Consider the following 442,143-nt stretch of genomic DNA (forward strand, 5'->3'; position numbering starts at 1 on the left):
TTGAAATAGTTGACAGTGGGCACACATCACATTTTAATAAAACTTGAAACTTGGATAATAGAGTGACAGTTTGGGTGTCTTATTATTAGGGAGGTAATTGCGTCCATTTTAAGCCCTGAAGCACAAGTTTAGTAATGAAAAGAGGACTTCAAAAATAGTCCCTAAAGTAAGGTGTAAAAATATATCTACCAGTCATATGGAGAGAATTAAGAATCATTGCTTCCCCCTCCCCACCCCCCACATCTACTACTACTACTACTATTAATTATTTCTATAGTACTACCAGACGCACCTTATAGTTTCTAAATCTCTATGTAAGTATACTCTTTGCCATATTAACAGTACTTGCAAAGAAAATATGCCTTAATGGACTTCCTTTTGGTTTGGGCTTGCTTTGCATCTTAGAATACAATGCTTCTGCGGTGCTTTTTCAATTTTACAAGTTGCAATCTTTTTTTTTTTTTGGTCTGTGGAGGGCTGGTTTATGAAACTTTGGCGCACGTTTTGCTCATCTGCAAAATTGCTTCAGGTTTAAGTCAATGCTTTCTCGGTTTAAAGGAATTTTTTTTTCTTCTTCTTGATATTTCTAGCACGAATTTTGCACAGGAACACAGCCTGCCTGCATCCTGATCTCTAAAATCGGTGAAATTGATCTACTAATACATCTGTAGATTTATCATTCATAAATTGGTTTTTGTAATAATGCACCTGTTCTGTTCCATATCCTCAACCATTTTTTTTTTTTTGGGTGGGGAGGGAAGACGGTTGATATTTGGACATATTTCTTTATTTAATTCATTTTCTATATCTCGTTCTCCCCAGCGAGCTCGGATACTTTTCCCTTTTTGCGTTCTGGGTGGATGCAGCTTGGTTTTTTTGGCTCTAGATTTCAGAAAGGCATAGAAACCCGTACCCGAAAATCTGATTGCATAAAATAGTTCTGAAATCAATGTTTTGCATCATAAGAATATTTAAAAACTACAAGATGCTCTTTACAGACATAAATCCTACTTGAATTGATAAGTCTACACAAATTAATGCTGGACCTATATTCTACATAGAAATATAGAATGCAATAGCCATTATGGTAACAGCTTTTCTTCCTATTGCACTATGAAAGGATTTCATTTCCATTACAGACATTCATAACTGCAGTGCAGACAGGTGTGCTTGAAGTTGCTAAAGTTAGCACTGAAGATTTTATTTAAGAAAAGACATTAAAATGTGCAGCGCTATTGAGGTCCTATACCTGTCTACAAAACTGGGATAAGCTCGAGCTCTGTACATTAGAAATCAGGTACAAATAAAAAACAAACAACCCCCCTCCCCCAACAACTTTCAAATCTATCTAAACGAGGAAAATTTGGTATGGCACTGTTCATCTTCTGAAGGTGAGGAATTTTTGAAAACAAATTCCCCTCAAAATCCTTGTGGGTAAATTTGTCACTACTTTTTTTTTCAGCAGCAGTAACGCCATTTACTGTATCAGGAATTGAAGGCTGGCACGGTTTTAGTTGTGAATGAAATTATGGAATCTGCCTGCTTCATCAGCCAGAAATGTGATCATAGATCATCTTATAAAAGGCATATTTTAGTCACTATTTGTGACCTTCTCTACTTGAAGACATAACTAAAACCCTGTATTACATACTATAAACATTTGATTTTGGACTTTGCAGCCTCTGTTTTGTAGGAGTTGGTCCTAACAGATTTCTAGGCCTCAGGGGGCTGCTTCCAATTTCTTATCATTCTAAGTTATGTTTTTCATTCATATGTATTGCACTGTTACTACTTGAAAATCAATAAAGATTTATAAAAAAAAAAAAAAAATTGAAAACGTACATGTAGATGGTAAAAGTTTAAATAAAACACGTAAAGTCTTAGTTAACCTTTTCCCTCTTTAAAAAATATTTGGAGCTATACATATTTTTAAATAACGATTATATATCTTTTTATCTTCAGGCACCAATTTTATAAACAGTATGTAAAAATACATTTTCTTATAAGAGCAGAAATAAAGAATGCCATCTGCTTTGCAGTCATATCGTCATACATCTTGATATTATTTTTAACAGTAAAAGTCAGACTGGTAAATAACCTGAATTAAATCAGTGAACAATCTGCCATTAAAAATAAAAACTCCCTTTCAGATCCAGAATAGGAGGGGACCACTGAAAATTTCTCAGCACAAGCAAGAAGAGAGCGATGCGGAGTCAAGAAACTTACAAGTTATTACACACTTTTCTTGACATTTTTGTTTCAATGATATAGAAATGAAACAAAAAGTGTCAAGAAAAAGGTGAAATAATTTGTAAGTGTCATGGCTTCACATCCTTCTCTTCTTGCATGGGCTGAGAAGTTTTCTGCGGCCCCTGATAATGTCAAAAGACTAAGGATGCTCTAAATCTTTTCTAGACTATAATGAATAATGTGCAATGCAAATTAATTATTCTGCTGATTGTAATAGCACTTTACAGGATTAAAAAAAAATCAAATTCATATTTCACAGTTTAAAATCCCATTTTTTTTATTTTGCTATTTAAATCAAAATATTCTCAATTACAATTACATTTATAAAATTAACAAGCTTTAAAATTTGTGTCATTTTTGTTGCCATCATTTAAAGCAATTTCTGTTGAAAACCAAGGAAAGTTGGAACCATGCAATAAATTAAGAATATTGAGAAAGGGAACAAAGGGAACAATAACAATAATAATAATAATAATAAAACCCGTTTGGCTATGCTAACACCATGAACAAAAATGTGGAAAGTGCATTTAACACTGGAGAAAAAAAAACAACAAATAACAACACCCAGAAACAAACCCAGTAACAACAGAGTTGGTTTGTATGTTGAGAAAGCGGTTAGCAAAGCAACCCCACATCTGACCCAGAGAATTAAACGGAAAGATGTTTTCAACAACCTACCTGCATTTTAAAATGACCTATTTAAAGTTGCTCCTGGTTGGCAACATTTTGTTGCAATTAATATGGCCTAACATTGCTATAAATGCTACCATGTTTTCTCCCTTTTGTTAATTCAATGAAATATCTCTAAACCCAAAAGGACATGCTGGTCCACATATGGTGAGTGTGATACTTTGGGTGTACAAGAGAGAGAAATGAGGGGGGTGGGGGTAGGGAAGAGGGTTAAGGGAATGACAGTAGCATGGTTTTGTAACTTTATCCCTATGACTAGTCAAAATAAAAAATAAACAGTATATAGTATACAGTTTTCTCCAATGTCATTTACAGTTTTTACATATTGTCAAAAGAAAGAGCAGAGGTAAAGGGAACTGTCTCTTGTGTTTTTACATGTATTCATTGTCTATTTCACAGCAAAGTTGTCCTTCAAATATGTTCAAGAACATCTGACTGTATTGGCTTCTTCATTTTGTGTTGTTGCTGAAAGTATTGCCACGTTAAACGTCTGTAAACTTGCATGAGATAATAGAACAGGATGGGAGAAGGGGCGAGCACAGCCGTAAATGTTTATAAAGTTAGAATACACTTTAAATACACTCTGCAGAGGCCTGGAGATTGGGGGGGGGGGGGGGGGGTTTGTTATGAACGCAGAAATTCCCTCCAGAGGCCTGAAACTGAGTTTGTTGTCAACGACATGAGCAAATTCTCCTTTTCATACAATAGCAAAGTAACAGTCCTTTTGCACTCAGTCTGCAAAATGTGGAAATCAATAAGTTTCTCAGTGTTTGCCTTCCTGGGTACAATGCGTAAAATGCCATGCTTGAACCACACTAAGAAGTATTTAAGACAGGTCTGGCATACACACCTTGATAGTAGGATGGCTCCAGTGCCGAGGGCTCAATGGTATTCCTCCCTGTCATTGAGCCGGTGCCAAGCGGCAGACTGGAAGGGATGGTGGCCCCATAAGAGGAATATTGTTGTAGAGCTTGCTCATAAGCTTTGAAGTCCAGCTTGTGTTGCTGCTCGGATGAGGACATGAGATTGTTGATGGAGAAGGGATGATTAAATGAATAGTGGGGATCTCCCTTCAAGTGGAGCTGGGACTCGTGAGCCAGTGAGTGAGTGGGATGAGAGGGGTGAGGGACAGAGGTCAAAGCTGAGGGTCCTACCACTGGCCCGACAGAAGGTGACTTCAACTCACTGTTGTGCTCTAGACCCTGAGGGCTGGTGGAGGCGTTGGAGCTGGACATGGAGGTGGTTTCTAGTTGACTGGATTTATTGTGCATCCGGTGCAAAGGAGAACCAGAGTCAGAAGTGGATGCCCCAGAATGATCCTTCCTGCCGTCCTGGTTGTTTTTGTTGCCAGGTTTTTTCTCACATTTGAATCGCTTTTGTCTGCGGAGGTAACACCCATTCTCAAACATGTTGCCCGAGTCCGGATGGAGGGTCCAATATGAACCTTTGCCAGGCTTATCGGGTGAACGGGCTACTTTGACAAAGCAATCATTGAATGAGAGGGAATGTCTGATCGAGTTTTGCCATCTCTGCTGGTTCTGCCTGTAGTAGGGAAAAAGATCCATGATCCACTGATAGATCTCACTCAGGGTCAGCATTTTACTTGGAGCCTGCTGAATTGCCATCGTGATTAAAGAAATGTAAGAGTAAGGAGGCTTGGCATGAGGATAGCTTCTCCTAAATGTCTTAGTGTCCCTTGTCCTGTTAATATTGGCCGGAGCATAGGCCAGGGGGCTCATGCCTGTATTCATGCTTGCATAGGGACTTAGACCATTCATGGTGGCTTGCTGAGCTGACATGGCATTCATGCTGGTGGGGCTTAACGCTGCGCCCATAGCAGTCACCCCAGTTGCCATGCTATTAAGGGCACTGCCGGAGCTGGCGGACATCCCTGCCATTGCGCTGGGGCTCAGACCTGCTCCAAGTCCAGGATTAGCATAAGACATATTGAAAGAGCCGGAGGTCATGTTGCCACTGGTATTCATGCTGTTCATGGTCATATAATTGTTCATGGTATTCATGGATCCCAACCCGTGATTCATATTGCTAACAGGAACAGAATAGGCCTGCAGAAAGAGTGAGGAAATAATACATTAACATGCGGTAAACATGGCATATAACTGAATCTTAACATATACATTTATCAGTCTAGTCCAGAAAATTTGTTACAGCAGAACTGGGCTGGATTGCCATAAGTACCAGACTCAAAGTACTTCAAGGGACTAGAATTGGCTGGCAATAATCAATCCTAATACAATGAAGAGGAATGAATGTATCTACTATGCACAGTAAAATAAAAGTTAACAGTAGGGAGTACAGTCTGTGCTTGACAAGCAGTAACCTTCTAACAATCATCAAATTCCTTAAACAAAGAGGAGCACGAAAAGTATAGCTTACAGATTCCCCCATGTGACCCAGAGCAATAATGCCAGCGGTTAGAAGTACATTGTATGCTGCGAATTGAAAAGCCATTTTATGAGTTAGAATCCACAGCAAGCTGGCGGATTAGGAGGCGTTGAGCTCAGAGAAACACCAAATCACTTCACAATCGAGGATCTCATTTTGTGTTAATTAGTTTCCACCGCTGTTTTGGGAAACATTAAACTAGATTGTAGGGAAACAGAGGTCAGCTAGACTCCACCACCTTGATAAATGTTAGTCTCTCAGGTTGGAAATCTTTAGTGAAGCTTCTTCTTTTAAGATGTGTTTTTCGAACTAGAATCTAAAGACCTAGGAAGCAAAACCGAAAAGATTGAATAACTAGAGATCTCCATAGCTATTACATTTTTTTTGTTTTCCATTTAAATTTTTCCATTAGCTTTGGCTAGTCTTAGTTAAAGAAAGTATTTCCCGCATTTCCATGACAAAATATTTTCTCTTTAAACTCGCAGCGCCCTGACAATACAACCACAACAAAAATATTGGTATGGGGGAATGATTTTTCAGCATATTGTATTCTTTAGAAGCAAAAAGTTGTCAATATCACTGAAGACCACTAAATTGAAGGGAAAAAGTTCTCTCTTTTTATAAAAGGAAATACTTGTTAATTTAGTAACTCCGGTGTGCAAATCTACAAGGGGGTGCTGAAAAGTTCTCAGCCCAACCGAGAATGACGTGGATATGGTTTAATCAATGATCTGAAACAATGTAAAAAATAAAAATAAAAAAACAACCCCCAAAAAACACCATAGAATTTTGTTTCTGCAAATTGGCACTTAACAGAAATGAGTAACACTCTTTTCAACTACAGTGGCAAAATAATGCTCAGAATTTAGAAGTCGCTGGTTGGGCTGAGAACTTTTCTGCACCCCCTTGTATGAATCTGAAAGAATATCTGATCTAATGGTAAAATGGTAAAGTTATTTTCGCAGTCAATGTTAGGATTTTTTCATAATAATTTTTAATGTTTAAATTAAACATAGTAGTACCTCTTATGGAAACAAATAATCGATATAATTTACATTTTGCAATGAACCACGGCTCAAATAAATGAAATGCTTTGCAGGGTTAAATGTATATCTTTGTGATTCTATTATGGCACCAGGTTTGTTAAGGCTTAGACTCATCTTTCCTAATACCACTCAATTTTAAAATGACTAATAAAAGACAGATTAATTTTAAATTAAAGATTTTGGATAACAGCTTCTTCTTACACAAACTATTACATTCTTGTTACTAATTTCCCCTAAAATTCAAATTGAAATGCATCAGGTGAAACAGACATGACCCTATTTAAAATAAAACAGATTATCATGATAATGATAATGTTGGAAAAACAGCCATAATCAAAATCTGATAATAATTTGGTAAGTTAGAGAGACACCAGCATAGCTAAAGATTGACAGAAGTTAACTCATAGCTGCAAAAATAAAATAAATACTGCAGATATTAATCTCTCTATACGAACATGCTATATGTGTAAGCTTTTTGGTGAAGTTAAAGTTTAAATACATGGCTTTTAACATGACGAGCCTAAGATTTCTGTTTCCATTTTTTGTTTGTTTGTAGACTAAACCCATTAGGCTCCTATGATTATTAAATGTTAATATTCCTGAGGCACCAAGAAGGGGGAAAGACCATTCTGTCTATATTCCTTTGGATCTGGTTTTCTAAGACCTGTTTTTTTAAACACAAAATCATGGGACCAAGCAGCGGCCAAGCATGCTCCCTATTCAAACTCTGAAAGATCCGTTAGTGAAAATCTGATGGTTAAAAAACAAAGTCTGTGCACTCTCAGTTGCTGTAGTAAATTAAAAGGTTTGGTCTTTTTTTTAAACTGGGTGTTAGTGTCGCGATTTGCCCATCTGCAAAATTAAAATTGCAAGGCTGATACAGAGCTCGGCCGGTTCCTTTCTGTGCAGAGCACTGCAGCTCCGTCTCCACAGCGCCATCTGGCGTAAAGTCCTGCGCTCAAGAAAGACCAAGTTTAAAAAAACTATTTTTAAGTACAAGAGTATATCTAAATACATTAGTTCACGTCTGCTGACATTAAATGTGGCGCTTCTCACACAGTTGCCTTTAGTGAATTATTATATTTAGACTTTTTTTCGTTACTCATTAATGATAAAGCATTTTGGATCACAAACTGCTCTATCCCTTCTCATCTAAGTTTCAGTTTTAGTTGCAAAAGGCAGCAAGTAGTGCTTTTCATTTTTACTCCTATGAAAAATAGCGATATTTAAAACGATTTTCATTTTTGCTGTTCCTGATTTTATGTTTTTTGCATGATATTTTGAGCCTAGAAAGTCGCGCGTGTGTGTATAAAAGTGCGCATCAAGTGTGCTCGCAAGCAACTTTCAGTCTTTTTTCATTTCTCCCGTCTCCGTGCCCTGTGAAGGTTTCTCTGACGGGAGTGTGGGAGGTCTTCCCCGTTTACTCACCTCCTGGGTGTCGGAGTAGTAGCTGTTCCAGTCTGTACTTTCATGCCCTTCCATTTTCACAGCACCTAACATTATGGATCCAAAGCGCCTGTTTGTATCATCCAGCCTCAGGGACCAAAAAGAAACAGAGAAAGAAAATGGGGAACTCAAAGGAGGAAACCAAACAAAATGTTTCTTTCTGGTCTGTACAAAGCCTTTCGGTTGCCGGTGTTAAATCAGTCTGTAAAAGAAAAGTAGAGCTGTGTGGCAAGAGCCACTTGAGAAGTGAGGAAGTGGAGCCTGTGCCTGGAGTTGAGTTGAGCTGATGTGGATCTTACGTCGGGGAAGTACCCTCCTCCTCCTCCTCCTCTCCCGATTTGCTGCTCGCACCTTCACAGCCGAGCTGCACCTGCACCCAGGGGAACACCGGCCTGCAGCCGCCGCTTGTGTCCAGTAGGGGGCGGCGGCCCAGCTGCAAAGCGCGCTTTCTACAAGCTCCGGGAAAGAGGAAGGCGGAGAGGGCTGAGAACAGAGCGCCTGCAAATAAAAAAGCAGGAAGAATCTACCCCTCTCTGCTCCCACATGGGAGGCGCCCAGCACGTCTAGCAGCCACTGTCTGACGGAAAGATCGCAACAGGTCACTTAAAGCAGACTGGAGACCGGGGGGTCGAGGAGGAGCTGCACAAACAGAGGGGCAGAGATCACAAACTCACGCAAATTCTCGTGCTTTTCATTATGCAAAGACACAATTCATTACTTAGCTTCTACACGGTGGGGTTTGGGGCTACTTTGTGTTTTTCTGACCTGCTTTTTATTGCTAGTCTATTGTTGCTAAAAGTAATCGAAAGGACAGAAGGTAGGAACTTAACGTTCAAGAGTAGTCCTGAAATTGCTGACTTACTGGCATGGAGCCCCAAGAAGTGTATACTGTAAATGCTTTATCATTTTAGATTTATACTGTATGGATGATCTGAGCCTGAACTTAACAGCAGCGATAATAATAATAATCATTTCCTGACTTACTGTATAAAAACAATTTTTAAAAAAAACTCTGTTAATCAAAAAATAAATGTGTCCATATTTGTGGTTCCCAGAGTTACAGTTTTAAGCTTTCGTTTTCCACCAGATGACTAAATCTCGGTGGCAAAGTTCTTTCATGGGCGGATCCAATGAGGTAGGTGTAGGTAAATTACAAGAGACTGATCAAATTATTTCTTTTGTACCTTTGAATACTTTAATACAAGGAAATAGTAAAAATATGTATATAGTAATTATCACACAGGTTTGTTACATTGACATTGTACAAATGTGAAATATATATATATGTCTATATCAGTGAGATATTAGTAATATTAGGCATAATAAATACATTCAGACCCTTTAAAAAACCCCACAGATGAGGAAACATTTCTATACAATGACTTTCATTGTTTGCATTATTTTTCTGTCCTAATTATATAAAAAATCTTTTCTTATTTTATCAAAATCACTTGTTAAGTCCCTGCTGGGAGTATTGAGTGCTACTTCCTAATTCAGAGGCTACAGGTTACGTATTTTACCTCTGAAAGTCACTTAGGAGATTATAGGTTGGATGCGTACTATATGTGGGAGGACAGAAAAAATGACATACAGCAGATTATAGAGCTGGGCATCAAACGATAACTGTTACAGTCATCCATTTTTGCAGTGTTACACACTGTCAACAGGCTCCAACAGGACCCTTCATTATCAGCAAAAATGGCTGCTGACAGGAAAACTGAAACTGAAACCTTTCCTATGTGATCCTAGAGGAGTTGCAATCCCCAAGGGCATCCATAGAGAGGGGCTCATGGTACAAGTGGGAAAAGTCAAACAGGTGGATTCCTTATGGTGTAATTCTCTTCAAAAGAGAATTATGTGTTGGAGGAAAGGACAAAATTACAATTATCCAGGACAAAATTACAATAATCACTGAACTGAAAAGGAACTTTGAAGATACAAAGGGAATGGGCCCATGTGAAAATTAAAAATATAGAAAAATGTCCATAAAAGCATAGCAATGTAAAGTGAATTTTTGAAAAACTGCTTACCCTCAGTGTAGATAAAAATATGTATGCAGAGCTGGCTTGGGGGGGGGGGGGGGGTTGCGGCAACCAAGGCAACCGACCTGAACTCCAAGGCTACAGAAGCCTCCAACATATATGAAGCTGAAGAAGACAAGGCTTGCCAGCGGACTTTGAGTTCCCCTTCCAAATTTTTACCCTGGATCTCAGCCTTGTCTAACACCGATTCTGTATGTACCCTTTTAGCCATGGGGTGCTTCTGGTAACAGGGGAGTGAGAGTATGTGTAGGAATTAGATTTTACCAAGGTATGTGGGCCCAGTTCCACGAGCAAGCTAGGTACTGGTCTGGGACAGGAAGCAATGTTTGCAGGAGGATTTGGGATTTTTGCATAGGTAGGAGCCAGCTCACTCAGCCTTGGCTGTGCCTTTTAAGACTGATCTCACCTTTTTTTTCTTGTTCCCTGCCACTCTCCTATTGCTGTTGAGTTGTCTTGGAATTAGTGATTTGTTTATATGAAGCGGGAATTGTTGTAGTTGGGAGCAGGGTGCTCGAGCCAAGGATTCTGTATGGGTGAAGAGTTGTATGTTGGTACAAGGGCTGGGATAAGTTCTTTTACAGTATCATGGGTTTGGTGGGTGCCAAGCTGTAGGCTAGGGGTGTCCAACCTCGGCCCTCGCCAGCTTGGGTTTTCAGGATTTCCCAAATGAATATGCCTGAGATATATTTGCATACAATGGAAGCAGTGCAAGCAAATAGATCTCATGGAAATTCATTGGGGGAAATCCTTGAGGACCGACGTTGGACAACCCTGCTGTAGGCTATAGTAGTTCACAGGTAGTGAAATGGGGTGAACTACTGACTCTAGGGTTCTTTGAACTATCCTGGTAGGTACCAGATAACTCAACAGTCGTGAACACCTAGCTATGAATTATACATTTGGGCAGATGGACATTTTGGATTTGTGGATTATTTTGATATGGATATCTCCTTCTTTAGTGGGGTCTCGTTGTTTGATCTGTTCAGAATAAAGATGTAGCCAGATTTAAGGTTATGTGTCATTGTGTGTTTGATGATGGTTTGGGGGTAGGAAGGCTTGGCAGATGCTGAAAGTATGAGTGTCAGCTACCTAGGTTATCAAATCCGTATCTGTGCTATTCTTTACATAGGAACATTTCAGACAGGAGATAAAGACCAGAATGATCTGTCTCAGTAGTTCTTAAACCTGTCCTGGGGCACCCCCAGGCAGTTGAGATTTCAATATACCCCTAACGAATATGCATGAGGCACATTTGCATGGGTCACCTCTGCTATATGCAAATCTACCTCATGCATAGTCATTAGAGTTATCTTGAAAACCCAACTGGCTGGGTTTCCCACAGGACAGGTTTAAGAACCACTGATCTATGTAGAACATCTATGTAGAACTGCTCTGTGTAGAGCAGTGGTCTCAAACTCAAACCCTTTGCAGGACCACATGTTGGATTTGTAGGTACTTGGAGGGCCTCAGAAAAAATAGTTAATGTCTTATTAAAGAAATGACAATTTTGCATGAGGTAAAACTCTTCATAGTTTATAAATCTTTCCTTTTGGCTAAGTCTTAATAATAATATTGTAATTTATAGCTAAAGAGACATATGATCAAGAAACTGTTTTATTTTACTTTTGTGATTATGATAAACATACCAAGGGCCTCAAAATAGTACCTGGCGGGCCGCGAGTTTGAGACCACTGGTGTAGAACATGTAGGTTATCTTTACTATGCCTTTTGTTTAGGACTGCAACTGCCTCTCCTTGCAAGTTACAAGGTGCTACTGAAAAGTTACTCTCACAATAGTGAAAAGCAAAAAAAAAAAAAAAAACCCCACCCATGTAAATAATCAAACAAATGCACAGCATAAGGGGAAAAAGACCTCAGAGAGGACCTATAAGGCAACATTACTGCTTGTCTTTGGCAAATGTAGCAGGTCATGTCTCAGTCGTTGGTCAAAACCCCAAATGCTTAATGTTTTCAGTGCAAAAATAACTTAAACAATAACTTAAAACAATAAAGATAGCGCCAATATTTTAAGAACAGGGCTTATCTTTTAAGGTGAAGGCCATGCTAAGATACCAGCACTGTGCTAGGTTTGGGGGCCAGGTACTATACTAGGAGGAAGATATGTTTAGAGTTGCGTCAAGCTGTGATTTGCTTGGGAGCTACCTTCCAGCTTAGATTTCCCTGTAAATGTTTTATTTCTTATCAAGATAATTGTTACATATTTACCCCCCACACACACTTTTTTATGAAGCTATATTAGGCTTTTTTTAAATTGCCGTCCGCAGTGGTATTAGCTCAGAAGCTCATAGAATTCTATGAGCAGCGGAACTAATACCGCCATGAGCTAATACCACCATGGCTGGCGATAAAAATGTTAACTCAGCTTTGTAAAATGGGAGGGGGTGGGTGAGTTAATGAACCAGCCTGAGATATTTTTTGGAAGGAAAAGAGGTTACTTTTTCATAGCAGGGCTAGTCCTCTATAATTATATGTCGTCTTTTTAAATTTAGGGGGAAGGTTAATTTTTACTCCTATTTCTTTCTTTTTTTGTCTTTCCTGTGGATTTCTTCTTGGTCCTCTTTGATTTTGCGGACTATGAGCTAGATTTCTGTAAATGGCACCCACAGGTAGGTGCTAATATGAGGCAGGCTTATTTAACCAGGTTTACAAGCAACAGCGCGCCATCATGGTACCCACCTAAAAAGAGGGCAAGAAAGCAACAACTATACTTACCTAAGGTAGACGTGAGATTCTTGAAAGCTGGGTAAGACAAAATATTTAAAGGATCAGTTCTTATTCACTAAGGCCACGGCTAGATTCACTAATGCCACGGATTGAATCTGATCCGTGAACGATCCGGGGGGCTGATTCATGAATCACCCTCATGCAAACTGCTCGCTAAATAGTGATCCCAACGCATGCGTAGACCATCTGTAGACGGTCTGCGCTTGCAGCAGCGACTTTTTTTTTTACTTTACACTTTTAACTTTTTATAGCAAGCCCGTGGTTTTAACCCACTTTAAACCTTTGTGTTAAAACCAAGGGCTTGCACTGTGGGGGAAGGCCAGGGCAGCGCCATGCTCTGAAGACTGGCTTTTAAAACTTTTCTTTTTTGATACGGCATCCAGAGTCAGGGAGTCAGAGAGCAGGTCGCGGCAGAGAGTAGGAGAGCCGGGGAGACAGAGAGAGAGAGTTGGGGAGGCAGAGAGCAGAGCGGCAGAGAGAGAGTTAGGGAGGCAGAGAGCTAGTTCAGGGCGACAGAGAGAGAGAGTTGGGGAGGCAGAGAGAGAGTCAGGGAGGCAGAGAGCAGGAGATCGGGGCAGAGAGCAGAGCAGCAGAAAGCAAGGCAGTCGGAAAGGACCTGAGCGATTGGTCCTCAGCAGTCGCTTATTTTTGGATCAGTCAGCCCAGTCGGTGTCCCTCATTTTTTCTAGTGAATCACTGCTTGCCTACATTTGAATGCCGTTCCCCCTCATTTGCATAAGTGGATCGGAGGATGATCGGGACAGAGGTTAGTGAATCGGGTCGGAGGGAAATCGGGTCACAAAGGGGTCGCTAAGTGGTCAGAACTTGATTGGTGGGCTTAGTAAATCTAGCCCAAAGTGACTTATCTGACAAGTCTTCATTTAAACAGCTGCTGTTGATATCCTATTCAGAGGATTAAAACAGATTTTAATTGGACATTAGTAGAACTATGCAGGATTTAAATTAAAAAGCGAGATATACAATAAACTGAAACATAATTGCATTACTTTAATAAATAATTTTACAGTATCTTTTTATTAAATTATATTATTGATTCACACTTGAAGTCTAAAGTGTTTCTTTATATTTACTTTATTATATGTTTACTGAACATTTTCTTTTCCATGGTTAAAAACACACTTTTTAATGTAACAGCGGGATCTGGATAGCTCCCATTACCGCCCATACACCCACCCCCACACCCTATACCTTGTTCTAATAACTGAGTCCACACACAAAAATTTGGAATTAAGCCGCAGCTCAATTTATTAATCAAAAACAGCAATTAAATAAATTTGCATATATTAACATCCTTAACACAGTAAATTCCATATAACAAGATCTGCCAGCTCCTCCCGAGCTACCCGGTGTAATCATCAATAAATTGCCCCCGACTCCGCCATGAACAGCAAGAGTCTGAGGGGTGGCATGACCTCATGCCCCTTTAACCAGGTCAGTAGACCCCAAGGCATGGCTCCCAGCCGTCCCTCCGCTCATCACCGGATGAGCCCCAGCACCCAGTAGCTCGGGAGACCCGCCACCCGAGCTACCAAGGCCACCAATAAAGGGAGGGTGGGCGGGGAAAAACCAAGTCCTCCAAGGTCCCGGCTTTAAGACCTCCTCCAGCGCCGCCCACTCTCTCATTCTGCCCTATCACGCTCCTGCCTTTTGGCGCGTGTCCCTCCCCTCACTAATTAACTTCCCATTCCAACTCCCCCCCCCCTGCTCCTACCCTATCATGGGCTACATAGGGCTCCCAGCCCCGTGTTACCCTTAGCCCGTCGAGACGAGCTCTCGGGCTACTCTTAACTCTGGTTACTGTTTCTGGGAATTGGTCTCAGAGGAGCCGGGTTGCATTATTATTATTTTTTTATGTAATTCACTCCTTCTCCTGGAAAAAGGGCATAAATTTAACCCTCGGCATTCACGTCTACAATATAATTTTATCCAAGCAGGGATACCCTTTATTTCAGTTGAGAGGGAGGGGTAATATAAGCTGTAAAGGGTGCTCTGTGTGGAATGATCTTTACAGAATACTAGCTTAGTACCACAGGCGTTGGAACGGGAGAGGCTACAGGGGCCACGGCACTCCCCAAAAACTGGTGGTCGGAGTCGTTTATGGCTCTATTCCCCTACCCACCTCTTCTCGGCTGCTGTAATTTTAAATCTGGCAGTTGCTGCCCAGCGTCGCTGCAGAATGAAGACTTCTGGGGCAGGGCTGCTCACTGACAATGTGCGGCGGCCGCCGGAAGATTTAAAATGACAACGCTCGGCGAAGGTAGGTGGGGGAGTTAGGACCTGGAGAGAGAGGTCATGCAATAGGATCCTGCTGGGGCGGAACCTTTGGGCCCCCCCTCCCCCCTCTCCCAAAAGGAAAAAGTGTTCTGCTGCCTATGCTTAGCACACATTTCGCACCTAACTTTGGGCACAAGCGTTTTCACCTGCCAAACACTGGCTCATGCCTAGGGTTACCAGAAGACCAGATTTCCCTGGACGTGTCCTTTTGAGGACATGTCTGGGGGTCTGGACGGCTTTTAAATCCCGGCAAAGAATGAGACAGGGACACCTATTTAGGCACATACCGGATCTTTTCCAGATAAGCCCCACCACTAATGAAAAAAGTGGACGTGCCGAAAGTTAAGCCCCGCCACCTTTTGCCAGCGCACGCAACCTTAACCAGTGAAGTTCTCAGCACAACGGCCCCACAACGCGGCGCAATGTGTATAAAGTAAAGTGGGGGGGTTCCCCCCCCCACCCCCCATCGGAACACCCAAAAAAGATTATAAAAAAGAGGATATGAAACTTAACATTATAAAAAAATATGATAAACTGTCAACCATTTTTTTAAGGGCTCCGATGGGGGTGTGTGTGGGGGAGAACCCCCCCACTTTACTTTCTAAAGATCGCGCCTCTTTTTTATAATTTTTTTTGGGTGGCAGGGGATAACTTTTTGGCGGGGCTTATCTGGAAAAGATCCCATACCTAGGCACCTAGATTTGGCACCTACCTAGGCCAGGTCTACTTCTAATTACTTTTCAAACAGCCCTTATACATATCTTTAAAAGGACCATAGAGTGACTTGTGTTAGTTAGAGAAATGGGCGGAAAAATGGCAGATGAAGTTTAATGTGGAAAAGTGCAAAGTAATGCATTTAGGCAGAAAGAACAAAGAACACGAGTATAAAATGTCAGGTGCAACTCTGGGTAAGAGTGAACAAGAAAAGGACCTGGGTGTACTGATAAATAGGACCATGAAACCGTAGGCACAATGCGTGGCAGCGGCAAAGAAAGCAAATAGAATGTTAGGCAGGATGAAGAAAGGAATCAGGAGTAGATTGGAGAAAGTTATAATGCCGCTTTATAGGGCAATGGTCAGACCACACTTGGAATACTGTGTCCAACATTGGTCTCCCAACCTAAAGAAGGATATAAAACTGTTGGAGAGGGTGCAGAGACGAGCAACGAAGCTAATAAAAGGTATGGAGAACTTGGAATACGAGGAACGACTTAGGAGACTGGGATTGTTCTCCCTTGGGAAGAGGAGACTACGAGGGGATATGATCGAGACTTTCAAAATACTGAAAGGAATCGAGAAAATAGAGCAGGAAAATAAGTTATTTACAATGTCCAATGTGACATGGACAAGAGGACATGGACTGAAGCTGGGGAGGGACAAGTTCAGGACAAATATCAGGAAGTTCTGTTTCACACAGCGAGTGGTGGACACCTGGAATACTCTCCCAGAGGAGGTTATTGCAGAATCCACTGTCCTAGGATTCAAAAGCAAACTAGATGCACATTAGAGAATGACACGGGGAGCGATCCCCACGGGGAACCGCGGCGTGGCTGCGGTTTGGCTGCGGGCTATGGAGACTCCATAGCTAAATCACTGCAGATACGGGGACAAAAGTTTTCACCGCCCGCAAAAACGGTGAAAAGATTTGTCCCCGCAGGCAAATGTATCCCCTTCTACATACCGCAATTTACCGGGTCTTCACCGTGTGTTCGGTTCACTTCGGGACGGGTGTCTGATTTTTTTCCGGCGGCCATGCTTGTCGGCCATGTGGTCTCCTCCAATTCGTCTCTCTCCACCCGACTTGCAAGTTGCCTGACTCTGCCCCCTTCAATATTCTGGCTCCTCATTAGTCAGTTCTTTCCTGCTCAAGAAGGGGACCAATCGCTACTGCCACACATGATATTTAATGGGTTGCAGTAGCGATTGGAAATCGGGGGATTTCGGAGCTGAGAGGCAAGCCCAGGATTTTTTTTTTTGGAGTCGCTGCCTGGATTGGAGAGGAGTCACTGCTGCAGACTTGGAGGAGCTGAAATTTCATTGAAAACTTCGGCGCTACAAGTAGAGGTAAGGTGCACACTTTCCTACTACTTGCCTGCCCAGGGTTGGCGGCGGCAGGGGTGGAGGGGGGGATTCTTTGATCTTTGTTTTCACAGTACAGAGAACACATGAAGGTTCTATGTTGTCATTCATGTGTGTGCTCATCTGGAATGCTGCTAGGACTGAATAATGGTGACTCTGCACAGGCTTTTTTTTTCCACCTTGAATTTCCACCATGCTTTTTCTTTTCTGTTTCATGGCACATTGTTTTGGTTAATATTTGATAGTTTAAGGATGCATTTATATGCTTATTTTTTTGTTTGTTTCATTTATCTCTGATCTGACATACATTTCATATGACTCCTTCCTTCCTTCCGCTGTTTCCTAAGTTTTGTCTTGCCTCTTGGCCTCTGTGTGAGAAAGATGAGAAGAATGAAGAAGCAATGTAGGAAACCGGTTACTTCTCCCGTGCCCATAAAATTATAAATTGGTTTCTCTAGTGCCCCCTTAGGAAGTTAGATTTAAATAGAAGATAAAAGACCAGATATATTGCAGGTTACTCTCCTGTGCAAGAAAGGGCCGACTGCTTAGTCTGGCTCACACAAGGCCAGCTTAACCATTGGGTAAGACTAAGCAGTTGCCTAGAGCAGTGGCATCCGGATGGCAGCTTAAAGCAGCCACGATTAAAGCAAAACAAAAAGGCCTGACAGCCAGATGAGAAATCAACGAACCATCAGCAAAAGAGGTTTAATATTTAAAAGACTGCAGCCCTATTATGCATTTTTATAGATTTCTTGTAGGATAATCATGATTGCACAATTTAATTGTCAAATCTTGGAGGGAACTGAATTTAAAGCTGAAGGTTAGTCTAGGGTCCAGTATTCTTGCCCTACTACTGCTATTTATCATTTCTATAGCGCTGTACATTTTAACATATAATAGACAGTCCCTGCTCAGAAGAGCTTACGATCTAATTAAGACAGGACATTTCAGGGTTGGGGAGATAATGGTAGAGAAAATGATACAGTGGGTCTAGGTATCTGAGAGCAGTGAGTGGGAGTTAAGATTGAAAGCAGTTTCCAAAAAAAGTGGGCTTTTAGTTTGGATTTGAATACTGCTAGGGATGGAGCACGACGTATTGATTCAGGCAGCCTGTTCCAGGCAAACAGTGCCGCAAGAAAGAAGGGACGGAGTCTGGAGTTGCCCTGACCCTGGACTCATATACATGTCTATTAAACTTTACTAACTTACTGTCCAGTTGATGTATAATTGAGTCTTCTCTCCATTCAGAAACTTTGAGGATAGACACTGTAGGCTAGATTTAGTATTCTGTAAAGGGTATTTGGTGCACATATGCCTGCCAAAAGCTGGTGTAAATGCTCGCACCCAACTGATGCCAGTGAACCACACAAATGCATATTTTATAATATCATACCTAATTTCTGGAAAGCCCCTCAGATCTGCCCATGCCTCTCCCATTGCAGTACCCCTTTTGAGTAGCATGCTATGAAATTTAGGCACATTAAATGGTCACTACTTATCAGCTCTCAATAAAGCCCAGGGGCCTCAGTAGCAACTCATTACACATGAAAGATCTTCCTCTTGACTCGCTCAATCTGTCATTGGTCCTGAAAATGCCCCACATTTTAATTCCATTTTAACCACCATTATTTTTAACTTTTAAGTAGCTAATAACACGGGGACAAATTTTTCTCCGTCCCCGTGGGAACTCATTTTCCCGACCCATCCCTAAGAGTTCGTTTTCTGTCCCCACCCCATTTCTGCAAGCTCTGTCCTCATCTGCACAAGCCTCAAACACTTTAAAATCCTAAGTAGCAGCATTCTAGGGCTCAGATTGTGATGTCATAATGCCTCATTCCACCAATGCCTAAGCTCTGTCCTCATCTGCACAAGCCTCAAACACTTTAAAATCCTAAGTAGCAGCATTCTAGAGCTCAGATTGTGATGTCATAATACCTCATTCCACCAATGCCTAAGCTCTGTCCTCATCTGCACAAGCCTCAAACACTTTACAATCATAAGTGTTCGAGGCTTGTGTGGTTAAGGCAGAGTTTACAGGAATGGGGCAGCAACAGGGAGAGCGTCAAAACTTCGGACGGGACAGGGAAATTGAGTTCCTTTGGGGATGGGGAAAAATTTGTCCCTGTCTCATTCTTTTAAGTATATCTATCAATCATTAAGCTTGTATTAACAGGATCCATTGCTGACATGAGCCATATTTCATGAGGTGTTTCTAAATGTTTGTCAGGCAGAAATATTGTTCTTTCTCTACTCCTTGTAGCAATTTGCCTTTAAAATCTAAAACCGTGTTACTGCATGCAGGCCATTGACTAAAGTGAGCTGGGGATCTGGTTTAAATTCCCTTTCCTGATCATCCTGGATACTCAACACCAAAGGAATTGGGTAACTTTTCTGAAGGATCACTGCTAATTAACAGCAAAACAATGCCATTTAAAGTGTTATCTGCTCAATACAATTACCTGAAACAATAGGAATGTTCTTTGTGAGAGGAATTGTGCCTTGGACATAAGTTAAAAGCCAAGCAAGAGGAGAATGAGGAAGGAGAGAGAAATAGAAGCACAAACTATAATGAAATGGAACACACAACACTGGTTTTTAAGTGCTTTCTTGGTTAAATCAGATCAAAGCAGAAGTTCATGACCGGGTTTCACTCAGGTGAGACAAGATAAACTGATCTGTAAAGAGTGGAAACAAATCCAATCTTATCTTTCCAGACCACCTGCAACCACCAAGACAACTTTATTGGAGTTCATCACTCCTTTTAAGGCGCCTGCAATTGCATTCTCTGGCTCCAGAGTTTCTCAATATCCTTTTTAACACTACATCCAGCTCTACTCTACAATCACCTTTTCTCCCTTTTGTATTATTTCCCTTGAACTCTTATCTCTTTCCCTGTACTTTTCTGCTTCTCTTTTTTTCTTATTTTACCCTCCACCTAACCTTGCAACTTTTCCCTTATCATGCATTATATGAATTAGGAGAAACTATTTTTCTCTTGACATTTTAATGTCTTTAAAATGTAACCAATTGACTGTCAGAGAGGTTGAAATTCCAAGAGTAGTGTGATCCAAATAAATATGCTAAATAATTCTCTTCAGTCAAGTGCAACTGAAAAAAAAGGCACAAGTCAAATTATATCATATTAAGGGGAAAGGAGATTGGATTTTAGATGCCATCTTTCTGTGATTTACATATTATATAAAGGTACTTGCCTTATACCTGGGACAACGGAGGGTTAAACAACTTCCCCAAAGCCACAAAGAGCTGCAGTGGGAATTGAACCTGGTTCTGGCTTTCAGGTCACTGCACTAACCATTTGGCTACTCCTCCTAATTCTAGTGTGTGGTGCAGTGGTTAGAGCTACAATCTTGGCACCCTGAGGTTGTGGGTTCAAAACCCGCACTGCTCCTTGTGACTCTGGACAAGTCACTTAATCCCTATTGCCCCAGGCACATTAGACAGAGTGGGAACCCACCAGGACAGTTAGAGAAAAACGATTGAATATGTGGAATATAAATTATTAAAATTAAATCCCAGAGAGGCACTGCAGTAAAAATAATGTAATCTGGTATAATAATTGCAACCAATTATACTTTCTTATATTTGACTGTCTCTGGAAAAAGGTGACTAAAGTCACCAGAAATTAAAAATGAAGTTTTATGAATTCTGTTAGAACTAGAAATTAGTAATATAACCGTCCAAACCCCATTATTTTATGTGAAAAAAAATAAATAATAAAAAGTTACAGAAATTCAAACATGGAGCAGCCTAGTATTTAGAGCTACAGCCTCAGCATCCTGAGGTTGTGGGTTCAACCTACACACTGCTTCTTGTAACACTGGCCAAGTCACTCCATTGCCCCTGAGTGAAACCCGGTCATGAACTTCTGCTTATCTCTGGACAGGACGTCAATGTCTTGATGTGATTTAACCAAGAAAGCACTTAAAAACCAGTGTTGTGTGTTCCATTTCATTATAGTTTGTGCTTCTATTTCTCTCTCCTTCCTCATTCACCTCTTCCTTGGAATTTAACTTAGTATGTCCATGGCAAAATTCTTCTCACAAAGAACCTTCCTACTGTTTTTGGTAATTGCATTGAGCAGATACAACTTTAAATTGCATTGCTTTGCATTAACTGTGATCATTTAGAAAAGGTACCCAGTTCTTTTGGTGTTGACTGTGAACCCACTGGGACAGATAGGGACGAATGCTTGAGTACTTGAATGTAAACCGCTTAGAAACCTTGATAGGCAGTATATAAATAAATAAAATAAAAATTATTATTATTAATAATAATAATTTAACTTTTCCAGACTTCTTATGAACCCATGACATGAAAAACTGACCTTTCTCATCGGCGGCTAGCAGCTGAAGAATTAGTCCCAAATATTCAATGTTAATGCCCAGACATGGCCCAGCATTGACTATTAGGGCTAATTCTGGCCATAGTGGTCATCTGAACGTTGCTTGCTGAATATCGACTCCTATAATATGTGTATATATTATATAAAATGCATACAAACTTTGTTTCTCCATCTACAGTCCTGGGAATGCCAGTGCACAGCTCACTTAAAAGTAGACATGATCTTGTGATGGGCTTGTTTTTTACACAATTACCCATGCACACTTTTGCAACAGCTATTGTTTGCATCTAAAACACATTTTACATGCAAATAAATGCTTTACAAAAAATATTCCCACAATTTTATAATTATAATGTCTTCCCCATAGTAAATTTGAGAGACTGAGATCATACTCCATATACCCTGTTTTAGTTAGGCTCATTCCTGTCATGGTATGCGTAAAATTAACATAAGCACAGCCAACATCCAATGTGTCTTGTTCAATACCAACAAGGATATGTGTTTCGGCATCTATGTATGCCTTCTTCAGGGGACACTAAAATAATATACTGTACATGTATAAAAAATAAAACAATAATTAGTAGCATGTTAAAATATACATTTAAAACAGATATAGATCAAAAATATACAACATATAATCCATGGTTAAAACACATTGAGGGGCATAATAAAAAAAAAGTCTAAGCCCGATTTGGACATATGGTGCTAGATGCCGAATGTTGGCAGTGGAAAAATGTCCATTCTTAAAAAATACATCTAGAATATTTGTTTTTCGAAAATCATTTATCTGGATGTCCAGGCCATTGATCGTCCAGACTACCAGATCTTTCTTTGCCTGCTAGTTATCAACCAATCTCGATTGTACCTTTTTTTGGTAAAGTATTTTTTTGGTAAAGTATTCTGCTAATTCTCTTTCCAGTATCTGCTGTCCATTTTCTTTTCTCCTTTCTTTTTTCTTGTTCTATTCCCTCACTACAACTGTCTAAGATATTGATTCTTCCCTTAAAGCTATTTCCTTCATTTTTTTAATTTTCTGTCTCGGTCCATCCAAATTCTTCCTTCTCTCACACCTTTCTTCTTTTTAATTTTCAGCTATCAATTTTTCATCTCCTCTTAGTTTCTAGCTCTCCCATTTCTCATCTTTCACAGCCTCCTATTTTCTTTTATCTAATGCCCATGACCACATTTCTACCACTGTATTCATTATTCTCCTCTTACTCATCATCTTTATACCCCTTTTTGACTTCTCTTGATTTCCAGAATTCATCTCTCCTCTCTTGTAGCCTAATCCAGCCTCATTGTCTGACAACTCTCAACATCTTCCTGTCCCACCTCTCTTCCCTCTTGCTCCAAGGTCATCATTATTCCCTTTCTTTTCTGTTCTTCTTCTCTTTCCCCCTTGATGAACCATCTGTTTCTGCCCTCCATCCCATTGTTCAACATCTATCCCTCCCTTCAACCCCCAAACTCAACATTTCCCCTCTTCCTCTCATACCCAGCTCCATGCTTCTTTCTCTTTCTTCCAGATTGCCCTCTTAGCAAGCATCTATCCTTCCCTCCCCACTGTCCCCAGAGCTACCATCTCTTCTTTTATCTTCTCAATTACTCTTTCATCCAGCATCTCTCCTCCTCTCCCACCACTTCAGGGTCCACAATCTCTCCGTTTATCTTCCCAACTGCCCTCCTATCCAGTATCTCTATACCCTTTCCCTCCACACCACCCTTTGGATACAACTTCTCTCCCTTTCTTTTCCCTCCCTTCATCCCATTTTCCACCATCTCTCTAACACTCCTCTGTTTCCAGATCCATTATTTCTTCCCTTTCCCCTCCCACCCACCCCCATCCTCAGTCTGGCATATCCCCTTCTCTTTGAACCTCCTCCTCCATCTGTCTACTTTAAGAAGAGCTACTCCAAGGGGACCTTGTGTGCCAGCATGTTTCTTTTCTCCACTCTCATCCAGCGTCCCTTTGGACATCCAGGTCTAACTTTAAAAAGTAATAATGGTCTGCAGAGGATTGCTGGCAGTGCAGCAATTCTAACAGGCCTCCACTGCACTTTCCCTCTATTGCGGTCCATACCAGATTGAAACAAGACATTACGTCAGAGGAGGGGCAGGACCATGACAGAGGAAAGTGCAATGGAGGTCGCAGGCAGCCTGCTAGAATCACTACAGTGCTGGTGACCTCTAATTACTTTTTAAAGTTAGACCAGGAAGCTCAGAGGGATGCCAGATGAGAATAGAAAAAAGGGGGAACATGCCGGTCTTCGGGAAAGGGGGTGGGCTAAAGCCACAGGGCCCAGGGCAACTGCCTTGTTTCCCCCCCCCCCAATGCCAGCCTTGCCTTCTACCACAACATTCACTTCCTACTTCCCACCCTGGCAAGTTGCAGAACTGCCCAAATATTTCTAAAGGTCCACAAAATCATATGGGCTCTTGTTCTTCCTCCAGGTCTCCTAAATTTTAGTCATATTGTTAAAGGAATTTAGTCTATATTGCTACATATTTAGGTGTGAAAATGTTTATATATTATCCTCTATGAAAGAAATTAACCTGTAAAATTTTGTTTCCAAGTTTTTCCAAGTTTATTATAAGATTTGATTAATCGCCTATTCCAAATTCTAAGCGATGTACAGCTAAAAATTACAAAGTTAGGAGAAACATACATGACTAACAAAATTATTACTAAACATATTAAAATATCATAAAATACATAACATAATATAACATGACTAAGCATAACTAACAAGACTATTTTTACATACAAGACCAAGTAATGGGAAAGTTACACGAAGAAATACAATTGAATATAAAAGAAACAATTAAGGTTAATAACACATTGGGAAAAGGGGAAGAAATTTATTGTAATTTAAGGAGAGATTAGAAACATAAAGAATTCAGTTAATCACTGAAAGCGTCTTTAAAAAGGAAGCCCTTAAGTTTGCTCTTAAATTTGTCTAGAATTCTTTCTTCTCTTAGGTAAATTGGCAGGGCATTCCAAGCTTGGGGAGCCGTAACCGAGAAAATAGAATGACGTGTACTAATAACTTTTAAAGAAGGAACAACTAATAGATGTTGTTCTGTTGACCGTAATACTCTCGAAGTAATATAAGGAATTAAAACTTTATGAATAAATGCTGGGGTTTTGAATAGTATGGATTTGAGAGTGAGCAAACATAATTTATACATTATTCGATAAGCAACTGGTAACCAATGTGCTTTCTCAAGTAAAGGAGTAACGGTTTAATTGTAGAGACAAAGTCACAATTGTGGTGGTGGGAGTACCCTTGTCGATGGGCACTCTCCTGGTCACTCCGGCCCACTCAGTCTGCCAGGTGTTGCAGTTCCTTTGTCTGACCTTCCACTAACTGGAGCACTGTTTGCTGCCATTGTCACTGTTGCTCCATAGCTTGTGTGAATTGGTGCTCCATTGCCTCCATTGCCTCTGCATCTGCTTGGCCATCCATTTCAAAGCAGCTTCCGATGGTATCGTCCTGCCAGGGAAGAAAAGACACCTCCCAAGGGCAGATCACCAACAACAGGCAACATCCATTTCCCCCCAGCTCAGGTACCTTTTTCCTGATTAAGATGAGTACTATCGCCCTCCCCAAAGGGACACAATCCTTTGTAGTCTCAGGTGGTTTTTCTGATCCCACCAATGCCACAAAATGATGATGGGCACCCTCCTGATCACTCTAGTCCATAGTAGGCTTACCAGGGGGGTTTAAGCCAAGGCCAGTATTTCTCGAGTTGCCATTAAAGCTCACTCTAGCCTATCCAAACCATCTCAAACTTTTGCAGGATCCAAACCATGAGAGTTAATCCAGCACCGTCCTCATGTAAATAAATACATGTAATAGGGATGTCACATGGGGTGGATCATCCCTTTGGAATTCTTTCACTAGGGAAATGAGGTTAACAGGAAATTACTTAACCTTTAGGAAGTTGTAGAAAATCTGGATACTCTAGAAAGCTGGGAGAGCTTTGGTAGTCTGCATTCAGGACATGAGAATATAAGATGTGCCATTATGGGTTAGACCAAAGGTCCATGAAGCCCAGCATTTTCTCTTCAACAATGGCTAAGCTGGGAAGTACCCAGTAGATCTCAAGCAATAGATACATTCCTAGCAAATCACTACCATAAAATGATAGATACCTTATTCATATCTACTTGGTTAATAATTGCTTATGGACTTTTCCTCTAGGTCTTTCAGTCATCACTTCTCCAAGCTCAAGAGCTCTAGTTTGTTCAGCCTTTCTTCATAAGGATCCTAGTGCCATGTTAGTAGCACCTTCATGTACACTTTGACCTGGGTACTAATTTTTCTTACTATATTCATGCTTCTGTCAGCACTGAGAATGTGAGTCTTTCAGCAGTAAAAGGAGGTTTATCTTCAAAATAGCATTACTTGCAAAACTTGTTGTACAACTAAATTCATTCTTGTCTTTCTGTGTAGATTAGAAGGATGAATGAAATTTCACAAAACAGGTGCCAGATGAAAGCTTGGGACTTGTAGATATAACTAAGTGGGCCAAAGGTCTAAAAAGTCATCTTGGGTTTAATTTTTGTGAGTTTTAATTTCAGTAGCATGCATAGTCTGGTCCATCTGAAACCAAACTTCATTGACGGTAAAAAGCTTGTGGGATCAGCAGAGGACAAATAAATATTTATACCCAGCTTTGCTTCCAAAGCTATTCAGTCAATAAAAACAACTCAAGTTTTTGTTAAGAGCTATTTTGTTTCATGCATGCATGACTTTTTTTTAACACTAATTCCATTAGCATTTAAAACAAACAAAATCCTTAGGATTCCTGTTTTTGTTCAGTCTTACTTTTTATTCCCTGAAGAGTTATTTCTCTTTTAAATTTTGAATCTCATTGGATCACTTTGGCTTTCTTCCTCATCAGAATCTCATGAGACGTCACAATTGATAAATGGAATATCTGACTTTAACAGTCACAATTGAAGAATGGACTTAAGGAGGGAGATTTTCAAAGTACAATAGGACACTGAGCTACAACAAAGATTTTATGATATTCAATAGAAAGTGTTAAGATGTGAAATAGATATGTAGGAGGGGATGTTAGAGTCAAAACTTAAGTGAGGATTGGTATTTTGAACAAACTAACTAATACTACAGCTTTATGTCCTTTACATGCCTACATTTGCAGTCATATAAAACAAAGCCTACAGACCTTCAAGGAAAGTGCTTGCATGTGTTTCTGTGTTAAGTGGTATGAAAAAGATCAGGGAAACAAGTACTCAGGTATCTATAATAATAATAATAATAATAATAATAATTTTATTCTTATATACCGCCAAAGCCATAAAAGTTCGAGGCGGTTTACAACAAGAAGTGCTGAACAAATCAGGGAATAAAACACAATATAAAATCATCAGTACGTACATATACTGTGAAAGTAAAAAAATAAATGGTAAAACCTTAACTTACAAATCGATTAAATAATTTTGTTTTTACTAATTTTCTAAAACTGAAGTAGGATAAGGAATGCGTAAAGATATTACCCAACCATTCATTCAAGTTACCCGCCTGGAAAGCAAGAGTTCTATCTAAGAATCTTTAATATCGACAGGCCTTTATTGTAGGATAAGTGAACATATGAATTCCATGAGTAGGCCTGTTAGAACAGTTCAGTCTAAAATGAGAGACCAGATACGTAGGGGGCCAACCCAAATATTGTGTAACACAATCTTAGCCTTGTAGGGGATTGTACCTAGAAGGTGGGACTGGTGAATAAGATGCACGGGCTAGCAGAATTATGTTTTGTCTCTTCATTGTTGCCTAAATTTCTTCTTTTACCTCATTATAGTCTTTGCTCTGCTTCTGGGCAAATCCCAGACAGAGCTGATGGGTGCCCTAGTCAAACATTCAGCCTTACATTCCCCTTTACTTAACTTTCAGGCCCCTAGTCTGCAGTCCCTTCCCCAAGGTGTTTATACTATAATTCAACAATCATGATCATCACACAACCTATACAAATGCAGGTTAAAGTATGTGCTGATGGCTCTTTGACTATGTGTGGCCATCAGCACCTCTTGTTTTGCTTTGACTACAGCTGGTTTTTGCTGCCCTAGGCAAATGCTAGGCCAGTCCTAAATCCAGAACAACCAAACTGGACTTTTCTAACTTTGCTCCTGAGGTGTTTTGGATAGGTAGAGAGCAGAATCCAGGGATTGTAGATGCTAAGGACCTGAAATGTTGAGGCCTAGTCAGCCTGGATCGCAGAGCAGGAGCACTGCCAGGGAATGGTAATTTGGCAGTTTAGATGCCTGCAATCTACCCAGAGGATCAAATGTAGCAGATATCGTTTTCATTATTATAAGCATTTATGTAGGATTTCCCTTCTCATGCACACTCCAAACTACGCCTATGGGAAATGAATAGTATGCTGAGGGTATGCTTGGGGGACAGAATGGAAAATGGTGCGGAGAATAGAGAAAATATATATGTGTGAGAGTGGGGAGTGAGTAGGGAAGCAGAAAAGAATAAGTTGATACAAGCAGTATATAGGATATACCATCAATCAGCATTCGCTTCATTCCCTACATGGAATGAATGGAAGCATCTCCATCCATCTCCTATTATCCTCTTCCTGCTGGAAACCCCCTAATGGTGATGTGATGCAATTACATTATAGTTTATTACAATTAAATGTATGAGATGTTATAATCTCAGTCAGATGTTTCATTAGGTTTCCCCTTCAATTCACACCAACACAGAAATTAAACATTTACATATTTGTATTATTTGTTGTAACTAAACCCCCCCCCAATAACAATTGAGGGTGAAAGAAAACTACATAGCTATATCCTTCAATTGTTGTTATCAGATTTTGTTTAAACAAGGTAAATTAAATTTAAACATAAATGAATAGCAAAGCTAATTTACCATTCACATGTGATTAAATTTACATTGATTACGCCATTAAAGTTAGTGATAAATTTCAAACAAACTTGTCATGCCTTTCAACTTTATACCAACTTTGTTCCAGGACTTCCAGAACCACAAATATTTGACTAGGTGACTTTTTTAATTCAAACATTTTATTGGACTAGGTGACTTTTAAAACCAGAGAGTTTTTCTCCGTCCCAAAATTCACAAAAACACAAAAAGGGTATATATGTGTACACACAAAAATAAAGTATAAAAAATAACCCTGATTTTGCTGGTATCACCACTTTCTTGCGCTGAATACTACTGAGTTGTTGGCCTGCCACCTGTCTGGAACCAGAAGCTCCTCTGAAGATCTGGATGCTTGCTACTATCCTATCTGAAACAAATGGAAGAAAGCAAAACTCTAACCTTCCTAGATGAATGCAGGCTAAAGTCAGTGTCTTCTTAGCCTAAGACCATATATTTCTAACTAAATGTGCAAAATAACAGATAATTATTTTATCCCTACACCGATCCTCCCAGGAAAACAAAACTAAAAAAAAAACGCTTCTGATATGAAATAAGCTCACAGAGTTTCAACACACATATCATATCTGAACACATTCACACAATATCTGATCCACCTCAGCTTTATCAGTATATCCAAGTATTTTTGATTCAGAAATAATGAAACTCCTCAGTAATTACCTCACAGTCTCTTCACACAGAGTTGGCTGGTATATTAGGAATACTGACTGGAAACAGCTCTGCATCATAGAAGCTCCCAGAACTCTAAAACAAGAAATCACTCCCAAGGCTTCAGACCTTCAGTTCTCAACAGAACATCTAGCTCTCAAAAATATTTCTGATTCTACAAGATTCTTACACCTGTGTATACTGGTTAAAGTCTCAGAAGATTAGTAATCAGAAAAGACTGCAGGAATGCACCCCAGCTAAAAACAGCTGAATAATAAATTACATACAAAACATTTGCAGTAAACATCAATACTATTAGGCAATCTGAGTTGAATCAGTGGTCTTACACGATGAAGGGATTAAAATTCTCTAATTCCCAGTACTTAATACTTCTTTTTAGCAACAGGAATCACAAAAATCCAGTTTAAATTCTGAAACACACTTTAAAAGTTATTGTCAAATTTTCCTTTGAAATATAATTCCAAACTTGATTTAGAAATCTCAATAAATTATGGGAACCGGTAGATATTAGATACGTTCTTGACCCACAATTCATACAAACTCAGCTGTATCCTCCTTTACAGTCTTATTACATATCTCAGCACAACAATCTTTAAGCAGGTTTAGTTTGCAGCATTTCTCATGAAATCAAACATTTATAGGAAATATAATATTCACTCCTTCCACACACACACAAATTCCAGAACTGACATAACTTTTCACTCAGCAGACACACATTTCCTCACCAATTCCTTGTACTGTCTTAAACTCTCTGCTATCCAACTCAAAATAACAGTCCTGGAGTTCTTAATGAGACATCTGCTATTAAGTGCAGTGTGAAGGAGTAATTGGATTCTCCCTCACTAATGCTACCATTCCACCACAATACAGCAGGGGCCACTAGCCCAAGAGCAAGGGAACTACATGTCCCAGAATGCATGGAGCTCTACAACTCATTGCTGAGCCACCTTAACAAAAGCAATGCAACCCTGCTGAGTCAGGGGGCAGAATTCAGGCAGGGAGGAGAATATTTGCCCTAGCCTGGAATGAGTCAAGGAGAGGTCCCTGAAAGAGAGGACCCTGAGGGAAAAAGATCCTCAAGGAAGAGACTTCCCTGAGAGAATTTCAGAAATAGGAAACTTCCCTAGTATGTTGGATCAAAGCCCCGGGAAGGAAAAGACAAGACAAAGAGACTTTTGGTACATGGCTGGCTAAGGTAAGTCACCCTTATTATATACTGAAGGTTGTGAAGTTTTATGTCAGCTCTGACTAAAGCTAGACCCCATGATAGATATACTGTGTTAACCAGCATGTGAAGCAATTTTGAATCAAAAAGGATAAATGTGATACCACTGAAGTGTGTTTTGTTCTAAAGCATAACTTCTTCCTGGTTCTGTGAATTAACAGGATCAGACCAGGGTGAAAATAAACCTCTTTTTGTTCAACTGAAAAGGTCTCCTGGGTGTGTGTATATGCATAGTCTCTCTTGGAAATCCTACCCTGCCTGTTACATGCAGCTTTCTCCAAGATTCCTGCTGCAGACTGTCTCCCATGCTCTGTGCATGGCTCAGCCTCTGAGCATCTCTCAGCACTTCCCTCCTGCCTCTTCCCTGAAAGTGCTTTAATTTTTTTTTCTTCCTGTTACACTGCCCACTACTAACAGCTCTCCTACTACACCAGAATCTCTTTTTTTGAGTTGTCATGGTGGGGTGGGAAATGGGAGGGATGCTACTAGATCCTAAGGATATTTAATGTTGAGGCCGGTGGAAGGTGGGTGGGAGGGAAGAGAGTCATTAGACTACTGTTTTTTTTTAAAATTTAGAGGCAGTGATGGCAGGTCAGGGCTGGGGGCGCTAAACTACCAGGCAAAAATTGGGGCTGATGCAGAAACTTCCTGTTTTGTAAACCACATTGAACCCTTTCTGGAGGATTACAGTGGTATACAGTATAACAACCATTGACATTGTTGGGAGTAGGGGTTCTGGTCAGGGGGCTCTCCCTAAATTTCTATTCCATCTCAGACATGACAGTAGATTTCTCATGCTGTAGATATCATTGCACTGGTCTGAGTTTTCTCTGCATTGCTGCAGATTTGCTAATAGTCTTTTTTAATATGTATGTTAATACGGCTTACTTGCCTCTTTGGGACAACAAGGATTTCCCCCCAGGGACCTCACTATTTCCTTTGTCGGTGTGGAGAACTACAAATACGCAATATTTATTTCAGGTGGTTAATTCCCAAGGCTCCCTGCTGTTCTTTGCAGTGAAGCAAACTGAATATCACTGGAACCCTACTAACTGGTTGGCGTACTCTCAGATGGCTTCTTATGTGCGATCTGCTCCGTGGGCTGGTCTTACTAACCAAAGCCAGGAGGCCCTTTCGGAAGCATTGTTTAGTCTGTCCTGCTTACTTCCATTGCTTTCAATGGAGGTAAAACCCAGATGTTTCAATCTGTCATCCTTTCTCTGGAGTCATATGGTAACTCTAAATAGGGGGTGGGATAAGCCTGAACATGTCTATTCTTAAGAAAACATTTGGGACTCATTCGGGGGAGTGGCCAAGATGGCAGCGTGACTGGTGTGCTGCTGGCGAGTCTCTGCTCGATTTTTCTTCTTGGACGCTATGCCTTACATGAAACGAAAAGGCTTAGTTCGGTTGGGACCCTCACCAGCTGAAACTTCAACGCCTTTGTGACAGACTGTCCTAGATTTTGCCACCAGAACTCCTCTTCTTTCTGGAATGCGAGGCTTGCAGGTGTCGGTGTCTTGGGACTTAGGTGCCACCCTTGCGCCTGAAATATCATTCTCGCCTCCAGACCTGGTAGTGTCTCCATGTCCCGTGGCTGATTCATCTGTACTTCAGAGCGGCCCTGATACCGTGGTGGTTGCGGGTGTCGTCTGTAATGAGGAGAGCAGGATGGAGGAAGGAGCTATGGAGATTGAAAGCCAGCTTTGGGTGGAAGATATTCTCCATGGAGGTAACCCTGTTTGATGTGTGGAAAATGCTCCAGAGGATGGATAGAACTGTGCGGAAAACAGCGGAGGAAACATCAACACTGGTGAAAAAGGTAGACTCATAAAAACTGTAGAGGATACTAAAATAGAGAATGAATCAAGATTTCTTGCTGTAAATCAGGAAATTATTGCTTTAAAAGCGGTTAATGAAAACTTAAGGATAAATTGTTAATTCACAAGAAATAGAGCAATTAGAAAATCACAACAGGCGTTTAAATTTGAGATTCCTAAATTTCCCAAAATCGTCTGAGATTTCTTCTGTTGAAATGTTTAGGAATTATTTAGACCAGAGCAAACAAACCAAAACTGCAGACTTGTACACGGTGCAGGCAAATTGGTCCGTGTTTCGGACAACCTTCATCAGGGGTCCATGGTAATAAAGGTAAAAAGAAAAATATCACAAAAAGAAGCCTGGAAAAATAGCGTTTGGTAGCACACCTGTGAATCTCCGAAATGCACTACAAGTTCGTCACAGTTGTTTTTACTGTGACGAACTTGTAGTGCATTTCGGACATTCACTGGTGTGCTACCAAACGCTATTTTTCCAGGCTTCTTTTTGTGATATTTTTCTTTTTACCTTTATTACCATGGACCCCTGATGAAGGTTGTCCGAAACACGGACCGTGTTGGGTCCCCCGTCTGGTAAAAGGTTTTTAGTTAAGATTTATTTGTCAAAATAAAATTTGCCTGCACCGTGTACAAGTCTGCAGTTTTGGTTTGTTTGCTCTGGTCTGTTTTTTCACTGCAGACGAAGTTGGACCTCTGGTTCTTTTGTTGTTTTGTTGCTTAGGAATTATTTAGTGCAGATATTGGGGTTTGCTCCTGAAGTCATTCCTCCTTTAAATAAAATCTATTATTTACCTGGTCCTAAAAAGAAGACAGGGAGAGAAACTGCAGGAGTGATCCAAGGAGTGTTGGATCAACCACTAGATTTGGGAAATCTTTCTGAGATCCTGGAAACATATAATATGACAACCGAGGAGAGAGCCACCCTGCTTGTTTCATTCGTCTTTCAGCAAGACCTCAACGCTGTTTTAAAGTTTTACTTCTGTAAAGCTCAGGCTTCTTATATGGGACAGCGCATTTGGATTTACCCTGACGTAAATAGACACAAATAAGGAGGAAAACTATTTTTAGTTATGAGGCAAGAAGTGAAAGTTTTGGGAGCCATTTTTCAACTGGCATTTTTTTGCTACTTCAGCTTGTCTGCGGTGTTCTTTTCTCACATGTTTAAAGACAATAGACTATTTTCAGTCCAGTTCTTTATATGTGAGTTTGAAAACCATTGGACCCCTGAGGAAGGCGTGTTTGCCGAAACATGGACCGTGTAGGGTCCGGTTGGATTTTTATCACAGTATTTTTTATCATCGTACTTTTTTAATTGAATTTTCATGGTTTTCTATGTCAGTGTTTAATAAATTATCTCCAGAACATCTGTATCCACAGTTTTTAAGAACATAAGAACATAAGCAGTGCCTCTGCTGGGTCAGACCAGAGGTCCATCATGCCCAGCAGCCTGTTCACGCGGCGGCCCATCAGGTCCAGGACCTGCATATTAATCCTCTATCTATACCCTTCAATCCCTTTTTCCTTCAGGAAAACATCTAATCTTTTCTTGAAACCCAATACCGTACTCTGTCCTACCACACCCTCTGGAAGCGCATTCCAGGTGTCCACCACCCTCTGGGTGAAGAAGAACTTCCTAGCATTGGTTCTGAATCTGACCCCTTTTAATTTATCCGAATGCCCTCTCATTCTTGTAGTCTTCAAAGGTTTGAAGAATCTGTCCCTCTCCACTTTCTCTATGCCTTTCATGATCTTGTAAGTCTCTATCATGTTCCCTCTAAGCCTCCGCTTTTCCAGGGAAAAGAGCCCCGGTTTCTCCAATCTTTCAGCTTAGGAAAGGTTTTCCATACCTTTTATCAATCTCGTCGCTCTTTTCTGAACCCTCTAGAGTATCGCCATGTCCTTCTTAAGGTACGGCGACCAGTATTGGACGCAGTACTTCAGATGCCTCATTAAATATTTGGGGATGAAATATACCTTTTTTGTTCCAGAACACCTCAGGTGCTTTCTAGTCATGAAAAAATATCATCAGGGAGGAGCTGTTTCTCGTTACATTTGCTAATACTTTTTCTTTAGTATTGTTACCTTTTATAGATGCTACAAGTCCCTGTAAGTGGACCCCTTCCCCCTTTGGTTCTATATTGGGTCTAAGAAGAAGTATATTGCTACTTATTTGATGTTATTTTGCTTCTAGACTATGTCTTTTCATGTTGCTTGAACAAGTGTATTGCTTGTTATGATTTTCATATAAATAATTTTTTAAAAAGGTGAAAACATTTGGTTGATAGCTTCCCTGTTGTCATGGTGACTGTGAACCATGTGACCATAGCAGGGGGATAAGCCTGAATGTGCCTATCCTGTAAAAAAATTTCTCAGCAGATATTCAGCCCATGGTGGTCAGCATTTTTGATAGCATTGATCACCATGGGCAGAATTAGGCTTGCACTTATCTGGGTAGAGAATATCTTTGGCAGAACCCAGAAGTTTTGTGGAGATGGCTAATTCAGTGACAAATATAGACCTCTTGCAAATTACTTTGGCTTCATAAAAACTAAAATATACCCACCTTGAAAGTTCTTTTTCTTCAATGTTACTCATATGAATGACATATCAATGTTTTATAAATTCTTTCTTAGTCCAGTTTCTTTACAACAGTACATCTTAGGAATTCAGATATCCACCCTTATCGATAGATACAGGTGGTGGGATTCTTCATGATTCCAAGTACTATTTCCCAACTATTTACTTATTTCAATTATTTAAATACTAGCTGATGCCCCGGCGTTGCACGGGTATTTAATTATAGCAATAACACTGTAAATGGATTCAAATAAAGATACTTTATAGGGGTGAATGAAATTATTTTGTAACAGCTTTATAAAAAGTACAATATTCAAATTATAATGTGAAATATTTGACAAAATGAATACAATACAACTAACACAAAACTTGATTATAAACAACATTTTTAGTTTCACCTCCAGGAGCAAGAACATATAAATTCTTGGGTGAACCCACCCTTGAGCAAGCAACATAGAGTTGTCCATGGGAAAAACAGGGGGATCTTAAATCCACTCCACAGTATGTAATAGTCTGTCCCTGTGATTTGTTGAGTGTGATAGAGAATGCAAGTCTCACTGGAATTTGCAATCTCGTAAACTGAAAAGGAAGATATGTTGGAATAAGTGGCATCCAAAAGTTTCAGTATTGATTCAAACAACTCAATATGTGGAAACTCAGGTTGAAAAGAAACTCCATGCAGTTTTTTCCAGGTTCAGAATGGAACCTGTGTTCCTAGTTCAGCATATGTGAGTACTCATGTAATGTAATAACATTATGAACTGGGGTGCATGAAGGAAACAGTTACAAACACAGTTAGAACATACAAACTCTATATGTATGGTGTCCATGGTAGAATAGAAACGATGTCCCTAGTGGTTATAGTGTCATAGAAAGTGTTTTATAGTTGGAATTACTGTGAGAATGGCAGTTTTTTACATCCTTTCCATTGACATGAATGGGTGAAATCTCATTTTCTGTTTGTAGCTCCGCACACATGTGCAGGTGGGCCGCGAGACCCCCAGAACATATCACCCCAGGTAGTGAGGGATCTGCATACCAAGTTTCATTCAATTCGGTCAAGCCGTTTTTGAATTACTGTGAGAATGGCAGCTTTTTACAATTTTACCATTGACATGAATGGGTGATATCTGATGTTCTGTTTGTAGCTCCGCCCACGTGTGCAGGTGGGCCGCGAGACCCCCAGAACATATCACCCCAGGTAGTTGGAATTACTGTGAGAATGGCAGCTTTTTACATTTTTTCCATTGACATGAATGGGTGAAATCTGATTTTATGTTTGTAGCTCCGCCCACATGTGCATGTGGGCTGCGAGACCCCAGAACATATCACCCCAGGTAGTGAGGGATCAGCATACCAAGTTTCGTTCAAATCGGTCAAGCCGTTTTTGAATTACTGTGAGAATGGCAGCTTTTTACATTTTTACCATTGACATGAATGGGTGAAATCTGATTTTATGCTTGTAGCTCCGCCCACGTGTGCAGGTGGGCCGCGAGACCCCCAGAACATATCACCCCAGGTAGTTGGAATTACTGTGAGAATGGCAGCTTTTTACAATTTTTCCATTGACATGAATGGGTGAAATCTGATTTTCTGTTTGTAGCTCCGCCCACGTGTGCAGGTGGGCCACGAGACCCCCAGAACATATCACCCCAGGTAGTGAGGGATTGGCATACCAAGTTTCGTTCAAAGCGGTCAAGCCGGTTTTGAATTACTGTGAGAATGGCAGCTTTTTACATTTTTTCCATTGACATGAATGGGTGAAATCTGATGTTCTGTTTGTAGCTCCGCCCACGTGTGCAGGAGGGCTGCGAGACCCCCAGAACATATCACCCCAGGTAGTGAGGGATCTGCATACCAAGTTTCGTTCAAATCGGTCAAGCCGTTTTTGCGTGATCGCGGCACATACACACACACACACACATACATACCTCCGATTTTATATATATAGAAGAAGATAGAATAGATAAATAATAAACTTAGCTTATTCAAAGTCCATTCCCCTTCCCGATGCGTTTCGCCGAACTTTCTCAAGGTCGGGGGAACTGGACATTACAGCATAGCTTCTCCTAGTATAACCAGCCATTCAAACCTAGTATAACCAGCCGTTCTTTGAAAAGTTGGATGTCCTAAGGTTGTACGTCCTGGTGGCTAAAACTTCTAAGTAGGCAATTAAAAAAAAGAAAAAACATTTGGATGTCTTGTGGTATTGCCAGTTTCAAAAATGGCCATTTCTCCTCCTCCGTCTTTGGATGTCTTGTGGGAAATGTCCAAAGTCAGACTTAGACGTCCTAGCAAAAATGCCCCTCCATGTTATGTAACATAGCTGGTCACTGGGCTAGCCAGCGAGCTGGATATTCAGTGGGAGATAGCCAGCTATCTTCCACTGAATAGTGTCAGATAGTGAGTCAAACTCGACTTAGCTGGCTTGGAGCCACTGAATATCAGAAGGAAGGAGTTTGTAATGAATGTCAGCATCACCACTCATTAAACAGAAGGCATATTTATAATGGGTCAGTTTTATTTTTAGGTCCACCCACCCTGTTTATCAGTAGTTTTTCTTAAAAAAAGAAAAAAAAAAGCAGCAAAAAACCCAAAACAAAAAGGAATGGAGGAGTAGCTTAGTGGTTAGACCGCCAAGCCAGGGGTGTCTGATCCATATTGGGCTGTTCCTTGTAATCTTGGGCAAGTCACTTAACTTTCCATTGCCTCGGGTACAAAAATTGGATTATGAGCCCTACAGGGACATATCTAATCAGTGGCATAGCGAGGGTGAGTGGCGCCCGGGGCGGTGGTGCCCCTTCCCTTCCCTGCCCTCTACCTCTCGCTCCTGTCCAACCCCCCCTGCTGTGTGTTGTCCCCTTCTCTTCCCCCATACCTCTTTAATTTTCCTGGCGTGAGCACTTCCTAGGTATGGGACCCAGAAGTGACATCAGAGAGAGCTGACACTGTTGTGGGCAGCAAGTTCATGATGCTGCTCATGCTGGGAAAATTAAAGAGTGAAGGGGTGCATGAGCGCGGCGGGGGGGGGGGGGGGAAGGGGGGTGCCGGGAAGGAGCAGAGTGGTGGAGAGGAGGACAGGTGCCGGTGCCCCCACCAAGATGGCGCCCAGGGCGGACGGCCCCCCCCAACTCCCTTATTACACCATTGTATCTAGTATACCTGAATGTAACTCACCTTGAGCCACTACTAAAAAGATGTAAGCAAAATTCAAATTAATAAATAAAAACAGATTTCTATGTAAATGCCTCAACATCTCCACCTTGTGGCTACAAAATATAAAGTATGCCCTTTCAGTTAAAACAGCATTGCAAAATTCTATTTCTTTCTGATTTTGTGGTGTCTGGCTGTCTCTTTATAAAACAGTTTTCTTGCTTGTAAACTAAGATTTGAGGGGTCTTTCACTATAATTGATGGCTCTGCATGGATAACAGTTGTTGCTTTGGCTATTTTTCAAGCAGTATGGGCCATATTGCACCATCTCCTTTGTTGAAAGAGACAGATTTAGATCCATCAGTGGTAGCTCATTATTGGCCTATAGCTAATATTCTCATTGTAACAAAAATGCTTGAATTTATTGTCTCAAGGCAACTGTTGGATTATCTAGAGAGATTCTCTATTCTTCTACCATTTCAGTATGGCTTCCGTCCTAACTATAGAACGGAAACCCCTCTGATATCTTTAGTTTCAAAGATTCAAAGTCTACTATCTCAGAACAGATATGCACTACTTTTACAATTTTATCTTTCAGCAGCTTTTGACGTAGTCCAAAATAATATACTTATTCATTTATTATCAGAGATAGGACTTGATCAGAGAGTATTAAATTGTTTCAAAGGCTTTTTAATATTACGATCTTATCAGGTTTACGTTGACAGAAAACCATCTTTTGTTTGGAGATCAATATGCGGAGTGCCCCTCTCCTCTTCAATGTTTATATGACTACTTTAAGAAAGCCTAAGTTAACAAAATTAGAAACAATCTTCACATATACAGATGATATTTTTATATTGCTTGAGGTGGATCCATCTTTGGCTAATTTATCAACAAACACCATTGCATGTATCTCTAGGCTTCAAGAATGAAATTAAATACTATGAAAACCAAATTATTATGGTTTGGCCCTGAAATAGATCTCTTACGTTCTTCGGTGAATTTGATGACCGGTGAATCATTAAAAATGGAGTGTTCTTCAAAGATCTTGGGGTGTTTTTTTTTTTAAAACTCTACCCTTTCTTATCACTATCGGCTCAATAATCTATCCAAGAAGTGTTTTTTTTAGCCTTCATATGTTAAGGAGGGTTCGTCATTTGTTCCATCAGCAGCATTTTGCCATACTGGTAAAAAAAAGTGGGCAAGTCAAGAGTTTGATAGAAGAGGCCCCTAGTTTTAGGGCAGGGGTACCCAATAGGTCGATCGTGATCGACCGGTAAATCGCCAAGGCAAAATGAGTCGATCACGGAGCCCATCTCGGGCTCCGCAATAGACTCACTTTGTCTTGGCAATCTAACAGGCTGATCAGCCTTCCTCTCCCCGAAGTCAATTCTGCCATTGAAGAGGAAGTTCTGGCCATCCAATCACTGCCTGGCTGGGCCGGAACTTCTTCTCCGACGGCAGAATTGACGTCGGGGAGAGGAATGCTGGTCGGCCCGACGCATGGAAGCAGGGAGAGCTTGGGGCGGCGGAGGCAGCGGCTTTAGGGCCTGTTATTGGATGGCGGCGGCTTGGGGGCCTGTTCCCTGATGGCAGCGGCAGTGGCTTGGGGGAGGGCAGGGAGAAAGAAAGAGGGCAGGCAGGGAGACAGAAGGAAAGAAGAGAAACAGAAAAAAAGAAAGGGGGCATGAAGAGAGAAAAAAAAGAAAGGGAGGCAGAGAGGAAGAAAAAGTTGGGGGAGGTAATGAGATCTGGAGGAGAGGAAGCATACAGGCTGAAAGAAGGGAAGAAAGATTGGATGCACAGTCAGAAGAAAGTGCAACTAGAGACTCATGAAATCACCAGACAACAAAGGTAGGAAAAATGATTTTATTTTAAATTTAGTGATCAAAATGTGTCTGAATTTATATCTGCTGTCTATATTTTGCATTATGGTCCCCTTTAGCGCAGGGAGCCTATGAGCTTCGAGAGCAGCACTGGGCATTCAGCGCAGCTCCCTGCGCTAAAAACTGCTATCGTGGTTTAGTAAAAAGGGAGGGGGGTATATGTCTATTTTTGAATGGTTGTTACTGAGATGACAGTGTATAGAGTAATCTGCTTTGACCTCTTTGAAAAAAATCCCGGAATTGGAATGATAATTAACATTTTCTATGTGTACAGTGTGCTGCTGTTTTAAATTTTATTGTTGGTAGATCATTTTGATTTGGTCATTTTAAAAGTAGCTCGCAAGCCCCAAAAGTGTGTACACCCCTGTTTTAGGGCCTCTTCTATCAAAATGCGCTAGCAGTTTGTAGGGCAGTGAGCCATGCTGAATAGCCTGCTCTGCTCCCGACGTTCATAGAGTTCCTATGAGCATCGGGAGCAGTGCTGTCCATTCAGCGTGGCTCTCTGTGCTACAAAATGCTAGTGCAGTGTGATAGAAGAGGCCCTTGATTATTTTAAATTTTTTTTCCTGCTCTTTGAAGCCAATTTACCTACCCTTCTGTGAATATTCTTGATTTTGCCCAGTGGCTGCCTGTTGCTATTCTCTCCAACTTTTAAATAGATTAAAAAAAAATATATATATTCAGAAAAGACTCCAAAGAGAAAATAAGGCAAACAAAAAACCGGGGAGAGACTACTTGATTGATATACTTTATTTTTCCCTTTTTTTCCTATTCAGTTATAGAGATGTACCTACATATACATATATTTTCGGGTAATTATTGACAGGTATGATCGCTTTATATAGGCTGTTAGTGTAATGTAAAACACTATTGGTGTTTTACATTACACAGTGACTTTTAATGCTATTAAGTTGTACTATATTTCCAAAGCGTCAGAATAAGGTTTTTTTTGTTGGTGTTTTGTACATCAAACTGAGGCTTGGATTTTTTTGTAACTTTACTGCCAGAATGAGGCTTGGTTTGGGAACATTGTGTCTGTCACTTGATTGGCTGAAGTTTATCTGCCAGAGAGAGGCTGTGTTTTCTCCAATTGTAGCTTGGTGCTGTTGTTGTTATGGTTACCTTTTTTTTTTTTTTTAAGGGGTCTGTGGCCAGACGCTGAGATTTTCCTACTCTGATAGGGATTTGTTTGTTTTTTTCGTCAGTTGTGTACCTGCAGTTTGTAAGTGCTGTTTTTATACTTCTATTAGTTCAACTATTTTTCATATGTTGTAGCTTTCACATATACATTGCTCCTGGTCCTGTACTGTTCACTCTCACTTTTTACATTTTGTTGGTTGCTTGACTTGCTCTGTTAGCATGTTTAGATCTTTTATCACTATGGGCACAAGTTGTTGAGTTTACTTTTACTTTTATTCACCCTGTAGATCATGTATGTGTTTTTCTTTTTCATGCTTTCAGCTGCTATTTTTATTACTGCCTATTCAAGATGTTCTCGCTTTTTCTCCTTTGTTTAGTTACATAAAGGTGGCACTTCACATTTTTGCCTTATTTACTTTTGGTAGATCTTTTATATATGAGGCACTTGAATTCACATATCCCTATTTGGTACACATGTTTTCCATTCACTTGCCTCGGTAGATATTTTTAATCTGTTTGTGACACTCATTTTTATCAGGTTTGAAGGTACACTATTTATGTGGGACATCACTTATATAGTATTTGCCACCATTACATGTGATATTCATGGTCTGTTTATGGCATTTTGGGGCTACTTTTATCAAGCCACGCTAGCGGTTTAACGCACATAATAGCGCGCGTTAAACCGCCGGCCGCGCTAGCCGCCAAAGCCTGCCTTGAGCAGGCGGTAGATTTTTGGCCAGCGCGGAGGTTAGCGCGTGATTAAAAGTCACGCGCGCTGACCCCACTAGTGCAGCTTGATAAAAGGAGCCCTTAGATTTACAGTTAGCAAGCACTATTACACATGTCAATTTATTAGACCATTTTTAATTACATATATACTGCCTGTAAAGCTTCTTAACGTATATATGTATATTTATTTGGATTTTTATGGTTTGTTATTTTTAGTGGGTGGTGCTTAGTGCACTTTTTTTGTGTTTGTGAACAGTTAAACCAAAACTGGTATGCCACTAGATGGTGCAGTTCTTTTATGTTGTACTAGATACTTTTTTCTGTCTGGGCTAGTAGATGTAATGTTCCACTTGTCTGTACCAGGCTCCGTGGTTGACGTCACCCACATGTGAGAATATCTGTCTGCTGTCCTCAGATAACACCTGCTAACTGTAAGTAACAGGGCTTTTTGAAAATTGCCTCCTAAAATAGACCAAAAAGGTAGCGCATATACAAAGCAATTTTATAATAGAGTCCCTAAACTTAGGTGCATGGAGGGTACCTGCTAAGAGCCTGTTTTATAAAGGAATGTAGATCTTACTTCCCTTTTATAGAATACTTGCTTAAGCAGGTGTATACATGCTTAACACTTAAACATCAGCACTTATCACCAACATTCAGATGCTAACACACTAACCAGCTCAGAAGCGCCTAGCTTATAGTATCCTATATTTTAAGTGTGAACTCTGCCTAACCTCCACCCATGTGCATTCCCTTCCCCCAAGCAAATATGTGCTATGTAAGTTGAGGATATTACAGAATAGCATTTAGACATAATTGTTATATGTGTGCATATACATGTAAATGCCATTATTAACATTTACATGTGAAATGTGCACATAACTGTTAATGCCTATGTTATAGAATTGCCCCCATAACACTTATTGGACTAACTGTGGCCATTATCATGCCACAGAAAGCATGTGCCCCCAGGTTAAGACCCCAAATGTGGACTCCTGTGACCCAATTTGGAGTCGCAGTCCACAGTTTGGGAAGTCATTGGCATATATGAGCGTCCCTGATAATGATTTACAGTAGAGAATGACACGGTGACAAAATTCATCACCATTCCCGTCCCCGCGGATAACCGCGGGAAACCATCTTCATGTCATTCTTTAAGGAAAGAGGAAAGAATCAGAGTATTATTGGGCACAACCACTGACCCGCAAGCTTTGCTTTGAAGAATGCTGGTGTAGAAGTACTGAGGTTGAAATAGACACTAGAAAATGACATGGGATTATTTCCCGCGGTTATCCGCGGGGACGGGAACGGTGATGAATTTTGTCACCGTGTCATTCTCTAATTTACAGCAAGAAAAGCAAAAAAATGGAGGGGGAAACCACTCTGATTCCAAAACAAGGGCAACGTTTATTAAGTATCTACTAAAAAAAATCTCAGTGCAAACCTGTGTTTTAGCATAGAGCGCCTGCCTCAGGAGTTAGTCATTTTCAGTGCAATCGTTAACAAACATACTAAGGGGTCCTTTTATCAAGCTGCGGTAGGGGTTTAACACGTGTAATACCACCTGCTGCGCTAGCCGCTAATGCCTGCCTTGAGCAGGCGTTAGTTTTATAGCCGGCCGCGGGGGTTAGCGCGTGATGAAATGTCCAATGCGTTAACCCCGCTAGCGCGGCTTGATGAAAGGACCCCTAAGGGTGCCAAGCATCACCCATTATATCTTGAATAGGCAGTAATAAAAATAGCAAAAACAGCAAAAACAAATTGACACACACAAAACACCTAACAGTGTAGAAAAAAAACATTACTAGTGTTTTTGTAGCAGTGTATTTTTGCTGTGTCTTCTATTTTTATTACTGCCTATTCAAGATATCGTGAGCGGTGTTATGTGTACTTTTTAGTATAAGTTTGAACGGTTGGCACTGAAATTGACTTTGAGGCTCATTTTCAAAACACTTAGGCCCCGATGCTCTAAACCAGGGATGTCCAATGTCGGTCCTCGAGGGCCGCAGTCCAGTCGGATTTTCAGGATTTCCCCAATGAATATACATGAGGTCTATTTGCATGCACTGCTTTCATTGTATGCTAATAGATCTCATGCATATTCATTGGGGAAATCCTGAAAACCTGACTGGATTGCGGCCCTCGAGGACCGACATTGGACACCCCTGCTCTAAACTATTGTGCATGTAATGATCAAAGCTAAACCAGATCTAATCTGTTTAGTGTCAAAGTATTTCATCTACCAATGCACAAAATGGCTAATTGCGATCTTTTCCGTGGATTGTAGCAGCTTCCGTTAATCGTATGTAAATGTATTACAATGAGTTCATCAATATTAAAATGAACACTCTAGGCCAGGAGTAGGCAATTCCGGTCCTCGAGAGCCACAGCCAGGTCAGGTTTTCTGGATATCCACAATGAATATGAATTTGATGGATTTGCATGCACTGCCTCCCTGAGATGCAAGTCTATCTCATGCGTATTCATTGTGGCTATCCTGAAAACCTGACTTGGCTGCGGTTCTCGAGGACTGCAATTGCCTACCTCTGCTCTATGCAATGCCCAGACATTGCCTGGCGATGCATGAAATGAAACACTGGCCTTTAATGATCCAAAATTAGCAACAGGTCAGGAGGTGCTTATAGTGTTGAAACGCTTGCGTTAGAAGTGTATACCGGCAGGTGAGGGACACCGATTATATCTAGAAGTTCAAAAAAATACTTTCATAGGGTTGAAGGACCCTTATAATATACACGTGTGTTAAAGATGCGTCTCATGCATGTTTGTTAAATGCGTATACCGGTAGGTCTGAGGTTGCTGACTGTATATATTACGCCAAAGCAATATAGAAAAAAGTTTTTACATTTTCATGGTTTGTTGTTAGTTCTTCACCCCTCCCCTCTTATGATGTGTGACAATGATCCTCTACAATAAGGCATGCCTATCGTTGATGCTCGTGCTTTCGTACAGCATAGCTTTTCTTGATGGGTGTGCACATTTATGCTACTTACCATGGACTATTCTGCGCATGTGTCAGTTGCTTTCTCCTACGACTGATCGGATGGAATTACTGCGGACCTCTGTGAACCTCATTTGCATGCAAGTTTTTTTGAGCATCACTCATCGTTTTCAAATCAAACAATTTACTGGCACCACAGTGATCCACAGGATTTTAATGGCAATTTTAGAGAATCGAGGCCTCAGACACACAAAGTACCATAGAAACCTATAGTACTTTGAAAATGAGACCCTGTGACTCCTGAGGCAGGTGCTCTATGTCGACATGCAGGTTTGCATTAAGTCTTTTTAGTGGATGCATGATAAACGTTAATCAGAAATACATTGGGAATTAATTTTTTCTTTTATTGTTGGGGGAGCTTATTTTCTGGAACTCCTGGTTCAATGTTATCCTTTTTTGAACTTGATCTGTCTTTTTTTTGTTGCTTCTCTTTGGAGGTTTTTCTTGTCTTTTTGGTTTTGAGAGTGATTTACATCTAAATTTAGCAAATTATAAACAGAGAAACAACATTTGAGAATGTAAAAAAGAAAGAAATTCCATAATTTATTTTAGTAAATCAAGGTACATTAGGGTAGGCATATATTCTGGAACACTTTTTTAAACACTCATGTACGAGAATATTAACTGGCCGTCTTAAAATTTTATTTGAAAATCTTTTAGCTACAGGTCATATAAGAACATGGCAGGAAAACAGAAGCCTTTACCTGTTGGGCTCAATTATTCTAAAGAGCAGAAGATGAAAAAAGAATTAGAACGTTTGCAGAAGCAGTCCCAAAAATATTCTCTTTATTTTAAGGATGTGGTGAATACTATAGATACACAATCATTCTCAACAGACCTAACATCAGATCAGTCATCATCCCCCCTTCACTCTCTTACTCAACAAAGGCCTACAACTGTTTTAAAATCAGTCAGCAATATGCCTAATATATCTGGAAAGGAACATTTTAGCACTCAGGATGTTGACAAAGAAAGGATTTGCTCGTCTTCAAGAAAAGAAGGCTTTGACCAGGAAGTAGCCATTCAAGATAACAAATCCTCCCACCGAAAGGAATTCAAGAGTAGGTCTGCTGACAAAAAACTGGGGAAGCATTTAGAATATACATTTTTTACAGAGGGTGGTTTTATTAATAAATTTAAAGTTGAAAGGAAGCCAGCTATAGCATCGTTTGCAGGCACTATCAAGGCTGCCGTTGTTTTTCCACGTCCAGAGCCTCCTGTGAAGCAGAGGTCTTACAAATCTACTGTTCAGCCAAGAGAATTTCCCCAACAAACTTTTAGCTTGCCACAGAGAAAAAGACATAGTGCAGAGAGGGAAGAGATAGTTTATTCAATAAGCAGGACAACTATGAGTACAATTGAAAGAATGAGCAGTGAGAATGAAGAACATGATGAAAGTCACTCTTCAGCTTTTGACTCAGTTATGACCTGGGATCATCAACAACAAATAGAAGAAAGCCAAAAATACAAGGAAGAAATGACAATGGATAAGGAACAGTTTGTATCTGCTGAGCAAGCTTTGGCCTTTGAGAAGGAAAGTGAAGAGATGAAAGGGAGCACCAGCTTTAGCAGAACCACAAATGCAAAACCTCAAGCAGAAGAGACAGCAGAAACATCAATGGTATGCAGGGAGGACCTTGAACAACACAAACCAGAAGCACGGAGTTTACTAGAGACAACATATAGGGTGTCTGCCAGGTCTTTGAATGAAATCGTTGCCTCTCTAAGATCCCCAGGCAACACTGACCTTCATGCTTCAGACGGTGTGATGAAAGAGCTCATGAAGCGTGTGCTTGGCCAGAACGACAGCTTTCCTAGTGATGTAAGTAAATGCCTGAAAAACATATTCTATTTGGTAAATATTACTTTTGGAAATACAATGCAGAAGTGGAGATGACTTGAATGGAGGAGTAACTTAGTAGTTAATGCAGTAGCCTGAGAACCTGGGGAAGATATTATCAAGGTAAGAACCTACTCTCTTTTGCCTATTACTTCCTTTCTAGCATCCCATACCCACTCCTTTTCCCATTTTACTCATTCATGCCTTCTTTTCTTAAATACAATGGTGTTTCTTTCTTTCTAACTTGATTAATTATAAACTGCATTACAATGTCTTTCAGGAAAGGCAGTTTATCAAATGAAATAAACCATAAACTATCATTCTATGGGGAGGATATCAAAGTCTCATTCTTAGTTTGGAAAAGGTATTAAGAATTTTTTCAGAGGGATTTATGAATGGCTAGCAATTTAGACCAAAAAAGTAAAACTCTAAACACACCTGCCAACGAAACTTAACAAGATACCAACAGAAAGGCAGAAAAGATCATTCGGTTCTCGGAGAGACTTGTCAGTTGACCAAATCTAGACAAGCACATAAGTGATAGAAAATCAGACAATGGTTAGTTAATATAATTTAGTGATGGCGTGCTCTCAGTGTGATTAGGCAGCAAAGGGAGCAATACTCTTACGCTTTACATCTGAGACAAGGACCAACCAGTCCCTGCCCCCACACCATCATCGGGCACTGCCATCCTGCGGAGCTCCCTGCTTTTGGGAGACCGCCTCATCATCTGCTTTTTTCCAGCTAAGTTGGCTTTGATTTGATCGGTAGTTCTCTGGGGGTGGTTCTCTGACAGACTGTTGATTGACCTTATTGATGTTATAGTTTTGTGCTTTATTTTGCACTTTCACGGTTTGATTTTTTCACACATTACGGCAGTGTCCGATGATGGTGTGGGGGCAGGGACTGGTTGGTCCTTGTCTCAGATGTAAAGCGTAGGAGTATTGCTCCCTTTGCTGCCTAATCACACTGAGGGCACGCCATCACTAAATTATATTAACTAACCATTGTCTGATTTTCTATCACTTATGTGCTTGTCTAGATTTGGTCAACTGACAAGTCTCTCCGAGAACCGAATGATCTTTTCTGCCTTTCTGTTAGCAATTTAGACCAGCATTCCTTCTTTGCCAGAGCCACTTCTTTGCCAAATTGTTTTGGTGGAGTTTGAATGCTTCTTGACTAGAGGACTGCTTATACGACATGTACTTGTGCTACAAGCGTTCTGAGGGCCTGATTTTGTCTCTTGAGAAAATAAAGACCCAAATGGTATCAGCTGTTTTGGTTAGCAGGGTCAACCTAAGTAATTATAACTAGAGCATTGTTATCCAATGCAGGAGTAAGACTAATATACCAGCTTTTTAGCTGAGCATTGAGAAGCAAAATGTGATAATCTGATAGGAGGAAAGAAGGAACAGAAAATAAATTCTCAGATGTGATGAAAGTAATACTGTATTTTGTATTCACCCAAAGAGGTTTTGAGGACCATGAGTTCTAAACTGATTGGAGGAGAAAAGAAGTAATCAAATTAGGAAACCTGAGTTGCTGAAAGGTCTGAGGACATCGAGGAAGAATTGGTAGACAAGAAGATGAGATCTAAAGAGTGATTTGTTAAAAGTGTGTTGGAAAAAAAAAAAATAAGATGGGAGAGACTTAGGGTATCTGTTTGAAGAAGAAAATCCTTGTCCTACGGTAGTTAAGGATTATCCATACAAATATTTAAATCTCCAGATGTTAATAAAGAAGTAATACAGGTTAAAAAAAAAAAGGAACACAGTTCCTGGAAACCTTCTAAATGAGAGAAAATGAGACAATAAATGATCAAGGCATTAATAGGAAGAGATAAATGAATCTGAAAAAGTGCTTTGGAATGTTGGAGGGAAGGTAGGTTTTTCACAGTGAAGAGTGCTATGGTAGATATGGGTGATGCTGCTTCCATAGGCCAAACAAAAGGAACCAACAAAAACTGCAGTAAAAATGCAAAGCAAAAAACCAAAACAAAACTGCAAGGTGCAGGAATTTATTCAATAAAATCAATAAAAATCATAAAAACATATATGGCATAGATAAAATAAATAAAATAAAAGTATCCAAAAACTGGTCCTTTGGGGAGGCCTGAAGGACATCGGGAGAGAGGGGAGATAGGGTAAAGGGAAGGGAGGGGGTCAGGATGGAGAGCCTGGCAGAGAGTGAGGGGGACTGGGTGCAGATCCTGGCAGAGCAAATGAATATTAACCCCCCTGGCTTATATTCAAGTCAACCTTTTTTCCTCTTTTTTGGGGGTAAAAGGATACCTCAACTTATATTTGGATTGTCTTATATTCGAGTATATACGGTAAATCAGCCTACAGCAGCCAGTATTTAAATTAATTCTGATTACAATGGGCTGTTCGTGACTAGCTGTTCTAATTGTCACTGCCTTACCATATTAGACTTGAATCTTCCCTCCCTAGATTTAAAACCCTGCTCAAGACACACCTTTTCCAAGATGCTTTTTGCTGACTTTCCAGGTCTCTCCTCATCCCCTTCCTCCCATCTACCCTTCCTTCTTTTCACTCCCTTCTCTTTTTTATTCCTGTCATGATTATTTTTGCATTGTAAACCATGTATATTCCGCTATCTGCAGTATGTCATGATTTTGTAAATACAATTTTTGGTGAAGACTGTGTCTTATAGTTAATGAAGAGGGGTGCTACTGTTAATGTGGCAGAAAACATACCCCCTCTTTTACAAACACTTAGCACGGTTTTTAGCACCGGCAGCTGCGGTAACTGCTACCACACTCATAGGAATTTTATGAGCGTTGGAGAAGCTGCCAGTGCTAAAACCCATGCTATGCTTTCATAAAAGAGGGGGATAGAGCAGTTAAGGGCGATAGGTAACTGCAGTGTGCACTTTGGCTGTGCTGTTAACAGTGCTATAGTACCTTTTTTCACTGCCCTTCCAAAAATACTGGGAATTCCCCAGTGGTTATGGCAGAGGTTTTGAGGTTACTTTGCATTAAGTTTGACTATTAGCTGCAAATCATTTGTATGCTTTAATATATAGAAACCTATCTATTTTGGTGTTTTTAATGGTCTGGATGGGTGGGTGGGAAGGGATTCTTTTATATTTATATATTTTAAGGATTATAAGTAAGATTGTCAAGTGATTTGTAAAAAATTTTTCTGATTGATTATTATACACTTGTTGTAAGATTTGAAAATGAATAAAGATTAAAAAAAAAAATGGTCTGGATTAATTTTAATTGTGGGGTTATGTTTTCTAAAACAGGAGACAGAACAGAGTGTTGAACCAACTGCCACTGAGAGAGAACCACTTGTAAAACAAAAGGTGCCATCTGCAGTTCAGCAAGCTGACCTGGTAATGTGCAGCATTATCTAGAGCAGGGGTGCGAGCTACTTGGGCTTGCGAGCTACTTTTAAAATGACCAAGTCAAAATGATCTACCAACAATAAAATTTTAAAAAAACACAACGCACACTGTACGCATAGAATTGTTAATTATCATTCCTATTCCGGGGTTTTTTCAAAGAGGTCAAAGCAGATGACTCTATGCACTGTTACCTCAGTAACAACCATAGAAAACTAGACAAATACCCACCCCCTCCCTTTTTACTAAACCACGATAGCAGTTTTTAGCGCAGGGAGCTGCGCTGAATGCCCAGCGCTGCTCTTGACGCTCATAGGCTCCCTGCACTAAAAACCTCTATTGCAGTTTAGTAAAAGGAGACCATATTGTAAAATATAGAGAGCAGATATAAATTCAGACACATTTTGATCACTAAATTTAAAATAAAATAATTTTTCCTACCTTGTCTGGTGATTTCATGAGTCTCTGGTTGCACTTTCTTCTTCTGACTGTGCATCCAATCTTTCTTCCCTTCTTTTAGCCTGTATGCTTCCTCTCCTCCTGACCTCATTCCCTCCCCCCCGTTTTCTTCTTCTCTCCCTACCCTCTCTTTCTTTCTCTCTTCATGCCCCCTTTCTTTTTTTCTGTTTCTCTTCTTTCCTTCTGTCTCCCTGCCTGCCTTCTTTCTCCCTCCCTGCCCTCCCCCAAGCCACTGCCACTGCTGCTGCCGCTGCCATCGGATAACAGGCCCCCAAAGCCGCCCGCCGCCGGCCAAGCTCTCCTTGCTTCGGGCCCACCAGCATTCCTCTCCCCGACGTCAATTTTGCCGTCAGAGAGGAAGTTCCGCTGGCCAGAACTTCCTCTCCGACGGCAGAATTGACGTCGGGAAGAGGAAGGCTGATCAGCCCAAGATCGACCTATTGAGAGAAATGCTGCCGGGTCCTGCCTTTGAAGAAACAGAAAGTAGGCAGGACCTGGCAGCAAGAAGAGCAAATCGCAAGCTTCACTGACCTGTCTCCCGCTGTAGCCCGCGAACGGGGCTCTAACATGTGCGTGCCAGCTTCCCTTCTTCCCCCCCCCCCCCCGACATAACTTCTGGTTTCAGAGGGAAGCCTGTACAAGCACACGTTAGCCCCCGGAGCATAAATTCTCCAAGCCGTTTTTTTTTTTTTTTTTTTTTTTTAAATGTTGAGCAGTGGAGGCAGCAGCAGAATTCAGGAGCAGGCCAGTCAGGAGGGGAAAAAAGAGAAGGGAAGAAGGGAACCCGCTCTGCGATCGACTGGGGTCGCCTGAGCGAGCGACCTGTCGATCGTGATCGACGTGTTGGGCATCCCTGATCTAGAGAATATAAAAATATGCCGGCACCTGCATAACTGCTGCTCCTGGTCTATATAATACAGTGTCCTCCACTCCAATCCATACTGGAACTCTAACTGCCCCTCCCTTTCTCAGAACAGGTCCCCTTGGCCTACTTTACTCCATGGTAGTTCAGTGGGGCAAAGAGGCAGGAGCAAGTAGGGTTTGCTCCTGCCCCCATCTCCAAGAATTAAGGTAGGCCCAGAGGGCCGGTTCTGAACGGGGAAGGGAGGGGAGAATCATTGTGTAGGGGAATGGGAGGGAAGGTCCAATATTATGTCAGGGGGGAGGGAGAACCACTTATGTGGTTCCTGGTTGATATGCAGGTCTTGGCTGAATATCGGCTGGGATCTATATAAGAGCCAGCAGACTGACTGAGGCTGGTCTGACACCAGTATTCAATGCTGTTGCTTGGACATCTGTCTGTAGCGGTCAGTGTTTAAAAAAAAACTACTGACTGTACTGGCTGAATATTGATCGGAATGTCACTTTTTGTAGAAGATTTTAACATTATCTGTGGGATTTTTTTTTTCTGTAGCTTTCAGAGTTAGTCATTCCTGATCAGGCATCAGATAATGTCCTTATCAATGTGCCACATCAAACACCTGTGGAAAGTACTACTTTGAAATGCTCAGTTTCATCAACAGTTGGCACCTCTAATATTTCAGAGGACACAAAGGTAACATCTACTTCTTTGTATGTTTTGGGGCCTATTTGATTGGTGTGAATGCATTTTCATTAGTGCTGATTTTTGCATTAACATTGATGATGTGTGTGTAAGTGAGAGCCCCACCTATGTCCTGCCCTCATATGTGCCCCTTTTGTAGATATTTGCTCTGTAAGATCAGTGGGCATTTTCACAATATCACTTAGACACCATGATAGCTCTTATGTGTGTAGGTGCTCCTATATGTATGACTATGCCACTAAAAACTGATTAAAAATACATTAAAATATTAACAAATATATGTTTTGCATGGATGCCTAAAAAGTGGGTGTGGTTAGTGGTGGGGAAAAGGCATGGTTGACTTAGGCATTGCTAGTCATTTGAAACCTGGCCTAATATACTGACACCTAGCGATGCCTAAGCATGCCTAGTTGCCACTAGGCATGATTCTACGAGATGATGCCTAGTGGTTTATTGACAACTTTGTGGAGCGGTGCCATTTATAGAATTGGACCCGCCTACTTTACGAGTTTAGGCTTCATCATCAGTTTTGAGAAGTCAACCTTGTACTCCACAAACAAGATTTAATTCACAGGATTGATTATGGATACAGTACAATCAAAAGCCTTTCAATTGTCAGACAGACTCTAATTCTTGAGACTACATGCCCACAACATTCAAACTTTTTTTACTGTCACAACTAAGGCCTTACTTAGAAATGTCAGGTTATATGACCATTGTGATATATGTGGTCCTGTTTGCTAACTTGAAAATGAGAAGACCTTAAGATCCAATAAGATCAACATACCATGCCTCTATCTAGCATACTGTACTTCATTTTTTTGTTCTACTACAAACTGTGCTGCAGGGATGTACTGTATGTCCAAACACAACCTGACTACTGATTTCCCATTTGGACCACTGGAATAACACTTTATTTTAAGAAGACCTGCTTCTAAACACTAGCATTCGGGGAACTTGGTCATGGGGTGAACAACTTAGCTATGTGAATCTCTGAGAGATATTTTACTTACAAGTAGAGTACTTGTCCACCTTCTTCAGGGTCACTTTGTATTAGGTCAAATGGCCAACCAAGTTGCCATGTTTTACACAAGGAGGAATGGGATTCCTCCAACTGCCCAGGGTTCAGAATCGGATAGGCACAGGCTCAGCAAGGTCTTGAACCCCATGGGTTATCTCTAACCTGAAAAACTCTGCACATAAAGAAGGCAAGATGGCAACTAAGCAGCACGGGTGAATGAAGGCTCCCGTTCTGAGGAAATTCTTCTAACTGCTAAATAGTTTATATGTGCCTTCTAAAATGCCCAAAAGAAGAGGGAAAACCAGGGATTTCTCTTCTTCCTTAATTTCATTACCTTAACTGGAACAATTTACGGTAATCTAAAATATCAGTTGCTAACTCAGTAATGTTACCCAGTTGAGTGAGTGCCTCATTAATTCATTCAAAACACTTGTTATAGGTGAGAAACATTGGTTTCCATTAATCAATTGATTTCAACTTGCTGACTGCAGATAAGGGTATCAGAATTGTAAAGATGTCCTTCTTCCAGTTGTTAAGTCAGTAATAGAAAGTATTTTTGGTCATGTGATCTGATTTTTTTTGTCCAGTCAGCATAGGACATGACAATGATCAAAAGATGGAATTGTAATTTATTCTTGGGCAAATTGAGATTATCATTTTTACTACTAAAAATTTACTAAATTTGCAAAGTAAATTCATCAAGTACATTTTAGAGTCCAACATAGGAAAACTAAACAGGTTGATATTCAGCTTGTGATGTTGTGCAGCTTATAAGCTTTTTTTAGCTGGGAAAGAGGAACCCAAACTACATTTATGTGATGTAGGGTTCCATATTAGGAGTCATCACCCAGGAAAGTGTCCAGCGACGGCTAAGAAAGCAAATAGAATATTAGGAATTACTAGGAAAGGAATGGAAAACAAAAAAATGATTTAATGCCTTTGTATCGTAAATCCCAGGAATGCCTAAAGATGTGAGCACAATCTTCAATTAATGCCAGATAGTGCCGATAATTGATTATTATGTCCACTTATTTTTGCTAATTGGCTTATTAATTGAATTGTGTGTGTGCAAATTGGGTATGTGCCCATATTTATGAGTGCAATTTTGAGTGCCATATATAGAATTAGATTGATTTTTTTCCCAATTCTTTATTCTTTTTAAAACTTACAATATGTGTAACAGTAAATACAACATTTTATACTCAATATCACACTTAATATTCTATTAATGTCCATATCAGAATTAATTCCCCCTCCTCCATAATCAATCACATTTTTCAACATGTAACATATCTATCATGGACCCCATATCTGCATACCAGAATTCATTATCATCCCAATCCCCCCTCCTTCCCCCTCCCAGATGTGCATTTTTAAAGGGAAAAAACAATATTTAAACATTACAATATTTTGTTAATGGTTCCCAAGTCTCCTGAAATTTCTTGAAATTCCCTTTCTGAGTAGCTAGTGTTCTTTCTATTTTATACATATGACACAAGGAATTCCACCCAAAACTATAGTTAAGCCTCCTCCAATTTTTCCAATTGCTTGTAATTTGTTGTATAGCAACTCCTGTCATAATAAGTAATAGCCTGTTGTTCTTAGATGATATTTGGCTTTTAGCTCTCATTGATATGCCAAATAGCACAGTATCGTAGGATAATGCCACTGGATTTTCCAACAAACAATTTATTTGGCCCATGTTGATTTCCAAAAAGCCAAAAAAAATGGGCAATAGAACAATAAATGATCTAAAGTCCCTGCTTCGAGATGACAATGCCAACATTTATTTGACTTAGAGCTATCTAACTTTTGTAAACAAACTGGGGTCCAGAATGCTCTATGTAACAACCCCCCCCCCACGTTTGTCTCATAGATGCTGACATTGTACAACTTTTTTATTTAATGACGCCTTTATTATTTAATACTATTTGGTCTCATTTAATATATTTTTACAAGTCTTGGAACCAATTCTTTTCTCTTTTCTATAACATTTTTTCACTTATCCCCCCTCTTATCTCACCCATATGTGTTTTCCTTTATTTATTTCCCACTCTGCTCAAATATATTGTAATTTCTCCCCCTACTTATCCTAATGTTTCCAGTTTATCTCGTAACTGTCCATGTCTTGTTTGTTTTTAATTATTTTTAAAACTTCTTTTATATTGTAATTTTAATCATGTGTTAATCGCTTTGAAACCGATAAAGCGATCAATCAAATATATATTAAACTTGAAACTTGAAACTTGATCTCAACCTCCAAGTCCAAATTCATGGCCATTGAGATGCAGAAATTTGGTGCTTAATCTCAATACTCCAAATGACCCTAAGACCAGATTTTGTTTTTTTATTTAATAAATCCAGCTATCAGAATTAGACTGTTAATGGGTATTTTCTAGTGATTTGGATTGGCCACTGGTGACCTTAGGGCAAAGATACAATAAAATATCACATTTTCCACAGCTGAATTTACTGTGAGAGTCAGTACCTCAGGTCATTATCTCCCACAATAAATAAATAATATAATTTGCAATCAAAGGGGAAAGGGATTGGGACTTGCATATCGCCTTTTTGTAGTTATACAACCACACTCAAAGTGGTTTACACACAGGTACTTCAAGCATGTTCCCTATCTATCCTGTTGGGCTCACAATCTATCTAATGTACCTAGGTAGTGGAGGATTTAGTGACTTGCCCAGGGTCACAGGGAGCAGCGGGAGGTTTGAACCCACAACCTCAGGGTGTTACGTCAGTTGCAATCAACCTTGCAAGCTGTGGGATTTTTTCTCTTCAGGCCACTAAATGATATAACTTGAAGGCAATTTAATGGGGCTGGTTGTAAAGAAAGTGCCACATGGATCCCCAAAGACACCCTCAAGACTCTAGAAACAGATTTTCTACATTCCCAAAGACATCTCCAGTTATGACCCGAGCTGGAAATGTGCCCTATGTAACATGCCCCCTATTGCTATTGTGGCAAAGCAGGGGTGGTAATGGATGGGGTAGAGTTTTAGTACTTTCACCTTCCTTGAGCCCTGTGCCCATCACCTGCACAAAACTCATTATGGCCCTAGACACCCCCTGGAACCGACTCCCAGACCTATTGATCCAAGCTATTGGGGGGGGGGGGGGGGGTACAGGAACAATCCTCAATAACTCCTGTCCTCTAGCCTGCCAAGTTCAAAATAGCACCAGTAATAGTCCTTATTTGTCATTTTGAAACCCAATGGCCTGATTGGCCAACAAAAATGCAGTTTAAGGCAATCTAGATTATTCAATTTGTATAATGTACAAATCGCATAATTCAATTTGCTTTACATGTATTTGCATGCTTTGCATTTCATTATGTAGAGAGTATTGTGGTGAACTAACATGTATTAAGTGGCAAAAATCCTGCATTATCTTCCTAATACAGGTTAGTAACTACCCCCTTAGGGATACAAAGTCATTCAAAGTAGTTTACAATTTAATAAAAATCCAATAACAATAACATAGCAAAGCTTCAATTAAAACACACACCAAAATTGTTAAGATTTCTTCTTTCCCACTCCAGTAATAAACCCCCTCCATCCTAAAAACATATGTGGGTGTACATGTATATGAAATATTGGACCCACTACATAGATATTCATATACTGAACCTCATACCAGAGATTTCAAAATAGCAGGTATACAGAATATCCAGAGAAAAGACCTCAGTGTTCCAAGAGGCAAACTCAGGGAACTTCTATTGCAATTATAAAATTGTCATAGGAAACACATCCTTGAAAAAACTCTGTTCAATAAATTATTCTCAATATTATTTCTTTCAAAAAAATTTTCTACCTGCACTTATCTTTAGAAATGTCTTCTAGTCCTCTGGTATGGGTAAGATCACTGCAGCGCAGTGAAACAAATCCTTCGGTGCTGTTGCATTCAGTCTAACCTAGCACTGAAGATAACCAGAAAATTCCCGACAGGCCCTGTTTCGCGGCTGTGCTGCGTCAGGGGAATTTCTGAAAAATATAAGATTGAATCAATTACATACTAATACATACAGTGCTTTTCAAAAAACAGCCTTTCCCATTCAATTTTATATCTGAAAAAATGAGCCGCTGCTTCAGCGATCCTCTTTAAGAAAATGGTGACCCCGGCGTCTGGCTCTGTTTTTAAAAGGGCGTGCTAAACTGTTGTTGAACCAATTGTTGCTTGGACAGGGGAACCTGAGCCAATCAATTCAAGCTCCTACAGGAAGAACTAAAAAAAGGCTCTCCATTCAACTCTGGCATTTAAGCCAGTCGGAATGCAGGTTTGTAATCTAAAGATCCATTTCTGTTCTTGCATCCGTAACAGAGATTTAAGGTCCCCTCCTTTTGCTGATGGAAAAAGCTTATCAATAATCCAGCAACGCATGTCTTCAAATGAATGGTGTGAATCTATACAATGTTGCGCCATCGGTGCTTCTATCCGACTGCAGGACAGCCATGAACGATGTTCAATCATTCTGGTTTTAAAGAGTCTTGAGGTCTGTCTTATGTATAATAGGTTACAGGGGCAAAGTATTGCATAAATAACCCCACTGGTTTCACATGACGTGCAAAACTTTAAAGTATATTCTTTATTATCTGATGGATTGAGAAATGATTGACAATCCAAGGAAACAGGACAAATAGAACAGTGTCCAGAGATGTGGATATTATTCTATTTGTCCTGTTTTCTTGGATTGTCAATCATTTCTTAATCCATCGGATAATAAAGAATATACTTTAAAGTTTCACACGTCATGTGAAACCAGTGGGGTTAATTATCTGACAGACTGGGAAATGACTGACAATCCAAGGAAACAGGACAAATAGAACAATGTCCACATCCCATACCAGAGGACTAGATGACATTACTAAAGATAAGTGCAGGTCTTTTACCTAATAGTTTAGAAAATTTTTTTGAAAGAAATAATATTGAGAATAATTTATTGAACAGAGTTTTTTGACCAAGGATGTGTTTCCTATGACAATTTTGTAATTATCATAGAAGTTCCCTGAGTTTGCCTTTTGGAACACTGAGGTCTTTTCTCCGGATATTCTGTATACCTGCTATTTTGAAATCTCTGGTATAAGGTTCAGTATATGAATATCTATGTAGTGGGTTTATATTTTTTGATATTCAGCTTGTGTGGAATTATTGTATGAAATATTGGAAACATGTGGGTGTACATATGTATATGAAATATTGGAAATATTTAGTTTTATCGCTGAAATGTTTGCTTTATTTTAGGTGTCATTCTCAGTCTCTCTGAATGTGAAAGGAAAAGCTATATTGATTAAACCACTGGAACGTTTTGGAAAGATATCAGACAAAAAGTCTGTGCAATACCAACCTGTGTCTCTACTTGCCACGTGGATGCCAAAGTAATATATACAGTTGTATTGATATACAGTACTACCAAATCAAACACTAATTAGAATCTTATTGGCCAGTATTCACATATTTAGTTAGCTGGTGTCGCTAGATATTGCTGACAAGTGGGATATTTGGTACTAACAGCATAGTGCTGCTAATTATTCTCTCTGACCACCTAGGCACGATCTGGACAGTGCTGAGGCAGTCCATGGGTGAAGGCAGAGGATATCTGATTAATAGTAACATGCAGATCACTAACTGCTGCTAACTGGATTCTAATGCTGGGTCAGTGCTTATTGAATATTCAGCACTGGTCAGTATCTGCATACGGGCACTGAGGGCTGGTTTTACTAAGCTGTGATAGTGTTTTTAGCGTGCGCTTAGCGCACGCAAAATTGTTGCGCACACTAGACGCTAACGCCAGCATTGAGCTGGCGTTAGTTCTAGCCACGTAGCACGGGTTTAGCGTGCTAAAATTCTGCGCACGCTAAAAACGCTATCGCAGCTTAGTAAAAGGAGCGCTGAATATCTGCTGACTTCCATGGGCTGAATTTGAATGATTAGAAAAAATATTAAAAATGAAAATAGAGTGAATCCTTAGGTTCAAGCATTTTCTTATGACCCAACTCATTTTTTTAATTTTATAATTTTTATTCATTTTACAACTTATATCAAGTGTATCAAGAAATAACATTTGAATTGAAAAAACATCACTTGTATTACTATTATTATCATCGACTGACATTTATGAAAGTTAACCTCCCCTCCCATCCCTATCGCATCAAAAATATTCATTCTATTAATATATCAAAAAATCATCCCTCCCACCCATCCCTATCCCCTCATTTCAATTATCTTATGAAGGGAAAATGTTTACTACTCATTACAAAAGTCTGTTAATGGTCCCAAAACATCTCAAATTTATCAAAATATCCTCTCTGTGTGTCTAATGTTCTTTCCATTTTATAAATATGACATACAGAACTCCACCAAAAACTGTAATTTAATCTACTCTGATTTTTCCAATTGAATGTAATATGTTGAATGCCAATTCCAGTCAGAATAAGTAGAAGCGTATTGTTTTTTGAAGAAATCTGACTTTTCGCTCTCATTGACATGCCAAATAAAATAGTATCGTATGTCAAGGCTACCGGATTTTCTAACAACCTATTTATTTGGCCCCAAATTGATTTCCAAAAAGCCAAAATACATGGACAATAGAATAATAAATGATCTAAAGTCCCAGCTTGCCAACATCTATTAGACTTAAAGTTATCTAATTTTTGTAAACGAACAGGGGTCCAGAAAGCTCTATGTAACAGAAAAAAAAAAGTTTGTCTCATAGATGCAGATACTGTACATCTCATCCTCTAAGACCAAATTCATGACCATTGAGACGCAGTAATTTGATGCTTAATCTCAATGCTCCAAATGTCCCGAAGTCCAGTTTTTGATTTTTTTAAATCATATATCCAGATATTAATTTATACCACTGTGCGACCTGGTGCCCCAGAAGGTCCACCTGAAAGCATAAGAATTCCAAGCTATATTGATTAGTGAGACTTTTCCATTCAGGGAACCCTACCTGAATGGCGTGCTTCAGTTGCAACCATCTAAAATTTTGTGATTTACTAAGACCAAATTTATGTTGCAACTGTGAAAACTCAAGCAACTTAGCATTCGACAAAATGTCTTCTAATGTATATATACCTGCCATATGAGATTAAAATTTTAAATAAACACTTTATCCTATAAATCAACTTGTAATTAATATTTAGTAATAAATAATCATTTTCGCCATATTTAAGATCCAAAATACAATCACCCCTCCTCCCAACCCCCCCCCTTACATACCCTCTTCCCATCCCATCCCATCCCATCCCACCCCAATTAATAATGAGAACTTTGAAACGCAAATTTGAGATCAGGTACCAAAAAAACTCCTTACAAGCCATTGTAATATATTAAATTAGCTACCATCATAAGCTACCTAATTATAAATATGATTCATAAATATTAAGTAATATATAAAATTCAGATTTTTAAACACCTTCTTAAAAATAAACAATTCATAATAATGAACTCTTCGATGAAATAAATAACCAGTCCCTAACATTTAAAAAAGAATAATATACTTATATATAATTTGAAAAATTCTTTAAAATATTTGGAGATTTTTGAAAATCTTTTCACCAAACTTTTGCTGTGTTTCTCTCACGTGTTTCAGCATATGTTGCACCATTTATTTTAGAGCCTGTATTTCCAGCATTGGAGTGCCATGTAGTGGACCGACATCCACACCTCTGAGACAGACCTCCGACTGGAGGCCAAAACACAGACTGTGTCGGGTCACCCACTGAGTCATTGATTTTCAAGGACATTGTATTTACCCCCTCTTCTACTAAAGGGCGCTAGCGGTTTTAGCGCGTGGAGCCGCACTGAATGGTGGGGTAAATGGACAATACTCGGACTGGAAGAGTGTCACCAGTGGGGTGCCACAGGGCTCGGTGCTTTATAAATGATCTGGACATATGTACGACGAGCGAAGTGATTAAATTTGCAGACGATACGAAGTTATTCAGTGTAGTGAAGACGCAGGGGGATTGCGAAGATCTGCAACGTTCATAATCAGGCTCAAGGAATGGGCATCGACTTGGCAGATGAGGTTCAAAGTGGATAACAAAAATATCATGCACGAATACAGGATGTCTGGGGTGGTACTTGGAGAGACCTCTCAGGAAAGGGACTTGGGAGTTCTGATCGACAAGTTGATGAAGCCGTACATGCAATGTGCGGCGGCAGCAGAAATGGCAAACAGAATGCTAGGATGATAAAGAAGGGGATCACGAACAAATCAGAAAAGGTTATCATGTCGCTGTACTGGGCCATGGTGCGCCCTCACCTGGAGTACTGCGTCCAGCACTGGTCGCCGTACATGAAGAAGGACATGGTACTACTCGAAAGGGTCCAGAGAAGAGCGACTAAGATGGTTAAGGGGTTGGAGGAGCTGCCGTACAGCGAAAGATTAGAGAAACTGGGCCTCTTCTCCCTTGAACAGAGGAGATTGAGCGGGGACATGATCGAAACAATCAAGGTACTGAAGTGGATAGACTTAGTAGATAAGGACAGGTTGTTCACCCTCTCCAAGGTAGGGAGAACAAGAGGGCACTCTCTAAAGTTGAAAGGGGATAGATTCTGTACAAACGTAAGGAAGTTCTTCTTCATCCAGAGAGTGTTAGAAAGCTGGAACGTTCTTCCAGAGGCTGTTATCTGGGAAAACACCCTCCAGGGATTCAAGACAAAGTTAGACAAGTTCCTGCTGAACAAGAACGTGTGCTGTTAAGGCTAGTCTCGGTTAGGGTGCTGGTCTTTGACCAGAGGGCCGCTGGGCATGATGGACCACTGGTCTGACCCAGCAGCAGCAATTCTTATGTTCTTATGCTGCTCCCGATGCTCATAGAGTTCTTATGAGTGTCGGGAGCAGCGCGGGTCATTCAGCGCAGGTCCCCACGCTAAAACCGCTAGCGTGGTTTAGTAGAAGAGGCCCTTATTAATTTTTATCCTTGCACTTTTATATGTATTTTTAATTTGAGTCTATATGAATAAATATTGTTTGTTTCAAGGTTGATGTGTTCTATCCCACTCCCCACTTGTTTTCGTTTCTGAAAGCAGTTAGCTTAGCAGGGTTTAAAAATGATTTGGATAATGTCTTTTATCCCAGAACAAGCAGGCAGCATATTCTCACGAATGGGTGACGTCACCAAGGGAGCCCCAGTACGGACCACTTTAAAAGTGCATCGCCACTTTAAGTCTTTGGAAAGTTCGCAATAGCCTGAACCGCGCATGCACAAGTGCCTTCTCGCCCGACGTAGGTTGCACGGTCCCTTAGTTTCTTGTGGAGCTAAGAAGTCATTTCATCAACAGCTGTTGATATTTCTTCGCTGCCTTCCTACTCACGTGGCTTATTTTTTGACTTTTAAGTCAGTTTTTATTTTCTTTCTATATAGTAAAAAAAAAAAAAATTTTACTTTTTCGCTTTCGCGAGTTCAGTCCAGCGGAGCCTGTTTCCCTCCTTGCGCCTCAACTTTTGATTTTGCCGAGGCTATTTTTTCCTCCATGTCCCGTCCTCAGACAGATTTTAAGAAGTGCAGACGGTGTGCTCACCATATTTCCATCACAGATCTGCATCACTGGTGCCTCCAGTGTTTGGGACCGGAGTATATGGCTGAATTGAGGACTCATTCCTCACTCCAGAAGAGGACCCTTAAAAATCGTCTGATTCAACAGCGACTCCTCTTTGGTTCCACTATGGGGGTGATTCAGCACCAGCGCCGACGTCGGGGTCCGCACCGAAGTCGACATCACAACACCCGACGTCGATGGATTCATCTTCGGTGTCGCAAGCAGTGGGTAAGCCGGCTAAGAAGCCTTCCCCCACCACTTTGGGCTCCCAGGTCACTTCAGCAGTGAGCCAAGTCCTGCAGACCTCAAGGAGATCCAAGAAACGATCGGCTCCTATATCGGTGAGTGCCTTGACATCAGCCTCCTCATCGCCAGAGCACAGATCGGCACCAGCGGTACCGGTGCCCGGCCTCAAGCAGCAAATTCAACATCTGCTGCGAGAGAAGTTAAGGGAGCAGTTACAGCTCTTACTCCCTGTTAGGGTGACATTGGCTCCTCCGGTGCCAGTCTGGTCTGAGTCTTCCATATCAGCACCGAAAGTTGCAGCCTTGGTGTCAACATTGCAAAAATCTTCCTCGGTGCTGTCTGAGTTGGCTAAACACTTGATGTCGGAGACAGTTCGGCACCGTTCTTCTTCCCAAACATCTGCCGAGATGAAGTCAGTCAAATCGGGTAAGGCTTTGAGGAAGATGAAACATATGGAATCATAGACACCCAGTGCTCGACACCGTATTCCACCCACTCGAGACTCGGACTTCTGGGGTGATTCTGAAGAGCCTGTTCTATCTGATGAGGATATCTCTTCAGATGAAGACTCTCAACTTCCATTTTCTCAAGAACTTTCTCCACGAGTGGATAAGTCTACTTTTTCAAAATTTTTGAAAGACATGGCAGAGATACTTTCTATACCTCTTGAAGTTGACTCAAAAAAATTTAAACAACTTTTGGATGCATTAGATTATGAATAACCACCTAAGGAGTTTCTTCGGCTTCCCCTTCATGACATCTTGTCGGAGACCTTTTACAAGAACTTAGAAACTCCTTTAACCATTCCTGTGGTTCCTCACAAGCTGGATTCGCTATATAGGGTGGTACCCATTCCAGGCTTTGACAAGTCTTAGTTCCCCCATGAGTCTCTCCTGGTGGAGTCTACACTTAAAAAATCTGCTGGAGCCAGTGACAATGCTTCTGTACCTCCTGGCAGAGAGGGTAAGGCAATGGACCATTTTGGCAAATGATTATATCAGAATGCCATGCTTGCCAACCGGTCTGGTAATTGTGCTTTACATTTCTCCTTCTATCTCAAGCATTTAGTTACCCAAGTGGCCACTTTTCAGAAGTGCTTACCTGATCGCAAATTACCTGCTTTTTAAAATTACATTTCTGACTTGCTAATGCTGCGCAAATACATGTTACGGTCTATCTCTGATACTTTTGAGCTAATATCTCGTGCTGTGGCTATGTCTGTGGCAATGCGATGCCTCAGAGTCAGAGCTTGATGTTAACCATCAAGATCGTCTTTGGGCGATTAACTTTTTGGAGCTTCCTTAGATACACCCAAAAGTTATCAGCTAACGAAACCAGGTTGGATACTTTGGTTAAAGAAAGAAAAAGCCTCCACCTGTTCGCCCTTTTAGACAACATATCAGCGTCGTTTTGCTGCAAAGCCTTTGCTGCCACCTCAGTCTCAACCTCGTATGCAGAGGCAGCAACAGCAGCAACCCCGTCAATCCCAGCAAAAACAGCAGGCTGTTCCACCTAAATCTACACAGCCTTTTTGACCTGTTTTTCAGGAGCATAGCCAATCTCAGCATTTCTCAACCTTTGCCTCAGCCCATTGGAGGTTGTCTTCAGCTATTCATCAGTCGTTGGGAACTCATCACATCGGACCTATGGGTCCTCAACATCATTTGTCTCTCCATTTTCAGACTCTTCCACCAGACAATCCTCCAAGACAATCTGCTTTGGACCCTGCACAGTCCTCCCTTCTTCTGCTGAATGCCATCGAGGAAGTTCCCCTTGATCAGCAGTCCCAGGGATTCTACTCCCGTTACTTCTTAGTCCCCAAGAAGACTGGAGGACTGAGACCCATCCTGGATTTCAGAGCTCTCAACAAATTTCTAGTCAAGGAGAAATTCAGGATGTTGTCACTCGCCCTGCTTTATCCTCTCCTCAATCAGAAAGACTGGCTATGCTCCCTAGACCTCAAGGAAGCCTACACCCATATCCCGATTCATCTGGCTTCCAGGAAATACCTCCATTTTCAAATCAATTGCTGTCATTACCAATACAAGGTACTTCCCTTTGGCCTGGCATCTTTTCCCAGAGTCTTCATGAAGTGCCTAAATTGTGGTGGCCACTTCTCTCTGATCACACGGCCTTCAAGTCTTTCCTTATCTGGATGACTGGTTGATCAAGGCTGTCTCATCTCAGGAAGTGGTCCAAGCAACATCTCAGACCATCTCTTTATTCCAGATTCTAGGATTCGAAGTCAACTTCCCCAAATCACATCTCATTCCGACCCAACGTCTGCAATTCATTGGGGAAATCCTAGACACCACTCTCATGAGAGCGTTTCTTCCTCCAGATCGACTTCAGACTCTCATCCGTCTCTGTAAGCAGTTGCTTTCCCTTCAAACCATCTCTGCCAGACACATGATGGTTCTCCCAGGCCACTTGGCTTCAACTGTCCATGTCACACCACTGGCAAGGCTACATCTTCACACTCCTCAGTGGACTCTGGCTTCCCTGTGGTCTCAAGCGACGGATCGTCTCTCACAACATATATCTGTGACATCATCTCTTCTGCGATTGCTTCAATGGTAGATGACCTCTTAAAATTTATCCAGAGGTCTTCTTTTTCATTTACCCGCTCATCACAAGAGCATCACGACAGACGCATTCTGTTATGCCTGGGGGGCTCATATGGATGATCTGCAAACTTAGAGGTTTTGGACTGCCAAGGAGCGGAAATTTCACATCAATTTCTTAGAACTCAGAGTGATGTTTTATGCCCGCAAGGCTTTTAATCATCTTCTTTGCCCTCAGATCCTCCTCCTTTGCATGGACAATCAAGTAGCAATGTACTACATAAACAAGCAAGGAGGCATGGGCTCTCTCCTTTTGTGTCAGGAAGCCCCAAAAATCTGGACTTGGGCGACAGCTCGCAATCTGTTATTGAAGGCGGTTTACATTCAAGAGGAGAAGAATTCCCTAATACCTCAGTAGAATTCTTCAACCTCATGAATGGACTCTCGACTCTGCAACTCTCCAGTCCATCTTTGCTCAATGGGGCACTCCTCGAGTGGACTTGTTTGCAGCTCCTCACAATCACAAGCTGCCCCAGTTTTGTTCCAGACTTTACTCTCTTCTCTGTCTGGCAGCAGATGCCTTTCTCCTGGATTGGACGGGTCTCTTTCTATAAGCATTCCCTCCACTTCTCATGTTGTGAACCTTATTCAAGGTCAAGAGGGAAGCAGCCACTATGATTCTCATGGCCCAGACAACATTGGTTCTCCCTTCTCTTTCAACTCAGCTCCAGGGAGCCCATGCCTCTTCCAATATTTCCTACTCTGCTCACTCAGAATCAGGAATCACATATCCCAACCTGCAATCTCTACACCTGACAGCTTGGTTTCCCTTGGGCTGAATTCACCTGTCTTACGTCTTTCTCAGCCTGTTCGTCAAATTCTTGATGCATCCAGGAAACCAGCCACTCAGCATTGTTACCAACAAAAGTGGACTAGATTTTCTTCCTGGTGTCTTCATCATCATCACAATCCAACATCCTTGGCAGTGGAATTGGTGTTGGATTATCTTCTTCATCTGTCTGACTCTGGTCTCAAGTCTACATCTGTCAGGGTCCATCTCAGTACTATTACTGCTTTTCACATGCCAGTCGAAGGAAAACCTCTCATTGCTCATCCTTTGGTTTCCAGGTTCATGAAAGGGCTTTTCAATGTTAAACCACCTCTCAAGCCTCCACCTGTCGTCTGGGACCTTAATGTGTCCAGACAAAACAAACTTCATTCTATTAGAAAACAGCAAAATCACAACCATAACAAACCTAGTCATAAACTCTATATCATACCCCATTCAACCCACTTTAAAACTCCTGGAAGTGCTGATAGACAGACACTGTACCATGCAGCCACAAATCAATAAAACACTAAAAAAATCATTTGCAGTTATGAGAAACCTAAGGCAAGTTCAAAAATTATTCGACAGAAAACATTTTCAACTCGTTGTACAATCCCTAGTCCTAGGACTAATAGATTACTGCAACATACTATATCTCCCATGCCTAGCAAACATGATCAAACAACTTCAAACAATACAAAACACAGCCCTAAGACTTATCTACTCACTGAAGAAATACGACCATATCACTGAGGCATACCTCGAAACACACTGGCTCCCAGTCCAAGCGAGAGTACTCTTCAAATTCTACTGCCTACTATTTAAAGCCATAAATGGAGACAGCCCAGAATACTGGACTAATTCAATCCTCCTCAACCAGACACAGGAGAAACCACACACCATTCATGTACCCGCCGACAAAAAATGTCAAACGAAAGAAACTTTATGACAACCTCCTAGCTACTAAAGCTGCAAAACTGGACCACCAACTCTCCAACCTACTAATCAAGACCACAGACTTCAAAACCTTCAAAGAAGAAACAAAAACCCTACTATTCAAAAAATACATTAAACTAAACTTTGTAAATCTTTATTCATTTTCATCTCTTACAACAAGTGTATAATAATCAATCAAAATAATTTTTACAAATCACTTGACAATCTTACTTATAATTATTAAAGTATAAAATAATCCCTTCCCACCCACCCCACCCATTAACAATAAATCAGTTATCAAATATCATATTTCCCAATCCCACCCCACCTATATCTTATATAATAACAAGGTGTTTAAGATGTCTGATCAACGGCCCCCAAATATTTTTAAAATTATGATAATTTCCTTGCTGTATAGCAAGCACCCTCTTCATTTTATAAATATGACAAACTGAATTCCACCAAAAGGTATAATTAAGTTTAGTATAATCCTTCCAATTTCCAGTAATATGTTGAATGGCAACCCCCTTCAGTATTAATAAAAGTTTATTATTATTTGCTGAAATTGGACTCTTAAATCTCATAGATGTACCAAATAATATAGTATCATATGAAAGGGCAACATGATTTTCTAACAATGAATTAATTTGGGACCAAATTAACTTCCAAAAAGCATTTATATAGGGACAGAAAAAAATTAAATGATCTAAAGTCCCAGCTTCTAAACTACAATACCAGCATCTATTAGACCTAGAGCTATCCAACTTCTATAAACGAACTGGGGTCCAAAAAGCTCTATGCAACAAAAAGAACCAAGTCTGCCTCATAGATGCTGACCTTGTAGTTCTTATTCTCCAAGACCAAAATCGTGGCCATTGAGAGGCAGAAATTTGGTGCCCAATCTCAATGCTCCAAATATCCCTAAGACCAGTTTTCTGTTTTTTATTCAAATACCCATACAACAATTTATACCACTGTGTGGCTTGGCGACCCAAGAAATCCGCCTGAAAGCATAGGAATTCCAAACTATACTGAGAGTTAAGAAAGTTCCTGGCAACATTAAACTAAACTAACACAACCAGACTTGACCCAAGCACCACCTGCAACACTCCCTGATCCTTCCCATCTTAATAAAGCTCCAGATTACTTCTTATGTATCTCCAGTTGACCCAATACCTGTAAACTGTAATAACTGTAATAATGAAATAATGTAATCCACCTTGAACCGCGAGGTAATGGTGGAATAGAAATCACTAATGTAATGTAATGTAATTATTAAGATGAACATGGGTAAATCCACTGTTTATTCCTAGGATAAGCAGCATAACATCTGTTTTATTCCTTCGGATCTTGCCAGGTACTTGTGACCTGTCTTGGCCACTGTTGGAAACAGGATATTGGGCTTGATGGACTTTTGGTCTCTCCTAGCATGGCAATGTTTATATACAGGAACCATTCTTAGCCAATTAAATAGTGCTAAATATTGGGCGGTTTAGTTTATTATTATTTATCTACTACTTTACTGTATATTCAGAAAATACAGCTGATGAGAGTCTTGTTCTTCCATTTTGTCTGCATTATTCTATTTCACACTGTGGTTGTATGACTAATTGTCTTTGTTTTAAAAAATATCCTCATTGTAGATTCCTATTTATTTGTTTATTTTGTGTCAAGTAATTCTGTACTTTTCAGCTTTTCCTGTCAATAAGAGCTTTATAGCCAGGCTTATTCTGGATGGGTATGCACTGCTCTATCCCTTTGTTCTTTATTGAAATTAGAAAAGCTTTTTATTTTTAACTTTTGTTGTTCTTGAAGGGCCTGTGATGTTTAATGGGTGTAGAAGAAGTCTCTTTTATCGTTGTCTAGTAGTTTGTAAATAGATATTACCTAAAATTAAGCAACTGAGAATAGACTAATTTAAAAAGAATGTAGAAGCAGTCAAATTGGCATTTAAGTGACCCCATTCATGCTATTACTTATCTGCAGTGCTCAAGGCCTTTTTTTGGGAGGAGGGGGACAAGATTAGGTATTAAAACAAATAGTGACTGCAGACAAGGGAGCATTTTCCTGCTCATAAATAGTTACTGTCAGATTATCAATGGTGCAGAAACTGTATGAGTTTCTTTCAAACTTTATTTAGGGCAGTAAGTGGAATAGGCCACACACAGAGTTGTCTTTTTTTTGTCTGCTGTTTCAAAGAATGATAAATAGTCTGTTTAAAGAGTATTTGTGCTATGAAAACATACACCTTTATCTGTAACATGTCCCAAATAGCTGTAGCTTTTATTGCCATGTTCTTTCAATTTCTCGCCTTTGCAGTGAAGTTCTAACCTATGGATAAAAGACAAAGATATAAGATCAAAACTATGCTACTTGCATCCTAACTAAATTCAGAATACAGTTGGACTTCTTATGGCCATTGAACACTTGCATGTACAATGCTTGTTTAAACAACATCAGAATGCAATGTTGTGAGCTAGTATATAGAGAATGTGATTACTTATACAGTATTCAAACTTAATTTTAGTTCAGGCATTTTTTATTAGTTTCAATCTTCATTTGAGTAGGAAAGACATATTTTTAGTAGGGGCCACTCAGAAACATGGAGTGTAGTTTTGAAGGCCCTGCAGTGGAAGATTATAGTATTGTTTTCATACAATTCAAAGAAAAAGCAGTCCAGAGGGTAATTCTGTTTGACAAAAAGAATGACACCAGCCTCACTCAAGGGTGATTCCATCTGATGATATAAAGATGGATCTGCTCTCTGAAAGCTCAGAAAGACCAAATGGACTTTTCAGTAATGCATATTAGATTCTGTGCAATGGCTGCCTGCCTTCCTGCTCTCCCTGGGTGTTTTCATCTGTACACTTGAACAAAAACCTACTCTCTCCCCTTGGTACTGGCTGGCTTTGTCACTAAATGGCAATGGAAAGGCCCTACAACCAGTTCATAAGAATTGCCACTGCTGAGTCAGACCAGTGGCCCATCATGCCCAGCAGTCCGCTCATGCGGCGGCCCTCTGGTCTAAGACCAGCACCCTAACTGAGACTAGCCCTACCAGCGCACGTTCTTATTCAACAGAAACTTGTCTAACTTTGTCTTGAATCTTTGGAGGGTGTTTTCCCCTATAACAGCCTCTGGAAGGGCGTTCCAGCTTTCTACCACTCTCTGGGTGAAGAAGAACTTCCTTATGTTTGTACGGAATCTATCCCCTTTCAACTTTAGAGAGTGCCCTCTTGTTCTCCCTACCTTGGAGAGGGTGAACAACCTGTCCTTATCTACTAAGTCTACCCCCTTCAGTACCTTGAATGTTTCGAACATGTCCCCTCTCAATCTCCTCTGTTCGAGAGAGAAGAGGCCCAGTTTCTCTAATCTTTCGCTGTACGGCAGCTCCTCCAGCCCCTTAACTATCTTAGTCACTCTTCTCTGGACCCTTTCGAGTAGTACCGTGTCTTTCTTCAGGTACGGCGACCAGTGCTGGATGCAGTACTCCAGGTGAGGGCGTTCCATGGCCCAGTACAGCGGCATGATAACCTTCTCTGATCTGTTTATGATTCCCTTCTTTATCATTCCTAGCATTCTGTTTGCCCTTTTTGTTGCCGCCGCACATTGTGTGGACGGCTTCATCGACTTGTCGATCAGAACTCCCAAGTCTCTTTCCTGGGAGGTCTCTCCAAGTACCGCCCCGGACATCCTGTATTCGTGCATGAGATTTTTGTTACCGACATGCATCACTTTACACTTATCCCCGTTGAACCTCATCTGCCATGCCAATGCCCATTCCTCAAGCTTGATTATGTCACGTTGCAGATCTTCGCAATCCCCCTGCGTCTTTACTACTCTGAATAACTTCGTATCATCCGCAAATTTAATCACCTCGCTCGTCATACCTATGTCCAGATCATTTATAAAGATGTTAAAGAGCACTGGTCCAAGCACCGAGCCCTGCGGCACCCCACTGGTGACGCTCTTCCAGTCCAAGTATTGTCCATTTACCCCCACTCTCTGTTTCCTATGCTCCAGCCAGTTTTTAATCCACGTGAGTATTTCACCCTCAATTCCATGGCTTGCAATTTTCCGAAGTAGTCGTTCATGCGGAACCTTGTCCAACGCCTTCTGAAAATCCAGATATACAATGTCGACTGGATCGCCCTTGTCTATCTGTCTGTTTACTCCCTCAAAGAAGTGCAGCAAGTTCGTCAAACACGATCTGCCTTTGCTAAAACCGTGCTGACTGGTCCTTATCAGCCTGTTTCCGTCAAGATGATCAACGATGCTGTCCTTTATCAGTGACTCTACCATCTTTCCCGGTGCAGAGGTCAGACTCACCGGTCTATGGTTCCCCGGATCTCCCCTCGAACCTTCCTGCCTCTGTGCTACCCTTGACAACTCAGGTGAAAGCAAAAACATTTTCTTGAACAGGATGCAAATCCTCCCACTGCAGCGCCAATCAGTTCTGCATTTTCTTCAAGCAGGCAATCATGTTGCTCTGAGGGGAGCCATTTCCACTTAGCCACTTGGACTCTACCTTCTTCTAGCACTGAACTTTGGCCCGGATGCACTAAAGTCACCATGCGCCTAATGATTGTCGGTAAACTGGTTGAATCTGTTTATTGTTGACCTCATTTAATAGACCGATGTTCACAGTGGCTCACTGTGTGCTTTTCCAGCATCCGTTGCAGACTCCGACTTTGCTAGGCAAACGACCTCAGTAGTATTAAAATGAGGTCATTAATATGCCCTAACATTGCTTCTGTTACGTCCCTTCCAGATTCAGTACACTAGGGGGCTCATAATCAAAACAGAAAAACATCTAAAAACTGGCCTAAATCGGCACTTGGCTAATCTAAAAGACAAGTCATCCAAGAGCCGATAATCGAACCGGGTTTTAGACGTAAGTCACAAGAAGGTATCCAAAGTGACCAGATAACCATTGCAGGGACAAAGTACAGACCACCACACACTGCCCCAGTGATCACTGACCCCCCTTCCCATAAAAATCGTAATAACAACTTTACATATCTGCCTCCAGAACATCAGCACCTGGCAGCCTGGCATAGGAAAGCCTAGTAGAGCTGCACAGAGGTGGCTTAAGTGGTCTTGGGGGCGGGTTAGTGAACCATGGAGAGGAGGACCCAGGCCCATAAGCCAATCTAATCACTGCATTCATGGTGAAAACTTTGCACCCACCAAAAACCCCCCTAACCCTTTTGTACTGCCATATAAGTAGCTCCTGCAGCCATAAGGGCTATTGGGGTGGTAGATAGGTGGGTACCCCACTACTCTGGTGCCATGTGTGGATGTCTAGTCCATCACTTTTCTGGCCCCTCCCGCGCCCAAAAGGCCTTTTTCTAGACGTTTGTGACTTGGACAAATTTACGGATGAAAATGGGGTATAAAGATAGTTGACTTAGCGGTCTGGGCAATCAGATGGCTGGACGTACAGTTGGACAATTTTCAAAATAAAAATATATGTTGGACCCTTTCCCGTGTCCGACTTTGGGCGACTTGCGACTTAGGCCCAAAATTGACTTTCTTTTGATTAAGCCCCTCTAGGTGTTCAATCATTTCCTGCAATCTGTGAGTTGCAGAAATCCTAACACTTTTCTGAGTACATGCTCCTCTCACCTTAGAAAGTTAGAGTGCCCTGCAGTTTCATTTTCTGCAAGCAATTTGTGCAGAAGTTTTCTGCTCTTCTTTGCTTCTTTTTCTTATTTTTTTTGCTTAAGTTTGTCTCTTTTGATGGCTTAAGTGCCATGAGACTCCTTTCTAATGGTCCTCTGTCGAAGGAGAGGGCGCAGTCCCACAGAGCCAGACTGCTGATTCACAGAGAAACTTCATTGGACCTGTAGCGCCAGCCTGCTGTGTGCCATCCTTCTCATACTTGGGGTCCATTTCCCTGGGAGTTCGCTTGCCCTCTGACCTTGTCGGGAGTTAAGCGTAGGCTGTATGCATCCTGAGTAAAAATATCCTCTGGGTTTCAGGGCACAGGCTACATTTTTCCGCCTCCAGTTGTGTAGAGAAGATCAGTGGAGACTGAGGTTACAGTCAGTGTCCATCCAACTGGCAGTCCGAAGATCTTCAAGTCTGGTCATTTTGATGCTGTTCTGAGGCAGAAATTCCTTTCCTCCATTCATCTGCAGTTTAAACAGAGCTGACAGGCAGGCACTACACCAGGGGTCAGGAACCTTTTTGGCTGAGAGAGCCTTAAACACGACATATTTTAAAATGTAATTCCGTGAGAGCCATACAATATGTTTAAAACTAAATACAAGTAAATGTGTACATTTTATGTAAGACCAACACTTTTAAAGTACAATAAGTCTCTGAATTCTTTTTAATAACGTTGTTATGCTTTTGCTAAACAATGATGAATAAAGTAGTTCTTACCATTAATGCGACTTCTGGTGCTGCATGGTTTTGCTGATGGCTTTGTAGTCTGGTTGATAGGTGGTGAGGTTAAGTTTCATGCAGGCATTGAAACTTCCATCCATTAAACGTGATCGTAGGTTGGTCTTAATGTTCTTTAGATGTGAGAAAGACTGCCAAACATTGTCAATACAGCAATACTCACATGCTGCAGTGATGGGAAGCGCATTCCAAGTTTTGACAACAAGCTGGTCTGCGGGTTGAAGTTTTTTCATTTCTCCCCACTTGTGTTTGCTCGCCAACTCTACTTGCTGTCATGCAAGTCTTTCCAAATCTTCATTCAGTGACTTGAACTTATTCACCCACATATCTGAGGCCTTCAGGTTAGTAGCTTGGAACTCAAAATCTCTGACGGAGACACCGGGGATGTAACTCAGGTCGGCGCTGTCCACTGCACACTCGTGTGGATGGGTGATGAACTTAAAAAGACGAGTGCGCTCACAAAATTCTCCAAAGCGCGCTTTGAATGACTACAGGAGATTAGATGTGAAGCCCGCTAGCTGCTGAAGATCAAGAAGTTGAGCAGGGTCATTTGCTGTGCATGCATCTTTAAAGTTTCCCAGTTTTTCAAAGTGTAGTAAACGACCTGTTTCAATGTTGGTGATGAAGAATACTAGCTTGTTTTCAAATGCAAACACTGCTTGTTGAAGGGATAAGACTGTATTTCCAACGCGTTGCATTTTCACATTGAGCTGGTTCAGATGTTCAGTCATGTCTACGAGATAGTAGAACTTCAGGAGCCACTCAGTGTTATCTAACTCAGGATGCTCGACATTTTACATTTCAAGAAAAGTCCGGATTTCGCTCAGACAAGCCGCGAAATGACTGAGCACCTTCCCTCTTGACAACCAACGCACATTGCTATACAGAAGCAGACCAGGATAATTATTCCCAACTTCATCCAGCAGTGTTTTAAACTGGTGATCATTTAAAGCTCAGGCAACAATAAAGTTGACCTGTGCATGTGAGTTTATGTGTATTTGGGTGTTTGGGGTATGACTGTGGAGTGTTTGCGGTCTGCTTGTTGTGGTTTGAGGCCGAGTGCTTGAGGTTTGTGAGTGTCTGCTTGGGGGATTTTGTACTTCAAAAACAAAATGTCAATTGTGTTGGGCATCTGACCATTGAGTTCCTGTTTTGTGACTCCTTAGCTGTCATGGGTTCTAGAGTTGGTATCTATGCCTGATCTGTTTGTTCTGCTTGTTGTGCTCCTGGTTGTATGTTCCCTTTGCAATTGCTAATAAAGATAATAATTTTAAAAAAACCCAAAAAAAACCCCAATAAAGTTGACCACCTGAATGACCAGCGACATCACCTCACCAAGCTACTCGCCACACATCTGAGCACAAAGCGCCTTCTGATGTAGGATGCAGTGAAAACTTATGATGGGTCTCTTTTCATGTTCACGAAGAAGCGCTACGAATCCTCTGTTTTTCCCCACCATGCACGGAGCACCATCAGTACACACCGAAATAAGTTTATCCATCGGTAGATTTTGTTCTTTAGCGAGCTCAGTGAAAGACTTGAATAAATCCTCCCCTCTTGTTGTCCCTTTCATAGGCAAAACAGCAAGACTTTCCTCACGTAGTGTGTCACCGACAGCATACCTTGCAATCACGCTGAACTGGGATAAATGACTTACGTCTGTTGACTCATCCAAAGCGAGAGAAAAGAATGGTGCTGCATTTATGTCCTTCACTTGTGTTGCCTCAATTTGATTTGCCATCATGATGGTACAATCGTGAACAGTACTTGCCGACAGAGGCATGTCTTTTATTCGTTTGATTATCTTGTCTTTATCTGAAAAGTTGTCAAAATGGTCATTGACAACATCAAGCATGAATGTTTTGGCATACTCCCCATCTGTGAATGGCTTTCCATTTCTCACAACTGCTAAAGCACCAGCAAAGCTAGCCGAATTCCAGTTACCTTGTTGGGTCCAAACACGGAGTTGCTGATGACTAGCTTGCACTCTGCACAGTAGCTCTTGACATGCTTTCTTCCTGCTGTCCCCCGCAGGATATTTCGATGCAAATGTAATATGACATGTATCGAAGTGCCGCTTTATATTTGACCATTTCATCGATGCAATTTTATCATTGCATATTAGATGCACTGCTGAACCTGCTCTCTCCACAAAGGCGAATTCCTCTGTCCATTCCACCTGAAAAGTACGATACTCCTCATCTTTTTTTCTTTTAGCCATCTTCTTCAATAAAAGGGTTTCCACAATTAGCTAACTGACTGAGATGAGGAGGATACCACCCCAGGGGCAGGGCAGGGCAGAGGTAATGAAGGCAGGGTAGCCAATTGCGGGTGTAACTGGTGGGATGGGAAGCCGGAGCCTCAATTTGGGGCTGCCTCTATAGGACGATGCGGCTTCAGGCCCGTTCGGCCGCGGATGTTGCGGGGCAAGGTAGGGTGGGTCCCAAGGATGCCGGCTGCGGATGCGATGCAAAGGAGGGCGTGACCTGCACTCGGTGGAAAGAAGATGTGTTCTTCTTTCCCAGCATGCATCAATCAAGCCCCAGCCAAGGATCTTTCCCATGCATTCATATAGTCACAGAGGGACACTGGGGAGATTAGGGGGGGGGGGGTTTCTGGAGCAATAATAAATGAAGTAGGCACACTCATAACTTGTCCCCTTCACTAGTATAGCTTGCTGCGGTCCCAGGCTAGAATCTGCAGCTGGGGGAGGTGCCACACCATGCAGAGCATCTGAAGATGGCCACCGCTGTCCCCGTCCTGGCTCAAATCTGATCCTGCTCTGTGTCGGCGGCTCCCACTTACGGGTGACTGGCAGAATGTTCCCGATGGTCTGGGTGTCCTCTGCTGCAGTGTATGTCTTGGAGAAGATTTTTCTCCATTGCAGCAGAGGAACTTGTAGTGTGTGCGGCCGCTTTCTTTGGCTCCGCCCCTGGAAGTCAGAGTGTCACGTTGGCAGCGAGCCAAATGCACCTCCCCAAATCGCTATTTTCAGATTTTCTTTATTTTTGCTGGTTTTGGCACGAATTCGCTAGTGGCGGCAGCCATCTTGGATTTTTATCAATCTTTTTTTCAGTTTTATTTATGCCTCAAAATCCCTTGATTTGATTAAAAATCATTTGGGATGCGCCGGATCAGTGACCATGTACCACGTGTCACAGAACGCTGGAGGAGGGGGCAGGAGCTTCGGGCTTCGCCTATTTCTGGTCCTCCAGGGCTGGGGAGCCAGCCCGGATCTTTGATTTCAGAGAAAAATCTTGCCCAGAGGCCGTTCTGGAGTATGGTGCCAAACACCAGTGATCCCAGTCTAGGGACTCTTTTGATGCGGTACGGGTGGCTCAGCAGGACCCTCCAGTGCACAAGGGATGTGAATTTTCACTGGAATTTATTTTGCTCCTCTAGAAAGAGTATTCTTCAGTCCCAGCTCATTTGACGCAACCTGTGGGTGCAGCGGTTTCATCTAAGCTAGTTGTGCCAGTGGCAGAGATCTCTTTTCAGGAGCCCTCTCATACAGATATGGCAGAGCTCGATTGCATTGGTTGCCATATGGATATTATGCATCTTTTGTCTCTTGACGCTGCTTCTGTTTTGGATCTGGCTGATACCCTTGCTGGGACTAGTCAACAAAGTCACCCTGAGAGTCTGGATTTGGGTGAAAACCCCTCTGTCTGACTTTTTATGCATGGCTCTGTCCACCATTTTATTGCTGAGGTTCTGAAAGAGCTCAAATTGGAATCTTCACCTTCCACGTCGCAGTGTTTGGTCATGGACCATTCTAATATGCTGTCCTCCTTTTTTCCATCCCATCCACTGCTTCTTGGTCTGGTTACAGAACAATGGAATACCCCAGAAAACTCTTTCCGGCTCTCTAAAGCTATGACTAAGTTTTATCCACTGGTTCCTGTTTTTCAGCAGTTTTTTGAGCAACCTAAGGTGGATTCCTCCGTGGCGCAGGTTACACGGCGCACAACCCTTTCTAGTGATGAGGGAGTAGTACTTAAGGACTTCCAGAATCACAGAGTGGATGTTATATATATATTTTTTTAATCTTTATTCATTTTCAACTTGAACAACAAGCGCACAAAAATACATTATACAAGTAATTCCAATATAGCACTATAATATCTAACACATAAAATATAGTATTATAATAACCCCCACCCACCCACCCTTCATCACATTTTCAACCGAATAGATATATACACATGTTATAGAACATATTATAACATAACTTATAAAATTATTCCCCAACTCCACCCCCCCATTGAGTGTGCTAGATACAACTAAGAAAGAAAAGAAAAGAATTGATGACTATTCCTCACAATATTTTGTCAATGGCCCCCATATCTTTACAAAGTTATTATATGTCCCTTTTTGTACTGCTATTGCTCTTTTCATCTTAAAAATATGGCATAATGTATTCCACCAGAATGTGTGATTAAGATTCTTGTAATTTTTCCAATTATTGGTAATATGTTGAATGGCAACCCCTGTCATGACTAATAAAAGTTTGTTGTTGTGTGACGATATTTGACTCTTCTTTCTCATAGCCATACCGAATAAAACAGTATCATAAGAAAGCGCAACATGATTTTCCAATAAAGACCAGATTGAATTCCAAAATATCTTAATATAGAGACAGTAATAAAGTAGATGATCTAATGTCCCTGGTTCCAAATTACAGTGCCAGCAAGTATTGGACTTAGAACTATCTAATTTTTGTAAATGAACAGGGGTCCAAAACGCTCTATGTAACAAAAAGAACCAAGTTTGCCTCATAGATGCTGACACTATAGATCTCATCCTCCAAGTGGCTTGTTTTTTCAAATTCTTTATTCATTTTTCCATCTTACGTGAAGTACAAAATATTACATCAGATAAAACTTGTATACATCACTTGAATTTCTTTCTAATATCATCTTAAATACATAAATTTATACCCTTTCCACCCACCCTTCCCACAAATATTTTAATCAAAAATATCGTATTAATATTATATTCTTATCTATTGATTAAACCTTTAATGGAACTTTATACCATCCCCCCTCCCCCCTATGTATAAATGTACTTTCAGTGGAAAATGGTGTCTAATCATTGCAATAATTTGTCAATGGCCCCCTAATCTTTTTAAAATTATTATAATTCCCTTTTTGTATGGCAATTGTTCTTTCCATTTTGTAAATGTGGTGGGGGAGAGTCCAAACTATTAAAATGATGATATTGCCTGTGGTTTGTTATCAAATGAGCAGTAAATAAATCTTAATAAATATTGTTCATATGTGGGACTATTGTAACCTCAAAAGCAAAGAAAGGTGAACCTCATTAAGCAAAGAAAGGTGAAAGTGCTGAGATTTGATTTTTTTTATTTTGCAGAGGTCCTCAGCACCGAACAATTCATCACTTGTGCATGGCTTCTTTTAGCTATGCATTACCATCTTCTTTCCAGGTAGCATCAAGAGTGCTTCACACTTTGGACAAATATGATCATACTGTTGCCTCAGGACTTCAGAGCCTGGATTTCCAAAGACCAGATACTGTTGCAGAACCAAGGGAAAGAAGCCGGTAGGAAACCGCTTTCAAAGGGTTTTTTTCACTCTTTTTTCATTAATTGTTATTTGTGGGATGGTTTCTTTTCATTATTGCATATTCCTTTTTCAACAAAATTACAGTTTATCTGAATTAAAATTAATATTTCCAGAAAATAGTTTTTGGTTTAAATGTAGTTATTATTCAAGATAAAGATAGAGAATGATTTTTAGTGTTATGACAGAAAAGTTGGAAAATGCCAACAGTGAAATTCACCACAGATAATCATTAAGAACATAAGAATTGCCACTGCTGGGTCAGACCAGTGGTCCATCGTGCCCAGCAGTCCGCTCATGCGGCGGCCCTTAGGTCAAAGACAAGTGCCCTGAGTCTAGCCTTACCTGCGTACGTTCTGGTTCAGCAGGAACTTGTCTAACTTTATCTTGAATCTCTGGAAGGTGTTTTCCCCTATAACAGCCTCCGGAAGAGCATTCCAGTTTTCTACCACTCTCTGAGTGAAGAAGAACTTCCTTACGTTCCCTTTTAACTTTAGAGAGTACCTTCTCATTCTTTCTACCTTGGAGAGGGTGAACAACCTGTCTTTATCTACTAAGTCTATTCCCTTCATTATCTTGAATGTTTCAATCATGTCCCTTCTCAGTCTCCTCTTTTCAAGGGAAAAGAGGCCCAGTTTTTCTAATCTCTGACTGTACGGCAACTCCTCCAATCCCTTAACCATTTTAGTCACTCTAACTACATGGGTTGGGGATTGGCTGAGCGGTAAAATTCAGAAGGTGGTGGTGAACGGTACCCCATCCGAAGCATCAGACGTGATCAGTTGAGTACCGCAGGGCTCGGTCCTGGGCCCGATTCTATTTAACTTATTCATAAGAGATATGACACAAGGACTTAGAGGAAGGGTATCACTGTTCGCCGACGACGCTAAACTTTGCAACATAGTAGGCAACAGCTCATTACCTGATAATATGGCACACGACCTACTACTGCTGGAACAATGGTCAACTACTTGGCAGCTAGGCTTCAATGCTAAAAAATGCAAGATAATGCACTTGGGTAAGAGAAACCCACGTAGAACTTATGTACTAAATGGTGAGACCTTGGTTAGGACCACGGCGGAACGTGACCTAGGGGTGATCATTAGTGAGGACATGAAGGTTGCCAATCAAGTGGAGAAGGCTTCCTCCAGGGCAAGACAAATGATGGGGTGTATCCGCGGAGGTTTCGTCAGCAGGAGACCTGAAGTTATGATGCCGTTGTACAGAGCCATGGTGAGGCCTCACTTGGAGTACTGTGTTCAGTTTTGGAGACCACACTACCGAAAGGACATGCTGAGGATTGAGTCGGTTCAGTGAACGGCCACCAGGATGGTCTCGGGGCTCAAGGATCTCACGTATGAAGAAAGACTAAAAAAATTGCAGCTGTACTCACTTGAGGAAAGAAGAGAACGGGGAGACATGATTGAAACATATAAGTACATCACGGGACGCATTGAGTCAGAAGATGATATCTTCTGGCTCATGGGACCCTCGACCACCAGAGGGCATCCACTGAAAATCAGGGGAGGGAAGTTTCATGGCGACTCCAGGAAGTACTTCTTCACCGAAAGAGTGGTGGATCATTGGAACAGACTCCCACTCCAGGTGATAAAGGCCAACAGCGTGACGGATTTCAAGAAAAAATGGGATACTCACGTGGGATCTTTAAGGGAGTAAATTCAGGGGAGGGGATACTTGGAATGGACAGACTTGGTGGGCTATAGCCCTTTTCTGCCGCTTTTTTCTATGTTTCTATGTTTCTATGTTTCTCTGGACCCTCTCAAGTAGTAGTTTGTCCTTCTTCATGTACGGCAACCAGTCCTGGACATAGTATTCCAGGTGGGGGTGTACCATGGGCCGGTACAGCGGCATGATAACCTTCTCCGATCTGTTTGTGATCCCCTTGTTAATCATTCCTAGCATTCTGTTTGCCCTTCTTCATGTACAGCAACCAGTGCTGGATATAGTATTCCAGGTGGAGGGCGTACCATGGCCTGGTACAGCGGCAGGATAACCTCCGATCTGTTTGTGATCCCCTTCTTAATCATTCCTAGCATTCTGTTTGCCCTTTTCACCGCCACCGCGCATTGTGCAGATGGCTTCATTGACTTGTCAACCAGTACTCCCTAGTCTCTTTCCTGGAGGGGTCTTTCTAAGTACTGCACCGGACATCCTGCATTCATGTATAAGATTTTTCATACCGACATGCATCATCTTATACTTATCCACGTTAAACCTCATTTGCCATGTCGCGGCCCATTTCTTGAGTTTTTTATGTCACATTGCAGGTCTTCGCAATCCTTCTGCATCCTCACTACTCTGAATAACTTTGTATTGTCTGCAAATTTAATCACCTCGCTCATCATACCAATTTCCAGGTTGTTTATAAATATGTTGAAGAGAACGAGTCCAACCACAAAACTCTGCGGCACTCCAGTTGTGATGCTTTTCCAGTCCGAGTATTGTCCATTTACCCCCACTCTCTGTTTCCTATCTGCCAACCAGTTTTTAATCCACGTGAGTATTTCACTCTCGATTCCATGGCTCGCAATTTTTCAAAGTAGTCGATCATGTGGGACCTTGTTAAATGCCTTCTGAAAATCCAGATATACAATGTCGACTGGGTCACCCTTGTCTATCTGCCCCTGCTTTCACTGCCAGTGCTCAGTCTCAGTAGGGGAGTTCTTGACCCAGTCCTTGAGACATGCTAAACCAGTCTGGTGTTCAACATATCCACAATAAATATGCATGAGACAGATTTTCATGTGCTGCCTCCATCATGTGCAAATGTATCTCATGCATATTCAAGGTGGATATCCTTAAAACCTGTCATACTGGGTGTGTCATGAGGACTCAGTTGAGCAGGGCAAACCCAACCATAGGCAAGATTAGGCGGTTGCTTAGAGCAGCAGTTTCTAGAGAATTCTTAAAACATTCCAAGACCAACTCCTCAATCAAGTAGTCCTTGTTCAAATTGTCAAATGGGTCACCATGTTCTATCTGAACAAAAAGGAAGCATTGGCTCTCAACACGGTGCATGGAAGCAATCCAGATTTGGACTTGTGCAACTGCTCATGGCATACTTCTCAGGGCAGTTTGTCTAGCAGGGAAGCAGAATATATTAGCAGCCAAATTGAGCAGATTTCTTCAACCCCATGATGCTCACTCAAAACAACTGTCTTGCATCAGATGTTTTCCAAATGGGGGACACCGGACATAGATCTCTTTACGTCTCCCCACAACATCAAACTTGCTCTATTGTGCTCCAGACTCTACATTCCCAATTGCCTGGTGTCAGATGCCTTCCTCATTCACTGTGGGACAAATTCCTCTACATATTCCCTTCAGTATCTCTCATTGTGAAAACTCTACGCAATCTTTGCCAGGATCAGGGCATTATGATCCTCATAGCATCTTGTTGGCTACACTAACCTTGGAGTTCCACTCCTCCTAGACCTCTTGTCCAAGGAACCATGTCAATTGCAACCATTCTTGATGCTTCTGACTCAGATTGACAGAACCCTCCTTCATCCTATCCCTCGATCATTAGCACTGACAGTGTGGTTTCACTGACAGTGGGGTTTCTGTCTCTTGACTGCAGTCTCTGTCATTGAAGCATCTAGAAAACCTTCCACTCAGTGCTACCACTTCAAATGGTGTAGAATGCATATTCTTGAACCTGTCACATGTCTGCTTCCATCTGTTCTGAACTACATTCTTCGCCCCTCTGACTCAGGTCTAAAAACCAACTCTGTTCAAGTACATCTCAGTGTTATCCGTGTGTTTTATTCTTCCCTGGCCAAGAAACTTCTGTTCATCTCTTTAGTAGCCAGATTTGTGAAAGGATTTTACCACACCAAATCACATATCAAGCCTCCACCTGTTGCCTGGGATCTTAACATGATAGAATCTATTCTTATGTGACTGATTACATATAGCAAAAATATTTTTTAACATGCATATGCTAACTTGCTTTAGTTTTAGAGTGATTATCTACTCTTATGATGTCTCCTTTTGAGCCTCTCATAACTTTCTCTCTCAAACATCTCACCTGCAAAGTTGTTTTCCTTATAGCCCTTGTATCAGCAAACCATGTCCTTGCACAAGATTTTATCAAGATAGAATACAAACTTGCCCAAAATTCCAACCCAAAGTTGTCTCAGCATTCCACCTTGACCATTCCATAGTTTTGCCTGTCTTTTTTCCAAAGCCACAGTCCCATCCTGGAGAAGCAGCTCCTTACACCTTGAATTGCAAATGTGCTTTAGCATACTACGTGGGCTGGATGAAACCTCAGAGGATCTTCCCAGTCTTTGTGGCTTTTGACCCTAACAGACTCGGACTTCTGTTACCAAGAGAACCATCTCTACTTGGCTGGTGGACTGTATCTCCTTTGCATATGATCAGGCTGGGCTGACGCTGCAGGGCCATATCTCAGCCTACAATGTCTGAGCTTTGGCTGCTTCAGTAGCTCATTTCTATTCCACCTGTATTGAGAACCCTTTTTCAGCCCTCAAGATCCAAATAACTCCCGGACCTCAGCAACACCACTCACTGCTCACATAAGCTCATAGCAGTAAAGCTTTATATGCCAAATTGTCATTGGTCCAATTTGTAAATAGAACTTTCTTAAACAACATCATAAAGTTCTATTTACAAACTGGACAGATGACAATTTGGCACATAAAGCTTTACTGCTATGAGCTTATGTGAGCAGAGAGTGGTGTCACTGAGGTTCGGGAGTTATTTGGATCTTGAGGGCTGAAAAAGGGTTCTTTTGTAATCGTTATCCTCAAGCATACCTGACTATTAGAAATAGCATCCTTTATTTGAACTACCTGTATTGAGGGCATTTATTTTTATTTATTTGTTACTTTCTATACTGCAATTCTATGGGTCAAAGCAGTGAACAGTCTAAAATCGATAAGTGGAAAGGAACTCCATAAATATGAAAGGACAGTAAAGAGTTAACATACATTCATGCAAAAGTGTACTTTCTCTCTCCCCACAGAGGCACGCCATCCTCAAGGGAATTAATTAAAAGCTTGTTCAAAGAAGTAGGTTTTTAAAGCTTTCTTGAAACTGGGGAGTGTTTGGAGGCTTCTGATAACTTGGAACAGGGCGTTCCAGAGCCTTGGAGCAATGAAAAAGAATGCAGTGTCTGGTAGCCTTGTAGCAAACTCTGGAGGGGGGAGGGAGAACCAGTCGATTGGAATCTAGGGAGTGAAAGGATCTTGTTGAGGTGTAACATACTATCAGGTTAATGAGGTAGGAAGGGACTCCTTGGTGAAGCACCTTATGGGCAAAGAAGAGAATCTTGAACAGATAGCGATGGGAGAGATTTAACCAATGAAGGGACTTCAGGAGTAGGGCTAGCATTACAAAGAAGTATTGCAGCTGTATTTCGCAGAATCTGAAGACATTTTAGTTCAAGTTGTGTAAGACCTGAGTGTATAATGTTGCAGTAGTCAATGTGGGTCGTGACCAGGGCATGTAAAAGGATGTGCAGAGCTGAATGGTCAAGGAGATTCTGCAGTGTTCTCAAGCAACAAAGGACTAGAAATTCTGATTTAAGTACATGTGATACATGGGCAGCTGCTTGGTCCTCAAGCCATACCTTCACCTCTCACTAATGTTTAGAGCAAAGCTCCAGAAGAGACAGTTGGTTTAGACAAGGAGTTTACTTCTTGAGCGACAACTTACTCTCCGACCCACTTGCTTTCACCAGGCTCATGTTTATATATCCATTATTCTTCTCCAGAGCCATGATCCTGGCATCTTGGGAATCCCACATAGGAAAATATTATGCTTGCTTGTCCTCTGAGAAAGCAAAGATACTTACCTGTAACAGATGTTTCCCGAAGAAAACAGGCATATATTCTCAAAACCCACCCATCTCCCCTAGTTGACTTCTTAACTTTGCTACTGAGCTGATGGTCCCACAAGCTGATGGGAAGGCACTAAAAAATTTAAAGTGACAGTGACACTTGGTAGTGTCTGTACTGGGTTCCATGGATGATGTCACCCACTTGAGAATATATGCATGCTGTCGATGGATAACACCTGCTTTACCGCTCAATGATTTCAATTTAGTAACAGAGAACTCAACCTTAGCTACTTGTGCATCAAGCTTAATTAGACTTTCCTCATTCTTAGTCAATTTTACTGGAGTTTTTCTCTATGAAAAGTAGCTTGCCTTTCTTGAGAGGAAGGATCATGATTAAATCTTAGCTTCCAAATTCTAGACCATTCTCCAAGCTTTGCTAGATCCCTTTTCATGTATCCATATATTCTAGAATGCCTACTGTGTTGCAGAGTTTGGTATTATCTGTCGAGTCATATTAAAAGCCTTGGTGATATCTAAGTACACCACATATTGTGCTGTCCTCTGATGGAATTCTCTAGTCCCCCAATAAAAGAAATGGTAAGTTTCTCAGATACTACCTACCTCTAATAAAACTATGTTGCTTTAGATCCTGCAATCCACTGAATTCCAGAAGTTGCACTTTCCTGTTTTAGCAATTTTTGCATTAACTTACTCACTACAGAAGTCAGATAACTGGCCTGTAGTTCTCATCCTCCGCCTTACTTTCACTTTTGTGGAGATGAGTTATGAAATAAAGGACCTAGAGCAGTACTGGCAATGAAAAAGAAGGCTTTGAAAGCCTAATGAGTAATTCTAAATAACCTGGTTCCATAGCTTTTAGAGACAGAATGCTGGGCTTGATGGACCATCAGTCTCACTGAGCTTGGTACTTCTTAGATTCTAAAGTGCTGAGAAAATAATAAGAACACTAGTGTTTAAGCCCGTTACATTAATGGGTGCTAGAATAGATGTGTAGAATTTCTTTCTTTCTGTCTCTCTCCCTCCCGCTGTCCTATCTTTCTTTCTGTCTCCCTGCCCCTGTCTTTCTTTCTTTCTTTGTTTCTCTCTCTCCTTGCCCCCTTTCTTTCTCTCCCTGCCTCCTCTCTCCCGGCGCTATCCATCACCATTTCCTTAGTCCTCTGTACCCTTTTGGCCCTCATCGATTATCCACTGCATTTATCACCCTTTCAGTCCCAGCTCCATTCCTATTCTTCCTTCCATTACCTCCAAGGCCATTCTTCCTGTCCCTATATTCCACCCCCACCCAGCTTCTCTTCCTTTTTTACCATTTCTATTGTACCCCACCCCAAGACCAATTTATCTCTTGCCTCTCCCCGCCCCTCCCTAGGTTCTGCAACTCTCCCCCTCCCCATTCCAACATCTGCCACTATAACCCTCTTCACCCAACTGCACCCCAACACCAGAGCCTGCACCTATTCAAACCCCACCCCCCCAAAGGTATCCTCAGACCACTCTCTCCAGCTCCTGACTCCCCCACCTACCTCCTCCCTGGTCACTGTACTGAATCTTTGGGCAGGCTTCCCCTCTCCAGCCCTTCACCCTGATGGACCCTCCACACACACACCTGGTCCCGCCCCCACAGGTCTGCCCTCCCTCCGCGTTGGTCTGGCCTCCTGGACCCGCATTACTTACCTGAGGTGGCAGCAGCAGTCCTGACCTACTAACCCCTTCTCCCTCCCTCTGTGCCCCAAAGCAGTAGCAGTGGCAGTAATCCTGACCGGCCAAACCCCCCATTCCTTATCCAAAGCAGCAGTGGCAGCGCTGTAAACAGGCTGTTCGTGGTCAACCCCGACAGGACCTTTCCTCTACCACATCTAAAATGATGCGGCAGATGAAAGACACTGCCAGGGCTTGCTGCGAACAGCCTGTTTACAGCGCTGCCACTGCTGCTTTGGGTAAGGAATGGGGGGGTTGGCAGGTCAGGACTGCTGCCACTGCGCTGAGACACTTCCCTGCTTGGTGGTTCCTCTATGCTCGGTAGTACCTCCACTGCGGTGAGATGCTTCCCTTGCTCAGCGGTTCCTCCCTGCTCGGCGGTTTTATTCTACTGAGTTTCAGGTGCGCATGATTGGTTAGGGTTTTATTATTATAGATATGTGAATGAATGAATGAATCAATCTATTAGGCCAACTGAGGAGGCTCACAGAGTCTTTAATGAAAAAGTGCCACAAAGGAAAGTGAAAGAGAGAGAAAGAGAATGAATGTGTATTCTGGTGCATAAGCATAACCCATTTGGTGACATTACCCTGAGGGAAATGTGAGGTAGCAAGTTTTTTTTCACAGCTTATCCTTAGGGTAATGATAGACCTAGTAATATCTTAATCTTTTTTTTAAATACTATTTTCCACCTGCCCCCTTCTTGCCCCAAAGAAAGAGCCTCAAGGAATTTGTCCTAAAGTGGATCAACCTTTCTTTCAGGAATTTATATACTCACATGGAATCAGCAAGCTGTGACTGACCTCAGCATTTAACAGGTTCTACTACTACAAGGAATCAGAGTAAAGCAAACACATGTTTTGTGAGCAGGATAGTCATTTCAAATCACTTGTAAAAAGATCTATGTTACAGCTAATTGATTTAGTTTTACCAGGAGTATGTATATTGATTGACATTTGCTTGCTTATATTATCCACCACTTAAGGTTGCATTATTCCATTGTAAACTTTTGCAGTGGGGTTAAAGGTACAAAACAGCAATAACCTGTTTTGTTTAAAGAGACATTCCAGTGATGAATAGCATTTGGTAAGTATGAAGCCTTCTTGTTATCTATGTTTGACTGCTCGCTGACATTTAGGACCCATTGGCTCAGCTAACTTGCTTAAACTCATGTTTTAAACACATTCGTTAACCTGATGGAGACATTGGTTTATGAAGCTAGAATGTGTTTTATCCTGAGTTGACACTGTAATGCAAACTTCTAGTATTTCAACTGAAGAAACCAAGTAATTTATTTGATATTAAGGCCAGTTCATCTGGGCAACAAAGTATTTTGTACCCCACAGCTACCTACTTCTCCTTTGAGTTTCCAGCACAATTTGAATGAGTCTTCATCTACATCTATGATGTATCCTTTCTTCTCTCCTGTCCTGTCTAACCATTGTTACAATAGTCCAAGGCAAGGCGAATGATGGGATGTATCAATAGAAGCTTCGTCAGCCGTAAACCTGAAGTCATAATGCCACTGTACAGAACCATGGTGAGACCTCATCTGGAGTACTGTGTGCAATTCTGGAGGCCACATTACCGTAAAGATGTACTTCGAGCTGAGTCAGTCCAGCGAATGGCCACTAGGATGGTCTCCGGACTCAAGGGTCTCTCATACGAGGAAAGACTGGGCAAGTTGCAGCTCTACTCTCTAGAGGAGCGCAGGGAGAGGGGTGACATGATTGAGACATTTAAGTACGTCACAGGTCGTATCGAGGTGGAAAACGCCATATTATTTCCTAAGGGACCTTCAGTCACAAGGGGGCACCCGCTCAAACTCAGAGGAGGGAGATTTGGTGGTGACACCAGGAAGTATTTCTTCACAGAAAGGGTGGTGGATCACTGGAACAAACTACCGGTGCAGGTGATCAAGGCCACTAGCGTGCTCGACTTTAAGAATAAATGGGACATCCACGTGGGATCTTTACGTGGGTCGAGCAATACTCTGACTTAGTGGGGTGGGTCAGTAGAGTGGGCAGACTTGATGGGCTATAGCCCTTTTCTTGCGTCATCTTTCTATGTTCTATGTTTCTATGTTTCTAGTCCTTTGGCTTAGAGCCATGGCCCTTGGTTTACTCCAGAACCTGATTCAAGTACATTCTTCAGCTAGCCATAGTTGTTTGATCTATGGCAGTGGTCTCAAACTCAAACCCTTTGCAGGGCCACATTTTGGATTTGTAGGTACTTGGAGGGCCTCAGAAAAAAATAGTTAATATCTTATTAAAGAAATGACAATTTTGCATGAGGTAAAACTCGTTATAGTTTATAAATCTTTCCTTTTGGCTGTCTTAATAATAATATTGTAATTTATAGCTAAAGAGACATATAATCAAGAAACTGTTTTATTTTACTTTTGTGATTATGATAAACATACTGAGGGCCTCAAAATAGTACCTGGCGGGCTGCATGTTGTCCCCGGGCCGCAAGTTTGAGACCACTGTCCTTTATTGTGACACTGAGGTTGCAAACTTAAAGTGCCTCCAAATATCCTAATTGTGGCTGTTAAACTGCTCTGTTTGGTCAAAATTATGATCATACTAGTGTTTAAGCCCGTTACATTAACGGGTGTTAGAATAGATGTGTACACTTTTAGCACAATGGGTCGCTGAGGCAATCCTTTCTTTCTTACTTTATGTTTTTTATCTCTCTCCCTGCCCCCCTTTCTTTCTGTCTCTGTCCCCCTGTGTGTCTCTGTCTCTTCCCTGGCCCCCTGTCTTACTGTCTCTCTCCCTGGCTGTCTGTCAGTCTTTCTTTGTTTCTGTATCTTCTCCCTTCGCGAGTGTGGGGCAGTTGTAGGTGCGCATGCACACTCCTTCCGGCCACGGACATAAGGAACACGCAGGTAGGAGTGCGCATGCGCCGCTTAGGGTTTTATTATGTTACATTAACGGGTGCTAGAATATATGTCTGTCTGTCTCCCTCCCACTGACTCTTTCTCTCTCCCTGGCCCCCTTTCTCTGTCTGTCTTTCTGTCCCTCTCCCTGCCCCTGTGTCTTTCTTTCTTTCTTTCTTTCTGTCTCCCTCCCTCCCGCTGTCTGCGGCACTCCACTGATTACCTCCGTCATTTCGGAGGGGGGTGCCGTTCACACTACCCTCAGAAGCCTACCTCCAAGCCAGTTCCCAGCCCATTTTGTCAATGTGTCGCCCAATCCTATAGAACTCATCTTGCTCATATACTCCATATACTTGATTTTGCCCAAGAAAGTCTCAAGTGACTTGAGACCAATCCTGAATGTGAAGTCTGTCAATACTGCACTAAAGATACCCAAGTTATGGATGAAACTATGTATAAAATCATTGCCTTGGTGGCACTGGAGGAATTCCTAGCTGCACTAGATTTGACGGAGGCTTAGTCGCATATTCCCATATTCCTGAAACACAGAAAGTTCCTCACCAAGGGGATGGTAGTAGCAGCAGTATACCTTCGCAAGGCAGGGATTCATGTAAACCCATAGTTGGACGATTGGTTAGTCGGGGCTCCATCCAAAACTGACGGACACAAGACAGTGACACAAGCTGTCCAGCTCTTACAAGACCTGAGATAGATTATAAATTCCTGAAAGAGTCACCTGGAACTGGCCCAATTCCTGAAGTACCTGGCAGAAGGCCATGTGCTTCTTCCAGAGTCACACAAGCTGAAGCTAAGAGCCCAGATTTGAGAGTTCCTGGCAAAGCCAGCTCCTACGACTTGGCATTACCTGCTGGTACTGGTGTCAATGGTAGTGATCATAGAAGTGGTACTTTGGGCAAAAGCTGTTATCCTGCTTATCTCTGCAGATGGATTCGCTCCAAATGCTGATGACCTGGTCGGCGAAAGTGGATCAAAGCTTGCAGTGGTGGCTTTGGGCGGAGACACTGACCAAGGGCTTTCCTCTCTGCATTTCCTCTTGGTGATACTGATCAAGTTTCAAGTTTATTAAAATCTTTTTTAGACCGCTTATTTTGGTTTCTAAGCGGTTAACAATATAAAATGCGAGGATCGCCTGATTCAGGGCTTATGGTTGCCTTTTCAGGAGAAATGGTCCATCAACAAATTGGACCTGAGAGCCATTCGCTTAGCACTGCAATCATTTGAAAAGATCCTGGAAGGCAAAGCGGTCAGAGTCTTCTCGGACAATGTCATAGACCAGGGAGACATTAAGGGTGCTCTGTTGAAGCTAGAGGCTATTAATCATTGACTTATCAATTAGCATAAATTTCTAAAACTGTATATGCTCCAAATTTGACCAGTAAACCCACACTTTGGGCTCCTTTTATCAAGGCCCGCTACGGGGTTAGCACGTCGGACATTTCATCACGAGCTAACCCCCGCGGCAGCCTAAAATCCTAATGCCTCGTCAATGGAGGCATTAGGTACTAGTGCAGCAGGCGGGTTAACGCGCGGTATTCCGCGCGTTTAACCACTAACGCACCTTTGTAAAAGGACCCCTTTGTATAATGCTATACCAACAGATATTTCCTAATTAGAATTTAACTAATTATAATGACCACCCAGCATGAAATGATGTTATTAATATGAAACGAACAATATGTGAGTGTGGAAACAGATGGAATAGACAATATCATTCAGATAAGATATAAACAGGGCTATCATCATAAAGAAATAGATATCATGAACTTTTTAATATACTTCCACTACTTCATATTTTAAAGCCCATAAATCTCATCTATTCCTTAATCTTTCGGCGATAAATGCCTTGTCATACACCTATTTTCATAGTCACATTAGCATTATAATTTTATCAGTTGTGTGATTTCTTTCGTAATAAGTTTTCTCTGCTTCTGTTCTGAAATCCGTTGTAACAGCAACATCTCCTTACCCAAGCAGTCACTGACATTCTATTGTCAACGTTTCTTTCCTGAGCCGTTAAATCTTTAGTTTTAAACTGTTGTAATTTTTCATACTTAATGTATATTATTACAAACTCGAATAAATTATATGTCATAACTCAGCTTCCTAGGTAAAACCTCTCAAAATAAAATAAAAGTATTTATAAAGACATTGGTTCTTCCATTTGTTTTAAAAATTCTTGCAAATCTTCTGGTTCCTTAAAATTAGTTGTTTTATTTCTGTATGTCACCCTCATAGTCGCAGGATAAATCAAGCCGTATTTTGCTCCGATGTTTCTCAATTGCGGCCTCAAATCTAAAAAACTCTTCCTTTTAGCTGCAGTTGCTGGCGCGAAGTCTGGCACAATATGAATACGGGAATCCTGAAATTTTTAATTTTTATTCTCTTTTGCAAGGCGACATATTTCCAGTGCCTGTTGGTGCCTTAAAAGCTTGAAGATTACTGGACGCGGTCCCCTTTGACTGTCAATCCTTTTTGAAGGTATCCTATGGGTTCTTTAGATTTCTAAGGGAAATTTCATTTTTATTGGCAGGATTTTAGGAAGGAGGTTCTCTAAAAAGGAAGTCGGATTATTTTTCTCTGCCCCTTCTGGAAGCCCCAATAGTCTCAGGTTACTCCTTATCTCCCTATTACAGCAATCCTCAAGCATCCGCGTAAGTATTTCAATCTTTTTATGATCAGGCTTTATTTGAATTACTTCTATTTCAATGGTCTCAATTCTTTTTTCTAGGTTATCCATTTTGTTTTCAGCTAACTCCATTTTTTTTATTGAGAATAGAAATTTCTTCCTTCACCTCTTGTATTTTCTTTGAGTTATCCGATACAATTTCTCTAATTGCTCGCAGCTCAAGAAGAATCTCATTATTATCCAGATTGTCCTTCAGTATTAGATTTTTCGAGGGGGTCACTGGCTCGGGCTTCGACCTTTTAGCACTTCCCGTTGCTGTAAAAGCTGAATCAGCCTTTACTTGCTTTCAGGACGCCATAATATTATGTCCACCTTTTTGAGCCAAATAAAATTTTTATAACCTATTTATCTTTGAAAAGGTCTGTCAGGACGGAGCTCACCGTTTACCCGACTATGCTCATGCGCTGTCAAGCCACGCCCCCCCCCCCCCAACTAGACAGTCTTTAATAAGGGGGATATGTAGTTATAAATAAATTTGAAACCTGTATATTTTTAAAATGTGACCATAATGTGTGGTAATTTTTAATTTTTGAAAGGTGAAAAGAGGTAAGCAAGAGGATTCTTTCACTGCTAGGGCATTTAAAAAATATTTGACGGTGGTGAGTTGATTAGAATGACCAGGTATCATTGTTTTACCAAGTTTTTAAGAGCCAGAGGAAAAGAGGAATCAAGTTGTTTTTGGTAAAACCAATTTTCAGTAGTCTGCCAATCCTACCTGATTAACTTTAGGATAGGCCTGTGCCACAACCAGAAATATACAGTTGAGTTTAGGAGCTATTGCTGATATTCAGTAAGGTTTGGCTAAATGATAATCATGTGCCTGAATGCCTGTCTTCTTTTTCATTTCCATTCAGATTGTGTCGGCCAACTGATTAGCTGTAAAAAGTAAAAAAAAAAAAAAGTAATTTTTGAGTGGGGAGGTATTTTAAAAAACAATGATTTGTCTAGATAATTACCAAAATGATCTTTATGAATATTGATCTCTGAGCATCATGGAAGAATTACCACCAGATTGTTAGTGTAACTCCTTATTCACTTATTTATGCAGATACTGAGTATGTGCCAGAGAAGCACCCATTATTGTTTTTGTACAGGGTCCCCTTCAGTCTTTTTTCAGTAGTTCTTCACAAATGTTTTTTCTTTAGTCATTATGTCTGCGTTTTTCTTGAGTCATGACAATTTTTATGTCTTTGATACTGATTTTTAAAATGATTTCCTATGCTTTGGCCTCTTCATTTGGGATTATTGACCGATCCTGGCCCCAATAATGCCCCCAGTTAGGTTTTTTGTTTTTAGAGTTTTCTTTGTTTTTTACTTGCTGTAATTGTTGTCACATTTTAAAATCTCAGTTTGGATTGTTACATTGGGCTTGATGGAATTGATTTAAATTGTTTATTTTTCTGATGATGTTAGAGAAGCATCCCAGTAGCATCAAGAGTTGTATTCTTTAGTTGCATATCTTTTCCTTGCTTTCTTTTTACAGATCTTATATGGAAAGTATTCCTGAAATCATATCATTTTCTTGCTTGCTATTATTTGTTCCTATTACAGAATCCTGCATCAAGGAATTCGTGTTTCAGAATTGTTGGAGCACAATTTGAAGAGTAGTATTCAGGTTTTACCCCCTCATAAACCTGAAAGTCTAGGTGAATGGCAGAGACTAGCTGAATACTATGTTGAACGTCCACAGATGCAGCTACTGGGAGAAAAAGTAAGATTTCATTTAAAAAAAATGATTAAAATTATATATATTTTTTAAACTTCATCACAATCATTCTTATTACTATAACCCATATTCCAGTGCAGTAGGTGATTCATTCTAGAAATATGGGTTATCTCCCAATTGCATGCCATTATGGATTTTTTCTGTGATTCTCCTTTACTTCACTGGGAGCTCTAGTACCATCTACAGTTCTTCCCTTTTGCATGCATGCCTGAAGGAGTGTTTCTCTTCTGCTGTCCCTTTTTTCTTATTTTATTCAGTGTTTTCGTCCCCTTTTTGTCATTTGTTTGGGCTTGGAGCAATTGTTCAGCTCTGCCTGCATAGAGAACACACAGACTTTGGTCTGCAGCTGACAGGCCAATCACTGGTGGTATGTTTTGGCCAGCCTGCATTTGTTTCTTAGGAGCTCGGGGCCATCCTCACTTTTTCTCTCCTACTGAGGGTTCGAGCTCAGGCAATTAGGCATACCTAGGAGGCTCAGTGGTGTCTTCCAGGGTGCCAACTGTACTTTTTCCCTCCGCCCTTCCCTGATTGTGTCTGGGTAGATGGAGGTGCGGTCAAGCACCATGTCTGGCAGCCCGAAGATCATTGTTGAAGAGGCATTCCCAGCATGAGGTGGTGATTCTTTGATTCCAGCTATTCTAAGAGATCTGAGGCAGGCTGCAGCACATTTCTAGCACAGGTCACAGTGAGTAAAGGCTGTCACAGCCTGTGAGGTGTCTAAATTTCAAAGTTTTGAAGGTTTCTGCATGTCCCCCTGTATTCCCCCACCTGAAAAATCCTAAAATCGCTGTTTTTAGACTTTACTAAATGTGAAAAATATTGCGAATTGGGCACAAATTTCCTGGCGGTAGCCATCTTGGATTTTTAGCGATCTTTTTTTCAGATGCTTCCTGCTCATCTAAATCTGCAAATTTTGCCTCAAAACATGTTGGGATGGAGTCCTTGCGCTCTCCTACTATGAATTCTTGCCAGATTTGCACAGATTTAGCACCTCAGGAGTGTCTTTGCAAAACTTAGCCTCTCCTCTGAATAAGCAGGTGTTAAAACACTTGGCTAGCACTTTGGGGCAGCCTTCTTTATTTTCGGGACTCAGCACAGCTGAAAGTTCCATGTTAAAGGCTGCGGACCCTCCACAATTCAAGAAATGCAAGGTGAAGTCATCACAGGGTGACTCTACGCTCCAGGGTCCGGAGGCCTTCACAGAATTTATGAAACATTTGTTTCATACATTTCAGACCAGTCATTCTTCCTCTGCACAATGCCACTCCACCTCATATGTGTCTCTCGGTTGCATTACTTTTTTAGGCACTTCATCCTCTCAGTCAGCCACTGTTCCTGGGCTGGCTGACTCTGTTCTGGGAGATCCTTGTGATAATGACCAGCTTACCGATCCCTTGTTTTCCTACATAGCACTTCCTGAGGCTGGGGACACGGGACTGAATGCTGGATCTGCAGATCCCTTGGGGACTTTGGAACCAGGAGATGAGCCCTCAGTTCTGTGTTTATTTAAGTCTGTGGCTTTGCTGGACCTCATTTTGGAGTCTTTGCAGTTGAATTTAGTCACTCAGCCGGTTATATCCACTTCCTCTTCTTGGCTGTGTGTTGTGCCCTCACAGTCTTCCACCTTTCCCTGGCATCCTGATATGAGCATTCTGATCTCAAAGCAATGGGACCTCAGATAGTGCCCTTAAGAAAGCGAGATCCATGTCTCATCTGTATCCTATGGCACAGGAGTGCCAGCAGCTTCTTTGTCGACCTAAGGTGGTCTCTTTGGTGTCACAGGTGACTAAGCACATCTCCCTTTCTAGTGAGGGTGGTGTGCTCAAGGACATGCAGGACCTCCGAGTAGATGTCCTTAGGAGACTCTTTGAGGCAGCGGCTTTAGGAATAAAGGCTGCTTCAGTGACATCATTTGTCACACATGCCTATCTGTCTTGGCTGTGCACTCTGGAGAGTGAGGCCATGGAGCTGCCTTCTCACATTTTTTTAGCTGGAGTGGATTATATTGGTGATTCCACCTCCAAGGCTACTCTGGCTAGACTTCTCTTTCAGAAACAGTTATTGTTTGGCAAGGGCCTAGATGATCTCATGAATTCTGTGGTGGACTGTTGCTCTGCCTGACTGCAGACCCAGGACCCCTAGAGGTTTGGGTTGCTCTAATTTTCATGGCTCCAGGTGTTTCCGCCCATATTTCAGTGCTGTGTCTCAAAGATTTTCTGATTGCTAGCAGCAGCGGTTCTTTGGCTCCAGATGCACCCAGCCTTCCACCTCCAATTCTGTGCCCTGGACCAAAAAGGTGCAGTGACACCAGGCCGAGGGAAGTCTCTCTACATATCGGGAGCAAGCTCTTAGCATTCCTGCAGGCCTGGGTGCGCATCACATCTGACCCGTGGTTTCTGGACATCATTCAGTCCGACTACAAGCTGGAATTTGCCCAGCCTCTGACAGATTGGTTTGTGGACTCTCCTGTGGGGTGCCCAGACAAAGCGGTCAAAGTGCAAGCCACTGTGCAAAGATTGTTGGATATTCAGGCCATAGAACTGTTGCCACCCAAAGAGTTAGGCTCGGGCAGATACTTCATATACTTTAGCATACCAAAGAAAGGCTCATATGATTGGAGACCAAACTTGTCATAGCAGTGGTGTCCCTGGGAGAGTTCTTTGCCTCTCTGGATCTCACAGAGGCTTACTTACATATTTCCATTTATCAGGCGTACCAGAAATTCTTCCAGTTTCATGTTCTGGAAAATTATTACCAGTTTTCAGCCCTGCCATTTGGCTTGGCAACGGCGCCTCTTACTTTCACCAAGGTGATTGTGGTCATGGCGGCTCACTTGAGGTAGATGGGACTGCAAGTGCACCTGTTCTTGGACAATTGGCTGATCAGAGCCCCCTTGTTGGCTGAGGGTCAGCGCACGGTAGATCAGGTGGTCCAGGTTCTGGAGGGCCTGGGTTGGATTGTGAATTACAGGAAAAGAAATTTGACCCTGACACAGTCCCTGGAATATCTAGGGGTCTTGTTCGACATGGACCTAGTGAAACTTGAAGAATGGTCTGAAATTTGGCAGCTAAGATTTAATGCTAAGAAATGTTAGTTCATGCATTTGGGCTGTAAAAACCCAAAGGAATGGTACAGTTTATGGCAATATCTCACAAATTTTTTTCTGCCCTGGCACACTAAACTTGGGCCTATGTCTGGAGGGCCTCTGTGCACATGTGGACATCGATGCGAAGTCCATGCATGCATGGAGTAGTCTCCCGGTAGAAGTGGTGGAGACGACTGTGGCTGACTTCAAGAAAGTGTGGGACAGGCACGTGAGATCTCTTAGGGAGAGAAGGAGACAGTGGATGCTGCAGATGGGCAGACTGGCTGGGCCACTTGGCCTTTATCTACCATTATATTTTTGTGTTTCTATCAGTCTGACCCAGTATGGCTATTCTTATGTGCCTTAAAAATAAGCCACTAAAATTCCAAAAGATTAGAAACTTATGTATGAGTATAAGGCCATTTCTTTAGCACTCTCCAGACCAGTAGAGGTTAACTTTACGATTGGGTATATATCTAATCATGACCAGCAGGTGGAGACTGAAAACAAAACTTTGGGACAGTATATCCTAGCCCCTCCTCTCTATTTCCCTCAGTCTTCTTTCAGTCTCCAGCAGGTGTTGAGTGATCTGTACCCATCTCCCTTGGTAGGGCTGTTGGAATTTGTTTAGAGGTTTATTGTCCCTGTTTTTAGCCGGACGGAGCTTGGACGGACTCTGTTTGGGGGTTCGTCCGACCTCGGGGGTGTCAAACCCGGCGGGTCACGAGCGGGGTCCCTCCCCCCACTTCCTCCACCTCCCCATATTTTTTTAGAGGAGCCTCAGCAGTAAGCCTTGCCCCCTAAATCAAGCAAGGCATATTGCTTCGAGAGCCTGTGGAGTCTGTTCTGTAAAAAAAAAAAAAAAAAAAAAAAAAAATCCTGAGGTAGTGCTGGTCTGGAGGGTTGTATCCCTTTAAGAAAACTGTATTTTACTGTATTTTTTCAACTAACCGGCACTTTTTTACAGCTAGGTCGCGTATGGAGCAATGAGCACTTCTAAAGGGAAAAAGTGCTCATTGTGCTCCAGACGCGAGGCACTCGCGGCCGGCCTGTGCAAGCGGTGTTCAGGCCGGTGCGGTGGAGGAGCTCCGTCGGCAGCGGCTGCAGGCGCCCAGAGCTCCCCGCCGATGGTGCCTCGCGAGTCGGCAGGGAACGGTGGAGAAGCCCGGTCTTCTCCGTCCGCCCACGGAGGGATTCCCCGAGCCGCCGACGGTCGGGTTTTAGAGGATTCCCTCTCAGCTGATATTTTGACAGCTGATGCCGGCTTGCCTGTTTTAGCGGCTGAGACTATTCAGGTCTCTCAGCCGCTGCAGGCTATGGAGGGAGCAGTTTTGGCGGGAAAGACGCCATCTTCTCTGTCTGGCCCCTCCATTTTGTCTTCCACCTCAGGTGACCTTCCCCCTGTTTTGGCTAAGCAGGGGCAGGTTTCTGCTGGGTCCCCTGCTGTGGCAGGGAGTCCCTTGGGACCCTCGGGGGGTTTTTCCCCTGATTTTTTCTTTTCATTATGCAAAGCCTATTTTCAGGCGGCTGGGGGTCCCGGTTGCGCCCAGGGGGTCTCGGGGGGTGGGATTTCCTCCGCGCTCCCTGCGGCTTTGCCTCTCTCGTCTGACGTGACGTCCCCTCCGCCGCCTCTCTTGTCCAAGCGTCCGCGGGTGTCGTGGGACGAGGATTTGTGGTCGGAGGAACGTGTCGGTCTGGAGGAGGACCTGGACCCTTCTGAGGAATCCCAGGACCCTCTGGAGGGGATGGAAGCTGGCGGCGGGTTGTCGGGTTTCCCGTTCTCCAGTGACGAGGCGTCCGTGGTGCGCCTTTTTCAGAGAGATGAGCTGCCTGACCTTATTCAACAGGTTTCTTCGGCTTTGCGTTTTGAGGACGCGCCGCCGGAGACTCCGCGTGTGGGGGACCCTCTGTTACGAGGGATCCGTTCCGTTTCCCGCTCTTTTCCTATGCATCAGGATATTCGGGATATTATTCTTGAGCAGTGGAAAACGCCGGAGACGCCGTTTCGGCTGGCGCGCAGCATGGCTCGCCTGTATCCCATTCCTGAAGGGGATCGGGCTACGTTAGCTTCGCCAGTCGTGGATGCGGTGGTCTCGGCTATTTCCAAGCGGCATACCGTGCCTGTTGAGGGCGGTTCTGCCTTGCGGGACTCTGAGGAGCGCAAATTGGAGACCATCCTTAAGCAAAATTTTCAAGTCTCTGCCTTTGGGGTCCAGGCGGCTATTTGTGGGGGACTGGTCGCTCGCGCCGTGTTTCGGTGGGCGGAGCGGGTCTTGGATCGAGAGTCTGACGACTGGTCTCTGGTGGATCAGGAGGTAGCGAAGATTGAGATGGCTGCCTCATTCCTCTCGGATGCTCTGTATGACTTGGTGCGGATCTCGGCTAAGTCCATGGCTTTTGGCGTGGCCGCAAGGCGTGTGTTGTGGCTGCGCGCTTGGGCGGCGGATGCTGCGTCCAAAGCTAAGCTTACTAAATTTCCCTTTCGGGGGTCGTTTTTATTTGGAGAGGACTTGGATAAGTTGATTCAGACTCTGTCGGACTCGAAAGTTCCCCGTTTGCCGGAGGACCGTGCCCGCCCGGCGTCTCGGGGTGGTGCGGCCCGGGGGCGTTTGCGGGAATTTCGCAAGTATCGCCCTGGGCGTGGGGCTGCTTCTTTCCAGTCTCCGGGGTTTTCCCGGGGTCGGTTCTTCCAGCGCATGCAGCCCTTTCGGGGGGCCCGTCGGGGGGCAGGGAATCCCTCCGCCGGTTCCCCCGCTTCCCGTCCTGCACAATGACGCCTTGCCGGCGCCCCCCTTGGTTCCGGTGGGGGCCCGGCTGCGCGACTTTTTTCCCAAATGGGCCGAGATCACGTCCGATCAGTGGGTCCTGGAGGTGGTGCGGGACGGTTATGCCCTGGAGTTCGCCCGCTCTCTGCCGGATTTTTTCCTCGCTTCTCCATGTCAGACTCCTGGGAAGACGCTGGCGTTTCGCCAGACCCTTCAGCGCTTGCTAGATCTCAGGGCAGTAGTTCCAGTGCCCCCCCCGGAGTGGGGCACGGGCAGGTACTCCATTTACTTTGTGGTGCCCAAGAAGGAGGGGACCTTTCGGCCCATCCTCGATTTGAAAGGGGTCAACAGGGCTCTCAAGATTCCCTCTTTCCGTATGGAAACTCTGCGGTCGGTCATTCTGGCGGTTCAGCCGGGGGAGTTTCTCACTTCTCTCGATCTGACGGAGGCCTACTTGCATGTTCCCATTCGGGCCTCTCATCAGCGTTTCCTGCGCTTTGCGATCTTGGGTCGGCACTATCAGTTCTGTGCGCTTCCCTTTGGGCTGGCCACGGCTCCCCGGACGTTCACCAAGGTGATGGTGGTCGTCGCGGCAGCCTTGCGGTCGGAGGGCATCCTGGTACACCCCTACCTGGACGACTGGTTAATTCGGGCCAAGTCGTTGCAGGAGAGCTCCCGGGTTACGGCTCGGGTGGTGGAGTTTCTCCGGTCGCTGGGCTGGGTGGTCAACCTTTCCAAGAGTCGGTTGGTTCCGGCTCAGCGTCTGGAGTACCTCGGGGTGCTGTTCGACACCTCCTTGGGGAAGGTCTTCCTCCCAGAGGCCCGGGTGAGCAAATTGCAGTCTCAGATTCGCCTGCTTTTGGCGTCCCGGTGTCCTCGGGCGCGAGATTTCCTCCAGGTCCTGGGGTCGATGGCGGCGTCCCTGGACGTGGTGAGGTGGGCGCGGGCCCACATGCGTCCTCTCCAGTATGCTCTGCTCCGGAGGTGGTCTCCCCAGAGGCACGGGATGGATGTTCCGGTTCCCCTGCGAGGCTTGGCGCGCTGCAGTCTGCGTTGGTGGCTCCGGACCCCTCACCTAGTTCAGGGGGTGGGTCTGGATCTTCCGCAGTGGACGGTGCTCCTTACGGATGCGAGTCTCCTGGGTTGGGGGGCCCAGTGCCTGGGTCACTCGGCTCAGGGAACCTGGTCCACGGAGGAGGCCTCCTGGTCGATCAACGTGTTGGAGACCAGGGCGGTCCGGCTGGCGCTGTTGGCTTTCCACTCCCTTTTGTTGGGCAAGTCGGTCAGAGTCCTGTCGGACAATGCCACGGCGGTGGCTTATGTCAATCGTCAGGGGGGCACCAAGAGCACTCTGGTGGCGCAGGAGGCGGCTCGGCTCATGGTTTGGGCGGAGTCGCATCTTCTGGACCTCTCGGCCTCTCACATTGCCGGGGTAGAAAACGTTCAGGCGGACTTCCTCAGTCGTCACTTCTTGGATCCGGGAGAGTGGTGTCTCGGCGCCGAGGCGTTTCAGTTGCTAGTGCGTGCTTGGGGGCAGCCCCTGATGGATCTGATGGCTACAAGTGGCAACGCCAAAGTACCCCGCTTCTTCAGTCGTCGCAGGGACGGTCTGGCCGAGGGTCTGGATGCTCTGGTCCAACCGTGGCCAACGGAGGGGCTGTTGTATGTGTTCCCTCCTTGGCCATTAGTGGGCAGAGTACTGCTTCGCATTGTTCGCCATCCGGGGCTGGTGGTCTTGGTGGCTCCGGATTGGCCTCGTCGTCCGTGGTATGCGGATCTGGTGAGGCATCTGGTGGCGGATCCTCTTCCTCTGCCTCTCGGGTGCGATCTTCTGACGCAGGGTCCCATTCCCATGTTCGACCCGTCTCCCTTTTGTCTTACGGCTTGGCTCTTGAAAGGGGCCGCCTGAGTAAGAAGGGATATTCCGACAAGGTGATCTCTACACTTTTGGGGTCCCGGAGGCTTTCTACCTCTCGGGCTTATGTACGGGTTTGGCGTCTTTTTGAGGAATGGTGCCGAGCGCGGGGAGTGGTCTCCTTTCGCGCTTCTCTGCCTAACATTCTAGAGTTTTTGCAGGATGGCCTGGATAGGGGCCTGGCCTGGTCTTCTCTTCGGGTTCATCTGGCGGCCCTGTCGGCTTTTCGGGGGCTGGTGACAGGTCAGCGTTTGTCTGCCATTCCTGATGTGATTCGCTTTCTTAGGGCGGCCAAGTTGATTAGGCCTCCCATAAGGCCCTCGATTCCCTCTTGGGATCTCAATCTGGTTCTCTCTGTTCTAGTGCGCCCTCCTTTCGAGCCGTTGGATGGCTGTTCGTTGAAGGACCTTACGCTGAAGTCGGTCTTTTTGGTGGCCATTACTTCCGCTAGACGGGTGTCTGAGCTACAGGCTTTCTCTTGTAGGGCTCCCTTCCTGGAGTTTTCGAAGGAGCGGGTTGTTTTGAGGCCTGTTCCTTCCTTTCTGCCGAAGGTAGTTTCTCCTTTTCATGTCAATCAATCGGTGGTCCTCCCGGTCTTGGGTAGTCGGGAGGGTTCTTCTGAGCAACGACAGCTGCGCAAGTTGGATGTCGGTCGGGTCCTCCATGCTTATGTGCAGCGGACCCGGGATTTTCGGAGCTCCGATCATCTCTTTGTGCTTCTGGCGGGTCCTCGTCGGGGGGCTGGCGCTTCTAAGGCTACTATTGCGCGTTGGATCAAGGAGATGATTGCTTCCGCTTATCTTCTGAGTAAGAAGCCGGTTCCGGAGTTTCTCAAGGCTCATTCCACTAGGGGTCAGGCGGCTTCTTGGGCTGAGTCGTCGCTCGTGCCTCCGGTGGATATTTGTAAGGCTGCGGTTTGGTCCTCCTTGCATTCATTTGTTCGGCATTATCGGGTAGATGTTCAGGCGCGTCGGGACGCGGTGTTCGGTGAGCGTGTTCTGGTATCGGCCCTTCGGGGGTCCCGCCCGTGAGAGGGACTGCTTTGGTACGTCCCAATCGTAAAGTTAACCTCTACTGGTCTGGAGAGTGCTAAAGAAGGAGAAATTAGGTTCTTACCTGCTAATTTACTTTCTTTTAGCTTCTCCAGACCAGTAGAGGTCCCCACCCTGTCTGTTGTTGTTGTTGTTGGGGCTGTTGCGCGGGCAGTTTTTGGTTTTTGCTGCGGGTTCTAGTATTTTTCTAGGGCCGGGGAGAATTGAAGAACAGCGGCTGTGGCTCGGCTGGCTTAGCTGGCGAGCTGTGGGGACCTTCTTCCTTCGGGAATTTCTCCTCTGCATTTTCCAACAGCATTTTTGGGTATGTTATTTGTTACTCCTTTCGGAGTATTGTTTTTTCTCTCTGTTGTTTTCCAGTTCTTGGTTCTGCTTGGCTATTCGGCAGACTGAGGGAAATAGAGAGGAGGGGCTAGGATATACTGTCCCAAAGTTTTGTTTTCAGTCTCCACCTGCTGGTCATGATTAGATATATACCCAATCGTAAAGTTAACCTCTACTGGTCTGGAGAAGCTAAAAGAAAGTAAATTAGCAGGTAAGAACCTAATTTCTCCTTAAGTGAAATTGTACAGGGTGCAGTAATTATTCAATCATGGGATGTTCACTTAAAGACAGATAAGTTCTTTGGTTACAAGAAATTTTCTGACAAACTTAGGGCTAGATTCCCGAACCTGCCCGATCGGGCCTGATCCGGGCAGGTCCGATGAATTCTCCAAAGCTCAATATACAGATGGGGCAATCGGAGGAACGCCTCCATCTGTCTGCCCGGATCACTGTAAAGCAATCCCAGCGCATGTGCAGACCATCTATAGATGGTGTGCGCATGCGCTGGACCTCCGGGCCCATCAGAGATTTTTTTTCTTATTTTTTTAACGGAGCCCATGGTTTTAACCCTCTTAAGCCTGCGGGTTAAAACCACGGTACACTGCGGGGAAGGGTGGGAGAGTCGAGACAGGCAGGAGATCGAAGCAGCTCTCCATGAAGGAGAGTGGCAAGAAGCTCTCGGAGGGGGCCTCCGGCTTGGGCTCGGCCGCCACCAGCAGCAGCTCGGATAGCCCCAGGGGCCATGACTCACCCCACTCTGGTTCCCCGTGCCAAGAGCAGAAAAGGGCCTTGACGGACCTGAAAGCAAGCAGTTCGGGGCAGGCAGCAATTCGGGGCAGGCAGTAGTTCAGGGCAGGCAGGAGATCAGGGCAGTTCGGGGCAAACAGGAGAAGAGCATTGGGGCAGCAGAAAGCAGGGCTTTGGAGAGTCAGAAAGATGTTTTCCACTGGTCCTCAGCAGTCGCTTCTTGGGATGATCAGCCAGTTTAGTCGGTTTGGAAAATTTGGCTGGTGAATCACGTCCCTGTCTACTTTGCTTGCATTTCTCCTCATTTGCATGCATGGATTCGAAGCGGATTGCAGGAAAGGTAAGTGAATCAGGCCAGAGGGAAATTTGCTCGTAAAGGGGTTGCAAACCGATCGGTACACGATCGGTTTACTTTGTGAATCTAGCCCTTAACCAATTATCTTTAATCAGATTGCATTATCAGTGTTTTCTTACTAAAAGATAACCAAACCCCTCAGAACGTGTTACTCTTCCCCAAGAAAACTAACTAAATTTTAATTGGTCAACATGTTTTATGGATAAAATTTAAGTGGTGGTGAAGGCAGGAATTTTAAAAATGATTATTTGTCCAGTTAATTAAGAAATTAAATCAATAAACCTTTTGAATATTAACCCCAGAGAAGTCCAGAATGAAGAAAAGTCATAGCCTAGTTAGTTTGAAAGAGCAGTGGGTAAGGATAAGAACATAAGAATTGCCACTGCAGGGTCAGACAACTGGTCCATCATGCTCAGCAGTCCGCTACCGCAGCGGCCCTTAAGTCAAAGACCAGTGCCCTAACTGAGACTAGCCCTACCAGCGTACGTCCTTGTTCAGCAGGAACTTGTCTAACTTTGTCTTGAATCCCTGGAGGGTGTTTTCCCCTATAACAGCCTCCGGAAGAGTGTTCCAGTTTTCTACCACTCTCTGGGTGAAGAAGGACTTCCTTACGTTTGTACGGAATCTATCCCCTTTTAACTTTAGAGAGTGCCCTCTCGTTCTCTGTACCTTGGAAAGGGTGAACATCTTGTCAGATTTGCAGGGGTAGAGAGAGAACTTTTTTTTCCCTTCCCAAAGTCAATCTCTCTCTCACACACATGCTTACCCTTCCCCTTGCCCCATGTGAGTTTGATTCTAGTATACTTCCCACCTCCTCCACCATATTGAGGCCCAGGTGGAACCACAGGCTCCCACTCATTTATAGGACACCTCATCCAGTGCTGCTGCTTTTGCCTTGATACCCCATTTAAGAGTTGAACTGGGAAAGCTAAATAAGTTAAACTGGCTAGGCCCTTGGCCCAAAGAAGAAAGTAGTATCACCTGGAGCATTTGGAGAGGCCAATGCCCAAATGCTTCACATGAATAGAGTAGTTTTATAGTTTATTTAAGTTTGGATTAAACGCTTATCCAAAAGTACAAAGCATTGTACAAAGTATTTAAAAATAACTGGGAAACACATTTTTAAATTATTGGACATACACAACTAAATAGCTGGGAGACGAACATTTTTAAATTAATTAGACATACGTGAACTAATTATTAGACATACATGAACACAAGGGATAGCAAAGCAACATTATTTCTCTTTTTGAAGGGCAATTGTACCCATTATTGGTGTAGCAGTCAAGGATCTCAAAGTCCCTCCTTGAGGGCCGCAATCCAGTCGGATTTTCAGGATTTCTCCAATGAATATGCATGAGATCTATGTGCATGCACTGCTTTCAATGCATATTCATTGGGGAAATCCTGAAAACCCGACTGCATTGCGGCCCTCAAGGATGGACTTTGAGATCCAGTAGCTGAAACATTCATTCCGCTAAGAATCTGTAAAATAATCTGTACAGTATGTGTTATGGGCAGTTATAGATGTATTTGCTAAGGCTACAAAGTTTCTTATTCAGAACATATTTTTTTTCAAAGGTTCCTCTTCAAACAAGAGCTCTAAAAATGTTCTGGACTCCAGCTCCTCCAAAATTCTTTGTACCTCTGTCAATTGTAAAAGAAACCTTATTTCCAGAGTACACGGTAAATATTTGTCATTGTTACTTTTGCATATACATTGCAAACATTGAAAAGAAATCTAGGCAATCATGATGATACAGTGCATAAAAGACAATTTAAGTGGAATTGTATCAGGATTCAGAATAATGGTTTCCTGCTGTAGTTAAAAATGCCAGTAATATAATAATTGTCATGGTGAGGCACTTATACATGAAACTCAATTTATGTTTATATTAATGTTATTTTGTGTTATAAAAAATAAAATAGTGAGGCAAATTAGTTCTTCAAAGAATGGTAAATCTTATTATTCGTCAATATAGTGGATCTTAAATGGAGGGGGGGGGGGGCGTTGTGACTTTGCTTGGGAAAGGAAAACTTGTTGGCGAGGATTAGGGAGATAAAAAAAACCAACATGTGGGTCCCAGCCATTTTTCAGCTGGGGCCGGCATTACTGTCTTATGTGAGCCCCAACTAAATGTTGGCCCCAGTTAGCCCCAGATATTCGGTGTGGTGCTCGGATATGGCCTAGCACTGAATGCTGGGGACTAATCTAACCAGTTAGTGTTTAAAAATGGGTAAAGAGCATGGGACTTGATATAATGCCTTTTCTGTGTGGTTATGAGGAGCTGCAGTGGGAATTGAACTCACAACCTTAGGGTGTTGAGGCAGCTGCTCTAACCACTAGGCCACTTCTCTACTAACTGTATATCAGCTGGAAGCAGCTGAAGCAGCTGGAAGCAGCTGAATATTCCCAAATACATATTTAGATTGTATGTATAGGTGGTGAAATGCCTCTAATATATCATTCTGAATTATAGCACTGCTGAATTTTCCAAAAATAAAAGCACTTATCTGTGTAAGAGGGGGAAGGGGAATGGGACTTGATATACAATCAAAACATTTTACATGTACAGGTACTTATTTTGTACTTGGGACGGTGGAGGGTAAAGTGTCTTGCTCAGAGTCACAAGGAGTTACATTGGGAATTGAACCCAGTTCCCCAGGTTTTCAGGTCACTGCATTAACCATTACGCTACTCCTAATATCAATTTTAGTACAAAAGGCATATGAGTCTTGAACCAGTGGGTTATTCTGCTTTACTTGCAAGTTTATGAAAGGTATCATCTACCTTCATGTCTTGGCTCACTTACAAGTTTACAGAAGGCATCATCTCTCGGCTCCACATCTTGCATCTGTGGGTTGTGCCTCATCTCCTCAGTATTTCCTTCTGCAAGTGAGTTGGAAGGTGTCTTTCTGATCTGCTCTGATTTAGATTTTTTATTTTCAGGTCTTTATCTGAACTGTGAGGATTGCAGTTCTGTAGCAGTTCCCAGTTTGAACAGTAGCAAATCACCTGGATCAGATGGTGCTGCTAGAATTGAAAAATGAACTTGCAGAGCAGTTGTTAGTAATTAGTCATTTTTCTTTAAAATCTAGCATAGTACTGGAAGATTGGAGGGTGGCCAACGTGATGCCGATTTATAAAAAGGGTTCTAGAGGTGATCCAGGAAATTATAAACTGGTGAGTCTGACATCGGTGCCTGGCAAAATGGTAGAGACTATTATAAAGAACAAAATGATAAAACATATTCATAAGCATGTATTAATGAAAGAAAACCAACATGGATTTAGTCAAGGGAAATCTTTTCTCACCAATCTGCTACATTTTTTTGAAGGGGTGAATGAACATGTGGTTAAAGGTGAGCTGGTTGATATTGTATATTTGGATTTTCAAAAGGCATTTGACAAAGTACCTCATAAAAGACTTCTGAGGAAATTAGAAAGTCATGGGATAGGAGGTAATGTTCAATTATGGATTAAGAACTGATGAAAGACAGAAAACAGAGAGTAGGTTTAAATGGTTAATATTCTGAATGGCGAAGGGGTCTGTGCTGGGACTGCTGTTTTTTTAACATATTTATCAGTGATCTAGAGATAGAAATAACTAGTGAGATAATTAAATTTTCTGCTGACACATAGTTATTCAAACTTCTTGTTGCATGTTTCCAGGTCTCACTGTGTCTTGTCAGGTACAAACTGACGTTTCAGCCACCATTCTGTGGCAAGATGATTGTGAAAAATTGCAAGAGGACCTTTTAAGACTGGGAGACTGGGCATCAAAATGGCAGATGATGTTTAATGTGAGCAAGTGCAATGTGATGCATGTGGGAAAGAGTAACCTGAACTTTAGCCATGTGATGAGGAATTCCACTGCCCAGGAAAAGGATCTAGGTGTCATCGTTGAGGATATGTTGAAACCCGCAGCTCAATGTGTGACATCGGCTAAGAAAGGAAATAGAATGTTAGGAATTATCAGGAAAGGAATTGAAAACAAAGATGAAAATGTAATAATGCAGTTGTAACGCTCTATGGAACGGCCACGCTTTGAATGCTACGTGCAATTCTGATTGCCATGTCTCAAAAAAGATTTAGCAGAATTAGAAAAGGTAGAGAGAAGGGTGACAAAAATGATAAAAGGGATGGAACGACTTCCCTATGAGAAAAGGCTAAAGCGGGCTCTTCAGCTTGGAGAAGAGACAACTTAAGAGTGATATGATAAAGGTCTATAAAATACTGAGTGGAGTGGAAAGGATAGATGTGAATTGCTTATTTATTCTGTTCAAAAATACTAGGACCAGGGGGCATGTGATGAAGCTATTAAGTAGTAGATTTAAAACAAACCAGAGAAAATATTTCTTCACACAACATTTAATAAACTCTGAAATTCATTGCTGGAGAATGTGGTGAAATCAGTTAGCTTAGTTTATTATAGAGATGGTTTGGGGAAATCTACTGCTTATTCCCAGGATAAGAGCATAAAATCTATTTTGTAAATGGGATCTAGCTACTTACTTGGGACCTGAATTGGCCTTTGTTGGAAAAGGATACTGGGTTGTTCAACTCCTTGCAACAAGGCCTCACTGTTCAAAGGAGTTAAACAACATCTCAGGCTTTATCCTATCTCAAGAAGACATTGGATGCTTGACTGTTTGGAACACCATTGGTAGATGACTACACCAAAGTGTACGTGTTTAGCTATTAGTGAAATTTGTTAAATATCTATTATTTTTCACAATAAAGTGCAGATATTGAAGGTTCATTTAATATAATACTGCTAGATTTTTTACATAAAATGTCTTTTTATCAATGTACTCGTATCATTGCTGTGAAAACATAAAAATTATAGTTATTATTTTTGCTCATTAAGCAAAAAAATATCAAATTTTAAGAACAACGGAGATTTATGTAATCAGTGGCTTTGAGCAACCCCAGGATGGGCTTTAAAAATTTTTTAAAGTTATTTTCTGATCAAGCACAATCATATTCATATGAAAAACTTCAATTCACTCAGTTTTTCCAACTTTAGATTTTTCTGGACAACCCTACTAAACATACTTCACTGCCTAGTGAAGATGGAGTAACTTTAAAAGATATGCAAGACTGTAGACTGGATTTAGTTCTCAAAAAACAATTTGAGGCCCTGACCTAGGGTTTAAAGGCAGCAGCTACAGCTTCTTTTGTTGCAAGCGCCTGCCATAACAGATTGCATCAAGCCCTGTTGGCAGAGGATGATGCATACACCCAATTAGATGCTCTATATGATGTTTTCAATGTTTCTGCTTATTCGATCTCCGCTCATTGAATGCTCTGAATCAGAAAATGTGTGGGTGATTCAGTATCCAAGGCCACTTTGAGTAGATTTCTCCACAGATTCCAACGGATTCAGAATGCCGCGGCCAAGCTCATCTTCGCTAAAAGTAAATTTGACCATGTCTCCCCGCTCCTGGCCAAGCTCCACTGGCTTCCGATAATCGCCAGGGTCCATTATAAATACGCCTGTTTAACTTTCAAAATCCTATATGGTATCCTCCCTCCCTTTATCCCTCTTTTTCGGAATTCCTCAAACCCTAATACCACCAGATCCTCCCACAAATTAAAACTATCCTTCCCCTCGCTAAAAGGCATTTCCCACACAGGAAAGCTAGGGACCTCCCTCCACTTCAAAATCACTGAGCTCTGGAACAACCTTATCTCCCCTCTTTGGAACTTGAGCTCTCTCCAAGTTTTCCGCAAACATCTGAAAACCTGGCTTTTCTCAAAAAAATGTAAGTCTCCCTCCAACTTAGGAATCAAGGAAACTCTTATATCTTGGCATCCCAAGTCCTCTAAATTTTCTTCACACTTCTACCTCTAACCCTCTGTTGTAGTTCCTTCCTATTTCTCCTACTGTAAACCGCATCGAGCTTTACGAACGTGGAGATGATGCGGTATACAAACCTAAGGATTAGATTAGATTAGATTAGATTTCCATTCAAGGGCTAAATGCTCTTTGGAAATGACTGGATGTTGATGTGGAAGATTGTCGCCTGATGTCTTTGCTAGATAGCAGACTGCGGGCCCCTGGGGGGGTCAGGTCACAGTTTCTTTTGGAGTTCTTTATGATCTCATCAGTCTTCAGCAGGATCCTCTGCATATAGATCATTTCAAGGATCTCAGCAGAGGTTTGGAGGCTCCAGGAGAGTTCAGCCCTCTTGTGTGCATCCCATGGCAGCCTCCAAGAAGTCCCAGTGATGCTAGGTCGGTAGTTGAACCCCCTTTGATTGGAGGAAGATTGTCAGCCTATTGGGAGACTTGAGCAATGATTTGCCATGGACCACTGAGTACTGGACATCATTCAAGAGAGATGTATGGACTCTCTGGCTGGTCGGCCAGAGAAAGTGGTCAGAGTCCGAACAACAGTGACACGGCTTATGGATATTGAGACTGTAGAACCCATATCAGTCTAAGAATCAGGCTTGGGCAAATACTTTCATATTTCTTCATGCCTAGGAAAGACTCTGAAGTCAGTCAGTGCAACACTGAAGGTGCCCCAATCTCTAATGGAGACCATGTGTTTGGTCATAACTTCGGTGGCACCGGGGGAATTTCTAGATTTGTCAGAGGCTCACAGGCAGTTCCTGAGATTCCATGTACTGGAAAGCCATGTCCAGTTCTCAGTGCTCCCATTCAGATTGGCAACGGAGCCTCGCACCTTTACCAAAGTGGTAGTCATCATTGCAGTGCACCTGCACAAAGAAGGGATCCAAATGCAGCTGTACTTGGATGACTAGCTAATCAGAGCTCTGTACAAATATGAGGAAGAGACAGCAGTGGCACAAGTTGTCCAGCTGCTGCAGGACTTTTGGAAGAGTCACTTGAAGCCCACACAATTCCTAGAATACTTGGGAATTTGCTTCACCGTGGCAGAAGGCCATGGGTTTTTTTTTTGCCAGAGACACACAAACTGAAACTAAGATGCCAGGTAGAAAAAAAATTTTCTATTTATTTATTTTTTTGCTTTAGGGGACATGCATTGCTGTTTCTGTGGTTTGCATTGTATGCAGAGTCCAGCATCTTGATGGTTTTATTTAACCTTTGTCTACGTATTTCTATTTTATCCCACCTTTTACAAAACTGTAGAGCATTTTTTTTAGCACTGGCTGTGGCTAAAAACCATACTACAGTTTTGTAAAAGGGGGTAGAGTTTGTGATTACTTATTCCATACTAGGCGAAGATTTTTTCTGTGTTCTGTTTGTATGAAAGACATGGTTTTTTGTTAGCATTGACTTTCCTTGTTTGGCGAAATGCATCAAGCATGGTTCTTGGGAGCACCTTGAATTAACCTGATTTGAATCTCCTTATTTTCTGCCAATCTTCTTTTGTTTCACGTTGGATTCTTTGGACTGCTTGCCTTGTTGTTTCGTTGCAAACATGGAGTGGAACATACTAGAGGAGTTACAGATTTGGTTGTTTATACATACATATAGGTTACAGTTGGTTAATGTAGAGTGAGGCAGTTGAGAGGCGTTGTAAACTTGGTTATTAATATAGACTTATATTTCGGATAGTATTACTGCATTACAAATATTTGAACACTTTCATATATGCATGGAAAGGGTTCAGAGTTAAATTCCTGGATAAGTAGGTGGGAAGGGAAGAAAGGGGGATTTGTTCAGAGATGTTTGGGGGTTGCATAGAAGAAAAACTGTGCACTTGTATGTTAATCTTTGAATTTAAAAAAAAAAGAAATACAAGTGGAAATAAAGAAGTAAAGAAGAACACAGATAAATGGGGCGGGACATGGGTGGGGTGGGGGCGGGACAGGGCCAGAGAGGCTCAGTGTACTTGTGTGCCTAGGGGCCCTCGAAGAATTAATCCTGTCCTGGTTTCTTGATATTAGGAGAGTTCTTCTCCATTACCTTAAAGTGACGAATGAAAGTCGCCTCTCGGATCATTTTTTTGTGCTAATGAGCCTTAGTCACTTTGGTAAGTCAGCCTCTAAGGCTTCTGTGTCCAGATGGATTTGCACAGCTATTGCTTCAGCATATATTGGAAGCATACACTCTTAAGAGGGGTGTGGCTTCTTCAAGGGCAGAGTCCCGGGCAGTTCTGCCCGAAAAGATTTGTAGGGCGGCTGCTTGGTCCACCCTCCAGGTTTTAGAAGGTGGATGTAGCGGCATAACTAGATGCTGCTTTTGGGTCCTCAGTGCTAGCAGCAGGCTCATCTGCCCCACCCTGAACTCAGGGAACTATTTTGGTATGTCTCACTGGTTCAAGCCTCATGTCTTTTGTACTAGAAGGGAAGATTAAGTTTTTACCTTGATAATCTCCTGCCCAGTTAGATTTCAGTTATCCTGCTTGGTGCCTCATACATATACGCATTTCCAGAGGTTGGTGTATGTTGTCAGATAGATCCAAAGAGTACTGATTGAGCTCTCTGTTCCAATTAGAAAAGCAAGAGGCAAGAGAACTACATAAGTGTTAGTGTTGTTTGCACTCAGATAGGTGGCTTGTTCATTTCCACTTTGTTCTCAGTTATAATTGTATTGGCATTAATTTGTTGCCTTTGACTTGTTGCAGATCAGAACAAAATTGGTTGGTCAAGGAGTTTCCTGCCTCCTTATCTCTCCTCTTATTGGAATTGTCAACTACTTTGATATGAACCAAGGAGATGGGGCACAGCGCAGAGATGCAGGAGGCTGAGCCGAGAGAAGGTAGATGATGCCTTCTACAAACTCACAAGTAAAGAAAAATAAACCACTGGTTCAAAACTCATATGCCTTTCTACTAGAAAGAAAATTATCGATCTGAGAACCTAATCTTCCTCTGAATAAATTTGTTCTTATACTACTAGCAGGTCCTTTTACAAACCTGCGCTATCAAGCAGTACAGGCTTAATGCCCAAGCCGCCTGTTCTATTCACACAGGCAACTCAGCAATTAGCATGTACTGCTTAGCAGTGCAGATTTGTAAAATGATCTGTAAGATAGCATTACAGTTATGAAACCCTTTGGAAGAAGGCATAAACTTTGAAGATAAATACCTTAGTGATGTTGCCTACTTTGGCTGTTATCAGATAGGGATGTTTGTTCAATTATGTTTTAATATTAACTCATTAAGTTTATATTTTCTTTTTGTGTTAATGAAAATCATATTGTTTTTTTAATATCTTAGAGCAGTTCTACTGAGCCTATTACGAGCGAAGTTTTCGTAACTAGCCTTCTGGAGGACGAGACTGTAGAGAATGAACTGTTTTATCTAAATGATGTAGATATTGTGGTATGTAATGCATTAACAAAGCATATAATTAGTCATGTGAAGAGCAATTCTATAACTGGGCATTTGTTTCTCTAAGGACAAACAGGCATAATTTCTCACATATGTTTACCTCTCACTACTGTTTAGAACACAACTCCAGAAGAGAGAGTTGGTTTGGGCAAACAGTTCTGGAGAATCTATTCTCTACTTAAAGCCAACTTTCCCTCCAACCCTGTGGAGTTTTGCCAGGCTCCTATATATTCAATGCTTAACCTCATCCAGAGACATGATCCTGGCAGCATGGGAGTCCTACTTGTGAGAATATGCCAGCTTATCCTTGGAGAAAGCAAAGATACTTACCTGTACCAGGTGTTCTCTGAGGACAGCAGGCATATATTTCCATAGTTGGCTTCTTAGTTTTGTTACTGAATTGATGGTCTTGTGGGAAGGCACTGGTACGCACACAGTATGGTCACTGCCTAAAGATTTATTTTAAAGCAATTTTATTGAGATTTCCAACAAATTATAACACAACCCCAAAAAATAACTCTTGAGAATTGTGCAAACTATCGTCCAATTGCAAATCTCCTATTTCTAGCAAAACTAACCAAAAAAATTGTCTTTCATCAGCTTTCGGATTTTATTGACAAAACACAGATTTTCCACCCCAATCAAAAAGGATCCGCAAAAATCACTCAACAGTCCATCCTTCTTATCTCTTTAAACCTTGCTGCCGCATTTGACACCATAGATCAACAGCTCCTACTTCAAAACTTGCTTTCATTGGTATATCGGATCAAGTTCTCGAATGGTTTAAATCCTATTTTTCTGATAGGGTTTCCACTGTTCATTTCAATAACTCAGTCTGTAAGTCCTTTTAATTCCAACTTTGGCATCGCACAAGATTCCATACAGTCCCCCTTACTCTTCAATATTTATCTGGCCCATTTTCTAATCCTCAGTCAGTCGGTCGGATTCACTGTCTATGCTTACGCCGACGATCTTCAACTTCTTCACATCATTGACCCCACTAACCAAAATTATATTGCCACCATCAATCTTAAATTAGCCAAAATTTATGATTGGCTAAATTCAAATATGCTCTCTTTAAGCATTTCTAAAACAAGTAACGTTCTTTTTCCATGCAAAGAAGGTTTAGAGTTAATCGCACTGGTTTCCATTGACAATATCACTCTCAAATCAACTCCAACAACCAAAATATTAGGGGCTCCTATTATGAAGATGCGCTAGCATTTTTAGCACATGCACCGGATTAGTGTGCGCTATAGCGCACTAGCTGAAAAACTACCGCCTGCTCAAGAGGAGGCAGTAGTGGCTAGCACGCATGGCATTTTAGCGCTTGCTATTCCGCACGTTAAGGCCCTAATGCACCTTCATAAAAGGAGCCCTAGGTGTTGTTATTGATAATAAACTTTCATTCCATCCCCAAATCAGTGCTCTGATCAAAAACTGTTTCTGCAAACTTAGGATGATCAGATCTTTGGTCCCCCTCCTTGACGTAAATTCTCTTAATGTTTTAATTCATTCCCTCAAAATATCTAAAATTGATTATTGTAACTCATTATATAAAGGGTTGTGTCAAAAAGATATAAAACGCTTTCAACTCATACAAAATACAGCTATCAAAATCATTTTGGGTTCCAAAAAAAATTTGATCATGTCACCCCTTTGTTACAAAAAGCTCACTGGCTGCCAATTTCACACTGGATCACCTATAAAATTGCCCTTTTAACCTTTAAAACTATACAGACTACTACACCTGCATTCATAGATAGATTACTGATTCCTTATGACCCTCCCAGAACTTTAAGATCGGCCTCTCAACATTCCCTTAATGTCCCAACCTTAAAAATACTCGTCGTACTCTTATTTTCTCAGTTACTGCCCCATTAATCTGGAACTCTCTTCCCCTATACCTCAGAGCTGAACAAAATTTGGAGAAATTTAAAAGTAGCCCAGTGTTCTCCCCAGGGCCTTTCAGCCGGGCGCTCCGCCCAGCTAATTTAGATGAGCGCCCGGCTGTAATCTCGATCGCAATCCTGCTGCTGCTGCCACCTTCTGCTCAACATTAAAAAAACAAACCCTTCTCACCGGCTTGGAGATTTACCGGGCTGACTTGGCACAGCCTGAATCGCAGGAGCCTGACTTTTTTTTTTTTTTTTAAGCTTTTAACGCCAGCAAGCGACTTGAATTCATGCTCCGGGGCTCTAACATGTGCATGCCGCTTCTCTCCGAAACCGGAAGTCATGTCCTGAGGGAGGAAGAGAAGGGAAGTCGGCATGAACACGCCCCAGAGCATGGGTTCGCTATAGGAGACAGGTCAGCTTACAAGTACAGTGGTGCCTCACACAACGAACTTAATTCGTTCCAGGAGCAAGTTTGTTATGCGAAAAGTTCGTTATGTGAAACGCGTTTTCCCATAACAATACATGTAAAAAAAAATAATTTGTTCTGTAGCATAAAATATGCTAAGATGACATAAAAAAAGATAAATTTATCTTGTTAGAGCTGTTAGCATGATATAGAGGGGATATATGTGAAGGGGAGGGGAGACAGGGGTTTTGTTGATCCTTGCTGTGTATTATAATCACCCCCCACATACTCCCCAGTACCTTTTTTAATTCCTCCCATCTTTCCCAGCCAGTGGCGTACAGGCCAGAAGCGCAGAGATCAGGAGCAATTCCTCTGCACGCCTGTGTGGGCCCATGCCGATCTCCGAATGGCTGCAGTTAGTTCTTGTGAGTCCCGCGAGAGCTGGCTGCAGTTAGTTCTTGTGAGTCCCGCGAGAGCTGACTGCAGCCATTCAGAGATCAGCGCAGGCCCAGGCAGTAGCACAGAAGGCTTGCTCTTGATCTCTGTCTGCGCTTCTGGCTGCTAGACCACCAGTTCGAGTGAGCGGGTGAGATTAAAGTTGCAGCAGTGGTGGCTTTTTTAAAAAAATATGTGGCGGCGGGGGGAGGTTTAAAAATATGCGGTGGCGGGGGGAGGTTTAAAAATATGCAGCAGCGGTGGCAGGGGGGTTTAAAATATGCAGCAGCGGTGGCAGGGGGGGTTTAAAATATGCAGCAGCGGCGGCAGGGGGGTTTAAAATATGTAGCGCCACTTCACAGGGAGCCAGGCGGAGAGAGGGCAGTTAAGCGATGCAGCTCGGGCGACTTCGTTGTGGGAAGCAAGACCTGAAGTTCGTTGTGCGCAGCGTTCGCTGTGCGAGGCGTCCGTTATGTGAGGCACCACTGTAACTTGCTCTTGCTTGCTTCGGGCTTTCTTCGCTGCCGGATCCTGCCTACTTTCTGTTTCTGAAAGTAGGCAGGACCCGGCAACGAGGAAGGCCCGAAGCAAGCAAGAGCAGTGAGTTGTAAGCTTCCTTCCATTGCTGACTTATGGAAGATAGGTCAGTGATGGAAGGAAGCTTACAACTTGCCTTAGTCCAGCCCTGCACAACATGCGGCCCAAAACGGATCTCACTGCCGATATGGCTCTCACTCCACTCACCTTTGAAGATCAGCTCAGGAGGCAAGATTTAGCCCGAGATCAGATGAATATTAAAGCGCATTTGAAGGCATATGAGCAGATTGAAGAGAACATGTCCTGTTTTTCCATGCCTAAAAATACCACCTTGTCTAATGTAATCTCTGATCAGATCCTTAAGAGAGATGCAGCCATATAGAACCAGATGGTCAAAGGGCTCCGAAGTGTAGTATTGCCAAGGGATCTGTCTCACAAGTTTCTGACGCTGGCAGATGTAAGCACAGCACAAGAAATAGAGACTTGTGGCATTCTGTGTAGAAAGCTGATGCATAATGAATTTACTATTACCCATGTAATAGTGCCAAAGCAGTCTGCTGGACCAGACTACAGTACAGTGATATGGAGAATGTGGAAGAATTATTCAGTGTTCAAGATCAACATGATCTCCTCACAGAAGAAAGACGGAGAGAAAGAGAGAGGCCTAGACCAAAGGGGAAAGACAGGAGGCAGATACTGGAGAAGGGGGAGAGAAGGGAAGGAGATAGAGATGTCAGACCATGGGGTGGAGTGGGAAGGAAGGAAGGAAGGAAAGGAGAAGAGAGAGTTGCCAGAGCAAAGGGGTGGAGACAAAAAATGGAGAGGGGCTGAAGCTGAAATAAATCATGTACAAAGGAGAGAAAGGGCACAGGATATAGAGTTTATTGAAGGGACATAGAAAGAGGGAAGATACCATATGGAACAGAGAGAGGGCAGACACTGGATGGAAAAGGCAGAAAGGGTGGACAGTGGATGCAAGGGGCAGAGATAGGGTGGACAGTAGATGGTAGGGGTAGAGAGAGGGTAGAGGCTGGGTGGAAGGGGCAAAGAGAGAAGACAGATGTTGCATGGAAGGGAGCGAGGACAAATGCTGAATAGAAAGAAGAGAGTGAAGAGAAGATGACTAAAGCAGAAACGACAAAAGGTTGAAAAAAAATATTTTTGTTGCTTTACGTGGAATCAAGTAGTATTGTAACTGTATTGATTAAAATTTATCAATAGGAAATGGAAATAAGGCAATTTTGGGAGGGAATAAACCCCTTTCCTCAGGTCAGGACAGCTGTATATACTGTACTGTCTTGAAGAAAGTTTTGGCCTCTGAAAGCTAATTGAAAAATGGATTAGTCCAATAAAATGGTATTTTCATATTTCTCATTATTTTATTTCTATTTGTTAATTTGTAAAGTGGTGACTGTTATGTAGAAGTTTTTTTTCAAATTTACATCTACTGTCTTTATATTTTGCACAGTATTAGGGGACATGTGTCACTGTTTCTGTGGTGTTGCATTGTATGCAGTCTGGTTTCTTGGTTCAGTTTAACTTTTGTCTACATATTTCTATTTTTAGTTTGTGATTATTCCATATTGGGCAAGGGTGTATCTGTGTTCTGTGTGTATGAAAAGGACATGGCTTTCTGTTAGCATCGATTACAGGATCAATTGACTGTGTAGGATCTGGTTTGTTTAGTTTTACAATGCGTGTGTTGGTGTTCTAGTGCTCACTGCAGTGTTTAAGATGCTGCCTTTTCCTAGATGCACCCTTATTGTGTGACTCATGGATTATTACTAAAAATATCTTTTTTTATATAGAGGAGGGGGTTGTTAAAAAAATGATTAGCACTGGCTGTCATATATACTAGGTACACCACTGGATTTAATGACTCTATTCTAACTTTACTGTTGACGTAGGTGTTGTTCCCCCAACACAGACACACATTATAAAGAATTAAATTAAAGTTGTATTATCATCAAGTAGCTTTCAAATGACATTATAAGCAAATAAAAATAAAATATTTTTAATACATTGCTAATTATTACCTGCATCTTTACCTATACTGTTTTGCCCTAGCTCTTACTTTGCACTATAGCAAAATAAAAAAGAAGCAGATAAAGATCAATCACACAGGTGCCCTTCAAGGCTCAGTAACACCTCTCCATAAATTATGTGGAAGAGGTCTGGAAGAGGGGATAGCATCTATTTCATATCCTCAGTGAGACCTCAGGAAGGAACCTAGTGATCAAAACATTATTAGAGGTGTTGTACAGCCATTTCTTGTATGACTGGATGAGCTATATTTATCTTTTTTTTTTAGTTGTTTAAATTCATGCAGAAATAAATGGTTAGATTGAACCTAATGACTTCATTAACGCATTTCCCTTTTTTAAACCTCTATACTATTTGAAAGAGGGTGAATATCTAATTATTCACTTCTAGAATTGGATACTTCTTAAATATAGCAAAAATATTCTGGCACAAGTGTCAAACCTTAAAAAAGGAAGTCATACCGAGCATTGGAAAATAATAATAATTAACTAATAAAAATAGTATACATTTAATTTTCCCCCCTACCAAATTTTCACGCGCCGCCCCACCCGGCTACTTTTTCATGCCACCCGGCTGGAAAAAATTTCTGGGGAGAACACTGTAGCCTAAAATGCTTTCTCTTTAAAGATACCTATAATTGATTTAATATATATGTATTTAATTCCGCATTATTTAATTTATCCCTTTTTCCCTACTGTACTTTCCTTTTATGCGCTCTTTCATAATAAATTGTAGTTCTTCCCTTTTCTCCCAATGTTCTCATGTTATAAGTAAGTTTGTTTTGTTGGTCTATGTTTAATATTTATTGTTCGTCCCCTATCTATTTTAAATTATAATGTACAACGCTTTGTATCCCCAGAGAGGTGTTTAATCAAAATTCAAATAAACTATCTACAATTAACAACAAGAGAAATCACAAAACTAACAGTTACCATCTATCATCTCCCTTCCCTCCCCTAAACCCACCCCATCCCGAAAGATAGCAAAGGATACCAAACTGAACTCAGAAGGTTAAAGGGATAGGATTAGAGGTAATTTATAAAAAAGTCAGAGACCACTGTTCAGGCAGTGGGCCTGATGGGCTGCCGCGGGAGCGGACCGCTGGGCGAGATGGACCTCTGGTCTATCTTAGCGGAGGCAACTTCTTATGTTCTTAAGCCTTCGACTCTTATAGGCTCCTGAGATATACTTATCCCCCCTTTCAACAGCAAGAAATCAAACCATTTATTCAAAAGAGAGAGAGAAAAAAGGCACCCCACACACCCAGCGCTCCAGCCACCCACGCCAACTGGCAGTCCAGGAGTATTAAAAAGAATTTAAAATTTCACTACGAGCTTTGGGAGATAAGGGTTGAATATAGGTGTCCCAAGTTTGAAGAAATTATTTTTAACGCTTATAACTTGTACAGGATGCTCTCTGTTTCTTTTTTATTATTATTTTAAATTCTTTATTCATTTTCGTATGTTACAACAAGTATAGCAAATAAACTCATTTAAAACATAAAGATACACACTTGATTAACTCTCATATAAGCATCAAATTTAACATTTCATTACAAATTAAAATTCTATAATATTTTAAATATTATGAAACAAATCTAACATTTATATCATCCTTACTGAATCTAATACTCCCTCCCCCTCTCTCCCTATTCAATAAATCATAAAATGATCCTTACTGTGAAATTATTGAAATACTCATGTATTATATAATAACAACAAGTAAAACCCACCCTTTCCCCCCCTAATCAAATACCTTAACATGGGAAAAGTTAATCATTCATTACAAAAATCTTTTAACGGTCCCCAGATTTTCTGAAATTTACTAATATATCCTTTTTGCGTTGCTATTGTGAGCTCCATTTTGTATATATGACACACAGAATTCCACCAAAAATTATAATTTAACCTGTCATATGTTTTCCAATTGTATGTTATTTGTTGTATTGCTATTCCAGTTAAAATAAACAAAAGCTCTCTGTTCCTAAAGCAGGGATAGGGAACTCCGGTCCTCGAGAGCCGTATTCCAGTCGGGTTTTCAGGATTTCCCCAATGAATATGCTTTGAAAGCAGTGCATGCAAATAGATCTCATGCATATTCATTGGGGAAATCCTGAAAACCCGACTGGAATACGGCTCTCGAGGACCGGAGTTCCCTACCCCTGTCCTAAATCATCAGTGCATGTAGGCGATTTCTCAAAGCCCAAAGGAAGGCTAGGAAGCTGTAACCCATTCTGAAAGAATCACCTTTTTCCCCCAAACCCCCACCTTCCTCAGGAACTAACATTGACCTCAGAAGGGAAGTTGAAAGGCCTCGTACTTGTCAAGCAAGAGGCCTGCTGCAGACAACGGTATCTGGTGGTTAAAGATATCTTCCACATAATTTAGAATGAGCCTCCAAAAACGTTTTACTTTAGGGCCTGACCAGAAGGCATGAAAAAATGAACCTGTTGAGAGCATTTCTGGTAATCAAGAGTTGTTGCATATCCTGAAAGATGGAGCTGGCTCTGTGTAAAATATGCTCTGGAGTTACCGGTATTTTCATTCCCAGAGGTCTGCGCTTATTGAGTTCTCTGGGATTCTTCTTTATTTATCAAAGCCCTAGATCTAAAGATGTCTCAGGTAGACCTAAGTCCTGGCACCAGCGTGTAAATAAGGCGATCCTGGCTGTAGGCGCACTTAATTGCTGAAGATCTGTAGGTAAATCTGAAACTGGGAACCCATCCTTCAAATAGGGCTCTAACAGTTCTTGGAATTTTACCTCAACAGCAAAAGATAATCCAGCCAAATCTAAAGACTGGACGTAGTGGAGGAGTTGTTTGTAAGCTAAAAATTCTCCCACCAATAACCATTGAGTCTGCAGTAGACTCCTAATTCAAATTGATTCACTGATTCACTTCAGGTGAATCGATTCATTTCCAGAAAAAACAGACTCACTGATTCATGAGTGGTGGCACCAGCCCCTTGCCACCGATCTATTTTGCAGAGGCCCATTCAGGCTTTCTCCTTTGACAGTGACAAGTCTCTAACCAGATCATTAAGATCTTCCTGAGCAGGTGAGGTTGGTTTTCATCCACTTCAGGTTCATATAACTCCTTCACAGCAACAGAGTCTTCATCTGAACTTTCGATACATTGTGCTGCAGATATGGAAGGAGGAATTAGAACTGGATTCTCTGAGTCATGAGAAACGGGTTTAATTGCTAACAGGCAATCAGGATACACAATTTTTGATTTATTCCTCTTTGTGAATCCATCAATTTTTGTCATACAAAAATAACAGTCTGAGTGATGATTTGTTGGTTCACACCACACCCTGGGTACAGCGAAAGGCATCTTCCATTTCCCATTCAGCCACTGTGTTAATCTGTAATAGCAGACAGTGCAGCACACATAAGGTGCCCACGCTTTATCTTGGTTGCCAACTTTACAGCCAAAATAATGCTTGTATGCACTTTGAAGTCTGCTGGACAGATTCTTTTTCTGATCTTGTGCAGTAAATTGTCCACAGAAATTATCAGGATGGTTAACACAACCTCATCTGTTTATAATAATTATAATATCTTAGACAAAAACAAACAAAATATAAAAATTCACAGGTAGAAAAAGCAGCACAATCACTTTTTAGAATAAACTTTCAAATTACTGGTATATGTGATCGATGAGCTGTCCTAAAATGCAATATTGTATTACAGAAACGGTAAAATACCAACGCGACACGTTATTGACAAAAATGATATTAACACAAACTGAGGCATAACTTAAAAACAGGATTTAATAGATGAAAATTGTTTTCAGATTTAAGAGTCAGCATGTGGCCCTTGTTAAGGTACAGGTGACAGAACTCCAGTAGCAAAATGCTTGTTGACCAGTGTTATAAAAATAAGTATAATGAAGAGATATAGGGTTATAGTATGCTTTATTGTTGAGTCAATCAAAGGATAGACTAGGTAAATGATTTGTACATGTAGATCTATACTGGACATCTCAGAAATAATCTGATTCTGTATGTAACACCACTACTAAGCTATTTTATCATAACGCCAGCAGTGTTGTGTTACTATTTGTTTATAGTTCATATATTGTAGCTCGTGTATTGTATCATCATTACTGAAGTTAATGTTCATATTTCCATCAAAGCTGCTCTTGTAAACCGCTCTGAATTGACTTCATAGTCATTAATTAGCAGTATAGAAGCTTACAATAAACACATCCCATCCATAAAGAATTGTATGCTGTTCTACAGGAAAGAGGATTTTTGAGGTAAGAACCTAATTCTTCCTAGGTACTTTTTCTGAAGGCAAGACATGTTTATTACTGGCAAGGTTTGTATCTTGTACCCTGTTCTAATTTAAAAGTATTAGGATCTTGTTTGATCTTAAATTTCTTCTTTATTTGTTAGGAAAGAATACTATCAAGAAAATACAGTTCCATGTCAGATTTGAGGTCATTAATACCAGATTCTGTTTCAGCTGTTAAAAACTTAAAGGTAACCTTATGTTTCATGTTTTCATTTTTCCATGTATAACAAAGTCCCTTCTGTATTTGCTTTTTCCTTTAACTAGTGCAGAAAAAGCTTTATGTTTCTAGAGGATGATTTTGTATAGCCTTTTCTATGTTTAAAAAACATGTTTTGGCTTTTACAGAATTGCATGCAGGTTTGCAAGCATAAAAAGTAGACATTGGAAGATTGTGCCTACTTTTACCTAATCTCGCATAGGTAGAGATGCAAAGCATTCACATATTTTATCAAATATAGGTGTATGTGCATAAAGGCCCTGATTCTCCAAAAGTGCGTCCCGATTTTAGGCAGCTATAGGCGTCCTACAGCTGTCTAATCAGCAAATCGGGATGCACGTTTTTTTAAAAAAATGCTCCCCAGGCAGGCCGCCTATATTGAAGGCGAGGCCCGCAAGACACCTAGGCCCTGATTCTGTATAGGACGCCCGGGAGAGGCGTCCTATTCAGAATCGGCCTAAACTAAACCCCGATTCTGTAAACCGGCGTCCATGTTACAGACGCGGGTTAGAGAATCGGGTTAGATTAGACACGGCCCGCTACACTTATTGCGGCAAGGGATCTCTCTGCCGCGATAAGTATAGCGGGCCATGGCCTGTCCGATCGCTGGCAGGAAGGGTGCCCAATCCCTCCTGCCCGAAGACGCACCCCCCCCCCGGCGCTAACAACCCCCAAACCTCCACTCCACCAAACCTGTTCTTACGGCGAGATGGGTCTTGCACGTCCAGCCGGCAGGCAAGCCTGGTCGAAATGAGGCGGGCCCGCCCCTTCCTGGTCCATCCCGCCGAAGCCTAAGGCCTGATTGGCCCAGGCTCTAGAAGCCTGGACCTATCAGGCCTTAGGCATAGCGGATCCGCCCATCCCCACTAAGTCTAAGGTCTGATTGGCCAATCTTTTAACGGTCCCCAGATTTTCTGAAATTTACTAATATAACCTTTTTGCGTTGCTATTGTGAGCTCCATTTTGTATATATGACACACAGAATTCCACCAAAAATTATAATTTAACCTGTCATATGTTTTCCAATTGTATGTTATTTGTTGTATTGCTATTCCAGTTAAAATAAACAAAAGCTCTCTGTTCCTAAAGCAGGGATAGGGAACTCCGGTCCTCGAGAGCCGTATTCCAGTCGGGTTTTCAGGATTTCCCCAATGAATATGCTTTGAAAGCAGTGCATGCAAATAGATCTCATGCATATTCATTGGGGAAATCCTGAAAACCCGACTGGAATACGGCTCTCGAGGACCGGAGTTCCCTACCCCTGTCCTAAAGCATCAGTGCATGTAGGCGATTTCTCAAAGCCCAAAGGAAGGCTAGGAAGCTGTAACCCATTCTGAAAGAATCACCTTTTTCCCCCAAACTCCCACCTTCCTCAGGAACTAACATTGGGAAGGGAAGTTGAAAGGCCTCGTACTTGTCAAGCAAGAGGCCTGCTGCAGACAACGGTATCTGGTGGTTAAAGATATCTTCCACATAATTTAGAATGAGCCTCCAAAAACGTTTTACTTTAGGGCCTGACCAGAAGGCATGAAAAAATGAACCTGTTGAGAGCATTTCTGGTAATCAAGAGTTGTTGCATATCCTGAAAGATGGAGCTGGCTCTGTGTAAAATATGCTCTGGAGTTACCGGTATTTTCATTCCCAGAGGTCTGCGCTTATTGAGTTCTCTGGGATTCTTCTTTATTTATCAAAGCCCTAGATCTAAAGATGTCTCAGGTAGACCTAAGTCCTGGCACCAGCGTGTAAATAAGGCGATCCTGGCTGTAGGCGCACTTAATTGCTGAAGATCTGTAGGTAAATCTGAAACTGGGAACCCATCCTTCAAATAGGGCTCTAACAGTTCTTGGAATTTTACCTCAACAGCAAAAGATAATCCAGCCAAATCTAAAGACTGGACGTAGTGGAGGAGTTGTTTGTAAGCTAAAAATTCTCCCACCAATAGCCATTGAGTCTGCAGTAGACTCCTAATTCAAATTGATTCACTGATTCACTTCCAGAAAAAACAGACTCACTGATTCATGAGTGGTGGCACCAGCCCCTTGCCACCGATCTATTTTGCAGAGGCCCATTCAGGCTTTCTCCTTTGACAGTGACAAGTCTCTAACCAGATCATTAAGATCTTCCTGAGCAGGTGAGGTCGGTTTTCATCCACTTCAGGTTCATATAACTCCTTCACAGCAGCAGAGTCTTCATCTGAACTTTCGATACATTGTGCTGCAGATGTGGAAGGAGGAATTAGAACTGGATTCTCTGAGTCATGAGAAACGGGTTTAATTGCTAACAGGCAATCAGGATACACAATTTTTGATTTATTCCTCTTTGTGAATCCATCAATTTTTGTCATACAAAAATAACAGTCTGAGTGATGATTTGTTGGTTCACACCACACCCTGGGTACAGCGAAAGGCATCTTCCATTTCCCATTCAGCCACTGTGTTAATCTGTAATAGCAGACAGTGCAGCACACATAAGGTGCCCACGCTTTATCTTGGTTGCCAACTTTACAGCCAAAATAATGCTTGTATGCACTTTGAAGTCTGCTGGACAGATTCTTTTTCTGATCTTGTGCAGTAAATTGTCCACAGAAATTATCAGGATGGTTAACACAACCTCATCTGTTCATAATAATTATAATATCTTAGACAAAAACAAACAAAATATAAAAATTCACAGGTAGAAAAAGCAGCACAATCACTTTTTAGAATAAACTTTCAAATTACTGGTATATGTGATCGATGAGCTGTCCTAAAATGCAATATTGTATTACAGAAACGGTAAAATACCAACGCGACACGTTATTGACAAAAATGATATTAACACAAACTGAGGCATAACTTAAAAACAGGATTTAATAGATGAAAATTGTTTTCAGATTTAAGAGTCAGCATGTGGCCCTTGTTAAGGTACAGGTGACAGAACTCCAGTAGCAAAATGCTTGTTGACCAGTGTTATAAAAATAAGTATAATGAAGAGATATAGGGTTATAGTATTCTTTATTGTTGAGTCAATCAAAGGATAGACTAGGTAAATGATTTGTACATGTAGATCTATACTGGACATCTCAGAAATAATCTGATTCTGTATGTAACACCACTACTAAGCTATTTTATCATAACGCCAGCAGTGTTGTGTTACTATTTGTTTATAGTTCATATATTGTAGCTCGTGTATTGTATCATCATTACTGAAGTTAATGTTCATATTTCCATCAAAGCTGCTCTTGTAAACCGCTCTGAATTGACTTCATAGTCATTAATTAGCAGTATAGAAGCTTACAATAAACACATCCCATCCATAAAGAATTGTATGCTGTTCTACAGGAAAGAGGATTTTTGAGGTAAGAACCTAATTCTTCCTAGGTACTTTTTCTGAAGGCAAGACATGTTTATTACTGGCAAGGTTTGTATCTTGTACCCTGTTCTAATTTAAAAGTATTAGGATCTTGTTTGATCTTAAATTTCTTCTTTATTTGTTAGGAAAGAATACTATCAAGAAAATACAGTTCCATGTCAGATTTGAGGTCATTAATACCAGATTCTGTTTCAGCTGTTAAAAACTTAAAGGTAACCTTATGTTTCATGTTTTCATTTTTCCATGTATAACAAAGTCCCTTCTGTATTTGCTTTTTCCTTTAACTAGTGCAGAAAAAGCTTTATGTTTCTAGAGGATGATTTTGTATAGCCTTTTCTATGTCTAAAAAACATGTTTTGGCTTTTACAGAATTGCATGCAGGTTTGCAAGCATAAAAAGTAGACATTGGAAGATTGTGCCTACTTTTACCTAATCTCGCATAGGTAGAGATGCAAAGCATTCACATATTTTATCAAATATAGGTGTATGTGCATAAAGGCCCTGATTCTCCAAAAGTGCGTCCCGATTTTAGGCAGCTATAGGCGTCCTACAGCTGTCTAATCAGCAAATCGGGATGCACGTTTTTAAAAAAAAATGCTCCCCAGGCAGGCCGCCTATATTGAAGGCGAGGCCCACAAGACACCTAGGCCCTGATTCTGTATAGGACGCCCGGGAGAGGCGTCCTATTCAGAATCGGCCTAAACTAAACCCCGATTCTGTAAACCGGCGTCCATGTTACAGACGCGGGTTAGAGAATCGGGTTAGATTAGACACGGCCCGCTACACTTATTGCGGCAAGGGATCTCTCTGCCGCGATAAGTATAGCAGGCCGTGGCCTGTCCGATCGCTGGCAGTAAGGGTGCCCAATCCCTCCTGCCCGAAGACGCACCCCCCCCCCCCCGGCGCTAACAACCTCCAAACCTCCACTCCACCAAACCTGTTCTTACGGCGAGATGGGTCTTGCACGTCCAGCCGGCAGGCAAGCCTGGTCGAAATGAGGCGGGCCCGCCCCTTCCTGGTCCATCCCGCCGAAGCCTAAGGCCTGATTGGCCCAGGCTCCAGAAGCCTGGACCTATCAGGCCTTAGGCATAGCGGATCCGCCCATCCCCACTAAGTCTAAGGTCTGATTGGCCAATCAGGCCTTAGATTAAGTGGGGATGGGCGGACCCGCTATGCCTAAGGCCTGATTGGTCCAGGCTTCTAGAGCCTGGGCCAATCAGGCCTTAGGCTTCGGCGGGATGGGCCGGGAAGGGGCGGGCCCGCCTCATTTCGACCAGGCTTGCCTGCCGGCTGGACGTGCAAGACCCATCTCGCCGTAAGAACAGGTTTGGTGGAGTGGAGGTTTGGGGGTTTTTAGCGCCGGGGGGGGGTGCGTCTTCGGGCAGGAGGGATTGGGCACCCTCCTGCCCGCGATCGATATTGTCGGGGGGGGGTAGATCGGTAATGTCGGGGGGGGCGGTCGGTAGTGTCGGGGGGGGGGGGCGATCGGTAGTGTTGGGAGGGTGCGTCTTCGGGCAGGAGGGATTGGGCACCCTTCCTGCCAGCAATCGGACAGGCCGCGGCCCTCTATACTTATCGCGGCAGAGAGATCCCTTGCCGCGATAAGTATAGCGGCCGTGTCTACTTACAATGTAGACCAGCATTTTGCTGGCCTACATTTTAAGCTTCTCCTCTACTAGGGAGACGCGTAGGGCCGCCTAGGTTCAGCCTAAGGCCCGCCTAAGGCCCTTAGACGAGCTTAGGCATCTTGCAGGTCTCCCTAGGCTCCCGGAGGCGCCTTCAGGCCTGCCTGGGGAGTATTTTTTTTTTTAAAACGTGCATCACGATTGGCTGATTAGACAGATGTAGGATGCCTACAGCTGCCTAAAATCGGGATGGCACTTTGGAGAATCAGGGCCAAAGTATACAGTACATATACATTTAAATCTTCAGAGCAGGTATAAAATTAGTATGAGAGCTTGTGCACTGTTGGATATAGTTCTGAGAACCTGATTTATAAAGGCTCATAGGTATCTGTTGCTTTTAGAGAATAGGTGCCTCTATGAGTATTTTCATGCAGTCGGCTTGTAATGAATTTACCCCAAAGGCAATAATTCTATAAAGATTACCTAAATTTAGTCTCCAGGATAATGCACACTAAGCACCAGCTTTATAATAGCAATTAAGCACACAATTGATGTTTTAGAATACTAATGTAAGTTTGCATTTATGTGCCTAACTATAGGTGCAAGCATGTATTTTGCCACACTGGAGCTTCCAACAAGTACCAGTAGGATGAAATAAAACAGCATTATTTGGCTGAAAGCTCATTAAAGACTTCCTGAGAACTTCAATAGGTGGCTCAAAGCCTGGGGTCATCAAGAAGTCTCTAGGTACATAGGAGGATAGAGCAATACATGGAAAAACAAGAGACTATATTGTAATGATGGGCTGCACCTTACCATAACAGGAAAAAGAATCCTAGTTGAGTAATTCAGGCAATATGTTTCTGGACATTTAAACTAGAAGGTGGGGGTGGTATATGTATGGAGATTACTTCTGGTGGCCACCCCCAGCAAAAGACAAGATTTGATGATAATAAAGATAGCAATGAAAACAACAATATTAGTAATTCATTTCTTAGCGATGCAACAGGAAATGAGCTGAAATTAAAAACTATACAAAATATAAGATTGCTGCAGAATAGTAGCTGGAAAGCAATGACCACAAACGCTCACAGTCTAAGCTACAAAAATCAGAATCTGCAAGCCTTGATGTTATAGGCAGACTTGGATATTATTGCTATCACAGAGATAAGTGGTTCAGTGATTTCCATGGATGGGACACCAACATATCAGGCTATAATCTTTTTAGGAAGGACCGTGATGGTTGAAAAGGTGGAGGAGTAGCTCGCTATGTAAAGACAGATATCCAAGTGACTGAAATGCAAGGGGCCTGGGGAAAGGAAGAAGCAATATGGATAGTTTTGAAAAGAGAAGATGGAACTTCTATCCATTTGGGTGTTGTCTACAGACCTCTGCAGCAAATTGACAAAGATCTGATTATGGATATATAAAAGTTGGGTAAAAAAGGAGAGGTGCTGTTGCTGGGTGATTTCAGTCTTCTGGATGCGGACTGGAAAGTTCCGTCTGTGGAATCGGAAAGACATAGAGAGATCGTAGATGCCTTCAAGGGGCTCTGCTCAGACAAATGGTGACGGAACACATGAGGGAAAAAGTGATACTGGATCTGGTGCTCACAAAAGGTGAAAGTGTCTCTAATGTCCGAGTGGGGGCCCACCTGGGAAGTGATCATCATACAGTTTGATTCAATGTAACAGCCAAAGAGGAAGATGGCCACACAAAACTCAAAGTCCTGGATTTCAAATGTGCATACTTTAGTAGCATGGGAGAGGACCTGAAGAAAGAGCTGATTGGATGGGGAGACATGAGGGAAGTGGAAAAACTGTGGTCCAAATTGAAAGATGCAATAAATAGAGCTACTGGCCTTTATGTGAAGAAAATAAATAAAAACAAGAGAAAAGGAAACTGATATGGTTCTCCAAACTAGTGGCAGAAAAAATAAAGGCAAAAGAATTGGCATTCGTGAAATATAAAAAAAAACTCAAGAGGAGTACAGAAAGGAATATCGAATGAAACTGAAAGACATCAAGAGAGAGATATGTCTGGCAAAAGTGCAAATGGCTATAAATATAAGAAAGGGTGACAAAAATGTTTCTGATATATTAGTGAAAGTAGGAAGACAAAAAATGGAATTACGAGACTGAAGGTATGAACCATTATGTGGAGAGTGATGAAGAAAAATCAAATGTGCTAAACAAATACTTTTGTTTGGTGTTCACAGAAGAAAAACTTGGAGAAGGACCACAATTGGTCAGCAAAGTTACATCTGAGAATGGAGTGGATACCGCACCGTTCAGAGAAGAAAGTGTTTATGAACAACTTGAAAAATTGAAGGTGGACAAAGCTATGGGACCGGATGGGAACCATCTCAGGATATTGAGGTAGCTCCGAGAGGTTCTGGTTGGCCCTCTTAAATGTTTGTTCAATAAATCGTTATAGACTGGAGAGGTTCTGTGGGACTGGAGAAGAGCAGGTGTGGTCCCTCACAAAAGTGGTTGCAGAGATGAAGCGGGAAACTACAGGCCGGTAAGCCTCACTTTAGTTATTGGAAAAATAATAGAAACATTGCTGAAGGAAAGGATAGTGAAATTCTTAGAATCTAATGGATTACAAGATCCAAGGCAACATGGGTTTACTAATGGTAAATCGTGCCAAACAAATTTGATTGAATTCTTTGACTGGGTGACCAGAGGATCGGATTAAGGACGTGCGCTAGATGTAATTTACTTAGATTTTAGTAAAACCTTTGACACAGTTCCTCATAGAAGGCTTTTAAATAAACTCCATGGGCTAAAGTTAGGACTCAAAGTGGTGAACTGGATTAGAAACTGGTTGACGGACAGAGCCAGAGGGTGGTAGTAAATGGAATTCGCTCAGAGGAGGTAGTGGAGTGCCTCAAGGATCGGTGCTGGGACCGATTCTGTTCAATATGTTTGTGAGCGATATTGCTGAAGAGTTAGAAGGTAAGATTAGCCTTTTTTTGGATGATACCAAGATTTGTAACAGAGTGGACACCCCGGAGGGAGTGGAAAACATGAAAAAGAACATAAGAACATAAGCAGTGCCTCTGCCGGGTCAGACCACAGGTCCATCCTGCCCAGCAGTCCGCTCCCGCGGTGGCCAAAAACAGGTCAAGGCCTGTCTGAATCATCAGAAGGGGCTCCCCTGCCACCTTGGTTTCCCATTTAAGTTCTGCCCTCCTATCGAAGTCCTAGCCCTCCGGTCTTGCACATGCACGACCAGGTTGGTTTACTCAGTACCCCACGATCCCTCTATCCCTCAGGAATCCATCCAATCCCTGCTTGAATCCCTGTACCGTAAAAAGGATCTGCAAAAGTTAGAAGAATGGTCTAGCATCTGGCAACTAAAATTCAATGCGAAAAAGCACAGAATGATGCATTTGGGGGATAGAAATCCAAGTGAACCATATATGCTGGGAGGTGAGAGTCTGATAAACACAGATGGAGAGAGGGAGCTTGGGGTGATTGTGTCTGAAGATCTAAAGGCATCTAAACAGTGTGATAAGGCAGTGGCTGTAGCCAGAAGGATGCTAGGCTGTATAGCAAAAGGAGTAACCAGCAGAAAAAGGGAGGTGCTGAGGTCATTGGTGAGGTCGCACTTGGAGTATTGTGCTCAGTTTTGGAGGCCTTATCTGGCGAAGGATATAAAAAGACTTGAAGCGGTCCAGAGGAAGGTGACAAAAATGGTAAAGGGTTTGAACCAAAAGAAGTATGAGAAGATAGTGGAAGACTTAAATATGTATACTCTGGAGGAGTGGAGGTGACAGGGAAGATATGATAAAGATGTTTAAATAATTGAAAGGTATTAATATAGAACTAAATCTTTTCCAGAGAAGAAAAAATGGTAAAACTAGAGGGCATAATTTGAGGTTTCAGGGAGAAAGACTTAGAAGCAATGTTAGGAAATTCTTCTTCCAGATGCCTGGAAAGACCTCCTGAGGGAAGTGGTGGAGAGGAAAACGGTGATGGAAGTCAAAAAATTGTGGAATAAAAATAGAGGATCTTTAATTAGAAAACAAAGGATGTAAATTAAAGAACTATGGCCGGTATTGGATAGACCTGCATATTCTGTGTGCCATATATGGTGATTTGGTATAGGATGGGCTGGGGTAGGCATCAATGGAACTCCACTAATTTGGAATATGAGGATGTTACTGGCCAGAATTTATGGTAGATATCATGCAAACATGATGGGATGGTTGGATAGGAATGGGATGGTTGGATAGGCTGGAGTGAGCTTGGATGGCAACTTCAGCATTTGGAACCTAGGACAATACCAGACTTTATAGTCTATGGCCCAGAAATATAATTTAATCATGTATTTTTTAATGGGTAAAACTTATGGGCAGACTGGGTGGACCGTTCAGGTCTATCTGCCTAACTACTTCTGCTCAGTCTTCACCTGCGAAGCGCCAGGATCCGGACTTCAGCCACAGACAAAAGGGTGCTCGGAGGACCTATTCCGGGCTTTGCAATTACTGCGGGCAATGTCTACCACGAACTATCAAAGCTAAAGGTGAACAAAGCCAAGGGCCCGGATAATCTACACCCAAGAGTACTTCGGGAATTTAGAGATGTTCTGGCAGAACTGTTGGCTGAGCTTTTTAATCTTTCCCTAACAAAGGGAAAAGTTCCCTTGGACTGGAAAACTGCCAATGTTATCCCGCTCCACAAAAAGGAATGCAGGTCACCGAAAATTACAAGCCAGTGAGTCTCACATCAATAGTATGTAAACTTATGGAAACGTTGATCAAAAACAGATTGGACACGATTCTGGATGACAAAGGACTAAGGGATTCCCACCAGCATGGCTTTACGAAGGGAAGGTCTTGTCAATCCAACCTGATAAACTTCTTTGACTGGGTAACAAAGAAACTGGATAAGGGAGAGTTCCTGGACATCGTGTATTTAGACTTCAGTAAGGCTTTTGATAGTGTCCCACACCGTAGGTTACTGAACAAGATGAACGCGATGGGCCTAGGAGAAACACTGACTGCATGAGTAGAAGATTGGCTTAGCGTAGACTCCAAAGGGTAATGGTAAACAGTATTCCCTCAAAAATGTCAGAAGTGTCCAGTGGCGTACCACAGGGCTCGGTCTTAGGCCCAATACTATTCAATATCTTTGTAAGGGATCTGCCTCAGGGACTTAGAGATAAAATTACATTATTCACTGATGACGCTAAACTATGCAACATTGTAGGCAGCGCAGCAGAACCTGATAGCACAATCATGCCCAGTGCTATGGAGCAGGACCTACTTTTACTAGAACAATGGTCCAGTACTTGGCAACTGAATTTTAATGCCAAAAAATGTAAGGTTATGCACCTTGGTAGCAGAAATCCATGCAGAACATACACCCTGAATGGTGAAAACCTAACCAGAACTGCAGCAGAACGGGACTTGGGAGTAATCATCCGGGAAGATATGAAAGCTGTGAATCAGGTGGAGATGGCAACAGCAAAAGCTAGACAAATGCTGGGCTGCATCAGAAGGAGCTTTATCAGTCGTAAGCCTGAAGTGCTACTGCCGTTGTACAGATCAATGGTGAGACCTCACCTGGAGTACTGTGTTCAGTTTTGGAGGCCACATTATCAAAAGGATGTGAAGAGAATGGAGTCGATTCAGCGAATGGCCACTAGGATGGTCTCAGGACTAAAAAAAATCTCCCATATGAAGAACGTTTGAGCAGGCTGCGCTTATATTCTCTCGAAGAGCGCAGGGAAAGGGGGGATATGATAGAAACATTCAAATACATCACGAGCCATATTGATGTGGAGGAAGAAATATTTTGTCTTACGGGTCCCACGGTGACAAGAGGGCATCCGCTAAAACTTAGGGGGGGGGGGAAGATTTAATGGGGACACCAGGAAGTATTTCTTCACCGAAAGGGTAATTGATTGATGGAATGGTCTTCCATGTCAGGTAGTCAAGGCCAGAACCACACTCGACTTCAAGGGACGATAGGACAGACAGGTGGGGTTGCTCCAGAGAAATGCTTAAAAGATGGATTCCCGAAGGAGGGAGGGAGGAGGGAGGGTTCTTGAGTGGGCAGACTTGTTGGGCCGTCGGCCCTTTTCTGCCGTCATAATCTATGTCTATGTTTCTATGTCATTTACTATGTTACTATGTTATGTTCGTTTCCTGCCTACACACCAGGAAGAATCTATGATCACCAGGTCTCAGAACTGGTAGGGTCCCTTTTTCTAGTTCTTTTCCCCTTGAGTGAAATTCACTAATTTTCTAAACAAGGGCACAAACGTATTCAGTAATCATTAACACATTGTAGGAAAAACCTCTTCTTAGACATTTAGGCACGTCATATGTATGTTTCATTCACACCAAGAAATTGACTTATTTTTCCAACAATCTATGAATATACAAATGAACTTGTCCTTTGGCTATTGGTAAATTATATGCAAATCAATTCCAGTTTCTGTAGCTTTTTAAATTCCAACTACCCCTCATTAACTTTTTGCTCCACTGGGGTTAGTAGTGAAACAAAGGTGACAAGATTCCACCTAGTCCTTTTCTTTTTAAGGAACTCTCCCACTTTGCTTTTCCTAAGGGCAATAATCAAACAAAAGACTTTCAACAATTCTTGTGTTCTTCTAGATTCTTTATGCTAGGTGTTCAATCCCAACCCGCAGTCTGGGTATTGCTGAAATCCACAATTTTTATGAGCACATGCTCCACCTCCTTAGCTAAGAGCTAGGAAACAAATCCAGTTTCAATTTTGCAGGCAGTCCGTGCAGATATCTTTTGCAGTAGCTCTTCTTGTTTTTATTTTACTATTAAAGTTTGTTTCTTGGTGGCTTCAGTGCCTTGAGACCCCTCCCTGGTGGTCCCCTGTCAGAGAAAAGGACACAGTCCCACTGTGCCAGACTGCAGCTTCACAGTGAAACTCTGGTGGATCTGTGGAGCCAGCCTGTGTGCCACTTTCTTAAAGTACCTGGGGTCCCTTCCTGTGGAAGTCTGCTGACCGGTGACCCTGTCACAGGTTTCTAGTTCAAGTTGTATGCATCTGGATGGAAATCCACCCAAGTTTCAAGGCGTAGTCTGCCTTTCCCGCCCCCGACCGCGTGGCAGAGGATCCATGGGGGCAGAGGTTGTAGTCAGTATCTGGCTGGCTGGCCGTCCGAAGATCTTCCATTCTGAGCATTTGGTGCTGTTTGTGAGGCAGAAAGTCCTTTTTATTCACTCAGCTGCTTTTAAACATGCTAACAGGCAAATGGCACTACAGAACTGTGAGTACCTCCATTATTTCCTATGGGAACTTCGGGGGTGGCTTGTGGAATGATTTAAAAGTCATTTTTCACAGTTTCTGTGGGTAGGGTTCAGGTTTCCCACCTCCCAAGACCCCGAATCGCTATTTTTTATTTTCAGGTTTTGTTTATTTTTGCCATTTTTGGCATGAATTTGTGACGGCGGCTATCTTGGATTTTAAAATTGATCTTTTTTTTTAACTTTTATTTCTGCCTCAAAACCCCCTCGATTTGACTCAAAATCGATTGGGATGGACTCCGCAGCTCTTAATCGATTGAATATGGACATTGACATGCGACTGGCACCGTTTTTGGAGGTGTCGGCAGATAGCGGCGCTGTTTGTAGAATCTGACCCAAAGTGTCTCCAATGTAGCCTTGTCCTACCTGAGTGCCCCTTTTACCCCTTGATTATTTAGCAGTTCAACTGATTCTTTTACTGGCTTTTTAATTCGAATGTACCTACTTTTTTTTTTAATAGAAACATGATGGCAGATAAAGGCCAACTAGCTCATCCAGGCTGCCTATCCGTAGTAACCATTATCTCTTCATCTCTCTATGAGATCCCATGTGACTATATCAGGCTTTCTTGAAATCAGACATAGGGCTCCTTTTACTAAGGTGCACTAGCATTTTTAGCACACGCACAAAATTACCGCCCGGTACGCTTCTAGAATAATGTCAGCTCAATGCTGGCGTTAAGGTCTAGCGTGTGCAGCAATTTAGTGCACGCTATTCCACTCTTTAAGGCCCTAACGCACTAAAAAGAGCCCACAGTCTCTGTCTCCACCACCTATACCGAGAGACTGTTCCACGCATCTACTACCCTTTCTGCAAAAAAATATTTGCTTAGATTACTCCTGAGCCTATCACCTCTTAACTTCATCCTATGCCTGTAGTTTTGCCAACATGAAGGGCTTCTTTTTCAGTTTTTCCTTGTCTTTTTTTTTTTTTATCAGTATTTGCATTTGACTTGCATTCCTTATGCTTTTATTATTTTTAGTTAGATATGTCTTCCATTTTCTGAAGGATGTAAATTTTGGTTCTACTAACCTCCACTTCAATTTTAACCATGCTGGCTGTTTGGGCTTCCTTTTGCTTTTTTAATTAAGTGGAATATATCTGGTTGGAGATTCCAGAATGGTAGTTTTGAACAACATCCACACCTGATGTAAACTTCTGACCTTTGTGGCTATTCCTCTTAGTTTTTTATTTTTATTTGTTTAATTGTTTAATTTTTTACCATTTTCATTTAGCATAGTCTTCTTTATGAAAGTTAAATGCTAACATTTTGGATTTCCTGTGGGTTCTTAACTCCATTTATTAAATCAAATTTGTTCATGTTACCTCTTGCATCATATCATACGTTCCACTAAGGACTAGATCTAGAATTGTTCTTCCTCTTGTTGGTTCTTGAACAAGTTGCTTCATAAAGCAATCCTTGATTTCATTCTTGGAATTTTAGCTCTCTAGCATGTCTCGATGTTACATTTATCTAGTCTGTACTGGGGTAATGATCTGGTTAATATTCCAAGGGACCTTGTTATCCGAGGATAAAGATGTATTATCCCAGGACAAGCAGGCAGCATATTCTCTACATGTGGGTGACGTCACCGACGGAGCCCCCTAGCGGACGTTTTTGCAAGCAAACTTGCTTGAAGACCTTCAAGCTTGCAGTTGGCCCACACAAGCGCACGTGCCCCTCCCGCCCAACCTAGGGCATGCGTCTCCTCAATGAGGCCTCAGTTCTATGTTTTCCGCAGAGCCAGAAGCACTGCTCCCTTGCTTTGCGAGATCTCGTTATCCCTCTTGCACCGCGGCTTATTTGGTTACTTTTAGTTTAGTCGCTGTGCCCGCGTCTTTATTTTTCTTTTCTGTTCGTATATTTTTGACCGGGTTCACCGGTCTTATTCTGGCCGCCTGGCCTCGCGGGGCCACGGCCGTCCTTTTTCTTATGTCCCAGCCTCGTTCCGGGTTTAAAAACTGTACTCAGTGCAACCGGATTATCTCCATCACCGACCCTCATCATTGGTATGTGGAGTGCCTGGGTGCGGAGCACCGCACTGAGTCGTGCCCACGTTGTGCAACTTTGCAACTGCGGGCTCTTCGTCGGAGGGTGGCCAGAATTCTTCAACTGTTTGGCCCCATGGATCCTGCGGGACAGGCCTCGAGCTTGGCCTCGGCGCCCTCGTTGGGTGCCTCGGCCTCGAAGTCCTTGGCCTCGAAGTCCCCCTCGGTCTCAAAGGCTCTGGCCTTGGTTCCTCCTGCTACTCCGGTCTCGGGTAAGTCTCCTCTTTCCTCCTCAGGTGTGCCGGTAAAGAAGCCTACCTCTGAGTCTTATGCGAGTGCCGCCTCGTCGGCATCTTCGAGACATCATTCTAAGCGTGCCCCCTCATGTAAGGAATACTCTTCCTCGAGGTCGCCCCCGAAAGAGCGCACTGCTGCACCTACGATCCAACAGCCTTTGGTCTCAGTACCTATATTCGAGGACATGCTTAAGGCTATCCTTACCACGCAGCTTTCCTCGGTGGTGAGCCAACTGGTCCCGACCTCGACGTCTCTGACCTCGGTCTCGACCCAGCCTGAGCGTACTTCTCTCATGTTTCAGGGCTGTGCCCGCAAGACTCGTCGGGTTCCCTCGAGCAATTCTTCATCCCCCGAGTCATCTGTGCCTTTTCGAGGATCCAGGCCTGGGGGCCGCTTTTCGCCCGCTACTATGTCAAGGCTTGCCCCTCCTAAAAAGCTCTGGTCTTCTCCGCCCCTTCGGGGCAGGTCTCCGACCACAAAGCCTTCCAGGCACACTCTTGTCCTCGAGTTGGACACTAGTTTGTGTTCCCTGTCGAGGCGGATGCCAGCCTCTAAGAAGTCTTCTTCGAAACCGATGGAGGAATTTTCCTTTGCCCCATCTTCTCCGAGGCTCCGCAAGCTGATTCCTCGGACTCCGGGGTCTTCACCGGTCCACCTTTCACAGGGGCGTTCCTCGATGCCTCCCAGACATTTTAGTCAAGCCTCTTCGATCTCCCATTCGCGGGACTCCGAGGCCCTGGCTTACTATTCGAGGGAAATTTCTCCCTCTTTCTCTGCTTCCCCCAGATCTCGCTCGGGGTCTCCTCAGGGGAAAGAGTCTTCTTCTCGAAACTCCTTTACTCGTTTCATCTCTGACATGGGTAGGGCCTTGAACCTGGACCTCCACTCTGAGTCCCGTTATACCCAGGAATTCCTGGCGGAAATGGGTGTTGATTATCAGCCCCGTGAGGCGCTGCACTTGCCATTGCACCAGATTCTCCGGCAAACATTTCTCCGTAACCTGGAGACCCCCCTATGTGATCACAGCCATTCCCTCCAAGTTGGAGTTCCGTTACCGGACGATCCCGGTTAAGGGGTTTGAGAGTTCTCAGCTTTCTCACCAATCCTTGGTGGTTGAGTCTTCCTTGAAGAAGTTCAACCCCTTGAAGGTTTACGCTGCCGTCCCTCTGGGCAGGGAGGGCCGAACGATGGACAAATTTGGTCGCCGTCTTTATCAAAACTTGATGATGGTGAACCTTGTCCTCAACTATAATTTTATCTTCATGTCCTACCTCAGGGTCTGTGTGGACACCCTCCGCTCTTTCCGGGAGGAGGTGCCGGATTCTCGGCATCAGGAATTTCGTCTCCTTGAGGAGACCCTCTCCCAGCTCCACCTCTATATGTTTCAGGCGACCTATGATGCCTTCGAGTTGTCCTCGAGGGTCACAGTGTTTTCGTCTCGCTTGGCTCAGGATTGTGGACATGGATCCGAATCTCCAGGATCGTCTTGCCAATCTTCCTTGCGTGGGTAATGAGCTCTTTGATTCCATAGAGACAGCCACCAAGCGCCTCTCGGAACACGAACAGTCCTTCGCTTCTCTGGTGAGACTTAAGCCGAAGACCCCTCCGGCTCGGCAATACAAAATTCCTCTCTGGAGGTATCCGCAGAAATCTACTCCTGCATTCTCTCGGCCTCCTTCGAAGCGGCCGCAACAGCAGCAGCAGCGCCAAGCTAAGGCCCAACCACCGGCTCCAGCACAGCCTGGGCCGTCTTTTTGACAATTCCAGTCTGAGCCTTCGGACTCCCTTCCTCCTGGAGCCTTACCCCCTTCCCATCGGGGGTCGTCTCTATCATTTCTATACCCAGTGAGAAAGTCTTACCACCGACAGTTCACTTCAGTCGCGTGCCCCCGGATCTTCCTCCAAGAGAGTTTCCTTCTGCCCGGTCTCAGCTGCCTCTCCTTCTGCACAAAGCTCAGGCCCTTATTCGCCTTCGGGTGGTCGAGAAGGTTCCTCCGGACCAGTAGAATACTGGATTTTATTCCCGGTACTTTCTGGTACCAAAGAAGACGGTGATCTGCATTCGATCCTGGACCTCCGTGCTCTGAACAAGTTTCTGGTCAGGGAACGGTTCAGAATGCTCACCCTTCCTACCTTGTACCCCGTCTTGGACGAGGGGGACTGGCTGTGCTCACTGGACCTCAAGGAGGCGTATACGCACATTCCGATACACCCGGCCTCTCGCCGGTATCTGAGATTCCGGGTGGGGGATCTCCACCTCCAATACTGTGTTCTTCCCTTCGGCCTGGCGGCCTCTCCGAGGGTTTTCACGAAGTGTCTAGTTGTGGTAGCTGCGGCCCTGCGTCTCCGCGGCCTGGAGGTGTTTCCCTACCTCGACAACTGGTTGATCAAGGCGTCCTTGCGCCATGAAGTTTTGCGAGCGATGAATCAGACCATCTTGCTCCTTCAGAGTCTCTGCTTCAAGGTGAACTTCCCCAAGTCCCACCTCTGTCCGTCCCAGTCTCTGGAATTCATCAGAGCGGTCCTGGACACGGTTCGTCTCCGCTCCTTGCCTCGGCCTCGTCGAGAGGCTTTTGTTTGTTATGCCAGGGGGTGGCCCATCTGTCCTCGGCCCCGGCTTGACTCCTGATGGTCCTCCTCGGTCACATGGCCTCTACGGTTCACGTGACTCCTTTTGCCAGACTTCACCTCCGTATTCCGCAATGGACTCTTGCGTCCCAATGGAACCAGGATCGAGATCCTGTCTCTCGACTCATTGTCGTGACTCCTTTGTTGAAGAAGTCTCTCCGTTGGTGGATGCTCTCTTCCAATCTTTCCAGAGGTTTTCTGTTTCATGCCCCCCCCCCCGCAGAAGGTCCTCACGACGGACTCGTCGACCTATGCTTGGGGGGCTCATCTGGACGGTCTTCGCACTCAGGGTCTTTGGTCCAGTGCCGACCGCCTTTGTCACATCAATCTGCTGAAGCTTCGAGCGATTTTCCTTACCCTGAAGGCTTTTTGTCACCTGCTTTGCGATGGAGTGGTGCTGATCCGCACGGACTGCCAGTTCGCCATGTATTATATCAACAAACAAGGGGACACGGGGTCCCTGTCCCTATGCCAAGAGGCAATGCGGCTCTGGGATTGGGCCATCCGCCACAACATATTCCTTCGAGCGGTCTACATTCAGGGCCAGCACAATTGTCTGGCGGAAAGGCTGAGTCGTCTTCAGCCTCACGAGTGGTCCATCCATTCCTTGACTCTGCGTCAAGTGTTTGCTTGTTGGGGGACTCCGAAGGTCAATCTGTTCGCGTCCCCCCTCAATCACAAGTTACCCCGCTTCTGCTCCAGGGTTTACACCTCTCTCAGGTTCGATGCTTTTCTGCTGGACTGGACGAACCTGTTTCTGTATGCGTTCCCTTCATTCCCTCTGTTTCTGAAGACTCTCATCAGGCTCAAGTCCCACGAGTACCACCATGATTCTGATAGCTCCTCGGTGGCCCCGACAGCCGTGGTTTTCCCTTCTGTTGCAACTCAGTTCCAGGGAGCCTCTTCTTCTGCCTGTTTTTCCTTCTCTGCTTATGCAGAGTCGAGGTTCTCTACTTCATCCCAATCTTCAGCCTCTGCACTTGACGGCTTGGTTCCTTGAGACTTAATGCCCTCGTTCCAGTTCTCGCAGCCTGTGCTGGACGTCCTGGAGGCGTCTCGGAAGGAATCCACTCGCCAATGTTATCATCAGAAGTGGACCCGCTTTTCTTCCTCGTGTGCTACTCAATATCAGGAGCCACTGTCTGCCTCCTTTTCTGCTGTCCGGGATTATCTATTACACTTGTCTGGCATTTGACTCAAGTCCTCTTTGGTTTGAGTCCACCTTAGTGCCATTGCTGCTTTTCATCAGCCGATTGACGGGAAGCCTATCTTTGTTCATCTTGTGGTTTCCTGCTTCATGAAAGGCCTTTTCCACGTTTATCCGCCCCTTAAACCTCCTCCTGTGGTTTGGGATCTTAACATGGTCCTTACTCGTTTGAAACCCCCATTTAAGCCACTAGCGCGGGCTCACTTGAAGTATCTTACTTGGAAGGTTGTGTTTCTTATTGCTCTCACTTCTGCCCGTCGGGTCAGTGAGCTTCAAGCCTTGGTGGCGGACCCACCCTTCACTGTTTTCCATCATGATAAGGTGGTTCTCTGTACCCATCCTAAGTTCTTGCCTAAGGTTGTTTCTGAGTTTCATATCAACCAATCCATTGTTCTTCCTGTGTTTTTCCTGAAGCCCCATTCTCACCCTGGAGAAGTGGCTATGCATTCTCTTGATTGTAAGCGTGCGCTGGCCTTCTTCTTGAAGCGCACCGCTCCTCACCGTTCTCTTCCCCAGCTGTTCCTCTCCTTCGATCCTAATCGCTTGGGTCTCTCTGTTTCTAAGCGGACCATTTCTAACTGGTTGGCTGCTTGTATCTCTTTCTGTTACGCTCAGGCTGGTCTCTCCCTGCCAGGTCGAGTCACAGACCACAAGGCAGAGTGATGGCGGCGTCTGTTGCTTTCCTCCACTCGACTCCGATTGAGGAAATCTGTAAGGCTGCCACTTGGTCCTCGGTTCATACATTTACCTCGCACTACTGTCTGGATGCTTTCTCCAGGCGTGACGGCCATTTTTTCCAGTCCGTTTTCCAAAACCTGTTCTCCTAAATTGCCAACTCTCCCTCCATCCCATTCTGGTTAGCTTGGAGGTCTCCCACATGTAGAGAATATGCTGCCTGCTTGTCCTGGGATAAAGCACAGTTACTTACCGTAACAGGTGTTATCCAGGGACAGCAGGCAGATATTCTCGCAACCCACACACCTCCCCGTGGTTAGCTTCTTTGCTAGCTATCTGAACTGAGGCCACGCTGAGGAGACGCATGCCCTAGGTCGAGCGGGAAGGGCACACGCGCATGCGCGGGCCGATTGCAAGCTTGAAGGTCTTCAAGCAAGTTTGCTTGCGAAAATGTCCGCTAGGGGGCTCCGTCGGTGACGTCACCCACATGTAGAGAATATCTGCCTGCTATCTCTGAATAACACCTGTTACGGTGAGTAACTGTGCTTTATAGTCCTAGACTGGAGTCACTTTATTATTCTAAGATATCATTGTATACTACATTTTTTTAAAGTATTGCATTATACCTTTTATAACCAGCAGAGTTTTATATAATATTTTTGCATATTTTTCGGTTTGACAGGCAAGTATGATCAAGAAATCAATCTCTTCCATTGAATTACCTGATCACAGTGAAAATGTGTTGAAGTTGCCTTCAGATTTCCAAACCAGCATGACAGAGTTGAATATTCTGAGACAGAAGCTAGCTGAATCTAAGGACCTAAAAGGTCCTAAAAGTATCTTCCCTGGTCTGCCCACTAAAATCCAAACTGAGAAAACTGCTGTACCCAAGTTATCTGAACAAGAGCAAACTAAGAAAACGTCATTTGCTAAGGCAGCAAGGAAAGCTGGAACCAAGTTTCTTGTTTCCAAAAAAAAGAGAACAACCTTGAAAACATTTGACTCTCAAAAATTAAAAATGATGATGGAGGAATTGCAGCAGCCTGCAAGAATTCTTAAAAGGTTTTGTATAAACAAATATGTTGGTTTTCTTTGAGAGTGCATTCTTAGATTGATTTTTATAAAATTGTAACTTTTCTGAATGTTGGAGTTCTTCAACCTGAGATTTCAAACTTACAGACCCATTTATCAGGCTGAAATAGTCCCCTGTATGTATGTAGCACTATAAGTTCTGAATCCTCTGCTGAGTTGTTAGGTAAGGAAAACACCTTGACACAGGTCGGCCAGACAAAGCACTGAAGGTTCAAGCCACTGGATATTCAAGCTATAGAGCTGGTGCCGCCCACCATCTCGGACTCCGGCAGATATTCTTTATACTTTAAGTTTCAAGTTTTATTAAAAATTTGATTAACCGCCTAACCAAAGTTTCAAGGCGATGAACAATAAAATACAACCAATAGATTTAATTTTTGCTTTTTACAAAGACCAACACTTACAGAATAAGTACTGGAGACTTAGAGGGGCATAATCAAAAGAAACGTCTAGTATGTTCTGGGCCAAAGTCGCAAGTTGTCCAAAATCAGACATGGGAAAAGGTCCATTTTCAAAAAATACGTCCAACATTTTATTTTTTCAGAAAATCATCTAATTGTACATCCAGCCGTCTGATCGTCCAGACTTCTAAGTCATCCATCTCTATACCCCATTTTCATCCAAAAATTCATCCAAGTCAAAAATGCCTTGAAAAGACCTTTTGGATGTGAGCGGGGTCAGCAAAGTGATGGACTGGACACCCAAACATTGCACCAGAGTAGTGGGGGTACCTTTAAGGGCACTGCTTTGAACTTCACAAAAAGGGTGCCACATACACATCTCACCACAACAACCTTATAGGTCATGGTGAGCCCCCCAAAACACCCCCCAGAACTGACTAGACCCACCTGTCTACCACCCCAATAGCCCTTATGGCTGCAGGTGCCACTTATATGGCAATACATAAGGGTTTGGGGAGTGCACATTTTTCACCATGCATGCAGTGGTTAGAGTGGCTTATGGGCCTGGGTCCTCCTCTCCATAGTTCACTAGCTTACCCCCAGACCACTTAAGCCACCTCTGTGCAGCTCTACTAGGCTTTCCTATGCCAGGCTGCCAGGTGCTGATGTTCTGGAGGCAGATATGTAAAGTTATTATTACGATTTTTATGGGGGGGGGGGGGGGGGTCAGTGATCACTGGAGGAGTGTGTATCACTTTGGATACCTTCTTGTGACTTAGACCTGGTTTTAGATGGCCTAAGTCACAACATCCAAGTTCCGTCTAGGCACTGTTGTAAAACTTTTGGTTATACATGCTGTACAACTAAGTATAGGATGGCCCACGTCCCGCCCAAATCCTACCCTCACCACTCCTCCTAAAATGCCCCTTTTAGCTCTGGGTGTACTGTAGCACTGTGAAGGCCTAAGTCATTTTTAGATACGTCTAAAACCTGTTTCGATTATCAGCACTTGGACAACTTGTCTCATTGATCGTCTAAGTGCAGATTTAGGCTGGTTTTTAAACGTATTTCCTTTCGATTATGAGCCCCTTACTGTTACAATAGGGTAATAAGGGGAAGAACTACAATGTAAAAAAAAAAAAAAAAAATAAATAGGAAAGAACATAAAAGGAAAAAAACAAAAGGGAAGGGAGCAAATAGTGTCTAAAATTTTGCTAAAAGAAAGAATTAAAAATTAACAGTCCTATGACGTCCTGAAAAGGACGCTCAAGCATTAAATGCATCTCTAAATAAAAAAGTTTTTAATTTAGAGTTGAACCGATCCAATGATGGTTCTTCTCTTAGATCCAATGGAGCAGCATTCCAAAGAGATGGGGCAGTTACCGAGAAGATAGATGTACGTAATGTATATATATATGGTTAAGACAGGGAACGGATAGAAGGTGAGTTGAAGAAGAATGTAGGGCTCTTTAGGGATTGTAGGGGATCAAAAGTCTATTTATTAATTCAGGACAGTTAGTAGTACACATTTTAAATGTCAAAAGAAGAATTTTATATGTTATATGCCAAAGAAAGGCTCCAAAGATTGGAGGCCTATTCTAGATCTTCAGCATGTGAATACGTGATAGTAGTCATAGCAGCTTACCTGCGGAAAATGGTTACTTGGACGATTGGCTGATCAGGGCTCCCTCGTTGGCCAAGGGTCTGTACACAGTGGATCAAGTGATCCAGTTGCTGGAGAACCTGGGCTGGATTGTGAACTACCAACCACACAGTTGCTGGAATATTCGAGAGTCCTTTTTGACATGGCTGCGGGCCGTGTCTATGTGCCCAGATTTCTTCTCTTCTGGAGCAGCTGGCTCCTATGGCATGGGACTAGCTTCAGATCCTGGAATTCATGGCTGCCACATTGAATGTGGTTCCTTGGATGAGGGCGCACATATGTCCTCTCCAGCCTGCCTTACTCTCTCGTTGGGCTCTGCACAGGGATACTTTACAGACCTCTCTTCCTTGGACTCTGAATTGGTGGCTTCTCCTGTAGTCGCTCTGCAGGGGCATTCCACTGCGAATTACCTCCTGGATCATGGTGATGACAGATGCCTTCGGGGCTGGGGAGCCCACTGCAATCATTGTCTTGTTCAAGGGTGTTGGACATCCTCTCAGAGGATAATGGTCAATAAACTGGTTAGAGCTGAGAGCCATTTGGCTGGCTTCGATATGCTGGCAGAAGACTCGGGAGGGTCAAGTGGTCAGGGTCTTCTCTGACAAAGTAATGGCAGTAGCCTGCATCAATCACCAGGGAGGGACCAAGAGCACCCCTCTGGCTCAGGAAGCCCACCTTCTTTTTCTATGGGCAAAACGTCGCCTCCAGGCGCTATCAGCAGTGCATGTGGCAGGAGTAGACAATGTTCAAGCTGACTTCCTTAGCAGACAGACTCTAGATCCAGGTGAGTAGCATTCCGAGCCATAGTGCAGTACTGGGGCTGGCTCTGCTTTGATCTCATGGCCAAAGCAAAGAACAAGAAAGTGGATTATTTCTTCAGTCGAAGATCCAAGCTCGAAAGTGAGGGTCTCAATGCTCTTGTGCAGCCGTGGCCTCCGGAGATTCTCCTTTATGTCTTTCTTCTTGGTGTATGATAGGCTGGGTCATTCGGCGGATCACGGTCCTTCAGGGCCGAGTCATTCTGGTGGCTCCAGATTGGCCTTGCAGACTGTGGTACGCAGATCTGATGCATCTTCGCAGGGGTTGCAGCCTTTGGCTGAGCACCCATCCAGACCTACTTATGCAGGGTCCAGTCTACATGGATGATCTGGGTCGCTTTTCTCTTACGGCATTGTTTTTGAGTGCACGGCCTTAGAACACAAGGGTTATTTTGATATGGTTATTGATACTCTCCTCAAGTCTAAGAAGTCGTCCACAGTTTCTGCTTACACTAAGGTATGGAAGGCTTGGCTCCGATCTCGGTGTTTCTTGTCTTTTTTTCAAGCTGGACTCGATAAAGGCCTCACTATAGCATCACTTGGGCTCTTGTTTTAGACCCTGTGATTGTCGATCCTCTTTAGCATCTCATCTTGATGTCGCTAGATTTATGAAGGGGGCTCTTCACATTAGACCGCTGGAAAAACCACCGTTCCTTTCCTGGGACCTCAACCTAATGTGGTCTGGCCTCACCAAGGCTCCCTTTGAGCCCCTTCGGGATGCTTCCCTCTTGGACTTAAAACTTGAAGACCATGTTTCTGGATGCTATTATTTCAGCATGGCATGCTATTATTTCAGCATGACATGGAATTCCAGGCTTTTTCTTGCAGGGAACCATTCCTTTGCAACCATTCCTCTGCATCTTTCGGGATGCTTCCCTCTTGGACTTAAAACTTGAAGACCGTGTTTCTGGTTGTTGTTACTTCAGCATGGCATGCTATTACTTCAGCATGGCATGGAACTCCAGGCTCTTTCTTGCAGGGAACCATTCCTCTTGGAAACTGGTGTTTCCCTACATAAAGTTCCTTCCTTCCTGCTGAAGGTGGTTTCGACTTTCCTTGTTAATCAGGAAGTGCATTTGCCTACTTTTTAGCCTACTGGTTCCAAGGGAAACGACGTGCGAAGGAAGCGGTGGGAACGTTGGATGACCAAGGAATAAAGGGAGCGCTAAAGGAGGACAAAGCAATCGCCGACAGACTGAACACATTTTTTGCGTCTGTATTTACCGAAGAAAATATATGCAGCATACCGGAAACCATTAGACTATATGCTGGAAGTGAAAATGGGAAACTGTCAGGGTTAACGGTCAGTCTAGAAGAGGTATGCAGGCAGATTGATAGGCTTAAGAGCGATAAATCCCTAGGACCGGATAGTATCCATCCGAGAGTCATCAAGGAACTGAAAGGGACTATAGCTGAACTACTTCAGCTAATAGTCAATCTGTCGATCAAATCGGGAAAGATTCTGGAGGACTGGAAGATGGCAAAAGTTATGCCGATCTTCAGAAAAGGTTCGAGGGGAGACCCGGGAAACTAAAGACCGGTGAGTCTGACATTGGTAGCAGGAAAGATGGTAGAGGAGCTGATAAAGAACCGCATCACTGATCACTTTGACGGACACGGTCTGATGAGGACCAACCAGCATGGTTTCAGCAAAGGCAGATCTTATTTGACAAACTTGCTGCACTTCTTCGAGGGAGTAAACAAGCAGATAGACAAGGGCGACCCGGTCGACATTGTATATCTGGATTTTCAGAAGGCATTTGACAGGTTCCGCATGAACGACAACTTTGGAAAATTGCAAGACATGGAATCGAGGGTGAAATACTCAGTGGATTAAAAACTGGCTGGAGCATAGGAAAAAGAGAGTGGGGGTAAATGGACAATACTCGGACCGGAAGAACGTCACCAGTGGGGTGCCGCAGGGCTCAGTGCTTGGACCCATGCTCTTCAACATCTTTATAAACGATCTGGACATTGGTACGACGAAAGAGGTGATTAAATTTGTGGACAATACAAAGTTATTCAGAGTAGTGAAGACGCAGGGGGATTGTGAAGATCTGCAAAGTGACATAATCAGGCTCGAGGAATAGGCGTCAACATGGCAAATGAGGTTCAACATGGATAAGTGTAAAGTGATGCATGTCGGTGACAAAAATATCATGCCCGAATACAGGATGTCCGGAGCGGTACTTGGAGAGACCTCCCTGGAAAGAGACTTGGGAGTTCTGATCGATAAGTCGATGAGGCCGTCCACACAATGTGCGGCGGCGGCGAAAAGGGCGAACAGAATGCTAGGAATGATAAAGAAGGGGATCACAAACAGATTGGAGAAGGTTATCATGCCGCTGTACCGGGCCATGGTACGCCCTCACCTGGAGTACTGGGTCCAGCACTGGTCGCCGTACATGAAGAAGGACATGGTACTACTTGAAAGGGTCCAGAGAAGAGGGACTAAGATGGTTAAGAGGCTGGAGGAGTTGCCGTATAGCGAAAGATTAGGGAAACTGGGCCTCTTCTCCCTTGAGCAGAGGAGATTGAGAGGGGACATGATCGAAACATTCAAGGTACTGAAGGGAATAGACTTAGTAGATAAGGACAGGTTGTTCACCCTCTCCAAGGTAGAGAGAACAAGAGGGCACTCTCTAAAATTGAAAGGGGATAGATTCTGTACAAACATAAGTAAGTTCTTCTTCACCCAGAGAGTGGTAGATACTGGAACGCTCTTCTGGAGTCTGTCATAGGGGAAAACACCCTCCAGGGATTCAAGGCAAAGTTAGACAAGTTCCTGCTGAACTGGAATGTACGCAGGTAGGGCTAGTCTCATTTAGGGCGCTGGTCTTTGACCAGAGGGCTGATGTGTGAGCGGTCTGCTGGGCACGATGGACCACTGGTCTGACCCAGCAGCGGAAATTCTTATGTTCTTATGACTCTCGGTGCTTGGGTACTAATTGTAGGTAGAACTAAGAAGTCCAGTGAAGTACAGCAGTGGCAAAAGGAGAAATCTGGATTCTTTCTGCAGATTGGATTGGATTGGATTTATTGCATTTGGTATTACCACTTGAACATAGGTATTAAGTAGTTTACAATACTAAATATAGGCATTGAGCTACTCTCTCTGTCCCGAATGGGCTCACAATCTAATTGAGCATACAAGAGAAGATATCACTAGCATTAAGGAGATATATAATAAGAGGGAGGAAAATAAAGTACCCCATGGAAAGTAAAGAACAATGAAAGTAAAGAAAGAAATAAACCCTTCAAGATCCAAGAAAATGAGTATTATAGTTACATTTTAAGGAAAGATAGAATAGTTAAACTAACAATCTAAATTTATAAATATCAAGGAAAAGGGGAAAGATTTAAAATTAAACTAAAGTAAATTCTAGACAGTTTATAGTTCTGAGTTTCATTCCTGCCTAGTAGACTAAACTAATACCTCAATTTATCATCCAAGAAAGGCTAGCACCAGATACAATATTTAGCTAGAGATGATTGTTAATGGATTTTGGATGGATCCATAATGAAGATGAAAGAGAATAGGTTTCAATAGTTTCTGGAAGGAGGAGTAAGATATTCCCTCGAAGAAGTCATGAAGTGTGGACCCGCATATGAGAAGGCTCTTTTCCTTGTTGCTTGAAGTTTTATTACTCTAGGACCTGGGATTTCAAATTAGTCATGGAAAGATGATCTTAGAGTTCTACTAGGTTGATATTTGATTAATCTTTTATGTAGATTATCGGGAAGTAAAAGATGCCAGGCTTTGAAAACTAGGCAAAGTAGCTTGAATTCAATCCGCTTAATTATAGGCAGCCAGTGCAGTTTAAACAGAATCAGAGTAATATGGTCACAGATGTGTGCACCTGTTAGGAGTCTAGCTGCAGTGTTTTGAATTAGCTATAGGCATGATAGATTGGCTGTGCTTGACCCTAGAAATAATGTGTTACAGTAATCTAAGCGACTAGTAATGAAAGCATGAGTTAGTTTTGCTAGATTATTTATAGAGAGCACAGGTTTTAGTAGCTGCAGTAGTCTTAGATGGTAGAAGTACATTTTAACTACTTGGCTTATTTGCGGAGTGAAACTTAATTCAGAGTTACAGTGCATTCCTAGAGTTAAGAGTTCGTGCTTGAGTTGGATGGGTTTGCCAGCTAGTTCAGGAAGTTTACTTGTTGCAGAATGGCTGCGTGATGGCCCCATGGTGGATGATTTTTCTGCAAAGAGGAAGAATTGGGGTAAAGGAGAAGAAAGAAGAGATGATCTTATACATGAAAAAAATAAGCCCTACCAGAAAATAAGACCTATGCCTTTTTTGGGCCCCAGATGAATATAAGACACTGTCTTATTTTCGGGGAAACACGGTAGATGTTAAGATCAATCAGTTTGCTATTAAGGTCAAGGAGCACTTCTTCTTGATTGTTACCCACAAATATTGAATAGCATCCACAAAGATGTGAAATTTGATGTTCCATGACTCTAGTAATTTCACAAAAGGAATCAGATACAATTTAAAGAGAGTTGGTGATAATAAAGATCCTTGCAGAACACCTGACATAACGGGTTTGCTGGTAGACCATTCATTGTTCTAATAAACCGAACAGGATTGGTTAGTGAAGTAAGAAGTGAACCATTGCAGAACTGTGGAATTCAAACCAAACTCTCTGTCTCTGGAGAAGTTTCAGATGAGAGATTGTATCAAAAGCTGTGATTAAATCTTACTGGATCCATAAAGTATTAAAACCAGTTCAACTATGCATAGGATTGTATCCATGAGGTCTAACAACAATGATTCTGTACTATGATGACTTCTGAATCCGGATTGCTGGGGGTGGATTATATTGTTATCTTCTAGATATTCTGGAAGCTGCCTGAGGACCACTTTCTCTAGAGTCTTAGCCAGTAGAGGTAGATTTGAAATTTGAGATTGGTCGGAAATTGACATAGCCTCCGTTACTGGAATTATTTTTTTTAATGATGGGAGTAGTAGAAGCTTCCTTCGTGAATTTCAGGACTATTCCGGTAGTTATAGGTTAATTATGGCATGCGGCCAATGGGATACTACCCATCTGTCTAAGATGTGTCTCCTGTCTACTGGAAAAGAGCTTATCAGGGTAAGTACATAATCTCTTTTTCTTCTATGTGGGACATAGGAAAATCTAGGAAACTAGGAAAATCTGCTTGAACGTTTTCCACTCCTGCCACATGCACTGCTGACAGCACCACAAGGTGTGTATCCACCCACCAGAAAAGAAGTTGAGCCTCTACTTTAAAATTTAAATCTGAAAAAAATCCAAGATGGCCACTGAAGGCCTAGTTTGACTAAAAATAGCCCAGAAAAACTACAGAGAACCCTCAAAAACAGTGATTTTAGGATTTTTTTTTTTTTTTTGGGGGGGGGGGGTTGCAGGGAAACTACCTAAAACCCCTTTTTAAAGACACCCCAAAATCTCTGATTCAAGCTGTTAGCTGGTACTAACAGGAAAACACTGCAGACAGAGATGAACAGCTCACAGGGAGATCCTGTGCCTCAGCTTGTTGGAAAGCTGAACTTTGAATCTTCTGACTGCCTTATCGGCCTGACTTCCACGGCTGGTCACCTCCACCACCCTTGGACATGCCGCATAGCATGCCTGGTGAAGGAATGCAGTCTGGCTCTGATCCTGGGTGCGCCTCCGTAGAACCAGGCAGCCAGCGCTGGGGTGAGCTAGCTCCCAAGAGAATGGTTCCTGAGCCCCGATCTGATGTATGGACTGTCCAGAGGTCTGCGATCTCCTGCAGTCAGGGCTGTCCCTGCAGGGAATCTCCACAGCACGAGGGCAAAAACCACAAACGCAAAAACTGAAATTACACAAAATAAAAGACAAGTTCCTACAGCCTGGCTTGTAGGAGGAAAGACTGATGTTTACAGAACCAGTGACAGTGCCGAGGTATGATGGGGAGGTGTTGAAGTTTGAGGCTTCTTACAAAATCCTGGCGGGTAGATGGAAATAGCCCACTGGTCCTGGAATAAAGTGGGATTGTACAAGAAACTGTCATTTATGTGACCGTTGTTACACTAGATCTATGTTTAGAGTGCTAATACCAGGTTATGTTAGCATTCTTTAACAGACTTCATTGCAGCAGCAGGGTGCAAAAATGGAAATGATCACTTAAAAAATTACCTCCCAGGCATTTAATGCAGCTTACAAGGATAATTGTGGTGATGAGCTTCCATGGGCTAGTTACTTTCACTGGAAATTAAGATGCAGAAAGTCCAACGTTTGGCACATCTTGATAACTACCCCAAATCTGTTTGGATAAAATGTGCATATATTTTATCTACATCTAACTGGGCAGAATAAATGGGCCATCCTGGCCTTCATCTTCTGTCATTTGCTATGATACTATATTTAGTATGATAAGAAAGGGCTTGAGTTAGGGCATTCCTGGGGAAGGAAGCCTGTTTTAAATTTAGTCAGAAAACATGATGCTCGGCACTATCCAGCTAAATTTGTGCTGCCAAATTTTCCCTAAATCCACCAGTATACAATTTTAGCTGGATAAGTGCAGCTGAATATTTTAATTAAAATAATCTGTTACAAGTTTAACTTTGTAGTTTTCCAGGGAAAGGATTTTGATTGTAGTATTTATTTATATGCTGTTAATTTTTGCTATAATTTCCTCTTTTTTATTCCTCAACTAGCTCTTTGTCATGGGAGAAGCTTAACATAGTTAGTGATGACCCCTTTCGTTTTCCAAAGAAGCCACATCATTATCGCTGTCCTAGCCTGCCTCTTGTTTTAGACTTTGAAAAATTTACAGAAAATCGAGGAGGAATTCCTGAGGATTTTGTTGTTCGTGAATGGGTTAGAAATATTTGGAACACATGGTTTGATGAGGTGTTCCCACCAAGTAGACCACCTACATCAAAGATACATGAGGTAATAGATAAGGTTGAGGACCAGGTGATATCAAAAAGACAAGAAGACATGCAGACAGCTGACTTTGTGAAACCACTTGACTCTGTGAGCCCTGTCCTAATAGAAGGTTCATTATCATTTGAAAATCTGCAAAGAGAAGTTACCAGACTAACAGAACTTATAGACCTGGAGGGAGAAACTTCAGTATTTAACTACTACAGACGTGGAACACTGAATAGGAAACTTGGAAAGCTGAAAGAGGCCTTACTTGATCTGAACAAAGTAGGTAGTACCAAAAAATCATGACAACATATGTATCACAAAATCTACTATTTGATTCTTTCTTAATGTTCAAGATTCTACTATAGATTTCAGATCACAATGCCATCATTTTCTGTCCAACTTGTGTTTGACTGCTTATTTTACGACAAAACTACATTAGGGATATACTGGGGACTTATTTTTACTGTCATCGTTTTGAATACAGTACATTTCTGTTATTGTATGACCAGTGGAGCAACCTTCATGTTTAGAATACTTAGTTGTATATAATCAGGTCAATATTTAAACTACTTAGCTGGCAATTGTTTTTAAATGTCAGCCACAGCCTTTGAATAAAATCCAGGAGGTCAATACTCAGCTGGCGGTGCTCAGTGTTTTGCTGATCACAATCAGTTTTATGCCTGGGCTTGGGCATTGAATTTCTGGGTTTACAGAGCCAGCAGAGCCATAGCAGGTTAAGTGTGAGAGCCATAGCTGAATATGTCGAATCGCATAAAAAGAGGACTGACTTTTGTACTGAATATAGAAATTTAACTAGTCAGTTGCTGGCTCTGACTCTGGAACATCCCCAAAACAGCCAGATTTGAGTTGGGTGCTAACTGGACATTTTGAATGGCATTAACCAGTTAAGTGCCGCTGAAAATGAATTTCTTGTTCAGAGTTAAACAAGCAATTTAACTGATCAGGGCTGTTTCTGGCTAGTTAAATCGCTTTGAATATCAACCCCCAGATATTCAGTACCATTATCTAGATAGTGAGTAGTACTGAATATTTGGATAGAGCAGGCAGTGCCAGCTTTATCCATATAACAACGATATTCAAATTGCTATACAGATAATTATCTGGATAACGTTATAACAGCAATTTGCCTGTGGTATCTTAACCCAGATAGTTGTCTGGATAGTGTTTGATAGTCTTTAATAATTTTTGTTGGCACAATCAGGATGGCCCCAGTGAATAGAACTTATCTGGATAAAAGCAATTGGATATGTGCCTAGTATCTTTTGTGCTTAGTATTTTAATGATCATTCATTTACTCAGAGGTTGATATCCAAAATGGTTTAACTGGGCAGGAGAAACATTCCTATTCAGCAGCACTGCTGAATATCACAGCTAATCAGCCATCCCCTAACCCAGTGTTCTTCAACCACCGGTCCGTGGACCGGTGCCGGTTAACAGAAATTTCCTGCCGGTCCACAGGGCCAGCACGTGCATCAGGCCCAAAACAGTGTTCTTCAACCGCCGGTCCATGGTGCCACCGATGCGGCGTTATCTTTGAGCCAGCTCCCTCTTCCTCACTGATTCAGTGCACAAAGCCACAGGCAGTGGCTCCTACGCGTGTCCTGCACCTGGACCAGAAGCCTTGGCTTCCAGATGAGGCACGGGATGCGCAAGGAATCACTGCCCACAGCTTTGTGCACTGCAACAGTGAGGAAGAGGGAGCCGCTCTGAAGATAACACCGGGGGCGGCATAAAATGGCCAGGCAGGAGCAGGCCAGAAGGTAAGGCATAGCATGGAGGGAGGGAGACAACTAAGGTAGGGGGGAATGATTTTATTTTTTAATTTAGTGATTGAATTATGTCAATTTTGAGAATTTACATCTGCTGTCAGTGTGCTTTGTGTAGTTTAATTTTGTGGTTAATCATTATGTGTTGTTAATAAGATTATATTGTATATCTGTGAAAAATGAATGGAAAAAATAGTGTTACAATTAGTACTATTATGGGGGTGGTGTCTGGGGTGGAGATTGGGTAGAGATGGGCGGAGTCTGGCCCACGACTTAGCCCAGTGTTCTTTAACCGCCCGTCCACGGACCGATGCTGGTCCACAAAATAATTCTTTTATTTCTGCCGGTCCATAGGTGTAAAAAGGTTGAAGCCCTAACAGACTAGATTAGGAGTGGGCTGGGGACAAAGTTAAGGTAGAATAGCAACTTAGCTGTTCTCTCAGCAACTTAGTTGGTTAGCAGAGATATTCATTCCACTAACTGGCCAAGTTAAAGGGCAGCTCCACTGCTATTGGGAGCTGCCTCAATGAGGAAGACGGCTGCCACTGGAGGGGAAGGAAGTTGGGACAGCTTGGGAGCAGGCTCTGCCCCAACATCCCTCCTAAGGCACAAGCCAAAGGCGTGCTCCTTTGCGCAGCAGCTACAGCGAAAACCGTGCAACGTAAGACAAGACAAGGTAACTACTCACAGCTACTGCCTACTTGCTAGTTCTCTCTCTTAAACTATATGCTAGCTACCCAAAATTGCTACAGCTTGGCTACTGCTTACAGCCCCCACCTAAACTGCTGCTAACTCGCCTACCCAAACTGTATATTAGCTTACCAAAACAGCTGCAGCCTATTTACTGCTGACATCATATAATAAAAGGGAGCAGACCAAGCCTGCCTAACGGATGAACCGCTTGCAGCTTGTATGCAACTAGCTTACGGTTAACCTTACAACGGGATAGTTAAATAACTACCGGTACTTGCTGGTACATTAGGCTATAAAATAAAGTACTTGCTGCCTGTATGCCACTAATTTAAATCTACCTTCGCTATGATTGAAGAACTGCTGAACGGGTTATATGCTAGAATAACATATGATAACGAATATATGCTTAACTAATCAAAAGCTAAGAATGCTTTCATGTCAGATAATGACACGAATACTAAACTAGATTACTATATATACTAGTAGAGATTAATATATATATTAGTAGGTAGTAGATTACTATATGTCTGATTGTATACTAACTTAACCTGACTATATGCCAGTTTAGCTACACTCTCTACACACCACAACAAAGACACAGAACTCAGATAAGAAGGTTTTATTAAGACAATACCCCAAACAAACAATGTGCTTTGGAAAGGGCACAACAGAGAGAGGACTGGTGGCACAGAAACACATCAATAGAAAAACTAAACAACCAACACACACCAACCAGCAAACACAAAAACAAAATATACCATGGAGAGGAGGCCTACTGAATACGAGATCCATGAACAAGAAGGGAATTCAGATCGCAGACCTCATAGAGGAACACACTGGATTTCCTAGTGATAACTGAATTCTGGCTCATAGACAACAGTGGGGATGTCATAAGTGAGGCGTGCCCACCACATCATGCTTCAAAATAGAATAGGTAAAGGGTGGGGGTGGGGGTGGGGGTGGGGGGTAGCAGTAATACACAAATCCACTCTGGGATTCCAACAAATTAAAATGATCCAGCCATTAGGAACAGAATATTTACTTCTTAGGGTAGGAAATTCTAACACAGTGGGCATAATGGTATTATATGTCATCCCCGACCTAGATTCAGAAGATTGGCAAAACATCATGAACCTCATTGCAGAAGTCGATGGTTCGGGGACCGGTATACCCGGAGGATACCGTGCAGGAAGATAGAGGGAAAGAATCACCCGATCACAGGCAAAACAGATTGAAAGGGACACAAGAGGGAAGGAAATGCAAGAAAGGAACAGGCCGCAAACTCAAGTGTATGTACACGAACGCAAGGAGCCTAAGGAGCAAGATGGGTGAATTAGAAGCTATGGCACAAAAAGATAACGTGGACATTATCGGCATCACGGAAACATGGTGGACTGAGGAAAAAGGGACACTGTGCTACCGGGATACAAACTATACCGTAGAGACAGAGTGGCTCAAAAAGGTGGGGGCATTGCCTTATACATCAAAGAGGGAATTGAATCTACTGGAGAGAACACACCACAACCGACGGATAAGTTAGAATCTCTATGAGTCAAAATTCCAGGAACAAATGGCCTGGAAACGAAGATCAGCATCTAGTACCGACCCCCAGGGCAGTCCGAAGAAATTGATGGAGAAATGAAGGACGAGATTAAACGCAACTGGATGGGAGGCAACGCAGTTATCATGGATGACTTCAACTATCCGGGGATAGAATGGAACCTAGGCACCTCCGGCTGTGCTAGGGAGACCAAGTTCCTGGATGCTGTAGGTGATTACTTCCTAGAACAACTTGTCAAGGAAAATACAAGAGGTAATGCAATTCTGCACTTAATTCTGAATGGACTGCGTGGACCAGCACAAGGTGTAGAAGTAGAAGGGACACTGGGAAGCAGCAATCACAATATGATCCGATTCGACCTGGACGTAAGGAAGAAACATCGGTCCAGAGCAACGGCCACAGCGCTGAACTTCCAAAAGGGAAATTAGGAAGGAATGAGACTCATGGTGGGGGAAGAAGATTAAGAAGAGGATAAGCACTGTAAAAACGCTAGAGCAAGCTTGGTCACTTTTAAAAGACACAGTCACTGAGGTGCAAAATCTAATTATACCGCATATCAACAAAGGATCCAAGAGGAAAAAGAACAAAGAACCAGCATGGCTCACTGTAGCGGTGAAGGAAGTGATCAGAGACAAGAAAACTTCATTTAAGGAATGGAAAAGGTGAAAAACGGACGAAACTGGAATAAGCACAAACAACATCAATGCAGGTGCCACAAGGCGGTGAAAGGGACCATAAGAGACTACGACGAAAAAATAGCCAAGGAGGCGAAAAACTTCAAGTGTTCCTTCGATATATTAAGGGGAAACGACCCGCGAAGAAAGCGGTGGGACATTTGGATAACCATGGAATAAAGGGAGTGCTAAAGGAAAACAAAGAAATTGCCGACAAATTGAACACATTTTTTGTGTCTGTATTTACCGAAGAGGATATACACAGCATACCGGAACCCATCAGGCTATATGCTGGAAACAAAGAAGGGAAGCTGACAGGGTTGACGGTCAGTCTAGATGAGGTACGTAGGCAGACTGATAGGCTAAAGAGCGATAATTCCCCGGGACCGGATGGCATCCATCCGAGAGTCATCAAGGAACTGAAAGGGTCTATAGCTGAACTGCTTCAACTAATAGCCAATCTGTCGATCAAATCGGGAAAGATTCCAGAAGACTGGAAGGTGGCGTATGTTATGCCAATCTTCAAGAAAGGTTCGAGGGGGGATCCAGGTAACTAGAGACCTCGGTACCAGGAAATATGGTAGAGGCACTGATAAAGGACCACATCATTGATCATCTTGATGGACACGGGCTGATGAGGACCAGTCAGCACGGTTTCAGCAAAGGCAGATTGTGTTTGACAAATTTGCTGAACTTCTTTGAGAGAGTAAACAGGCAGATAGACAAGGGCGACCTGGTTGACATTGTATATATCATGTTCAGAAGGCGTTTGACAAGGTTCCACATGAACGACTACTTCAGAAAATTGCGAGCCATGGAATCAAGGGTGAAATACGTGGACTAAAAACTGGCTGGAACATAGGAAACAGAGAGTGGGGGTAAATGGACAATATTCGGACTGGAAGAGCGTCACCAGTGGGGTGCCGCAGGGCTCGGTGCTTGGACCCGTGCTCTTCAACATCTTTATAAACGACCTGGACATTGGTACGACGAGTGAGGTGATTAAATTTGCGGAAAATATGAAGTTATTCAGAGTAGTGAGGACATGAGAGGATTGCGAAGATCTGCAACGTGACATAACCAAGCTCGAGAAATGGGCATCGACATGGCAAATGAGCTACAACGTGGATAAGTGTAAAGTGATGCATGTTGGTAACAAAAATCTCATGCATGAATACAGGATGTCCTGTGCGGTACTTGGAGAGACCTCCCAGGAAAGAGACTTGGGAGTTCTGATCAACAAGTCGATGCGCCCGCACCTGGAGTACTGTGTACAGTACTGGGCGCCGTACCACAAGAAGGACATGGCGGTACTCGAGGGAGTGCAGAGGAGGGCGACTAAACTGATAAAAGGTATGGAAAATTTTTCATACGCTGACAGGTTAAAAATGCTGGGTCTGTTCTCCCTGGAGAAGAGGAGACTTAGAGGGGACATGATAGAAACCTTCAAAATCCTAAAGGGCATAGAGAAAGTAAATAAGGACAGATTCTTCAAACTGTGGGGAGCCACAAACACTAGGGGTCACTCGAAGAAATTGAAAGGGGACAGGTTTAGAACAAATGCTAGGAAGTTCTTTTTTACCCAGAGGGTGGTGGACACATGGAACGCACTTCCAGAGGATGTGATAGGCCAGAACTCTGTACAAGGGTTCAAGGAGGGTTTGGATAGGTTCCTGGAGGATAAGGGGATAGAGGGGTACAGATAGAACTTGAGGTAGGTTGTAGAGGTGTTCAGAAACCACTTCACAGGTCGTGGACCTGATGGGCCGCCGCGGGTGCGGACCGCTGGGCGAGATGGACCTCTGGTCTGACCCAGTGGAGGCAACTTCTTATGTTCTTATGAAGCCGTCCGTGCAATGCGTGGTGGCTGCAAAAAGGGCGTACAGAATGCTAGGTATGATAAAGAAGGGGATCACAAACAGATTGGAGAAGGTTATCATGCCGCTGTACCGGGCCATGGTGCGCCCTCATCTGGAGTACTGCGTCCAGCACTGGTCACCGTACTTGAAGAAGGACACGGTATTACTCGAAAGGGTCCAGAGAAGAGTGACTGAAATGGTTAAGGGGCTGGAGAAGTTGCCGTTCAGTGAGAGATTGGAGAAACTGGGCCTCTTCTCCCTTGAAAAGAGGAGACTGAGAGGGGACATGATCGAAACGTTCAAGATACTGAAGGGAATAGACTTAGTAGATAAAAACAGATTGTTCACCCTCTCCAAGGTAGGAAGAACGAGAAGGCACTCTCTAAAGCTGAAAGTGGATAGATTCCGTACGAACGTAAGGAAGTTCTTCTTCACCCAGAGAGTGTTAGACACCTGGAATGCTTTTCCGGAGTCTGTTATAGGGGAAAACACCCTCCAGGGATTCAAGACAAAGTTGGACAAGTTCCTGCTAAACTGGGACGTACGCAGGTGAGGCTGGACTAATTTTAGAGCACTAGTCTTTGACCTGAGGGCTGCCGCGTGAGCAGACTGCTGGGCAGGATGGATCACTGGTTTGACCCAGCAGCGGCATGTAGATGACCCAGCATGCCAAAATGCCCAACAGATAGTCCAACAAATGGAAGGCTAGGACTACACCAAACAGTGAAGGAAAAAACATTCACAGAAGAACACACTTTTAGATGTACTGTTTGGCAGAGAGGAAGATATAGGAGACTACAACCCCAAATCTTTCAAAGTGTTATGGTCAGACTGCCACCTAATATACTTGGGATAAGACAACTGGAAAGTAGGAATAAATCAAAAACATTTGAAACAAAACCAAGAATAGGATTCATAACACCAGATTCAAAATCACTGGAGATGCACCTCAGAGAAATAAAAACAGATCACTGACCTTACAGAACGGGTGAGACACTGGTATGAGGCACTAGATTGTAGTCTAGAAGAGGTAGCTCTATTAAAAGTACAAAGCCATACAAAAGGAAAGACAAGTTAAAAAGTGATAAATCACCTGGACCAGATGGTATACATCCCAGGGTACTAAAGGAACTCAAACATGAAATTGCTGACCTGCTGTTAGTGATCTGTAACCTGTCGCTAAATTATCTGTGGTTAAATATGGTTAAATGGTCATTTTTCTCAATGGAGGAGAGTAAACAGTGGAGAGCCGCAGGGATCAGTACTGGGACCAGTGCTATTTAACTTATTTATAAATGATCTGGAAATTGGAATGATGAGTGAGGTGATTAAATTTGTAGATGACACTAAACTGTTCAAAGTTATTAAAACTTATGCGGATTGTGAAACATTGAAGGCAGACCTTAGGAAATTGGAAGACTGGGTGTCCAAGTGGCAGATGAAATTTAATGTGGACAAATGCAAGTGATGCATATTGAGAAGAATAACCCAAATCGTTACCGGATACTAGGGTCTACCTTGGGGGTTAGCACCCAAGAAAGGGATCTGGGTGTCATTGTAGACAATACGATGAAACCTTCCACCCAATGTGTGGCGGCAGCCAAAAAAGCAAACAAGATTCTAGGAATTATTAAAAAAGGGATGGTTAACAAGACTAAGGATATTATAATGCCTCTGTATCACTCCATGTTGTGACCTCACCTGGAGTATTGCATTCAGTTCTGGTTTTATTTCAAGAAAGATATATCGGTTCTAGAAAAGGTTCATAGAAGAGCTACCAAGCTGATAAAGGGATGGAACTCCTCTCGTATGAGGAAAGACTAAAGAGGTTAGGGCTCTTCAGGTTGGAAAACAGATGGCTGAGTGGAGATATGATTGAAGTCTACAGAATCCTGAGTGGAGTAGAACGGGTACAAGTGGATCGATTTTCTACTCTGTCAAAAATTATAAAGACTAGGGGACACTCGATGAAATTGCAGGGAAATACTTTTAAAACCAATAGGAGGAAATAATTTTTTTCACTCAGAGAATAGTTATGCTCTGGAACACGTTGCCAGAGGTTGTGGTAAAAGTGGATAGCGTAGCTGGTTTTATGAAAGGTTTGGACAAATTCCTGGAGGAAAAGTCCATAGTCTGTTATTAAGACATGGGGGAAGCCTCTGCTTGCCCTGGATCAGTAACATGGAATGTTGCTACTCTTCGGGTTTTGGCCAGGTGCTTGTGACCTGGATTGGCCACTGTGAGAATGGGCTACTGGGTTTGATTGACCATTGATCTGACACAGTAAAGCTATTCTTATGTTCTTATGACGGCTTCACCCCATTAGAAGAAATCATGAAGCTTAAAAGAGAGAAAAGAAGACTCAAAATGAAATAGAATAAATCTTATGAGGATGAGGAAGCTAGAAAAACCTGGATTAGAGTCAACAGAATCTACATCAGGAAGATAAGAAAAGAAAGAATTCCTCTCAAAAAATATCCTCAAAGCTGGAAATGCTACAAAAACCCTATACCAAGTAGTAAATGGTTTGCTAGAGAAAACCCAAAAAGAAATCATCACCAAATGCTCCCTAATGAGCATAGAATTCAGCAACTTCAGAGAAAATAAAGAGGTTACAGAAAGACAACAGCCTAAATAATAACATATCTATATACAAACATACGAGGGATACAGGAGACACAATGGAAGAGTTTGGACCAATTGCAGAGAACCAGGTGAAGAAACTACTGAGAAGAGTGAAACCAGACCCACCATTCATTGACATATGCCCAATACACCCTATAATAGAATTTGAAGGCCCAGGACTCACCTACCTCATAGATCTGATCAATAAATCACTACAGTTCTGAGAGTTCCCTCTTAAATGGAAACTCTCAATCATCAAGCTCATTCCAAAAAACAAAGAAAAAGACCTTGAAGATCTCTCCAACTACAGACCAGTAGCAAACTAACTGTGGATATCTAAATTAATAGACAAATTGGCTTGCCAACAAGTATCAGACTTCCTAGAAAATGCATCAAAGCTAGTCCAGGCCCAGTCAGTAACAGTACAGGAATCATGGCTAGATTCACTAAAGATAGCGACTCAATCGCTGTTGGCCAATTTTCTGGCCGATTCTCCAACAGCGATTGATTCACTATCAAGTTTGCATGCAAATGATTTGCATGCAAATGATTTGCAACCGATTCAATCGCTCAGTGAGCGACTGACATATGCGTGGAGCCTTAACAGCAGTGACAGGGAAAGCAGCCTCCTATTACTGCTGTTAGGGCTTCTGATTTTTTTTTTTTTTTAATGGCACAGAGGATGTGTGCTAAATGTGGTGTATTTAGATTTTAGCAAAGCCTATGACAGTGTTCCACACAGAGGTCTAATAAATAAACTGAGTGCCTTCAGTCACGGGCTGGGTCAGGAACTGGTTGAGTGGAAGCCAACAGAGGGTAGTGATTAATGGAGATCGCTCTGAAGAAAATGATGTTACCAGTGGTGTGTCTCAAGGCACATTTAACATTTTTATAAATGATATTGCTGAAGGGTTGTCGGGTGAGATTTGCCTCTTTGCTGATGATACCAAAATCTGCAATAGAGTAGACACACCGGATGGTGTGAATAACATGAAAAAGACCTGGCGAAGAATGGTCTGAAATTTGGCAGCTAAAATTTAATGCTAAGAGATGCAAGGTCATGCATTTGGGCTGCAAAAACCCCGAGGGAACGGTACAGTTTAGGGCAGGGGTGTCCAACCTTTTGGCTTCCGTGGGATGCATTGGCCGAAATAAATGTTTCTGGGGCTGCACAAACGCGCAAACGTTGCAACAAGACAGAGGAGGGAGCCGGCAAGACGGTAAACACCCGGGGGCAGCAGAGGAAAACACTGCATCGCCCTCGACCGGGGCTGCACAAAGTACTTCACGGGGCCGCAGGTTGGACACCCCTGGTTTAGGGGGTGAAGAAATTATGTGCACGACAGAAGAGCGGGATTTGAGTGTGATTGTATGTGATAAATTTAAGGTGGCCAAACAGGTTGAAAAGGTGACGGCAAAAGATAGAAGGATGCTAAGTTGCATAGGGAGAGATATGGCCAGTATGAAAAAGGAGGTATTGATGCCCCTCTATAAGACTCTGGTGAGACCTCATTTAGAATTTTGTGTACAATTCTGGAGGCTGCACTTTCAAAAGGATGGAGGAAGTCCAGAGGAAGGCTACTAAAATGGTGTGTGATCTCAATCTGTATACTTTTGAGGAAAGGCGGGAGAAGGGAGATATGATAAAGACGTTTAAATACCTACGTAATGTAAATGTACATGAATCGAGTCTCTTTCATTTAAAAAGAAACTGCAATGAGAGAGCATAGGTTGAAGTTAAGAGGTGATAGGCTCCGGAGTAGATGCATGGAATAGTCTTCCAGAAGAGGTGGTGGAGATAGAGACTGTGTCTGAATTCAAGAGGGCCTGGAATAGAGATATGAGAGAATGAGATAATGGTTACTGCAGATGGGCAGACTAGATGGGTCATTTGGCCTTTATCTGTCGTCATGTTTCTATGTTAAAAAAAAGCCCCCCACCTCGCTAGCATCCCCAAGTTCCCATCCCCCCGAACTCCAAAAAGATGGCAGGAAGGATGCCCATTCCTTCCTGCCAGGAAAGACCTCCCCCTACCCTCCCCTGAAGAAAAAGACAGGAGGGATGCCCACTCCCTCCTGCCATGAAGGTACTCTCAACCTTCAGGCCCCTGTGCCCCGTACCTTAAAAGTTGGGAGCAGGAGGTACTGAAAACATCTGCTCCTCCTTTCTTGCCAATGACATTGGGCCTTATGCCCCTCCCCAGTGCATCATGTAATGCACAGGGAGGGGGTATAAGGCCCTGATTGACTCAGACATCCCGGGCTCCTCCCTTGGGAAGGGCCTGAGGCATCTGAGCCAATAAGGGACTTCCTTAGGAAGGAGTCTAAGGAAGTCCTTGATTGGGGCCTGATTGGCCAATCAGGGACTTCTTTAGGCTCCTTCCTAAGGAAGTCCCTGATTGGCTCAGATATCTCATGCCCCTCCCAAGGGAGGAGCCCAAGGCATCTGAGCCAATTAGGGCCTTAGGTCCCTCCTCATGCATCACATGATGTACCGGGGAGGGACCTAAGGCCCAGTGTCATCTGCGAGAGAGGAGGAGCAGGAGGTGTTTTCAGTATCTCTTGTTCCCAAATTTTAAGGTATGGGCCATGTAGGCCTGGATGGGGAGGGGCCTCCGGTGGCAGGAGGGAGTGGGCATCCCTCCTGCCTTTTGGGGGGGAGGGAGGGTAGGAGGGAGGTCCTTCATGGCAGGAGGGAGCGGACATTTCTCCTGCATTTGTTTTAGGTTTAGGTGGGTTGCCGTGCCTGGGGGGGCTCGATTGTCGAAGGGGGCATTGGGAGAGGGGCAGCAGTGGGGGATTTTTTTTATGGGACAGATATTTTGTGTGTGTAATACACGCAAAATATCTGTGCCATTGAAAAATAAATGAAAAAAGCCCCAGGCAGACCTGTCAGTAACACAGTTACCGGCAGGTCTACAGCAATCGAGTTTTAGGATCGGTAAAAACCGATGCTAAATAGCCAAGCGATGTAAGTGAATCAGTCGCCTGGCTATTTTGTCTGGGGTTTTACTAATTTGCATGGGTTGGATTGGATCGGATAATGGGATAATTGGATCGGATAATGGGTGATCGAGAGGAAAAACATGCGGTGGGCCATTTAGTGAATTGGGTCGGTTAGCAGCGATCGTTGCTAAACCTACGAAAATAGGTTTAGCGACGATCACTGATTTTAGTGAATTTAACCCTCAGTCTTCAAACTAGTGCTGCCCGATTCAGGAAAAATAATTTTGATTCGATTCGATTCAGCCTATTGAATTGGTTTTTCGATTTGATTCGATTTTCCTGCCCAATTTGGTGTTTTTTTTCAAACATCTTGGTGGATTTCTTTTATAGCTTCTACACCCCCTTTGCCCTCTCCTACCCACACTGGCGCTGTGGTGTAACTAAAATAAAGAAACAAAAATGACTTTTTCTCTCTCTGTTAAATCCTAGGTCATGTTTGCGGTCTAACACCAGCTCTGGCAGGATACACTTTTCAAATCTGACATATTGTAATCACAAAACAGAAAATGATTTTCTACCTTTTGCTGTCTGGCTGTCTTCTGATAAGACGCTTCTTTCGTCTTTCTTCGTGCTAACCATCATCTTCCATCTATGTCCTCCCCTTCCATTTCCATTCCTTTCCCCTGGTCTGGCATCCCCCCCCCCCCATTCCCTGACATCTCTCCCTCCATGGTCTAGTATTGCCTTTCCTTTCCCTCCCTCCCATGGTCTTGGCATCTCTTTCCTCTCCTCTCCCTTCCTGGGCTTCCTTATCCCTCCTTCCCTCTCTCCCCAATTGGGTGCAGCAACAGCATTTCTCTTCCCCCTTCCCCTCTTACTCTCCTCTTCCACTGCTATCCCCCTCCTCCTCCACTGCTCTCCTCCCTTTCCCATCCACTCTCTTCCTCCACTGCTCTCCCCTCAGTCTTGCTGCAGCTTTCCCTCTTCCATTTTAAGTCCGGCAGCACTCTCCTCTGTTCCCAATCCAGCAGCACCTTTCCCTCTCACCTCCCTCCTCCACTCAGCTCCAACAGTACCTCCCCCTCCCCTCTACTTCCATTTCCCCCACCAACTAGCTGCAGCACCTCTCCTCTCCGACTAGCAGGGCTCCTCTCGCTTCCCTTTCCCTCTCCTCTGACTAGAAGCAGTACCTTATCCACTCACCTCCCAGGTCTAGCAGCATCACTCCCTCCTCTCCTCACTCCTATCAGCTCCCCTCCCTCTTGTCTCCCAGGTCCATCAGCACCACGCCCCCCTCCCGATTAACAGGCTCTCATCGGCTCTCACCGGCTTGTGGATTCGGCCTGACTCGGCACAGCCTGAAGTTGTGTTTGACTCCGGTAAAGAAAGTACAAAAGAAAAAAAACCAGGCGATTTTTCAAACCCTCCCCGTAACACTAGCCTGTATTAGCAGCTGCACCGCTCTCTCCTTCCGTAGCTTTAGCGAGTCAATTCGCTTCTGCAGCCTCTGAGCCTCTGCTAGGCCGTTCCATTTCTGATGATGCAACTTCCTTCTTCCTTGGAGGCGGGACGGCCTAGCAGAGGCTCTGAGGCTGCAGAAGCGAATTGACTTTCTTTACCGGAGTCAAACACAACTTCAGGCTGTGCCAAGTCAGGCCGAATCCACAAGCCGGGGAGAGGGTTTTAAAAAAAAAAATGTTTTGAGTGGCAGGATTCGTGAGCGCGATGACAGCTGGGCACGGGGAGGTTGGGCCCCAAATCGGAGAGGCCGATTTTTAAAAATACACATCGATTCGAATCGATTCACCCAAAGTGAATCGGTGAATTGATTTGAATCGGAAATCGGGCAGCACTACCTCAAACACTCTGCGAAAGGAGAATTCCTCTGCAAAAGGGGATTCTTGGACCTCTCAGCATCCTTCGACCTAATCCATCACACACTGCTAAAATCAAGATGCAGAGAATTAGATCTTAAAGGAAAAGTCATGGAATGGATAGAGTTCTTTTTGTCACATAGACTAACAAGAGTAGAATGGCAGGGAAATACAAGCAACTGGAAAGAAACAAACATAGGAGTACCACAAGGATCAGCAATGTCACCATCCAGGGATTCAAGACAAAGTTAGACAAGTTCCTGAGGAACTAGAACATACGTAGGTAGGGCTGGTCTCTGTTAGGGTGCTGATCTTTGACCTGTGGGCCACTGTGGGAGCGGACTGCTGGGCACGATGGACCACTGGTCTGACCCAGCAGCGGCAGTTCTTATGTTCCAACCACTGGGTAAATTAATCAGAAATCTAGGATAGGAATGTTACATCTATACAGACAACGTTCAACTAATCTTCCCAATGAAGAAACAGGACTTGAAGACTAAACAGAAAATCTAGAGAAAATCTTCAGATGGTTCTAAACAAGTGCCTAGTAGCCAACAAGGAAGAAACAGAACTACTTCTAATCAACAAATGGGGTGAAAACAGCTCAAGTTACCAACTAACTCTGAACAACAACATAAAATCAGCCATAGAGGAAGTGAGAAACCTAGATATGACAATATAAATCCAATGCATCATGAAAAATGCCTGTGACAAACTATATTGGGTTAGAAAACTAAAACCTTACCTAACCCATCAGGCAATGTCCAACATCATATCCCTGGTACTCTCAATCTTTGACTACTGCAATGCAATCCTGCTGGGCATTCTAAAGTTCATGTTCAGGCAGATCCAAATAGTACAAAATGCAGCGGCAAGATTTTTATTGGGAAAATCAAAGCAGATGAGTCCCAAATGGCCAAAACAATACCTTTTAGGTGAAGGAGGGGCCAGTCCTTCGCCTAAAAGCTGGATTCTGTAACTGGCGTCTATCAAAAACAACACCGGTTACAGAATCCACCCCCCACCCCCCGGCAACGATCGTGGCAGGAGAGATGGCTTATCTCCCCTGTCATGATTGCCCCCACCCCTGAACTGCCGTGACCTGCGGCAGGAGAGATGCCCAATTCCGGTTGGCCCAGGCGCCTAAGGCCCCTCCTGTGGGTGAGGCTTTAGGCGCCTGGCCCAATCAGGCCCTATGGCCCACCATTCAGAGGATGGCGGGCCTGCTGGGCGGACAGGCTTGGGATCCGTCTGCCGGCCAACTAACGGTAAGTGTGGGGGGAGGGGGGATGTCCGGGGTGGGGGTGGGGGAAGGGTCGTGGGCTCACGGGGTTTGGGGAGGTGCGATCGGGGATTGGGGGGCCGATCGGGGGTTTCGTGTGTGTGTGCCATGTAGGAGGATCTGGAATCCCTCCTGCCCATATTTTAGGGGGGTAGGGGGATCACGCCTCGGCAGGAGGGGTTGGGCTCCCTCCTGACGGTATTGGTTTGGGGGTGGGGGGTTGTGCTTCAGCAGGAGAGGTTGGGCTTCCTCCTGCTGATATTGTGTGGGGGAGGTGGTTCACGGCAGGAGAGATTGGCTATCTCTCCTGCTGCAATTGCGATCCCCCTAACTGCCACAAATCACAGCAGTTCGGGGGTGATTGCGATTGCGGCAGGGGAGATGAGGCATCTCTCAAGCCGCAATCGTTTTGGTGGGGGATGGACAGGTTGCCGGGGCCGCTGAGCTGATCGCGGCAGCCACGATCAGTTCAGCGGCCCCTTTTTGGCACTTAAAGATTAAAGGTTTTGGTTATACTTGCTGTTAAGTCTTGGTCCGCCCACCTTCCGCCCTTTCCCCTCCTCTAAAAAAGCCTCTTTTCGCTCTAGGTATTTAGAGGCAGGGGAAAGGCCTAAGCTGGTTTTAGATAAGTCTTAAACCAACTTTAATTATTGGTACTTGGACGATCTGGCTTTTTGATCGTCCAAGTACCGATTTAGGCCACTTTTTGGATGTTTTTTAAAATTTTATTATGAGCCCCTACTGTATTTCGTGCCATAATGATATTTTGTGCTTTGTGCTTATTTTTTCCATCACAACATGATTGCAATTTTGTTTTTGACTGTACGTTAATATTTTTGTATTTTCTTTTCTTTTCCTGATATAGGCTATATGCTTAGAACCAATGCTGCTTGATGCTTATTGGCACAGGCATTTAATTTTTGTTTTACATGGACAAACTGCAGATGCCTTGGCTGACCTGAATTTTATAACTAACTACAACACAAATCATGCAGGTATATCATCACACATGATACTGGCTTAAGGGATTATTGCCCCCTGACCAACTTGCTTTGCCAACACCCTTCCCATTCCATCACTTCCAGCACCCCTCCCTCCCCATGTAGTTCAGTATCTCTCCCTCCCTTGGGCCAGCATTTCCTTCTCCCGGGGCCAGCATCTCTTCCCCCATAATTCAATCTTTTTCCATCTCCTCTGTACCCTTCCTCATGTGTCCAGCATTATTCCCTCACCTCTCTCATCTCCCCATGCCCTGTAAGTTTGTCAGTTGCTGGTGACAGCAGCAGCATGACAGCCTACCTTCAGCCAACCATTGGGTCTTCCATGTGCTGCGTCCTGTTTACAGTAAATTGCTTCAGAGGAGTCAGGACGAATCAGAGAGAAGACCCTAGGCCCTAGGGGCTGGCAAAAGGCAGCCTGTCATGCTGCTGCTATCAGTGACCTACAGTTAAATTTGACATCCTTAATCACTGGTGTCCTGGACCAGAGCCTCACCTGGCCCAATGGTTAAGCCAACTCTGTTTCTTGCATAAAAGAAATATGTACAGTGCTAAGAAATTGTGTGAACCCTAGATGCAATATGAGATTTATATATTTTTACCACAATACATTTATTTAACTGAAAACTGTATTTTTCATAATCAATAATAAGAGTTTAAATTATACAATCTGATGTTTCGTGCAACACATTAATGCAGGAGTGCCCACACTTTTTTGGCTTGCAAGCTTCTTTTAAAATGACCAAGTCAAAATGATCTACCAACAATAAAATTTTAAAAAACACAAAGCACACTGGAAGCAGAGAAAATATTAATTATCATTTGTATTCGTTTTTTTTTTTCAGAGGTCAAGGCAGATAACTTTAAAATATGCAATGTCACCTCAGTAACAACTATACAAAAATAGACAAATATACCCCCTCCTCTTTTACTAACCTCAATAACGGTTTTTAGCACAGGGAGCTGCGCTGAATGCCCCTCGCAGCTCCCGACACGCATAGGCTCCCTGCACTAAAAACCACTATCACGGTTTAGTAAAAGGGAGCCATAGTGCAAAGTATAGACAGCAGATATAAATTCTCAAAACGGACACATTGTGATCACTAAATTGAAAATAAAATCATTTTTCCTACCTTTTTGTCTGGTGATTTCATGAGTCTCTGATTGCACTTCCTTCTTCTGTAAAGCCAATATTTCTTTCTTTCTGCCTTTCTTTCTCTCTCCCCCTACCTGCCTGTATTTCTTTCTCTCTCCCCTTGCCCCCCTCTTTCTTTCTGCCTTTCTTTCTCTCTCTCTCCCCCTGCTCCATTCTTTTTAACTTTCTTTCTCTCTCCCCCTGCCTGCCTGTCTTTCTTTCTCTCTCCCCCTGTCCCCCCCTCTTTCTTTCTGCCTTTCTTTCTCTCTCCCCTGCTTGCCTGTCTTTCTTTCTCTCTTCCCCTGCCCCCCCAAGCCATCATGCTGATTTCTCCACTTCCCTGATTCTTCCCCTCCCCAAAGTCACCACACCAATTTCTCCCTGCTGCTTCCCCGAGCCAGGCCTGGTGCGTACAAGCACCGGGCCCACAAGACTTCACCTCCAACATCAATTCTAACGTCGGGGAGGAAGTTCCAGGCCAGCCAGGCAACGATTGGCTGTCCCAGAACTTCGTCTCCGATGTCAGAATTGACGTAAGAGGTGAAGTCATGTGAGTCCGGTGCTTGTACGCACCAGGCCTGGCTTGGGAAGCAGCAATGAGAAAAAGATCGCAAAGGCAATGCGATCGACTCGTGTTGCCTTTGCAATCTACTGGTTGATTGCGATCGACCATTTGGGCACCCCTGTATTAATGTATAAAGTAGGCAGAATAAGAAATTCATAAAATGGTAAATAAATCCTTAGTTTTCTTACAGTTAGATCAGAGGAACTGCCATACTGAGTCAGATCAAAGGTCCATCAAGTCCAGTATCCTTTTTCGAACAATGGCCAATCCAGGTCACAGGTACCTGACAGGATTCCAACATAGAATCATGATGGCAAATGAAAGGCCAAATGGCCCATCTGCAGCATCCACTATCTCCTCCTCTCCCTAAGAGATCCCACAAACTTGTTCCATGCTTTCTTGAATTCAGACACAGTCTTTGTCTCCACCACCTATTCTAGGAGACTATACCATGCAGAGGCCCAATCACTTTGTCTATTTTTAATTTAGCTAGCTCCTCACAAACAGTCTTCTGAGAAAATCTCCTAGCCTACCACACATCCATTCCCATTTGCATTTGTTTTCTGTGGTCCTACCTGCGATCTTTCTTCTGTGAACATATAACTTAAATAATTGTTAAGCAGTTCAGCTTTCTCCTTATCAGTTTCAGCATATTTGTCCCCTTCACCCTTGAGCCAAAATTCCATTTTGACACTTCTTCCTATCACTTATATATCTAAAAAATGTTTTGTCCCCCAATTTTACCATATTGGCTATCTTTTCTTCCATTTGCATCTTTTTTTTTTGACAATTTTTCCATTTCCAGTTGTGGTAAAAATGGCCCTAGAATGCAAGAAAAATCTGCAGAAGGGCATGCAAATGCCTTTTTACTGTAGTAGAGAAAAAAACCCAAGATAATATAGTTCACATACTTATGTTCTCCTTGTCCACATTTCAATGCACTGCACCCTGACAATTCCTCTTTTTATAAATCCAGCTGCGACTTAGCATCCAGGCCTTTTCCCTTCCTTTCATTTCCTCTCATCTTATTTATTTTAAATACCTGTGGAGAATCCCTTTTGAAAATTGTTCCCTAAGCCACTAATGACACTTGTATGGAACATCCTAATTTATTTTGTCAGAGGATCACTCTCAAAAAAGTTGATATGCTAATTGACTAATAAAAAATCATTTTCAAGATTGACTTTTCTGCTTCATCACTGCAGATGCTTATAAGTCAAAGGCTGAAATCTACAAGGGTTATGGTGATTACACAGCTGCCATCCTAAATTACAGTGAGGCTATCAGATGTAAGCCTGCAGATGATGACATTTACTTCAGACGGGCCGAAGTCTACGAAAAGATAGAGGAAGATCTTTTGGCAATGGATGATTATGTCCAGGTATTATCTGTTAAAGATTATATTGTATATTGGTATACAAGTCTAATTTTTCTGTAGAAAAAGAAAACACAGGCCCAGATGCACTAAAGCCAGCGATCGTCACTAAACCTGCTTTAGCGACGATTGCATTTACTGACCTGATGCAGAAAACAGGTCACCGCCTGGTTTTCTAAATGATCACTCATTCCCTGATCCGACCATGCAAATAAGCTGACTAATATTAAAATGCCATGTAAACTAGTAGAGTGATTGATGCTTTAACATGGCTTCCCAATGCACTAAAAAAGTGATCGTTTTTAGTGATCCAAAAACAAAGTGACTGGTCAACAGTTGCTTATCTGTCTAACCTTTTTTTAAAATGGGCACATATACAATATCTGCCCCATTAGAAAAAAAATCACCCCCCTGTGCCAGCGAAAACAGCAGGAGAAATGCCCATTTCCTCCTGCCATGCTGCCCCCCCCTCGTGAAAGAAAATTGACAGGAGAGTGCCCACACCCTCCTGCCATGGTAACTCTCCTACCCCCACTGCAGTGAAACAGCAGGAGGAATGCCCACTTCCTCCTGCCTTGCTGAACCCAGCCCTCCGCAAAGAAAATTGGTAGGAGGGATGCCTACTCCCTCCTGCCACCAAAGGCCCACTCCCGCACCAGGCACCCCCCAAACATTCCCTACCCTACCCCTTTCTCCCCCCCTCAAAAAAAGTCAGGCAGGATGCCCACCAGAGGTCCCCAGAACCCCTACCCCCACTCTCCGAACCCTTTTTAGAGAAGTTGGACTAGGAGGGACACAGTCTGTCCCGCTTGTAGGCCCGCCAATTCAAAATGACAGACCAATCAGGGCCTTAGACTCCTTCCTCTTGTATCCTGGGATCTCCGGTGGCAGGAGGGAGTGGGCATCCTTCCTGCCTTTTTTCGGTTGGGAAATGGGGAGGGTAAGGGATGTTTAGGGGGGTGCCTGGTGCGGGGTGGGCCTTTGATGGCAGGAGAGAGTGGGCATCCCTCTTGTCATTTCATTGCCATGGTGGGGGGGAGGGGGTTCGGCATGGCAGGAGGGAGAGATGTAAAAGAAATCCAATACTGATGACAGGGAACACGTATCTGGAAGTAAAGAATGCTGTTTACACTATATCGTGAAGCGAGTCCACTTGAAGTGGTAGCAACGTTGTGTGAATATTTACTGGCAGCGTTTATGATAGCTGATACTGGAGCAGAAAGATGGAAATCATTTAGTCACTGGGAGAGAGGAACCAGGCTATGAGATCTAGATTGTAGATTTGGGTGAAGTAGGGACCCTTCATTCTGAGTAATGAGAGTTGGGTAAATCTGCAGAGAAATGGGTTCCCTGGCACTGAGTTGATGTAGAAGAGGGAACTAGGGTTGTCTGGGCATTCACAGAGCAATGAGAAACACAAAAGCCGATTTCCATTTCATTTTGAATAAAAGTTTCCCTATTAAGGGTATTGGAGGATAGGCATAGAGAAATCTGTCTGTCCAGTCTATCAGGAAGGCACTGGATTCCAAACAATGTGGCGAGTATAGTCTGGAGCAAAACTGCAGAAACTAAACTAAACTAACTAAACTAAACCTTAGGTTTGTATACCGCACCATCTCCACAAGCGTAGAGCTCGGCACGGTTTACAGGGTTAGGTTGAAAAGGAGCTACAATGAAGGGTTATAGGAAAGGAGCTAGGAAGATAAAGAGGGACAGGGTACCAAAGAGTGGGAGGTGTTAGATTTTTGAAAAGAGCCAAGTTTTCAGGTGTTTGCGGAAGGATTGGAGGGAGCTTGAAATTCTGAGCGGGGATGTGAGGTTGTTCCAGAGTTCTGTGGTTCTAAAGGGGAGGGATGTTCCTAGTTTTCCTACATGGGATATACCTTTTGCAGAGGGGAATGATAGTTTCAGTTTTTGGGAGGATCTAGTGGAATTAGGGTTAGAGGAGTTCCAGAAGAGTGGGATAACGGGAGGAAGGATGCCATATAGGATCTTGAAAGCTAAACAGGCACATTTAAAGAGGACTCTGGAGTGAACTGGGAGCCATTGAAGTTTGGACAGGAGTGGGGAGACGAGGTCGAACTTGCCTTTAGCGAAAATAAGCTTGGCTGCGGCGTTCTGGATTAGCTGAAGTCTATGGAGTTTTTTTTTAGTTAGGCTTAAATAGATGGAATTGCAATAATCCAGTCTAGAGAGGATGGTGGATTGAACAAGGACGACGAAGTGAGAATGATGAAAGTACGATCTCACTTTTCTCAGCATATGAAGACTAAAGAAGCATTTTTTTACCAAGAAGTTGAGATGGTCATTGAAGGAGAGAGAGGAGTCTATGATGATGCCAAGGACTTTGCTTGAAAACTCAAGCTGAAGAGTGGAGCCGGAAGATAATGGGATGGAGGTGGGTAAATGACCTAATATTGGGCCGAGCCAAAGTAGTTTTGTTTTGGACTCGTTCAATTTCATTTGTACAGAATGTGCCCAGAATTGAAGGTTCATTATACATGCGGATATGTTCTCAGCGAGGTTAGTGAGGTTCGAGTCGGTCTCAAGGAGGATGAGGATATCGTCAGCATAGGTGTAGAGAGTTTCCAGGGGGGATAGATGAAGGAGTTTCAAAGAGGACATGTAAATATTGAAAAGGATAGGAGAGAGGGGTGAGCCTTGCAGGACTCCACATATCGGCTTTCAGGGAGGGGATGAGGTACCGTTTATGTTAACGGTGTAGGAGTGTAAGCGTAGGAATTTCGAGAACCAGTCTAGGACTGTGGAACTTATGCCAATTTCAGAGAGTTGGAAGATTAGGATATCATGATGGACGACGTCGAAAGCTGCGGAGAGGTCGAATTGTAGAAGTACAGCGAATTTGTTGCGAGAATGAAGTTGTTGAACCTTAGAGATTAGTGAGGCTAATAGGGATTCGGTGCTGAAGTTGGGTCTTAAGCTGAATTGGTGGGGTTGGAGAATAGAGAATCTTTCTAGGTAGGATGAGAGTTGAGTGGATATGATGGATATGATGGATTCTAACATCTTGCAGAAGTTTGTAATTGATGGGAGACGCAAACAGATCTATTTGAGGGGTTCCCAAAATTGAGAAGATTTGTTGTAATGTCTTAATGTTCAGGGACCACTCATGAGGCTAAAAGAATCTGTTTGGCTTGTCTACAAGTACATTCTGTTTGCCTGCTAGGTATAAGGCTTTGAGAAAGATGTTCGTGGAATGGCCAAATTTGAGTTGCTTCTTGGCAAAGGAGGCGAGATCCCATGTCCTCTTGCTTGTTGACATATTATGTACATAGTGACTTGATTGTCTGTGTGCATCATGATCACTTGATTGATTGATCCTGAAATGTATGGAGTGCTCAGCAAATTGCTTGCAGCTCTAGAAGTTTAATGTGGAAGGATTTTTCTTGAGTGGACCAAGTTCCTTGCGTACAAAGGCTGTCTAGGTCAGGGCTGCCCAAGCCCGGTCCTTGAGATCTGCTGGCAGGCCAGTTTTTCAGGATATCCACAATGAACATGCATGAGAGAGATTTGCATACCAAGAAGGCAGTACAGGCAAATCTCTCTCATGCATATTCATCGTGAATATCCTGAAAACCTGGCCTGCCAGTAGATCTCAAGGACCGGACTTGGGCAGCCCTGGTCTAGGTGAACTCTCCATCCAGACATGGACGCATCTATCATTAACATCTTCTGATGTGGGACAACATGAAAAATAAGGCTCCTAGAGAGGTTTGTTGGGATGAGCCACCACTGCAGAGATTGATAAAGTGAGGTGACTTTGAGTTGATGGGAGAAAGGATCTGAGGCCCGAGACCATTGGGAAGCAAGAGTCCATTGGGGATTCCTGAGATGAAGATGGGCAAATGGAGTAGCATGTACTGTGGAGGCCATCATCTCACATGCTGTGATGGTTGAGCAGACATCTAGTTGCAAAGATGAATAAGACTGTCGAGTCTCTGCTGAGGGAGGGAAGCGCGAGTCTGAGTCATATCTAGCAGTGCTCCTACAAATTCCAGTGTTTGTGTTGGTTGGAGATGGGATTTTTGGTTGTTGATCACAAATCCCAGAAGTTCTAATAGGTTGAGGACAAGGTTATTTGAGCCGCTTGAGGTGAGGATGCTTTTATTAATCAGTCATCCAAATAGGGGAACACATGAAAGCCATAGTGTTACATCTACTACAACTAAACACTTTGTGAATACTCTGAGTACTGATGCTAGACCAAATGGTAGCACCCTGCATTGGAGATGATGTGTTCCCATCTGAAAGTGGAGATATTGTCTGTGGGCTGGAAGAATGGGAATGTGTGTATATGCTTCCTTGAATTCCAGAGAGCAAAGCCAGTCATTCTCTGAGAGGGAATAGACACTGCCTAGGGATAGCATGCAAAATTTCTCTTTAACTACATACTTGTTGAGGGCTAAGAGGTTAAGGATTTGGTGCAGTCCTCCGGTCTTCTTGGTATGAGGGGGTACTGGTTTGATGGCATTCAGCTGCAGAAGGGCCGAGACTTGTTGAAGAAGGGAGGTCTGCTGAGAATTGAAAGAATACTTTCTTGGAGGTCTGTGTGGAGGATCTTCATGAAGACGAAGAGCATAGCCTTCTTTTATGACCTTTAGGATCCAGCTGTCAATGGTGATCAGGGTCCAACAATGGTGATAATGAGTAAGGCGACCTCTGATGGGATGCAGAGGAGGGTGGAATGGTAGAATGATAACTAGTCTCTGGAAGAGGGAGTCAAAAGACTAAGTAGATTTTTGCAGAGGCTGAGTTTGTTGTTTCTGGGACCGTTATTGTCTGGGACACTTCTGTGGAGGAGGCCTAGAAGAGAGAGGTTGAGAATATTGTCTATTGTAAGATGTTGGCTGATATCTAGGATTATAAGATCTCCTAGTAGTCTAGGGATTGGAAAGCTATGAAGTTCCTTTCTTTTTCCTAACACCAAACCAGATGTGACCAGGCCAGTCAAATAACAAGACTGTTAGTGACCCTGTTCCAGCTCTTTTTTCTTTCTTGTGTAACAGAATGAAAACAGAACATCATATTAGCATTTTTCTTTCTCTTAATTTAGTGTATCAAGTTGAATCCTAGAAGAACAGATGCTTTAATGAGACATGGGATGTATCACTTTGAAAATTCAAACTGGAATATAGCAACCGCTGATTTTACAGCTGTGATTAAACAGAACCCCAACCACGGACAAGTCAGGTAACCATCTTATTTTGATAAATGTTGTTCTCAGTGAATCATCAAGACATAATAGCCAGTTAAGAAGTAAATGTGTCATAGGCTATGTGAATTGGTCTATTATTTCTCCTTATTGCTTGCCTTTTCTGTTGGAAAGGCTAATGATGTGAAAGTCTCTAGCATTTTGTGGCATATTAAGTTTACGATCTGTAGCAAAGTTTATAAAAGGTCAATTCTTTAAATGACTGTGAATGCAGAAAAATTGCTTTTTGTCTTGCTTTGATAAACTTTTTGAAAATCCTTTTTGGTCCACTAAACTTCAGTAAAAAGTTACGTTTTCTTTTGTTGGCAGGCCCAAATTACACATCCAGTCAGCTAGAGAAGGGAAAAACTTCCCTTCAGAGTGGCAGCAAAATCTTTTTTTTTTTTTTAAAAGGAGCATACCCCACTGGCTCTCGGTGCCCTCAGGCAAGGCATATAGCTGAGGCACCACTGACAATGAAGCGACCCCCCCTTCCTGGTGTCTTTTCTTCCTCCCTCTTCCCCTCATTTATTTTTATTTAATGATATAATTACAAACTTTCCTTCCCCCTTTCCCTCAAACTTGCGTACATCATCGTATTCATCTATTCAATGTCCAACCTTTTCTTTTTACCCCCATTCTTAAATTAATTTTAATGTTTTTAGCTTTATAAACCGGCCAGATACACGATGATGGTCAGTATATTAAAATGTAAATAAACTTAGCTACCTGAGTGTGACACCCCTGAGGAAAAAAGGGACCCCCTGTGGGACCCAACCTCCATCCGGACAAGAAAGGGCTAGAAAAGGCCACTGCCTATCCTCTCCAACAATTTCTAACTAAAGGCAAAACAGGACTACACAAGCTTATTGCCTCCACCTGCTGGAGACGGAGAACAGACTGATCCTAAGGGGGACTGTACAGCCTACTTGTACTACTGCTAGAATTAAGTTGTGTTCTCAGTCTCCACCTTCTGGCAGAAGAGTATAAACTCACCTGTCTGGGCCGGTCTGGGGGGACTAAAAGAAAGAAAATTTGCAGGTAAAATCTAATTTCTCCTTTTCCTTCAGCAGCAACTCCATTATTTTTCCTACCACTGATGTGAGGCTTACCAGCGTATAGTTTCCCACTTCTTCCCTGTCCCCACTTTTCTGAAGGGAACCTATATCCGCTCATCTCCAATCCTGTGGAACCTCTCCTGTCTCTAAAGATCTATTAAATATATCCGTAAGAAGTCCTGCTAGGATTTCTCTTAGCTCCTTTCTCTTAGTTCTGAGATGTATCCCATTTAGGAAATAAGTAAACTATACACTTTCAATTGGAGACTGTTGAGATAAAAAGATGATACAGTAATGCAGAGATAATGGAAAGCCAGTAAGGCTCAGTGTTTAGCTCAAAAAGAAGGAAAAAGCCTCAGAACGGGCCCTCCCACCACCACAAAGGTGGATATACTAGGTGGTTGAGCGGTAACCTCGCAGGCAAAACCTTCGTTTAAAAATGAGCACTGCAACACTTGAGCATAAACCGTGCTTCACATACAAAATGTCCAGACAGAGGAACAAATTCCACTTATCTTAGATGCTGATCGGCACACCAACGGAGGCCAGCTTTTCACCGACAGGCTACATCAGTGAAACGCTGGCCTCCGTTGGTGTGCCGATCAGCATCTAAGATAAGTGGAATTTTTTCCTCTGTCTGGACATTTTGTATGTGAAGCACGGTTTATGCTCAAGTATTGCAGTGCTCATTTTTAAACGAAGGTTTTGCCTGCGAGGTTACCGCTCAACCACCTAGTATATCCACCTTTGTGGTGGTGGGAGGGCCCATTCTGAGGCTTTTTCCTTCTTTTTGAGCTAAACACTGAGCCTTTCTGGCTTTCCATTATCTCTGCATTACTGTATCATCTTTTTATCTCAACAGTCTCCAATTGAAAGTGTATAATTTACTTACATTGGTTTTCAATACATCTGAGTTGGTTACTCTCATTTAGGAAATGCCATCTGAAATAGATAAATATTTAACTTTTTCTGAAATGATAACAAATCGGTCCAAGTTTCATTGTTACTAGACGAAGATTCCATGCATTTTTGTCCCAGCCAGAGATAGCACATTTACATATGTAGAAGCTACATAAATAGTTTTCACCTTAGTACAACTTAAAAACGTGGTTGTTTGGGTAAGCGTATGGAGGGGCTGGTGATTGATATCTTTGCGATTGACTATTGCTCATTGACTGTGGTTGTATGTTGTTGGGTTTTTTTGTGTTTGCTTGTTTTCAGTTCTTTAAACTCTTCTCTCAATTAATATTTCTTGTTGAAAATGAAGTCCTTTTCCCACTATTGTATAGTCCATACATCTCTGTGACCTACAGGTTAGTAAAAGCAGTATAGCAAAAACAAATAAACTATTCACTAGACAGCCTTTACTGTCAGCATGTCAGCATAGCTATTGCTAGCAGTCAGCATTTTCAGTTGGCATAACTAATGTCAGCGAAGGCCTATGGGAAATTATATCAATCTGACTCTGGCATGTGAATGCAGATAGACCCTGAAGGCAGGGAGACTGTTTTAAGTAGCCCTGATTAAATCATGATTAGCTAAAAGGTGTTAATGTCTGATTAAGAGGGTGCTTAGGACAATGGGTCCAGATGCACAGATAACTAAAGTTAATCAGAAACTATTACAATCCGTAGCTAATATGTCAATTAGGACCGGGCAAATATCAGACGACTGGAGGATAGCAAATGTCATCCCAATTTTCAAAAAAGGATCAAGAGGTGAACCAGGAAACAACAGACCGGTGAGTCTCACATCGGTTCCTGGGAAGATAATCAAAGCACTAATTAAAGACAGCATTGTACAACACTTGGAAAAGCACAACCTAATGAGAGCTAGTCAACACGGCTTCAGGAAAGGGAGGTCATGTTTGACAAATTTACTTCAATTCTTTGAGAAGGTGAACAAGCAAATAGATAGTGGAGATTCAGTGGACATAATTTACTTGGACTTCCAAAAAGCGTTTGACAAGGTTCCGCACGCAAGGCTTATGAGTAAACTACTAAGTCATGGAATAGGAGGAGAAGTGCACGGATGGATCGGAAATTGGCTAGAGAACAGAACGCAGAGGGTAACCATAAATGGGAAATTCTCGGACTGGGAAAAGGTGACCAGCGGCTTGCCCCAGGGCTCGGTTCTTGGGCCCATCTTGTTCAATATTTTTATAAATGACCTGGAAGAGGAAACATCATGCAATATAATCAAGTTTGCAGATGATACAAAACTATGTCGGACGGTTGGCTCTCAAAGGGACTGTGAGGATCTTCAAAAGGATCTAAATCAGCTGGAAATGTGGGCGATAAAGTGGCAGATGAATTTTAACATAGACAAATGCAAGGTGATGCATCTGGGAAAGAAAAACAAAGAACATGATTACAAGATGTCAGGGGTGACATTAGCCAAATGCGAACAAGAAAGGGATTTGGGGGTTCTGATAGACAGAACCCTAAAGCCGTCGGCTCAATGTGCGGCGGCGGCGAAGAAAGCAAATAGGATGTTAGGTATGATTAAGAAAGGGATCACGAGTAGGTCGGAAGATGTTATAATGCCACTTTACAGAACAATGGTCAGACCACACTTAGAATACTGTGTCCAACACTGGTCTCCATACCTTATGAAGGATAAAATTCTGTTGGAGAGGGTGCAGAGGCGAGCCACGAAACTAGTCAAAGGCATGGAGAATTTAAGCTACAAGGAACGCCTCGGAAAACTGGGACTGTTCACCCTCGAAAAAAGAAGACTACGTGGGGATCTGATAGAGACTTTTAAAATATTAAAAGGATTTGACCAAATTGACCAGGAAGCAGCATTACTGACATTTACAGATGTGTCACGGACAAGAGGTCATAGCCTGAAACTGAATGGCAGCAGGTTCAGGACAAATGTCAGGAAGTTCTGTTTCACACAAAGAGTGGTGGGCGCTTGGAATGCTCTCCCGGAGGAGGTGGTGGCAGAGAATACTGTTCTGGGTTTCAAACGCAAGTTGGATGCACACCTTCTTGCAAATCATATTGAGGGATACGGGAAATCCGGGTCTCCAACAAGGAGCACCTAAATGGGCCTCCGCGTGTGCGGATCGCCAGACTAGATGGACCTTGGTCTGATCCGGTGAAGGCGTTTCTTATGTTCTTATTGTCAGAGATAGACTGGAAATTACATATGACTATAGCCTATTTTACTCCTGTCTATGAAGGAGGGGGGAGATTTAACTTCTATTGAATCTCAATAGATTCTGGTTTTTAGAATAAGTTTCCAAATTATAAAAGCCCCCTCGCAGCATCACCCCCCTCTCTTGGCTCTTGGCATTCTGGTCCTCTCTTGTTTCTCTTGAACTATCTCTTTCTCTGTCTATCTCTCTGTCTATCCTTCTCTTTATCTATGGAACCCGAAACTTAAACCATGACCCCCATCCCCCTTTCTCTCTCTCTCTGGCTCTCCTTAGAATTTCAAACTCTCTGTCTCTTTGCCTCTGAACTCTGTAAGGCAGGGAAACTGTTTTGCTCTCTAATTAATTGTAATGCTTAATTGTAATGCTTATAAATATTGCTTTTCTGTAAGCCTATTTCTATAATATATTCTTTATGCAATCACCTCTGGCTGTGTTTCTTATTGGATTCTATTCCTGGTGAATCTTCTGTGAGGGAACTGAACCTGGGACCTAGCATTTGTAAGGGCGCCTCTCAAGTGACCCCACCAACCATATATTGTGGGGGCCACTAACAATCCTTACAGTTACATTTTCAGCGATGCTACATTTACAGTGAAGTTATTATTACAGCAAAGTTACATTTGAAATGAAGATACATTTGCTGTGAGTTACATACAGCGGTGATATATAAGGCAGTGTTACATACGGCGATGTTACATATAGCGATGTTCAATAAGGTAGAGCAGAGGCATTTAGAATGAGGAGTAACGAAGACGGGATGGTTAGCTGGATTGAGTGATCCATTTTGCTAAGCCATTTAGTGGCTAAAAAGATGGGAGTCGGAGAGACTGGGGTAAGTTGGGGTTAGAGGAGGTGGCAGGGAAGAGGGGGGAGAAGTTAGAGGAATTTGTCAAAAAGGTAAGTTTTGATTGACTTCCTGAACATTAGATAGGTGGGGGAATTGGAGATGAGGGTTGTAAGGCATTTGTTCCATTTGCCCGCTTGGAATGCTAGGGATCTATCGAGGAATTTCTTGTAGAGGCAGCCCTTCAGGGAAGGAAAGGAAAACAGGTAAGTGTTTCGTGTACGAGAGGGGCCTGCAATTTCTAGATGCTCAGATAGGTAGATTGGTGAAGAGCCTGCTAGGGTTTTGAAGCAGAGGCAGGTGAATTTAAAGATGATCCTTGCCTCTACCGGCAGCCAGTGGAGTTTAGTGTAGTAGGGGCTGACATAGTCATATTTTTTGAGGTCGAAGATGAAGCGGACGGCAGCGTTTTGGACTATTCTTAGACGTTTGATGGTGTTTTTATAGGATCCCAGGTATATGATGTTACAATAGTCCAGTATGCTTAAGATTAGTGATTGGACCAGAAGACGAAAGGAAAGGTGGTCGAAGTGACGTTTAATGGTGCGCAGTTTCCAGAGGGAGCAGAAGCATTTTTTGATCTGGGCACTGGTATGATCTTCGAAGGTCAAGCTTCTGTCTAGGAGGACTCCAAGGATTTTTATGGTGGGGTTGATTGGGTAGTTTAGGCCGTTCAATTTCAGGGAAGTGTTTGTTAGTTTGTGGGTAGGACTTGCCAGAAAAATTTTGGTTTTTTCGGTGTTCAATTTTAATTTGAATTGTGAGGTCCATAGTTCTAGCTTGGTGAGGATAGAAGAGGTGAGTTGTTCCGTCTGTTGTGTGAATGAAGTTAGGGGAATGATAATGGTGATGTCGTCTGCGTATATGAATGATTTTAAGTTTGAGTCGGCTAGTGTCCGTGCCAGAGGGGCCAAGTAAATGTTGAAAAGGGAGGGGGAAAGGGGGGAGCCTTGTGGGACTCCACAGGGATTGCGCCAGTAATGGGAGAACGTTCCGTTGCTGTGGACCTGGTAAGTACGGTTAGTAAGGAAGCTTGAGAACCAGTTTAGAACTTGGCCGGTGATGCCGATGGAGTCAAGGCAGCTGAGCAGAATATCGTGGTCGACCAGGTCGAAGGCACTGCTCAGGTCGAATTGGAGTACTAGGGCACTTTTGCCCAGTGAGAACAGGTGGAGGAGGTAATTGGTCAAGGCAGCTAAAACAGTTTCTTTGCTGTGGTTTGTGCGGAAGCCGGATTGGGAGTCATGAAGGATGTTGAACTTTTCTAGGTAGTTCATGAAGTCATGGTTAATTAGGCATTCCATGAGTTTTTGGAAGAGTGGTATGTTGGCGATGGGTCTGTAGTTGGTGGTGGAGGAGTTGGGTTCCTTGTTATTTTTGGGGATAGGGGATACAAGAATGTGGCCAAGATCGGTCGGGAAGTGACCAGTGGACAGGCATAGTGAGACCCAGTTGAAGAGTTCGACTTTAAAAGAGGGGGGGCAGATTTCATGATGGTGGGTGGGCAATTGTCTAATAAGAAGTTGGAGTTAGCGTATTTTGAGTAGAGTTTGAGAAAAAGGTTCCAGTCTGGGCTTTCGAAGGAACTCCAGATCATGTCTGTTGTTGAACCTACTGTGTCTGCTGCAGGAAGGTTGAATATTGGCTCGGGGCTGGGAGTTATAAGAGACGATTTTGGATTGTGGCGGAGGGCGGGAGGTCTGAGCTGGAACGTTTGTGTGAATCTGTTTCTAGCAGGGAGTTGACTATTCTAAACAGTGCTTTACTGTTTAGAGAAGGGGAGTTAATTAGTTGGGAGTAATGTTTACTGCGTTTTTCATTGATCAATCTTTTGTATGCATAGACTTTCAGTCGCCAATTGAGTCTATCGTTGTCAGTCCCTGATTTACGCCATGTCCTTTCTAGTTTCCGTACTTCGCGTTTTATGGCTAAGAGATCCGCATCAAACCAGCTGTTTGAGGGCCGAGGTATTTTCTTGCGAAGTCTTAGGGGGGCGATGGTATTTAGGACTTGGTCGCTGAAGTTTTTCCAGTCTAGATGGAAGTTGGGGTCGGGGTCGGGATTGGAAGTGGGGGTGTAATGTGACCAGAAATCTGCTGGATTAATTTTTCCTCTTGTCTAGGTCATCGTCTTTGTGTGATTGGGCGTGGGCTTCCTGTTTGGTTGTTGTTTGAGCCATGCTAGTTCGAAATGACACAGGAGGTGGTCAGACCAGGGGGTGTTAGACCAAGTTTGGTCTGTGAGGCTTATGTTGGGAGTGGTGGAGATGTTGGAAAGGAAAGTGATCAGGCCAAGCTGGTGACCTTTATTGTGTGTTGTGGTATGGGGGGGCTTGGTGAAGCCTAACGATGTGAGGAAGGAGAATGGGTCTGCAACATTGGGGTTCTCTTCTTGTTCAAGGTGTAGATTGATGTCTCCTGCTAAGCGATTGTGGGTGCCGGCTGCCGAGTTCGTGAGAAGGAATTCGTAGAAGTCTTCTTTTGCTAGATTCCATTTGTTAGGGGGTATGTAGAATAGCGTGACGATAAGATTATCAATGTGGTCAATTTTGGAGATTTTGCAGGTGAGGATTTCCAGGTCATTGGTTAGTTTGGAATCTAGGATTTGGAAGTGAAAGTGGTCATGGAGAATGATGGCCAGGCCACCTCCCCTTTTGGAGTTTCTTGCGAGGGGGATGATTTTGTAATGTGGTGGGAGAATATCCCCTATGATGGCATCCTGGTTGGAGAAGAGCCATGTTTCGGTTAGGAGTACAATGTCTAAGTGGGTTTCTTCCAGCCAATCTTTGAAGAGTTGGGCCTTATTTATAACCGAGCGAATGTTCAGGTAGGTGCCTGGGAGGGACGAGGGTTTCCGTGCGTTGTCAGTTTTTTAGGGATCATTTTCTATTGTGTGTTGGTCTGGGTGGATGGCGGGAAGTATTGATCACGGGGATGGGGAAAGGACCCGTTTCTGTGACATCACGAACGAGTCGGTGGGGGCGAAGGAATTTGTCAGGTCCTGGGATTCTAGACCATGCGATATAGGTTGGTATAGGTTCGAAGGCTAAAGCTTTTGTAGTCCAGCCTCTAGTGCTAAACAAATCAGGCACGCTGCTGAGGCCAGCAGCGTGCCTGATTTTAAGGCCAAATGGGATCGGCACATGGGATCTATTCACAGGGCAAAGGTAGGGGAGGGACATTAAGGTGGGCAGACTAGATGGGCTGTGGGCCCTTATCTTCCGTCTATTTCTATGTTTCTATGTTTCTAAGTAGAGTAGGAGAAAGGCAATGAGCTTGTGAGTGAGGCTAGACATGTTGGGTGGCTGATGGGGTGGCGAACAAGGGGGCTGGACTGGGAGTGGGAGGGGGGAGGGCAGGCTGGAGGAGCTGGGGGGGAAAGAAGACAGACGCTTAAGGGGAGGTGGGCAAATACCCAAGACTCAAGGGCAGATAAGAAGAGGGCTTGAGGGCAAGTAATGAATATAAGTCTATGAACAGCTGAACAAAATAAGATTATGAGCAGGTATGTTATAAAGGTCTATGAACAGGACTGTAAGACAGAATACAGGTCTATGCAATATGAAATGTAAATCATGAACAGATGTGCGATATAAATCTAAAAGCGGAAATGGTATGGATCATTATGAACAGGTATGTAGTAAAAGTCTATGAACAGGTATAAGAACATAAGAACATAAGAACATAAGCAGTGCCTCCGCCGGGACAGACCATAGGTCCATCCTGCCCGGCAGTCCGCTCCCGCGGCGGCCCAAACAGGTCACGACCTGTCTGAATCACCAGAAGGGGCTCCCTTGCCACCTTGGTTTCTCATTGAAGTCCTATCTTCCCATCGAAGTCCTAACCCTCCGGTCTTGCACATGCACGACCTGTTGGGTTTCTATACTTATTACCTGGTTAGCTTTCTATACTTGTGTTACATCCCAGCTCCTCCCTGAGTATCCCACGATCCCTTTATCCCTCAGGAATCCGTCCAATCCCTGTTTGAATCCCTGTACTGTACTCTGCCTGATCATTTCCTCCGGTAGCGCATTCCAAGTGTCCACGACCCTTTGGGTGAAAAAAAACTTCCTTGTATTTGTTTTGAACCTATCTCCCTTCAGTTTCTCCGAATGCCCCCTCGTACTTGTTGTCCCCTTCAGTCTGAAGAATCTGTCCCTATCCACCCTCTCTATGCCCCTCATGATCTTGAAGGTCTCTATCATATCTCCCCTGAGCCTCCTTTTTTCCAGAGAGAAGAGCCTCAGCCTATCCAACCTCTCGGCGTATGGGCAGTGTTCCAGCCCTTTTACCAGTTTCGTTGCTCTCCTTTGGACTCTCTCAAGTACCGCCATGTCCTTCTTGAGGTGCGGCGACCAATACTGAACGCAGTATTCCAGATGTGGACGCAAAATCGCTCGATGCAATGGCATGATGACTTCCCACGTCCTGGTTGTTATGCCCCTCTTTTCTGATGCCCAGCATCCTGTTGGCTTTTTTCGAGGCTGCTGCGCACTGTGCAGATGGCTTCAGTGATGCATCCACCAGCACACCAAGTCACTCTCAAGTCTGCTGTCTCCCAACAATGCCCCCCCCAATTTGTAGTTGAACAACGGGTTCTTTTTCCCTATATGCATGACCTTGCATTTTTCCACGTTAAAGCGCATTTGCCATTTGCTTGCCTAGTCTTCCAGCTTGTCCAGGTCCCTTTGCAGGTCCTCATACTCCTCCCTGGACCTAACTCTGCCGCACAGTTTGGTATCGTCTGCAAATTTTATAACCTCACACTTTGCCTCCTTTTCCAGGTCATTGATAAATATGTTGAAGAGTAACGGCCCCAGCACCGATCCCTGTGGCACACCGCTTGTGACTCCCCACCAGTCAGAATATTGGCCCTTCACTCCGACCCTTTGCAGTCTACCCAACAACCAGTGCTTGATCCATCTGTGCACATCCCCTCCCACCCCGTGGTTCCACAGCTTCCTAAGCAGCCTTTCATGTGGCACCTTGTCGAAAGCCTTTTGAAAATCGAGGTAAATGATGTCTATGGGTTCCCCATTGTCCACCCGACTGCTTATTCCCTCAAAGAAGTATGAAATAAGAATCGTGGGCAGATGCAAAGTATAAATCTTTGACCATTTAAAAGGTAGTGCACTGATCAAGGTGGTCGCCAGTGAGAGTCAATGAGTATGATACGCGGCCCAAACGAATTGGAGACACTGAACTAGGTGTTGGTCCTTGGCGGGTTGTTAGTCTAGGGGGTGATGGGCAAGAGGGCAGTAGCAGCTTGAGCAAATCTTTTCTCTTTCCTGTTGGTTCGGGGGAGGGGTGGAGGGGTGGTTTCACTCCACTCCTGAGGGCTCCCGAACTGGATGTTGGCCTGGTGCTGCAAATCTTTTTTCTATCTCCCTGTTGGTTCGGGGGAGGGGGAGGGCTCCCGATAGTTGCAGGTTCCCAGACCTTCAATAACGAATTAAAACAAACTCGACCATGGGTAAGGTACTCCAGGTGGTCGATTCTAGCTGCTGTGGGGGAAGGGGTTCCCAGGCCGTTTCTGGGGGCGTAGCACGTTTACACACCCGGCCGGGCGAGAAGGAAGGTGGCTTGAGAGCCCTGTGGTAGCTGGATGCGACGTGGGCCGTCTCCTCGTGTGCGGCAGGTTCAAACTGTGAGGTTTTCTTCACCAAGGACTCTTCACAAAGGCGCATACTAAGGCGCACACGCCTTTGCCGCGCACCGAACGGCAGCGCACCATTAGCGCTGCTGCTCAAATCTTTCACCCGCTAGCTCGGGGGAGGGGCAAAACGGCAATCGGTTGCCTCGGTGGAGCAGGCTCCCGACAAAATGGAGCTCGAGCCGCTGCTGCTCAAATCTTTCACCCGCTGGCTCGGGGGAGGGGCAAAACGGCACTCGCGTGCCTCGGTGGAGGAGGCTCCCGACAAAATGAGATCGGGCCGCTGCTGCTCAATGAATATGCATGGAGCAGATTTGCATGCCTGGCGGAGCTAAGAAGACGCGTTTTTCAACGGCTGTTGAAAATTTTTTCTGACTTGCCTTCCCGCTCGCGTAAACCTTTTTGGCTTTATTGCCTTTTTCCTTTTCTTTAATTTTTGTAAAAAAAAAACTTTTCTTTTTTTTTGTCAAATTTGGTTTTTCCCCGGCGGGGCCTTCTGCCACCATCGAGGCCTCGGCCTTCGATTTGGCTGAAGCCGTTTTTACTTTCATGCCCTCTCAGCCAGGGTTTAAAAAGTGCCAGCAAATGCGCTATATCCATTATATGCAGATCTTTCTCATGCATATACATTAGGGCTATCCTGAAAACCCGACTAGTCTGGTGATCCTCCAGGACAGGGTAGGGAACCACTGCAGTAGATAATTCAGAAGAATCTTTCCATGAATAATCTTACGTATGGTGAGCAAGTGAAGAGTATACACTGTATATAGTAACAATCAGGTATCCAGGGAGGACTCGGGAAACACAGGGTAATATGTTCAAATTTCTTTACTGCCACCAATTAGATGGGCTGCTATATTCTGTGCTACTGTTCCAATATTTTATTGAATTTGTTAAATACAGAAATGTACAGATAAACATAACAATAATACAGTACTACATTAGACTAAGCTGCATACTCTCAAAACATAATAGGGTCAATTAAAGTTGTCATTGAAATCCTTACAGAACTTACCTAGAAAGGCCCATGTTCTAGTAAAACTAGAAATATTATTCTGCTTGATTGCTATTATTTCCTCATATTTCCTGATAACACAGAGATGATTCCATCATTCAGGGAAGTTAAGCTTAGAGTTATCTTTCCAATTGCAGATAATATGATGAATGGCTAACGCAATCATAGAATCAAAGATTTTATTGAATGATGTTGGTAACGAGATATCTGGGTTTGAGGAACGCAGTATGATAGATTTATAAGACAAAGGTAACTTATTGTTCATATACATTATTGCTTGAATTCTGGACCAAATATCCGACTAATAGATTTGCATATTAGGGCATGTATAAAGAAGGTGCACGAGAGTTCCAGGTTGTTGATGACAAGACCAACACAAATCTTAAGACGAATGTAATACTCTTGCCATTTTAGTGGGGGGTCCAATAAGCTTTATGTAAAGTAAAATAGGTGGTTTGGCAAATAGATGCCGACATAATGGGCCTTGCTGTGTGCGTCCAGAATGATTTCCAGTCTAACTCCCCAGGGTTTACATTTAGGTCTCCTGACCATATATAATCACTACTGTAACTGTATCTGGATAATTTTGGACAGTGCAGTCTGAACAGGACTGTGGCTCACTGGTTGAGCTGCTGCCTTTGCACCACAGAGGTTGTGAGATCAAATCCTGGTGCTACTCTTTTAACCCTGGGCAAGTCACTTAATCTTCCAGTGCCCACCATTTTGTATGTCAGCATTGAAATGCCAAAGTGACAAAATGGTGGTATACAAAATCCCTTTCCCTTACTGCATATCTAGAATTCTCCAGCAGCCACTTCTGTATTCAGATTATCCTATCATTGCTTTCTCTCAGCCATCACAGTTGTCAAGTAGTTTAACTAGGCTGATGATATCACTTCCTTTCCATATTCTGCTGTCTTCTCTGTAATTTATATCCTTACTTCTCCCATCACATCACATACATTCTACCTTCATGAGATGAATGAAATACAGTTTAAGAGGTGGATAAATATAACTGAAGTGGACTCTTTTCCTGGAATGCTTGTATCTGAATACTGACGCTGTTACTTCTACAGATTGAAATGACTAGAAATTGTTCAATAACCTGGAGCCCATATTTATATGTCCCTTGCATGCACAGATATTCAGAATACTAGCACTTATGTGTGTAAAGGGTAAAAAGGGTTATGGATTTGATATACAACACTACCTTTGTTATATGCAGGTATTTTCTATGTCCTTATTGGGCTCACAATCTAAGAAGTTGTACTAGTAACTTAGTGCAGAAAAACATAGTGGAATGGACAACAAGGCTAATGAGCATTTGAAGTTTGAAATGCAAGATTATTGTTATAAAGTTTTCAAAGGATCATAAGGAGACAGTGGGATTTGAACCCAGTTTCCCAGCTTCTCAGCCTACTGTACTAGCCATTAGGCTACTGCTCCATTCCTACCCATGAAAGTGCAAGTAGAGCACCAAAATGCTGTTCTGTAATGGTGCATGTTACATGGCATCATGAATAATTGCAAGGAGTATATGAGTAAGGGTAGGGCATGGAATAGGACTGTTACTTACATGCACTTACAAAGTACTATAAGTTACTTCTGTCCCTGCTGCATTTATGTAACAGCATTAAGGTCAGGTCTATGGCTGTGTAACTGCAGGTGAGTAAATGTAAGGTGCACTGATCACAAGTTATGCTAATATTTTATAAGAATCTGGGCGCTTAGATACCATTAAGAACATAAGAATAGCCTTACTGGGTCAGACCAAAAGTCCATCAAGCCCAGTAGCCCATTCTCACGGTTGCCAATCCAGGTCACTAGTGCCTGGCCAAAACCCAGAGTAGCAATATTCCATGCTACATGATAAGATCTCACCATGTGGCATCAAGGCACCTAGATGGAGATACCCACTTAGGGCTCCTTTTACTAAGGTGCGCTAGCGTTTTTAGCACGCGCTAACCACGCACTAAATGAAAAATACGCAAGCTCTATGGAGGCATTAGCGTTTAGCACGTGCGGTATTGTAGTGCACACTAAAACTGCTAGCACACCTTAGTAAAAGGAGCCCTTAGAGAATGAAATTGCCTCCAAGGGAGTAATTCTTTAACTGGGTGCATTCTTTTAGATACTTCAGTTCCACACAATGAGAGTTTATTTTATAATGGCATCTGAGCTTCTAAATTCTGTTATACTAGCGTGACCAAGTATTGGGTGACTAAAATCTAGACTTCTAGTGTAAAAGGTATAGTAGGCTTGACAAGTGTGTTTCTTCCCTTCATCCGAGAGGTTTGCGGAAGGCATCTACATTTTTCAACTCCACTGCCTTATGTCACTGGGCAGTGCCTTAGTTCCTCAGTTTTTCCTTTTGCAAACAAGAAGAGAAAGTGTCTTTTTTTTTCCTGCTGAGAATGTTGTACAGGTTGAAACTGATGCTGCAGGACTATGATTTTCGTACCATAGTGCAGGCACTAATTTTAAGTAAGGTGGATTATTGTAATGCTTTGAATATGGGGGTTGCAAAGGTGAAGATGAGAGCATTGCAGTTACTTTTGAATTCTGATTGATTACTGGTGTGTCGAGAATAGCTCATATAACACCGATTCTTAAACGACTCCATTGGTTACCGATTCAACATAGGGTACAATACAAAATATTGTCAATAGTGCATCAGGTAGTGTATCATGTTTCTCCTGTTGTATTGAAGGGATGGTTTGAAATATATTGCCCATGAAGAACTTTGAGATCTGAAACAAGCATGCAGTTAAATTCTAACAAGAGAAGGTCAATTGTACATTCAAGGATTGGAAATGCTATGATGTCTGTGGAGGGTGTGAAGCTTTGGAACACTCTGGCTGGAACTTTGCAGTTATGTACGTCCAGATTAGGCTTTTTTTTTTTTTAAATTCTTTATTCCTTTTTAATCCTTCAACAAGTGTACAATAAAAATCATACATAGGCTCAAAGACAACACTTGTTAAATCCATCAAAATAATAACAATTGTGTATCCTATATAATAAAAGGCTAACTCGCGCATGCGCAGTCTTATTTGCGTGTTCCGTGCGCTGTAGGTCTGTGGCCGAATGAGTGCGCATGCGCGCGAATACGTCACCACCCGATCGCCTCCACAAGCCGGACCGCAGCCAGACGATGTTCTCCGTTTCTCCTGTCGCCGCCGCCGATCTCCGTTTCGCCTTTGCCGCCCACCCCCTTCTCTTCCTGCGGGCCCGAATGGCGATTCCAGCAGCGTGTACATCAGTCTCCACACGCTGCTTCGGGCCCTTCTGCCCTGATTTGCTCTGCCGCGTCTCTGATGATGTCATCAGGGACGTGCCAGAGTAAATCAGGGCAGAAGGGCCCGAAGCAGCGTGTGGAGACTGATGTACACGCTGCTGGAATCGCCACCTTTGTAGTCCGGCCCGCGGGAAGGGGAAGGGGAAGGGACAGGGACAGGGGGGGTAGAGGAAACGCTAATGCTGCTGCACAGGGAACTGGTGGGGGGGGGGAGGGAAATGGAGGGGAAGGGAATGCTGCTTTGGACGGACAGACAGACAGAGAGAGGAAGGGAAACACAAAGAAAATAAGAAATACACAGGGGCAGGTGCTCAGTGAACTGGTGTGGGGGGAGGGAAATGGAGGGGGATGGAATGCTGCTTTGGACAGACAGAGAGAGGAAGGGAAACACAAAGAAAATAAGAAAGACACAGGGGCAGGTGCACAGGGAACTGGTGTGGGGGGAGGGGGATGGAATGCTGCTTTGGACAGACAGACAGAGGGAGGAAGGGAGACAGAAAGGAAAGAAGAAAGACACAGGGTCAGGGAGATACACAGAAAGACAGACAGGCAAAGGGGGCCAGGGACAGAGACAGACAGAAAGGACAGCGGGAGCCGCGTCAGGAGGGGTGCGGGATGCGGCAGTGGGAACTTTTCCAATGGGTGCAACTGGGCAGCTGTCGGGAACCTCTGATCAGGGGCAGAGCAAGGTAAGAGTATCATAGGGATAAGAAGGAGGAGGGAGGATAAAAAAGGAAGGGATGCCTACTGCTGGACAGGGGGAGAAGGAAAGAGATGCTGATGGACAGGGGAGGTGAAGAAAAAAGAACGGAGGACTAATGTTGGACAGGGGGAGAAGGAAAGAGGTGCTGCTGGACAGGGGGGAGGTAAAACAAAGGGAGAAGGGCTGCTGCTGCATAAGGAGAGCAGTGAAGGGGTGGTGGTGGACACAGGGGAGGTAAAAGGAAGGGAAAATGGACAGGGGGAGCAGGCAAGGGGTGGTGATGGACAGCCAAGGAAAAAGAAAGGCAGAAAGAAAGAAAGCGGCTAAGGAGAGAGAGAGAAAAAAAGACAGACACACACACATATGTTCTAGCACCCGTTAATGTAACGGGCTTAAAGACTAGTATATATATATAAACCCATAACCCACCCTCCCTTCGAACATTATTCTTCTTATTTCATTTTAAAAAACTATTAAAACCATACATGTTAATGTATTTATGTGATAGGGTTTGAGTGAGGTTGAGAGGTGAGACTTATGGTAGGTCAAGGACTTGGTTTATGTACTCTGATGTTATTTTAAGTTATGTAGGACTTGCCTTTATGATTACTATGCTTGTGTGGTCAAATTTTTATGTATGTTTTTTTTATGTGAACCACATAGGCTATATGCGGTATATAAACTTTTTAAATAAATAAATTTTCAGGTTTTTATCTGACCTTGGAGGCTTCCTGGTGCTATAGAGGTTCTCAGAAATCCTGAGATAGCTCTGCCTGGGAGAAGATATAGCCTCTGGGTTCATTGGGCTGTGGGTGGGGTGGGGGGTGGGGGACACTCTTTTACAGGGAACCTACCTAGCTGGCCTGCACTAATGTTTAAGGCAGCTCAAGAAGAGTTCCCCTGGGAGCTTGGCTCGCTCTGATTTCACTGCACAACAATTTTTTGGTTAAGTCTTGATTCCTGAAAAGTTTTTGGTGATTATGACAGGTACCAACTTGGTATGCTCAAATATGGTTTTGGTTTTACTGCATCACGTAAGAACTATGAGAAATAGACATTTTTATGTTTACTGACAATAAAATATATAGTCAAGTTTACGTTTCGCACAAGCGACTAAATGAAACAGAATTAAAAGTGTTTTGCTCCCGAGTTTCTTTTATATTCAGTGTCTGGTGCATCACGTTGTAGCATCCAACAATAGTCGGCAAGCATTGACGGATTCCAATTGCCCTGGTATCGTTTCTCCATCGTAGCTATGTCTTGATGAAACCTTTCACCGTGCTCGTCACTCACAGCACCGAGATTTGCGGGGAAGAAGTCCAAGTGTGAATGGAGGAAATGAATCTTGAGTGACATATTGCACTTCATTCTCTTGTATGCTTTGAGAAGTTTGTCTACCAGCTGAATGTAGTTTGGGGCTCTGTAATTGCCCAGAAAATTGTCAACAACGTCTTTCAAGGCTTTCCAGCCAATTTTTTCCGGCCCAACTAACAGATCTTCAAATCGCTTGTCACTCATAACATGTCTGATCTGGGGGCCAACAAAAATACCCTCTTTGATCTTGGCATCAGTTATTCTTGGGAACATCTGTCTTAAATAACGAAAACCTTCCCCTTCCTTGTTCATTGCTTTCACAAAATTCTTCATGAGTCCCAGTTTAATGTGAAGAGGAGGCAAAAATATCTTTGTCGGGTCAACAAGCGATTCATGTGCTACATTTTTCTGTCCTGGAACTAACTTTTTACGGAGTGGCCAGTTCTTTCTAGAATAGTGCGACTCTCTGTCTCGGCTGTCCCATTCGCAGATGAAACAGCAGTACTTTGTATAGCCAAGCTGCAGTCCTAGTAACAGAGCAACGTCTTTGAGGTCTCCACAGATATTCCAGTTATACCTGGTATACTGGACATACTTTAGTAACATTTCGTTGCCATTGTGCAACAGAACAGCTTTCAGGCTTAACATTGACGAATCAATGAAAAGACGCCACTCTTCCGGGTTGTGATCACAACCAAAGACCGAGAACAATCCTTCAATGTCACAACAGAAACAGAGACTGTCGACTTGTGCAAAAAATTTGGTTATATCATGATGCCGGTCTCGAAACACAGAAATTTTCGTACCTGGTGATAGCAAACACCATTCCTGCAGTCTCGAACCTAGCAGCTCAGCTTTTGCTTTTGACAGACCCAAATCTCTGACCAAATCGTTCAATTCGGACTGTGTTATCAGATGTGGATCGCCTGATGAGGATGGTTCAAAATCCGGGTCAATGTCACTGTTAGAACCCTGCACTGCAGTTTCTTCATCTGGTTTGTCTAAGGTCCAATCCTCTGGTGGTTTCGGAACTGGAAGACTGTCATCATGTGGCATGGGTCTCATTGCTGAAGGCAGATTAGGATATTCAATTGACTTCTTGTTTTTGGCAGAGAAACCAGACACATTAGTCAAACAGAAATAACAGTCCGTCACATGGTCTTTCTGTTCTCGCCATATCATCGGAACAGCAAATGGCATCGTCTTTCGAGTACCTCTGAGCCAGGCTCTCAGACTAACAGCACATGTCGCACAGCAAATGTGAGGCGCCCATTGCTTGTCTTGATCACCTATTTTGCAGCCAAAATACAGATGATAGGCTTTCTTTACAAGGGCAGTCATCGAACGTCTCTGAGGCGTAAGTGTATATTCCCCACAGATATAGCAGAATGTGTCGCGGCTGTTACGACACCGACGAGACATATTGCCCGACACCAAAACGTCTATAGCATCAAGCTTACTTACTGTTATATTGCTACAGCTACTATACTACTATACTTTACTATACTGATACTATATACACACACGGACTATCTATATTAACCAAATGAGCAGGATCGGTGTATGGAAGCCACCATTATAGCATGGTGAGACAGCGCAAGCTCGTTCAGACCTGCCCAGACATGCCCAGGATGTCATCTTCCATAAAACAGCTTCCAACCTGGCTAGATTTTATGCATGGACATACCCAGGCGGCACAAACCGTTGTTGATAAGACACTTATGGGAGAAAAAATTGTTTGCATCCAAATATAAGAAAAAATCACGACAAAATTGAAGATTTCTCTGAAATGGTACGTGATGGGTAATTTTTGATGTAATATTCATGATCAGCACCCAAAATTCTATAAGAAACACCCAGCAGTGTTCAGGAAGCAAAAACTTTGTTGTGCAGTGTTTTCAGGCACCAGAGTGTGTTGGTCCATATATATACTTTTTGTCTAATTTATGTATATCCTGAGTTATCTCCATTTGGTTTATTAGGACCCCTGTTGAAGGCGTGCTAACTGAAACATGTACCGTGTCGGGTCCCTTGGTTTGTTTTAAGGTGGTAATGTTAACTGCACTCAATTATTTGATATAATAAATTTAGCCTGTATCATTGTACGTTTGTCTGCAATTTTTCTTTGTTTTGCTTTCATGTTTTTTTACTGCAGATTTTGTTTGATTTCCTTTTGTTGTTTGTTTTGGTCCAGAGGACTGTGTAGCAGGTACTGGCTGCATCCCCACCTCTGAAAATGCATGTAGAGCTAGTGGTGTCGAGGATTTCAGACACTTGGGATCTGATTAAAAGGCAGCCCAAAGAGGAATCTACAAGCTTGTTTGAGGCAGATATATTCTCCATAACCCAGCTACAGTGAGAGCTGATGCAGGCAAGTCACCTTCCTGTTCTGCAATTCAAAGCTTTAAGGGTATCTGGAGTTTCATATAGGATCTCCCATCTCCAAAATCCTCTTTGCTGAATTTTTGGACCTTTAATTAAGCTCTCAAGGGCCTTTTACTGGACCCAAAATGCTGCAGCAGCAGTCATCTTGGATTTCCTGGTTTTAGTTTAAAAGCCTCATCATACCTTAGGTGGTAAACTAGAAGGAGGGTATATTATACAGTATTGGCAGTTCTCAGTGCAAAGGACCTCACATAACATATGTTATCTCAAATCCACATTCTGTCCAAAGTGAATAATCATCTATACCATATCCTATACTAAACTAAACTAAACCTTAGGTTTGTATACCGCATCATCTCTACATTCACAGAGCTCGACACGGTTAACAAGAATTAGGGTAGAAAGGAACTCCACTGGAGGGAAAGATGAAGAGGAAATTTAGAGGACTAGAATAAACAGAGAGGGAGGAAGAGTTACATTTTTGAGAATAACCAGGTTTTCAGATGTTTACGGAAGAGTTGGAGGGAGCTCAGATTCCTAAGAGGGGAGGTAAGGTTGTTCCAGAGCTCAGTGATTCTAAAAGGGAAGGAGGAACCTAGTTTTCCTACAAGGGAGACGCCTTTTAGAGAGGGAAAGGAAAGTTTCAGTTTTGGGGTGGATCTGGTGGAATTCCCTTAATACTTAAAAAATTCTCCTATTATTTTTAATTTTTATGATTATTTTTTAATATATATCTCTAACTTGATATTAAAAATATTAAATTAATGTATACCATTACCCAGTAATTTTCAATTTCATTATTAAACTGCTCCATGAATAATTATACATTTAGTGCTGTTTCTTTGCTAAAAAATATAGCTCAATGATACTATCAGCAACACTTATCTTGTATAGCATCCTGCTAATCCAACGTTGAACTTAAAACTTAATCTGCCTGATGCTCCGTTTTTACTCGAGAATTTCAGTCACCAGACCTTCATCGGGGGAAGTGAATGTTGCTGTATTACTGAAAAATGAGGCATTCACATCAAATGAACAGTAGAACCCTAAGATTTATACCCAACTTCTAAACACCATTTCTATCTATATCGAGCATTACTCCATTACTCAGCTAGTTAAAACTTTGCTTGGTGATCTTGATATCAAGCAACCTAACAAATACAAGTGTCCCCCCCCCACACACAAATCAGCACAATTACTCACAGGCCTGATACCCCTTCTAGCACGCGGCAAGCTGCATCGATTCTCAGATCAGAAATGCCTACCGAATCTGCCGGCATTTATATTTACATTCCAAAGGTCATACCTCTATGACATCATTGCGTCCCACAGAGAAAATGGTGTGCACAACGTGATGAGGTCACTAATTAATGTTTAATACGACCCCAATAGTATTTAAATATATCACCCTCATTTAGAATGCCTATGGGTCGAAGGTAATGCCTACAGATAAAAGCTACAATACAAATGGTCTATTTTTTAGCCCTTTTCAATGTCTTTCAGGCATCCCATTCTCTATTAAGTCCATCTGGTGTAAGGGTTTAAATAAAAAAATCCAGCGCCTTTCCTTTTTCAACAGAACAGAATTAATATCGCCTCCTCTTACTGAATTGCTCACACGTTCTAATACTACAAACTTCAGGTCATCAAAACATGTTTAAATTCTAGGCAATAGGACACCATCGGTGCAGCAGTATCACCCTGTCTTAAATGTGAGTGGTGCTCAATCAATCTAGATTTCAGTGCCCATGTGGTCTCCCCAACATATACTAATCCACACGGGCACCAAATGGCATAAACCACTTGTGTTGTACAGGTCGAGTGATGTTTCAAAACTAGAGTGCGTGCATTTAGTAGTAATCTCTGACCTATGAAAGAACATTTACATAGGCTACATTGGCCACATGGGTAATGTCCTAAAGGGGCCAACAACAGTTGTAATAATATTTTGATTTGGCAGAAAGGATGGTGAAAGAAATTCCTTTAACTTTCTCCCTCTAGTACAGTGCTCCCCTGTGAATTCGCGGTCCGCGATTCACGGTCCCGGTCATTTGCAGTATTTTCTGACCGCGAATGACCGGGCAGGAGAGGGCAGCCAGAAAGGCAGGAGAGGGCAGCTGGAGCCCTGGCGAGTGAAGGAAATTACTCGTAGTATGCTCCGACCGCCTCTTCCTGTACTAAAGTCAGGCCTCACCAATCAGGAACTGCTTTGACACGCAGCTCCTGATTGGTGAGGCCGACTTTAGTACAGGAAGAGGTGGTCGGAGCATACCGCAAGTGATTTCCTTCACTTGTCAGCCCTCTCCTATCTCCCCCGCTAAAAACCATATTCGCATTTTTAAAACATTCGCGGGGGTTCCTAGAACGGAACCCCCGTGAATATCGGGCAGTACTGTATATGCAAATTGTAGTGCTTCTAATAAACTTCATGCAGCTGGACAACATACCAGAACTTTAAGATGCTTCGCTTGGTGTTTTGATTACCAGAGACATAAGGTAGTACACAGGTTACACGGGTGGTTGCTTCCTTCTGTTGTGATTGTAAAAGATATGTCCCTTCTGCCCATTTGGCTCGTGTATATGCCCGTTTTATGACTGAGACCGGATAACCACATGCAAGAAACCTCGCTTTCAATGTCCCTGCCTGTAATTCAAATTCTTCTATAGTGGAATAGATCCTTTGCAGCCTAAGAAATTAACCGACTGGAATATTCCGTCGCAGATGTAATGGATGATGACTTGTGTAGTGTAATAATGTGTTTCTATCTGTGGGCTTTCTAAAAATTGAATATGAAAAAGTCCCTTCCTCATATGTTATTTTAAGATCCAAAAAATATATCTGTTGGTCATGAAATGTGAAGGTATATTTTAAATTTGGATCACAATGTCAAAAGGGAATTCAGTTGCTCACTTATGCCTTGCCACAGAATAAAAACGTCATCAATGAAACGTTTCCCAAAAAGTATATTTGTTTTCCATGGATTAGATGGGAAAAATTGTTTTTCGAATGCGCCAAAATAAATGTTAGCAACATCCGGAGCGACCATAGCCCCTATTGCAGTTCCTTTAATTTGCAAAAAATATTTATCCTGAAATAAAAAGAAGTTTTTCTTTAAAACAAATTGTAATAAAGTAACCAAAAAAGACGTGAGTGGATCCAATGGAGTAGCCGTTGTATCAAGTGTTTCTCATATAATTTGAAGAACCTTTGTTTTGCGGTATATTATCGATCATGCCTTACTCCTTGATAGACTAAAATCAATAGGTGTCTGTGACCAAATACTAGAATGGTTTATCTCTTTTTTCTCTGATCGATCATCCATAGTTAGTTTCAATAACACGACATCAAAGTCTTATACTCTCAATTATGGTATTCTCCAAGGATCCATTCTATCCCCATTATTGTTTAACATTTTTTTATCACCTCTATTAAGTCTTTGTCAATCGATAGGCTTTACTACCTTCACATATGCCAATGACATTCAACTTTTACATCCCCTAAATCCACAAAATACAGAAGAAATACTTGAGATTAACAAAAAAAACTTGAGACAATCAAAGACTGGCTTAATTCCAACATACTAGCTCTAAATATACAAAATCCAAAAGCTTTACTTTTCCCATGGAAAAAGGGAATAATCTTAAGTATTCCTTTCACTCTTGATAACATTCATCTGGACTTAGTAACATCTTTAAAAATACTGGGTGTCATTATTGATGATAAATTCTCCTATCATGAACACATAAGTAATACCGTTAAATTTTGCTTCTATAGGTTACGCATGATTCGCTCGATCTCTAAGTTTCTTGAGCCAAAATCACTAAACATTCTAATGCACTCCCTAATTATCGCTAAACTCGATTACTGCAATTCATTATTAATAAACATCACACAAAAAGAAAAGAAGCACCTTCAAATAATACAGAACACAGCTGTCAAACTCATTCATAACGGTAAAAAATATGATCATGTTACTCCTTTTCTGATCAACTCACACTGGCTTCCAATCAACCACCGTATCACCTTTAAAACACTACTCTTAGTATTTAAAACTCTTTCCACCAATGAACCACAATTTATCAATAGAATGCTTATTCCTTATAATACACCGCGTTCTCTGCAGAGTACTAGCCAAAAGCTCATAGAAGTCCCCTCCCTGAAAGTTACCGAAACTCGACGACATGATATGTTTTCAGTGATGGCCCCGCAACTTTGGAGCATTTTGCCTCAATATATAAGAGAGGAAAAGGATCTTAGCCGTTTTAAAAATAACTTAAAAAGTATTAGCTCTTATCTACAATAAGTTTTACTTTGGCACTGTTGCACTTTATGAAAAACTAAGATATTCACAAATTTAAAAACAAAAATGGCCCAGTGAGGATATAATGTATAAATCCAACCACTATGAAACATATTTGAGTGGCTGGTGGCATTTCTGAGGGTCAATTGCATTCAATACTGCGCTGGGAAAATTACCAGGGGGTGACTAGCCCTTAGCAGTGACTAGCCCTTGTATTATGTAAGGTATACATATAGCATTGCTAGACAACATGCACAAATACTTAGCAAATCTGGATAAGTCACAAAATATACATAGACAAACAGATCTCATAGTCAGCAAAGCACACAGCTAAGGTTTATCACTGAACTAATTACCACATTCCATAAAACTTTCCTTTCTCAGGCAACTGCTGTATCCCTTTCTAACCAGCTGAACAGTAGAGAAAATTCCTGTTCTCACAATTAGTTGGTAGAGGGCCATCTCCATTGGGTGCTAAGGAATTATCTTCCCGGGCAGTTAGTCAGAGGTGTGCCCACATTCTGCTAGTCTTAGATGGATCACCATACTGCTGATGTACCAGGTCTTGCAGGATGATAAATGTCAGCATAATAGCTGTCAGTCTTTCATTTGTCTTTCAGAGGAAAAGTTCACAGATTCTAAATTCAGAAATTCTCTCTCTCTCTCCTCTCCCCTCCCCCCCCAGAGCAGCACACATGAAGACTTTCTTGGCAATCTTGTTTTAAGGGAAGCACATGAAGTCACCCAGGTCTCAACAACTCCAGCACCTTTCTTTGTCTAACTAAAATGTGCCCCCTTCTCCTTACTCCTCTGCCGAGGATTCTCCCTATAGACCAAACGGTGTCCGTCTTGCAGGGGCATTCTTTGGTCACATAGCAGAATCATGAAGCCTGCATGTCAGTGTCAGATGGACCCACAAATCATGCCTGTCAGAATTGTCCAAGTTTTGCAGATGTAGTCTCTCCCTTCCACACATTCCACTGGGGAAGCAAGGGGGCCCCAGTGTTGGTAAAGATGACCTTGTCTAAGCATACACAACTTGTAAAATTCCAAGATGCTGCAAGTGGGAAGAAAATGTTTTTTGGCCTAATTTAGGCCATAGGCCTAAAATGGCAGCCCTACAGAAGCCTTGGTGAAGATCTGTTCATATAAATGGGTGCTGGACATCTTTCAAGAGGGCTACAATCTCAAATTCTTTCACCCTCTTGATGAATTTTTTGTAGATTCTCCCACAGGAAGACTGGAGAAAGCAGTCAAAGTCAGAGCGAAGGTAAACCAGCTTTTGGAGATCTAAGCCGTGGCGTCAGTACTGGATGAAAAATTCAGCTTGGGCAGATACTTGAGCAGATACTTTATCATGGCCAAGAAAAACTTAAACAGTTGGAGGTCCATTCTGGATCTGAAGTCTGTCAATGTGGCACTGAAGGTATCCAGATTCTGAATGGAGCCGCTGTGTTTGGTCATAGTCTTGGTGGCACTGGCGGAATTCCTAGCTTCACTGGATTTGATGGAGCCTTACTTATTCCCATTCTCCCTGAACATAGAAGGTTTCTCAGGTTCCATGCACTGGAAAGGCATTTCCAAATTCCAGCATTCCCTTTCTGGTTGGCAAAGGTGATGGTTCAGCACACCTGCGCAAAGCAGAGATTCAGGTTCATTCATACTTGGCCGATTGGCTGATCAGAGCCTCATCCAAAGCCAAAGGTTGCCAAGCAGTGGCACAAGTTGTACAGATCCTGCAGGTTCTGAGATGGATTGTCAATTTCTGAACCCGGCCCAATCCCTAGAGTATCTGGGGATTCTGTTTAACATTGCAGAAGGCCGTGTTTTCCTTCCAAAAAATTGCAAACTGAAGCTAAAATGCCAACTTTTGGAAATCCTGGCGAGGTCAGCTCCTCCTCCTAATCATTTCTATAGTGCTATAGTGCAGCGTTGTCCATCAAAACATTGAAAAAAGAGTCCCTGCTCAAAAGAGCTTACAATCTAGTCAAGACAAACTGGACAAGAGGGTGTATACAGTGCTCAGGTGGGGGAATTACAGAGAGAATAATAAGACAAATATTGGTGCTTAGCAGGAGGGGGAATTACAGAGGGAATAATAAGACAAATATTGGGGCTTAGCAGGAAAGGGAATTACAGAGGGAATGATAAAACAAATATTGGTGCTTAGAAGGTGGTGCTGGTGTAATGGTCAAAAGGTAGAGCAGTACACAGCTCCCATATCCGTAATCCTGTTGTTCCTTCAGGATGGTCTTGAAAAGGGCCTAGTGGTCAGCTGTCTTAAGGTGAAGGTAGCCATCCTCTCATGCTATAGAACTTGAGTGAAGAAAGGATCCCTAGCTTCCCATCCAGACATCACTAGATTCCTCAAGGAAGAGTTGCGGCTACATCCTCCCATGTAACAACCATTCCCTACATGGAATCTTAATATTGCTTTGTGGGCCCTCTGTATGATCCCTACAGAATGTGTTACTGATGGATCTTGCAGTCACGACAGTTTTCCTGGTGGCTGTCACCGTGAAAAGGGTTTTGGAGCTCCAGGCTCTGTCATGCAGGAAGCCCTTCCTCAGATTTATGGAGATGGACGTATGTCTATGCACTGCGCCTTCCTTTCTAACAAAAGTGGTCTCGGCCTTCAATGTAAATTAGGAAGTCCGGCTTCTGGCTTTTCATTCCACAGGTATAAAGTAAAAGGATAAAATCTTGACGTTACTGGACTTGAGGAGAGTCCTTCTCCATTATCTCGATATGACTAATGAATTTTGTCTTTCCAATCATCTTTTTGTGTTAACCAACCTTAACAAAGGTGTCCATCTCCAGATGGATTTGCATAGCTATCTTACATGCGTACATTGGCTGTGGTAAACAACCATTGATTTCTTTGAAAGCGCTTTCCACCAGAGGCATGGCTGCTTCATGGTTAGAATCCTGGGCAGTTCCTCCCAAGGAAATCTGTAGAGCAGCTACATGGCCCATCCTCCATACTTTTACAAAATTTTAGTGTACACATGGCACAGATTGGCACCGCTTTTTCATCCTTAGTGCTCACAGCAGGATCATCTGCCGTGCCTTAGACTCAGGGGACTGCTTTGGTATGACCCACTGTGCCTTTTGCAGTGGAAGGGAAGGTTAGATTCTTACGTCGATCTTTTTTCTAGTAGAATGATATAGTTGGCTTGACAGCCCATCCTGTCAGATGTTAAGTTAGCCTGCTTTCTGCCTCTGACACATATGGGTGTATCCAGATGCTTTGTCTGTGAACGGCCAAGAGAGAAAGAAGTTGTTTAATCTACTTCTGTTAAACAAGTAAGAAGAGTTATCCGTTAGCACTATGGTGAAAACTTTGGGAGAAGCTTTAAGAGCTGCATAAATGTTAGTTCTGGTTGCACTCAAGTGGCTTGTTTGGTTCCACTTTTGTTTATGATATATATCCATTGGTTTAATTGTTCTTGTTGCAGAGCAGGAGTTCCCCACACCCTACTTGTTCTTTCTCCTTTTTAGGGATTATCCATTTCTTTGGTATGAACTGAGGCACTGCCCAGTGACACAAGGAGTTGGTGTTGAAAAATGTAGATGATGTCATCTGCAAACCTCATGGGTGAAGAGAAGAAACCCACTTGTCAAGCCCTAGTGTACCTTTCTACTAGAAAGAAGATTATCGAGGTAAGACCATATTACGTTGTTTTATTGTGAGTTGTATTGGTTGCCTACGGAGGCTCGGGTATTGTTCTAGCTGGGTTGATTTTGTTATAAGACTTTACATGGCACAGCCCCTTTATACTTGGTTAACAGATTTTCCATAGCCTCATACAAGCACAGTAGAAAAACCCATGCTTTGTTTAATTTTCCATCTGTTCAGGGTTGCAAAAGTAAGAAATTTCTTAATCATACTTTAGTGTTTCAGGCAGCTTCTCACGATAAAGAATTTCGATCATTGTTGCTTACAGTTCATTCTTTTCTAAGTACTTGACTAATTAATCTATTGTATCTTCCAGATTATGTTTACTGTTAATAATCTTTTGTACACCGCGTTGAACTTATGGCTACTTGGTTAATAAGCACAATGTTATATTATGTTATGTTATCTTGCAGTCCACAATTTCACTAGCCAAAGAGCTGACATAACTGCAGGAGTATAAATATAGCAAAGATGTGCATACTTTTTAGTATTCCGTATGTGGTACATGTAAGTGGCAGTACTGCTGATGCTCCTCCCATGCTCTAATCATGTGAATGACCCACTTTTATTTATGTGCTAAGAAAGTTCTACTCACATTATAGAATAGTGCTTAGCTGCTAAGTACACATGTGCTATATACCTACCCTCCAAAGCAAAGGTGTTCTGTACATTTACAAACTCAAAGATATGCACAGAGGTTGGCACCCTGTTAAAGAATTACACTTTAAGTTTTCATTACAAACCTACATTATTTTTTTCTTCTCAGGACATATCGAGGAAGAGCTTATATTAATCAATCCCTATTTCAAAGAGCAGTTGAGGACTTTTGTGCTGCAATACATTTGGAACCCCTTAATTGGACAGCTTTCTATTACCGAGGGTGCCTACTGCGAAAGTCCTACCCAATCAGAGCTCTACAGGATCTCAGTGTTTCTGGTACGCTTATCTAATATATGTTAAGCAAGGTGATCTTTAAAATGTAATCTGTTACTACAATAAATGCTCCAGCCTGGGAGCCCTGGGGACTACGGGGTGGATGCTCTGACTGATGAGCCACCACAGGGGTCCCTCCAGCACTGGCACTGCAAGCACACTAAATTATAGTGGTTTGTCAGGAGCGTTTGATTTTTTATTTTTAATAATAAGAATGCACTGCATTGCAGAGGAGTAGCTGGGGTTTGAACTGGCTCTAGCCTGGGAGCCCTGGGGACTATGGGTGGATGCTCTGACTGATGAGCCACCACAGGGTTCCCTCTGATGCTTGTACCTCAAGCACACTACATTATTGTGGTTTGTCAGGGCGTTTTTTTTTTTAATAATAAGAATGTGGATTCCCTATTTACACTGAGAGGGTCAGACAGCTTTCAGGTTGCTCTTTAAACTCAAGTCTCTATTAGAAATATTAATGCAGCAACTATTTATAGAGAATGCCAGGAATGGAAAACTAGGGTATCAAACACAACTTATATACCTCAGTTTCTTCCTGATGGCTTGTTCTAAAAGCAGGTGCGATTTCCTCATCCCTCCCAATAGGCTGTTAAGGTTGAAAGTAACATCCACAGTTATAACAATTCCCAAGCACCAAACAGTTCAAGCAGACATATGTACTTTCTGTCCAGAGCCTCCTAAATTCTTTGACTTTCAAGATTAGGTTTGACTTTGGAGCTTTAGTCCCATATGCAACACAAGTCTCTTAAGAAAGAAAAAACCCAATAGTTATTCTGTAGCTCTATCAACTAAAGTGTTCAGCTAGCATAGTCAGTTCAGTAATTATTTCAGATTTGAAGCCTCTTCAGCCAGAAACCAAGACTGCAGGTAAACTAGAAACAGTCCTTTACTCTTTTTCTATTCTATTCACAGCGTTTATATCCTGCTTGTATTTCCAAGAAATTCAAGCAAGTTACAGTCATAATCTAACACATCCCATTCAACAAGAAGGTTTCAGATATATCTGAGGATGGGAAAATATAACCAAACGGCTATATCGCAGAGATGGTCTACATCTTTCTATGGGGGGTAGAAATTTACTTGCAAAAAAATTCAGGCAGTATATTACTAGGCATTTAAACTAGAGTGCGGGGGATGACAAAGGGTAGTTGATGGTATCAAAAGGTTATCCCCAGAAAATGCAAAATTGCAACAGCAGTTGAGAAAGTCAGTTCAACACCATTATCAACAAAGGGGGGAAGGGGGAAGAGTAGGCAATACCTATGCAGAGGATGCCAGTAAAATGTTGCTGGAAAGCAATAAAGTTCAAGATCTGCAAGCCTTGATGATAGAAGCTGTCTTGGATATTGTTGTTATCACAGAAACATGGTTCAATGATTCCCATGAGTGGGATGTAACCATACCAGGCTATAACCTTTTTAGAAATGCTAGAGATGGCTGAGAGGGTGGCGGTGTGGCGCTATATGTGAAAAACGATATAAAAGCAGTAGAAATAGAGGGGTCCTGGGGAAATGGAGGAAGCGTTATGAATCAGCTTGAAGAGCGAGGATGAACTCCTATATACACATTAGTCATCTATAGGCTTCCAGCACAAATGGCGAAGCTGGACAAAGAGCTGGTTGCAGATATCCAAAAACTGAGTCTGAAAGGAGAGGTGCTCCTACTTGGAGATTTCAACCTTCCTGATGAAGACTGGAATGTCAACTGCAGAATCAGAAAAAAGCCAAGAGATTGTGGATGCCCTTTAAAGCGCTTTGCTCAGACAAATAGTGATGGAACCCATGCTGAATCTGATGTGGATGAATGGAAAACGTGTGTCTAATGTCCACCTTGGTAACAGTGACCATCCTACGGTATGGTTTGATATAAGAGCTAAAGTGGACTGTGGACACACAAAACTCAAAGTCCTGGATTCTAAGCGTTCTGATTTCTGTAAAATGAGGGTGTTCTTAAAGAAAAAACTATAAAAATGGCTACTGAATTCTAAAGGAAAATTAATAAAAGCAAGAAGAAAAGGAAACCATTATGGTTCTCAAAACGGCTGAAAAAATAAAGGCAAAAGAAGCGGCATTCAAGGAATGCAAAAGAATGCAAGACAAACACAGAAAACAATACTATATACAACTCATAGTGAAGAGATAAATACGATTGGCGAAAGTGCAGGCTGAAGAAAAAATGGCTAGAGATGTGAAAAGAGGAGACAAGGCTTTTCCAGGTATAATGGAGAAAAAAGGAAGATGCTGAGAACTGCTATGTGGAAAAGTGTCTTTGCTAAACAAATACAGTAAAACCTTGGTTTGCGAGCATAATTCATTCCGAAACCATGCTTGTAATCCAAAATACTCGTACACTCCTCCCTCCTTATTTGCGGTTTCGGTTCCTGTGGTTTCGACTATACGCAGTTTTTAGCGTGCTGGCTTCTCCCCCCAAATTACATCATCCTTGCCACCAACACCTATTCCAAATCAAGTAAAGGGGTGCATACCTGTCATTGCAAAGGGGTGGGCTAAAGCCTCATTTCCACCTGGCCAAGTGCAACCAGGGCTCATCTCTGCCGGGACCCTTGCACACCAGGCGGCGGTCACCACCGCCCCCTCGAGCTCCTGTTGCTATGGCCTGGACTGGAGCACCGCTGAGCCATTGGCCGAGACTGTCACGTGAGCGCCACTGGAATTTGGGCCCGCAGCTCTGAGGAGAGGAGATGGGCTGGGCACGAGAGGGACCTGGAGGTAAGAGTGGCGGCTTGGTGGGGTGGGCACACAGCTTCTGGGCACACAGCTTCTGGAATGAACACGCAGGATGCACTGATAAGATGGGCACTCAGGATGCACTGATGAGATGGCACTCAGGTTTTTTGTTTATATGGTGTGCAGGGCAGGTATTGGGAAAATTAAGGAGCACAAGATTGGTGTCCTTTTTTTAAAGCTGGCTGGCTACCCGCACAACTTGTATACAAAGTTACTTGCAATTCAAGGGTTTTACTGAACTTCTGTTCTGTATTCATGGAAGAAAAGTCTGGAGAAGGACCATGTTTGGCTGATAAGAGTATATATGAGAGTGGAGTAGATATCAAACTGTTCACTGAAGGGTTTATGAACAACTGGTAAAACTAAAAATAGACAAAGCCATGAGACTGGATGAAATTCACCTTAGGGTATTCGTGCGGGACAAATTGCAGATTTGTTCAATAAATCCTTGGAGACAGGAGATGTTCCTTGGGATTGGAGTAGAGCGAATGTGGTCCCTCTTCACAAAAGTGGTACCAGAGAAGAAGTTGAAAACTACAGGCCAGTGAACCTTACTTCTGTGGTTGGAGAGATAATGGAAGCTCTGCTGAAGGAAATGATAGTGAACTACCTGGAATTGAATGGGCTACAAGATCTGAGACAACATGGCTTCACCAAGAAGAAATTTTGCCAAATGAATCTGATTGACTTCTTTGACTGGATGACCAGAGAATTGGATAGAGGAGGTGTGCTAAATGTGGTCTACCTGGACTTTAGCAAAGCCTTTAACATGGTCCCTTGTAGGAGACTCATTAATAAACTTAGCGGGCTGAAGTTAGGACTCAAAGTGGTGACCTGGATTATAAATTAGTTGCTTAACAGGCGGATGGTGGTGAGTGGAATGGTGGTAAGTGGAATTTGCTGAGAAGAAAGAATGGTGGTGAGGATGGTGTGAGTGGAATTTGCTGAGAAGAAAGAAAGGTAAATAGTGATGTGCCTCAGGGACCAGTTCTGTTTAATATCTGAGTGATATTTCTGAAGGCTTAGAAAGTAAAGTGTGTCTTTGCTTTTCCTTTGGTGAAAGGTTGCTCACACAAAAGATATGTTAGCAGACAACTTGCTTAAAAAGCAGCACTTTGGGACCCTGAATTTCGCCCCCCTGCTTGTTAATTCTACTTCTTATATACATTTTAGAAATTTATTAAAAACTGGCTTGTTAAATATGTTAGTTGCATCTTAAATAATACGAGCATATATCATGCATTAGCAAAAACGTTCAACTGAATTATACATATTTAACAAGAAAAATAAATCCAGCATATAATAAACATCTGCACAGAAAAATGAAAAGCATTAAGGCCCCGATTCTGCAAAGTGCATCCGTCTAATCAGCCAAACGGGAGGCACATTTTCTAAAAAAATGCTCCCCAGACAGGCCGCCTATATTTAAGATGCCTCTGGGAGCCTAGGGAGGCCCGCAAGTCCACCTAAGCTCGCCTAAGGCTAGACGATAACTTTAGGTGAACCTAGGCGGCCCTACGCGTGTCCCTAGTAGAGCAGGAGATGCTTACAATGTAGACCAGCAAAATGCTGGCCTACATGGTAAATAAGACGCAGCCACTATACTTAATCGTGGCAAGGGATCTCCCAGCTGCGATTAATATAGCAGCCGCTGTTATGGTTGCCAGTCTCCCCTCTCCCCCCCAACGATCGCGGCAGAAGGGTGCCCAACCCCTCCTGCCCACAGAACCCACAATTGTTGGCAGGAAGGTGCCCAACCCTCCCTTCCGATAGACCCCCCACCCCACCCCTGACGATCGTGGCAGGTGGGTGCCCAACCCCTCTTGCCCACAGAACCCACGATGCCGGCAGGAAGGTGCTTAACCCTTCCTGCTGGTAGGCCCCGCCCTGCAAATATCGCCGGCAGGAGGGTACCCAACCCCTCCTGCCGGACCTCCTCCAATGACCCCCCATCAAAACGCCCCAACCCCCCCTCCCAGGACCCCCCCAATGAAACCTCCCACCTCGGAACCCCCCCTTGGGCTTACTCGTAAGTTGGCCAGACGGGTCCCTGCACCGTCCGGCCAGCAGCCGGCCTCCATCCAAATGAGGTGGGCCCATCCCTTCCCTACCCAAGCCACAGGATCCTAGGGCCGGATTGGCCCAGGCGCCTAAGGGCCCTCCTGCCATAGGGTTGCACACCTTCCTGCCGGCGATCATGGGTTCTGTGGGCAGGAGGGGTCGCGATCGTCAGGAGGGGGGGAGAGGGAAGACTGGTGGCTGTAGCCGCAGCCGCAATACTAATCGTGGCAGGGAGATCCCTTGCCGCGATTAAGTATAGCGGCCGCGTCTAAAGTAACCCGATTCTGTAATCAGCGTCTGCAAAATGGACGCCAGTTACAGAATCGGGTTTAGTTTGAGCGGGTGTACGTCCGATTCTGTATAGAACGCCCAGGATGGGCGTCCTTTACAGAATCCGGGCCTAAATGTCCTATAAGTCCACAATTTTAGAGAAGATCGTATAAGAAAAGAAGCTTAATCAGTAGAAAAAATACAATCAGTATATCAATACCTAGATAGTTACATTCCTATACCTTCCATTAACTAAGCCCCATTACTTATAGTCCCCTATCCATTTCTGGAAGTTATCAAGAAAAGCCTTAAATTGCAAATGGGTCATAGAAAACGTATCTATTAGAATCCAAAAGAACAAATGATAAATGTGATAAAATGAATGTTGAAACCTATAAAATGAATATATTTTATACCTCTGCTTCTCTCCTTTTCAGTGTTGATCAATGATGGGCGTGAAAATTTGAAAGCATTTTTGCATCGAGGGATTATATACACAGATTTAAGAAAATGGCCTGAAGCCATTTGCGATTTTGAAACTGTGATTAGTCTGGACAGGTACATGCCTGTATAATTAGCACTCTCTTGATTAAACACAAAAATGATACAGGTTACAGGTTTATTCACTTTATATACCATCTTATTTTTCTTCAGAAAATTCAGCAGTTTACAGTACAAAGAAAGAAAAGGAAACCCATTATGTAGACATATAAAAACTATTACTACTACTTATTATTTCTATAGTGCTACCAGATGCATGCAGCGCTGTACGTATAAGAGAATAAGAGGACTGGACATTCCAGTGATGATACAAAGCACACAGAAAAGCAGTACAATATTTCAATAGTGAAAAATTCAATAAGAAACTATGACATAGTCATCAATCAAGTAACAAATTTTTTGAACAAATAGGTCTTAACCAATTTTCTAAAGGTGCAATAAAATGCAGATTGTTGAATCTAACCATACTTGAACTTTACCTGCTTGATAAGCCAAAGATCGATCAAAATAATTTTTATAACAACAATTTTTTGGATTAGAAAAAGTAAGTAAACCAGTATGCTGAGTAGGCCTAGTCGAACAATACCATTCAAAATGAAAGAGGAGATATAGCGGAGCTAATCCAAATAACATCTTATAGCAAATACAAGCAAATTTGAAAAGTACTCTTGCTTCCATTGGCAATCAGTGCAGCTGAAGGTAGTAAGGGCTAACATGTTCCTGTTTTTTAATCCGAAAATTAAACAGACCTCTGTATTTTGGATTAGCCTTAATCTTCCCAAGAAGGTTTTATAAGCTCTCAAATAGATTATATTGCAATAGTCAAGAATAGATAAAATTAATGCTTGAACTAATAATCTGAAAGAAGTAGGGTCAAAATATTTTTTGATGGAACACAACATTTCTTTACAAGCATATAATTATGCTCCCCCAGGGTTAAGTGGCGGTCGAGTATGACTCCTAAAATTTTAAGAGACTAGGCTATTGGATATTCTTGTCCTCTTAAGTAGAGAATTTTATCCGTAATTTTATCATTGGGACTAGCCAAACAGAATCTGTATTTTTTCAGTGTTTAATTTCAATTTAAATTCAATGGTCCATTGTTCAATCTGAGTTAGGATAAAAGTAATCTGATTTTTTATTTCAGTGGTAAGAGAAATGACTGGTATTAATATTGTGATGTCATCAGCATAAATGTGAAAGATTACATTTAAGCTTTGTAAAAGATTGACCAAGGAAGCAACATAGATGTTGAACAAAGTGGGTGATAATGGTGAACCTTGAGGTATCCCACAAGGGTTACTCCAAGAATTGGAGTACTGACTGTTGCTAAAGACTTGATACGATCTTTTTTCCAAGAAACCCTGAAACCAGTCTCAAACTTTTCCAGAAATTCCCATAGCATCCAAACAACCCAATAGAATCTCATGGTCTACCAAGTCAAATGTGCTACCAGTGGCGTACCTAGCATATGTGACACCCGGGGCCCATCATTTTTGACACATCCCCATCTATATAAAAAATATGATTTTTTTAGTAACAATCCACATATCGCACAACAAGAGTGTACCTAGGAAAAGGCAGCATCTTAAACACTGCAGTGAGCACTAGAACACCAACACATACATTGTAAAACTAAACAAGCCAGATCCCGCACAGTCAATTGATCCTATAGTCAATGCCAACTGAAAACTATGTCCTTTTCATACACACAGAACAGAGATACACCCTCGCCCAATATGGAATAATCACAAACTATCTCAATATGCCTGATAGATTACTAAGAAGGGGAAACAATGTTTTTCATTCCTGTAAAGGAGAAGCAACATATTTGGTACAGGTACAAACAAGACTAAATGTATATGACTACTAGAAATCCTTTAGCTATACAAACTCTTCTGTTATCTGTGGTAAAGGTTTAGGTTTCAAGTCTATGGATTTCAATATTTGACAAAGCTAGCTGTAGTACTTCGAAAATACATAGGTTTGTGGCAGCAAATGTAGATCACCAAAATATAAAAACAAAAATTCCTATAACATTTGTTGGAAACACATATTACACTAGGGTCAAAGGGTCATGGATTTGATATACTGCCTTCTGTAGTACAACCAAAGCAGTTTGCATATAATTATATGCAGGTACTCTCTCTGTCTCTAGAGGGCTCACAATTTAAGCTTTGTACCTGGAACAATAGAGGATTAAGTGGCCCAGAGAGTTGTAGTGGGAATTGACCCTAATTTTCCAGGCTCGATTCAGCCCACTACACTAACCATTAGGCTTCTGCATTCTACAAAGTTTATTCAAGTAACTTAAGAAATATAAATAATTCTCTTTGATTTACTTCCAGAAGCATTGCTGTGGCATATGTAAATATTGGCTTGATTTTCCTGTTACAAACGGATCAATATTATAAAGCTATTAATCAGTTCACCTATGCCATCAAAGCTAATCCTGTGTATGTAAGAGCCTACATATGCAGAGCTGAAGCATATCATACGGTAATTTTTTTTATTTTCCTATTTATTTGTAATCTTAAATCATTGTTTTCAATGTTAGCAGTGTGACCATCAAACAAACGTGTGGCTTGCATACAGTAAACCTAATACTAATGCCACTTTTATTTTGTTTTTATATCTGCTCTGTGTAATTTACCACATTTACCCTGTGACTATGTGATAAATACAAAAATAAATAAATAACTAACTATAAATGTAAAGTACCATATATGCTCAACTATAAGTTGATCCGAATATAAGTCGAGACCCCCATTTTTCCCCCCCAAAAGGAGGAAAAATGGTTGACTTGAATATAAGTCGTGGGCTTAATATTCAAGTGCCATGCCTTGCCAGGATCTGCACCCAGTGTCCCGTCCATCATGCCCTCTCCTGCAAGGTTCTGCACTCAGCCCCCCTCCCTGCCAGGCTCTGAATACTGTCCCCCCCCCTCCCTGCCAGGCCCTGAACATTGTCCCACCTTCCTTCCCTGTACCCTCTTCCACCTAAAAAGAGCCAACCTCATCAGTGATGTCACAATGGCTTGATTGTCCCATACTCCCCTCTGCCCTCTAATCCAGCCAGCAGATTACCAGTAACCATTCCCTTTAACTTAAACCACCTAGTAGTAGGCCAGGACAGGAGGGATCCCTCCCGTCTCTTGCCTGGCCGACACTAACAATTACCAGCCTCCCGCCTTCCCTCTCTTGCATACCTGTTTGTTCCTTGGTGGTCCAGCATGTATCCTGCGCTGAAATCCTCCAGAAGATTATAAAGGTAAGTAGCCAGCGGCGCACCCAGGCCGGCACGTAGCAGCGAGCTTTTCGTGCTGCCGGCTAGCCCTGCACCGCTCCTTGATAGGCTGCCGCAAGTTCTTTCATCACAGCTTCTAGATCCAAAATCTTGTTTCCCATACTTCGAGCATTAGTATATACCGCTTTCCAGACATTGTCCCCAGGTATTCAGTGATTTACTTAGCTGAGAGCTTATACTCACCCAGGTGCTTTGATCACCCTGCCTCATCGCTTCTAGTTGAAAGCCCTCTTCAGTAGATTAGCCAGCCTGCTTCCAAAGACACTTCTTACCTTCTTTGATAGTTACACACCATCCCTGCTCAGCAGCCCTTGGAAAATCATCTCATTGTCCAGGAAGCCAAAAAGCTCTTGACAACACCATCCACGTAGTCACACATTCATATCCAGGATGCAAGCTTCTCTTCTATGGCCTTTACCTTCAACAGGGAGGATGGACGAGAATACCACTTTCTCTCCCAGAGCCACAAAGTCACTTTTGATACGTTCACAGGCGTACCTGGCAGTATAGTTAGTACCAATGTGGATAAGCAGCATTGGATAATAGTCAGATTTGAGGAGTCTCAGCATATTCTCCATAACATCTTGGATTTTGGCACCAGGCAGACAGCATACCTCCCAGGACATCATGTCTGATCTGCAGATAGGCGCTTCTGTACCTCTTAGAAGGGAATCACCAACCACTACTACCTTACACCTGCTAGTGGTCACAGATCCAGTAATTTTGGGGATTTCAAGCATTGATCCTTCCTCTCCCTTGTATGCTCTCATCTCCTCCAATTCCTAGGCAACATACTGGTTCTTCAGTTCAAGGGCAGATGGAGTCACTGTACCAATCTTGCAGGGTTCCATAATCTGAGTCTAGCTGTCTTCCCTCAACAGAGCCTCTTCTTCCCCATTGCTGGAAATCTTTGACACCTCATGTACCATTTCATCAATGTACCTCTCATTCTCACGGATGCTTCTCAGTTTTGCCACCTCCTCTCTCAGTTCTTTTACTTCCTTCATGAGGGTTTCAAGCTGAAAGCAGCTTGCACATGGAATCACTCCCTCTACCTGAGTAGCATTTTCTGTCTGCACAGAAACAGAAGCTGTAACCTGAGCAGCAGCTGTGGTGACACGATGTTTCCCAGCTTTACTGTGGTTGCAGAAGTACTTACACCTGGAAGAATAAAGGACAGAAAAATCCTACCTGGTTGGCTGAAGGGCCTATAAATCAAAAAGCTCAGCCTTTGGGTGCGTGGGAGGGAATTAAATTAACACCAATCAGAGACTTTCCTCAACCTCTATTTGTTCCCTAATTTGATATTATGCCCTGGAATGCAACTTAAAATACTGATATAGACTAAAACACTGTTTTGCATGAAACCCTAACAGAGAATCTAAAGACTATACTATTGCCTAACTGATTTTGCTGAGCTAAAACAAAAGAGAACTACTGTACAATTAAATAACCTACTGAAACCCAAGTTTACCTTTCCCAAGTTTGAATGCCTGCAAGCAAGATATTCCAGTGGATGTTTCTTCTTCTTAGAGCAGATCCTCCCTCAGCGCCTCTTCAGGTGTGGGGATAAGGGCGAGTTTTCAGATCTGGTGAGAGGTTTTGGTGGATAGGTGTTTCAGGTTTGTGGAGATTGTCCTTGTTAAGATCAGCTGGGGAAATGTAGAGGGGTAATTTAAAAATAGTATAAGAGTAATTTGAGCCTAGGGAGTGGGTGAGCTGTGGGGGTGGAGTGGGTGAGCAAAGGCAGACAGTAGTTCACTATCTTTAATGCTGAGCCTGTACAACCTCTCTCTTAGAACCAGCCATATATTCTCCCCTGCCATCTTCCTACTTCACACTTCTCCAGGGGCAGATACTGAGGAAAAAGGGAAAGCACATGGGATATATTTATCTGCCACAGGGGCCTTCCCTATTCTTCACTATTTCAAATCAATGGAAGGGCTTTATATGGTGCCCTCATTCCATTTTCTTCCAGCCCTCTTGGTGATCTGAAATCTGTGATGTGGTTCTTTAGTATGAAACATTTGGGGGCCCCTGTGCTAAAACCTATTTACTAATCTAATCTAAGCTTCCATTTACTACTTAGATTACGCTTCCTTTTTGTGCCTCACCATTAGCTCAACCATGAACAGGATTCTTTTAATTGCTAGGTTAGTTAGGTCAAAGATGTGGAAAAAAAGCATGGAAGACCACAGCGACGTTTAATTTTGTATCCTAAGTACAGAGATTTATTTAGGCATACTTAAACAGCTCTGGTGAGGCAGTGTTAAGAGCAGTTTCACTTAGTGGACCTCCAGAGAGAGGGGGGACATGATCGAGACGTTCAAGTATCTTACGGGCCGCATCGAGGCGGAGGAAGATATCTTCTTTTTCAAGGGTCCCACGACAACAAGAGGGCATCCGTTGAAAATCAGGGGCGGGAAACTACGAGGTGACACCAGGAAATTATTTTTCACTGAAAGAGTGGTTGATCGCTGGAATAGTCTTCCACTACAGGTGATTGAGGCCAGCAGCGTGCCTGATTTTAAGGCCAAATGGGATCGGCACATGGGATCTATTCACAGGGCAAAGGTAGGGGAGGGACATTAAGGTGGGCAGACTAGATGGGCCGTGGGCCCTTATCTGCCGTCTATTTCTATGTTTCTATGTTTTACTAAAGTGCATTTAAGTTTTAGTACTTACTGTACCTTACATGCAAAACATAAGGTACAGTACGCATAAAGTCTGTGTGGTAAATGCAAGGGGTGTGCCCCAAATCTTTCCTGAATTTACCACACAGGGCAGAGAGTTTCTTCACAGCACTGTGTCACATGCAGTGCCAGCACAGGAGCACTACATGTTATGTGGTATTGGAACACTTTTATTAAGTAATGGTGGACTGCCTCAGTGGCACAACCCCTTCTCAACATATCTCCTTTTCCCGACTTACTCCCATATTACGTCCTGAAAGACCCCTACCTTATTCAATCCCCAAAAGCCCATCTCCCAAATAGAAAGTATCACAATAATCCTGCCTCTGTCTCCCCTAATGGCAAAGTGACCCTCTTGTTAATTCAGAACCCTCAGGAATTATCCAAGGGGCATTTTTTCATAGATTAACGGAGCAAGGCAGGATGCCCCAGCATGGTACTACTGTAAGACTATTTCTAAAAGTCATGGTGGCTGTTTTGTTGCCAGTGTCATATAGGGTGGGAGTGGAGGGGGAGTGATCCTGCCTTGTCCTACTAGCTCACCAGGGATCCCCCAGGTAAATTTTGGGGGGAGCATGAGGGGAGAGGGGTGTGAAAAGGGTCAGGGCTACTGTGACACTTCCTCTTTAGGTCATGTTGGAGGAGTCTTTCAAGGGGGTCAGATCTGATGGGGGTGATCTTGGTGGGCCAATGTGGTGGATTGGATTGGGGAAGACCCACATTGATGCAGTTGAGAATCTGGTGGAGAAGTGGATATCCTTACTGCAAGCTATCAGTATAATGGTGCACTTACCGCCTACTCCTGAGATGACAATAGGTTTCAGCTTGTGCTGTTGGCAGTCATGACAGCTGATGTAATGCAGCGAACCCATGCACTAGCTGTCACTGTTGGCCAGGCCTCTACTATGTCTGTGCCACACCCACCTATTGCATTAAGCAGCTAGCACAGATATTTTGGCACGCTGGCTGTTTTAACATGAATTAGAGGTTCGTACTAATGTCTAATGCAGTGTTTCTCAATTCAGTCCTGGAGTACCACCTTGCCAGTCAGGTTTTCAGGATATCCACATTGAATTTGCATAAACTTGATTTGCATACACTGTCTCCATTATATGCAAATTTCTTTCATGCATATTCATTGTGGATATCTTGAAAACTTGACTGGCAAGGGGGTACTCCAGGACGGAGTTGAGAAACACTAGTCTAATGCAGAGTGATACTAGTTCAGCTTAGTAAAAGAACCCCTTAATGTTATACTTGATGTGAATTTAAGGAAAGGTAGGAAATAATGTTTTAATGTTCAAACTATACTTCTTTTTAATGATGCAAGAAAATGTTTTTTTTTTTCTTTTCCAAACCATAGATACATGATTTAAACAATGCATTAAAAGATATAACTCGAGCCATCCACCTTCAGCCTGATGGACTGCATCTAAATGTCCTGAGGTAGAAATATCAGTTTTATTTTCATATATATATAGTGATAAAAATCATGCAGTGTTTGGTTGTAGCACATTTTGAGGATATTTTAAACAGTAACAGTTCATTACATTTGCTATACTGCTTGGCTTAATATAAGCATCTGCATACATTAAAAAGTTTATATGTAGAAATTATTTGTTATAAAATAACATGGACCTGTGCAAGGTAACAGGTCACCTATTTTTCAAAGATATATTTTATATGAACCCTGTTAAGCATAAAAGGAACTTTATGTATGGACAATCATTTATAAAATTACACCTTTTAAAAGGCAATTTTATAAAGGGGTGTCTATTTGAAGCGTATTCTATAAAGGAATGTAGGTGCCTACCAAGGCCAACTTAACCATTGGACTAGACCAGTGTCTCTCAAACCACAGCTCGAGGCACCCGGAAATGCGTGGACGTCGCCGTGATAACATCATGCATATGCGTGACATCATCACATCGACATCCTTCCCTCCCCTCCCCTGGCATCTCTCTCCTTCCCTTCTATCTCTCCCTCCCCCTCCATGATCTGGCATCTCCTTTCCTTCCTTTTCCTCCCTCCCTCCTTCCCCCTGTTCTGGCATCTCTGTCTCCTTCCCTTTGCTTCCCCTCATGCTCCTCATTCCCTTCTGTACCCCTGGTCTGGTATCTCTTTTCCTTCCTTCCTTCATTTCCCTCCCTCCCTTCCTTCCTTTGGCATCTCTTTCTTCTCCCCTCCTCTCCCTTCCCTGGTCTTCATTCTCCCTCCCTCCCTCTCTCCCCCCAATTGGGTGAAGCATTTCTCTCCCCCTCCCCTTCCCTCCCCTCTCCTGACAGGACCTGGTAGAGGAAAGCTTGACACTGGCAGAAGAAGTTCACGATGCTGCACCTGGGTTGGACCGCTCCCCCCCCCCCTTCCCGCCCTCCCCCCTTGGTACGCATTACTGTTCTGGCCAGCTCCTTCCTTCCTAGCCGCAGCTTTCTTCACAAAGCTGCAGCCGCGGTTCCTGTGTGCAGGCTGCAGCTGACCCGAATGCCTTCCCTCTGACATTGGGACCATATCAGACTCTAAGGAAGCACTGAAAAGATGAGACAACAGAGCCACCAGAACCTCTCAATGTTCCTTGAGTACCTTCGGATGTATCCCGTCAGGCCCCATCGCTTTGTCTATTTTTAATTTAGCTAGCTCCTCATAAACACAGTCTTCTGAGAATATTCCCATTTATGTTCATTTTTTTGCTTTGGAGGCAGTAATCAGTATGGAACAAAATCTTTTTTTAAATCTGATTTACTATTATCAGGTTTTTATTGGGAAAATATCCATATCTGTTGGAAGCAAAAGAATCCAAAGGCTGTGTGAAAGATGTGTAGTTCAATCCTGTAGTTCTGTCCTAAGTCAGCTGGAGCTGGGGATGTTGCAAATATCATCATCATCATCATTGATGAACACAGGGCCCATAATTGCAGAGCTCTGGAAGGAACTTTGATGCACATCCCCCAGCTGAGGAGTGTCACAGCAATGACCAAAGTGTGCATCTTTTGGGGCAGGGGAGAGGTAAACAATTGTGGTAGTGGTGGTGGGTTTATCTTTGGGTATTTGTAATTGAAGGGTCAAGATGCCAAATTCCAACTTTTAATCAACATGGAAGGGTAATGGAACAGGAGGAAATTGCCAGATGAAAAAAATGGAATCAGTATATCAGTGTGTAATTCAATGAAAAATTTCCCTTTTCTTTTTCCTTTTACTCTTTTTGACACATACACACATCATCAATACTTCTAGAGCAGTTAGTTATACCATTCAGTTCAAGTATCTTTATTCTACTAGCATACATCTGAATACATAGTCAGATAGGCTTGGAGTCAATTGTTTGGGGTCATTAGTATAATGTGATGGCTAACCATAAGTTTTATGACTGAGTTACAAAAATGGAGTTCTTTTCTGAAATGCTATACATTTTAGAGAAAATATCAGAACTGAAATCCAGACCAAATCATAGTTCATTTCTTTAGCATTAGAAGATCTTGAGATTTTTAAAGGGTATATATATATATATATATATTATTTTTGTTTTTTATAGAGGACAATATCTGTATGAGATGAAGAAATATGATCTTGCAAGCTTCTGTGTACAATATGCTGCTGAAGTGAATGAAGGTATGATATGGAATTTTCAATATATAGAAGATATATGCTTTAGGGATAATGAATAATCTTTGCTTCCTTCAGAATGTTTTTTTCCCCCAATTCTTTATTATTTTCAAAACTTACAATAAGTGTAACAATAAAATACAACATTTTTTTCAATACCACACTTAATATCTATTAATATCTATTTCAGAATTAATTCCCCCTCCCTCCTAAACAATCACAATGTTCAACATATAAAATTTCTATATTGACCCTCATTCTAATATATCCAAATTTATTATCCTATCAGACCCCCAACCGCCCCCCTCCCGGATGTGCATATTTATAAGGGAAAACAATATTAGACGTTACAATAATTTGCTAATGGCTCCCACACATCTTGAAATTTTTTAAAATTTCCTTTCTGAATGGTTAATGTTCTTTCCATTTTATATATATGACACAATGAACTCCACCAAAAACTATAGTTAAGCCTTTTCCAATTCCTTCCAATTGCTCGTAATTTGTATGGCAACTCCTGTCATTATTAATAAAAGCCTGTTGTTCTTAGCTGATATTTGACTTTTAGCTCTCATTGATACACCAAATAGCATAGTATCGTAGGATAATGCCACATGATTTTCCAATAAACAATTTATTTGGTCCCATATTGATTTCCAAAAAGCCAAAATAAGTGGACAATAGAACAATAAATGATCTAAAGTCCCTACTTCGAGATGACAATGACAACATTTATTTGACTTAGAGCTATCTAACTTTTGTAACCGAACAGGGGTCCATAATGCTCTATGTAACAGAAAAAAACAAGTTTGTCTCATAGATGCTGACATTGTACATCTCAACCTCTAAGTCCAAATTCATGGCCATTGAGATGCAGAAATTTGGTGCTTAATCTCAATACTCCAAATGTCCCTAAGTCCAGTTTTTGGTTTCTTGTTTATAAATCCAGCTATCAATTTATACTACTGTGCGGCCTGATATCCCAGGAAGTCCACCTGAAAGCAAAATAATTCCAAACTATATTGATTATTTAAATTTTTCCATTCAGGGAACCCAACCTGAATGACCTGCTTCAGTTGCAACCATCTAAACTTTGTGATTTATTAAGTCCAAATTTATGTTGCAACTGTGAAAAGTCAAGCAGCTTACCATTAGATATAACATCCTCTAAAGTACGTATTCCTGCTATCATCCAATGCTTCCAGATGACCTTAAATATGCCAATTTGAATCTTGGAGTTTAGCCAAATGGGTTGATTTGTGAATTGGAATAGGTGTTAAATTATTGACATATCATACTGTTTTCCATGTATCTACTAGAATTCTGTTTTCTTTATATAATCTAGGCATTTTGATACTGAGAACATGGCATAATCGCAGAGGTAATATGAGTTGCCATTCCAACCATAACCAATCTGGGATATTTTCAATGGGCTCTGGGAGGATCCAATACATACCTTGGCGCAAAATATAGGCTTAATGATACCTATAAAAATTGGGAAAATTTACCCCTCCCTCCGTAATTGTTTTTATAAAAATATAGGGCTAATTCTAGGAGTCTTACCCAGCCAAATATATTGTGTGAGAATGCTATTTAACTTTTTATAGAAGGACTCCTGAAAAAAACTGGTAACATTCCCATTTGATACAGGCAATATCATTTTAATAATTTGAACTCTCCCCCACCAGAAAAGATGTAAAGGATTCCATTGCTCACACATTTCTGTTACCTTCTGTAATAAAAATTTTTCATTCACTTTCATTGTTTCATCCAGTGTGTTCTTTATCCAAATGCGTAAATATTTTATTCCATCCTCTTTCCATAGAAAGAAGAATTTTTCAAATAATCCTTTTGTGCAATGAACATTAATAGGAAGAACTTCTCATTTGCTCCAATTTATTTTGTATTCTGAAAATTTTCCAATTTCTCTATTACATCAAGTAAGCATGGAATGGTTGTTTCAGGATTCCTCAAATGAAGCAATATATCATCTGCATAAGCAGAGACCTTATATTCCCGATCTGAATAAGGAATACCCTGTATCTCCTTCGCTTGTTGAATAGCTAATAACAAGGGTTCTAATACAATATCAAAAAGCAAAGGAGACATGGGACATCCCTGTCTAACTCCCCTCCGCAACCTAAAACTTTCAGAGAGATTATTAATAATAATAATAATAATAATAATAACTTTATTCTTGTATACCGCAATACCATGGAAGTTCTATGTGGTTAACAGATGAAGAGACTGTACATTTACAGCGAAGTTACATTTACAGCGATGCTACATTTACAGCAAAGTTATTTTTACAGCAAAGTTACATTTACAGTGAAGTTACATTTACTGCAAGTTACATACCATGGTGTTACATACAGCGGTGTTACATACAGCGATGATCGGTATGGCAGGGCAAAGGCAATTAGTATGAGGAGTATCGAAGACAGGATAATTAGTTAGATTATGTTTAGCCATTTGTTAAGCCATATAGTGGCTAACAAGATTGGAGGAGTCGAAGAGTCTGGAGGTATGTCGAGGTCAGAGAAGGAGGCAAGGAAAAAAGGGGGGAGAATTTAGAGGAATTTGTCAAAAAGGTAGGTTTTGAGTGACTTCCTGAACATTTGATAGGGGGGGGGGAATTGGAGATGAGGGCGGTAAGGCATTTGTTCCATTTGCCCGCTTGGAATGCTAGGGATATATCGAGGAATTTCTTGTAGAGGCAGCCCTTCAGGGAAAGAAAGGAAAACAGGTAAGTGTTTCGTGTACAAGAGGGGCCTGCAATTTCAAGGTGCTTAGATAGGTAGATTGGAGAAGAGCCTGCTAAGGTTTTGAAGCAGAGGCAGGCAAATTTATTAATATACAGTGGTGCCTCGCATAACGGACGCCTCGCACAGCGAACGCTGCGCACAACGAACTTCTTGTCTTGATTCGTACAACGGACTTCGTTTCACACAACGAAGTCGCCCGAGCTGCATCGCTTAACTGCCCTCTCTCCGCCTGGCTCCCTGTGCAGTGGCGCTACATATTTTAAACCTCCCCCTGCCGCCACCGCATATTTTTAAACCTCCCCCCGCCTCCACCGCATATTTTTAAACCTCCCCCCCGCCGCCACCGCATATTTTTAAACCTCCCCCCGCCGCCACCGCATATTTTTAAACCTCCCCCCGCCGCCACCGCATATTTTTAAACCTCCCCCCGCCGCCTGGGCCTGCGCTGATCTCTGAATGGCTGCAGTCAGCTCTCGCGGGACTCACAAGAACTAACTGCAGCCAGCTCTCACGGGACTCACAAGAACTAACTGCAGCCATTCGGAGATCGGCATGGGCCCACACAGGCGTGCAGAGGAATTGCTCCTGATCTCTGCGCTTCTGGCCTGTACGCCACTGGCTGGGAAAGATGGGAGGAATTAAAAAAGGTACTGGGGAGTATGTGGGGGGTGATTATAATACACAGCAAGGATCAACAAAACCCCTGTCTCCCCTCCCCTTCACATATATCCCCTCTATATCATGCTAACAGCTCTAACAAGATAAATTTATCTTTTTTTATGTCATCTTAGCATATTTTATGCTACAGAACGAATTATTTTTTTTTACATGTATTGTTATGGGAAAACGCGTTTCACATAACGAACTTTTCGCATAACAAACTTGCTCCTGGAACGAATTAAGTTCGTTGTGTGAGGCACCACTGTATAGTCTAGCCGAAGGGGAACTATACAAGGATTGAATCATTTGTATAAATCCTGAACCTATTCCAAACCAATCCATTGCTTGATACATGAAGGTCCATTCCACCCTATCAAAAGCTTTTTCTGCATTTAAAGATACAGAGAAGGCTGGATCTTTCATGGCTTTTGCTAAATTTAACATATGAAAAGCCAGTCTGGTGTTGTTGGAGGAATGTCTCTGAGCAACAAATTCTGTTTGGTGCATACCAATAATAAAAGGGAGAGCCTTAGCCAAGCATAAGGCCAAAGTCTTAGCTAAAAGTTTACCATTTACATTGATTAAAGAAATAGGCCTGTAATTTGAAACCATTTGGCTTCGGCAAGACTATAGTAACAGATTCTGCCATAGTACCTGTAATACAACCATTATTTAGTTGGGACTAATATAAATTTAATAAATGAACTAAAAGGGTATTTTGAAATGTTTTATAAAATTCTACTGTGAAACCATCTCCACCTGGAACGGATCCAATTCTAAGGGACTTCAACGCTGATTGCAATTCTTTTAATGATATAGGCGCTTCTAAGCTTCTTTTTAAATGATCCGGAACTTTTGGACCACTAATTAATTAAAAAAACTCTGAACCATCTTTTTCTTTATCTGAATAAGGCTCAGAAGAATACAAAGCTTTATAAAAACTTAAGAATTGCTTTAAAATAGGTCCAATTTGAGAATGGGAATCACCCTTTTCATCTTTTATTGCAATAATTTTTGTTCTTCTTTTCTTTGCTTTAAAATAATTTGCCAATAATCTTCCCACCTTATTCAAGCTTCCATAATACATAGTCTGTTGAGAAAACAAATCTTTCCTTGAAAATTGTGAAGAAATCTCATTATATTTACATTTTATTTTTAAAAGAGCCTGTAGAGTATTTTGTTCCCATTTTTCAACCAATTTTGATTCTAAAACCTTAATTTCCTGTTCCAAATTATAAAATTGTTTTTAAAGTTTTTTCCTAACATATACTGAATATGATATAATTTGACCTCTCATAGTGGCCTTAAACGCATCCCATAAAGTTACCATTGAGATTTCTTGTGACTCGTTAATTTGGAAAAATTCATTCATTTTTAATTGGAATTCTTCAAGAAAATTTGAATCCTCTAAGAATGCATTATCGAATCTCCATAATGATCTACCATTTTCCTGTTCAGCAAAATTAAATTCAATCCACACCCCTTCATGATCAGACAAAATAATTGGATCTATGGAGGCTTGTGTTACTTGCTGTGTTAACTGAGTTGAAACGAAAATATAATCTATTCTTGAAAAGGATTTGTGAACCTGAGAACAAAAAGAAAATTACCGTTCATTAAAATGAAGTATCCGCCATATATCTTTTAAATCACAAGTTTGTACCAAATTATCTAAACCTAATGATTTCATAATTTTGCTAGCTTTTTGGTCATCAATGGATCCATAACAGCGTTAAAATCCCCCACCATTACTAAATTAGAAATGGCCAGTGGTAGTATCAACTGTTGCAGAGTTTTAAAAAATTCACTTTGCTTCGAATTTGGGGCATATACATTAAATAGCGCCAACATAATATTTCCCAGGCTCATTTCTACATGTACCCATCTTCCTAAAGGATCTGAATCTATCATTTTAAAAGTAGCTGAGCATTTTTTATTCACCAAAATGGTTACTCCTACCTTTTTCCCTTTTGCCGGGGCAAAAAAGCAATGCTTTACCCAACCATTTTCCAGTTTCTTAGCTTCTATGGCCGCCAAGTGTGTCTCTTGAATATAGTATATATCTGCATTTTGTTGTTTCAGAAAAGTATTTTCTTTTTCTTTATTGGATGGTTGAGGCCATTAACATTCATTGAAAAAATTTTCACCTCCATTATAATATTGTAATAAAAAGGGACTGTAAGAAATACCACAAATCATCAAATAATCTATATAGATCATATTTCCCATGCATCTCAATATCTTTCATTACATCCGTAAAATTGTTTTCCCCTTGCACATCCAAACCCATATTTAAGAAAAACCCTTCCCTCTTCCCTCCCCTTCCCCCAAATAAAATGACTGCCTTGGAACACACATAGGATTAGCAATCACAATACCCTCCCCCAGGCAACTATATATCTTCAGAATGATTTTCCATTTTCTGCCAAAAGATAAAAGCAAATAGTAGGCTAGGGAATATTTTAAAAGCAATGGAGTATAAAACTGAGTATAGATGGTTTGGGGTGGTGTATGAGGGTTACAGGTGTATAGAGAGGGGGAGACCTCTCCTTGGGTCTTGGATCCTGATTAATGTGAGATGAATACTTTCTCTTCAAGGCCCTAACTTGCAGGACATCATCTAGTTTCTTCCCATTTCTCACAAACTTCCAATTGGTGCTGGCAGCCACTCAAAAGAAACCCAATGTCTGTTCTAGAAGTCTACATCAGTGTCTCCTAATTTCTTCAAGCCAAGTACAGCGGTACCTTGGATTACGAGCATAATCCGTTCCAGGAGCTTGCTCGTAATCCAAAATGCTTGTTTATCAAAGCGAGTTTCCCCATAGGAAATAATGGAAACTCGCTTTGATATGTTCCCACCCTTCCCCCCTGAGGCCAGCAGCGCTGCTCCCCCCCATGAGAACCGGCATTGCTCCCCCCGAAGGCCCCCCCGCCGCCATCGTGCAACCCCCGCCGCGACCTGAGGTCCCTCCAACCCACCCGAACCCTCTTCTTACTTTAGTGTAGCTTCCGCACCGGCACTGGCACCAGCATGTCCTGTGCATTGGTGCCGGTGCCCGAAGATCTGCCTCCTGTGCTGGGCTTGAGCATGTGCGCATGCTCAAGGCCTGAGAGTTTAGAGAACATGAACTCTCAGGCCCTGAGCATGCGCACATGCTCAAGGCCCAGCACAGGAGGCAGATCTTCGGGCACCGGCACCAACGCACAGGACATGTTGGTGCTGGTGCCGGTGCGGAGGCTACACTAAAGTAAGAAGAGGATTCGGGTGGGTTGGGGAGACCTCAGGTCGCGGCAGGAGGGTGCCCGATGGCGGCGGGGGTGAACTCTCAGGCCTTTAGCATGCGCACATGCTCAAGGCCCAGCACAGGAGGCAGATCTTCGGGCACCGGCACCAATGCACAGGACATGCTGGTGCTGGTGCCGGTGCGGAGGCTACACTAAAGTAAGAAGAGGGTTCGGGTGGGTTGGTGGGACCTCAGGTCACGGTGGAGGGGTGCCCGATGGCGGCGGGGGTGAACTCTCAGGCCTTGAGCATGCGCACATGCTCAAGGCCCAGCACAGGAGGCAGATCTTCGGGCACTGGCACCAACGCACAGGACATGCTGGTGCTGGTGCTGGTGCCGGTGCGGAGGCTACACTAAAGTAAGAAGAGGGTTCGGGTGGGTTGGTGGGACCTCAGGTCACGGTGGAGGGGTGCCCGATGGCGGCGGGGGTGAACTCTCAGGCCTTGAGCATGCGCACATGCTCAAGGCCCAGCACAGGAGGCAGATCTTCGGGCACTGGCACCAACGCACAGGACATGCTGGTGCTGGTGCCGGTGCGGAGGCTACACTAAAGTAAGAAGAGGGTTCGGGTGGGTTGGGGGGACCTCAGGTCACGGCAGGGGATGCTGGATCGCAGGGGGGAGGGTGCCAGTTCACGGGGGGGGGGGGTGGTCGCAAATCGAGGTGCGCTTGGTTCCGAGGCGCCAATTTTGCGAATGTTTTTCTCGTATTGCAAAACACTCGCAAACCGGTGCACTAGTAAACTGAGGTACCACTGTACCCCCTAGACTGAAAAGTTTTCAACTGAATACCTCTGAGCTCCAAGCAGCAGATATTTAGAAATGGACATTCTAGTACAATAGGTGTGTCATTTTGGACTGTAGGGTATTCTTCCCATACTCGTGAGCCAGGTAGAAGGAATCCACTCCAGGTTTTCAACAACTCTTCCTAGGGCTCTGCTGCCCTCTTCAGTTTTTTCTTCACACAGTTGATATTTTATTGGACTTTTTATTGTTAACTAAGCAACATACATAACAAATACAGGTCACTGCAACTGGCATATAGACCAATACATATGTGGCATGATCTGTTATATTTCAGTCTCATATAAACTGGGTCTATGCAGGACCTATTTATAAGGACAGGAGAAAAGGAAGACTTCCACAATAGTTGCCGTTAGTGACCAATATATTAAATGTGATTGGACACTCTGGGCAATATCTCTCACACAAACAACCGGTTCTCAGCCACTCTGGGCAAGTCCTTTCACACTCACACATCCCACCCTCAGCCACTCTGGGCAAGTTCTCTCCCAGAGACCTTATTGATTTTGCTGTCTCATGAGATTGGGAGTTACAAGATCAACAGGCTCTTCTTGCACCTCAATACATATCAGTTACTGCAAAATGTATAAAGCCCTGTTTGATGTTATAACAAACTTTATTAAACAGTTTTGCTTACTCATGTCTTGCGTGATGATGGCTCTATGCGGTCGTGAATGGATCTTCAGCGTGATGGTCAGCTGTGTATGGGTGATTTTCTGGCATTTTACCAATTGCAGTATTACATACGCACCCTGGATCCTGCGGGCTTTGCTTTTGATATCGATGTTAGGATCGGGGGCCTTATTGCGCCTTACTTGGCTGATGGGTTTACCATTTCAAGATTGTATAAAGATCTGCAACATTTAGGTGCTCCTACAGACTGGGAAGCGTTACATGCTCGCTGGATACAGGATCTGGGCCTCCCTGTGGATTCTTTGGATCTTGTTGCTCTGATTCAGAGAATTCCTAGCATCTCTGTGAGCGCTGAGCTCCGCGAATGTCAATTTTGGGTTATACATCGTGGCTATCTTGCGCGCAGTCAACTATATTATGCAGATTATGCTGAATCCCTCCTTTGTCAGAAGTGCGCTTTACAGCCACATTCCTTCTTTCATGCTTTTTGGGGCTGTCCTAAAGTTAAGTCTTTTTGGAGACAGCTCTTGATTTATTTGGAGACCCTCTTTGCTCATCTGGTGTCACTGTCGGTGGCCGGTTTTCTGCTAGATAAATATGAAGCCTTTCGGCTTCCTCAGCGGGGTCACCATCAGTATATTCGGAAGATTAGAGCCCTTGGAAAGAAAGTGATCCTTGCGGCTTGGGTTGATCCTACTCCACCATCTTATTGGGCTTGGCAGAACTGCTTGCATGCATTTATGTTATTAGAATGTAGAGGCTCATATTAGTGCTAAACGTAAAAGACATTTTCTTACTGTTTGGGATTCTTATGTTCAATCCTTGTCTCCTCGAGCTCGCAGTGCCATTTTAAATTCCCTTTGAATTGACCTTATTGGGAGGCACCGCAATGAGGTGCCGGAGGTGCGAGTGTGCAGGTTTCCCCCCTCCCTTTTTTTTTCTTCTCTTCCTTCTTTTTTCTCTCCTCCTTCTTTCTTCTTGGGGGCGAGGGCTGGGGAGACGGGGCATCATATGTTGTGATTTTGTAGGGATATCAGATAGTATATGATGTCTGGGGTCAAGGGTTGACTTGGGGGGGGGTGTTCTACTGCTGGAGAGCTTATTCTGTTTTTTGCACTAGGGGGCGGGTGTAAGAGTACCACCCTCTCATGCCATTTGTTTATTTGGATTGTCTGTTGTAGGTTTTCCTTCCTTGGGTGAGGGTATTGTTGTGGGGTTTTTGCTCAGTATATTGCTCTTCTTGTGGATGCTGTGTATAATTTGTTGTTTGTTTGCTGTTTCTTAATAAAAAAATTGTTTAAATTAAGCAGTTTTTATATCACCTTAGTAAGACCAAAATTGATTTGATAGGGATCGGTGAACTCCAATGGACAGGATGGCCATTTTCAATCAAACTAGCATTGGATCTGCTATTCTGGTCATGAAACACACAGGAAAAATGGTGTGGCATTCATCCTCAACAATAACCTTTCAAAGATAATAATAAAGCTTTATTTATGTCCCGTCATACCTTTTCAGTTCTAGACGGTATACAGTAGCAGAAAAGTACAAAGTGAATAACGAACCTTTTTGGTTCTAGACAATATACAGAAGTTGATAGTTACAAAGAGGGAACAGTTGTCAAAGGGGTAGGGGGAAGAGAGAAAGAGGAGGAAGTAGAGGGGGAAAAGGGGAAGTGAAGCGGAAAGAGAGGGGCAGAGGGTTTTTAGAAAGGGTCATGGGCTTGGAGGATCAAATGAACTTGTCGAATTAGTGGGTTTTCAGTGCTCTGAGAGCTTGGTAAGTGGGGGAGTTCAAGATGAGGTTGCTAAGGGTGTTGTTCCAGATGCCACACCGCAGGTTACTAAGCAAGATGAGTTCTATGGGATTGGGCGATACATTGACGAAATGGGTTGGGAACTGGCTTGGAGGTAGGCTTCAGAGGGTGGTGGTGAGCGGCACTCCCTCAGAAATGACGGAGGTGATCAGTGGGGTGCCGCAGGGCTCGGTCCTGGGCCCGATCCTATTCAACATCTTTATAAGTGACTTAGCAGAAGGGCTGTGAGGTAAAATGACATTATTTGCCGATGACGCCAAACTGGGCAATGTTGTGGGCATTAACACAGCGGACGAAGATTCAATGCCGGACAACATGATGCACGACCTGCTCCTCCTGGAGCGCTGGTCTAGGAACTGGCAACTCAGCTTCAATGCCAAAAAATGCAAAGTTATGCACCTGGGCGGCCATAACCCATGTAAGACTTACACCCTTAATGGCGAGATCCTAACAAGAACGGTAGCAGAACGAGACTTAGGGGTGATCATCAGTGAGGACATGAAAGCTGCCAATCAAGTGGAGCAAGCTTCATCCAAGGCAAGACAAATCATGGGTTGCATACGGAGGGGTTTCGTCAGCCGTAAGCCGTAAGTCATTATGGCATTGTATAGATCAATGGTGAGGCCCCACCTGGAATACTGTGTGCAATTCTGGAGGCCGCATTATCGCAAGGATGTGCTGAGACTGGAATCGGTCCAGAGAATGACCACCCGGATGGTCTCGGGACTCCCGTACGAAGAAAGGCTGGATAAATTGCAGCGCAGAGAGAGGGGTGACATGATCGAGACATTCAAGTATCTCATGGGCCGCATCGAGATGGAAGAAGATATCTTCTTCTTCAAGGGTCCAGCGGCAACAAGGGGGCATCCGTGGAAAATTAGGGGCGGAAAACTGCATGGGGACACCAGGAAATTCTTTTTCACTGAAAGGGTGGTTGATCGCTGGAATAGTCTTCCACTTCAGGTTATTGAGGCCAGCAGCGTGCCTAATTTTAAGGCCAAATGGTACAGACACGTGGGATCTATTCACAAAGAAAGGTAGGGGAGGGTCTTTGGGGTGGGCAGACTGGATGGGCCGTGGCCCTTATCTGCCGTCTATTTCTATGTTTCTATGCCTGCTTGGAAGGAGAGTATTCTGTCAAGGAATCTTTTGTAGTGGCATCTCTTGGGAGCTGGGAATGAGAATATCAATGTTTTGCGGGAGGGATTCAGGAGGTAGGTGGGTGAGGTGCTGAATAGTGTCTTCTAGCAAAGGCAACCAAATTTAAAGATGATTCTGGCCTCAATCGGCAACCAATGTAGTTTTCTGTAATACGGGGATATATAATCGGATTTTTTCAGGCTGAAGATCAGGCACAATGCCATGTTTTGGATCATTTTTAGTCTTTTTATTTTTTTAAAAATGAGATCCTAGGTATACAATGTTGCAGTAGTCCAGTGAACTTAGAATCAGAGACTGGCCTAGAAGTCTAAACACTGTAAAATTGAAGAACGGTTTTAGTGTGCATAGTTTCTATAGAAGGTTAAAGCATTTTTGATTAGGATGCTGGTATGGGCCTCAAATGTGAGCTGTTGGTCGATGGTAATGCCTAAGATTTTTATCGTGGAGTTGATTGGGAAGATGCTTCTATTTATGTCAAGTGAGGGTTTTGTGTTTTTGGTGATCAGGGAGGTCATGAAGAATTTGGTGTTTTCTGGATTTAATTTAAGTTTAAAATTGTTCATTGCGCTACCTGGTTGATGACTGATGCAATGAAGTCTCTAATTTCGGACAAAAGGGTAGAGATGGGGATGATGACTGTGATATTGTCCATGTATATGTATGATTTGAGGTTCAGATTTGATAGATTGTGTCCAAGAGAGGCCATGTAGAGGTTGAAGAGGGTGGGAGAGAGAGGTGAACCTTGTGGGACGCCGCAGGGGTTGGTCCATGGTTGTGAGTAGGCTTGTTAATTGAAAACTTGATAGGATCGGTACTTCAGGAAGCCTTTGAACCAGTTTAGTACTTGGCCCGTAATGCCGATAGCATCTAGGCAGCTGAGTAAGATATCATGGTCCACCAGGTCGAAAGTACTGCTCAAATCGAATTGGAGTACTAGTGCTTGCTTCCCAATGCTAAATATATGGGAAATGTGATCTACGATGAAGGCTATGGCGGTTTCAGTGCAGTGGTGTGTACAGAAGTCTGATTGGAATTTGTGTAGTGTTGAGAATTTGTCCAGGTTAGTGCTGCCTGATTCTAATCAGTTCACTGATTCACTTTGGGTGAATTGATTCAAATCGATTTAAAACAAATAAAAAATCGGCTTCCCGATTCGGCTGACCCTCCCCCCTCGCCCCCTAAAGCTCTTGCTGGCCGGCCACTGCCGCACCTGCTTTAGAGGGCGAGGAGGGAGGGACAGTAATGAAGTGCTGCTGTCCGGTCCCCCCGGCGTCCGGTTCCCCCCGGCATCTGGTTTCCCCCCTTGGTGTCTGACTTCCCCCCTGGCCTCCCACTTCCCCCCGGCCTTCCCGCACCGTTTATCTTATAGGAGCAGCCTGCAGAGAAGATCGCGGTACTAGCGATCTTTGCAAACTGCTTCAGAGCTACTTCCTCCTCCGTGATCCTGCCTCTGATGTCAGAGGAGGGGCGGGACTGCTGCAGAGGAAACAGCTCGAAGCAGTTTGCAAAGATCACTAGTACCGCGATCTTCTCTGCAGGCTGCTTTTATAAGGTAAATGGTGCGGGGAGGACAGGAAGGAAGCTGGACACCAGTGGGAGGCCAGGGGGAACACGCAGGCCTTCCGGGGGTGTGTGTGTGAGTAGTCCTTCGGGATGGGGGTGGGACAGGCCTTCAGGGGGTAGAGGCATGCAGGCCTTCAGGGGGGAGGGGACATGCCTTCAAGGGGGGGGGCAGGCCTTCAGGGGTGGGGTGCAGGCCTTCAGGGGGGACAAACCTTCAGGGGAGGGGGGCCCTGGTGTAGAAGTACACGGAGGGAGGGAGGGAGGGAGGGAAGGGGGTTAAAAGAGACATGCATATGCCGGACTTTGGGGGGAAGAAATAATGGGTCTAAAAATAGAGGAGAGGGAGAGAGATGATGGACAATGAGATTTAGGGAGGGAAGGAACAGAAAGGTAGATAAGTTGGACACAAGGGATGGTGTGGAGGGGGGATAGAGATACTGGATAGGAGGGTAGTTGGGAAAAGAAAGGGAGAGATGGTGGACTGTCACAATCCTGGCACCGCCTACCCAAAGGGCTAGGCCAAATATCCACCCACCGCCTACCGAGGCGTAGGCCGAGTGTCCCTTGTTACAATCCTGGCACTGCCTACCTGAAGGGATAGGCCGAGTGTCCGCCCACCGCCTACCAAGGCGTAGGCCGAGTGTCCGTTCACCGTCTATCGGGGGCTAGGCCAAGTGTCCAGTCACTGGAGCTCTTATGCTCAGAGAGGATTTTGGGCTTAACGAGGGTTAGGCACCAGGCCCACATTCCTCCCCTCAAGAGTCGCCCAGGAGCTCCTGTTTCCAGGAACTCTCTCTATGCTCCTTTCTGCTGGGAGTCCATTAATGAACCCCCTTGTCAGTTCAGGGTGAGGTCCCTCTTGACCTCTCAAAATGTCCCCCCCCCCCCAAGGATTGAGGGATCCAAGTCAGAACTTCTCTCCCTATCAGGAGTCCAGTTTAAGGTTCTAGGAGTCTCTTTTCTGTACAAATCACCACTTTTCTCTGCCACTTGATTCTTATGCAAATTAGTTATTTAAGTCCAATGGCAAGGTTATTCAGTCTTTACTACTGAGCAACAGAATACTCCGGAGCAATAGAGGTAGCTGGTTCCTAACACTACCCACCTAGTTTTCCACTATGACTAGAACCACCCCATTAGGAACTAGTTGAACCCAGCTATTCCCTGTTTAACCCCGGGGTACTCTGGGGAGAGGTCGACTCTGATGTAGCCTTCCCTTGGGGCGGCACTCTCTCACATGATGGGACATACACCCCATCACATGGACCCTGGGGTGGTGGGGAAGAAGGGAGAGATGCTGGATGAAAGGGTAGTTAAGAAAAGGTGGATCTGTGGATGGAGATGAAAAAAAGGAAAGATGCCAGACCTCCAGGGAGGAAAGGGAAATGGAAGGGGAGGACAGAGATGGCAGATGGATGGTTAGCATGGAGAAAGAAGAAAGAAGAAGACCCTGGAAAGCAAGTTATCAGAAGACAATCAGAGCCTGGGACCAACAAGTTTTGAATAATGACCAGACAACAAAAGGTAGAAAAACTAATTTTATTTTCTGTTTTGTGATTATAATATGTCAGATTTGAAATGTGTATCCTGCCAGAGCTGGTGTTAGACCACAAACATGAGCTAGGATTTAACAGAGAGAAGAAAAGTCCTTTTTGTTTCTTTATTTTGTTTACACCACAGTGCCAGTGTGGTTAGGAGAAGGCAAAAGGGATGAAGAAGCTATAAAATAAACCCACCAGGATGTTTGAAAAAAACACCCAATTGGGCAGGAAAATCGAATTGAATCAAAAAACAATTCAATAGGCTGAATTGAATCGAATCAAAATTTTTTTTCCTGAATCGGGCAGCACTAGTGTAGGTAGTTTGCCAGGGCAGTGTTGATCAGTCTTTCCATCAATTTGGTAAAGGGGATGTTGGCTACTGGTCTGCAGTTGGAGGGTAGGGAAATTGGATCTTTATGGGTTTTGATGATGGGAGTGATGAGTATATGGCCGAGATCAGTTGGGAAATTACCATTGATCATTTGTTGTGATGTCCAATCGTAGAGCAGTACTTTGAAAGGTGTGGGACTGGTTTCATGATGCTAGGTGGGCAGCTATCAAGGCGGCAATAGGAGTTGGCATATTTGTTGTATAGTTGGAGGAATTGGAACCAGTTGGGGGTTTCGAAACGGTCCCAGTACATGTTGGCTGGGATTGAGTCAAGTCAGGGGCACGTAGAGGTGAAGGGGTGATTGGGAGGGAGGAGGAGTTTTGGAAGGATGACCTTAGTAGGAGGATTTTTGATTTGAAGTGGGATGCAAAGGTCTCTGCAGATGGAAGTTGGGTGGAGGGGGCTCTTTTGTGTTGGTTGACATCGAATAAAGTGTTGATTAGTTTGAAGAGCTCTTTACTGTTGATAGTGGGGGATCCTATTTTATTCGAGTAGTAGGTGCAATGTTATTGGTGATAGTCATGTCTATCCATCTACAGGGAAAGCCGATCAGTGTCACCCTGGTCCAAGTATATTCTCCAATGACAGACATGGAAGATGAAGATGTAGAGTTGTTCTATGAACAACTTCAAAATGAAATAGATCAAATACCGAAATAAGATCTATTGATCCTTATGGGGAACTTCAATGCAAAAGCAGGAAGTACACCTGAAGATACAAAGTTGAAAAGCATGGAATAGGAGAAAGAAATGAAGCTGGTGATAATATAGTTTTGCAAAACAAACCAACTGTCAATCATGAATACGTATTTCCAACACCACAAACATCACCAGCACACATAGCATATATCAAAATCAAATTGACTACATCTGCATAGGAGAAAGATGGAAATCTGCAATTTCGACTGTAAGGACTAAAACAGAAGCTGATTGTGGAAGTGACCATAAGCTTTTGACATGCAAGATCAAAGAAAAGCTTTGCTAGAAGAAGAATATTAAAGACCTCACAAAATATGACACTGAAAATAAAGAATTAACTGATTTACAAGTCTTACACTATATTTATGCAGATAATATTACCTTGATATTCCCTGTTTCCTTATATTTCCCATTAGAAGTATCTTGGATAGAAAAAGTTTTATTATTGATACATGATTGAATGGCCAGTTTTAAGATAAAATTAAATAAAGAAAAAACTAGAGTTTTCTTGGCAGATGGGAAAAAAGTTACAATTAAATGTGATTAATTACATCATCATTCCAACAATAAAAAATTTTAGGTGTCCAGTTAGATTGGAATTTATTAATGAAATCACAAGTGGATTTGGTAGTTCGAAAAGGATTTGTAACACTGTGGAAGTTAAAGACCATTCGTTCTTATTTTGAACCTTATCTGTTTCAACTTTTGGTATAATCTCTTTTATTAAGTATCCTATATTATTGCAATGTAATATATTTAGCAAGTTCCTATAAAAATTTCCAAAAGTTACAAATTATCCAAAATTCCGCACTGCATCTGATATTTAGGGCTCCTTTTACTAAGATGCGCTAATGTTTTTAGCGCACGCTGCATTGCTGTGTGCGCTAACCCCATGCTACATGCCAAGAACTAACGCCAGATCAATGCTGGCGTTAGCGTCTAGCGCACGCAGCAATGCAGCGCACACTAAAACCGCTAGCACAGCTTAGTAAAAGGAGCCCTTAATCTGAAAAAATGTGATCTTTTTTTAACCTGAAATTACATTGGCTCCCAATACAGGCTAGGGTATTATTCAAATTGGGATGTGTTTGTTATAATTTCATATTTAGTTTAGTTCCTTCATACTTGAAAAGTATGTATGTATATAAATTAACCCAAAATATTTTGTGGTGAAACATAAACATTAAATGTAAATGTAAGGGCATAAATTCCCAGAGATAATTTTCAAAACAAGGGTGCTGTACATACTTTTATTTTAAAACTTTCCTGGTACCCATAAGGAAAAGTTATATACATTGTATTTTCATATATGATCAATTATAAAATTGCCCTCAAAATGTTGCTTACAAGATCAGGTTTCTTCAAGGTACTTATTTATACCTCTTTGATCACTTTTAGATTCTGCTTCAAAGAAAGCCTTTGCACAGGCATTTCTTCAGGACTACAGCGAATCCATCGAGACTTTAAGATTAGAGTCTCAAATTAATCCTTCCCCTTATATATTTAATCTGCTTGGGAAAACCCTAATGAAAGCCAAAAACACAGAGGTAAGAGTATTTCTTTGTGAATATTTTCAAATTAAGGATAAAAACATTTTCATATGATTACAAATGCTATTTAAATATAACCTACTTTACCTAAGACAACACAGTTCTGTTCACAAGCCAGAGCAGATATAAACAAACCAAAAGCAAAAACAAAGCAGCCTTTATTGATTTAAAAAGGAATACCTTTAAGAAGGCTCCGAGTTCTTATAATAAGGGGATTAGAGCTCAGAAGGGAGCATCTTCAAAAATGTGTATCCACAGGTCCAAATTCTGTAAAGTGTGTCTAAAGTTAGGCGTCATTTAAGCATCCAGCTAAACGCGATTCTACAAAGGTTAGAATCGTTCTCAGTGGCGCTCAGTGTCAGTTAGACGTCCACATTTTTAGACGTCCTTTAGAGAATCACTTTTTAGGTGGAAGTTAAATATCCACCCAGTGTCCTTAACGTTATAATGTTTTATTATTATAACATTATTAGAATGGCGATTTTATGCTGTTTTTCATTAAAATTGTAAGCAGTGAAATATTGGCACCACTATAGTTTATTTTTTAATCAGATTTTTAAAAATATTTTAATCTTTTTTTTATTTCTTTTCTGTCACAGGGAGTGAATGGGATTCGAACCAGCAACGTCAGGGTGGAAGGCTGTGTGCCATAGAGTGAGCTAGCAAGCTGCATAGCAATTGTAAAACTAGGTCTTATAGGCATTGTAAAGCAGGTCTACTTTTGAACGTGGTTTGGGCGATCGATAAACATGAGTTAGGTGGACGGGACTTAGGTGGGCTTTGGACGTCTCCAATGCGTTCTGCTAAATAGGTTTATGGGGCTTTTATTTTTTCTTGGGCTTTGGATGTCTCCAATGTGTTCTGCTAAATAGGTTTATGGGGCTTTTATTTTTTCTTTATTAAGCTCAAATTACATTTAGTAATGTACCATATAAACAGGGCACATGAATACAGATATATTGCATGCAAAATATTCTATTTTTGTGGGCAAACAGCAATGATATTTGCCAATTATAGAAAAAGATCCATTAACAAGCACAGTTCATGAAAAAAATATCTTGATATTATTTACTTATGAAGCACTTTTTCTGAGTAAATAGTGCTGCAATGTGCAAAGTCTTGAAAGAGCTGTATTAAGCAAGCAAGGCTCATGAAAAATATATATATTGCATAGATAACTTCATTTCCTAAAGGTTAAGAACAGAAAAAATAGATACAGACCTCACCATGGCTTCTAGTTCAGAGCAAATGGTCATCTCTTGCTGCACAATGGTGACCTCATTGTGAGATTATCAAGGTGCACCTGGAAGGTAGAATTCCACTAATAAAATAGGAATATGTGCTAGGGGAGCTCACCATACTTGGGATTCAAACCCATGACCTTTAGAAGATAAGAACAGGGCTTTTACCCATTGAACCACTGCAGCTTCCATTCAGGTGCCTCTTTCTGACGTGATATGATACCTAAGGTATCATGAATTAGGTAGTAGGCTTAACTGATGGTAAGTAAAAGGTAGAGATACAAATTGTAGATAAAGGAGATATTCTAAATCTCCCATGAAATACCTTGTATCAACAATTAGATTTTTTTGTTAATCTTCACGGCCCTCAGAGATGCCACCATGGGTTCAAAAAAGATCATAACCCATGGCTTTATGCACCTAATCGTCACTGGGTCGATTTTAATACATGGAACTAGTTAAGTCTTAAATTAGTTTAATAACTTAAAGTTAATATCATATGTTAGCTAAGAAATTCAAGTCAATACTTAGCTTAACCGGGATGGTAGTTGACAAGGGATATAAAAGCCAACATGTTTCACCCGTAGAGGGGTTTCCTCAGGGCTACTATCCCTGCAATAAAAAACTAGCTTTAATAACAGGAACGTTAAGCATAGTATCTAATATAATAAAATGCTAGGCCGCGCATGCGCACTAAAAAAAACGTGTTCCCTGATCCGTCCCGTTTTTTTTTAGTGCGCATGCGCGGGTTTACGTCACCAAACTCGGCAACTTGGACAACAATCGCGCTTATGCTCAAGCCGCCGCCACGAATCCTCTCTCGAACCGCACCAGGATCGAGAGAGGAGCTGCGGCGGGGGCTTGAGCATAAGCGCCATTGTTGTCCCCCTACCTAGCTGCGAGGCTGCGGCGGCCTTCCTCACGGTTTCACGGTGCTTGGTCCGCCAAACAATTCCTGCCGTTGACCAAATTTGCCCCACCGTTCCTTCCCTTCCTCCATCAGGTACAGTTCAGCTCTGCCTATGTTAAAAGCAGCTGCTTTGAAATTGGAGCCCTGCCGCTACCGTAACAAGTTCCCTCTGCCGCGGTCCCATATGTCAGAGAAGGGGCGGGACCAAGGCAGAGGGGAAAGTGCTACGGCAGTGGCAAGGCTCCGATTTCGACGCGGCTGCTTTTAACATTGGTGGAGCTGCACTGCACCTGATGGAGGGAGGGAAGGAAAGTTGGTTGTGCGCTGTTGAGCCCCTCTGCACGGGCCCAAACCAAAAAAGGAGCCAGGACTCTTCCCAACCCGGCGCCGCCAGACCCGACAAAACGGCCCTACACTCACAGACCCGCGAGCAGGGTTGCCATGGAAACCTAACCGGAATTACATGCAGTCGCGCAAGGGTCAGTGAGAGGGGATCAAGGGTCAGTGAGAGGGGATCAGGAGCTAAAGAGAGATTGAAAAAAACAAACAAACAACAGTGCACAAGTAGAGAGAGACACACAGACAGTCACAGAAGGACAGGGGGCTAAAGACACAGATTGAAAAAATAACAAAACACAGAGGACAAGGAGAGAGAGTGACACAGACACTCACAGAAGGACAGGGGGCTAAAGAGACAGATTGAAAAATAACAAAACACAGAGGACAAGGAGAGAGAGACACAGGAAAAAAAATGACAAACAGACATACAGCAGCCAAGGAGACAGACATACTTACATACAGCGTCCAAGTAGACAGACAGAGAGACAGCAAAAAAATACAAACAGCCAAGGAGACAAACAGAAAAAAATAAAAATTACAATGCCCAAGGATAAATTCAGGAAAAAAAACCTTCCAGACATACAGTGGCCAAGGAGTTAGACTGAAAAAAAGGCATACAGACATACAGCAGCCAATGAGACAGACAGACTGACAGCGACCAAGTAGACATTCAGCAAAAAAACACAAACAAACACACAAAGCAAAAAATTAGAAACATACAGCGGCCAAGGAGACAGGCATGCAACAAATAGGAAAAATAAAAAAACTTTTAATAAATCAACCATACATGAAAAAGGAATAAAAAAAAAAAAAAAAAGGGAAAACACACCTACAGGGAAACACAGGATCAAGAGCATACAGAGAAAACAGAAGTTTGCAGGAATCAGGAACATATAGAGAAAGGAGAGCAGAGACCCCTGCAAGAAGAGAAAAATAGCAAAGAGACTGGGGATGAGAAAGAGAGCAGAGATGCTTGCAGGGAGAAAAAGCTAAGCAGTAATGTTACAGCTTGAGAGTGCAGACTGAGGAAGAAAGCAGAGACAGCGCTACACAGGGAAATGGAGGGAGGAAAGAGACAGAAAGAAAAATACAGACAGACATAAATTCTAGCACCCGTTAATGTAACGGGCTTAACGACTAGTTATAACCATATATTACTAAGTACCCACTAGCAGTAAAACCATACCTTTTTAGTACTGGCTTCTCACGACGCAACCACCCGATAGAAGTTCTTAAGATGGCCGCGGCGTGGTATAGCAGTCTTTAAATATCCAGGGATAGTAGCCCTGAGGAAACTCCCTTTACGGGTGAAACATGTTGGCTTTTATATCCCTTGTCAACTACCATCTCGGTTAAGCTAAGTATTGACTTGAATTTCTTAGCTAACATATGATATTAACTTTAAGTTATTAAACTAATTTAAGACTTAACTAGTTCCATGTATTAAAATCGACCCAGTGACGATTAGGTGCATAAAGCCATGGGTTATGATCTTTTTTGAACCCGTGGTGGCATCTCTGAAGGCCGTGAAGATTAACAAAAAAATCTAATTGTTGATACAAGGTATTTCACGGGAGATTTAGAATATCCCCTTTATCTACAACCTAAGGTATCATATCACATGTCAGGAAGAGGCACCTTCCCTCCACCCCAAAAAAGCAGGCAGTTCCCTGCCAGTTCCTAGAATCAGAGTGTAAAAGCCCCAGGACTGCTCACCAGTTCATCTGCTTTCCTCTCTCTGCAGCATGCCCTCTTTAGTGCACCGAATGGCTCAGATTCAGGCTCCATAGGGCTCTCACTGTTACATCCATGCATTATCTATAGTTTCTACAGCTGAGCTCTCTTTTTATTCTCACGAGAACAGCAGGAGACTACAATCACTGCTCAAACTGAGAGCCATTCCCTGCAGGAAAAAGAAGCCCTGCAGAGAGGAAATGGGAAAACTAAAAAAAGGAACTGGTAAGGAGCCCTGTTGATTTTATATTCTGTGATCCCAGCAGCTGGCCAAATTCTGTGCTACACTTGAAAATTCTGCAGGAGGAGGAATTCTGTGTAAATTTTGCAGTGCGCAGAATTCTTAGGAGTAATGTTGGAAGGCAAGATCCTTAGGAGGAAATAGTGCTAAACAGCCAAGGCTTTTGTTGCTGTCTTCAGTAAAGCTTATTCAGCCGGGGGGGCGATAAGGAGACAGAATTATACCTTCCCTAATATCCTTAGCATTTGACTTTTACAGTATTTTTCCTGCAACTAACTCCTTTTTCTTGTCCCAAGTACCTGCTTTCATGCACATTAATGATGAAAATATGTATTTTTTAATGACTACAGGAAGCTATAGAAAGTTTTAAAAATGCCTTGAGCATGATGGGTCCTTTAAAGCCCAATCACCCTTCTTCAACAGAGGCAGCAGAAATTTTGTATTTCCTGGGTCTTTGTTATGTAGAGCAAGGCGATTTATTCAAGGTAAGCCCAATTTTTATAGCCATTATTGTACAGTATGTATATTTCCATAGCTTTTTCTGGGTAGAGACAGTGTGTAAAACAAGTATCTGTAGCTCTCATGGGGAAAAAAGTATAAGAAACTGATTTGCAATTATGCTGACCTGAAGCATCTCCATCAGATTGAGTTTAGGGTTCTGAAGTAGAGAGTTGCTTAAGCCCTCCCTCCGACGTCAGCGCTGACATCGGGAAGACTTCCGTTCGGCTGTGTGCTGCGGCAGGGCAGGTAAGGAGAAGGAGACTAGCTTCGCGGCTCGAGTGCCATCCAACCCCGCAGGATCCCCGCGACCCTCGGAGGCGTCCCAAGGGATCCCCGCAACCCTAGGAGGCATCCCCACGGGATCCCCGCGACCCTAGGGGGCATCCCCACGGGATCCCCGCGACCCAAAGAGGGAACCCGCAGGATCCCCATGGATCCCGCGGGATTCCCGTCGTCCCCGTTTCGTGCAGCTCTCTATTCTGAAGGAAGTAGTTTTAGTTCATTGCTAATAGTTACAAGCCTATTGCAAATTTATTAGCATTTTCTTTAGATGTGATCACAGCCAAACTTACAAATTGAGTTAAGGGGTTAAAAAAGTTCACATGTCAAATTCTACTATGATTCCTTTATCTCCAGGTCTCACTATCTCAAGGCAGTGCTTTACCTTTAAAAATATACTGTTACAAATATAAACATAAGCTCACTGAAAGTTCACATAAAGATATATGGATAATTTATCTGTATATTTTTAAGCACTCATCACTATGGGCTCCTTTTATGAAGGCGCGTTAGCGGTTTAATGCACGTAATAGCGCGTGCTAAACCGGCCAATGTGCTAGCCGCTACCGCCTCCTTTGGAGCAGGCGGTAGTTTTTCGGCCAGCGTGGGGGCTAGCGCGTGATGAAAAGTCGCACGCGTTAAACCCACTAACGCGGCTTCGTAAAAGGAGCCCTATGTTAAATATTGGAATATTGGCCTTCTTATGTTTGATTGATTTAGTTATATTCTTTGCTTTCTGTCATGGTTAATTCAAATATATCCTTAATATTTTGTATTAAAAGTGTTTTATAGTTTGCTAACTTTTAGGGGTCACACTGAAGCAATATTTCCATTTCTACTGCGACAGACACATTATTCCTCAGCCTTCAGGTAGTCAACCTATTGTCCCAGGACAAGCAGGCAGTATATTCTCACATGTGGATGATGTCATCCACGGAGTCCCGGTACAGACAGTATTAAAAGTGTATCATCACTTTAAGTTTTTAGAAACTTTGCGACTGCCCGCACCATGCATGCATGAGTTCCTTCCTGCTTGACGTAGACTCGTGGTTCCTCAGTTCTTTGTTTTCCAAGGAGCAAAGAAGTACTTTTCTGACTGAACTCTGTCAGTCCGTGTTACCTTCCCGCTTCATGTTTTTTTCTGACTAATTTTTCTACTGATTTTTTTTCTCTTTGTCTTATTTTTTTTTCTTCGGAAAAAAAAACAACTGTAGAAAAGAAAGGTAAATTTTTTCTTTTCTCATCAGCTTTGGCCTTTGGGGGTTTTCCCTTGGGCCAAAATTGAGTTTAATTTCGCTGAAGCCATATTCTTTAGCACTCTCCAGACCAGTAGAGGTTAATCTTTACGAATGGGTATATATCCAATCATGACCAGCAGGTGGAGACTGAAAACAAAACTTTGGGACAGTATATTCTATCCTCCCTTCTCTATTTCCCTCAGTCTTCTTTCAGTCTCCAGCAGGTGTTGATGTGATCTGTACCCATCTCCCTTGGTAGGGCTGTTGGAATTTGTTTAGGGGGTTTATTGTCCCTGTTTTTGGCCGGACGGAGCTTGGGCGGACTCTGTTTGGGGATTCGTCCGACCTCGGGGGTGTCAAACCCGGCGGGTCTCGAGCGGGGTCCCTCCCCCCACTTCCTCCACCTCCCCACATTTTTTTAGAGGAGCCTCAGCAGTAAGCCTTGCCCCCTAAATCAAGCAAGGCATATTGCTTAGAGAGCCTGTGGAGTCTGTTCTGTAAAAAAAAAAAAAAAAAATCCTGAGATAGTGCTGGTCTGGAGGGTTGTTTCCCTTTAAGAAAACTGTATTTTACTGTATTTTTTCAACTAACCGGCACTTTTTTACAGCTAGGTCGCGTATGGAGCAATGAGCACTTCTAAAGGGAAAAAGTGCTCATTGTGCTCCAGACGCGAGGCACTCGCGGCCGGCCTGTGCAAGCGGTGTTCAGGCCGGTGCGGTGGAGGAGCTCCGTCGGCAGCGGCTGCAGGCGCCCAGAGCTCCCCGCCGATGGTGCCTCGCGAGTCGGCAGGGAACGGTGGGGAAGCCCGGTCTTCTCCATCCGCCCACGGAGGGATTCCCCGAGCCGCCGACGGTCGGGTTTTGGAGGATTCCCTCTCAGCTGATATTTTGACAGCTGATGCCGGCTTGCCTGCTTTAGCGGCTGAGACTGTTCAGGTTTCTCAGCCGCTGCAGGCTATGGAGGGAGCTTTTTTGGCGGGAAAACCGCCATCTTCTCTGTCTGGCCCCTCCATTTTGTCTTCCACCTCAGGTGACCTTCCCCCTGTTTTGACTATGCAGGGGCAGGTTTCTGCTGGGTCCCCTGCTGTGGCAGGGAGTCCCTTGGGACCCTCGGGGGTTTTTTCTCCTGATTTCTTTTTTTCTTTATGCAGAGCCTGTTTTCAGGCAGCTGGGGGTCCCGGTTGCGCCCAGGGGGTTTCGGGGGGTGGGGTTTCCTCCGCGCTCCCTGCGTCTTTGCCTCTCTCGTCTGGCGTGACGTCCCCTCCGCCGCCTCCCTTGTCCAAGCGTCCGCGGGTGTCGTGGGACGAGGATTTGTGGTCGGAGGAACGTGTCGGTCTGGAGGAGGACCTGGACCCTTCTGAGGAATTCCAGGACCCTCTGGAGGGGACGGAAGCTGGCGGCGGGTTGTCGGGTTTCCCGTTCTCCAGTGAGGAGGCATCCGTGGTGCGCCTTTTTCAGAGAGATGAGCTGCCTGACCTTTTTCAACAGGTTTCTTCGGTTTTGCGTTTTGAGGACGCGCCGCCGGAGACTCCGCGTGTGGGGGACCCTCTGTTACGGGGGATCCGTTCCGTTTCCCGCTCTTTTCCTATGCATCAGGATATTCGGGATATTATTCTGGAGCAGTGGAAAACGCCGGAGACGCCTTTTCGGCTGGCGCGCAGCATGGCTCGCCTGTATCCCATTCCTGAAGGGGATCAGGCTACGTTAGCTTCGCCAGTCGTAGATGCGGTGGTCTCGGCAATTTCCAAGCGGCATACCGTGCCTGTTGAGGGCGGTTCTGCCTTGCGGGACTCTGAGGAGCGCAAGTTGGAGAACATCCTTAAGCAAAATTTTCAGGTCTCTGCCTTTGGGGTCCAGGCGGCTATTTGTGGGGGACTGGTCGCTCGCGCCGTGTTTCGGTGGGCGGAGCGTGTCTTGTATCGAGAGTCTGATGACTGGTCTCTGGTGGATCAGGAGGTAGCGAAGATTGAGATGGCTGCCTCCTTCCTCTCAGATGCTCTATATGACTTGGTGCGGATCTCGGCTAAGTCTATGGCTTTTGGCATGGCCGCAAGGCGTGTGTTGTGGCTGCGCGCTTGGGCGGCGGATGCTGCGTCCAAAGCTAAGCTTACTAAATTTCCCTTTCGGGGGTCGTTTTTATTTGGAGAGGACTTGGATAAGTTCAGACTCTGTCGGACTCGAAAGTTCCCCGTCTGCCGGAGGACCGTGCCCGCCCTGCGTCTCGGGGTGGTGCGGCCCGGGGGCGTTTGCGGGAATTTCGCAAGTATCGCCCTGGGCGTGGGGCTGCTTCTTTCCAGTCTCCGGGGTTTTCCCGGGGTCGGTTCTTCCAGCGCATGCAGCCCTTTCGGGGGGCCTGTCGGGGGGTAGGGAATCCCTCCGCCGGTTCCCCCGCTTCCCGTCCTGCACAATGACGCCTTGCCGGCGCCCCCTTTGGTTCCGGTGGGGGCCCGGCTGCGCGACTTTTTCCCCAAATGGGCCGAGATCACGTCCGATCAGTGGGTCCTGGAGGTGGTGCGGGACGGTTATGCCCTGGAGTTCGCCCGCCCTCTGCCGGACTTTTTCCTCGCTTCTCCATGTCAGACTCCTGGGAAGACGCAGGCTTTTCGCCAGACCCTTCAGCGCTTGCTAGATCTCAGGGCAGTTGTTCCAGTGCCCCCTCCGGAGTGGGGCACGGGCAGGTACTCCATTTACTTTGTGGTGCCCAAGAAGGAGGGGACCTTTCGGCCCATCCTCGATTTGAAAGGGGTCAACAGGGCTCTCAAGATTCCCTCTTTCCGTATGGAAACTCTGCGGTCGGTCATTCTGGCGGTTCAGCCGGGGGAGTTTCTCACTTCTCTCGATCTGACGGAGGCCTACTTGCATGTTCCCATTCGGGCCTCTCATCAGCGTTTCCTGCGCTTTGCGATCTTGGGTCGGCACTATCAGTTCTGTGCGCTTCCCTTTGGGCTGGCCACGGCTCCCCGGACGTTCACCAAGGTGATGGTGGTCGTCGCGGCAGCCTTGCGGTCGGAGGGCATCCTGGTACACCTCTACCTGGACGACTGGTTAATTCGGGCAAAGTCGTTGCAGGAAAGCTCCCGGGTTACGGCTCGGGTGGTGGAGTTTCTCCGGTCGCTGGGCTGGGTGGTCAACCTTTCCAAGAGCCGGTTGGTCCCGGCTCAGCGTCTGGAGTACCTAGGGGTGCTGTTCGACACCTCCTTGGGGAAGGTCTTCCTCCCAGAGGCCCGGGTGAGCAAATTGCAATCTCAGATTCGCCTGCTTTTGGCGTCCCGGTGTCCTCGGGCGCGAGATTTCCTCCAGGTTTTGGGGTCAATGGCGGCGTCCCTGGACGTGGTGAGGTGGGCGCGGGCCCACATGCGTCCTCTCCAGTATGCTCTGCTCCGGAGGTGGTCTCCCCAGAGGCACGGGATGGAGGTTCCGGTTCCCCTGCGAGGCTTGGCGCGCTGCAGTCTGCGTTGGTGGCTCCAGACCCCTCACCTAGTTCAGGGGGTGGGTCTGGATCTTCCGCAGTGGACGGTGCTCCTTACGGATGCGAGTCTCCTGGGTTGGGGGGCTCAGTGTCTGGGTCACTCAGCTCAGGGTACCTGGTCCGCGGAGGAGGCCTCCTTGTCGATCAACGTGTTGGAGACCAGAGCGGTCCGGCTGGCGCTGTTGGCTTTCCACTCCCTTTTGTTGGGCAAGTCGGTCAGAGTCCTGTCGGACAATGCCACGGCGGTGGCTTATGTCAATCGTCAGGGGGGCACCAAGAGCACTCAGGTGGCGCAGGAGGCGGCTCGGCTCATGGTTTGGGCGGTCGCATCTTCTGGACCTCTCGGCCTCTCACATTGCCGGGGTAGAAAACGTTCAGGCGGACTTCCTCAGTCGTCACTTCTTGGATCCAGGAGAGTGGTGTCTCGGCGCCGTGGCTTTTCAGTTGATAGTGCGGGCTTGGGGGCAGCCCCTGATGGATCTGATGGCCACAAGTGGCAACGCCAAAGTACCCCGCTTCTTCAGTCGTCGCAGGGACGGTCTGGCCGAGGGTCTGGATGCTCTGGTCCAACCGTGGCCGACGGAGGGGCTGTTGTATGTGTTCCCTCCTTGGCCATTAGTGGGCAGAGTACTGCTTCGCATTGTTCGCCACCCGGGGCTGGTGGTTTTGGTGGCTCCTTATTGGCCTCGTCGTCCGTGGTATGCGGATCTGGTGAGGCATCTGGTGGCGGATCCTCTTCCTCAGCCTCTCGTGTGCGATCTTCTGACGCAGGGTCCCATTCCCATGTTCGACCCGTCTCCCTTTTGTCTTACGGCTTGGCTCTTGAAAGGGGCCGCCTGAGTAAGAAGGGATATTCAGATAAGGTGATCTCTACACTTTTGGGATCCCGGAGGCTTTCTACCTCTCGGGCTTATGTGCGGGTTTGGCGTCTTTTTGAGGAATGGTGCCGGGCGCGGGGAGTGGTCTCTTTTCGCGCTTCCCTGCCTAACATTCTAGAGTTCTTGCAGGATGGCCTGGATAGAGGCCTGGCTTGGTCTTCTCTCCGGGTTCAACTGGCGGCCCTGTCGGCTTTTCGGGGGCTGGTGACAGGTCAGCGTTTGTCGGCCATTCCTGATGTGATTCATTTTCTTCGGGCGGCCAAGTTGCTCAGGCCTCCCATAAGGCCCTCGATTCCCTCTTGGGATCTCAATCTGGTTCTCTCGGTTCTGGTGCGCCCGCCTTTCGAGCCGTTGGATGGCTGTTCTTTGAAGGACCTTACACTGAAGTCGGTCTTTTTGGTGGCCATTACTTCCGCTAGGCGGGTTTCTGAGCTACAGGCTTTCTCTTGTAGGGCTCCCTTCCTGGAATTTTCGAGGGAGCGGGTTGTTTTGCGGCCTGTTCCTTCCTTTCTGCCGAAAGTAGTTTCTCCTTTTCATGTCAATCAATCGGTGGTCCTCCCGGTCTTGGGTAGTCGGGAGGGTTCTTCTGAGCAACGGCAGCTGCGCAAGTTGGATGTCGGTCGGGTCCTCCGCGCTTATGTGCAGCGGACCCGGGATTTTCGGAGCTCCGATCATCTCTTTGTCCTTCTGGCGGGTCCTCGTCGGGGGGCTGGAGCTTCTAAGGCTACTATTGCGCGCTGGATCAAGGAGACGATTGCTTCCGCTTATCTTCTGAGTCAGAAGCCGGTTCCGGAGTTTCTCAAGGCTCATTCCACTCGGGGTCAGGCGGCTTCTTGGGCTGAGTCGTCGCTCGTGCCTCCGGTGGATATTTGTAAGGCTGCGGTTTGGTCCTCCTTGCATTCATTTGTTAGGCATTATCGGGTAGATGTTCAGGCGCGTCGGGACGCGGTGTTCGGTGAGCGTGTTCTGGTATCGGCCCTTCAGGGGTCCCGCCCGTGAGAGGGACTGCTTTGGTACGTCCCATTCGTAAAGATTAACCTCTACTGGTCTGGAGAGTGCTAAAGAAGGAGAAATTAGGTTCTTACCTGCTAATTTACTTTCTTTTAGCTTCTCCAGACCAGTAGAGGTCCCCACCCTGTCTGTTGTTGTTGTTGTTGGGGTTGTTTCGCGGGCAGTTTTTTGTTTTTTGCTGCGGGTTCTAGTATTTTTCTAGGGCCGGGGAGAATTAAAGAACAGCGGCTGTGGCTCGGCTGGCTTAGCTGACGAGCTGTGGGGACATTTTCCTTCGGGTATTTCTCCTCTGCATTTTCCAACAGCATTTGGGTATGTTATTTGTTACTCCTGTTCGGAGTATTGTTTTCTTTCTGTTTTCCAGTTCTTGGTTCTGCTTGGCTATTCGGCAGACTGAGGGAAATAGAGAAGGGAGGATAGTATATACTGTCCCAAAGTTTTGTTTTCAGTCTCCACCTGCTGGTCATGATTGGATATATACCCATTCGTAAAGATTAACCTCTACTTGTCTGGAGAAGCTAAAAGAAAGTAAATTAGCAGGTAAGAACCTAATTTCTCCTTTCCCTCCATGTCGAAACCATTAATGGGCTTTAAAAAGTGCTGTAGGTGTCAGCGGCCTATTTCTGTCACCGACCCTCATAGTTGCTGTTTGCATTGTTTAGGCCCTGAGCACTGGGTGGAAATTTGTATCTGGTGTTCCACCTTACAGAAGCACTCTTTTCAAAGCGCGTTACTTTCAGCAGGAGAAGTTGTTTGGCACGGCCATGGACATCGACAAGATCTCACAGCCATTGATATTGGTATCGGGAGATCTGTAGGGGTGGTTCCTTCCTCACACTTGAAGGTTAGGCCTCTCTCTGATGTCATAAAGCCTGAACAATCTTTCCAGCATGAACCATTGTCTGCAAGAAGAGAAAAAGAAGAAATCATCTTTGTTGCCTGCTGCCTGCCAGATGCATTCTGGGTTTGTTCACCAGAACTATGTGTTTCTCCAGTCAAGGACATCTGACTATGCCTACATGCTCAGCCCATGTGAATCTGGGGGAGACATGAGCTTCTGTGCTTCTTATCTAACGAAGGTGCCTCTCTCTCAAGGCCTGTATGGGACTTTACACAGAAAGGCTATTGATCTAAGTTCTGTTTCTGGATTGGTCCAAGGAGGTCATCTGACGAAAACTAAGGAGAAGGTGTCTAATTAGTAGTTTATGCTTGGATGTGAGGAAGCTCGGACCCATGCATATCTTCTCTACACACACCTTCTAATAATTAAGACCTGATAATTTACCTCTTGTGACTAGCTCTCTTCTAGAGATTGGAGAAAACAGAACTCTTTATACAGATCTGGGTTTTTTTTCACATAAGGAACTGTTGCTGACAGACTTTTACAGCTCACTTCAGTAAATAACGGACTCTTGCTGGCCGGAGGAACTTCTACAACTTGCTACGCGAGGAAAACGGTTGAATTCCATCTCCCTGATCGAAGGAGGCTTGACCTGAAGGATAGTGAGAAAGGAATCATATTTTCTTTTCAGCAGGGCTAGATAGATCTCTGATTGGTTTCATGAGAGGAGATTTTAATTACTCTTGGTGATAAACTGTAATAGATTGCTGCTATAATCAGGACTTATTTTATAAGGAATTACCTAGTGTGTAAGAATTAGTTATATTTACTCATTTACTTAGCAAGTATTGTGTGATAATTATGCACTGAGTTTCATATATGTATTCAGATATTTTGTGAACAATATTTAGTTATTATTTGCTGCTGGCTTATGAATTATATTTTTATATCTATAATAAAAGTCTTTCATAAAGCTCTGGTCTCTGTATTCATATAAGTAGGCAAAAATTACCGAATCTGAAAAGATGTTTATGGATTGCCCTAGCAACTAGTATGCACGTGATTTGTTCGTGTAGTAATCATTTGTTATACCCATAAATCTACCTACAGATCTTGCACCATCGGGGAAGCCAGCTAAGAAGCCATCCACTTCCTAATCAGCATCGCAGGTCGTAACAGCATTGAGTCCCTTGATGCAGACCAAACATGACACCAACGTTTACTATTATTGCGGCTTGTCTCTCCTTCATGATATGCATCCTAGTTGAGGTCACCTCCGAGGTAAGCTGCTGCACTGATGGTACCGGCAGATAAGCCAACAGTACCAGTGCTTTCATTTAAGGAGAGGCTCAGTGAGTTCTTCCTGAGGGAGCTTGATGATCTTTTCAAACTGCACAGAGCACCAGTGCTTACATGACTCCCTCGGTACTGACCCAGTCTGAGTATAGTGCCATGAGACCCCCACGGTACCATAGCTCACCTCAGAACGTCGACATGATCTTCACCGAGACGATCTTCAGCTCAACGTTCTACTCCCCAGCTTCGATCATCGTATCAAAGGTCCTGCTCTCTATTGGTTTATCCATGCAGTGCTTCGAGACATCGACATTCTTCTTCTACACAATCCTTGAGATCAAGGAAGCATTGATCTTCATCGCGTACTTCAAAGCGCAAAAGAGCTATTCACTGATCCTCTTCCTCAGATTGGTACCGAAGACGTCGTAAGCATTGATCTCCTCAACGCACAGCTTTCCAAAGCTTCTATATAATTATGACTTACATTCTGAACAGAAAGTGACCTCACTGGTTCTGCAACTGAGGCTTATGACACCCCTTAAGAACCATCTCCACAGAAAACTCCTCCAAAAACAAGATCTCCTACAGTTAGGCAAAGATTTACTTGTCTAATTGGAAGCTGACTCTGGCTTCAGTGCTGAATACTTGGAAGCTTTGGACTATAATGAGCCTCCAAAAGAGCTCCTCAAATTACCACTGCATGGCATTCTCAAAAAGACTCTCCTTAAAAATTGGGAAACACATCTCACTGTCACAGTAGCTCCAAGAAAACTTGATTCCATTTACAGAATCATTACTTCTCTGGGGTTTGATAAACCACAGCTTTACTTGTGGAATCAACCTTGAAAAAGTCTTCAAGGGTCTATGCCTCAGCACCACCAGGGCGAGAAGGCTGGACTACGGACAGATTTGGATGTTGCCTTTAGCAATATTCTATGTTGGCAAACAGGGTCATTAATTACAATTTCTACATGTCTTGTTATCTTAAGCATCTGGTAAGAAAATTACTCACCTTTGACAAATATATTCCTGCACAACATCTTCAGGAATTTCATGACATCTTTCACTCTCTTTCCTAAACTAGAAAGCGAGATCAGCTTATGATACCTTCGCATTGTAATCAAGAGCATCTGCTATGTCAGTGGCTATGAGATGCCTAGCATGGTTGAGAGTCTCAGATATGGACATCAACCTCAAAAACAGATTAGCAATCATTCCATGTTTGGGAGAAGAACTTTTTGGTGATTCTATTGAAATAGCTACAGTAAAGTTGACTCAACATGAAAAGAACTAGAATTCTTTGGTCAGAATGAAGACTAAGCCTTCATCGGCTTCACAGTCATATCAGAGGCAATATTCTGCTAAACCTTCTGCCCCTCATCAGAAGAAACAAGAGCAACAGTGGCCTCAAAAATCTCAGCTAACAGCTCCTCAAATACCTGCTCAGTCTTTTTGATGTACTCATGGAGAGCATAGCCGCTGTCCCTCTCTCTCAGCCTCTTCCTCAGCCAATTGGAGATTGGCTCCAGTTATACTATCAACGGATGCTGATAACAACCGATTTGTGGGTTCTCAAAATCATTCAAGAAGGTTACTCTCTTCATTTCGTAACTACAACTCCAAATCATCCTCCAAGAGAGTCCTCTTTCAACCCTCAGCAGATGTCCCTTCTTCCTCAGGAAATAAAATCGCTACTCCATCTGAATGCTATAGAGATAATACCCCCTGCTCAAAAGAATCAGGGCTTCTACTCCCAGTATTTTCTCATCCCAAAGAAGATGGGAGGTCTTCGTCAAATTCTAGACCTCAGAGACTTGAACAAATTCTTAATAAAAGAAAAGTTTTGCATGTTGTTTCTTAGCGACTCTACAGTATATCCACTCTTAGATCAAAATGATTGGTTATGATCTCTGGATCTAAAAGAAGCTTATATCCACATACAAATTCATTCTGCCCACAGAAAATTTCTAAGGTTTCAGGTAGCCCATCATCACTTTCAGTACAAAGTTCTGTCATTCAGCTTGGCATCTTCGCCCAGAGTATGCACCAAGTGCCTAGTAGTAGTGGCAGCAGCTTTAAGGGCTCAAAGACTCCAAGTTTTTCCTTATCTCGATGATTGGCTCATAAAAGATGCTTCTCATCAAGGAGTGTTCGCCGCAACACAGTCAATGATTCTGTTTCTTCAGCATTTGGAGTTCGAAGTCAATTTTCCCAAATCTCAACTTCAACCCTCTCAGACTCTTCAATTCATAGGAGCCCTGCAAGACATGATTCAACTCACGGTGTTTCTACCTCAGCAAAGACAAGACAATTTGATTAAACTTTGCAATCAAGTTTATCATCTTCCGTCTATCTCAGCCAGACAAATGATGATCCTATTAGGTCACATGGTGTCCACAGTCCATGTTACCCCCTTTGTGAGGCTTCATCTCAGGACACCTCAGTGGTCCTTGGCATCTCAGTGGTCTCAAGCTCTCGACCCACTCTCACAAGAGATTACAGTTACATCATAACTTCATCAATCTCTGCAGTGGTGGATGAATTCCTCCAATCTTTCCAAAGGGCTCATGTTTCAAATCCCTCCATATCAAATGGTTCTGACCACAGACTTGTCCAAATATGCTTGGGGAGCTCATCTGGACAGTTTTCACACACAGGGTCACTGGTGTGCCTAAGAGCAACAATATCACATCAATCTGATGGAATTCAGGCCATTTGCAGTGCTCTCAAGACTTTTTAACACATTATATCCAATCAAGTCTTACTAATACACACAATCAAGTTGCAATGTATTACATCAACAAACAGGATGTCCAGGTCGGTACTTGGAGAGACCTCCTAGGAAAGAGACTTGGGAGTTCTGATTGACAAGTCGATGAAGCTGTCCATGAAATGCGCGTTGGCGGTGAAAAGGGCGAACAGAATGCTAGGAATGATTAAGAAGGGGATTACGAACATCATGCCGCTGTACCGGGCCATGGTGCACCCTCACCTGGAGTTCTGCGTCCAGCACTGGTTGCCATACACGAAGAAGGACACGGTATGAGCAGCTAGCTTTGTTCTTAGGTGTGCAAAGTATACAGAAATAATGGTAAATGATGCAAATGTTTTCCATAAAATGTTATTGTGTTTATTAATTTCCATAGCAATTATCAAAAGGTTATTTGCGTCATGGAAATTTTTTTACAGAAGTCAAAAGCTGGCATTCCTAGCAAAGAATTCCAACCTATAATTGTCGTTCACCAATATATATCTACATGAACAGCATGATATGATTACTTGTCAACCAATCGACCGACAAAGGCTGTCCTTAGGCTTGAACAAAGAACATTCCTTTTGACATAGAGAAAAAGTTTCACAAATCAAATTTTTGTTTACATTAATTTCTAAATATGCATAAAACATTATTACATTACATATCCAATATTCTTTTTGTCATTCTCAAAACTTAAATCAAACAGTTTGTCTGTTAAGCCAGCCTGCATTTCTATTTTTCAGCATCTGCTGAGAAGTTTGTGTTCCTGTCAGCACAGAAGAAGGAAGAAGGGCTATTCCCCCCACAGAGTAGAGAGTTGCTTAGCTTAAAGGTCAGAGAGGTTAAATTCCAGATGTGATACTTTTCAGAATTTCCTCAGGTTTAAAATATATGAAATATGTTTTTCAAAACCAATTCTCATGTTCAATATACATTCACGCACATAATCACTCATGGGATCCCATCACACACCCATAACACGGTATATTGCATTCATAAGATACATATAACTATCTGTATTCAAAAATGTGAAACCCTATATCTTCCACAAACCAGACTGAGAGGTCTGGTATTAATTAGAGCCATGAAGCTCAAAGCGAGAAAACTGCAGTATGTTTTACCTCAAGAAGAAGAGGAGACACAGAAAGACAGAAACCCAAAATAGAGTCATTAAAACAAGATGGAGTCATTAATATCTCTATGTATGTATTATGTATATCTATACCGGATTTCCTTCATGATCTTGCCCCACCTAACACCTCACACAAATAGTGAATTCCCCTTTTCCTATGCTATATATTGGTTTCCTGGTCTTTTGTTTATTATCCTGACTTTTTCAAAGTTTTAAATGTGTTTGCATGTATATAAGACCCTCTGATCAGGACTAGGAAGGTCTCTTTCATGCCCTGCTAACGCTTCTGCGTAAACCAGGCCTTCTTCAGGTACTACTCGAAAGGATCCAGAGAAGAGCGACTAAAATGGTTAAGGGGCTAGAGGAGTTGCCGTACAGTGAGAGATTGGAGAAACTGGGCCTCTTCTCCCTTGAAAAGAGAAGACTGAGAGGGGGCATGATCAAAACATTCAAAATACTGAAGGGAATAGACTTAGCAGATAAAGACTGATTGTTTACCCTCTCCAAGGTAGGGAGAAGGAGAGGTCATTCTCTAAAGTTGAAAGGGGATAGATTTCGTACAAACTTAAGGATTTCTTCGTCACCCAGAGAGTGGTAGAAAACTGGAACGCTCTTCTGGAGTCTGTTATAGGGGAAAACACCCTCCAGGGATTCAAGACAAAGTTGGACAAGTTCCTGCTAAACTGGAACTTACACAGGTGAGGTTGGACTCATTTAGAGCACTGTTTTTTGACCTGGGGACCGTCGCGTGAGAGGACCGCTTGGCACGATGGACCACTGGTATGACCCAGCAGCAGCAATTCTTATGTTCTTAAGAGGTTGAGAATATTTGGAACTGGGCTATTGCTCACAACATATTCCTCAAAGCGGTCTATGTCCAAGGAGAGAAGAATACTCTTGCCGACAAACTCAGCAGGTTTCTTCAACCACACGAGTGGTCACGTCACTCCTCAATACTACATCAAATATTCTCTTTGGAGGACTCCTCAGATAGACCTGTTTGCGTCCCCTCTCAATCACAAGCTGCCTCAATTCTGTTCCAGACATTGCCTAGAGGCAGATGCCTTTCTCCTGGATTGGATACACATGTTCTGTATGTGTTTCCACCGATTCCTCTTATACTCAAGACATTGGTCAAGCTCAAGCAGCAGTTGGTCACCATGATCCTCATAGCTCCTTGATGGCCCAGACAACTGTGGTTTTCCCTTCTCCTTCAACTCAATGTCAAAGATCCATTTCCTCTGCAGATTTTTCCATCTCTTCTCACGCAGAATCAAGGGTCTTTCTTACATTCCAATCTTCAGTCGTTGCACCTGACAGCTTGGTACATCTCGGGATGCCTCAGTTGACACTGATCATTCTGATTCTGTCAAACTTGTCTTACTTGCATCCAGAAAACCGTCTACACAGCAGTGTTACCAGCAGAAGTGGACACAGTTTTCAACATGGTGTAATCTTCATCATCAGGATGCTTCATCCTCTTCTATAGCTTCAGTATTGGATTAACTTCTACACTTATCCAACTCGGGCCTTAAAACCACTTCAGTCAGAGTTTATCTTAGTGCTATCAGTGCACGATAAATCTCTGACTGCTCATCCCTTTGTTTCCAGATTCATGAAAGGACTTTTCATTATCAAACCACCTCCAGTGGTTTGGGATCTCAGTGTTCTCACTAGACTGATGAAGCCTCCATTTGAACCAATGTCTTCAGCTCATCATAAATATCTCACTTGGAAAGTGGTATTTCTAATCTCCATCACTTCTGCTCATCGAGTGAGTGAGCTTCAAGAGTTGGTGGTGGACTCGCCTTTTATAGATTTCCACCACGATAAAGTAGTTCTCTGCACCTATCTTAGATTCCTACCGAAAGTAATCACAGAATTTCATTTGAACCAATCAATTGTGCTTCCAGTGTTCTTTCCTAAGCCTCATTCTCACCCTGGAGAAACAACTTTTCATACTTTGGACTGCAAATGAGCTTTTGCTTATTACTTACAACGGACTAAGTCACATAGAACATCTTCTCAACTGTTCATCTTGTTTCAAGTTTATTATAAATTTGATTAATCGCTTATTCAAAAATTCTAAGCGATGTACAAATCAATAAAATTACAGAATTTTAGGGTGAAACAGAACAAACACTTAGAACTAACCTAACAAAAACATATTGAAACAAAAGGAGAGGATGGGAAGAGAAATCCAAGTTGTTGATAGTAAGTAAGACATTTATGGTTGGATTGGGTGACCAAGAGAACTATTTCCACGTGGTTGGCAGCCTGTATTGCCTTTTGCTATTCTCAGGCTGGGGGTCGTGTAACAGCACATAAGATCCAAACTAAGGCAGCTTCAGTTGCTTTCTTACGTTCCACTCCCATTGCTGAGATCTGTAAAGCTGCTACTTGGTCCTCAGTTCACACATTCAGATCTCACTACTGTCTGGAATCTTATTCCAGATGGGATGGTTACTTCAGCCAAGCAGTAATACAAAATGTATTCTTTAAATGGCCAACATTCCCTCCATCTCATTGTAGTAAGCTAGGGAGTCCCACATGTGAGAATATGTTGCCTGCTTGTCCTGGGATAAAGCACAGTTACGTACCGTAATGGGTGTTATCCAGGGACAGCAGGCAGATATTCTCACAACCCACCCTCCTTCCCTGGTTGGCTTCTTTGCTTGCTTATGGAACTGAGGAACCACAAGCTTACGTCGAAAGGGAAGGCACTCATGCATGTGTGGTGTGGATAGTTGCGAAGTTTCTAAAAACAGTGGTGATATACTTTTAATACTGTCCATGCCGAGGCTCTGTGGACGACCTCACCCACAAGTGAGAATATCTGCCTGCTGTCACTGGATAACACCCGTTACGTGCTTTCCCATGAGAATTCTTGTAGAGAGCCTCATTAGTATTTTGCTCTGCCTCCTAATCTTCTGGCTGTCCTCCAATTTCCCTGTTGTCTCTCTACAAGTGAGATGGTAGGAGCCTATCTTTTCTGCTCATGTTTATAGTTTCATTAAATTTGGTTTTTGCTTACCGTATGCAAGGCTGGTGCTACAGAGGATCCCAGTCTTGGGGCATTTCTGGCTGCAGGAGAACGCAGACTCTAAGGTCGGAAGTCTGCTTCCAAGGGGCAGACCACTTTGTAGTACACCCACCTGGACAGTGGGCACTAACAGTTTGGGTGCTCAGGGACTGATCCCTTTGGAGCAAGGCTCACCTCAGGTTCTATCCGCAGTGGACTTGAGCGAGGGCTGAGTGGCTCTGTGGTGGTTTTTCCAGGATCAGGGCCAACTGCTTCCCCCTATCCCCCTCGCACCCACCCATGTCTGTGTGAGTGAGGTTCCAGTGGGTGTCGAGGTCTTCAGCTGTTTCTTAGGGCCCAAGACACAGTTTGAAGAAAAAGCAGTCCAGATTCCAGGCATGTTTAAAGCAGAAGTACTCCCTGTAAGCTGTCTGCAGCTCCACACAGCATGGTATAGTGAGTAACAGGATGACAACCATAAGAATTTTTTTGGGGGGGGTCTTTAAAAGGGGGGCTTTTTTGTGTTTTGGGGGTTAGGCCAAGGTCCTCTACCTCTAAAATCCCCAGAGAGCTAGTATTTGGACTCCAATGTAGCTCTTATGGGCCATTTTTAATGCTAAAATCGCTGCTGGGGTGGCCATCTTGGATTTCCCAATTTAAAATTAAAAGCCTTATCTGCTTCAAAATACCTCAGTGTGGCTAGGCAGTAGCCCCAAGGGACCTGATGGCACTTAAAAGAGAGAAAGTTGGACTGTACCAGGTGAAACAGTTGTTGGTAGCTTGGCTGAGGTAAGCCAAACTTCTTGCTCTGAACATTGTGAAATATATTCCTGGGTCTGGCTGAGACTGTTTTGCTGAACTGAGAATAATTTTCTCCCTGGGCTGTGAGGGAACAGACTCAGGGGTTTTGTAAATATATAAAGGTTTTGTGACAGTTAAAAGTGTGTCCAGAGTGTGTGTGCACAAACTTTACATCCCCAAACCAGAGGGAGGGGTATCAGTCTGTCACAGTGTACAAGAGAGGTTCAGAAGATTGAAGACTGATTCTAGACTTCAAGGTGATCAATGTGACCCTCATGATACCATGTTTTGGATCGAGACTGTGATGTTGGTAATTGCTTTGGTGGCGCCTGAGGCATTCCTCGCCTTGCTGGATTTGATGGAGCTCTATCTGCACATTCCCATATTTCTGTAGCACAGGAAGTTTTTTCGTTTCCATATGCTGGAGCAACACTTCCAGTTTGCAGCCTTGTGCTTTGGGCTGGCCATGGCGCCACACAACTTCACCAAGGTGATGGTTGTAGTTGTAGCATACCTGCACAGAGTGGGTATACAAGTACATCTGTATCTGGACGACTGACTGATAAAAGCCCAGTCCAAATCTGAAGGCAGAATGCCTTTGCAAAGTGATTCAGCTGCTGTAGAAGATGGGCTGGATGGTCAACTTTTGGAAAAAAAATGACACAAACCCCACTACAAAATCAAAAATAATGAACTATAAAAAGTGGGGTGAAACAATCAGTATCAAAAATCATAAATATTTAATTTTTCAATGTTAAGAAAAATGGTACGACTGAACATATGTTCAAAATATGAAACTCATTTGTGGTGAGACCTCAGAAATTCATTCCCCAACTCATTATAAGGCAGCCTAAACTAATCGGGGGATTTATTCTCAATCATGGGTAAATCACCACCTCCAACCATAATATGATATTTTGTCTAATTAAAACATTAAATATTATAAATATTCTGTAAACATTGTAAATGTGGAACTTAGCCTCTCTTCTAATCAACATTCAGTCACTGAGCACCAATCAGCACCCTATTCATCTCACATCTCAAAAAAAATATCTTCCATTCAACAGGTGTAAAAGTAGAGGGGACGCTGGGAACCAGTGATCACAATATGATCCATTTCGACCTGGACACAGGGGCGAAACATCCAGAATGATGGGCATGGTGCTGAACTTCCAAAAGGGGAATTACAAAGGGATGAGAATCATGGTGGGGAAGAAGATTAAGAAGAGGATAAGCACTGTAAAGACACTAGAACAAGCATGGTCCCTTTTTAAGGACACAGTCACCGAGGCGCAAAATCTATATGTACCACGTATCGGCAAGGAATCCCAGAGGAAAAAGAACAAGGAACCTGCGTGGCTCACTGTAATGGTGAAAGAAGCTATCAGAGACAAGAAGACTTCATTTAAAGAATGGAAAAGGTCAAAAACTGGAAAAAGCATAAACAGCATCAAAGCAGGTGCCATAAGGTGGTAAGAGGGGCCAAAATAGACTAAGAGGAAAAAATAACCAAGGAGTCGAAAAACTTCAAGCCCTTCTTTCAATATATTAAGGGGAAACGACCCGCGAAGGAAGAGGTGGGGCCGTTGGATGACCATGGAATAAAGGGAGTGCTAAAGGAGGACAAAGCCATTGCCGACAACTGAATACATTTTTTACGTCTGTGTTTACCGAAGAGGATATACTTAACATACTGGAAGCCGACAGGCTATACGCGGGAAACGAAGATGGAAAACTGACAGGGTTAACGGTCAGTCTAGAAGAGGTATGCAAGCAGATTGATAGGCTTAAAAATGATAAATCCCCGGGACCGGATGGCATCCATCCGAGGGTAATCAAGGAATTGAAAGGGACTATAGCTGAACTGCTTCAACCAATAGCCAATCTGTCGATCAAATCAAGAAGGTGGCGAATGTTACGTCGATCTTCAAGAAAGGTTCGAGGGGTGATCCAGGAAACTACAGACTGGTGAGTCTGACCTCCGTACCGAGAAAGATGGTAGAGGAGCTAATTAAGGACCGCATTATTGAGCACCTTGAAGAATTAATGATTTATGATTTTTTTATATTGATTGTTTCACCCCACATTTTTGTAGTTCACAACTTTTGGAAAAGCCACCTGGAGCCAATGCAGATCTTGGAGTATCTAGGAGTTCGGTTCAACACAAGAAAGAACAAGGTGTTCCGCCCGGAAGCCCACAGATAGAAGCTCCTGCGTAAGAAACAGGAGTTTTGAAGTGAGATAGCTCTCATAGCCTGGCATTATTTGCAGGTGCCTGGGATCAATGGTTGCAACCATGGATGTGGTTCCCTGGGCAAAGGTGCACTTGTGTCTGCTCTAGAATATGCTCCTCTCCCAGTGGTACCTGCAGGACTTCTTTATGTCCCTCCTCCATGGCCCATAAGAGGCAGACTTCTGTGCAGGATCATGACGCACCAAGGGCTGGTCATTCTAGTAGCTGGCTGAGGCAACCATGATTTGCAGCTCTGATCTGTCTTCAAAGGGACCAAGGTCTGACTTGACTTCCATATCCTCTGCATCTGCCCAATACTTTGGTTTTACAGCATGGCTCTTGAGCACACGACGCTAGCACGTAAAGGCTATTTAGACAAAGTGGTGCCTACCCTTCTATGATATAAAAGGAAAGTGATTCAAGCAGCATATGCGAAAGCCTGGAAGTTTTTCCAAACTTGGTATGTTTAGAGGAGTGAGGACCTGAACTCGGCCCTGATATCTGTGGTACTTGCCTGCAGACATTGTTGTGCAGAGATCTCTTCCTCAAAATTTCAGATTCCATCTTTCTTTACCGAAAGTGGTTTCCAGCTTTCATATCGATCAAGAAGTGTGATTACAAGCCTTCATGCCCTTGGGATTGAGGAAGAGTGATAAAGTGATAAAATTGTTGGATGTGTGCAGAATGTTACTGCAGTATCATGAGGTTATGAATGAATTTCAACAGTCAGATCATCTTTTCATACTGGTAGATACTGCTTATAAAGGCCAAACAGCCTTGAAAATGACTGATGAGAGCTAAGCCTCAAATATCTGCTAATAATAATAAGCTTTTGATGATATTGACAGGAGTTGCCATTCAACAAATAACGTATAACTGGAAAGATTGTACAAGGTTGAATTATTGTTTCTGGTGGAATTCAGTATGTCATGTGTTTAAAATTGAAAGAGCGTTGGCAGTTCAAAAAGGTTACTATAATAAATTTAAGGATGTGTGGGGGACATTTTTAAATTACTCTAATGAATAATTTACACTTTTCCCAATTTTAATTCTTACATGTGGATCGGGGGGGGTTGGATTTCTATTAATAATATATATGAATGATAAGATATTATATTCATGTGGTATATTTTTTGTTATATATGGAAGTGGGAGGGGTTGGGGGTTATATCTTTTTGTTGTATGATATGGTAGATTTTCAAGTGATATTGTATTCTAATTGTTTGATATTTACTGTACACTTGTGAATTATAAAATGAATAAAGAATTAAAAAAAAAAAAAAGAAAATGACTATTTCAAGATGGACCCATATGGTCATTTCTTCACCCTGTATCGGAAGTGGAAAGCATCTGCCTATATCTGTAAAGGTGCACTCCACTAGAAGCGTGGCTTCCGTGTGAGCAAAATATTCAGCGGTGTCTCTGGAAAAAAATCTGTAGAGTAGCCACATAGTCCTCTCTACATACATTCCCAAAGTTTTACAAGGTGGACATAGCAGCCAAAATGGACTTCGCATTTGGATAATCCGTACTGTCAGCAGGCTCATTTCCCTCATCCTAGATAAGTCCCAAAGGTTCAGGAAAAATGTGTTTGTCCTACTAGAAGGAAAGATTAGGTTCTTACCTTGGTAATCTTCTTTCTAGTAGACAGACACATTATTCCTGAAGCCTGCCCTGTCAGGTGTTTATTGCCTGCTTATGCCTTGAATGTGCTGGGGAATCTGGACATTATGTTTCTTTCCTTTATCCAGCCTCAAGGATAGAGGACAAGACTGCCACATTGAAGAACCTAGGGAGTATTTTTTGAATCTCCCACAGCCTTAGTGCAGGTTATTTGTTTATTTTCACCTTGTTATGTATTACAAATGGTTAAGTTTTGTTTCATCTGTTATGTGTTAATGATTTGAGCAGATCTGGGAGAATCCCCTTACCCCTCCCTATTTTGTTTCTTATCTAGGACTGACCATCTGCTTTGGTACAAAGTGAGAATTTGGAGGACAGCCCAGAGCAATGGGAGGTGGAGCAAAAGAATGCTAATGAGTCTTTCTACAAAGAATTCTCATGGGAATAGATTGAATATAAGGTTTAGGAATAATGTATCTGTATACTAGAAAGAAGATTACCAAGGTAAGAACCTAATACAGTGGTACCTCGGTTTACAAGTGCACCGGTTTGCGAGTGTTTTGCAAGACGAGCAAAACATTTGCAAAATCGGTGCCTCGGAAACCGAGCATGGCTCGATTTACAAGCACCCCCTCCCCCCCGCAATCCGGCACCCCCCCCTGCGATCCGGCACACCCCCCTGCCTCGAACCGGCACCCCCCCCCCCGCCACGATCCGACCCTCCCCGCCACGATTGGGCACCCCCCTGACACGATCCGACCCCCCTCCCCGACACAATTTGGCACCCCCTGCCACTTCTTACCCTCATCTGGGCACTCTTGAAAATCGGTCTTCTCCTCTGCTGGGCGCGAGTTCACGTTCTGAACGTGAACGTGAACTCGCAGGCTTTGAGCATGCTCAGATGCTCAAGGCCCAGCAGAGGAGGAGGCCGATTTTCAAGAGTGCCCAGATGAGGGTAAGAAGTGGTGGGGGGTGCCCAATCGTGGAGGGGGGGAGTCAGATCGTGGCGGGGGGGTGCCAGATCGCAGGGGGGGTTCCTGATCGCGGGGGGGGGCTTTGTGGGGAGCAATGCTGGTTCTCGGGGGGGAGGGGGGGAGAACGCATCAAAGCGAGTTTCCATTATTTCCTATGGGGAAACTCGCTTTGATAAACGAGCATTTTGGATTACGAGCATGCTCCTGGAACGGATTATGCTCGTAATCCAAGGTACCACTGTATTTTCCTTCAAATTAAAATTGGAGATCCTGCATACTTATGAGAAATCTTTCTAATGCATTGTGGTTTGTTAGGCCCTTACAGCATTCACCAAAATTGTTACGATTTTTCCTGATTTTGCTGATGCATATTATCAAAGAGGGCTGTGCAGGATGCGTCTCCAACAGGATTTGTGTATGGCTGACTTCAATGAAACACTTGAAATCAATCCCGATTTCTTTCAGGTATAGTATACATGTTTATAGGAGGTGATTTTAATAAATTAGTACCTTTATTTAGGTGCCCTGATGCTAAATGTTGGGCGCCAGTTCTATAAATGCATCTTTGCATCAGGATGCTGTTATAGCATAAATCAGCAAGGATGTGCCTAAATTTAGGTGTGACCATTTCAGGTGTAAATTAGACAGTTGCGCGGGGACAGAAATCCCACCTGTCCCCACCCGCCCCTGCCAAAATCCCACCCATCCCTACCCGTCCCTGTGAGGAATCCCTCTGTCCCCACCTGTCCCTATGAGGAATCCCTCCGTCCCCACCCATCCCTGCGAGGAATCCCCTCTGGGTTCGCCCATCCCTATAAACTCATAAATAGCTATTTCATTTAATTATGCTACTGAATTAAAGGTTCTGGTAGAGACCCATTTACAAATAAGCAAAGACACTTTATTAATTTGGAAATATTAATTGGGAAGAATACATTCTTTGTAAACGGGTTTCTACCAGAGCCTCTAATGTAAATATAAAATAGAAATATTCAGCTGATGAGAGGACCCCCAAGCTTTCAGCTGAGGACTTCCTCTGCAGTTGGCAGGGGGTCCTTTTTGCCAAGCTTGGCAGGCAGCAACAGCATCCCTGAATCACAGATGCTGGCACCTCAGTGACTCAAGAAAGCTGCTAGTGGGAAATTCTAGCCATCTCTAGAGGAGGTCCTCTGCTGGCGGTGCTTGGGGATCTCCACCAGTCACAGCAAGGGTCAGCAAGTACTTCAACACTGTAGAAATAAAACCAGAAATGCATTTCCTTTTCTTTTGAACATAATACAAAGACATCTGCTATATACATTTCCTAAAGTTAACATATTTTAGTCAATAAATTCCATTTTTTACCTTTGTTGTCTAGAAACTTATTTTTCCATCAAGTTGGTCCCAGTTTCTTTTTTCCACTTTCCCATCTTCTGTAAATTCTTCCGTTGTCCATTGGTTCCTCCTACCATGGTCCAGAATTTATCCCTTTCTCATCTTTCGTGCCTGCCCACCAGCCCCATGTTCAACATTTCTCCTTCTGTTCTATCACCCCTCTCCAGCACCATGCCACATTTATCCCTCCATTCTCTTCACCACTGTCCAGCATTCATCCCTCTTGCATCCCTTTCAATCTGTCCCACTGTTCCCTTGCCACCACATTTCTCACTCTCATCTTTGTCTTCTCTATTGTATTCTGTACCTCCCTCCCTATGACCAAAAATTCTCCTCTTTCTTCCATTCCCTGTGGGAGTCCTGTGGGTTGAAGGGGGCATCCCCGTGGGATCCCCGTGATCCCCATTCCTGTGCAGACCTCTAGTGTAAATGGGCCACCTTACTTACACCAAATAATCCACATAGCTGACCGTATTCTATCAGTTATGTATAACATTTGAAACCAAGACCTTGGCCTGCCCATGTATATGCCCCCACTATACAGTTATGTGCTATATCTGATGATATAAAGCTTGGTTGTTGTTTTTTTTATAACCTGTGATGATTGGTTTTAAACCATCAATACAGTATTAAATACATAGAGGCTGACAAGTCCTGAAGTCTTTCCCACCCCCTTTTTTTCTATAGTTTTATTATTTAATACCATATTGCAGCATGTTTGCCTAAGACATGGTATGGCAGCCATGTTAGTCCATTCTTAAAGATATGTAGAAATAAAAAGAATCCAAGTGATACCTTTTTTATTGGACTAACTAGAGCCTGGTAGATTAGCTCTGGAAGCTACTCCTTCTTCAGATCAAAGATAAACAAATGAAGACAGCTATCAGTATATATGAGTAAAACATAAAAAAATTCAAATGACAGTCTTACAGGAAGAGGGAGGGGAGGATGGGAGACAGGGAAATAAGGAAGGGTGATATGAAGGTGTCAAAGCAGTAAAATTATGTTTTGTAATGCAAGAGAAAGCCAATGTCTTTAAGTCCTGTTTGAGACACTAAACTGCTGCATCTATATTAGAGTTGAAACTAGGGCTGTATTTTGATTAAAATTTTAATCACTATTAATTCCATGATTAAAGGTGTGGCTTTCACTCCCCTTCCCATTGTAGTTCCTTGTAACTCTGGGCAAGTCACTTAACCTTCTATTAGCCATAATCACAAGGAGCTGCAATGGGAAAAAGAAACCCCATACTTTCAATCATGCAAATACAAATTTTAATTGAAATGCAGCCCTAACAAAATTATAGAATAAACAGGGATTTTGATTGGGCCTGTGTGGGAGATGAGCTCCGCCTCCTGACGTCCCTAATGGCGCTAAACTTTTAAAGAAATCTCCTTAGGACAGCTCCACTACCAACAGGAGCTTCCCCAGCGCTGCAGCAGCTTTTCCGCCGCAGAGATTTTGGTTGGACCAGTGTGGGAGATGAGCTCCGCCTCCCGATGTTCCTAGTGGTGCTAAACTTTGAAAGAAATCTCCTTAGGACAGCTCCACTACTAATGGGAGCTGCCCCAGTGCCTCAGAAGCACTTCCGCCACAGGGATTTTGGTCGGGCCGGTGTGGGAGACGAGCTCTGCCTCCCAACATCCCTAGTGGAGCGCAACCAATGAGAGTGACGTGCGCCTGTGCGCAGCAACTGAGAGCAGCAACTTACAGCCAGAGAAACTAAACATCTAATCCTCAAACAATACCTTCACCCCTTTCAATCAAACTCTCTCTACAGTCCAGTAGTACCTCTCACCTCAAGCAGCTAGCAGCCTCCCACCCAGCTCCCTCCCCCTCCTGCACCTTCACCCTCTCAAAAAAAAAGTAATTAAATAAAAATACAATTAAAAAAAAAGACTCCTCATCTCTTCTAGGCACCATCTTAAGATCTTCAAACCCTCAAAATGAAACTTCTGCTCGCCCAGTTCCTCTCTATACTTTGCCTCTCCAGCCTAGTAGTAATACACTACACACCCTCCAATAACAGCCCCCACTCCTTTTGGCACCCTAGACCCCCCCACAACACCACTTCAAAGAGCGTCGAAACCCACCGAAACACCATCCCTATACTTTGGAACAAAAACAGCAACAACAAAAGACAGAGATAGCTTCCTCTCATCAAACCATACATGAAATCGCAATGAGCAATAATAAATGCAATAGATTATCCGCTTCCTTCGTTAACAGAAGTGAAGATGCATAACTTCCAGCAACAATGGTGGAGTATGATAAGGTATTTTTATGTTCTGCTACCAAAATTTAATAAAAAATTTTCATGAACTTAAAAAAACCATACACAAAATCACAATCTGCAATTCCATCAACAGCATCAAATAATAGGAAGAACCCCTCCCCCATCCACTGCATGTATATCAACGCAAGATCAGTAGTAAACAAATTATTCCTCCTAAATGACCTAATCACAACCAACAACCTAGACCTCTCATTCATAGCGGAAACATGACTAAAAGACCTAGACAGCCCAGAAATCCCCCACCTATGCCCGCAAGGATACAACATACTTCAATTCCCAAGGAAGCACTAGAGAGGAGGCGGCCTAGCAATAATATACAAAAGCTCTTATATCATCACGGAATTAGACTAAGCAACATACCCAGATCTAGAATACCTTGCTTGCAAACCCGAAGACTTGCCCAACTCCACACTGAACAACTTTGTAATCCTACTAATATACAGACCTTCCAACTCTCAATCAAATTCTGTCCCGAAAATAATTGAAATAATAACGAACCTGGCATACCATTACACCAAACTGCTCATCCTTGGAGATATCAACCTCCCTCTCGAATCCACTGAGAGCAAAGATGTCTCCAAACTCCCCTCCCTCAGCTCCTCTTCGCCTGCCTCCCGACTTGCTCCTGCCTGCCCTGCTCACTGGGCTTCGAAGTTATCTCACCATTGGCTCCTCCCCTTTTAAGGGGGAACTTCGGATCGGTGCCTGGCTGACATCAGAGGGGTGGGTGGAGCTATCTCTCGCCACTGCCCCTCACTCTTGCCTGCCCTGCTTCTCCGATTCCTTCTGACTCCTCTCTCTCAGCTCCTCTTTGCCTGCCTCCCTTCTATCTGTTGAAATTGAGGATTAATGGTCTTAGCCAAATTAGCAACTAGATCCCAAAGGGTGTCTAATGTTTTTGAAATTGAGGAAATTGCAAATGTAAAGTACTCTGCTCCAGGAGAGGTTGCATTTCAACTTCTGGAAGCTCCTCAACCCACAGGGAACTGGTGGTTTGAGGATGTGGGGGCGGTGCTCTTATGTCAGAGCTCAAAGTTGTTTCCAGCCCCACTTCTCTGCAGTGTCGCCAGTGGGGAAGTCACTGACAATGCCAGCATGCCCTGCATGCACCTCATGAGTTCCTCTATATTTCCGAAGACATCACTCCTGAAGCGTCATGAGGCATCAGCGGCGCTTCTTCTTCTCCTCTTTTGCAATGTTTAGATAAGAAATATCAAATGGTAATGCCAAAAACAAGTTTCTAGAGCAAACTCTCAGGAGCGTGTCTCTCAGCAAACCTATCCAGCGGCCATCTTGGATCAAAACTCCTCATGGCAAGTGATTTTCTCATGAGTATTCCAGACTCCCTGAGTGTGGAGGCCATCAAGATGGGCTCTCCAGCCTAGCATGGAAGAATCTGTTGTAAGGAGCTTCTGGTGAGGAAGAGGCTAAAAGAGAAAGTCTCCAAAGAGATTGGACATTAGCATCCACCACTGGAGGGAGTGATGAAGAGTTGAGGTCATCTCTATTTGTGCAGATAGCGATACAGTGGCTTGAGACCACTGGGAGGAGAAAGTCCATTGTGGAACTCTGAGGTGCAGACATGCAAACAGAGTGATGTGTAATGTGTAGGCCATGTGATCCAGAAGATGTAACATCTGACGTGCAGAGATGCATGACAGGGTGGAGATTTTCTGACACAGGTGGGTAAGATTGTTGACTCTCTGCTGAGGTAGGAAAGCTCAACTCTGAGTAGTGTCTAGAAGAGCTACTATGAGCTCTAAGGTCTGCATGGGTTGGAAATGTGACTTCTGGTAGTTCACTGAAAACCCCAGTAGCTCTAGTAGACAAACTGTGAATTTAATGGCATGCAGAGCTTGCTGCGATAAAGAAACCTTTATCTACCAGTCATCTACTGTAGGTAACAAAACATGTGAAACCCCCATGAGTGAAGGGCTGCAGCTACTATTACCAGGCATTTCATGAACACTCTCAGAACCGATGCTAGGGCAAAGGGTAAAACCCTGTAGGTAGAGAGAACAGAGAGAACCCACTCAAAAGTGGAGATATTTCCAGTGGGCAAGTAGGATTGGAATATGAGTATACACTTTGTTGAGATCTAAAGAGCAAATCCAATCATCCTTCTCTAATAGATGTAATAGAGATCCCAGAGAAACTATACAAAATTCCTCCTTCACTGAATATTTGTTGAGAGCATGGAAGTCTAGAATTGGGAGGAGACCTCCAGTCTTTTCAGTATCAGGAAATACTTGAAGTATAACCCTAAGCCCCTCTCATGCAGAGGTACTTTTTCTATTGCATTGAGCTGGAGAAGAGATGAGAGTACTTTATAGAGGAGGGTCTTCTGGTGGTAGTTGAAAGAGACTGTCTTGGAGAGTGGTTCATAGACTTTTGAAGTAAGCAAAGGACATAACCACCTGGTGAACATATTGTTCTGATGTTAAGAGGGTCCAACAATGGTAAGAGTGGTAGATCCTGCCCCCTATTGGGAGATCTGGTGGGAGAGAGAGAGGTTGGAAATGCTCTCTATCAGGAAGTCAAAAGGACTGCTGTGGCTTGGACTGAGATTGTGACTGAGATTTTTGTTTTCTCTGTTGTCTAGGATGCCTCTGGGTAGAAGGATGAAGGGATGTGAAAGGCTAACTATAATGACACATGAAACTAGTAAGAGAAGCATTTAGAAGTATTGCTATAAGACAGTGATGGCTAACCTTTTCGAGCCCGAATGCCCAAACTGCCGCACAAAACCAAAGAATTTCCTCAAAGTGCCAGCACGTCAATTAAACCTTAATAACAAGATTTTAGTATCTAAAAACTCTTTATAAAGTTGCCTGAACTATGTAACATCATTTTTAAAGGTTGGAATCTTTGTATTGTCAGAGAATCAATTTGATTCACAATCCTTTGGTTTTCATTTCAATTTATTGGCAATTTATAATGTTTTAATGATTTCATTCATGGGCCGAATACACACATACTTTTCTCTGTTGCTGCACTCTTTGACCAAAAGATTTGTAAGCCTGCAACCACGTCAAGGTAGACTCTTTCAGCAGCTCCCCTCCCTCCCCCTTACCTTTGTGGCCAAGTCAAAATGATCTACCAACAATAAAATTTTAAAAACACAAAGCACGCTGTACGCAGAGAAAATGTTAATTATCATTTATATTCTGCGGGTTTTCAAAGAGGTCAAGGCAGATGTCTTTATGCAATGTCACCTCAGTAACAACTATACAAAAATAGACAAATATTCCCCCTCCCTTTTTACTAAACCGCGATAGCGGTTTTTAGCGCAGGGACCTGCGCTGAATGCCCCACGCTGCTCTTGAAGCTCATAGGCTCCCTGCGCTAAAAAACGCTATTGCGGTTTAGTAAAAGGGGGCCATAGTGCAAAATATAGACAGCATATATAAATTCTCAAAACAGACACATTTTGATCACTAAATTGAAAATAAAATCATTTTCCTACCTTTGGTAATTTCATCAGTCTCTGGTTGCACTTTATTCTTCTGACTGTGCATCCAATATTTCTTCCCTTTTTTCAGCCTCCTATATGCTTTCTCTCCTCCAGACCTCATTCCCTCCCCAAACTTTTTCTTTGTTTCACCCTGCCCCCTTCTTTCTTTTTCTCTCTCTCCATACCCCCTTTCATTCTGTATGTCTGTCTTTCTCTCTCTCTCCATGCCCCATTTTTCTTTGTTTCACCCAGCCCTCTTTCTTTTTTTTTTTTTTTTGGCTCCCTGTCCCCCCCTTTCTTTCTTTCTCCTTGCCCTCCCCTATGCCACCACCATTGGGAAAATGCTGCCACCGCCACTGGGGAATAGGCTGCCACTGCCGCTATCGGGAACAGGCCGGCGCCGAGTTCGCCCTGCTTCTCTTCCCCACGGGGCCGACCAACTCTCGCCACTCGACGTCAATTCTAACATCGGAGAGGACGTTCTGGGCCAGCCAGGCAGCGATTGGCTGGCCCAGAACGTCCTCTCCGACATCAGAATTGACGCGGGTGGCGAGAGTTGGTCAGCCCCACAGGGAAAAGCAGGGAGAACTTGGCACCGGCCTGTTCCCAATGGCGGCGGTGGCACTCAAGTGGCTAAAGAGACGCAGTTTGCCAGCCTAGGGAGAACACTGGAGGGTGGCCAGCTGTGCACCGCCTTGGGGCGTAAAACCGGGGCAGACCGCCCCCACCCCCACCTTGGTATGCCACTGTCTGTACCTCACTCCCTCCCTATGACCAAAAATTCTCCTTTCTTCTATTCCCCGTGTACACAACCATCTCTTTCCCTCCCTTCCTCTCTCCCAAGTCCTTGCCTTCTGTGTCCAAAAACACATTCCCTCCCCCACCTCAGCATCTCTTTCCCTCCCTTCCTCTCTCCCAAGTCCATGCCTTCTGTGTGCAAAAACCCATTCCCTCCCCCACCTCAGCATCTCTTTCCCTCCTTTCCTCTCTCCCAAGTTCATGCTTTCTGTGTCAAAAAACCCATTCCATCCCCCACCTCAGCATCTCTTTCCCTCCCTTCCTCTCTCCCAAGTTCATGCTTTCTGTGTCCAAAAACCCATTCCCTCCCCCACCTCAGCATCTCTTTCCCTCCCTTCCTCTCTCCCAAGTCCATGCCTTCTGTGTCCAAAAACCCATTCCCTCCCCCACCTCAGCATCTCTTTCCCTCCTTTCCTCTCTCCCAAGTTCATGCTTTCTGTGTCCAAAAACCCATTCCATCCCCCACCTCAGCATCTCTTTCCCTCCCTTCCTCTCTCCCAAGTTCATGCCTTCTGTGTTCAAAAACCAATTCCCTCCCCCACCTCAGCATCTCTTTCCCTCCCTTCCTTTCTCCCAAGTTCATGCCTTGTGTCCAAAATGCACTCCCTCCCCCTTTTGTGTTCCTCGTTTGTCTCCCAGCCCATCTTAGCAACTTTCTCAGCAAAATGTAGCTCGAGCCGCGTAGGCTTGTCTTCTATTTCCTGCCTGTCCCGCCGCGCACACATAGCCGATCGGAAATCTTCCCCGACGTCAGCGCTGACGTCGGAGGGCGGGCTTTGCTTAAGCCCTCCCTCCGACGTCAGCGCTGACGTCGGGGAAGATTTCCGATCGGCTGTGTGAGCGGCAGGGCAGTCGGAGTAGAAGACGAGCCTCGCGGCTCGAGTTATATTTAACCCCGCGGGTCCCCCATCGTCCCAGTTCAGCTCTCTCCCCTGGTAGTACTGCCCTGATGGCGGCCCTGCGCGTGCCAGCTGCAAGGCCTTCGCGTGCCACAGTTGGCACGCGTGCCATAGGTTCGCCATCGCTGCTATAAGATGACTGTTCTGTTGCAAAGACTAGACTTTAGATAAAGTTGTCATGCAATCATTCTAATCTTTTCTGTAGCCTCCTCAATGTAATCTCCAAAAAGATCATTGCCTATGCACGGGATGTTGGAAAGGTGATCTTGGACTGAGGTGTCTAAATCAGAAATTTGGAGCTAAAACTGCCTATATATTGCAGTGGACATTGCTGAAGTCCTTGAGGTGACATCAAAGGCATCAAATGTGAATCTAACCATATATTTCTTGGTCTCCAAAAAATTTCTGACCAGGTGCTGAAATGGTTTAAGCTGGTCTGATGGAGCTTAATTAAAGATTTTATATTTGAAACGATTTTTATTGAACAAACCAAAAAGAACAATGAACACAGTACAAGTACTGCAAAAAAGACGGACTGTACCTCAACAAGGAAGGAGTAAGAGTACTGGCAGGCAACATGAAGAGGGCCCTAGAGAAGGCTTTAAACTAAAGGCAGGGGAAAGCTGACAGTCGACCACCAGTCGATGGCCCGGGCGACAGGATGCCCCTTAGAAGGAATTACGGACAACTACTCAGACACGGGAGGGGTCGATCACAAAGCAAATTAGGAAGACAACACAGCAGCAGAAAAGGATACCGTAGAAGAAACAGTAGATACTGCTAAGCTTAAAAAGTCCAAGAAGGTAACACAAAGGGAACTCAAATGTATGTATACGAATGTAGAGACAATAGCAAAAAACGACGAACTGGAAATCATTGGCATATCAGAAACATAGTGGAATGACGAATGGGACACAGTACTACAGGGATACAAACTGTACATAAAAGATAGAGTGGGGCAGAAAGGTGGAGGTATTGCCCTATATGTTCGGGAAGGATTAGAATCCATGAGAGAGACTATGGCGAAAGAGAAGCTGGAATCCCTCTGGATCAGGATTCCCAGACACAACAATGCTGACATTGGCCTTTACTACCGACCGCCGGGACAGAGGGAGGAGACAGACTCGGAAATGATAGAGGAAATTAAACAAGAATGTAAGACAGGTAATGTCATAATCTTGGGGGATTTCAATTTCCCGGGGATAGACTGAGACCTGGGAACCTCCAACTGTGGCAAGGAGGCAAAGTTCCTGGAAGTGCTAGGGGACTGCTTCCTGGAACAGATGGTAGGAGAGCCGACGAAAGGAAACGTCACCTTGGACTTGGTCCTAAATGGCATTACGGGTCCAGCAAAGGAAGTAGAAGTCACGGTCCCGCTGGAGATGAGCGATCATAACATGATCAACTTCAAACTTGATATCGGAAAAGGGAAAGGTACCAAAACCTCAACCACGACTTTAAACTTTAAAAAGAGAAGATACGACAGCATGAGAGCCATGGTGAAAAAACGGATCAAGAAAAAGATGGGCAAAGTCATAATGGTGGAACAGGCATGGTACCTACTGAAAAATACTATCATGGAAGCACAAAACCTCTACATTCTGCAGATGTCCAAAGTAAAGAAAACCAAAGGCAAAAGAGAGCCGGCGTGGCTTACCAAAGAGGTGAAGGAAGCCATAAATGAAAAGAAGGACTCCTTTAAGATGTGGAAACGCACGAAAACATCTGAAGCTTGGAACAAACATAGAGATGATCACAAAAAAATGTCACAAGGCGGTGAGAGTTGCCAAAAAGGTCTACGAGGAGAAAATAGCGCGAGAGGCCAAAAATTTCAAGCCCTTTTTTAGATATGTAAAAGGGAAAAAACCCGCTGGACGACCTGGAAGGAAAAGGGTGCGTCAAGGATGACAAACAAATTGCAGACAGACTGAATTCCTTCTTTGCGTCTTGTCTTTACATAGGAAGACACCACAGCAATACCTGACACAGTGAAAGTTTTCAAGGGAGTTGTACAGGACAGTCTCACCACAGTAGAAGTGGACTTGGATCAGATTTACCACCAGATCGACAAATTTAAAAGTGATAAATCTCCTGAATTCATCTGAGAGTCCTAAAAGAACTGAAATTTGAAATCGGAGAACTATTGCAAAAACTTGCCAACCTGTCAATCAAAACAGAACAGATACCGGATGACTGGAAGATAGCGAACGTCATGCCGATATTTAAAAAAGTGCCAGGCAACTACAGACCTGTGAGTCTCACATCTGTCCCTGGAAAGATGGTTGAGGCGCTGATCAAAGATAGCATAGTCCGGCACCTACACACACACGACCTGATGAGAGCCAGTCAACATGGGTTCAGGAAAGGGAAATCAATTTTTTGAGACAGTGAACAGATAAATTGATAGTGGAGAACCGGTGGATATTGTATACTTGGACTTTCAGAAAGCGTTCGACAAGTTTCCACATATAAGACTTCTCAGGAAATTGCAAGGCCATAGAATAGAGGGAGATATACTAAGATGGATAGGCAAATGGCTAGAGAACAGAAAACAGAGAGTGGGCATAAATGGGAAGTTCTCAGAATGGAAAAAAGTGACTAGTGTTATACCCCAGGGCTCGGTACTTGGACCCATCTTATTTGATATTTTCATAAATGACCTGCTGAATCATATTTGATAGATTGAATGAATCAATTTGAATGATAGAATTTATTATTAAATTTATTAGTAAATTGATAAGTTGAATAAAACGACTTCAAGTTGTAATATTATAATGATGATAAGTTGAATTACATGATTTTAAGTTAGGACATTAAATTAAATTAAGTTAACAACATACAATATATTTATTAATTAATTTAAATAAAGATAGGGATAGACTTTGCACTCTTACATAATCAATTATTTAATAATTTTTTTAACTTAATTAAATGACATAATAATAAAAAAGTTTTTTGAGGTAGGAAGGAGGTCTGAAGTAAATGATTACATTACACGCATTCAGGATGAAGACTTGAAATAACATCTAAGTTATAAGAGGTCTCTTTACTGAGCACCATGCATCCTTTATGATACTTCAGCCTCTTAATTTATACAATGGGATAAATATGTTAATAAAACAATTGCTCTCTATATGATAAAAAATGGGTTTTAGTAATGATAGATAATTTATGAAAAAGTAACTAGACACCGATGTGTAGTAAATGAATTTATTGAATTAGATTTTGTACAATTATCCTTTATAACCCCCCTTTTTTCTTGATGACTACCTTAAAGAACAGCACTGTAGTGCACATTTGTGCATAACTACCAATTATTGGCGCCTATGAAGCAAGTACCATATACGCCTAAGCACCATTTTATAGAATTATATCCATAATTTGATGGTATGTGAGATTTATCTAAGCTATATAAGCAATTGTGGAGAAGTGCTGGTTTCCTATCTTTACAAGAACATTTGAAGTATATGTTTGAATTACTGACTATTTAACTTATTTAACTTTTTAAAAACTCTAAACGGAGTTTTTCTTAGACCAAGGATGTGCTTCTCTATGGCAACTGTATACTTGTCATAGAAGTTTCCTGGGATTATTCCTGGGAAACACTGTGGTTTTTTCTCCATATTGTCTAGGAAACTAACTTTCCAAACGTCTCTGGGTTTTGAATTTATTATATGAATATCTTTTGGTGGATCTATATTTTTTAGATATTCAGCTTGTATAAAATTGTTTTTGTCATTTTTCTTAAATATATGTCAGCACTTTAGTCATTTTTTCCCAGGGTTCAAGATTTGTCAGCCTGTATGTACTTAATACTGTATTGATGGTTTATATAACCTTTCAATAGTCTATCACTTTTAGATTTCCCATGCTGAATACAAATATTCAAAAATATACCAACTTTTCTGTAGTTGTATAAACAGTAGCTTAATCTGTTTAAAGCTTATTCACAATAAACACACACATCCATACCTGACAGAACCATTGCCTCAGGGGCACTATTTCAGCAATCCTCTCACATGCATCTTTTGTCATGAATTAATATGTACACATATTTGAACGGTGCTTATAAGCTATGTCTAGGAAAAGTGATAGACAAATATGTAGTATAAGATAATCAATGACTTCTAGAGGTACCTAGATTGTAGCCAGATGTCAGTCATTGATCATCATTCAACCTAGCAGAGAACAACATAATAACATAGTCCAACAACATACCATTTTGCATACGTACTTTACTCCTCTTGTTTTATAATTCCACTGGGAATGCATCTCTTTAAAGCAGTCCAAAGTACATATTTTGTGAGCCTTATATGTACTTTTGGCCACTTTCAGAAGGGCTAATTTCAGACAGGCTTATTTACTTTCAAGATTGCAGCAATAATTAGATTTGTATACGTTACATGTTCAAAGTTTCTCCTGGGAGAGCATGCCATGTATGTACCACACTTTCAGTAAGGAAACATTTCTTTATGTTATTCTAGAACCTTTTAGTCAACTTAATATTTCTCTCCCTTAAGTGGGCCCTGTACTAACGAGTTATATTTTATAAAGGCTTATCTGAGTCGTGCTGCCTTTTATGGTTCAAAAAGAAGATACGTTAAGGCAATTCTGAACTGTAATGAGGCGATCAAAATCAAGCCTGATAGTGTCAGAGCATATATGTATCGAGGATCACTGAAATATTACATTAAGGTAAGCTGATTAAATCTGCTATTTTAATATAGTAGCAATTTTTTATTTCAACAGAAGTCTTTATTTTAGTATTTTTAATTGTACTTATTGATTTCATATATTGCAAAACATGCTATGACAATTAACACAAAATTTCTATCCCTAAAAATATAAGGGAACACTTATTAGGGATGGACATCTAGAACATTTTTATGTTATTTTGTTTGTTTTCAGCAAATAATAATAATAGTTCACCCTTTTCTTAAAGAGTATACGTTATAGGCTACATTCTGTTTATGGTGCCCAAAAAATCAGCACTGAAAAAATTAGCACTATTCAAGAAACAGCGCTCCAAGTTGGCAGCCATTTATACAATTGCATTTGGTACCAGAATCTGCACCTAAATTAGTCACAGATTTGCCTTATTCTCTAACACTGCATGCAAATTCCAGGAATGGTGCTGACACTACTCATGCCCTTCTCATGGCCATGCCCCCTTTTCAGAGCCATCTGTAAAGATTTATATGGCCATCTGTATAGAATAGTAACTATAAAGATGTGTGCATAAATTCAAATTACCAATACAGTGTTCCCCCGCGAATTTGCGGTTCACGAATTGCAGACTCACTAATTCGTAGTATTCTCCGACAGCCTCTTCCTGTATTAAATTCAGAAAACACCAATCAGGAGCTGCAGGTCAAAGCAGCTCCTGATTGGTGTAGCCTGACTTTAGCAACAGGAAGAGGCGGTTGGAGTGATTTTGCACCCGCCAGCACCCCAGCTGCTCTCTCCTGCCTCGGTGCCCCAGCTTCTCTCTCCTGCCAATAAAAAACATATTTGCTGTTTCAGGAACCCCTGTGAATTTCGGGGGAGTAATTGATTGATAGTGCTAATTATCAGTGCTAATTGCTTCTTATGCAATTAAATTGCACAAACAAATTGGACATGCGCTCAAATTTATACACACAGTTTTGAGTACCATATATAGAATTAGGAGGTATGTGCACATAGGCCCAGATTCTGTAAACTGCGTCCCGATTGTAGGCAGCTGTAGGTGTCCTACAGCTGTTTTATCAGCCAAACAGGAAGCACATTTTTTTAAAAAATGCTCCCCAGGCTCTCCGGGAGCTTAGGGAGGCCCGCAAGCCCGCCTAAGGCTAGGTGGTAGCCTTAGGCGAACCTAGGTGGCCCTACACATCTCCCTAGTAGAGTGGGAGACGCTTACAATGTAGGCCAGCAAAATGCTGGACTACATTGCAGTAGACGTGCCGCTATATTTATCGCTGCAAAGGATCTCCCTGCCGTGATTAATATAGTGGCCACGGCTGCCAGTCTCCCCCCCTCCCTCCGAATGAATGAGGCAAGAGGGTGCCAAACCCCTCCTGCCAGGAGAGCACCCTACTCTCAGTACGATCGCCAGCAGGAGGGTGCCCAACCCCTCCTGCCGGGAGAGCCCTCACTCCTCCCACTACGATCGCCAGCAGGAGGCGGCCCAACTCCTCTTGTCAGGAGAGCCCCCCCACATGCTGACTCCCCGGACCCCCTCCCCCCCCCGCATTAACCCCCCCCATTAACCATGAAATTTTGGCCATCTGGGTCTTCTAACCGTTTGGCCAGCAGGCCCACCTCGGGTTCATAAGAACATAAGAACATAAGCAGTGCCTCTGCCGGGTCAGACCACAGGTCCATCCTGCCCAGCAGTCCGCTCCCGCGGTGGCCAAAAACAGGTCAAGGCCTGTCTGAATCATCAGAAGGGGCTCCCCTGCTACCTTGGTTTCCCATTTAAGTTCTGCCCTCCTATCGAAGTCATAGCCCTCCGGTCTTGCAGATGCACGACCAGGTTGGTTTACTCAGTACCCCACGATCCCTCTATCCCTCAGGAATCCATCCAATCCCTGCTTGAATCCCTGTACCGTACTCTGCCTGATCACTTCCTCCGGTAGCGCATTCCAAGTGTCCACTACCCTTTGGGTGAAAAAGAACTTCCTTGCATTTGTTTTGAATCTCTCTCCCTTCAGTTTCTCAGAATGCCCCCTCGTATTTGCAGTCCCCTTCAGTCTGAAGAATCTGTCCCTATCCACCCTCTCTATGCCCCTCATGATCTTGAAGGTCTCTATCATATCTCCCCTGAGTCTCCTTTTCTCCAGAGAGAAGAGCCCCAGCCTATCCAGCCTCTCGGCGTACGAGCAGTGTTCCAGCCCTTTTACCATTTTTGTTGCTCTCCTTTGGACTCTCTCAAGTACCGCCATGTCCTTCTTGAGGTGCGGTGACCAATACTGAACGCAGTATTCCAGATGCGGACGTACCATCGCTCGATACAATGGCATGATGACTTCCCGTGTTCTGGTTGTTATGCCCTTCTTTATGATGCCCAGCATCCTGTTGGCTTTTTTCGAGGCTGCTGCGCACTGTGCAGATGGCTTCAGTGATGCATCCACCAGCACACCCAAGATCCTAAGGCCTGATTGGCCCAGGCACCTAAGGCCCGTCCAGGCGCCTGGGCCAATCAGGCCCTAGGATCTTGTGGGATGGCCCGGACAGAAACAGGCCCGCCTCATTCAGATAGAGGCAGGCCTGTCGGCCGGCCGGTTGGAAGACAGTTAGTGGGGGGGGTCCGGGGGTGGGGGGGTTATTGTGGGGGGGCCTGGGTGGGTGTCCACGCATGGGGGGCTCTCCCGGCAGGAGGAGTTGGGCACCCTCCTGCCTGCAATCATAGTGGGGGACGGGGGTTCTTCCGGCAGGAAGGGTTGGGCACCCTCCTGCCGGCAATCGTGGGGGGGGGGTTACAGAATCGGGTTTATTTTAGGCAGGTATAGGTCCGATTCAGTATAGGATGCCCATCCCAAGCGTCCTATACAGAATCCAGGCCATAGTGCATCTTTTTTGTACATACACCCAAATTCTATATAAAGCAACCAAATTTGTGCACGCTGTTGAGATGCACACACAATTTAATTGCCTAACGAGCCATCCGCTATCAATAATTGAGTGCTAACAACCAGTTATTGGTATTAATTGCACTGTTTTGCACCTAATTGGCATTAATAGCCAAAGTTAAGGTGAGTTATATGTAGCTCTTCTATAATAACTGGTGGGGGGAATTCCCAGCACTGCGTTGAAGGCAGCCATAGAGTTAATGTGGAGCAGTGATTGCTACCATTAACAGCACAGCTGATACTGTGGAATGCAAATAGCTAAATCTCTAACAATTAATGCATGATGACAACCTCTTCGTATCTGCTCATCAACTGACTTTGCCTCCAGTTCATTTGGTGCAATTGGCTTCAACATGTAACTCTGCTTTTTTTGCATCTGTTCTTAGTTTATGGAATTCTCTTCCAGTTGAGATTCGCTCTGAGCTTTCTTATGTAAAATTTAGGTCACTGGGTAAGAATTATCTTTTTGGTCTAGTCTAGAATTATCTTTTACATGGTCTAAGTCACAACGTCCAAGTTCCGTCGATCCTGGGCTGTATAACTTTCGGTTATACATGCTGTACGAGTAAGTCTAAGCCAGCCCACGTCCCGCCCAACTCCCGCCCTCGACACGCCTCCCAAAACGCCCCATTTAGCGTTGGATGTTGAGCGGCACTATGAAGGCCTAGGTCGTTTAGAAATATGTCCAAAACCCATTTTTATTTTCGGCGCTTGGACGTTTTTGAGAAATGTTCGTCTAAGTGCCGACTTAGGCCAGTTTTTGGACGTTTTTCTCTTTCGATTATGAGCCCCATAATGTATAAAATAATATATGAATATTTTTGATGTATTAGGGATGGAAAGGGTGGTTAAATTTCAGGATTTCCAGATGATATTATAGCAAATCAAGTGATGTTTTACAATTTAAATGTTATTTCCTGTTATAATAAAAGAATAAAAAATTTAAAACATCAAAACACTTTCACTAAAAAAGATGCACAATGTCAAGTGATGTGTTAATAACACAGTCCAGGCTATATAACCATTTATAAATGGAGGAAAAAGCCTCAGACAAGGGCCTTCCCACCTCCACAAATGGTGGTATAACGGTGGTTAGGCGTTCACTTTATTGGCAAAAAACCTCCTTTATATGAAACAAGCACTGTGCTGTGTTATGTGTATAGAACAGAGTTTCAGTGGAACATGGGTGAAGCTTGCAAGTACACATGTAGATTATAAAATACATTCATTTGCATGCTTGCTTATATAATTTACCCGAAGAAGTAGTTTAGATTTTTCTTTTTCTTATAGGCAATTACTTCACAATCTTCTCAAAAACACCTCTAAAAAAATCTACTAGTTGTGCAGCCAACTATAATAGCTAGCCTTTTATCTTTCTGTTTTTATTCTTATTCTGAGCCTCAGCCCCACCACTCCACAGCATCAATAAACTTTCATAGTGGTGAGCTTTACGTGGTAGTATCGTCACTGGCTCAGTATAAATTTTGTATTCTTTTATATACTAACTAGTATTATTACTCCATTCACTTTAAAGTGCTCAGTTAATTCTAAAGTGCTCAGTGCTTGATGCTTAATCTTTTCATAATAAATAAATAAGTTTTGAAAAATTCATGTCCAATTTAATTGTAACCATGGATTTATCTTAATGAAATTCTTCTTTATGTATAACTCCAGCTTTTTAAAGTGCAATTTGGGAGGGTTGGACCCAACATATTTCGCGTCCTGCTTTTTCAAGGGTCCTCCCTACAAAATATAACTATCAATCAGTACTTGTAAACTTATCAAAACATTCTAAAAACCAAGCCCTAAGCACCCATCAACTTATAAACTAATCTTAAAACTTCTAACCTTTCTTACCATTAGGGCTGGCATCAGTTTATGAAAGCAAAGATGGCCGCAGCGTCCTCACGCTAACGAATTTATGCAAATTTCAAAATGCCCAACTACACTCCCATGTCCCCTCATTGGTAGGAGCCTAGCCAATCGATGAACCCCATTCCACCTCAGCATTCAACCCATTAGGCTCTACTGTAGCCAAGGTACTGGATACACCAGTTATGTGGATACTGCCTGAAATAATCCATCAAGCGTACCTCTTGAAGCTGCTAAAAGTCTTGCTCATGGATGTACAAACTGCTGACACACGATCAAAGGTCGGGTAGATGTTATGCTGAAAATGAGATGACACTCCCAGCCTAAAAAGAGCTTAGAGGAGCCCTCAGGCCTGAAAAGAAAATTTATTTAAAATTGAAAATTTCTTTTATTAGACGAAAGTGATGGGAAGGAACAAAAAAAAAAACGTCTAAAATATACATTAAAAAATACACATGCATAATAGAAATCCTGAGAAAAATTGGAGACAACTTCTCCGTTCTGTGGAAAATGAAAAACTGAAGGAGTTGACGTCGAGCGGCAAGGCGCTTGCACATATGCAGTATGGGTAGTCTTCAGACTCTGAAGTATACCGGGCTCTTTGGATTACACCACCCCACATATGAGAGAATATGCTGCCTGCTTGTCCTGGGATAACATAGTTTGACATCTCCCATGCTCCACAACTGTCAATACTCACCTTAAATTTACACAAAGAGCCACTTACATGCTGTTACAGAATAGTACTATGTTGTTTTATGAGCACTTATGCACTTAAATGCACAGTTACCAGTAAAAATGCTAGCATTCTGTAAATTTTCATATGCAAGAGACACGCACTGTAAATGAACTGCTTTTCATGTCTCTTTTTTTTTTTTTAATTGAAATTTCAATAATGATAGATGGTTCATGCCACCAAGTCAGCCACTGACTCATGGCAACACATACAGTGAGGAATCCACCCTGTGATGTTTCACTGCAGAGTAGAGGAATGGTTTGCCATTGCCTTCTCCACTATGTCACTGCTGCTCAACATAGTGCTCCTCAGTCTACAGCACCTGGTATTTCCAGGTGGTCTCCCATCCAAGTACTAGCCAGCCCCGCCCTGCTTAGCTTCCTATAGTAAGAGCGGGCCTGCATTATAAAACCACAAAAAATAAAACCAACAACCAGAAACATTTTACATAATTTACCACATTTAAACTGCTTGAGTACCTGAATAAATGCATGTAAACCGTTCTGAGCTCCCCTGGGAGAACAGTATAGAAAATTGAATAAATAAAATAAGAAAATAAAGGAATAGTCAGTTGGACCATGTAAGGTACAACTTCAGTCCACACATCATCAGGCATTCTACTTTACAGGCCCATAGAAACATGACAGCAGATAAAGGCCAAATGGCCCATCTAGTCTGCCCATCCGCAGTAACCATTATCTCTTTCTCTCTCTGAGAGATCCCACATGCCTATCCCAGGCCCTCTTGAATTCAGACACAGTCACTGTTTTCACCACCTCTTCCGGGAGACTGTTCACGCATCTACCACCCTTTCTGTAAAAAAGTATTTCCTCAGATTACTCCGGAGCCTATCCCCTCTTAACTTCATCCTATGCCCTCTCATTGCAGAGTTTCCTTTCATAGAAATATGACGTCAGATAAAGACCAAATCTTCTTGGAATTCTCTTCCTCTCTACTGTATATCCACAGTATTCTCTCTCTTAAGGAATTCAAAGTTGCCCTCAAGACGTGGCTATTCACCCAAACCTTCTCATTTACTTAACATGAAGAATTTGGGTCTCCGATGCATTCAAGTTATTTCATACAGAATCATTGTCCTACTAGCCCAGTTTCTTTCCCATCCAATCAACAACTCTTTCACAATTAAGTGCATAAATCTAAATTTCACTATTTTCTATCATTCCATTTGCATATACATGAGCCAATCAAACATGAAAGGAGGAAAAAGCCTTAGACTATGTCGCACAAGCCAGCCATGAAAACAGCTTTAAAGCAAGGTTAAATGATACCTCATGGGCATAAAAAAACCTCCTTAATTTTGCTTGAAAAGTGCTCTGTGCAATACAAATGAAAATATTCAGAAAGGTCCAAATAGCAACAAAAAAGTTACTTATCTTTGTCAGGAATCAGCAGTTATATCACTGGACAGCAGGGGGCACTAACATAGGAGTAAGTTACATTGAGGCAAGTATTACAACCTAGCTGAGTCAGAGGGACAGGTAAGGAAGAGTACTTCAGATCCAGACTGGGTTCCCAAGGGAGAGATCACAGAAAGAGAGTCTCACAAGGAAGAGACTTCCACAACAGAGATTTCTCTAGCTGTGGGCTGAGGCAGAGCCCTTGGAAGGAATAGAGAGTGAATGAGAGTATCCAGGTGATGATTGTAGTCTGTGTTGGCTGAGGTAAGCCAATCATTTTACCTAAATGCTGTTTGAAAAATCAAACCAAACAATAGGGAGTATATTATTTAAACTTCCCTGTGCTCGTAAATCAGTATTCTAATCGTACACAGGCTGTATCCAATATATATATATATATTTAAAAATAATTTAACTAAAATCAGTTAGACTAATTTTAGTGCTATAAGTGCTGTGCTCAGATCCGCTTACCAAAGTGCTCTAATAAACTTGTGAGCAGTGGTAGCTGGCTGGGACCATCATGACAGCAACTAGTCCCAAAGTGCCACCATCTAAATACTAGCAATAACAGGTAAGTATTTTACTTATCTGAAGGCGAGGCAGATCTCTCCATACAGCTTCCACTGCTAGTGATAAAAAAAAATCAAATATAATGTAAACACCCGAAAATGACCAAAACCCGGTCCCTCGACTCGAGTTTTGCTATTGCATCATCAGGAGGGAGTATGCTACAAAAAAGTAACTACAATTACTATTAACAATGATAAAACTTGTTCGTGTGTCTGAACAGACCTTGTTCACTAACTAAATGCTTCTAAAATATATCCTGCTATAATCTCATTATGTTATATTTGAAAATGACAGTAAACTACATTTCTATACTTTGGGACTAGTTGCTGTCATGATGGTCCCAGCCAGCTACCACTGCTCACAAGTTTATTAGAGCACTTTGGTAAGCAGATCTGAGCACAGCACTTTATCACTAAAATTAGTTTAACTGATTTTAGTTAAATTATTATTTTTTAAATATATATTGGATACAGCCTGTGTACGATTAGAATACTGTTTGAACTGGTTAATTGACCAAAGACTAACAATTGCTGAATTGGATGTGAGATTCTGTTAACTGCCTAAGGAGTAAAGGCAGTTAACTAGATTGAGAGAGAGAAGTTAAGAGTGTATTTTTTGCCTTCTCTGAGCCTGTGAAGGAATAGGCCCAGGCCTATGAATGAATACTTTTCATTAAACCTTACCAGAGTATCCAAGCTAAACTAAACTAAACCTTAGGTTTGTATACCGCGCCATCTCCGCAAGCGTAGATGGTTTACAGAGTTAGGTTTGTATACCGCGCCATCTCCGCAAGCGTAGATGGTTTACAGAGTTAGGGTAGAAAAGAACTACAATGAAGGGTTATAGGAAAGGAACTAGGAAGATAGAGAGGGACATAGTACCAGAGAGCGGGAGGTATTAGATTTTTGAAAAGAGCCAAGTTTTCAGGTGTTTGCGGAAGGATTGGAGGGAGCTTGAATTTCTGAGCGGGGATGTGAGGTTGTTCCAGAGTTCTGTGGTTCTAAAGGGGAGGGATGTTCCTAGTTTTCCTGCACGGGATAGAGGGGAATGATAGTTTCAGTTTTGGGGAGGATCTGGTGGAGTTAGGGTTTGAGGAATTCCAGAAGAGTGGGATAACGGGAGGAAGGATGCCATGTAGGATCTTGAAGGCTAAGCAGGCACATTTAAAGAGGACTCTGGAGTGTACTGGAAGCCAGTGAAGCTTGGACAAGAGTGCGTATATGCCCAGGTTTTACGTAGAAAACAGTGAAGGAAGACTCTGGTGCTCGATATCTTTTTATTAATATGTTGTGACCCGACACGATCGTGTTGCAGCCCAACTGAGTCTGCCTCAGGAGTCTATTGGTGGAGTGATGTGATATCTAATATCTTCCTAAGAAATATACAAATATCTCTCTTTTACAGCATAGCAAATGGCTCAATAAGCCGGTGCAGTGTTTCTGAAAAATGCTTGGCCCCGTATCTGAAAAATGCACTATCCTCTAAGGTCCATTTTTCAGATATGGGGCAAGCATTTTTTAGAAACACTGCACCAGCTTACTGAGCCATTTGCTATGCTGTAAAAGAGAGATATTTGTACATTTCTTAGGAAGATATTAGATATCACATCACTCCACCAATAGACTTCTTAGGAAGATATTAGATATCACATCACTCCACCAATAGACTCCTGAGCAGGGCCGCCATCAGGGCAGTACTACCAGTCCTGCATTCAGGGGCCCGGAGCTGACAGGGGGCCCGGGCTCCCCAATGTTCTCCCCAGCACTTTTCAGCCGGGCGCAATGCCCAGCAAATTTAGATGCCCGCCCGGCTGTCATCTGCCGAATCCTGCTGCCGCCACTGCTTAATGCGCAGCCTGAAGAGCCGCCAAAAAACCTGCCGGACTTTAAACAAACAAAAAAAAAACCCCAGCAAGCGACTCGAACCCGGCTTCCCTCCGAAACCGGAAGTTACGTCGGGGGGGGGGGGGTAGAGAAGAGAAGCCGGCACGGACCATTAGACCCCCGGAGCATGCGGGAGATAGGCTAGCCACGGAGGGAAGCTTACTTGCTCTTGCTTACTTCGGGCCTTTCTCGCTGCCGGGTCTGCCTACTTTCTGTTTCCATGAAGGCAGGACCCGGCAACGAGAAAGGCCCGAAGTAAGCAAGAGCAGCAAGTTGTAAACTTCCCTCTGTCGCTGCCCTTTGGGAGATAGGTCAGCGACCAAGGGAAACTTGCAACTTGCCTTTGTCTGTAGCGAATCTGCCTGGTGTGTGAGATGGGGGGGGAGGAATGGGAGGAGTAATGCTGCTGCACCCAATTAGGGGGGAGGGGGAAGAGAAATGCTGCTTCTGCTGTACCCAATTGGGGGGGGGAGAGAAATGCTGATGATACTGCTGTACCCAGTGGGGGGAGGGGGAAGAGAAATACTGCTATACCCAATTGGGGAGAGAGAGGGAAGGAGGGAGAAGGAAGATCAGGAAAAGGAGGAAAGAGATGCAAAGACCATGGGAGGGAGGGAAAGGAGATACCATACCATGGAGTGGAAGAGAGAGATGTCAGGGCATATGGGGGGGAAACAGGGCCAGATTAAAGTATAGGCCCAGTAGGCACAGGCCTAGGGCCCGAAATAGTCAGGGGGGGCCTGCCAGTGCTGTGCTTTGGGGCCTCACCCTTGCTGGATTCGCTGGCAGCAGCAGCAGCCTCATCATCATCCCGGGCGACCCCCAACCCGATCCGACCCTCCTATCTCTCCCTCCTTCCCTCATCAGTGACGTGCCAGAGGGAATCACGGCAGGAGAAAGCCCTGAAGCAGCCTGCTTAGAGTAGAGCACTGCTGTTTAGAGTCTCGTGAAGGGAGGGAGGGAGAGATAGGAGGGTCGTGGGGGGGAGAGTAGCAGTCTGCCCCGGGTGTTCGACCTGGCATCATGAACTTCTTCGGCTAGCATCAGCATTTACAATTCACTGCTGTTGCCAGCTTCAGGCCTTCCTCTCTGCCGGGTCCTGCCTACTTCTGTTTCCATGAAGGCAGGACCCGACAGAGAAGAAGGCCCGAAGCTGGCAACAGCAGCGAATTGTGAATGCTGCTGCCTGAAGAAATTCATGACGCCAGGTCATGGGTGACAGATGGAGGAAAGGGAGCAGAGGGGGAGAGACTTGCTGCACCCAACTGGAGGGAGAAAGAAGATGAGGGAGGGAATGAAACGAGATGCTAGGGATTGGAGGGAAGGGAGGGAGGAAGAGATGCCAGGGCATGGAGGGAAGGAGGAAAGTATGCCAGACCAAGGGAAAAGGAAGGGGAAAAGGAAGGAGGAGATGTCAGAGCATGGAGGGGGAGGGGGAGATGGAAGAAAAGGAAAGGAGTGCGATGCTAGAGAATCAGGGAAGGGAAGATACCAGTCTGTGGGGTGCGAAGGAAAGAAAGGAGAAGAGAGAGATGCCAGAGCATAGGGGATGGGGTGGTGACAGAGAGAGAAAAATGGAGAGGTGGCAGAGCTGAAATCAATCATGTACAAAGGAGAAGAGAAGGGGCACAGGATAGACAGTTTATTGAAGGAGCATAAAAAGAGGGAAGATGCCATATGGAACGGGGAGAGGGCGGACAGTGGATGGAAGGGGCTGATGCTGTATGGAAGACAGAGCGGACAGATGCTGGCTAGAAAGAAGAGTGAAGACAAGATGATTAAAGCAAAAACGACAAAAGGTAGAAAAAATTGTTTTGTTGCTTTACGTAGAATCAAGTAGTATTGTATCTATTGATTAAAGTTTATAAATAGGAAATAGAAATAAGGCAGTTTTTTGAGACTAAACCCCTTTCCTCAGTCAGGACAGGATACCATAACAGCAGGGGTACCCAAATGGTCGAGCGCGATCGACCAGTAGATCGCAAAGGCAATGTGAGTTGATCGCGTTGCCTTGGCAATCTTTTTCTTATCCCAGGACAAGCAGGCAGCATATTCTTAACACATGGGTGACGTCACCGACGGAGCCCTCAGTACGGACCTTTTTAACTAGAAGTTTCTAGTTGGCCGCACCGCGCGTGCGCGAGTGCCTTCCCGCCCGACGGAGGAGTGCGTGGTCCCCAGTTTCTTCGTTTCCGCGGAGCGAAGAAGACGCGTGTGTTTTTTCAACGGCCGTTGAAACCACTTTTTGCCTTCCCGCTCGCGCTTTTTTCCATTTTTTTATCTTCCTTGCCTTCGGGTTTCTTTTTTCTTTGCTTTGTAAAAAAAAAAAAAAAAAAACTTTGCTTTTTTTCCCCTTTTTTCGTTTTGCCCCGGCGGGGCCTGTTGCCATTATACAGGCCTCGGGGTTCGATTTTGCGGAGGCCGTCTTCCCCTTCATGCCCCCGCAGGTCGGTTTTAAAAAGTGCCAGCGGTGTGCACGCCCGATCTCCCTCACTGACCCACACAATTGGTGTTTGCAGTGTTTGGGTCCGGAGCATCGGGCGGACTCCTGCACCCGCTGTGCCACTCTCCAAAAGAGAACCCTTAAAAACCGAAGAATTCAACAAACTCTCCTCTTCGGCACCGGGTCAGCGATGGACTCCTCGACATCGACAACGGTACCTCAGGAATCGGCACCGTCTACCTCGACACCGCCCGACCCCACATCGGCGTCTCTGGCGCAAGGTAAGCCGGCTAAGAAGCCTTCCTCTTCCCTTGAGCGCCCTCCAACTACGGTGGCGACACCGACCTTGCCGGCATCGCACTGGTCCCGCAAGCGCTCCGCCCCGATCTCGGTGAGTGCCTCGCCATCGGCCTCCTCATCGCCGGGGCGTGGAGCGGCATCTAAGGAACCGAAGAAAAAGAAAGCGGTTCCGATGCCACCCCTAGATGACCGTATCTCGGCCATCTTAAAGGCTCAACTCCAGGAACAATTGCAGCAACAGCTCAAACACCTGTTGCCCACTATCCTGGCACCGCTCCTTCCGGTACCAGACCGGCCCGAGCCCCGTACCGAGCCCCCGGTATCCACCCCTGCGGTACCCATCAATACTTCCATGCCGATTCTTTCGGCTGAGCAGCTTCATGCCCATCCAGTGGTGCACTCCCATACCACATCGGATCCTCCTCGGCACCAAGCAGTGCGTCATTCTTCCCGGGACCGGGATCAACGCCGGTCTTCCTCTCCGGGTACCGTTTCGGTGCGGTCTGGAAAATCTTTATCCAAAACCCGCCATACCTCACCTTCCACCCCGGTGTCTCGACATGCACCAGAGGTCCGGGACCCTGACTTATGGGAGGAAACCCCTCTCGGTACCGAGGAGGATCCCTCCTCATCTGAGGAGGACCCGTCGGCACCCGATGCCACCTCCAAACCGGAGCAGTCCTCCTTTTCTAAATTTCTGAGGGAAATGTCTGCAGCCCTGTCCCTTCCTTTAGAATCTGACTCAAAGAAGTCTCAAGCCTTCCTGGAGGCTTTAGATTTCGAACAGCCTCCTAAAGAGTTCCTCAAGCTCCCCGTGCATGACATCCTACGGGAGACCTTTTACAAAAACTTAGAGAATCCCCTTACGGTACCGGGGGCTCCACGTAAACTGGACAACCTCTATCGAGTCATCCCTATTCCAGGGTTCGACAAGTCTCAATTGCCCCATGAGTCCCTTCTTGTTGAATCCACCTTGAAAAAGACTCAGGGCTCCAGTGTCTATGCCTCTACCCCTCCTGGCAGAGAGGGTAAGACCATGGACAAGTTTGGCAAGAGGCTCTACCAGAATGCCATGCTGGCCAACAGGGCAAATAATTATTCATTCCATTTTTCATTTTACATGAAACATTTGGTTCAGCAGCTGTCTGCCCTTCAGAAATACCTCCCGGAGCGCAAGGTCCCGCTGTTCCAACAGCACATCTCTGGCCTTCTTCAGCTGCGCAAGTTTATGGTCCGCTCGATATACGACTCGTTCGAGCTCACCTCCCGTGCCTCTGCCATGGCCGTTGCCATGCGCCGCTTGGCCTGGCTGAGAGTCTCCGACCTGGACATCAACCACCAGGACCGTCTAGCCAATGCCCCCTGTCTCGGGGATGAACTTTTTGGAGAGTCACTGGATTCCACCACCCAGAAACTCTCCGCCCATGAAACAAGGTGGGACACCCTGATCAAACCAAAAAAGAAGGCTCCGCCTGCCCGACCTTATCGACCTCAGTCTTCTTATCAGCGCAGGTTCTCAGCCAGGCCACTCAATCCGCCTCCTCAACAACCTCGGCGGCCCCGTCAACAGCAACACCATGCACAGGCTCGTTCTCAGGCCACTCAACCCTCCAAGCCTCTTCAGCCTGCTAAGCAATCCCAGCCCTTTTGACTCTTCTCTCCAGGGCATAGCCAGTCATCCACCTTCGCTACCTCTTCCACAACCAATCGTAGGTCGTCTCACCATATTCTCCAGCCGTTGGGAGGTCATCACATCGGACCAGTGGGTCCTCAACATCATCCGCCACGGTTACTCTCTCAACTTCCAGACTCTTCCACCGGACAACCTTCCCGTAGAGTCTGCTTCACACTCATCTCAAACCCCCCTCCTCCTGAGGGAGGTTCAATCCCTCCTCCTTCTCAATGCCATCGAAGAAGTACCTCCAGATCAAAGGGGTCAGGGATTCTACTCCCGCTACTTCCTGGTTCCCAAAAAGACGGGAGACCTCCGTCCCATTCTCGATCTCAGGGACCTCAACAAGTGCCTGGTCAAGGAGAAGTTCAGAATGCTCTCCCTTGCCACGCTCTACCCTCTTCTTGCTCAACACGACTGGCTATGTTCCCTGGACCTCAAAGAGGCCTACACTCACATCTCCATCAATCAGAATTCTCGCCGCTACCTGCGGTTCCAGGTGCTGCACCACCACTATCAGTACAAGGTGCTACCATTCGGCCTCGCTTCCTCACCCAGGGTCTTCACCAAGTGCCTTATAGTAGTGGCGGCCTTTCTCAGGTCTCACAACCTCCAGGTATTCCCCTATCTGGACGATTGGTTGGTGAAAGCACCTACGTCTCCACTTGTGCTACAGGCTACTCATCACACCATCTCTCTCCTCCACCTCCTGGGGTTCGAGATCAATTACCCCAAGTCGCATCTGATTCCCACCCAGCGACTTCAGTTCATTGGAGCAGTTCTGGACACCACACTAATGAGGGCTTTTCTCCCCTCCGATCGTCAGCAAACTCTGCTCCACCTCTGTCGTCAGGTGCTTCTGCATCCCTCCATTCCTGCCCGTCAGATGATGGTCCTCCTGGGTCACATGGCCTCGACGGTGCATGTCCTTCCTCTGGCACGTCTCCACCTTCGCACACCTCAGTGGACCCTCGCCAACCAATGGTCACAGACTACGGATCTTCTTTCTCATCCCATATCTGTGACATCATCTCTTCAGCAATCTCTCCAATGGTGGTTGAACTCCTCAAATCTTTCCAGGGGTCTTCTTTTTCATCTACCCCCTCACTCTATGATCATCACCACGGATGCATCCCCCTATGCGTGGGGAGCTCATCTGGGAGATCTACGCACCCAGGGACTTTGGACCCCACAGGAGCGTCGTCATCACATAAATTTCCTGGAACTCAGAGCCATGTTCTACGCCCTCAAGGCTTTCCAACATCTTCTCTGCCCTCAGGTTCTCCTCCTGTGCACAGACAATCAGGTCGCCATGTACTACATCAACAAGCAAGGCGGCACCGGATCTCGCCCCCTTTGTTTGGAGGCTCTACGCATCTGGACCTGGGCCACGGACCGCAATCTCTTCCTCAAAGCGGTCTATATCCAGGGCGAACAGAACTCCCTGGCCGACAATCTCAGCCGCATCCTTCAACCTCACGAGTGGACGTTGGATCCTCCGACTCTACTCTCCATCTTTGCTCGATGGGGCACTCCGCAGGTGGACCTCTTTGCAGCTCCTCACAATCATCAGCTGCCCCTCTTCTGCTCCAGACTCTTCTCTCCTCACCGTCTGGCCCCGGATGCATTCCTACTCGATTGGAGGGATCGATTCCTGTATGCCTTCCCTCCACTTCCTCTGATGTTGCGGACCCTGTCCAAGCTCCGCAAGGACAACGCCACCATGATTCTCATCGCACCTCGGTGGCCTCGTCAACACTGGTTCTCCCTCCTGCTCCAACTCAGCTCCAGGGAGCCCATTCCTCTTCCTGTGTTTCCTACTCTACTTACACAGCAGCATCAGTCTCTACTGCATCCCAATCTGTCTTCGCTCCACCTGACAGCTTGGTTTCTCTCGGGCTGACCTCTCCGGAGAATCTATCTCAACCGGTCCGCCTCATTTTGGACGCCTCCAGGAAACCGGCCACTCTCCAATGTTACCATCAGAAGTGGACCAGATTCTCCTCGTGGTGTCTCCGGCATCATCAGGAACCCACCTCCTTAGCGGTGGAAACTGTATTGGAATATTTGCTCTCACTGTCCAATGCTGGCCTCAAAACTACCTCCATCAGAGTCCACCTCAGTGCCATCACTGCGTTTCATGAGCCTATTCTCGGAAAACCCCTCACGGCTCATCCTCTGGTTTCCAGATTTATGAGAGGGCTCTTCAATATCAAACCGCCTCTCAAGCCTCCTCCTGTCGTCTGGGACCTGAATGTGGTTCTATCAGCTCTCATGAAACCTCCGTTTGAGCCTCTTGCCACAACTTCGCTCAGGCTTCTTACCTGGAAGGTGTTTTTCCTAATTGCCATCACCTCTGCCAGGAGGGTTAGCGAACTGCATGCACTGGTTGCCGACCCACCATTCACTGTTTTTCACCATGACAAGGTTGTTCTACGTACCCACCCTAAATTCCTTCCTAAGGTGGTCTCGGCTTTTCACCTTAACCAGTCCATTGTGCTGCCCGTCTTCTTCCCTAAGCCTCACTCGCACCCTGGAGAACAGGCGTTGCACACGCTGGACTGTAAGCGTGCCCTTGCTTACTACCTTGATCGTACCAGAGTTCACCGTACATCCCCTCAGCTATTCTTGTCTTTCGATCCCAACCGTTTGGGTCGTCCTGTCTCCAAACGGACACTTTCAAATTGGCTTGCTGCCTGTATTGCTTTCTGCTATGCTCGGGCCGGTCTCTCACTGGAAGGTGCTGTCACGGCCCACAGGGTCCGAGCTATGGCTGCTTCTGTAGCTTTCCTCCGTTCCACGCCCATCGAGGAAATCTGCAAGGCTGCCACTTGGTCCTCAGTTCACACGTTCACTACTCACTACTGTCTGGATGCCTTTTCCAGACGGGATGGTCACTTCGGCCAATCGGTGTTACAGAATTTATTTTCATGATGGCCAACCATCCCCCCTCCCTCTTTGTTAGCTTGGAGGTCACCCATGTGTTAAGAATATGCTGCCTGCTTGTCCTGGGATAAAGCACAGTTACTTACCATAACAGGTGTTATCCAAGGACAGCAGGCAGATATTCTTACATCCCACCCACCTCCCCGGGTTGGCTTCTTAGCTGGCTTATCCTAACTGGGGACCACGCACTCCTCCGTCGGGCGGGAAGGCACTCGCGCACGCGCGGTGCGGCCAACTAGAAACTTCTAGTTAAAAAGGTCCGTACCGAGGGCTCCGTCGGTGACGTCACCCATGTGTTAAGAATATCTGCCTGCTGTCCCTGGATAACACCTGTTACGGTAAGTAACTGTGCTTTCCTGCCTCCCTGAGCCAGGCCAGGCGCGTAGAAGCGTCGGACTCACAAGACTTCACTTCCGACATCAATTCTGACGTCAGAGAGGAAGTTCTCGGCCAGCCAATCGCTGCCTGGCTGGCCTGGATCTTCCTCTCTGTCATTAGAATTGACATCAGAGGTGAAGTCTTGTGAGTCCGGCGCTTGTACATTCCTGGCCTGGCTCGTGGAAGCAGGGAGAAATCAGCATGGTGGCTTAGGGGGTAGGGAAAGAATCGGGGAAGTGGAGAAATTGGCGCGATGGCTTGGGGGGGCAGGGGGAGAGAGAAAGAAAGAGAGACAGAAAGAAAAGGGGAGGGGCAGAAAGAAAAAAATATTGAATTTATAGTCAGAAGAAGGAAGTGCAAACATAGACTCATGAAATCACCAGACAAAAAGGTAGGAAAAATGATTTTATTTTCAGTTTAGTGATCAAAATGTGTCTGTTTAGAGAATTTATATCTGCAATAGCGGTTTTTAGCGCAGGGAGCCTATGAGCATCGAGAGCAGCACAGGGCATTCAGTGCATCTCCCTGCTCTAAAAACCGCTATTGCGATTTAGTAAAAACGGAGGGGGTATATTTGTCTATTTTTGTATAGTTGTTCCTGAGGTGACATTGCATAGAATCGTCTGACTTGACCTCTTTGAAAACCCGCGGAATATAAATGATAATTAACATTTTCTCTGCATACAGTGTGCTTTATGGGTTTTTTTTTAATTTTATTGTTGGTAGATCATTTTGACTTGGTCATTTTAAAAGTAGCTCGCAAACCCAAAAAGTGTGGGCACCCCTGCTGTAGAGCCATTTCTTGTATGACTATATTTATCTTTTTTTTTAGTTGTTTAAATTCATGCAGAAATAATTGGCTAGATTGAACCTAATGACTTCATTAACGCCTGTCCCTATTTTTAACTTCTATACCATTTGAAAGAGGGCAAATACTTCTTAAATTTAGTAAAAATATTCTGGCACAAGTGTCAAACCTTAAAAAAGGAAGTCATATTGAGCATTGGAAAATAATAATAATAATTAACTAATAAAAATAGGGCTCCTTTTACTAAGTTATGATAGTGGCTTTAGCGTACGCCACGCGCGCTAGATGCTAACGCCAGCATTGAGGTGGTGTTATTTTTCCCACGTAGAGCAGGGGTTTGTGCGCGCTAGACATATGTTAGTTTAGAATAGATAGGTATAGATTAGTTTAGTTTAGGTTAGGTTAGGGCTCTGCTGAAAGAGTCTACCTTGACGTGGTTGCAGGCTTACAAATCTTTTGGTCAAAGAGTGCGGTGACAGAGAAAAGTATGTGTATATTCAGCCCATGGAAGAAGGGGGGGGGGGGGTCGGGAGGGGGAAGGGGTGCATGGGGGGCCCAATAGAATTGCTCAGTAAGGGGCCCAGAAATTTCTGATGGCGGCCCTGCTCCTGAGGCAGGCCCGGTTGGGCTGAAACACGATCGTGTTGGGTCATGACATATTAATAAAAGATATCAAGTACCAGAGTCTTCCTTCACTGTTTGTTTTCTACTTTCCAAGTTTTGGGAAGTAACCATTTCCTGTTTCCTTCTGCCCAGGTTTTACCCCAGGAACCTGTCTAGTCTCCTACCATCTCCTTTTTAGTATATATTATATCTCATTTGAATTTTCACTGCCGTTAATTATATTTTTGAACTGTTTCATGATAATCCTATTATTAAATTTCAATTTACTGATTTTAACTTTACCTCGTTCATTGTATTTGAACAAAATTGTAAATTTTATGTTGAATTATACCTTGTGTGAATCTCTTCATAAAAGCGGTTAATAAATCCCAATAAATAAATTGTTATTAACAAACCCCCCCTTTTACAAAACAGCTCTAGCATTTTTTAATACTGGCTGAAGCGGTAAAAACTCAAATGCTCTTAGGAATTCTATGAGCGTCGGAGCTGTATTGCCATGACCAGTGATAAAAAAAGTGCAGTTTTATAAAAAGGGGATACTAATTATTTTTTTCTTTTCAATAAAGTACAGCAGAAAAGGTGTCCAAATTTGAATGATTAACCTATTAAACTGGAGATAGTTCACCTCGCAATCTAATATAATAAAACGCTAGCGACCCGCAGATAGGAGTGCGCATGCGCGGCTTAGGGTTCTGTTTTTCGGTCTGACCTGCTCCCTGCCGTATTGTATTTTTTAGTTGAAAGATGCGGCAGTGGCTCCTCTCACGATCCCCGCCTGCGTCGGACTTCCGACACAGGTGTGGATCATGAGAGGAGCCGCCGCCACGTCTTTCAAAGAAAAAAATACAATACGGCAGGGAGCAGGCCAGACTGAAGCTCGGACTTGAACTGCCAGTTGGCCGTCTCCCTTGCCGGAGTTATTTTTTCAGTTTAAAGGTGCCGCCGCGGCTCCTGTCACCAGCCGCACCTGCTTCAGAGAAGACTTCTAATGCAGGCGGGGATCATTAGAGAAGCCGCCGCGGAACCTTTAAACTGAAAAATAACTCCGGCAAGGGAGTCGGCCAGATCACCAGCTCCCCCCTTCCCGCCCTCTCTATTGGGCTGCTCTCCGGGAGCAGGCGAGTGAAGCCCGGTACTTCCGGGTAGCTAAGGGGCGGAGCGCGGCGCGTGCCCAGGGTCCGGGTGGAGAAGCCGGTGCTGGAGCCACTCACGCACATTAGCGCTGGTTAATGCGCCCCGCAGGGCTTAGCGCGCACAAGCAAAAGAAAGGCCTGAAAGCGCCAGGGAGGAACCACCCCCAAGACAGAGATGCCAGCAGAAATGGAAGTTGGAGTTTGAGCCAGTGATGTTTGTGAGGTGATTGCTTTTTATTTGAAAACATTAAAAAAATGTACAGAAGTTCAAAAATGTAACTATTGCAAACTTCTTGGGGGGGGGGAGAAGGAAGGGAGGCCTACTGCTGGACAGGGGGCGCAGGAAAAGGTGCTGCTGGACAGGGGGGAGGTAAAACAAAGGGAGAAGGACTGCTGCTGGATAAGGGGAGCAGTGAAGGGATGGTGGTGGACACATGTGAGGTAAAAGGAAGGGAGAATGGACAGGGGGGAGCACACAAGGGTGGTGGTGGACAGCCAAAAGAAAAAAACACAGAAATACAGAAAGCGGCTAAGGAGACAGAGAGAGAAAGAAATAAAGACAGACACACACACATATATTCTAGCACCCGTTAATGTAACGGGCTATTCAGTGAGGGTCTGGGCAGTGAGAGCGACAGAAAGAAAAAAAGATAGAAAGAAAAAAATTAAGATAGAAAGAAATAAAGAAAGATAGACAGGGCAGGGAGAGAGACAGAAAGAAAAAAGATAGACGGGGCAGGGAGAGAGACAGAAAGAAAGGAAGAAAGAGACAGGGGGCAGGAGAAAGACAGACAGACATCTATTCTAGCACCCGTTAATGTAACGGGCTTAAACACTAGTAATTATATAATTATTTATCTGTATATTTCTAATATAATGAAATCAGTAATTTTTTTATAGAACTGTAAAACTAATCTGAAAAGTTATTTTCAAAAATTGAAACCTTCATCTTGTAAATATTAAGATTATGCCAGCAAGAATGAATCTTTCTGTAGAAAACCATGATTTAAATCAAATCCACCATGCTTAACATGTAATTTTCTTATTTTATTTATGTTCACTATAGATGTCAGTGACACTTTAATATCCTCTTTTTACTTTCTAGATTAAATAAAATCATGTAAAAAAATTCTACATTTTGTGATATAATGCTTCATTTTGTCATTCCAGGCATATTTCAGTGCAATTGAAGACTTAAATAAAGCAATTGAGATGGATGAAACCTGCTCTTTAGCATATTTCAACCGCGCAATCTGTTATCATCAATTGAAAATTTATGATAAGGTATGAAATACTTTTTATTCTTAGTACTTCAGAAAAACTTCTCCATATGTATAAAACTATTTAGTAAAAATTAATGGTCTGATAGTCAAACAAAATCACACATTCACCAGCACACAGACAACATATAACTTTGTCCATGTATTTCAAAAAACTTATACAGATATTATCAGGTCAAAAATTAGAGTTAATGATCTGATACTACCCCCCATATTCTATAAACTTACATGCCCAACTTGATATATTTTCCAAACTTCTTTCCTCTTTATCAATTCACCAAATCAACTCATATATAACTTCCACAAATGATAAAGAACCAGTGCTATAGTGAGCTTAACTATGCATACGTCAATGCTCAGGTATCCAGGGATTTTCAGACAGCCACCCAAGTAGCATAACTCATGGTGGTAAGATCCTAATTAATCCCAACCTAGCATTTATGACGTTTTGATGAATTTTTTCTTTTTACTTATTTCATCTATGTAATGTACTTTATGTATGTATATAAAGACAACTTAGCTTTTATATATATGATTTCTGTCCCCTTAGCCGACGCGTTTCGCTATCGCTTCATTAGGACGGGGAAATCTTGATTCATAATGCTTGCATGCTTCAACATAGTCTACATAGTTTTAAGCTGCTAGAGACTATGTTGAAGCATGCAAGCATTATGAATCAAAATTTCCCTGTCCTGATGAAGTGATAGACTATAACTACATGAATAATCATAAATTATAGTCTATTTTATTTTTTAGTGGGAGTAGTAAAAATATGCTTCTTGAGCGCATGTATTATAGCCCTCTTTGCCAGCGGGAGAGATGCCCAGTCACTCCTGTTGCCAACCGACACCCCCCCAATGCCCAATGTCTCCCGCTGCCAAACACCCACCCAAACCTCCCTCAGCAGCGGACGAGTTGCCCACGCTCTCCCACCGCCAACCGACATACACTACCAGCAGTGGGACAGATGCTCAGTCTCTTCCACCCAACCAACACCCCCCAGGCAGTGGGAGAGATGCGCAATGCATCCTGCAGCCAACCAACCCCCCCCCCCCCCCCCTATCAGCAGTATAAGAGTTGCCCACGCTCTCTTGCCACCACACAACCCCCCTGTTCCTCTGACATCCCCTGCCTTCTCCCCCTTACTTTATTTTCAGAAGACTGGCTGGAGGGATGCCTACTTCCTCCGGGTAGCAGGCCCACCTCTTCAAAATGGCAGTCCTTCCCCTCCCAGGTGCATCTTGGGATGCACCGGGGTGGGGCCTGAGGCTCTGGTTGGCCAACATTGTTTAAGGCAGTGGTTCCCAACCCTGTCCTGGAGGACCACCAGGCTAATCAGGTTTTCAGACTAGCCCTAATGAATATGCATGAGAGAAATTTGCATATAATGGAAGTGACAGGCATGCAAATCTGTTCCATGCATATTCATTAGGGCTAGCCTGAAAATCCGATTGGCATGATGGTCCTCCAGGACAGGGTTGGGAACCACTGGTTTAAGGCCTCTCCTATGGGTAGATCCTTAAGCATCTGGGCCAATTAGAACCTTAGGCCCCTCCCCAGATGCAACCGTGGCTCTGATTGGCCCAGATGCATAAGACCCCACCCGTAGGAGGGGTCTTAAATAACCTGGGCTAATCAGAGCCTCAGGCCCCTCCCCGGTGCATCCCAGGATGCACCAGGGAGGGGAAGGCCCACCATTTTGAAGAGGTGTGCCTGCTGGCCAAAGAGAGTGGCATCCCTCCAGCCTGCCACCTGAAAATAAGGTAAGGGGAAGAGGGCGGGGGTTGTCGGAGGCACGGGGGGGAGGGGTTGTGTGGCAGCAGGATAGTGTGGGCAACTCTATCAGTTGGGGGGTGTTGGTTGGTGGCGAGAGACATTGGGCATGTCTCCTGCTGCCAGTGGTGTGTCAGTTGGTGGCAAGAGAGACTGGGTATCTCTTCCGCTGCTGGTTTTTGACCCCCAATTTAGCTCCCACAGTCCTTTTTAGCACCAAAATTGCTCCTGCAGCATCCATCTTGAATTTCCTGATTTTTGAAATCTGCCTCAAAACACCTCGATTTTGCTCTGCTCTGCTGGCCAAACAGATTAGATGGACTCCTCAGATTTGTGGTGGATGGCTAGCCAAGTTCCGTCCATGTTCCACATGTAGCACAGCATGTGAGGGGAAGTTGAAGGGAAGGGAACCAAGGGCTTAGCCTCCCCTAGTCCCTCTGGTGGTTTGAGTTCCCAGTCAGTCCTTGTCCTAGGTCCTGAAAACCAGGTTGACTAGAAGGTGCTCCAGGATTAACTTGAGCATAAGAATTGCCATACTGGAACAGACCGAAGCTCCATCAAGCCCAGTATCCTTTTTCTAACAGTGGCCAACCCAGGTCTCAAGTAGAGAGTTGCATGAGGACAGAACTCAAACCCGTCCCCGCCCATCCCCGGTAGACTCAAACCCGTCCTTGTCTGTCCCCGCCCGTCCCTATAAACTTCAGAAGTAGTTATTTCATTTAATTAGAAACATGATGGCAGATAAAGACCAAATGGCCCATCTACTATGCTACTGAATTAAAGGCTCTGGTAGAGACCCATTTACAAATAAGTAAAGACACTGTATTAACTTGGAAATATTAATCTGGAATAATACATACTTTGTAAATGGGTTTCTATCAGAGCCTCTAATGTAAATATAAAATAGAAATACTCAGCAGATGAGGATCCTCAAGCTGTCAGCTGAGGACTTTCTGTGCAGTTGGCCGGGGTCCCTTTTGCCAAGCTTGGCAGGCAGCAGAAGCATCCTTGAGTCACAGATGCTGGCACCTCAGCGGCTCATGGATGCTGCCAGCGACTGCTACGCTTGGTGGAGGGGAGTTCTGGCCGTCTCTAGAGGAGGTCCTCTGCTGGCGGTGCTTGGGGATCCCTACCAGCCACAACAAGGGTCAGCAAGTACTTCAACACAGTAGAAATAAAACCAGAAATGCATTTCCTTTTCTTTTGAACACAATACAAAGACATCTGCTATATACATTTCCCAAAGCTAACATATTTTAGTCAATAAATTCTGTTTTTTTACCTTTGTTGTCTGGAGACTTTTTTCCTTCAGATTGGTCCCATTTATTTTTTTTTCCGCTTTCCCGTCTTCTGTAAATTCTTCTGTTGCTGTCCATTGGTTCCTCGTACCATGTTCCAGCAGTTATCCCTTTCTCATCTTTCGCCCCTGCCCATCAGCCCCATGCCCAACATTTCTCCTTCTATCACCCATCTCCACCATCTCCAGCACCATGCCACATCTCTCCCTCCATTCCCTTCACCACTATGTCCAGCATTCCTCCCTCTTGCATCCCTTTCAATCTGTCCCACTGTTCCCTTTCCACCACAACATTTCTCCCTCTCATCTTTCTCTTCCCTATCATCTGTACCTCACTCCCTCCCTATGACCAAAATTTTCCTTTCTTCCATTCCCCGTGTACCCATCTCTCTTTCCCTCTCACTGAGAGACCTCATGACCAGTTTTCCCTTTCTATTCCCTCCCCCATCTCAGCATCCCTTTCCCTCCCTTCCTCCGTCCTCTCTCCCAAGTTTTTGCCTTCTGTGTCCAAAAACTCCCTCCCTCCCTCCCTTCTGTGTCCCGCATTTGCCTCCCATGTCCCAACATGCTTCCTCCTAGTTGTAACGCATGTCGTGCGAACCCGCTTCCTCCCTCTTTTTCTGCCCCCTTACCGCAAGACTGTACCTCTCTCGATGTCAGAGTGCACTTCTTTGCAGGGCTGCGGTGCCCTGCATGCTGCACGTGGCTGACGCAAAGCCTTCCTTCCGATGTCAGCTCTGACATCGGGGGAAGACTTCCAGGTCAGCTACATGTGGAGTGCTGAGAGCGCAGCAGGAGGGCAGGAACAGAACATGAGTCACTCGGCTTGAGCTGCCTCCAACCCCATGGGATCCCCACAACCCTAGGTGGTGTCCCCATGTGATCCCTGCGACCCAAAGGGGGAACCCGCAGGATCCCCATTGTCTCTGTTCCCGTGCAGCTCTAGTCTCAAGTACCTAGATAGATCCTAAGTAATTTATGCTGCTTATCCTAGTAATAAGCAGTGGATTTCCTCAAGCCATCTCAATGGCCTATGAATTTCTCTTTTAGGAAATTATCCAAGCCTTTTTTAAACCCCGCTAAGCTAACTGATTTCACCACATTCTCTGGCAACAAATTCCAGAGTTTAATTACATGTTGTGTGAAGAAATATTTTCTCCGGTTTGTTTTAAATCTACTACTTAGTAGCATCATCGCAAGCCCCCTAGGCTTAGTATTTTGGAAAAGACTGAACAAGTGATTCATATCTACCCTTTCCACTCCACTCATTATTTTATAGACCTCTGTCATATCACCCATGGGCCATCTCTTCTCCAAGATGAAGAGCCCTAGCCACTTTAGCTTCTCCTCATAGGGAAGTCGTCCTATCCCTTTTTTCAGTTTTGTCACCCTTCTCTGTACCTTCCCTAATTCTGCTTCCAATATACTCTAGGATACTGTTCAAATGTTCCTGTTTAACATTCAAGATCCTATATGGCATGTGTTCCTCATTTGTACCATTTTCTTGGAACTCTCAAAGAATGGATCTTGTTAGGACTACGCATGCCAATGAGAGCAAAAAGTCAGATTTCGTCAAAAAACAATAAGGGGCTCATAAGAAAAAAAAAAAAGTCTAAAAAGTGGCCTAAATGGTTACTTGGACGATCAAAAAGCATGATCGTCCAAGTACCCATAATCAAAACTGGTTTTAGACGTATCTAAAACCAGCTTAGGTCTTTCCCCTGCCTCTAGAGAGAAAAGAGGCATTTTTAGAGGAGAGGAAAGGGCAGGCGGTGGGCAGGAGGAGGGCCAACCTAGACCTAGGCATGCAGCAGGTATAACCAAAACTTTAGGCAGGTTGCCTAGTCGGCACTTATATGTTTTGATTTAGATCAAGTCAAAACAGGTATAAGTGCCGAAAAGGGACCACTGAGCTGATCGTGGCTGCTTCGATCAGCTCAGCGGCCCCAGCAACCTGCCTACCCCCCCTACAGCAATGATCGCGGCAGGAGAGATGGCTCATCTTCCCCCCCCAACGATCAGGGCAGAAGGGAGCCCAAGCCCTCCTGCCCAGTGATCCCCAACCCGCTCCCCCCCGGACGACATCGGGGCAAGAGGGAGCCCAAGCCCTCTTGCCCCGCGGCACCCTCGACCTCCCCGATACTATCGGGGCAGGAGGGAGCCCAAGCCCTCCTGCCCCGCTATCCCCAACCCCCCTCCCCCCCCGGGCTGAATCCGTTGGGGCCAGAAGGGAGCCCAAGCCCTCCTGGCCCTAAACCCCCCTCTAACCCCCACCCCCACAAAAATACGGACAGGAGGGATCCCAAGCCCTCCTGCCTTCGACGCAACCCCCCAATGACCACCCCCCTGAACCCCTGATCGGCCCCCCCCACAAACCCGTGACCCTCCTGCTGACCCCCCACCCCCCTTCCCCGTACCTCAGAAAATGTTGGTCGGACGGATGGGCGCCAAGCCCGTCCGGCAGGCCAGCCAGCGCAGGAATGGGGCCGGATTGGCCCAGACGGCTCAAACCCCGCCCACAGGTGGGATCTGAGGCGCCTGGGTCAACCAGAATTAGCCCAGGAGCTTTAGGCTCCTCCTGTGGGCGTGGCCTTAAGCACATAGGGTCGGCGTGGGGGCCGATCGGTGGTTTGGGGGCGGTCATTGGGGGGGTTGCGTCGAGGGCAGAAGGGCCTGGGATCCCTCCTGCCTGTATTTTAGTGGGGGGGAGGGGAGTGAGATCGCCGGGCCAGGAGGTCTTGGGCTCCCTCCTGCCCCGATAGTTTCGGGGAGGTCGGGGGTGCCACGGGGCAAGAGGGCTTGGGCTCCCTCTTGCCCCAATGTTGTCGGGGGGGTTTGGGGATCGCGGGGCAGGAGGGATTGGACTCCCTCCTGCCCTGATGTCGTCCGGGGAGGGGGGGTTTGGGGATCGTGGGGCAAAGAGGGCTTGAGCTCCCTCTTACTCTGATGTTGGAGGGGGGGGGGGCGGTGGATTTTGTAACCGGTGTTGTGTTTGACAGACCCCGGTTACACAATCCAGCTTTTAGGCGTAGGAATGGCTCCTCCTTCGCCTAAAAGCCCTTATTTTGGACGTTTGGGGCTTAGGCTTTGTTTTAGGTTGATTATATGGTGTAAGTTTAGACATAGTGATGGTCTGGGCGTTTAAACGGCTGAACATAGAGGAAGGTCATTATAAAAAAAAAAACCTCCTTTTGGACATTTTTTTTGATAATGGACATTTTCCCTGCTTATACTTTCAACGTTTAAGGCCTTAGGCCAAAAGGGGACTTAGATGTTTTTTTTTATTATGCCCCTCTAAGCTTTTACTTATTATGACAGGAGTTGCCATTCAACAGATTACACTTAATTGGAAAAATTGGAACAGATTAAATTACAGTTTTTAGTGGAATTCTTTATATCATCTATATAAAATGGAAAGAATATTAGCCACACAAAAAGGATATTTTGGTAAATTTTGTGATGTTTGGGGACCATTAACAGATTATTGTAATGAGTAGTTAACATTTTCCCTTAATAATACAACAATATAATACAATTGGAATGATGGGTTGGGGGGGGGGTTCTGATTATTTATGAAATGTTGGGAAAGATTATATTATATAATATAATAATATATGTGTATGCATATGATATGGGAAGGATGGGAGGGAGGGGGTATAATTCATTAATTTGAGTTGATTGTAATAGAATACCAAGTGATGTTTTTAAGTTCAAATGTTATTTCTTTCTTTTTTTTCCAATTCTTTATTCATTTTTCCATCTTCCATCAAGTATACAATATTACATAAATTGAATCATACACATCACTTGAAATTCTTTATAATATAATCTAAATACATAAATTTACCCTCTCCCCCACCCTCCCTTTTCACAGATATTATAATCTAAATTCAATATACATATGCTATATTCACAAATATTGCTTAAACCTATATTATAACTATATACCCATACACTTGTTTTAAGATGAAAAATGAATAAAGAATTAAAAAAAAGGACCATGCAAAAATTCAAACTGTCTTTTTTTCTCTTAAAGGAATTATTTTTACTGGTAAATTGGGGAAATCCTATCTTTTCAAACTAACAAAATTATGGAATGATACTCCTCTAAGGTTAAGAGAATTAGGTTCATTTCAACTTTTTCATTAAAACTTAAAAATATGATTATTTTCTAAATTATAAACTCATATTATTTTCTATATTTTCTTAATTGATGTAAACCTAGCCAAGCTTTATTACATGAAGATGACCCTGTCTATAAAACTAAGGTTTAGTTTAGTTTAGATTTCACCTTTCAAATACAGGCTAAGATATCCATGTGCTAACAAAATAGTGCTTATGTGTTTTTTTGACATTTATGCATTTACTTAAACATTAGTATTGTAATCATTTATGTGCATATATGGTGCTTAAATGTTAGTAGTGAATTTACCTCACCTAGGGCTCCTTTTACAAAGCTGCGCTAGCAGTTTTAGTGCACGCACTGGATTAGCGCAAAAGGAGGTGGTAGCGGCTAGCGTGTGCGGCAATTTAGCCCCTAGTCTAGCTCTGTCGGTCAGTGTTATGTTATCTCCCACTCATTTTCAGCCTGCAGAAATTTGAAACTTCATTTGTCCTTTCATATTCCTCCAACTCCCCAGTTTCATATTCCAAGTAATCTAAAGCTAAATATCATCTATATTTGAACTAAAAAAAAAAAATAAAAAATAAGAATTTAGACCATCATCTGGACTAAAGGTGAATATTTTAAACAGAGAGATCATGGCTGACCATATGTAACCTGTGGGAAAACATGACTAAAGTCAGTGGAAGGTCACATATGTAAATGAAATTTCACCAGATGACCATGTTTTATTTCTATCTAACCATTAATTTTTATATTGAGTATTTATGATTTTTTAGTTTAAAACAGTATTTTCCCATTCTTTCAATATTTTTCAGGCTTTGAAAGACTATGGGATTGCTCTTCTTCTTAGTGTAAGGAAAGACATTGAAGTAAAAGTATTAATTAACCGAGGTCTGCTCTATCAAGAATTGCATGAATATGCCATTGCATTACAGGTATATAATTCTTATCATGTATGATATAGTCAAACAAACTGGCTGTGTAACAGATATTGTGAGCCCATTTTAAAAAGTTATTAGCATACTTGCAAAAATGGAAGCAAAAGTAATACTACTTTTTATTATTGCAATAACTTTACTTGAGCCAATATTATTAATGAAAAGAGGCAATATTATTGATGAAATGAGTCAATATTATTAATGAAAATTATTTATTATTGCAATAGCTTTACTTGAGCCAATATTATTAATGAAAATGAGTCAATATTATTAATGAAATGAGTGTAGTGACACTGACAAAAAATGAGGGATGCATTTTGAATATCTTGACCTAGAAAAAAGATGGTTCAGTGGGAGACATTTGAGGAGCAGTTTGCAATAGTCTCTTGCTGCAAGGTGATAAGAGTGTAGGGTTTTCATAGTATGTTCCAAATTAGAACATAAGATTTGCCATTCTGGATCAAACCAAAGGTCCATGAATCTAGGTATCCTATTTTCCAAAAATGGCCAATTCAAGTCACTAGTATCTGGCAGGATTCTAAAATATGTATAAACCGCAGATAAACAGAGTATTTCCCCAAGTCCACTTTAATAATGGTTTGATTGGTTTATGAACTTTTCCTCCAGAAACTTGTCCAACCTTTTAAAAATGTTTAAATATGTATTAATTTTTCATTTGCAATAATTAAAACACAATTACAATAAGCCAATGTTAATATAAAGTGATTTGAAACAAAAATAAACTATTCATTCTTTCCCCCTCCCCCTATAGTTCTCCAATTTAAGCATACACACCGCAGACTTCTGATAGTCTTTGCTACAGGTCAAAGCTGACACTAAGGCCCCGATTCACTAAAGTCAGTGATCATCGATCGCTGCTAACCGGCTCGATTCACAAAGCAGCCTACCGTGTGTTTTTTCCCCTCAATCGCCCATCCTCCTACCATGAAGGCCCTCCACCCCAAAGAAAAAGACAGAGGGGATGCCCACTCCCTCCTGCCCCCGAAGGCGCCTGCCTGTTCCCTGAAGAAAAAAAACCAAAAACAGCAGGAAGGATGCCCACTCCATTCTGCCCACAAATACCTCCCCACCCCTGAAAAAAAATGGCAGGAGGGATGCCCACTTCCTCCTGCTGTCGAGCCCCCCTCGCCGTCCCCTCCCCGTATCTTTAAGTCTGGAGCAAGAGGGGTGCTCAGACTCTCCTGCTCCTCTGGCCTCCTGCGCAATGTGGACCTTAGGACCCACCCCGGTGCATCATGTGATGTACAGAGAGAGGCCTAAGGCCCTGATTGGCTTTGGTGCCTCGGGCTCCTCCCTTGGGAAGGGTCTGAGGCACCTGAGCCAATCAGGGATTTCCTTAGGGAAGAGCCTAAGGAAGTCCCTGATTGGCCAAAACACCCCTAGACCCACAACAAACACTTACAGTGTAGGTGTCCTGCCTCAGGGAGGTTTTTTTGTGGTTTTTTTTTTTTTTAAACATGCATTCTGATTGGCTGCCTAACGACAGTAGGACACCTACCACTGCCTACAATCAGGACGCCCGTTTGCAGAATCGGGCCTTTACTGTATGTAATGAATAGACTGCGGTGGTTCTGTGCAACATTGGCAAGCAAAAATGACACTCATGCATATTGAGGTGGCTCAAAACCTTTTAGTTACACTAAGTGGAACTAGCTTCCCATGTGCAGGCTCCATCAGTGACGATGCTGTGAGTACTTGTATCCTGCTGTCCACTGAGAACATCTGCTACAGGTAGGTAATTTGTTTTTTCTCCTATTTGTTTTAAATGTACTACTTCGGAACTTAATTTCATGTCCCCTGGATTTGTACAAAGAATAAATTCACAATTATCCATTACACTCTGCTCTTTGATTTATAGACCTCTGCCTTATCTCCTTTCAGCCGTCTCTTCTCCAAGCTAAAGAAGCCCAACATCTTTAGCCTTTCCTCTTAGGGAAATTATCCCTTTATCAATTTGGTCACACTTAAGAGCTTCATCTCCAGCTTCCACACTGACGGCCTTTGATGATAGCAATAAAACATATGACTGTTATCACAAGACTTTGACTAGTCAGCAGAAGATGAGGTGCTTAAATGTTTCTTAGGCTACTAGACAGCCTCAGGAATATTAATTGAAGAAACTAGTGGGAGGCTACACAACAACTTTGCTAAAAGCTGTAGTGGTTATTTTCTGCTCCCAAATAACCAAATGCTGGGGAAGAGAAGTCTTTTTCCTTGCCATGAAGAGCCCCTCAGCAAAATTTAGTTTTAGGGTCCCTAATTTGGACTTACCACAATAGCTGAAATCCTAGCTAGTTAGGTTCAGCTGAAAATTCTCCTAAAGATAACTTGGTAAAATTATTCAATTATATTGTCTCATTAATAACGATTTGAATACAGACCTCATTTCTGTTCTCATTTTTGTGAATGAGCATCTCCTCCAAGTTTCTCTTTATCAGATATCATTTCTATTAACAGATGGTTCTCTTTTTCATTGGTGTCAGCTGTTTGAAATTGTGTATTTAAAAAAATATATATTATCAAGTGCCCAGTAGATATTTCAGGTAACTATACAGTCTATTGACAGCTTTTCCTGCTCTTGATTCTGTGTATCCATTCACAGGTGACAGAAAACACAACAAATATTAAGGTCACATAAAAATTATAATTATTCAATATTTTCTGTCAGGACTTTAAAGAGGCCATGCTGCTTGCTCCAGATGATTCTAAGATTCATCGGATGTCTGCAGTCTGTTATCAAAGGTATAGTCATTTTGTAGACATAGTAACATAGTAACATAGTAGATGACGGCAGATAAAGACCCGAATGGTCCATCCAGTCTGCCCAATCTGATTCAATTTAAATTATTATTTTTATTTTTATTTTTTTTTTCTTCTTAGCTATTTCTGGGCGAGAATCCAAAGCTTTACCCGGTACTGTGCTTGGGTTCCAACTGCCGAAATCTCTGTTAAGACTTACTCCAGCCCATCTACACCCTCCCAGCCATTGAAGCCCTCCCCTGCCCATCCTCCTCCAAACGGCCATGCACAGACACAGACCGTACAAGTCTGCCCAGTAACTGGCCTAGTTCAATCTTTAATATTATTTTCTGATTCTAAATCTTATGTGTTCATCCCACGCTTCTTTGAACTCAGTCACAGTTTTACTCTCCACCACCTCTCTCGGGAGCGCATTCCAGGCATCCACCACCCTCTCCGTAAAGTAGAATTTCCTAACATTGCCCCTGAATCTACCACCCCTCAACCTCAAATTATGTCCTCTGGTTTTACCATTTTCCTTTCTCTGGAAAAGATTTTGTTCTACGTTAATACCCTTTAAGTATTTGAACGTCTGAATCATATCTCCCCTGTCTCTCCTTTCCTCTAGGGCAGTGTTTTTCAACCGCTGTTCCGCGGCACACTAGTGTGCCGCGAGATGTTGCCTGGTGTGCCGCCATCAGGGCAGTACCACCAGTCTAGGGAGAGGGGCGGTCCGCCCCACGTGGACAGGAGAGAGCTGGACGGGGGACCCGCGGAGTTCAATACATCTCGAGCCGCGAGGCTCGTCTTCTGTTCCTGCCTGCCCTGCAGCTAACATATAGCCGATCGCAAGCGTTCCCCGATGTCAGCGCTGACGTCGGAGAGAGGGCTTAAGCAAAGCCTGCCCTCCGACGTCAGCGCTGACGTCGGAGAATACTTCCGTTCGGCTATTTGTGCGCGGCAGTGCAGGCAGGAAGCAGAAGACAAGCCTCGCGGCTTGAGCTTCGTTTTGCTGAGAAAGTTGCAAAGATGGTCTGGGAGGCAAACACGGAACACAAAAGGGGGAAGGGAGTGCGTTTTGGACACAAGGCATGAACCTGGGAGAGAGGAAGGGAGGGAAAGAGATGCTGAGGTGGGGGAGGGAATGCGTTTTTGGACACAGAAGAAATGGACTTGGGAGAGAGGAAGGGAGGGAAAGAGATGCTGAGGTGGGGGAGGGAATGAGTGTTTGGACACAGAAGGCATGGACTTTGGAGAGAGGAAGGGAGGGAAAGAGATGCTGAGGTGGGGGAGGGAATGAGTGTTTGGACACAGAAGGCATGGACTTTGGAGAGAGGAAGGGAGGGAAAGAGATGGTTGTGTACACGGGGAATAGAAGAAAGGAGAATTTTTGGTCATAGGGAGGGAGTGAGGTACAGATAGTGGCATACCAGGGTGGGGGGGGGGCGGTCTGCCCCACCCCGGGTTTACGTCCCAAGGGGGTGCACAGCTGGCCACCCTCCAGTGTTGTCCCTAGGCTGGCAAACTGCGGCTCTTTAGCCACTTGAGTGCCACCGCCGCCAACGGTGTTGTTGGCGGTGGCAGCATTATAAAATACTTTCTCTGTGTTTATTTGATTCCTATTCAAGAGAATTACTTTATATATAGTCAATATAGGCACAGAGTTAAATTTTTTAACATTTTCTAATGGTGGTGTGCCTCGTGATTTTTTTCATGAAACAAGTGTGCCTTTGCCCAAAAAAGGTTGAAAAACACTGCTCTAGGGTATACATATTCAGGGCTAGTTATTAGCAAAATTGTGAATTTATGTTGAATTATACCTACTATACACTGCCTTGGGTGAATCTCTTCATAAAGGCTGCTAATAAATTCCCTCCTTCCAATGTTTCATCCAAAAGTATGGGGTATGTGTGTGTGTGTGTGTGTGGGGGGGGGGGTGTTGGAAAGTGAGGGGTGTAGAACGGGCTGCCGGGCTCGGTGAGATGTGGCTCTCTTTGGAAGGGGGATGGGGGATCGGTGGGAGGGAGAGAGAGAGCAAATCTCTTTGTTGGTTCAGCTGATCGCAGCAGGAGAATCCTTGATCAGCTAAGCTGGCAGGACTTCCTGAAGCCACAGTTTCGGGAAGTCCTGCTGGTTCAGCTGATTGGGGATTCCCCTGCTGCGATTAGCTGATGGCAAGATCAAGACTTTTTTAATTTTTGAGGCACGATTCTCTAACAGGCGCCTTCATATGATTGACATGTGATCGGCAGCTGCCGAATTTGGCGCTGGTTAGAAAATCTGAGCAAAAGTGTCTTGGGCCACTTGATTTTCTTATAGGTACAGAATGCTTATAGTTCTAGAGCTTTCTAAAAAAGCTTTCTGGGCATGTATAGTAGCTTGTACTAGATCAAAATTAGAGATGCACCCAGATCTATTAAATTTGAATCACAAAACAAAAAAGATGTGATATAACAGTAAGTTTACTGCAAAAATTGCAGAAATCAGTTGATTTCACTATGTAAGGAAGAAAAAAACTTCAAAAGCCTTTAAATCAAATATAAAATGCAGACTATCAACCAGGCTCAAGCTCAATAAAAATTTTATGTGCAGATTTTTTTTTTAATTTCTGCTTTTTAATTTTATGATTATTTGCTGCTTGCAAAAATGTACTGTCTAAAAAAGACTCTTGAAAAAAAAATCAATATTGCAAGGCATTTACCTTATTTCATCCCAAAAGAGCATGTTTCACAATATAATACAATGGCTTCCTTTTACTAAGGCGCGCTAGTGCATCTTAGTGCGCGCTAAATGCTAACGCATGGCAACGCGACCATAGGATATAATGCGTTAGCATTTAGCACACCTTAGTAAAAGGACCCTTATATCACATGCCTGGTCAACTCTTCAATACCTGCAATATAGCAAAAATAAAATCTGATTTGATCATACTAAAAAGTGGAAACAACATCATGTAAAACAGTTTAAATATTAACTGTTATCTATTCTAGAGGATTGTATAAAAATCCTTGAGTTACTGTTTTTTAGAGCTATGTGCATACTGACATATAACTTAAAATTATGCTGGATTATATAGAAAACGCCAGTGCATGCATAGAGACATGTATTGCATAATTTGAAGACCCAATCAGAAATCACTCGCTGTACGCTGCATGTCAAAGCAGCTCCTGATTGGTAAAGCCCGACTTTAGTGAAGGAAGAGGCGGTCGGAGCATACAGCGAGTGATTTCCTTCACTTGCCTGCGCTCCGGCTGCTCTCTCCTGCCTCTCCAGCTGTCCTCTCCTGGTCGGCGGTTCGCGGTCAGAAATACCGCGAATGACCGGGACCGTGAACCGCCAACCGCAAATGACCGGGGTAACACTGTATTATAAAACCTAATACTGACCCTCCAAGACTGTTTACCCATGGGAGATTTAGATTTATTCCATTTGCGCTCCAGTGCTCGGCATTTCTGCTTCAGTTATCTATGATATAGAAGATACCAGGGGGCCTTACGGGAGTAGGAAACAGTCTTAGTAGATTGAGCAGCAAGAGAGCAATAGGTAGTCTAAGAAAGGTTTACCCAATTATGCTAGTTGACTTCTGAGGCATTAGGCTTGGGACAGAATGTGAGCCGATTAAGAAATTGGGTCCAGAACTGTTCACTTGCAATTTTCTTGTGGAAGGTAATAGATTTTGAACCCCAAGGTGAGACATGAAGATAGGAAGACAGAAGGCATCTAAAAAGTGGTCGGACCAGGAGACTTGTTCCCAACGAACATCTTCGACTAAGGTATTGTAGTCAGTAAGGTCGAGAAAGCTAATGATATCAAGAGAGTGCTCCTTTTCATGGGTTGGAAAGGTCTTAAGAGAGGGGAAACCCAGGGAGGTGAGGAAACTGCTGAATTCAGTCATGTCCTTGCTAGTGTTGTCGTCTAGATGGAGATTGATATCACCAATAATCAGTAATCTATGAAATTTTAGGAAAGCGCTTGTTATGATCTCAAAAACAAGTTCAGAGGATTTGTTCCAGGGAATTGGAGGACGGTATAATAACAAAATACCCAATGGGTGACAGAGCTCATCGCTGACAGTAGCTAGCATATATTCTAATGATGTATCACTACCCTTTTCGAGAAGCTGAACATCAAAGAATGATTTAAAGAGGAGTGCCAGGCCGCCTCCTTTCTGGCAGTTTTTGGAAGAGAAAAGACCTTGGTAACCATGGGAGCACAGCTCGTTTTGTGTAAATAAATCATCTTTTGTAATCCAGTATGCAGTAATTCACAGGAATCCAGGATCGAGATCCCCTAGTAAATCATTTAATACTTGAGTCTTGTTGCATGCTGATCTAACATTGTAATATAATATTGGGACTGGAGTGAAAGAGTCAGAGGCAAGACTGGGCGGGTTGGTAATAGGTACAGGCTTTAGGGATGCGTAATTAACAACCTGAGGGTTTGTTTTAAAATAGTTTCTGATGTGCACCAGTACAGGGATTCTATGACCAGGGTAGGTCTCACAAACACTAGTACACCAGATACATTGGGGGAAAGAGATTTATATAATGAGTAGTATTGATAAATGAGCAGAGTAAGAGAAAAAGGGACCAAAATGGGGGCTTCATGACAAAAATTAGCGGAAGCCACAGGGACTAGTCTGGAACTGCTAGATAACAAATTATAGAATAGTTGAGTTAGGCAGTTCCAGAGGCACAGTAAAACATCATTAAAAGTAAAAAAAACCTTTTTAAAGGGCTGAAGAACAACTGAGCAGTCCTTGGAGGCGGTGCCAAAGGCCCCGAAGTTGTTTCCGGTGATCGGGTCGGCAGAGCAGGGAGGGAAGATGGCGGTTCCCTTCCTCTTTGCTAAGCAGCATAAAATCTGTTTTACTCTTTGGGATCTTGCCAGGTACTTGTGACCTGGGTTGACTACTGTTGGAAACAGGTTACTGGGCTTGATGGACCTTCGTTCTATCCCAGTATAGCAAATCTTATGTTCTTATGAAGAGATTCTGGAGAGGGAAGAAGGAATATTTCTTCTCGTACCCTCCATTCCTCTAGTCAGTATCTTCTTACTGTGCCTTCATTTTATCTTATCTGGCTTGATTCATCATTCCTGTTTTAGTGTTGTTCCCCCATCCCTTTGGAACTCGCTCCCAGCCCCCTTTAGGGCTGAATTATCTTACCAGAAATGTAAAATTGCTTTTAAAAACTTAACTCTTTAAACATATATGCCCTATAATCAGATACCTAGAGTTGGGAGGTATGCATGCAACTTCTAGTAGTCTGTAAGTTACCCACCTTCCACCCTGACCCTCCAATGCGAATGCCTATCTGCAAAGTACATACTATCGATGAATAGTGCAAAGCCAGATTATTGGCATTTACATACTTAAAGGGCCAATTATGAGAGTAAATGACAAGAATATTAGCATTTACATGTATCTATTCCACCTAACCAAAGGTGGCTTCCTTAGAGAATTACCCCCATAGAATGCTATCCTTAAACCATCAGGACACCCTGAAAAAAATCTTCCAGTGTCAAATATTAATCTTGAAAATCACCTCTAATTTCCTTTTAGACTCTGCCATTTTGAAGAAGCAGTGATTGAATATAACCATGTTCTGAAGTCTGACCCTCTGTTGCTGGAAGCTTATGTTGCCAGAGGCAATTCCTATATGGAATATGATGACCAAAGGGGAGTTAAACTTGCACAGAGAGACTTCCAGAGAGCATTGCATCTTAATCCACTCTATACAAAAGCCCGTATTTGCCTGGGATACAGTTTACAGGTAATATATGAAGATAGCATAGAATATTATAGTGGATAATTGAAAAGATTGAACCTGTCTGCAGTCTAGGAATATTTTTCAGTCTATCTAGGGTTGTGTAAAATGAGTTGATGGTTTTTGTGCTTGATATTAAATTGCACATTAATAAAATCTCTGTTTGGAACTCTGCAGAATGGCTACTGAAAGCAAACTTTACACACACAGACTTATTTCAACTCTAGGATACAGTTGAATTAAGTCTTTGGGACGATGTGACACTATCTATAATAATATTGGCAACTCTCACAAGCACATACGTTTGTTAAATATGTTCTGATTCTGATGTTTTTAATTGTATGTAGTATTTATTTTTTCAAATACTGTACATTTAAAATTAATTTGCAGATACAAGGAAAGTTCCAGAAAGCCTGGAACCAGTTTACAATTGTTATTGATATTGATCCAAAATGTCACCTTGGATATGAGGGAAGAGCTCTGGTTAATCTGCAGATGGGTGATACATTTGCTGCATTTCAAGATATATCAGCTGCATTAAAGGTGAAATTATTTAAATAACATTTCTAGCAACATATGTTCTAATATTTGTACTTCATGTTTCATTGCTTATAGAAAATTTAAGGAAGTGTTATTTTATGAAAGTAAGTCACATTTCTGATTGGTTATACCATATCTTATATATGTAAGACTGCCGACTGGAACCAGATTTACAGGACAGTGTTGATCTAATCCTGGGTTTACCCCAGTGCATACTGGGAAATCAGAACTACAGTTCACTGCATGCAACAGAGTAAACCCAAGACTAGATTAATTCTGTCCTGTGAATCTGGATCCAGTTGGCAGCCTTGCTTATAAGGTTTAAATTGCCTGAGGAATGTCATAAAGTAAATATGTATTAACAGCTACAAAAGTTCACAAGTCACTTCATTAATATATTTTACATGGAGCTTGCATTTTTCAAGGACACTTATTTTGTGGGTTTCAAACTTCAATGGGTTCTCCAAGCTGGACTGACCTAAAGTTTCATAAAATTACCTTTGATCGCTTGCTTTCCATAAAAGTTTATTTTATTTTTTTTTTTAATTCTAGTTTGAAATTATTCCAGGATGAGTTAGACACAAAGCAGTATTTTCCTTCAAAGGGTTTGAAGTCTTTAATTTGCTACTCTTTGGGGAAATTTTGGAAAAAATTGCAAGTATTGATGTGTTTGATTGTTTTGCCTCGATAGAGAGGCCCTTAATAAACTGAAAGCAAGAGAACTTACAAATTCTGATAAGATTTAATATCTAGCATTGAGATAGCATATTGTCTTCTCTTCAAATCTCTCTGTTTCAGTTGTGCTGTGTTTCTTAATGAAGTTTCACTTAGAGTCTTATGCAGAGACATCATCACCTCCTTCTTACTGGCAATTTCTCTCCCTATGCACCCAAACATCCTTCCAGTGCAAAGGGTACAGTAGGCTTTACGTGAGGGTTCCTTTCCCCTAACCGCGAGGATTGTAGAAGGCATCATCTACATTTTTCAACCCCACCTCCTCGGTGTTTTCTTATGCAAACGAGATGAGAAGGTGACTTTTCTTCTGCTGTGCATCTCCTTTCTTATTTTCAGGTTCTCATCTGATCTTTGAGGCCCAGAAATCCTAGGACAGCTCTGCCTGGGAGATGATACAGCCTCTGTGTTCAGAGGGCTGTAGCTGGGGAAGCCACCCTTCAAGGGAACCTGCCTATCCAGCCTGCACTAGCCTTTTGGACAGCTCAGGGTACATTCCCCTGGAAGTCCAGCTTGCCCCTGATTTATCAGGTGCTTGAGCATAGGCTGAGTGGCCCCATGTTTGTTCGGTGGACTATACCAGGTGCTGGCTGTGTACCCTCCCCCCCCCCGAAGACATGCAAGGAGCTAGTAGGGTCAAGGGTTTCAGAAACTTGAGTCTGACTAAGAGGGCAACCCGAAGAGACAAGCCCTTGGAGGAATCTACAAGCTTGTTTGAAGCAGAAATATTCTCTAGCTGCAGTGAGAGCTAGTACTGGCACAGCACCTTCAAGTTTGTGAGTACAGTGCATTACTGTCTATGGAAGAAATCGAGTGGGGAGGGGTCGGGGTCCTAAAAATGAAGTGTTGAGGGTATCTGGAGCTTCCTTTAGGGTCCCCTACCCTGAATTTTTGAAACTTTAATTGAATTCTCCAGGGCCATATTTTTGGCGATAAAATGCTACCATGGTGGCCATCTTGGATTTTCAGATTTTATTTTAGAAGCCTCTATCTGCCTCAAAATACCTCAGTTTTGCTAATAATCAATTTCATTGGCCTTCCCAATCCTTTATAACTCTGTATCATGCCAGCTTTGTGTTGGATGGCCAGATGAGAAACATGTAAACATGTAAGGCATGTGGAAGAGGGGCTGAAGTGAAGGGTTTAGTCCCCCTCCCCCCTGGTCCCTCCAGGGTCTTAGAGTCACAGGAAACTCGTTTGTTGGGGCATAAATTCCTCTTAGAGCCCTCGAATGGCAACTAAGCATTGGCAGCAAGATGCAACCAATGAGGAGATCTTTAGGAAATCCGGGTCTGAATTTGTAAGTTGAATGTGTGAAGCTTATATGAAGTTTAAAGCATCTGCACAGTCTGGAGTATTGCCAGTGGTGCTGCATGGGGGTTTTACCTTTGTAGTGAGCTGTTCCCCAGTGCACAACTTTACTGCAGGAACCAGAGGTCCAGTCAGAAAAGGACTGGGGGATCAGAGTCACTGCCTTTTCTCCCTCAGCTTTAGAGGTTTCCAGATCTCAGGCGGATGATAATAGCCAAGGGTCTGTAGTAGTCCTAGACTAGGAAGAGGACCCGAAAGTGTGCAGATTTTTTAAGCCGGTAGATTTGATAGATATCATTGCAGTATCTTTGCGGGAATTAAATTTGGAGTTCCCACAGACTTCCACTTCCTCGATAATCTTCTTTCCAGTATAAGAGTATTATTATTAAATCTGTTTTTATTGATAAAGAGAATAACAACTCACAACCACAGAACACAGATAAGGATTGTAAGTTTTCCAACAACAGGCAAAAGAGGGACACCTCACCCCCCAAAGAGGACTGGACTCTGATGTCCTCTCAGGGAACAAAGAGACCCAAACACCCCCCAACAAACCTGTACCCCCCTCCCCCCAAACTCCCCTCCCCCCTTCCCCCAACAGAAAAAGAATCCCAGGTCAGACAGGTGGAGCAGAATACAGTTGCAGTCTGTTCAAAATTCGACTACGACTCCTCGGCGGCAAGCTGTCCAAGTAAGGAGACCAAGTGTGAATGAAGTCTCTACTCTTGCGACAAGAGGAGCAAGCCAGCCGGGCCTCCCAGCACATCAGCTCATGAAGTTTATTCCTCCAATACCAAAAGGAGGAAGGAACATCGGCCAGCCAATGATTCAAAATATACTTCTTCCCCAAAATATAACATTTACTCAAAAACAATTTTTCAGCAGAAGAAAAAACAGAAAATGCAGTGAAGTGAGCAAACAGCATGTGAAAAACAGAAAGAGGGACAGGAACCTGAAGAAGGCTCTGAAGGAAGGAGGCCTGCGCCCCCCAAAAACCCTGAATACTCTCACAACTCCAAAAGCCATGAACATAAGAATTCACTTCAGTGAGGCAGGTGAGACAATACTGGGTATCCACATAGCCCATATAGAAGGCCCGGCACTGGGAGGTATAGGCCCGCAGCAGGGTCCTGTAGTGGCACTCACGCAGCTCCGCATTATATACTAAGGCCGGGACCCGGCGGAGAGCGCGGAGCAACCAGTCCGCCCCAAGCTCCCTCCCCAAATCCCTCCGCCAAGCCTCCAAGACAGAGGAAAAATCACGAGGAGGCCCCAGGGCAGCAAGCCGCCGATGAAAAAAAGAAACCGAGATCTGAGGGTCTGGATCCTCCCCCCCCTCCAAAAAAGCTCTAAACCGCATCCCAAAGGCAAAAGAGAGGGAATCTCTAGGAAGCGAGCGCACATAGTGCTACAACTGACAGTGTGCGTAAGTAAGACCAAGAGAGGGAAGACCACAGTGCTGCAAGTCAACGCAGGACTTCAGCTCCCCGTCATCCCGCAAGACCTGAAAAAGGAACTCACAACCCTTAGCCTGCCATCTGCCAAAAACCGAAGGCACCAACCCTGGAGGGAAGGAAAGATTACTGGTCAGAGGCAACAACACACTGATCTGGGAGTCCTGATGCCACAGGGGGAGTATCCGCCGCCACACCTTCCAAACAGGACGAAACAAGACACTACGTCTACCAGGAACAGGCACCTCCACCAATCGAGCGTGAAGAAGAGACAAGAGGTGAGCAGGATAAAAATAATCATGCTCGAAGGAGACGTCAGTAAACAGAGCGGTACCCAAAGCCCAATCTCGAATATGCCGCAATAGACAAGCCCAGTTATATAACATGATATTCGGCACCCCAAAGCCTCCCCGGTCCCACGAGCCCACCATTAAGCGCCACCGCATTTTAGGTTTCCGGCCCCCCCCAACAAAACCGCGAGAGCAAAGAGTAAAAAGTCTGAATGTCCCGTTGCAAAAGGTACATGGAAGCGTCTGCAGAACGTACAACCATTTAGAAAATATTACCATCCGAAAGAGATGCACTCTCCCCATCAAAGAGAGCGGCATATCACGCCAAGCAGCCAGAACTGAGCCCATAGAAGACAAGAGGCACGTAACGTTCAACCTGTAAAGTTCCCGCACATCCATAGAAAGCTGGATTCCCAAATAGTGAAAGGAAGACTCAGCCCATTTCAACGGAAAAGTCCCTCCCCAAGACTCCCGGAGCCCCGCCGAAGAGGCCAACGCCTCAGATTTAGTCAGATTCAGTGCAAACCACGAAAAGTCCCCGAATTCCCGAACACTCTCCAAGAGGGTAGACAAGGAACGCTGCGGATCAGTCAGGAAGACCAAAAGATCATCAGCAAAAGCTGCCACCTTAAAATGAGTGGCACCAAGTTGAAGGCCACAGATGTCCACATTAGATTGCAGCTCCCGAATCAACGGATCCAAATAAAGAGCAAAAAGCAGCGGCAATAGAGGGCAGCCCTGGCGGGTACCCCTCCAAATTGGAAAGGGGGCCGAAAGGCCCCCATTTACCGAGATCCGCGCCACCGGGTCACTATACAGCGCCTGAAGAGAATTAAAAAAGAAAGGGCCAAACCCTTACGCAAGAAGCACAGCAAAGAGGAACCTCCACCCCACTCGGTCAAAGGCCTTTTCAGCATCGAAACTAATAAGTAGGTCGGGGATGCCCTCCATGCCAGCTCTCTCTAAAGCCAGCAAGATACGACAAAGATTTTTAGACACCGGGCGAGCACGCACAAAGCCCACCTGCTGATCAGACACCAGAGAAGGCAGTACCCGGGCCAGCACTTTAGCCATCAATTTCGTCTCAAAATTCAGCAAGGAAATGGGTCGATAGGATCCCAACCCGGCTTCGGGAGAACGATAATCTGCGCAAGGTTCAAATAACGGGGCAAAAAACCCTTAGCCACGCTCAAATTAAAGATCTCAGACAAAAACGGGGCAATCTCGGAAACGAACATCTTGTAAAACTCCCCACGGAAGCCATCGGGCCCCGGCGCCTTGCCTAATAGGCTCGCACGAATCACACATTCCACCTCCTCAGCAGTGAGAGGGCACTCCAACATATCCGAGTCACTGATCGACAGGCGGGGTAAATCCAAACTGTCCAAATAGGCCTTACCATCAAGGAGGTCTGGGCCAGGCGAATCATGCAAAGCGGTGAAAAAGTCACGCAAAATACGGCTAACATCCTCAGGCTTATGATGGAGAACACCCCGTGAATCTCCCAACGCCGCCACACTGGACACCCCACGATGAGAGCGGGCCAACCGAGCCAACAGCCGGCTACTCTTATTGGCAAACCGAAATAATTGGAACTTATATTGATCCCGAGAGCGCAGTGCTCCCCGATGCAGAAGTTCATTCAATTCCTGCTGCGCCTCTAAAAGCTGCGCCCGGAGCCCCAAAGAGGCATTACCAGCAGAGCGTCTCTGCAAAAGCAAAACCCGACACTCCAACGCCAAAACTACCCGGTGACGCAGTTTAGTTTCGTTGGCCACAAATGCCAAGATCTCCCCACGTAATACGACCTTCACCGTTTTCCAATAAAGAATGGGATCCTCTCTATGCTCCTGATTGGTACTTTTAAAATCCCCCCACTTAAGCAACAGAAAATCATGAAAATGAGCATTCCGATACAAATGACAAGGAAATATCCACTGGGCGCCACCCCCCCTAGAGGGCCCCCACTGCCAATCCAGGCCCACTCACATGTGATCGGATATCTCAATGGGGCCAAGCACTGCTTCCTGAACCACAGGAAGCAAATCCCTGGACAAAAGAATCAGATCAATCCTAGAAAGCGTACCATGGGCCCTAGAAAGGTGAGAATAATCCCGTTCCACCGGGTGCAAAACCCGCCAAACATCCAACAAATCAAGGGAAGAAGCCAAAAGCTGAGTCCCCGTACAAGTCTTGAGGGCCTCCCTACCCGCTGAGGAAGAGTGATCCAGCCGCGGATCTGGAACCTCATTAAAATCCCCCCCAAGCAACAAGGGAATATCACCAAATTGTAACAAGAGAGTACGCAGTTTCCTAAAAAAATTGGCAGAGGGATTATTAGGAGCGTAAAGGTTGCATAAAAGCAGGGGCTTATTGTTAAGAGTAACCGAAGCAATCAAATAACGGCCCTCAGGATCCTTAAGAACCCTATAAGTCTACAGCAGAAGGCCCTTACGAAAGAGAATCATGACCCCAACCCTTCCCCCCCCCAGAGCCGGAGCCTCCAGATGGTCACCTACCCACCATGTACAGAGCTTAGCATGTTCCACAGAGGTTAACCTAGTTTCCTGTAGAAAAGCCAAGGAAGCTCGCCTCCGATTTAGCTGCTGTAAAATTTTAAAATGTTTAAGTGGGGAATGAATATCCCCCACATTCCAAGAGATCAGTTTATGTTCCAGGAAAAACAAGATAGAGAGAAAATAGCAAGTACAATAGAACACATTGAGAGTAGTGGAGTCCCTCAGGGACCGGTGCTGGGGCCAATCCTGTTCAATATGTTTGCGAGTGACATTGCTGAAGGGTTAGAAGGAAAAGTGTGCCTTTTCGCAGATGATACCAAGATTTGTAACAGAGTAGACACCGAAGAGGGAGTGGAAAATATGAAAAAGGAACTGCAAAAGTTAGAGGAATGGTCAAATGCCTGGCAACTAAAATTCAATGCAAAGAAATGCAGAGTAATGCATTTGGGGATTAATAATAGGAAGGAATCGTATATGCTGGGAGGAGAGAAGCTGATATGCACGGACGGGGAGAGGGACCTTGGGGGTGATAGTGTCCGAAGATCTAAAGGTGAAAAAACAGTGTGGTAAGGCAGTGGCTGCTGCCAGAAGGATGCTGGGCTGTATAAAGAGAGGCGTAGTCAGTAGAAGGAAGAAGGTGTTGATGCCCCTGTACAGATCATTGGTAAGGCCCCACTTGGAGTATTGTGTTCAATTTTGGAGACCGTATCTGGCAAAGGACGTAAGGAGACTTCAGGCGGTCCAGAGGATGGCGACGAAAATGATAGGAGACTTGTGCCAGATGACGTATGAGGAGAGATTGGAAGGCCTGAATATGTATATCCTAGAGGAAAGGAGAGACAGGGGAGATATGATTCAGACGTTCAAATACTTGAAGGGTATTAACGTAGAACAAAATCTTTTCCAGAGAAAGGAACATGGTAAAACCAGAGGACATAGTTTGAGGTTGAGGGGTGGTAGATTCAAAGGCAATGTTAGGAAATTCTACTTTACGGAGAGGATAGTGGATGCCTGGAATGCGCTCCCGAGAGAGGTGGTGGAGAGTAAAACTATGACTGAGTTCAAAGAAGCGTGGGATGAACACAGAGGATTTAGAATCAGAAAATAATATTAAATATTGAACTAAGGCCAGTACTGGGCAGACTTGCACGGTCTGTGTCTGTAAATGGTCATTTGGTGGAGGATGGGCTGGGGAGGGCTTCAATGGTTGGGAGGGTGTAGATGGGCTGGAGTAAGTCTTAACAGAGATTTCGGCAGTTGGAACCCAAGCACAGTACAGGATAAAGCTTTGGATTCTTGCCCAGAAATAGCTAAGAAAAAAAAATTAAAAATTTAAATTGAATCAGGTTGGGCAGACTGGATGGACCATTTGGGTCTTTATCTGCCGTCATCTACTATGTTACTATGAGTGTCCCAGTCCCCCCCCAGCCATATCAACGACCAAGGAGCCCTCCATACGCCCACCGGTCTGAACCTAGAAATACCCCAACCTCCTAAGAACCCACCCCTCCCCCTCCCAAAAAAACCTCACCCTGCCCTCTTCCCCACTACCCACCATCCACACCACAACCCAATGGTTGCCACTTCCAGAAAGCAAGATACGCCCACCACAGGAGCACAAGGATACCCAGAAACCATCCCCCCCGCTTTCTAACTCCAAATAAGAAGCAGCACCCCCACGAAACGAACCATCCAGAGCCCCAAAAAAAATCCTAAAAAAACCCACAAGCAAACCGCGGTCACTAAACACTCGGCCCACCCACATGCACCCACCAGCTCTCCAAACCAAAATGAACCCCCAAACAACAACCCACCAGAACCACACACGCACTCCCCCCTTCCCACACCAGGAATTATCAAAAGCACCCCAACAACACATAGCCCACGCCCCAAATGAGGCCAACGCAAGTCCAACAGAAGTCCAAAGGGATGCAGAGAAGATGGTCCTCGGGGTCATCCCCAGAAGCACAAGTCCCAAAGGCCAGAGTTCGAGGGATCCCCAACAAAGCATCAGTGAGGTCAACAGAGCCTAGGAGGAGACAGCAGGGAGATGCTCATCCACAAAGCTTTGAGCGGCCTCAGGAGAGTCAAAATGGTGAGCTGTTCCCGAGTACATCACCCGCAGGCATGCCGGGTACTGCAAAGAAAAGGGGATATGGCGGCGAACCAGTGCAGAGCAAAGCGGAGAGAACTTGCGGTGAGCCTGGGAAACCTCTGCAGAGTAGTCTTGAAAATAGAGGACGGAGGTATTGTTATATTGCAGCTTCTTCCCCTGCCGCAAAGCTCGGAGTACCTCCATCTTATGCCGGTAGTTCAAAATCCGGCAGATCACCACACGTGGACGTTCCGCTGCCCCAAGCAATATGCAGGGGTACCAATTTTTGCGGGAAAGCCAGAGACTCAGTCAGCCAGTGCTCCAAGACATCTCCCAAATCACTCTCCGCTATAGTTTCAGGCAGGCCGATGAACCGCAAGTTGTTCCGGCGGGACCGGTTTTCAAGGTCCTCCACCTTGGCCCTAAGCGCTGCCAGGGAGGTAGCCTGCACCCCCTGCTCCTGCCAGCCGGTGAACCGAGTCCTCCGCATTGCTGACCTGCTGTTGGGTGTCCCGGACCTCGGAAGTGAGGGTAGCAAAACGCTGGTCTAAAGAGTCCAACTTATCTAGAATCCGTTGAAGTTTGGCGCCGAGTGTTCCCTCCAGCGCGGCCTGCACCTCCGCGATCCAATGTGAGCTTGGGACTCCGGCGAGGCAGGAGCCGTGGGCACCGCCATCTTAGAGTCCAGCTGCTTCCCCCGCTCACAGCTCTTCGCCGGCGTCTTAGCGGCCATCCTTCTGCCACCCACGATAAGACCGTCCCGAGATCCGATTACAAAAGCCCCACAGTCGGGGGAGCGGTTTCCGGGCAAAATCGCCGATTAAAGAAAAGATCTGTGGCGGGCGTATCGGAGCTGCAAAGCGCCCAACCTCACAGCCCCATGCTTCCGCCGGAAGTATAAGAGTATAATACAGTAATTTGACGGCTTGCCCTGTCAGATGTTAAATTAGTCAACAACAAAAAATCTCAATTGCTTCACTAAAAGCTTAAAAGAACAAAAAAATGAGCAGCAGTGCCACTGACTGGAATCCACGGACACCACCTTGCAGTTAGAACTGGCCCCACAAATTGTCTAAACATGAATACTAAGAAAATAATAATAATTTTGATGTCACAACCCCTCAGTGTGAGATGTCAGCGAAGAGAGCTAGCAAAAAAGTCGCCACTCAAAAGCTTAAATCAAGCAGGAAGGGAAGAACTCCCTAATAGAGAATGACACGGTGACAAAATTCATCACCGTCTCCGTCCCCGCGGATAACCGCAGGAAATAATCCCATGTCATTTTCTAGTGTCTATTTCAACCTCAGACCTTCTACACCAGCATTCTTCAAAGCAAAGCTTGCGGGTCAGTGGTTGTGCCCAATTATGGTTTCCCACGGTTATCCGCGGGGACGGGAACGGTGATGAATTTTGTCACCGTGTCAAGTCCCTAACTGCCGCACACCATCATCGGGTATGTGAGTGCAAATGAACAGTGTAATAACACTTAATGCAAAACTAACATAAGAATTTGTGGAGCAGTTCTAAAACAATTCTTTTTTTTTTTTTTTAATTCTTTATTCATTTTAAAACTGTCAACAAGTGTACAAAATTATACCAGTACATAACAATCATATAACACTTGAAATTCATTCACATATAATCATAAAATAAAAAAAATTACCACCTATCCACCCTCAATTACTACAAATAAATATATTTCAAATAAAAACTTATCATATTAAAATAGATAAAATATTTCTCCTCCTAAAACCATCCCCCCCATATATAATATACCTAACAAAGGAAAATGATGTTCACTCATTATAATATCTTTCCAATGGCCCCCAGATCTTCCTAAAGTTATCATAGTTTCCTTTCTGTAAAGCAATTGCTCTTTCCATTTTATAAATATGACAAAATGAATTCCACTAAAAGGAATAATTAAGATTAGTATAATTTTTCCAATTATTAGTAATATGCTGAATTGCCACCCCTGTCATAATTAATAAAAGTTTGTTATTATGCGATGAAATTTGACTTTTTTTCCTCATAGACATGCCAAACGGAATAGTATCATAGGATAATGCAACATGGTTTTCCAATAAACAATTTACTTGAGTCCAAATTGAATTCCAAAAGTTTTTAATACAGTAAATTTCTTTCTTATCAGTTTTATAAGCAGAGAGTGAATGGGACGCAAGCTCAGCCTCCTCCTAGTTGTAATGGCAGGAAGATACTTAGCTGTTCTTATCCATTAGCGCTGCAGTGATAGACGTTGCATCATTGCAAACAACTTCACCGGAAGTTCAACCAAGAATGGTTTCAGGAGTTACAAAGAGTCCCTTCCTCAGAAACCAGGGCTAAGTCAATATAAGACAGACACTGCCAAATGAAACGGCTGAGAGGCAAGCCAAGACTACAAGGCTTTCTTAGTATTATTATTCACAGTTAAACAATTTGTGGGGCCAGTTCTAACTGCAGGGTGGTGTCCGTGGGTGCCGGTCAGTGGCACTGCTGCTCATTTTTTGTTCTTTTAGGATGTTAAATTAGAATACAGCAGTACCTTGGATTACGAGTATAATCCGTTCCAGGAGCATGCTCGTAATCCAAAATGCTCATTTATCAAAGCGAGTTTCCCCATAGGAAATAATGGGAGTTCGGGGGTGGTCGGGGGGGGGGGGGGGTGCGTCGAGGGCAGGAGGGCCTGGGATCCCTCCTGCCCGTATTTTAGTGGGGTTGGGGGTTAGGGGGTGTCGCCAGGCCAGGAGGGCTTAGGTTCCCTCCTGGCCCCATCGGACTCGGCGGGGAGGGGGGTTTGGGATCACGGGGCAAGAGGGCTTGGGTTCCCTCTTGCCCCGATGCTGTCGGGGAGTCGGGGTGCCACTGGGGCAAGAGGGCTAGGGTTCCTTCTTGCCCCAAACATAGTCGTAGGTTCGGGGTGCCGCCAGGGCAAGAGGGCTTGGGCTCCCTCTTGTCCCAAATGTATTCGGGATTTCAGGATGCCACCGGGCAGGAGGGCTTGGGCCCCCTCCTGCCCGATCGTAATAGCCGGGGGAGGGATGATCGCTGCAGGAGTGATGGCTCATCTCTTCTGCCAGTGATGGTGATCGCCCACCCCCTTCCGAACCGCAGCACTTCGGGGTGAGGATCGCCGGCAGGGGAGATGCACTGCCCTGATGCTCACTCCGAAGTGCCGTGGTTCAGAGGGGGGTGGGTGATCACCATCGTTGGCAGGAGAGATGAGCCATCTCTCCTACAGCGAACATTGCAGTAGGTGGTAGGCAGGTTGCTGGGGCCGCTGAGCTGCAGTTATCAGCTCAGCGGCCCCTTTTTCGGCACTTATACCTGTTTTGACTTGGTCTAAGTCAAAACGTATAAGTGCCGACTAGGCAACCTGTCAAAATCTTTGGTTATACCTGTTGTACACCTAGGTCTAGGTCAGCTCGCCCACCGCCCGCTCTTCCCCTCCTCTAAAAACACCTATTTTTGCTCTATGCATTTAGAGGCAGGGGAAAGGCCTAAGCTGGTTTTAGATACGTCTAAAACCAGCTTTGATTATGGGTACTTAGATGATCAGGCTTTTTGATTGTCCAAGTACCCATTTAGGCCACTTTTTAGACTTTTTATTATTATTATAATTAGCCCCTTAGAATTTATGATTAGCGTTTTATCAAATTTTTAATGAACTTGAAACTTTGAGTATAGAGTGTTAGTGTTGAGAAGTAAAATTAGGAAGGAGGGAGATGGAGATAGAAAGGGAAAAGAAGCTTTAACCTTTGGTGAGTCCTGAGTTGTAAAGCTAACTCAGTTAAGTGCAGGGCTCCTAAGGCCAGTCTTGATGGGGATTACAGGCAGTTGGTTGGATTTACTGTTGGCCCCAAGATTCAGAGGCAGTGGCTATTCCCAATCCTGTTACTCTTTCACCTTATTTCTGGGGTTACTGCCACTTTCCTGGAAGAGGGTAGAACGAGGAGAATCTGAGAACTGGGAAAATCTCAGCAGGGAAGATAATAGCCTCCTCCATAGGGTTGCCAGATGTCAGGATTTATCTGAACATGTCCTCTTTTTAGAGGGTATGTCCAGATGTCTGGACGGCTTTTCAAAACCTGGCACTTTATCCGGATTTTGAAAAGCTGCTTCTTTGGGACCGCATCGGGAGGGCATCCGTGCATGCACGAATGTTCTCCTGACTGACAAAAACAGGTTGAGGCGGCGGGGATGGGCAGAACTGGGCGGGTCTGGGGGTGGGTCTATAGGTCCAGATTTAATTTAACTAAAATCTGGTAACCCCATGCATAATTGTACCCTCTTATGTATTTTTCTTCCCCTGTCCTCCTTTTTATTTTTTGAATCGATGTAACCCTTGCAGTTTCCCTTCTGTCCTGTGAAGTTTCCCCTTCTTTGTTTTTAAAAGAGTTTGTGTTATCCCCCTTGTAAGTATATAATTTTTATTGTTTTAATGTAAACCACTTAGGTAGTTAGAGGCAGTATATTAAGCAACAATAAACTTGAACCATTTGAGGCTAAGGCTGAACTGCTCACACTCTGCTGGTTTAAATCACGAAACTACAGAAGGGAAGAGAATGAGAGGAAGAGGCAGAATGAAGCATATAGACAAAAATCTTGAGAGACGCTTTTATATGGATCCATTTGAATCTTGTTACCTTCTGAGGCTACTTCTCTCCTAAAAAGAAACTTAAAGATAACAATTTCCTTCCCTATTGTTCTAACCTTCTATGTTTCTCCTTTTCTCTAATTTATTGTAGTTCAACCCACTCACCTTATGTATGCTTGGTATTGTCTAAATCTTATGTGCATTGAGTGTTGTTGGTACTCTGAATTTTAATTTGTACATCACTTTGAAATGAGATATTGCGATTTAATCAAATTTTTAAATAAATTTGAGAAACTTGTAAGTAGCAGTTCTGGTTTCGTGGGCCAGATCTGTTCTGGGTACAGGAACAGCATGGAAATGTAAAAAAAAAACTTGCTTCAAGGGTAACATCTTTCCAAATTTTACAGTTTGGGAATCCCTATTCTAAGAAAATGACCTTCTCTGAATATCTCTGTTTTCTAGTTTTCCCTTATTATATGTAGAGTCTTTATTTTTCTTTTCAGCTCATAACCACAGCAGAGCTGCTCACAAATCGTGGCATCATAAACCAGTTCATGGGCCACCTATCTAATGCTATGAAGGACTATCAAGCAGCCATTATGCTTAACCCTGGCTATCCTTTGGCTTATTTCAATGCAGCAAATATGTACTTCAATAACAGACAGTTCTCACAGGTATGGATAAATATCCATTATCTTATTATGGAGACATAATGACATCTTTTATTGATTCCTTTTCATGGATTATGAGTTTCAGGATATTTGCTACCAAAATTTACACAGTAATAAATTAAGGTCATTCAAATGGATCACATTATGTGTTTATATATCTTTTGCAAAACCTCATCTTTGAGTAGTGTAGCAATATATTATTAAGAGTTAATGATGGGGGCGTCGCCTAGTTCTTTAAGAGAGCATCCTTCATCCTTTGGAGGACAGTTATAATTAAGGAGCTCAAAAAGTTCAGAGCTAGGTAATTCCTCTGTCTCCATTTTGAAAAGTATGGCCTGTGCCATCTGATGTACAAAGCCAGTGAAGAATATGCATTCTGGCGAAGACTTATGACTTTGAAGTGGAAGAGAAGGATCAGAAGGTATGCCATAGGACTCCTCAGCCAAAAGGTCTGGCAGATCTTGGTCTGAGTGGTTTGAAAAATCAGAATCAGACTCCTCGAAGTAGCCTCTTCTAGGTGAATCAAGAAGAGTTTGTCGAGAATAGCACTGACTGAGTGGAACAGCACCAAGGCAGGGATCAATCTAACAGTTTCTTCAATATAGACAGCAGAGGATGATGAATTTCAATGAGGAATACATTGAAAAGGGGCAGTTCTAGGCCTTATAGTATAACAATAATCAACACAAATAAAAGCCTATACTAATAGTATGAGCTACCCTTGCTTCAGATAAAGCCTTGACCCTTGGCAATGCAGGCTAAAAACACTGTTGGACTAAATAGGGTGGAAAGTAATCAAGCCAATGTTTTCCAAATATGTGAATGGGCAAGAGCTTATGTTTTACTCTACTGTAATGACAATAGTGATATCACAGAACTCCAGACAGCTCCTGTCTTGTCTATTGTCTATTGTTTGTGAAAGCACTAGTGCAGTTTTGTTCTGGTTCTAAAAAAAAAAAAAAAAAAAAGTCATTCTTCATAGTCCCTTATATGGAATTAGAGAATGGCATGGTTACAGAATTCATCGCCATTCTCTTCCCCACAGATAACCACAGGAAACCATTCTTTAGTGTCATTCTTTAGTGTCTATCTCAACCTCAGTCCTACACCAGCATTCTTCAATGCAAGGCTCGAGGGGGTCAGTGGTTGTGCCCATTCTGATTGTTCCCTCTCTCCTTAAAGAATGACATAGGGATGGTTTCCCACAGTTATCCACAGGGATGAGAACGGTGATGAATTCTGTCACCGTATCATTCTCTATATGGAATATCTGTTATGTGACTAGTAGCTCTGGCTATAGCAGGCCTTTCTCAGAAGAGATAGGTTTAACTTCTTTTGCCCTTCACCCATTGAACGTTTCTTTCATTCTCCAAGTTATGTAGCTTCAGCAGCAGATGAAATTTTCTTTCCCAGACTGTGACAACTAGCTTTTTAAAGTGCTTGTATTACAGATGCTGGTCAGCTGGCCATAACTAGTAGGAGCTCTATTTTCACCCTCTTTCCTGGATCTCCAGCTCTTGGAATGCAGAGATTTTCTAGATATCTTCTAGTGATGCATGCATGCATGCATCAGTATTTTTGTTTGAAAGTTGATTTCAGTCCAAAACCAATTCATTCTTCCACATCACCCCTTCTTCTGCTAACTGTATCACAGTATGCTCTTAAGAACTGTTTTAGCTCTCTGGAGCATGAATTTGGATTTTGGATTTATTAGCTTTTCCAAATCTAAGCACAAGATGAGTTATTGATCAGGTGTAGTAAGTAGTATTGATGTGAACTGATTTACTAATGGGCCATGGTGGCTCCTTGTGATGTTAATCAAATCCCTTTACCATCTGTTACTTTAGGTACAAACTTAGATTATGATCCTTACAGGATCAGGAAAATATCTACTGTACCTGGATGTAACTTGCCTTGAGCAACAGCTTAAAAAGATATGAGCCAAATATACTTATACAAACAAATAGATACAACTGAACTAGACGATAGATGACAGAACATAAGAACATAAGAAGTTGCCTCCACTGGATCAGACCCGAGGTCCATTGTGCCCAGCAGTCCGCACTCGCAGCGGCCCATCAGGCCCATGACCTGTAATGTGATCCTTCTCTAATCCCTTTTATCCTTCTTTCCATACTCTGTCTAAAACCTATTTCTACCTCTATCTGTATCCTTCAATCCCCCCTATCTTTCAGGAATTTGTCCAATCCGTCCTTGAACCCCCGTAGTGTACTCTGTCCTATCACAACCTCCGGAAGCGCATTCCAGGTGTCCACCACCCTCTGTGTAAAAAAGAACTTCCTAGCATTGGTTCTAAAATTGTCCCCTTTCAGCTTCTCTGAGTGCCCCCTTGTGCTTGTGGTTCCCAATAATCTGAAGAATCTGTCCCTTTCCACCCTCTCTATGCCCTTCATGATCTTGAAAGTCTCTATCATGTCTCCTCTGAGTCTCCTCTTTTCAAGGGAGAAGAGCCCCAGCCTTCCCAACCTGTCTGCGTATGAAAGGTTTTCCATACCTTTTATCATTTTTGTCGCTCTTCTCTGGACCCTGCCTGATATTTCATGTTAATTTATAGTGAGCATGAGAATACACCTTTACACCATTAGGTGGAGCAATTACATAATAAAAAAAAATTCTATAGTGATTTGAAGGTTAAAAAGTTGTTATTTTGACTTACCTAATGTGAAAGTACTGGATGGAAACTGGAAGATGGTGGAATCCATTCTTAATGTTTCCCCCCTCCTCTCCCCCCAACATCTTTTTACTAAGCTGCATTACAGGTTTCTACTTTGGCCCGGTGCGCTAAATGCTCCAACGCTGCTCCTATGCTCCTATAATTCCTATGGGAGGCAGAGCATTTAGTGCCCTGGGCCAGGCTAGAAATCTCTACCACGGTTTAGTAAAAGAATGCCTTAATATTTTATGTAAAAAATCACATTTTAAATGTATTGATTTTTTTTTCTTTGCATTCATTTACTACATAATTATAAACTGGACAAAGCTTTTGCAATAGAAAATATATGCAGTACAGCACAAATCAGGTTAGATACAAAAGACAGGTTCAGTATTTTTCTGAGCCTTTGCTTAAGGATGAATATTTTCAGTAATGTTTTTCAAATAAAAATTCTACATTGAAACCTCATTAAAGGACATAAATTTGGGAGCAGGCCCCAATGCCTACCAGCAGGCTCTATTTTCTTCAGCTTCAGATATGCTAAGAGCCCCCTTTAGCAGGGGGGGCCCAGGGCAGTTGTCCTGTTTGCACCCTCCTAATGCTTAGGGCAGGGTTGCCCACACTTTTTTGGCTTGCGAGCTACTTTTAAAATGACCAAGTCAAAATGATCTATCAACAATAAAATTTTGAAAAACACGAAGCACACTGTACGCAGAGAAAACCAGAGTTAACCAGAATTAACCAGCTTGGTTAACTAAAGGGGTGAAGGATGCGGTAAGGGAAAAGAGGAACTCATTCAAAAAATGGAAACGCGAACAAACAACGGAGGCCTGGAACAGTCACAAGGTCGACCAGAAGAAGTGTCACAAGGCGGTAAGAGACGCCAAACAAGTCTATGAGGAAAAGATAGCGCAAGAAGCCAAAAACTTCAAACCCTTATTTAGATACATAAAAGGGAAAAAACCAGCTAAGGAGGCAGTGGGCCCTCTCGATGACCAAAGAAGAAAAGGGTGCATTAAGGACGACAAACAGAATGCTGATAGGCTAAATTCATTCTTCGCGTCTGTCTTTACCAAGGAGGACACTGCATTACTGCCCGAAGCAGAGAAAGTATTCAAGGGAGAAGATGAGGATAGCCTTACCACAGTGAATGTGGACTTGGATATGATATACAATCAGATCGACAAACTAAAAAGTGACAAGTCCCCTGGACCAGATGGAATTCACCCGAGAGTGCTAAAGGAACTTAAGGTAGAAATAGGAGAGCTATTACAATCCCTTGCTAATTTGTCAATCAGAACTGGCCAAATACCAGACGACTGGAAGATAGCAAATGTCATCCCAATTTTCAAAAAAGGATCGAGAGGAGAACCAGGCAACTATAGACCTGTGAGTCTTACGTCAGTTCCTGGGAAGATGGTAGAAACACTAATCAAGGATAGTATAGTGCAACATCTGGATAATCATAATCTGATGAGAGCCAGTCAACACGGCTTCAGGAAGAGGAAGTCATGTCTGACAAACTTGCTTCAATTTTTTGAGAAGGTGAACAAACAAATCGATAGAGGAGACCCGGTGGACATAATATACTTGGACTTTCAGAAAGCATTCGACAAGGTCCCACACGCAAGGCTTATGAGGAAACTAGAAAGCCATGGAATAGAGGGGGGACATACTAAGATGGATAGGCAGATGGCTGGAGGACAGATTGCAGAGGGTAAGCATAAATGGGAAGTTCTCGGACTGGGAAATGGTGACAAGCGGTGTGCCCCAGGCTCGGTTCTTAGGCCCATTTTATTCAATATCTTCATAAATGACCTGGAAGAGGAAACAACAAGTAATATAATCAAGTTTGCAGATGACATGAAACTATGTCGGACAGTTGGGTCACTAATGGACATCGAAGAACTCCAAAGAGATTTGAACCAGCTAGAGAAATGGGCGGAAAAGTGGCAGATGAAGTTTAATATAGAAAAATGCAAAGTGATGCTCCTGGGAAGGAAAAACAAGGAACATGAATATAAAATGTTAGGTGTGACATTGGGCAAGAGCGAACAAGAAAAGGACCTGGGGATACTGATTGACAGGACCCTGAAGCCGTCGGCGCAGTGCACATCGGCGGCGAAGAAGGCAAACAGGATGTTGGGCATGATAAAGAAGGGAATCACGAGTAGATCAGCGGACGTCAGACCACACCTGGAGTACTGTGTCCAGTACTGGTCTCCCTACCTAAAGAAGGATGTGACCCTGCTGGAGAGGGTGCAGAGGCGAGCCACGAAGCTAGTAAAAGGTATGGAAAATTTGAGCTACAAAGAACGCCTCAGAAAACTGGGCTTATTCACCCTTGAGAAGAGAAGACTGCGAGGGGATATGATAGACTTTTAAAATAATAAAAGGATTCGACAAAATAGAGCAAGAAGCATCGTTATTCACGTAGTCAAATGTGAATCGGACAAGAGATCATGGACTGAAGTTGAGAGGCGACAAGCCCAGGACAAATACCAGGAAGTTCTGTTTCACACAGCGAGGGGTGGACGCTTGGAATGCTCTCCTGGAGGAGGTTGTGATGGAGACCACCATTCTGGGTTTCAAGGGCAAGTTGGATGCACACCTTCTTGCAAATCACATTGAGGAATATGGGTAAATAAGGTCTTCATCGGGGAACACCTGGCTTGGCCTCCGCGTGTGCGGGTCACCGGACTAGATGGACGAAAGGTCTGATTCGGTAAAGGCGTTTCTTATGTTCTTATATTGGGGGGGGTTCAAAGAGGTCAAGGCAGATGACTTTAAAATATGCAATGTCACCTCAGTAACAACTATACAAAAATAGACAAATATACCCCCTCCATTTTTACTAAACTGCAATAGCAGTTTTTAGCAAAGGGAGCTATGCTGAATACTCCGCACTGCTCTTGACACTTCTAGGTTACCTGCGCTAAAATCCGCTACTGTGGTTTAGTAAAAGGGGGCCATAGTGCAAAATATAGACAGCAGATATAAATTCACGGACACATTTTGATCACTAAATTGAAAATAAAATCATTTTTCCTACCTTTGTTGTCTGGTGATTTCATGAGTCTCTGGTTGCACTTTCTTCTTCTGACTGTGCATCATTTCTTCCCTTCTTTCTGCCTCCTGCATGCTTCATCTCCTCCAGACCTCATTCCATTCCCCAACCAACATCTCTGTCCTTCCATGAGTCCAACATTTTCTTCCTCTCTCCCTGCCTGCCACCTGCCACACTCGATTCTCTCCTCCTTTTCCTTCCTCTCTCCCTGCCCCCTCCCCTTTCTTTATCTCTGTCTGTCTTTCTTTCTGACTTCCTGCCCCATTTTCTTTCTTACTCCCTGCCTCCCTTTATTTCTGTCTCCCTGCCCCACTTTCTTTCTGTCTCCATGCCCCCCTTCATTCTTTCTGTCTTCCTACCCCCCTTTCTGTCTCCCTGTTTTGCCTGTCTCCCCGTTCTACCTCCTTGTCTTTCTGTATCCCCTTTCTTTCTCCCCAAGCCACCACCGGGACTGACGCTGGAAATAGGCCCCCAAGCCACTGCTGACGTCTGGGAACAGGCCCTCAAACCACCACCGCCGTTGCTGCCGAGTTCTCCCTATTTCCTGACGCCGCAACAGGCCAGCAGCCGTCCCCCCGATGTCAATTCTGTTTGCCTTCGGAGAGGAAGTTTTGGGCCAGCCAGGTAGCAATTGGCTGGCCTGGAACTTCCTCTCTTACGTCAGAATTGACGTCGAGGGAGGGGCAGGCTGGCTTGCCCGGCGCTTCTGTAGTCACTGCTGACCTGTTGTGGCATCAGGGAATAGGGAGTACGCAAAGGCAACGTGATTCTATCACAGAGCCCGGGATGGTCTCTGCGATCGACTCGCGTTGCCTCTGCAATTGACTGGTCGATCACGATCGACCTTTTGGGCACCCCGGCTTAGGGTTAACATAAGAACATAAGAAATGCCTCTGCTGGGTCAAATCAGAGGTCCATCGTGCCCAGCAGTCCACTCACGCAGCCATCAGGTCCTGGCCCATCAGGTCCAGGACCTGTACAGTAATTATCTATACCCTTCAATCCCCTTTTCCTTCAGGAAATCATCTAATCCCTTCTTGAAACCAAATAGCGTACTTTGTCCTATCACACCCTCTGGAAGCGCATTCCAGGTGTCCACCACCGTTTGGGTGAAGAAGAACATCCTAGCATTGGTTCTGAATCTGTCCCCTCTTAATTTTTCTGAATGCCTTCTCGTTCTTGTAGTTTTCGAGAGTTTTAAGAATCTGTCCCTATTCACTTTCTCTATGCCCTTCACGATCTTGTACGTCTCTATCATGTCCCCTCTAAGCCTCCACTTCTCCAGGGAAAAGAGCCCCAGTTTCTCTAATCTTTCAGCATATGAAAGGTTTTCCATACCTTTTATCAATCGTGTCGCTCTTTTCTGAAACCTCTCGAGTATTGCCATATCCTTCTTAATGTACGGCGACCAGTACTGGACGCAGTACTCCAGATGCAGGCGCACCATCGCCCGATATAACGGCAGGATAACATCCTTCGTTCTGGTTGTAATACCTTTCTTGATAATACCTAGCATTCTGTTCGCCTTCTTTGAGGTCTCTGCGCACTGTGCCGACGGCTTCATCATCTTATCCATCAGTACCATCTTATCCATCTAAGTCCTTCTCTAGGCTACTTCTCTAGGCTTGGTTACCAGATTTCCTCTAAAAAAAGGAAGACACATGGCCCCACTCAGTTCTTCCCCAGCCATGCTCCACCCCCAGCCCCACCCCTGCTTGAACCTTGTGTCTCCTTCCCTGAACTCTGGGCCACAACTAGTAGAGGGCCTCCTTCAAGCTCATGCATGCATGCCTGTGATATTATCACATCAATGTCTGCATATGCGCAGAGGCGCTCCAGACTAGAGGTCTGCATGGGAACGGGGATCACGGAAATCCCGCGGGAATCCCCCCCTAACCCACAGGACTCCCACGGGGACCCCCTCTGGCCCACGGGACTCCCACAGGGACCCCCCCCCCCCCTCTAGCCAACGGGACTCCCACGGGGATGGAAGGCTTTGGAAGCAGGTTTCATCCATATAATATAATGGACACGTCAGCCTTAGTAAAAGAGGAGGTTTATAAGTTAATTACCTGAACAGAAAACAAAAAAAAGGGTTCCACCAAATAGATTCCACAAGGTAAACAGCAGCGCAAACACAAAAGAAACTGTGGAATTGATGATCCTGTCAGAAGTAATTGCTGCTTTTTATGGGGACAGGCGGGGATGGAGATAATTCCTTGCGGGGATGGGTGGAGACGGAGAGGATCCTGGCGGGGATGGGTGGGATTTCTGTCCCCTTGCAACTCTCTACTCCAGATGAGGCCCCAAGCTTAGGGCCTTACAAAATCCAGACAAACTGCTGACAAATATCTTCCTACATGGGGCCGTGACACCAATAACACTTCATGACATTCATTCTTATCAGAACACCTGGCCTTGGTCACAAGTGTAGAACACAGATAAACCCTATGCAAATACAGGATCACAAATTAAAAGTCCTAATATAGACAAACAAAACCCTAAGATGCCAGACTCTGCACAAGAACGAGAGGGCATTCGGAAAAGTTGGAAGGGGACAGATTCAAAACCAATGCTATGAAGTTTTTCTTCACCCAACGGGTGGTGGACACCTGGAATGTGCATCCAGAGGGCGTGATAGGACAGAGTACGGTATTAGGGTTCAAGAAGGAATTGGACAGTTTTCTGAAGGAAAAGGGGATAGAGGGGTATAGATAGAGGACTACTACACAGGTCCTGGACCTGTTGGGCTGCCGCGCGAGCGAACTGCTGGGCATGATGGACCTCTGGTCTGACCAGCAGAGGCACTTCTTATGTTCTTATGTAAAAGCAAATGCATTGCTTCCTGAACAGTGTAAAATATAGACTGCAGATGTAAATTCTGAAACTGAATATCCAAAAACAACATCCAATATTATTCAGTACTACCTACAATACATAGAGAAAAAGGAGAAAAGACCTCAGTGTCTAATAGGGGTTCCAAAACACTTCCCACATAGACAAGCCAATCTCAAAATCATCACTTTGAGACCAGCAGACACATCCTCGGTTAAAAATTCCAAGATAAGTGGAATTATATTATAAAGTAACACTGTCTTTCAATATCATCACTTATCTGAAAATGTAGTATTCCAAATGTTCTTTGACGAAGTGCTGAGACGTGAAGGCAGGAAAAACCCACACAGTGGAGCATAAGCATACAGCACAGCAGCTAAACAATCATCACCGCTGGCATAATATTTCCACAATATCCAACAGCTAAAATAGGAGACTCCAGAAAGATACTGTGGAAAGGGAGCTAAATGAATGAGGAAGAGCATTTGGTTTTCTGCTTGTTTCTTCTGTGATGAATTCAACTGCAAAGTCATAACACCCTGAAATCTCTTAACCCTTTGAATGCTGCTACATTCTGTCATTCTCTTGGTATGGCATTTATATTCTGGAATAGAGACACAAAAGAAAAAGTATTAACAGGACCCATAATTGTGTTCTTAATAACATGACCTAAGTACAGAAATTCTGGATTTGCAAGGTTCATTGTAACTTGAAAATGGTTTTAAGAAAGGTTTGGTCAATTTCCTGGAGGAAAAGTCCATAGTCTATTATTGAGAAAGACATGGGGGAAGCCACTGGGTAGCATGGAATGTTGCTACTCTTTGGGTTTTGGCCAGGTACTATTGACCTGGATTGGCCACCGTGAGAACGGGCTATTGTGCTTGATGGACCATTGGTCTGACCCAGTAAGGCTATTCATATGTTCTTAACTTTATTACATTTAATTTACAGGCTAGAGACTATTATTCTAAGGCATTAAATCTTGAGCCAAAAAATGAATCTGTACTCTTGAATCGAGCGATTACTAACACATTATTACAGAATGTCGAGGAAGCAATGAAAGATTTTGAGAAGGCAGTTTCTGTCTCTCCTACTTCAGCTGTTATATATTTCAACAAGGCAAATCTGCACAGCACTCTACAACAGTACACGCAAGCTGACCAGGACTTTTCTAAAGGTATGGTAGATTTGTCTTAGTATGTAAAAGAAAAAAAATATGCTGCATTTACAATTGCTTATCAAGTCTGCCCATCCACAGCATCCACTATCTCCTCTCCCTAACAGATCCCACGTGCCTGTCCCATGTTTTCTTAAATTTAGACACAGTCTTTGTCTCCACCACCTCTACTGGGAGACTATTCTATGCATCTACCATCCTTTCTATAAAGATGTATTTCCCTAGATTACGTCTGAGCCTATCACCTCTTAACTTCATCCTATGCCCTCTGACTCCAGAGCTTCCTTTCAAATGAAAGTGACTCGACTCATGTGCATTTACACCACGTAGGTATTTAAATGTCTCTATCATATCTCTCCTCTCCTGCCTTTCCTGTCTTTAATTTGAACGCGGGGAGCATGAGCAGGTTGATTTAAGGGGGATTTCCTTGACACAGCCCTATGGGGCGAAACGTAGCCTACGTTGGAGTGCTTACCCCCACCCACGTAGCAAAAAGATAAGTACTGATATAAAACATATATATATATTTAAAAAATTTAAAAATATCTAAAAAGTATGAAATACAAGGGACCGATGACGATTAGGGGTGCCAGTGTTCTACATGATCTCAAAGTTTAGTGGCATGTAGACGGTACCACTGAGGTCCGTGAGAAGTTAAAGAACATATAGTATAAAATATTGTGGATTCTCCAGTGGTGGTTTGGATTAAGTTGTATCTGGTGGAGGTCTGAAGATTTACTATTGCCATTATTATATTTTGTATTTCCTCCAAAGTATACATATTGAGATTGTTAAGTCTGTCCCCATATGCCTTATGACGAAGACCATGCACCATTTTAGTAGCCTTCCTCTGGACTAACTCCATCCTGTTTATATCTTTTTAAAGGTGTGGTCTTCAGAACTGTACACAATATTCTAAATGAGGTCTCACCAGAGTCTTATACAGGGGCATCAATAACGCCTTTGTCCTACTGGCCATACCTCTCCCTATGCACCTTAGCATTCTTCTAGCTTTCGCCATCACCTGTTTGGCTACCTTAAGATCATCACATACAGGCAATCCCCGGGTTAAGAATGAGTTCCACTTTTTAAACCGTTGTTAAGTTGAATTTGTATGTAAATAAGATTCTGTACAGTACACAGTTTATAAAAACATTAAACATTAAAGAAATAGTCCTCAAAATAAAGTACTGTAGTTTAAATAGAAAGAAAAGATAGGAGGTTTACACTTATTTTTGTTCTTTAACAGTCCCACTGTTCCCTCTTCACCACCACATCCAACATTTTGCCCTCTCATCGCTCTCTTCCTTATGCCTCTCCCACCACCATGTCCAATATTTTTCTCCCTCCCTATGCCAAACAATTCACCTGCTTTCTCCATTTTTCCATGTGCACCATCTCTTTCCCTCTCGCTCAGATCAGACATAAATGCCCAACAATTCTCCCTGTCCATTCCCTCCCCACCTCAGCATCTCTTTCCCTCACTTCCTCCATTCTTCCACCCTATGTCCCAAGTTCATGCTCCCCTCCCTCACTTCATTCTGTGTCCCATGTTTATGCTCTCTCCCTCCTTTCTTCCGTCCTTTGTCTGAAGTTTGTGCCCCTCCCTTCCTTCTGTGTCCCAACATGACCCTGCTTCTCCCTTCCTATGCCAACGCAGTCCTTCTTCCTCCCTTCCTGTCCCAATGTGACCCTCCTCTTTCCTTCTGTGTTCCAATGCACCCCTCATCATCCCCCTCCATTCCGTGCCCCAAATTCATGCCTCCCGTGTTTACCTCCTCTGGCCGGCTCCCTCCTTCCAGCTGTACTTCTGTTGGCAGCCACGAGTGGTGGCTTCTGCATGCGATCCGCTGGTCTTCGCGAAGCCACAATCAGTGGTTCCTCCACATGGTCCACTGACCCAGAAGCCTTCCCTCTGACATTTGCATCAGAGGGAAGGCTTCCGGGTCAGCGGACTGCATGTATGAGTCACTGATCGTGCTGGAGTCGCCACTTGTGGCAGCCAACAGAAATGCGGCTGGGAGGATTCAGGGTCTTCCAGCTGAGAAAGTCTGCTTGTACATTGTTCATTCCTGCTACATGTGCCGCTAAGAGCGCTAGAAGATGAGTTTCCACCCATTGAAAGAGCATTTGAGCTTCCAGGCGTAGAGGTTCACTGTTTATGCCCCCTTGGTGATTGACATAGGCTACTGCCGTTGCATTGTCCAAGTAGACATGAACTGCCTTTTTCTGAAGGGCACTCTTGAATTTCAGGAGAGCCAGATGAATCGCGTGAATCTGTTAAGTGATTGGTCAACCACTTCTTCTAAGAAGGGGACCATCAACCCTGGTCCAAGTGTCCCTTGCATTACACTTCCTACCTGAAAAAAGGCTGGTGTCCACCATCAGGATCACCCATGCCAAGATACGGAGGGGAACTCCTCTGGAGAGAAGATTTAACCATGAGGCTAGGCAGCGATGAACCTCCACTGTCCAAGGAAGCTGCTGATTAGAGATTGATATGAGGACAAATTTTTCCCCGTCCCCGCAGGAACTCATTTTCCCATTCCGTCCCGGTGAGTTCTTTTCCTGTCCCTGCCCCATTCTTGCAAGCTCTGTCCTCATCTACACAATCCTCGAACACTTTAAAATCATGTGTTCAAGGCTTATGCAGTTAAGGCAGAGCTTACAGGAATGGGACAGTGACAGTGACAAAACTCGTGGGAACGGGACATGGAAATTAAACTCCTGCGAGGACGGGGATAAATTTGTTCCTGTGTCATTCTCTACTTCTGATCCAGCGGATCCCTCTGCAGGTACCAACAGGACAGGAGCACCTCTTGAAGTGGGTATAAGTGGGCTCTTTCCCAGGGTACATTGTCCAAAGTTGCAACCATCAACCTTAGCACCTGCAAGTACTGCCAGGCTGTTGGAGCAAGCGTGCTTTGAAAGTCTTGGATCTGTTGGAGAAATTTTTCCTTGCGTGCATTCAGTAGGAATACTTTGCTCCCATGGCGAAATGGACCCCCCAAATATTCCAAATCTTTCATCAGAACTAGGTGACGCTTATGGAAGTTGACCATCCATCTGAACTTCTGCAGCAACTGGACAATTTGTTGAACCACTTGTCCCTCAGATTCAGATAAGCTAATCATCCAGATACGGATGAACTTGAATTCCCTTTCTGCACAGGTGGGCTGCAAGTATTATCATCACCTTCGTGAAGGTCTGAGATGCTGTAGCCAGCCCAAAGGGCAAAGCTGCGAACTGGAAGTGCTATTCTCTTGATTTAGTAACTGCAAACAATCTCTTAAATGTGCCTTATTTATGGAATTTGCTACTGTTAACAATCCAAAATAAAGAGAGTTTTTTAAAAAATATATCTGTGTAATTGTAGAATCAATATTAGGATTCATTAAATTATAGATTAAACTATAACTTCTGGTGGAATTCCGTATGCCATATATATAAAATGGAGCGTACATTAGCAACACAAAGAGGTTATTTTGATAAATTTCAGAAAATTTGGGGACCATTAGCAGAATTCTGTAATGAATGATATTATTTTCCCATAATAAAATATTTGTTAGGAGGGGAGGTGGGTGGGTGGGTATAATTTTATATTTTCTTTATCGCATAATTTATATGTATTTGTCAATATTTTGATTATAATTCTAATTCATATTGAGAAGGGTGGGCTTTAAAATTTTAATAGCAATTGTTATATATATTGTGTAATGTATTCATTTTTAGATATTATATATGATTTTAGAGTGATATACTGTATTTACAGTAATATATGAAGAAAATCAAGTGTATATTTTATGAGATCGTATAATTTCTATGATCCACTTTTTGTAGTTTGAAAAATGAATAATAAAAAAAAGGATTCATTTTTAATGTCTAATACCCAGTCTGAACAAGCAGGTTAGAGTAGTATCAGAACTTTCTTGTATTCACACTTCAGCCCTTACATGAGAAAGGTTGGAGCCCAGTGTCCTATTACATTAACCAATTACCTGCTTCCTTCCAAATGGGGCAGAACAACCATAGCATTGTCAGTATACCTAACTTGCATTGTCATATGCATTAGCACTGAACAAATGATAATGTAGGTAGATGTCATCCAATGAAATTATCTGTTTGGCTAACTGTTTTCGTTCTCACTGTCTCCTGCTGTCATATTAACGTGAATTTGTATAACTTCTTTTTGTAACACATGTGGTGGTTATTGCATTAACTTTGATGAAATATTTCAGAAATAGATTATTATCCATGTTTAATTGCATAAGGTTATTTGTAAGTTAAATCACCCTAATGTTTTAATTGTTTGTTTTGTTCCTTTTCAACAGTACTGCAACTACAGCCAAATGACGCTTTGACATATAAACTCAGAGCAGATGTCCGTGGCAAGATGGGATGCATAGAAGAGGCTATTTCTGATTACAAATGTGCAGTAAATCTTCAGCAGGCCATGGAGATAAATGCCTAAAATATTTCATATGAGATGATGAGCATTTTGCATTTTATTTCAGATTGTATAATATATAATTCTATTCTAGCAGCACCCCAGTTCTGAAGATTGTGCATATCTTTGTAATATGTTTGTAATCATTTACTGTTAAACTTTTGATACTTTCAACCATATGTTTAATCAGTGGCATATTATCGATTATAATCTGTATCTTTATTCATAGATTAAATTATACAAAAAATAGGAGAGCCCTGGAAAGGTCAAGCCCAATAACCTATCTGGCTTAGTTTATTATAAGTCTACTACTACTACTATTTATTATTTTTATAGTGCTGAAGGGTGTGTGCAGTGCTGTACATTTTAACATACAATGGATAGTCCCTGGTCTCTGGTGAGGCCCCATTTAGAATATTGTATGCAGTTCTGGATAGATGGAGTCGGTCCAGAGGGCTGCTACAAAACTGTGGTTTTTGTCATAAAACGTTTGGGGACAGACTTAGAGAACTCAATATATACACTCTAGAAGAAAGGTGGGAGAGAGGAGATTTGACAGAGACTTTTAAATATCTCTGTAGCATTAATGTACAGGAGGTGAATCTTTTTCAAATGAAGGAAAACTCTGGAATGAGAGGGCATAGGATGAAATTAAGAAGTGGTTTTTTTACAGAAAGGGTGGTAGATGCGTGGAATAGTCTTCCCGTAGAGATGGTGGAGAACAAGACTGTGTCTAATTTTAAGACAGCATGGGACAGGCACCTGGGATCTCTTAGGGAGAGGAAGAGAGAATGGATGTTGTGGATGGGCAGACTGGATGCCTTTTGACCTTTATCTGCCATCATATTTCTATGTTTCTATTATCCTCACTGAGAAAAATCATCTGAGACAGGTATATTTCTTCAGTCTGCCTCAGTTTCCACATGCAGAGCCAGTGCAAAGGTATTGGGCACTCTTGATGAACTTGCAGCCTTTTACCGCTTCAATTTTCAAGATTTTGATTTTGATAATTAAACTCAACAATCTTGATCATCACGCAAAAAGCCTATAAAAACGTAGCATAGGAGCCAGCTTTGTGGGTGCTTGAAAACTTCCAATATTAAACAAACGCCTGTCCAGGGAATTGCAATTTTCATTTGGTTAAGCACACCCAATAATTATGAAAAGTTGGTTTCCACGATTGGCAGCCTGAGAGAAAGACACAGGACACCCGTATAACCAAATGTAAACATTTTAATTCTCTCACCTTTTTCAAAATTATAAAATCTTAAAAAAAAAAAAACAACCAACAACTATAAAATATAACAGGGGTGAACAGTAAAGGGCACAATAAAGAACTTGGGGAAGCCTCACTGTGGGAAATGGGGGAGGGCAGAACTAAAAAGTGCTGTTTAGAGTTGGGAGAGGGGAGGGGGAAGTGGCCCCCAACAGCAGCTGGAGCAGCCTCAGGAGGAGGGTCAGACTACTGGCAGTGGGAGGGGTCTGGTTCTTGGGATGGAGCATGAACTACAGCAGCTAAAATGCACCCTGTGCCATGCTCCACCCTGTCCAGAGACTCTTCTGCCGCCATTAGTTAGTGACCAAGGGCCTCCTGCATGACCCAACCTCTCCAATACATTCTGAGTTCCAGGGCTGTCAGAGCCTCAGCTCTGTGTGTTGAAGAGGGTGGTGGAGGATGCAGGAGGCCATAGGCCTCTGCTCCAGACCTAAAAAGCTCCTCATCAGGCTGGTCAGGCTACTTATGGGGGGAAAGGGGCTGGATAACGACAGGGGAGATCTCCTCTTCCCCTTCCTTCTCCTGCATTCTCTTTTCTTTCTTCCTATTCTTCCTCATATGGAAGAGGGCCAGTCCCTGTGCCAGGTCCAGGGGGTGCTACTACTGGTGCCTGACCTAGACAAGAGGGAAATAGGCATAGGTTACAGTCAGGTACTCCATCACCTACACATTTGACCATGGGTTTTGTTTTGTTTTTTTAATTTTAAGACTACAAGTACATACAATAGCACTTATACAAGAAACCATTATAGCTCACATTCATGGGAGAAAAGAGAACAAGAAACTTCATACAAGGAAAATGAATTCATACAGCCAAAGACTGATCACATCCTAACATTCAAATTCATGACAGTAGATATACTATACTGCATATCCATCTATGCTGGAAATACATTTGCTTCCCTTTGTAGCAAAAGCCTTTCTAACTCATCTTTTTCAAAGCAGGCACATTTTACATCTGTTGATATAATTAGACACTTGGAGGGGCTTTGGGGTTTAGGGCTTAGACATTAACACCTAGTAGCTGGCATGGAGGTGGAGAGGGTCAATGAGATGGTCTCCTTGTTTTATCCCTTCCCTCTTTCCTCCCTTTTATTTTTATATACACAATGTAATTAAAATTTCCTTCCTCCCCCAGCTCCTTCCATCTCTAATCAGTCTCAGTTTTGTCCTGGTCCTTGTATTCCACCTGTATGGAGAGATATGGGGGGAGGAAAGAGATTGAGTGCTAAGTGCTTGACCTATGACATTCCTACTCGTGCCTCCACCTCTATCTTGCAGGGTAGTACCCATACAATCTGAGATGAACATACTGTCCTCCTCGTGGAGCAGTGCTACTACCCAACACATTGCGATATGGTGACTTACTGGTGGTAAGTCAATAGTTAGAGGGCCTGCCTTCACAATGGGGGTTCAACTCATAGGAACTTAAGAATTGCCATACTAGGACCAACCACAGGTCCATCAAGCCCAGGTTACAAGTATGTGGCAAAATCCCAAGGAGCAAAACAGGTTTCCTGCTGCTTATCCTAGGAATAAGCATTGGATTTCACCAAGCCATCTTATTATCCAAACCTTGTTTAAACTCTGCTAAGCTAACTGCTTTCACCACATTCTCCGGCAATAGATTCCTGAGTTGAATTATATGTTGAGTGATGCAATATTTTGGTCTACTACTGTTCCTCTGAGCTACTTGGGTTTCACACCTCTGCAGGGAAAAAGGCTTCACTTCTCTGAGAGGTATTGCTTTGCAGGAAAGGAGGAGTTAGCTAGGCTGGTGGTTAGAAGGTGTGCCCTTGTCATCATTGGGTGGGGAATTCAAGCCCCATCACAGTTTTGCACTTTCCTCCCCAGAGAAGCAGACTTCACTAGCATGAAAGGCAGTGCTATACAGGTGAGGGGTTAGCCTGATGGTTAGAGAGCACACTTGTATTTCATGAGTGAAGAGTTCAGATCCCAGCAAGCATGCTACCCCCATCCTGCAGTGTCCCAAAGCCAGGAGACCAGTACAATCGTGGAGTTAACATATATACAATCTGGTGCCATTTGTTAGTCATGATGGGTGTGATTCTGCAAAAGTTAGGCACTGGCTGGAAGGCACCTAGATCACGCCTAATAAGTGTTTTAATTGGTTTTAAGTGGCGTGATAATTGGTTGCATCACAAGAAGAGTCCAACAGAGCAAGATCCCACAAATACTGAACAGCAGAAAAAGCAGTGGGAATGGACAATAAGCAATCCACAAGAGCCAGCGGTATGAATCAAAGCCTTGTTTATTTTAATCCAGGATGTACAGTAATTGATTGCGCCATTAAACACAAAAACGCACAAAAATTAGGTACCACTAGGCAATCTCCGGGGATTGGCATCTGGATTCATGGTGTCTAGTGATACCAAAGCTCAGAAGTGGGCATGTTTAGGGGCAGTGCTGAATTTCAGCATCACTAGGCACCACTAGCTGTGATTCTACAAGGACCGTAGGCACCGGAAATGTAGGTCTGTAATACCCTGACCTATAGATAGGGAAAATGCTTGAGTACCTGATTTGCAACCTGCTCTGAGTTCCTTTGGGAGAACGGGCTAAAAAACTGAATGAATAAATACATACATACATTTCCGGTGCCTAGGGTCCTTGTTAGCTGTGATTTTGTAAAGCAGTGCCTGTCTGTGATTGACACACGGCAAGCGCCTGCCATGTTAAGTGCCACTTACAGAATCAAGCCTGATATTTTTATGGATAATGTATAATATATATATTTATTTTATATTATATTACCTTAGATTATATAGTATATTTTTATTAGCATTTTAGCAACAATGATACCACTAACATTGAACATACCGTATACTTACAGCTCTGGGGAAGGAAGCTCACTGGTGCCTCCTTGTGAGTCTCTTCTGTACTGGAGATAGCTCCTTTTCTGGCTTGTTGAGTTTAATTTCTTGGGGTCTTGGGGTTCCCAGTTCTATTTGTGATCCTTTGGTAAAGATCTGTGTATAAAGAAGTCTGTGTGGTAGCAATGGGGGGGGGGGGGGGGGTTATGTGTGTTAGTAATGGGAGGTGGGGATTTCAGGGGGGAGGGTGCAGAGAGGAGAGGGATCAGGAGCCCTCTCCTTAATTTCTGCCCTGGGCCCCAGCTTGTCTAAAAGAGGCCCTGCCTGCAGTAGTGGCTTTTAATATACAGTAAGCACAGTGGCCTAGAAAGAGTATTCTCTCTCCCCTCCCCCCCCAATAATAATAATAGCTAAGAATAGATTAATCACAAAATATGATTTTTTTAAATATTACTTTTTAAGGCTCCCTTAAAATAATTAAATGGAGGAATAGTAGGTTGCATTTAGCATCATCTAGAAATAGTGCATGAAGGCAGGATTTAAATTAAGGTAACTACTATAATTATGTGGTGACTCCTTACTGCTTAGCCTAAAATGAAGTGGCAATTTGTTAAGCTGCAGTGTCTAATTTGAGACTATTGTTTAAGCAGTGGCCATCACCCAATGACGTGATCATCATTAGGCTGCTCATCTTATGCAGCAATGTTCATTCGTCCAAATCCTTTTAAAAATAAATAAATAAAATGCTTAGTAACATTGAAACATAGCTTATAGGAGACCTAAGGAGGGTAATTATTTAATAGGGTCTCTATGTAGGGAAGGCACATAAACACATCTTTATAAAATAGGTGAAACAACATAGGTAATTATATGCCATTATAAAAGAGATGCAGGCATTTACACCTACTCTGAGGCCATTCCTGTGTTGCCCAGATAGATCCCAGCTTCACTCAAACACTGCTCATGAAAATGCCTTTGCATATTTGGTTAGATAAAATATATATACAGCCAAACCTCGGTTTGCGAGTGTTTTACAAGACGAGCAAATCCCTCGAGCAAACTGTAACTTGCAAACCGAGCATTGACTTCGATTTGCAAATCCCCACCCGATCTGACCCCGGGAACCGGAAGTATTGCTCCTCCCTGAGGCCACCGCCACTGCTCCCTCCCTTTGTGATCGCCTCCTCCCTCCCCCCCCTTACTGACCGGCCCTGTCCATACCCGTGCGCCGCCAGTGTTAGAAAGTGCCTGCCGCCAGTTTTCTGCTGGGCTGCTGCTGGGCCTTGAGCATCTCATGAGAATCTCGGAGATGGAGAGATCCAGAAGGACTTGAGCATGCGCAGATGCTCAAGGTCCAGCAGCAGCCCAGCAGAAAACCGGCGGCAGGCACTTTCTAACACCACTTCTCCTGTTCAAACGCCATCAGGTAGGACCCTCACTGAGGGTACAATCAGGGTGCTTGTTTCTTATGCACAGATGGAAGGCCCCCGATAACACAAGGGGCTGACTGCTACAGTGCCTGTTGGGCTTTCTTTTAGCACTCTCCGCAATATTCTCCAGGGATCTCTTCGTTTCCGTGGATGGACTTACAGAAGCGCCACTTCTGTTCAAACGTCACCAGGTAGGACATTCTCTTTGAAAACCAATATTAAGATTTTTAAATTGTATTTGCATTTCAATTGGAAGCCAATGAAAAGATGCTAATACTAGGAAGATATGATCAAACATAGAATTGATTTGTTGTGGCTTCTAGTAAGTTTCACCATTCCTGTCTCAACTCTAAGGCTTTGGAATGTTCTCCCTCCCCTCCCCCCCCCCTCCATTTTTAAAGATATTTTTCAACGTTTGAGCATTGAGGGCATGGACCCCTGCTAAGTAAGCCTGCCAAGGAGCCTGTTTGTGATAAATTCTTCTATGCTCATATGCTTTGTGTGTGTTTGTGCTTTTCTATCCAAAACTGGCAATCTCTTTCAAATATTTTCTTATTTGTTAGATTGTACACTGCCTGGACCTGTTAGCCAGAAAAGGCAGTATATTTAAGTTTCAAGTTTATTAAAAGTTTGTTGTACACGCAATATGAAATACTTCAATGCATATTACAATTTAAAATTGGGAGACAAAATAAAACAATTTGTACATATAAACATACAATATATGTACATAAGTAATTAGCGATACAAAAGGGAAGAGGGGTGAACTACAGTCTTTAAGGAAAGTAAAAGTGCATTTAAGGAAAAACAACATAAGGAGGGTACTGAAGAATGTTTTAAAAATATGGCTACGCCTAAAAGAGGATAGGGGAGGTTGTGACCTATTCATAAGGTCTTGTTAAAAGGAGGTATTTGAGCCTGGGATTAATGATAGATGAATTATCCTATCTATGACTCAAATGCGTCTTTGTACAGGTAGCATTTTAATGTGCTTTTGAATTTTTCTAATGAGGATTCTCCACGTAGATAGATTGGTAAATTGTTCCAAAGCTGGGGTGCTATGACTGAAAAAATTGTAGCTCTTCTGGTACCTATTATTTTTAGAGAAGGGATAGTCAGCAAATGCTGTTCCGTTGATCTGAGTGTCCTGGCTGGAGAATATGGTATCAAAAAACGATCTAAAAATATTGGTGCGTTGGTTTGTTGGATTTTGAAGGTTAGTGCGATTTTATATCTTGTTGATATCATATATGTTCGCACTATTTATTTTAAAATGACAACTATTTTATTTTTTTATCTTTCTCTCCTTTTAAATTTTATTGTTAACCGGCCAGATATCTGTTGATGGTCGGTATATTAAAAACTAATAAACTTGAAACTTGAAACTTATAGATTATTCTGTGCGAAATTGGTAACCAGTGTGCTTTTTGTAGATGAGGTGGGACATGATCATATTTTATGGAGTTAGTAATAATTTTTATTGCTGTGTTTTGTATAATTTGTAGCCTTCTTATTTCTTTCTGAGTTATGCCATGATACAATGTATTGCAATAATCCAGCCTAGAAATAACCAAAGAATGAATTAGCATGTTAAGAGCTTCTGGTTTTAAGTGCTCAATAGTTGCACTAATTCCTGCATTATGTGTTTTATACAGAATGAAGCAGGGAATGAGGGGGGGGGGGGGACTGTAACTTACAGTTGGTGTAGTAGGTTATGATGCATTAACTCTTAACATGTCAGATAATTTCTTTCATTCTATAACATGGCATCTGTATTTAAATGAACAATAAAAGAACACCATGAGCCTCATCAATGTTCCCTCTAAAGACCAAGTTCATGTGAGCACATTGCTTCACCTTAAGAACATAAGAATAGCCTTAATGAATCAGACCATCTAGTCCAATATCCCGTCTTCACAGAGGCCAATCCAAGTTGCAAGTACCTGGCAAAAACCCAAATAGTAGTAGCATTCCATGCTACCGATCCAGGGCAAGCAGTGGCTTCTCCCATGTCTGTCTCAACAGCAGTTCCTCTAGAAACTTGTCCAAACTTTTAAAAAAAAACTAACTACATTAACCACTCTTACCTCATCCTCTGGCAACGCGTTCTAGAGCTTAACTATTCTCTGAGTGAAAAAATGTTTCCTCCTATTGGTTTTAAAAGTATTACTATAACTTCATTGAGTGTCCCCTAGTCTTTGTAAATCTTGATGCAATAAAAAAAAAAATCGATCCACTTGTACCTGTTCTACAACACTCAGGATTTTGTAGACTTCAATCATATCTCCCCTCAGCCATATCTTTTCCAAGCTGCAGAGCCCTAACCTCTTTAGTCTTTCCTCATATGAAAGCAGTTCCATCTCCTCTATCATCTTGGTCACCACTGCCACCTCCCAAGTGGTGACACCCCCCAAACCTCCAGACCCCCCTGGAACCCCCAAACCTTTAGACCCTCAGTCCTTCACCACCACCCTGTACCTTTAATGAAGAAAAACCAGCTGGAGGGATGCCTCTGCAAAATGGTGGGCCTTCTCCTTCCCGGTGCATTCTGGGATGCAACAGAGGGGCCTAAGGCCCCGATTGGCTCAGATGTATAAGGCTCCTCCCATGGCCTCCTTCTCGGTGCATCCTGGAATGGAATGGGCATGGCCTAAGACTTCAATTGGCCTAATTTGGTCAGTTACCAGACTGATTAAGCCAATTACAAAAAAGTTCCGCATAGATTCCAAACTTAGGCATCCCTAGGCGGCTGCAATTAGGGCACCTAATGTAGACTTCTTATATAGAATCAGGCCTTTTGTACCTACTCATGCTTTAGGAAAATCATAAAGGCACAATTCTTGCACAGAATACATCTATTGAGAGTTAGGCTCTTTGGGTTATTTTTTAAAGATATTTCTGCATTAAAACTAGTGTTTTATGTGCAGAAATTGTGTCTTCTAAAACTGCCTGTGGTATATGCATTTAAATTTACATGCAAACACCTTACATGTTCATAAATTTCTCTGAGTCGAGCAAGCTGCTCCTGAGGATGTTGTTGGTGCAGGGTTTGAAGTTAAGTGCATCCTTTATAAACTAGAGAAACAGGAGAAGAACAAAAATGGTCCATAGAAACAACAAAAAAGCAGAGATGGCTAGGGGGATAAAGATGTCACAGGAACAGTGTCGTAGTAAGGGTGAGCGGCACCTAGGGTGGTGGCCCCCCTCCCTGCCCTCTTTCACACTCACCCCTGTCACACGTGCACCCCATTCCCTTTTACACTTCTCCAGCGTGAGCAGCATGCTGCCCATGACATTATCAGCTCCCCTTTGAAATCACTTCCTAGGTGCGGGTCCTGGCAATGACATCAAAGAGAGCACCCAAAAGATATGGGTGAAGGCAAGGGGCGCGTGTGGCAAGGAGAGGAGCGGTTGGGGGTGGAGAGGAGGAGGGGTGCCACTGCACCCTTAGGAAGACTGCACCTCATTACTAACCCACTGCACTGGAGCCACACTCAAATTATAAAGTATATTGTTGACATGGCCATATTTCAGCAAGTGACTGTGTCAAGGTCCTCAGTTTTCAATAATCAGTCAAGTGAGTTTGTGAAGATTTTTCTCTCTCAATGTCATTTTGAATTGTGTAGCAGTATTATGTTGGATCGACTGATTATATGACAGGGTAAGGTTTGTGAATACATTGTGTTGACTCATATTTTTTTTCCCCAATTCTTTATTCATTTTCAATTCTTTCAACAAGTATACAATAGTAAATCAAATAATCATACAAATCACTTGAAAATCATAACTAATATCGCCTTAAGTACCAAAATACCCCCTCCCACCCTTCCCATCCCTCCCATCAATAATAATGAATTCAATCAACTCATACAAATTATACCTCCCCAATCCCACATAATATTATTCTTTATGTAGAAAGGTGTCTAATCATGCGAATATGCAATCAATGGCCCCCAAATCTTTTTAAAATTAGTATAATTTCCTTTCTGTAAAGCAATAATTCTTTCCATTTTATATATATAACATACGGAATTCCACCAAAAGGTGTAATTGAGTCTTGTATAGTCTTTCCAATTTCTGGTAATATGCATAATGGCAACTCCTGTCATTATTAATAGAAGTTTATTATTATTTGCTGAAATTTGGCTCTTTGATCTCATTGATGTTCCAAATAAAATTGTATCATAGGATAGGGCAACATGATTTTCTAATAAAGAATTAATTTGGGACCAAATTGACTTCCAAAAGGCATTAATACAAAGACAAAAAAAAATTAAATGATCTAAAGTCCCTGCATCCAGATTACAGTGCCAACATCTATTAGACTTAGAGATATCTAACTTTTGTAAATGAACTGGGGTCCAATAAGCCCTATGTAACAGAAAGAACCAAGTTTGTCTCATAGATGCCGATACTGTACATTTAATTCTCCAAGACCAAATTCGTGGCCATTGAGATCCAGAAATTTGGTGCTTGATCTCAATGCTCCAAATGTCCCTAAGCCCAGTTTTTTGTTTTTTATTCAAATAACCATATATCAATTTATACCACTGAGCGGCTTAGTGTCCCAAGAAATCCGCCTGAAAGCATAGGAATTCCAAACTATACTGATTATTAAGATCTTTCCACTCAGGGAACCCCTTCTGAATAGCCTGCTTCAATTGCAACCATTTAAAACTTTGTGACTTATTTAAACCATATTTATGTTGCAACTGTGAAAAACTAAGCAGAGTACCATTTGAAATAGCATCATTCAAAGTTCGTATACCTGCAATGATCCAATGATTGGTTTAATGATTTAGAAATTGGAATAGGTGATAAATTATTAACATATCATAAGGTTTTCCAGGTATCAGTCAGAATTCTATTATCTTTATATTTCCTAGGCATTTTTATACTAAGAAGATGAACAAGATGTAAAGGAAACAGGAGTTATGTTATTTAGACATGCTTTTAAAGATCTGACTCAAACTATTGTGTTGACTCATATTGAAAACCAAGGACCCCTGAAGCAGGCACTTGCTAAAACATGACCGTGTCGGGTCAACAATATACTGTAATTTATAACCAGAGGTATGGCTCCAGTAACATCATTATTTCCCTGGCTGTCTCCACTTTGTGCTGTTGCGTTATAAAATATCCATGCATATACTGTATGCAAAATAGATTAGTTAATGCATTCATGTCTCAGAGCAGGTGTAAAGCAGGTGTAAAGAGTCTGTTTTCTCCTGTTAAAATTTCCCATTCCCGCTTTGCTTGTTATAAAATTATTCCCTTATGATCACAATGCTTTGATCTTCCATGCAAACTTTTACTTGCTCACTCAGGGCATGCTCAGCTGACTCCAGGTAGCTGTATCCTGGGCTATAATAGGATAGGTATGGATTAAAGGAGTCCAAGAAACCTAGCAAGCATATTTGCAAGTTTGTATTAGATATAAGATTGCTTCTCAAGAGACTACAACAAACTTTTGGAACTTTGGATGGTGCGAGGAGGAGGGGAAAACAGTACGAAAACAAATTATTACTTGAAAAGGAAGGTTAAAATGGCTTTGTCTGTGAGAAAATGCACAAGTTTGAGCAGGCTCAATCACTAAGCTGCTGCCATATTGTAGCTTTGTACTCCTATGAGACACTTTTCTCTCAACATCAGGAGAATTGTATCCCAAAGTAGATTGTTGATGTACAGGTTACAGCACTGACTTGTGGTCTCACAAGAGACAGTGAAATAATTAAAAAACAAACAAACCAAAAAACCTAGCTGTGCTAAACTTATATTAGCAAAAGTGGTTTCATATATACTTTTAGTAAGCTTTCTTTATTCCAAGCTGGACAGGCAAGCTCTACCTTACACTGTCATTACTAGCTTCTGTGTCTCCCTGCAGGATGACTTGAGTGCAGAGGTGGGGAAGCAGTGCGGCTTAGCACTGGTGTTTTTGAGCATTTGATGGTGAAGTGTGAATGATTCAGGAGCGGTGACAGGAGAGTGTGGCATAGTGGTTAGAGTTACGGCCTCAGCACCCTGAGTTTGTGGGTTCAAACACCACACTGCTCCCTGTGGCCCTGGGCAAGTCACTTAATTTTCCACTGCCCTAGGTACACCATCCAAATAGCATTTCAACCCGTTAAGACACAACAACAACAACAAAAAAAAACCCCTTCACAATCTTCCATCAACAATCCCTTTCCCCTCCAAGTGCGCCACTATGGCCTGGTCTAACTCTCACCAATGCGCTATACTACTCCTACTCTACCTACTCACCACCAAGATCTGCACAGCCGACCCAATACACTCTGCCCCCATCCCAGTTCACTATTCCTCATACCGTCTGGCAAAACCCAGATCTCACACACTCACACCTCTCACACCACACGACCACCTAAACACAGGTCCTTTCCCATCCCTCAATCCTCCCACCCCCCACAAACCAACCAAGCACCGCATGAACCAACCAAACCACAAACCAACCAAGCACTGCATGAAAAAACATAGAACACTGAAAAAACTAGCCTACTCCCACAATTCCCCAACGGACCCCACAAACTACCAGAACCTTCAAGGTTACTACCTAAACATAAGATCGATGAGGAATAAATCCATCCTGATTAAAGACTGGCTGACCGAAACCAATCCCGACTTTGTCTTACTTGCTGAAACCTGGTTACTATCAGACACAGACATCATCATCAAAGACTGTCTCCCTCCAGGCTTCAAGATTTTGTCCCTAGCCAGAACCAGGGGAAGGGGAGGAGGCCTAGCAATAATCTTCAAAGACCATCTAAACTGCACCACACTCAACACCAAAACCTCCCCCAACCTAGAAATACTAGCCGCCTCACTAACTTCAAAGGCCTTTGCCTCCTCCCTAACAATCACTCTCTTTTATATCCTCCCCAAAAAATGGACGGTAGCCAGGGAGGACTTCGCTGAATTTTTATTAACCAACTCTTTAGCAAGCCCATACAACCTTCTATGCGGTGACATCAACATTCACCTAGAGCAAACAGATCAGCCAGATATATCCGACCTCTGGTCACTAATCTCACAGCTAGGTTACTTCAAACCCCCACCCATCGTAACCCACCAAAGAGGTCACCAGTTAGACCTGGTGACCTTCTCCGCCAAAGAACCAATCACTCCCAAATTCGTGTGGAAACAAGACAACTGGACAGACTCCCTATAGTCCGACCACAAACTTTGTAGCTTCTCCATTCACTACCAACAAAAAACCACCATAAACAGAAAAGCAAGAAACACCAAAACCCACACCACTAGAGGCAAGATCGACCCGAACAAATTCTGGTCCCGCTATGAAACTATCACAAAACAAAACGAAGAAATGGACCAAATCATGACCACCTGGATCAAAGACAGCACAAACATTCTAAACGAAATAGCCCCCTTAAAAACCAGCAGAATTAGATCCTCAAACCAGGAGGGCTGGTTTGACCTAGAGCTACTACAGGCAAAAAAGGACCTCAGAAAATCGGAGAGACAATGGACCAAATCTGGAACCCAAGAGCACAGAATACAAGGTTTCAAGGTTTATTCAATATTTGATTAATCGCCTATCGTAACTACTAAGCGATTTACATTTACAGAAAATACATAATAAAAAATTAACAATAATATAATAAAATATTAAAATCAATTTAAAACAAACCAGACAAATCTGGACAGGAAACATTGGGAAAGAGGGGGAAGAAATACAATTTATAATAGGAAAGGAGGGGTAAATAAGGGTAAATACACAGAATGGATGGGAAAACAAAATAAATATATAGCTGACTGAAGTAAAAGGGAGTTGTACAGAGTAAATAGCAATTCAATTAAGGATTAAAAGCGTCTATAAAAAGAAAACTCTTAAGTTGGCTTTTGAATTTGTCGAGGTTTTTCTCCTCCCTTAAATAAAGTGGGAGAGAGTTCCATGTTTGTGGTGCTGTAACTGAGAAAATATACTGTCTTCTGGTATTTATGATTTTGAGAGAGGGAACAACTAATAAAAGTTGCTGATTGGATCGTAAGGTTTTTTGAGAAGTGTATGGAATTAGAACTTTATAAATGAATGATGGAGTTTTGGATGATAAAGATTTAAAGGTGAGTAAAGATAACTTGTATAAAATTCGATGTCCCACTGGTAGCCAATGTGCTTTTTGTAATAATGGGGTTACATGGTCAAATTTTTTGGCCCCAGTAATTAATTTAATTGAAGTATTTTGTATGATCTGTAATCTTCTGACTTCTTTTTGGGCCATTCCTTTGAATAAAGCATTACAATAATCGATTTTTGCAATAATTAATGAATTAATTAATGTATTTAAAGATTTTGCACAGAGAAATTTTGAAATAGAACGGATTTGACGTAGTCTGTAAAAAGAGGCTTTGACCACATAACTGATGTGGTCATGATATGTTAAGTTTTCATCAAGGATGACGCCTAAGATCCGAATTTTATTAATTTGTTTGAGCGTTACTCCTTGGATTTTAATAGGAACAGATATTTTATGATTTTCTTTCCAAGGGAAGAGTAACGTGTTGGTTTTATTAATGTTTAGAGAGAGTCTATTGTTGTCCAACCATAAATGAATCTGTTCAAGTTTGTCATTGATAGTAATGATATCAAATTGATTATTGGGGTCGATAGGATGTAAAAGTTGAACATCGTCAGCATATGCGAATACTGTAAAACCGATAGATTGACAAAGAGTCAAAAGGGGTGAAAGAAAAATATTGAAGAGAAGAGGGGATAAAATAGAACCTTGGGGAATACCGTAAGTATTAGAAAAACTTGCAGAAACAGTATCGTTGAAGGAAACTATAGAAGTTCGATTGTCCAAGTATGACCTAAACCATTGAAGAACTTGTTCGGAGATACCAATAGATTCTAATCTATTTAATAATAGGTTATGATCGATTGTATCAAATGCTGCCGAAAGGTCTAATGAGATCAAAAGTACAGAAGAGTGGTGGTCCAAATGATAGAGTATTGAAGATGTCATACCTATCAGGGAATGTTCGGTGGAATGATTTTGCCTGAAACCAGTTTGATTGGGGTGTAAGATGTTTGTTTGCTCTATATAATTTGATATCTGAGTAAAAACAATTTTCTCAATTATTTTTGCGAGAAATGGGATATTAGCAATTGGTCTATAATTTGTTTTATCTTCGATGCTTAGTTTGTGATCCTTGATAATGGGATAGATAATAGATGTTTTCCAGGCCAATGGCATAGTGTTATGTTGTAGACTTTCCTTGATCATAAAAAGTATTAAAGGTCCGAAAAAATCGAAATGTTGTTTAAGAAAAAAAGGAGGAATAATTTCATTTTGCATACCTTTACTGTTGATTGTCCTGATTATTGATTTTAATTCTTCAAGGGAGGGGAGATGAAATTGTGTACATTTAGCAGATAATTCAGAGAGGGTAGCTATATCGTTTTGTTCAATGGTCTCTTTGTCATTAGTATCAAATTTTTCTCTAATTTTTATAATTTTTTCAACAAAATGAGTTGCAAGTTCTTGAGCTGTTGGTAACTGATTTACAGAGCATTTTGGTTTTTCACAAGATGAGGTAATTGTTTTTAATATTTTATATAGAGTGGAAACATTTTTTGTTTTTGAAATTTGGTTCGAATAGTATTTCTTTTTGGCTTGATTTATTTTTTCCTTATACATATTGGAGTGATTTTTAAATTTTTCTAAATTAGTTTGATTCTTGTTTTTCCTCCAACAGCGTTCAAGGGATCTCATTTGCTTTTTAATTAATGCGAGTTCTGCAGTAAACCAGGGATTAATACGTTTCCTTGCTGAAATAAATTTTGTTTGATAAGGAGCTACTTTATCAAGTAAAAGTTGGATGTTCTCATTCCACAAAGATAGGTATTCATCTACAGTAAAAGAGTTGGAGTTTGAAGGTGTAAAATGAAAATTGTCAATTAGTTGGTTAGCAGATATTTTATTAAATTCCCTAAATTTTATGCTTTTCCCTACAATTTTGTTTTTAATAATAGAAGAACAATATTTTATTGGAATTAGAGAGTGATCTGACCATGGGACTGATATTAAAGAACTAATTGAAAAATTTTTTGTCTTTGTCACTGGTGCAATGGCCATGTCGATAGTATGACCTGCTTGATGAGTAGCATGAGAAAGGAGTGTGCAAAAATCAATTTGATTTAAAAGAGAAAGAATATCCTTTGTATAATTATTATTTACATCATCAAAATGTATATTAAAGTCCCCCAAAATTAGTGGGTTACTAGAGGATGAACCGAAGTCAAAAAGTAAAGATTCTAATAGTTGAAGAGTATTGTTATTAATAGGTGGTGGTACGTAAATTAATAGTATATCTAATTTAGGATTAGTTTTTATTGAAAATTGCAAAGATTCAATAATAGAATTAGCCGATTCGTGTATTTTTTGTAAAATTAATGAATCACGAAAGTACACTGCCAATCCGCCTCCGCGTTTGAAGGATCGGTGATTGAAAAAGAATGAGAAGCCCGAAGGACAGGCATAGGAGAGATAGGCCTCTTCTCCATCCATAAGCCAAGTTTCTACTATACATAATACGTCAAATGAATAATGAATAATGAGATCTTTAATTAGATGATATTTAGTCTTAAGGGATCTAACGTTAATTAAACCGAATGAAAGAACGGTGTTAGAATTAGAACAGTTAGAAAACTTGGCAGAAGATAAACAATGGTCAATTACAGAAATATTGAAACGGTCATTAATAGGCAGGTTATTAGTTTTATGAAGTGATTTATGTGGTCGATGACCACAGATAGTTGGAATATTTGTTGTATATGACCCCATTTGAAAAAAATGGTTAGGGTCATAGGTCAAGACTAATGAGATTTCTAAATGATTGTTTGGATATAATGCTACAGAAATATTTTGACAATGAATAACCGAAAAAGGTCCAGGAAAACTGTGAAGACAGATAGTAATTAAAATTAAAAGACAATTAAAACATTTACTCACCCAAAAATGTTTACCCAAAGGTGTATTAATTTGTATGGGATGATGTGTAAAATTGCTTGGTACAGATCGCGCACAAAGGAGCGCAATAAGGAGCAGGACCTGCTCCTTAAGCGCGCTCCTTTGGCGTGCGCCGCAAAGAGTCTGTTTAAATAATACATGTACCGGGCAATTGGGGGTGGAGTCCACAACGTGCCGCCATTAAAAGTGAAGTAAAAATAAGACAACAGAAATATTAAACTGAAACCTTAAAATATAAAATAACAGCTTTAAAAAACAAATACAGTTGGCTTTAGGTGCTGCTAGTGCTTCGGGTGAAAGTGGCGTGCGCCGCAAAGAGTCTGTTTAAATAATACATGTACCGGGCAATTGGGGGTGGAGTCCACAACGTGCCGCCACTGCGCGGCGGCAGAGAGATCACGGTAAGTCAGCGGGCAATTGGGGGTGGAGACTCAAACTAAAAAACTACAAAACCCTAACCAAGGATAAACGAAAAAACTTCTATGCCCAAAAAATTGGAAATGTCACATTCAACAGTAGTAACCTCTTCAAACTGGTCAACGATCTTTACAATCTCGAGACAGTTACCGACAACCGGGACGAAGAACCCACACTAACCGCCAACTCCCTAGCCGACTTCTTCAACTCCAAAATACTGAAACTAAGATCTTCGATAACTGCCCCTGCCAATCCCCACGGGGACTTTCCAACCCTCCAAGACAACAACAGTTCCAAACCAGACCCGGGGTCCAGAGCAGACCTAAACTGGGATCAATTCACTACTATCGATTGGCAATCCTTCAACAAATTCTATAACAAATATACCAACTCCTTCTGTAGACTAGACACCTGCCCCCCTAACGTTATGAAAACGGCTCCAATCCACTTCAAAGCAAATATGCTGGCATGGGTTAACCTCCTACTATCTACCGGAAGCTTCCCAGCAGAACAAGGCCACATCTCGATCACCCCAATCATAAAAAACACAAAAGAACCACCCAATATCCCGTCCAACTACAGACCGATCGCAAGCATCCCACTATTCACCAAAATAGCAGAAGGGCTGGTTAATGCCGAACTTACCACATACCTTGATAAATTCAATATCCTAAATGACCATCAATCAGGCTTTCGCTCCAACCACAGCACCGAAACCATTATAGCCTCTCTCCTAGACCACCTTCACACACTCTTCAGCCAAGGCTCCAGCGCCTTGATTGTACAACTCGACCTGAGCAGTGCATTCGACTTGGTCGACCACAACATTCTCCTTGACTGCCTCACCTACATAGGCATCTCGGGCCAGGTCCTTAACTGGTTCCACGGGTTCTTACTGAACAGATCATACAGGGTATTCAAAAACGACGCCTTCTCATATAGCTGGGAGAACTCCTGTGGTGTGCCACAGGGCTCCCCCCTGTCTCCCACCCTATTCAACGTCTACCTCGCCTCCCTAGGAAACCTTCTGCAAAACCTCAAGCTCAAATTTTTTATCTACGCAGATGACATCACTATAATCATCCCGCTAACCAGTTTCACATCAGAGCTCCTTACCTTCCTTTCAAGCATACTCAATCAGATAGAACACTGGATGTTATCATACAGACTAAAACTAAACCCGGATAAAACAAAATTCTTCCTAGCAACCCCCAAAGATAAAATCAAAGACACCACAATTCAAGTAAAAGGATCCGTTTTCCCCCTTGAACAAAACCTAAAAATACTGGGCGTCACACTAGACAAACATCTATCCCTTGACAAACACACGGACAATACCGTCAGAAAAAGTATCTCGGAGCTTTGGAAACTCCGCACCATAAAAAAATACTTTGACGACACTTCATTCCGCCTGCTAGTACAATCTTCCATCCTTAGCATATTGGACTACTGCAATATCATTTACTTAAGCTCCACAAAAAAACAAATCAGGAGACTCAAAATGATCCAGAACACTGCTGTCCGCCTCATATTCGGCCTGAAAAAATGGGAACACATCACCCCTTTCTACCACAAACTCCATTGGCTGCCATTAGAATCCAGAGTCCTATTCAAATTCGCCTGCTTCTGCTATAAAACAGTATTTGGTTTATCCCCAAGCTACATCATCCCTCACTTCGCCCTGAATCACAGCATCAAGGACTCCCGCAGAATCCAACTATTCGCCTACCACTCCCTTAAACTTTGCCACTCTAAAAAATTCCTCGACAAAACCCTCGCCTTCCAAGCCACTAAGCTAAACCCATGGTTATCCCAAATGGCCCTCAAGGCCCCCAACCACCTCGGCTTTAGAAAACTACTCAAAACCCGCCTCTTCAAAGACCAGGATCCCAACGCCCCTTCTATCTAACAACCCCTCTCCCCTCTACATCCTTCCCGCACCCCCCCTGGCAACTTTGATCAATTTGTTATTGAACCGCTTGTAACCCCGCTCAACTGATGTAAACCACTTGTAACCTTGTTTAATTGATGTGAACCGCCTAGAACTCTTCCAGGTATGGCGGGATACAAAAATAAAGTTATTATTATTATATTATTATTAGATAGATTATGAGCCCACTGGGACAGATAGAGAAAATGCTCGAGTACCTGATCTGTAACCTATTTTGAGCTCCTTTGGGAGGATAGGCTAAAAAAATCTGAATAAATAAATAAAATAAACTTTCAATTCTGAGAATTATCGAGAACAAATTCTCTTTTGCTTTTGGTCAATCCTATCAATCGGCTTTTATATTTCACTGAAATGAAGATCAGATCACATTTCCCCCAGAAACAGATTAGTATAATGCTATGATGTGCATAATGAATTTCAAACTTTCTTAAAATCTTTTGCATAGGAACCAGGCATCTCCAATTAGGCATCCAAAAAATGTATGATAGGAATCTATTTTATAATGACACTTGTAGACAGAGCTGCAGCTCACCATGCTCAAACCAATCATCTCCTCTGATGTGTCCTGTTCCCTTACAGAGACCAGTGTGCTGATGTCATCATCAAGAAGTGTCAAAGGAAAATCAGCACCGAACCCTGAGGGACTCCACTACTCACCTTTCCTTCCTTCGAGCGACTTCCATTAACCACCACCCTCTGGCGTCTGTCCGACAGCCAGTTTCTAACCCAGTTCACCACTTTGGGTCCTAACTTCAGCCCTTCGAGTATGTTCAACAGCCTTCTATGAGGAACTGTATCAAAGGCTTTGCTGAAATCCAAGTAAATTACATCTAGCATATGACCTCGATCCAGCTCTCTGGTCACCCAATCAAAAAATTCAATCAGGTTTGTTTGGCACGATTTACCTTTTGTAATGCCATGTTGCCTCAGATCCTGTAACCCATTAGATTCAAAGAAGTACACTATCCTTTCTTTCAGCAACACTTCCATTATTTTTCCAACAACTGAAGTGAGGCTCACCGGCCTGTAGTTTCCTGCTTCATCCCAGTGACCACTTTTATGAATAGGGACCACATCTACTCTCCTCTAATCCCCAGGAATCACTCCTGTCTCCAGAGATTTATTGAACAAGTCTTTAATAGGACTCGCCAGAACCTCTCAGCTCCCTTAGTATCCTGGGATGGATCCCGTCTGGTCCCATCGCTTTGTCCACCTTCAGTTTTTCAAGTTGCTCATAAACACTCTCCTCCGTGAACGGCGCAGAATCTACTCCATTTTCTCGTGTAACTTTGCCAGACAATCTCGGTCCTTCTCCAGGATTTTCTTCTGTGAACACAGAACAGAAGTATTTGTTTAGCACATTTGATTTTTCCTCATCACTCTCCACATATCGGTTCCCAGCATCTTTTAGTTTAGCAATTCCATTTTTCATCTTCCTCCTTTCACTAATATATCTGAAAAAAATTTTGTCTCCCTTTTTTACATTTTTAGCCATTTGTTCTTCCGCCTGTGCTTTTGCCAGACGTATCTCTCTCTTGGCTTCTTTCAGTTTCACCTTGTAGTCCTTTCTGCACTCCTCTTCTTGGGGTTTTATAATATTTCACGAAAGCCAACTCTTTCGCCTTTATTTTCTCCGCCACTAGTTTGAAGAACCATATCGGCTTCCTTTTTCTCTTGTTTTTATTGATTTTCTTCACATAAAAGTCCGAAGCCATTTTTATTGCTCCTTTCAGCTTAGACCACTGTCTTTCCACTTCTTTTATGTCCTCCCAATCTAACAGCTCTTTCTTCAGGTACTCTCCCATTGCATTAAAGTCCATACGTTTGAAATCTAGAACTTTAAGTAACATGCGGCCGCTCTCCACTTTAGCCGTTATATCAAACCAAACCGTTAGATTATCGCTACTTCCCAGGTGAGCACCCACTCAAACATTAGAGATACTCTCTCCATTTGTGAAGACCAGATCCAATATCGCTTTTTCCCTTGTGGGTTCCGTCACCATTTGTCTGAGCAGAGCCTCTTGAAAAGCATTCAAAATCTCCCTACTTCTTTCCGATTCCGCAGACGGAACATTCCAGTCCTCATCCGGCAGGTTGATATCTCCCAACAGCAGAACCTCCTCTTTCCTTCCAAACTTTTGGATATCCACAATCAGATCCTTATCAATTTGCTGCGATTGAGTCGGAGGTCTGTAGACTACACCCACGTAGATAGAAGTTCCATCTTCTCTTTTCAGAGCGATCCATATCGCTTCTTCCTCTCCCCAGGTCACTTGCATTTCGGTTGCTTGGATATTGATCTTTACTCCTCCACCTTTTTGACCATCTCTGTCCTTCCTAAAAAGATTATATCCCGGTATGTTTGCATCCCATCCATGTGATTCACTGAACCATGTCTCTGTGCTAGCGACAATATCTAGATCTGCCTCTAACATCAGGGCTTGCAGATCATGAACTTTGCTGCTTAGACTGCGAGCATTTGTAGTCATCGCTTTCTAGCTATTTTTCAGCGGTAATCTCCTTTTTCGTATGGATTTTTGTTTCGTTTCACTTTCTGTTGCAATACTAAGAAATGAGTTGCTGATATTGTTTATGATGCAATCTTTGCTACTATCACATTTTTTCTTTTGCTAGGGGTGGTCTCTATAATTGTCCTTCATACATACACCACCCCCACCTTCTAGTTTAAATGCCTAGAAACATATTGTCTAAATTTCTCTGCAAGGTTTCTTTTTCCTGCTGTAGTAATATGTAGCCCATCAGTGCAATATAGCTTCTTGTCCTTCCATGTATTTCCCCATCCTACTATGTACCTGAAGCCTTCTTGATGACACCAGGCTTTGAGCCATCTATTAAAGTCCTCTGTGTTTTACACTCTTTGCTCTCCCTTTCCATATGCAGGCAGTATTTCAGAAAAAGCTAAAGTCTTTACAAAAGGTTTCAAGCCCTCAACAAGCTCCCGAAAAGCTTTCTGTGCTGCAAGTGTGGTGTTGTTGGCCAAGTCATTTGTTCCCAGATGGATAACAACATCAGTGTTAAAATTCTTAGTTTCTTCCTTAATTATAGTCAGTATTTGCCTGGAACTCCTGGTAGCTGAGGATCCTGGAAGACATTTCACTATTTTGGTCTCCTCGCCTTGTGTTCCAAGGGATACCTCTGATGATGGAATCCCCCAACAGTAATAGTTTTCTGTTTTTGGCTTTTTTATTTGTGCTTAGGGTGCGCTTGTTCTCTTGAGTTACCTTCATTGGTTCTAGTCCCACCTCACTTCTGTTTTCTTGAGTATCGCAGTGCACTAGTGGAGCGAAGGAATTCTGCAGAGGTAATATTAGTGAAGGTGAATGTTTCTGTGTTACATGTCGCAGTCTTCCTGAGCCTACTGTGACCCATTTATTCCTGGGATGTTTTATTCTTTGAGGTAGAGGTGGTAAGTTGGTATGATTTTGTGGAGCGATGGAAGCTGTTTTAATTGTATTCAGTTCCTGTTTAAGTTTACAGAGCTCCTCCTTAATACTAGCAAGTTGAAGACAGATGGGGCAAGTCTTAAGCCTCCAAATAGTGTGTCTTGGAATTAAAGCACCACAGTGATTGCATAGAATAAAGGTCATCTTGATTGGTTGTGAAGTGACTTGATTTGAGTAGTCCTGATTATTTGGGTCTCTATATATGAACAGTGGTCCCTGGGGGGGGGGGGGACTATAAGTCTTACCCTTAGTCCTATGAAGGGAAAGAGGAAATAAGATTTAATAAAGGAAAGAGAAGGGTTTATTTTTTTGTGTTTTTTTTTAAAGTAAGAAACAGGGAGGAGGAGAAGAGAAATTAATCTATATAATAAAACCGTAGGCGGCGCATGCGCAGTCTTATCAGCGTGCTTCCGTGATCCGTATGTCCGTGGCCGCCAAGACTGCAGCATGCCCCGCGCTTACTACGGCCCCACGCGGCACTTCACTCCATTTTCGCCAGAGCGGTTTGCCCAGATAGGGGAAGCTGAACAGCTCACTCCCGCCTCTGCTCGACTTCCTGTTCACAACCCCCCCCCCCCCCCAAACAACCGCATAGGAAAAACTCACTCCCTGCTCTCCTGTCACGGCGGTTTCTCCACATAGGGAAAAACTCAATCAATGCTTCCTCTACTCGGCTGAACTCGCCTGCTCCCAGTGGGCCAAGAGAGAGGGGGGAGTGGCTGCCGTGGTGATCTGGCCGACTCCCTGGTGACAGGAGCCGCGGCGGCACCTTTAAAGTGAAAAAATAACTGTGGCAAGGGAGCCGGCCAACTGGCAGTTCAAGTTGGAGCTTCAGTCTGGCCTGCTCCCTGCCGTATTGTATTTTTTAGTTGAAAGAAGCGGCGGTGGCTCCTCTCACGATCCCCGCCTGGGTCAGACTTCCGACGCAGGTGGGGATCATGAGAGGAGCCACCGCCGCGTCTTTCAAATAAAAAAATACAATATGGCAAGGCGGGCAGGGAGCAGGCCAGACCAAAGCTCCAACTTGAACTGCCAGTTGGCCGGCTCCCTTGCCACAGTTATTTTTTCACTTTAAAGGTGCCGCCGCGGCTCCTGTCACCAGGGAGTCGGCCAGATCACCACGGCAGCCACTCCCCCCTCTCTCTTGGCCCACTGGGAGCAGGCGAGTGAAGCCCGGTACTTCCGGGTAGCTAAGGGGCGGAGCGCGGCGCGTGCTCAGGGTCCGGGTGGAGAAGCCGGTGCTACAGCCGCTTGCACACATTAGATCACTCCCAACCGTTCGAGGAGAACTGAGGGCTGGAAGAGTAGGTATGAGAAGGGGGTTGGGTTTGGGGGCTATAAAGGAATATGTGAGAGAAGGGAGCTGGGGATGAAAAAAGGATGAGATGGGAGAAGGGGGGCTACAAAAGGGGGCATGTGAGAGAAAGGGGCTGAAGACAGGAGCTGGAAGAATAAGTGAAGGGGGAATGAAGAGGGAGTTCTATGGAGGTGAAGGACAGAGAAAGGGGACAGATTTTTAAGTTGGTGAAAAAAGGTGGAAATAGGGAGGGTAAAAGGGGAAATGGGAGCCTGAATAGAGGGGGTAAGACATAAGAAGAATAGCCATACTGGATAAGACTAATCTATTCTAGCACCCGTTAATGTAAGGTGATGATGGACAGGGGGGATGTAAAACAAAGGGGCTGCTGCTGGATAAGGTGAGCAGTGATGGAGTGGTGGAGGACACAGGGGAGGTAAAAGGAAGGGATAATGGATGGGGAGCAGGCAAGGGGTGGTTGTGGACAGCCAAGGAAACCTCCCCCCCCAAAAAAAAAAAACACAGAAAGCGACTAAGGAGAGAGAAAAATAAATAAAGACAGACACACACACACATATATTCTAGCACCCGTTAATGTAACGGGCTATAAGACTAGTCAGATATAATGATGAAAAACAGTGAAAAGAGCAGATTATGAAATGCTGAGTAACTTAGCTTTTAGAAGTTCACAGCACTGTCCCAAAGATAATGCAGTTAACCTTAGAAGTAAATCAGAGCCCCTCCCTTCTCCACCTAATCAGCAGACACAGTGGTTGAAAACTAGTAAGTCAGAAATACAGGCTCTATACCACCCTAAAACACAGGATTTTAAACAGAAATGCAGGCTCTATACCAAATCAGTGGCTACCCTAAGCATAGGATTTATAACAGGATTTTCCCTACTTTAGTCACCCTGTGCCATAGGTACCAGGATTTAATTAGAGTTAATATAAGTCTTACCCCTATTCTTATGAAGAGGAAGAGGAAATAAGATTTAACAGAGGAAAGAGAAGGGTTTATTTTTTTGTGCTTTTTTTTGTTTTTAAGTAAGAAATAGGGAGGAGGAGAAGAGAAATTAAGCAGATATAATGCTGAAAAACACTGAAAAGAGCAGAATATGAAATGCTGAGTAACAGCTTTTAGAAGTTCACAGGGCAGACTTGTTCACAGCACTGTCCCAAAGATAATGCAGTTAACCTTAGATAATGTTATTCGCGTTTTTTCCATATTCGTGCCTATTGGGCACCCGCATCCACCGCTAATACGGAGGGAGAAGTGTAAACTGAGTGCCCTCGGTATGGATCCCAAAGTGATGGACTGGATCAGGAACTGGTTGAGTGGAAAGCGACAGAGGGTAGTGGTCAATGGAGATTTTTCTGAGGAAAGCGATGTTACCAGTGGTGTGCCTCAAGGTTCTGTTCTTGGGCCTGTTCTTTTTAACATTTTTGTAAGCGATAATGATACCAAAATCTGCAAATAGATACCCATGATGGTGTGAATAACATTAAGAAGGACCTAGAAAATCTTGAAGAATGATCTGAAATTGGCAGCTAAGATTTAATGCTATGAAATGCAAGGTCATGCATTTGGGCTGCAAAAAATTTGAGGGAATAGTACACTTTAGGGGGTGAAGAATTTTTGTATATGCAAGAGGAGCAGGACTTGGGTGTGATAGAATGTGGTGATCTTAAGGTAGCTAAACAGGTTGAAAAGACAACGGTGAAAGCTAGAAGGTTGCTAAAGTGCATAGTGAGAGGTATGACCAGTAGGAAAAGGAGATATTGATGCCCCTATATAAGACGTTGGTGAAGCCTCATTTAGAATATTGTGTATAATTCTGGAGGCCGCACCTTCAAAAAGATATAAAAAGGATGGAGTTGGTCGGTGGTCTTTGTCATAAGGCGTATGGGGACCAGGGCCGGATTAATGAATAGGCCTAGTAGGCATGTGCCTAGGGCCCGAAATAGTCAGGGGGCCCGCTGAAGGATGACTTACCGTGCTATTTTTTCTCAGATGGCAACGGGCCCCCTCTCTTCCCTCCTTCCACGGCATCGGGCCTCCGCCAGCATTGACAGACGGCAACACAGCCAACCGCTGGCATCAACGGCAATGCGGCCAACACAGCTCCAAGAAGGTCCGCAATAACTGCGTCTGCCGGTCCATCCCCCTCTGACGTCATTTACTTCTTCCGGAAGACACAGTCATTGCAGGATCTTCATGGAGTTAAGCCAGCTGCGTTAACGTTGATGCCGGGGGAAGGCCGTGTTGCTGTTGCTGGGGGAGGTGTGCGTTTCCGTTGCTGTGTGGAAAGGGTGATGGAAGGAGAGAAAGGGGGGCAGATGCTGATGGAATAGGTGTGCAGGGAAAGGGGGAAAACAAGGGGTAATGATACTGGATGGATTTAAGTTGGAGGGAAAGAAAGGGGGCAGATGCTGATGGAAGTGGGGGGAAGAAAGAGGAGAGAGTGAAATGCCAGACCATGGGGGTGTGGGTATGAGAGAGGGAAGGGAAGAAGAGGAGAGGAGAGAGATGCCAGATCATTGGAGGAGGGAATGGAAGAAGATGGATGCCAGACCAATGTGGGTGAAGGGAAAGATGGAAGGGGGAGGCATACAGTTTCTGGAAGTGGCATAGAAGGACAGAAGATGAAAGGAAGAGAGTGACAAGAAGATGAGGAGAGCAGAAACCAGAGAAGACAAATATAGAAAATAAAATTTCTATATATTTATTTTTTTGCTTTAGGGGACATGCATCACTGTTTCTGTGGTGTTGCATTGTATGCAGAGTCCAGCTTCTTGGTGGCTCAATTTAACCTTTGTCTATGTATTTCTATTTTATCCCCCCTTTTACAAAACTAAAGAACATTTTTTTAGCGCCGGCCATGGTGGTAACAGCTCTGATGCTCAGAATTCTATGAGCATCTGAGCTGTTACCACTGTGGCTAAAAACCATACTACAGGTTTGTAAAAGGGGGAGAGGTTACTTATTCCATACTAGGCGAAGGTGTTTTCTGTGTTCTGTTTGAAAGACATGGTTTTTTGTTAGCGTTGACTAGCCTTGTTTGGCGAAATGCATCAGGCATGGTTCTTGGGAGCACCTTGAATAAACCTGATTTGAATCTCCTTATTTTCTGCCAATCGTTTTTTTGTTTCACGTTGGATTCTTTGGTGGACTGCTTGCCTTGTTGTTTCGTTGCAAGTTAACATACATGGAGTGGAACATACTAGAGGAACATACTAGAGGAGTTACAGATTTGGTTGTTTATACATACATATGGGTTACAGTTGGTTGATGTAGAGTAAGGCAGTTGAGAGGCGTTGTAAACTTGGTTATTAATATAGACTTATATTTTGGATAGTATTACTGATTTACAAATATTTGAACACTTTCATATATGCATGGAAAGGGTTCAGAGTTAAATTTCTGGGTAAGTAGGTGGGAAGGGAAGGAAGGGGGATTTGTTCAGAGATGTTTGGGGGTTGCATAGAAGAAAAACTGCACTGATATGCTAATCTTTGTTTTGAATTTTAAAAAAAAGAAATACAAGTGGAAATAAAGAAGTAAATAAGAAAACAGATAAATCGGGATGTGGGCAGGACGTGGGCAGGGCAAGGGGGGCCCAGTGTATTTGTGTGCCTAGGGGCCCTCGAAGAATTAATCCTGCCCTCATGGGGACAGACCTAAAGATCTCAATATATATACTTTGGAGGAAAGGTGGGAGAGGGGAGATATGACATTTAAATTCAAAAATCTAAGGAAAAAATGTTATTTGTCAAGTGGTGGAAGCACCCACTGAAAAAAGGGACGTACCCACTGAAAACAGGGTGGAAGCACCCACTGAAAACAGGGAAAAGAAACAGAACAAGAGACCAAAAAATGACGTCACGGAGAGGTGACTTGAAGACTAAACTGTATCAGAGTGAACAGAGATCGATCTTTTTATATATATATATATATATATACGATTTGGCCTAAGGATCTTAATCAGAAAGTGGAATGGTGTGTGTTTTATTGATTTTTGGCTTTTGTTTTTGTGTTTTGTTTTGAATGATTTCCGGCGGATATGACGTCATGGAATGCGAAGCCTTAAGTCCAGGAGCCATTTTGATGCCAGTACAGAGTTGGAAAGAACGAGAGCTTGTTATGGAATTTCCCTGATGCAGCTACTGGTTGGTGAAACAAGAGCCTTGTTAGAAATACAGTGACTTATCTTCACTTCATTGCTGTAGGTGCATTAACCGGAACATCATGACATTGGACGGAGTAAAGGGTCATCAGTGAAGATAAGTTCATTTTTTGGCCTCTTGTTCTGTTTCTTTTCCCTGTGCACAGTGGTGGGATGTTTTCCTGTTTTTGAAAATGACATTTTTAGAATAGTGGAGTTTTTTGCCCATGATACAGAATAAGAACAGCTTAAACACTCATTGGATTGCCGTCTGCATATTATTGATGGTTGAGGCTTTTTCTCTACTTTTAAGTAAATGGTATTCAGTGGGTGCTTCCACCACTTGGCAAATAACATTTTTTCGTTAGATTTTTGAATTAACTGTTATTTTTGTTTTTGTTCTTGTGAGATAGAGACATTTAAATACCTAGGTGGCATAAATGCACATGAGGCGAATTTCTTTCATTTGGAAGGAAGCTCCGGTCCATGGCCTGGTGGGTGGGAACCTCTGCTCTACAGGAAATTGCCCATATATGTATGTTTTTGAAGTGCTATATTTTGTTAAGCACTTGGATCCTAACTGCAAGAAACATGCTATACATAGATAGTCTCTGTGATTTTTATGGCCCAAAATACTCATAGAAACATAATAATTAGTTGATGGTGGCAGAAAAGAAGTGAACTGGTAGCCTATCCATTCTATCTATTTACTCCTACCCACACTGCCAGTTAGGTTGTGTCTTCTTATACACAACAGATTTTTTCTCCTTTTATCTTATCTCTGTGGCTGATATAAAAGACAAAAGCCAGTATTGGTGAGATTAATTACAGAACCACATTGAAGTTAATAACAGCCTTATAATCAAAGGATCTTCCTAAGGATGAGTGAATGTAAACCCTGTTAAATGATAGTCTTTATTTCTTGAATAGATTGTGTCCAGAAGTTCTACTGTTGTAATTGGACCGATGATTTTATTAGAATGGCTACGCAGGTCCTCATAGAGAAAGCTTGATTTGTGCCTGTAATAAGGTCAATTTTCCAAGGTCTTTCCTTCATTCTGGGCTGAGAATAATCTTTAATTTAATTTACCAAATTTGTAGACCTTCATGTCCTAATCCTAGACCAGGGGTAGGCAATTCCGGTCCTTGAGAGCTGGAGCCAGGTCAGGTTTTCAGGATATCCACAATGAATATGTATGAGATGGATTTGCATGTACTGCCTCCTTGAGATGCAAATCTATCTCATGCATATTTATTGTGGATATCCTGAAAACCTGACCTGGCTCCGGCTCTCGAGGACTGGAATTGCCTACCACTGTGCAATTTACTCCTAGATTTCAGTCACAAAATTAAAACAGTCAATACCAATAAAGCACATTTCTACTAGCTTATGTTGCACAGAAGTTCATAGGATTCATACAGATGATAAAAATCTTATACCACCCATTTTCCAACAGTATATTTGAAAAATGGGGATTTAGACCAGTGGTTCCCAACCCTGTCCTGGAGGACCACCAGGCTAGTCGTGTTTTTGGGAAAGCCTTAATGAATATGCATGAGAGAGATTTACATATAATGGAGGTGACAGGCATGCTGATATGCTCCATGCATATTCATTAGGGCTATCCTAAAAACCCAACTAGCCTGGTGGTCCTCCAGGATAGGGCTGGGAACCAATAATTTAGAACACAGGTGTCGAAGTTGGTCCTCGAGGGCCGCAATCCAGTCGGGTTTTCAGAATTTCCCCAATGAATATGCATTGAAAGCAGTGCATGCACATAGATCTCATGCATATTCATTGGGGAAATCTTGAAAACCCGACTGGATTGCGGCCCTCGAGGACCGACTTCGACACCCCTGATTTAGAGTATAATCAGAATAAAGCCAGTTTACTGACTAGGTGACCAGAGAGACAGTAGCATAAATTGCTGTCTTGTGGGTGTGATTTATCTGGAACTCACTCTGCAGCATTAATTTCATTCTTGTGTTAACCTTTCCTTGACCTTTCAGATCCTGCATTAGAATGATGCATTCCTTCCTTTGAAAGAAAGCATCATCAGTCATGGGTTTCTTAGTCTTATCAGAGCATTTTAAATAATGCTACTGTCAGTGATTCTGGACAGAAGTTTAGTTATTTCTTTCTACTGAATCAAAATGCAGTACTTTTTCCACTCTTTGGTGTTGCTCTTTGCAGATTTGAGTTCCAGCTCCTGCTTCATATTTTCTATAATCTCTTATGTGCTGCACCATTCACCTTGAAATCTGCTCCCAGCCAATCATTTTCTCTCAATGGCAATAGCAGAGCAAAGCAGGCAGGGCAGGAGGAAGGGGCATCTGTGGGAAAGTCATACAGGATGCAATTATAGCTCATAAAATGAGGGCATTTGTTACACATTTGAAAACACGTGTTCAAAAAACAGACAAAAGCTAAGGATTTATCATGGGCAATGATAAAGGTAGTGATAGGTATTTCCTTAAACTCCGACTGACACCAGCTAATTTAGAACCAGATATTCAGTGCTGAGCAGTGGCATGTGTTCTGGATGAGAGGACCAAGATGGGGCCTCCCCGGGGCTGGCACCTCCCCCTCACGCAGCTACTTACCCACCTACTGGCTCTACAGAGATAGTGCTAAAAGCTGCTTCTCTGGCTGGTGGGACTTTCCTCTGCAGTGTCCCACCCACAGGAAGTTGCATCAGTGTGGTAGGACATGGCAAAGGATAGGTCCCGCTGGCCAGAGAAGCAGCCATTGGAACTGTTTCTGAGTTACACCGTCAAAAGCGTGTCGGACTGTGGCTCGCCGACAATTCCGCTGCGACATTTGTGCACAGCACATATGTGTGATGCCGCTTTTAAGCCTTTCCATTAGTGCTGTGAGGGGGGGGGGGTGTTTGTGTGAAACCCTCCACTACATTTACAAGTCCTTGCGCTCCTGTTGGGGGGGTAGTTGGAGGGGGGGTTTGGGAGGGGAAGGGAGGGGAACCCCCCTGTTTTCCTTTCTGTTTTCACTGTTCAGTAGCTAGGACTTGTAAATGTAGATGGTGGGGGGGTGGGGAGGGGTCCCGTCGGTGCTAATGGAAAGGCTTAACACAATTTTTCCATGGACTGGGTGGGGGAGGGAGGGAGGGATTCAAGCACATAATCAATAAAGTGCATAACATATAATTTAATTATTTAACTATTACATATTGTGACCAGTCAGGCACAGGCACTGGACTGACGTGGCCCCTGTGAGAGCGGGCAGAAAGGGTGGCAAGAGGCCCAAAAAGGGGGTTGCCAAGGCCAGCTCCCAGCATCAAGCCGGTCCTCTTGAAGATGACACAGACCCAGAAAGGGGGGTGGTGAGGAAAACCGTTACAAAAACTACCATTCACATGGCAGGGCTAGGGACATAGGTTTTAAACCTTCTCCCAGGCATAGTGTGGAAGGCTATTTCCCTAGTTTCCACCGGAGGAGCCAGAGAGAAGCCCAGATGAGAGCAGGCTCAGTCAGAGCAGGGCGTGGCTCTCCTCTTGAAAAGCCAGTGGATGTTAGTAAGCTGCTAGGCAGGTTAGGGAGAAAGTTCAAGGCTCTCCCTAAAGAAGAGCTTTCTGCCTCATGCACAGGTAATAACAGTGATCCAATGGAAGTGGAAGAAGCTGATCCCACTCAGAGTTTCTGGAAGCAGACCAGGAGATGTCAATGGAGCTGCAAGGAGAGCTGGTCCCTGAGGATTTATATGCAGCCCCTGAACCGATGGAAGTAGGCTTGGCAACCATTTGCAAGGACTGAGCAAAAAGACTGAGTTTTTCTTTTGTTTGCTGTGCTGGCTGAGATTAGTTGTTTGTTTGGTTATTTTTTCTTTTCTCTCAGTCAATTGGATGGACTTCCTGAACTGTGGGATTGTTTTTTTGTGTGTGTGTTTTTTTTTTTTTTTTTGCTATTTTGATTTTCTGCACAGTTTGTTAAGCTGGGAGTGCTTTTGTGGGGAGAAGTTTGCCAACAACTGGGAGGGATTTTGTAAGCTGTTTTTGAGCTTTTTGACAGGCAAACTTGAGGCACTCCCCTAGACCCAGCAGTGCTATAAGATAAGCTGGAGGCTTTGCTATTTAAAACTGATTGAATATTGGTGTATCATAGCAGGGAACTGAACTTTCTGGAAACCTGCTAGGAGCAGGCTTTGAAAGCCTTAATGCAAGAAGCTCTGTAGAGAATAGAATCACAGAGAAATTGGCATTTGTGAGGAGAAATCCTAAACTCACCCAGAGTTTTCTCTTTGGGTTGTTTTTTTGTTGTTGTTGTGTTTAGCAAGTTACACTGATTTTGGGATTTTGCCATTCTGTTTTCATTCTGACATTACATTTTCTTTGGAAACTGAACCAGGAACTTTGTGCATTAGTTTTGTTTTTGTCTTACTCATATTAATGCAGTTCCTGCAGGGTGACTCCATACTTGGTCACACACTGGTGCAATTTTAGCTCTAGCCACTAGGGGCACTGAGAAGTCCCTTGGGAAGGCTCTGATGCCAGCTACAATATATAATGTAAATGTAATTTTATATTATGCACTTTATTACATTGTAATATATACAATATATTAATATAACTCACATAATCCTCAGATCAGTACAGTATACAGCTGTTTATGGTATCCTGTTCTGACCTGAGGAAGGTAGTTTTGGTCTCTGAAAGTTAGTCAAAAAAGTATTAAAATTAGTCCAATAAAAAGATAACAGAGAAAAAAGAGGAAAGTGGGGAAAACTGCATCTCCCATGTGTCTCCCAGGCTCTCCCCAACTATTCACCAAGCAGGACCAGTCAAAGGACATTTAAGATATCACTGCAAGCCCTAGCACTCAAAGATTGAATATAGGGAAACCCGATGGAGAAAAACTGTTTCTTCCTCTTTGGGGTAGTGCGAGCCGATTTATGTTCTAACAATAAAAGCTCGTGGAGACGATTTCGCCAAGCCCAAAAGGATGGGAGGCAATCACCCACTCACATCAATAGTAATTCTTTTTTCCCCAACAGACCCACTTTCCACAGAAACATTCTTTGACCCCATTGAGGGAGACAAAAAGCCTCATATTTGTCTAATGGTAGCCCTACGGCTGATAATGGGATGGTTCGATGCAATATGCTGGCAACGTACTCAATGATCTTTCTCCAAAATATCTTAATTTTTGGACAGGCCAAAAAGCATGAATAATAATAATAATAATAATAATAACTTTATTCTTGTATACCGCAATACCATGGAAGTTCTATGCGGTTAACAATAGAAGAGACTGTACATTTACAGCGAAGTTACATTTACAGCGATGTTACATAAATGGCAGTGAAAATTAACAGCGAAGTTACATACATTTACAGTGAAGTTACATATTACAGCGTTTTTACAATTACAGCGATGTTGCATATATGGCAGTGAAAAGGCATGTGCTAAGAAGAGGCTGTACATTTACAGCGATGTTACAAATTATAACGGTGTTACATTTACAGCGTTGTTGAATATAAGGCCGTGAAAAGGCATATGCTATGGAGGCCTGAGGGGCCTTTAGATCAAAACTGAGATTGGGTAAGAGGGTCATATCGAGGTAGGGAGGGAGCAGGGAAGGAGGGAAGGCAGAGTTAGCGGAATTTGTCGAAGAGGAAGGTTTTTAGTGACTTCCTGAACAGGTGATAAGGCGGGGAGTTGGAGATGAGGTCAGTTAGGCAATTGTTCCATTTGCCCACTTGGAATGCTAGGGTTCTATCAATGAATCTCTTATAGAGGCAGCCTTTTAGGGAGGGAAAGGTGAATAAATGAGTGTTTCGTGTGCGAGAGGGGCCTGCTATTTCAAGATGCTCAGACAGGTAGATTGGGGAGGAGCCAGTTAGAGTTTTGAAACAAAGGCAGGCGAACTTAAAGATGATCCTTGCCTCAACTGGGAGCCAGTGGAGTTTGGTGTAGTAGGGGGTGGGTCCCCAGATTGCATTTCTGGCATAGGGGAGAATCACTATAACCTGATTTATTCAATTGTTCTCTAGTGAAATACGCCCTATGCAAAACTAAAAATTGACATTCCCTAAGATTGGCATTGACTGAAATCTCCGGTATAAGTCTAATCAAATGTGAGAAAATTCAAAGAAGTCTCCAAGATGCCCACCTCAACACTCCAGCTAGCTCGCAAGCCATCCCAGTCTACCCTTGCAACCATACCTTGGAGGGATTTATACAAACCTGATACCTGAAAACCATCCTCTAAAAACGGTTCCACAAAATTTCTAATTTTAGTCTCAATGGGAATTAACAAATCCAGTCTATCCAAAGAGCAAACATAGTGTTGTAGCTGTTTGTATGCCAGAAAATCCCCAACTGAAAATTGTAGGTTTGCCGAAAGGTGGCCCAGGGAAGTAGGGTACCATCAGCTTGAAGAACCTGAGAAAGCATCTGTACACCTGCTAAGGACAACCGACGAAAAGTAGCATTCTGCATCCCTGGTAGAAATTGTAGGTTCCCTAAAATAGGTAAAACACCAGTGGAGTAATTGGGAGGATGATGATTATAACTGGAGTTTAAATTATACAGAGCAGAAATGGATCTTTCTTTTGAATTCAGTGCAACCTCATGGCTTGAATTAAAGCTAGGATGGATGACGTTGTTCTGAGCCCCCTTGTTTTGAGTTGCGATTGACTGAATAACACCAGATGATCAAGGGCTTTAAACACCATTTAGAAAGTAGTTGCTGACATCTTTTTATATAACCCGCTCTGAACTGTGGATGTGGCAGGATGTACATTTTTTTAAATAAATAAAGTATGCAGTCAAAAGGACGGTGTATAAGATTAAGGTAAATATTTTTCCAAATTTGAGTGGTACAGAATAGTTAATAGAGAATTTTATTTTAATATTTTTTGGGAAAGAATTTATACACAGTTTTTATTTTCCACTGTTTCTATGGGGTAAGTACCTTCAAAAAGCCTGATGGCAAAACATGTCGGAAGAAGTACCCCTTCAAGCGACATGTACTAACTAAAAGATAATTGAAATTAAGATATTTAAATATCCTTCTATAGAATTTAAATTAACCCCCCCCTTTAACTAAATCATAATAGTGGTTATTAGCGCAGGGAGCCATACTGAATGCTCCACGCTGATCCTGATGCTCATAGGAACTCTTTGAGCTTTGGGAGCAGCGTGGAGCATTCAGCGCGGCTCCCTGCGCCAATAACTGCTATCGTGGTTTAGTAAAAGGGGGGTAAGATTAAAGACAAGCTTTAATAACACTTGCACACGTGATCGATGAAAAGTGGGGAGTGTAAATCCCAAGTTAATGCTGATCATCTTGAGTATCACCGCTGAGATCTGTGTTTGAAAACCTGGATTGGGTTGGAGATTTTTTGAAATGAGTGTAAAGGCATCCTCTGTTTCATGCCCTTTGTGGAATATTCACAAAGATACTGGCACCCGTATTTACTGCACTTTATAGAATTTACTCTTTAGTTCCTAACCTTTAGCACCCTCATTGTCCAGTTTGGTAGGAGGCATTCCTGCTTCTCTTCAGTATTTGTGGGCATACAAGAATCTCAGGCTTGAGTAGTGAAAACAGTATTGAGCACAACTGAGCTGTTACGAAGAAACAACTAGATAACTTAAAATAACATGGTGAGCAGGAGCAACAGGGTTTGAATTAGAGAATGACACGGGAACAGCGTTTTCCCGTCCCTGCAGGAACTCATTTTCCTGTTCCATCCTGGCGAGTTATTTTCCTGTCCCAGCCCCATTCCTGCAAGCTCCGTCCTCATCTGCACAAACCTCAAACACCAAGGAAGGGAGGGGGGGCTATTTCTGTCCTAATTTTGACCTTTGAGTATTTACACCTGGGGTGGGTGGGAGGATATTATTAATCTGAATAGGGTAAGGTTATTGGGAAAATCTAGTTTCTGTGTTTTATTGATTAACCATTGGGTGGGTGGGTGGGGATAAAATGATTCGTTATGTATATTTGTAAATTGAATGTTGACTTATTATATGTTATATATTCGTGTCTTGCACTATTGATGTTTGGAAAATCAATAAAGAATTTAAAAAAATAAAAAATAAACCAGTGTTCGAGGCTTGTGCAGTTAAGTCAAAGCTTACAGGAATGGGACAGGGACAGGGAAACTGAGTTCCTGCAGGGACAGGGACACATTTGTCCCCATGTCATTCTCTAGTTTGAATGTCACCGTAGGAAGGATTTCATAGCTCCCAGTTTTCACCACTAGGTTGCACTGTCAGCATGCAGTTTTAAAAGGCGACGCCAACAAAATTGCTTGTCCTGCTAGTAAACCTGATGCAAAAGAGTAAGGACTACTGGTAGTCTAAAAATATTTCTTGTTTCTCTTGCCAAAGGAAGCTTAACAGCATTATTTAGCAGTAATCATGAAAGTGTGAGTCATGGCTTCATTCTGCCAGCACATCTGTTAGCTGGTATCCAGAAAGCCAGAACTGCATTGGAGTCGCACTGTTTGGATGAACCTTTTCACTGACTTTTATCCTGGATTCTTTGTAAATCTTTATTCATTTTAAAGCCCAAAATAAGTGCAATATATTATACAGTCACTAGTCTTTAAGCCCGTTAACATTAACGGGTGCTAGAATAGATGTCTGTCTGTCTGTCTTTCTTTCTTTCTCTCTCTGTACCTCCTGCTGTATTTCTCTCTCCCTGACCCCCTTTCTCTGTCTGTCTTTCTGTCCCTCTTCCTGCCCCTGTGTCTTTCTTCCTTTCTTTCTTTCTGTCTCCCTCCCTACCGCTGTCTGTCTGAATTTACATTACATTACATTAGTGATTTCTATTCCGCTTGTACCTTGCGGTTCAAAGCGGATTACATAAGAAGAAGCTGGACATTTCCAGGAGGGTACATGACATTTATTTCTATCTGTCTCTCTCCCTGCTCCATATGTAACATTCCCTCCCCCTTCATTTCCCTGTGCAGCAACATTTCCGTCCCCCAACCTCAATTCCCTGTGCAGCAACAGCAGCAGTATTTCCCACTTCTCTGAGCAGCAGCAGCAGCAGCAGCAGCGGTATTTACCTTCCCCTACAGATCCCTGTGCAGCAGCATTTCCCCCAACCCCCTCCCCTTTGCTTCCCACGGTCTGGCCTACCATCGCACATTCATGTGGTTAAGGAGATCAAGAGGGCACAGCAGGAAAAACGGCAGTACCGGAAGAAGTTTATTTTTAAGTTTAAAGTTGCCGCCGCAGTTCCTCTCAAGATCGCTGCCTGCGTCGGAAGCCTTCTCCGACACAGGTGCAGCTCATGAGAGGAGCCGCCACAGCACCTTTAATCTTAAAAATAAACTTCTACCGGTAGTGCCGTTTTTCCTGGATTTAGGTTTGCGCGAGGTGGAGAGGGAGAGAGAGAGAGAGAGAGCTTCGGGTGGCCAGTAGCCGCCGTGGCCGACATCCGCCTCGGGCCGCCGACAGCCGCCGCAGCCGACATCCGCCTGGGAGGGGAGGGAGAGAGAGAGAGGGGTAGCTTCACGCGCATGCACACTCCTACCTGCAGTGCCCTACATCTCACGGAAAACGGACACACGCAGATGGGAGTGCGCATGCGTGAGTAGCCTTTTATTATATTAGATTTTTACACTTTAACAGCACTTAAATTCACTCAGAATTATATTCTATGACAAATACATATAACATCCCCCTTCTACTTATCCAAAAATTTGCACTCAAAATTAAAAAAAAAAAAAATCTTCCCACCGCCCCTCCCACCCACCCACCCACCCTGGATGTGTATTATCAATGGCTCCCAAATATCCATAAACTTCCTATAATGTCCCTGTTGTATGGCCACCATACTATTCACTTCACTGATACTATTCACTTCACTGATACACCAAGAAAATCAGAGGTCCAAGGTACTGCAAACTATCACATAAAGCAAAGAGCAGTAGCAATATACTGAAATCTAAACATATTATAAGAACCTTAGATAAAAGTGGAATAAATCAGTCCAAAATACTTTAAATAATGTCCATATGCCCAATATTTTTGCAGCTAGTGCCTGCTTCAGAGGCAAATTTAAAAGTGGTTAAGGACAGTGATTACATGTAGGTGATCGCCTAAGATGTTTATGAGGTTGTACATGAAGGGATGCCTGACCCTTGATATAGCTTAAAGATCATAATATGTACACTTTGGAGGAAAGGCAGAAGAGGGGAGATATGATAGAGACGTTAAAATACCTATGTAGTGTAAATGCGCATGAGTCAAGTCTCTTTTATTTGAAAGGAAGCTCTGGAATGAGAGGGCATAGGATGAAGTTAAGAGGTGATAGGCTTAGGAGTAATCCAAGGATCTTTTTTACAGAAAGGGTGGTAGATGTATGGAACAGTCTCCCGGAAGAAGTGGTGGAGACAAAGACTGTGTCTGAATTCAAGAAAGCCTGGGATAGACATGTGTGATCTCTTAGACAGAGGAAGAGATAATGGTTACTGCGGATGGGCAGATTGGATGGGCCATTTGGCATTTATCTGCCATCACGTTTGTATGGTCCTCAAAGTGTAAGCAGCCTAAACCTATCTCCAGGAAGGTATCCATCCTAGATTGTTAAGGGATACTGCATCCCTATTTAGAGCTGCTGCCTTACAGCATACCTATCCTCCCACAGATACTAGGGCCAAAATAGGTCAGTACTAGAAAAGCAAAGGTAGATTTTGTTGCATTGCACTGGAAATGGTCACGCAGCTTATCAATGGGTGTGATATGAAGAATTTAGAAATACTGTACACAAAAAGGCACAATGAGGTAGTACACTTCATCAAAAGCAAACAAAAAACCCACTAGGATTATGATTATGACATATGTGACGAATGAACAGGCTGTGATTGCCTGAGATATTCCTGTCCCACAGATGAAAAGCTTCATGTAAAAACCCTGGGCATTATAGTAAAGGAAAAAAGTGCAAGAACAGCATTATTAATAGAATTATCAGTTCCAAGAGCCTGTTCTATACTATGCCAAGAGAAAGAGATCCCTAGATACAAACAGATGCAATCAGAGAGTAGGAGAATGTGGCTGAAAGATACAGAAATTGTCACAATTGAATTGGGTGCCATCTGTCTGATGCTACTCATTCCCTAAATCCCAGTGTGCCCACATTTCATTATTAAAAAAAAAAAATCAAGAAACCTCAAAGCTCCACAAATACTATGCTACAACTGGCAGAGTTCTCAATGGGAGACACCAGTCTTATCATAGGTTTCTGTATGAAATATTGGGCTCAGAAGAGTGCAGTGTGGTTTAAAAAAAAAAAAAAAAACCCTACTCAGCCAATGTATGGAGAAAAACCCACCATCAAAAATCCTTCCCCAAGACAATTAGCAAAAGGGTTCAACACTAAAGATTAAGGGATGAAATGGGAGTCCCAATTATCAAAAACTGACACCAGTGTAGATTGGTATGTCACAGCTTAAAAAAGAAAACCCAAAACTTCTGTCCAGAGGCCTCCAATTTTATACATGATCCCATGTTATATAATGAATCAAGTTGACAATACACTTCTCCCTCCGTATTCGCTGTGATAGGGGATTAACAGAACCGTAAATACAGAAAAACCGTGAATAACTTTTTCATGTTATTCACTGTTTTCTATTAAAAACCATCATGAATATGGTAAAACCGCGAATAACATGGTGGGAGACCTGGACTGTTCCTGAAGGAGAGCCAAACACGGTGAAGAAAGTGCTGGGAATCAGCGATTTCTCTATGCAAGCTGATGTAATTTGGGGGGAGGAGCCAGCAAGCTAAAAAAACCGTGAACAATTGAAACCGCAAATGCTGAAACCGTGAATACTGAGGGAGAAGTGTAATCCTTTCTCCTTCCAGATTTGACATCACTTCATGCAGGCATAAGCACAGTTCCTTGATCCAATAGATGACGCCAAACTCTCTATCTCCATACTGTGACCTGGATCCTATAAATGGCGCTGTTTTTTTTGGTGCCAGTAGGTGTCAGAAACAGGAGAAGTGTTGTATCTAGGCAGGAAAGAATAAGGCAGTATACTCAGCAAAGACAACTGGGGTTTGCATTGTATGTTTGTATTTTGATACTCCAGTTCCTCCATTTGGTGTTAATTTGTGTTTACAAAGGCCTGGAGAACCCTACATTTCCGGTGCCTTCTTTTGCCGGAGGCGTGATTCTCTAACCGGCACCATCACATGATTGACACGCGATCAGCGGCTGAATGGCACTGGTTAGAGAATCTGAACCTGTATCAACACCACCTCAACAAGGACCACATTGTTTTGCTATAGATGCTTCAGGAGGGGGACCTCACCGTGTTCTAATGGAACCCAAGATGGCTGCCAGGTTTAAAGTTCACATCAGCAATACTTCCATCAATTCAAACGCTGTTTGCATTTAAAGAGCAATTTTAAAAATACATTCCATTATAATATGCTATTGAAACCTACAGGCTCCAGTGTATTAAGTTTAAACACTCAATACTATTCTTGTGGTCTGAAGCATTTTTTTATATCTTCCTTCTGCTGTAATACTCTTGGCTAATCAATCACCATACATCTTAAGTTAGAAAATTGATGATTATGCAGTATACAGTGGCAAACTAATGGCTTTGCATCTTCCTGGCGGATACATGGAGCTTTTAGGTTTATTGATTTTTTTTTTTTTCTTATTTTTTGTAATAAAATGTGGGTACACAGATTTAGGGTATTAGTAGCCAGTTAGAGTTTTTTTTTAATTATAGGTAATAATAAATGTTACATCAGAGAGCACTAGGGAGAAAACATTGCTAGACATCGCATTATTGCGCATGCTTCGAAATTTGACCATATTACTCCGATATTTCACGAGCTTCATTGGTTACCTATTGGTATGCAGGTTGAATTTAAAGTTTTTTGCATGATGCGTAAGTTGCTTAAGTACAATTCACCATCTAGCTTCGTTTTCTTTTGCAGTGGTATTGCCCTTCACGTGAGCTACGTTCATCAGATTGTTTGCAATTGGAAATTCCGTCTTTAGTTGCCATGCGGCTTACAGGGAACCGTAAATCTATGTTTTCAGTGCAGGGTCCGGCATTGTGGAATGCTTTGCCTTTGTCATTGCGTCAATCAAATGTTTTGTTGCAGTTTAGAAGGAGGTTGAAAACTGTACTCTTAGAGTACTAGTTTTGCGACAGTGTGATCCAGTGCATTTTTTTTTGCTGTTTTTTATTGTATTTATTTGCTGTTATTATGTTTGTTTTTGTCAATGACTTTGTGATTTTTGTGTTTCTTTGTTTTTACTAATGACTTTGTATGCTTTTATTAATGATTTCATATGTGATTTTGTGTGTGTTTGTATTTTAAACATGACTTTATTGGTGATTTTGTACTCCGCTTAAATTTGTAGCTAGGCAGGTTAGAAATATTTTAAAATAAATAAATAATAAGGGCCAGATTCTCTAAAAGGCGCCTAAAGGTAGGCGCTTCTTAGGTGCTTAACTTACCCCCCCCTACTTTTGCAAAACTGTGATAGTGTTTTTTAGTGCAGTTGGCGCACTGAATGCTCTGCGCTGCTCCCAATGCTCATAGGAACTCTATGAACCTCGGGAGCAGCGCAGAGCATTCAGCGTGCTGGCCTGCGCTAAAAAACACTATCGCGGTTTTGTAAAAGGGGGGGGAGTTAATTGGCAAAATACCTTTTTATAGGCTTAATAATTGCTAAAAAAAAATTAATTGGATGATAGGCACTTATCATATGATGCTTAACTGTGCCTAACGCTTAAGTGGGTGCTTCTATGGGCAGAGCAGGGACCAGACGATACTAGACCTGGTACTCACCAACGGAGATAGCGTCTCGGATGTCTCAGTCGGTGATACACTGGCCTCCAGCGACCATAATATGGTATGGATTAACCTCAAGAAAGGTTACTCCAAGTCAAACACAGCAACGAGGATTCTCAACTTTAGAGGCACGGACTTTAACCGTATGGGAGATTTTGTCCATCAGGAGTTACATAAACAAGCACAACCTCACAATGTGGAGGATATGTGGTCGACTCTGAAGTCCACCCTACACGAAGCAACAAACCGCTACATAAGAACAATAAGAAAGCACAGGAAGAACAAAAGACCCCAATGGTTCAGTGCAGAAATTTTGTACCTTGTTATTTATCACCTACAAACATCTAGGCAAACGAGAGACGAAAAAAGACTATCTAGACCAGGGGTGCCCACACTTTTTGGGCTTGCGAGCTACTTTTAAAATGACCAAGTCAAAATGATCTACCAACAATAAAAATGCTAAACATATATATATTTATTTATATATATATACACACACCGAGTGTACTTTGTATTTATGTTCAAATATTTTTTTATTATACAGCCCCCCTCCCCCGAAGGCCTGACCCCCCCTGAAGGTCTGCACATTCCCCCTCAAAGGTTGACTCCCCCCCTGAAGGCCTGCACTACCCCTTGAAGGACTGCACTCCCCCCCCCGAAGGCCTACCCTCCCCACATCCATTTACCTAATTCCAGCAGGGAGCAGTCTGCAGAGAGGATCGCTGGTACTTTAGCGATCCTTGCAGGTTGCCATAGGCCTCAGGAGCTGTCTTCCCTCTGCCCCAAGCCTGTCTCTGACTTAGAGGAGGGGCAGGACCACGGCAGAGGGAAGACAGCTCCTGAGGCCTATGGCAACCTGTAAGAATTGCTAAAGTACCACCTGCCACCGGCCGTCTCCCATTCGTCCCCTTTGGAGATCCCCACAGGAATAAGGAAGTTAAATTAATAGAATACTTAGGCACAGAAAAACAAAGAAATACTTCCAAGAACTGCCCCATAAGAACTGCCTGTCACAATGCTCATTAGTGGAGCTGAATAAAAGACAAGTACAATGGATTTAGAAGGGGGACGATCCGCCCGGGTGCACGGCTTGGAGGGGTGCACAGCCGGCCAGGTCCGGGTCATCCTGTCTTTCTTTTCCCCCGGTCCGTGCTCGGGGCTTGCGCCTGCCTGGTCCCGCGCCGACGCTTGAATGGTGCCGTCAACTCCTGCGAGTCTCGCAATAACCAACAGCACCATTTGGGCGGCAGGTGCGAGCCCCGTGCGCAGACCGGTGGAAAGAAAGGGCAGGAGGACCCGGACGGCTGTGCATCCCTCCAAACCGTGCACCCCGGGTGGGGGCGGGGGCGGACCGCCCCACCTCGGTACGCCACTGATTGGGAGGCCGATTTTGGGGTTTTTAAAATTGTATATCGGGCAGCATTAGGCCTCGCTCTTACCTCAATCATTACAGGCGCTTCTATTTCTTGTGATGAGCTGAGCTCCGTCCCCCACCGACATTCACCCCGCCCTTCCAGCACTCTGATTGGCCAGCGTTCTTTAAGAGGCGGGCCAGTCAGGAGGGGAAAAAAAGAGAAGGGAAGAAGGGAACCTGCTGTGCGATCGACTGGGGTCGCCTGAGCGAACAACCTGTCGATCGCGATCGACGCGTTGGGCACCCCTGATCTAGACAGATCTAAAGCTGTCAAAATAGCAGTCAGAGAGGCCAAACTCCGAATGGAAGAAGATCTAGCACGGAACATTAAGAAAGGGGATAAATCCTTCTTCAGCTATATAAGTCACAGGAAAAGAAACAAAGATGGGATAGAACGCCTGAAGAAATCGGACGGTAGCCTTGTAGAATCAGATTCTGCCAAGGCAGAATTACTAAACAAATACTTCTGCTCGGTCTTCACCTGTGAAGCGCCGGGAGCTGGTCCACAGCTTCAGATGGGAGACAGCCAGAAAGACTCGTTTCAAGACTTCGAGTTTACGCCCAGTAGCGTCTACTACGAACTATCAAGACTCAAAGTAAATAAAGCCATGGGACCGGACAACCTACATCCCAGAGTGCTCTGGGATTGAGAGAAGTCCTGGCAGAACCATTATCTGTTCTTTTCAATCTTTCCCTACGCACAGGAAGAGTCCCCTTGGACTGGAAAACCGCCAACGTTATCCCACTCCACAAAAAGGGCTGCAGGACAGAGACGGCAAACTACAGACCAGTGAGTCTCACGTCTATAGTGTACAAGCTCATGGAAACACTGATCAAACAAAATCTTGACATAATCCTAGACGAGGAAAACCTACGTGACCCCCACCAGCACGGGTTCACCCAGGGCAGATCCTGCCAATCGAACCTGATTAGTTTTTTTCACTGGGTTACTAGACAACTAGACGCCGGGGAGGCACTGGATGTAGTATATTTAGACTTCAGTAAAGCTTTTGATAGCGTCCCACACCGAAGGCTATTGAACAAGCTGAAATCGATAGGATTAGGAGACACTCTAACTACATGGGTTGAGGATTGGCTGAGTGGCAGACTTCAGAGGGTGGTGGTAAACGGTACCCCATCCAAAACGTCAAGCGTGATCAGTGGAGTGCCGCAGGGCTCGGTCTTGGGCCCGATTCTATTCAACTTATTCATAAGAGATATGACCCAAGGACTTAGAGGAAAGGTATCACTATTCGCCGACGACGCCAAACTTTGCAACATAGTAGGTGAAAGCAGTTTGCCTGATAATATGACGCAGGATCTACTGCTGTTGGAACAGTGGTCAGCAACATGGCAACTAGGCTTCAATGCTAAAAAGTGTAAGGTAATGCACCTGGGTAAGAAAAACCCGCACAGAACTTACGTACTAAATGGTGAGACCTTGGCCAGGACCACGACGGAACGTGATCTAGGGGTGATCATTAGTGATGACATGAAGGCTGCCAAGCAAGTGGAAAAAGCTTCCTCCAGGGCAAGGCAAATGATGGGTTGTATCCGTAGAGGTTTTGTCAGCAGGAGACCTGAAGTCATGATGCCGCTATACAGGTCCATGGTGAGGCCTCACTTGGAATATTGTGTTCAATTCTGGAGACCACACTACCGGAAGGATGTGCTGAGAATCGAGTCGGTTCAACGCATGGCCACTAGGATGGTCTTGGGGCTAAAGGATCTCACATATGAAGAAAGACTGAATAAACTGAGGCTGTACTCACTTGAGGAACGAAGAGAGAGGGGAGACATGATTGATACGTTTAAATACATCACGGGCTGTATCGAGTCGGAAGAAGATATCTTCTACCTCATGGGCCCCTCGACCACCAGGGGGCATCCGCTGAAAATCAGGGGAGGGAAGTTCCATGGCGACTCCAGAAAATACTTCTTCACCGAAAGAGTGGTGGATCATTGGAACAGACTCCCACTGCAGGTGATTGAGGCAAACAGCGTGTCAGATTTTAAGAGAAAATGGGATATTCACATGGGATCCCTAGGGGAGTGAAACCAGGGGCCGGGTATTTGGAATGGGCAGACTTGGTGGGCTATAGCCCTTTTCTGCCGTCTTTTCTATGTTTCTAGATGCCGCTAAGCACAATTTTCCCAAAACTTAGGTGCCGGAAATATAGGCCTTTAAAACCCTTGCCTACATTTCAGGGGCCTAAGTTTTACATTGGTGCTGCTAGACATGCAGCTGGTACCATTTTTTTTAGGCACCAGCTAATTAAGGCGCCATTTATAGAATCAGCCCCTAAATGACTGCTTCTTGGAGCAACTGGGCCAGGAATGACCATGAAAAGGAGCTATTTTAGATCTAATCCTTGGTGGAATGCAAGGTGGAGTACAAGAGGTAACGGTGCTAGGTCTTCTGAGACCTAGTAATCATAACATGATCAAATTTGAGCTGATATCTGGAATTAAGACACTAAGGAAATCTACTGTAGCGGCATTTAATTTCCAAAAAGGCAACTATGATCAAATGAAAATGGTTTAAAACAAGCTAAAGGATTGGCTGCAAAAGTTAGGACTTTAAATCAGGCTTCGATGTTTTTAAATGTACCATCTTGGAAGCCCAGACTAGGTGTATTCCATGTATTAACAAAGGCGAGAAGAGCAAATGACAGCCAGTATGGTTAAAAGGTGAAATGAAAGAGGCAATTAGAGCCAAATACATCTTTCAAAGGATGGAATAACGATTAAGAAGCAAAATATGCACTGGTAAATTAGGGGGTAGGGACTTGATATACTGCTTTTTCTGTGTGAGTTACATAATCAAAGAGGTTTACATGGGGCAATGAAGTGTTAAGTGACTTGCTCAGAGTCACAAGGAGCTGCAGCTTTCAAAAAGCACAAAGACTAGGGGACACTCAATGGAAATACTTTTAAAACAAATAGAAAATATTTTTTCAATCTAAGTCTAGTTAAGCTCCGAAATGCATTACCAGGGGATGTGGTACCAGCAGCTAGTGTATCTGGTGAGGCCCCACCTGGAGTACTGTGTGCAATTCTGGAGGCCGCATTATCACAAGGATGTGCTGAGACTGGAGTCGGTGCAAAGAATGGCCACCCGGATGGTCTCGGGACTCAAGGATCTACCATACGAAAAACGGCTTGACAAATTGCAGCTATACTCGCTCGAGGAGCGCAGAGAGAGGGGGGACATAATCGAGACGTTCAAGTATCTTACGGGCCGCATCGAGGCGGAGGAAGATATCTTCTTTTTCAAGGGTCCCACGACAACAAGAGGGCATCCGTTGAAAATCAGGGCCGGGAAACTACGAGGTGACACCAGGAAATTCTTTTTCACTGAAAGAGTGGTTGATCGCTGGAATAGTCTTCCACTACAGGTGATTGAGGCCAGCAGCGTGCCTGATTTTAAGGCCAAATGGGATCGGCACATGGGATCTATTCACAGGGCAAAGGTAGGGGAGGGACATTAAGGTGGGCAGACTAGATGGGCCGTGGCCCTTATCTGCCGTCTATTTCTATGTTTCTATGTTTCTATCTGGATTTTAAAAAAAAGGTTTGGAGAAATTCTTGAAGGAAACGTACATAGTCTGCTATTGAGATAGGTAGGGGGGAAGCCTTTGGATCAGTAGCATAGAATGTTGCTATAATTTGGGTTTCTGCCAGGTACTTGTGACCTGGATTGGCTATTGTTGGAAGAATACTAGGCTAGATGGACCATTGATCTTCCACAATATGGTTATTCTCATGTTCTTATGATCAAAAATGAATTTAGAAGTGCATCTTGACAAGTAGCCTATGCATATTATACCTGGTGGATTCCAGAAGGAAACTCTCTTTGGAATAATGCTAGTGTGAGATAAGCTTTAGCAGTGTAATCTGAGGGACTGAGGTAGTTTGTATTCTGCCTTATGAGCCACAACGTGCATTGCGCTCAGCGACTCACGCTGACTGTATGTGTTCTGACAGGAACACTTTCCAGAGAAAGGAAAATGGTAAAACCAGAGGACATAATTTGAGGTTGAGGGGTGGTAGATTCAGGGGCAATGGTAGGAAATTCTACTTTACGGAGAGGGTGGTGGATGCCTGGAATGCGCTCCCGAGAGAGGTGGTGGAGAGTAAAACTGTGACTGAGTTCAAAGAAGCGTGGGATGAACACAGAAGATTTAGAATCAGAAAATAATATTAAAGATTGAACTAGGCCAGTTACTGGGCAGACTTGTATGGTCTGTGTCTGTGCATGGCCGTTTGGAGGAGGATGGGCAGGGGAGGGCTTCAATGGCTGGGAGGGTGTAGATGGGCTGGAGTAAGTCTTAACAGAGATTTCGGCAGTTGGAACCCAAGCACAGTACTGGGAAAAGCTTTGGATTCTCGCCCAGAAATAGCTAAGAAGAAAAAAAAAAAAAATTTAAATTGAATCAGGTTGGGCAGACTGGATGGACCATTCGGGTCTTTATCTGCCGTCATCTACTATGTTACTATGTTACTATGACAGTGAGGCAATTGCCGCTGACAAAGTCCAGAGTCAGTATGTTTTCTTGTGTGGGTCCCCAAGAGTGGAATAAGCTCCCAAGATACATATGACAGCAATCAAAATTGACTGATTTCAAGAAAATGTTGAAAAAGCATCTTTCTATAGGATGAAATATGGGACTTGAACTAGGATGTACTGGAGGGGGGGGGGGGGGGCCCCCGCTGGTAACCTCGTAGTAATTTTATGTAGTATGATATTTTTGTGATGTTTGATGAGGGATAGAAATCAAAAAACTATAAAACCTTGGTAGAAGAGCTAGTTTCATGCCTATCATATTAATAATATGATTAGAATGGAATTCCTTAAATTTTTGCAGGAATATAATAATAATAATTTATTTTTTTGTATACCGCCATACCCAGGGAGTTCTAGGCGGTTCACAACAAATAGATGAATTACATACATGGATGGAAAAAAGAAGAACATAGCAAGGCAATCGAAAGGTCAAAACTAGTTTACATTGACAATTTAGGTGAGGGAAGGGCTAATACAGAGCATATACATTATGTACTGTAAGAGAATACAATTGGATTTATGAGAAGGGGGAACAAAGCATATTAGATGAGAGGGGGGAGCAACAATCTTGGAAAGGTGGGGAAAAAGTAAAGGAAGAGGTGGGAAGCGTTGAGGAGGGGGAGGGGAGGGTTAAGGATTTGATCTGTTGCAAAGAAGAGATTTTGATCTGTTTTCTAATGTGGAGAAGGGGAACGTTGAGAATATGTAGTTAACACTCTTGCTCCCCTCCCCCTGTAATTTGGGCTAAAGCGCCTATATTTTCTTGTTAATTGATGGGATATTTCTTATTCTTCGTATATATTTTTAAATCAGCATATTTACTTTTACATGCTTATAGATATGTATAATTGTAAATTTATAATAAAAAGAAAGAAGCTCAAACTTGAAACTTTTACAGACTGCTTACAGATCCATGACATGAAAAATTGGTCATTCAACATTTTGGCATGAGCAATAACCCCCAACCTGAAACAACCAGCTCTACTCTTATCTCCCCTGAAAATGACCAGATATCTTTTTGTAATCCACCTTTTATAACGCTTTTGTAATCCGCTTTGAACCGCAAGGTAATGGCGGAATAGAAATCCCTAATGTAATCCAGCCCAGTGTGCACTAATTTAGAAAGAAAGCACACACTCTCTGAAGGGAATGCATGCCCTCAAAAGTTTGTGCATGCATTTTAGTTTACACAGGCGCAAAGGTTCATGTATGCATGGTGGTTATGCTATTAGAAACGGGTGCACACACTTTCTGAAACAGTGCACCCTTTTTCCACATAGTGCACACTGGGGTCCTTTTACTAAGGTGCGCTAGACCATTTTAGCACACGCTAAATTCTAACGCATCCATTATAGTCTATGGATGCGTTAGGGTTTAGCGCGCATTAGTAAAAGAGGAGGATTATTTACAAAGGGGATGATTCTGGAAACAGTGCTGTAAGTTAGGCGGAGGACAGTGCCGTACCACCACATAACTATAATTGGTTTAATTAGCTTTAATGGGCGCAATAATTGACCGTGTCATTTAAAACCAATTTAAAAGGGTGCCAGAATTGCATCTACAGAGGTGCCTAGCAGCGCCTAAGGTCAAGATAGGCGTGGTTTTGGCCAGAAATGACCTTAGGCCGATTCACATCAAGCATAGGCGCCATTAAGGTCGGACTTGGTCCCTATTCATAAAAGTGGTCCCAAGGATGAAGCAGGAAACTACAGGCCGGTGAGCCTCACTTCAGTTGTTGGAAAAATAATGGAAGTGTTGCTGAAAGAAAGGATAGTATATTTTCTTGAATCTAATGGGTTACAGGATCCGAGGCAACATGGCTTTACAAAAGGTAAATCGTGCCAAACGAACCTGATTTAATTTTTTGATTGGGTGACCAGAGAGCTGGATCGAGGACATATGCTAGATGTAATTTACTTGGATTTCAGCAAAGCCTTTGATACAGTTCCTCATAGGAGAATGTTGAACAAACTTGAAGGGCTGAAGTTAGGACCCAAAGTGGTGAACTGGGTCAGAAACTGGCTGTCGGACAGACGCCAGAGGGTGGTGGTTAATGGAAGTCGCTCGAAGGAAGGAAAGGTGACTAGTGGAGTCCCTCAGGGTTCGGTGCTGGGGCCAATCCTGTTCAATATGTATGTAAGTGACATTGCTGAAGGGTTAGAAGGAAAAGTGTGCCTTTTTGCAGATGATACCAAGATTTGTAACAGAGTAGACACCGTAGAGGGAGTGGAAAATATGAAAAAGGATCTGCAAAAGTTAGAGGAATGGTCTAATGCCTGGCAACTAAAATTCAATGCAAAGAAATGCAGAGTAATGCATTTGGGGATTAATAATAGGAAGGAACCGTATATGCTGGGAGGAGAGAAGCTGATATGCACGGATGGGGAGAGGGACCTTGGGGTGATAGTGTCCGAAGATCTAAAGGCGAAAAAACAGTGTGACAAGGCAGTGGCTGCTGCCAGAAGGATTCTGGGCTGTATAAAGAGAGGCGTAGTCAGTAGAAGGAAGAAGGTATTGATGCCCCTGTACAGGTCATTGGTGAGGCCCCACTTGGAGTATTGTGCTCAGTTTTGGAGACCGTATCTGGCGAAAGACGTAAGAAGACTTGAGGCAGTCCAGAGGAGGGCGACGAAAATGATAGGAGGCTTGCGCCAGAAGACGTATGAGGAGAGACTGGAAGCCCTGAATATGTATACCCTAGAGGAAAGGAGAGACAGGGGAGATATGATTCAGACGTTCAAATACTTAAAGGGTATTAACGTAGAACAAAATCTTTTCCAGAGAAAGGAAAATGGTAAAACCAGAGGACATAATTTGAGGTTGAGGGGTGGTAGATTCAGGGGCAATGTTAGGAAATTCTACTTTACGGAGAGGGTGGTGGATGCCTGGAATGCGCTCCCGAGAGAGGTGGTGGAGAGTAAAATTGTGACTGAGTTCAAAGAAGCGTGGGATGAACACAGAAGATTTAGAATCAGAAAATAATATTAAAGATTGAACTAGGCCAGTTACTGGGCAGACTTGTACGGTCTGTGTCTGTGCATGGCCGTTTGGAGGAGGATGGGCAGGGGAGGGCTTCAATGGCTGGGAGGGTGTAGATGGGCTGGAGTAAGTCTTAACAGAGATTTCGGCAGTTGGAACCCAAGCACAATACTGGGTAAAGCTTTGGATTCTCGCCCAGAAATAGCTAAGAAGAAAAAAAAAAAATTTAAATTGAATCAGGCTGGGCAGACTGGATGGACCATTCGGGTCTTTATCTGCCGTCATCTACTATGTACTATGTTACCCTGGCCTACATTACCGGCAACTATGTTTAACGGTAGCCACAATTCTGGTAGTGGCACCTACGCGTGATTGATTCACGGATGGCACTGTTTTTGTAGGTGGTGTTTCCAGAATCTGACCCAAAGTGTGCACTCTTACCGGCAAACAATAAAACACAAAATGTTGGGGGTTTAATTTGGCAATAACATATAATGGCATATGTTTCCTGTGTTGTTGCAAATGACGGTGGAACTAGTGGATGGTAGAAATGATAATAGGATTCTAGTAGCACAGAACAGTGCTTGGAAAGTGATGTTGTAAAGCTGGCATCGAAGTTGAATCCACAATAGCAAACTGACAGATTTGCAGCCTTCGCAGCTATCCCTTTCTCTGTCTCAATATTATTTCTTTCTCTTTAATGATGATTTTCCACAGCCTTAATTAATTTGTTCTCCTCAAGTATCAACAGTTTGGCTCAGTAATAAAGCACACATGAACCCCAAGCAAAAGCAAATAAATTGGCTTACAAATTCAAAGCAATTTACACTTATCTAGCAATTAACACCACCATTTCCCGAAGTGATTCATTCAAAAGAAAACCAAGCAAGAAAATAAAAAAACGTGTGCTTATTTCAAAAAAAGAGCCCTGGCCTTTAACCAATTGTTCCTGGTTTCCCTCTCCACACCACTCAGCTCTGTCTCGACAGGTAAATGACAAATTACTTTTGTAGCTGCACAGTCTGTTAAATCCAACAGGGCAAAATCCAGATGAACAAAAAAGATATTGTGAAACACGCACAGCAGACAGTTAAACTAATAACACCGATTAGCATGCAGGTATCTTCCTTATTACTGTAGATGAAAGTTTTCAAATGCACATTAGTACTGTAGAGAGGAGAAAAACAAATTTGCTTACCCATATTTTTGATGGATTTTTGCGCTGGAGGATATTTATTTTATAAATTTCTAGACCGTACTAGTCCATGTACTAGGTGGTTTACAACTAAACATGCATAATGAAATCCATATACAATCATCACTAATAATAAAACCCTAAGCGCGCATGCGCACTCCTACCTGTATGATCCATGCCTCCGTGATCCATAACTCTGTGGTCGGCAGAGAAATGTTAAAGTTCGGCCCGTTCGGTGCGTGTGCATTCGGAACAAGCGCGCATGACAGTTTGATGCCAGACAGGCAGGACAGCTACAGAGCACCAGCGGAGAACCAGCTCCAGCAGCTAACAAGGGGCACAAAACTCTCAAAATGGCGTAGCGGAGGCCAGGACACCTGAAGCCCGCCACCGCCAGCGGACACCGGGGAGAGAAGGAGGCAGCGTGATTGAGCTATGGAGCCAGGGCAGGGAAAGCCACAACCACTGCCGCTCCCTGGTTGCACATGTGTCCGGTCTTCTCCTCTGCCTCCACTCTCCCCTCTGGGTCAAAGCACCGTTGCAGCTCACAGGAGCTGCACTCTCTGCTCGCCCAGCGGCAAACCTACCACCTCTTACCTCTTAATTTGAGTTTGTTGGGCGAGTTGAGGATGAGGATCTGTTTATTCACTGCCATGGTGCTGGAGGCTAGTGGCGCTGCAGCAGAGAGGGGGTGGGGTGGGCTGGGGTGAGGGGAGGCAAAGGAAGGGGAGCGGGGCACAGGCGGGGAACAGGAGGGAGGGAAAGAGACAGAAAGACAGACAGACACAGACAGCGGCCAAGGAGGGAGTGAGAGAGAGACTGAAAGACAGGCAGACACAAAAACAGCGGACAAGGAGAGAGAGACAGAAAGACAAACAGACAGACAGTGGCCAAGGAGAGAGAGAGAGACAGAAAGACAGACAGTGGCCAAGGAAAGAGAGAGAGAGAGAGAGAAAGGCAGACAGATACACAGAGAGTGAGAGAGGCAGACAGACACACAGACAGCGGCCAAGGAGAGAGAGGGAGACAGAAAGGCAGACAGACACACAGACAACGGCCAAGGAGAGAGAGGGAGACAGAAAGACAGACAGCGGCCAAGGAGAGACAGAGACAGAAAGACAGACAGACACACAGACAGTGGTCAAGGAGAGAAAGAAACAAAGAAAGACAGCGGCCAAAGAGAGAGAGAGAGAGAAAAAGAAAGACAGACAGCGGCCAGAGAGAGAGAGAGACAGAAAGACAGACAGTGGCCAAGGAGAGAGGGAGACAGAAAGAAAGACAGACAGACACATCTATTCTAGCACCCGTTAATATAACAGGCTTAAACACTAGTCTACTATAATAAAATGCTAAGTGCACATTCCGTGTTCCCTGATCTGTAGTTCCGTGGTCGGCAGAGTGTACATGCGTGCTTAGCCTTCCAGTGACCGCCAGATAACTTGGAAAATGCTGGGTTTCCTGCTCGCGCAATACTGGATAGCAGAGACACTACCCCCTCTTTATTTACACGGCCGAAGTTCAAAGCTGCCGCGGAGACTCCTCTCTAGAGCCGCACCTGCGTCGGAAAAGGCTTCCGATGCAGGCGGGGATCGAGAGAGAAGCCGCAGTGGCGGCTTTGAACTTAAAAATAAACTTCAAACAAAAGAACCACCCGAGCCCCTGTTAATCCTCCCATAGCGATCTGACTCTCCCATCCCTTCCCGCTGTCTGACCGGCTCAGCACTCTACACACGCTGCTTCGGGGCCTTCTACTGCTCTGATTTGCTCTGACGTGTCTCTGATGATGTCATCAGGGACGTGTAAGAGTACATCAGGGCAGTAGAAGACCCCAAAGCAGCGTGTGTAGAGTGCTGCAGACGCTGCTGGAGTCGGCAGGTTTGTCGGGACCGCGGGAAGGGAAGGGGGGGGCGGCAAGGGACTAAGGGAGCCAGCCAGACCACAGGAAGGGAAAAGGGGGGGGTAGGGGAAAATGCTGCTGCTGCACAGGGAAGTGGTGTTGGTGGAGGGCATTGGAGGGGTTGAGAATGATGCTGCAGCTGCTGTACAGGGAAGTGGGGGGAGGGAAATTCTGTTTCTGCTGCACAGAAAAATGGAGGGGGAGGGAATGCTGCTGCTGCGGCTGTTGCACAGGGAAGTGAGGTGGGGAAAATGCTGCCCAGGGAAATGGAGGGGGAGGGAATGCTGCAGCAGCTGCTGTACAGGGAAGTGGGGGGAGGGAAATGCTGTTTCTGCTGCACAGAAAAATGGAGGGGGAGGGAATGCTGCTGCTGCAGCTGCTGCACAGGGAAGTGGGGTGGGAGAAATGCTGCACAGGGAAATGGAGGGGGGAGAGAAATGCTGCTGCATATCGGGCAGGTAGAGAGACAGATAGAAAGAAAGACAGACAGCAGGAGGGAAGGAGACAGAAAGAAAAGAAGAAAGACACAGGGGCAGGGAGAGACACAAAAAGACAGACATAGGAGGCCAGGGAGAGAGACAGACAGAAAGAAAGAAAGACAGTGGGAGGAAGAGAGACAGAAATAAAGAAAGACAGAAATAAAGAAAGACAGACAGACATATATTCTAGCACCCGTTAATGTAACAGGCTTAAATACTAGTAAATACATAAAAGACTTAAAAATAATCAGTGAGAGCAATTACAAAGATGAAATAGAAACAGCTTAAAAGCCAGCATCCAGATAAAAAAGGTTTTGGTATAAGGGTAAAGGGTCATGGATTTAATTTACTGCTTTTCTGTAGTGCAAGCCAAATGGTTTACATATATTAAGTACAGATACCTTCTCTGTCCTGTGTGGGCTCAAATCTTAAATTTTGTACCTGAGGTAATGGAAGGTGAAATGACTTTGTAAACAAAAAGCTTTGAGGAGCTTTCAAAATTGTTGGCAACTTGTAACACTATGGGCCTGGCCAGTGGCATAGCAAGGGTAGGAGGTCCCCACCCCCCTGCTCCATCCACGCCAACCTTCCTGCGCCACACTCACACCCTCCTTTACCAGCACGAGCAGCTTCTCAGGCATGCTGATTGTTTTGGCTTTCCTTCTGACATCACTTTCTGGCCCCGTGCCCCAGAAGTGATTTCAGAGAGAGCCAGGCCGGCGTGAGCAGCAGGCTGGAGTAGTTTGTCATAATTATTATGCTTGTTTTAAACTCATGTGAACCGTTTAGTTCTTAAGCGGTATAGAAAATTTTTAAATAAATAAATAAAACAGTTGCGCTGGTAAAAATTTTAAAGAGATATGGGGTGGGGAAAGGAGGGCGCAAGCGAGGCATAGGGGGGCAGTGAGGTGCCAGCGCCTCCACCAAAATGGTGCCTGGGGCGGTCCGCCCCCTTACTACGCCACTGGGCCTGGCTCCCTTGCTAGCTAAATAGCTAGCTATCTGCCAATATTCAGCAGGAGAATATTCCGTTTGATACATAGTTCAGTGACTGGCTAGTCACCTCCAATATTCATTGGCTCGCCAGCTAACCTCAGCAGCCAAATAAACCTGCTTTTTTGGTGGGTCTATCTTTGGCCATTAGGATTTAGCCGTCCAACTGATGAATATCAGCTTGGCAGGCTATGGGCTCCTTTTTACTAAGGTGCACTAGCAGTTTTAGCGCAACACTGTGCGCTACGTGGCTAGAACTAATGCCAGCTCAATGCTGCCATTAGCATCTACCGCGCGCGGCAGTGTAGCACGCGCTATTCTGCGTGTTAATGCCCTAACGCAGCTTAGTAAAAGGAGCCCTATGTCTTGGTTGGCCAAAGATAACCCAGAAATTTAACGCCGATCACTGAATTTGGCGCAAGTATTGATTTTCTAGTTTTACCGAGGACTGTAGGAGACAGCCAGCTTTCTCCCGTGGTCTTGTAGGACAGATGCTAATATATATTACACAGCCAATCACAGTCCAGTAATTGTCTTGGACTCATAGCTAGGGAAGCAGCCCTTATAATTCCCTGAAGTTCTGTTACTGCTACCTCATTAGAAGAACGATGTCAAAGTATGAATAAATCTTATTTATTTGAATAATAAACAAATGTCTTAGGAAAATATTGCAAGCAGTACAAAAATATGCTAATGATTATAAATATATGTAAACAAGTTGTAGCATAGCAAATATAATTAAAATAACAACACATAATATATGTATATATTGTTACATTACTAACAGCCTCTTTTACAAAGCCATGCTAGCGGCTGCTGCGTGGCAACAGCCCCGAAGCCCTTTAAATCCCAATGGGCTTTGGGGCCGTTAGCGCAGCACAGCCGCTAGTGGGGCTTTGTAAAAGAGTCCGTAAGATTAGCTGAGAAGAGATAGTAAAGGAGCAACTATAAATATGGCTTAGGCTAATTACCACAGTCCCGAATATAACCATCCCTTTATGCAAGCCAAGAATAATTCTGTCTAACTCCTTGAAACTGTAAAGAATCACTTCTCACCCTTTTTCAGCTGAGGTCAGCAACAGATGCTTCAGAAATGATTTCTCTTCAGGCTACAAGCTTCAGTGAGCCTAGTGGTTCTGGCAGGTAAGATCCAAAATCCCAGCACTGCTATAGCAAAAGGTATTTCAGTCAGATAAGTCACAAAGCACTCAGTTGCCAATCCTTCACGGAAAGGCCACAACCCAGAGACAACGTTCACTAGTGTCCAGACACTAAATGCGCACCTTAATAAAAGGACCACTTAGTCTTGGTAGAAGTATAGGATTACAACCTCTTCAACCCCATGCCAGCTCTGTGATATAAACAAAATACATAAAAAAGACTTTTCCTTTCTCTTTTAGGTCCTAGTTCACGCTTGCTGTCTAACACCAGCTCTGGCAGAATATACATTTCAAATTTGACATATTGTAATCACAAAACAGAAAATAAAATTATTTTTCCTACCTTATGTTGTCTGGTCATTATTCAAATCATGTTGGTCCCAAGTTCTGGGACAAACGTCTTCTGATAACTTGCCTGCCAGGATCTCCTGCCCATTTGTCGTTTTCTTCTTTCTCTGTGCTAACCATCCATCTTCCATCTCTGTCCTTCCCTTCTGTTTCCCATACCTCCCCTGGAGGTCTGGCATCTTCCCTATTTTTTCACCTCCATCCCTGCAGCTGCAGCAATGGACCCCACCATCCTCAAATCTACCATCTCTCCTTTTCTCAACTACTCTTTCATCCAACATCTCTCCCTCCTTCCCCACCAGTCCAGGGTCCACCATCTCTCCCTTTCTATTCCCAACTACCCTCCTATCCAGTATCTCTATCCCCCCCTCCACACCATCCCTTGTGTCCAACTTCTCTCCCTTTTTGTTCCTTCCCTCCCTCCATCCCATTGTCCACCATCTCTCTCCCTCTCCTCTGTTTTTAGACCCATTATTTCTCCCCCCCCCCTCAGTCCGGCATATGCACGTGTCTTAGGACCCCTCCTTCCCTCCCTCAGTGTACTTCTACACCAGAGCCTCCCCCCAGGCCTGCATGTTTTCCCCATTTTTCTAGCGTCCTCCGGCTTCCTGGTCTTATCTTCATAGCAGCTTGCAGAGGATCACCGGTCAGCTGTAGCAATCCTAGCAGGCTGCTGTCGGCCTCCGCAGCACGTTCCATCTGCAGCAGTCCTGCCCCTCCTCTGACGTACTGGACCACAGCAGAGGGAACATGCTGCAGAGGCTACAGCAGCCTGCTAGGATCGCTACAGCCGATTGGCGATCCTCTGCAGGCTGCTTTGAAGGTGAGACTGGAAAGCTGGGAGAGAGATGGTGGACAATGAGATGGAGGGAAAGAACAGGGTATTTTCTCATGGGCCAAATTTAATTACCCTGCGGGTCAAATTTGGCCAGCGGGCCTGAGTTTGACATCCCTGCAATAAGATACAGCATGCACCCTCATGCATCATTCCTGAATCTCCTGCAGACGTGTAGGAGTCTGTGCTACTAGAAATACTGCTCAGTGAAATCAAATGAAGCCTCAACTGTGTTCTTAAGTACGAATCATACTTAAGTTGGGCGTCTGTAACTCGGGGACTGCTTGATTTTTTTTCTCAACATAAGCCTCCAATTCACCCTATCCCATCCCTGCTGACTGTCCTCTTTTCATCCATCCTAGTGAACATGCTGACTTTCCTTCCCCTACTTTTCTGTTTCCATTTCGATGCATCTCTTCCTTCTACCCCTAAACACATACATCCTGGTATCAGTCATTCTTTTCTACTCTAGGCACCCTGATGCTGATACTTTTCAGTTCATCTGTGCGATACACTTTATCAACCTGAACACGGAATATATTCGGAACCCAACAATGTGAAACGCCCATGCTGAGCTCATTTAGTATTTGTTATGATAACGTGTCCCTTCCTAATGCATTCAACACATATCCTCTTCATTGGAATTCAACCATTAGAGCTTTACTCTAATGACTGCTGATAATTTCTCTGAAACTAAGTTATCACCAAGTCATAAAACAGTCATTTCTACACATCATTCTTGTTCCGCAGTACAAACATTCTGGTGGTTTTCTGCCCCAGTATTTTTGGAAATTGGCTATTAGGGGAAATTATGCTATTGTATTGCATAATTACTGTTATCGTATGGAGGCTCTGAGGCATCAAAGACTTTTATGAAGTACAAATAGTTCATCACATTTTTACTGTTTATGATTTAAAGAAATCTGATACATAATGGAGCTCTTAATGTTATATGTCAGTGTATGTATTTCGATACTTGTACATAAAGCAAGAATGTAAATACAATACTAATAAACAAGTCGGTATATTGTCTATTATCTATCTAGTCAGTATCAGATGGGTTGGGCAGTAAAGGGAGAAAAGTGAGGATACTGTTAAATAAGAGCCTAGATAATTGGCTGTGAATATTCAGGAGCAATTAGCCAGGCAGTGCCACTGAATATCGGCACTAACCAGCCATATTGAAACCAGCTAATTAGGGAGGAGTCTGGAAGTGGAGGCAGTGAAGTTCTAGAAATTAGGCAGGCATAGGGTTACCAGATTTCCTCTTTTTTAAAAAGAGGACACATGGTCCCACCCCGTTCTGGCCCAGCCCCCACATGAACCTTCTATCTCCTTCCCCAAACCCCGGGCCACGTCTGGAGATCCTTCGCGCATGTGCCGACGTCAACACAATGACATCATGCAGATATGTACGACATCATCACATTGACGTCTGTGCATGCACATAGGCCCTCCAGATGTGACCCGACCTCGGGGCCTTCCAAAACCCAGATAAACTGACAGGTTTTGGAAATCCCAACGGGCACCCAGAGGGTCCTCTAAAAAGAGGACATGTCCAGGTTTTCCCGGAGATCTGGTAACCAGGCACTGGCTATATTCAGTACCAGTGGCGTATCAAGGAGGGGGGGGGCGGGGGGGCGGTGCCAGCCCTGAGGGGGTGCTCCCGGCCTTGCCGTTCAGTCCCCCCCACCCCTGAAGGACCGCTCGCCCCACTGACCTTCCTGCACCACCTGTGAAGCAGGATCGCGACGTCAGCGATCCCTGAGCTGCTTGGGCGCTACTTCCTGTGCCGCGGTCCCACCCCTCCTCTGACGTCAGAGGAGGCACGGGACCGCGGCGCAGGAAGCAGCGCCTAAGCATCGCAGAGATCGCTGACGTTGCGATCCTGCTGCGGCTGCTTCATAGGTGGTGCGGGGAGGCCAGGGGGCGAGCAGTCCTTCGGGGTGGGTCGGGGCATCAGGCCTTCAGGGTGGGGCAGGCGGGCAGGCAGGCAGGCAGGCTTTCAAGGGTGAGGGGGGGGACAGGCAGGCAGGCAGGCCTTCAAGGGGGGACAGGCCTTCAAGGGGAGGGACAGGCCTTCGGGGGTGTGAGCAGACCTTCAAGGGGTGCAGGCCTTCAAGGGGGAGGGACAGGCCTTCAAGGGGGGGGCAGGCAGGCCTTCAAGGGGGGGACAGGCCTACAAGGGGTAGGACAGGCCTTCCAGGGGGGGTGCAGGCCTTCGGAGGGTGTGCAGGCCTTTGGGGGGGTGTAGGCCTTTGGGGGGGGGACAGGCCTTCAAGGGGGGGAAAGGCAGGCAGGCCTACAAGGGGGGGGACAGGCCTACAAGGGGGTGGGACAGGCCTTCAAGGGGGGGAAAGGCCTTCGGGGGGGTGCAGGCCTTCGGGGGGGGTGCAGACCTTCAAGGGGGTACAGGCCTTCAAGGTGGGACAGGCCTTCAAGGGGGGGACAGGCCTACAAGGGGGGGACAGGCCTTCAAGGGGGGTGCAGGCCTTCAAGGGGGGTGCAGGCAGACCTTTAAGGGGGGACAGGCCTTTGGGGGGGGACCCTGGTTTAGAAGTACACGGAGGGAAGGGGGTGTTCAAAGAGACGTGTATATGCCAAACTTGGGGGGGGGGGAAGAAATAATGGGTCTGAAAATAGAGGAGAGGGAGAGAGATGATGGACCATGGGATTTAGGGAGGGAAGGAACAGAAAGGGAGAGAAATTGGACACAAGGGATGGTGTGGAGGAGGGATAGAGATACTGGATAGGAGGGTAATTAGGAAAAGAAAGGGAGAGATGGTGGACTCTGGGGTGGTGGGGAAGGAGGGAGAGATGCCTGATGAAAGGGTAGTTAAGAAAAGGTGGATCTGTGGAGGGAGATGAAAAAAAGGAAAGATACCAGACTTCCTGGGAAGGGAAGGGAAATGGAAAGGGAGGACAGAGTTGGCAGATGGATGGTTAGCATGCAGAAAGAAGGAGACCCTGGCAAGCAAGTTATCAGAAGAAAACCAGAGCCTTGGACCAACAAGATTTGAAATATAACCAGACAACAAAAGGTAGAAAAATTAATTTATTTTCTGTTTTGTGATTATAATATGTCAGATTTGAAATGTGTATCCTGCCAGATCTGGTGTTGGACTGCAAACGTGAGCTAGGATTTAACAGAGAGAGGAAAAGTCCTTTTTGTTTCTTTATTTTATTTACACCACAGTGCCAGTGTGGTTAGGAGAAGCCAAAGGGGGTGAAAAAGCTATAAAACCCACCAGGAGTTTTGAAAAAAATCACCCAACTGGGCAGGAAAATCGAATTGAAAAACCAATTCAATAGGCTGAATCGAATCGAAATTTTTTTTCCTGAATCTGGCAGCATTAGTTTGCGCTACTGTCTTAGACTTTAGGACCTGGGATTGGGGAGAGATGGCATCCTCAGTACTTTATAATGCAAGTGAAACGAGGATTTGGTCAGACTTTTGAAGGGTCTGCAGAAAAAAAATATTGTATAGGCCGGGGACATGAGACAGCAGGAAATGGGAACTTTTCTTCCTTCTATTTTTGTGAATGGAAAGGCTGAGGATGTCAGAGAGTTCAGTTAAAATATGTGCTTTATAAGAAAATATAATAATGTGTTTTATAAAGTTTATAGCATAGCTGGCCTACCCAGTGAGGTGTTCCTAGTGGTGATGGTAGCAGCGTGTCAATGTGTTGAGAGGAAGAGGTGGTCTGGGAAATTCTGCTGAGCAAACTCCGGGCCCATTTCCACCCCCCAGTTAGTCCACTCCACTCAACTGGTTCACACACTGAGTGGGTCTTTGGGTGTTGTTTTGGGATCTCTTCTAGTGGTTTATCAATATCTCCTTCTGGTCCAAGGAAGGAAACTTTGTTATCCTTAGCATTGACCTACAGAATATGTTTGTAACAGCGCTGCTTGTGTGGCATTAGGCTATGTAGTGATCGAAAGAAAAAAACAGACCTTTGCACATTTTTGCACTATATGGTGGGTGTATGAGGAGATTCACATTTCCTGCACAGCTAAGTCCATGTGAAGTTACCTTGTGCTGTATTTGACATCTAGCAAGGTCTCTGTTTGAAAGGAAAGATCTAAACTTAAAAATGAAGTGGCCAGAAGTTATGGTAAAAGCAGATAGTGTAGCTGGTTTTAAGAAAGATTTGGACAAATTCCTGGAGAAAAAGTCCATAATCTGTTATTAAGACATGGGGGAAGTGTCTGCTTGCCCTGGATCAGTAGCATGGAATGTTGCTACTCTTTGGGTTTTGACCAGGTATTAGTATCCTGGATTGGCTACCATGAGAATGGGCTACTGGGCATGATGGACCATTGGTCTGACCCAATTAGGCTATTCTTATGTTATGTTCTCATCTGTAGGGGCCTTTGTTTTCACTTCTTATTTTAATGTATTTTTTTTCTGGGAACTTATCAGTGTTATTTATAATGGGAACAAAAATGGAAGAGAATTAATGTGTGTGGAATGGGGGGTAACTAATTTCTTCAGCTAAATAATTCAATCCACTTCAAACAGACATAGGAGAACTCACGCACCATTCACACACCCTCCAACCAAAAACGTCAAAAGAAAAAAACTGTTCGACAACCTCCTAGCCATTCGAGCTGCAACACTCGACCCCCAACTCTACAACCAATTGACATCGACCACAGACTGCAAAACCTTCAAAAAGAAATAAAAACCCTTCTATTCAAAAAACACATAAAACCGAACTAACACAATCAGAACTGTCCCAAGCAGTGTTCCCTCTAAGCGGGCGGGTGTTGTGAGCAAACTTTTTTCACCGTGAGCCAAAAATATCGGGCGCCAGCAAGTTATGAGCCAACTCGCCCGATTCTCCTCTCGCCGCCCTGCCATCTGCCGTACGCCTCTTCCGATCGTGCGCTGTGACGAGAAACGTGTGCGCTGCGATGTAATATTTTGTGCGCCAGCGCACGCCAGCGCAGCTTAGCGGGAACACTGGTTCAAATGGTTTTATTTATTTCCCCAAATTTATTTTTGTTATATGCATTGAAAATATTTGATATTGCGTTTAAATCAAAATCTCAATAAACTTGAAACGAGTGCCCGTGAGATTGTGGGAGGGTTAAATACTCAAAACTTAGAAGTTTTTGCTACGCCAGCTTTCTGGTATCTTTACATACAGTGGCGTACCTAGCATATGTAACATCCGGGGCCCATCATTTTTTGGCACCCCCCCCCCATCTGTAAGAAAAACATGATTTTTAGTAACAAACCACACGTCACACATGAGTACCTAGGAAAAGGCAGCATCTTACATATTGCAGTGAGCAGTACATCAATACACCCATTGTAAAACTAAACAAGCCAGACCAGCACAGATCAATCCTACACCGTCAATCCTAACAGAAAACCATGTCTTTCGAACACACAGAACACAGAAAACACCTTCGCCTAGTAAGGAATATGTAATCACAAACTAACCCCTCCCTCTTTTACAAAACTGTAGTGTGGATTTTAGCTACGGAGGTAACAGCTCTGATGCTCATAAAATTCTGAGCATCAGAGCTGCTACCGCTAAAAACGCTTCACAGTTTTGTAAAAGGGGGGATAAAATAAAAATACATAGACAAAGGTTAAATTGAACCAGCAAGAAGCTGGACTCTGCATACAATGCTTCACAGAAACAGTGACACATGTCTCCTAAAGCAATAAATAAATAGAAATTTTTTTCTACCTTTGTCTTCTGTGGTTTCTCCTTTCCTCATCTTCTTGTAACTCTCTTCCTTCCATTCACTGTCTGCCGTCTCTCTTCCCCTATATGGCATCTTCTCTCCTTCTATGCCCCTTCCAGAAACTGTATGCCTCCCCCTTCCATCTCTCCTTTCACCCCATTGGTCTGGCATCTCTCTCCTCGCCTTCCCTCTCCCACACCTCTCCTCATAGTCTGGTATCTCCCCTTCCCTGATTCTCTGGCATCTCTCTCCTTTCCTTTTCTTCCATCTTTCGTTCCCCCTCCATGCTCTCACATCTCCCCCTTCCTTTTCCCTTAGACTGGCATACCTTCCTCCTATGCTCCAAGCCCTGGCATCTCCTTTAATTCCCTCCCTCATCTTCCTTCTCCCTCCAGCTGGGTACCGCAACACTCTTCCCTGCAGCTCTGCACTTCCCCACAATTGCCATGCTTCGGTTCCTCTTCTTCCTTCCTTCCTCCCCCCCCCCCCCCGCGGGACCCTGCGGCACCATCAACTCTTACTCCCTCTAATGTCGGCCCTGCAGCTCCAGACTTCCTCGCACCTTCTCCCCTCCCCCTTTGGATCGCTATTATTTTAAATGTTATAGCCGCGGAGCTGTATCCATCAGTGGAGATGTCTAACCTCGGCCTGCCCCGGAACTCTTACTGCAGCAGCCGCCCGTCTAGGCAGGAACAGGAAGTCACTGTTGCAGTAAGAGTTCCGGGGCAGGCCGAGGTTAGACATCTCCACTGATGGATACAGCTCCGCGGCTATAACATTTAAAATAATAGCGATCCAAAGGGGGAGGGGAGAAGGTGCGAGGAAGTCTGGAGCTGCAGGGCCGACATTAGAGGGAGTAAGAGTTGATGGTGCCGCAGGGTCCCGCGGGGGGGGGGGGGGGGAGGAAGGAAGGAAGAAGAGGAACCGAAGCATGGCAATTGTGGGGAAGTGCAATCCCCCCAATGCGTCCCCTTACCTTACCTCCCCTTACCTTTGCGACGCGTGTGTGCGCTGTGAAGAGAAACTTTGCGCTGCGATGTAATATTTTGTGCGCGCGCGCAGGCCAACGCACCTTAGCGGGAACACTGGTAAGCATCACCTGCAACTACTCCATATGTACTTCTGATGTCATGACAATTCAGACATAATTTATGTTATGTTATGTTTGGAATATAAGAAAATTTTCACTGCCTGTTTCTATTCTGACCATTTATTCCGTTTCATGGTCATTACAAAAAATATTTTTTTACATGGGGGGGGGGGTGTCAAAAAATGATGGGCCCCGGGTGCCACATACCCTAGGTACGCCACTGTTCAGTACCATTGCATGCATAACTAACCAGGCAAATAGGACCATCTAAATAGTCTTAATTTTATCTGGTTAGCTATGTGGGTGTACCATAACTTGCAAGTATCATCGACTACCTGAATATTCAATGCTTAGCTGGTGGCGGTTGACAGAAAAAAAAGGGCTGAATATTGACCTGAATATTTATAAGTGCCTGAGCTTGTCTGTGAAAGTTGTCCAATGATGGGTCTCTTTATTTTCATATTATTTAAAAATGGATGCTCCTAATGCACATATTTTGCAAAAAGATTCCATGGGGTCCTTTTACTAAGCTGTGTTAGGTGTTAAAATGCACCTAATGCAGTAAAAAATGGCTTAATACAGGATGTGCTAAAGCATCACAGATTAGTTTTGGGATTTGTATGTGGAAACTGTGCGATAAATATTTTTTAAACATGTTTTTAGGGGGGTGGGTGTCGGGGCAGAGAGTGTGAACTTTCACTAACCAGTTAGCAGAACTACATTACTGCATGCTTACTGGCTCTTACCACCTACAAAATAGATGGCAGTAAGTGCTTTGGCTGTGTACTAATGGCCACATTAGTACATGGCTAATAATGAAAAACATAGAAAATCAGGGTTTTTATGGCCATGGTAAAAATGGTCATAGCATGCAGGAATGACTCGCATAAAGGTGAGCTAAGACCAATAAGCTAGTGCAGGGAACGTCAGCCACGGAGGAGCTCCGTTTGTATGAGTTCCCTAGCTGCAGGCAGTCTATGTAAGAGCTTCAAGTTTAGCAGTTTTCTTTTTGGTTTTGAAAAGTTGTATTTTTGATGCAGCAAGTATCTTGTGTGCTTCTCTCTGCTGCTCCTTCACAGGAAGAGAGCATTGCTAAAACTATCTTAACCATTTAAGGCTGGTGAAGAGGACTGAGTTAGAAAGACCAAAGTCAAGCCACAATTCTGGTATGTGGGTTTTTTTTCCTGTGTTTTTTTTTTCTGCTTTTTGAAATAAGAACCAGGCTATTGTTTGTGAAGCCAATGTGGCCAGGTTGGCCCAGCGTTTTGGTTCTGGAACAAATGTATTGAAAAGTACTGCATCCTGCTGATAACACCAGAGCAACCTGACCAAGGGTCAGAAATAAAAGTATATCTTTATTTTGGACATTTCTGGGGGGGGGGGGTATTGTGGTTTCCCTTGCCTATTTCAGGGTGGTCATTTACCTGGCTTTTACACCCTAGGCCGGTGCCTAGGGAGCCTGAAGGATTCCTTAGTTGGAAGGAACACGCTGGGAGCAGTATCAGTCGCTGTGAACCAGGCTCGCTGCGCTTATCAGGAGCCTGGGTTGCGACAAGATACATAATGGTGGAAGTGGTTGAGTAGAAGGGACCCTCAAAAAGAAATGGGAACAGTAATATTTTGCAAGACACAAATTAGAAATCACGAATAAAAATGGACCTTTTAATAGTCATCTTTGAACTGACAACAGAATGTTCTTCATGTTTGTTCAGTTCATATTGTTATAAATACAAAGTTCATTTTATTATTCTGAGAGCTAGATCTCTTTAGAGCCCTAGTGTACCAGCATTAACCACTCTTGACATATCCATAGAACGCTTTCATTATTTTTAATTAATTCAGTCATTAAAGATAGAAACCCTAGGTTATCTGTAATAGTTTTGTCTTTATAAATTGCCAGTCAGTGGCATTTAATTATTATAACGAGGCATCAGTGTTAAGTAGCATATCAGCACCCAATTTCAAAGTCTTAATGGTAGCAATGCCTAGGAGTCAGGACCCTCAAAAAATGTTAATCTGTACCATGTTAAAATATATCACACTGATATTATAGCAAGCTAGCTCTTGCTTCTGCTGATTTGATGTCAGTAGTCTTTCAGGGCTGCAACGAATAATTCTTCAACCTGGGAGGGATCAGGACTGATCCTGCTGACCCAGTACAGCTGAAGTCAGTCCCATAGCTGTGAATCACCACTTCCTTTCGTTAGGATACTTCTAGACGTGCCTCTTTCTAATTACATGTGGAAAGATATTTTAGAAAGAATGTTTAAATGTTTGAATAGCGCGCGCTAGCCGCTACCGCCTTCTCTTGAGCAGACGGCAGTTTATCGGCTAGCGTGCGCTAAAAACGCTAGCATACCTTAGTAAAAGGAGCCCTGATTTATAAACTGCATTCTTATGGCATTCTGTTTTTTCTTTCAAATTTCATTAAAAAAAAAACCAGAATTTGAAGCTAAGTGATTTAAATTGATTTTTATATCAGTAGTGGCACAATTTAAAAAAAAACCCCAAAACTTTAGATATGAAGAAAAAAATATGAAGAAATGAATTTTTAGATAATTTCAATAAAAGTTGGACCGACGAAGATTTTAGCATTTTAGCAGTTGGAAGTATTCAGTGCCCATCTGTATTCTGAAGGTCCATACAAAAATTTCTGCCATATGTTAAATACGGTAGTTTACATTTAGCTGTATGACAAATGCAATAAGAATGCAGTTTATAAATTAGTACTTTCTATGGGAAGATATACTATTCAGTACTAATTAAGAGGCACAGTATTATAAATGAGAAATCAGACATCCAAGATGACTGAAGTTTTGCTATAATTTTAGGACAGGATCAGCGGATGCTGAAGCTGTCCTAAAATGCATTGTGAAATAGATTATATGCCACTACTTGCAGCCAGAAAATCGATTTTAGACACAAACCTATCTAAAATGTGATTGGTAAAATAGCATTCATTTCACAGCACACGAAAGACTTTGTTGTGCAATAGTAACAAAGCTTTTCAGATTGCTGTTACTCGAAAGCACCCCCCCACCTTATATCCAAATTCCTTCCAAACCTCCCCCTTATATCTAATTTCTCCTCTCTCTGACCCCCCCTAACATATAATAACATAGTAAATGACAACAGATAAAGGACCCAAATGGTCCATCTAGCCTGCTCAACGGTACACACTCTATAAATTCATGATTTAATTTAAATTGTTCTTTTTCTGAGATATTTCTGGGTCAGAAACCAGAGCTCTGCCTGGTACTGTGCTTAGGTTCCATCTACTGGAGTCTCCATCAAAGCTCACTCCAGCCAATCCTCAACTGAATGGCCATATACGAGGCATAGACTGTGCAAAGCTGCCTAGTTCTGGCCTTAGTTCTTCAATATATACCCATTATTTTCTAGTTAGAGATCTTCTGTGTTCATCCCTTGCTTTTTTTTTAACTATATCACTGTTTTCCTCCCTACCCCTTCCCTCAGGAGGGCATTCCAGGCATCAACCACTCTCTCTGTAAAGAAGAATTTCTTAAGATTACTGTTAAGTCTACCATCCCACAACCTCAAATTATGCCCTCTGGTTTTACCATTTTCTTTTCTCTGGAAAAGATTTTGTTCTATGTTAATACCTTTCAAGTATTTGAATGTCTGAATCATATCTCCTGTCTCTCCTTTTCTCTAGGGCAGGGGTGCCCAACGCGTCGATCGCGATCGACAGGTCGCTCGCTCAGGCGACCCCAGTCGATCGCAGAACGGGTTCCCTTCTTCCCTTCTCTTTTTTCCTCTCCTGACTGGCCCGCTCCTGAATTCTGCTGCTGCCTCCGCTGCTCAACATTTAAAAAAAAAAAAAAAAAAAAGGCTTGGAGAACTTATGCTCCGGGGGCTAACATGTGCTTGTACCGGCTTCCCTTCGCTTCCCTCTGAAACCGGAAGTTATGTCCGGGGAGGGGGAGGGGGTAAGAAGGGAAGCTGGCACGCACATGTTAGAGCCCTGTTCGCGGGCTAAAGCGGGAGACAGGTCAGTGAAGCTTGCGATTTGCTCTTCTTGCTGCCAAGTCCTGCCTACTTTCTGTTTCCTCAAAGGCAGGACCCGGCAGCATTTTCCCCAAAATGTCGATCTTGGGCCGATCAGCCTTCCTCTTCCCGACCTCAATTGTGCCGTCGGAGAGGAAGTTCTGGCCAGCGGAACTTCCTCTCCGATGGCAAAATTGACGTCGGGGAGAGGAATGCTGGTGGGCCCGAAGCAAGGAGAGCTTGGCCGGCGGCGGGCGGCTTTGGGGGCCTGTTATCCGATGGCAGCGGCAGAAGCAGTGGCTTGTGGGTGGGCAGGGAGGGAGAAAGAGGGCAGGCAGGGAGACAGAAGGAAAGAAGAGAAACAGAAAAAAAGAATGGGGGCATGAAGAGAGAAAGAAAGAGAGGGCAAGGAGAGAAGAAGAAAACATTGGGGGGGGGGGGGGGGAATGAGGTCAGGAAGAGAGGAAGCATACAGGCTAAAAGAAGGGAAGAAAGATTGGATGCACAGTCAGAAGAAGAAAGTGCAACCAGAGACTCATGAAATCACCAGACAAGGTAGAAAAAATGATTTTATTTTAAATTTAGTGATCAAAATGTGTCTGAATTTATATCTGCTCTCTATATTTTACAATATGGTCCCCTTTTACTAAACCGCAATAGAGGTTTTTAGCGCAGGGAGCCTATGAGCGTCGAGAGCAGCGCTGGGCATTCAGCGCAGCTCCCTGCCCTAAAAACTGCTATCGTGGTTTAGTATGGTTGTTACTGAGGTGACAGTGCATAGAGTCATCTCCTTTGACCTCTTTGAAAAAACCCCAGAATAGGAATGATAATTAACAATTGTATGCGTACAGTGTGCGTTGTGTTTTTTTTTTAAATTTTATTGTTGGTAGATCATTTTGACTTGGTCATTTTAAAAGTAGCTCGCAAGCCCAAAAAGTGTGGGCACCCCTGCTCTAGGGTATATATATTCAGGGCATCCAGTCTCCTCATATGTCTTTTGGCACAAACCTCCCACCATTTTTGTCGCCTTTTTCTGGACCGCTTCAAGTCTTCTTATATCCTTTGCCAGATACGATTTAAATCTGATTGCTCTTTTGAACCCCCCACCCCCATCAAGCACTGCTAGAGGACAGAGACTCCCAGATCCTGCCAAAGGATACTTATAGCGTATCCTCTGGCATTATCTTGAATCCTGGTGCCTCTGTCTTCTAGTAATGCTTGAAGGCAAAGATGTCATCTTGGATCCTGTCACTTCTGCCTACTAACAGTGCTTGAAGGTAGAGGAATCATCTTGGATCTTCATGCCCTCCTGAACAGCAGCAGAGAAGGACTGCTGTTGCCTGGGGACATTGTAATGAGACAGCTCAATTTGGGTAGGTCCCGGTGGATTGAGAGGAGGGTTTACAGGCTGGATGAGGATAGGGCTTGAGGGTGCATGGCTCTTTGTTCTAGGGTAGAGTTGTGCATATGTGAGATCAGAAAGAACCATGCTTCTCTCTGCTGCTGCCCAGGAGTGCACCAGGATCCAAGATGATGCCTCTACCTTCAAGCACTGTTAGTAGGCAGAGGTGCCAGGGTTCAAGATGGCATTTTGCCTTCAAACACTACTAAAAGACAGAGGAACTAGAATTCAAGATAGAGTCAGAAGATATGCTAAAAAAGCAACCTTTGGCAGGATCTGGGAGTCTCTATCCTTTAGCTTAATGGCAGAAGTGCTATCTTGGATCCTGGCACCTTTCCACAAAAACTTATCTCTATACCCTAGGCCTCTCTTTTCCCAGAGAGGGCCTTAGGATCCTTACTTGGTGGCCTGGTGTTTGCTAGACAAGAGTGATCATTCTTCACTCCTGCTGGCTGACAGCACATCCAAAATGGTACCCCCAGTGATAGCCTCATTTTTACTCTCAGTAGCACGAGACTACTGCTAGGAGCAACATTTTGGATGTGGTGCTGGTCAGGCAGGAGTAAAGAGGTATTGCTCCTGCCTGGCAACCACTGGATCACCAAGTATGGACCCCAAAGCTGGAAGGGAGGCCTTGAAGATAGAAAGAAGCTTCAGGTGGTGAACGGCCAGTATCAGAAGGGGAGGATGCTGCCTTGGGGTGGGGGTGGGGAATTGGGAGAGAAAAATGTTGCCTATAGGTGGAGAGGAATTAGAAGAGGGGATACTGCTTGGGGGATTGGAAGCACTGTGCACATTGGGTCTGGAAGCACTGGGCCTTAAAGTTGTGGCCAAACGCTCTCAGGAGATAACATAAACCTAGCTTAAAGCTACTTAACTCATAGTAACTTAAATATTGCTGTAGCAATTTTAGTCTGGCAGCATTAGGGCGTTTAAGTCAAGTTCAGGGTGATATAATGCGACTTAAGGCCCTAAAACTACTTCATGAATTCCCTTCTTAATGTCCCACTTCTGAATACAATGTCTAAGAAAGGTCCCACTATGGAATGTTTTGTCTTAAAATTGACTACCGTATTTTCGCGGATATAACGCGCACCCGTGTAAAACGCGCACACGGGTATAGCGCGCAGAAATCACGATGATATGTACAAAAACTTTTGTATACCGCGCTCACGGGTATACCGCGCATGATGCCCGACGCTCCTTTCGCCCGCCCTGACTTTCCGTGCGCTGTCCCGACTCTCCGTTCACCCCCCCTGACTTCCGTGCACTGCCCTGACTTTCCGTGCGCTGTCCCGACTCTCCGTTCACCCCCCCCTGACTTCCATGCACTGCCCTGACTTTCCGTGCGCTGTCCCAACTCTCCGTTCACCCCCCCTGACTTTCCGTGCACTGTCCCCCCTTGAAGTCCTGTCCCCCCTTGAAGGTCTGACCCCATCCTGAAAGCCTGATGCCCCCCCCGACGTCCGATACATCCCCCCCCCCGGCAGGACCACTCGCACCCCCACCCCGAAGGACCGCCGACTCCCCAACAATATCGGGCCAGGAGGGAGCCCAAACCCTCCTGGCCACGGCGACCCCCTAACCCCACCCCGCACTACATTACGGGCAGGAGGGATCCCAGGCCCTCCTGCCCTCGACGCAAACCCCCTCCCCCCAACGACCGCCCCCCCCAAGAACCTCCGGCCGTCCCCCAGCTGACCCGCAACCCCCCTGGCCGACCCCCACGACACCCCCACCCGCCTTCCCCGTACCTTTGTGTAGTTGGGCCAGAAGGGAGCCCAAACCCTCCTGGCCACGGCGACCCCCTAACCCCACCCCGCACTACATTAAGGGCAGGAGGGATCCCAGGCCCTCCTGCCCTCGACGCAAACCCCCCTCCCCCCCCAACGACCGCCCCCCCCAAGAACCTCCGACCGCCCCCCCAGCCGACCCGCGACCCCCCTGGCCAACCCCCACGACCCCCCCACCCCCTTCCCCGTACCTTTGGCAGTTGGCCGGACAGACGGGAGCCAAACCCGCCTGCCCGGCAGGCAGCCAACGAAGGAATGAGGCCGGATTGGCCCATCCGTCCTAAAGCTCCGCCTACTGGTGTGGCCTAAGGCGCGTGGGCCAATCAGAATAGGCCCTGGAGCCTTAGGTCCCACCTGGGGGCACGGCCTGAGGCACATGGTCGGGTTGGGCCCATGTGCCTCAGGCCGCGCCCCCAGGTGGGACCTAAGGCTCCAAGGCCTATTCTGATTGGCCCACGCGCCTTAGGCCCCACCAGTAGGCGGAGCTTTAGGACGGATGGGCCAATCCGGCCTCATTCCTTCGTTGGCTGCCTGCCGGACAGGCGGGTTTGGCTCCCGTCTGTCCGGCCAACTACCAAAGGTACGGGGAAGGGGGGTGGGGGGGGTCGTGGGGGTCGGCCAGGGGGGTCGCGGGTCGGCTGGGGGGGCGGTCGGAGGTTCTTGGGGGGGGCGGTCGTTGGGGGGGAGGGGGGTTTGCGTCGAGGGCAGGAGGGCCTGGGATCCCTCCTGCCCGTAATGTAGTGCGGGGTGGGGTTAGGGGGTCGCCGTGGCCAGGAGGGTTTGGGCTCCCTTCTGGCCCGATATTGTCGGGAAGTCGGCGGTCCTTCGGGGTGGGGGTGCAAGTGGTCCTGCCGGGGGGGGGGGGATGTATCGGACGTCGGGGAGTCGGCCGGGCAAGAGGGCTTGGGCTCCCTCTTGCTCCGATCGTGGATGCGGGTGCGGGTGGGAGCGCGTGCGAGCATTCGTTCGGGGTGGGGGTGCGAGCGGTCCTGCTGGGGGGGTGAATCGGGCGTCGGGCGGGGTGGGAACTATGTTTAAAAACTTTTGTATACCGCGCTCACGCATATAACGCGCGAGGGGTATGCGCGGTACGTAAAAACGCGTATAACGCGCGCGTTATATCCGCGAAAATACGGTAAATATAAAACATTTATAGGAAAGAATTATTTAAATTGATTCAATTTATTTATGATAGTCACTTTGAAATATTGATTTTTCACTGCTTGATATTGTGCTGGATCTTCAATTCTCAAAGCTTTGAAGAGAACAAGAGATGAATTTTTACCTGAAAATTTTGCTTAAAGCTGATGAGCAGCATTGCAGGTATTTGGGAACATAAGGAGGACATATACAAAGATGATCCTTTCATTCTCAAGTGATGGGGGCAATTCATTATCTGCATACTTGAAACCTTACAAGAGTGGTCTCTAAAAAGAGTCTTTTGAGAAGAATTAACAAGCAGGGTTGTGGAATGTGCAGAATATTAACTTGTAAAAAACTGCCATACTGGGTCAGACAAAATGTCCATTAGCCCAATATTCTGCTTTTTGACAGAGAGCAATCCAGGCCACAAGTATCTGGCAAATCTCACAAAGCAGCAAGATTCCACATTACTGATCCTCAGGGATAAGCAGTGACTTTCCCCAGATCTACCTTAATAAATGTTTATGGACTGTTCCTCCAGGAATTTGTTCAAACCTTGTTTAAGCACAGATAATTGCTTTTAGCACATCCTCTGACAACGAGTGCCAGAGCGTAACATAAGAACATAAGAAATGCCTTCACCGAATCAGACCCTTGGTCCATCCAGTCCGGTGATCCGCACACGCGGAGGCCCAAATAGGTGCTTCATAATGAGACCTTGTTTACCTGTATCCCTCAATGTGATTTGCAAGGAGGTATGCATCCAACTTGCCCTTGAATCCTATAATGGAGGTCTCCGTCATTTTCTTCTATTTATTTTAAAGGTGTTCCTATGTAACTTCATGGAGTGTCCTCTAGGGGTCCTTTTATCAAGCTGCGGTAGGAGTTTAACGCGTGTTAAACCGTCTGCCGCGCTAGCTGCTAACGCCTGCATTGTTTTTTAGCAGGCGTTAGTTTTTTAGCCGTCCGCGGGGGTTAGCGTGTGATGAAATGTCCGACCCGCTAACCCCGCTAGCGCGACTTGATAAAAGGACCCCCTAGTCTTTGTACTTTTTCAAAGAGTAAGCAGTCAGTTTACATTTACCCATTCCACTCCACTCTGGATTTTGTGGACGTCTATCATATCTCCCCTCAGCTATCTCTTCTCCAAGCTGAAGAGCCTAACCTCTTTAGCCTTTCTTCATAGGAGAGTTGTTCCTTAGTTCCTTAGTTGTCCCTTAGTCAATCAACCATAGCATAACATAACATAAAAACTTACTTCTATACTGCAATACTGTTAAGTTCTATGTGGTTTACAAAAGAAAATTGAATTTCAGTTTAATGAGAATTTCAATTACTCAGAAATCTAGTGGTCAAATACGTTTTTAGGTTTCTCCTAAAATGTTGGTAGGTTCTAAAAGTTACAATTAAAGACTGAAAGTCCCTGTTCCAAGAACCTGCCTGATAGGACAGAAGACGATGAAAGTATTTTTTAAAGTTACAACCTCCGACAGATGGGAAAATAAAGAAAGCGTGTGTACGTCTAAGGCGTTTTGAATCAACAAATGCAAACAAGTCAACAAGATAATTGGGTATGAGGCCAGATAATACCTTGAAGCAAAGGCAACCGAATTTAAACTTCACATGGGCCTCCACTGGCAGCTAATGAAGTTCTTGAAAAAAGGGGTAACATGGGTAACTAGGGGAATGGGCAACGAGATGGCAGATGAAGTTCAATGTTGAGAAATGTAAAGTATTACATGTGGGAAACAGAAACCCGAGGTACAACTATACGATGGGAGGGATGTTTTTAAATGAGAGTACCCAAGAAAGAGACCTGGGGGTGATGGTGGACTTGACAATGAAGCCGTCGGCACAGTGTGCAGCGGCTGCTAAGAAGGCAAATAGAATGCTAGGCATCATCAAAAAGGGTATTACAACCAGAATGAAAGAAGTTATCTTGCCATTGTATCGAGCAATGGTGCGTCCGCATCTGGAGTACTGCATCCAATATTGGTCGCCGTACCTTAAGAAGGATATGGCGATACTCGAGAGGGTTCAGAGGAGAGCGACACATCTGATAAAAGGGATGGAAAACCTTTCATACGCTGAGAGATTGGAAAAACTGGGACTTTTTTCCCTGGAGAAGAGAAGACTTAGAGGGGATATGATAGAGACTTACAAGATCATGAAGGGCATAGAGAGAGTAGAGAGGGACAGATTCTTCACACTTTCAAAAAATAAAAGAACAAGAGGGCATTCAGAAAAGTTGAAAGGGGACAGATTCAGAACGAATGCTAGGAAGTTCTTCTTTACCCAGCGTGTGGTGGACACCTGGAATGCGCTTCCAGAGGGCGTGATAGGGCAGAGTACGGTACTGGGGTTCAAGAGGGAATTGGACAACTTTCTGCTGGAAAAGGGAATAGAGGGGTATAGATAGAGGATTACTGCACAGGTCCTGGACCTGTTGGGCCGCCGCGTGAGCGGACTGCTGGGCACGATGGACCTCGGGTCTGACCCAGTAGAGGCATTTCTTATGTTCTTATGTTCTTATGATCAAACTTACTCAGATTAAAAAATCAGTTGGACTGCCACATTCTGAATGATATGCAATCTGTATAGATTTTTTTGGGTGGCAGCCAAATAAACAATATTGCAGTAGTTAATTGACACAATACCAGGGATTGTACCAACACTTTATGATGGAACGTCAAAATACGCTCTATTGGTGCACAATTTCCATACCATGGCATCGACCTGGTTCTTCATGGTCAGATTCTGGTGTAAGATTACTCCTAGAATTTTAATTGTAGATTGAATGGGATACGTTATAGTATTCAGTTTTAAAATTTGTTCTCACTTTAATTTCAATTGCCAGTTAACCTGGGCACCTTTAACTCCCATCCCCAGTGGATACCTTTGGATATAGAGTAAACCTTACATAAATCAAACGTTGCTGTTCTTGTGTGTTTATTAGAATTTTGGCATACTACCTTTCTGTGATACAACCAAATTGGGGATTGGAACCCAGTTCCCATGATTTTCAGCCTAGTGCACTAACCATTCATCTACTCCTCACTGCCAAGAAAAGTTTTAAAAATCTTTTTTTTTCCTGGTGGCACTATATTAACTTTTTGAATTGCAATAAACAGCTTCACATGTTGGGCAAGGCTGATTGCATTCTGTTGCTTGGCATATCTGCCAAAAAAATGAGTCTCATTACAGCAAGTATGATTGTTTATGCTATGTTGCATTCCATAATTACAGAAGGTCCTTATCAGCCTCAGAAATGATCATTTAACTCAATGCTGCTAGTTTTCAGTAAGATCCTCCAAGATTCCTGCTGTGTCTCTCTACTGCATTTCATTGTATTTTCCAGAGGACCTGAGAGAAACAACCATGTTGCCTGGAAGAAGGCATGCCTTTTAAAAATGATAGGGCCTCAGAAGTTCAGTGCAACTTGGAGCATCACAGGAAAGAATTGTGAGTGATCCAGACCCCTTTATACACTACTTAAATGGGGGGGGGGGGGGGGAAGATTTGTAACAGATCAGTACTATTACTTCTACTATTTATCATTTCTATAGCACTGAAAAGCATATGCAGTGCTGTATTCTTAACAAGTAATAGATGGTCCCTGCTCAGAAGAGCTTACAATCTAATTAGGACAGACAGGAAAAAAATGGGGCAGATAACTCATAGGGGTTGGGGAGTTTCTTGCAGAGAGAATGATAACATGGACATTTGTGTTTTATGGTGAGCAGGAATTAATAGTTGAAAAAGTATTAACTAAAGCATAAGGCAAGAATGGAGCCTTGAGGCCTATTTCATAGAGTCTAGAGAGAGGAGTATGTGGCGCGGTGGTTGAAGCTACAGCCTCAGCACCTTGGGGTTGTGGGTTCAAACCCCATGCTACTCCTTGTGACCCTGGGCAAGTCCCCCATAGCCCCAGGTACGTTAGATAGATTGTGAGCCCGCAGAGACAGATAGGGAAATATGATGAGTCCTGAACCCTGCGTTGTTTAAGTGTAGTGTATTAGTTTTATCTAGGTAGTCTTGAAGCTGATTGTGAATCAGTATCTCAGCAATTTTTTTTGACAAAAGGAAGGTTTGCGATGGACCTAAAGTTAGAACAGGAGGTGGGGGAAATAGAGGAATCCTTGATTTTAGGGCAAAAAACAGACTTCCAGGCTTGGGGGACAAGGCTATTGACAAGACTTGTGGTAAGCAGTTTAAACGAGAGGAAGGGTTGAAAACTAAGATTTTTTTTTTTTTAATATTTGTGAGAATGGGGTCACAAGAAAAGATGCAGGAGTTTGTGTGGGTAACGAAGGGGAGTGAACAGGATTTGGAAGAGTCTGGAATAAATTGGAGATTTTTAGTTCAAAATAGATGGCGAGATCCTGGGAGGATGGGGGTCATGGGTTACAAAACCCAGATTTAATATTGTGGGGTCTGATAACAATGGGTGCCAAAGTATCCAAAACAGATTGAAGGGAGGTGTTCCATAGATTGGCCTGGTCTTCCAACGGTTGTTCCAGAAACCTGTTAAGGCAGAGATTGGAATGTTCAAGGAGAGAGTTTGGAATAAGTTTACTAATGTCTTGAAGAGGAACATAGGATTGTTGAGAAGTTATTGGGGTAGATATAGTGCAATCAAAGAGAATCAGGGCACCATCCATCCAGGGGAGAAAATAGGCATATGAAAGAATAAGGTCGAGAGTATGCCCACCCAGTGGCGTACCTAGGGGGGGGCGGGGGGGCGGGCCGCCCCGGGTACCAGCCCTGAGGGGGTGTTCCCGGCCTTGCCGCTCAGTCCCCCCCCACGCCCGAAGGACCGCTCGCCCCACTGACCTTCCAGCACACCTATGAAGCAGCCCGCAGCAGGATCGCGACGTCAGCAATCCCTCAGCTGCTTGGGCGCTGCTTCCTCTGACGTCAGAGGAGGGGGCGGGACCGCGACGCAGGAAGCAGCTCCTAAGTAGCGCAAATATAGCTGACGTCGCGATCCTGCTGCGGCTGCTTCATAGGTAGTGCGGGGAGGCCAGGGTGGCGAATGGTCCTTCGGGGTGGGTCGGGGATCTGACCCAGTTCTAATACCTCTCCGTCTCCGTGCCGACCGACCCCCGGAAACATGTTTTCAGGCTTGGAATCCAGTTAAAAGGCAATAGACGCTCTGTCTATACCTGGGACCAAACTGAAAGAAATTTGTCCAGCCCTGGCAAGTTCAAACCCAACTCAAACCAAATTCTGCACTCCTGGGGAAGGGGGAGGTTTTGCTTCTGAGAAAGTGCTCCTTAGTACATCAGAATCTCTGTCTGCTTCTTGGCACCAGCACTGGAGAAATAATGAGACGCCCTACTTTCTTTCTGCATGTGAAGCCATCTGGAGGGGGGGGGGTGTTTGTGAGTACCAGAAGGCACTGCGAGGAAGGAACGGGGTATATTAGTAGATCTGTGTGTGATGGAGGGCACTAGGGCCAGCAGGAGTGAGGTACATAGTTAGAGCTGTAGAGGGGGGGGGGGGGGGAGAAGGAGGGTGTCCCTATTGCAAGGGAGGAGTGAGGTTTTCCCTCGCCTTTTCTTCAGTCCTAAAGTTCACATTTTCTGGCTTTGGCTGCCTTCAGCAGTCATGCGACCGGGTAACAAAGCCCCCCTGACCCTGCACGCTGTCTGATTCGGCTGCTGTTGAACAGTTTGCGTGCCGGAACCCTTCTCAGGCTGAGTGGAATTTGGGTTATGAGCTGCAGGGAGTGGTTGTGAATTTCTCCGTGAGAACCTTGTGCATCCTCCTCCAGCTTGAGTCCGCACTAGACGCCCGCACTAGACGTCCCCACGTAGACGTCCGCACTAGACGCCCGCACTAGACGTCCCCACTAGACGCCCGCACTAGACGTCCCCACTAGACGTCCGCAATAGACGTCCCCACTAGACGTCCGCAATAGACGTCCCCACTAGACGTCCGCAATAGACGTCCCCACTAGACGTCCGCAATAGACGTCCCCACTAGACGTCCCCACTAGACGCCCGCACTAGACGTCCCCACTAGACGTCCGCACTAGACGTCCCCACTAGACGTCCGCAATAGACGTCCCCACTAGACGTCCGCAATAGACGTCCGCACTAGACGTCCCCACTAGACGTCCGCACTAGACGTCCGCAATAGACGTCCCCACTAGACGTCCGCAATAGACGTCCGCACTAGACGTCCCCACTAGACGTCCGCAATAGACGTCCGCAATAGACGTCCCCACTAGACGTCCGCACTAGACGCCCGCACTAGACGTCCCCACGTAGACGTCCCCACTAGACGTCCCCACTAGACGTCCCCACTAGACGTCCCCACGTAGACGTCCGCACTAGACGCCCGCACTAGACGTCTAGTGCGGACGTCTACGTGGGGACGTCTAGTGCGGACGTCTAGTGCGGACGTCTACGTGGGGACGTCTAGTGCGGACGTCTACGTGGGGACGTCTAGTGCGGGCGTCTACGTGGGGACGTCTAGTGCGGGCGTCTACGTGCGGACGTCTACGCGTGCGCGTCCTCGTGCGCGCGTCTTACATTCAGCACCAAGTGGCAGAAACCTAAACCCCAAACTCAGATAAATGCATTCCCAGGCCTTGTTCTCCCCTCCTCCAGGTCAGATTGCTGTTGAAAGCTGAGGCAACAGGAAATACGTCAGCCTCGGGGAGGATCGGAACTCAAGCTGGAGGAGGATGCACAAGGTTCTCACGGAGAAATTCACAACCACTCCCTGCAGCTCATAACCCAAATTCCACTCAGCCTGAGAAGGGTTCCGGCACGCAAACTGTTCAACAGCAGCCGAATCAGACAGCGTGCAGGGTCAGGGGGGCTTTGTTACCCGGTCGCATGACTGCTGAAGGCAGCCAAAGCCAGAAAATGTGAACTTTAGGACTGAAGAAAAGGCGAGGGAAAACCTCACTCCTCCCTTGCAATAGGGACACCCTCCTTCTCCCCCCCCCCCCTCTACAGCTCTAACTATGTACCTCACTCCTGCTGGCCCTAGTGCCCTCCATCACACACAGATCTACTAATATACCCCGTTCCTTCCTCGCAGTGCCTTCTGGTACTCACAAACACCCCCCCCCCCCCTCCAGATGGCTTCACATGCAGAAAGAAAGTAGGGCGTCTCATTATTTCTCCAGTGCTGGTGCCAAGAAGCAGACAGAGATTCTGATGTACTAAGGAGCACTTTCTCAGAAGCAAAACCTCCCCCTTCCCCAGGAGTGCAGAATTTGGTTTGAGTTGGGTTTGAACTTGCCAGGGCTGGACAAATTTCTTTCAGTTTGGTCCCAGGTATAGACAGAGCGTCTATTGCCTTTTAACTGGATTCCAAGCCTGAAAACATGTTTCCAAGGGTCGGTCCTTGAGGGGGTCGGTCGGCACGGAGACGGAGAGGTATTAGAACTGGGTCAGATCCCTGAAGAAGCTCATTCTCCTTCTATCAGTTTGGTTCGGTGCAGTGGCGTACCTAGGGGGGTGCGGGGGGGGCGGGCCGCCCCGGGTACCAGCCCTGAGGGGGTGTTCCCGGCCTTGCCGCTCAGTCCCCCCCCACGCCCGAAGGACCGCTCGCCCCACTGACCTTCCAGCACACCTATGAAGCAGCCCGCAGCAGGATCGCGACGTCAGCAATCCCTCAGCTGCTTGGGCGCTGCTTCCTGCGCCGCGGTCCCGTCCCTCCTCTGACGTCAGAGGAGGGGGCGGGACCGCGACGCAGGAAGCAGCTCCTAAGTAGCGCAAATATAGCTGACGTCGCGATCCTGCTGCGGCTGCTTCATAGGTAGTGCGGGGAGGCCAGGGGGGCGAATGGTCCTTCGGGGTGGGTCGGGGCATCAGGCCTTCAGGGTGGGGCGGGCGGGCGGGCAGGCAGACTTTCAAGGGGGAGGGGGGTGACAGGCAGGCAGGCAGGCCTTCAAGGGGGGGTGCAGGTCTTCGGGGGGGGTGCAGACCTTCAAGGGGGTGCAGGCCTTCAAGGGGGGGACAGGCAGGCAGGCCTTCAAGGGGGGGGACAGGCCTACAAGGGGGGGGGGGACAGGCCTACAAGGGGGTGCAGGCCTACAAGGGGGGGACAGGCCTTCAAGGGGGGACAGGCCTTCAGGGGGGGTGCATGCCTTCAGGGGGGGTGCCGACCTTCAAGGGGGTGCAGGCCTTCAAGGGGGGTGCAGGCCTTTGGGGGGGTGCCAACCTTCAAGGGGGGGTGCAGGCCTTCAAGGGGGGGGACAGGCCTTCAAGGGGGGACAAGCAGGCAGGCCTTCAAGGGGGGGACAGGCCTACAAGGGGGTGCAGGCCTTTGGGGGGGGTGCCAACCTTCAAGGGGGGGGACAGGCCTTCAAGGGGGGGCAAGCAGGCAGGCCTTCAAGGGGGGGTCAGGCCTTCAAGGGGGGGACAGGCCTACAAGGGGGTGGGACAGGCAGACCTTTAAGGGGGGACAGGCCTACAAGGGGGTGGGACAGGCAGACCTTTAAGGGGGGATAGGCCTTCAAGGGGGGACAAGCAGGCAGGCCTTCAAGGGGGGGTCAGGCCTTCAAGGGGGGGGACAGGCCTTCGGGGGTGCAGGCCTTCGGGGTGGGTGCAGGCCTTCGGGGTGGGTGCAGGCATTCGGGGTGGGTGCAGGCCTTCGGGATGGGTGCAGGCCTTCAGGGAGGGACAGACCTTCGGGTGGGGGGTACAATCCTTCGGGGAGGGTGCAGGCCTTCAGGGGTGGGGTTTAGGCCTTCAGAGGGGGACAGACCTTCGGGTGGGAGGTAAAGTCCTTCGGGGGGTGCAGGTCTTCAGGGGTGGGGTGTAGCCCTTCGGAGGGGGGACAGACCTTCGGGGGAGGGGGGTCCTGGTGTAAAAGTACACAGAGGGAGAGAGGGAAGGGGGGGTTCAAAGATACGTGCATATGCCAGACTTTGGGGGTTAGAAATAATGGGTCTAAAAACAGAGGAGTGGGAGAGAGATGGTGCATAATGGGATTTAGGGAGGGAAGGAACAGAAAGGGAGAGAACTTGGAAACAGGGGATGGTGTGGAGGGGGGATAGAGATACTGGATAGGAGGATAGTTGGGAACAGAAAGGGAGAGATGGTGGATCCTGGGGTGGTGGGGAGTTGAGAAAAGGTGAATCTGTGGATGGAGACAAAAAAAAGGAAAGATGCCAGATCTCCGGGAGAGGGAAGGGAAACGGAAGGGGAGAACAGAGATGGCAGACGGATGGTTAGCACGGAGAAAGGAGACCCTGGCAAGCAAGACAACAAGAGCCTGGGACCAACAAGATTTGAATATTGATCAGAGAACAAAAGGTAGAAAAAATAATTTTATTTTCTGTTTTGTGATTACAATATGTTAGATTTGAAAAGTGTACATGAGACAGCTTGAAATGGGAACTTTTCTATTTTTGTGAATGGCAAGGCTGAGTTCAGTTAAAATATATGCTTTATAAGAAAATATAATAATGTGTTTTATAAAGTTTATAAGCATTGCTGGCATACTCGGTGAGGTGTTCCTAGTGTTGGTGGTGGTGGTAGCATGTCAGTGTGTTGAGAGGAAGAGGTAGTCTGGGAAATTCTGCTGAGCAAACTCTGGGCCCATTTCCACCCCCAGTTAGTCCACTCCACTCAACTGGTTCACACACTGAGTGGGTCTTTGGGTGTTATTTCTGGGTAGTTGTTTTAGAATCTCTTCCAGTGGTTTGTCAGTATCTCCTTCTGGTCCAAGGAAGGAAACTTTGTCAACCTTAGCATTGACCTTCAGAATATGTTTGTAACAGCGCTGCTTGTGTGGCATTAGGCTATGTAGTGATCGAAAGAAAAAAACAGACCTTTGCACATTTTTGCACTATATGGTGGGTGTATGAGGAGATTCATTTCCTGCACAGTTAAGTCCATGTGAAGTTACCTTGTGCTGTATTTGACATCTAGCAAGGTCTCTGTTTGGAAGGAAAGATCTAAGCTTAAAAATGAAGTGGCCAGAAGTTATGTTAAAAGTAGATAGCGTAGCTGGTTTTAAGAAAGGTTTGGACAAATTCCTGGAGGAAAAGTCCATTGTCTGTTATTAAGACATGGGGGAAGCGTCTGCTTGCCCTGGATTGGTGCACTCAGTTGTTCCCACTTGGAGAACCTATTGACTTTTACTGCTTTTCTGTGTGGCTTTAACATTTTTGCTATTCAGTATACCTAAACTATTATTCAGTAGAAAAAATTTGTTTGTTCAATCAAATCCTGTGTGGACATTGGACTTCTATGAGTGAATGTTCTGCTTGATTGAACAAACTAAATTTTTTCTACTGAATAATAGTCTAGGTACAATGAAAGTAAATAGCAAAAATGTTTGAGTAGATAATTAAGGAAATCTTTTTCATATTGCTTGCTTATGGACTGGGAAAAAAGACTGTTCAAGCAAATGTCTCCAGAACTGCTTTAATGGAAAAATGTGATTTTTTTTTTTTAAAGTACTTTGTGAAATTTATTGTTGTTGTGAAATTTATTGTTATACTTTGTTTAAACTTAAAAAGCGGTGTCATTAACAGTGAATCTAATCGAAAAATCGATTCAACAGGGTGAATCGGATCGAATGAAATATTTTTCTCTGAATCGGGCAGCACTATTGGCTACCATGAGAATGGGCTACTGGGCATGATGGACCATTGGTGTGACCCAGTTAGGCTATTCTTATGTTATGTTCTCATCTGTAGGGGCCTTTGTTTTCACTTCTTATTTTAATGTATTTTTTTCCTGGGAACTTATCAGTGTTTTTTTTTATAATGGGAACAAAAATGGAAGAGAATTAATGTGTGTGGAATGGGGGGGGGGTAACTAATTTCTTCAGCTAAATAATTCAATCCACTTCAAACAGACATAGGAGAACTCACGCACCATTCACACACCCTCCAACCAAAAACGTCAAAAGAAAAAAACTGTTCGACAACCTCCTAGCCATTCGAGCTGCAACACTTGACCCCCAACTCTACAACCTATTGACCTCGACCACAAACTACAAAACCTTAAAAAAAGAAATAAAAACCCTTCTATTAAAAAAACACATAAAACCAAACTAACATAATCAGAACTGTCCCAAGCATCACCTGCAACTACTCCATATGTACTTCTGATGTCATGACAATTCAGACATAATTTATGTTATGTTATGTTTGGAATAATGGTTACATAAATGAGGTTCAATAAAAGAAAATTTTCTGTGGGAGCATTTGTTGGAACTTCTGTTATCCTGATTTCTTCTATCTGTGGGCTTTCTTTAGCTAACCTACTTATCTGGGGCTTTCCACTTCTGCAGCTGCCCTTTTCACGGTCCACTTTGCGCTTGCACTCTCTGGGGAGGGGGGGTTGGGTCTGGGCTTGGTGGGGTAGGTGTGTCTGGTAGTTTTGTCTGGGTGGTGGCTGGGTGTTTCTTGGGTGCTTGTTGTGCGGATTGGTGTGTCTGGTGAGCGGTCTGGGTGTTGTTGCTTGTGGGGGTTTTTTTCATTATAAAATATGGCTGAGGGTCTAGTCCGGCTTATTATTCTTGTGGGTTCTGGGGTGGGATTTGTTTGCTTGCCCCAAGTTTTGGCCTTTTGTTGTGTATTGCTATGCCTCTCATTGGCAATTTTCTCTTGGGAGAGGCTTGTTCATGCTTGTTGTTGCTGTTACTCTCATTCTGTGTTCTTTTTGATAATGTATAAGTTTCTGTACAGACCATGGTTGCTTGTCTGGACCTTTTGCCATTCTCAATAAAAATACTTTGAAAAAAAAAAAAAAAAAAAGAAAATTTTCACTGCCTGTTTCTATTCTGACCATTTATTCCATTTCATGGTTATTGCAAAAAAAAAAAAAATTTTACATGAGGGGGGGGGGTGTCAAAAAATGATGGGCCCCGGGTGCCACATACCCTAGGTACGCCACTGTGCCCACCAACATGGGTTGGTTCCATAGGATGAAAAGTAAGAGTTAAGTCTGCTAAGAGCTGAAGAAAGTCACACTATCAAGTAAAAAGAAGGTAGATAAGACAAATAGAAATTCCCCCTTTACTAGTACATTCAGGGTTCTGGGCCACTTATCCCCAGAGCTATATGTAGCTGCTTAGAGAAATTCTCTGCCAGCTCCCACATAACTATTAACCATTGAGAAACAAGCTTCTTCTCCCTGCTCCAAACTGCTCCCTTTCCCTTCTCACTTAGATGGAAATGCCAAGCAGGTGCCTATTTTGAACCTAGTACATAAAGACATACATAGCCTCATTTTCAAAGTCTTTGTAAGTTTGTGCTTTGAAAATGAGTACTCTAGGATCACCTACATTAATACCTGCTTAGGATGTATAAGTGTAATTACAAACAATACACATGACATAAAACAGTTAAATTGTTCTTATACTGAAGGATGCCCCCCTCCCCCACTGCAAGACCACTGCTAGGTGTCATTGGGCCAGATGGAGAGAGGAGAAGAAGACTGCTGTCCCAGCCCATTACACCATCATGGATTATCTCCATGTAAGTAAATGGTGGATGGGGGAGTGACTCATTCAAATAGAGGTTCATGTATGGCATGAAGATGAAATAAAAGTATAGGACATTTCCTCTCTCAATAAAGCTTAAATTGTATTCACATATTAAAGAAGAAGATAAAAAAAAAAGTGAGAGGTTGTAGATTGCACCAGATGTCAGTTACAACCATAACAATAAAGAGGGGGAGGGGGGAGAGAGTAACCTTCATAGAGTTGCAGGTGCAACCAGGCAGAAAGGGTGCAGTGTGTGGTGCGGTGGTTAGAGCTACAGCCTCGGCACCCTGAGGTTGTGGGTTCGAATCCCACACTGCTTCTTGTGACCCTGGGCAAGACACTTAATCCCTATTGCCCCAGGTACATTAGATTGAGTGTGAGCCCACCAGGACAGTTAAAGAAAAATGCCTGAGTACCTGAATAATTTGTAATCTGCATAGAATTGTAGGATATGCAAAATAATTTTTTTTTTAAAAGACAGAATGCGTTATACTGGTCTGACATTATTTATTATGATGTATGTAAGTGTGATTTTAGTGTATTAATATGAAATCCTTTCAGAAATGCTATCCTTTATGCAGGGCAGGATTAATTCATCGAGGGCCCCTAGGCACACAAGTACACTGGGCCCCCTGCCCTGCCCCACCCCACCATACCATGCGCCCAGGCAGAAACAGGAAGCTGCGTCAGAGGGAAGCTTTGGACAAGCAGCACCGCTTACACAATTACAGTTCCCATTGCCTTTCTTACCTGCGTTGCTTGCTTGTCTTACTTTCCGTCGATGGGGGAGGGCTGCGTTGCCAATTGGGGTGGGGCCCGCGTTGCCGATCTATGCTGGAGGGGCCCATTGTCATTTGGAAAAAACAATGATGCCCTCCTTCATCGGGCCCCCCTGACCATTTCAGGCCCGAGGCACGTGCCTACTTGGACTATTGGTTAATCCTTCCCTGCCTTTATGCAGATTATATTCTTGGCCTGCTCAGTGGCTGCATGTTTATATACCTTCAGAACTGCATACATCTTTTCATAGTCTAAGTCTACAGGTTACCAGAGCCTGCAAAAATAGCAAGTTAATCATTTTCTTTAAGAATAATGTTTATGAAGTTCCCTTCTCTGAATGATATTTGCCCAGCCTGGGTTGATTTTTAGACCCCTGATCCCCCTCTTCTTGACCTCTTCACCAGCCATTGTTACCACATATAAAACAACTTTAAATGACACAAAACCACAGACAGACCTTTACCAAACACAGAACAAGGGATCACAAATAGAAAGAGAAATTGAATTAGGAACCCCAAGAAATTAAACTCAGTAAGTACTAAAACACTGGAAAAATAAAAATATATTATTCACTTAATTTTGTACTGAACACACAGGGGTTCCGGGCTCAGGTCTCCCCCCCCCCCTGAAAATTAGCCATCTCACTTGCTGTGGCTGGTGGGGATCCCAAAGCCCTGCCAGTTGAAGGCCACCACCTCTGGTCTGGCAGTCGGAAATCTCCAAGCCCTTCAGCTAACAGTAGTGTCCCCAAGCCACCAGCTGCAGAGCTTGGAGAGTTCTGGCCACTGGACTGGAGGAAGAGGTCTTCAGCTGGCAGGGCTTTGGGATCACCACTAGCTTTGGTATTTATGGGGCAGGGAGAGGATGGGAAGATAATTTGGTAACCACCCACTTTGGACTCAGTACCACTGCCTATCCTCCTCATCAGCTATCGTGCAAGTCGCTAAACACAATAAAAAGATCTGTGAAGCACATATTCCAAAGCTAACATATTCACAAGGCCCCTACATAGGAAAATGCAACTACGAGCAACCACAAACTTATTATATGTATAATATGTAAAATTAAACTTAAACCCCAAGAAGCTATACGTTGCATGCAGTGCAACACTAGAGAAATAAAAATAGCACGTTGGAAAATAAAAAGAAAACAGTGTAAATCTAATCTAATCTGGGATTTCTGGGTTGCATTATGCCTAACTAGATTCAAAGCAACTTACAGTTCAAGAGGGTCACAAAGTGTTTAGGAGATATACAAGATCGTGAGGCAAAAGTTAACATGAGTTACAGACAAAGGTGGAGTTAAGACTGTTATAGAGGGGAAATGTGGCACACTTTATAATAATTGGTTTGCTCTTAGAATGTTTGATGGGGAGATGGTGAATTGAGAAAAATGTTTGTCTAGTGGTTGAGTCATGATGTACTGTATATGGCTAAGGGATGGTGTAAAGTTCTTTGTTTTCAGGCATCATTCTCATGTGTCGATGGTGTTTGTTTCTCAAAGAGTAGAGTTTGTTTGTTTTTTCCAAAATCTGAGGTAGTTGGGTTCAGTCTTGATTGCTGCTGGGAGGTTGTTTCAGGTTTTTGTGCCAAGGTAGGTAAGTAAGTAGCATGTTAAATATGTGCTTATATTTAACTCCTTTGAGCAAAAGAAGGATCAGTAAAAATCTCTTGGTTTTTTTTGAAAAATTTTTCTTGAAAAATTTCTAGTTGAGGTTGACTAAGAGTTGGAGAAAAGGTTTATGAGGGGCTCAGCAGAAATAGCATATAGGATATAAAACATTGTACATGATAGTTTAAAGGTGTCGCATGCATTGATGGGTAGCCAGTGTAAACTTCTAAAATAAGAAGAGATGGGCTCAAATTTCTTCAGTTGAAAATTTGTTTTATTGCAGTATTTTGTATCATCTGCAGTTTCCGGTTGTGTAATGTTTAAGCCTGCATAGAAAGAGTTGCAGTAATCTAATTGAGAAAGTATTAGCATTTGTACCAGAACCATTCTTTCCATACTGGACTATTGTAATTCCATCTAAGTCTAACCAATAAAAATCTTCAAAGACTTCAGCGGATCCAGAACACTGCGGCTAGGTTGATCTTCGCAAAAAGCAAATTTGACCATGTTTCCCCGCTTCTGTCAAAACTTCACTGGCTTCCGGTGATTTCTAGGATTCACTTTAAATGTACTTGCCTAATATTCAAGATCCTGCATGGCATTCTTCCTCCCCTAATTCCACTATCCTGGAATTCTTCGAGACCTGACACTACCAGATCCGCCCACAAACTCAAACTATCTTTCCCCTCATTAAAAGGCGTCATGTATGCAGGTAAATTAGGGAAATCCCTTTTCTTCAAATTCACTGAGATTTGGAATAACCTCCCTGCCCCGTCGCTGAACCTAGGCTCATTCCAATTATTCCGAAAGCATCTGAAAACCTGGCTGTTCTCCAAAACGTAAAGCTATCTATTTAAAATGTAAATCAAGCTATCCTCTTCATAACCTCTAATTTCTTATTATGTCCTTCCCTCATTTATTGAATTTACCTGTAAACCGTGCCGAGCTCTATCTTTATGGAGATGATGCGGTATACAAACTTAAGGTTTAGTTTAGTTTAGAACGACTAAATGCCAGTCATGGAAGAAAGACCTTATTAGTCTTAATAGTGTCATGCTCTGGTAGATTTTTTTTTCTTAAGTTGGAGACTTGGAATTCGTAGGAGAGGGTGGAGGTCAGTATGACACCCAGAATTGTGGAGGTTTTGTTAATATCCAGTGTTGCTCCTGAGGGCAGGGTGATGGTAGTGGGGGCAGTTTGCAAGGAGTTGTGAAACCATAATATAGTACTTTGGTTTTTGCTGTGTTAGGTTTGAGTTTATTGAGTGTGACCAAGGCGTGTATCTTGTCAGTGTCACTGGATATTCTCTGGGGGTATCACTGGAGCTGCATTTGATAGGGAAGCGAAAGAATATGTTGTCTGCGTAAGATAGTAGACATTTGTTGTTGAAGCTGATATAGCCCAGGAAACTCATTAATAGGGGATCCTTGGGGAACAGTGCAGAATGCTTGCCAGCTTTTGGAGAGTATGTTGTTTTTCCAGATGAGGTAATTCCTGTTCTGTTGGAAGTCTTTGAACCCTCGATACCTATTTCATTTAGTTAAGAGAAGGTTGTGATTGACAGAATCAAAGGCCACAGATATATCAAATTGGAGTAACACGGCTTAGTGACCCATGCTTAAGGCCTGTTTGATTTTTGTGGTTAACCCTTTCAGGACCAAGGGACATATTTGTCCCATAACTTTAAAATCCTATAAAATTTTGATTGGGATAGTCTACAGTTCTAAATTTGATATGTACGGATTCCATATGATACTGCCTTTATGTAAACAAACTGGTTCCGACATTCATTCATTAGCGTCGTTGCCAGATTGACGAGAAGATTCACTTGCCACACTGTCCATAAGCCAGAAGTGTGATTTTTAAAAAAAAAAAAAAATGATATTTCACAAAAAAAAATCAATTTTTTGGCATCTGCAAGCCCTTTTTACCATAAAAATGTCGTCAAAACCACAAAAATTGGCCTACGATCCTTATGGTCCTGAAAGGGTTAAGGTGAGCAGGAGGAGTTCTGTATTGTGTTACAGGTGTAACCTGACCTGTGAGGGATGACTGGGATATTTTGTTTTTTTAATATAGGTTGAGAGCTTGTTTACCCCCATGAACTTCTAGAAGTTTGGGCAGTACTGAGATGCCAGCAATGGGTCTCTAGTTTTAGAGAATTGATAGGTCTACATTTTGGGTCTTGGAAATGAGGGTGAGGGTGAGGGTGATTTGACCCATTTGGGAAGAGAATTGATAGGCCTACATTTTGGGTCTTGGAAATGAGGGTGAGGGTGATCTGACCCATTTGGGAAGAGAGTTGGTCATGATGTAATAGATTGGTGATCCAGGTAACAATATAGTCTGGAGCGCTACTAACAAATGGATGGGATATTTGTCTAAGATGCAGCTGTGAGTTAACAGTTTTTTAAATAAGCTGTATCAAATTTTAAGAAGCATAAAGGTATTCCAGATTTGGTTAACAGTACAGGGAGCAGTGTATGAATTGGGGCTAAACTGGAGGCTGCTTTCTTGAGCTCTGAACAGTTTTAATTTTGTTTGAGAAGTCAGCCAAAGGCTGAGCAGTTGGTTCTGAGCTAATGGCAGCTAGACCTAGCTCTGGAGGTGCTGTCATGGTGTGCACTAGACAAAATAGTTTTTGTTTTCTATTTCACATGCATAATGGATTTTTGGGGGCTTCGGCAATATTGAATTTGCATTTGTTTATTGCTCTCCTCCATTCAAGTATATGTTCAGGTAAGTTGCTTTTTTGCCACTGTCTCTCAAGTCTGTGGCAGGTTTAGTTTTTTATTTTTAAGTTTTCAGTGAACCATGGTGATGTTCTGGTAATGCTTGTATTGCGGTAGAAAAGAGGAACTAACAAGTCCAATTTGAGCTCAATTGTGTTCCGCTTATCCAGCATAGAAATGGCATTATGTGAGGTTGAAATTGTTTAATGATTTTGTTCCAAATTTGATTTGCATTGATTGATTGATTTTTTTAAATTTTATTCAGTTTTTTATACCGTTCTTGCAGGAGAGCTAAGAAAGGTTTACATGAATTTATTCAGGTACTCAAGCATTTTTCCCTGTCTCTTGTCAGGGTTTTGGGTTTTTTTTTTTGCAGAACCCTTGGTGGAAGTACTTCCCATGTACAGGGAAAGGTGGAAGGACAACAGGTAGTATTCAGACCAGGGAATTGGGAACCAGGTAGAATCTGAGATCATATTCATGGGATTGGAAGCTATAATATCTAGGGTGTGCCCTTTTTCATGAGTAGGGCCAGATAACTTTAGGTCTAATTGATTGTCGAGGAAGAATTCTTTAAATCTGGAGACATTAATACTGTTGTGGGATTCTAGTAGTAAATTTACGTCACCTATAACAAAAGGAGAAATTAGGTTCTTACCTGCTAATTTACTTTCTTTTAGCTTCTCCAGACCAGTAGAGGTTAACTTTACGATTGGGTATATATCTAATCATGACCAGCAGGTGGAGACTGAAAACAAAACTTTGGGACAGTATATCCTAGCCCCTCCTCTCTATTTCCCTCAGTCTGCCGAATAGCCAAGCAGAACCAAGAACTGGAAAACAACAGAGAGAAAAAACAATACTCCGAAAGGAGTAACAAATAACATACCCAAAAATGCTGTTGGAAAATGCAGAGGAGAAATTCCCGAAGGAAGAAGGTCCCCACAGCTCGCCAGCTAAGCCAGCCGAGCCACAGCCGCTGTTCTTCAATTCTCCCCGGCCCTAGAAAAATACTAGAACCCGCAGCAAAAACCAAAAAACTGCCCGCGCAACAGCCCCAACAACAACAACAACAGACAGGGTGGGGACCTCTACTGGTCTGGAGAAGCTAAAAGAAAGTAAATTAGCAGGTAAGAACCTAATTTCTCCTTCTTTAGCACTCTCCAGACCAGTAGAGGTTAACTTTACGATTGGGACGTACCAAAGCAGTCCCTCTCACGGGCGGGACCCCCGAAGGGCCGATACCAGAACACGCTCACCGAACACCGCGTCCCGACGCGCCTGAACATCTACCCGATAATGCCGAACAAATGAATGCAAGGAGGACCAAACCGCAGCCTTACAAATATCCACCGGAGGCACGAGCGACGACTCAGCCCAAGAAGCCGCCTGACCCCTAGTGGAATGAGCCTTGAGAAACTCCGGAACCGGCTTCTGACTCAGAAGATAAGCGGAAGCAATCATCTCCTTGATCCAACGCGCAATAGTAGCCTTAGAAGCGCCAGCCCCCCGACGAGGACCCGCCAGAAGCACAAAGAGATGATCGGAGCTCCGAAAATCCCGGGTCCGCTGCACATAAGCATGGAGGACCCGACCGACATCCAACTTGCGCAGCTGTCGTTGCTCAGAAGAACCCTCCCGACTACCCAAGACCGGGAGGACCACCGATTGATTGACATGAAAAGGAGAAACTACCTTCGGCAGAAAGGAAGGAACAGGCCGCAAAACAACCCGCTCCTTCGAAAACTCCAGGAAGGGAGCCCTACAAGAGAAAGCCTGTAGCTCAGACACCCGTCTAGCGGAAGTAATGGCCACCAAAAAGACCGACTTCAGCGTAAGGTCCTTCAACGAACAGCCATCCAACGGCTCGAAAGGAGGGCGCACTAGAACAGAGAGAACCAGATTGAGATCCCAAGAGGGAATCGAGGGCCTTATGGGAGGCCTAATCAACTTGGCCGCCCTAAGAAAGCGAATCACATCAGGAATGGCTGACAAACGCTGACCTGTCACCAGCCCCCGAAAAGCCGACAGGGCCGCCAGATGCCCGAAGAGAAGACCAGGCCAGGCCCCTATCCAGGCCATCCTGCAAAAACTCTAGAATGTTAGGCAGAGAAGCGCGAAAGGAGACCACTCCCCGCGCTCGGCACCATTCCTCAAAAAGACGCCAAACCCGTACATAAGCCCGAGAGGTAGAAAGCCTCCGGGACCCCAAAAGTGTAGAGATCACCTTGTCGGAATATCCCTTCTTACTCAGGCGGCCCCTTTCAAGAGCCAAGCCGTAAGACAAAAGGGAGACGGGTCGAACATGGGAATGGGACCCTGCGTCAGAAGATCGCACCCGAGAGGCAGAGGAAGAGGATCCGCCACCAGATGCCTCACCAGATCCGCATACCACGGACGACGAGGCCAATCCGGAGCCACCAAGACCACCAGCCCCGGATGGCGAACAATGCGAAGCAGTACTCTGCCCACTAATGGCCAAGGAGGGAACACATACAACAGCCCCTCCGTTGGCCACGGTTGGACCAGAGCATCCAGACCCTCGGCCAGACCGTCCCTGCGACGACTGAAGAAGCGGGGTACTTTGGCGTTGCCACTTGTAGCCATCAGATCCATCAGGGGCTGCCCCCAAGCACGCACTAGCAACTGAAACGCCTCGGCGCCGAGACACCACTCTCCCGGATCCAAGAAGTGACGACTGAGGAAGTCCGCCTGAACGTTTTCTACCCCGGCAATGTGAGAGGCCGAGAGGTCCAGAAGATGCGACTCCGCCCAAACCATGAGCCGAGCCGCCTCCTGCGCCACCAGAGTGCTCTTGGTGCCCCCCTGACGATTGACATAAGCCACCGCCGTGGCATTGTCCGACAGGACTCTGACCGACTTGCCCAACAAAAGGGAGTGGAAAGCCAACAGCGCCAGCCGGACCGCCCTGGTCTCCAACACGTTGATCGACCAGGAGGCCTCCTCCGTGGACCAAGTTCCCTGAGCTGAGTGACCCAGGCACTGGGCCCCCCAACCCAGGAGACTCGCATCCGTAAGGAGCACCGTCCACTGCGGAAGATCCAGACCCACCCCCTGAACAAGGTGAGGGGTCCGGAGCCACCAACGCAGACTGCAGCGCGCCAAGCCTCGCAGGGGAACCGGAACATCCATCCCGTGCCTCTGGGGAGACCACCTCCGGAGCAGAGCATACTGGAGAGGACGCATGTGGGCCCGCGCCCACCTCACCACGTCCAGGGACGCCGCCATCGACCCCAGGACCTGGAGGAAATCTCGCGCCCGAGGACACCGGGACGCCAAAAGCAGGCGAATCTGAGACTGCAGTTTGCTCACCCGGGCCTCTGGGAGGAAGACCTTCCCCAAGGAGGTGTCGAACAGCACCCCGAGGTACTCCAGACGCTGAGCCGGAACCAACCGACTCTTGGAAAGGTTGACCACCCAGCCCAGCGACCGGAGAAACTCCACCACCCGAGCCGTAACCCGGGAGCTTTCCTGCAACGACTTGGCCCGAATTAACCAGTCGTCCAGGTAGGGGTGTACCAGGATGCCCTCTGACCGCAAGGCTGCCGCGACGACCACCATCACCTTGGTGAACGTCCGGGGAGCCGTGGCCAGCCCAAAGGGAAGCGCACAGAACTGATAGTGCCGACCCAAGATCGCAAAGCGCAGGAAACGCTGATGAGAGGCCCGAATAGGAACATGCAAGTAGGCCTCCGTCAGATCGAGAGAAGTGAGAAACTCCCCCGGCTGAACCGCCAGAATGACCGACCGCAGCGTTTCCATACGGAAAGAGGGAACCTTGAGAGCCCTGTTGACCCCTTTCAAATCGAGGATGGGCCGAAAGGTCCCCTCCTTCTTGGGCACCACAAAGTAAATGGAGTACCTGCCCGTGCCCCACTCCGGGGGGGGCACTGGAACTACTGCCCTGAGATCTAGCAAGCGCTGAAGGGTCTGGCGAAACGCCAGCGTCTTCCCAGGAGTCTGACATGGAGAAGCGAGGAAAAAATCCGGCAGAGAGCGGGCGAACTCCAGGGCATAACCGTCCCGCACCACCTCCAGGACCCACTGATCGGACGTGATCTCGGCCCATTTGGGAAAAAAGTCGCGCAGCCGGGCCCCCACCGGAACCAAGGGGGGCGCCGGCAAGGCGTCATTGTGCAGGACGGGAAGCGGGGGAACCGGCGGAGGGATTCCCTGCCCCCCGACGGGCCCCCCGAAAGGGCTGCATGCGCTGGAAGAACCGACCCCGGGAAAACCCCGGAGACTGGAAAGAAGCAGCCCCACGCCCAGGGCGATACTTGCGAAATTCCCGCAAACGCCCCCGGGCCGCACCACCCCGAGACGCCGGGCGGGCACGGTCCTCCGGCAAACGGGGAACTTTCGAGTCCGACAGAGTCTGAATCAACTTATCCAAGTCCTCTCCAAATAAAAACGACCCCCGAAAGGGAAATTTAGTAAGCTTAGCTTTGGACGCAGCATCCGCCGCCCAAGCGCGCAGCCACAACACACGCCTTGCGGCCACGCCAAAAGCCATGGACTTAGCCGAGATCCGCACCAAGTCATACAGAGCATCCGAGAGGAATGAGGCAGCCATCTCAATCTTCGCTACCTCCTGATCCACCAGAGACCAGTCGTCAGACTCTCGATCCAAGACCCGCTCCGCCCACCGAAACACGGCGCGAGCGACCAGTCCCCCACAAATAGCCGCCTGGACCCCAAAGGCAGAGACTTGAAAATTTTGCTTAAGGATGGTCTCCAATTTGCGCTCCTCAGAGTCCCGCAAGGCAGAACCGCCCTCAACAGGCACGGTATGCCGCTTGGAAATAGCCGAGACCACCGCATCCACGACTGGCGAAGCTAACGTAGCCCGATCCCCTTCAGGAATGGGATACAGGCGAGCCATGCTGCGCGCCAGCCGAAACGGCGTCTCCGGCGTTTTCCACTGCTCAAGAATAATATCCCGAATATCCTGATGCATAGGAAAAGAGCGGGAAACGGAACGGATCCCTCGTAACAGAGGGTCCCCCACACGCGGAGTCTCCGGCGGCGCGTCCTCAAAACGCAAAGCCGAAGAAACCTGTTGAATAAGGTCAGGCAGCTCATCTCTCTGAAAAAGGCGCACCACGGACGCCTCGTCACTGGAGAACGGGAAACCCGACAACCCGCCGCCAGCTTCCGTCCCCTCCAGAGGGTCCTGGAATTCCTCAGAAGGGTCCAGGTCCTCCTCCAGACCGACACGTTCCTCCGACCACAAATCCTCGTCCCACGACACCCGCGGACGCTTGGACAAGAGAGGCGGCGGAGGGGACGTCACGTCAGACGAGAGAGGCAAAGCCGCAGGGAGCGCGGAGGAAACCCCACCCCCCGAGACCCCCTGGGCGCAACCGGGACCCCCAGCCGCCTGAAAATAGGCTTTGCATAATGAAAAGAAAAAATCAGGGGAAAAAACCCCCCGAGGGTCCCAAGGGACTCCCTGCCACAGCAGGGGACCCAGCAGAAACCTGCCCCTGCTTAGCCAAAACAGGGGGAAGGTCACCTGAGGTGGAAGACAAAATGGAGGGGCCAGACAGAGAAGATGGCGTCTTTCCCGCCAAAACAGCTCCCTCCATAGCCTGCAGCGGCTGAGAGACCTGAATAGTCTCAGCCGCTAAAACAGGCAAGCCGGCATCAGCTGTCAAAATATCAGCTGAGAGGGAATCCTCTAAAACCCGACCGTCGGCGGCTCGGGGAATCCCTCCGTGGGCGGACGGAGAAGACCGGGCTTCTCCACCGTTCCCTGCCGACTCGCCACGGCACCATCGGCGGGGAGCTCTGGGCGCCTGCAGCCACTGCCGACGGAGCTCCTCCACCGCACCGGCCTGAACACCGCTTGCACAGGCCGGCCGCGAGTGCCTCGCGTCTGGAGCACAATGAGCACTTTTTCCCTTTAGAAGTGCTCATTGCTCCATACGCGACCTAGCTGTAAAAAAAGTGCCGGTTAGTTGAAAAAATACAGTAAAATACAGTTTTCTTAAAGGGATACAACCCTCCAGACCAGCACTACCTCAGGATTTTTTTTTTTTTTTTTTTTTTTTTACAGAACAGACTCCACAGGCTCTCGAAGCAATATGCCTTGCTTGATTTAGGGGGCAAGGCTTACTGCTGAGGCTCCTCTAAAAAAATATGGGGAGGTGGAGGAAGTGGGGGGAGGGACCCCGCTCGTGACCCGCCGGGTTTGACACCCCCGAGGTCGGACGAACCCCCAAACAGAGTCCGTCCAAGCTCCGTCCGGCTAAAAACAGGGACAATAAACCTCTAAACAAATTCCAACAGCCCTACCAAGGGAGATGGGTACAGATCACTCAACACCTGCTGGAGACTGAAAGAAGACTGAGGGAAATAGAGAGGAGGGGCTAGGATATACTGTCCCAAAGTTTTGTTTTCAGTCTCCACCTGCTGGTCATGATTAGATATATACCCAATCGTAAAGTTAACCTCTACTGGTTGTCGAGGAAGAATTCTTTAAATCTGGAGACATTAATACTGTTGTGGGATTCTAGTAGTAAATTTACGTCACCTATAACAAAAACTGCATTTTCTGTTCATGAAATTAAAAATAAAAGTTGTGTTTTGGGGTTTTTTTTCTACCTTTGCTGTCTGGCCATTTTATTCATGTTTATCCTAGTTTCCAGTTTCTGCTTTCTTCTGTCTTATAATTTTCTTTCCAGGATATTCAGTCTGCCATTTCTCTCACTTCCTGTCTTCTTCATTTCCTCTCCTACATCCATCTCTGACTAACCTTTTTCCTTTCAGTTTTATTTTTCTGCATCTGTGTTTCTACTTACAACTTTCCCTCTCTCCTCATCCTATTATTCTCCAGTGTTTTACTAACTCTCCCCCTTCTAGCATCTTCTTTTTCTCTCTTCCTCCCCTCTATTTTCACTCTTCTAACTAGTTTCACCTCTCTTACCCCCTCCATCCAACATATCCTCTCCCCTCTTTCCTCCAACACCTCAACTCTCTCTCTCCACCTCCATCCAAAATCTCTTCCCATTAACTTACTCCTCTCTCATATGCAATATCCCTCTGTTACTCTCTCCCCCTTCTGTGTCAGCATCTCCTCTTTTTGCCTATTTCTCCAATATCCAGAATCCCCTTTGTCATGTTCTTGCCATCACCCCGTCCAGTATCTCATCTGTCTTCCTACTTACTCCATGTTTGTTTTTCCTTCACCCTACAACTCCCATGTCCAGCATCCTTCCATGTTCCTTTTTAATTCCTTTTCTGATCTAGCAGCTCCTTTTTCCCCTTTCATAAGACAGCCAGCCCACCATCTTCCCACATCCCATCCCATCCCATTCCAATACCTTCCCTCTCTTCCCTAACTTAATCCAGCATCTCTCTTCTATCACTCTATTCCCTCCATGATCACCCTTCTACCCCCAAGCAGGCATATTCCCTTTCTTTCCATCCTATATTCAGCATCTCATATCCCTCTCCACCCAGCATGTTCCCCTTGTCTCCCTACTCCCACTTTACCATGTCCAGCAGATTCCCCTCTGTCTCCCTACTCCCTCTACCCATGTCCAGCATCTACCTTCTGTCTTCATACCCTATCCTCTTGTGTCCAGCATTTCCCATACTACTCTGCTCCCTGCAAGGTCCAGCATCAGTCTTTGTGTTCCTATTCTTCCCATAAGAATTGCTATACTGCAATAGACCGCAGGTCCATCAAGTCCAGTATCCTGTTTCCAACATGGCCAACCCAGGTCCCAAG

The 442,143-nt window shown here is 43.8% G+C and overlaps 2 protein-coding genes across 8 annotated transcripts; one reads left to right on the forward strand and one right to left on the reverse strand.

Annotated features, from left to right (window-relative positions):
* Positions 1–2,484: 2,484 nt before the first annotated feature.
* On the reverse strand, positions 2,485–8,269 carry FOXA1 (forkhead box A1). Of its 2 annotated transcripts, none has more exons than XM_033953198.1 (2): positions 7,821–8,269; positions 2,485–5,006 (listed from the first exon to the last, which is right to left on the reverse strand). In XM_033953198.1, the coding sequence occupies exons 1-2, from the start codon at positions 7,890–7,892 to the stop codon at positions 3,756–3,758; spliced, it is 1,323 nt and encodes a 440-aa protein (XP_033809089.1). In that variant the 5' UTR covers positions 7,893–8,269; the 3' UTR covers positions 2,485–3,755. The 2 variants fall into 2 exon arrangements, with proteins under 2 accessions (XP_033809089.1, XP_033809088.1); XM_033953197.1 differs by lacking the exon at positions 7,821–8,269 and adding an exon at positions 5,338–6,072.
* A 33,633-nt stretch (positions 8,270–41,902) lies between these two features.
* TTC6 (tetratricopeptide repeat domain 6) lies at positions 41,903–344,325 on the forward strand. Of its 6 annotated transcripts, none has more exons than XM_033953436.1 (33): positions 41,903–41,957; positions 45,206–46,367; positions 49,656–49,745; positions 51,628–51,768; positions 58,052–58,185; positions 78,719–78,907; positions 93,610–93,769; positions 105,609–105,713; positions 113,185–113,289; positions 123,018–123,104; positions 126,610–126,696; positions 142,888–143,267; positions 152,859–153,357; positions 169,244–169,373; positions 172,282–172,457; positions 177,526–177,662; positions 205,845–206,014; positions 211,542–211,662; positions 213,954–214,104; positions 218,968–219,050; positions 221,134–221,210; positions 237,918–238,066; positions 242,885–243,019; positions 264,902–265,051; positions 277,962–278,102; positions 298,971–299,084; positions 307,092–307,211; positions 309,904–309,977; positions 315,538–315,748; positions 316,133–316,285; positions 329,784–329,954; positions 339,479–339,704; positions 344,036–344,325. In XM_033953436.1, the coding sequence occupies exons 2-33, from the start codon at positions 45,225–45,227 to the stop codon at positions 344,173–344,175; spliced, it is 5,949 nt and encodes a 1,982-aa protein (XP_033809327.1). In that variant the 5' UTR covers positions 41,903–41,957; positions 45,206–45,224; the 3' UTR covers positions 344,176–344,325. The 6 variants fall into 6 exon arrangements, with proteins under 6 accessions (XP_033809327.1, XP_033809328.1, XP_033809329.1 ...); XM_033953437.1 differs by having other exon boundaries at positions 213,957–214,104; XM_033953438.1 differs by having other exon boundaries at positions 49,656–49,715.
* The last annotated feature ends 97,818 nt before the right edge of the window (positions 344,326–442,143 follow it).

This window comes from Geotrypetes seraphini, chromosome 7, assembly GCF_902459505.1.
Source record: "Geotrypetes seraphini chromosome 7, aGeoSer1.1, whole genome shotgun sequence".
Classification (NCBI taxonomy): domain Eukaryota; kingdom Metazoa; phylum Chordata; class Amphibia; order Gymnophiona; family Dermophiidae; genus Geotrypetes; species Geotrypetes seraphini.

Coding starts and splice junctions, on each gene's coding strand:
- FOXA1 (XM_033953197.1), bottom strand. CDS start 5,412: ATGGCTTTTCAATTCGCAGCATACAATGTACTTCTAACCGCTGGCATT. Junction 5,007..5,337: donor TGGGTCACATGGGGGAATCT/GTAAGCTATACT, acceptor CTCTTTCTGCAG/GCCTATTCTGTTCCTGTTAG.
- TTC6 (XM_033953436.1), top strand. CDS start 45,225: ATGGCAGGAAAACAGAAGCCTTTACCTGTTGGGCTCAATTATTCTAAA. Junction 219,051..221,133: donor CTGCATCTAAATGTCCTGAG/GTAGAAATATCA, acceptor TGTTTTTTATAG/AGGACAATATCTGTATGAGA. Junction 221,211..237,917: donor TGCTGCTGAAGTGAATGAAG/GTATGATATGGA, acceptor GATCACTTTTAG/ATTCTGCTTCAAAGAAAGCC.